The 486701-nt window shown below is 41.8% G+C and overlaps 66 protein-coding genes, 7 long non-coding RNA genes, 7 other non-coding genes and 4 pseudogenes across 99 annotated transcripts; 36 read left to right on the forward strand and 48 right to left on the reverse strand.

The window, feature by feature from the left end:
• Positions 1-657: 657 nt before the first annotated feature.
• On the reverse strand, positions 658-21123 carry LOC127763805 (disease resistance protein RPP13-like). Of its 2 annotated transcripts, XM_052288602.1 has the most exons (9): positions 20530-21123; positions 15876-18221; positions 13205-13335; positions 12424-12671; positions 3995-4090; positions 3722-3878; positions 2117-2256; positions 1987-2022; positions 658-1790 (listed from the first exon to the last, which is right to left on the reverse strand). In XM_052288602.1, exons 1-9 carry the CDS (start codon positions 21036-21038, stop codon positions 1065-1067), a joined length of 4389 nt encoding a protein of 1462 aa, XP_052144562.1. In that variant the 5' UTR covers positions 21039-21123; the 3' UTR covers positions 658-1064. The 2 variants fall into 2 exon arrangements, with proteins under 2 accessions (XP_052144562.1, XP_052144570.1); XM_052288610.1 differs by lacking the exons at positions 658-1790; positions 1987-2022; positions 2117-2256 and adding an exon at positions 2269-3144.
• A 2015-nt stretch (positions 21124-23138) lies between these two features.
• On the forward strand, positions 23139-25983 carry LOC127784007 (delta(3,5)-Delta(2,4)-dienoyl-CoA isomerase, peroxisomal). The gene is made up of 2 exons (XM_052311180.1): positions 23139-23890; positions 25348-25983. Exons 1-2 carry the CDS (start codon positions 23206-23208, stop codon positions 25536-25538), a joined length of 876 nt encoding a protein of 291 aa, XP_052167140.1. The 5' UTR covers positions 23139-23205; the 3' UTR covers positions 25539-25983.
• An 875-nt stretch (positions 25984-26858) lies between these two features.
• LOC127783998 (probable protein S-acyltransferase 7) lies at positions 26859-29809 on the reverse strand. Its single transcript, XM_052311168.1, has 5 exons — positions 29526-29809; positions 28721-28903; positions 28219-28515; positions 27632-27865; positions 26859-27536 (listed from the first exon to the last, which is right to left on the reverse strand). The coding sequence occupies exons 1-5, from the start codon at positions 29616-29618 to the stop codon at positions 27096-27098; spliced, it is 1248 nt and encodes a 415-aa protein (XP_052167128.1). The 5' UTR covers positions 29619-29809; the 3' UTR covers positions 26859-27095.
• Positions 29810-32746: 2937 nt separating this feature from the next.
• Positions 32747-33941, forward strand: LOC127764497 (NAC domain-containing protein 83-like). Its single transcript, XM_052289383.1, has 2 exons — positions 32747-33077; positions 33171-33941. The coding sequence occupies exons 1-2, from the start codon at positions 32876-32878 to the stop codon at positions 33653-33655; spliced, it is 687 nt and encodes a 228-aa protein (XP_052145343.1). The 5' UTR covers positions 32747-32875; the 3' UTR covers positions 33656-33941.
• Positions 33942-41636: 7695 nt separating this feature from the next.
• LOC127775284 (uncharacterized) lies at positions 41637-42791 on the forward strand. 2 transcript variants are annotated; one of them, XM_052301562.1, is made up of 3 exons: positions 41660-42082; positions 42178-42221; positions 42294-42791. In XM_052301562.1, the coding sequence occupies exons 1-3, from the start codon at positions 41806-41808 to the stop codon at positions 42489-42491; spliced, it is 519 nt and encodes a 172-aa protein (XP_052157522.1). In that variant the 5' UTR covers positions 41660-41805; the 3' UTR covers positions 42492-42791. The 2 variants fall into 2 exon arrangements, with proteins under 2 accessions (XP_052157520.1, XP_052157522.1); XM_052301560.1 differs by having other exon boundaries at positions 41637-42082; positions 42178-42791.
• Positions 42792-43003: 212 nt separating this feature from the next.
• Positions 43004-48622, reverse strand: LOC127775268 (probable serine/threonine-protein kinase At1g54610). Its single transcript, XM_052301559.1, has 7 exons — positions 48243-48622; positions 46931-47236; positions 44454-44774; positions 44145-44360; positions 43821-43921; positions 43616-43736; positions 43004-43406 (listed from the first exon to the last, which is right to left on the reverse strand). The coding sequence occupies exons 1-7, from the start codon at positions 48492-48494 to the stop codon at positions 43044-43046; spliced, it is 1680 nt and encodes a 559-aa protein (XP_052157519.1). The 5' UTR covers positions 48495-48622; the 3' UTR covers positions 43004-43043.
• Positions 48623-53435: 4813 nt separating this feature from the next.
• Positions 53436-56431, reverse strand: LOC127775310 (ubiquitin-conjugating enzyme E2 27). The gene is made up of 5 exons (XM_052301563.1): positions 56130-56431; positions 55519-55567; positions 54938-55097; positions 53784-53873; positions 53436-53690 (listed from the first exon to the last, which is right to left on the reverse strand). The coding sequence occupies exons 1-5, from the start codon at positions 56308-56310 to the stop codon at positions 53583-53585; spliced, it is 588 nt and encodes a 195-aa protein (XP_052157523.1). The 5' UTR covers positions 56311-56431; the 3' UTR covers positions 53436-53582.
• Positions 56432-58233: 1802 nt separating this feature from the next.
• LOC127776161 (protein TIFY 9-like) lies at positions 58234-59856 on the forward strand. Its single transcript, XM_052302830.1, has 4 exons — positions 58234-58523; positions 58614-58749; positions 58886-58943; positions 59736-59856. The coding sequence occupies exons 1-4, from the start codon at positions 58359-58361 to the stop codon at positions 59749-59751; spliced, it is 375 nt and encodes a 124-aa protein (XP_052158790.1). The 5' UTR covers positions 58234-58358; the 3' UTR covers positions 59752-59856.
• Positions 59857-64039: 4183 nt separating this feature from the next.
• LOC127779803 (E3 ubiquitin-protein ligase At3g02290-like) lies at positions 64040-66786 on the forward strand. Its single transcript, XM_052306708.1, has 5 exons — positions 64040-64244; positions 65184-65309; positions 65811-66243; positions 66344-66453; positions 66585-66786. The coding sequence occupies exons 2-5, from the start codon at positions 65190-65192 to the stop codon at positions 66609-66611; spliced, it is 690 nt and encodes a 229-aa protein (XP_052162668.1). The 5' UTR covers positions 64040-64244; positions 65184-65189; the 3' UTR covers positions 66612-66786.
• Positions 66787-67137: 351 nt separating this feature from the next.
• On the reverse strand, positions 67138-69947 carry LOC127779793 (uncharacterized). The gene is made up of 6 exons (XM_052306698.1): positions 69722-69947; positions 68824-68995; positions 68383-68733; positions 68035-68223; positions 67756-67938; positions 67138-67629 (listed from the first exon to the last, which is right to left on the reverse strand). The coding sequence occupies exons 1-6, from the start codon at positions 69874-69876 to the stop codon at positions 67381-67383; spliced, it is 1299 nt and encodes a 432-aa protein (XP_052162658.1). The 5' UTR covers positions 69877-69947; the 3' UTR covers positions 67138-67380.
• A 3992-nt stretch (positions 69948-73939) lies between these two features.
• Positions 73940-77830, reverse strand: LOC127759860 (probable glucuronosyltransferase Os01g0926400). The gene is made up of 2 exons (XM_052284078.1): positions 77383-77830; positions 73940-75327 (listed from the first exon to the last, which is right to left on the reverse strand). The coding sequence occupies exons 1-2, from the start codon at positions 77504-77506 to the stop codon at positions 74183-74185; spliced, it is 1269 nt and encodes a 422-aa protein (XP_052140038.1). The 5' UTR covers positions 77507-77830; the 3' UTR covers positions 73940-74182.
• A 67-nt stretch (positions 77831-77897) lies between these two features.
• On the forward strand, positions 77898-80015 carry LOC127759861 (uncharacterized). The gene is made up of 3 exons (XR_008015017.1): positions 77898-78032; positions 78249-78357; positions 79530-80015. It is a non-coding gene; the product is annotated as an uncharacterized LOC127759861 (long non-coding RNA).
• A 2609-nt stretch (positions 80016-82624) lies between these two features.
• On the reverse strand, positions 82625-82697 carry TRNAF-GAA (transfer RNA phenylalanine (anticodon GAA)). The gene has a single exon. It is a non-coding gene; the product is annotated as a tRNA-Phe (tRNA).
• Positions 82698-84204: 1507 nt separating this feature from the next.
• On the reverse strand, positions 84205-87327 carry LOC127785760 (probable glucuronosyltransferase Os01g0926600). Its single transcript, XM_052313160.1, has 4 exons — positions 87005-87327; positions 85590-85978; positions 85173-85414; positions 84205-85070 (listed from the first exon to the last, which is right to left on the reverse strand). The coding sequence occupies exons 1-4, from the start codon at positions 87105-87107 to the stop codon at positions 84557-84559; spliced, it is 1248 nt and encodes a 415-aa protein (XP_052169120.1). The 5' UTR covers positions 87108-87327; the 3' UTR covers positions 84205-84556.
• Positions 87328-91739: 4412 nt separating this feature from the next.
• LOC127753824 (probable glucuronosyltransferase Os01g0926700) lies at positions 91740-94634 on the reverse strand. Its single transcript, XM_052279278.1, has 4 exons — positions 94281-94634; positions 93196-93584; positions 92520-92761; positions 91740-92430 (listed from the first exon to the last, which is right to left on the reverse strand). The coding sequence occupies exons 1-4, from the start codon at positions 94387-94389 to the stop codon at positions 91917-91919; spliced, it is 1254 nt and encodes a 417-aa protein (XP_052135238.1). The 5' UTR covers positions 94390-94634; the 3' UTR covers positions 91740-91916.
• An 8570-nt stretch (positions 94635-103204) lies between these two features.
• Positions 103205-107038, forward strand: LOC127765872 (uncharacterized). The gene is made up of 6 exons (XM_052290841.1): positions 103205-103455; positions 104851-105109; positions 105931-105967; positions 106117-106222; positions 106350-106460; positions 106599-107038. Exons 1-6 carry the CDS (start codon positions 103360-103362, stop codon positions 106731-106733), a joined length of 744 nt encoding a protein of 247 aa, XP_052146801.1. The 5' UTR covers positions 103205-103359; the 3' UTR covers positions 106734-107038.
• A 153-nt stretch (positions 107039-107191) lies between these two features.
• On the forward strand, positions 107192-107263 carry TRNAK-UUU (transfer RNA lysine (anticodon UUU)). The gene has a single exon. It is a non-coding gene; the product is annotated as a tRNA-Lys (tRNA).
• A 5200-nt stretch (positions 107264-112463) lies between these two features.
• LOC127784374 (histone-lysine N-methyltransferase, H3 lysine-9 specific SUVH4) lies at positions 112464-122715 on the forward strand. 2 transcript variants are annotated; one of them, XM_052311657.1, is made up of 15 exons: positions 112464-112600; positions 113047-113498; positions 114102-114185; positions 114334-114388; positions 114540-114649; positions 115279-115458; positions 115929-116027; positions 117108-117206; positions 117997-118046; positions 118259-118347; positions 118708-118870; positions 119268-119373; positions 121614-121796; positions 122025-122252; positions 122339-122715. In XM_052311657.1, the coding sequence occupies exons 2-15, from the start codon at positions 113067-113069 to the stop codon at positions 122450-122452; spliced, it is 1992 nt and encodes a 663-aa protein (XP_052167617.1). In that variant the 5' UTR covers positions 112464-112600; positions 113047-113066; the 3' UTR covers positions 122453-122715. The 2 variants fall into 2 exon arrangements, with proteins under 2 accessions (XP_052167617.1, XP_052167627.1); XM_052311667.1 differs by having other exon boundaries at positions 112479-112605.
• Positions 122716-123414: 699 nt separating this feature from the next.
• On the forward strand, positions 123415-125044 carry LOC127784384 (trihelix transcription factor ASR3-like). Its single transcript, XM_052311677.1, has 3 exons — positions 123415-123976; positions 124122-124175; positions 124535-125044. Exons 1-3 carry the CDS (start codon positions 123415-123417, stop codon positions 124867-124869), a joined length of 951 nt encoding a protein of 316 aa, XP_052167637.1. The 3' UTR covers positions 124870-125044.
• Positions 125045-126979: 1935 nt separating this feature from the next.
• Positions 126980-130457, reverse strand: LOC127780414 (uncharacterized). 2 transcript variants are annotated; one of them, XM_052307332.1, is made up of 4 exons: positions 130362-130457; positions 130041-130268; positions 127741-127822; positions 126980-127458 (listed from the first exon to the last, which is right to left on the reverse strand). In XM_052307332.1, the coding sequence occupies exons 2-4, from the start codon at positions 130173-130175 to the stop codon at positions 127250-127252; spliced, it is 426 nt and encodes a 141-aa protein (XP_052163292.1). In that variant the 5' UTR covers positions 130176-130268; positions 130362-130457; the 3' UTR covers positions 126980-127249. The 2 variants fall into 2 exon arrangements, with proteins under 2 accessions (XP_052163292.1, XP_052163286.1); XM_052307326.1 differs by having other exon boundaries at positions 126980-127461.
• A 99-nt stretch (positions 130458-130556) lies between these two features.
• On the reverse strand, positions 130557-136216 carry LOC127780406 (uncharacterized). The gene is made up of 2 exons (XM_052307316.1): positions 136069-136216; positions 130557-135923 (listed from the first exon to the last, which is right to left on the reverse strand). Exon 2 carries the CDS (start codon positions 135875-135877, stop codon positions 133616-133618), a length of 2262 nt encoding a protein of 753 aa, XP_052163276.1. The 5' UTR covers positions 135878-135923; positions 136069-136216; the 3' UTR covers positions 130557-133615.
• Positions 136217-137995: 1779 nt separating this feature from the next.
• On the forward strand, positions 137996-142417 carry LOC127760244 (inactive leucine-rich repeat receptor-like protein kinase CORYNE). The gene is made up of 2 exons (XM_052284467.1): positions 137996-139592; positions 141053-142417. The coding sequence occupies exons 1-2, from the start codon at positions 138652-138654 to the stop codon at positions 141360-141362; spliced, it is 1251 nt and encodes a 416-aa protein (XP_052140427.1). The 5' UTR covers positions 137996-138651; the 3' UTR covers positions 141363-142417.
• Positions 142418-154016: 11599 nt separating this feature from the next.
• LOC127772919 (auxin response factor 4) lies at positions 154017-159248 on the forward strand. The gene is made up of 15 exons (XM_052298913.1): positions 154017-154248; positions 154366-154472; positions 154582-154677; positions 154830-154886; positions 155004-155165; positions 155281-155365; positions 155619-155709; positions 155784-155948; positions 156092-156211; positions 156301-156373; positions 156453-156621; positions 156712-157622; positions 158037-158227; positions 158315-158462; positions 158729-159248. The coding sequence occupies exons 1-14, from the start codon at positions 154197-154199 to the stop codon at positions 158460-158462; spliced, it is 2427 nt and encodes an 808-aa protein (XP_052154873.1). The 5' UTR covers positions 154017-154196; the 3' UTR covers positions 158729-159248.
• Positions 159249-163176: 3928 nt separating this feature from the next.
• On the forward strand, positions 163177-164264 carry LOC127759909 (uncharacterized; annotated as a pseudogene).
• Positions 164265-165528: 1264 nt separating this feature from the next.
• LOC127753154 (uncharacterized) lies at positions 165529-166506 on the forward strand (annotated as a pseudogene).
• Positions 166505-168339, forward strand: LOC127753143 (uncharacterized). Its single transcript, XM_052278616.1, has one exon. The coding sequence runs from the start codon at positions 167140-167142 to the stop codon at positions 167881-167883; it is 744 nt and encodes a 247-aa protein (XP_052134576.1). The 5' UTR covers positions 166505-167139; the 3' UTR covers positions 167884-168339.
• A 470-nt stretch (positions 168340-168809) lies between these two features.
• On the reverse strand, positions 168810-173079 carry LOC127753132 (aspartokinase 2, chloroplastic-like). Its single transcript, XM_052278606.1, has 13 exons — positions 172596-173079; positions 172045-172127; positions 171921-171961; positions 171681-171835; positions 171173-171322; positions 170980-171075; positions 170710-170826; positions 170376-170495; positions 170184-170276; positions 169991-170107; positions 169420-169536; positions 169272-169334; positions 168810-169186 (listed from the first exon to the last, which is right to left on the reverse strand). Exons 1-13 carry the CDS (start codon positions 173031-173033, stop codon positions 169064-169066), a joined length of 1713 nt encoding a protein of 570 aa, XP_052134566.1. The 5' UTR covers positions 173034-173079; the 3' UTR covers positions 168810-169063.
• Positions 173080-174227: 1148 nt separating this feature from the next.
• On the reverse strand, positions 174228-177341 carry LOC127763433 (transcription factor ICE1-like). The gene is made up of 4 exons (XM_052288137.1): positions 176573-177341; positions 175357-175584; positions 174855-175025; positions 174228-174728 (listed from the first exon to the last, which is right to left on the reverse strand). Exons 1-4 carry the CDS (start codon positions 177326-177328, stop codon positions 174645-174647), a joined length of 1239 nt encoding a protein of 412 aa, XP_052144097.1. The 5' UTR covers positions 177329-177341; the 3' UTR covers positions 174228-174644.
• Positions 177342-183755: 6414 nt separating this feature from the next.
• LOC127781796 (coiled-coil domain-containing protein SCD2-like) lies at positions 183756-190779 on the reverse strand. The gene is made up of 17 exons (XM_052308845.1): positions 190257-190779; positions 189740-189924; positions 188452-188521; positions 188275-188316; positions 188118-188180; positions 187817-187866; positions 187703-187730; positions 187275-187349; positions 187070-187180; positions 186935-186995; positions 186169-186285; positions 185959-186080; positions 185508-185577; positions 185339-185380; positions 185166-185206; positions 184962-185088; positions 183756-184146 (listed from the first exon to the last, which is right to left on the reverse strand). The coding sequence occupies exons 1-17, from the start codon at positions 190656-190658 to the stop codon at positions 184040-184042; spliced, it is 1713 nt and encodes a 570-aa protein (XP_052164805.1). The 5' UTR covers positions 190659-190779; the 3' UTR covers positions 183756-184039.
• An 8114-nt stretch (positions 190780-198893) lies between these two features.
• LOC127783581 (uncharacterized) lies at positions 198894-203556 on the forward strand. The gene is made up of 11 exons (XM_052310771.1): positions 198894-199358; positions 199478-199537; positions 199636-199803; positions 200538-200601; positions 201035-201330; positions 201439-201543; positions 201669-201705; positions 201948-202042; positions 202765-202821; positions 202900-202977; positions 203066-203556. The coding sequence occupies exons 1-11, from the start codon at positions 199152-199154 to the stop codon at positions 203123-203125; spliced, it is 1227 nt and encodes a 408-aa protein (XP_052166731.1). The 5' UTR covers positions 198894-199151; the 3' UTR covers positions 203126-203556.
• A 154-nt stretch (positions 203557-203710) lies between these two features.
• On the reverse strand, positions 203711-210756 carry LOC127783591 (protein LAX PANICLE 2-like). 2 transcript variants are annotated; one of them, XM_052310789.1, is made up of 4 exons: positions 209648-210756; positions 209255-209305; positions 208677-208752; positions 203711-204305 (listed from the first exon to the last, which is right to left on the reverse strand). In XM_052310789.1, the coding sequence occupies exons 1-4, from the start codon at positions 210355-210357 to the stop codon at positions 204195-204197; spliced, it is 948 nt and encodes a 315-aa protein (XP_052166749.1). In that variant the 5' UTR covers positions 210358-210756; the 3' UTR covers positions 203711-204194. The 2 variants fall into 2 exon arrangements, with proteins under 2 accessions (XP_052166749.1, XP_052166742.1); XM_052310782.1 differs by having other exon boundaries at positions 203711-204322.
• An 8465-nt stretch (positions 210757-219221) lies between these two features.
• Positions 219222-223606, reverse strand: LOC127759929 (long chain base biosynthesis protein 2b). Its single transcript, XM_052284141.1, has 12 exons — positions 223448-223606; positions 222989-223054; positions 222140-222228; positions 221851-221996; positions 221624-221748; positions 221394-221487; positions 221137-221300; positions 220447-220608; positions 220219-220345; positions 219964-220130; positions 219656-219763; positions 219222-219549 (listed from the first exon to the last, which is right to left on the reverse strand). Exons 1-12 carry the CDS (start codon positions 223604-223606, stop codon positions 219457-219459), a joined length of 1500 nt encoding a protein of 499 aa, XP_052140101.1. The 3' UTR covers positions 219222-219456.
• Positions 223607-226755: 3149 nt separating this feature from the next.
• LOC127756866 (long chain base biosynthesis protein 2c) lies at positions 226756-231609 on the reverse strand. Its single transcript, XM_052282251.1, has 12 exons — positions 231380-231609; positions 231022-231087; positions 230364-230452; positions 229872-230017; positions 229303-229427; positions 229128-229221; positions 228712-228875; positions 228362-228523; positions 228147-228273; positions 227441-227607; positions 227197-227304; positions 226756-227093 (listed from the first exon to the last, which is right to left on the reverse strand). The coding sequence occupies exons 1-12, from the start codon at positions 231527-231529 to the stop codon at positions 226998-227000; spliced, it is 1494 nt and encodes a 497-aa protein (XP_052138211.1). The 5' UTR covers positions 231530-231609; the 3' UTR covers positions 226756-226997.
• A 2988-nt stretch (positions 231610-234597) lies between these two features.
• LOC127756857 (long chain base biosynthesis protein 2d) lies at positions 234598-238465 on the reverse strand. Its single transcript, XM_052282246.1, has 12 exons — positions 237887-238465; positions 237722-237787; positions 236918-237006; positions 236667-236812; positions 236449-236573; positions 236279-236372; positions 236024-236187; positions 235695-235856; positions 235487-235613; positions 235246-235412; positions 235012-235119; positions 234598-234904 (listed from the first exon to the last, which is right to left on the reverse strand). Exons 1-12 carry the CDS (start codon positions 238010-238012, stop codon positions 234809-234811), a joined length of 1470 nt encoding a protein of 489 aa, XP_052138206.1. The 5' UTR covers positions 238013-238465; the 3' UTR covers positions 234598-234808.
• A 1856-nt stretch (positions 238466-240321) lies between these two features.
• Positions 240322-244575, forward strand: LOC127778359 (uncharacterized). The gene is made up of 17 exons (XM_052304947.1): positions 240322-240420; positions 240543-240722; positions 241128-241222; positions 241374-241487; positions 241628-241732; positions 241823-241894; positions 242151-242263; positions 242349-242483; positions 242585-242653; positions 242784-242871; positions 242971-243042; positions 243120-243220; positions 243480-243597; positions 243698-243757; positions 243850-243960; positions 244143-244264; positions 244380-244575. Exons 2-16 carry the CDS (start codon positions 240608-240610, stop codon positions 244239-244241), a joined length of 1467 nt encoding a protein of 488 aa, XP_052160907.1. The 5' UTR covers positions 240322-240420; positions 240543-240607; the 3' UTR covers positions 244242-244264; positions 244380-244575.
• Positions 244576-244940: 365 nt separating this feature from the next.
• On the forward strand, positions 244941-246751 carry LOC127778408 (photosynthetic NDH subunit of subcomplex B 5, chloroplastic). Its single transcript, XM_052305007.1, has 5 exons — positions 244941-245449; positions 245615-245669; positions 245798-245866; positions 246009-246067; positions 246170-246751. The coding sequence occupies exons 1-5, from the start codon at positions 245168-245170 to the stop codon at positions 246404-246406; spliced, it is 702 nt and encodes a 233-aa protein (XP_052160967.1). The 5' UTR covers positions 244941-245167; the 3' UTR covers positions 246407-246751.
• On the reverse strand, positions 246744-251069 carry LOC127778370 (probable serine/threonine-protein kinase PBL7). 6 transcript variants are annotated; one of them, XM_052304973.1, is made up of 9 exons: positions 250816-251069; positions 250142-250359; positions 248744-248976; positions 248475-248656; positions 248130-248256; positions 247967-248038; positions 247643-247826; positions 247379-247493; positions 246744-247244 (listed from the first exon to the last, which is right to left on the reverse strand). In XM_052304973.1, exons 3-9 carry the CDS (start codon positions 248892-248894, stop codon positions 246981-246983), a joined length of 1095 nt encoding a protein of 364 aa, XP_052160933.1. In that variant the 5' UTR covers positions 248895-248976; positions 250142-250359; positions 250816-251069; the 3' UTR covers positions 246744-246980. The 6 variants fall into 6 exon arrangements, with proteins under 6 accessions (XP_052160933.1, XP_052160941.1, XP_052160951.1 ...); XM_052304981.1 differs by lacking the exon at positions 250816-251069 and adding an exon at positions 250508-250753 and having other exon boundaries at positions 248744-248924; XM_052304991.1 differs by lacking the exon at positions 250816-251069 and adding an exon at positions 250508-250753 and having other exon boundaries at positions 248130-248196.
• A 2673-nt stretch (positions 251070-253742) lies between these two features.
• On the reverse strand, positions 253743-253823 carry TRNAL-AAG (transfer RNA leucine (anticodon AAG)). Its single transcript has one exon. It is a non-coding gene; the product is annotated as a tRNA-Leu (tRNA).
• Positions 253824-253926: 103 nt separating this feature from the next.
• Positions 253927-256942, reverse strand: LOC127761021 ((+)-neomenthol dehydrogenase-like). Its single transcript, XM_052285232.1, has 3 exons — positions 256537-256942; positions 255858-256052; positions 253927-255746 (listed from the first exon to the last, which is right to left on the reverse strand). The coding sequence occupies exons 1-3, from the start codon at positions 256930-256932 to the stop codon at positions 255345-255347; spliced, it is 993 nt and encodes a 330-aa protein (XP_052141192.1). The 5' UTR covers positions 256933-256942; the 3' UTR covers positions 253927-255344.
• Positions 256943-257921: 979 nt separating this feature from the next.
• LOC127771606 (anther-specific protein RTS) lies at positions 257922-258513 on the reverse strand. The gene has a single exon (XM_052297541.1). The coding sequence runs from the start codon at positions 258427-258429 to the stop codon at positions 258154-258156; it is 276 nt and encodes a 91-aa protein (XP_052153501.1). The 5' UTR covers positions 258430-258513; the 3' UTR covers positions 257922-258153.
• Positions 258514-258822: 309 nt separating this feature from the next.
• Positions 258823-258903, forward strand: TRNAL-AAG (transfer RNA leucine (anticodon AAG)). The gene has a single exon. It is a non-coding gene; the product is annotated as a tRNA-Leu (tRNA).
• Positions 258904-267037: 8134 nt separating this feature from the next.
• On the forward strand, positions 267038-270435 carry LOC127764311 (protein BUNDLE SHEATH DEFECTIVE 2, chloroplastic). Of its 2 annotated transcripts, none has more exons than XM_052289176.1 (5): positions 267038-267389; positions 267523-267559; positions 267860-267943; positions 268145-268323; positions 270209-270435. In XM_052289176.1, exons 1-4 carry the CDS (start codon positions 267126-267128, stop codon positions 268195-268197), a joined length of 438 nt encoding a protein of 145 aa, XP_052145136.1. In that variant the 5' UTR covers positions 267038-267125; the 3' UTR covers positions 268198-268323; positions 270209-270435. The 2 variants fall into 2 exon arrangements, with proteins under 2 accessions (XP_052145136.1, XP_052145142.1); XM_052289182.1 differs by having other exon boundaries at positions 270213-270435.
• A 3872-nt stretch (positions 270436-274307) lies between these two features.
• Positions 274308-275891, forward strand: LOC127760585 (uncharacterized). Its single transcript, XM_052284867.1, has 2 exons — positions 274308-274812; positions 275024-275891. The coding sequence occupies exons 1-2, from the start codon at positions 274630-274632 to the stop codon at positions 275357-275359; spliced, it is 519 nt and encodes a 172-aa protein (XP_052140827.1). The 5' UTR covers positions 274308-274629; the 3' UTR covers positions 275360-275891.
• An 8656-nt stretch (positions 275892-284547) lies between these two features.
• On the reverse strand, positions 284548-292894 carry LOC127760530 (uncharacterized). Of its 3 annotated transcripts, none has more exons than XR_008015092.1 (6): positions 292777-292894; positions 292591-292680; positions 287300-287396; positions 286336-286494; positions 286137-286261; positions 284548-285977 (listed from the first exon to the last, which is right to left on the reverse strand). It is a non-coding gene; the product is annotated as an uncharacterized LOC127760530 (long non-coding RNA). The 3 variants fall into 3 exon arrangements; XR_008015093.1 differs by having other exon boundaries at positions 284549-285677; XR_008015091.1 differs by having other exon boundaries at positions 284548-286261.
• Positions 287562-292553, forward strand: LOC127760529 (potassium transporter 5). Its single transcript, XM_052284811.1, has 9 exons — positions 287562-287846; positions 288099-288321; positions 288620-288868; positions 289060-289110; positions 289214-289474; positions 289597-289649; positions 289837-289951; positions 290045-290299; positions 290883-292553. Exons 1-9 carry the CDS (start codon positions 287682-287684, stop codon positions 291854-291856), a joined length of 2346 nt encoding a protein of 781 aa, XP_052140771.1. The 5' UTR covers positions 287562-287681; the 3' UTR covers positions 291857-292553.
• A 2692-nt stretch (positions 292895-295586) lies between the features above and the next one.
• Positions 295587-296945, reverse strand: LOC127756176 (uncharacterized). Its single transcript, XM_052281579.1, has 2 exons — positions 296705-296945; positions 295587-296605 (listed from the first exon to the last, which is right to left on the reverse strand). The coding sequence occupies exon 2, from the start codon at positions 296591-296593 to the stop codon at positions 295895-295897; it is 699 nt and encodes a 232-aa protein (XP_052137539.1). The 5' UTR covers positions 296594-296605; positions 296705-296945; the 3' UTR covers positions 295587-295894.
• Positions 296946-304185: 7240 nt separating this feature from the next.
• LOC127760569 (beta-glucosidase 5) lies at positions 304186-310136 on the forward strand. Its single transcript, XM_052284851.1, has 13 exons — positions 304186-304383; positions 304531-304594; positions 304931-304989; positions 305200-305275; positions 305373-305444; positions 307230-307317; positions 307828-308086; positions 308170-308285; positions 308373-308587; positions 309034-309062; positions 309280-309382; positions 309497-309584; positions 309697-310136. The coding sequence occupies exons 1-13, from the start codon at positions 304201-304203 to the stop codon at positions 309929-309931; spliced, it is 1587 nt and encodes a 528-aa protein (XP_052140811.1). The 5' UTR covers positions 304186-304200; the 3' UTR covers positions 309932-310136.
• A 1626-nt stretch (positions 310137-311762) lies between these two features.
• On the forward strand, positions 311763-313085 carry LOC127778277 (noroxomaritidine/norcraugsodine reductase-like). The gene is made up of 2 exons (XM_052304861.1): positions 311763-311912; positions 312039-313085. Exons 1-2 carry the CDS (start codon positions 311821-311823, stop codon positions 312790-312792), a joined length of 846 nt encoding a protein of 281 aa, XP_052160821.1. The 5' UTR covers positions 311763-311820; the 3' UTR covers positions 312793-313085.
• A 1319-nt stretch (positions 313086-314404) lies between these two features.
• On the forward strand, positions 314405-315639 carry LOC127778267 (noroxomaritidine/norcraugsodine reductase-like). The gene is made up of 2 exons (XM_052304849.1): positions 314405-314682; positions 314771-315639. The coding sequence occupies exons 1-2, from the start codon at positions 314405-314407 to the stop codon at positions 315522-315524; spliced, it is 1032 nt and encodes a 343-aa protein (XP_052160809.1). The 3' UTR covers positions 315525-315639.
• Positions 315640-315916: 277 nt separating this feature from the next.
• On the reverse strand, positions 315917-321789 carry LOC127759919 (uncharacterized). Its single transcript, XM_052284135.1, has 15 exons — positions 321330-321789; positions 321078-321222; positions 320525-320994; positions 318937-319147; positions 318715-318852; positions 318366-318447; positions 318077-318269; positions 317872-317989; positions 317578-317694; positions 317384-317475; positions 317227-317293; positions 317054-317135; positions 316881-316972; positions 316452-316595; positions 315917-316350 (listed from the first exon to the last, which is right to left on the reverse strand). The coding sequence occupies exons 1-15, from the start codon at positions 321665-321667 to the stop codon at positions 316204-316206; spliced, it is 2436 nt and encodes an 811-aa protein (XP_052140095.1). The 5' UTR covers positions 321668-321789; the 3' UTR covers positions 315917-316203.
• Positions 321790-322286: 497 nt separating this feature from the next.
• LOC127781759 (uncharacterized) lies at positions 322287-329254 on the reverse strand. The gene is made up of 11 exons (XM_052308783.1): positions 328800-329254; positions 328585-328681; positions 327696-327768; positions 326823-326924; positions 326479-326728; positions 324807-324925; positions 324668-324733; positions 324204-324401; positions 323549-323667; positions 323273-323378; positions 322287-323172 (listed from the first exon to the last, which is right to left on the reverse strand). Exons 1-11 carry the CDS (start codon positions 328954-328956, stop codon positions 322552-322554), a joined length of 1908 nt encoding a protein of 635 aa, XP_052164743.1. The 5' UTR covers positions 328957-329254; the 3' UTR covers positions 322287-322551.
• A 3204-nt stretch (positions 329255-332458) lies between these two features.
• LOC127781751 (protein LURP-one-related 11-like) lies at positions 332459-333742 on the reverse strand. Its single transcript, XM_052308770.1, has 2 exons — positions 333399-333742; positions 332459-333134 (listed from the first exon to the last, which is right to left on the reverse strand). Exons 1-2 carry the CDS (start codon positions 333657-333659, stop codon positions 332751-332753), a joined length of 645 nt encoding a protein of 214 aa, XP_052164730.1. The 5' UTR covers positions 333660-333742; the 3' UTR covers positions 332459-332750.
• Positions 333743-337551: 3809 nt separating this feature from the next.
• Positions 337552-338737, forward strand: LOC127760797 (protein LURP-one-related 11-like). Its single transcript, XM_052285092.1, has 2 exons — positions 337552-337871; positions 338175-338737. The coding sequence occupies exons 1-2, from the start codon at positions 337608-337610 to the stop codon at positions 338559-338561; spliced, it is 651 nt and encodes a 216-aa protein (XP_052141052.1). The 5' UTR covers positions 337552-337607; the 3' UTR covers positions 338562-338737.
• Positions 338738-339148: 411 nt separating this feature from the next.
• Positions 339149-339466, forward strand: LOC127759930 (protein LURP-one-related 4-like). The gene has a single exon (XM_052284145.1). The coding sequence runs from the start codon at positions 339149-339151 to the stop codon at positions 339464-339466; it is 318 nt and encodes a 105-aa protein (XP_052140105.1).
• A 10293-nt stretch (positions 339467-349759) lies between these two features.
• On the reverse strand, positions 349760-356795 carry LOC127756085 (DNA-binding protein BIN4-like). The gene is made up of 13 exons (XM_052281574.1): positions 356405-356795; positions 354319-354502; positions 353511-353715; positions 353094-353167; positions 352638-352716; positions 352476-352543; positions 352013-352063; positions 351444-351561; positions 351220-351266; positions 351100-351126; positions 350846-350921; positions 350433-350572; positions 349760-350115 (listed from the first exon to the last, which is right to left on the reverse strand). The coding sequence occupies exons 2-13, from the start codon at positions 354358-354360 to the stop codon at positions 350017-350019; spliced, it is 1026 nt and encodes a 341-aa protein (XP_052137534.1). The 5' UTR covers positions 354361-354502; positions 356405-356795; the 3' UTR covers positions 349760-350016.
• Positions 356299-357658, reverse strand: LOC127759940 (LOB domain-containing protein 12-like). The gene is given in 4 exon segments (XM_052284156.1): positions 356299-356313; positions 357129-357248; positions 357251-357343; positions 357500-357658. Coding segments are annotated over 4 exon segments (384 nt in total). The 5' UTR covers positions 357656-357658.
• A 5223-nt stretch (positions 357659-362881) lies between these two features.
• Positions 362882-368481, forward strand: LOC127763975 (uncharacterized). 2 transcript variants are annotated; one of them, XR_008015784.1, is made up of 3 exons: positions 362882-363157; positions 366795-366920; positions 368333-368481. It is a non-coding gene; the product is annotated as an uncharacterized LOC127763975 (long non-coding RNA). The 2 variants fall into 2 exon arrangements; XR_008015785.1 differs by having other exon boundaries at positions 368306-368433.
• Positions 366943-373008, reverse strand: LOC127763964 (potassium transporter 6). Its single transcript, XM_052288772.1, has 8 exons — positions 372676-373008; positions 372346-372568; positions 371856-372101; positions 371067-371117; positions 370682-370942; positions 370465-370517; positions 369717-370086; positions 366943-369143 (listed from the first exon to the last, which is right to left on the reverse strand). Exons 1-8 carry the CDS (start codon positions 372889-372891, stop codon positions 368302-368304), a joined length of 2262 nt encoding a protein of 753 aa, XP_052144732.1. The 5' UTR covers positions 372892-373008; the 3' UTR covers positions 366943-368301.
• Positions 373009-375496: 2488 nt separating this feature from the next.
• On the reverse strand, positions 375497-378501 carry LOC127760743 (uncharacterized). The gene is made up of 3 exons (XR_008015129.1): positions 378200-378501; positions 377119-377181; positions 375497-375583 (listed from the first exon to the last, which is right to left on the reverse strand). It is a non-coding gene; the product is annotated as an uncharacterized LOC127760743 (long non-coding RNA).
• A 2332-nt stretch (positions 378502-380833) lies between these two features.
• On the forward strand, positions 380834-386120 carry LOC127752504 (uncharacterized). 2 transcript variants are annotated; one of them, XM_052277909.1, is made up of 13 exons: positions 380834-381229; positions 382031-382214; positions 382292-382360; positions 382508-382606; positions 383152-383231; positions 383315-383597; positions 383710-384108; positions 384192-384853; positions 385190-385274; positions 385356-385407; positions 385489-385538; positions 385603-385650; positions 385743-386120. In XM_052277909.1, the coding sequence occupies exons 1-13, from the start codon at positions 380958-380960 to the stop codon at positions 385917-385919; spliced, it is 2460 nt and encodes an 819-aa protein (XP_052133869.1). In that variant the 5' UTR covers positions 380834-380957; the 3' UTR covers positions 385920-386120. The 2 variants fall into 2 exon arrangements, with proteins under 2 accessions (XP_052133869.1, XP_052133873.1); XM_052277913.1 differs by having other exon boundaries at positions 383315-383558.
• A 1051-nt stretch (positions 386121-387171) lies between these two features.
• On the forward strand, positions 387172-387877 carry LOC127760661 (defensin-like protein 8). The gene is made up of 2 exons (XM_052284950.1): positions 387172-387468; positions 387568-387877. Exons 1-2 carry the CDS (start codon positions 387390-387392, stop codon positions 387837-387839), a joined length of 351 nt encoding a protein of 116 aa, XP_052140910.1. The 5' UTR covers positions 387172-387389; the 3' UTR covers positions 387840-387877.
• A 1231-nt stretch (positions 387878-389108) lies between these two features.
• On the reverse strand, positions 389109-389780 carry LOC127767861 (protein RALF-like 33). Its single transcript, XM_052293695.1, has one exon. It carries the CDS (start codon positions 389714-389716, stop codon positions 389381-389383), a length of 336 nt encoding a protein of 111 aa, XP_052149655.1. The 5' UTR covers positions 389717-389780; the 3' UTR covers positions 389109-389380.
• Positions 389781-392677: 2897 nt separating this feature from the next.
• LOC127766136 (uncharacterized) lies at positions 392678-393886 on the reverse strand (annotated as a pseudogene).
• Positions 393887-396137: 2251 nt separating this feature from the next.
• Positions 396138-398025, reverse strand: LOC127765230 (heavy metal-associated isoprenylated plant protein 35-like). Its single transcript, XM_052290453.1, has 3 exons — positions 397857-398025; positions 397512-397587; positions 396138-397186 (listed from the first exon to the last, which is right to left on the reverse strand). Exons 1-3 carry the CDS (start codon positions 397887-397889, stop codon positions 396285-396287), a joined length of 1011 nt encoding a protein of 336 aa, XP_052146413.1. The 5' UTR covers positions 397890-398025; the 3' UTR covers positions 396138-396284.
• LOC127768784 (uncharacterized) lies at positions 397083-412589 on the forward strand. Its single transcript, XR_008016654.1, has 6 exons — positions 397083-397216; positions 399327-399553; positions 400201-400356; positions 400553-400640; positions 409319-409396; positions 411843-412589. It is a non-coding gene; the product is annotated as an uncharacterized LOC127768784 (long non-coding RNA).
• On the reverse strand, positions 403411-404894 carry LOC127767005 (flowering-promoting factor 1-like protein 2). The gene has a single exon (XM_052292587.1). The coding sequence runs from the start codon at positions 404691-404693 to the stop codon at positions 404310-404312; it is 384 nt and encodes a 127-aa protein (XP_052148547.1). The 5' UTR covers positions 404694-404894; the 3' UTR covers positions 403411-404309.
• LOC127769459 (uncharacterized) lies at positions 409008-410184 on the reverse strand. The gene is made up of 3 exons (XR_008016843.1): positions 410093-410184; positions 409576-409653; positions 409008-409415 (listed from the first exon to the last, which is right to left on the reverse strand). It is a non-coding gene; the product is annotated as an uncharacterized LOC127769459 (long non-coding RNA).
• Positions 412590-416025: 3436 nt separating the features above from the next.
• LOC127757700 (uncharacterized) lies at positions 416026-417767 on the forward strand. 2 transcript variants are annotated; one of them, XM_052283268.1, is made up of 5 exons: positions 416026-416123; positions 416205-416627; positions 416702-416761; positions 416830-416943; positions 417022-417767. In XM_052283268.1, the coding sequence occupies exons 1-5, from the start codon at positions 416085-416087 to the stop codon at positions 417397-417399; spliced, it is 1014 nt and encodes a 337-aa protein (XP_052139228.1). In that variant the 5' UTR covers positions 416026-416084; the 3' UTR covers positions 417400-417767. The 2 variants fall into 2 exon arrangements, with proteins under 2 accessions (XP_052139228.1, XP_052139235.1); XM_052283275.1 differs by having other exon boundaries at positions 416860-416943.
• A 6606-nt stretch (positions 417768-424373) lies between these two features.
• On the reverse strand, positions 424374-425919 carry LOC127766630 (glutathione S-transferase 3-like). The gene is made up of 3 exons (XM_052291740.1): positions 425573-425919; positions 425414-425462; positions 424374-424970 (listed from the first exon to the last, which is right to left on the reverse strand). Exons 1-3 carry the CDS (start codon positions 425732-425734, stop codon positions 424516-424518), a joined length of 666 nt encoding a protein of 221 aa, XP_052147700.1. The 5' UTR covers positions 425735-425919; the 3' UTR covers positions 424374-424515.
• Positions 425920-428330: 2411 nt separating this feature from the next.
• On the reverse strand, positions 428331-432734 carry LOC127760141 (autophagy-related protein 18a). The gene is made up of 4 exons (XM_052284356.1): positions 431717-432734; positions 429450-429651; positions 428776-428902; positions 428331-428688 (listed from the first exon to the last, which is right to left on the reverse strand). The coding sequence occupies exons 1-4, from the start codon at positions 432662-432664 to the stop codon at positions 428592-428594; spliced, it is 1374 nt and encodes a 457-aa protein (XP_052140316.1). The 5' UTR covers positions 432665-432734; the 3' UTR covers positions 428331-428591.
• Positions 432735-435200: 2466 nt separating this feature from the next.
• LOC127762204 (protein SRC2-like) lies at positions 435201-436630 on the reverse strand. The gene has a single exon (XM_052286621.1). The coding sequence runs from the start codon at positions 436499-436501 to the stop codon at positions 435425-435427; it is 1077 nt and encodes a 358-aa protein (XP_052142581.1). The 5' UTR covers positions 436502-436630; the 3' UTR covers positions 435201-435424.
• Positions 436631-439885: 3255 nt separating this feature from the next.
• On the forward strand, positions 439886-445046 carry LOC127760048 (mitochondrial thiamine diphosphate carrier 2). Of its 3 annotated transcripts, XM_052284257.1 has the most exons (9): positions 439886-440224; positions 441095-441211; positions 441888-441999; positions 442182-442309; positions 442815-442967; positions 443350-443499; positions 444010-444206; positions 444319-444418; positions 444645-445046. In XM_052284257.1, exons 1-8 carry the CDS (start codon positions 439901-439903, stop codon positions 444407-444409), a joined length of 1272 nt encoding a protein of 423 aa, XP_052140217.1. In that variant the 5' UTR covers positions 439886-439900; the 3' UTR covers positions 444410-444418; positions 444645-445046. The 3 variants fall into 3 exon arrangements, 2 of the variants coding, with proteins under 2 accessions (XP_052140217.1, XP_052140218.1); XR_008015040.1 differs by having other exon boundaries at positions 444010-444418; positions 444645-444693; XM_052284258.1 differs by lacking the exon at positions 444319-444418.
• Positions 445047-445990: 944 nt separating this feature from the next.
• Positions 445991-454507, forward strand: LOC127777698 (homeobox protein LUMINIDEPENDENS). 2 transcript variants are annotated; one of them, XM_052304319.1, is made up of 14 exons: positions 445991-446366; positions 447376-447403; positions 447647-447777; positions 448143-448286; positions 448404-448636; positions 448718-448811; positions 448887-448980; positions 449542-449644; positions 449750-449801; positions 449916-449956; positions 450081-450160; positions 450689-451135; positions 452403-453001; positions 453084-454507. In XM_052304319.1, exons 1-14 carry the CDS (start codon positions 446178-446180, stop codon positions 454233-454235), a joined length of 3387 nt encoding a protein of 1128 aa, XP_052160279.1. In that variant the 5' UTR covers positions 445991-446177; the 3' UTR covers positions 454236-454507. The 2 variants fall into 2 exon arrangements, with proteins under 2 accessions (XP_052160279.1, XP_052160272.1); XM_052304312.1 differs by having other exon boundaries at positions 448143-448636.
• A 1292-nt stretch (positions 454508-455799) lies between these two features.
• Positions 455800-458869, forward strand: LOC127763330 (psbP domain-containing protein 7, chloroplastic). The gene is made up of 3 exons (XM_052288000.1): positions 455800-456146; positions 457868-458090; positions 458345-458869. The coding sequence occupies exons 1-3, from the start codon at positions 455837-455839 to the stop codon at positions 458661-458663; spliced, it is 852 nt and encodes a 283-aa protein (XP_052143960.1). The 5' UTR covers positions 455800-455836; the 3' UTR covers positions 458664-458869.
• Positions 458870-461354: 2485 nt separating this feature from the next.
• LOC127776009 (esterase PIR7B-like) lies at positions 461355-462588 on the reverse strand (annotated as a pseudogene).
• On the forward strand, positions 462302-464204 carry LOC127776019 (uncharacterized). The gene is made up of 2 exons (XR_008018094.1): positions 462302-462435; positions 463737-464204. It is a non-coding gene; the product is annotated as an uncharacterized LOC127776019 (long non-coding RNA).
• Positions 464194-465337, reverse strand: LOC127775995 (esterase PIR7B-like). The gene is made up of 3 exons (XM_052302312.1): positions 464833-465337; positions 464606-464746; positions 464194-464485 (listed from the first exon to the last, which is right to left on the reverse strand). Exons 1-3 carry the CDS (start codon positions 465310-465312, stop codon positions 464204-464206), a joined length of 903 nt encoding a protein of 300 aa, XP_052158272.1. The 5' UTR covers positions 465313-465337; the 3' UTR covers positions 464194-464203.
• A 534-nt stretch (positions 465338-465871) lies between these two features.
• On the reverse strand, positions 465872-467747 carry LOC127776002 (esterase PIR7B). The gene is made up of 3 exons (XM_052302325.1): positions 467177-467747; positions 466549-466689; positions 465872-466280 (listed from the first exon to the last, which is right to left on the reverse strand). Exons 1-3 carry the CDS (start codon positions 467552-467554, stop codon positions 465993-465995), a joined length of 807 nt encoding a protein of 268 aa, XP_052158285.1. The 5' UTR covers positions 467555-467747; the 3' UTR covers positions 465872-465992.
• A 1133-nt stretch (positions 467748-468880) lies between these two features.
• Positions 468881-470631, reverse strand: LOC127763615 (probable esterase PIR7A). The gene is made up of 4 exons (XM_052288383.1): positions 470615-470631; positions 469670-470076; positions 469420-469557; positions 468881-469347 (listed from the first exon to the last, which is right to left on the reverse strand). Exons 2-4 carry the CDS (start codon positions 470033-470035, stop codon positions 469060-469062), a joined length of 792 nt encoding a protein of 263 aa, XP_052144343.1. The 5' UTR covers positions 470036-470076; positions 470615-470631; the 3' UTR covers positions 468881-469059.
• Positions 470632-471928: 1297 nt separating this feature from the next.
• LOC127760913 (small nucleolar RNA snoR100) lies at positions 471929-472043 on the reverse strand. Its single transcript, XR_008015188.1, has one exon. It is a non-coding gene; the product is annotated as a small nucleolar RNA snoR100 (small nucleolar RNA).
• A 132-nt stretch (positions 472044-472175) lies between these two features.
• LOC127760902 (small nucleolar RNA Z155) lies at positions 472176-472251 on the reverse strand. The gene has a single exon (XR_008015177.1). It is a non-coding gene; the product is annotated as a small nucleolar RNA Z155 (small nucleolar RNA).
• A 102-nt stretch (positions 472252-472353) lies between these two features.
• Positions 472354-472449, reverse strand: LOC127760891 (small nucleolar RNA R41). Its single transcript, XR_008015167.1, has one exon. It is a non-coding gene; the product is annotated as a small nucleolar RNA R41 (small nucleolar RNA).
• Positions 472450-472937: 488 nt separating this feature from the next.
• LOC127767206 (protein indeterminate-domain 12-like) lies at positions 472938-476765 on the reverse strand. Its single transcript, XM_052292472.1, has 3 exons — positions 476258-476765; positions 474412-474829; positions 472938-473968 (listed from the first exon to the last, which is right to left on the reverse strand). Exons 1-3 carry the CDS (start codon positions 476439-476441, stop codon positions 473140-473142), a joined length of 1431 nt encoding a protein of 476 aa, XP_052148432.1. The 5' UTR covers positions 476442-476765; the 3' UTR covers positions 472938-473139.
• A 6318-nt stretch (positions 476766-483083) lies between these two features.
• Positions 483084-483668, reverse strand: LOC127761889 (nuclear transcription factor Y subunit B-4-like). Its single transcript, XM_052286226.1, has one exon. The coding sequence runs from the start codon at positions 483666-483668 to the stop codon at positions 483084-483086; it is 585 nt and encodes a 194-aa protein (XP_052142186.1).
• Between the last annotated feature and the right edge of the window lie 3033 nt (positions 483669-486701).

The raw sequence follows: 486701 nt of genomic DNA on the forward strand, positions 1-486701 counted from the left end.
ATATGAGGCCCATGCTGCCATGATCCTACAGTGTGAAACCCAATAAATTTCCCTCTGAAAAATAAATATTTTTGTGGACAAAATGCAGGGTATGACAGCTACTACACTTTATGTTTCATAAACACAAGCAATTTTCAGACAAATTTGTTGGGCATGGAAAATTTTTGCAGAGACTTTGTGCCTGCGCTGCATTATTTAGGCAGTGAGTACAGTACACCCAAAAACTGTCAGCGTTATCACAAGTCAACCGTCTCGGGCGCACTCGCAAGGCGTGTGGGTCCCACAAAAGACTTGTGAATGTGTATGTCCCACAAAGGCTTTTACTATGAATGTGTGTGTGCATTATTGCTGCTTTGCTTCACTCAAAATGAAGCCAACCAATATCAAAGGCAGACAACAAGCACACATGTCTGGCTGGTATTGTACATGTAGCAACCACCATCAAGAATCTAAGCAGATTAGAAAAGGTTATCAGCTGAAACTCAAAAAGTTTTTCCAGCCTCCAAATCAAGCAGTGAAGTTGAAAAGGCATTATACATGGACGAATTAGAGAAGCATATCATAGAAAGGCACCAAGAAAGTGGCAAGTGGCCACTATGCAATGCTTGCCAGAAAATGAGAGGATTAAAATTTGCATCTCATACCAAAACAACAGAATTACCTGCTCTCAACATTGCAACAACTATGGACATAATAATCTAGTAAACAACACAAGCAAAATGTGACAAACATTTTCTAAGGAAGAAAAAGAAGAGTAACAAAAGATGTCATGCTATGGCATTTGCCTTCAGCTGTCATAACTCATAACTCCAGAATTTCTTTCTAGCAGTCACACATGGTTTTCCTTTTTGCTTCATGACCATGACCTGAACAACTAATGCTAATTAACTGTTAAATCCGCTACTATCTGGCCAACTGACTAATGTACAACACTAGGAATAGTATATTCCAAGCTCCACAACACATGGCGATGAATCATCACGATCATATTCTTCAGTGAAGCAAAGTCTATGGCTATCCTCCAAAGCTGGCTGGCAGTACTAATCTGCAGGCAAGAAACTAGTCTATTTCCTGTTCATCGGTGGTGGCGGTGGCGGTGGCGGTGGTGGTGCAGGGTAAGGAGGGCCATAGAAGGGACCAGCCAAACCTTGGAAACCAGGGGGGGTATTTGGAGCACTAGGGAAGGGAGGTGGGATGTTGACCATGGGATAGTTCATAGGAGGAAATACTGGGTAAGAGTTGTAGGGTACTGCTGCCATAGGGCCGGCAGGTACTGGCAGTCCCGCAAACGGAGCAGAAGGAATTGGCATGAATGAACCTGTTGTCGGTGGTGGCGGGGGGACTGGAGGTGGATCAGAAGTTGGCGGTGGAGGGGGCGATGTAGACTCTGGTGGCGGGGGATGCTCAGGTGGTGGCGGCGGCTGTTCAAATGCATCAGATGGCAGTGGCGGAGGTGGCGATTGAGGCCGTGAAACATACACATCATTCTGTAGTTTCTGTCTCTTATTCGTAGAGTGCTCTTCTAGTTTCTGCTCAATGTTATCCTTGGTGGCCCGTGAAGAGAAAACGCCATTGGGGATCTCATGCTCACCGCCGTTCTCCTGGGAATACATCACCGCACTTGATTGTCCCTTCTCAAAAGAACTGGCATTAGCTGAATCTGGGCCAAAGCTACCATGCATTTCAGAACCTGAGTTCTTAGGCCCATGGTTCGGTTGTTCCTGCCTTTCTACATGTATTCCAAGCTTCTGGCAGAGGTCATCAGCTTTCTTGTATCGGGATTGAACTTCCTGATAAATAGTGGGAAGACATTAGTACAGTATTAAGGAACAGATAGCAGCAAACTGCCCATCCTAGTAGCCCTTTCCAGCTTATAAAAAGATCAAAACCAATAAGTACACTTTGTTCATAAAATGCAGAGTGCTTAAGACCCACAGAGCCAATTTATTTAATGGGGAAAAGGCGTTGCTTAATGTAGGAAAATACCTTAATCTGGCTTCTGGCCCGTTCCATTTTGAACTCCTGAAAGCAGATGAAACATTATGAGCGTTCAACAATCCTTCTCAATCAAAATCAAGTAGATCACCACATATAGTTATTTATTATATTTACACACCTGTTCATGGAGTGCTTCCTTTAAGCAAGAAATAAGATTGCCTCTGAGTAATTCTGATGTTTTGAATTGTTCAATGGAGTCTCTCAGGATGTTATGTTGTTCTTGCAGCTCCTCCACAAAGCCAGATCCATTACTACAGTCTGCCAATATGCAAGAGGACATGAGTAAGCTACAATAAAAGGCAATGGTCCAAACAAACACAAACACACAAACACACACACACACACACACACACACATTTGACATCCAGACTTATAATGGAGTAACAACTTGTATAGGGTGTACAAATGTACAAAGCTGGGCTTGTTTCAGTTGGCAGGCTTCTACATATTTACAGTTACTAGCTCGCTATGGACCGTATGAATCATTCCATATCCTAATATTGTCAAAACAAATAGTTGTGTTTTGTGAGCACGTCCTTCACACTTCTTTTCAAGGATTCAATGCAAAACTAACTCACTGATACCTATATGCTTAATAATATATCCTGAAGCAGGTTGAATGGTTCAGGAAAAGCCCATCCATAAAGTTTCAGGAGCCTTGTTCTATTTGTATTCCCATATCATAGTGCTCTACATAAGATATTTCGATGCTAAGAGATACGCTTTTGTCCATCAGTCACGAAGCTCTAAGTTTTGAGCTGTTTATGGACACTTCCACCAGCAACATGACTTAATTGTGGCCAAACAATTTTTTTAAAAAAATGGTGATGTTTTATCGACATTCCCACCACACCAGGGAAGTTTTTGCTGAAAGAAGTGTCAAGGCTGCTGGAAAAGTGTCAGTGACATAACTATCAGAGAAGAGGTCTAAAGAGAGGGGAGAAACATAAGAGGTTTCATCATTAGCTTTTGCTACAACCAACAAATGAACCTACCACTCAATCCCAATAGTAACGGGCAAAGTTGGGTATGTTAGGTGGTAGGGCAGTTTCATGCATACCGTAAATTTGAAAAATACAAGAAAGATGTCTTATCGACGTTCCCACCACACCAGGGAAGTTTTTGCTGAAAGAAGTGTCAAGGCTTCTGCAAAAGTGTCAGTGACACAACTATCAGAGAAGAGGTCTCAAGAGAGGGGAGAAACACAAGAGGTTTCATCATTAGCTTTTGCTACAACCAACAAATGAACCTACCACTCAATCCCAATAGTAACGGACAAGGTTGCGTATGTTAGGTGGTAGGGCAGTTTCATGCATACAGTGAATTTGAAAAATACAAGAAAAAAATAGTGATGTCTTATCAGCATTCCCACCACACCAGGGAAGTTTTTGTTGAAAGAGGTGTCAAGGCTGCTGGAAAAGTGTCGGTGACACAACTATGGAAAAGTGTCAGTGACACAACTATCAGAGAAGAGGTCTAAAGAGAGGGGAGAAACATAAGAGGTCCCGTCATTAGCTTTTGCTACAACCTACAAATAAACCTACCACTCAATCCCAATAGTAATGGGCAAGGTTGGGTATGTTAGGTGGTAGGGCAGTTCCATGCATACCGTGAATTTGAAAAATACAAGAAAAAACCCCAAATAAATAATAATACCTGCAGTGCATCAGAACTGATATACTGAATGGGATAATACAAAAACGTCTTGTGAAGATATCCTCACCTAAAATAGAGTTGTTCTCATATTCGTTGCTGAGATTGTCAACAAAGCTAAGAGCATTTTGACATTTCCGCATGAGAGTATCGTCGTCTACATGAGCATTCAACATATGCTTGTAGCAAGAGATAACCTTTTCCAGCAGCTCCCCACTAGAATTTCTCTGTAATTATGTGAAACAAACATACAGAGTTGTAAAGAGTCACCAAATGCATACATGAATGAAAATAATAAAAGATTATATGAGTATTAAAAGTATTTAAAGTAAAGACTACTTACCGACTTGGATTTGAACTCCTTGAACCTTCTAGAATAGTCTTCCTTGAGACTTTGCCCATGGGATCCAAATATGTTACGTTCTTCCCATATGTCAACCTGAAATATTTTAGAGAGAATGAGATCAAACAGTTATATGTGCCTGCAAAATGAGACATGAATGCAAAATAAATATGTTTACAGGACTGAGTTAAATGGTTTTGGTGCCTAGGCATTCACATGCCCCAATATGTGAAAAGTGCACATTGTGCTGTTAAAATAATAACAAAGAAATGTGCAATACACAAAATTATGCAAATCTGAAAATTTTCAATCGAATTTGCATATTTACACTGTACAGAACCCAAAAAAAAAAAGGGAATAGCCAACCACAAAATACACATATGTCGTACTGTTCTTTCTTTTTGGATTGGGAGATTCCGGTACCAAGAATTTCCTACGCCTCATTAGCGAAACCAGAATGTGCATGACACACAATTCAAATAATGAGTTTCAAATTTCAAATATAATAAACTGGACTTTGAAATTTTGAACTTCTGATGGTTCCATATATTCAGTTCTGAAGTTTTTGGAAATAGTTTTCAAACTTTAAAATGATTGTGAACTGTAGACCTGTACATTCAGATTTTGAAATGTGTGAGATACTACATTATTCATCTAAGAATCAAGCATCCCCATCCTGACTTACCTCAGCCACTCAATATATGTCCAATCCCACTATTTGCGAAAAGCTTTATTGCCAACCATACAACAGGAATTAGAAATAATTCTATTACCACTGCCTCTGTACTCTCACTCATATGCAACATTCAAAATTCACAAGATTAATTTGGTGTTTTTAATGTAGAGCTCAATAGCTTGAGCATCACATGTAATAATTTATTAGTATTAATTCCATCCTTTTGTGCCGAGTAGATCCGATGGTCCCTTATGATCAATAGGAAGTATGGCTTCAGGATGGATGTCCTAACTATGAGGGGACTTCAGCTGCCATAGCTCATACCACATAGAGTGAGCAATTATGTCCCTATGCCAGGTGAACTACTGGTTATTAAAGCATATCAAATCAACATACAACAATATATGGTAAGGCTACACAATTCCCATGAGTGCATGCAAGGGATCAAAGCCAACAGACAACGGTGCCACGTCAAAACTATCCAAGGAGATAACCTCATCACTAAAAAACTACCAACGCAAAATAGCAAGGCATTGCATGTCACAAGCTTGAAAATGCATAAGCAGCTAGAACCTCAGTTTACGGTCAAAAAAGGCATTGCCATCTTGGCATGGCAAGTGATCCCTAATGCAGATCGCAATTCACTAAGAAACTCTTAGTTTGTACCATAATCTGACTCTTCTATTAATTGTTGATTTTTTTTTCTCGAAGCATATAAGGATATTAAGGAAAACTTGTCATTACCCAATAGAAGATCCATCATGGTATTCATAGTGACAAATGCTTTGCACTAGGGCAGTTGTGCTCGTTGTCCATCATGATATTAATTGTTGATTTTTAGGCATCTATGCAGCAAAAAAGGAAAATTACATCCACAATAAAATTAGATATTCCATCTAGGGTCCCTTGCTAGCTCGAACACAAAAAATTCTAACCTCACATCCATATTAGTGTTTGTTGATTTCTTTCAAAAGCACCAAATCGTTAGCCTTCACATAATATACTCCACCAGAAGACCCAAAAGGCCTAATCCCCTTTCATCATTGACACTAACGCCTACCAAGGGAGCGGATACTTTGTGGTTTCCCACCAGCATGGTTGTGCATGATCACCAATACCATGCGCGTCAAAGATGGGCAAGGAGGGAGCTTGATGAGAGAATCCAAGGAGGGTGGCAGTAGGGAGTCTATTATAGGTCGAGGTGAAGGTGAAGGAGGCAAAACCTTACCTTCAGTCCTGTCATCGCCTCACCTCACTCTAGCTCCTCGCCTCCCTCCCATACATCCTCTGTCGTCATCACACACATTGTCGCCGTAGCTTACCTCGCCACCTCTACCCCCAACTTCGATGATATGAGAAGTTGGCACCTCAACAGTCGGTGTGAATGAGGCTACCCAGGAAACCACCCACAACTAGGCTCTAGCTAGATGAGGGATATGATGATGGCAAAACAAGAGATTTGATGATGGAAAGGGAGGCTAAACTGTTAATTTCCTCTTACAACCATAGTGAAAAAAAACCTAACAAGGTCGGTGGTTCAACCGTAAAAAAAAGGAAACTAGAGCCCGCCACGGTAGAACTGGCATGTTTTTAGACTGAACATGTTAAATCTTGTTCTTCTAGCAAAACTTGAAGGAAAAGGTGCTATCGCTGGGATTCAACCTTTGGTCTCCGCTGAACATGTTAAATCTTGTTCTTCTAGCAAAAATTGAAGGAAAAGGCGCTACCGCGGGGATTCGACCTTTGGTCTCCGCACTAGAAGTCAGTTGCAGTAACCTACCCACCATCAAAGCAATTATTGTATAATGCAAACAAACAATATACATATACATAATAAACCGCGGTTCAACTGCTGGTCCACCAGTCCGACTGATAGACCGATGATCCAAGGAGTCAACCGGGTCATTCGCCGGTCCGGTTTTTCATACTATGCTTACAACATTACTTAGAAAAAATAATAAAAAGTTAAAGGCCAAAAAAACCTAACTATTTTGACATTTTTGGAAGAAATGAAGACAATCATGTGTTATGGATAGGACATATTACTTCATTTTGATATTTTTGGGTGTCATCCCTCGTTCCTAGGGTTAGAGTACTTTCACATGTGGAACCCCACCCCTATTAATGTAGCAAAGAAATCTCCTGGTTATGGGAAGGGCAATGTTTCTTCAAAAAAGAATAAACTGAAGAACACCAAACTAGCACTCAAAGCACGTTCTGCTATGGAGACATGCGTGGGAGACACATTATAGTTTTATAAAGATGTAACACAACAAAACAAAGAATCACATTTCTTGGCGCACCCTTAGACAAACTCTTTATAGCAAAGGTGCAGGTGTACACCAATGACAACACTTCATTCATTGGAATATTTTGCGCTTCATGGGCTCATGGCTTCATCATATCACAACTAAGCAGAACCATTTTTGGTAATATATCAAGCTAGATCATTTCTTTCAAAGCTGTGTTGCGCTTCAGCCATCGCAATAGATCTTATTTACCGTCGAATGTGGGTAAAGAGATCTTCCAACAACGGCAAACAAATCATGTCATGGGTGATTGTTTCATCATACAATGGATGATGACAAAACAATCTCGTCTCCGAAATAAGGCCTAACATCATCATTCAAGTTTTGTTTAGTTGTATCAACAATTCATCGCTCATTAAATCCTCTAGGGTTCGAGTGCATCCACATTGTCATTGACTTCAAGAACCTCCATCCTTTGGGTTAGATTAGACATAGAATTAAGGGAAAATAACCCTAGGTTGTTGACAAATTATATGCCTCGAAGAGTTGCATCCTCATATGGAATATGCATTAAAAAATTGCTCCTCCCTACAACAGTAGGTAGCAATTTGTTGGCCTTTCACACTTCTACTAGCCTCTTATCTTTAAGTGGTATATATGCACAAAGACAAAATTGCTATGTTGTTCTCTCATCTCCCAGGTTCACCTCTTCTTGCCATAGCTTTGCCATCTTCTTATTGCCCACTATCAATCACCATCATGATACATAGGATGCAGCGAGCTAGTGGCAAACAATCAAGTGCTTCTAGGACTACCGCTTGGTAGAGGTCCAAGGAGGGCGACAAGTGCAACGGAGATGTGCATGATGGTTCGTAAGCTAGAGGTAAGGAAAATGACCTAGAAGAAAGAGATGGTGCTAGAAAATGGTGGACGAATTTGGCTAAGAAATGACAATTACAATTACTTTCATGTTCACCACAAGCAATCCCTTGTTAGATTGATTTAGCCATCCCCATCTACTTCCCACGGGCTAATGACTCCCTATCCTTCCAAGAGCAAGACCAAACTACTAATTTAACCACTCCACCAACACATGGCCATCGCCTAGACTATCTTATCTGATGCCAAACCTACAACATCGACGACCAAAAACTCTCCATTATTCTTAACCAAGACATGTGCATGGGACCTAGCGTTGAGGGTGATGAGTTCAATCTTATGATAGTAGATATCCAATACAACAGGTTGATGATTATGACCCCGCCACTACAAGCATCGGAGTCCATGGTAGGCAGTAGATCCGATATAATGGGTAGGGTTTGCACGGGAGGTAGGTACAAAGCACTCATTGTTCGAATATCAAGTGCATAGTGGCTATCATGATGATGGAATTAGGTAGTAGGAAGAACGGAAAAGGCTTCCATTGACATGATGTTAGGTAAAACTTGAGGGAGGTTTTGGTTCATAGCAAATATGTGATGTCAAATTTGAAAAATGTTACAAAAAATTCCCACTTCACTAAATACAAGGTGCAACAAATTCTTTGAAAAACACACTGCCGTCACAAATTTCACCCTTACTTGAATGGGTTAAATGGATCTATACCATTATAAATTTACATGTTTTGAAAAATACCATTACTATTTTATCTATTTATAATCATGCCATTGTAATTTTTTATTTATTAGATATATGCCACTATTTGCCCTTTGGGTGTATTCGTAACATAATTTGGACCAGTTTGCCCTCGTCTTCCTCCTCTAGTCCTCCTTCCTCTTCTGTGCTACATGCTGCATGTCCTACATCGGCACTTTGTTCTACTGCGCCTCGTCGGGATGACGCACCCCCCGGCGGTTCGAGTCCAAGCTCCTCACCCCTCACCCTCCTCCTGCTGACCTTGTTTCTTGGCCAATTAACTACCGTGCATATGTACGATAACTCCATAACTCCACTACTTTACATACAGATCGGTTGTAAACTTGACTATTGCAAGGAACAGGGTGTCGTGGTTGCTCCCAAAGATGCATTAACCGATGAAATTAGCTGATTAATTAATTGTCCACAGTTATTTTTCTTCGCCCATCGCCGGCAATGTCTGTGCTGACGGCTGCACTTCCTATAGCTGCTTCGGTTGCTGATGCGGCTAAACCCAGGCGCATCCACCTCAATTGTGTCGGACTTGAGGACGCCGCCATTGACTGCTTTGCCCGTCCAGACTTGAGGGCTCAATCGGATCTGGCAAAGGAGAGAAGAACACGAGAGAGGAGAGGGGATAAGGGAGAAGACAGGGATAATTTGGTCCAAAAATTTAAAAGAATGTGTTCAAGGGGTAAGTAGTGGCATATATCAAATACCTGTAAAATTTTAATGGCGTGACTACAGATAGATGAATAATAGTGGTATATTTCAAAAGCGTGAAAGTTATAATGGCATGGAACCAATTAACCCTTGTTGAATTGTCAACCAATCCAAGTATGGGCATGGGTTAGATATTATGCCTATGCTCGCCCAGTAACTGACTTTTTAGTGGGCATAATCCAGGTCTTATTATGTGCCCATGGGTAACCCATTCCCAACTCGAGTAGACATGTTGGTGTGATTTTGGCCTAGCCCACTACTAAACTTTCAGCCCATTTAAGAACATCACGAGCATATGTATACCTTCTCTAAAAGGAATGCTCTATCCACAATCCCCTGTTAAGACTACAAATAGACACCAAGGCACAGGCGCAGGCGGGTGAGTGGGGCACCACAACTAGGCTTAGGCGGACGGCTTCGCAACGACCGTAGGTCAATGGCGTTGCAAGGGCGCAAGCGAGCAAGTGACAGTTCTACGGCAACGACAGTCATGGAAGAGCACAAGATGCTTTAATCCATCTTTTCTTCTTTGGATGTTTGTCAATTTGTTTCTCGCCTACTACCATAGCTATAGCATTTGTTCTTTGCGCGTTACATGTTTGTTGAAATGCAACTAGGAATTCATTTATTCCTTGATTGTCCAAATCTTAATTACGTCAGTCGTCTTTTTACAATATGCATGTCCAAATCTTGATTGAGATTGAGATTATTAGAGGTTGAAAGAGGATTATGTCTAGATGTAGCAAAACCCATGGGTACCTTTGGCTTTTGGATACCCAACAGGCATGGGTTCTATATTTTACTCGTCAAAGGTTTCGGGCAATGTTTCAGGCACGAGCACATCCGCTCAAGCCCGACCGAACCCACTGCCATCTCTAATCCAAGTGATGAAAGGACCAATTCCCACTTTAATTTCAATACCCTACCTTGCTTTCTTTTGGGGGTTTGTTCACACATTTGCAATCATGATTATGCATACATGTAGCCAAGGAGAAAAACAAAATCGAAGAAGTTAGCTGCAATGGTGTTGTCGTCCTCGAAGAACATACCATTGCGTAGTTATAGCCTTGCATGTTGCCATCGAGCAGCACCTTCGCACGCTTCTTGTTGCCCTCTGCCAACACGACATCCGCGAACCCCCACGTCGAAGGCAGCGGCCACAATTGCTCCCTTGAAATCATCCCGCCAAGGAGGCGCTGAAAACACTGTCATATTCGAGAAGGAAAGCAAGCATTGGTTGGGCCTGCTCTGTCTTTGATGGTGCGTTGCTCTTTAGCCGATGGCGCGTTGCTCTTTAGCCAGACCACCTCCATCATCATATCACCGTGGGCGTGCTCCCCCGATGTGTCCCTGTGCTTGCCAGTGTTGCCGCCTCCAGAAGACGGGTCAAGTCGAGGGATTTAAAGATTGGGATGAAGGAATCAGGGAATAATTGACCAATGGCATAGGGTCAAACACTACTTGACTGGAGGGGCAATTTCCAAAGAAATTGGTGTGATCCTATGGTATTCAACAAAGTGGGAAATTTTTTGCGGTATTTTCCTAATTTGACATGCCACCTATACTATGAACCAAACTTCCCCTAAACTTTATAGCATTGAAACACATTTTTTGACAGAAGAAGGTAATACATTTTTCAATGGCATATCAATGGCATATAAGAAACTTTATCTAAGGCTTTTATTAGTCATGCGCACACAAGATTCCTCCCTAGTACAAAGTCTCTTATGTAATAGTAAGACCAATATAACATGGCATTAAGAAATAGAGAAAGTGCTGATGAAATTACATATTAACTAGGCATATTAGTAAAGTAGCAAGACGAACACTATTAAATAGGCAACTTAAATCTTACTTTCGAAAAAATAGGTAACAAATCCTATGCTAACTTAGCCCAACCTGAGAACTTTTCCAACTGTAGATCTGAAACCAAATGCAAGCCCTTCAAAATACCTCACCATTTCACTTCTCCTAAGCAAGGTTCTCACAATGCCGCTAGGAGGCCCAGGATGCCATGTGGCATTTAGGTGGGCACCATGGTGTCCTCAAGGCGATATATGGCCAACTAAAAGGGTTGACTAGTGCAGCAAACTAGAAGACAAGAAATACAATGTAGTAGAACAGACGATAGGCATGTATAATGCAATAGGAATATTAGAGAACAGGAGTTGAGCAGAAGCAAATTTAATACATCAACAGTGAACTGTACGCACAAAGAAAGCATAGCAGAAGTAAGCAACAACGCCCTCATGAACACACAACATGGCAGAAGCAGAACGAACATACATACACAGAGGGAAGAAGCTTAGAGGCAGTGGTGAGATCATGGGGAGGCCCCCAATGATTGGGAACTACACAAAGAGAAGACCGGTGTAAGAAATGTGGAGAGGAGGACATGGCCACGTGGGCACGGCGTGGAGTGGAGAGAAGCAAGCTTAAGCATCGCTCACACGCATAAGAAGAGGCGACACTAGTGGAATCCTAGCTCCTCCCTCTACCTGCATGTTTGTGACTAGGCCAGAAGGGCTCTCCTGGCTCATTATCACTTGTGGTTGCAACCCTTAATCTGGCTGTTTACTTTGCTCTACATGGTGCTGCATCCTCATTTTCTAAACAGCTGCGGTGCCGCCCCTCAACAGCACCGCTCCATTCCTTCCTACCTCTCCACATCCACCTACTCATCTACCAGACCCACATGCCTTCTTGGCTGCTTCCCACGTAGCAGTTTAGCCTTGTTCTCTACCCTTGCATGTCCCCTGACAACTGGTTAAGGCACCTGAATGAAATCTTGTCATGAACACCTCATTTTCCAAGGCACACGCCTAGATGGCCAACACGAGGTGAGCCTCGTGGCCACTGGACTCCATGATGTCGTACTAGCGATGCCACAATAACCATGCTACTGGGCTTTACGGTTTCGAAATTTAAAGCAAGTAGTGATTGCATACAGAATGTGTATTAGTTCAATGTAATGTACCAACCATATATGTAGTGATTGCATAAAGAATGAATATTACTTCCATGAAACTAAGGTAGTTATATGCAAATTTGCTACAATTAGCCAAAATCAGAAATAACAGGGATGGATTGATACATAATTAAATGCTTTTATGCATGCAAACAATAACAATATTTTCTTGACATACCAGTCTCTGTACGACATTCCTTCCAAAATCATCGCCGTTGACAAACACATCGTTTAAGGCAGCAGGGATGACCCTCCAGAACTCATTTACATATCTACCAGAGTCCTTTTTGCTGTTCTGCACGATATCATTTGCAAGGTACAGCAAAGATACCCTCCTCTCACGAGGAGCTGAGTGAAAATCAGATTCCCATGTTTCAACAACTTGTCGGCAGTGTCGATAATGAAAGACACACCAATGTGACAAAGCTTTTCTTTTGTTAAGCATCACCATTATGTGAATGAGCAGTATAATGAGTATAATGTACTAGCCATGAGGTAAGATCAAATAAACAATCAGAAATAAGCTGTCAAATTTTGTTTGGACACACTTCTTAGGAAGAACATATTTGAGCAAGGGTCAACGGATGACTGCTAGACTACCAGAATGATATCAACTGATCATAATACTGTGTGATGAGTGATCAACTGGATGCAAAAGGTCTACTGCCATAGTTATAGAAGTGGTAAGATTAAAATTTTAAAGCATTAACCTTTTCTATAAAATGTGTGCTATGAATTTTAATCATCCAGGCCATGTAAGCCACTGAATTGTAACTGACAAGTCAAAATGAAGATGGATAGTTTGTGTGTTATCCTGAGAGAAACTATAGGGAAAATAGTTGACACCCTCTTATCCATGAAGAACAATAGCTATGCGACAATTACACTAAACCACATTAGAGAGGACGTCACTAAGTTAATGATGGAGAAAGTTGTAGGATCACACTCTGGAAGGATACTCTCTATACTTTGTCGTGAATTATTGAGCTTCAAAAGCTTCTGCGCCAAGATCTGTGGGCTGAATCCTGCATTCATGTTATGTAATCTAGCTTGGGCGTTGAGAATCCCCCAAATTCCAGAGGTAAGAAACCTGAAAAACACATAAATACATTAGACAAAACTGTGACCCTTAAAGAGGGGGTGATTGAAACAGTAATTGGGAACCACAGGGCACTTAGCTCTGAATCTCTGTGTTGCAAATAAAATGAGAATGGAATTGATCAGTGAGAAATATCTAAGAAAAATCCAGTTTTGTTGACGAGAAAATAAGGCATCTAAGATGAGTAATCTAATGCATACTAGTATCATATTTGAGTTCTTAATTATGTGGTTACAGAGCATTCGAGATCTTACAAACTACAGAAGAACGGTTTTTTAAAAAAAAAAAGAAACAGAAAGAGCCACTTCAAAGTCATTTGCAGATTCATCAAACCAAGCATTGATTTCCCACATACCGAAAGTCCTACCCAGGCCTTCGAAAAGGGGTGCGATAAAAAACTAATCTTTTTTTTGCCATGGTCATAGTGGCAGCGCCCAAATATGGCACAGAACTAGGTAGGCGCTAGCTGTAAATGAAGATGAGCAGCAGCAAAAGGCTGCAAGCCTGCAACCATGGTGACTACTATTTAATTAAATACTGCCCCCAACAACCTAATCCAAGGCTCGGACAGGCCTGACGACCAAAATCAACTAACCAAGTTTGCAACTTTGCACCAAGAGAACAGAAAACAAGCCGCACTACACATGGCACGGTACAAAAATTTCTTCTCTATCACTTCAATCAGAGATGGGCGCTCTAAAAAAAGAAGAAAATATCCTGCTACCCAGGACGGATTCCGTTATCACCCATCACCAGCAGCATCAATCGAATCAGAAAAACAAAAAACTAAAATCCCGCACAGCATCACGGAGCGAGCAACAAACCATGCTGCCCCCCACGGTTAACCGCCCAAAGAGAGAAATCAGCAAAAAAAAAAAAAAACATAGAGAGAATTCAACAGCAGCGAGCGACGGGGCGACGCGGGGAGGGCGAGAGCACGCGAGGGGGGAGAGAAGAAATCTCAGACCTTGCTACGGCTCCGTCTCCAGCATTGGGAGGGGAGAAAATCCTAGGGTTTAGTAGGGGATTTCGCGGCTTGGGAGAGGGGGGGAAGAAGGAGAAGGGGGGATGTGTGAACGCGAGGCGACAGAGGGGAGATGGGAGACCTCGGTGTGGGTGGGCTGCCAGCTTCCGGCCGCGGATGCACACCGCATCGGATGGATGACGAGAGCACGCGGGGGCGGAGCGGTGGGGGCCACATGTCAGCGGGCGTGGGTGGGGGGAGCACGCGCGTGGGGGGCCACATGTCAGCGCGGCGCGGGGTTTGGGTGGTGGGCGGCCTGCAGGCTGCAGCGGATGTGCCGCTGACGTGTCGTGGAGGTTGGTGGTCCCCACGTGTCAGCCTCGCCAAAGCGGGGGAGAAACATGGGGGTGGGGCGTGGATTTATCTATGGGCCGGATTAGTTTAATTCGATGGACTTGGGGTGGTCTATTACTAGTGGATTTCCAGCCCATATATACGAGTTTGCCCTGGTGGATTTGAAATTTCAGCTCTATAAAAGGCATTTGAAATTTCGTTACATGCTTAGAGCTAGTGGGTCTGATAATGGGCGACTTAGGTCAACGCGTTCATTATGGCCATTGGCCCATGAGGTGTTGCCATAGAAAGTGTATACATAAAAACTATTGATATAGAAATATTCTGCATAGAAAACTTTGGTTCCAAATGAAAATGGACCACATGATTTTTTGTTCTTGCACAAGAAAAATAAAACATATGGTGCTAAGTGCCAACCAAGGAAAATGTGGGAAGTTTGGGCTGTGAGCGCTTGTCGTGTACACTCGGTACATCCAACCAAAATCGCTTATATTTTAGGACAATTATAATCATATGTAGAATGACGCTAGCTTTCATGTAAGAGCTAACTATACATATGCGAAACAATATATACTCACTTTGGGATGATAATGTTAATTGTTTTGGACAAGGTGAAGTCAGACTTTAAAATCCTTGACTATAAATAATTCTAAAATATTTATCTACTAATACGTATAGATTAGTCTTAAAAAGCACATCAATAAAATCATATAGAAAATAGTTGTCAAAGTGTTATCAACCCGAAGGAAGTATTTAATAGATAATTGAGAGAAAGAAAAAAATGGACACGACATTATAACTAAGCTATTCTAAATGTTAATTCTTATATTTTTTTTAAGATAAGTTTATGAGTACTAAGCACAATAGTTACCAATACTACTCTATCCATTCCATATTATAAGCCGTTCGATTTTTTTTTAGTTAAACTTCTTTAGATTCGTAGAAAAATATACTAATATTTTCAATAAAAACAAATATATTATTAAAATATATCCAATGCTAAATTTAATGAAACAAATTTAGTGTTGTAGTTGTTGCTGATTTTTTTTTATAAAATTGGCCAAACCTAAAGAACTTTTACTAAGAAGAAAGTCAAACGAGTATTAAACTCGATACAATGCTGATGCACTACCACACTGTTCATGTCTACTTGCAAGCTGCGATCATTGGCACGTTCAAAAATCAAAATTGTCCAGAGGTGAACCAAAGCTACCAGATGGTCTGGATGACGGGGACGTGCTTGACCTTGTGGTGATCCTCCCCGCCGTGCTTCTTGATCCTCTCCACCATGATCGGCATTCTGTACAGCACCACCTCCTCCAGCTCCGGTATCCCGGCGAGCGCCTCCGGCAGCATCCGCATCTTGAGGCACCCGAACAGCGTCAGCCTCGCCAGCGACGCCATGGCCCCGGCCCTCACCGTCCACTCCTCCAGTTCCGGCAGGCCCAGCTTCAGCTTCTGTAGGCTCCGGAACCCGCCGTCCCGGAACTCCAGCCGCTCGCCGTCGAACGCCGCCACCATCAGCGTCAGCTCCGCCAAGCTCGGGAGCTCCCCCAGCATGTCCACGAACTTCTGCCCCACCATCGTGCTCCACATCGACAGCCGTGTCAGGTTCGGCCGGATGTACCGCACCACGCCGACGTCCGCCGACTCGTTGTCGTCGTCGTCGTCGCCACCCGGCCCCTCCGGCGAGTCCATGGAGCCCCGTAGCTTGAGGCTCTGAAGCCGCCGTAGGCTCGGGATGGTGAACACGGTCGACGGCAGCGACTCGCCGTCCAGCATCAGGTGCACCAGCAGGTCCAGGCTCTCCAGCGCCGCCGTCAGCGCGGCGGCGTGCTTGGCGAGCAGCCCGCTGAGCTCCAGCGACCGGAGGTTGGTGGACGTCCCCAGCGGGTTGCCGCCGCCGCGCGTGTCCCAGCACAGATGCTGCACGCCGTGAAGCGTCTGGAGGCTGTGCAGGTCACCGAGCACCTTGGGCAGCGCGAACGGCGCCACGACGTGCCGCAGCGTGGTGATCCTCCAGAACGCGGCGGTCACGTCGAGCACGTGGCCGGCGTTCCTGCCCTTCAGGATCAGCGACTGCAGGTTGACGAGGTTGCTCACGCTCGGCGGCAGCTTCTCCAGCTGGCCGCACTGGAGACCCAGGTACCTGATGTGGATCATCGAGCCGATTTCGTTTGGAAGCTTCTTGAGCTCGAGGCCATGGATGTCAATGACACGGAGGAACTTGGACGCGTGGAGGAAGCCAAGGTCGGTGCACTGGATGCACTTGCCGCCGCCGCCGCCGCCGTTGCGACCGTCGACGAGGTCGCAGACGACGGAGCGGAGCTTGGGGAGAGCATTGCTGAGGTGGACGTATCTCTCGGAGGAGTTCTGGACGGCGAGGCGGCGCACGGTGGCCGGCGCGAGCACGTCGGTGCTGTCGTGGCTCTCGATGAAGCTGGCCTCCTGCGCCTCGTCCTGCGCGAAGGCGTGGAGGCGGTCGTGCACCACCACCGTCTGCACGACGCCGAACTCGTCCTTGTCCACCAGCTGCACCATGCACCGGGAGATGAGCTCCTTGAGGTAGCCCTGCCCGACCTCCTCCATGGTGCTCCCCCGCCGCGGCCGCACGAACCCTTCGGCCACCCACAGCCGCACCAGCCGCTGCGCGTCCACGGTGGCGCTCTCCCGCATCGCCGCGAAGTAGAGGAAGCACGACTTGAGGTGGTGCGGCAGGTCGTCGAACGCCAGCGACATGATCCGCCCGCTGTTGCCGTTCTTGGACGACGACGACGACGGCTCCCTCGCCGTGGCAAGCTGCGACATCACCTCGTCCCACTCCGCCGGGGGCTCCTTGGACCGCAGCACGCCGGCGAGGACGACAATCGACAGCGGCAGGCCGCGGGTGATCTGGAAGATCTTCTGGTAGTACCTCGACCTGTGCTGGCGCGGGCAGTCGCCGCCGCGGCCGAACACCCGGCGCCGGAACACCTCGTACGTGTTCTCCGGGCTGAGCCGTTCCAGCTTGATCGGGCTGTTCATCGTCGGCCCGGCGGCGTACGTGACCACCTCCAGCCCGGCCATGTCGGTGATCAGCACCACCCTGCTGCCGTTGCCCTCGTCGGGGAGCGACGCTCTCAGGCTGTTCCAGTCGGAGGCCGCGATGCTGCCGTCGACGACGACGATGTAACGCCGGCCGGTCAGGTTCCGGAACAGCAGGTTACCGACGTCCTTCCCCGACGACCGGCACGCCGCCACAGCGGCGTCGGCGCCGCAACCGTCGTCCGCGCTCTGCTGGGACGGAGATCGCCGGAGCTGGGAGCTGGCCTGCCTGTAGATGTCACGGAGGACGTCGGCCGGGCGGCACTTGGGCGGGAGCACCGTCCACGTGCGTATCTCGAAGTGGTTGCGAACCTCGGGGCTCTGGTACACCTTGCGGCCGAGCGTCGTCTTGCCGATGCTGCTCTCGCCGACGATGGAGACGATGGCGCGGCCGGTGACGGCGTCGTCGATGAGCTGCTCCTTGAGCATGTTGCTGTACTTGTCGAAGCCGACAGTATACTCTTCCAAATCATCCCTGCATCAAAATACATGCGACTCTTTAGTCAACGTGCTACGGTGCTAACAAGATATAATGATATAGGCCATGGCTGTGTTTAGTTCAACGTAAAGTTTGGATTTTGGTTGAAATTGAAGATGATGTGACTGAAAAGTTGTGTGTGTATGACAGGTTGATGTGATGGAAAAGGACTGAAGTTTGGATCCAAACTTTGGATCTAAATACAACCCATGTTTAGTTGCAAAGTTGAACCCAAAAAACGTCATATCGAACTTTTCTACACACACAAACCTCTAACTTTTCCGTCACATCGTTTCGATTTCAATTAAACTTTCAATTTTGACGTGGAACTAAACACACCCATACTCCGGGTATGTTTAGTTCCTGAAAAAAGTTGGAAGTTTGAGGAAAGTTGGAAGTTTGTAAAAAAGTTAGAAGTTTATGTGTGTAGAAAAGTTTTGGATGTGATGTGATGGAAAGTTGGAAGTTGGGGTAGTTGGGGGTGAACTAAACACGGTCTCCATTTGTCTCAACATAATTCAACATAAGATGAAATGTGACACATCCGACTACGATAAATCTGGAATCCAAATTTGTTGTGTTAGGATATCATCCCATCCTAGAATAAGTTATTTTAGGACGGAAAGCGTATACAATTATTTTAGGTTCAATGTTCAAACCAGCAACTTGGTCATGAGGATGAAGTTGTATCATCAACAAAACCTACTATATTGTGATAAAATCAATTTGCTTACAAAAATTACCAGTGCGAGTAGTAGGGAATTCAAACATTTTTGAAAGGAAGTAGTACGAAATTCAGTCATATAAGAGTTTCAGATGTGGATCAACAATGCAAAGGGGGAAAAAAAGATCAAGCAGGTAGCTTTTTTTATTTGGTTATTGATCGTTCATATGAGAGTCTTGGGCCAAGGGAAAAGGCAGGTAACTTTTGTTTGGTTACCGATCACCATATACTCTGCAACATGCTGCTTGGCCACGGAGCGTACAGAGAGAAATGCTTGTATTCAAGAGCATGGATGAACAGCAAAGAATGCTCTTTTCTTTAGAGAGAAGGGTTTTTTTTACCCGGCCTCTATATCCAACCGGATATATACAGCTATTTTAATTTAGGAACTTAGCCTATTAGATAGGAAACTTAGCCCTCAAATAACCCAATTTGAAATTCGCTTCTATGAAGATTTGAACTTAGAACCTTGTGGTGAACTCAGGTCACTGCAACCACTAAGCTACATGCCCTTTTAAAGAATGCTCCTATTAATGAGTAAGTGGGCAACAAGACAATGCAAACAGAATGTTGGCTAACTCCTGCTCCTGGGCACTGCCAACCTGCTATCTCGTGAAGACAAGAACCAATACTAATCAACAGCAGATGACAGCTTCAGAGATGAACTGTGAAATGGACTCTTTACTGCTTCAGTGATGAACTATGAGTAGAGTAGTGCTGAGTATGCTGGTTGGATGCATGCATAGGCACTTGTAAAAACTGCTTCACTGTGGAACGTTGAACAGCGTCAAGCAGCGTGCTCTGAAGTCTGAAGAAAATTTCTGTTTGCAGGCTTGCAGCTGACCTGAGCATATGATTCATGGAGTAGCACAACTGCACAAGATTCATTAAGATACTGGAAGATATAACAAGTTCATAACTGCTCGATCGATCTATCGTGCTCGTCACTTGTCAGGTTGGAATTGCTGTTGTATATCCTTTGTGTATATAGAGGCCGGATTAATGAAAATCCATTATCTAAAAAAAGGTTGGAATTGCAAGAACAGGTACGAGACCGAAGTCAGAATCGTCGGAGAAGATTCATCAATCCAATGGAGGGCTATTTTGTAAACACGCCGGATCGCTATAATGCTAACGGTCCAAATCAGGGGGTTGTTTGAAAATTTCTGGATAGCTACCAAACATCCTAGTAGTACTAGGCAGTAGGCTGGGATTTATTTAAAAAAAGTCCAGGTCACTACCGGATTTGTTGTCCCACCCAAACCAGGGGTATATTTGAAAAAAATATCGTAAAATTTTGGATCGCCGCTGGTCGTCCGATCTGTGAGGGTGACTCTCAGCCGTTGATCAAGCTGACCCGGTCAAAGTGCCGTGACCTCACCGGCCGACGAATTCCCAGCCAAATCCTCCGCCGCCGCCGCTCGTTGATTCTTCGAGCGCCATCGACTGCCGCAACGGCCGGATTGGGCTCACAAGAATCAGATTGCATATCACAAGTTTTTCCGTGTTCTTTTTAGTTGGTGATTGAGCACACATTGCAGATGAATTTTGAGGCGAATTTGGGTGAATTTGGGAGCGTACCAGGCGGCGAGGGCGGTGGCGGCGGCGGAGGAGGGGTGGGTAGCCCAGGCGGGGGACGGCGTGTGCTCGATGTTGTAGACGGCGCGGTTGGCGGAGATCTCGTCGAGGCGCTTCCTGATCTGGCGGATGCGGCCGGAGAGGCCGTGGCGGAGCGCGACCTGGCCGGCGCAGCGCGGGGGCCACGCGGCGGCGGCGGCGGCGCAGGAAGGCAGCAGCATCGCCGCTAGCGGGGTGGCCTGGCGGTGCCTCCGGGCGGCGCGGTGGAGGAAGTCGTCGAGCGCGTCCTCGGCCTCGAAGGCGACGTCGCGGGTCTGGCGCACCCAGACGGCGACGAACTCGTCGTCGCGGCGGCGGCGGCGGCGGTCGGCGTCGCGGATGAAGGTGTGGAGCCACTCCAGCTTGTCGCGGAGGAGGCGGACGTCGTCCCCGACCTCAAGCAGCACCGCCGCCTCCCACGCCACCAGCTCCGCCACCTTCGCCAGCACCGTCGTGATCGCCGTCTCCGCCATGCGTGCTCAGCCTCAGCCCTCAGCTCGCTTTGCTTCTCGTCGGCTTCCTTCCTCGAGGCCCAGGCCCACCCCGCTCGCCAACCCAGTGTAGCACTGCGCGCTTTAGTAGTTGGTGGAGTCAACAGCAAAGTCAAACTTGGCTCTTCTCCTGCTTCACACCCGTAGCCAGTACCACCACATCTTCTACTAGGGCCAAGTTTGGCTACGTCTAGTTCATACTAAAATGTTCATACTAAAATTAAAGTTTGGTTAAAATTAAAATAATATGATGAAAAAGTTAGAAATTTGTGTGTAGAAAAATTATATGATGGAAAAAGTTAGGAATTTTGAAATATTATTTTGGAACTACACACGGCGTTAGTTCCAAACATTTTTTCAAACTTCCAACTTTTCCTCACATCAAAACTTTCCTACACACAAACTTATAATTTTTTTCGTCACATCGTTCCAATTTCATCCAAACTTACAATTTTAGCATGAACTAAACACATCCTACTTCCCGTTCTAAACTGGTTCTTTTTTTCTCGGATTCTTCGGTATACTAAACGGTATTTTTTATGTAAAAACATTTTATATAGAAATTATTATAAAAAAACCAAAAAATATTATTTTCTAAATTTTTAATAATAAAAATTTAATTACTCTATATCTTGTTAATCCTTGGATGATCGAACGGGACTCAAATATCAGGGTGACTCTCAGCCGTTGATCAAGCTGACCCGGTCAAAGTACTTTGCAAATATCAGGCAACAAGTATACAACAAACGAACGCGCTGAAAAATCTGCTCAATTATCACTATCTGAAGAAAATAGAGCTAGTACAGTAATACTATCAGGCATGTCATTTTGCGATCTTTACTACACAACAAAGTCATTATGGCCCATCACATTCGTGGGATCTTAATGTGATAATTTTTGCAGCTGATAATTGAGATGAGCAGTAGTAGTACTATCTCTAGAGGTCAGTAGTCAAACATCGGAGTTTGCAAGATACTTACTTTGTTTTAGGTTATAAAACATTTTGATTTTGATCAAAATCAAACTCGATTATAAGAAAAAAAAATGTTTGTTGGTTACCTACATCATTCTCCAAATACAATTTCGATTGGGCTTTTCAAGTCTTATTGGATAGTACGTTCAAAGGTTCGTTTTAGGCTCATTTCCTCCGTAAGAAAAACGATATAATCTACTAACGTATAATTAATTAAATATTATTAGTTAAACATATGTCGACATGATTTTTTTTTAAAAAACACTTAACTTAGCTCAGTTCGGAAAGTGTGCGCACGAAGGAGAAGTTGGAAAAGGAGAATGATGTAGCTAACCAACAAACATATTTTCTCTTAGCGTTGGAGCTCCCATGGAGCATAAAAATAGTTTAGAGCATAGATAAATAGCTTGATATACTATTTTCATGATGTGGTTCTTTTAAATTCATAATATATTTTCAAAGGAACACAACAGTATTTTGATCTAGTTTACCAACAGCAATGGATTTTATACTCCCTCAGTTCGTAAATACTTGTCGATGCTGATCACAACTATTTCTACTTTTATCATTCCTACCTTTTCTAATGGTTAAACTATGATAAGAGAGTATATCTAGAATATAAAACATTTGAGAATTTGGCATTCCATAATAAGTATTTAGTATAATTATAGAAAAGACTCGATAATTCGACATTTCTTAAGTATTTGGTATATATAATTTTAGAAAAGACAATAGGTTAAAGTTTAAACATAACTAGTGTTCCTTAATAATCACTCATAAGGATCGGTCTTATAGGCCTTGAGGTCGGGTAGGGCTACCTCAAGGAGCTCATCTCCCGGTGCATGGTGCATACATGTATTTTCAATAATATTATATCTACGTATAAAGTCGCACCTTTAAATTTATTCTACATGAAAAGTAACAAAAGGGCAAAATTCTAACATAATTACACCTTAGAACAATCATTTTTTACGACTAAAATATAATGAGTTTGAGGTTAATATTTTATCTCTAATATAATACTATTAAAAGTATATATATAAATTTTTCTAGATTTTTTTATATGTGTCTAGGACATGATTGCCGTATGACAGTATGCGATACGAAAGAGTTGTGGATCGTCATTACTAACAAACAGATAATCTCCACGCCTCGGCAACTCCGCTCCCCACTGCCATGGCCGCCGGCGGCGGCGGCGACCGCGGCTCGCCCGAGGCGGAGCTCCGGCGCGGGTTCAAGACGCTCGCCGTGACGCGGCCCGACCCGTCCGCGGCGGTCTACGAGGTCCGCCTCAACCGCCCCACCCGGCTCAACGCCCTCAGCCCGGACGCCTTCGCGGAGATCCCGCGCGCCATGGCGCTCCTCGACCGCGCCCCCGCCGCGCGCGCCGTCGTGCTCTCCGCCGCCGGCCCGCACTTCTGCGCCGGCATCGAGCTCGGCTCCCCCGGGAGCCCCGCCACGGCCCCCTCCGGCGACCCCGCGCCCGCGGCCGCCGAGGGGCTCCGCCGCGCCATCCTGGAGATGCAGGCGGCGCTCACGGCCATCGAGCGGTGCCGGAAGCCGGTGGTCGCGGCGGTGCACGGCGCCTGCGTCGGCGGCGGCGTCGAGGTCGTGGCCGCCTGCGACATACGGTGCTGCTCCAAGGACGCCACGTTCGTGCTCAGGGAGGTGGACATGGCCATTGTCGCCGACCTCGGCGCGCTGCAGCGGCTTCCGCGGATCGTCGGGTACGGGAACGCCGCCGACCTCGCGCTCACCGGCCGCAAGATCACCGCCATGGAGGCCAAGGAGATGGGGCTCGTGACCAGGGTGTTCAATTCCAAGCAAGAATTGGATGCTGGCGTTGCAAAGATTGCAAAAGGTACACAGTTCGATCTTCTTGTATTTTTTTTTACCATATAAATAAATATATATCTATGTTCTTAGCTAGTACTCCCCCGTTTCAAAATGTTTGACGCTGTTGACTTTTTAGCACATATTTGACCGTTCGTCTTATTCAAAAAATTTAAATAATTATTAATTCTTTTCATATCATTTGATTCATTGTTAAATATATTTTTATGTAGGCATATAATTTTACATATTTCACAAAAGTTTTTGAATAAGACGAACGGCCAAACATGTGCTAAAAAGTCAACGGTGTCAAACGTTTCGAAACGGAGGGAGTATTATTGTAGCTGTTGCTACCTACTACTCCATTAAACTGTGGAATCAGAAGATTTTATCTTCATTCAGAATTGACAATGAAATGAACCGTGTGTAACTGTAGAATCATGTTATCTCTTGGATTAATGTTGGACTGTATATCGTTTTTCATTCAACAAATTCAGCCTATGCAGGCTCTAATTGATGTAACTGGATAGGTCATTCAGGACTACTTTTGGAAGTATACCTTGTTCAGTTTACTTTTAGTGGAGGCATTACATCTTTCATTACTGAATAAAACCACAAGTATTACCAAGGGAAATAATGATAACAGAGATGAATCACATTGCTTACAGTTGCCGACTTGCTTGTATTCAACGGTAGCAACTTTCCAGGACTAATAAGTAATAATGCCTTCAACATCCATATATATAATATTCATTTATCTTGAATTACAAATAGTGGTGGTCTTATGGTTATACCAGATTATACTCTAGATTAGATCGATCCAATTCATGCATGACGCATTACACTCTGTAATGGTTGGGGAGATACACTGGTCCATTTTCCACTGTAACAGGGGGTGGATTGCAAAGCTTTGGAGGGTGTCTTAAACTTTTAGGGAAAAGCCCATTCCTGATTAGATGTCTTTCTTTGTTCTCGGTCCTATTGTTACTTTAGGCTGGTTTTTTTAAGAACTCGAATTCATCAGAAACGTGAGCTGTGTCTTCTCCTCCTTCATCCTTTTTAGAAAAGAATACAAAGAGAAGCTTATTCTGCCCATCTATGGAGAGAATGAAACTAAACGCTCTACCAACCTGCCTAAAAGATCTGGAGAATGAAGAACTGCATAGACAATATGCTAACTAACCACTCTACCACTTCAATTGAATGACGGACTTCATCTCTCCTTAAAGTCAGATCACTTAATGACTTTCTGCTCCTGTTTTGACCCTGTGAATAATCAGCTGTGATGTTTTGAGGGAATATGTATTCAATATTATATCTCTGTCAATTGAAGAAGTTCGATTTATCCTTAACATGATTGCAAATATTGTTATATGGATATAATTGTTTCTTGTTTAACATGCACATCACATTTTGTTTTTGCTGCTAAACTCAACAAGCTTGGCTTATGCTAAATATAGTGTTGGATATGATTAACCATTTCAGAAATATCTGAGAAGTCAGCATGGGCAGTGATGGGAACAAAGGCTGTTTTGCTGAGAAGCAGGGATATAACAGTAGAGCAGGGCCTGGAGCATGTTGCAACATGGAACGCCGCAATGCTGAGATCTAATGACCTGGAGGAGGCTATCCAAGCCTTCCTAGAGAAGCGGAAGCCAGTCTTCTCCAAACTGTAATGATCAAACACCATACTTGACAGAAGAAAGTTATATTTGAATCCTAGTACTTCAGAATAAGGGAAAGGCTATAATCTATGATTGCAGTTGGCAAATATGTGAAGAGCTTACACTTAGTACAGTGGACCAGAAATGCTTCCAATCAATGCATCAAAGATCTCCAACATGTTGCTGCTTTGTTGATTTGTTCAACTGTGGAAATGTGTTCTATAATGACCTGAAGAATGCTATAAAAAGGACTTCCTGGAGAGGGGGAAAGCCTGTCTAATCCAAACTGTAAAGTTGAGGTTGTGTGAATCCTGGTACCTAAGAAGTTGAGATTGTAAACTTGTAAGAGTAGCCCACTTTTGGGAAAATATGTGAAGATCTTACATGTAGTAAACTGAAATGCTCCGTTTAATAAGTCAAATAATTCACGATGTCGTGGCTTGGTTAATTTGTTCAATTGTTTATTGTCGTCTGCTTTAGCCATTTCTTGGGTCATACTACTATATATTACCCTTTTTCTGTAACTGCTCCATGCTAACTGATGCACTATTGGTTAAGTTTTGGTATGATGTCTGTTTTTGTCATCATCTTTGATTTTTATCACACGCGAAGTCACAGTTTTCAAACGGATTCCGAAGCCATGTTGCAGAAGAGCAACACACCGGCATTTCATGAGCCAAGACAAGATTAGCTTAAAATTAGAAATGCTCTGCAGCACGACAAGGTTCCAACAGCAGGCTGCAAATAACCACTGAAACGACACAAAAAATCTCATTACGAAACCAACAGGTTTAAGCTTGGAATGGCAGCTCAAGTGAGTGGCGTTTGTCCACTGCAAAATACAATCTTGTTCACAATCATTCATCAAAGCCAAGTAAAACAATCCCTTTAAGTTCAGTGCTCTAGCTATATACGTACACAATTAGAACCGAACTAATCTGGATGGGAGCGTATCCTATGCACACAGGCCCTCACGTGTACACACCGTGTACACCAACTAAAAATTATCACAAAAAATTCTAGGAAAATTCATACATATACTTTCAATAGTATTATATCTACGTGCAAAGTCGCATCTTCAAATTCATTCTACATAGAGAATAAAAAAAGATAAAATTCTGACAAAATTACAACCTTAAAACTGTCAGATTTTTTGTTTTTTTTGTTACGGCTAAAATATAATGAATTTGACGTTAAGATTTTAACCCTAGGTGTAATACAATTTAAAGTATGTGTATGATTTTTTCTAGATTTTTTGGTGACATTTTTTAGTTGGTGTGTACGTGTGTACACGTGAGGGACTGTGTGCATAGGATATGTTGCCAATCTGGATACCTCACAACCAACCAACTGCTTCAAACCACTGATACAGGAAATACAAGGGACAATAAGGAGGAACAGAAAATTAAAAGGAGAAATGGAAATGTGAAAACAACCACCCAAGGTCATAGGCCTAAGAACATCAGTGACCTCAAATCTCAACCCAAACACCAAATTAGCAACAAGCCGGCACTAAAAATCCCTGAGTCTTCCACTATAACTGCATACATGGGCAACTAGACATTGTCATCATCGACCTGCCTCAACTCCCCAGCTTGTACGCCCTGGGTTCATCACTGAGGATCCTTGATCATCCAGGCCTCCGATTGCGAGGGCGTCACGGCTTAGATCTGGAGATGCACTGCGAAACCTGCCGTCCTTGTCCTCCAACAAGTTGCCCAGGCCTGCTCCCAGATCGCCGATATCGGCTGCCATCCTTGGCTCATCCCATGCCACCGGCTTTCTACCCATCTCGATGTCACCGACGGCTCTCCCCATGTTTGGACTCATGAAACCATTGGTTGGGCGAGGCCTCAGACCTTGCTCCTGTGGAACTGGGACTCTGGCGCGGAAGTTGTTCTTGGAGGCAGGAATTGCAGAGAAGAATATATCTTTAATGTTCTCCACGACTCCCCTGTTGTATGGGTTGGCCCGTTGATCATACCGATACCTGAAGTTCTCATATGTTGTCTACAGAAGCAGAGGAAAAGGTAAACAATTAACTGAATACATACACCATGCAAGACTAGGAATATATGCTTACAGTTTCAGGAAACAGTATTTACCTGGTTGGTGCTCATGAGATACAAGTGAAATACAGAGAGGCCACCAACAAACCAAACGGCAATAAATGTGTAGACTAGCAGAGCAATAGAAGCAGGGGTCTTTGCCATAGCCTTCCATATTGTTATCTGCTCAGAGTTTCTGATCTTAACAATGTATACCCAGCAGAACCCAAAGACGTAGAGGCAGAGCAGAGTTGTTGAGAAGACAAACATATAAAAGAACCTGTAATTCCTCTGCACAGTCATGTGCAAATTTATAAGCATGTTGAAGCATTTCAAAATCTATAGTAAAAACAGGAGACTTAGAAAGCGAGAATTTTGGAACTGCAGAGATGCTCTATGTTACCACAATATGAAATAGCTAACAGAGGATAATTTCAGCATAAGCAAGATAATAAAAATAGCAAATGGAAAGCACAATAAAAGATAATGATGCATGCATGCATGATTACACGAAAATAACCATAGGAAGGTCATTAGGATGAATAAGCAGATAAACTCCTCATGGACTGAAACGGCTAACACACCAGTACATACAGTTTATGTAAGTAGGGAATTTTATCAGATTTGCATATGTATGAACTTACAAGTCCTATGCATTGCCCAACCCATGGGCAGTGATGGTCAAAACGTTCAACGCAGTTGTTGCAGATAGAGCAATGGGAGCAACGAGGAGGCCGGTACAGCATGCAGGTATCACAGTATTTTGTCTTCACAGTGATTCCATTGACAACAACATCCTTCACTCGGGGCAAACGCATTGGTGGAGTCTGGTTAGATCCAACCTCTGCATTGCCATCCAAACCTTCAGGTTCTGGAGGGTGTGCATTCCGAGGTATTATACCTGGATCCCTACCAGAAGTGAGAAGTAGAAGGCTCAAGTCCTGAAATATGCCAGAAATTCCTAAAGTGGTAAGTCTGAATGTATACATATATACATTTATACACTTTTCTGTTTACCAAACAAAGACAATTATGTACATGTCCTATTCAATTACAACCTATCCCAAAAATCACATATACTAATTGCAACACATTTGTGGAAACCAATGAAGAAGGTAAATTGAAAAGGTTGACAGTGATACTTACATATGCCGTGAACACAACTGCTGAAATCATTACTGGTAATCCCAGACCATAAGAAAAGTTATTCATCAGTTCTTTGGCAACGAACAAACAAAAGATTGACGCTGGCGCGATGATGAGGAACATGGTGACGTACAAGGATCTTGCATCGGGTCCAAATATAAACCTCCCCTGAAGAACAAATACCTGAAAAAGAAACAAAAGCTATAAGCTGCAATCACACCTTCCTACTTCTTAAATTCGCAGAAGTGATTTGAAGATCTCATACAGCTATCATCACTCCAGCTAGGAAATAATTTGAAGATCTCATACAACTGGCATCACTCCAGCTAGCTGGGCACTATTGCCAACTTTGTCTATGCATACCTCACTCAAAATGGACAAGGAACAAAATCATTTTCACATTGTAACATCATATCATGTGGAAGGATTATTAAAGCACTAGCTAGCATAAACTAAAAATCATTTAACACCTTAGTTAAGACTAACCAAAGCTAAGTACTCATGTTTCTTGTCCTTCTCACTACCAAGGACACCATACATGTCCTACAATCCACATTCCCAAGTACAAAAGTCACGAGATAAACGTCAGAATAAGTAGCTATCAACAGTACAGAGCTCAACAAAATAATCCGAGCACTCCCATAACTCAACAAAATCCTGGTCCCTAGAAAGAAAAAAAAAGGTCAATTCGAGTGCACCACCTCAAGAAACGCACAGATCCACACATACACCCAAGAAGCGAGGGGAAGAGAGAGAGAGACAAAGATGTCGAGAAGAAGAGAAGAAGCGGGACATTGGCGCTCACATTGTTCCCTTTCCAGCGCTGGTACACCAACGGCCCATCCCCGCCGGCACCGGCGCCGCCGCCGCCGCCGCCGCCGGAGCTTGCTCCGTTCATGGGCGCCGCACTCTCAGCCCAAGAACCACTCCGGCGGGATCAAGCCCCCCCAGATCACCACATGGCCGGCGGCGCCGCGCGCCTTGCTCCTCCTCCGGCGGCCACGTCAGCTCCCAATGCCGCAACCCCGCCACTCCGCCGCCGCTTATGCCGGAGGCCAAGACACGAAGAGGAGAGGAGGAAGAAAGAGAGAGAAATCAAAGAAAGATGGGGACTTGTAGTAATATTGTGAGGAGAACAATTGTTTTTTATTTTGCAAAAGGCACCCCGAGATTTTGGTGTTTTGTTCCCCCCAAATTATATAGAGCCCCCTTCTTTTTTTTGTAGTTGTAGTAGGTAGGGTTCTCCACTTTTTGTAGATATAGTTTTATTTATAAGTGATTCTACTAGTTGTTTATTTTTAGTTTTAAAAATTCCTCTTTGATTGGGGGTTAGTTTAGCTGATGGGCACCTTATTGTCCACCAAATTTTGAGCTGGCAGGTTATTCACTTGTGATGGGAATGGTGGTTGAACAAATTTGGGAGGGTTTGTTGTGTCCACCAAGTAGCTCTAGCTAACTTTTATGACTACAAGTGTAACAATATGTTCTTTTTATGGTACTGTTTGTTAGTGATAATTGGCGCGCTAAGCCACCAACAATGTAGTATATGTGAAATGAGAATTTACCTACATAAGATATCATGTACCGCAACTGTTCAGTACTATCTTAGTATTTTATAATTTGACACTACTGGGAAAGAAATGGAGACAAATAATTATGCTAATAATTACTCACTCCGTCTCAAAATATAATAACTTTTAGCTCTCAGGATATGTCTCAAAATATAACAACTTCTCCATCAACATTCTCTTTCCAACCAATTACAATCCCCACCATTCACTTTTTCCACCTACCTGCACTACTCATCAAATCACAACCCTTCACCATTTATTTCTATCTACTTTTTTAATAACTATCTCGAACTCTAAAACTTCTAATATTCTGTCACGGAGGAAGTATAAATTTTAAAGAAACGAAAGCTAAAGAAATCAAGATCAGGAGAGATATCAGGATATCACTAGGGGGTGAAACGTAAAAATAGGCTGAAAAGCGGTAAAGGGAGAAAGTGTGCCAGTTGGACACTGCGCTGGGCCTCTCCACTTTTTTGCTTAAAAGACCCTGATGATATATGCTTAACAGCTTAAGCTCGGTAATTTTTTTTCACTAATTGCCTCATGATGGCGTTTCAGAACATGTGATCACCAACGAAATCAACAGTACGGTGTTAATTTTCCTTAACATTTTACACTGTTCACAAAGTCCAGTTTAATCACTCTGTTACCTGTAAACATACTACAGTATTTGTCCTGACAAAATTGAAAATTCAGAAGTACCTGGTCAGTGGACCTTGGGGGAAAACTGTACGGCCGAATGGATTAAATCTCGAGTAGGCCCAATTAAGAGAAGGGCCCATATGTTTCCCCGTACGGTGGGCCCCGGAAAGCCCAGTTAGAAAGGAAAACCCGAAATTTTGTGGGGCCAACGGGAGTGGAGGCTTTTGGGCCGAAATGAGGCCCGGCCCAACCGTAAGCACCCTCTCGTTTATCCACTTCACTGTTCACAGCGATGGAGAGGGACAGATAGAATCCCATAGCCAAAATTTAAAATAATTTAGAGTTGATTTTATGATTTTTTTATCGTGGTTTATTTTATTCTAGTATTTATTTTTAAATCGCTAAGAATATATATATATATATATAAAGAATTTATCCATAAAACATTTTTAAGTTGCTAATAAACTGTTGGCATAGACACAATTAGTAGTATAAGCGAATCGATCGGACGCTCGGACGTGAGCTTTCGCGCCGCGCACAGCCGGCGACGGAGTCTTCCTCCGGCGACCACGCTCTCTTCTTCTTCGTCGTCGGCGTCGGCGTCGGCGTGCCGGCAGCAAGCAAGCAAGCATGTGCGTTCATTCTGTCGACAGGTAGAGGAAGAGCAAGTCGCAGGTCAAAGGTGTTGACATGGACTGTCTGAACTCCCCAAACTCTGAACTCAGTTGCGAGTCGTACATGGACACTTGCTGCCTTCTTCTGTAGGAGTAAAAAGAAAAAAGAAAAACAGAAAAGAAAAGAAGAAAGGTTCGCCCGGCCGTGGAAGAAAGTAGTAAAGACTTTCTTTCTTTTGCTTGATCTAATCTGTCTCTAGTTAAGCTGCATGCTGCACGAGAGATGCCTTTAATTACGCTACTCTACGTGCTGGAATGGAGAATCCAATGCAGGAAGCAGGTGAGGTGAGGTAAATAAAGCGCTATTCAAAGTAAGCAGATCGAGCGGTGGGTGGTTGTCATAACGTGGAAGCTTCTCCTTCGTCTTCCATCTCACCTCACACAAGTAGAAGTAGGAGATGAGAAGGAATTTGAGAGAAAAAAAAAGCTCAAAGCACACCAACACAAAAGGAGAAGAAGATGCCTTGTTCTTCACAGCAACCAGTTCTTCCTCAAGTCCTAATATAATCAAATTAGGAGGAGCAGTAGTAACTCTCGCTCCCCTTTCCTACTCCTACTTCTGGATTCTTGTGCGTGCGACAATAACCCGGTAATAATAAGGGTGTATTTAGTTCACGCTAAAATTAAAATTTAATTGAAATTGAAACGATGTGATGGAAAAGTTGGAAGTTTGAAGAAAAAATTTGGAACTAAACCAGGCCAAGAGAAAGATAAAGATTAATTTGACACACGTAAAACGAGAAAACTATTAACACATAATTAATTAAATTTTAATTATTGCAAGCTCGATACATTTGATATTTTAAAAGCAACTTCTATATTTAGAAAAATCATACGGAACATATCGTTTAGTAGTTTAAAAGCGTAATAACAGAAATTAAAGTAAAATCTGAATCCTCAGTCCTAGATTCCAACTTGTTTTTTTTAAATTTCTAACTTTTCGTCACATCGAACTTTCCTACACGCATAAACTTATAACTTTTAAGTGAAACTAAACACAGCCTTTGGTAAGAAAAGAAACATAGGGAAGTGAAGCACTCTACCGAGAGAGACGACGACGAGGAGAGAAAAAGTTTTTGAGTCTTGATCACGCGACCGCCCTGTACTGTGTCCCTAGCTATAAAACGCGGGCGCGCGCGCGACCTCCCCAACCAACTACTCCTCCACCTCTTACCTGACATGTAATAAGCGAGCTGACCAACAAACCCAACCCCGACCCGCGCCGCCGCCCGCCAGCGAGGTCGTCGCCGGCGTCTAAGCTCTCATTCATGGCGGCGGAGGCGGCCTCCGGTGGCGGTGGTGGGTACCGGATGCTGCCGCAGGCGGGGTTGCCGATCGGTTTCCGGTTCCGACCCACCGACGAGGAGCTCCTGCTCCACTACCTCCGCCGCAAGGTCATGTCGCGCCCCCTCCCCGCCGACGTCATCCCCGTCGCCGACCTCGCCCACCTCCATCCATGGGACCTTCCAGGTACGCGCGCGGCCACGATCATGGCGCTAGCTTCTTCGTTTTTGGGGGGTTTTGGCATTGCGTTGACGAGCATCGGTGGCGGATTATTTACAGGCGAGGGAGACGGCGAGAGGTATTTCTTCCACCTGCCGGCGACGAGCTGCTGGCGGAGGGGCGGCGGCGGGAGCAGGGCGGGCGGCGGCGGCGGCGCGTGGAGGGCGTCCGGGAAGGAGAAGCTCGTCGTCGCGCCGCGCTGCGGCAAGCGGCCCGTCGGCGCCAAGCGGACGCTCGTCTTCTTCCGCCGCGGCGGCGCCCGCACCGACTGGGCCATGCACGAGTACCGCCTCCTCCCCGCCGACGACCATCCGCCGGAGGCCAACGACGTCTGGGTGGTCTGCCGCGTATTCAAGAAGACCACCACGCTGGCTCACCGCCGTTCGCCGCCGTCCATCCGTGGCGCGCCACGCCGGCGAGCCGCCGCCGCCGACGACGACGACATGCCGTCCTCGCCGTCGTCCTGCGTGACGGACGGCGGCGACGCGGGGGAGGAGGGAGAAGAGAGCAGCAGCTGCAGCGTCGTCGCTTCTAATTGTCCATGAGATGATCAGATGAGAGAGGGAGAGGTTTTACCGTGTTAGTGTTTGACTAGGCCGTTAATTACCATGCTTTCATGTCCTAATCAGCGCCCTTCTTTTGCTCTACTAATGTCTTTTAATTAATTAACTAGTTGTAATTCCTAGCAAGAGAGAATCAGAATCGAGCTCAAACAAAGAAAAGAAAAAAAAGAAAAGAAAATTCTCATCTTTGTTTGAGCTCACTCCGAACTCCGAAGATAATCAATTATCCTTGTTTTCAATCTCTTCAGTCACTCTGTTTCAATTTAAAGCTTCTCAATCAACATATCTTCAGTGCAAGAAACAGACACTAGTAATTACACATAGCTTCAGTGCAAGAAACAGCAAGAACAGATGAACAAAAAAAAGGGAGAGAATAAAGTGGGTGAAGAGGAGAAAGCAGAGCAGAAAGGGCAATGCATTTGAAGGAAGCAGAAAGGAGATGATTGGATTACTACTGCTGATATCAATCGATGATGATGATGATGATGATGAAGAAGAAGATAACAATGTGGGGGTGAGGAAGAAGATGCCTTTTCTTATCCGTTGCAGAGTGGCCCCTTTGGAGCAACAGGAATATGGAACCTGTTAATGGTAAGAGGAATAGGAATATTTTTTTGCAGACACTGCATTGCACTTCCAGCCTCTCTCTCTCTCTCTCTCTCTCTCTCTCTTCTGTTCGTCGTTCTTTGGTCCCCCTGCAGAAGCATCTATCTCAATCTTTGAATAGTAATCCGAGCGAATAATTGTTGGTACATGACCGAAGATTTGTGGGGGAGGAAAAAGAGGATTTCTTCGCACACTGGGAAGTCTGAAAACTCTGATTCACCTGGAGTAGCCACTGTCACAAACTGTTAACTGCAGTTACAAGGATAATTGAAGCATCTTCCTCGCTTGATCTCGACACTTCGACAGTAGTAAGCTGATTTCTTCAAAGTATGGACTTTTAAAACGCAGGATTCTCGAACACATAAACTGAAAAAGTCATAGGACAGAAAAGAGTAATACCGGGCATTTTCCCGTGTTTTGAAGTGCTAGTTAAGTAGTTATTACTCTTTTATGGAAGGCGGAAAAAACGCAGCAATAAGAAAAGGAATAGACATGAAGATTTTTTTTTTAAAATAGGTATATGTTTAATCCAAATGAATTTCATAAGATTACTGGATACCTATTCCTTTGATCCAAATAACCACGTTTTCCATAGGAATAATTCCTCCAAAATTCATCGTTAACCATAAACCATGACCATGTTTTTTTTTCTCCGACAAGAAGATTAAGATTTTTATGGCACGTTTTTCAAACCGCTAAACGGTACGTTACGTGTGAAAACTTTCCATATGAAAGTTACTCTAAAATATCATATTAATCTATTTTTCAAGTTTATAATAATTAAAACTCAATCAATCATACGTTAATACCATATTATTTTGTGTAAAAAAAATTAATATTTATCTTCATCCCTATCTTCGGAAGAAAAGAAAACCACCCATGAAGAGCCGTACTCCTACACAGTACCAGATTTTTTTTTCCATAGGTTTGAACCGATTGAAGACGCAAACGCAACACCTCACAGATTGACTGTAGCTGCACGCAAGCACTGTACCAGAAGCTCATTTTATTTTATTTTTCTGTCAGACTGAAAGAGAAGAGAAGTCGTTTTATCCTGACGAGACGACAGCAACTGGTCATTTGCAATTTGCCAGTGGCGTGGAAACAGTAGAGTCAAGACCGTACTGAGTGGACAGTAGCACAAGAAGATTCAAGGCGCAGGTCGAGGGCCTTTTTCAGAGCAGAGCTGATGAAGAAGAAGAAGAAGTTTGGATTGGCCCAAAGTTTTAAATTTTGTTAAAATTGGAGACGATGTGACTGAAAAGTTGTGTGTATGGAAGATTTGATGTGATGGAAAGTTGGAAGTTTGGAAAAAAACTTTAGAACTGAACACACCCTAAGAAGATGATGAGACGATGAACACCCCGCATATCTAGCGAACGACCGGCGACAGACAGCCGCGATCAATCACTGAAGTCTGAAGATGATGACACCGATCGATGGCCATCGCCGTCGCATCAGATCACTCGCTAGGATTATCTCTATTTCTTTCTTCCATTCAGTTTCAAGAAAAGCAAAGGTTCTTTTGCACCAAAATTCAGACATTTCTTCAGAATTTCGAATAACATTTCTGAATTTCAGATGCTCTGCAGCTCTGAATTTCTATGAAGAACAAAACAAGCTAGCTCGTGATCCTAACAGTCCGATCGCGCACACGCAATCGGAGACAAAGAAGGCAACATATATGCGTCATCCGGTGGTCACACTCGCACGCAGGATGACAGGAGGAAGAAGATGACTTTGGAGGAGGAGAAAAAAGAAGAGAAAAGAAAAGGATCTTTGGTGGTTTCTTGCAGAGAGGTTAGCTTCAAGCACACACTTGTTCATCAGGTGGTAATACCACCACTGTCTTTGACGAGATTGGCATGCATGGCTGCCATGATCTGCTGCAGATCGGAATTATTGTGGCTGCAAGCAATGCCCAGTGTAGGAGTAATAGCAGCAGTAGTAGGTGAAAAATTGAATGGGACACATGGACCGACATAATTAATTTATCGGTTAATAAACCTGTTGGAACCCGAAAATCTTGCTGGGAAATACGAATAAACAAAAACAAACGTCGACTTAAATTAAACCTGCATTGCATACTGTTGTTGTACTCCAATTTCTCTGATTTGTCAGATTTGCAGTTGATAGATGAGCATATAGGCTGATTGGCTGTGTGTACAGTTCAGTGCACATTTTAGGGCGTGCATTGTGGATAAACTGGGTAGTCGTGTTAGCAATAACCAGCTCATAATATGATAGATTGACCCAGACATTATTAGGTGATCATCATATGATATGATACCCCACTGCCACCTAATCATCATGCCACGCGTCCATCTCTCGCTCAGTCACACACTTCACTCACACACCAAGCCAAGTTTGTTTAACAAGTTTCCAACTTTTTCTTCAAACTTTCAACTTTTCCATCACATCAAAACTTTCCTACACACACAAACTTTCAACTTTTCCGTCACATCGTTTCAATTTCAACCAAACTTCCGATTTTGGTGTGAACTAAGGTTGTGTTTAGATCTAAACTTTGGATCCAAACTTCTAACTTTTTCCATCACATCAACCTGTCATACACACACAACTTTTCAATCACATAGTACCAATTTTAACCCAAACTTCCAAATTTGGAAGGAACTAAACACAGCCTAAACACACTCCAAATGAAGCGCTAGCTATACAGCTCGCGGCACAAAGTACAAAAGTTAATTTGCTGTCTTGGCATTTTTCTTCCTCTCTCTTGTGCCAGTCCACCGGCCTTAATTACCAGCATGGATTAACTTAATCGGTCAGTCAATCAGCTTAATTAGTCGATGTACGGACGACGGGCGGTGGTTCGTGGGGCGACGAAAGCCAAACCGCCGAAAGTTGGAGATGTTGCTTGCGATCCTACGCATCAAAAGATTTGGGAGCTCATCACTCACCTCACTCGCTCACAGTCTCTCACACGCCAATCCAATTGCCTCTATGGGCTCATTTCGATCCAAGGGGCTAAAAATTAGCGCTAGAGAATCTTACCATTTAGAGTATTTAATAAAGTCTACATACAAAACTACTCGCAGAATCTCTAGGGTAATTCGTAAGACGAATCTAACCAGATATATTAATACATGATTAGCGGATAATTATTGTAGTATCACTGCTGCAAATTATAGATTAATTTCATCTCGCAGATTAGCCTAGAAATTATGGAATGAGTTTTATCAGTAATATACGTTTAATACTCCTAAATAGAAAATTTTAGAGAGCTAATTATCAGTCTCACATGAACACAATTGGAGTAGTACAACAAAGCAGTTTTTCCCTGGGAGAGAGGGTATATGCATGCGCTTTTCCGATGGTTGCTTGCTCCCTTCTCCAAGACCAAATCCATCTATCCATCCATCGATCGATCTATCTGACCAATGCATCAAAGGTTGTGTTTAGATCCAAAGTTTAGATCCAAACTTCAGTCTTTTTTCATCACATAAACCTGTCATACACATACAACTTTTCAGTCACATCATCTCCAATTTTAATCAAAATTCAAACTTTGAATCTAACTAAACACAGCCTAAGTGTCAACCATTAATTGTCTCTGCTAGTACTCCAGTCTCTTTCTTCCGGGGACAAGCCAAGCCAATCTCTGATGAGGCGATGACCCCAAAAGTCCATGGATTGATCGATCGGCCATGCGCCGTGCGATGCAATGCATGGGTACTCTACTCTTGCAAGTCATCGTCCATCGTGAATGCAAATCGGCCATGCCAACCATGCTATGCTTTGCTCCACAAGGAATAGTAGTAGCACAGTTTTCTAGGGTTCCATCGAGCTAGCTAGGACCAAGGACAGTGCATGCATCGTAGCACTAGGCCCAGTTAAGTTTAGATTTTGGTTGAAATTGAAAATGATGACTGTTATGTATGTATAACAGGTTGATGTGATGGAAAAGGACTGAATTTTGGATCCAAACTTTAGATCTAAATACAACCTTAATATATATGTTTTTTTAATGATATCTAATGGGTACAAACACTAAAAGTTGTTTTAAAAAAGATTTGTATTTTTTTATATAAAAATGATATTGTCTGCTTCCTTCCGGCGTTGTCCTGATTTATAGAACTTATTTTGGAACGGAGAAAATCGGGGAGTAGAAGTTTGACAAACGTGCTCACGATAATCTATAATATGCATTCCCTTCGTCTCATAAATAGTGCAATTCCAGTAGTATTCAAATTTTGTTGCACAAAGACATCTCTCTCTGTCTTTTACCTCTTAACCACCTTCATTCTTCTAAACACCTCTCATTTAATAATGATATATGGTTCATTTCCCTTAAATGCAATATTATCTAAAATGTTAAACCTTCGTCCCACAATATAAGAGATTTTAAAAGGATATCCTATCTAGATTCTTAATACTTAAGGTCGTGTTCCCCTAAAATCCTAGTATTTATTTTTATCTTTTTTTTTTTGAGGGAGGGGGTGTTGTTTGTGTGCTATATGGAGAGGATAAGAGGAAAAGAATTGGGCCAATAGCTAGTTTGCTATAGCTGACCGACTAGCTTAGCTTCTCTTCTCAGGTTGGAGCACACAGCAAGCAACCATGAACCATGTGTATATGCCTAGTACTCCTATTCCTATATATGCATAGCTCATGCACTTGCCGTCTAGTTCAGTCTCTCTCATGGTTTACATTTATGACGATGATTCAGGACGTGCACAAACAGTATTAACAATGATTGTCAAACCCACAACAGCAACAATGATACAATTTGGGCGGACATTACGTACTTAAAATTAATTTCGGCCAGCTGATCTGTGCTAAGACAATTATATTATTAGTCAAAGGATCAACAGGGGAGTGCGTTGAAAAGAAAAAAAATCAATCAAAAGGAGGAAGAGGTTTAAGATCAAGTTGTGCGAGAAAAGATCTCCCTGCTGATTGTTGCTGCAACTTGCAGGCTTTGCAGCTAGCTCGCCTCCAAACCAACCGAACTCTAATTTGTTTTGTTCCTTGCTGCAATATTTGCTGACTTATATGGTATTTTTCAGAGATAGGGCCCGTTCTTTTTGATATTTTTGTTAGAGTGGATTAATGCAACACGTTTTCCAAGCTTCTAAACGACATTCTTTTCAAAACTTTATGTATGAATTTCTTGAAAAAGTTGGTTTAAATGTATTTTTTAAGCTTTAGGAAAGTTAACTCATTTGTGTGTACTCTTGAATAGCGGAAAAAAAATCATCCAGCTATTTAGCTATTGAGTTTTTTTTCTTTACCACAACGAAATTGGAGTCGTCCTCCTTCTCCTCTCCCCGATCGTACTTCCCACGGAAAAAAAACCCCACCTTGTCTAAAAAAACCTATAAAAAACTAGTGTTTTCAATACCCACAAGAAAAACCAAATATAGAAAAATCTGAATCCCATAAAACTATTCATCCATATTCCTTTAGGTTCTATTGTAACGTAGGGATATGTCACTAATTTAAGAGAAAGAACAGTATAGTAATGATCTTGGCAGCTGTGGCTGAATGAATGATATGAGCATTATATAATTTGAGACGACATTGGCATGTGGTGGAGCCCCATATATGCAAGTAGTGGAGGAGGAACAGATGGGGAAGGAACCAGTGGAGTGGAAGAAGAGACTTCTTCCCCTTGTGAACACTGAACAGCCCACACACTATTAATTCCATTGGTTCAGTACTCCTCCAGTACAAGGCTGTAGGGTAGTTATAAAGTTGGCTTCCCTCCAAGGGAATCCAAAATAAGTCAAGAGACAATGCAACAAGGAATCCCTTCTCTAGTCTCTAGTACCAACCTGGCCAGCACTGCATCTCTGCATATGCATGGACACACTTGGAAGCAACATAGAAAGGAAGGGCCATTTCTAGCACTGCTAGCTAAGGCAAACACCAAAGATTAGTTCAAATTTTTATATGAGCGAATTTCAGTTTGGGTTATTTAAGTGCTAAATTCTCTGCTTCATATGCTTACTTCCTAATTTAAAAAGGCTACATATATCCCGTTGGATATAGAGGCCGGGTAAAAAATACCCTTCCCTAAAAAAACCCCCAAAGGTCAGAAGCACTGGCCGTACTCATCATCGTTTGTTGTATAAAAGAACAAGACGCTATTAAAATTTAAATTTTAAAACTTAATTTGAAATTGGTTTTAAGGTATTTTTAACATAAGACACATATATAAAATTTTATTTTTATTGGTCGTTAATAAACCGATACGACTTATAATCAGTCTTGGCTATCCAACGAGACCATGTTTTTATAAGAGGGTAGATTAGATCATCATCCAGTGCCTGCAAGCATCTAATTAACTCAGTAGCTTGAGGCACTGATAAAAGGGGATAGATTTTACTGAAGGTTTATTATTAATATTTTTAAAAAACCTGGTTAATAGGCCCGGTTACCACCTGGTTATTGCAGTAACCAACCTTAAAGGAAATCCTAAGCATCAGTAACACATCAACATGAAGACACAGTTGGGCAGGGTGGGGGTTGCCTGCAAAAACAGTCTGCATCTGTTTTGCAATCAATGGACTCTGTTTAGGCAGATGGGTAGTAGCTGTGTTGCTACCAAAGTGCCAAGCTTCATGATCCTGGAATTATTATTTGGGAGACTTCTAGAATGAGAGCAGCAAAAATATAGGAGAGGTGTTTCTTCCATGCAGGAAATGGAATCTGAAGAATTTTGGGAATTTGGCATGGACCTGAATTGCTTGGTTTTCTGCCACTTCTCATGCAGTGACTTGTACTCCTGAAGAAAAAACCGCAACAGCAAAACCTTTGCTTCATGGTTTCAACATCTCCTCCTACTTTTCGTTTACTGATTTGTGTTCAACAAGCGGCAGATTTGATTCACATCCATATATATTATGCTAGAGAAAGTCTTATTTTTCATACACACGTTTTCCAAACTATTAAATGATGTGTTTTTTCAGAAAATTCTATCGGAAAATTGCTCAACAAATAAAATTAATCTATTTTCTAAGTTTGAAATAATAATTATTTAAATAATTATGCGCTAATGGCTCACTTTGTTTACGTATCTTCTCAATCTTGTCATTTTTTTCTTTTCTCAACCACACCCTAAAATATGCAGTTTTTTCAGAGTAAAAAGTTTCCTTTGTTTTGTTTATAATCTAAAAGTTTTCTTTGTTTATAGAGGAAAAGGTGCAGGGTTACTTTTTCTCAGAGAGGTTCTAGAGGCTTGGAAAACGAAGGCCCATAAGTTGATGGGCCTACGATTCGGCCTATCAGGATCAGGCCCAAACATGCCCATCCGTATCCGTAGCCGTCATCTGGCAGGTGGGGCCAGGCTGTCATAGCTCACGTTCCCGCCAAATTTGGGCGAGGCGCCGCTCCGCGAATCCCTCGCCGCCGCTCGCCGGAGGCAACCGCCACCCTTCCCTTACTAAGACGGCCGCGGAAGAGGAGGAGGAGGAAGAAGAAGGCGGTGGCATCCCCCACGCTCCTCGACCGCCTCGCCCCCCCCCTCTCGCCGCCGTCGTCCCTCCCCTTCGCCGGCTGCGATGGGGTGCGCCGCGTCGGCGACGGACAGCGCTGAGCGGCGGAGGCCGGGGCGGTCGCCGGGCCACGACGGCGAGCAGCAGCAGCATCAGGATGGGAGGAGGCGCGGGTGCAAGGTGGCGCCGGAGCCCAAGGAGGAGGACGGCGCGGCGGCGGCGGCGTTCTTGGCGTCGATGCCCGGATCCCCCAGCTTCCGATACTACTGCCAGAAGTCCGCCACCGTCGACGCCATCGTCGCCGATGCCGACGGCGACGGCGACGAATGCGTCAGAATCACCGGTGATCAATTGCCCCGATCTCCTTCTACTCCATCCATGGCTGCCTCTTCTGAATTTCTTTTACACTGACACTTCAACCATCCTGCTGCGCTGCAGAGACGCCTCAGCCGATCAAGAACAATGGCCATGGCTCCAGCGAGGTAGAGATCAATCCATGGCTTCGATCTTCCTCCCGAATCCCTAACCGAATTCATCCTGAATTTAACATGCAGCTCTCCAAATCGGCACCGGAGGCGAGCAGGTGGGTCAGGTTCAGAGGCCTTGCGCTCGCCGCATGGTGCAGCTTGTTCAGCCGCCATAGCCGCCGCAGCGCAGCCTCAGCTCCGTCTCATCCTCCTCCTCCTCCTCCTGCCAAATCTCACCAACGCTTCGACGCCGCTGCTCCGGCTGAGAGATCAGTTCTTCTCTGAATGGATAGACATTTGAGTTTCTCAGCTTGTGAACCGTGGCTGATCGATCCCCACATGATGATGGTGCTCTGCATCATCTGCTGTGTTTCTTTTTTCTTTTTAATCTTTGGTTGTTGTTTGTAAGCTAACCTTGCATTTGAGAAAACTGATCTCGTGGATGATGTAAGGAGCATCAGTAATTAATTTACTGCTCCTTTTGTGTACCATAGACAAGCATGCTTGATTAGGTTGAAAGAAAAGGAGAATCATAGTGAATTTGGAAGGTGTTCATCCAGGTTTGATGAGCTGAGAATTTTTTTCTGTGTTTCTGATTTCATTCTGGATGATTTGAATGTATTCAGGGTCTACCAAGTTCTTGATTTTTTTTTTTTTACTGAACTGCCTATGATTTCCAGTGAAATTTTGTGAACTATCATACATGAATGCATTATTCACAACTCACCTTTCATATACTCTCTGAACTATACAGGTATTGCCTATCATTTGCAGATTTAAATGAACAGCTACTGTGATGTGAGGGCCAAAAAAATAAAGATGAATATAATTAGCTTGTCATTTGACTGCACCTACTGAATTTCTTCCTTTGGTTCTGAACTGATCCCTGTTCTTCCTTCTCACCTCCATTGGATGCCCAAGCGAATATGGCTTGAAAGCGCCAATGAGAACAGCGGAAGGTGGCATACTGAGGCCTGGCTTTGCCTTGTGTGTGTTCTTCTTTGGACTATTCAGGTAAGACTTCATGTGGCCAAATATTAGGCTAGGCATCTTCTTTAGCTCCACAACTGATGATGTGAAGAACTGTTCCGTGGAAACATCAGCCGATGAATCGAGACTAAACCCGATTGACGCATCTAGGTGAGGCGGAGGAAACCTCTCGAGTTTTGTTGTGCTTGTGCTTGTCACCAATCTTGGGATCTGAAGATACATTGACAGAATCGACATTTTAGTCATAAGTTCATCTTTCTAATGCCTAAATAGTTGCTCAGAATATAGATTTTGATAGAGTCAGATATAACACAGTTGACACAATTATTCATGGATATTTTGTCAGCAGTAGTGATCATTTCATTAAGATGTAGTTGCGACAAAATTCTTGCAGAAGAAATTAGTATAGGGAAACATACATTTGGTTTAGCTTGAGGCTTATTATTGACATCTGGAGTAAATACTCTGCGCCCAGGATTTTGTGACATGGGCTTTCTTGTTGTGGTCTGACGTTCTACTGAACCATTAGCCCTCAGTTTCCTGAAACATATAACAGTTGTTGTAGGTTTTGTCAGCACAAGAAAAAAAGCTGAAACATACAAGTTGCAAAGAGTTGAACAGGACCTTTTATGCTTCTCATACTTCAACTTCACATCTATTTCTTTACATGGTGGATACCGGGGAAGGCTTGATGGTTCACAGGCATATGGTTCTGTCCTGAAGAACTGAATTCACAGTGAATGATAAGTACAGGTGAACAAATAAAATCATACTGGTTGCCTTCTTATGCAAATATATGTATTAATGCCTACTTAGTTCAGTCCATTTTATCATGATCTGTGCTAAATTTAGTCCTCCTGCATATTATCTGCTCGGTATTTATCTTTTAACTTCAGCGTTTTAGTTGCCTGTGAGAGTGTTGCCTAGAATGTGAAGGGCGGTATTAACCTCACTGTTGAGAGCATCAGTTGCTGTGCCTCTCATGTCAGGATCAATAGACAGGAGAGTCTCAAGAAGTGATAGTGCAGATGGTGCCACATCTTTAAATTTCTCCGCGATGCATCGCTCATATGTCCTGAATGAAGCATGTGGGAACTTCATTTTCTCCCAGTAATCGTCTGACGGAGAGCCGCATAACTTGAAGATTTTGTGCAATTGCTCCACCTGGATAACCAAGAGTTTCATCTCTAAATCATGCAGTTCTCTGAAATATTTATGTAAAACCTGATGTTTCAATAGGATCAAACAGGTAGGTACCTCTGTTCTCCCTGGGAATATAGGCTCGCCGAGAAGCAATTCTGCTAGTATGCAACCCACACTCCAGAGATCAACACCGACGCCATAGTGAGTAGCACCTAACAAGAGTTCTGGTGGACGATACCAAAGTGTGATCACTTGGCTAGTCATGGGCTGCTCCTTGTTATCAGGATCAAAAGAAGTGGCGAGCCCAAAATCAGCTATCTTGAGGATTCCATCGTTACTGACAAGGAGGTTGGAACTCTTGATGTCTCGGTGCAGAACACCCTTGTTGTGGCAGTGTTCAATCCCGGTCAGTAGCTGTTTCATGTAGCACTTTACCTGTAGACGACAACAAATCATTTTGGAGTTCATGAAAAAGACAAATAATAAATCATAGGCATACATGAAAAGGTTGTCCTGGTTGGGCCCTTCAGGTTCAGAAAAAAAAAAGAAAAAGAGAATATCACTACACTTTTGACAATTTTCAATGCAAATGTTCTAACTGCAGACAATGTGGACTGTTGAATATCTGTAGAAGGGATTTCTTCTAACCGCTGTGTGAACATAAAATGCACCTGTCTCTGTCACTTGGACTGGAACCCGCGTTCAAACTTATAACCCAGTCTAACATACTCCCGGGTCCACACTGTTGTTGTTATTCTGCCTATCAGATTTGTTTGCTTCTTTGCAAAAAGCCAGGGTTGTAATTTTCTTGCCAATAAGCAGTCAATTATTCTTCTTCTAGAATGGAAGAAAATACTGGCAGTATTCACATGTTTCAATCAGTTCTGACTGAAATTATTTTAAATTACCTTAGCATATTCAGTAAGTTATAACGAAAACTTCAGGCTATATTGCTGGAAAGACCCTACAGTTTTGGATCTTTGGTGTTGTCAGTGCAATCTTCTAATGGGAAAATTGCTTCCATGTTCCTATAAAAGAATATTACTCAGCCTAAGGCTGTGTTTAGTTCCTAAAATTGGAGAGAAGTTTGGGAAAAATTGGTAGTTTGAAAAAAAAGTTGGGAGTTTATGTGTGTAGGAAAGTTTTGGATGTGATGTGATGCGATGGAAAGTTGGGAGTTGGGGAGAAGATTGGTGTGAACTAAACAGGGCCTAAGAGAAAATTTTGGGATGATGTGTGATTACAGGTGCATCAAAATATGTATAATTTTGTCTTGACTAAACATAAGTTACATAACAACTCTTTCCCCTCCCTACAGAGGCAACGATCCGTACTCTATTATTGGCATACTGCAATTGTATTCAATAGCACACTAGAGCTGACTGTCCTAAGCAATCAAAGCAACTTATGGTACGAAATTTTCTAAAGATTTACCTAATCTCTGACTATAGAAGAAGACCGAGGAGTATGTGTTCAACGGAAACTGCATGGTGCCAACCGCTAAAGCAAATTTAGCTCCAAGTTTCTTTCTATTGGGTTTGGTCCGATATGTGGCCCACAAATTTTGTTGGATGAGAAGTTGCAAAATATGAAACACAATTTTTTTTACCACCCCTTTGAAATGCAGGATTGAGAAAAATGAAGGAATAAGAAAAACACATGATTTTGACAAAAATACAAGTGTAAAATAGGGGATTGCAAAACACATGAATAACAGTTTGAATGGATCGTAGAAAAAACATAGAAATTTAAGGAGAGAGAATGACTCAAAGGAATCTTTACATGAGGTTCTATCTCATGTTATATTTTCTCCAAAAAATTGCATGGAATGAGGTATTCCAGAGGAATTTCTTAGGATTTTATAGTATCCATTCATTTGATTCAAAAGACTATATAGATTTCTATAGGAATAAAATCTTCTAAAATTCCTACCATTTTCCTTTCAATCAAAGGGGGTCTGATCTGTTCTAGGTTTCTCTGAAATATGAAGGAATATTTCAACCCGGCACATCATCAGTCAGAAATGGAGAATTCAGTCATCCTGGCTAACTAGACAACAACAAAGCAACCATCTTATGTCCTCTTAACCCCTTCTAGAAAGTAGAAACTATAGAGTAAAACTAAAGAAATAGAAAAGACCATGGTGGAAATCCTCTCCCTTTCAATGTCTAATCCTATCATGTAGTACACTCACTCATCTCAGATGTAATTCAAGAACATCCACTATCACTTACATTACCATAAGCATGCTGTGAAATCAACCAACCAGGAAGGGAACAGTGCATACGACTAGTTTAATTAATCAATCAGGTTTCCCAGCTTATAGCTTTTAGTTCATTTTCTGGATTTTATAACTATAACTTCTCATTTCTCAGACTCTAAATCAAAAGCTGTACTATTTGGGGGAGATTCGGATTCTGGAAGAAGTTACAGTAGCTAGAAGCTCCCCAAATAGGGCTACTTACCAATTACCATAAGCATGCTATCAAATTAATCAGGAAGGGAACAGTAGTGCATACGACTAGTTAATTGATTAATTAAACAACCAAGGAGAAGAAAAGAAGAAGAAAAGAATGATGGGGGTACGGTACCTGGGGTAAGGAGAAGCGTTGGTCGGCGGCGAGGGCGGCGGCGGCGAGGCCGGTGAGGTCGTGGTCCATGTAGTCGAAGACGAGGTAGAGGGAAGGTGCGGTGGCGAGGCGGGAGGTGACGAGGCCGCGGAGGCGGACGATGTTGGGGTGGTCGCCGAGGCGGCGGAGGAGGGCGATCTCCCGCGCCATGAACCGCGCGCTCTCCGCCTCGCCCACGCCATCCACCCTCACCTTCTTCAGCGCCACCACCCGCCCGCTCTCCACCTCCTTCGCCTTGTACACGTTGCTGTACGTCCCCGACCCTATCTGCACATTTGAATCTTTTCTCTATGAGCAAAATGCAGCAAGATTTGGATGGTTCTTTTCATGAATTTCTTTTTTCTCCAACCAAAAAGAAGCTTTTTATATAAAAAAAATTCTGAGCGAAATGACGAATTTGATTGCGCAAACACTGAAATTTGTACCCAATTTTCAGAAGAAGAAAGGCTCGGCTTTTGTGAAATGGTTGAGGATAATAAGCTTGAGAATGAAATTAGTGTGTAAGGAAGTTATGTTCTTCCTGAGCAAAATAAGCAGATTTGGACGATTCTTTTCGTGATTTTGTTGACTCGGTTTCAGAAAGGAGAAAATTTTGTCAACTCGGTTTTATTTGAAATATAGTGAGGATAAGGTTGAGAATACAATTAGTGCATTTGATTCTTTTTTCAAGAGAATAACACAGATTGCGCAATTGCACGAAGTTGACTTTCCAAATCGCCATTTACGAATTCTTTGTGACGCGGACAGGATATAAACTATGAACAAAAAGGGATGGCTTGAAGTTGGGAGGATTTGTAACTGATCTCAAGAAACCTGGGGGTTTGTCCATCTCTGTCTTAAGTCTCTATTCTAACAGTTTGGTTCTTGGGCTTTGGGTTTTGTTTATCTTTCTTCAACTGCTGAAACATAACTAAATTTCCCTCGATATCTCGTTCTCTGCAACTCCGCGCAGCAAAAAAAATATTTGGGTTTGTGAACCATGACAACTTCTTCGAAATCGAATTGTGAGGCTTCATGTATTGAAAAAGAAGAACGTCAAGCAGAATTCTATTTGAGAACAACAAGAACTCAAACCGCAAAAGATCTGAAAAGAAAAACATAAAGCATCTTTTTTGGCAAATTTGATCGAGCACGTCGGAGGAGTAGGGCATTCTGAAAGGAACAAAAACGAAAAGCAGATGGAAAAAAAAATAGAAATGTTTGGGTCTCAACAACTCAATCCTTCCTCTTGCAGGAAAAGGCCAAGCAACCAAACTATAGCTAGCTAGAGTACCTTCTCAAGTTTGTGGAAGGCGTCGGCGCTGCGTGGGGCCCAGCCGGCGAGCGCGTCGCCAGCGGCGGAGGAGAGCCAGAGCGGCCACCCGCTCTCGTCCTTCTGCACCGCCGCGATCTTCTCCGGCTGCGGCGCCGCGAGCTGCACCTCGCCCGCTCCTCCTCCTCCTCCGGCGCCGGAGGCAGCGGCGGTCGCGGGGAAGAAGAGGGAGGAGCCTGGCGCGGCGGCGAGCTTACCGAGGATGCATCCCATGGCGGCGCGTCATGTGAAGGTCGCCGGCGGCGGCGGCGGCGGCGGTTGGTGCGACGTCGACGTGGCCGGAGGAGGAGGACGCGGGAAGGTCTCGTGTACTGTCTCTCGTGCTACGGCGGTTTGGCAGTTCGGACTCTCGACTCGCCGTTTTACTTCATTTATACTCGCTTGTGTTTTTTAATTATTTAATTAATTATTATATTTTTAAATCTTTTATTTATTATTATATTTTTGGTAGTAGACTAGAATGTTTTTTTTGTCAGGTAGTACTCTCTCCGTTAAAAAAATTAATTTAATATTAGATGTGATATTTCATATAATATAATAAATCTGAACAGGTTTCTTTATAAATTTGTTGTCTTAGAAAATATTATGTTTGTTAATAGGTTGGTATTTTAGGGACGGATGGAGTATTTGGTAGGATATCATATTGCAGGCTTGCAGTGATGGACAAATGATTAGGCACATGGTTTATGATATTTATTAGAAACATTGGTATTTTTGGCCTTGTTCATTTAAAATTTCCAGGGAAGATATGAAGCTATTTTGATGGTGACTAATATAAGTTTAGTAGGATGGTCCTATTATACTTTTTCTTACTTAAAAATGAAAATAAATATTTTTGGTTACTACTAGTAATAAAAAGGTCAGGTGGAGCTAACTCTTTTTTTTTTTCTGAAAGATATCTAAAACAAGGTTGAGGTCATGCACACATCTTTTTATCATAAACACGCTGATCATTATGTAATCATACTTGCTGAACACATGATAGCCTCCTTAACTAATCTGCATCCAAAAAATATATAGAAAGGCTGCCCTAAACTCTACTAAATTACTAATAGATTCATATGTGTGTCAAAGTCGGGCAGTTAGGAGCTAGGGTTCTTAATTTTGCTAATATAAAACTAATATCTACTATTAGGCGAAGTATCACTGAAATGGGGTTCGCTTTCTTGTGTTCAAATCATTTTGGTGCCTCCCCAATAATTAAGGTTTGAAGTTTTGATTATATAGGGGAGGGGACCCCAAACCAGTTTGACAAGAACACTCTCTCCCGGCATTAAGAAGTTCACACCCCAGATCAACACGGATTAGCATCAACTCCCCTGTTACGGACAGCTTTCATTCGTATGGTTGAAAACTCAATCAATTTAAATCAAACACGAAAACGAAATAATAAACACGCGCAATTTACTCGTTCATATGGATGATATATACAGCCTGCAAGTTAATTGATTTATGATGGTTTTTTCTTGTCTTGAAAAAGGTTGTACATCATGTCATAAATCTCGTTTCAGTTGATATCTGAAGTTTGCAAGATTTGTTTTTCCATGGATGTGCGGTGGCTGCACGAGCATTTTGATAAGTGAATCAGAGAGAGAAAGCAAGTACGTCTTTTTCGCTGCATTTCTTGCTCTTTTGTCAGTACGGGTGTAAGTGGCTAACCCACAAAACCCACTTATAGATTAAAATAAGCCACGGATCTCGTTTATTTGAATCTATAAATAAATTCGTGGCTAACCCAATTACACTCCTATTTGTCAGGCTATCTTTTTTTCATTTCCGGCAGCCTGCTTGTGAGTTCTGACTTCTGAATTTCTGATGGATCGAAGTCATAGGGTACATGCATGCAAGGTGATAGTAACATCACACTGGAGGCAACAAAACGTGTAAACTAAAACCAGTTTTGTTAACAAAATTTGAGAAGTAATCTAGACCACAGCATGCATCATTTGAGAAGTACACTGATGATCATTTAAGTGATGTTCATTAATTAATAGTAAAAGGACATGTACTAGTCACATAACCAAAATGTTAGATAAATATAAAACAAAATTAGAACTGTAAGGCTATATGAGAGCTAGAGCTACAGCTGATAACCCTGAAAAAATGAATGGAGCAACTACAGATAATTTATAGGCAAACACCTTTATGTGCTAGTATTAGGAGTAAAATTCTAAAATTAAATTTTAACAAATAAACATGTAACGCTGCATGCAGTAGTACTCCTCCTTGATCCCTCGGTGTCAACGAAGGCTGTCAATGTGCAGTCTGGTCCAGGAACAGGTCTCGTTGTTCACCCACACTGACGTGTCATTGCAGACTGCACCTGCAATCTGCATGCCTCGCTGACCAGTGGGCCCACGTGCCCATTGACGTTGACCGGAATCGTTCTTCTTCTTTATTATATTATTATTTTTACTCTCGTACTCCTGAGAGTTTGTTAAGCCGCAAATTGCAGTTAGGGTTAGCTTGAGGACAATTAAACCCTTAAGTACAGCAAGGTGTTAATGTCCATAATTTTGCAGCATGTCTGGTCTCTATCAGCTGGGAAAAGAGGTCCAAAGCAAAAGTGAGAGGAGACCTCAGCGCTGGAGTGAGCTTCAACTCAACTAGCAGATGATGAGAGGCTAATTAATCAGGTGATTACTCCATCTGCATGACATTATTCTAGCTTAATCCACTTGCGATTAGAGCACAGTAGTACACACTGGTGATCTCATCAGGGTACAAGTATATGTAGACTGTTCACCAGATGTGGGTGATGGGCTCATAGCCAGGCCAACCACCCCTGTGATGGAAAATACAGGTAGGGCTTTGACTACAGAGGTTGTGGCCTAACCACCATTGGAATGGTTGATTCCTACAAAGACAACCCCCTACTACTAAATACTCCTACATGTTGTGAATCAATATTGTTATTGGTGATGCAAGTGACACCACCACCACCAAGAAAGTCTCAACAAGACACCAATTCCTGGTTGAAATCCTGATGCATTCCAGCCAATTTTGTGATGGGATAATGCATAGATTGGTGTCACCTTCACTTCATGTATGCATGGTCTCTTCGGTCAGTTGGACATATATTATACTCCCACGGTTTCGTAAGGAAAAGAACACCAATCTATTAACTTATTAAAGGAATAGAAAAGGAGACTCCACGTTCGCTCTCACGGCCTAGAAAATCTCATATTAATCGGAGAAAAAGAAAAATAGAGTCCATATAAGAAATACAATATAGAAATACAAAATAGTCATCAACTATTTCTAAGTTGTATTTCTATATGGACTATGTTTTCCTTTTTCTCCGATTAATATGAGATTTTCTAGGCCGTGAGAGCGAACGTGAAGGCTCATTTTTCTATTCCTTTAATAAGTTATTAGATGAGTTTATCCCTTGTACTTCCTCCGTTTCACAATATAAGTCATTTTAGCATTTCCCACATTCATATTGATGTTAATAAATCTAGATAGATATATATGTCTAGATTCACTAACATCAATATGAATGTGGGAAATGCTAGAATGACTTACATTGTGAAACGGAGGGAGTAGTTAATGTTGTCGTGGTTTACAACATGAGAGAAACATCGAGTTTAAAACTATTTACTATGGGTGGAACAAGAAATAGACACCCAAATCAACTACTTTTTGGTAAATGAGATTATAGAAAATATGGAATTGGAGAGAGCATTTTAAATCGGAAAATCGGAAAGTAGTAAATTCCTTGCATTTGTGGGGTTAGGTTGGGGGAGTCAAGCAAGCGGTCTTGGAAGGTTTGAAGAAGACGTGTCTGATGTTATTGGGTTGGAGGGTCTACCACGCTGCTTAAGTTGAACACGCACCCCAAAATTGGTGCAACTCCATCTGAAAACTCTCATCAAAGGGGCTGAAAATTGGTGCTGGTTAGTTAGTGCATCGACCTTTTTTTCCTTGCCTCTCAATGCCTAAGCATCTGCTAGTTGCCACTTGGCATTTCGCACTGACCAAACCAAGTGATCATCTAGAGATTCTTGTTGCTGTTGCTGTTGTTGTGTGTGTGAACCTAACTATTTCCTGTGCTAAATTTTCCTCCATTTCGTTGTCTCTCTGAGAGAGGATGAGAGCAACAGTTGCAGATGCTGCAAATTAGGTGTCAGCTTTGCATTAGAACGGTTCTTGAGGTGTACTACAAGCTTGACCATCTTTGATCTGACCGGTCTTTGGGGGTTTACGCTTCACAGGTTTTTGACCGGAGGAGATGACCAAGCATCATGTACTTATTGTTCCTGACGATTCTCTTGTTTCAGTTGCGTCAATTCTGACATCCATGGGCCATCTGTTTCTTCAAGAAATTAATTGTGATATCATCGGTGCTTTTCTGATGCGAATTTCGCCGCTAATTCCATTTTTTTTATTATTGTTTTGGTTTCATTTGAATATACGGGGCATAAGAGAGGGAGAGCCCTTTTGACAGTTCAGTCGCACTCCATTTGGAAAATACGCTGATTAAGATAATGACCATGATTACAAACAAATAAAGCAAGGCGGAGTACCTAATTGGTGATAATGTTGGCTCAATCATTGTCATGTGATCCTAGTTAACGAGGAGCAAGCGTCACTGGTTTATTCAGACAAAAACAACACATCACTTCACCATCATGAATCAACAATTGAGCCCATACCTGATGGTCTTCTTGCAGCTGAAAAATCATCGGAAGCCAGCCGTTTTATGCGCCATACATCAAGTTTGATGCTCCAGCAGGAGTAATCGTCAAGCCGTTGTAATCTTATTCAAGACATTTCCCTTCAGCTAAGCAACAAGAATCCTATCATCATGGGCGACACACCTGGATATATATATTATCTTTGCAAACTAAGCAAACGCGTACAGGTCGCCTCCTGAGCAAGATACTTGAGCAGAATCACTGGACCATCTTAATTTTCCCAACACACGAAAACCACAAGACGAGTGCCAAATATTCAGACATGACCCGTCACGTTCAGTTTTTTTTTTTTGGGGGGGGGGGGGGGGGGTTATAAAACTGACGCTTCGCCTCAGGCAGAAACGGCGATTTCATGGGGCAAACCTGACACAATCCCGTTACTTCAGGCCCACGGATGATAGGAAGAAACCATAAAAAAAAATGACCGAACTCTGTCAAGTTAGGATAGGTTCAGTTCAGTCCCAACGTCCCATGGTCCAATCCCCTATATAGAAGAGTGGCATAAAGCCACACTTAAATGGCAGAACAGGAGCATTAGCAAGCACTGTTGTCTTATAACGAATGGGGATTCAATTTACAGTTCATATCGGCTTATAGGGCCTCAGCCAGAGCAGAGCTTCTCAAGAGCCATGTTCTCGTCGCCATTGACACTCTTCAGAACACTTCTCACCATGTCTTCAGGGAAGCCCATCTCAACCAGCTTCTGCACCTGTGATTGCAGAATGGAGTATTTTACTACGGTATCTACAACTTCTGTATACCCACTGGAACAATAAATATGAGTACTCGTCAATAACAATACCTTTTCTTCCATGCCGGTGGAGGAACTCTTTGCAAAGGCCTCCGTCCAGTAGCGAGCAGTAGCAGAAAATGTGGAATAGTCACGCAAGTACTGCAAAAATGGATGAAAAGAGACATAATGATCAGAAGACAAGCTTGACACTGATTCCTTAAACCTGTAAGTTCCGAGCATGTCCTGAACTTGGGGATTTCTGGTGTTGCTCCAATCATAAATGAAAATTCTAGTGAATTTGTCCCATCTATACTTACACTCTACATTGCTTTAGTCATTGCTTTAGTCAAGGATTGACTCACTTGAACTCATTATGTAACCTAGATAAGGACATAAGGTACAGTCCAGACTCTGGACCTGCCTAGACTGAATAGCCAAGTGACTCTCTAATAGTAAGGCACAATGACAATTAAAGCATCTAGCTGAGTCATGTTGCTATGCTTGAATATTGGCAAGTTTTACTCACAAACAGGACACCAGATAGAACTGTTTTATTGGACTTCCCTATACTCCAGTCCAGTCCAGGCTAGCCGGACTAATAAACAATCAGGTCGCATAATGCAACATTTTATACATATCTTTTTGCACACCATCATTAGTAACACACAGGACACAGAGCATATTTAGAACAAAGTGCAGAAAAGCTTGATGAGCTCATGTGATCAGAACAACCTTTGCACCTTGCTTGTCATCTACTCATCTAGCATCAACTCTACACGGCACACACAATGTGTCCAATACAAAACGTGTATCTATAAAAAAAATGCCAGCTATAGAGGTGAAAAGTGAAAACAATTGTGTATCACTTTACCAGGTACCAACTGAACATAGATACTGGAATAGGTACATAAATGCAGTAACCCAGAGCTCAGAAGATGTACAAAGTTTACCAATTATGTGACAGGTACAAACACAGATCTCATGTAATTGATGCTATCATATCACTTGGATAACTCATATTTAATATGTTGTAACACTCTTTGCTGCTACCTTACCAGGTGCAATATGAGGTAGTCATGCATATATACACAAAACTGAGCTTGCCTCGTGGGGATATAGAATGTTCCAAGAAGAGGCAACGTAAATTTACTCTTAATGCATAATAGTTCAAAACAAGGTGGTATGCTAAAAAATATGAAGCTAAATAGTCAAGTAGTCCAGACCTGTTGTGCAACGACAGCATCCTGAGGATCATCAGGTGCAGGGGCAGAAAGCAGAGCTTGGAGGGAAAGCAGTGCCGTCTTCAATGTAAGGGCTGGGCTCCATTGGTCCTTCAGTATGTCCAAGCAGATTGCTCCGTTTTGGCTGCTAATGTTAGGGTGCCTTCAACATAGATTGGAGTAGAAATCAAGACTTGTAGTTATCAGTAAAGAAGCGCCAGTAAAGTTCAAGTAATCCCAAACTCGCAACTGATAAGTCACAAAATTGTTTCTGGACATGGGCAGATAAGCAGCACATGAAGAGTGAACTCATTGCAGCACTTAGAATTTATCAAACTGGAACGGCATATATTTCCAGATACTGTGTCACAATGTACCATTGCTGTTATCGCTTATTGACCAAACAACAACAGATCAACTAATGTGAACCAATAAAAATTGTTGGCAACTGTTAGCTCCGGGAGTGATGGCTTCATACAAGCAAGGAACACAAGCAGTAAACAAAAGGGCGAAGGAAGGATTCATATAAGCAAGGAGCACAAGCAACAAGCAAAAAACAAAAGGGAGAAGGAAAGCTTGCATACCATACTTTGGTGATAAACTGCATCTTAGGAGGCTCAAAGGGGTAACCACCTGCCAATCAGAGCACAATCAATAGATGACACCAACAATCTTTCCAATGCATCGCAACTCTTGCTTGGCTTTCAGTTTAAAACCATATGGTGATGCGAACAAGGCCACGGAATTCCAAGTAAACAAAGATTCGACATGGAAACTCCGTTCTCATCGTCACGGTAGGAAGTTGAAACACAATTGAGACCCTATAAGCAAATGCTCTTGCAGTATCTCAGTTTTGAAATTATAAACGACGGAAATGAAATAATACACCTTGAGCTATATATTTAACAGGCTGGAAATCTCAACAAAAATCCGCATGCTCAAATGCAAACTTCTCCATGGCACACAAATATAATCACTATGACGAACACGCATTGAACCAAATCCTGAAATCCTAATCCGGAACCAAATCCCACCCTAACTTGCCCTAACCTACCTCCCCCACACTAAATCCCTCTACGCATCATCAATCTACTCCGGAGATGCGACGGGGGCAAAAGCCGATCGCGCCGCCGCCCAAACACGAACGGAAGGAATCCGCCGCCGGCGGCGAGGAAGAGGGGTGGGGATTGAGTACCTGGGAGGCGGATGTCGATGACGAAGGTGCCGCCCTCGTAGGGCGTGCCTTGGGGCCCGGCGATGGTGCCGGTGAGGTGGGAGATGGTGGAGCCGTCGTGGAGCGCGATGGACACCCCGGAGACCTCCCTGTCCCGGTTGCACTCCGTCAGCTCCTTCTGCACCCTCGACACGTCCACCATCGCCGCCGCCGCCGCCGCTCGCCGCGATTCGCCTCTCCTCCCTCCCTCCCTCTCGTTGGAAGCAACGCCGATGCGAATCGAATCGAACGCGACGGGAAAAGGGGGAAGGAACTAGTGGAACTAACAACGCCGCGGAGGGCGCTATACTAAGCTGCCACTTAATTATACTATTAATATAATCATAATCATGATATTATACTATTGCTAATAATCTACTCCCTCCAATTTCATCATCAGGTTATAAGACGTTAAGCATAGTTTCATTAAATTTTTATAACATATTTGTCTGAGATTAAAAATATTACTATTTTCTCTATAAAATTAGTTAAAATTAGAATAGTTTAACTTATGTCTGAAAACCTATAACGGAGGGAGTAACTCTGACTAATCACGGTACTAATATGAGTAGCAGTAACAATTGTTTTTTTATCTTTGGCCGGTGTGATTCCAATATTCCTTCCTTTTCTCTTCCTCCACCCGATAAAAGGGATTTCAATAGGGGGAAAAAAGATGAGATTCCCTATATTTCCGTGAGGTTAGCCATCTTTTTTCTTGTGTGGTTAATGTGCCAAGCTAGTTCTTACCGAACTATTCATGGGATTATAGAAATAATTATTTACTCTATACGTTAAAATGTATATTTTCTCAAAAGTATATATTTTTTTCAAATGTATTATCTAAGATCGCTTGTTTTAAGCTATTTGTTAATATATTTAATTTAACTTCAACAACAATTCGCTTTCAAACGGATCAAGTCTCAGACATGATTGTTGCGATTAGCTGAGAAAATCTGTTTCCACTTTCCACAGCCCTCATTTTCGTATAGTCGTTTTTTGCGGCTTTCTTTTGTACTTGGGCTTTATTGGGCCCAAGTCCCGGGCCGGCCCACTCTGGACGTGAGTCTCCATCTCTCTTTGATAGTTGATTACGGGAAGCTTGTTTTCCTCGTGCTCGTTCGATTTATTTATATAATCAACTCCAAGACTCTCGCTTGCACTGTTGCACATGATTAGTTGTTAATAAATCATAAGCAGAAGGGATATGTTACTTAACTGAATGAAATATTAATTAACAAAAAGTCTTCCACCTATAGGCACTTCTCCTTGTTTTAATAAATTAAATAAACTCCCGCACAATTGTACAATGAGATAGATTAAAGTCTTCTGTTAAAAAGTAAATTGCATTTGAGATGGAGTTATGCCTTCTATCTCTACAAATAAATATAGTTATATTTCCTATACACCTATGAATATTGATTTTATCTCTGTCGTTATAATCTGGACCTATATATCCCAACTAGTGTAGACATGCATGTTTATGTCTTTTTCTCCGATTAACACATTTGTAAAAATTTTCTCCTAATAATAATAATATTATTTCATACTAATATAGTGCTAGTACTAACAACTTTATCCATCTCAATATAACAATATTTGACTAGCTATGGCCCTGTTTAGATCCCACTTCAAAATTTTTCATCTAATCACATCGAACGTTTGAACACATGTATAAAATATTAAATATAGGCTAAAAAATAACTAATTGCACAGATTTCGACTAATTTGCTAGACGAATCTTTTAAGCCTAATTGCTCCATGATTTGATAATATGGTGCTACATTAAACATTTGCTAATGATGGATTAATTAGGCTTAATAAATTTGTCTCGCAGTTTACATGCTGATTATGTAATTTGTTTTATTATTATACTACATTTAATACTTCAAATGTATGTCCGTATATCCGATGTGACACGCTAAAATTTTACAACCATGGATCTAAACACCTCCTATGTATGTGTAGACATATACTTATCCAGATATATAATTTATTAGAAGTTGTTATATTTTAGAACCGGGAGTATTAACTGCTATATTAACAACCCAACCCAGCTGTGTTATGGATTGTAAGTGGCCAATTAAGCATCGGTCTATCTCATGGATCTCCTTCCTCTACCTGCAGTACTCTAGCTACAGCTAACAGTAGTCTCTGTACTCTGTCGTAGATATATAGCTTGTGGCGTTGTGCATCGTGTACTAACACTCTGCCATGTCCAAAGACGGCAGCCCGGCGGCGGCGGCTCAGCCTGATCAGCCGGCGGTAGCCGACGCCGCCGCCGTACCGTCGCCGCCGCCGACGACGACGGCGGAGGTGAAGCCCCTGACCATCTTCTACAACGGCAGCGTCGCCACGTTCCATCTCACGCAAGACAAGGTCTGGTCAGTTCATCTAATCTACCCTATATACCTAGCTCTAGCCTACCTATAGCTTAGCTATGGCATATGAACTCGGAAGCATATATAGGCAGAGGATATCATGAACATGGCAGCCGGCGAGGAGGAGGAGGACGGCGGCGGCGGCGGCCGGCGGCAGTTGACGGCGGCGGCGGCGATATCGGCAAGCAGCAGCGGCGACCAGCTGCTGGAGAAGCTAAAGCGAGGTAAGTAGGTAGCTAGAAGCTAGCTAGGTCGATCGATCGTCTGCTTAAGTTTATATCCATGCATGTCTTCAGATTTAATTAAAAAGGTGGATTAATTAAGCGATAATGATCCTAATTTCTTCGCCTGTTTGTGCAGAGTTGCCCATTGCGAACAAGAGATCGTTGGTGCGCTTCTTCCAGAAGCGCAAGGAGAGGTAATTGATACGACAAACTCAGCTGCAAATTGATTCCATCTCGTTTAATTCTTAGATGTATGGATTAACACACTAGCTATAGTGCTCTAATTGTTGATGGAGTGAGCTAGATTAGTCAAAATTAGGTTAACTAAAACCAATCGTTTGCAACAAAAACAAACTGTGCTTCTTTCAGATATATGAAATTAAACACACTGTCTTCTAAAGAATCTCTCCAACAAAATACTTGCAATTGTTAATTACTATTGGAGCACATGCAGCTTGGTTGCTTCTGTCCCCGGCAACCACAAGCACACTGGTCCATGGCGTGCTATTCTTAAGAGAAAAATTATGCAATGATTTAGTATAACAGGAGTATGCTTATAGCTAAGCGTGAAACACGTTTGAATTGACCTAGATATGAAGTCGACTCGTCAGTATACATATATGTAGATAGTACTAAGCTGACATTTCAAAGTTTTGAAGGTCGTGTATATATACAATTCGTTGCTTGCTTAATATAAATATTTTTAGATTTGGACACGGTTATTAAGAAAATAAGTAGAATTAAACAGGAGGAAGATTGGGATTAGATGATAAGTAGAGGTGGGTGGAGAAATTGAATGATGCTGGGTTATGATTAGTTGGAAAAAGAATGTTGGTAGGGAAGCTGTTATATTTTGATATAAATTTTAAAGACTAAAAGTTGTTATATTTTAGGACGAATGAAGTAAATAATAATTATCCACGTTTCGCTGTCACACGCACTTAATTGTTTTACTATTCTGTAACTCATTTTCCATCACATGGCAGATTGTACAGGCCCTAGCTGGGGAGATCCATCAGGGAACTGATGAACCATTGAGGAGGCAACAACCAGTAGTAGTCTCCTATTACTGCTGATGCTCTGTGAAAAAGATGTAGTTAGCACAGTAATAATTTACACCTACACACAGTGTGTATACTGTATAATGGTTTTATTATCTCTGAACTCATCTTCCATGTGACCATGTCAATGTGAATATTTTTCTCTGGAAAGCGGTTTAGTTTTCATTAAGTGAAAGGTACACCAAATCCATGTGCTTCAGAGTTTAGATAGGTCTAATTACAGATCTCTTATGGGCCTTGTATAGATACAGACAAATTCATGGGCCAACCAATTCTTTGCGGCCCATTCTGCTCTGCTACTGGGCAACAAACTGAGGCCTTGTTTACCTAAAAAGGAGCATTTGCTGCTAAGACGCCATTAGCTATGGTTTATGGTTAATTAGTTTATCATACCACGCTAAAAGCAATAAATTAAATTATGACGTCTTACCGAATCCATCACACGCCGACACAGAGCAATGTCTATGTCGTCGACGTATCTGTTAAGATGACTGTAAAATAATTGTAGCCTCCACCAACGTCACTATAAATTTCACGTTTTTTTATCCCAATAAAAAACCATTAAGTTTTGCATTGTAATGTTGACTTTGATGACAAACCAAACATAGTTATTCTTTCCTTGATAAGCATCGTACCATTACAACAATTTACATGTGATGATTTCATAGATTTTAAAATATGCTGATCAAGATTTTAGAAATACTTATATAGAAAAATATGCATATGTGCATTTATTGAGGTAATTATACGCTCATTTATATAAAACTAGGAAGGTGGCCCACGCATGAAATATAAGATTATATATAGTTTGTTCAGAAATTAAGACTCCTAAACTAACTGAAAATTAAAGGTCAAACATATCTAAAAACTATTTATAAACTTTTGAATCGAAGATGGATTAAGGTCACGTAACTTGTCAATCGACTTTTGCATTGAGTGAATAGTAAACTATCTAGTTAATTATCATGCATACCAATACATACTACACAATATGGCGATAAGTGAATTTTTTTAGAATAAGGAACTTAAAGTTCTTGTGATTGAATTGCCTCACAAAGGTTGGATACTTTTTTCCTCTGTAGAAGTTTAACAATTTATATTTTTCTTCGGGGTTTGAAGGAACTTATTTGTTTTAAATAGGACCTGAATTATACAAATGTAATTAGTATGTATAATGCATTTATAAATTTTGAAGTGTTTTGCAGTAAATTATATTTTTACATGTAATTTGATTATAATCAATAAGTTAAATATGATTTACATCATCAGTACTAATGAGACTTAGTAAAAAGGGTAATGACTACTTAATTAAAAAAATAAGTTCGCCTAATTTGTTTTTTTGCAATTGAAATTAACACATATTCACCTTTTTCCTTTATGTCTTTGTCACTATTAAAACTCTTTGCACGATATGATACATCATGCAATCACTCATATATGTTTGTAAGCTATTTGTTTATATTCTCTATCTACTCATTGCATGTTAGTATACTTTATTGACTCCTTCAAATTGTTTTTATGTTATTAACAAACCCGATCATATTCAATGATGATTTGGTATGTCTTTACCTTAGCAAAGCGGTTGCTGTGGCAGTCGTGATCACCTTGGTAGACCACCTTAGCTACCTCAGGTACCACACTTCGCCATGCATGTAGAAGACAATGGCGCGTGCTTGTGTTGTGCGGACGGACCGAGAGAGGTCTTCAGAGGCTTTATTTATTTTTTTTTAAAAAAAAAAAGATAGATCTGGCGGTGTCTATTTAAATGAAAATCGATGGTAAAATATTTTCATTAAAAATATTCTAAAATGGTGGGTTCACTGAATCAGTACAAATCAGTCAATATAGATCGTAAATTGTTTATTTAATGGGTACAAAATATAAAATATTGTAAACTTTTCTTTTAAAACAATGCATTATTTGAAAATAATAGTATATGATGGTCCACCGATTTAAGAAAAGAAATATCTTTCATTATTAATTTAAGGGCTAATTTAATATATGTCATCGCAAATATGTCTATTCAAATAAATGACATTACAATTCGTCTATTTATAGCCGTGCCACTCAAAATTTTCAAAATTGGGACCATGTAATCGCCGTCAAGTTTTCCATCCTCTTCCCATTTGCACGTGGGACCCACCCGTCAGATTCATCTTCTTCCTTCATCCTCTCCTCTTTTTTTTCCATCACTCTCCACCACTTCTCAGCCTCCTCCCTACTCCAAGAAACCTCCACCTACACCACTGGCCGCAGCAATAGGCCGCCGGAGCAAGTCGCAATAGAGGTCGAAGGCATGGACTCCCCTAGCGGCGAGGTCGGAGGCGTGGATTCCCTTGACGGCAAGGTCAGAGGCATGGACACCCGCGGCGGCAAGGTCGTCCGCGGCGGTGAAAATTATAATAATATATAATCTTTGTAAAAGTTATAATTATTTGAAGTTTATTATCACTAATAATAATAATTATTATCTCACCTTACCGAAAGAAAAAGAGGGATGGTGGGGAAGCGGATGTATATATTTTTAAAGATATATGTAATCTATATCTTCTATGTTTTTTGGCTTTATTTTTTCCGGTAGTACATTATGTTTGTTTGTATATTCGGTCTTTTTTTTTACAAGGACTACGTACGTACTTTTCTGCTAGTCTGAAATAGATCAGTACGTAGATCCGATCTGATCTCCTGTTACGTTTGTATATTCAGTTTTTTCAATAGATCTGATATGATGGTCTGAAATTATGGATCCGTAAATTTAAGTGAAAATTTAGGGCTAGATGTTTTGCTTTTTTCTCAAAATTTCTATGATTTTTTCTAATTTATTAGAGCGCCATGTGGTGACTTGAGAGCGTTTTGAGGAAGTTTAATGGACTTTTAGTATAGGAAAAAGTACGAATTACACCCCCGAACTATCGCGGTCGTCTAAATTACCCCCTGAACCACAAAATGGGACATTCTTCACCCCCCAACTATGCAAACCGGACGAATTACCCCCTCGACCCAATCCACGGTGGTTTTGGTCTACGTGGCGTACACGTGGTAGTCCGGTCAGCATTTCTTAATTAAAAATTTGTGGGACCCGCATGTCATACACTTCTTACTCTCTCCCTCTCTCTACTCTCTCTCTCTCTCACTCTTTTCTCTCTCGCGTGGCGCGCACGGCGAGGACGAGCGCGGGGACGGGCGGTCGGCGATAGCGGCTCGCGGCGGCGGCGGCGCGGAGGTGAGGCGAGCGCGGTGGCGGAGGAGGCGAGGCGGCGGCGGCGTGCTCTTCCTCTCGCCCTTGGGCCCGGTCGGCGAGGTGAGGCGAGCGCGGCGGCGCGGATGTCGGCGCGGACGGCGTGGAGGCGGAGGCGCGGACGTCGGTGCGGACGGCGTGGAGGCGGAGGCGCGGACGGCGTGCGGAGGCGAAGGCGCGGAGCTGCGTGGCGGCGGAGGAGCGGAGGCGGCGGAGGAGCGTGGCGACGGAGCATGGGGGGCGGAGCCAGTTGTGGGTGGCGGAGGGGGCCCGAGGACGACGGCGGCCGCGCAGAGCTCTGACTCCGCTGTCGACCCGATCCGTGCGTCCCCGTGAGCCCACGACAAGGAGGAGGAGCCCGCCGCCCGCCGCGCGTTCCCGCACGCCCAGTCGGCCTCCGTCTCCGTTGTCGGCCACCGCTGTCCTTGGGGGCCCTCCGCCACCCACAACTGACTCTGCCGCCACGCTCCTCCGCTGCCTCCGCTCCTCCGTCGCCACGCAGCTCCGCACCTTCGCCTCCTCATCATCCGCGCCTCCGCCTCCGCGCTCCGCTTCTCCGCCGCCGCCTCGCCTCCTCCGCCGCCGCGCTCGCCCTAGAGCTCCTAGATGGGTCTAATAAGCCAAAGGAAAAAAAAAGGCAAACTTTAAATTTTTGAGTTGATTTCAAAATATTTTCAACTTAATTTCTTTTTAGTATTGACTTTCAAGTCATTACGAAAAAATATATAAAAATTTTACATATAAATTAATTTTTATTTTCTATTAAACTATTTTAACTTATTAAAAAGATATGAACAACCGATGAGCATCGTGGGAGTACTAGTGGTAGCAGCACATGATTTTCGACCTCGCAGGTCAAATGTGGGCTACAGGAGAGTGTCGGCGTGGGGCGAAGTTTCCAGAGATTCAAAAAAACAAAACAAAAACAAATACTACCATCCCAGTGTCCCACCCCTGCAAGCCGCAGCGCACAGCGAGTGACACCCCACCCCACGACGCCACCGAGCCCGGGAGGGAGAGGCCGACGCGACGCGACAAGTCCACACCCACACACGCACCAGCACCAGCCCAACTCACTCCTCCTCCCCCAGATTCCGCCGCTCCCTCCCCCTCGCCGCGCGGCGCCGCCGCCGCCGCCGCGGTGGCCACCAGCAACGTCGAGCTCGCCGTCGCCCAGGCCGGCGGATGAGAGCCAGGTGAGTGGAGCTCCACGAACCCACCCCACCCTTCCCGCTGCGGGTTCCTGACCTGATCGACCAAAGGATCGCTCGCGGATGTTGTTGGTGCTGCTGCGGAATGCGATTTGAGGCTGTAGCTGCGGTTCTCCGTCCGGCTTTTGCCTGCTGGCCTGTGTGCCTGTGCCGCGAGAGAGCGCGAGATGTGGATCGGCTAGTCTCTCCATGGTCTCGTGCTCCTCGTCCCATGGTGTTTTGCTTACTTGCCCGTGTGTGTGCTGATGCTGCTGAAATGCTCATCTGGAAATCGGAATGGTGCGGGTGGGAAATGTGGGAGGATGAGGAGGAAGGAGGGAAGTAGCGCGACTCATGCCCATCCTAGAATTGACCTTCAGGTAGAGATAGATAGGAATTGCGCACGACCCTATTACAGGATGAAAAATTCCAAATCCAGAGTTAATCACTTCAACTAACAAGAGTATTATGCAATGTTTTTTTCCTATGTCGGCCGTTCACACTCATGATCTACCAACGATGGTTTAGATTCTAACCTTAGCAGCTGAAATCAACCGAGGAATAGGCTTATGCGCGCATCAATTGGCACCCCTATATATTTTTCTTTCATTCATGAACAAACATCCAATGGTAGTATGATACATCGATGAACAACTGAACACATGCTACTAGTTATCTTTCTTGGCAACTGCAGACGTGCAAATGGCAAGTAGAGGACTGCTCTGCAAGCACATGTTATGATTTTCTACTCCTGTTTTCATTAGTCCTTCTCATAATACATTAGTGTAGCGGAGCGTATTATGCAGTTTTGCTGTTTCAGAATTATGGAACACCCTTTTGCCCATGGAAACAATGCGACACATGGTTTTATACTAATGTATATGTCTCTCTTTGTTACCTTTTAGCATGTTGGATCATGCTGATGCTGATCTCTGCTATTTGCAGTGAACCATGGGAGGATTTTGCTGTTGCCTCTGCACTGACGATTTCGAGGAGTACGCTCATCCAAATAACCCTATCTATAGGCAAGGTGTATGCCTAAGGAATTTTTTCCACAACTTTTTTGGCGGGGTAAAGTTATCCTATGTTGTTTCCAGCATTTTGCATTATCTTCCCAACCAGTTGATTGAAGTGCCACACCTAGTAGATTCATCACTTTTGGTTACATGACGTGTTAGGGAAAGTGCCACCTTGCTAGCTTATGGTTAGGAGTTTTTAGTATAAGATGTCACCGCCAATATCTTCTGGTTGAAAATAGTTGCATCGGCAGTGATCTAAAGAAGCAAAAAAATTCTTTTGAGAGACCATAAGCTTTTGAGCTTTTTCTCTACCTTGCATAAGTTTTGATTGCATTTGATCGCATATATATGTTAGATTGACTTGTGATTTATGGTCTATGGACATTCTTTGGGCATATTCAAAATTGTAGTAGAGAGAAATCATAGATGCAATATGAAACATAGTGTGGCTAATTGCTATTTTCCATCGAACAATCAGATTGTGATATATTCATTTTGATCACTGGATATTTTGTTCTAACAATATTACTTCCATTTTCTTTTATCTATGCAGTATACTGCCACATTCCAGAGGCTCGAATCTAGACCTAGCAACCCAGCTCAAGGAGCTGCTCCATTGGCATCCACTAATCCAAGTACCAATATAACTGACAATTCATTATCCGAAACTTATCACCTTGTGTCCAGACCTCCACCGTATGATACTGATCCTAGATATGCCCGTGTTCAAAGAGAGGGTTTGGTATCTAGGCGTGAAAAGTCTATAAATCTAACGCAAGAAGAGTCACTGGCTCTTAGGCGAAATGGCAGCAGCTCTGGCATTGAACATTTAGCTGCTCAGAAGAAATGGAGCAGCACTGAACCTGAGGGTGAATATAAAGTCCATCGCTCTGAATCCACCAAGAGTTTATCCGCAAAATCGTATAACAGCAGTTTTGCAGTTGTCACTTCAGAAGATGAAGATGTCTGCCCTACTTGTCTAGAAGGTTAGAGTGCTATGTAATTTAGTCTACATACACAGAGCAAATGCCTTTGGTGTATGAAAATTTCTCATACTGCTCCATTTGCATTGCATTCATCATGCAGAATACACTCCAGACAATCCGAAGATTATAGCTAAATGCTCCCATCATTATCATCTTAGTTGTATCTACGAATGGATGGAAAGAAGTGATACTTGTCCGATTTGTGGGAAGGTATGATATTACAAACTTCCAGTATTCTTAGTTTAAGAATACCTTTTCATCTGCGCACCGGTTACCAGTTCCTAGGAAATGTTGTTTTTTCTACGCTTGACAAATTTCCCTTCAATGTTATGCCATTTCAGGAAATGGAGTTTTGTGAAACCCCATGAGAGATTTCTCGCTGGTTGTATCATTGGAAGGCAAAAGATCTACAGTGTGATATGCTGGAGAGTCTGTAAATAATACTAGTTGTCCACATAGATCTCTTTTTTGAGATCAAATTCTTATGTGTACTGAAATCATGGCCTACAAAAAAGAAAATGCGCTAGAATTTGATATATGAATATATTTTTGAATGCATTTTCAAAAGTGAAGTAGATATTCCGTTAACAAAGTTTTTGCTCCGATAGCTCGTGGGTATGGCCTGTAGCCATTTCAGCGAACTGCAGCTGAATAGCATAGCTCATAGCATATGACCATCCTCCAAATAATACAGGGGAGATTCGTTTTCTTCCTAAAACAAATGGCTAGCTTGGTCGAGCATGGACCTCTGAGTATGTGGGGTCAGTGTTAAATGAAACGTAACTAGCTATATATGCTTTATTACAGTATTTTACATGTCATTTTAACCTCTCCGAGATGCATCATTAATTCAGTCTCGCAATGTTGACCAGAAAAAAAATTACAGTCTAGATGTACACATGAAATCAACTTGCCCAACAATTTATCAGAAAATGCATAGCAGTTCGCAAGCCATATGCCTCAGTTACACAAATAGCAGCCAGGAGCGCCTAGAATACAAAAGCTGACCCAGAAATTCGAGAGCAGCACATCACATGAGAGTTTGAGAGAGGGAGAGAGCCAGCAAGGTAGAGCATTTATTTAGTAATCGTTCACTTGCCATTGCCAGCGTTCAAAACATTTCAGCTATCTTTGCACCTACAGGCTCACGGTCTTCTTGAGGGAATTGCCCTTCTCCTCCAAGCTCACAAGCAGGCTGTCGAAGGCCTTCTTGAAGGAGTCCACACCTTCCAGCTCTAGCTGCTTGCCAACCTCATCCCAATCTATACCCAGCTTCTCCAGGGCACTGTATACACCTTCAGCATCCGAAACGTTTGCGTCGATTGTCCTCGAAACTGTGCCGTGGTCGATGAATGCCAGCAGAGCTTGGTCGGGCATGGTAGAAACCTGAAAGCGCACAGTTAGCATTTGCTTCGAAATTATGCCCATGTGTATGATGAGAATGTAGAGCTCTATTCAGCTATTCCAACAATCTAGATGATAAGATGAAGTAAATTTGCTGTGGAAACTCACGGTGTCAGGTCCGATGAGAGGATCCACGTAAAGAGTGTCTGGGTATGCAGGGTTCTTCACACTGGTAGATGCCCACAACAACCTCTGCTTCTTGGCACCTTTCTTGACCAAAGCATCCCACCTCGGGCCAGAGAATTTCTTCTGGTAAAGCTGGTTGGCTAGCTTTGCCTGTGCTACAGCAGCCTGTAATACAGAGTGACCAAAATGCAGATTAGAACTGCTAGTTTGGAAATTCCTAATGCTAGGACTTAGGAGGCATGTAATTTTGATTGTGCGTACCTTTCCTCTGAGGGCAAGTGCCTCAGGTGTTCCGATCTTCTCGAGCATTTTGTCAATAAGTGTGTCAACTCGGCTGACAAAGAAGGACGCTACACTGGTCACTCGGGATAGGTCACTCAAACCAGAGGCCTCAAGTCCATCAATGTAAGCATCAATCACAGCCTCGTATCTTGCAATCGAGAAGATAAGCTGCAGCGACAAGCAATGAATTTGTTATCAACAAGCTTAGCATCAAGGGTTATGGCAAGCTCAGCGGTTGTATGTCTTGAGCAGTCAAATAAACACAGCACAGCTGATAATGACTAAGGTGGAAAAAAAACAATGGAAATACTAGGACTCAGGACTTACTGTGACGTTGACACTAATGCCATTAGCAATAACTTCCTTGATAGAAGGAACACATTCTGCGGTAGCAGGGATCTTTATGTAGACATTGGGCCTGTCGACCACTTTGTGCAACCATTTTGCAGCTTCAACAGTTCCCTGGGTATCATTTGCCAGCCTAGGGGAGACCTCCACAGAAACATACCCATCTGCCCCATCGGTCTGGTCGTAGATAGGCTCAAAAAGTTTGCACGCATCTTGGATATCCTTGATGACAAGTTCCCAATAAGCGCTCTCTGCGTCCTTTCCAGCTAATATAAGCTGCTTGAACTGGTCATCGTATGCATTGGAAGTCGAGATGGCTTTCTGGAAAATCTGCATTGCCATAGGGACACAGTCAGCAATGAGGATTGCAGATTCAGAACAAGGTGCAAGAGAGCAAAAGAAATAAGTAGTGTAGCGTACTGATGGGTTGCTGGTGACTCCACGGACGCCGCTGCCAATAAGGGGCAGCAAATCGGTGACAGGACGGCAGAGGTTGTCGTACCACGGGGACTGACCCTGGAGATCATAGAGATCATGAAGGGTTGTCCTCTTCGTTGGGGCACCATTTCCTTCCTTGGCAGAAGCCATCGCACTGAAAATTGTCGAATTCATGAGTATGAGAAACGAGACATGTGAGTTACAACTAAAAACTCTGCACAATTCCACAGAATTCGAAGATGCACACGCAAGTAAGCAAGTGAACACTATGGATCCTTATATGAATCCCATGTTACCCCTGAAACGAAAGGGAAAACGAGTAATTTTATTTTTCATGCTGATTGCAGAGTAGGGTGGCACGCACGAAGCCGAATTCCTCAGACGCCAAACTGAAAAGGTTGCCCCCTTTTGCTTCCCCAGTTAGCCGTTGCTAAGTCGCAACCTCCTGCCTAACCTTCCCGCTAAAACCCAGATAATCATTGTAGGAGCGCTTCGCCATCATCCAGCGACGGATCCCGCACGGCGACGCATGCCATCCCTATCTGCTCGAGCTAGCGAGATGGTTCGGGAAAACGCACGATCCCGACGACCCACTAATCAGTCGGACAGCCGCACACGCGTCCATGCCCCCTGCACAGACGGCGTCGTTTTGACCGCGGATCCGGCGGCTGGCTACGCATCTACGCGGCAGAGCAGGCACGCGATCCAACCAATCCAATCCTCCTCGCTCCCATAGCACAGATTAGCGGAGCTCTACCGCAACCAAACCTCGCCGAGTCGAGCAATCGAGCACTCGAATAGCAAAGCAATCACGATGGAACTAGGGCAAAAGGGAAGCAAAAAAGGGAGGAGGGCGATCGCGGATTCGCGGGTGACTCACATGATGGGGCTCCTGGCGCGGCCGGCGGCGATGGAGACGGAGAAGCGGCGCGGGGAGGGGGCGGAGGCGAGGAACGCGGAGCGGACGGACGCCGGCGGGAGCGGCGCGGCGGCCGCCGGCCTCGGGGCGGCGAGCTTGGAGACGGCGCCGGTCATGGCGGCGGCCGGGGTTGGTGGGGAGATGGGTTGGTCACGGGGGTTGGGTTGTTGCGGGGTTTTGAGCTGCTATTGCTGCTTCCTCGTCCAAATCGTTAAATAGACAGAGGAATCAAGAATGGTTTGTCTTGATCTGTATTTTTGTGCTCTTGCGTACAGGCCCCTTGGTTTCTTCGTATTCTCCATAATTCTCTTCACGAATTTTATATGTTTTTTATTTATTCGTGTTTTTTTCCATTTCCTGTTGGTGGTACTCAATCGGTCCTTAAATAGTTGATTTTTCTAAATATGTTTGACCGATTGTCTTATTCAAAACATTTAAGTAATTATTACTTATTTTCCTATCATTTGATCCGTTGTTAAATATAGTTTTATGCATATATATAGTTTTATATAGTTCACATAAGTTTTTGAATAAGATGAATGGCTAAATATGTTTAAAAAAGTCAACAGCGTTAAATATTTAGAGACGGAGGGAGTATATTTTTGTGTCAAACGGTGCTGCCAACTGAGCGGAAGATGTGAATGTGTTCGTGAAGATCCGAGTGATTCTTTGGTAGAAGTAGTGTTTAAGTTCTTCTCTATCATTTGAATGTTTCCTTTTTGTATTTTTGAAAAGTAAATTGGCTCCTTTTCGTATTTTTGAAAAACTAAATTGGCCTTTTATCTATCTCGGTAGCATCTTCTCTGAATTTTCACATAGCTCATACATGATGTTGGACCGTTTTTTAATGTTAATGTGAATAACATACGGTTTTTATTTTTAAAAGAAGGTACAACCAATTAGCTCAACATAAAGGTGCTAAACGATCCAGACGTGACAAAGCAATAAATCCAAAAAAAACCCTCTAACACAAAAGGAAAATACAATTTACTCAATTCTGTTTGTAAATCTTCATTCAAAATTGATAAGGTTATACAATTGACTTCAAATTTCAAATGCTATATTGTTATGTGAAACACAAACAAACGAATATAAAGGCATAAAGCAGTAAACTAGCCGCCATCTTTCTCCTTGAAAATGACTTCAGTTGATAGGCCACCCATCCGTAGACGTGGAGTTATTGTAGCTTCTCCACACAGTGACATCTGATATATACATGGAGAAATGGCTCTACTAAATCTGCCATGGATGATCGAGACTCTGTCTAGATACAGGCCTGGATCTTTAAAAAAAAGTAACATTATTTTCCAGTTTTTCAAGCAAAAAAAAAAAACGGGGGGCTTCTGTTTAGAATGAAAACAAATAAAACGAAGTTGTAGAGAAATATCACGGTGGTGGGTTGGTCTGCGACTTGCTGATGGGGGTTGTTGGCAGCATTATCTAATCTATCACATAATCACATTTGTAATCTGTTCATACCTGCAAAAATATCTTCGATCTGTAACAGAAACTAAAAGGAAGAAAAGCGCCGCAAGAAATGCAGCCAGGTCCTTGGGTTTCCTCGTATTCACGCACAAGGCCGTGCATCACGCTTGTCAGAGAGGCGCCCCTTGGGCCGAGGAAAAGTCCAACCAGAGGTTGCCATTTGCTGCACATCTATGAACACAAGAACAATCCAAAAAGAAAAAAAAAATATGAACAGAACAGAGGCGGCTACCACCTCTGTTCTGGCAGTGCAAAACGTGACGCATCAATTTGTGATACGGCGAGGGGCAACGCTGAATCGCGACCGTTCGTTTCCTGATCGGACGGGCGGACGGCTGGGTAGCTATCAAACAGTGTGAAACTTGACCCATCCCAAGGGCCAGATGCCCCCCACCCTCTGCACGGCTGCACTCACCCAAGCCTCTACGGCGACGGCGGCTGCGAGAGCCAAAGACCAACACAACCTTGTGATAGCTTTGCTTCGATTTTATGGCTGGAAACCATAGTATACCTTACAATAACCGTGTGATTTTTATAGTAATCACGCGGTTACCAAGAAAAAATCTATCTATCTATTATATTATTAAAACAACTTTGAAAGGAGGCACCACGTTCGCTGTGGAGACTAGAAATTCCCACATTAATCAGAGAAAAAGAAAAAAAAAGAAAAGGAGAGTCCAAGTAGAAATACAATCTAAAAATAGCTGAAATTCGGAATTAAAAATAAGCAATATTAAAAAAAGTTTCCATATAAGAACCCAATACGAGATTAATCAAAATTCGAAATAAAAATAAAATAAAATCCAAAATTAGGAAAAAAAGAGAGTCCAAGTAGAAATACAATTTATAAATAGATGAAATTCGGAATTAAAAATAAGCAATATTGAAAGAAGTTTCCATGTAAGAACCCAATACGAGATTAATCAAAATTTAAAATAAAAATAAAATAAAATCCAAAATTAGAAAAGGAAGGGAGAGTCCAAGTAGGAATACAATTTAAAAATAGCTGAAATTCGGAATTAAAAACAAGCAATATTGAAACAATATTGAAAGAAGTTTCCATATAAGAACCCAATACGAGATTAATCAAAATTGGAAATAAAAATAAAATAAAATCCAAAATTAGAAAAGGAAATGAGAGTCCAAGTAGAAATACAATTTAAAAATAGCTGAAATTCGGTATTAAAAATAAGGAACATTAAAAGAAGAGTTCATATAAGAACCTAATACGAGATTAATTAAAATTTGGAATAAAAATAAATTAAGTAACAGGCCTATAAAGGAGTAGAGTGGTGGCGGTTGATACGACATATAAAAATTGTTAATAAAACATCAAATAGAATCCTACTGACGATTAAAAAGGAGGGACGTCAGGCAGGCCGTGAAGCAAACGAGTAAGGCGGTTGCCGGGACTTCTTAGACAGTGAAAAAACAAACCGCATTGATAATCGTATTTGATTTTTAAAATCTCAATGATAATAAAAAGGAGAAGCAGCGGGCGGGGTGTATAAGAGTATAGTTGCAAAGCCACCGACGGTTGACGGGACTTCTAGAAAATAAAAAATGAATTCCAACGATAGTTATGTTCGATTTTTAGAATCACAATGACAATAAAGAAGTAGGCGGCGAACATGCTGTAGAGGGGCATAGTGGCATCGTTTGATAGGACTTCTAAAAATTATAAAAAATGAAACTATAAGTTATGTTCGATTTTAAAATCTCAATGACAATAAAGAATGAATTCCAACGATAATTATGTTCGATTTTAAAATCTCAATGACAATAAAGAAGGTAGGCAGCGGGCGAGCCGTAGAGGAGTACAATGGCAAAGCTACTGACGGTTTGGCAGGACTTCTAGAAAGTAAAAATGAACCCAAACGATAATTATGTTCGATTTTTAAAATTTCAATAACAATAAAGAGTAGAGACAATGGATGGCCCGTAGAGGAGTATAATGGTAACGTTTGACGGGACATCTAGAAATTATAAAAATGAAACCCAACATGACAATAAACTCTAAAAACTACAAAATCCAATTTTTAAAGGTTCCAAGAAGAATGAATAAAAATAGTGGTAGATCGAGCAAGCAAATAAAGAAGAAGATGATATAAGGGGTAGCAACTGGTGTGACTTTTAAAAAATATATAATTAGAAACACGAGGATGATAAGGTTTGGTCTTTCAAAGTCTTAAGACAATGAGATAGCTATTAATAAATTTTAAGTAAAATCATACTAAAAAAATATATGATTTTATTTGGGTGCTAGCCGCGCAATTGCGCGGACCACCCAGCTAGTTGGGATAACAATAACCTTACCCAAACAGTTTAAAAAACTCTAGCCTCCCCTCTTTTGGTGTATGAAAGAACGGCGCCTCGTCCGGATGTCTAGAGTTTGGGCTTCTCTTTCGTTAGAGACTGCACTATGCTATAGTTAAATCTACAACGAGTGAAACTAAGTTTTGTGGTTGTGTTTATAATGTACTTCTACTATAGTAATTTTATTAAGAATTTGTAGTGTTTTCTCTTTAATAAAAAGAATGTGTAGTTTTATCTCCTTTTTTAAGAATTTGTAGTTTTTTAGACGAGTGATCACAGCTTGAAAATGGATAGTAACTGCATGCCGGAGACACCGTATCATTGTAGCAGATGATCAGTAGCCCGGAAAGACAAAAAGGGAAAAGGCTAATTTCACTATAGAAGAAATCGTGCACATTGCAACGATTAATTAAGCACGCACAATTGCACAATACATGAACACGGATCGCCTCCTTGAAAGAAAAAACAACAAGGAAAAAAAAACTAGAAAAAAGAAAGAAAGAAGAAGAAATTAACAGCGGCTTAATCAGAAGAAACGAACCAATCAATGTACATCTCTCGCGATCCAATCCATGTCTCGTCTCTATAATCTGTGTGTATATAGCTCATCATCCATGGCGGCTACCATGGCTTGAGGTCGTTCTCGAGGCCCTGGTCCCAGTCGATGCCCTTCTCGCCGGGCTCGAGGAAGACGCCCTTGGGGTGCGGCAGCTTGCGCGCGAGCCCGTTGAGTATCTGGTGGAACGCGTCGCCGGCCCTCGCCGGCTGGTGGAACAGCACGGCCTGCTTCATCGCCGGGGACGCCAGCAGCCGCTGCTTCCGGATGACCTCGTCGAGCGGGACGGACGCCAGGATGGTGTCCAGCCTCGGCACGTCCTCCTCCGCCACGAACACGCTGATCTCCCCCCACGGGATGGCGTCCGCGAAGGGGAGCACGATGTCGTCGGCGATGATCACCGGGATGCACCCGAACACCACCGCCTCCACCAGCCGGGGGCTCCACGGCGCCCACCCCAGCGGGCACAGGCAGAAGATGGCCCGCTGCATGTCCTCGTAGTACGTCGCCGGGTGCTCCGTCGAGATGTCGAACAGCGGGTTGTCCTTGAAGTTCTCCCACACCGACGCCCTCGCGCCGCGGGCGTAGTACCCGCCCTCGGGATCATTCCCCATGTCGTAGAAAAGCCCCCGAAAATACACGAAGATCGAGCGCGGCGTCGCGGGGCTGATGCGGTGCGCCTCCATCTTGCGGGGATCGGCGTAGGGCGGCACGGTGATCGACCCCGGCTGGAGGCAGGGGTGGTGGCGCTGGCCGAACGTCTGCACCAGCGTGGCGCGCCGGAGCACCGGGAGGATGCCGCGCTCGATGGCGCGCTCCTCCTGGTAGTGGAAGCAGGCGCCGAAGTCGTGCGGCGCGAGGAAGAAGTGGTCGGCGCCGTCGGTGCGGTTCCAGTAGGGCCACGTGGCGGCGACGTAGCGGACGGCGCTGCGCATGATGCGCGGGGCGCGGAAGGGGAGCGGGAAGCCCTGCGGGGTGAGGTCGCAGGTGGTGTAGGCGGGTGTGTAGAACCAGTCGGCCTCCTCCGGGTCGAGGGTGCGCACGGGGCTGGAGAGGAGGAACTGGTGCATGAAGATCTCCGCCGCGAACATGTGCTGCAGGCACCGGCTGTCCTTGGCCAGCAGGTTCAGGTTGTACTTGCGTGGCATCTCGTACACGAACACCTTCAGCTTCCCCGTCGGGTCGTCCTCCAGCACGTCGCCGCCCTTCCCTGCACAATCCACATCCACATCCATCAGTTAATTTTCACTGCTTGTTAGTTGTTCGTGGTATTGATTTGCCATGGTAAACCTTGAAACGGATCGGATCGGACATTTCCTAATGCTACGAATCTGAATAGGCCTCTCTAATTCTTATACTTTGGGACGGAGGGATGAAGTACATGCCGAAATGCGGACAATGTTCAGCAAACGAGTAGTAACATGTTGTCGTTTTTGCAGGATCGGTTTCAGGCTGCCTTTTGGGATCAGAGCATAAAAATGTGCCAGATGCTCAGGTTGGGGGTTTGGGAATTGCTAAAAAACTGTTGCAAGTTTTTTAAGGTGAAAAGACCTTACAGTATAACCATAGTATAATTGTAATATAATTACCCTACAACTACATTGTAGCTAGAGATCCACATGATCAGTTTCAGCGTCAGTTTTTCAGTTCATAAACAGCAAACCTGAAGAGTTCCAGAAAAAGAAAAAGAGTAAAATTAAATGTTTGTGTGTTTTGCAGGGTCAGTTTCAGCAATGCCTTCTTAGATCAGAGCACCATCTTTTCAGTTCAAAGCAGCAGGAATGTGCAATATGTTCAGGATGGTGATTTACATGATTAGTTTCAGTAAAGAACAGTAAAATGAGCCCAAATTAATTGTTGTGGATTATACATGTTCAGTTTCAGAACTGCCTTTTGAGTTCACAACAGCAAAATGTGCTGCCAGATGTTCAGGTTGGGGTATAGATTATCAGTTTCAGAACAACTGCACGTCTGCACCAACTTCAGTTCATAACAGTACAATATAACTAATCACTAGTATTAGTGAGCATATTAGTTGGTGGAAGTGACCGAATTAGTTGCAGTCAGTAGTTCACCAACCATAGGATCTTGTGCTATACTACTAAAAATCAATCCCTATCAACTCCTGTCTACTTTCATGGAGTTTTATGTTTATCTATTGTTAATCACCAACCAGGTTGGTTGTTAGCATGTCCAGTTCAAGAAAAAAAAAAGGACGAAGAAGAAGAAACAGAATCATTCACAGGCCAGTAAGTGGGCGACCACTGCTCAATCGAGCACACTTTTTTCACTTTTTATACTAACAAATTTCCAGATCTCGCAGGCTCTAATTTGCAGATTAAAGAAGAACAAGTTGTGCAAGTTAGGCACAGGCGCTGCTCACAAGAGACGGCAATAATGGCAGCCTTTGCCTCGATTCCTGAGGCAGCCGCACTATGGATGCGTGATCACAAAGGAGATGGTACAGAAAGGGGAAAACTTTGGGGACGAAGAAGAAGAAGAGAGATCTGAGCCATCAAGCATGGTGGTGGTGACCTAACTAGAAGCAGCCATTGATGCAAATGCGATGCAATGTAGTAGTGTGATCATGTCACCAAGAAGCTGTCCTAAAGGCTTCACCTACCAACCAATTCTGGTGAGCTCACTGCAGCTGCAAGCAGTTACAGGCAGGCAGGCAGGTTGGTGGTTACTGGGTGGCATTGCTGTTATTACAGTTACAGTTACTGCTGCTGCAGCATGTAGTACAGGTTCTTGATAAAAGTTGGTGGCCTGTGCTGGCCACATGGTTGGATCACTCATCACAGCCTGGTTTGATGGTTGGTTCACAGGGAAGCTAGCTAGCTAGCTAGCTACTGGATTGTTATTGCAGGATAATTTGTATAACTGCATATTGATCCAAGAAAGCAAGAACTGAAGCTGATTTTGTAGTGGTGGAATGGAACCGAAAGAATCGGATGTGTGAATTGTGAAGCAGAGGAGAATTTTATGAGAGCGTATGAATGGATTGGATGAATTGCAAGCATGCTTCGTGAATGCAGGATGAGCAATAGAGAGTGACATTTTGCGAATTCATCGGCGGTGACGCAAGCCGGTAAATCTGAATCTCGAGGGGTGTCAATTTGAGACGCCATCGACGGTGACCCATCCGATGGAATCAAGAATCCAAGCGGAGGAGACGAGGAATTGGCAGCAGGTAGGTCAGTAGTTGCTTATCTATCTATTTATCTAGCTAAGGTAGGTAGGTTGCTGGTGAGGCGGAGCGTACCTGACATCCTGCCATGCTTCTGCGTCGTCGTCGCCGCCGCAGCGAAGCAAGACACGGCGAGCAGCAGAACGGCCACCGCCGCCGCCACCGCCGACGCCACGCCGGCGCACGGCCTCGTCCCCATTGGCGCCGCTCTCGTGCTCCCACCAATTTCAGCACGCCAAGAGATGTAGCCGACAAGACTGAATTAAGCCGTCGGCGTCAGCGTCGGCGTCGGCGGCGGCGGCACGGTGCACGAGAGCTCGAGCGGCGAGAGGGCTTTTGATTAGCTCTGCTCCTCCTCGTGCTCACCGCCTGCGCCGCTGTCCCTCTCTCCGGGAGCGGCGCCGAAAGATTGGAGATGAATCGAGGCTGATCTAACAATGCGAGGTCGCGAGGAGGTGGAGGAGGAAGACGAGGTCGTCTAGCTTGGGGTGGTGAGGTGAGGCGGTCAAGCTGATGAGCGAAGCGAAGCAAGGGGAAGAGGAGTAGAAAAAGTAGAGGGACGAGGCAGGTGGGCGTATTACGCAAACAAGCCAAGCCCGAGCGACGCGACCGACCGACCGATGGACCGACTCGGTCCGGTTGCTGTTGCCGGTTTGCGAATGCGAATTTCGTTTGCGTTCGATTGGATGGATACAAGGGGAAGGAGGAGTTGTCGTACTCCCGCGGTAAGCCCATGATTATGGCTGAGTTATTTTCCAACCTTTTCAACTCAATCTCTTTTATTTCTCGCGCACACATTTTTCAAACTGCTAAATTATACAATTATTTTTAAAAAACTCTATACGAAAGTTTATTAAAAAATCATATTAATCCATTTAAAAAAAAGCTACTAATACTTAATTAATCACGTGCTAATGGACTGGTTCGTTTTATGTGTGCAGGAGATTTGTTCCTAACGAGTTGCAGCGAACACAACCATAACGGTAAGGTTACTAAGGGTGTGTTTGAGGAGAAGGAGATTGGAGAGATTGGGAAGATACGCAAAACAAGGTTAGCCATTAGCGCATGATTAATTAAGTATTAATTATTTTAAATTTTAAAAATAGATTAATATGATTTTTTTAAAGCAACTTTCCTATAGAAAATTTTTGCAAAAAACACACCGTTTAGTAGTTTAGGAAGCGTGATCGCAGAAAACGAGGTGCTTTTTCACCCTATCTCACACAAACGAACTCAGCCTAAGAAAGTACTCCTCTATAAACAAAAAAGTCAAACTCTAGAGTTTGATTATTATTATTTTTGACGGATGGAGTATGAAGCAATGGAAAAACCGGACAGAATTTGTGAAAAATTTGAATTTTAGTTTGTTTTTTTGGAACTCGTAGCCTCATCATTTGTCCTACTAAGAATCATTCGCTGTCAAATTTTATAATTTAAAACTTAATTTTTTAAAGTTAATTTTAGGATATTTTCAATATATGTTTTCAGTATTAATTCTTATATATAAATATTTTACCTACAAATTATTTTTATTCGATGATATTTTATTTTGATAATAAATCTACCATTGCCATACCATATGTAACCCTGAGACATGATGGGATGGGTTTGGGTTTGATTAATAATTAATTCGGCTCGCCCGCAATCACGCAGGCAAGTGGTCACCTGCTCTCGGAGGACTCGCATTGCAAAGTCGCGTGCGTGCCATGCTAAATGCTATATTCCGATAATCCGATTACCATACCATGTGAGGAGGAGCTGTAAAGAAAAGAAAAAAGGGGTTTGCAAAAAACGTGGTGCCTCCGCCTGGCCGGGGTGGTTGGAGCGGGTTAGGATACAAACCTACTCTAAGCTCTTTTTAATTTTTAAAAAATAAAGCACTTTTGTTTAAAAAAACACATAGAGGTGTTTAGCTTCAGGATCGTAAAGTTTTGTCATGTCACATAAGCTATTATATAGGGTGTCGTATGGGGTGTTCGGGCACTAATAAAAAATTAATTACAGAATCCGTCAGTAAACCCGAAACGAATTTATTAAACCTAATTAATCTATCATTAGTAAATATTTACTGTAGCACCATATTATTAAATTATTGAGCAATTATGCTTGAAAAATTCGTCTCGTAAATCAGTCGCAATCTGTGCAATTAGTTATTTTTAGTATATATTTAATACTCTATATAGGTGTTTAAATGTTCGTTGTGACATGTAAAAAAAATTTAGGTGGGATCCAGACAGTGCCAAAGGGAAAAGAAAAGGAGAGAGAGAAAGAATAATCAATTCAATCATGTGACATTGATGGCGACGGTGTGCATTGCATTTGCATTTGCATGGCTACAGCTGCGGATCCCAGCACAGCAGCTGCAGCGCAGAGCCTGCAAATCTGCCTGCAAACGGAGGCCAAAAAGGCCCAGAACCCGGGACGAGGAATCCTCCTCCCCCCATCTCCCTTCTCTGCGTGCGCCGCTCGCATTCGCCTCCGCGACGCCTGCATACATCTGTCCTCCATGCATTGCCCCCACCATTCGATCTCCATCGCTTTGTGCAGACAGGAGGAGGGGGGCAAAACGACGAGGCTTTTTTTTTTTCCCTTCACAGTGTAGATCTCGTTCTTTTCTCAGAGTCTAACAGTATGGTGTAATGGTGGGATGAAAATGTATGTGACATGAGCCTCTAGTTAAGACAGTGTAGCGTGCGATTTCTACGTAGCCACGTTCTAAAAATAGATACGATTCGGAGTGGATGATTCGGATATGGATATTTTTCCTGTATACGAATATGAATATCCGTTGAATAATGCTATTCGTATATCCATTAAAGGTTTTGAAATATACCACATTCCGTACCAATTCTGACATTTAATCTACATCTTTCGTCCCAAAATTTTGTGCGATCATACTTGTTTATATTTGAAGTTTAGGTGATTTTCATGTTTCGACAAAATTTTTGTTTTTTTATGCGTTTGATTATGTTCAATTATTATTTATATTTGACATGATTTATATTTATTTTTTGTATGAGATATAAGTTTTTTTTACAACCAGTTAAAAATATGAAAACGAATATGGTGAAGTATTAAGGCTGTGTTCTTATCCTAGGTTTCCTAACTCATCTCCCTCATTTCTCATGCGCACGCTTTTCAAACTGCTAAACATTGCGTTTTTTTAAAAGTTTTTATATGAAAGTTGCTTTAAAAGTCATATTGATTTATTTTTTTTAAAAAAATAGCCAGTACTTAATTAATCACGTGGTAATAGATGATTCAATTTTTCATGGACACTACTCCGGTTAGAAACACGCTGGAGCGAACACGGCCTTAATAATATCTATTCGCATCCACTCGATCTTTTTCGATCCCTAGTTGTATGTATGTGGTGTCCATTAATTTACTCCGACCGCGCTGGTACAGTACAGTACAGTCTCTTGATTATAAATTCGGAATGGCTAGCTGTTGAGAGTCATTAACTCCATCCATGTGATGGGTAACACCTACTCTACTCTACAGTATAATACTAGTGTGGTACTGATACGGTGATTATATGCTGTACTATCATTATACTACTACGGCCCTGTTTGGCTCTATAGGTTAATATTTAGCTCTCATATTTTAATCCTAAATTAGCTCTCAAGGATCCAAACAGGTAGGCTAATTTTGAGCTAATGTGAATTAGCCCCCCTTAAAATATTAGCCCCTCCAAGAAGTGCTAATGAAGTTAATTTTGTGTGGGGACCATTAAACAGCAGCTCTCTCTCTCCTCTCTTTCTACTCTCTCCACTTTTTAGTCTTGAATTAACCTATGGATTCAAACATACCACCCTATACTAATGTTTAGCCTATCAATTTATGACTAAACATTAGCTCTTAAAATTAGCCCTGGGCTAATCTTACAAACAGAGCCTACTACTGGTGTTGTGTTACTTGTGCACGCGATGCACGGACAGTTTCATTCTCTGTCTTCAAAGGCTTGAAGCCGGCAACATATCGTTTTCATAGACAGCTCTTGTACCACAACGGTAGTACCCTACTTCTCCATTTCTCACTCAGCTTCGTCTTTAACAACACCGTTGTACCATGCTTACCATTTGCCTCTCTATGAAAATAAAAACATCATTTCGATTTTCAAAAATATAGCTCAACTGGTTTCAACTCAACTGTCTAATTAGGCGATGTACATATCAACATCAGAACGTCTATGATAACTTCTTAAATCTCAAAATATATTGGTTGAATCATCGGAGGTGCAAGATTGGGTGTGTATATTCATAGGAAATGAGTGTGCGCATATTATATGAGTGTTTGCGTCGGCACCATGTTTAAAAAAAAGAATGGTGGAAGTGTTTATAGCCAAACATAAAAGATAAATATCGAGGTGAGGTAACCATGCCTTTTATCGTAGGAGTATGCTTGTTAACTTATAATAGCTCAATTTTGAATTACAAAAATCAATTTTGAAACTTTTTTTTTCATTATAGTCCCTTTTCCGGTATTATCTTTTAAGCCGCACATAACATAAATGTAAAAAAAATACCTATCAATTACATATTTACTTTGTTTGTTTTTTGATGGCTTATCATCCGTGGTCCAAACAACCAGAGCCTATTACACAAGTTTAACCTGATGGCAGCAGCACACCAAGCATAAAAACGACAATCCTACTGATACATATACACAAACTACTCCTCCCCAAAAATACACACACACACACACACACACTACTCCAAGAGCAACCAAAGCCAAGGAAATATTATTAATAGCCATTTTATAAAACGATGCGGGAACGGCCGTGTATGTGGGCATGAACGTATTCCCAACGATTAATTAATTGCTTGATTAATTAAAGATAGGGGACATATAAGCGTGGCGTTGCGACACCACGTCACTTGATCGGCCTAGAACTGGCTTCCTAACCTCGGTAGTTTTTGTCAAGATTACGACCGCCCAACGCGCAGGAGGTTGGCACCTTAATTTCAGTGACATCACTAAGCAGTAGAAGTGGAACAATTAAAAACATGGAGGAATTAGTTGTTTTTTTGGCTGTGATCCTGGAGTATCTGATTAGTGATTACAGCAGAGTGACGCATTGCATTGAAACAAAATTGGAACTTTGTTCGTTAGTATAGCTGTTTGCAGAGCAAGGTAATCGTTCACTGTCAGCCTGTCACTAATGCACACGAAAATTCAAGCTGAAGAAGGAAAGAAACAGATTAGTATAGCTGTTGCACAGCAAGACAATCACTCACTGTCAGGCCTCTCAGTAATGCGCAAAAAAGAACTCAAGCTGAAGATGAAAAATTAAAATAAAAATAAAAAATAATTTTGCGGTGAGCGTGGATCGAACACGCGACCTTCAGATCTTCAGTCTGACGCTCTCCCAACTGAGCTATCCCCGCTTGATGTAATAATTTTCAAACCTCATTACTACTAAAAATAAATAGGGGCAATTGGGACTTGGGAGACATCAAATTCTAAACCACTTAATATCATGTTTAGTACAGTTTTCATATTTTTAAAATTTAAAATTCGTAAGTTAAATTATAGTTATCTGACATTTTATATTTTCTATAAAGTATGAAGAAAATGATATATCCAAATGCTATCAATGTAATCATAATTCGCGATCATGGACTTTTGGAGAAAAAAAAATCTGGAGTTGTGCCAATAAAAAATATCGCCTCTTGATCTAATACATGAATGTGGAAATAACATTTGATGGTGCCTTTGGAGAAGATTAAATATGATTATATAATTGAAGATTTCATTTTAACAGTTTCTCAAAAGGACTATTTTTTTTCCAAGTCCAATATGAGGTCCATTTATCGCTTGAGTACTGCATTTACTCTTTTTGATTACATAATAGTTGATAAAATTCTAAATATTGTAAGAAATAGCACGTATTAAAGTTATATATATATATTAAATAAAAATATGTCTTGCTTATATTATTTTTTTTAAAAAAATAAGGGGCTTTAACACTGTGATCAGCGCTCTAACACTGTGTGCAATACCGTCGGTCGGCCATCGGCCCATCACTGCGACGAGGGACTGCTGCTTTCGGAAGAGTAGATGGGCTGGCGATCTTCGCCCTTCAATCCAGCGGCTTGCGTGAGTTTGTGTCACTGTCACAAACATTATCCCATGAAAAAAGAGTCAATTTTGACTTACTCAAGTACTCCGTATTGGCCAAATCTAATTCAAGTTGACTTATTCAAGTATTGGCCAAATCTAATTCGCATCCTTAAACCGCGATACCAGATATAAAACCCGCATATGTTAACATCGGTTCATCCTATCTTCTCTAGAGTCTGAGACAACAGTTTTATCTAGGGGCCTAATGCGGTACACTGATATGGCCTTCATCTCGTGAAGGCTAGTGCAATTACAGTAAGCAAAGATAAACAAAGAAAAACAATGTACCCACATGTCAGCAATTTCAACCACCTAGGCGGTGAGTAGTGCAAACACAATGGAATCAAAATGGACTTCTTTTTTTCCTTATCTCATCCATTTCGCTTCACCCAGGACTTTGGATACATGAAACATCTGTGCAAGCCCAGGAACAACACAAGCACCAAATCTTCTGCAGCCTTGCAAACAGTGCAGCACACAGGCAGGGGAATCCATCCATCCATCTGGATTGGGGCTCTGAATGTTGTGATATAACTTACATATTTTTTGCCCGTCATAAATCATCAACTTACTAGTACTATTCTCTCCGTTTTTTATTAGATGACGCCGTTGACTTTTTCTTACATGTTTGACCATACGTCTTATTCAAAAATTTTATGCAAATGTATAAGATATAAATCACACTTAAAGTACTATGAATGATAAAACAACTCATAACAAAATAAATTATAATTACGTAAATTTTTTGAATAAGACGAAGGGTCAAACATGTGAGAAAAAGTCAACGGTGTCATCTATTAAAAAACGGAGGTAGTACTTAAGTATATGATACAACACCTTCATCGCCTATAGGTACCAGTTGTCTAATACTACTACAGCAACAACAACATAAAAACCAAGGGAATGTCACTGGCAAGGGCGCAGGGCAGGCAGGGCACATCGCCTCAAAAAGAAGCAAAGGTAGTAGGAGGAAGGAAGAAAGGAGGCTTTACATTTAACGGATTGGCTTGGTTTTCTTTTACTGATCATCATCAGTCTCTCATCTGATCTTCTGAAGAATGTGCTGTGCGCACAAACAAGCGAGGACAGCAGCAACTATGTATGGTGGGTGGGTGCATCTGACCTACCATGGCTTCAGGTCACCCACCGGGCCCTGGGTCCAGTTCAGCACCTTCTGCCCCGGGTCCAGGTACACGCTCTTCGGGTGTGGAAGCTTCCGTCCCAGCCCGTTGAGTATCTGGTGGAAGGCGTCACCTGGCTGGGCGGGCTGCGGGAACAGCATGGCCTGCTTCATCGACGGGTTCGCTAGCAGCCTCTGCTTCCGCAGAATCACATCCATTGGTATCGATGTCAGGATGGTGTCCAGCTTTGGGACGTCGTCCTCCGCCACAAATACACCGATCTCATCCCATGGGATCGCGTCCGCAAAAGGTAGGACAATGTCGTCTGCAATGATCACTGGAATGCAGCCGAACACAACGGCTTCAACCAACCGGGGGCTCCACGGAGCCCAGCCTAGAGGGCACAAGCAGAAGATGGAACGCTGCATGTCCTCGTAGTAGGTTGGTGGGTGGTCTGTGGAGATGTCAAAAAGAGGATTGTTCTTGAAGTTCTCCCACACCGATGCACGGGCACCTCTGCATTGCATAAAGCAGGTTCATCAAGACTTTTGGGTTACAATAATTCATTAACAATGCTTATGAGGAAGCATCGAGTGATTGCATGTTCTTGGTGCTCACCTTGCATAGTAACCACCCTCAGGATCATTTGCCGTATCATAGAATAAACCACGGAAATAGACAAAGATTGATCGAGGTGTCTCTGGGGGAACAAGGTGAGTTTTCATCTTCTGAGGAGGAGCATATGGTGGGATTGTGATGGACCCTTCCTTGAGGCAGACATGATCCTTCTGCCCAAAAGTCTGGACCAGCGTCGCACGGCGAAGCAATGGCAGGATTCCCCGCTCAATGGCCTTCTCTTCCTGAATCATGGAAAAACCAAATGCAAATAAGATCCCATGGTTGAACATGTAAAAGGGTAACAATTGGCACATTGGAGCTGAGTGATTTCGTTGTATTGAGTATGTAGATGAGGCTCATCGTATGTTTCCATGATTTGATATACAATAGTTCAAGGTTAATGATTCCTTGATTTACCTGATAATGGAAGCATGCTCCGAAATCATGTGGCACAACAAAGAAATGGTCTGCCCCATCTGTCCTGTTCCAATAGGGCCAATGCGAGGAAATGAACTGAATTGCACTTCTCATAATCCTTGGAGACTTGAAGGGCAAGGGATGACCCCATGGAGTAAGATCGCACGTCGTGTATACTGGAGTATAGAACCAATCAGCTTCCTCCGGATTTAAAGTCCGGATCGCACTTGACAAGAGGAATCGATGCATGAAAATCTCTGCAGCAAACATGTGGCTGAGGCATCTGGAATCTTTTGCCACCATCTTCTTGTTGTATTTAGTGGGCAACTCGTAGACATACACCTTAAGCCTCCCGACAGGGTCATCTTCCAGCACATCACCCGCACTCCCTAAGATATGGTCATATGTACAATGAAAAAGTGAGAATTATGTAGTGTCCTAGCAGCCACCATAATTTGACAGGCCTAACAGCTTCCCATAAGTTTCTCTTTTTGGTAAGCAAATCATAAGTCAAACTGCGGCAATTAGTTATGGAGTGGATAAGACTTAGGAGTAGCTTGCCAACCAGAGTTTTTTTAGTACTACTAGTATGTTATTATTGCATAAAAATGACTCAAAAAATCGTTAAAAAAATGACATAAAAAAGGAATGCAAGAATGCGAAAGCACATGTCAATTCTATTTGAGAAACTCATCAGATCCAGTAGATTGACCGAGTATGATAGTCGTCGGTATAGTTCAGTAATTTCAGCCACTTGCTTATATATCAACTAATACTACATTGATTCACATGCTTACTGTTCACCTTATTATGCATCGAGTTTTGACCGGAGTAATTGAGAAAGAATCGAGCTTGAGCTACACTCAACCACACATCACACTCACACATGAGCATAAATTATTCCATGGCAACTGAATCGAGGCCGCGGAACATGGAACGCGGAACGATCGCGTAGGGGCTAAACCAAAGATGTTGGATAACACATGAATCTACTACTAGCAGAGGCGGCTGCGTGTTGGGCATGAAGTAAGTAGCTAGTAGCAGATTCTCCCGGTCCCCGGGGAAGTTTATATTAACTGGAAATTGGACCTAGAACAAATAGTGCTACGATTAACAGTTGATATCCAAGCAGCAGCAGCAGCAGATCCCCTTGTCCCCAAGGTCGCGGGAGGCAAGTGATTATCTGCAAGATACGCCCTAAATTAAACTGCTCGCTTCACTCAATCCCCACAACAGATTGGTCAGATTCCAGCCATCAGAATGCAGCAGCAACCACGGATCAAATGCACCGACACAAACATTGCGAAAAGCACGCATCGAGCAACGGAGCAAGCAATCAACCATCGCCAAAAAAAAAGAAAAAAAAGAAAAAGAAATCGCTACTTGAACCGCTCGCGCGCGCGTGCGGTGCGTACCTTCGATCCTCTCGGTGTCCTGGCCCCTGGCAACGTCCTCCAAGGCGGTGGCGGCCAGAAGCAGCGCGAGCGCCACGGCCGCCGAAGACAGCCGCATCGCCATGGCTCCCCCCACCTCTCCTCCCTTCCAACCACCGACCTCGACGAAACCCCCAAGAAGGATGCTGGATGCGGCTGGCCAATCGAGGAGGAGGAGGAAGGAGAGGAACACGGGGAGGGGAGAGGAGGGAGGCGAGCTCGCGAGGATGATGATGGCGGTGGCCGGTGGCTGGAAGCTGGGCTGCGGGGTGTCGCTGCCAAATGATGAGCTGTCGGCGAGGGCGAGCTAGGTTGGTGACGGGTTCACCTCACCGCGTCTTCTTCTCTTTCCTCCGTATTTGTACGGCGTAGCTATACGGTACCTATACGTACATGAGGTGAAGGTGGCGCGTTCGTAGGAGTATCCGGTAAATCCTTACTCCCTCCGTCCAAAAAGATCAATCAGTATTTGATGGTACGTTTTATGTGCAACGAATCTGGACATAAGTATGTCTAGATACGTTGTATTAGGAAACGTCTATCGGTTAAGTATTTTTTACGGAGGAAATAGTTCTTACCTTAGCTCGGGGAAATTTGTGCATTTTTTTTATTTCATAGACCAAAAATCTTATCTACTGCTCTCTCCGTTTCATACCATAAGTCGGTTGGTTTTTTTCTAAGTTTGACTAAATTTATAGAAAAATCTAGCAACATCTAAAATATTAAATTAGTTTCTTATGTTTGTTTTATGTTAAAAATACTACTATACTTTTCTATAAACTTGATAAGCTTGATAAGTAAAAAAACAGTCTAATAGAACAGTTGGTATTTATTATAGAGTAAAGTCCATCACCGGTCCCTAAATTTGTACCGCTGTGTTATCCCGGTCCCTAAACTCGCAAATCGACAGTTCAGGTCCTCAAACTTGTTCGATTGTGTCATCCCGGTCCCTAAACTTGCAGATCACTCGTTTAGGTCCACCAACTTGTTCAGTTATGTCACCGGTCCCTAAACTTGGATTTGAATATCATCTAGATCAAATAGGACGGTCTAAAAACTTTATATTTAAAAATAATTCATAACTTTTTCATGTGAACTCTAATGAAGACAAACTTTATATCAAACTTGTAGCCCTCGACGTGATCTACAACTTTGTAGTTGAATTTTTTTTTATTTTAAGTCATTTTTTGTCCCAAAATGTAATATTAAAATTAAAATTTCAAAATCTATAAACATGCAACAATATTTTGGGACCATAAACAGTTTTAATTCAAAAACTTTTCAACTACAAAGTTGTAGGTCACGTCGAGGGCTACAATTTTGATATAAAGTTTGTCTTCATTAGAGTTCACATGAAAAAGTTATGAATTATTTTTTGATATAAAGTTTTTAGACCGTCCTGTTTAGGGACCGGGGTGATACAACTGAACAAGTTGGAGGACCTAAACGAGTGATTTGTAAGTTTAGGGATTGGAATAACACAATCAAATAAGTTTAAGGAACTGAACGGTCAATTTGCGAGTTTAGGAACTATGATGATACAACGGCACAAGTTTAAGGATCGGTGATGGACTTTACTCTTGCTTGTATATACTAGTTGAGTCAGACATGGGTTGTATGTAGTTGTCGTACATATAGCCATTTCGTAATCCATGAATAGTTGAGTATACTGTGCGTGCAAAAAGTTATGCGGACTAATTCGTGCTCTAGAGTTGTTCGTTAAGTACATACTTATCCCCGCAAAAGAAATGATTAACTAATGTAGCGTTTAAAAAGATTATTCACTAGAATGTTGATATAAATTACATGTAGGAATAAATTAAACATCTCAGTATAACTAGCAAGTAATTTTGAACAAATGGGTCTAAACCAAGTGGACTCCCACCCACCAGATCCATGGATACTCCTGAGTCCCCCCTTCAAATTTTCTATCATGGTTGACAAGATAAGAGGTGCGAAAGGTCTCTTAATAGTATTTTAGCATAGTTTAATATTGAGATGATGTGTTTATACCGGTGTACTCAGTATGTTGAGTCTCCTCGCCTATCTAAACTATAATAAAATAAAGTTTTTTTTATAGAAAAACCATTTTTTTATAATAATATCACGAATAAGCCGAAAACAACGTGCCATTTTATACTCCAAAACAGATTTTTGCATCACCGATGTTTGGATAACTGCATACCGGGTCCGAAGGTACTAGGAAAAATAATCCTAACAGAATTACAGATGTTTGGATAATTGCAATTATGCATGCACCCGTCAACATCGGGAGGTCCTGATACGCGATCAGCCGCCCCCCCCCCCCCCTCTCCTAGTCTCTTCTCTTCTCTGTATCTAGGCTGCGTTCTTTCGTGTGATATAGGGTGAGAAAACACCTCATTTTCCACGCGCACGCTTCCCAAACTACTAAATGGTGCGTTTTTTACAAAAATTTTCTATAGAAAAGTTGCTTTAAAAAGTCATGCTAATTCATTTTTGAAATTTAAAATAGTTAATACTCAACTAATTATTTGCTAATGGCTCACCCCGTTTTACGTATCTTCCCAATCTCCCAATCTCCTTCTCCTCAAACACACCCCTACTATACTTATGTATATGCTACATATACACACGTATATACATATGTATATATATGTGTATATATATTTATGAATATTTTTTAATATATAAAAATATATACACATATACGAACTTTGTATACATACGTATTAGAAAAATAAAAAAACAAGAAATTACATCACGTATACAAAGTTTGCATACGCGTATACAAACTTTGCATACGTATGAATATGAATACAAACTTTGTATTCATACATCTAAGAAACCGAAAAGAAAACAGAAGAGAAAGAAAAAGAAAAACCAATCTGAACAGAAACCAAAAAAAGAGAAAAAAAAACAACCAACCGAACAGAAATGGAAAACACGGAAAAAGAAAAAAAAACGGAAAAGTCGGTCTCCCGTGCGGCGCGTCCGCCGTCCCCTCTCCGCGCGCGCGACTGATCGCCCAATAGCCTTCTGGATCAACATCTCGCCCTGACGTGAAAGCTGGGTCCTTCGTGTGAAATGTGAATGCTCTCATGGCGTCCAAGTAATCAGGCACAGGACCGTCGGCTGGTGAGGAAGAGAACAAAACTTCCGTTAGGCACATCAAACCAAACTAAACCAAACCAAACCAAACCAAACACTACAAATTACGATCAATCAGCCCGGAATACGCGGAAGCAAATTGTACAAGGATTCACATTTTAAAAGATAAAAATTAAATGCGAGTCCTTGATTTGTTCTTGCTGATCATTTGTCTTTTCTTGTCTTGAACAGTTACCTTCATTGCTTTCACCCTAAGATGTGGATCTTCCCCCATTTCAATACTTTTTAGAAGAAAAAAAAAATCTCTGATCATCTTCTGTCCTCAAAATTGTAACCTGCTCCCTACTTTTGCTTTAAATCAACATATAAATATTATCTCTTTTTTTTTTTGTTTTCCCTGTTCCAACGAACACAATCTATTTAAGAGACTGTCGGTGGAAGGTCTTGGCCATTTTCTAGCGTTGCTTCTCTCGCAATTCATGCAAACTTTGACTTAGCTCCATGTTGGATCCTCGCCCATTTCGTCGGTTGCAGTTAGGTCACAGCAGCAATGAGTTTTTGTACCTTGACTCCAGTGAGCATATGTACACACATTGCCAAACTCTGATCTATATTTTGTATTTAATTTTGTTTCGATGATACTATACTACCTCTGTCCCAAAATAAATACAGCCATAGATATCCGTGTTTAGCGCTTTGACCATCCATCTTATTTGAAAAATTTATAAAAAATATTAAAAAAAGTAGTCACACATAAAGTACTATTCATGTTTTATCATCTAATAACAATAAAAATACTAATCATAATATTTTTTTAAATAAGACGAACGGTCAAATGTTGAACATGAACAGTGCTAAAACTGCACTTATTTTGGGACGGAGGGAGTAAATAAAACACTACATGGTTACTGGTGACATATGCAAAGCAAAAAAAGCATGGCTTAATTTTGTTTTGATTAGTGGGCTGCTTGAGGTTAAGGATGGATAAACTTCACCAAACGGTTGTTCTTATTTATTTAGAAATTTGTTGGTTACTAAAGTGGCAGACACCAAAAGGGTCATATTTTTTTAAAATAAATAAATAAATCAATTATACTTAGGTTACTGACATTGCAGCAGCTGCGATGTTTGTGTAGCAGGTGAAACGCCGCGATCAGTGCTAACGAAAGTTATATTGGTTTTTTCAACATCTGAGTGGTCTAATGGGGTCAAATAATGAAAAAAGGCATTCTGATGTTGGCTCCAAATTTCATTTTCAGACACCAAGACTCAACAGAAAATCTTCAGGTTGATGCAGGAACACAGAAGCCAACACATTGGAAGCTACATTCCTTCAGGAATCAGCAACAATTAGTACCCAAATCAACACATTAGACTAAGATTGACTGCAGCCACATGCCTAACTAGCACCCAACTCAGCTAGCCTCACCAATCATCTTTACCTGAACTATCTATCAGGGAAATTCAAGGATGAAAAATTGTGTAAATTCAGGGAGATCCACATTTGAAATTATGTCACGCATTCAGCATGAATTAAATCTCATAATTTCATTATGATATCCAGTTATCCACATATATGGACAAAGCGGACAAATGCCGGCATTTCATCCGCTAATGGGAAGAAAAGGAATGAAGATATATGGTATATAGCTATCAGGGAAAAAGATACAAAAAAATGTACATTTGTTGATTTATGGTCAGCACTATGCAACCATGGTGATCTCAAGGCGCAAGTATATATCATGTCTGTAAATATATCTTTTTCAAAAAAGTTTTTACATCTCTATAGGCAGTGAGATGCATGCTACCAAGGCTTCAGGTCGCCCACCGGTCCAGCAGTCCAGTTCAGGGCCCTCTCCCCGGGCTTCAAGAAAACGTTTTCGCCATGTGGAAGCTTGCGAGCGAGACCATTCAGTATCTGATGGAATGCATCTCCTGCCTGAGCAGGCTGGGGGAACAGCATGGCCTGCTTCATCGACGGGTTCGCGAGAAGCCTCTGCTTCCTCAGGATAACATCTGTTGGTATGGATGTCAGGATACTGTCCAGCTTCGGAACATCCTCCTCGGCGACAAACACGCCAATCTCCTCCCAGGGGATAGCATCAGCAAAGGGGAGGACAATGTCATCTGCAATGATCACCGGAATACAACCGAAAACCACAGCTTCCACCAGCCTGGGGCTCCATGGAGCCCAGCCCAATGGGCACAAGCAGAACACAGATCTCTGCATATCTTCGTAGTACGTGGGTGGGTGATCGGTTGAGATGTCAAACAGCGGGTTGTTCTTGAAATTCTCCCAAACCGACGCGCGGGCACCTCTGATAGGACATACAGAAACATCAGACTCCACATGCTACGAGCCAATGAGCAGATGATAGGATGTATTGGAGATAAGCGGAAAATTTACCTTGCATAGTATCCACCCTCAGGATCATTGCTGGTATCGTAGAACAGACCACGGAAATATACAAAGATAGACCGAGGGGTGTCTGGGGGAATAAGATGAGCCTGCATTTTCTGTGGGGGTGCATATGGCGGAATGGTGATCGAGCCGTCCTTCAAGCAGACATGGTTCTTTTGTCCAAAGGTCTGAACCAGGGTGGCACGCTGAAGCAATGGGAGGATTCCACGTCCAATTGCCTTTTCTTCCTGAAACAATAACAGAAGCAAAAGATCAATACGCTGAAATAACCAAAGAGAATGTGGGCACAAAGTATGATAGAAGGTGCCAATCAGGGTAGATGATTAATCATGAATATGAATCTGACCTTAGTGTGACATTTAAATAGGTTGAGAGAAAATATTTTTTTCTGAAAAATATTTATATTCTACAAAGGGACAAAGAACATGTGCAAACTGAAGTCTTCCAATTAAATCAGAGTTGCCAACTAATAATATTAATACAGTGAATCTAACATCTTGATGCCCCCCATTGCTCCCCATGTTCTCTGCTGCAATTAGAAATGTCCCAGCTGTTGCAAACTTAAGTGTTCAGTACTAAACTAATGCTCAAAGTCCAGTATTTGCTCACTAAAGGAGGAATAAATGTGTCCAACAGCAAGGTTTTGTACTTGTGCATGTACCTGATAGTGGAAGCAAGCGCCAAAGTCATGTGGTGTAACAAAGAAATGATCAGCCCCCTCTGATCTATTCCAGTAAGGCCAATTTGTTGCAATCAGCTCAATTGCGCTGCGCATCATTCTTGGGGATTTGAAGGGCAAGGGAAGACCGGAGGGAGTCAGGTCGCATGTAGTGTACACCGGTGTGTAGAACCAATCAGCTTCCTCGGGATTAAAAGTTCGGACAGCGCTTGACAACAGGAACCGGTGCATGAAAATCTCAGCGGCAAACATGTGGTTCAGGCACCTAGGATCCTTCTTCAGCAGCTTCTTGTTGTACTTGCTTGGGAGATCATAGACATAGACCTTAAGCCTCCCAACAGGGTCATCTTCCAACACATCACCAGCACTTCCTGCATTTGTTTCGCCACAATATTAAGCAAAAGCTATGGAGTATCTATCGACCTTGCACAGAATTAGGGAAAAGAATATTCTAAATTTTAGAAGCATAGCTTGGGATCAAGGTATGATACCTAAGCAACCTACAGGGATAAAGTAAGTGTGTTCCTATGCTAGATTAAATGAAACATAATTAGGCTAATGGCTATGTTCTTATCATATTGGTGCCTAGGAACATGATACTGCATATCATAAAGAAGATGAAGAGGAGGAAAAATATTTGAAGGTTCAGAGGACAGAATGGCATTCAAGTTTTTTGGCAGCAGACGTCTCGAGGACCACAAAATCCAATAAGAAAGAATGCCTACCATCAACAGGTGTATCAATACCAGTAGATGTTCAATAAAACAAGGTTTAAACTGAATCCAAGCATTGAACCATAACTCAACCAAATCATTTAGAATAATACACCAACATAAACAACATCCATTTGCGTCTGATCTGAAATAGATCCTATATATTTAGGGTGGAGAGGTCTGACCACAAACAAATCAAATTGACAGGCTAAATGATTTCAAAATGCTTTGCTTTAACAGTTTCTTAGATACACAAATAAGCAGCTTGGGTTGAGTTCTACTAACTGACAAGAATGTATCCATCAAGATCAAAACCAAGAAGAGAATAACACAAGAAAAACAAAGGCCCCCCACCTGAGATCCTCTCTGTCTGGTGGCCCTGCCGCACCTCCTGGGCCTGAGCTCCAAGGAAGAAGCATGCAGCAGCAGCAAGAATGGCAATGGCCAAGACCCACCTCCTCATCTTCTTGATCCCCACAGGCCTCTTCCCAGCACCTGTGTCTCCTCTCCTCTCCAACCCTCTCCCTGTCCGGCCTTATGAGCTAGCAGGCAATTGCCAGGAGGTAATTAAAGGATCCAAGGAGAAGGGGAAAACTTTTCTGGCAATTCTCCTACCAAGAAGCGTTTGGTGAGTTGAGAAGGTGAGGGGAGGCTTTCCTAGGCTTCCTTCCTTCTTCCTCCAACTCCACATATAAGCAGGCTTCAAGAACAATTAGGGGGGCCATGCTCTTACTTAAAAGGAAGAAAGAAATAAAGGAAAGAGATTAATATTTGCTCAGAGAGGGTAGGAGGGCTGTCTACTGCTGATTCTTTTGCTTCTTTTTCTATGCACCCCCCCTTTTCCTCCAGCTTTCCTTGCTTTTTCCTCTTACACCAATGATGAGCTGTAGTTCTGTGGAGCTCCTAATAGTCTATTGCAAATGTGTTCCAAAAAAGAGGTTCGGTGAGAGGTTTACCTCCTCTTCAGATGTCAAGTTTCTTTCCTTTCACCAAACATGGACTAGACCTCTCACTTGTCTTACCTTAACATGTCAAACTCTTCACTTCTTTCTCTCTCTCTATCTCCTTGATTTTTTTTTTAACCCAAGAATTACTACCCTCCATCTATGATCTGCCAAATAGTTAATTTTTTTCAGTTTCATGTTTCTCCGGTCCTTTTCTTTTGGTTTACTTATTCCGCATGACAGTCAAGCCGTTTCCTCCAGGATATCGTGGTGATTTGGATTGTTGCCTCCTTTGCACATGGTGATTCATTCATTTCATTGTCATGGCTCATGAGACACCCATGAGAGGGGGGTCATAATCATTGGCAACAAGGCCCCCATTTGCAGTTAATACCTTCCATTTGTTTATACAATATTAAAAATCTTGGGAGGGACAATTCACAGTACTCTCTTACCTATACTTTATTGGTGGTGATTGTTGATTGCAGAGGAAGAGATTAGTGCCAATGCTCATCTCCCCAAAAAAAGATTAGTGCTAATGCTGCAATTACCTGCTTGTAGGGTTTGGTGAAGGTTAGTACTACAAGTAGTAGAGCTGTTTGTTTGTTTGTTATGCTTCTTCTTCCATAATTTGGGATTAAGCAAAATGGGGACCCCAACTCCCAAGAAAGTCTATGAACTGAACATCCCCAAAGACTTCTTTAACATGGTAGACCCCCCATGTGAGCATCTCAAATTTAGAGGATTTTTTTTAATTTGAGAAAAAGAAAACGGATCTGAAATTGGATGGCTTTGATTTCTGTTGAGCGGAAAGATATCAAAAACAGCACAAAAGCAGCGGATCATCGGTGTGTTCTTGCGTTACTAGTGCCTATAGCTCTTGGTTGAACTGTTGGGGAGCAAGTGGGGCGTACCGATGGATGGATGCTCGGCGAGCGCCGCCACCGCTGCGACGAAGCGGCGCGCGCACCCTCGCCGGAGCAGGGCATCGTCGCCGCCGCAGGGGAGGCACGCCTCGGAGTCGGTCGCCGCCGCCGACGAGGAAAAGGCGGTGAAAATGTGAAATCCTCTGCCGTTGGGGCGTACCACGTACAGTAGAATTACGCTTCGACACGGCGAAAGCGTATTCGGTGCAGGCGTATTCCGTATTCGTTTTGTCCGCTTCGCAGCTCAACCCGTAGACGCGTTTAGCTCACTCGCTGTGTTATGTGTTCGTTCGTTCAAATTCGTCGAGGCGAACGTGTCGTGAATATAATTAAATTGAGCGGTTTTTGTCGTCGAATCGAATGTGTTACAGCATAATTAAACTATTTTTACAGATATTTTATACATACTACTATACATGATACACCCAACCCTTCTCTTAAAAAAAAAAATTGATACACCCGTTGACTTTCAACGACAACAAGGAGCACTAGTATTTTTTTACACCCATTGACCTGGAGTAACTGATGCGGACAGCTGGGGAAAAAAATAAAGACGACAACAAGCTACTCGCAATATACAATGAAGTAATATAAATATAAATTTCAGTTTGAGATTTATCACATGTTTGTTGAGGAAAATAAAAAAGGCAAAGTCGTCGCATGTTTTGACATATATGCTGAGTTGACACATCTTGTTCGTCGGCGCTCGCAATATACAAGAGCACGTAGCAGGGGATCATGCAGCAGCAGTTTATACAAGCCTCAAACATGAAGTTTGGGTGTGTTATATACCACATGTTTACAACTTCTAGTCTTCTACTCCTTTATCTTTATCTTTCATGTGTGCGTTTTTTATTATTAAACGGTATATTTTTTAAGAAAATTTGTTATAAAAAATCGCTTTAAAACCACACTATTCTATTATTTATAGCTAATATTCTCTCTATTTTTAATATATAACGCCGTTGACATTTTAAGATGCGTTTGATTATTCGTCTTATTAAAAAAAATTATGTAATTGTGTTGACAGAAAACACGAAACTTGGGAGATCTGCTTAACTCCAGTGTAGGTCCAAGGCTCGCCTTCGAATGTATGAGCGTGCCAGTTGATTTGATCCTGTAATCAACAAGAAATAGAGACAAAGAATTCGTGGTTAAATCTATAAATGATAGCCGATCGACTAGGTGCCAATGACATATCATTTATCTTTGAGCCGATGTCATATATGAATCGATCGGCGGTTATAAATAGACAGTAAGGAACTAAATCTATTCGATCGGCTGTAGATATTAATGATATATAGTTTTTATATTAATATATACTTAAATTAAGTGATTGGGATATATCGGTCACCATGCCGAGACAGTATAAATCACTTAGATCGAAATATATATTAATAATAGGATTATATATGTTTATAGCATAGCTGATCAGATAGATCTAGCATGTATCGGCTAATACTTCGATACTACTCTATATAAAGATATCAAAACAAGTATAATATACCAAACAAAAGCTTAATATATTTAAATGCAATAAGATCTTGACATAAAGGGCGGATTTAACATGTCACTGAAGCATATAGATCGAATATGGTTAAATCAGATAAGATCGGCTGAAACTTCGATACTACCCTAATCGGCAACCAGATGACAGGCTAGAGATTGATATTCTAAGCACAACTTAATAGATCAAACTTAACTGATGCAGCATTAAGTATAAAAAGAAGAACAATATCTAGACAATCAAGCCGTTGGATGTTTCATAAAGTGGTAGATATCTTTTATAATCTAGGACAACGTCGCTATTTAACATAATCGGCTGCCTTCTATTAACAGATGTTAGCCGATTATAGGTTAGATGACAATATTGCCAAAGATTATGTAAGATATATGATAACTCGACGAATTATATAGACAAGATTAGAGTGTCATAAAGATGGAAGCACTAATCTCGAGAACACAAGTCGTCATAACAAGTTTTACCTCTTGTTGAAGATCGAAACCGATGCAGCTCAACCCAAATGCAAGAACTCGTTGAAACAAAACTAAAGCAAAAAGGTGGCGATGCGCCGAAATTGTATTAAACGTGTGTGTTAAAAATTACATAGGGCTCGGGGTCTATTTATACCCGAGAATTACAAGATATGTCCATACCAGACACGACCACTATCTCTAACAAACTCTAAGATACCATAAATTTTTGCGGCAGACTTTTGCCCAAACATATCTCTAAGGAAGTTACATAAAACATCCTAAGTAATAGATTCAATTGCCTTCTCAGGACTCTATCCATGTGCGGCAATCATCTTGAAGCACCTCAATTCAACCCGATGTCATACACCAAATTATACTGTCGGAATCGGCTGCATCGGCTTACCTAGTCCGACTCAGACCCAGCCGATACTAATCGTAGCCGATCTAGAATTCAGCCGATTCTTGCTCTTTTCTCGGATCAATCTCCGCCTTCGACTCCACCTCGATCTAATCTCCTTTTTCGATGCTGATATTACCAAATTTGGTTGTTAACAAATTTTCATTTATTTTATTGTGGCTTGATTTATCATCAAATATTTTTTAAGTATGATATAAATAATTTTATATTTGTACAAAAGTTTTAAATAACATGAATAGTCAAATGTTGATAAAAAAATTAAATGGTGTCATATATTAAAAAAACAGAAACAGTAATTAATTAGACATATTTAATGAGTAAGCCCACAGAAAAGAAGTTCTAAACTTCTGTCCCTAACACACTTGAGTCTTGAAATGTTGCGAGAAATAGTAGAGATGGTAAAATTATTTTCCTGTCTACAATTAGGTAGTATCCACAAGAATCATATTTATTGTCTTATGTAAAATTTCTTATTTTTTTCAAATATAATTGATTTTAGGCTTTCTTCCGCCACTGACCCGGCGAAAAAGAAACCGTGTGTTGGCTGGCTGGTTGGTTGATTGTTCCGCTGGCTGTGGAGCCAGGAACGCGGAGTCGCCGGCGTACGGAATGGAGTAGCCGAGTAGGGACGCACGCGGTGGATCGACCTCAATCATTCACATTTTCCGCCCCAAACCTAAACAAAACCACCGACACTATGCAAAACTCACTAATCAATCCATTCAGGGCATGTTTAGTTGGTGAAATGAAAATTTTTGGGTGTCACTTTGAACGTTTAGCCGGATGTCGGAAGGGGTTTTCGAACACGAATAAAAAAACTAATTTCATAACTCGCCTGAAAACCGCGAGACGAATCTTTTGAGCCTAATTAATCCGTCATTAGCACAGGTGGGTTCTTGTAGCACTTATGGCTAATCATGGACTAATTAGGCTCAAAAGATTCACCTCGCAATTTGCATGCAAACTGTGCAATTAGTTTTTCTTTTTATCTATATTTAATGCTCTATATATGTATCAAATATTCGATGTGAATTTTTTGGAAAAAGTTTTCTGGGAATTAAACAGGGCCTCAATCAAGCAAGCAAGCAAAAGCAGTTTGAACCTGCAACCCACTCTTTGGGTACACTACGCTGGCAGTGTTTTGCTACGGATGTCAACACGGCTTCTGCTCCTTTTTGCATTTGCGTCACCTTTCATTTTATTTCCAAGCAGTCTCTGGCTTAGCAATAGGATTTGTTTCCAATAATACTTTCTCCGTCCACAAATATAATAACTTTATAACAATTAGGCTTATCTCAAAATATAACAACTTATTTACCTATATTCCATTTTCGAACGATCACAACTTTCCACCACTAAAAATCTCCATCTACTTTTTTCTTATCAACCAATCAAATATTCTTTCATTTAATTTTACTTAATTTCTTAATATCTGTATATATTAAGAAGGATGCAAAATATTATTGTCTGAACTATGTTGACATTATTTGGTACTTACTGCTTTAGTGATGCAATTGGATGTGCTGTGGCTATGAACCACTAACTCAGTTTCAAAATATAACTACTTTTTACTATGATTTATGTGACTAACCTAAAAGTAATTTTATTTAGAATGGAGGTAGGATGTAGTATTTCCGTTTCTAACTGCTCCTATTTTTTCTTTTTTCTTTTTCTTTCAAGGTATGTCCGGTAAAAGGCTCGTTTCGAGGCCCTAACTGCTTGCGGTCTGGTTGAGAAAGGCCCAAATTACGGTCCATCTAGGATGCCTACGAGGCCTTTGATTCGATGGGTGGTGGGCCGGGTTACTATTCATACGAGAGACAGCGCGGGCCTTGGCCTTGGCCTTGGCCTTGGCATGCGCATGCTCCTCCAAGTCAGCCCAATAAAGCCCACAGCGATGGGCCGTTGGCGACGCCTAGATGCCATCATACTGATGTTGGTAGATCGATGACGAATTGATTGAGAGACACCAAAACAAACGTCACGGTCACCCACGCAGATGCCGGCACCGCCATGATAAATAGGCTTGTTCGTTTGTGCTATATTGCAGTCAGCTGCGGCATATAAGAATTTCGGTTGGATAGGATACTGCTATAATATAAAGAATTGTCCAGATCACACGTATTAGGATATGTCTCATTCACTTTTTCAACTCTCTTCGTTTGTTAGGCGCACACTTTCAAACTACTAAATGGTATGTTTTTTTTAAAAAATTATATACAAAAGTTGCTTTAAAAATTATATTAATATTTTTTACAAAGAAGTTAATACTTAATTAATCATGCACTAATGAGTTGCTCTATTAGTTCCCAACCCAAGGAGCCGATCACAGCCTAACATATGTTCTGAACACATTCAGTGATTGTTCGAGCTGTTGGGATACGCGTAGGCTACGATAGCATAAATCAAAAATTTCTATCGCGTAAACCATGAACCATGCAAATATTATATCATAGATCGTTACCACTCGACGCGCTGCGTAGCGAAAGAAGACGCTGAGAAGTCGAAGGAACTCTCGCGAAGTAGCGCGCGTCGATGTAGAGGAAGTAGTCGATCGCACCGGCTTGACCTTCTCCTCCTCGTGCGTTCTCCTCGCCGTACTCCCACGCCGATCAACACCGCAAACCAGCGGCGCCTCTACCAGTATCCACATGTACAGGGACGGAACGCCACGCGCAGATGTGCTAGCACCTGCGTGCGGCTAGGGTTTTGCTCGGGGAGGGAAGTGACGGCTAGGGTTTCTCACGTGATGCAATGCCTCCGCCTGTCACACCCCTCACGAATATATAAGATCCATCACTCGGGCCTCCAAAGCCTGTAGGACTCCTATTCGGATCCCTATCCGAATTAAGCTCATATTAGATCTCCATCCAATCTCCTTATTCCGGCCCATTAAACGTGTGACCCTTGTAGTTTCATATATACTCGGCTGTAACCCAAAAACTCCTTTTCGGTCCACGCGTCAACAATGGCCCCTAGCAGAACATATTGACTCACCAGACATACATAAAGATCATATCGGCTGAACCTCTAGTGTATACTTGTACGAACCCCTTTGCCTCACGATATCGATTAAGCTCAAGGCTAGATATGTACCTAGAGGCAATCACTAACACGAGCTATGATTGAAAAGCCATAAACATAATAAAGAAGCAAAAGATAATTTATATATAAAACTTTAATATACGTGTTATTAGCGCTTTAAAAGTCCACACTAATTAAAAGTAGACTATAATGTAAAAAGCAACATCAACTCTCAATAAAATTTAAAATTTATTCATTGTTGATTTGTTAATAAGTAGTGGACGAGAAGAACCTAAAGACTCTGAGTTACTAACGAGTTTGCAATTAGAATCGTAAAGAGGGTCGAGCTTGAATTGAAATGCTAGCGATGGCGACGCTTATGAACGATGGTCCATGTAGAAAACGCAGCCAATCGTGCCTATTTTTACAATTAATTGTTGTCTCTATTTCTTCTCTCTGTTTCTGTTTCAAATTGATGATTGTTCAACGGTAAACATGCATGGGAGGACTTTGCATATCGTGTGAAGAAAAAAAAATAAAACCATCACCAGCAGCAGCAGCAGACCGGAGCCTGGAGAGTCAAACCGGCGTGAGCGAATCAGTGTTCGACACGTCACGTGGGCTCACCTGCACCATATCTTAATCCCACGATCTTCGGAGAGAAAAAAGTAAATAAAAAACATATTATAGTCCACGCGGCCTGCAAGTTCCGGACTCGCAGTGGGTGGATGGATGCATTCAGAGACAGCGAGAGCAGTAGTGAATAGTGATGGGCCATGGAAAAAATATCGCAAGAGAACAAACGAGATGAAAAGTAGATGAGAATATTGCCCTATTCGATAAAAGTAGATGAGAATATTGCCCTATATGATAAATTGAATTTTAATTATTACAAACGGGATTTTGATTTTTTTTTATACTGTTTGATTACTCGTCTTATTTAAAATTTTTTGAAATTATTATTATTATTTTTGGCTAACTTTATTATCCAAAGTACTTTAAGCACAACTTTTTGTTTTTTATATTTGTACAAATTTTTTGAATAAGACGAGTAGTCAAATAGTGAAAGCAAAAACTTAAAATCTCTTATATTATGGGACAGAGGGAGTATGTTTTTAAACCGCTAAACGATGCGTTTCGTGCGAAAACTTTCTATATGAGATTAATCCATTTTCTTAAGTTTGTAATAATTAAAATTCAATTTATCATATGTTATTACTATCTCGTTTTACGTAAAATACTTAATATTTTATCTTTATCTTTGTTACATTCAAACACTACTATGTGTAACAGATCTGATAACGATCGTTATTACAACAAAGTATAGATTTTCAAGTCCTAAATTCAATTCTAAAAGTTGGATTAGAAGTAGAGTTGTGAAGCTGTCTAAATTTTTTTTTAAAAAAAGTTGGAACTATTTGGTTAGATTTCAGCTTTAGAAATTTAAGTTGTGCAAAATAGGTCCTATACTTCACTGTAAATATGTTTTCTAGAAAATGTCTTCTACTATATTGCGTAAACCACTAGTTACCTAACATATTTTTTTAGATAATAGTTACCTAACATATGTATAAGAACATTCGTTCAAAAAAAAATATGTATAAGAACATAGGATGATGAGACACATCATAATGCTACTAATCTGAACAACCTGTTTAAATTCATAATATTAGGGTACGTGTCTTATCCGATTTTAAGTTTTTATACTTTATAATAGAGGGAGTACAAATTATTTCTTCTAACCTAAAATATAGCTACAAAGTATAGACATGGCCAAAAACAAGGAGGAGTTTCCGCTGTCGTTGAGGCCTCGTCAAGTGCTTTCGCTCCGTCTAAATTATAACACTAAGTATGTCCAGATTCTTACTATAGCTAGGTATATTTTGAACAATAAAAGTACTATTATTGTTTGTCAAGTTCGTTTATTAATCCGATGTCAAACTCAAACCACGACCGTATATGCATGCTGCGAATGGATCCAATAGTCTCCCCACGCCGCTTACTTTCTGGGGAGCTTCCCTGACTTCCTACACCTCTGTATTGGAACTATTACGACCACCTACTCTCCTCCTTAGACCATACGGACTTCATCTCTCTCGCTCTAATCATCATCGTCTTCCTCCTCTTGGATCTTCTCCTCTGCCATGGCGGGCAACAGAGGAGGCGATGCCGGGGAAGGGGAGTGGCTCAAGGTCGCCGAGCTCAGGGCCACGGTGGAAGCCCAGGACCCCCATGCCAAGGTACGCGACGAGATGCATCTCATCCAATTCCAACCAAAACTTACTCCATCCGCAACTGCATGAACGAATTGAATTTACTCATTCTTTCGTTCTTTCTTCCTGCTTCGTCATTCTCGGTTTTGTTCTGCTTACTGTTCTTCCTGTTCTCTGTTCCAGACAATTATTGTTTAGACGAACTCAGTGTGTTTTGATTACGCAGCAGAGCTGAATAAACCAAGCTGTTTTGACTGTCCAGCCATATAATTGTGTTGGATTGACGAAACGAACAGTCATGCTTAATTTGTGCGAAACCAAAGAGAATTTTTGCGTGCGAATCTTTTCTATGGACGAGCATTTAGTTCTCTCGAATCACACGCTTTTTTCTAGCTTCCACTCCTCAGCAACAGAAAGAATGAGTGTCGGATTAGCAAAGCCATGACGGGAAAGCAGGGCAACCAATCAGGCTGTCGCTATTTGTAGAGAAATATCGAATTAATTAGAGTATTACTACATCAGATTTGGCTGGCAGTTGATCCAACAGATCGTACCAGTAGTAATTAAGCGATGTGATGAGTAATTAGTGCCTTAGTGGATCATTGGCCAACCGTACAGATCACCGGATCGAGTCTGGAAGTACAGGGTGTATGGGGTCGCCAGCTGAATGAACCACGTGAAGAAGAATGATGCTTAAGGAGTAATTTTGAAGGCTAATGGAATATGCTCCCGTGGACGCACACGCCAGCCATTACATGGAGCTGGACCTACGTTTCAGGGGCAATTATATTCTCTCCATAATCGTCTGGCCAGAATAGCGGAATAGATTACAAACATTATTATAAAGATAAAAATATATTTTATTTGTCTTATAAAAACCAATTTAATACTGGATCCTATATTAGTTTTTTATAAGACGGATGGAGTATTCAAAACATTCTTTTAAGAATATTATATACAGAAAGTTTTTTTTCCTTGAAAATTCACCACTGAAAATGCGTCGAATTCATTCATTATTTCATTTCTCAAAACAGAAAAAAGAGCATGCCAAATAATAAACGTGCTACTAATACTATGAAAGTATGCACTCCTTCGTCCCAAAAAAAAAATCAACTTGTAGTGTTTAAATTTTGTCCTACAGAAACCAAATTCTACCATCCTACGTACCATAGCAAGTAAAATGAGAAATTTTATCTCTTTAATATCATTTACCTACATACCATTCTTACTGTCTTTTCTAATGATTAAGGGCATTTTAGTCATTCTTTATCTCCACTAAATCTATTTTGGGATGATATGAATGAATTTTCTATGGGACGGGGGAAGTAGTAACTAACAACATTGTTCGACGATCGATCGGACATGATTTGTGAATACACGATGCTGCAGAACTGAAGCGTTCCTGATTCTTTGCGCATGCAGGAAGTGGACAACCTGACGCTGAGGAGGTTCCTGCGGGCGCGAGACCACAACGTGGAGAAGGCGTCGGCGATGCTGCTCAAGGCGCTCCGGTGGAGGAGGGAGGCGGTGCCCGGCGGCTCGGTGCCGGAGGAGAAGGTGCAAAGCGACCTCGACGACGACAAGGTCTACATGGGCGGCGCCGATCGGACCGGCCGCCCCATCCTCCTCGCCTTCCCCGCCAAGCACTTCTCCGCCAAACGCGACATGCCTAAGTTCAAGAGTACGTCTCTGAGGGATTCATATTCTCCTACCATAATAACACTACCATCGTGTGGGGGAATAGAAGGTTGGGACCCATATACCGGTGACTGTAATAATAGTGATTGATATTATGGTAGAGAATCCTCGCCCATCTCTACTAGCTATAGAGCTTATATACTAATTCCTCATTTCTAAAATATACTACCTTCATCTCATAATAAGTTAATTTAGCATGTGATGTGATATAACCAAATACTACATATTTGGATAACATTAAGATATATCATATGCTATACTAAATTAAATTAACTTATTCTGAAATGAAGATAATAAGGGACAGAACCAGTAGTTATACGTGGGAGGTCATAAGAGTCTTGGAGGAGGCCTAATACACATTACTTAGATTAATTATTTAATTAATTAGGTGGTTATGTGTGAAAAAAGTTATTGGAGGGGGCATGCCACTGGCCACCTCCTTGTCTCCGTCATTGGAAAACATGAAAAAAAATACTTATATTTTAGAAATATAGTACTCCCTCCGTTTCGAAATGTTTGACACCGTTGACTTTTTAGCATATGTTTGACCGTTCGTCTTATTTAAAAACTTTTATGAAATATGTAAAATTATATACTTACATAAAAATATATTTAACAATAAATCAAATAATAGGAAAAGAATTAATAATTACTTATTTTTTTAATAAAACGAACGGTCAAACATGTTTAAAAAAGTCAACGGCGTCAAACATTTCGAAACGGATGGAGTATTAATCTTATGTACACATAGCCTGACTTATCGAGTATGCATCCATCTTAACTATTTCGTCTTCTGCACCGCAGGTTATTGTGTCTACTTACTTGACAGCATCTGTGCAAGGTAATCACAATGGAAAATGCTCTGATCGATCGAGTTTTGTTGATTTACTGCTTGAATTAATTACTGATGAAGAACAGCTAATGCACAAGACTGACATTAAGAGTAGTTACTGAACGCTGATGATGCATATGGGTAAATTTAATTTGCAGGATCCCCAGAGGCCAGGAGAAGTTCGTCTGCATCGTGGATCTCAAGGGCTGGGGTTACTCCAACTGCGACATCAGAGCTTACATCGCGGCCATAGAGATCATGCAGGTAATATGAAAGATCATTCTTCAGTTAATTCAGCTAATTAAACATTACTGAACAAACAAGCATTCTTACAGATTGATGATGATTAGTTACATATTTTTCGTTGCGTTTGATTAATTCCCCCTCGCAGAATTACTACCCGGAGAGGCTCGGCAAGGCCCTGATGATCCATGTACCCTACATGTTCATGAAGGCCTGGAAGATGATCTACCCTTTCATCGACAATGTCACCAGGGACAAGGTAATGAAATCGATCAAAGAACTTGAAATCAAGTGCCAAACAAGCTCTCGCACATTAGCACTACGTTTTAATTTCGTTCTTACAATTCTCTCCTTGATTAATTTTGGTTCAATTTGCTGTCTGAAAAAAAAAATGCAGTTCGTGTTCGTGGACGACAAGAGCTTGCAAGAGGTGCTGCACCAGGAGATCGACGATAGCCAGATCCCGGATACGTTGGGCGGGAAGCTGGCACCGGTTTCCCTCAAGAACAACGCGCGAATTAACCTTGATTAGTAGCGAGGCTCAATTAGCACGCAGTTATACCGAGAATCAAGCACAAGATTATACACACACGTATACTATACATGGATCGATGGGATGAACAAAAGATATGTGTAATTGTGAAAAATGCAGCTCTGATATCACAGCTGGTCTCACTGTTTGTAGCATTGCCATCGTCATTTATCTCAGTAACAAAAGCTTCTGATCAGTAATTACATGTACTCCTGTCACTATGACAAGTAAAGACTCCAATACTCCATATCGAAAAAATATGAAAAAGGGAGCCACGTGGCTAAGAAGTATAAATTTATAATAAAGTATGCACCATTCCTTCTAATGCTATTTGTTTAATCTAACATCTCTCGATCGCTAACAAGTACTCCTTCGCAAATAACAACTGAACTTGCAATGAATTGTTGTAAGCTCGAATTTTAAACTTTTTAAATATTAAAAACTAATCAACATCGACGGCCGTCCTAGCTCAGTGGTAGAGCGCGTGGCTTTTAACCACGTGGTCGTGGGTTCGATCCCCACGGACGGCGTTTTTTTTTTCTCTCATGTGCTCCCTCCCCTCCCTTCTAGTTCTCACGTACTCCCACGGACGGCGTTTTTTTTTTCTCTCACGTGCTCCCTCCCCTCCCTTTTAGTTCTCACGTACTCCCACCCCACGTAAAAAAAAAAAAAACTCAAATCTAAATATTCAAAACAGGATTTCCCTTTTAGTTCTCACATACTCCCTCCCCTCGTAAAAAAAACTTAAATCTAAATATTCAAAACTGGATTTGAATCTAAAATTCCAAAAATTCTTCCATTGCAACAAATCACTTATATATTATAGATCAAATGTTGCAGTGAATTGTAACATCATGTCGCTATTTGCTGAAACATTGTATTAATATATGGTGAAACATTTGAAAAATCGTTGTTTCATAAGTTGTAGCAAAATATTTTATGAGATGATTTGGTTGTGTTTCAGCTTTTTAAATGATTGAAACATTTTCTATCTACTTAGTGAAACATTTCTGATCTACTTGGTGAAACAACGCCCGATTTTTTTTAAAAAAAAGGCAAAAATGGGCGCGCGATTTGTAGGCGCCTCGCTAAAATTCAGAACACAACAATTTAGATCATCTCTAGAATTTGAATCTTCCAAATCTAAAAGTTCAAAAAAGGATTTGAATCTAAAATTTAGAACACATGTGTTTAGATTCATCTCTAGAATTTGAATCTGTTGATGTAAAAACACGAGGCATAAGAGATCTGCTTAACTCCAGTGTAGGTCCAAAAAGCTTACCTTCCGGTTCGTGAGCGTACAAGTTGATTTGATCCTGCAATCAACGAGAAATAAAGATAAAAAAACCGCGGTTAAATCCATAAACGATAGCCGATCGGCTAGTTGCCGATGACATATCATTTATCTTTGAGCCGATATCATATGTAGATCAATCGGCGATCATGAATAAATAAGAAAGAACTAAATCTACTCGATCGGCTATAGATATTAACAATATATAATCCTTATGTCGATATATACTTAAATCAAGCGATTGGGATAGATCGGTCACCATGCCGAGACAGTATAAATCACTTGGATCGAAATATATATTAACAACAAAACTATATATGTTCATAGCATAGCTGATCAGATAGATCTAGTATGTATCGGCTAATACTCCGATACCACTATATATTAAGATATCAAAGCAAGTAAAATATACCAAACAAAAGCCTAATATACTTAAATGCAGCAAGATCTTAACATAAAGGGCAGATTTAACATGTCAATCAGGCATATAGGGTATGAAGTAGTTAAATCAGGTAAGATCGGCTGAAACCCCGATGCTACCCTAATCGGCAACTAAAAGCAGGCTAGAGATAGAGATTCTAATCACGACTTATAAGATCAAACTCAACTGATGCAACTATAAGTATGAAAAGAAGGACAATATCTAGACAATTAAGCCGTTGGATGTTTCATAGAGTGGTAGATATCATATATAATCTAAGTCAACGTCAGTATTTAACCTAATCGGCTGCCTTCTAGCAACAGACGTTAGCCAATTGAAGGTTAGATAGCGATATTGTCAAAGATTATATAAGATATGTGATATCTCGACGAATTACATGAACAAGACTAGAGTATCATAAAGATGGAAGCACTAATCCCGAGAATGCAAGCCGCCATAACAAGTTTTACCTCTAGTTGAAGATCGAAACCGATGCAGCTCAACTCGAAAGTAAGAACTCGTCGAAACAAAACGAAAGTAAAGGGTGGCGATGCGCCGAGATTGTATTGAACGTGTGTTCTATTAATTACATGGGGCTCAGGGTCTATTTATACCCGAGTTTAAAAAATATGTCCATGTCGGACACGACTCTTATCTCTAACAAACTCTAAGATGCTACAAGTCTTTGTGGTAGACTCTTACCCAAACATATCTATAAGGAAATTACATAAAATATCTTAATTAATAGATACAATTGCCTTCTCAGGACTCTATCCATACGTGGCAATCCTCATGAAGCACATCAACCCAATCCGACAATGTATGTCATGTCATATTGTCGGATTCGGCTCAATCGGCTGACCTTGTCCAACTCGGACTCTGCCGATCCTGGTCGCAGCCGATTCGGACTTTAGTCGATCCTTGCTCTGTTTCCGGAACGATTCCATCTTGAATTCCACTCCGATCCTATCTTCATCTCCGATACTCAGATTATCAAATTTGGTTGTTAACAGAATCTTTCAAATCTAAAAATTCAGAACATGATTTGAATCTAAATTTCAGAACGCATGTGGTTAGGCTCATCCCTATGATTCAAATCTATTTAGGACGGAGGTTTAACTTTTGCTTGCCTTTAATGAAACCCATTTCTCCTGAAGAAAAAAACAAATTCCATTTTACGCCCCCGACTTTTTGAAAGGAACGGTTATCACATATTTACGTTTTGCTTCCTTTAATAAAACCTATGTTCCTAAACAAATGAAAAATATCATTTTACGCCCCAACTTTTTCAATGGAATGCTTAGTGTAATTTCTCGGTTTATTTTACACCGTAAACTATTAAAAACGATTCACCTTACTATTATCACTTATGTCTTAATGTTTCTTGAAATTATGGTTGTTTATATAGGTTGGAAACACTCAGATGAATTTAAGCATAGATGTTTTAAATTTTAAGTAAATAGTTATGATTCTTTTAAATATGTTAGAACTTTTATAGTGGTGCCATCTATAACTCTATAAAATTTTAGTTTGAAATACGACTAGTATATAGACAAACAAAGAATAGAAATGCTAATGCTAGTAAAGCGAATTATTTTTAATAGTTCAAGGTAAAATGAGCAAAAAAAAAAAGGTTTAGGGGTTAAGTGATACATACGAGCATTCAGGTGCACATACTAACTAACTAATACCTTCAAAATGTATTTTAACCATATTTTTCTATAATTTTCGCTGATATTTGTTAGTTGGTGTGTACACACTAAGGCATGGTCTAATTCTAAAAGAAAATCATCGTAATATTATACTACAACCTTTCTAATTGCTGGGAGGTATCAACAATTGTCTAGTTCTAGGTCAAGGACATGCAAAAAGCCAAATATATGTACGTAGTTGATGGTAGTTTGGTGGAAATATAACATTCTGTGACTGTATGTACTACATAGTTAATCGGAATTTGGTGGAAATTTCACATTTCGTAAATATATGTGCATAGTAGTTTTTTTAGGTAAATGTATACAGCTACATATATTGAATACGTTCCTACTATGCTTAAATAAGAACAACCACACCATCATATAATGCGTAGTTTGCATGAAAATAGTGATAGGTTCTGTTCACAGTGGATTGGGTCTTTTGTGGCTGGGCCTTTGTCATCACACCGATTATACGGCAAGGTAGATGGAAACATCCATTTTTTTCGAACGCACATATATCTTGCATACCAATATATTAGAAGAAAAGTAGCATATATCAGTAACACACCTAGACGGTTAGAGGGGATAGGAGGGTACAATATGACATTGAAGAGCATGCTAAACTTAATGTGACTCGTGTGAGGAAGGTGAGAGAAACGAAACTAAGTAAACTAAGCTATGTGACTAACAGCCTCGCCTCAACCCATTGCCGCCCTTCTTGCACAATCTGCTCCACCACTGTCGGCACCCGTGATAGAACACGGGCCAAAGATAGGTTATTCCTTTCTTTCCACAAGTGCTAGGCGACCATCCTTCAAACGACTAATAAACTGCTAATGATAGGATTCATGTGTTCGTGACTAAGTAATGAAGACCATATTAGCGTAATGCGACATATGCTTGCCGTATAGGATTTAACTTATTTTGAGATGGAGGATGACCATTTTCTACGATACTGGTGTTAGGTACACTTGTCTTCTCACCCTCGCATTCAAGTTTGCTAATGAGCAAGGCTAGAGACGCTCGCATTCAAGTTTGCTAAAGAGCAAGGCTAGAGACAACAGTGGTATTTGTTTATGAGGTCAGCACGTAAAGCAAGAAAAACATTGGCGTATGATTAATTAAGTTTTAGTTATTATAAACATGAAAAATGATTTTTTTATATTTTAAAGTAATTTCTACATAGAAAAATTTCGTACGGAACACACAGGTAATTAAAATCGAGGAAAAATCTATATCTTAATAGAAAAGAATGGGCCAAAGTGTGTTTGCTGGGGATTCAAAAGGAAGGATAAGGCTGAGTTCGCTAGGAAGTTAGGATTATGATTTTCCACATCAAGCAAAACGAGACAAGTAATTAATATATGATTAATTGAATAGTAATTATTATAAATGTACAAATTAGGTTTATTTGTTTTTATATAAATAAACATCTATATTTTTTTTAAAAAAGCGCGTCTGTTAACAGTTTTAAAAAACGTGCCCAGAGTAAACGGGAGAGCTGCAAAAGCCAAACTCTCTACTGAACCCAACCTAAAGCATTAAAGTGTTTCTCTCCTTTTGCACCTCCTGACCCAGTGACCTAGAGTAGCTATGAGGAATGGGTATGTGTTTTCCCTATTATACCCTTACCAGTCAAACCACGTAAATCTGAATCATGCTTTACCTATAAATGCGAGTTTTGTTGCAATGCCTATTACTGTCGTATTTTTTAGACATTGATTTAGTAATATCAGATGCAAAGTTAAATATGAGTAGTTTAGATGATATTAGCATGATTCAAGTTACTATTAAAGATGTGCACATCTTCAGTTTCTTTTCTAAACAATAACACATAAGTACATAACACCCTTTTCACTTACCCCATCCCTGACCCAGCGGTGCAGCTGAACACTTTAGGCTGAATTTTCCCCTCTAGGTAAAACATCTGGTTCAAAATTCAAGTTCAAAACAACCAACAACAAGCAGCTCTATCTTTCCAAGAATCAAACACTATGCAAAAAGGAAAGGTGAGTCCTGTCTACCTATGGAATAGCCCCATGATTCATGAACAACGAAGGGAAACAAAAAATCTCAAATCGAAGATTGCCCTCCGTCCTGACCACTGCGAACTGGCGCGCTGATTTGACTTCCGGTTTGAAATACCACCACACCAATCGGACGGTGCAGCCGACGCCTGCAATTCGAATGACGAGCTCCCAGCCGTCCGATCTCCTGACGGCGTGAATCCCACCCAAAATTCAAACTGGTGGCAGTGCCCGTAAATTGATGCGAACTTCCGGGGGTAGCGTGGTAATTAACCTCAGCTCGCAAAAGGCGAGGAGGCGCAGCGCAGCCATCTCGCGTGCTATTTTGCTCTGCTCGCTCGCTCGCTCGTCTCCACCCCTTCTCCTCCTCCTCCCACACTGCTGCGCGGCCGCCGCCTCCGCCGCCGCCGCCTTCCGCATCGTCGCCGTCGGTGAGGTTCTGGATCCTGCGCCGTTCGTACTCCCTGCCATGTTTTGGTTGTCGCTTTTGTTGGGGTTGATTTGGTGTGAAGACTGCAGAGTTGGGGGTAGAGAGGGGTTTTGTTCATCTGGCGCGCGAGTTTTTGGGAAGGTTTTTGGTGGGTTTTTTTTTGGTTGTTTTTGTTGCTTTTGGTGTTGGCGTCGATTGGGTGAAGAGTTGGTGTCCCCCAAAAAAAGGGGCGAAAAATTGGTGGTGGAATGGGGTTTTGTTCATCTGGCGTGCGAGCCTTTGTTTTGGGGTTTTTGGTGGGGTTTTGTGTTGATTGTTCCCCCATTTCTCGCGGATTGTTGCGTGTGATTTTGTTTAGAGCAATTTGTTAGCGATGGCGTGTGGAATCCGAACGAGCGAGGTGAGAGCAGAGTGGCTGATGCAGCTTGGTTTGTCGTGTTTGGGTAGATTTTGCGGAGCTCCAGTGGATGGAGGTGATGGATTCGGTGGCCGTGATGGAGGTCTCACCGGTGCCGAAGCCGCCACTGGAGGCGGCGCTTGCGCTGCGCCGCAGCGTTCGGTGCTCGAACAGGACGCGCCGTCCCACTTACGTGGAGCAGGAGGAGCCCAAGGAGAGTGCTGGCCGGCGGCGCGGCGGCAAGAGGAAGCGGGAAGAGGAGAAGAAGGAGCCGGTGGCGCAGCACGCCATGAAGCCGGTCAGGATGGGCGATGCAGCCTCGGAGAGGAAGCCCTCCTCGGAGGGGAAGCCGATGCCCGCAATTGCGGCGGAGCCGGTTTCTTGTGCCGGGTTCGCACGACCTGCTGCCGAGGATGATGTCCTTGGCAACGGGAAGAGTGCGAAACTGCGGGTGAAGGAAACCTTGAGGGCATTCACCAGCCATTACCTTCACCTTGTCCAGGTTATCTTTTGCACCTGAATGTTCAGCTCCATTTTAATCGTTTTAATTTTAGAACCAGTTTGGAAAGCACAGAAGAATCACATTATTTTTCAGTAGGCTAGCAGAATACCCATGCGTTGCAACTGGAATTAAACAAGAAACCCACCGAACAATATAAAGCCTAGTAAAATAAAATTATTTCTATTGTAAAATCTTCAGGTCGTATCTGTAACCATTTTGTACCCCACTGAGAAATAAATTTACCTTGTTAGATGGTTTAGGGTGCCCATCTACCTCATGGCATTGGTGATTGGTGTGGCGGATTCACCACTCCCTACCACTATTGAGATCCTTTAAAAGAGTAGTATATTTGCCATCATTTTCTGCCTTACGTTAAAATAAATTTTCCTTGTTCGATGGTTTGGGATATCTATCTACCTCAGCATTTTGGAGAACCACATGGTAGCTGTGGTTGGTGGTGGCATATTCACCACCTCCACCACCATTGAGATCCTTTAAAAGAGTACTACACAGATATAGGAACTATTCAGATATCATTGCATCTGGTGAAAAAAATTATTGCAGGAACGTATGTTATCTGACAATGCACTTGTGGAATTTCAGGAGGAGCAGAAAAGAGCACAAGCTGTGTTACAGGAAGGCCAGAAGCGTCCATCAAAGCGGCCTGACTTGAAAGCCATTACAAAGGTGCTGTGTTGCTCTTTGCGTTTGAATTTTGGGTGATATTTGCCATACAAAGATATCCCCAAAAATGCCTCTCTTCCATACGGTGTTTTGGAGAAAACACATACCTGTTTTGCTTGGGTTACACTTACAACTACTGTTATAATTCTAGATGCAAGAAAGCAATGCCGTGCTTTATCCAGAGAAGATAATAGGGGAACTACCTGGTTAGTATATTCTCTTTTCCTAACAAGGGAACCTTGTGGTGTAGTGATTCGAACTAGAGATACCTGGTCTATTCTCATTTTATGTTTGCCCCATATGTATGTATTCTAAAGCAAGGATTTTCAATATAATGTCGTTCTTCTTCCTTGCCAGGTGTTGATGTTGGGGATCAATTTTATTCTCGTGCCGAGATGGTTGTTTTGGGCATTCATAGTCATTGGCTGAATGGCATTGATTATATGGGAATGAAATATCAGGGAAAGGTAAATACTGTACATTTCCATATCAACTAAAATAAATCATGTTGTACAATATTTTGTTCATCTGATAATGGAACTACAACTTACACTAGTATACTTAGTTGTATCGTTGTAGCTTGTTATTCAGACATGGCATCATTGGTTCAAGAAGGCCCTAAACACTGGATGGTTAGCAGTTCTAGAGCCTAGCGCCTAGGAGTGCCTAGACACCGCATAGAACCAACTTGACTAGGGGCTTCCTAGCAATCAGCAAGCATATGACAGAAAAAGAAGACAATTGAACATAAATATAATAGCACTAGAGTTCCCACGGTAGGGCAAGCCCCTAATGCCAAATTGCGGTGGCTATCCAGCACCAAGCGCTGACTTTTAGAACACACATAGCATTCTCTTTTAGCTTTCTCTCAGGTTTATAGTTCTTTGTTGCTGCATTTGGTTTTAATTACTTTCTTAGACCTCCTTTGGAACATAGTACTTAGATTTCTGCAGAAATTAGTTCAATTCCTATAAAAACAAAATGATAGCAAATTCAAAGTTCCAAAATAAAAATAAAAACTGCTTACAGATAAATGTTACTGTTTCTTTGGGTTTTTCTGCTGAACTAATTAATTTAGCAATTCTCCTTTAAACAGGAGGAGTATGCAAACCTAACTTTCCCACTGGCAACTTGTATTGTCATGTCGGGAATATATGAAGATGATCTTGATAAGGCAGATGAAATTATTTATACTGGTCAAGGAGGAAATGATTTACTCGGTAATCATCGCCAAATTGGCTCTCAACAACTGCAACGTGGAAATTTGGCATTGAAGGTTAGTTATGGTGGTTTTCTTTTACTACTGTATGATAATTATTTATGTTGTTTGAAGGGTATCCATTTATTTCAGTGATGATATATCCTTTTTTAAAAATTATAGCCAATTAATTGTGCACTATACGAATACCAACTATTTAAGATGTAAATTTCAGATTTGCATAGTTTCCATGAGCTGTCATTGTGGATAATCTATTCCTTTTCAGAAGATATAGGATTTATATGCATGGACGGTGCTTGTTTTCAGAATGCTTTTTTTTGTGCTGGATTATAATACATTCCGATTGTGGCTTGTTTGACGTATTTTTGTTTGCATCTTTGAGTAAAGGCATTCTATTAAATACGTTTCAATTTGTTCGTATCTTTCAGTTTGCAAAATGTTGTTCCTTAGTATTTATGCCAATGGCATTATTTTTCTTCTGAACTTTGTTTCATTTTGACCCTTTCTCTGTTTTGGTAATATTGCAGAACAGTAAGGATAATGGCAATCCCATAAGAGTTATCCGAGGACATATATCAAAGAATAGCTACACTGGGAAGGTCTACACCTATGATGGGCTGTACAAGGTAGTATCTTTTCTTAATCTCTTCAAATATCATGTTACTTTTTTCGATAATGGAAGCTTTATTAAAACTCAGTTAAATACACCAAGATGATACATTTCAACTGAGCCCACTACCAGCCTCTGCATAGGATGCACACAGCCAGACACAAAGAAAGACCTATCTAGACCCCCTTCACGAAACAGAGATATTAGTGGCAATCAATCCGTAGACTAGATCGTGCCTCGGTAAAAACCTCCCGTGCCACCTGGTCCAAATGTCGCGATACCACCACAATAGTATCCCGAAGACCTGGTTTGTGGATGATAGCCTAGGTACAAAGCCACCGGGTGACTAAAGTAATATCATGTTACTAGCTAAAGGCCTGTGCATTGCAATGGATATTATAAGAGATAAAAGCAAAAGCAAAAAAAAACATGTTTATAGCATTGTTAGTTGATTAGGCATATAATGTCATCTCTAAAGGCAGCCATACTGAAATATACTGCTAGATCACCTCTTTTCATCCTCTTCATCTATTTCTACAAGCCATATGGTTGGATAATACAAGATAGGACGCTTATAGTTCATCAGTGAGTGGCAAGTAATTTGAAGGTTTTGTTTGTAACCCCTTACAATTTCTAGATTAGCAATTCCAGGGCCATTCATGTGTTGTGAGGACCTTATGCTTATAGCCCCACATGTCAGTTTGTGGTGTTGGAGGCAGACTTGGACACCACCAGTAGCATCATTTATAGGAGTATAGATGTTCTAGATAAGTTCATACAAATGTGTTGCTGACTGTTGCATGCTTGGATATCTGCCAAACTACCTGTCTAAACAGTTGCTTGCCTTTTATTATGCCTGACGGTGTCCCATTTGCTAATACAGAGATAGAAATGAATTTCCTGAAACACACTATTTACACTGCCTCCGGTGATTATTTCTTCAACCCTGTATTGCAAATATGCTAAAGAATACATTCAATTAACTAAATCCTTATCCAAAGATAGTCTATTGGGGACACAATAAAAATAGTTTTGCCAATACCTCTTCTTTTCCATTTCTTCATCCCTGACGTTCATATTTTCCAATGTTCCATAGGTTGTAGATGACTGGGTGCAGAATGGAGTACAAGGGCACGTTGTTTTCAAATATAAATTAAAGCGGCTTGAGGGACAGCCATCACTGACAACTTCTGAGGTATGCTTGAGCTTGGTTAAAGCTATTTTTTTTTGAGTAAATTTCACAAAACTACATATATTTTGATCAAATTATCACAAAACTACAGATTTAAAGTGATGTATCACAAAACTACAGATTTAGCACTAAATTTATCGCAAAACTACAGATTTAAGGTGGAGTATCGCAAAACTACAAATTTAATAACAAAATTATCACAAAACTACAGATTTTAGAGTTTAAATCCTTAGCACTAGTGTTATGTTTGAGTTATAAACGTGTAGGTTTTGTGATTAAATTATCACTAAACCTGTAGTTTTGTGATAATTTTATTACTAAATCTGTAGTTTTACGATATTCTACCTTAAATTTGTAGTTTCGTGAGAAATTTAGTGTTAAATCTGTAGTTTTGTGATATATCACCCTAAATCTGTAGTTTTGTGATAATTTAGTCAAAGTATCTGTAGTTTTGTGAAATTTACACTTTTTTTTTTACGGGAAAAGGCTAAATATTTAAAACACTCAGTTTCAGCAGTATCCTTTCTTTCTTAAGTCTGCTTGCACTGATGTACTTCTTTGAAAATAATAGTCACTTGGCTGCATTTTATCTGTTGATGAATAGCTGAACTGAATGAATAAATATAATGTTGATTGTCCAGGTATTTGAAATTTGAATGTGTAACCCCAAAAAAAAATTTAGGACATGAATATATACTAATATATATAGAGATATTACAAAAGATTGGCATTTATTAACAAGTTTGGTTACTTTTTTCACCGCTGGTGCCCCATAACATATCTACATGTGCAGGTCCGATTTACTCGTGCTGAAGCTCCCACCACGATTTCGGAATTACCTGGGTATATGATCGAAGCTCTAAAATTTTATACATTGTCCTTGAATAATTTCAAGGCATCTCAAGCTGCCTAAGCTAGCTGTTGTTGTACTGTGAGCTGTGCATGTTTTGTTGTACACAGATAGATTTCTATGTTTGGTCATGCTTTGTTTATAGTGTGCCATTCTTAGTGACGCTGATATCATGTTGTATGACCTGTGCCTTGCTACTTTCTAGGTTGGTTTGTGATGACATATCTGGTGGGCAGGAGAATCTTCCTATTCCTGCTACTAATTTGGTTGATGACCCACCTGTTCCTCCAACTGGTATGTTTCATATTTGTGTTTTGGCTATACATATTTTGGTTTTACATTAGCTCTTTATGTTTTTTCCCTTAACCAGATTACTTGGCATCTTAGCATAGTATAATATACTGATTTGGGATTCTTTATTAAATTCTGATTTCAGTATGATGCATGGTTGAAATATTATTGTAAGACCCACCAAGTGTTTAATCAAATGTTTTTCCTATTTCCAAGTATTCTATATTTTTATTAGCAACTATAGATAATACTTCATCATCATTTTTTTGTATGACATGATCTGCATATTCGGTTGTCAAAATTCTAAATATTGAGAATTATTGAGTTTATTTACTTTATGTTTACCCTTGAAAATGGCTGTAGGTTTTGTGTACTCCAAATCTCTAAAAATTCCAAAGGGCATCAAGATTCCATCTTATTGTAATGGCTGTGACTGTGAAGGAGATTGTGCAAACAACAAAAACTGCTCATGCGCGCAGCGCAATGGTTCTGATTTACCTTATGTATCACACAAGAACATTGGCAGGTAGACTGCATTTCCAAATTCCTTCGTTAATGTCTATAATATTTCATACAAGCTATTCAATCATAGTGGTCCCCATTTATAAGCATTTCAGGTTTAAAAATTTGTACACAAATATAAGCATTCCTAGAGTACCTACTTATCCCACCGATTACTAATCGTTCAAATGTTTTCCTATCTTATCCTCAACCAACCTCCCACTCCCAACCACCCATTTTTCATGAGGCCCAATAGTAATTTCTCCTCAACCTTGATCTTTGCTGAACAACCTAGAAATACTTATATTTAGGAATAGGCGCAATGGTTTGTTATCATGATGAAAATCATGTATCTCCGTACACATTCATAAGAGAGCAAGCATATTCATTTTGCTAGCTGATCATTAGTGGTCAATCTTTAGGTTGGTGGAGCCCAAAGCTATTGTATTTGAATGTGGTGCTAATTGCAGCTGCAACAACAACTGTGTAAATAGAACATCTCAGAAAGGTCTGCAGTATCGCTTGGAGGTTGGTTTCTTTTTGCTTCATCTTGTTATTGTCACATTTCATTCCTTGTTACTTAGAACTCGTGTGGGTTATTCTGTTGAGTTAAAATTTATGTGCAAAGTTGTGAACTGTAAACTATTACCTCTGTTCCAGAATATACAAAGTTTTAGAGTTGGACACGATTATTAAGAAAAATAGGTAGAATTAAATAGGGAGAGGTTGTGATTGGTTGAGTAGTGGAGGTAGGTGGAAAAAGTGAATGGTGGAGGATTGTGATTGATTGATATGGGAATGTTGGTGGAGAAGTTGTTATATTTTAGCACAAATCCTGAGTGCTAAAAGTAGTTATATTTTGGGACGGAGGGAGTAAGTTTTAGACAACAATGGGTTTTGAGGCATACTGTACTTCTATCTATGCTGTCATTTTATTTAATCTGCTAATATAGCAAAAAAAAATTTCGAAGGAGTAAAATACATCAATGGTCCTTAAATTTGTACTTCCTCTGTTCCAAAATGTTGCTACCTAGGATGAGATTTGACCCGCAATATTTTTGGGAAGGAGGTAGTAAGAAGTTTTTTTTTGAGCAAATTTTAGCAAACGTCACGTTTTATGGTTGAAGTTGCATAAAACCCCAGGCATTATGACCAATGGCACATAGGCCCAGCTATTGTGGTTCTAAAGTATTTAGTTAAAATTTCAAAACGTAGAATGTATATGAAACTTTTAGTTATTGATTTCTTAATTAAGGTTGTCGGTTTACTCTTCGCTACTTTGAAAAATATTATTTTAGATATGTTGAAATCAATTGAAATTAGAATAAAGGTGGGGTTTTATGAAACTTTTACACCATAAAACCTGTGGTTATTTGCCACAAGTCATAATACCCGTGGTTTTCTGAAACTTTGACCATAAAACATGGGGTTTATGAAATTTAACTTTTTTTTTCTTCATCATGTTATTGTCACATTTATTCCTTGTTGCTTACTCTGAACTCGTGTGGGTTGTCCTATTTAGTTAAAGTTTGTGTGCAAAGTTGTGAACTATAAACTCAATTTTGGACGAGAATGGGTTTTGAGGCATTCTGTACTTCTATCTATGTTAATTACATGAAATTTGGTTTATTCTGCTGACACAACTCAAAAGTATTTTTGGAGGAATAAAATACACCAATGGTCCTTGAACTTGTAAGGTGTGACTTACTGTAGGTCCATGGACTTGTTAAAGCATGCCATACTATCTGAACTTCTCCCGGTGTTGACGTGGCAGCAGATATGGACCCAGATGTGTCTGCCATCTGTATCCTCGATCCTCTCTCATCTCTCTCCTTTCTCCCTCATCGATCATCTCTCTCATCCTTTCTCTCCCCTCCCTCATCCTCCATCATCTCCCTCGTTCTTAATTTCTTCTGTTTTCTCTGCCACATCACATGCATAGTCTTCCATATCAAGAACCAGATCACGGTCTGAAGGGGTATTGAACTGTTTCGGACCTAGATTACATACTTTTAACACGTTTAGGGGCTTGGATCTGTATTTTGCAACGTCTAGATGACACATGCTTACAAGTTTAAGGACTTCCAGTGCACTTTGCTCTTTGTGAAACATAACTCATGTTGTTTCAGTTTCATCCTTTTGATTATCTGATTCCTCTACGTTGATTTCTCTGACTTGTATACCATCAGTATTCTCCCTCTACTGAACACCACATTTCTTTAGTATTTTTAGTTCTTGTTGAGTTATATATGTGTCTGTGTCAGGGCCCTTCAGGCCCATATGTACATGTATATAGCAGAGTTAGAGAAATGGAAAAATGAGTGAAGCTTCCAGAGAATAGAAAATCTTCAGTTCTCACTCCATGCAGCCACTGCATTTTTAACTAATATTACTTCCTCTGGTCACACAAATATGTTATTTTGGATATCTTTCAAGTCAAACTTTAGACATTAGCATCTTTTTTAACTATTTAGATTAGATTCTTGAAAGTCATATATGTAAAATTGTCTCAAAAATCACTTCCGTACTATTATTGTTTTGCTGGAGTTTTCTTATATATTGCATTAGATAGAGATCAAAGTTGTATGTTGGGGACCATGTTGATGTAAAAAATCAACACGTTTTCAAGACAGGAGGGAGTATAACTGTCGATAGGCTGGGTCAACTCGCAACAAGATCCTAATGTTCTGTTAGAAGCGGATTGATTCTCTTGTTAGCATTTCCTATCTTGCTGCATGTTGTTTAGCAAGCTTTACTTCTGTATTCAGGTATTTAAGACAGCTTCAAAAGGCTGGGGTGTCAGGACTTGGGATACTATCCTCCCTGGGGCTCCCATCTGTGAGTACACTGGTGTGCTGAGGAGGACTGAAGAAGTAGATGGTTTGCTGCAGAACAATTACATATTTGATATTGATTGTCTTCAAACTATGAAGGGTCTGGATGGAAGAGAGGTACTTATTTTCTCTTTCCTCAGTACTCAATGTTGAACCAATCGTTCAATTGCAATCTATCATCCCTTGCTGCCATGTGTGACATCCTTAATGTCACTGTTCGGTGCTCAACTTTTGCTCCTTTGCAAAGTGAAGTACTGTAAATACTTTTGTTTTCATTCATGTTGAGATATCAATAAATGCTGCTTTGCACAATTTCCTGACTACCAGCTACCTTTATTTCTGCAGAAAAGGGCTGGCTCTGACATGCATCTGCCGTCTCTTCATGCGGAGAATGATTCAGATCCACCTGCACCAGAGTATTGCATTGATGCTGGCTCTATTGGCAACTTTGCAAGGTTTATAAACCACAGCTGCGAGCCTAACCTTTTTGTCCAGTGTGTCTTGAGCTCCCATAATGATGTTAAGCTGGCAAAGGTGACGCTCTTTGCTGCTGACACTATACTTCCTCTTCAGGTCAGCTTATTTCAGCTCCTTATGGTTTCTGCAGTTACAGCTATTTATATGTTTTGTCCTGACCAGTGACCACCATTGCATTGCAGGAGCTTTCATATGATTATGGCTATGTCTTGGACAGTGTTGTTGGGCCTGATGGAAATATTGTCAAGCTGCCTTGCTTCTGTGGTGCACCGTACTGCCGGAAGCGACTTTATTAGATCTGCACCTGTTTGCATCTATTTGGAATATGAACCACTCTAAACTATAATATATAGTAGTATATGTATTCAGTGCCAGGCGTGTAAATGGCATGCTGGAAACACTATGATATTTTGCAGAAGATGAGCATTCTGATTTTTTTGTAGAGGTCATGTTGGAGATGCTATGATATTTAGCAAAAGAATAGCATTCTATTTTTGTGTAGAGAACATGCTATGATATCTTATAAACAATTAACCTATATATCTAAGTGCTGATTTAACCCTCATGGCCATTTACTTGTTCTTCTTCCTGCTCCATGCTTGTGATGTTCATGCGACAATGTGTTTCTTCCTGGACATATTTATGTTCTTGTTCGAATCGGTACAATGCAATTGTTGATGTAAGTTGCATCCGGTGCATTTCCTGCGTACCTTAAATTTCTTGATATCGCAATGAGCATCTTGGATTTGTATTGTATTTGGTCTCTGCCGTGTTGCTGCTTGCTTCATTTGCAATGCCAATGCCCAATACTAGCAGAGCTGGAAATGCTCAAGAAGAAAATGGTAAGAAGTAAAGATTCAAGAACATTGCTGGTTGCTGCTATACATTGTCAGCCTGTCATGTGCAATGCTATTTATGTCCTATTGATTGACATGGTTAGTGGTATGACATGATTATTTGGCCTAATGAACATGCTTGTTATGAGACGACATTAGCTGTACTAGATTAACTTCTTGCTAATTTTCTTTGCCGTAGTTATGATTCGCCAGTAGAATTACACTGATTTTCTATGGCCTCTTAGTTGGATGAGATAAAAAGAGATGAGTATGATGAGATTAATTTCTTGCCTGTTTCCGCTGGATGCCAAAATTGCAAGCTTTGATTCCCGATTTAATGGCGGCGATGGCCGCAGATAAATCCCAGCTTGGTGGATCCCTCTCGATCGATCGAGTTCCGGGAGGCAGCAGCAGCAGCAGCAATGTCGGGCGCCGCCAACGCGACCTCGCCGGCGGCGGGCGCCGGCACGCCGCGGTCGCGGCTGCCGCGGTGGACGCGGCACGAGACGCTGGTGCTGCTCCAGGCGAGGCGCGCCATGGAGCACCGCGGGCGGCGGTCGCCGCAGCCGGTGAGGCTCAAGTGGGCGGCGGTGTCGGCCTACTGCCGCCGCCACGGCGTCGAGCGCGGGCCCATGCAGTGCCGCAAGCGCTGGGGCAACCTCTCCTGGGACCTCAAGAAGATCGTCGCCTGGGAGAAGAACCTCGCCGCCGTCGTCTCCGGCGCCGGTGACAACGCTGTCGCCGCCGGCGAAGGCGAAGGGGAGGCGCCGCCGCCGCCGCGGCTCGAGTCGTTCTGGGACATGCGCGGCGAGCAGCGGCGCGCGAGGCAGCTGCCGTCGTCGTTCGACCGGGAGGTCTACGACGCGCTCGTCGGCGGCCACGGCGCCGCGCCGCCGTCAGACTTCGGCGAGGACCTCGCCGACGGCGACGGCGTGGACGCCGACGAGCTGCCGCCGCCGCCGCTCATGGTCATGCCCATATCAGGTCAGAACACCACCCCCACTTGTCCATTTGTATTTTTCTACAAAAAGAATGCGTACATTTGTACACTTCACACTACGTATTGTACGTATTATCTGCGTGTATTTACGGTAGTTGATACGTTTGGCTTGCACTGTCTTGTACGCAGCGAGGAAGTACGTGCCACCTACTGCTTCATCTCAACAGGAATGCTCTGATCCAGGTGTCATTTTGCACGCATTTTTGTCCATCAAATTTTATCATGTTCATAGACCAATCATATACTCCCTTCGTTTCTAAAATATAAACATTTTCTAACTCTGACATGATTTCCAAAATACTACTTTAACCAACAATATATATAAAAGTAAGATATTTTAAATAAAAAGTGTTGTATATTATAATAGTTTTTTTACACGACAGAATCTTTTTTTTTACTATTAATTGTTAAAGTTAAAAATGTTTAACGCATTACTATATTAAAATAATGATTATATTTTAGGAATTTTCAAACTAAAATCCAATTCAAATGGCTCCTTTTAAACTAATCCTATTCATAATTATTGGTGTCTATGTTTCTAGCTACGGTGAGCGCCAAGAGAGGCGGCGCGGCGTCAGACAAGAACTCGACGTCGCAGCATGACGGCGGCGGCGGCGGCGGCCTGAAGGACAGCGAGGCGACGTACGGCGCCGGCGTCGGAGGGGAGGAGGGCACGACAACGGCGACGGCGACGGCGACGACGACGAGCATCGGGAGGCAGGTGATCGAGGCCCTGGAGAGAGGGAACCGGATGCTGGGCGACCAGCTGGAGGCGCAGCGCGCGGCGTGGGACGCCGAGAGGGAGCAGAGGGTGGCGCTCCTCGCCGCCGTCGACAAGCTCGCCGGCGCCGTCTGCCGGATCGCCGATAAGCTCTGACTGAGCAACCGCAAATCCATACGCTTCTACTATACTAGCATGTAAAATACTCTCATTAAAGGTTCAGATCAGGTTACAGATTATACTGTTTCAGTTAACCATGATGAACTGCGTTTCAATGAAATTGTGTGGTTTCTAGGTATGAGCTACTACCTGATTTGAACCCGCACGCAAAATAGAGTGATCCATTAGTACATGATTAATTAAATATTAACTAAAATATATTTTAAAATATATTATATATTTTTAAAGTAATTTGTAAAATATTTTTTTAAAAAAAACATCTTAATAGTTTGGAAAGCGTGCGTCCGAACGATGAGAGAGCAGATGTTAGAAGCTGCTAAGGATAAGGGAAGTCTTGAGTCTGAATTTCAGGAGAGGTGATTGTGTCTGAGACTCTGCCATTTTCGATCTTGCTTTCATCCGTGACATTGTTTTTGTTGCTTCTCGACAGACAAGGATCAATCAGGTTGAGTGATCGCTTACATGACATACACTTCGCCTGTACAAATTGATAAACGGTTTCACATCTCCTACGTGAATCTGAGAGCGATGCAAGGCACAAGCACTACCACTGAATTCTGAACTTGACTGAAATTTTCTCATCAGTTCTTGGGCTGACATTGCAGGACAGATATATAATCTGAGATTCTGATTGGTTCGATGCTTGTTGATCAAGCGGCGAGGTTTGGGCACCATCGCGCGTGTCACGGTGATATCCCCATCACTCGATCTTTTGGCATCTTATCTCTTGTTCTTGTCCGTCTTTGAGCCTGGATCTCACTTTTGCTCCTGCATGCTGTTGCTTTTCTCAAAAGGCAGAAGCCCCAATCTTTGGCACCTCCTATGATTAGCATCAGTGCTGTACTGAACTTTCTGATGAAATGCTTTACTCAATTTATCTACCCAGGCCCGGATTTATCATATGTACTCTTTCTTTTTCTTTTTTGTTTTTTAAACAAAGCCAGAATCACTGTCTTGTTTCATTGATAAAGAAGAGATACATATCGATCTCCAAATGCACCATCTTACAAGCACCTCAAGAACATTTTCCAAAGCTACACTAAAACACCTGAAAACACCAAAATTTATCATATGTACTATTCTAGTTGTCTTCTATTCTTGAAACCAGTATAATCAATTACAGCATGGAAGGCATCAATCTGAATGTGAACTTTCACTCGTAGCTGAGTTCACTCATTGCACCTCCAATACATGTACAAGCCTTCCATCACATCACATGTGTTCTTTGATGTGAAACCTGCACTTTCAAGGGAGCATAGCTCTGAACATTTTGCCCTGTTTGTGATCAGAGTGAGTGTACTATAAACCCAGGTAAAAACATAAAGTGTCTATCATCAAGCACAGCATGTGAAGGCGAATATTCAGTCGCCACTAATCCCTGTCCCCCAAGCGTATTGCACGGATGCAGTTCGTTAACGCTTCTTTTGTTCCATTACATTTGGCGTCATTGCGACGCTGAAAACATTCTCTAAATTTTCTGAAACATTTTGCGAATGTTGCATATGCCTGACCAACCTCTTTGTGTACTTCAGTACTAGCTTGTACCATTAACTATATATCTGGTTGTATTAGGTCCAAATTAACATTTTTTAGGTGAACATGTAATTAACTTTGTTATCCTTGCAATACCACCTCTAGGCTACAACTTTGGATGCATCTGATGGCAGCGAGAAAAGTGTCTCCTGGCTGGCGTAGTACCCTACATGGATCCGATTCTCTAGGCGTGTTGGGCGTTGGTTATACTGATCGAATAAGTACTTTGCATCATCGTTAGCTTGGCTGAAAACGACATCCATCCACTGGCTTTTGGTTTGGGTAGTGTTGGGTTGGGTTGGGGTCGTTCAGAGTTTCAGATGGTCCTAGCAAAGAATAAAGTAAGCAATGAACCCTCAATATTGTACACTCTAGCATGTTCTTTTTCGATTAAGATACAATTTTATCTTGATTTCCGTTAAAACGTCTTTTAAACTGTAAAACGATGTATTTTGTGCAAAAACTTTCTATATAGAGATTGCTTTAAAAAAATAGATAAATCTATTTTTTAAGTTCAAAATAACTAAAACTCAATTAATAACGTGCTAATAGCTTTCTTGTTTTGTATGTTACCTTGCAAATAGAGGATTTTATAATGAACAGTTATGGGCAGAATATACACATTTCCTACCATCATACGTTATTTTCAATCAAAAAGAAAAATAATAAAACATGAGAAAGAAAGAAATTGCAAGAAGAAACTAAAGAGAAAAATAAACAATTAATCGAGCAGCTATATAGCTTCTAGATATATCTATATATATTAGTAGTATATAAGTAACACTATATGTAGACTATAGTATGCACTAGATAGTAGTAGTTGCTATGAACTGTAGCATCGTAGAAACCAGGCCAGCGTCCTGGCGCTGTCATTGCTCTGAGAAGACGATTTCTTCTCCCAGTTTGCAGCGATTCCCTTCTTGTTTTCCTCATGCTTCTTCTTGTGTTGCTTCCTCTTCTTCTTGGTGTGCACCATCGTCCCTCTCACTGTCACCTCCTTCTTCCCAAAATCCACCATGTAATCTAGCAACCCTGCTAATTAATCAAACAGATGGAAAATATCAACAACAGATGCAGTAATTAACTGACAGTAACACTAGCAGTGATCAACATGCTATTCACAAACAGTTCAAACATGACATCTCTGTATCTCCATGCATGTTTCTGTCGGTGCAATTTAACCTTAAACTTAACGAGTTCTCAGGACTGAAGCTATGTATGTGATGTATTTATCGGGTCTTCAGATTTGATGTGACCCATCGATGCTCTCTTGTCGATCTCATAGAACTTTCACAAGGGTTATTAGATTCTCACCGTTCATCTTGGAGACAACCTTTGTGACCCGCTGTCGGCAGTGCGAACAGCCCATGTTGGCGCTCATCACCACCACCTGCACCTGCAGTTTTCAGTTCCATTTCACACAATTAATCCCACTAGCAGCCTCCATAAATACCATCAATTCTTCATTATCATCTTCTGTATTTGCATTGCTTCTAAGTAATCAGGAAGTTAATTAAGGGACCACTCTGCAATAATCAGCTATGTATAACCACTTATTGATCTACTAATTAATTAAATTATACCACTACTTTATTAGTGGGTTAGGCTGGTCTTACACTATCACTGTTGATGAGACTCACTAATTAAAAGGCTAGTTAGAGCGACTACGTGTTGCCAATGGATACATGTGTGGTCTCACTCTCACCTAACCATTAATCTCCATCTTTCGCTAATTGGCACCTTGACAATATGAAGGTGGTCCTCTCCTGTCCTCTAAAAACCACATGAGAGCCACTATTGACCTGCATTGTTAAATTCCTCATCTGTTCTTGTTCAGTTTGCTATGGGCATACATACAGTTTTAAATTTCTGTCCCTGCTTCTATGGGATGCATGCATAAATACTACATGCCTACATGATATGCTAATATAATTAATCCGAGCACATTGCACATAGATTATTATGTAGTACTTATGCATCACGTGTAGTCCCTACTCTACCGTTGTGATCATCAGTCTGCAGGCTTAATTACCTGCATGGTGGGCAACAGCATGTGGCCTCTCATACCCTATGGTCGGGTGGCCAAAATCATTGACATCCATAGATAGCTAGTCGAGGCAGCAAGTAATTAATTTATTTACTAATCCGATGGGAATCTTACTAATATATTTCTTCTTAGCTGTAATCTAAGGGTGTACGACATCCATGCCAAGCAATTCCAGTATTCTACCTATATAAGTAGTAAAATACATGAGGTTGGAAATGTGAACTTCTCTACTGTAAAAAGAAATAGTAAAAATGCAGGAACTAATACACGTATAGATAAAGATTGGTCAGAGCTGTACACTCTGGCTTAGCTATGAAACGGTCACTAATTTGCACGGACCAGTATAAAATCCGTGCACGTCAGCACGTGCATGTGGTCAAAATATACGTAGCTGTTACTGGCATTTAGCATGTTAATTATTACGATAACGATGGATGAATGGATGAAATGGATGTATTGCCTATAATTATTAGTTAATTCCGTATACATGTACTCTAGGTCAAAGAAAACGTATTGTGCCACATGTGCCGAATTTGACTAGAGAATACAGAGTACGTATGTGAGAATAGATCTTTTCTTAATGTAAATATAAGTACAGCTGTACGCACGCATGAAGAAAGACAGACTAAGTATTTTTGCTATGCCAATGGATGCTACAATCGATGGATTCTGATCGGACGGTCGAAAGAGAAGGTGAAAAACAACAGGTAGAAGTTATTCTTTGTTCTAAATATTTCTTTATGATTCTTTTTCTAGAGTAAACGGTTCCATCCCTTGTGAGGATAGGAGACCACGTGACTGCCAGGTACTTGGTCAAAAAAACTGAGAAAAATTCAGGGTTTGTTTTGCACTGCATCCCATGACCAAGAGACAGCCATTTAGATGTAGATAGTTAATTAGAAAATGGATTTAATTAATAGATCATTCTTTTTTTTTTGAGGGGTTAATGAGATCATTCTGATCTCAGCAGTTTTGTTCCTGCTCCTAGCTAGAAGAAAACCCTGTAGCTACTGCAGTGCAATTGTTTGGTTGATTGATAGTCCCATTTTAACCTTTAGGCTAAAAGCCTGAAAGTTGAGAGGTACTAAAAAGTGACTCAGAAATAGGGGCCCAGTATCCGAGGAGATAAACTATGGTCATCACTCATCACACACATCTCAATGTGCAGGGGACACACGATGTAATGGCAAGACAAAAGGCAGTAAACAACAGCTGACATTGGAGGTGCTGATGCATTGAGAAAGGGAAAGAGATTCTGGTATGAATTCTGTCATTGCCTATTGCTATGCATGCATGCACCAGGGAGGGAGAAGAACAATGGGGTTCTGGAAAAGAATCGACTGATTCAGAAAATTACTGCTAGTAATCTACTGGTCTGTGCACCTAATGGAACAATTAACATCCTAAGCAAAGGGAGGAGAACATCAAACTTAAAAACTTTTTTTTCACCACAATGATAGAGACTTCTGGGTTTTGTAGAACTAGAAGCAGAAGAAGCATTAGAGCTTTTAGATGGAAAAAATGGAGACATGATGGATGAGAGAGAGAGAGAGAGAGAGGAGCTTACAGAAGGGAGGGAGAGGTCCTCGACGAGCCTCAAAGCTTGCAGCTTGGTCGCTGCACCATTCTTGGTTGCATCTGATTCTCTGGTAATCCTCTTGCATCGGCTTGCTCTGTCATCTTCTTCCCCTCCATTCTCCATGCTTGGCTTCAATTCTCTTGGGGTGGAGAAGAGTGGAGCTTCTCTCTCTTGTCTGAATGGGAGTTGAGAAAAGCTTCGCTTTTTATACTTGTCCTGATGAGAGGAGAGAGAAAGAGCAGCAACAGGTTATGGTGATTAAGAGACCCCACTAAGTACTAACTGATGGGAAAATATTTTAATATGTACCTGAATATAAGATTAGGTGCATAAGATGGAAGGTGAACTCCATCAATCGCACAAGTGACACAATCAGATTAGTGGCAGCATGACAATGGGAATCTACTGTTCCAAGGTCCTCCATTTTCATTTGGTTGAATGGCAATATATAATGTCAGTTGTCATGGAGACTGGTGGCAATTTCCACTAGTAAGTGGCCCACTTTTGTATTGGATCCCTGAGCCTTTTTTTCACCCTGTCCACTTCGTGTTAGAAACAACAAACCACCGCAGTAGAGGTTACTTGCAGTAGGCTCCAATTCAAAGGTAAGCATTACAACAGTTAAATATTCAACAAACGTTGTTTCTATGCAAGCATTTCTGTTAGGATTTGGTATATTTATTTTCTTGCAGACAAACTTTTGTGTTTATTCTACTATCATGTAAGGCAAAATAGTTCAAGTTCTTGGCACCTTCTAGCATGCCAGATTAAAAATGCAATCAACGGAGTTGGTATTGATAAAAAAAGGTGAAAAGAAAAGGGATTGGAGCAATCTAATGGAAGAATCAGGGTGCTGTTTAGGTATACCTCCGGCTATGTTTTATTGTCCTTGAGTATATCCTTAAAACTATGAAAAAAAGTCAGAACAAGAAAGAACAAAATTTAGGGCTCTTCTGTAGAGTAGGCAAAGAGGAACTGTCAACTATTACACCTCTCATAAACACTAGAATTAAACCAAAAAAACAAGATCATCACTGGCATGCATTCAGTGTCCACCTGCATCGAAAGTGCGGTATTGTTTGAATCAACAAGGAAGTCTGTGGTTTGGTGCTCTTAATTAGGTTGTTATCATTGTTGATAGACAGATCTCAACAATCCAAATGGCTCTGGTATTGCTTGATAGTCAGACAGAGAGAGCTACATGAGCCCAATCCAAACCGGCTCAAAGCATTTGAATCAAGATATTTTTCAAAAACGTCTAATGAGAGGCTAAAGGATTCTAAAAGAAGGGAACTAAAGCTCATCGAATCTTTGTGGATGATCCTCATTGACAGACACACGTATTAAATCCCCCTTTATTTTCTTGATGTATACTGTGCTTAACATCCATTTTTTAAGGACAATCTGACATGACACCTAACAGCTTTGAAAACTTTTGGTTGCACATTAGAAATGTATGGAACAAATCACCATATATATCTGAAGTACCAAAGAGAAATGCTTAGAAGTACCGAATGTTAAAAACAAGGGGCATGATATCTTCAAACATTCTGCTGCTCACCTACTTCCCTTTCTGAGCACGCTAGTGACCAAGATTGCCCTCTCAGGTTTCAACATCAGCTTGGACAATCATTTCCACTTCGAGCTTACCCACAACTTGTAGCTTCCAGAGTGACATGTTTCCAACGCCTGGAATGGATAGTACATGAAGCAATTGACCTGTAAACTTGCACGTTAGTACACGCCTCTTCAATCATCATAAATCCATTTCTCTCTGTAATTCATAAGTGTATATCTCCACAGTTCGAAGCCAGGAAACTTCAGAGTTGCATGTATCATGCAAAGCTTCAAAAAACAGTTGCGTTTGAGCACAAGGAAACACATAGAGCACCATGAATTCAACTACCTCTGTCTTTCTTAAATCTCTCAAGGCAGTTGGAAGTAGGAAACTTCAGGTTTGCATGTAAAGAAGTATTTAAAACCAGTTGCACTCGAGCACAAGAAAAACAAATACTTCATGTCAAGAATTCAACGTCATCAGTTTAGCAGAACAGCATGTTAGTACTTGCTGGACAAAAATAATGGAGGGAAATAGTAAGTTGAATCCATAAGCGTATGTGGACGTATGTGGACAACAATAACTAGTAGCATACTTCCAAGACGACAGTACAGACTACAGTTAAACTCCATAAAAGTCTTGATAGCAAAAGGAGAACTATATGTTATTGTCTATTTTAATCTACAATTTCCTTTGAATAGAAGGAACAACCGTACTAGGTTGAAATTGAGCAAGAAACCCATGATACAAAATTCAGTGCCTTTTATGCTTAACGATTTTATCGCAAAGTTAGAAATACAAGTAACAGTAAAAAGATTTAAGCAATAAGCAAGGAAGAATATCATTTGATTTAAGTAAAACAGGCACAGGTACACAACAAAGCTTATAGCCTACAGGTAACTAATGGAAATAACAGGTCAGCTCAAAGGGAATGTTCTTTAGTATGGTTCTATTAACTTGATGTAATCATCTGAAATCAATAAAATCTTCCTTTTATCTTAAACAAAAAGTAGTATCGAAAAAGGACCTGTTGCACTCGAACAATGCTTGTTCGATAACACAACAAATCAAATAATTGAGCTGACCTCCTTAATAAGCAATAAGGTAAACAAGTCTGCAGAAAACGATATTTGTTTCTCTAAGTTTAACAAACCAGTTAGACATATTTTATTGTTCCTAGCAGAACTGTCTACAAAGATATGTTGGATGCCCTCATGCACAGGGAACATCGACAGGCCTCTTATCAATTGGTGGTTGTGTCTTTGCTTTCTTAGGCAAAAAATGCAACATTAGCAGAGTCCAGCACACCACCGACATTTTTCATCCAATCATTTATGCAAGAAGGATTTTTCATCCATCGGTTTTTCACCCAGAAGAAGCCAGAAGAATAGAACTACAGAAGGGTTAGTCCTCAAAGAAAGATATCTCCCCACTGGTCAGCCTGTTAGTAGCCATTAGAAATAACACAAGAACAGTGGCACGGGAAATGCGCAGTTGATGGCATGCGAAGGGAAAGATGATGCTGCAGGGTACAAATACAGAGTCAGTTCACCAAAAAAATACAATATCAATTACTCAGTTGAGATTCAAGAATTCGGTGGCACCCAGATACAAGAAAATGCTTCAATATTTGCATTCAGGAGGAATGCGATTTCAGTTATATCGGAAGATTTGCTCAATAACAATACAAACATGTATAGTAAATTGGAAACCAGTTATGTCAAATGACTGTTTGGTGTCATTTTGTCAGCTCATTTCCAAGTTCTAAGACCAATCAGTTCTGATCTGTGATTACTAAATTAAAGTGCAGAAGAAATGTCCACTGTGCCAGGATACAAAATGCAGGAACATCTGAACAAACAGCTCTTTTAACAGACAAGATAATCATGACAGACACAGATAGAGGCAAATGATTCTATTAATAACAGGGTGAAAGAAGAAGATCTGGTCATTACAATTATCTAAAACTCTAACTCTAAACATTTTTTGCTACTTCCCATATATATTAATCTATATTCCTGAGAGGAAGGGCATTTGGTTCCAGATGCCATGACCCTTTTGGTATATCACGGTCTTTAATTTCAATAACTACATAAGCAGGAACACGATGGGAAAAGCTTAGCATTTCAGACCTTGAAATCAACTTTGTCAAATGGAAATCTTCCACTATTACTCTCTGGAAAAAGGTTAAACAGCCTTTTACCCGAGTCAGCCTGCATACATTGACTCCAATTTCATCTGAGTAATCAGAGAGGATCTCAACCATGCGAGGTTCACATTTGTCGATGTCAGCATTACTGAAGGCTATCTTCCAGTTTTTGTACATTGCCCATATTTCTCCTTTCTTTGGGAAAATTCGGTAGAAAGACCTCTTTGCGCTCCAGTCACACTCCACCGGATGAGAGAATTCTGATATCTCTTTGCAAGCAGTCTCACTACCAGCTCGAAACACCCCACAAGCAACTGGTAGACCATCTTCAACCCAATGTATTTCTTCATTGAGCATAGGGTGAGGTTCCAGCTTCAACACAGAAACTGCAGTATGGGATAACACACGGATTACTCTGACATACGACCTTGGCATTCTATCCGGAGCATTATATACAGCCCAGATCTGCCCCTCCACAAAATGCTCAGGTGATAACTTATTATTGTAGTTCATCATTCCTTGTTGGGGGTTACCTAAATCCATTTTGCTGGTTGAAGGATTTGATAAGTGTGTGGCAGCAGCTTCATGAAAACCATTTGAGTCATCATGTAAACCTTGAAGAGGGTACAAAGGAGCAACACTTGCTGATGTATTTTCATATTGCAAGTTTTCTGGAACAGCAGAATGTTCAAGCTCAAACACCGTTCCAACATCACAAGTAAATCTAAATGAAGGAATCCTGTGAGAAAACATGAGCAGATTATGAATGTGGACTTGTAATAACTGCTCTCTCCCACTCCTCACGTGCCTCTGGAAAACGCTTCTATATCCATCTACCTTTACCAATTGTGCGACGGTGCAGCCTGAGCCTTTTAAATAACTGTTAAGAATTTCTACAACATAAAAGGTGCTTTTCTTCCGCATCCCAGGGTCATTGCACCACCCAATGTCCCAATCACTGTAGATTGCCCATACCTCCCCTTCCTGGGGATAAACTTTAAGATGATGATTCCAATTGTCAGAAGATATCTGATGACATAACATAGTTGGACAAGTTACCGATATTTTACATTCATCTGCAATAAAAATTCCACAAACAAATGGCAAGCTTGCACTAAACCACCTGTTCTCGTCATGGGATTGTGGGGATGGTTTGAACCATGAAACATATAAGTGCTCTTTGTCAGCCACAATCTTGTTAATCCGTGCATATCTGCGAGGGAACTTCTCCCAGTCATATGCTGCCCAAATCTGACCAGCAGCGAAATTCACTATCTCCCTATCATTCTCAAAGTTATGAACGTCATATTGTGTAATAGAGCAAAGCTCGTCTTCTCTGTTATCCAATGGATCAGTAAACCTGTCATCCAAATCTACATGTGGCGATGACACACAATGCACATCCTTTTCGCACACATGGTTCTCATCAGGTAACTGAAAACCATCATCATCTAGAAAGCATGAATCAGTCCTCTTAGTTTTGGAAGAGCTAGCAACATTTGAACAATCGCCCACATCCAAACATGATCTGTCAGTCTGTTGAGCATATGAAGGCACATTGTTTGAGATGCCAGCCACCGCATTACAGTCTGCCTCAAGGCTGCTTAATCTACCCAGTTCTGCATTCGGATAATCATGAGTTGATCTATCAGCAGTGCAAATCCCTTTCGTTTGTAAAATGTCTTCGCACCACAGCTCAACATTTGCCACCGTAGAATCATACCGCACCTTCTTCGCCGGATCAGACAGCACGGCGTACGCATCGTTGACCAGCCGGAGGGCAGCCTCGGCGCCGGGCAGGTCGTCCCTGACCGGCTCCACCTGGCGCACGATGCTCCTGTACTGCGCGTCGATCTTGGCAGCGTCGTCGCGGGGGAGGACCTGGAGGATCCTGTACCAATCCACGCCGCGCCCGCGGCCGAGGCCGGGGCGGCGCGCCCGCGTCTCGGCGGCGGCGCAGAGGACCTCGAGCACGGAGAGCATCTCGAAGGCGTCGTCCAGCCTAGGGTTGGTCTGGAGCGTCTCGAGCAGCAGCGTCCTCGCGCCGGCGTAGTCCTCCCCGCGCATCTTCGCCGCGATCGCCTCCCTCCCCGCCGCCGCCTCGGCGTCGCCGCCCATCCCCTCCCCGCCGCCGCCGCCTCAGAATCCTCCGCGAGCACACCACCTGTGAGACGGAATCCGATTCAAACGCGAGCATTCCGTCCCCAAATCCAGATCCCGGTGACCAAATTCCGCCGCATTTGAGCCCATGCTGCAGATGTGAGGATGGATGGATTCAATTCGAGAGGAAATTGGGAACGGGCTCTTACCCAAACTGATTTGGGCGAAGGTTGGATTCAAATCGATGGCTCGATTCCGAGAAACCCTAAACCCTAGCACCGATTTGGATTTGGGGACGGTGGCTACGCATGAACACGGCAATTAATCTGGAGGTCGAATGCTGCTCCTCCAGCTGGTGAGTGGGTTCTTCTACGCATGAACGCTGCGGCTTCGTGGGCCGACGTGTCAGTGGCATCAGATTCGTGGGCTTTCGGCCCAGAAATTTCTGGGCCTTTGGGGAATAAATGGGCCGGTCCTTGTGTATTGGGTCTAGCCGCGGCCTGCGAGAAGAACACGGGGGGCGAGGCGACAGGCGGTGGGCCCACCTCCTGGCACGTGGGGAGGGGAGTGTCCCCACATGTCAGGGAGAGGACGCGTGGCCCGAAACGGGGCAAACGCGAGCGGCGGGAAAAAGGGGAGTCATCAAAGTACGGGCCCCTGTTTGGTTGTGGTAATTACTCATCTCGTCTCCTCCGCTGTTTTTTTTTTTTTTTTTTTTTGCGGCAGCCCCTAGAAAGAAAGGCAAAGGTGCCAAAAGAAAAGGGAAAAGAAAGACCCAACAACAATTGTAGTATGGCTGAATGTTGTTGTATGCCCGTAGGTGTATGGCTAAAAAGCAGTGAAAAATAAGTAAAAGAATAAAAAAATAATTTATAGATATATTTATCTATTATCAGTAAAAGTAAATGTCTAGAAAATAAACCGTGGTGGAAAATAGCTAAAATCAATTTAAATATATTTTAAAATTAAAATTTTACTGTAACAAGTACTACTACCGTTGCAACCGCCTCCTGATTATATTTGTTAAGCACTGAATGCAAACTAAAATCTTGTTTTATATAACTCCAGATCTTAATTCACGTTGGATTTAAAGTTTGTGTGTTATAATATAGCGTTTTAAAATTTTATATTTCTTCTAAAATAGAAATAAAAATAATTTTCTAAATGTTACTCCGTATTAAGGTAACTATAGATTTATAGAGTTAGAAATATCCGGTTCTAAGAAATTTTGGTTTAAATAGGACCTAAAAATCTCATATTTGAACCAGAAGAGAGCAAAATGCGTGCATTTTTCGCAGTGTTCTTCACAGCGGGTGAAACTAAAACTGGACTATGGCCCTATTTAGTTTCCCAAATTCTCGACTTTTCTCCTATCACATCACATCGAAAATTTTTCTACACATATAAATTATTATTATTTTTTAAACTACCAATTTTCTCCCAACCCATAACTTTTCCAGCATCCACAGCCTACATACACCGAGCAAACACTCCTATGGAAAAAAGAAGTTACTGCTATGCTACCCTCGCAGCAGTAGCAGCAGCAGAGTGAGCGTGGAGGGGAGGGGATCGAGATAGTTCTCACTTTGAGGAGGGACAGAGGTAAAAAAGAAAAAAAGAAAGATTGGAAACAGTGTTGGGTACCGTACGTGCACGGCTACCAACACGAGCCCCTGCTCAGCTGCTCTCTCCTCTCCGGTTGCTCTCCGCTAAAGCCACCCCCATTGCTGCTGCTGCTGCTCCTGCTCTACCCAAGTTCACAATTTCAGTAAAAGTCGGTCGAACTTTACGAAATTTTGATGTTTTAATACGGCTCGGAATTAAGTTTTGATTGTGATTTTGAAGGTTAAACAATAAATTTGATCGAAATTTATTAAAAATCGATTAAAATTTATCGAAAACCGTAATACTGATAAGGATAAAAAAATTTAGTGATCAACCGATAATGTAAGCACTAGCTCCACCCTCCGGATCGAAGCGGAGGAGGTGGTAAAAGAAAAAGGGGAGAGAATGTCTGGCCCGGTCAGCGTGCCGCGGTTTGGTTTGGGTGCGTGGTGAAAAGTCTCGGCTTTTGGATTCGATTTCGGCTCCCGCACCAATGCCCACGCTAGCTGCTGCTGTTGCTCCTCTCCTCTCCTCTCCTCTGCTCTCCGAGTGAAACTTGCTTCTAGTACCAGCTGCGAGCTTGTTCTGTTCCGTTTCTTCCAGCTTTGGTGCTCTCTCAACTCTGAAGAAGAAGAGGTTTTCTCTGTCTAGGAGGGAGAGATTGTCCAGCGAGGTTTCTTTCTCTCACTAGGAGGTTTGAGGTTGCTGGGAGTGTTTACGAAGCTAATTAGGAGCTTTGCTGCTTTGGTTGAGTTTCTTGGTGAGAGGTGAGGAGAGCGTGAGCGAGCTCGCTCTCAGTCTCACGCCTTTTGTGTTGTGTTGTGGAGGAGGAGAAAGGAGGCGGTTTTTTGTTGTTTCTGTCAGTGTTTTCTCGTCAGGTACAGCCTACTATACTTCTTTCGAGTTCATATACCGTGCTGCTCTCGAATTCGGAAGCCCTTTTTCTCCTGCTATCTTGCGAAGCTCCCCTGTGTGCAAAGTCGAAAAAGTTTGCCGAAGATGAAGTCTTGCTGAAGCTGCCCTGCTTTGCAGCTGCAGTTTCTTGTCAGTTTCCATGGATGAGTAGCATGAACAAGAAACGAGCAGAAAATGGCATCTTCAACCAGTGGAGGAACTCAAGCTCACCCATTTGATCCTGTTCCTTGAGCATTCTATCTCCCAAAGGAGCAATCGCTTCTCCTCTTTCCATGGAGATGATCGCGAGCAAGAACCCTACCAAAACCCATCTCCTCCTCCTGCTCCTCCTCGTCTTCTTCCTCTCGCTGGCTTGCTCCCAGCCGCTCCACTCGGAGCCCATGTCCACCACCACCACCACCGCCACCCAGCCCACGCCACCGCCTCCCCCGCCGCAATCCAAGATTCCCCACGCGGAGGCCGGCGGCGCCGCCCGCCTCCGCCGCATCGTGCTCGGCGTCCTCTTCGGCTCCCTCACCGGCTTCCTCCTCTCCCTCGCCTTCCTCTACGCCATCCGCGTCGCCATCCTCCACGCCAAGTACGCCCCGGCAATCGTCAGGGGCCCCGTCTCCTTCACCCCGCAGATTTCCCCCAAGAACCTCCACTCCGCGCTCCCCTCCGCGCAGCCGCTCGCCCATGGCCCCAACGGCAAGTACTACAAGCTGGTTCTTGACAACGATGTCACCGTCGCCGTCAAGCGGCTCGAGGCTAGCCGCCCTGAGGCCTCGCCGTCGTCGATGCCCAATGTTTCCAAGTCTGACATGAGGAGGGTGCAGAGGCAGCTGGAGTTGCTAGCTCGGGTGAGGCACCAGAATGTGATGGGATTGAAGGCGTATGTCCGGGAAGCCGACCGGCTATCGCTGGCGTACGATTTCGTGCCCGGGGGCAGCCTTGAGGATGTGATGAAGAGGGTGAGGTCTCTGCAGGTGAACCTCAATTGGGATGCAAGGAACAGGATTGCGATTGGAGTGGCCAAGGGATTGAGGTACTTGCATTTTGAGTGCACCCCCCGGATACTGCATTGCAGCCTCAAGCCGTCGAATGTGATGCTAGATGAAGGTTTCGAACCGATATTGGCAGATTGCGGCGTTTCAAGGCTAATTGCATCAGGTTCAGCTGATCCAGAACTGGCCAGCAGCCTTTATTCTGCCCCAGAGTGCTACCAAAGCAGCAGGTAAAATCCATACGTTCACGATTTCTGATCATATTGTTTAGTCTAACAAGCAAGTTTATTCTCTGAATAATTTCATCAATTTTTAGTTTATTCTTGTCAATATAACTGAATGTGTTTAGATCGGTCTATGTGGTTTGCACATTTGAACTATTGAGGGGAAACTTAAACATAAATCATTCTTAATTTTGGTATTTTCAGTTCACCTGCTTACAAGCTTCGACATAGCATTATTCTTGAATGCAAGCTAATATTCATATCTTCTCATTTGTTTATATTATGCTCGCGCTGTAAAAGATAGACCTGAGAAAATCTTTAGTAAAATCTGGTTGTATTTTTTCAAAATGATCGTTATGGCATTGGAATTTTTATGGTCCTTGGGAGGTAGCCATAAGCCCATACTTCCTTAGGTTATTTAGAGATTCCTCCTATCGTTAGGCAGTGAGAGGTCTATAGACTAATTAAAACTAGGAGGTATCAATGCCTCTTGATATCTGCCATGAACCTCTGTGAGGATATGAAACAAACAACTCATGGTATTTCATATTTGCAGAACTATCTAGTGTATATGGATGTTTGCTTACTTGCATTGGGTACCTTAGATATAATAATTTTGATAACCAGCATGGAGTGATACATCAGATTAGTTGGTTCTACAATCGCAAACAATAGTACATTTGTTTTGGCAAAACACCATTCAGAGACTCTTTGATTATAGCTTACATCTGCAGATGCATTCTTTTTTCCACATTTGGCTTTCTTTCCCAACCAGCAGTATCAATCCTTACCTTGTTAATACTGTCCTTTTTTTTTTTCTTATATGCATCTCTGTTGCATTTTGTTTCACAAGTCGTTTTCTGATAATGAGTAGTCTTCTAAGCCATTAATTAATGAAAAGGCTCAAACAGAAGACATAAAGCATATAGATAAAGAACGGCCCCATGGCTTAATGTAGGTATCCGACTTTTGCTTTTTGTAACACAAGAATCTTTGCTTTATTAGAGAACCTGCATTTGTCCCTTTTGAAATGCCTTTGATCCTTATGCTTTTCATATATTCCTACGTGCATGCATGTGGTATTTGGTCTGCCCCCAAATTTTAAATTGTTCTTTTTCATTCTGACCTCCCATATCCCCATCAGAGAATAAATACTTTCAGGATTGGCGTTCTGATTCTATATTCTTTTTCTGTTCTCTTTTAGCCAAACCTAGATACGTCATTACTATATTTTTGAAAGTTAATTTCTCGACAAGTGCTTTGTAACCAGACCTGATTCATTCAATGCCCAAGAAGGGCCTGGTTAGTGCTTTATCTTTGTCAAGGTGGATATTATTTCCACCATATATTTTTGTTGTTTCCAACGGATCCAGCGTTAGTTCCAGTTAAAGTTTTTCCATTTCATAGAGGTTCTGCTTATTAGGTCTTACTGCCCCCTTTTAAATTCAAAATATTTGATTGTGCAGATACACAGATAAGAGCGATGTCTACAGTTTTGGCATGATCCTTGGCGTGTTGCTAACTGGGAGAGACCCAACAGATCATTTTTTCTCGGGAGAAACCGGGCGCGGTGGATTAGCTAGATGGCTTCGGCACATGCAACAATCTGGTGACGCAAAAGACGCACTGGATAGTAGTGTCTTAGGAGAGGAAGGGGAAGAAGATGAGATGGTGATGGCTGTTAGGGTTGCTATCATCTGTCTCTCAGATTTACCAGCCGATCGGCCATCCAGCGATGAACTAGTCCCCATGCTCACCCAGCTCCACAGCTTATGATCTCCGTCGAACGCTTCTTCGTAAAGTACTAATCTCTGGATGTTCTTCATCCATGGCACAGTTTCTGAATCATGCTGGAGGGTCAAAACTCAAAACCCTGGATGCACAAACTAGTGTAGCTTTTCAGTGTATTCCCTTGGAAGAGCCCATGCTAAATGGCCCACATGGGAGGGGAGCTAACAGTTTTCAGAGGCCAATGTAGGAAGGAAATCTGGTAGGTCTTACTAGTTCAGTTGTCAGTTATGTTGTGTGTTGCAGCTACATGCTGGTGGTTGAGTGAGCCTCATTGTCATGTGATGCTTCTTTGCCCATGCATGATTTGGAGGAGGTAGGCAAGGAAGATGTGAATATTGTGGTGTCTTTGTAGAGAGAAAGCTGTCTTTTTCTTGGATCTATTGCAGACCTGCAGTGGTGGTGGTATGATGATGTGCTTCTGCATTGACCGATCCATCAATTCTATCATGTACTAGCAGTACATCGGCTCCACCCCTTGCCCATGACTTGCTGCAGGAGTGTCGGGGTCCAAACACCATTTTGATGGCATTTTTCTCTTCAGTTCACATGCTCGCCTGTCCAACAGCATTTTGATGGCCATGTATCATGCACAGTCACATTTTGTGTAAAATGTAAGGGCCTGTTTGGAGAGTTTTTGGCAGCTGCGGATTCTGAGAAATCATAGTTGTAGAATAGTTTTCCCAACTTCTCACAATCTGAAAGTTGCTTTTCAGAATCTAAAACTCCCCCAAATTGGCTCTGTAAATCTCCTTTGGCATGGGAAAATTTCGTTGGAAACCTAGGAGTACTCTTCCTATGCTTAGCTTAGCATGTCTGCATGTGTAACTTGTGTTGTTGAGCATGAGGAGAGGAGCCTACTACTAGTATGTTGACAAGAATCCAATGTGAAATGAAATTGTGAACCTGAACAAACGTTGAGCATCTTTTTTTTCCCTTGCCTGTCTTTTTCTTGCTTATCTCTAAGACTCTGACCAAGGGTTGCAATGTGTAGTAAGCAGTGGCTATATTTAGTTCGTGCCAAAATTGAAAGTTTGATTGAAATTGGAACGGTGTGATAGAAAAGTTGGAAGTTTGTGTGTGTAAGTTTTGATGTGATGAAAAAGTTAAAAGTTTGAACTAAACAGGGCCAAAGTTTTTAGAGTAGCATAGTACTAGTAATTGAGAGAGCTTTTACTGCAACCTAACCTAGTAGGAGTAGTTCACTATTTTGCCTGCATCATATCCTGCAGCTTGCATTGGCTGGGCCTGCTGCAATGCGATGCAAGGCAGGCCTGTGGGCCTCTCATGGCAGAAGAAGAAATGAAGAGAGAGTGGTTTGGCTGCTGTTTGTTTTGCGGTCAGCTTTCCATTGCTTTGGCACTTCTGCTGTTCTGCATTGCAGTGCAGGCGAAGGCGGCAGAAAGACGGAACTCCACAGTGAAAGACAGGCAGTCCGGAGAAGGGCATTGCCGCATTGCCACTGACATGGAGTAGTACGTTCCTAGTACTGGCAGTACTTCTTTTTCTTTGCATTGGGGGCATTATGCTATTGAGATAGTAATGGAGATGTGCTGATATATGCTCACTGGGGAAAAAAAACTGCACGGATATTAAAGCTGATCAGTGTTGCAGATTAAAAAGTTACTCTAGTACTTAGTACGTCAGCACAGATATTAAAGCTCATCAGTGGTGCAGGTTACTCCTTTTTCATACTACTTTACGTTTTAGTTGTTTTTTAGGGTGAATAGCCATTTCACACCGTTTCATGGGAGAATGACTTGGCATACTCACGTGGCATATTTTATGGGTCGAAGGATTATGTTAACCTAAATAATTAATTTGGATGACTTGTCAGACGATTTAAAACCTCAGGGACTAAACTGAGCCTGAAGTGAAGCTTCAGGACCGTATTAGCTATTCACCCTTTTTTTAAGTCAAATTTTTCTAACTTTAACAATCGATTCCTAACAAAATTAACATGTGAATTACTCATGGTTACAAATATATTTCTCATAGTTAATCTAAAAACATAAATTTTACAATATTAAACTATACAAACTTCTAAGAATTGATGGTAAACATTAGTAATGTTTGACTCGTGACAAAGCTAAAACAATAAGTACTTTTCTTCTAGAAAACACAACACAAATACAAGTGCCCACAACATGTGTACGCTCACCTATGTGGATGTACATACACGCATCCTATCCTTATAAACACCTTCGAAAGACTGGACCATCATATCTCGAGATTGATGAAGTCATCATGGACATCTCACTATCGACGAGTATGTCGTCTACCAGACTACCAATGAAATAATAATTAACCGTAAATGCAAGTGTTGATCTCAAGTGGGCTGGTTCCAAAAAAAACTAATCTCTACTACTTAAAAAATAAGAGGTGCTTCCATCGTCCGTCAAAAAAACTGAGCGAAAAAACCGAGCGAAAAAACCGGGAAAAAAAACGTCCGATCCAAAAAAAAGATGTCCGATCCAAAAAATATGAACCGGGCAAAAAAAACCGAGCAAAAAAACACAGATAAAAAAATGTCCGATCAAAAAAAACAGGAGAAAAAAATGTCCGATCCAAAAAAAGGGAGCGAAAAAAAGGACAAAAAAACAAATCTATCCGATCCAAAAATAATACGGGGCAAAAAAAGAAACAAATCAGTAAAAAAAGCAATTTTTTTAAAAAAAACTGTCCGATTCCAAAAAAAGGAATTATATGTGACACGGTAAAAAAAATCGACCGGGTGAAAGAAAACAACCGGGCGAAAAAATTAAAAAAGTCCGATAAAAAAACAGGGCGAAAAAAATCAGTCCGATAAAAAAAAGGGCAAAAAAAGAAAAAAATCGAAACGAATCTGACTCGATGCGGTAAAAAAGGGCGAAAAAAAAATTCCGATTCCAAAGAAAAAGGAATTATATGTGGCACGGTAAAAAAAATCAACCGGTAAAAGAAGACAACCGGACGAAAAAATTAAAAAAGTCCGATAAAAAAAATAGGGCGAAAAAAAATCAGTCCGATAAAAAAAGGCAAAAAAAAGGAAATAAATGGAAACGAATTCGACTCCGTCGATGCGGTAAAAAAGGGCGAAAAAAATAAAAAAAAATGTCCGATTCCAAAGAAAAAGGAATTATATGTGACGCGGTAAAAAAAATTGAATCCTATTATATCTAGAAAGGTCCGACACTATAATAAAGTGGTGAAAAAAAACCGTTCGTAAAAAAAATGCACGATAAAAAAAATAAAAAAGGCGGAAAAAAGCGCGGTGAAAAAAGTCTAATTTATATTTGTCATTTTAGTAGTCCGTTTATATCTCTTCTTTATCTCTAATCTAATCTAATCTAACTATTTAAAAAGAGAAGTTTCTACCATATATTAAAAAATAAAAAATGCGTGAGAAAATAAAAACGGTTTAAAAAAACGCGTGAAGGAAAAAATGTCAGAAAAAAAAGCGCAAAAGAAAACGCGCTAGAAAAAAAGTTCCGTAGTCTGTAAAAAAACACGCGAGAAAAAAATATTTCATTGTCTGTAAAAAAGCAAAAAACTATTAGAAAAAAAGGCTAAATTGATGGACACTTGGTCGGATATGCTCCATCGACTTTTTCCATCTACTACACGACTTTTGTTTCGTTATCTATTCTCCTATATTAGAGAGCTTGCACATCTTTGTAGGCAATTATCATAATATTTTTGTGAAGTATAGCTATTATTCTTGATAACATATTATATATAAATAATCTTAGAAAATAAATATATTCTAATTGTTATTTAGAGAAGAGTGCATAGTGACTCTATTTTGTGTAGACTTGACCATACGAGACAGTGTATGATTTGATTGGTTTCAAGAATGAGATTAAAAGAATATTTTAGATTATATGCATGTTGTTATATGAATAATCCAATTATTTTAGGTAAAACAAATATCGTAAGGTTGCCATCATGGAGGTTGGGCTATTACATTTAAGTTGTTCCAATTTTCTAATTGTCATCAACATGGTTATGCATGAAAAACGTGCATGAAAAACGTACATTATCATTACGTTTTTTCACCCGTTGCAACACACGGACATGTTTGCTAGTAGAATAAAAATAAGGGAGTAAAAGTTAACCCCTATCACTTTATCAGATAGTCGAAAATAGCCCTGCCTCATATGTTTTCTCTGCTTTTTTAAAGAGGAAAAGAAAAACGTTCGGATAGTCGAAGAAGGTTTTTGCTGCAGTACAGTAGCGATGGTACACGAGGCACAGCACAATGGGCCAAGGTAGCACAGCAGCGCAGTGAAGCGAGCGAGGAGGGGGGCCCACCCACCGGCCCAAGCTAAGCGAGGACGGCGTGGCGGTGAGCTGCAGCGTGTGTGGGCCAGGGCCTCCTCCGCCTCTCTCCCACCCGTGACTCCTCCTCGGGCGTCGCTTAGACTTTCTTTTGCTTTTGGATGGTGTACGGCCCACCACGACCCATCCGGATGGACGGTCCCGATCCACCAACGCGGCGCGAATCTCGAGGCCGATGGGCTTTTCGGACCGTACGATGGATGGGTGGTCGACGAGGTGACTGGCCTTGTCGCAGAGAGGGGGTGTGGGTGTGTCAGTGCAACTCAGTAGTGGGCCTCCATGGCCCATGCCAGATGGGGCCCATCTCTCTCACTCTCTGCTACGACTGCAAGTCTGCGATGCCTGCGTCTCTGCTCGAATCGATGGATGGATGGATGTGCTTGGGCGCTGCTGAGCTCGTGATCATTAGGCTCCGGTTAATTATGACAAAACACAATTACTGTCTATACTGATTAGTAGTACTACGTACTCCTACTAAGTAGTACTCCTATGGTATTTGGAGTATTTTGAGAGCAAATCAAAGCCATTTTGGAATCAAGAATAGATCCAAACTTATCGCTGCAAATTGACAACCACCTGTGAGATTTTCTTTTAGCTGGTGCTTCCGTGAACTTATCTGATGCAGACGTATGGAGTATTGGAGCACTACTGTACTATACAACTACAGTACTACTGTAGACTGTAGTAAGGCCGGCTTGTTTGTTCATGTAGCTACAACTTTCTCATTTTCTATTAGCAGGGTTCCTAAATTGCTAGGTCAATTTTTTTAAAAAAAAACTTTTTATGTAGAAGTCTTTTTTTAAAAAAAACGAACATTCACTGATATCTTAATCATGTTTAATGTGTAATCCAGTTAAAAAAGCTAACCGCCACCTCTCGCTAGAACTGAGCTAGTGCTCCCTTCCAGCAAGACGCGTGATCTGATGAATGTTCTTTGCTGTCTCTGTGTGCTTGCGTGTGAACTTTCACTTCACGGGGAGGAGGCCGTTTTTACTTTAACCGCTCGACGACCACTGGCCGGGGAATTATCCCCACGCGGTCGATTCTAGATTTCGAGTCGCCACCTCGGGCGATCCCTCCATAAAATTTTTCACCACGTCACATCAAATATTTAAACACATGATATTCAGTATTAAATATAGCCTAAAAAGTAACTAATTATACATATTGTGATTAATTTAAGAGACAGATATTTTAAATCTAATTGCTCTATGATTTGACAATGTGGTGCCACAGTAAACATTTGCTAATGACGGATTAATTATACATAATAAATTCGTCTCGTGATTTACTTGCGGATTTTGTGATTAGTTTTTTTATTAGTGTCCGAACAACCCATATGATACCCTATATAATATCCGATATGACACGTCAAAACTTTACATCCTGAATCTAAACACCCATCAAATCCATAATATATACTCCTACTTCCGCATTATGTATCTGGGTCTCCATTCCTAGTCATAGCTGACTTAAAAAATAACTACTACCAGCTGTTATTTTTCCTTTTTATAAGTGTATTTATCAAGGAAAACACCAAGTTTATTCCTTTCATGTTACAGTTGGTCAGAAACTGGTCGTTGAAATAGAGAGGACCTAATTGAGCTATAGCTCCATGACTTGCAGTTTTCACAACACACCACACTTCTCTGTCTGAATGAACCTTCCTAGGTTTAGACCTAGTCTTCATCTAAAGCTCAAACCTACAAATGATGAAAGTGACTTTTTTTAACGTTTTTCATTTTTTTTCTTTATCGAAGGATAGTTTTGCAGCTAGCAAATGCTGTATCCATTCCCAAGTATAAGGGTTTTGGCTACACGCTATTTTAGAACTAAGATAGCAAGTATTAGCAAGTACACATCAACCGAGAAGGCATCGTGAAAGTACTTAGAAAATAATGTTGTGTCAATCCAGGTGCATAACTAAAATATCTCATATTTCCAAATGTTAGACGGTGATAAGCACTAAGTAAGTATACATCAACCGAGGAGGTGTCACGTAAAAGCTTTAAAAAACAAAGTTGTGTCAATTCAGATGCATAAGTCAATTTTTTTATATTTCCGAAAAAATAGTAAGTGCTAGTTTTTCGCATATTCCGCACATAATAACAATACAAAACCAATACCCTCACTTTATAAAATCCAAATACGATTATTTCTCTCTTTATATACTATCGTTGTATTTATTCCTTGTTTTCATAAAATCCGATGTAATAATTGTTTAAAAATTAAAGTTATTTGGATACAAACAGGAGAAGCCGTCGCGAAAAAGCCTCAGAAAATTACAGAGTGTGAAATGTCCACTACGATCCATCAGCAGAGACAGAGATCGCCATTCCCAACCGGTCATGCCAATTAAGCATAGGAATCAGGGAGCGTGACACTGTCATTTACTCCATTTAGCAGCAACAACAGCAACAACAACAAAAAAAGAAAGCGTCGTCGCCGATGCAAATAAAAAGTTCTGGAAATGTGGATCTCCTCTGATACCCGCTGAATTAATTAATTAATCAGCCAGAGAAAGGCTGTCCGTGTTAGGGAGGATTATATAAGAGCAAGTTTATTATTACAGTCCACTACTAGCTCCAATTCATCTATAACCAATCTAATAGCCAATTCATACTATTAATATATGGTCCCACCTATCATACGTACAGTGTGTCTTGCAGTACGTGCTGCAGCTGGTTACAGATCTGTAACCCGCTGCTCTTCTCTCTCATCGTTTATCTCATTAAAATATGTTTCTAGCTGGCTAATAGCCTGCTATTGTACCTGCTCTAATCTATCTCCATTGTCAAGGCAGCATTAGCATCCACTAATTTAATTGTTAATTTATTTGAAGGGAAAACCAATGAAATGTCACTGGATTCAGTATTGTTCCCGGTCAGAGCCCAACAGCGCGATGGCGGAGATTAAGATGCCTGCAATTACGCATGAGTACAAATTTATTTTCTTTTCAATAAATGGAGCCTAAGTCCAACAAACTCAGCATGGTTTGTCGCACATTCTTTGATTATTTTTGTTATTGTCATATCATTTTCCACATCTGATAGCAATGCCCTTGCCACGTCAAAGACCTAGACAAAAACAAACAAAATGTCAACGTAAACCAATTAACAGATTAAACAAACGGACATGATTTTCTTTTTTAAAACCACACCTGCTTATCCTATTTTTCAGCTGTACCGACAGAGATTTCCATGAAATTGACATACGTTACATAGCCAAGGTGAAATTTCTATCCTTTTTTTTCTTTTTGATAACCAATTATACAAAGTTTACAGTCAAAATAACCACATATTACTGCAAAATATAATTTGTAATAACCGACTAGTACAAAGTTTGTAACCAAAACAATTACATATTATTGCAAAAATACAATTTGTTAGGAAACAACAAAGGCTGTGCTTAGTTGCTGAAAAAAGTTAAAAGTTTGAGGAAAGTTGGTAGTTTGAAAAAAAGTTAAAAGTTTATATACGTAAGAAAGTTTTTTGAATGTGATGTGATGGAAAATTGGAAGCTGGGGGTGAACTAAACACGGCCAGAATTAACCGAAACGCCAGCCTAAAGACTGATATAACAATCTGGTGAACCTTCATCCTCGATTGGCTAAAGACAGGTAAAACAATCCACTGCTAAACCTTTATCTTGATTTGTAAAAGGCTGCATAATCTTTTTATATAAATATGTACTCTAGTTCTTGTCCCCTATTCCTTTTCCTTTTTCCTTTTCAATTTTTTTAAGAAGCAGTGTGAAAATTTCACCATCTGTCCGAGTGTGGAAGCCGGGCAGGTCCACGTGTCACTTTCGGATGATCCCCATCAGGTGAGCTGGAGCTGCTCGACGGCAGTGAGTCGCCATGGATGGACGGCAGCTGGCTCTGTAGGGATGGAAGGCAGGAAGCAGCTGCAGCTGGCTGGCCTGCATGCTTGCCGTGTCGACCAGCTACAGGAGAGGCGGTCAAAATTAGTGCCGTGAGGACGAAACCCACATCATTAGCAGCATACTAATCATCCCAGCCTTTTAGGGCCTTTGAATTGTAGGAGTAAAAAAATAGCGGAATAAAAAATTATAGGATTGTGATATAAATACAATTGTAAAATAGATGAATACAAAACACAGAAAATACATAGGAATGATCGTTTGATTGGACCAAAGAAAAAACGCAGGAATCAGATGAGAGAGATAGACTTAGAGGAAATGTTTCAAGGGGTTAGACCTTTTGCTAACTTTCCTCCAAAATATACATAGGATGACCCATTCTATAGGAATTTTAAAGGATTAGATATGATTCAATCATTTATTTTAAAGGCTTTTGATTTTTTTTTATAGAATTGAAATCCTCCAAAATTCCCACAAATCAAAGGCGCCCTTAGCTTAGCTTCCGGAGCGTTCAATTATTTAATTACCGCCTCGGAAACACAACTAATCGGTTAATTAATTATTAGTCGAGATGAGATGAGATTCCTTGGACGACGCAGCAGCAGGATGCACAGTAGTAGTGCTAGGTCTTCACGTCCGGAGACAGATAAGCTAAACAAATATACTAGCGCCACTACCATAGTTAATTAATTATTATTTAATTATATCGTCTCTCTAATGACCCGGTAATGATGATAAACTTTTTAGTTTTTTTTCTCTATTTAGTTTTGGGCTGCAAAGCAGGAGACATACGTAGTACTAGTAGAGCAAGTTTAATAGGATAGCTAAATGATAGCTTCAAATCATCTGTAGCTAATATAATAGCACATTTATATAATAGTTAACTATAAAAATATACTACACCATTAATATCTGTTCCTATATCATATACACACATAACGTATTAAAGTCCGTGTTGCAGCTGACTATAAATCTGTAGCCCGTTTTTTTTTATTTATTTTCTTTTTTCTTGATACGTGGTTATAGCGGTTTGTGCTACTGTACCTCCTCGTAGTAGAAGACTTTAGAAGAGGCAATAGCTTAGCCACAGTGCAGGCCCAGCCTGAGCCAGCCATCGTGGCCAGCTCGCGATTAGGGATTATTAATTAGTGGGTGCAATCAATTATGGTGGCTAATGGGAGGGGATTGGTAGTTTAATCACGTTCCCCCGCGGTCGCGGCCGTCGCGGTGGAAAGGAACAGGAGACGCGCGCGTTGTTGCCGTCGGATGCCGCGACAGCGCAGGCCCTGCTCCCCGCCGTCCCCGCACGCCGGGCTCCGTCTCCCTCGCCGTTAAGCACCGCAATTATTGCACCCCTCCCCCTCTCGCCGTTAAGTATAGTTAATTAGTGGATCGGATTCGATTTGATTAGGGTAGTCCCAATCCTTCATGTAGGACATGTAGGAATTTTAGTTTATGTGGCACTATATTAATTAAGAGAGAGTGAAGAAAGGAAGAAACTGAGTCTCATGCAAGACACAACTTCAACACGACAACATATATAGTAGACATTATCAAGTTTTGCACTATAAAATGTAATGTGATGCTGCTGCTTTCTCCACTGATTTGGTGGTGATCGCTCCATGGTGCGGTTTCTTGTTATGGAGCAAACACCAAAGCGTTGGTCGTGTTTATTGCTGCCTTTTTTTAGCTCTTACTTTGAGTACGAGAATTCGTTTCTCTTTCTTATAAAATAATCAACGCGTACAGGTTCTTTTTTTTATATATGAAAATCTGCGTTTCTGAAAAATGCTCCATGCTTGTTTGTTCATATAAGTCTCTGAATCGTGGAGCTTTGACCATTTCAAATTTACAAGGAATTCATAAATATTCTGAAATATTTTATATTATCATCAAATTTTGTCTGCGTGCTAAATACAGCCATACAATTTTCTTTCCAATCAATTTAATAATTCAAAATAATTAGCGGTCAACATCAAAGCAACAACGATCAGCAAGTAAACCTGTAAACGGAAACCAGGGGTAATGTTCTTTCTATCAAGAGCAATCAGTAGTTTCTACGAGCCAAGTTACGTGGTTGTTAATACTCGAATTATTCCATCAAATCAACAAGTTAATAAAGCTGGGGGGGCATTCTTCTTTTTTCCAGAAAAAGAAGGCGCCGGCAGAGGGGTTGGGCAACCCGTTCAAGGGCTCGTTTTGCCTTGCCTTTTCCGGGCGAGACGAAAGGATCCATCACACGGCCGGGGGGCTCTCATTCCCAACCCCGCTTTCCACATTTCCAAATCGAGACGTGCTTTGCTTCGCCGGAAATCCAACCCACTTGCTCCCACCCTAAGCCCCTTCCAAACACGGAAATTTTTTTATCCCGTCTCATGTACCGTTTCAGTATAAGGGTAGCGGTGGGTTTTCATATTTAATGTTTGATTATTTGTTTTATTTTAAAAAATATAATTAATATTTTTATTGTTATTAGATGATAAAACATGAATATATTTTATGTGTGACTGATTTTTTAAAAAAGTTCATAATTTTTCAAATAAGACGAGCGGTCAAACGTTAGATATAAAAACCTACAAACACACTTATATTAGAACGGAGGTAGTATGATGTATACAAAATCTTGGATGACGTTTGTGTAAATCGTGTGTGTATGATTTCACTCGTCGTAAATTTAAATTCTACTAGTGTTTAACAGAAATCACATAACATGCGGGTGTATTTTCAACGGAATTACGGTGAGAATAGAGAGTCACAGCTACTCTATGTCTGTTTGTTCTGTTTGTTTGCATGTGTTTTAGCGCATATTCGTCGGTATATGAGCGTGGTGTTGAGTGTACAGCAGAGTGTAAGCGTGAATTGAAAAGAAAAAGACCAATACTAGCACTAGAATAATGAAATTGTGAAAATGATCGAAAAGAAAATAAAGAAAAGGGAGATCACTTGCTTATCACCTGCGGTCCAATGGGCGACGGAAACATGGAGCCCGTGATGTAAAATACTCGAGAGAAAAAAGAAGAATTAGCAGGAAAACACGAGCAGCGGCAGCGAGCGATGGAACGGAGCAGGTGGGGGAGAGAAAAACAGGGAACGGGGGTGCAGCTTGGTCTCCCGGGTCATCACCGTCTACATCATCACGCGCCACGAAATATCTCCCCCTTTTGGTAAACTCGAAATTAGGAGGAAACTGTTTGGGTTCTGTAGCAGTTAGTGACCTATTAGAGCAGGTATAATAGTAGACCATAAACCAGCTATAAACATATTTTAAAAAGGTAAAGAGAGAGAAGCAGCATCACGGACTCCAAGACGTAATATGTGTATGATAGGTATGACCGGATATTAATAGTATAGTAAGTAACTATTATATGAAAATAATTTAGAGCTAATAGTTGGCTATACTATTAAACTTGCTCTTGCTCTTAGTACTAGTGCTCTGTTTTAACACCACTGCTGCCAATAGTTTTACTGATACCGATTCTTCATGTCTCAGTAGCCATCAATACCAGCGGCTTGACAAAATTTAACTCTACAAAGATAAAACGCACCTTCAATAATGCGGTAGAGTGGAGTTTTCCATCATGGTTGTACACACGAATCCTGGTGCAGTAACTCTGTGTTTAAGCGCGCAATACTACAACTAATTAAGAAGTCTTTTGAGCTACTCCACCGGACAATTATCGTGGACTAATTTTTTGATGCCTCCATTTATTATAGAAGTACTATTTCTATTGTAGTATTGCTTAGGGCTAAACACACTTTAACCGTTTATCGCTTTATCAAATTTTAAAAGTTCTATAAGTTTTTTCTCTTAAAACTATAATAAAATTTGGCAAAAGGCATGAAAGTAAACAAAACCAACACTAAAATGTGCTTAAATTTTCGTATGGTTGATTCGGTGAATAAGTCCTTGTTAACTTGATCTCAGCATACTAGTATCACTTATCTCCTCCTGTGGCATACATGTTAGGGTGACACACCACTGCTTGCCCGTGTGTTACGCAACAGAGAAGAGAGACAAGATAGTAGTAAAAGAAAAAGAAAATATCCTATATACTCCAGCAAGGGGAGCAGCGTGTGTGCACGTAGCACGCATAGCAGTAGGTGCGCGAAGCAATGGGGCATCGTCCAAGCAAAAAAAGAAAAAAAAAAAGAAAAAAAGAAAAGCTGTCCGTAGGTGAGGGTGTGAGGCGAGAGACGGTGCTGCATCCACTGCACCCACCACCCCGCTGCGCCCGCTGCCGCTGCAGCCTGGTCAGCCAGCCAGACAGCCCGCACCCACGCGGACAGGGCCCACCACGAACCAAACCGGCCCGGTTCGGTTCACAGCCACACGCCGCGGCCCGGTTTATTTCTCTTGATTTATTTAATTGGTTTAACTTCTTTTTAATACTAATGTTTTAGCGTGTGGTTTTTTGGTGTACTCCCTACAAAGAGACCACCACCAATCCGGCTACCCCATCCCCCCTCCTCTTTCTCTCCTCTTCTCCTCTCCACAAAAACATTTCTACTGCTTGCTCGTCTAGTATTCCCCACCTCCCTTTCCTTGCCTTCCTCGCTGCCTCCTCCTCTTCCTCCTCCGTCTCCGCTAGGGTTTCCGCGCCGCCGCCGCCCCGATCCGAGATGCCGCCGGCCGCCATGGCTCCCCCTCCCCCGCCGCAGGGCTCCTCCACAGGTACGCGCGCGCGCGACCCGCCCCGCGCGGTCAGATCTGGTCAACACAGCTCTCCTCGCTTGCGAGCTTCGTTGGGGTTGGGTTTCGAGGTTGTTGATGGTTTTGGTGGTGGTGCAGGGGATCCGCTCTACGACGAGCTGTGGCACGCCTGCGCGGGGCCGCTCGTCACCGTGCCGCGGGTGGGCGACCTCGTCTTCTACTTCCCGCAGGGGCACATCGAGCAGGTGGGGTGAAGCTTCCCCTTCTGATTCGGCAATTTTCGGCTTGAGAGGTTGCTTTTTCGAGCGCTGATTTTGGTTTTTTGATTTGATTGATTGTGCTGGGTTGCTGCAGGTCGAGGCGTCCATGAACCAGGTTGCCGACAGCCAGATGCGCCTCTACGATCTGCCCTCCAAGCTGCTTTGCCGTGTCCTCAACGTCGAGCTCAAGGTGTGCTTCCTACTTCCCCTTTGATTTGCTTGCTCTTCAATTCCGGAGCTCACCGACGCGACCCCTCTCTGCTTCATCTGTTTGTTTGTTTGTTCTGCTTCGATTTTGACTCTGTTGCTTTGTTATTTTTTTTTTGTTGGGGAATTTTGTAGGCGGAGCAAGACACCGACGAGGTCTACGCGCAGGTCATGCTCATGCCGGAGCCCGAGGTAAATTTCCCGCGTGAATTCTTCGGAGGATGAGTAATTTTTGCCGTCTCGGTGAAGTTGTTTAATTTCTTTCTCTGTTTGAATTTGTTTAATTTCTTTCCCTGTTTGTTCCTGCAGCAAAATGAGATGGCGGTGGAGAAGACGACTCCTACGTCCGGCCCTGTGCAGGCAAGGCCGCCGGTGAGGTCCTTCTGCAAGACGCTCACCGCGTCTGACACCAGCACGCACGGCGGCTTCTCTGTACTCCGCCGCCACGCTGATGAGTGCCTCCCTCCCCTGGTATGTGTGTCTTTTAACCCTGGAGTAGATGATCCTATTAATGTTCTTCATTTGAAGTGTGTTTAAGTTGTAATTGATCTGTGCTACTAGCTGACCTGATCTGCTTGCTTGTCAGGATATGACCCAGTCGCCACCCACACAGGAGCTCGTGGCCAAGGATCTGCACAGCATGGACTGGCGCTTCCGTCACATCTTTCGCGGTAAGTTGTGTGCCCCTTTGCTTACCATGGTTCATGCCATTTTTACACCGTCTTGCATACACCTGCGGCTCTGCAGACCACTAGTTGTAATTGCTGTTAGTTCTTTGTCAATTGATTAGACCACTGTACCATTCAAGCATTTCTGGCAATGTTACACATCAAATCTTTCAATGAATCGCAAAAGTTTTTTCTTTCTGTACTTGATGTTGACGATGATGATGATTATTGTGTTATTGCTGTTGAATATCATCAGGGCAACCGAGGAGGCATCTCCTTCAGAGTGGTTGGAGTGTGTTTGTCAGTTCCAAAAGGCTTGTTGCTGGGGATGCTTTCATTTTCCTCAGGTCTGTTGTGGTACCCTCTCTGCCCAGCATTTCAATTCCTTGATCAAGTGTTAACTTTGTTGTGCTCTACGCAGAGGAGAGAATGGTGAACTCCGTGTTGGTGTTAGACGAGCTATGAGGCAGCTGTCCAATGTGCCTTCTTCAGTCATATCTAGCCAAAGCATGCACCTGGGAGTCCTTGCTACTGCATGGCATGCTATCAACACGAAGAGTATGTTCACCGTCTACTACAAACCTAGGTATGTTGAGATGTCCACTACAAATCTATTGTTTTATCTGGCTGTTAGGCTATTCTTGCATAGTTGCATGATCTGTAACATATCGAAGCTGTTCTTGCTACTGTGATCCCATCTAATTAAACTTCTCTGAATGATGATGATAGGACGAGCCCTTCAGAGTTCATTATACCATATGATCAGTATATGGAGTCCGTCAAAAACAATTACTCTGTTGGGATGAGGTTCAGGATGAGGTTTGAAGGAGAAGAGGCACCAGAGCAGAGGTATCTGTTGTCTTGATATTCTATGTTAATATGGTTTTATGTGGATTATTCCAAGTGATTGCTTGATTAAACTTATTTCCATTATGTAGGTTTACTGGTACTATAATTGGCAGTGAGAATCTCGACCCAGTGTGGCCTGAATCAAGTTGGAGATCCCTGAAGGTAGGTTCTTGTTTACTACTGGCATTTTATGTGGCTGGAGAAGTTATGTATTGATGGGAGGAGTTTTTCAATAATGTAGGTGCGGTGGGATGAACCATCAACTATTCCGCGGCCAGATAGAGTCTCTCCTTGGAAAATAGAGCCTGCTTCATCACCTCCTGTTAACCCCCTTCCTCTTTCTAGGGTTAAAAGACCTAGGCCAAATGCTCCTCCAGCATCTCCTGAATCTCCTATTCTTACGAAAGAAGGTAACTACACAATCTTATAGATCTTAAGAGGAAGGGTGATGATAATGCGTGTTCAATTAATCCTCTGAAAACTGTTGGTGCCATTTGCAGCTGCTACTAAGGTTGACACTGATCCTTCTCAAGCACAACGAAGTCAAAACAGTACGGTCTTGCAAGGTCAAGAACAAATGACCTTGAGGAGCAACCTTACTGAGAGTAATGACTCTGATGTCACTGCTCATAAGCCAATGATGTGGTCTCCATCCCCAAATGCTGCAAAAGCCCACCCCTTGACATTTCAGCAGAGACCCCCTATGGATAATTGGATGCAGTTGGGAAGGCGTGAAACTGACTTTAAGGATGTCCGTTCTGGCTCTCAATCTTTTGGTGATTCCCCAGGCTTCTTTATGCAGAATTTTGATGAGGCTCCTAACCGTCTTACTTCTTTCAAGAACCAGTTTCAGGATCAAGGTTCTGCTCGGCACTTCTCTGACCCATACTACTATGTATCTCCACAGCCTTCCCTAACTGTTGAATCAAGCACACAGATGCACACAGACAGTAAGGAGTTACATTTCTGGAATGGCCAGAGTAGTGTGTATGGTAATTCGAGAGACCAACCACAGAATTTCAGATTCGAACAGAACTCATCAAGTTGGTTAAATCAGTCATTTGCCCGACCTGAACAGCCAAGAGTGATTAGACCGCATGCATCAATAGCTCCAGTTGAGTTGGAAAAAACAGAAGGCAGTGGGTTTAAGATTTTTGGGTTTAAAGTTGATACAACCAATGCTCCTAACAATCACTTGAGCTCCCCGATGGCTGCAACACATGAGCCTATGCTTCAAACTCCATCATCATTGAATCAGTTGCAACCTGTACAAACTGATTGCATTCCTGAGGTATCAGTAAGCACAGCTGGAACGGCGACTGAGAATGAGAAAAGCGGTCAGCAAGCTCAACAGAGTTCAAAAGATGTTCAAAGCAAGACTCAGGTTGCTTCGACGAGGAGTTGTACAAAGGTATAGTATTGTTTTCTTGATGGTCATGACAATGTACATGTCTTTTCTGTTGCACAATTTTCTTTTACTTAAGAATTACTGATTGTTTGTTGTCTAGATTATGCTAGCTGTTGAGAACAAACTATCCAGTCATATCAGAGTGAATTGATTCTGGTGGTGTTAAAGCACATATTGTTCTTTTATTCAGCACATGAAGTTTTTTCTTCTTGTAGTTGACATGCTGAAGTTCTCGTTTTGCAAATTTCTTGCAAAATCTCAGTTTTATCCCCTTTGTGGTATGGTAAACCCAATTTTGCTATTTCTTGTCCCAAAAAAAAAATCATGAGCAATATTATTCAGTGCAGCATGAGTGTGTCAAGTTTGACTATTGGTCTGCACTATGTAATAACATTATGTCATTGATTCTTCATGCAGGTCCATAAGCAAGGCGTTGCACTTGGCAGATCTGTGGATCTTTCAAAGTTCAGTAACTATGATGAACTCAAAGCTGAGCTAGACAAGATGTTTGAATTCGATGGTGAATTGGTGTCTTCAAACAAAAACTGGCAAATTGTTTATACTGATAATGAGGGTGATATGATGCTTGTTGGAGACGACCCATGGGAGTAAGGCTTCTATCTTGGGTACCTGCTTGATGTTTTGTTAAGCTTTCCTTCCTAATACTGATTCTAGCTGGTTCATTTTATGAGCAGAGAATTCTGCAGCATTGTGCGGAAGATTTATATTTACACCAAGGAGGAGGTCCAGAAGATGAATTCGAAATCAAATGCCCCAAGGAAAGATGACTCTTCAGAAAATGAGAAAGGTCATCTGCCGATGCCCAACAAATCAGATAACTAGGTATGCCTGCTAAATTGCCTTATCTGGATTAATTTATTCAATTGTCGATAAAACTTGAAAACAAGAAAGGAAGTCGTAGATTGGAAGTGTAGCCGTAGGATAGTAAAATTCGGTTTCTGTGAACTTTTATTCTCTTTCCATTGCCTCTGCCTGGCTTTTACTTATTCTTGATCTGCAAGCATGGTCACGTGATATTGTTGTTTGCTATGAAGAGCTTGCACCGAAAGCGATTCACCTTTCAGTTGCTGTTTTTGGCGTTTGTGCAGGTTCAGTGAAGCGAGATGATACAAGAGGTAGATCGCATGGAGTCTTGAGAGAGAGATGCCATTCTGCGGGTCCCAGTCAAGTAAACCCCCTGATGTGTTGGTGATCACCCCTGCCCCCCCTTTTGCTTATCTGATGGCTGATGCAATGCAAACCCTATGGCTTTAGCTAGTATGAGATCTAGACTGCCTATTGTTTATCCTTTTGTTCCTTTTTCTTCTCTTGGCAGAAAGATTTAGGGCCAAGATTTATCATTATTGCTATTGCCCCTCTCAACTCCTCCCAACTCTCTGATGTAAATATTTATCTACGTAGCCAGCCACCCAGCCAGAAGTAGAGCAGTAGTAGTAGAGTTACCCCCTACCTTGTATTAACCAGCAGCCTATTCCCCCGGATAAATTTGTGTAAGCTCTGTAGCTCGAGATAAAAAAGAATGGCGATCGAACGAACGAACAAATGGCGTATGTATTGTCTGATCTTTGATATAAATATTTATCAATGAATGTATCATAGATGGATATAGATGAAGGCATGCTGCAACGTGTTTAATTTGGCAACGTTGGTGTGGAAAAGCAGAAAGCTGAGAGATCATTGTTTTGTTGTATATGCTCGTCCAGTAATCGATTGGTGATTTGGCAGCAATTGATTGCGTGGTCGGGGGATGGGGATGGGGACGCGGCCGTGTGTTGGGGGTGTTGGAACAAACAAGACTTGGTTGGAATTGGATGGCCGCGTCGTGAGTGCTGGTGGGCGCCCACTTTGCCTCCTCTCCCTTATCATCATCTTCTCTTCTTGTTGATTCCTACGGTAGGTACTAGCTGATGAGGAAGATTTGAGTGGTGCGGTCTTGCAGTGCAAACCAAGGGAACAGGAAATAAAAGGGGAATAGTAGTATTGGCATGGCATATGCTGCAACCCCCTTGTGTCACTTTCGGTGCTCGTGTGTTTCGTTGACTAGAGAGAATGGCAGGAACGGAGGAAGATAGTGCTCTCTCCGTCCCATAAAAAGTCTCATAAAAAAAAACTTAGTACTGAATATGACACATTCTATTACAACGAATCTAATACTAGGATGTGTCATATCTAGTTCTAGAATCGTTTTTTTTTCAGAAAATATTTAGTTTTAGATTTGTTTTTTTTTCCAGATGGAGGGAGTACTCCAGAAAGCTGCCTCCACTAGTGTGCTCTCAATACTGCGCTACAGTAGCTAGTACCACTGCTATTGCTGCAGTGCTTACCTGGGACATTTTGTTGCGATATTTGTGTTGCGAGGACTTGATCACTCGTCGACCGGCTTTCCCATCGATGGAGAGAGGAGAATGAATGGATCAATCAATCCCTCTATCCCTTCCTGTGGGGGAGCACTGAAGAAGTCGACTTTGACCGAGTAATTGACTGCATCGGGAGGTCGTCACGGGGAAGATGAGATGCGATCAACACGAGCCGACGCCGACGGCCACCGAGTCCAACGCCGGTGCTGAGCCTCAGCATACAAATAATTGAGTATTAATTATTACTTCATCCATTCCAAATTGAAAATTGATCTACATATAATATTTTTTTTGAGGTTATTTCTAAACGATCTACATATTTACATATTTGTGTTCATTTATTAAGTCTATTCGTTATTTGTGCATTGGAGTAAATGGACATTAATACATGCATCCATGCACACAAGTATTTATAACCCACATGCAATATCTTGATTTGCTATTGACTAAGAAATAGTGGGAATAGTGCATGCATTGAGTTTGTTGCTAAAGTAAATATAGTATGAGAGAGTTATTAGTTTTTCTTGGTCTTGGTGTACCTATGAAATATGTAAATCAATTTGGAATGGAGGGAGTACAAATCTTAGAAATAAATTTATTTGATTTTTTTGAAAAAAACTTATATATATTTTTTAAAAGAACCGTGCGTTAAATTTGAAAACCGTGTCAACGGAAGGAGCTGAAGTTTAGTTGAAGAAAAGAACGGGGCTTGCACGGCACTGGCAGGTGGGCCCGTCCTACTTCGCATAGCAGGCGTAGCACATGCTGGGCCGGCCCGCTCGTGGTGGCAGTGGCACTGACAAGGCGGGGCCACTGAAAGCGAGGTGGGGGGCCCATCTCGGTTGGGCCTGACAGGATCGAGTCCACGCAGGCGGGCGAGTCCAAGCGCGTGGCGACAAGGCCTCTGCTTTACTCGTGGCCAGCAGCCAGCAGCCAGGGCCCCACGCGATTCTCTGTCTCTCGGACTCTCACTCGTCTCGTTTTTCTCATGCTACTCCTACATTTGCATCACTAATTCACTACCTCCTCTGTGCCATTTGTTGTACGACCATGGCCTGGATCGATGAATCAGTGATCTCCGAATCAAAGTCCAAGTCTTCTCGACTCCTCTTTAGAAGGACATCCACAGTATAGTGTAAAAGTAGTCCATAAGCAATAGAATATTCTATTCAGCCACCTATTATCATTGTGCAACTAGTCTATATAGAAAAAATAGCAAAAGATACCCATATGCATATGGACTACCCATATGGAATAAATTATATTATCTATCTCTACTCATCTCTCTTCTCCTAATGATACCTTGTATCTATATACATTGTGGACATTGCCATATGGATAAACTATTTATGTGGATTCCATTTATATGGATCACTTTGCCATATACATTGGTGATGCCCGAACAAGTTCAATACTAATACATCAAATTACTAACTTCATATCATATATATATATATATATATATATATATATATATATATATATATATATATATATATAGTCAGTTCGTACATTAGTTATTTATACTAGTAGTACACTATTAATATCTGGTGACATCTATCATACACACATTATGTCTTAAAGTCCATGCTATAGCTGATTATAAATATGTAGCCCACTACTCTTGTTTTTTTTATAGCTTCATGTAAAAGAAAAAAATGTTTATAGCTGATTTAGAGCAAGTATAATAGTAGGCTATAAGCCGGCTAAATGCTGAGTTGGAGGAAAGAAGAGAGGAGAGAGAGGAGAAGCGGGCTGTAAACTAACAGCCGGCTTGGATACAAGAACCAAGAAACTCTTTGAGAGAGACAAGTGGACCCTGTATTAATTGTGAAGAGCTAACTATTATATGGGTAGGTTGAGAAAAGTCTATAAAGAACCTTATAGCCAGCAGGTCGGTTGTATTATTAGCCTTGCTCTTATAGTCTGTTATGGTAACTACTGTTACTAGTTTTGAATCGAAATGCTAGTGAGTACTAATGCTTCGTTGACAATCCAACGTGACCAATGCTCCTAATAACTCATCGAGTCGTCATCATCATCTCTCACATAGCATCTTTGACAAAAACACTTTAGTTCTGCACGGACGAACAGCAGCAGCAAGCATCGAATCGTTTTCGATGCCGTCTATCACGCTGTCATTACTACTCCACTTTAGGATGCGCATACGGTGAGACATCTTCTGAAACATATCAGGAACTCTTGTAGTTCATGTGAAAGTCCTGCAAAATTCCTACAGTATATTCCAAAGGAATCAAGTGTTACACAGAACAGAACACAATTGTATTGCTAGCTTCAAATTTCAGTGCCATTGATCTTAAACAAGTTCAGGCGAGGCAGTTGTCATGCAAGCTCCAGTTGCTTGCATCCTGAGTACTTACTTGCCAGAACCAGAAGAGTAAAGACAGATCAATGTACCAAACATCAAACTAAACCAACTGAATGAGAGAGAGTCAACGCCTAAGCATCGAATGCTGGTCATGCGAGTGAAGTGATAAACTGGAGGCGATGCTAGAAGGATGCAACAATTTTCAAGTGTGAGAAGAGTCTTATCAAGGACTACCTTGGATGCAATATACTCCTAGAAACTGAGGGATTATCTTTTGTAAGTTGATACAACCAATGCTTGTAAGTTGTAACAATCACTTGAGCTCCCCGATGGCTGCAAAAAACATGAGCCTATGCTACAAACTCCATCATCATTGAATCAGTTGCAACCTGCACAAACTGATTGCACTACTAGTATCAGTAAGTAGTAAAAGTACAGCTGGAACGGCGACTCAGAATGAGAAAAGCGGTCAGCAAGCTCAACAGAGTTCAAATCAAAAGATGTTGAAAGCAAAGTCTCAGGTTTTCTCTGAAGTTCATGACGATGTACTACATGTCTTTTCTGCCGCAATTTTCCTTTTTTACTCAAGTATTATTATGGGCCGAGAAATGGGCCCAAATGGCAGCCTGAATCAGGCTTGCCAAGACCTAACCCTACCAAGTCTCGCGGATGCCGCCGTTCCTTCCTCCCTCGGTAAACAAATACGAATCTTTCCTGTTTTTTTTGATTTTGACGATTTCATCCTCCTTGTTGGTAAAAAAGATCTTTCCTGTTTAGTTTTTGATTCTGATTAGCTCGAATTTCGATTGATTTTGAAGTTACACTCCGACAAGAGTACAATGGCCCTCTCGCGGAGGTTTTTGAATCTGATCGTGGACAACCGCTTCCCTGGATCCAAATCGCTGCGCTGCATCGACCTCACGCTCCAGAATTTCTTCAACAGGTCAGATTCCAAAGTTGTCGTCGCGGCTGATGCCTCCGCAGCCATAAGCGGCAGCATGGATTGGATCCAACTTCCAAGCCCAATGTTCAACTTCCAAGCTTCAAGTGTGGCCCATCACTGGGAAATCAGCTGCTTCCCGCTAAGAGGTCGTGAGGTGCTCTGCATTGACCAGGATGAATGTTGTTTGATCTTCGACGAAGACAGGCGCAACATTGTTACTATGCCTGACCTCTGTCACCCCAAGGGATGCCCCATCTCCCTATTCGTTCCCAGCACCAATGTTTATGATGATGATGGTGATGGCACCCTCTTCATCATGGAGAGGGTCGTTAAACCGGAGTCGCCGAGAAGTTCACCGTCGCACAGCGATCAGTTCGAGGCTGTTTTCTACCGAACGCCGAGCTCTGTCCGCAGTGTTTCGTCCACCTGCAAACCTCTACCTCTACCGCCTTTCGTCAGAGACCCCAAATTCTCCAACACACGCACCACGATCAACTTGTACGTGGTGGTCAGTGGTGGATCTGAGATCTGCATTTCGGTGGAGGGTGCTGGCACTTACTGCATGGACACAGTGAAGCATACTTGGAGGCATGTAGGTCAGTGGACATTGCCATTCTATGGCAATGTTGAGTATGTACCTGAGCTGAAGCTATGGTTTGGCCTCTCTGACAAGACCAATCACTTGGCTGCTGCTGATCTCTCCGCCATGGATGACTGCTTCCAGAGGCCAGAGCTAGTGAGAGCTTGGATGGAGCTCTCACCTTGTCAGCGTGGGCTCCGGCAGGTTCTGCATCGTAAGGTTCTTCTACACTCGGCATTTTGCGGGCTACTATCGTGATCAAATAATTGATGATCCCTTTGTTGTCTTGACTGGTGTGGATGTTGTGCCGGATGATGCTAGTGGTGATGCAAATGGCAGCATGGGGGAAGTCCAGCTCCGGATGATCAAGTATGAGTCTAAACTTGCCAGCGGTGCGATCGAGAGAGTGTTCTGAATAATTTGGATCTTGCGTTCAACTCTATCTGTTAGCATTATGTAATTTTTGGTCTAGGGCTGTAAAAGAGATTTGGTATCTTTCGTAACTTTTGTGACAATTACTAAAGTTATTTATCCATGAGATATTGATATGATGTTTAGTTTTGTTTGGTAAACAATAATCAAGTTAATAACTTTTGTGACTGTTACGAAACTAACTGATAGAAAGCTTTTATTTTCCTATTTGTTATATCTCGCCTAAATTTCATTGAGTTTTGTTTCCGATTCAAATTCTCCTATTTAAATTTCTTTGCAATGCTATAAAAACTCAATTTATTTCGCTAAAACCTATTATATTAGCACATCTTATTTTCCTAATTAATTCCTATGACCTATATTTTTTTATCCTACCTACACATAATAAATTTCAAAGTTCCTACATCTATGACACCCCTTAACCTAAATTCTTAAACAACCCCTTCTAGATCTCTTTATTTAAATTCCTTTTAAATCCTTTTCTTACAAATATTCTGAATTCAGACATCTATACCATCTAGTTAGATCTTCCATTTAACACCTTCCCAAATTTTATAAACATCCCGATTTATTTTCTTTTGGCTAACACTTGTTCTTTTAGCCATATCCCTTTTTCCATTCTATTTATTTTTCATAACCTAAATTCCTTAATTTCCGCCTCCATAGAAATTCTAAAGTATTTATTCCAAAGGCTCTACTCTAAATTCAAATATTTATTCTTCTATCCAAATACTCTTTCTTTACACCCAAAACCCAAATAAAACCCCTTTGAATTTTCCATTTCCAAAAGTAATATAAAAACTCCCACACTCGTAGAGTCCATGAACTATCTGTCAAATATTATTTTCAAATCCGAAATATTCTCTAAAGAAATTATTTTGAATTACATCTTTTTACATTCATATTCGAATCATTCCTTCAAAAATTACAAACTCTATTTGATTGGGCCGAAACCCCTCCAGCTAGCCCATTCTTTCTAGGAAAAAGTATACCGAAGATCCCTCAACTTGTCATCAAGTTACAAAATCGTTCCTCAACCACAAAACAAGATATATGACATTCTCTAACTTAAAAAACCGTGCATTCCAGGTCATTCGGTGGTTTTGACACCGGTTTTATTCTATATGGCGGCTGAGTCAGCATGGAATAATCCACACGTCAGCCTCTCCTTTCCCTCCCCTCTCCAACTATCTTCCCCTCTCCTCTTCTTTTCTCACTTTTCTCCTCATCAGTTGGGCAGGGGAGCCGGCGGGTGGGAGGAGGCCGGTGGGGGAGGCGGGAGTCCGGCGGCCGGCGACGGGCGACGAGGCGGCGGCGGCGACGACGACGACTCGAGAGCAGGAGGGCCTCAACGTCGGGCGCTGGCTTCTACGCCCGCGCCAGTAGCGGCTACATGCGCGCCGCCGGCAGGCGAAGATGGGCGGCCACCTGACAGCGGCCTGCGCGGGCGGATGAAGGAGAGCAACGCGAGCATCTTGCGGTGCTTGTACCGGCGCCACGCAAGCTGCATGGCGACGGCCTCCCACGTGCGTCACCCGACCAACATCTGCAGCGGCGGCGGAGGTGGAGCCTGCGTCGGCGGCGGCAGCCGCATCAAGATACTCTGCAGCTTCGCCGGCCACATCATGCCCCGCCCGTCCGACGACGCCCTCAAGTACATCGGCGGCGAGACCCGCGTCCTCGCCGTGCCCCACTCGATCCCCTTCTCGCCGCGTGCAGATTTGAAGAAGAAGGTGGAAGAGATGTTCAGGACGGAGGTGGCGGCCATCAAGTACCAGCTCGTCGCCGAGGATCTCGACGTGCTCGTCTCCGTCACCTGCGACGAGGACCTGACCCACATGCTCGACGAGTACGACCGCTCCGAGGAGAAGCGGTCGCCGTCGACGTCGCCGCGGTTCCGCGTCTACATCTTCTCCCCGCGGTTCCGTGTCTACATCTTCTCCTCCCCGCGGTTCCGCATGCACCATGACAACAGCTCCGGTGCCCTCGCCGAGGAGGATGTGGGGTGCAAGCGCCACGACGTCGTCGCTGCTTCGGTCCCCGTTGCGCGTCGTGGAGAAGGACACCTCGTCGGCGTGGTTCCTGGGCTAGCCGTTTCGCGTCGACGCGCTCGTCCAGGAGGGCTTCTCAGCACCGTCGCCGATTACGCCGAGCTCACTGAAGGTGAGCGCGGCCATGGCGGGCGCGCAGCGTGGCAAGGGCGGCGGTGAGGCAACGATACGAGAGGTGAGAGAGAGAAAGGAGGGGAAGAGAGAGGGTGCTGACATGGCATCCTGACATGTGGGTCCCACGTAGGTCTCACACTGACTCAGCCGCCACGTAGGACAAAACCGTGTCAAAACCACCGAGTAACCTAGAGTGCACGGTTTCCACGTAGGACAAAACCGTGTCAAAACCACCGAGAAACCTAGAGTGCACGGTTTTTGTAAGTTGGAGGATGCTATATATCTTTTGTGGTTGGGGGACGATTTTGTAACTCGATGACATGTTGAGGGACCTTCGGTGTACTTTTTCCATCTTTCTATCCTCCCCCTCCACCTGGGCCATCCTTCTTATCCAGGCCGCAGCAGCCCATCAGGCTCCAGGCCCAGAGTCGCGGCCCACTGATCAGACCTCCTCGTCCCCCTCCGCCGTCACGAGCCCTCAGCCCCTCACGAACAAATCTGTCCTGCTTGATTTTGATTTTGATGAGAGCTCGAATTCAATTTCCAAGTTGATTCCGACAATACCGAATTTCATCCTTCTTCTTGGTAGTAACAAATACGAATCTTTCCTGTTTATTTTGATTTTGATTTGATTTATTTTGGTTTTGATTTGATGAGCTCGAATTTTGATTGATTTTGAAGTTCACCCCAACAATGGCCCTCTCCCGGAGGTTTCTGAACCTGATCATGGACAACCGTTTCCCTGTATCCAAATCTCTGCGCTGCATCGACCTCATGCACCACTGCAATCTCTTCAACGCCACACCACCGAATTTCTTCAACGGATCAAAATCCACCATAATCAGAGTGGAGAACAGGATTCAACTTCCAAGCCCCATCTTCAACTTCGCAGCAGGTTTCGGCGAAGATTGGAGGATGGATTGCCTGCCGTTTCTTGATCGCAGGGTGATCTGTGCGGACCAGTCGGGACGCTGTTTTCTCTTCGAGGCAGACAGGAGCCGCGTGGTTATGCTGCCTCGTCTTCACGGACCCAAGCAGGTGCCCATCTCCATCTTCATCCCCTGCCCTGAAGAAGAATCCGGTGAATTCGACGGCGGCAACTTCTACGTCATGGATAAGATGAGCAGAGCTGGAGTGTCGGGAACCAATCAGTTCGAGGCGTTCGTCTACTGCCACTATCGTGGAAGTCGCATCATGAAATCATGGACATGCCAGCTTCTCCCGCCACCGCCGTATGTTTATGACAGAACATACTTGGGCCGATGGCTGGAGATCAGATCTTATGTTGTGGTTGATTATGGCTCGAAGATCTGCATCTCTGTCAAAGGTGTTGGAACCTATTGTATGGACAGGAGGAGCCTCACATGGAGTCACCTGGGGAAATGGATGCTACCCTTCATTGGCAAGGTTGAATATGTACCTGAGGTCAAGCTCTAGGTTGGCATTTGTTCAAGCACCCATGAACTGGCTGCTGCTGATCTCTCATCGATGGATTCGCAGCCACAATTAGTTGGTACTTGCAAGGAGTTTGAACCACCGGAGGAATGGAAGCAATGCAGGGATCCTCAACTTGTCAACCTGGGTTCCGGCAAGTTCTGCGTCACAAGGTTCTTTCGCAATCAGGCTCCCAAAGGGGATTCTGATGATGAGTTCATTGGGAGGAACATTACTGTCTTGATCGGTGTGGAGGTGATGCAGAGTGCTTGTCATGGAAATGGCAATGGCAATGGCAGCAGTGGGGAAATGGAACTCCAGATGATCCCTCACAGATCGAGATGGTATGGTGGCGATACCATCGGGACAGTGTGCTGAATAAAATGTTTCATCTGGGACAACTCAGTATCTTGTCGGACAAATTCTGCTCTTCTGTGCTGCCCATTTCATACTTCGATGTATTTTGGTAGTATCCTCTGCAGTGGTTTGTAATGTAGCACGGGTGTGTTTAGTTTGCGAAAAGAAAATTTTTGGGTGTCACATCAGATATTTGATCGGATGTCAGAACGGGTTTTCGTACATGAATGAAAAAAATTAATTTCATAACTTGTCTAGAAACCGCGTGAAGAATCTTTTGAGCCTAATTAAGCCGTCATTAGCACATGTGGATTACTGTAGTACTTATGGCTAATCATGGACTAATTAGGCTTAAAAGATTCGTCTCGCGATTTCCATGCAAACTGTACAATTAGTTTTTGTTTTTATCAATATTTAATACTCCATGCATGTGTCCAAAGATTCGATGTGATGTTTTTAGGGAAAAAAATTTTGAGTACTAAACCAGAGGCCTTAGTTAGATGAGTGATGACATGTCTTGCTGTGACATAGAAAGGAGAACGCAAACTAAGACTTTAGATCAAGTTTTTTTTAATACTTTTAAGGCACTTTAGATCCAAAGTGAAAGCACATTCAAGCGAGGAACTTGTGACGCATGCTCCAGTCGTTTTGCATCCTGGTAAAAGACAGATCGAGCTACCAAATGTCAAACTAAACCACCTGAACTAGCGAGGAAACGACACATCGAATGCTGGTCATACGAGTGAAAAAATAACTGGAGGCGATGCTAGAAAACCTGCTCCAGGTTGCAATATTTGTTTTTCTGGGGTTGTACGGACTAAGCTGATCAGCTCATGTGAAGGGCTTCTTCCTCGACTTCTGTCAGGACATCGTCCTCGAAGAACGCCTGGTGGAGGGCCTTTATGCACTGCTTTGCCTCGCTATCATGAACAATCAGAGACATGTTAACCTGTTGAAGGCGGCAACATTGATATCAGGAACCAGGACATGGATACAGCGTTGTCAAGTGTGAGAACAGTCTTATCAAGGACTACCTTGGATGCACCTTGCGAGATCATCTGGACATTCACCCCGCTTTTCCTCAACACTTGAAAGGCCTTCAAGACCAGATGTGTAGGTGTGTTCAGTGTGAGTATTGCGGCTATCCTATGGAAAGAATTAGGTATGCGCAGAAAATCATACCTTTTCCAGTATAAGAGATGATCGCCGTACGTTTCCAATGAGTGATATTATTGCCCTCTGCTGAAGTAGATGGACAACTGCAATTTTCTCAAGCTCTTCAACTACATGGTCAAGTTCCTGGAAATTTGGCAACAAAGCGAACAAGACTGAGAAGGCAATGATCAGAGCAGAATGATTCTGAGAATAGCTACATGCCACAAAACTATGGGGAAGCTAACATTTTTACTACCTATATATGCCACCTTTAGAGTATGAGCAGTCCAAGTGCACTAATGAACATTTACCATCACAAAATACCATAGTAAGTTCCATATTTATCACTAACATGCAATTAGAACCTAAAATGGTCAAAGTTGCGGACTGGAGACCGTGTTGATGTCCAAAACAACACCTAACTAGAAACTGAGGGAGTATCTTTTATAAGGCAACAGCCAATATAAACAAATAATAAGCTCATTTTTTGCAATTATATAGAGTTAGTTTTACCTTGAAAGAATGTACTAGTTTGGTCAGAAGTACCGGCATACAGTATTATAACTACTTGATTTTGCATGTAGATAGGTGCACTTGCCTGTTGAATAAGTTCCCTGCTCCAGATCTTTGATGGATCAAGCGACACAGAAATACTAACTTCACTAGTAGCCACACAATCTACAGATATCCCTAGATCTTCGAATATAGAGAAGACCTTCTCAAACGCATACAGAGAGCGATCAGAATAATGACATGTGAATTAAAATTACTGGACCAATTGCTGAACATACCTTTGCCAGAAAACCAAATTGACCAAGCATCCGAGTGCTTACTATATCCAACATAGTGACATTTGACTTGAGCACTATGCTAGTTAGCACAACCTATCCAGAGAAAAATAAAAAACAATAGAAATAAAATCCATGGCCCGAGAGTTGAATGGTACTGATGTGAGAACATGTTTTAATTAATCTGCTACAGACCTTATCCATCTTTCTTTGTTTAGTGATCAGGGTGCCTGGAGCTTTAGGGTTGTACGAATTCTTAACCCTGACTGGTATATCACCTTCTCTAGCAGGTCTCATAGATTGTGGATGTAATACCTATCATGGAGCACAACAATGCATTACTATCAACTAAAAGTTCTCTTTTCTAAACGTGTGAAGAGCAACTTAAATTGACATAGTGAGCAAACCCTTATCACTTTGCACTTTGCATATATAGCATTTACTTTGCAGTTTGCACTTCGCACAAATATTTTCATTTACATCTAACTGTGAAGAGCGTAAGCCATTCATGCTCCAAATGAATACATACCTGGGCACCAAAATAAGCAAGTTCTGCTGCCTCTTCAAATGTTAAGTATGGCACAGTGGTTGCATTCGGGTAGATATTTGGATCACAGGTCAGTACACCATCAACATCTTTCCATACCTATGACAGGCAGTGGTATGCTTTCAGACAAAGTAGGTAGTGACTTTCTGCTCCACTAAGCTAATCAGCATGATAAACAAATTAAAATAGCAAACTGTAGGCTCTAATTTTTGTTTGTGAAGAGCAAAATTATATTTAGACTTCACCATGGACCTGAATTTCTCTCAACCCCAGGGCTTTACCAATGGTTGTAGCAGTCAAGTCACTGCCACCTCGGCCTAAAGTGGTTACAGCGCCTGATTTCCAGCCCTGCAAGTGATGACGATTGACTTCTAAAAGAAAAGGTAATAACAATTACAATGAACTAATAGTTTGCTTCATAATGAATACCCTCTGGTGAGAATACCTTCCCAAGGAACCCAGTAACAATAGGTATCGCTGGATCACGAATCCAGTCTCCATGTAATCTCTTAGCAACAGCAGGATAAGTTGCCTCCAAGATGTCAGCGTTTCCGAAATCGTCTGTTGTTATGAAACCAATATCAAATGCGTCTAACTGCAAAAGCATTGGCAAATACAATTTAAAACCAACAAAATTTCACAACACGTATAGCTGAAATTTGATCTACAGGGAATTTAGAAAGCTGCTAACGTTAGGGGAAGGAATCACAGATGCAATGGAGGATCTAATACCGAAAAGTGAAACACAGACAGACAGTGAGATACAACTAACAGGCATGAGTTTAGAAAATGTGAGGAAAAAAAACAGTTTCAGAGGCTATCACCAAACTTTCAATACTTCCTTGCATAGTAATTAAATACTTATATGCTTGCAAATTCATGCAGATTGATAAAATCACATGCTCTGAAGAACAATGGTTCACTGCATAGACAAAGAATATGCAAAGAAGTACCTGCCGTGCTTTTACTCCGATTTTGTTCAAATAAGCAGCAAAAATCCGTGTAGACATGCACTCCCCAAATGAAACAAGGTAGTCAGTGGTCCGAAGTGTCAGCTCTTTCATCATTGCAATACCTTTCAAGAGCTGCTCCAGTTCATCCAGCATAGCTATGAGTTCCATTCACAGGGAGCCATAAGATTATTGCATTAATGGAACGAAATCTAGAAGATGTTATTATGGTAGTGGAGTTACTGTGTATTACAGATCTTGGCAGTGCAAGTTCCTCCACAGTTCTGGATTGATAGCAAAGAAGAAGCCATCAAGTGAAATTAGAAAACACAGTTTGACCAGTAAACTGTTTGAAAAGTAGACTCACTTAATGTGTAGATCTTTGATCAAATTCCACTCTTCAATTTCCGAAACACGGATCACGCCGCATCCCACTGCCTTCTCACCAGCCTACAAGGATCACAGTAACATGTGTTCAAGACTTCAAAGTAGTAGTGCTAAACAAGTAAAGATTCTTTAAGTCGCTCTGCGCTCGAATATCTCGGCTACAATGCAACAATGAATTCTGAAGGAAGGTTTGTCGTTAACCAAATTTTCATTTACTTACAGCTAAAGCTACTGTGTACTATCGTCCAGAGAGCCTATATATATAGTCAATGTTGAGACACTGCAATAGCAAATGATGGCTAGAAATGAAGCTTTCACCTAGCAACTCTAATGTCCACATATTCCTGGTCAGTTGCGATCATCATTATGGCAGTAGAGGTGCAAAATTCACTTCATCTAACACTACCCAGTGATTACATTGAAATGAAGCTCATGGATTCAGGAAAAACTTGGTAAAGCAGACACATATTACAGAGAGGCATATCTATAGCCTAGAGGAGGAGGAGGGGAATTGGAAGGCGGAAACAGTACGAGGAGGAGGAGATTGGTGGTCTTCCCCATGGCGGAGAGGACGACGACGGGGCGCTCCTCGGGGAAGGCGAGAATGAGGCCCGCCACCTCCCGCATCCTCGCCGCCGACGACACCGACGACCCCCCGAACTTCATCACCACGCTCAGCTGGTCCCCACCTCCCACCTCGATCCCACCTAGGGTTTCCGCCGCGGCGGCGGCGGCGCCCACTCCCTTGGCCCGACAGCGAGCGGAGTCATCGGCGGCCGCCGCCGCCACCTCCAGTCTCCCGCCTCCGCCGCGGCGGCGGCGGCAGCGAGCCCTGCCCAGGACACCGATACGCGCTGCTCCTCCTCCTCCTCCTCGTCCTCCATCTCCCGCGCCGCCGATCGCCGGAGGGGCCGGCGAGACGAGGCGGAGGCGGAGCGGCGCGGCCGCGAATCGGAGAGCGATCGCCATTCTCCTCTCCTCTGCAGTTTGGTAGAGTGAGAGAGGGAGAGGGAGCTCACTGTACTGGGCAGCGTGAAGGCGGTTTTTAGGTTTTACGTAACAGGCCTCTAAAGGCGGAAAACGTAATTACGAGAGTTCGCATGGATGGAGAACGGCGAGAGGCCCTCCTTGTGTTCTTCCCCTTCTTTCCTAACCGAATCCATCATTTTCCACGCGCATATTTTTTAAACTGCTAAACGATATATATTTTTTTACAAAAGTTTTCTATATGAAAGTTACTTAAAAAATCATATTAATCCATTTTTCAATAATATTTAATTAATCTCGCTCTGATCGCTTGCTTTGATTCCGTGTCAAGAGGGGAAACCTTGCCTTCCGAACACATCCTGAAGTTGACGAGTGATAATAAACTTATAAGCTCACTAGAAATTTAGCATTGATTCTTTTTCTTATCGAATATCTCTCGAGCTAACATTGGCACGTTGCTAATGGGATCTAAGAGAAAAAGAAAATACTCCGTCTGGTCATAAATATTTAATGTTTAAAACAAAACTCGGTCAATCTTACAGAAGAATAATAAGTATATGATTTCAAAAGAAAAGAAAGAGAAAGGAATAAGTTTATGGTACTACTATGATAGTGTACTAACTTTTAAGAAAAATCTTGAAATACCATTTTTTTTTTTAGTTTTTAAACTATTTAAACTAAGTACGTACTTGAAAAGTTATTGATGGTTAAAGTTCTAAAAATGTTTGACTGAATCTTATTTAAAACGTGAAATATTTATGACCGAACATGATTTTTCTACTGATTTTGAGCATAAGTTAATGCTGCATTTCAAATCTGGATTTGGTCCGGGAGGCTGATGGCAGGAGGCAACAACTGCTCCAACCTGCATGTCTGCATCCTGCTTTGCCAGGTTGGGGGACAGGGATCACTGAACCAGCACAGGGAAGCAGCCAATCCAATCCAATCCAATCCAACCAAATCCCTAACTAATCTCTTCATTTGTGTAATGTATTAGCCAGATGTGCATATGAGCAAATCAAATCTAGTATGAATCTAGTATCTATCACCTCAGCGTTGCACATGGGCATGATTCAGCTGGCAGTGGCTTCCTCACTGTCTGCAAAAAACAGTTTGCATAAATAATAAGAGGCCAGAGAATTCAATTGTGTTGGATCAAGGACCAGACTGCCTGCCCGCTGATCAGTGACAAAATCATTGTTGGATTCAGAAGAGGCTGAATCTCTTGTGCGTAAGCTTCTTTATTGTGCATCAAGCTGTGTGTGTCTGCATGATCGATGTCATGGAATTCATTCAAAAGACACTGGGTTCATATTCTCATCATGATAATGGACATGGTTTCAATGGACAAAGATCCTATTACATCACAAACAACATTCAGAAAAAAAAAACGACAACAGAAAGAAAGAAACCCAGTTACATCATCATCATCACACATGTCTCTAGATGGCGAGCCTCATCTCATCAGTTCTCCTAGATAAACAGCATATATGCCATACTTACTATAACTTTTTGATAAACCAGATCATCTGATGCAAATGATCACTGATCAAATCCCAGTGCATTGGTCTTGACTGCTTTCTGACTTGCTGATTACATTGCGTTCTGAAGGCCAGCAGAGTGCAGGAGCACGGTCTTAATTTCTTCAGGCCCGAGTCCAGGACCATCCCTGCATTGCTGGCAAAACAGAAGTACAGAGCAAGCATTAAGAGAGTGAACAACAACGGTAGGATCAGATCAAACACAACTGAAAAAAAACCCTCAGCTGGAGGAGAAAAATATTATGATGTGGAGAATGCAAACCTCGGCGCGGAAAACATCCATTGCAAACCCATTGAAACAGCTGATGACCGCCTGCTCGATCCCGAGGCCAAGGCTGTCGAGAGCCCTCAATGTGGACATCAGAATGCCGGGCCTGCGTGCGCAGAACATGTGGATATTGACTGCATGACCTTCCCTCATCCTAACTTCGACCTGAACAAACAAGAGAGGTGAATGTCACTTGGTTGCTATACACCATATTGTTACCGTTACATGAATCAACAAGGCCTGAATGATCAAGTACTTGTGCAGACTGCAAAGCGCAAGTACCGCGAAATAAGTAATATTCCCTCCGTTCCAAAATATAAGCATTTCTTGTCCAGATACATAGCAAGAATTGCTTATATTTTGAAACAAAAGGAGTAGCTCCCAAGTGCGTTAATCTTGAGCACTAAAGCATGCTTAAGCATATAAGTATCAAGGGCCAATTGCATAATTGCCACTAGTGCAAAGGCTTAACAATCATGGTCAAAATTTGACTAACCGTGGCTTGTTGACCACTAGGGCTTGGAAATGAGGTTGGGCAAAGTTCCTCCTTAACGCGGCCAGGAAACGTCTGCAATGTGGGTGTTGATGGGTGGAAGCTAGCCGATGATGGTCCAGTAAGCGAAGAGCTAGGAGCAGACTCAAGTTCATTGTGAAGATCGTTAATCCTCTGCAGGAGCTCCTTCAAGTACTCAATTGCATCACCAAGGATAGAAGCTCTGTCCATCTGTCACAAAGGAGAAGAAAACTGGTAATGAGATGATAAACTATAGATATTAACATGAAACGAGTCAGACATAGTTGGCATTAAGAACACTTTGACATAAATTGTTTTGTACTGCTACACTAAAAAACGGCACATCGTACATGGCGCTGAATTGTTAGACTGCAACTTGTCATAATATCCCAAGAACTGTAGTACATCAGGTCTTTCTTTATTGTTCAAAACCATCTTGATCGCTGTGAAGGAAAGTAGTAAGTTCTTCACACGAAAGGACTGCAGAGAACTGAATATGCACTTCGCATGCCGAAACTTCCAAAGTGAACGACTTTTTTCAAGGAAACCAACAAAAGTTAAAGACAAAACATCCAGCACGAAGAACTACAAAAAAAAAAAAACAGAAAGAAAAGGGGGAAAAGAATTTGTGAGTTATCTGGTATCTGGTCACTTTCAACTACATCTTGTGCATGGCACTGTGTTAATCATGCATCACTAAATCTGGCCATGGATCAGAATCAAAGTTCCCCATAATATGTGTAATCTCAAGCTACGACAAATTATAAAGTCCTAGAAAAAAGACATTGAAGTATAATTTCAGAACTGAAATTACTATAACTGAACTGTAAAACAACCATCCAGCAAGCTGAATAGGAACTCCTCATGTTACCATGTGAACATGACAAGGTATGACATAGATCTAATGAAAAAAGGATGTTTTTTTGGATCTGAAGTGGAGCCAATTCAAGAATTCAGCACCAAAATTGGAACCAATTTCAGTGACAAATATCATGACAAACACACTCCTACAGGACCTACACCAGTATACATCACTCAAGAACTGAAACATGTTGCCAAAACTGAAATTAGAAAAGTAGAAATAGAAAATGCTGATTAATTTAATTAATAAGTTACAGTCTAGTAGAAACTGGAGCTGCTGATTAATTAAATAATTAGCAATGAACAGTGAAAAAATAGAAATGAGGTCATTAATCACCTTGCTGATCTTGGGCACCACGGAGCGCAGCATGTAGAGGCGGTCGTTGAGCTTCTTCCTGCGCCGCCGCTCCGCCATGAGGTTCTTGGCCGGCATCCCCTTCTTCTTGCCCCTCCCACCGCCGCCGCCACCGCCGCCGCCTCCTCCGGCCGCCACGGGCGCGGCATTCTCCAGCGAGGCCGACACACCCATGGACGAGGCGTCCACGCTCTGCTCGATCTCGTCGTCGTCGTCCCACCCCATCCCGCCGCCGAACGCGCCGCCGGGGGGCCCCAGGAACCCGAGCTTCTGCCCCGGCGGCGCGAGGAACGGGGGCGGCGCGTCGTCGAACGGGTTGGAGGAGGCGAAGTCGTGGAACGGCGGGAGCGCCGCCGTCGTCGTGGGCGGCGGCGGCGGGACGGAGGACGACGGGAAGGCCGCCTGGAAGTCGAACATGGCCGCGGCGGTGGCCGCGTCCATGTTGAGGAGCAGCGACGACGGGGTCGACGCCGAGAGCACGTCGCGGTGGTGGTGGTGGTGGTGGTGGTGGAACGGGAACGCCGTGAACGACGCCGCCGCCAGCGCGTCCGCCGCGAGGTACGACCAGTCGCCGCCGCCTCCTCCTCCTCCTCCCGCCAGCTCGTCCATCTTCGCCGCCGCCGCCGCCGCCTCCGCCTCGTCCATGGCAACCTCGCCGCCGCTTCTTGCTCGCCTCCTTGCCTCGCAGCGCTCTGAGAAGAGAAGAGAAGAGAAGAGGAGTCCGAGTAGAGACGCCATTGCTGCTGCTTCTTATAGGAGAGGAGAAAGAAGCAGCCTTGAGCCGATGTGCTTAATTACATTTATACCTAATTAATTAATTTAATTAGTTAAACCAAAACTTGCTTAACTTTTTCTTAAAAAAGGACTAATACTTACAAGGTTAATTAGCTTTTTTTTTTGGTCTGACAAAAATAAGGTTAACATTACAAGATTAGCCTATGATATGACTATGATGACACTATGTTTTTTTTAATAGAGATATACATGCATGGCCAGCTTGTTCAGTTTGTGTCACGCTAGCTACAAAACATCTCTGGGTTTAATAGCAGAAAAAAAAAAAGGACGACTTTTTTTAGGTTGTTTAACACTTTGGTTTTTGGTAATTGCATCTTTCTGTTCGTTGCAGACGTGAAACAGACAAATCTGACAAGATAGTACAAGGGCTATACGGGAGGTGTTTTAATTGGAAACAGTGTTGTTCTATTTCCTTGCTTTATAATTTTTTTTTACAAGATTCATAATTGTAAAAAGCTGTGATATTCTGCGTATTTACTTCTTTTATGCAGTGTTTTGCTGCAATGTTGAAACAAAAACTGTTGCACCGGGGTAGAGACGGCAGGAGGCGAGGAGGGGCTTGGTCTCCCAAATGGCTTCGAATTTTTACGGCAATAGGTTTCGCAAATTTTCAAAAAAGTAACACTTTGGCCTTCTTCAATCAAAAATTTTTTAAAGTGTTTTTGGCTCCGCCTTTGCACCTAATAATTTACAAAATTCTAAAATGTAAAAACCTGTCTTTATATTATTTTCATGTTATTGTTTTTTTAATAAATTTGTTTTTATGCAGTGTTGTGCTGCCATGTTTGAAACAAAAAACTGGTCCACCTAATCATTCACAAAAATTCTAAAATGTAAAAATCTGTGATATTCTGTATATTATTGTTTTTATAATTTTTTTATGCAGTGTTGTGCCGCCATGCTGAAACAAAAACTGTTGCACCTAATGAAAGAACAAATGACCTGGCAGACATGTCTCTTGAAGCTTAGATGGATCAAAAGGGCCAAAAAGAAAGATGTTTTTTTCTAATTGATACGAAGAACCTGCAGGGAGGTGTACACGTGTAAGGCTGCCTACTGCACCCAGTAGCCAAAAGTTGCCTTCTGTTTCTAATCTTTGGATGGTCTCACAAAAACAGATGCTTATCTACTGGTACCTTGTGGACATATGTAAAAACTGTCTTTAGCCAACAGATTTGTCAGTTGCTTTAGCTCATTGATCAATTTTATTCTATTTCAGCTTTCCAAGTATACTAAAGTTGAGGACGATATATGGACTTTAGCTTAAAGATAACACGGCATTGAGGAAAACCTGCATATAATCTATTAGCAATATGTAGGATAACTGAAACGTAGCATCTTATCTAAATGGATCAGCCATATGATGTGTATTGGATGCATTGTATTTGTATCTAACGTGATGAGTCAATCATTCAGATATTTTAGAAACCTGTAAAATTTTCACTTAGAACACATGTGGTTATTAAAAAATTGAAAAGGAGGGAGAAGAGAGATAAAAAAAAGAAGAAGAGGGAATGATCATTCTATTCACGGTTTGAGAATGAGAGGAGGGTACATGATTACATTGCTGCTCAACACACCTCGAGAGTGTGCAATGCAACATGCCCAATTACAAGTTCTCCCAAGCATCTTGTGACCCTGCCGGAGATGAGCCAAGAAAATCATAGGATGGAACACAATGGAATAGAATTGAAGGAGAAAACTGTGGGCAAAAAAAAAAAAGTATGCCCTGCCCACTACACTAGGGCTAGGGATCACATGAGTTCCTGTAGAGAGAGAGAGAGAGAGAGAGAGAGAGAGAGAGAGAGAGAGAAATTTGGTTGCTCTTGCCATTCGCTGGTCTAAATTGTCATGGTCAATTTTTACACTACAACTATTATCACAAGTTGGCACGCTAATACAAGAGTGCTGAACAAATAAAGGGCAAGAATTTTTAAAAACAAAGATCTGAACATTAGAGAAGGGAGTGCTAACTAGTGCTAGCTTGGATGTAAGTTTCAAGTTAAACACATATATGTGCACAAATAGAAAGACAAGTTCAAAGACCTTTGTCTGTTCACCTGACATTTAACGTTGACAATGTTTGCATCTTCATGTATGCCTCTACCATCGACGCCTATGTCCTAATTTGATGCCTCGACATCTCAACATGTCATAGATCACCATGTCACCACAACAATAATTGATAATTTTACATCTTAGATCTCATAGTATATCCAATAGATACAGTCGGTAGTAGCCAACCTCAACACTTCCAAGAGTCGATGCGCCATCACCATCTATATATATGGTCTATTGTCGTCACTAGAATTCGAAACAACCATCGTACCGCTAACTGGTGAAACTAACCACTGGTTGTGACCATGGATAAGGGATGACAGTGCTATGAGTTTGTTGAGTATGGGAGAGGAACAAGAGAGGGGAGAGCAGATATAGGCTAATGACAAGAGGAATTATCTATTTATAGACTAATTTTTGGGTGGGCTATACGTCAGAGGTGAAGCAGTGCGAAACGAGAGGAATGAGATAGAAAACTTACCGCGTACGTGACGTAATATATAGTAGTGAGGTGGAAAACTTAGCCACTCATAGTCATGCGCTATGGGCATCTATCTTATGGCTACACATTATGCTTGTGCAGAAGCCCCCTTATGTTTCCAATGAGTTTGATTACTAATTGTTGCAAATCAGACGATGGTAAAAAAAATATAGATGATGTGATGTATTTGTTGAGGGTTGGAGATAAATATGAAAGTGTGGAGTACGTGTCAAGATAGAGTGAGTAGTAAATGCATAATGAAAAAAAAAAGAAAGAAAGAAAACTTAGGGCACTATATCACTGTATCCGATGCAATAAGGTAATGGATTGAAAAACTTAACCGCTATTTTTTTTCGTACACATTTTATGGCCACCCACATATTATGTTGGTGTAGAAGTTACATGTCTATATCCAAACCCTGTCCATGTGGAACTAATGTTGATCATAGTGTTATAAGGGGACAACCTCTAACAAGCCAATAGTATTTTTTACCCTACTGTAAGAACACTTCTAGATCCCCTTAAACACATCTTGTTATATACTACTACCTCCGTCCTTAATATAAGGGATTTTGCGTATGGAGTTGCATAGGTAAAATCCCCTATATTATGAAATGTAGGTAGTAATTTGGAACGGTGAGAGTAAGTGTTTGTCAAGCGTACTATAAAAAAAATCCAATGTTTTTGTGTGGAATTCATAAAATCGTGTCAGCATCCATCGCAGGAACATAAGTCCCATCTTGGTAGTACTCATTCCGTCCCAAAAAAAACACTTAACGTAGGATAGGATGTCACCTATAACAAAGAATCCAGATAAGCTTTAATTTGTTCAGATTTATTATCCTATATTAAGTTTTTTTTTTGAGGGGGTACATGTCTTTGCTGACAGGTCAATTGTAGCTCTCTACTAGATTTGATTACATTGAACCCTTGATTTTGAGAGGCCACTTGTATATCATCAACTTGCAGTTCCAGGTGCTGCAGCATACTTACAACTCTACCGTCCATTCATAAATTTGTCATTATTTTTGTTGAAATTAAATCAACATCAACACAAAGTGTAGGGTGAGATGAGGCCAGTGTCATCAAGAGGGGAAAAATAAGCTGGATTCTATTTCAGCGTGGCTCCAAAACACATCTTTATTTTTTCATGCAAGCTAGAAAACTGAGAAACAATTAATTCAATAGCAAAATAGAACTCATGCAAGCTAGAAAGGATATGGGCTAATCTGAACCGTCAAGATACCATCTAGGGATATCAAAAATAAGTGATGATGTGCCTTTTTATGGTGGCTAGCTTATTTATACTCCCTCCGTTTCACAATGTAAGTCATTCTAGCATTTCCCATATTCATATTGATGCCAATAAATCTAGATATATATATCTATCTAAATTCATTAACATCAATATGAATGTTCATATTGATGCCAATGAATCTAGATATATATATCTATCTAAATTCATTAACATTAATATGAATGTGGGAAATGCTAGAATGACTTACATTGTGAAACGGAGGAAGTAGCAATAAGTACACTAAAGCAGATTGCAGCTACTCGCCTACTCCCTCCATCCCAAAATATTTTTAATTTTCACCCATCTCACACGTACCGAGACAAAACAAAAGGACTAGAATGCATCTACTTTATTGAATCTCAATGCAATTGTTTCCCATTTTATCTATTCTCAATACAATTATTTCATGCTTTCATAAACTCCTATACAATGATTATTATAAAAATAAATTTATTTTGGAACAAATGAAAAGAGCTAAAAATGGAACTTATTTGGAACAGATAGAGTATGTAGAACACATGATCGTGGTGGATCTTATGATATCTTTTTGCGAACACATCCTACAATACAATTGCATATAAATATAAGTATATTTACAAAAATATAAGCAAGGGTTGTGTATTAATTATAAGTCTTGTTTTGAAGACCTAATTTCGTGCATAATTACACGTGAAAATCCATTATTAGTTCGTGAGAAAACAATGGCTCCCATCGGATGGCCTATTCAGCCAAAGAAAAAGCCAAAATTTGAATTTTCAAACTTAATTTTGATATTGATTTTGAGATATTTTCAACGTATTTTCTTTTTCAGCATTGGCTTTTAAGTCACCGAGAACACATATATGAAAGTTTTACCTACAAATTTATTTTTATTCTCTAATAAACTGTTTTGGCTTATTACGAAAACAGCCAAAAGATGAGGCCCAATAAAAAAAAAAAAAAACTACGCGTATTGCGATGAGCTACCAAACTAGTTGGGGCTAGAAAGTGCCACACTAGTAGCAATACCCAACCGTATGCGATGGCGACGGCACGACAACGAGGCTTAATTTTTTAGCGTGTAGGCGAGGGAATGAGCAAGCGAGAATGCGTCCATGACCATGGATGATCGATCGATCTGAATCGGATGAATGAATGAATGAATGCAAGAGCTGAAAGGGAGTGAAGAATAAATAAGAGCAAAGCAAAGGGAAAAGGGGGAGCGGCCACACACCCAGGCTTCCCGTGACAGCTCTAAACCCAAACCCATTTTTTTTTGACCTCCTCCCTTGCCAAAGAGGTGATCAATTCCAGCGCCCGTACTGTGTGCTTGCTGTCATCTACGCAGCCGCAGCCACCAATCACCGCCGGCCGACGCGCCGCCCGACGCCGGGTGCCCTACTCTCCATGCAACCGGCCTGTCCCTGACAAATATTACAACAGAAACAGAGCACAGGTTTTCAGCCATATATAGTAGTAACATAATTATCAACTACTACTACCTCCGTTTCATATTATAAGACTTTCTAGCATTGCTCACATTCGTATACATGTTAATGAATCTAGACACTCATTAACATTTATATAAATATGGACAATGCTAGAAAGTCTTATAACCTGAAACGGAGGAAGTATTATTAAGGAGGAGAAACTTTACTGTCACTGAACCATGAGATACCAAAATTTTTAGCGTAAAATTTGATACCTGAGATACTTTCTCATAGTACCTTTTGAAGGACCGTACAATCACTCTAAGATTGCAGCAATCCTTTTTGAATATTTGTTATGAAATCGGAGGAAAAATATTATTATGGTTTTCTTGCATGTGGTGTCCGTGCAGGACAAATTTGAGTTAGGGTTTTGTCTGCTGTTGCGACCTGGAAACTGGAATGCATGTGACGAGCGAAAAGGATGGAGACTGGAGAGGACCAGAGTTTTGGTTACCTGCCTTGATCGATGTGGTAGACAACCAAGGGCAGAAGCCAGACAAGTCGCATTCCCGTCTGAAGCTACCCTCTGACCCTCTGACCCTGCAACAAACGGAGCAGAAAGTCAGAAAACCATGTATGAATATGAGCACAAAAAATATCGCGTAATAGAGAGCCACTTACGTACGGTAGAATAAAAAGGTTAATGAGTAAAGCAACCTGTAACTCCAGATAACCAAGTAGGAACAAGACAGCAAATCCGCAATGAAGACTTGTAAGTTGTAACATCTTAGAGTGAAGCAAAAAAAAAGTTACTTCCTCCGTTTCATATTATAAGACTTTCTAGCATTACCCACATTCATATATATGTTTAATGAATCTAGACATATATGTGTGCCTAGATTCACTAACATCTATATGAATATGGACAATGCTAGAAAGTATTATAACCTGAAATAGAGGGAGTACAAGTTTCAATCCCAATTGCACCAAACATAAGAGTGGCAGACTACCAGAAAGAATCATCACTTATGATTTGCTCATTTGTCGCAGGAAGCATAGCTTCCTCTCTGTATATTTTACTGAATAACAGGCAGTACACATGTGGTGTAATCACAAATTCACAAATTGGATGAAGTGAGATCACCATCATATTGCCAGGACAAAACAATTACACATTTCACAGAAATATTTCGACAAAAGATAAATGGCTCGCACATGCACTACACAATCTCTCTGGACAAGCCCATAATATCGCTCAACACCCGAAGACTGCCCATTGCTCAACACCCGAAGATTGCAGCACCATTCAGGGATCCAATGATGGCAATGGCCCAAGACCAGCCGCGAAAAAGCATTTCCATTCTCCAAAATTGGAATAATCATGTACCATAAACAACCCTGAGATGTGCCTAGTGATTCTCAATTGCCGATGAATCTTCATCGATATCTGCACGTGATCCTTCCCACAGTTGCTGCTCTATGCCCAGTTTCCTGAGCTCTGTTAGACCTCGCTCCACTGCAGATAACAAAACTAACAGTGCTCAGTAAAGCAAAAAACTGAAAATGATGGCATTCTTGGATAGGAGAAAAAATGGATGAGGTGTGTAAATCTAGGTAAAAACAATTGGAAAAACAAAACAGATTATAGGCACACCGCAACATGTAATATATATGAGGGCATACTCAAAATGCCTTCTGTATACCCCAATATCCCATAACTGTTTAGACAAAAAAAAACACATCAATCACATTAATAGTGGTTCATGTAAGTATCTCACATATAGGTGGTGTTTGAATCTCCTGAAGATGAAAATAAAGATAAAGATTAAGTGTTTCACGCAAAACGATGTGGTAATAACGTGTGATTAAATGAGTTTTAATTATTACAAACTTGAAAAATGGATTAATCTGATATTTTAAAACAACTTCCATATAGAAAGTTTTCGCACGAAACGCACCGTTTAGCGGTTTCAAAAGTGTGCCATGAAAATTTAAATCTTCATCCAACTCTTGTTGGAGAAATGAACGGGACCATAATGTTCGTACCACTATACCGTACTTTGGATTACAGATGGGAAAGAGGACAGTAAAGGGCAAAGAGATAAAATACAACAGTGAAGAAATAATAAAAGGAGGAAATAGAAAGTTGGTTTGATCCCTACAAAAGCATCACATGATCAACTGTTGGGGCATGCTGTCAAAAAAGAGCTGCACAAATAAAAGACATCCCAGGGACGTTGGATGGTTAAATAGTACGATAAATCATTAACTAACAGGTGGATAACTCCCAATGCTAGGTTTTTTTTTTCAACAAGGAAAGTTGCTTATTACCATCTATAGCATCATGAGAAGTTGGGGCTACTGCATTGCGACCAATCCAGAACTGAAGCCGTTCTTCAGCAATGTCTTCCTCAATGCCATGAGTTTTAGCTCTTCTCCAGAAGTATATAAGCCATGCCTGCATTCAATATATATTCCATAAATCACACGTAATAAATGGATGAATTTGATAGTTCACATCGCTGAAAGGTTTACCTGCTTAAAGCTAACATCTTCTGCCTCTTCATGGCTAAGATCTGCAATAGGTCAAAAAGTTCAAATTTAATTTAAACTCATAGAAACAGGATGAAATGTTTACATACAACACAAGCTCAAGCTGTTAGTGGAAGTTTTGCATAAATCTATTAGACAAAGGGAAGAACCATTACCAAACGCCTCCAAGAATTTAGGTTCACCAGGTGATTTAAAATCTGCATAAGAGAAGAATTTATACCTTTCTTAGTTTTTTTTTATGAGTGAAGGCAGCACCAATGAAGAAATCATATTACGCATGTAAGTTAAACAAGAATGATATGAAATGATAAAAGAAGTGCAAACCTGATGTGAATTGCCGAACTATACTAGGTCTCCGGTGTTGACCAAGTGCAACCACAACAGCATCTTCCACCTACAGAACAATAACTAGTGAGGAGAGAAGTGATAAGGAAGCCTAGAAAAAAAAACCTGTATTTATAAAGCACATATGGTTTGTCACTTGTCCAAACATGCAAATATACTCAGTACAAAAAGAATGATTACTTAGTGCTCTATTACAGTGGAAGTAAGGTAAAGCCTGGCAAATACTGTTCACACTTCCATATTTCAGAGAACACTCCATAAAAAAAAAACTCTAGAGGATATTAGAAGAATTACTGTTGTGCCATTTTTGCTGTAAATGTTCGTCTCTGCATTAGAATGAGTACAAGTGCTGTGTCTGGAATTTCATCTCTGAGAAATCTATAGAACAGAAAGTTAATAAACCACTGCCAATAAAAGGGCAGTGGAATACCTTCAATGATGAAAGCTCTCTAAGCCCCATTTCAACTGAGAGCATGCTCTCTATATTGCCTTCTCCCATTACATCACTCATATCTCGCACAAGTTTATTTCTCCTTTGGGCGTCATCCTCACCTGCTTGAAAAGATCCAAGAATAATTAACTGGAGTACATGGAACAAACTACGATCTACAACTTGTATATTATAAAGATGCAGACATGCCTTGTTTGAGAGGTTCCTCCTTAGCCTTTTGACCAGCAGAGAGAACAACCTCAAGGGGAAGAGGAGCTAATGATGACCAATGTTCATGCTTTGATACCGCAATCTCGGGATAAACTCCTTCAAGTTATTAATGGGCCATCAGATAAATCACGGACAGGGAAAAAGTTAACAGTACATTTCAACATCATGTGCAAACTAGAATTAAGCATTTTCGAGACCAGACCAGGGTCACAACTAGTTACTTTCAGGCCCCCTAGGCCCTAATCTAAGTGACACCTAGCCATATACATAGTCAGGATGGAGTATGGACTGTTTGGCCATTGGCCTCATTTTCTGAGACCAAACCAGCCTTAAACTTGCATTCAGACCAGACCAAATTCTCAGGTCTAGTGTGAACGTGAATTATCAGCATCTAAAGATAAACTGCGAAACAAAAACTATGTTGAAAACCATTTCTGTAAACGCAATAAACCAAATTGCATATAAGTCACAAAAAAAATGTTTGCCTTTCCAATTTCCAGCAACTAGCTCACACTATTGATATTTAACCAAACAAAGTAATCACATGATAACTAACATCCTTTCAACAGAGAACAACAAATAACAAATGTGCAACATAATTTATCTCTTTTGTTCACCATGATAACTAACATCCTTTTGACATGATAAGCTTTGATTTTATTTTGTCTAGAGAGCATGATTGCAGAACAGCTTATACAAGATAACACTAAAAGCATTTCTTACAGAAATACTCTTAGCAACTTACCGTATTGAACCGCTAAGCCCCAATAACGTGAAAGCCAGCACCTTTTAAGGACCACCTCTTCCTAGCATAAGGTTGCAAATAGATCAAAATCTATATCAAGCAATTAAAAAATGGGAGTACTGAAATCAGACTAACCATTTCCTCTTGGGTTAAGATCATTCTCTGAGTCATGGACCGGAGGGCCTTTGTTTCAGTCTCTGCTTCCTTTAGCTGCTCCATAGCTGTTACAACCTCTTCTTTGGCACACTATTCAAAGCATGAGAAGAAAACATGGTCAAATAAAACACCATATACAAACCAACACTACTTCCATATTTTGATTGGTAGGAAGTATATTTACATCCAGTTCATGCTTTAGTGTTGTCACTTCCCCATCTTTACCATCTTTTGATTCCCTTGCAGCCTTCAGTGCAGCCTGTAGACAAAAAGCATTATATAAAGTGTTCGTTGATGGGTAAGAAATATCCTCTTTATTTTTCTGGTAAAATTGGAAGGTATGTACTCCAGCATATCCTTCAGGTTCATATTTTTTTTTTACAATAAGAACCTAGCATGACTATAGTACCGCATGTGCATTTCAAGACAAATAAAGCAGAAAAAAGATCAAATGAAATTCCAAAATGTTTCATCCTTTTGTTTTCACAACAAGAAAAACACTAAAATTCTAACACTTCCAAATTTTACATATAAATTCTAAGATAAAAAAAACAGTACTACAAGATTGGCATGCCAGCTATCCATAGGTAAAACACAAGAAGAAAAACTAACCTCCCTCTGTTTAAGGGCAGCTTCTTTCCTGCCAATAATCATGACAATGTTAGGTTATGAGTCTATGATCAGTTCTGAATTTGTGAAACATGCATATCCAAACATGATGCAAACCTGCTCAAGAGGCGAGCTTCTAATGATACCCCTTCCCCAAGGGCAGCTACCTGCATATCAACAAATATAACCTTAGCTAACCAAAGATACAAAATGCTCAGTGTAATGAACACCTCCTTAAGTAAAGGAGAATATTCGTTCCAATAATTCAAATTCAAGTTTAAATTGTAGTGAAAAATTCCCGCCAAAAGAAAAACTGTAGTGAGAACTAGAGATAGACTCAGAATGTCTAGTGCACATGTCCAATTTATCATAATACAAAAAAAAAGATAAAACAATGTTTAATATAAGATTATCTCACCTGTTTCTCAAGCTCCTTGGCTCTAGCTTCTGCTTCTTCACATCTTTCTTCAGCAAGTCGTAGCTGTCAATCAAGATTCAGAAAATAATTTGTTAAAGATCAGTATAAAATCAAGTACTAGATTGCCTATAAAACAGCTCTATGGTTGCTATTTCACCTTTTCTAGAACACTCTCATTCTCCTCTTGTAGTATATCAAGCTGTAGGACAGCATTGCATTAGTCTTAAAAACATCTGATAAACACTCCTCAAAAAGTTCTAGGTCAAAGTTCGTGACAGAACCATGAGCTAAAATATATTATACGTATAACTAGTTTATAGAGAATAAGGAAAACCTCATCTTGAAGTGCAGACGCCTCCCTTTTTGGTGTTGATTCTCTGGAGTTGAGATGCCCTGTATCAAACCTGAGGCAAAAAAAAAAAAAGTAAATAACTTACCTGATGCCTATTTTTAGGAACATTTGAAAAAATGGGAAAAAGAAATTCAAGCTATAAGAAGTGGCCAGATGGTCATAATGTGATTATTCCAAAACTTTAATGCAACAAGCAATGTGATGCCCCTAGTAACATACTTAAAAGAGAAAAGGGTGCGTTTAGCATGGTGGACGACTAAAGGGCACTTTATTTTACTAATCCTAGATATATTAACTAGTCAGCAAGTAAACGTGCTTGTAGCATGATGGTAAATACCTTCCAGTGGGAAGCTAACGACCAGGGTTCAAATCTTGGTCTTGCACCAAAAAAGGTCACTCGCTGGTTCTACCAAAACAAGGTTAGGAATTGATCTATCGTCCTTGTGTAGGGGGCAAGAGCCTCAAAGCATGGATTAAGGCCCGATCCATAGGGGGCGGCTCCCCATGTAGGAGGACCAGCTTTTGTGGCCTTTCTGGGGCCTCGGTTTCAGGTGCTTCTTCTTAATTGAAATACCTCAGGGGAGATCTTTCCCCTTGGGGCTGAATTTTTTGTTATTATTAATAACTAGTCAGCAATGCCCTTTTCAGCACAATAAAAGAAATCATTTGCTAGAATAGGTAAAAATTATGTATAACTTGATAGATTCTGCGGCGCAGTTCAGCAAAGCGCGGTAATAGGAAACTGGCCAAGAGGCACACCCACAACCCCAAGATGCTGACCAATTGATTCAATCGAATATCAGATTTCACAATTTAGGTAAGCGATTAAGATTTCGGACTTTACTACCCATCCTTAATAAGCATGTATTATTGAACTCAAAACTTTTCAATCCATTACGCCCAAGATAAGAGGGCTCTCCACTATACCAACCAAAACTGAACACATAGTTTGGCATAGGGCTGTTGGTTCAACCTTATGATATCAATGCATCTTTTTTTACTAACAACGCCACCAACCAAATACATCCCTTTATCAAGAGCAGTTTAGTTAATGTTGTGAACTACCAACATCACTTCTTCTGAAAAACAGCGCAAGCAGTAAAAATAACTCATTTCTGCTCGATTTGGTGGGGTTGCTAGTACAATTAACCATGCATTCATTTTAATATATCCTAAGAGAAGTAGAACTTAAGGAAGGCTATTTTAAGTATAGAAAACACAGAGAATGCTGCAGACCATGCAACAGATCTGGGGAATGTCATTGATGTACCTTTTCTGCCGACTGCGGTCCACTGGAGGCTCCACAGCCACAGGTGGAATAGGCGATGGTGTCCGCAATGTCGTGCTGGTTTTGATCGGTGGAACCACCGTGGTGGTCGGCCGTGAAGCAACGGCAGGCCTCCCAGCTGATGTTGAGCGGACAGTAGGAGGTGGCTCTACAATGTTCCTACCTAACTAATGAAAACATGAGGAGATCAAATTAGCAGAAGGGCACAGGATAAGCGGTGATCAAATCACGAAGCAGCCAGAAGTCCCAATGCATTCATCACTTCTCCCAATTTTTACAATTCAGAAGGCATCGCTATAGAATTGGACTGACATTGGCGAGATGTAAACTAGCTTCACTAGCAAATTCATCTGCTCAAGCATGCTTCAGAACCAATTTGACTTCCGATTGACCAACTATGACTCATTCGTGCACCGCGACAGTTCAAACCATCGAAATCCTAAGTTGAGACGCAGCGGGTAGCGAGATCAGCGAGAGATCCGGGGGAAGCAGAATTTACCGCAGGGGAGGGAGATCTCGCGGTGCGGCCGAGCAACGAGACGCCGTTGCTGCCGTGCGCCGCGGCGGGGCGCGCGGAGCCGAACCTCGCGGGGGGAGGGGCGGGCGGGTGGTCATTGGCGTAGTCGTCGTCGTCGTCGTCGTCGTCGCGGCCCGCGGCGGCCGCGGCGCTCTGTGACGCCATGACCTGGGCCAGCCTCGCGGCGGCCGCCCGCGCCGCGACGTTCTGCGTGCGGCGCACGTTGGAGACGCCGCCGCCCAGCCCCGCGGCGGCGGAGGCGGCGGAGGAGGTGGAGGAGGAGCGGTGGTGGGACGGGGAGACGCCGCCCGGGGAGGAGGAGCCCGTGCTGCTGCCGCTCCGCTGCCGCCCGTAGACGGGGCTCCCCGCGCGGAGGCGGTCCATGGCGGAGGCGGCGGCGGCGGCGGCGCTCGCCGGAGGGATCTGGGGCCGCGGCGCGGAGATGGCGAGGCGAGGTTGAGAAGTGGGAAGGAGGTTGGAGGAGAGTACGCTGCTCGCGACTCCAGTAGAGTTTCGCTGTTTTTTTTTTTCCTTCTGTTTTGCCTTCTCGCAGTAAACCCCCTCGTCTTCTCAATTTTTAAACAACTACGCGTACTTGTACATTTATGTTTGTACGTTAGGAGTACACCTAGTAGTATTTGATTGATTTGTGAGTGTTTCTTGGATATATTACCACATCTGTTTTATATTATAAATTATTTTAATTTTTTATAAGTCATTTTATATTTTTAACATAAATAAGGAAACTATTAGAGAATATATTCAATGTTAAATTTAATAAAACCAATCTGATGCTATAAACAATATTTTTCCTATAAGTTAGGTCAAACTTTAATAAGTTAAAATTTTAGAAATTCAAAACGTCTTATATATGGTATGAAACGGAAGGATTATTTGCTTTTTTGGATAATGGGGTTGATTTCATTAAGTAATGAAATTACAACATGCTTATGCACTTTATGTCAATATTTTCTTATATAAGAGAATATATTACATGTTACTGTAGGAGAATATTCCATATTCTATTAAGTGATACTACTATTCCATACTTATTACAAGATAATATTTCTTTTTTAATTATAGCAGCAATATTCTCTCTTATGCCAAATTTGTGCGACCATGTTCTGTTTGATAAAATATGGAGAAAGGCACGGTATGATACTATAGTACTTACATACTTAGCTGGCACCTGTCATGTTAGAAAAAGATCCGCAAGCCGGTTATCTACTAAGTCATATATTTATGTCGTATCTTATTATAATTTAACTGGATGAGCATGTGCCTCTGGGGCCTTTATGTATGAGTATGACGAATCAATTATTAGATATGCACATTAAAGAGATAATTATATGCAAAGTAATTAGCATTGATATGTAACTATATATGGTATAGATCAAGATTTAAGTGGCATGTATTAATTAATTTCCAATTGTTGGTGCCCTATAGCTAACTTTTATTGTGGTTATCCACTTTGTTTTGCTTTTAATAATAAGAATCTTCCATGTTCCTTTCGAGTAGAAGAGAGTATCTGTATACCTTATGGATTCCATTATGGAACATAAGTCTTATTCCGCACGTTTCTTTCCATACATTATGTGTCCCATTTTAGGGTCAATTCCAATGACAACGCTATGCGGTAGTACATGGATGGACTTATCTTATACGGAGTATATGATTATATGTAGAAATCGCAAGTCGAAATTTCATCATAGATGATACTAAAAAACAGAAGAAATTAACAAAAAGAGGCAATAATAATAGTAATAAACATAAATACCTAACAAAACAAATGGTTGATGTAGAAAGAAAAAATAGAGAGGACCTAGGTGTAAAACAAAAACACATCTACTCCGATTAAAAAGCGAAATTCCACTCTGGGTGCTCGCGGACGAGAGCGATGTTCTCGCTCCGTGCTGGCGCGCATCCGATCCGATCCGCTGCGGCGGGTGAGCCACGCGGGGACGCCTCCATCCGCCGTCCATCCACGCGGCCCCACACGATCCAACGGCCAGAAACGCCACACGCACGGGCTACTCGGTGTTCGGGGCCCCCGCAGCGGATCAGCGGGGAGCAGTGGTTAGTTGGAGAAAATGGTGGGGGCATCAAGCCCAGAGAGCGGAGAGGACGCAGGTTAATTACCCCACCTTAATTCGCAGCCACAGGTTTGGTTAGATCTGAGATCCAACGGCTACGATTCGAGAGGGTAGTGTCCCTCGAAAACTTCTTGGGCTCTGTAATTAATTAATCTCCAAAATCACAGTTGATCTCAGGGGGAAAAGAATCTGCCCATCTGGGTTAACTGCAGCTTTCTTGATGCAGCCTGCAGGTGCAGGCAAAAAGCAACCTTGTTAGTTCACTGTTCTAATTGATAAAAACACATTAAAGATCTCATGTCACCTTGTACCCGAGCTCAGTTTTTTTACTTTTTCATATGTTGAATCGTGATTCAAATTTATTCGCACTTAATAAAGAATAACTTCTGCTGTAGCAAAGCGTGGTCCGTTGCCGGAGGCTTGGGGGGCCAGGGGTGCAGGGGCGGAGCCCCCGCGGTACAAATCGTCATCCTTTTTAGGTTCCACCATATATATACCTCTTGTAAGCTGCCGTGCGGTGTTGTAACCTCACCCTGATATAGTGAAGATATTTTGCTGGCTGGCGCCCGTGGTTTTTTTCTCTCCTGCTTTAGAAGGGTTTTCCACGTTAAATTTTGTGTCTTCTGTGATTGATCTATTGTTTTTTATTGTTTGTTTGCCTATCGCGCTTCCTAACATCATCGAATTATTAAAGATTATTTGCTTTATGTTTTGAAAAATATATTTTCACAAAAAAATATTGTATTGCTTAGAAAACAAGTTATCTGTTAAGATTATTTATTAAAATGTTTAAAAACTTTTTTAAAAAGGAGGGCTAAGTCCTTGCGTTGCTTGGCTTGGCATTCACTCCAAATAATAACCCAGCTGGCGAAGCTAGTGATCGATGAGATGGAGCTAGCAAAATAATTATGATTGGCAACGTACGTGCACGCAGTACAAGCTACAGCCAAGGATCACTTGATTATGGGGCTTTTAACTATTTGCCACTTTTAGATTTGACAAATAACTATTTACCATCCCTATCTCAATGACATGTGGGTCCACATATGTCTATAACATGTGGGCCCAGTGATAAAAAGTTAATTGCCACATCTAAATGTGGTAAATGGTTAAATATCTCCTTGATTATACGCCTGATAAATCACAGCTAGGGTAGGCTTCACTGCCTTGCATTAGCTTAGGCCGAGTTTAGTTTCAAATTTTTTCTTCAAGCTTTTAATTTTTTCATCCCATTAAAATTTTCTACACATATAAACTTTCAACTTTTATATCATATCGTTCTAATTTTGACGTGAACTAAAACACGCACTTGGTTAAATTTAGAGTACTACGATATACATACGACCATATCGTACGAGCATTCAACCACGTCTCATCTATCGATCCTTGCATTCGGCATCTTTCATGTGTGCCTAGAAAAATACTGTAATAATTGTGTCTGTGCAAGTGAATCGTACACACACATATAGCTACTCTAAATTACTCCCTGACGCCATTGATTTTTCGACCAACGTTTGACCATTTGTTTTATTCAAAATTTTTGTGCAAATATGAAAATATTTATATCATGCTTAAAAAATATTTGATAACGAATCAAGTCATAATAAAATAAATGATAAATACATAAATTTTTGAATAATACGAATGGTTAAACGTTGGACAAAAAATCAACAACGTCATACATTAAAATATGGAGTTAGTATCATCTTTCGGCAGGTTGACATAATTCAGTTGAAATGATGTCAGGTGTGAGCTAGAACGTAGTAGCAACTGTTCGTCGTTACGTTATATAGTAGGTAGCTAGCAGATACTCCCTCCGTTCCAGAATATAATAACTTTTAGTCCTTAAGATTTGTCCTAAAATATAACAACTTCTACATAAATATTCTCTTCCCAACCAATCACAGCCAGCCACCATTCACTTTTCCCACCCACCCTTCACTACTCGTCTAATCACAACCCTCTATTACTCACTTCTACCTACTTTCTTAATAACTATGTCCAACCCTAAAACTTATTATATTCTGGAACGGAGGGAGTACATTGGTTGAAAAAAAAAACTCTGCCGACACAACAAGCGCATGGATGAACATACAGACTTCTGAAAGAGTCAACCAGGATATATCGGTTGTCATATATGGCATGACCCATCAATGCTTAACTTTAGCACATGGCAAATGCTGCATATATAGCTTAATTAGTGTGAAACAAGTATTTTAATTAGCAACTAGTAAATCAGCGTATATTACTATATCGATTTATCTTGTGAAGATCGATCGATCCGGCCAGAGACATTGGCATGGATCTGATCGATCGAGGTCGAATTATATTTGCGATCTATCTATCTATCGTCGATGGCGCCAAGAGGAAGAGCCAAATGTAGCCATGTGCGCGTGCTGCCCGTATATATCAATCTATCCTCGCTAGCTCCTTGCTATGCATGCATTGCCGGCTATATATATCGACCCTGATGATCTCTCTTGGCCTAATATATATAGCTATCCTAGCTAATCTACTCTACCTAACCTAGCTAATTGGCCGGCCATGCATGCTGCAGTAGTACGAACGTGCCAGCCTTGGGAAACAATTTTAGTACCTCGTGGGATGTTCCCTAACTTATATTCAAACATGTAAAGGCCTGCTTATTTGGTGATTGAAAATTTTTAGGTGCCACATCGTACGTTTGACCGGATATCAGAAGGGGTTTTCGGATACGAATGAAAAAACTAATTTCATAACTCGTCTGGAAACCGCGAGACGAATCTTTTGAGCCTAATTAAACTGTCATTAGCACATTCGGGTTATTGTAGCACTTATGGATAATCATAGACTAATTAGGGTCAAAAGATTCGGTTGCGATTTCCCCCCTAAATGTGCAATTAGTTTCCTTAATCTATATTTATTGGTCCATATATATGTCCAAAGATTCGATGCGATGTTTTTGGAAAAGTTTTTGGGGAACTAAACAGCCCCTAACACCATCAAATAGTTATAGAAAAAAAGAATCCTCTAATGTTAAAATCCAACTCACACATTTATAAATAATACTTCCTCTGTCATAAAATATAAGTATTTTTGGACTTCGATACTGTCTTCAAAATACTATCTACTTTGACCAACAATATCTATAAAAATAGATGTGTCTTAAATAAAAAGAGCTGCATACTATGATAATTTGTTTAACGATAAACCTAGCAACATCAATTTACAAGATTGATTTTTTTATTTTTTCTATTAATACTTAAGGTTAAAAATATTTGATTTGTCAATATTCAAAAATAATGTAAGGAGTAAATAATAATAATAATAAGACAAATCCAACATTCACAACTGAACTTGTCTTTTGTTTTTTTGTCTTCTCGGTGTGTAAATCGAGTTTAAATAGGAGTAATAGATACCATGCACTTCAATACTTCATATTATTATATTTTATAAAGTTTTTCACTATTATTTTAATTAAAATAAATAAATATGAGGAGATACCCGTCTTGAGATAGCAACATCCATGCATGCATGCTATAGCCTGCCGATCAAGACAGGCTACTAGCTAGAAGATGATTTTTCATCTGGACATCCTTTATTTTGTTACATGCCATCTAAATAGTCATAAAAAAATAAAAATTAATAACAAGAATGATTAATATATATGCATGGTAAATTTCAACTCCTACAAGTTGTAGAAAACAAATTAACCTATATCCATAGTCATATTTGTTATTTTTATTATATTTTATATAAATCAAAATTAAATATGTATATTTGTATAGTGATATGTGTTATATTAATCTATCTTGTTAATTTTATAAAAAAAATATTATAACTATTTTCAATGATATATAAGAAATGATGAAATATTTTCCCGTGGGTTGATAACGCTTTCGCGTGCTATAGCTACTACGAAACCTTTGTCGAAACTACTGGTGGCCCGTCACTCACCGCACATCAATCACACATGAACAGCAATCTCGATCGCTGCCTGTCTGGCTGTCTGTCTGCATACGACTATGCCGCCATATCTGTTCATCTTCTTACTGCAGCACTACTGCTGCACAGGAGAAATCAACAACACGATTAGTGCCACAGTACCAAATGCCGATCGATATCTCATAGAGGTTCCAAACTGCAAGATCCATCGATCGACTAACTTTCGAGCTTAACTAATGACCTGTACTCCTAGATAGTTAGACTGACAAAATTCAGTCGTCCACAATGGATGATATAGCCAGTCACCGACAGAAGCTGCAGTCAATATGTACAGAGGAACACAACAGCCACACCTGGACTGTCAGCCCGGCCTGCAGTTCCTTCTGTAGCCTTTTTTCGCCCAGCATCAGTACTGCCCTGCAAATGGGACGCATGTCTTCACAGATTAATCATCGGTTAACTTGTTATTAATTAATGTTAATACTTCTGCATGTGTTGATCAAAGCAGACTGAACTAAAGCAGACACGACATGCATGCCACTAACCAAATGTATGCAGGAGTATAGTATAATGCACACACGACAGACTGTTTATGAGTGCAAATGATTGCGTGCACTGCAAATTATTTAGTTTTGTCCCATTGGTTTATCTTGCTTGTCAGAAAATTGCCAATCAATCGGTGATTTGATGTCACACAATCAGCAGTACTACTCCTCTGTCCCATAATGTAAGGGATTTTGAGTTTTTACTTGCAACGTTTGACCACTCGTCTTATTCAAATTTTTTTGAAATTATTAATTATTTTATTTGTGAATTAATTTATTATCTACAGTATTTTAAGCATAACTTTTCGGTTTTTATATTTGCAAAAAAAAATTAAATAAGACGAGTGGTCAAACGTTGTAAGCAAAAACTAAAAATCTCTTATATCATGGGACGGAGGGATTAGTAACCTTCATCCTTCTCCTTTTGTTTAAAGGCAGTACTAATCTTCAGAGGAAAAAGGAACAGAGAAGAACAGACGAACGTGCCATGGGCTATGCAGCTATAGCCTACTAATAAGTCTATGACTGGGCCATGTCTCTCATGGAAAGGAAAGGTGGTGCCACAGGGAAAAGGGGTGATCCATTTGTGCCCATTTAAAAGGAACTCAAGATGAGTGTCAAGATTACTACTCAAGCTCTAGTCTGTAATGTGAGTGAGACTCCTATTAGGTTCAGGATATGAAGCTCTTGTTCCAGTGTCCCTGCTGCTCATGCTTCTGCTTCATGAAGGCAAAGAAGAACAGCAGCCAAGGCAAGGAAGGAGGAGGAGGAGGAGGAGGAGGAGGAAGCAAATTGCAAGGGGGATCAGTCATGGTGAAAAACTGAAAACCACAGACAATTAGTAGCTTCTGTTGATCCCTGTCTTAATTTGGACCATGTGCATTTCCAGTTAGTTTCTTCGGTTCATCTCTGTTGCTGAAGCAGTTTGGTAGTTAGTTTTCATGTGCTGGTGATTGCTGCTGCCACTCATCTGGCCGGCCACTGTCGATCTCCGATCTTGATTTTTAAGTCTTTATCTAGATTTTGTTGATGTATCTACTATAGTCAAATAAAAAGGCATCATTATTTACCTTAATTAGAGTTTTGTCTGGATTTCATCCCTTGATTTGTTTCAAGTTACTACCTTGTTATCCCCCCTCCCCCAGCGCATTGGTAAAGCTGTGGTTAGCTCTGTATATTTCTTGTGCTAATTAACCAGTTCATGGATGAACACTTGCAGAAAAATTACTGAGCAGCTAGGAGGCGTAATTAAAGTAGTGATGTTTTGTGGATCAGTTTAAAGTGTTGTCATGCTCAATTAGCAGAGCAAATAGGTGAAGAAAAGTGTGTATGCTAATTACTGAAAGGATGCATATGCATGGGGGACATTGGAGCACGCCTGCTTAATTTCTGAAACATTGATCTGAACAATTAAATTTCTGAAAAAATGATCTGAACAACATGACCAGATTTCACATAAGTGCTTTCTGTCCGTGCATCATGGATGCCATGACTGCTATTTTCTTGCCCATGATGATCTATTAATGCTGATTCTAGGATTCAAAAAAAAAAAAAAGGATTGCTCACATACAATATTTGCAACAAAGAAAGTGGCACACTAGCACATATAATGGCATTTGGTTTGTGCCTAATCAGGCTAGCCTAGTATAATCACTTCACAATTCCCTATAGTACGTAGTTTTTGGTTACTTGTCACAATTGTTTCTTAGCTTCATGGCTTACATATGGCGCGCCAATTATTTTACTACACCTACGTATTTTGTCTTGATCTTAATATACTAGTATAAAACAAACGAGTATAACCATCACAAATTTTTCCATAGCAAACATCTTAGAAAATATATAAACCCAACGTTAATTAATACTACATTCATATTTTAATGTACGACACCGTTGATTTTTTTATCCAACGTTTAACCATTCGTCTTATTCAAAAAATTTATGTAATTATCATTTAATTTATTATGCCTTGATTCATCATCAAATGTTCTTTAAGCATGATATAAATATTTTCATATTTTCACACAAATTTTGAATAAAACAAATGGTAAAACATTGGTCAAAAAGTCAATAACCTCATATATTAAAATACGGAGGGAGTAATTAGAAAAACCAAGTCCTCTACTAGGAATGGGCTGAGGTGCCGGTCCAAGCACTAGACGGCCCACAGGTCGGCGCGCCTTAGCCCGGCCCATTGATCCACGCCGCGGACCTAGGTGTGACGGCCCAAACGCAACCCATTTAGGTTTGGGGTTTTTGGCGTGGGGAGTTGGGGGGCAAAGCAAGCGAAGCAAAGCAGCGGCGACACGGCGGCGATGGCTGCGGCGGCGAGGAAGGGGACGGCGACGCCGCTGGGCGCGGTGTTCTCGCCGGAGGAGACGAGGAGGGCCGTGGCGCGGGTTGCCGAGGCCGTCGCCGACCGCCGCGCCGAGCTCGGCCGCCTCCAGGGCTTCTCCGCCGACAACGCCGCCCTCGTCTCCCTCGTCCAGAGGCTCCCCGACGAGGTCTCCCACGACATCATGGTACCCCGCTTCCCCTTCTCCCTTGCTCCTCTCTCCGATGAGCACCATGGTTGCGTGTAACGATGCATCCGCGAGCCAGTTTGGTGATGATGTTTTTTTTTGGGTGTTCCCGTTTGCAGGTTCCCTTCGGTGGCGCGGCATTTTTCCCCGGCCGTTTAATCCACACGAATGAACTACTGGTAAGGGTTCCCACCGTTGGGAATCGGAGCGGCTATGGATTTCGATTGTGATGGTTGATTTGTCTAAATCTCAGCATGTAATGGTTGATTGTGTCTAGGTGCTTCTAGGGGAGGGGTACTATGTGGAGAGATCCGCCAAGCAGACCACCGAGATATTGCACAGGAGGGGGATGGAGCTGGAAGCTCAAGTGGAAGCGATGAAGGCAACTATCTCTGACCTTGAAGCTGAGGCGAAGTTCTTCGAATCAACTGCCGCCGAGGCTTCTGTAAGGCTTTCTTTTCTTGTGTTGTATGTTTCGGGCAGGCAGTGGTATGTTAGTGTTTAAATAAGTTAAGGTGGCTATAAATCTGCAATTTCATTCAATTTGCTTGAGGTCACTTGTAAGAGAAAAAAATGAATAGTGTTTTGCAACAGGCCACCATTGATATCTATGAATTCCTCATTTGCAGCACCAATATTGTACTTTGCCAGCTAAGCTGTCACCTCAGGCTTATCTTAGGTCTTTGGTATCATGTTTGGATGGTCAAACTAAACGCACTAGGCAAGCAGTCAAGTGGTGCTTAGCGCCTGTATACTGCATAGGCAGCCCAATTGCAATCAGGAAGAATTTGGCATGTATTCAGACATACCGTGACAGATATTAAAATAGATGCTCAATACACACTTTAATTAATCCCCATTTAGTTCAACAGGGAACATGAACTATTACTAACCCAAAATCAAGCAAGGTACTTATCCTGTAAGCTGTCTAGTGCCCTGTGCAGCCTGCCTAGGATCACCTAGCACTGCCAAGGGCCACCTAGTTCAGCCATTTTGGCAAAAAAAAAAAAAAGGTTCTGCAGGAGGGGGCCCTTGCTCACAGAGAACTTAACATAGTATTTTCTGGTGTTATGTCTTATGGAATTGTGAATTGTTCACAAATTGGCGTTCTCTCTTCATTCTTCCGTTTTGAGCTTTGTTTCTATAAAGATACTTAATCTCTTTTGCTTATACTGGCAGGAAGGTCTTATTGAAATAAGGGAAGAATATGATGAAGATACAGAAATAAATTCATCAACATTGGGTAACCATTTGGAACTTTCTTTTCATTAGCTACTGGTGTTCTGCCTTTTCTATCATATTTCAGATTTTCAGTATCTGTTTGATCTTTCGTGAACCCACAGTATGTTGAGTTGTAATGTTAATTCCTAATATACTATTGTTGTGAGTCCTTATTTGGTCTAATCTCCTAAATTTTATCAAGTTCCAAGTAATCTTGTGCAAGTTGATCTTCTGGTATTTCTCCCTCGTTCTACATGCAAATGCTGGCTGTTGACAGCATCATATCTATTAAGTTTAACATATATAATTAAACATTACATGAGGACATCTTGTTGTGTTGAGATATCATTATGATACTCCCTACAAGTTTCTCAGTAAACATTTTGAACTTGCATCTAGTTGGCAAGTTGCAACGTCTTCTTAGGCATGACTAGTTTCTTTACTCTCACTCACAGATGCTTCAAGTTCTGCTTCAGGCATGCCAGACAAAGACAGGGAATATACTCAAATCATGGCAAGGTTAGATGAACTTGAAATGGAAGAAAATGATGCTGGTAGTACTTCTGAAGAAGATGGAGAAGATGATGAGGATGACGAAGATGATGAGGAAAATGCTGGACCAAGTGAGGATGATAAGGAAGATGAGGAAGAAGAGAATATTCTAATTGATGACAATGATCATCATAATGCTAGTTTGGGTGCCTCATTTTCTGGAAGTGGTGGTAATGATCAGAGTCATGAAAGTGCGCAGGTACTTGTTTCTCAAACTGATGTGACATGATATTGATGTTATCTTGATTTAGTTAGTGCGCTTCATTGCAATTATCGCGTTTTAATGCTTGCACTAAATGACTAATAGCTGAAGAGTGCTCTGAAGAAGCCAGGAGGAAGGGAAATACTGAAAAGCGCTTCTTTTGCACCCTCAGCCAGCACACCTCACTCGGTTTTTCCAGGACAGACTTCTGTAAGCTCTTTTTTTTTCTCTGTACCTTCTTTATTCCTGAGTGCATGGCAATATGGCATGCAATTACAGTGATATATCTTCCTTAGCTATTGTATCAATCACTATGCTTTTTGCATTTGGTGCAGACAATAAACCCTGGAATTCAGCTTCCTCTTAAAAAAGGTTAGTTCCGATACTTTCATATGACTTACTTTGGGTCACATGCTTATTTAGATTATCATTGTCAAAAGTATATGTTTCCTGTAGTTTTTTTTTTCCATCTTGTTTCTGTAATGTTATTGGAGGCAGATGATACACATTATCCCAGTCTAGAAGCACCTCATTCCCTTGATGCTTCATATGTTACTTTTAAGTAATATAATTACCCTGGTCATGTATGTGTAACCCAAATTTCCTATTTGCAGCTGTTTCTTTTCAAGATGATAACAGGCATACAGTTGGTCCATCCAAGTCTCTTCCATTGCCACAGGGTCCAAAACACTCGAGTCCAATACTTCAGGTACCATTTGCATGATTTTGACTTCCTAGTGATGCCCATGCTTTGGAATTTTTGTCCCATAGTAACAATTATGATAATTTGATGGGATTACTGGTTCTCAGACAATTTTTGGTTATATGCCCATGCCTTAGATCTTCATATACAACTGATTTTTTAGGAGGAAAAAGCCTGCTCCATTTGTCATTAAAAAAGGAACCAGTTTGTCAATCTCAGAGAGGTTGATACAACGATCCTTACAGTTGCAGACCCTCAATAAAGTACCAGTTGCAAGTGAGAATATATCTCAGCTAGCACGTCACATGAGTAAAATTAAAATAAGACATGCTAGCATTCTAAAAACATACTGCTAAAATTCAAAATGAGATAGACATAAAGTCTAAAAGCCAACTCTCATGGACTCGTGTGATTAGGCCATTCTACTCTGGAGGCACCAGCTGTTGCCCTGTTGGTATGCATGGTTCATCTTAATATCCTATCATCAGCTGGCGTGTTTTATACACAATCAAATTGCTTATTTCATTTGGTAGCATTGTGTATTTATGATGTGTGTTAAATGTGTTAGCTAAAGTGACATGGCACTTGCTTTACATATTTCTTATGTCAACTGAAATCAAGCACCACTCTGGATGCTTGAGTATGCATTTTGTCCCTAATTACATGTGGGGTTTATATTATTCTTTCATTGTGTTGGTAACGCTGATTCCTGATCTTTCACTCGACAGGTTTCTTCAGATAACCCTACATCTCATGATCGGAAGATAATGTCAAGTGGACAAAAGGTCTTTTGCTTTTACAGGGATATATATGCTGCTATGTCATTTGAAATTACGTTTGACCTTATCTTATGGCTGCTGCAGGCCTTCACAGGGTCTATTATTGAACATGATGATAATATTTCAACCCTTCAACCTTCAAAGAGTGCTGCTTTGCAGAATGTAAGATGTTTTTTCAAAGTTCTGTTCTGTGGGGTACAAATTCATATTGACCTGCTCTGCTCATGATCTTTCCAAAACATTTTTCCAGCCTGCTAGTTCATCTTCAAGACCTGTATCTAGATTCAAGATGCAGAAGGGAGGGCGTTGAGACCATATCGTTAACACTAGGATGAGCGCGAAACCGTCAACTTAGATCTTTGGTAACATCTGCATTGTCAACAACTGCTATAAGCGAAAGCTGCATTGTCAACAACTGCTATAAGCGAAAGCGACAGGTGTGGTATCAAGACCACAGTTCTAAGATGAGACCTTGGAGCTAGCTTGTCTGTGCGCGGATGAGAAAATTCTTTATACCCAGAGTGTAGGGCTGTAGGCACTAGTTTTGGTCTGAGGATTCAGACATTTAGGGAAAGTTCCTGTAATTCTTGTTCTAGTTTACATTGATGCCAACAGCCCAACGCATTGATGGGTGTTACTTGTGATAGCTCTGTGCAAGCATTTTGTGATTTGTGTAGCACTACATACAGTGACCTCATCTGGTCCTTGCATTTGCCTTTATGGAATGCAACTTGAGTGGAATTGTATGTGACACCTGACATGCATCAACTGACAAATTCTTTGAAGCATCGATTCGATGTGTACATAACGTGACCCATATTTGTATGCACGCGTGCTGATTCATTACAGATGTGAAGTAGTACTAATTCCTGGTGTATATGCAGCTAGAAAAATTAACTGACAGTAGAAGCAGATGACTGAACAAATGCTGATGCTTTTCACAAGAAATGGTGATACTGATGAGATCTCAAGCTGCTGAACTGCCTCAGTACTCGGCAGCTAGTAGCTAGCCCAGGTTAACTGTTTTTGTGTGGATGATGGAATTGTGGTAAAAGGAACATCCCCATCAAAAGGACCAAGCTTTTCTTTCAAACAAATCAACATGGAATTAGATCGAACAAAAAGAAAAACAAATGTGTCCATTGGTTGGTTGGTTAATCCTGTGACGACTAAACCACCAGTTAATTAACCAGAGCAGCATGCAGATCAGCTGGGGGTCGGACGAAATAATGAAAGAACTCGTTGATTAATTACAGATCGATGGATGGACATTATTATTAGCTAATTAATGGCAGGAACTACTTGTGCTGTAAACGAGTGCCATGACGTGGTCAGTAGTAGCCGCCGCCGCCGGCGATCGCCGGTGCAGCTCAACAAGATCATCCTCGCCGTCGCCGTCGTCGTCTTCCCTGCAGCTTGGTCGCAGTGATGAGCACCAGATGCTGTCTCTGACATTTTTGACCAGCAAGAAGGGAGGAAGAAGCTGCCCTCTGCATGTCAGTTCCACCTGGTTAAGATCAAGATCAACCACACGTACATGATTTTTTTTTATTTTCTCACACAATATATACATGCATGTACATGTGCTACAACAGGAACAAACTAATATATAGAGCTAATTAATGAACATGCGCATGAACACATGTGCAAGTACTACTAATTAATTAATCTCTTTAACTATATTCTTCCATAGTTCATTGGCATGCATGTGGCATATGAACGCAAACATGCAGATCAACGAAGCTCACACATATATATTATTACAAGCTACTCCCTATGTTTCAGGTTATAAAATGTTTTAACTTTGGTGTTTGACTAAGTTTATAGATAAATATAGTAATATTTACATTACCAAATTAGTTTTATTACATTAGTAATTAAATATATTTTTATAATAAATTTATCTTGGGTCAAAAATATTACTATTTTTTTCTGTAAATTTAGTCAAATTTGATGCAGTTTGACTTTTACCAAAATCAAAACATCTTATAAGCTGAAACGGAGGGAGTACTATTCTATATATACTCTTTGGCATTAATTGCACATCGCATATGCATATATATTGTAGTATATAGCACGCATGTCGCCTTCACGTTGCGATAGTTTGGAGAAGCCAATCAGCTATTGAGCCACTACACTTCTAGGCAAAAATCCAAGGGAACAAACAAATAAACCAGTAGCGAAAACAAATTATTACATCCTCTCCGTCCAAAAAACAACAAAAAGTTATAGGCACCTCTAATTCACTAATCAAAATTTATCTAAAAATAGTATATTTCTAATAAAGCAGAGCACAACCAATTAATTAGATGAAGATATCCTATCTCATGCCCTCCCACAATATTAAGTGGCATAATTGCCTCAACCTTCCTTTTATTCTATGCATGCTATTATTTAGGAATAAAGTACACATGGCATATTGATACGCCCTCCACTTATGTTTGCTGTAATGACCTAAGCACATATCCAAGATACCCCCACATAAGTTTTTATGACGAGGTGGTGAAGAAAAGAGATAAGAAGAGACAAGAAACCACCGCCTTATATAAGAGGCAGTTTCTAGTCTACAAACAAGCTTTGAGATATAAAAAATGAGAGAAATTAAGAGTAGATATATTGAGCAAACAAGTATCGTGATAAAGTGTATTAGAGTTGGTATAGATGAATTAATGTATTGTATATACTACCTCTAAATTTATGAGTAGGTGATATATAATTAGGAAATTTTTTACTGTAGTTGAGAAAATAACTCAAGATACTTAAATTTTACACTAATTTTTTTTACCTCGAGGTACCTAGTATATATTTGGATGTATCAAATTTTACAATAAAAAAGTATACCTTTGGCTATTTTTTCAAATGATGATAAAATTATAGAGGTATGAACCACCTCTACCGTAAACTTGCTCAAATATAATTGCTGTGCTACAAAACAGAATCCCGTTGCAGCGGGATAGACATATTAACTATTCTCTTGCACGCGTATCTCAAGTATCAAGTCCTAGATATCACAGGTACCAGATAACAGGTATCGGGTACCATGTAGGTAGTACCACAACATGTATTAGGTATCAGGTACTGTCTCATAGAAGGATATTCCGTTCCAACGGAATACCGTTGTATAGGCTTTCTGTTAATTAATTGGTCGGTCTAATTAACTGCTACTCCTATCTCCGTTCTCGAAAGATGTAGATGTACTTCCTAAAACTTTATATTTGTATAAGCAATATTTAAAAATAAGCTATACAGTAAAAGAGCTTTCATTACAAATTAATCTACCAAATATAATTTTTCATACTTTAAAATACCGATATTTTTTGTTGATGATTTAAGATTTCGAGATGTGACGACTACATGCAAGTATTATATGACGTAGCATTTCTTTAAGAACGGAGGTTTGCATTGCTGACTTGCTGTATGTATGATGGACAACGCAACGTGATTGATACGTAGTATATACGAAAGCATGACGATGACATATATACGTATTGCTACTCGGTCTCACCATATTCCCCTTATTAATAATGCATAAATTAATTAATATAAGAAAAAAATATATTCCCCTTATACTCCCACGCCCAATGATGAATTTAGTATAGTATAGTAAAAGGTAATTAAGGCGATCACATCGAGTTGTCGATATCCGGCTGTTAATTAAATTAGACAACTATTTAACTAACATGATTAAATATATATATGTCGAAAATCATATGCCCTTCCAGGCTTCCAATCAAGAGTGATTATTCCCTATATGGTTTTCAAACGTTAATTTTCAACAAAACCTTTTCAAAGAATTACTTCCACAAAGTCTATGGTAAATATATATAATATAATTTGTGGATGTTGTACATTTGAAACCCTCCTTTTATTAAGATTATAATTCCCCTTTTTATTTATATATATTTTTCATGTGGACGAAGAATTCATACAATCAAGACATACAATTTATTTGAGTGCATAGCCGCAAATTAATATGAAAAATGATGAATGCGAATTAAACATGTCATAATAAATATGGGAGCCCCTCGGTATCTTTTGGGTAGATGACGATAAAATTTAGATTAAAAAAATAGTGAGAGCTAGTTGACTTTTGATGTCAAAAAATCACTTTATATCTGTGAACAATTAATTAATGGAGGTGATCTAGATTTTTCACCTAGTGAATAATGAGAATTAATAAGTTGGTAGAACTAGTTTAGTGCTGCGTGTAATGGATCGAGCTGAGGGCTCTACAGCCATATTGCCATAATGTACAACACGTATACATTGACAGTTCAACTGTTCTGCTTTTGTTCCTGTGTGGTTGACCCAATAATAGTTAATGTTGCAAAATGTTAATACACTTAATTCTATTGTTGCTACGTCCATGTATTACTATCTACCAACCAGCTGGCTACCTATTATACACTTCGTAATTAATTAGCTCCCCTATATATTTCTTGTTTTTGCATATATCATGTACTCCCTCCGTTTCGAAATGTTTGACGCCGTTGACTTTTTAGCACATGTTTGACTGTTTGTCTTATTCAAAAAATTTAAGTAATTATTAATTCTTTCCCTATCATTTGATTCATTGTTAAATATATTTTCATGTAGGCATATAATTTTACATATTTTATAAAAGTTTTTGAATAAGACGAACGGTCAAACATGTGCTAAAAAGTCAACGGTGTCAAACATTTCAAACCGGAGGGAGTATATATCAATAGAAAAAAAAGAACAAATATTCTGCATGCATGCCGGGAAATGTATATAGTGGAAGTGGAGAGAGAACAATACTATACCCAGCTCATGCATATATAACATAAACACCATATATATGTTGCTATTGTATACTTACTTATTACTCAATGATCAGTTATTTAATCTCAATGTAATGCAGTGGAAATATATTTTGTGAATTCGTGAAATGGTTCCAAAAAATATTGGAAGCCGTCTAAGTTTTTTTTTTGCAACTAAATGTTATATACTAAAGGGTGGTGCTGTTGTACAAACATGTCCAAAATTAATTTCATGATCTAGCTCTTTTATGTTTGGATGATACAAAGTTTACAAACAGCAGAATAAACGTATTTAGCATTGGTTTCATACTTTCATTTGTGGGATGCTACTAGCTACATGTATTTTTTTTCCATGGTAAATATTAATTAATTTGTACCGCTAAAAATTGACCTGCACATAAATGTTGTCGTCACAAACGAGTTGAAGCCAGAAACACCTAAAATTAAGTTTTTTTTTTCCTTTGGAGGGAGCAAATATTTTTTTTCCTCAAAATTTGCCAAAGCTATATGAAAATTCAGCCATAAGGCCTCTTCAGGGAACTGATCTAATTATGGTCCAAATTACCTACCAAATCTAAGAGATCGAATTAATGAACTTGCATGATGCATATGGATACAAATATACAGAACAGCATGATGGTATTTTGGTAACTATATACTACATGCATGCTGATATGGGCCTGTGACCTATTGCTTTTGTCTAGTACCAAATCAAAGAGATCCCAACCTTAGCTCAATGTGGTACTTTCGATTAGGTATAATGTTCCTTTCATGATCCCCCCCTAATTGCCAACCTATATATGCGGCAACTCAGCACAAGAGAATACTAGCTGCCTTGCAGTGCAAATTCAACAACTGCTCACTATTCACTATTGATCACTCGATCGCTGCTTCTTCCAATCATTTTATGCGACAATCAACAAGCAAATTAAATATCATCATCATTAATATTTTATTTAGAGAAAATTATATAATCAAGGTGTAGTAATTAATTAATTAATAGTGAAAGAAAAGGAAAGTATATATGCATGCTTAATTTGTAGCTGAAGAAAGGTGTTGACTAATTCCGGATTATTGTACCTGAAGATGAGATTGTGTGAGTCCTAGCTTGCCGGCCAAGTACTTCATCACCACTTCCACCTTCATGTTGCTATCCCTGTGAAAAATGTGCAAGTAGATATATTCATTCATTATCTTAATGTGTGTTTTATGTAACTAGGACCTTTGGAAATTCCATATAAGACATTATAAATCAAGAGAAAAACTTTATTTGATTGGTACCTAGCTAGACCGACCTATATAGAAACTTAAAGACTACTAGTTAGCTAGATATATATGCCTTGCAGAAACAAGCTACACAGTGATGATAGCTACACATGAATGAGCAATTTTATGGTCCTTGAGGAGGTACCATGAGGTACCACTTTTTCTATTGTAAATTTGGTATCTATTGGTACCTAAATAACATGAGGTACCAACTTTTACACTAAATTTTTGGTACCTCATGGTACCTCCTCAAGAACCGTAAAATTACTCACACATGAATATATATGCAAACTAAATGGACATGGATTGTTATGCATTTAATAGTTTGTACTTTGAAATTAAAGGAGAGAATTAAGCATGATTTTTTTTGAAGATATACATAATTAACTTACTTGATTCTAAGGTAGCTCTTTGGTATCTGGGGCAAAATGGGCTCTCGAAATCTGCAAACATGAAAACAAGATTAGACATTATTAAGAGCTAAATGGTTACAAACACAAGATAAATTTAGATATATAAAAGCTAGCTTGTGCAGATAAACAATATCTACACATATATCTGTATTGGGCTTATTTGCATTGTTGTCATGAGGTGCATATACTAGCTACTTTAATTTGCATGTATGCATATAACCAATCTTATATGGAATGGATCAACATGTTAATGATCACAAGTTTACATGCAATTTTTTTTTGAGGAAGTTTACATGTAATTTTTTTTTAAAATAATGGAAATGGATTACATCTCTTACATGTAAATATATATATATATGTATATACACTTACTGATCAGGGGATGCCTGAAGTGTCAGCCACAAGCCGGCAGCATCAGCAGCCGCCGCTCTTCGCGGCGGGCTGATGACCCTCATCACGCCGGGGAGATCGCCGGAGCTCCTCAACGGCCGCGCGAACGGGAAGAACGACGGCGGCGGACACCGGCCGCCGCCGTGGCCGTACTGGTGGTGGTGGTGGTGGTGGTAGCTCCTCAAGATCGGCAGCGGGAACAGCGGCGGCCTCCCGTTGTACTGCTTGGCGGCGAACACGTCCAGCTCCGGCGCCGTGGGCGTAGACGACGACGGCGCCGCCGCCGCCGCCGGAGCGGTGGCGGTCGGCGCCGCGGCGGCGAGGCCGAGCTGGAGCCAGTCCTTGTCGCCGTCGTCGTCGTCTCCTGCACCGCCGCCACGAGAGCTCGTGCCGGCGGCCGCGTCGTCTTCGGGCGGCGCCATGGCTAGCTGGTATCTTGCCGCCGCCGGCTGCTGGTGGTGGTGGTGGTGACGTCTACGCGCCGGCGCGGCGGCGGCGGCGGTGTCGAGCTGGGTGGCGATGCAGTATTGGGGAGTACAGGACGACGACGAGTTGCCGCCGCCCCTCTTGCTGCTGCTGCTGCTGTCATGGTGGAACAGGCGGCTCCTAGCTGGCACCATGGCGGCGGCGGCGGCGGCGGCGACGACGACGACAACGACAACCTGCTGCTGCTGCTGACCTCGATCCTGCATCTAGCTGCACGTCTCATGTCTCTCACGCACTCATCCGATTACACCACGACGAGCTCCACCATCTCCATCCATGGCCGCAATCCTTTAGTAATTAACAAGAACTCAACAAGTGCAAAGAAAGAAACTAGCTAGCTAGCTACGCCATGGATGAGACAGACATCCTCCATGGCTGTAGCTATAGCTTCAAAGGCAGGAAATTAAAGATTGGAGCAAATTGGAGAGAGAGATAATCTAGGAGAGATCGATGAAAGGGGTTGTGAGATGAGATGTGATGAATCCTTTTCTCTCCTGTAGGGGAGCAAACTCGAAGGAGAAGAGACAAGGAGAAGAGGAGGAGAGCTAGCTAGCTGATGGAGGCCTCACTTTCCCTTTGCTCTCAAATGAACTTGGAGCCTAGCTTCTCACCCTTATGCCAAGGGATGCAATACAAATTAATACTAGCTAGCTAGCTACTTTCTAGTTGTAGAGAGAGATGCACCAGCTTGAGGAGAGATAAACTAATTATGTGATTAAATTAGAGATAAGCAAAGATTGTGAATAGCTGTCATCAGTGATGAATTATATATATATATATATATATATATATATATATATATATATATCTTTGGTTTTTAATTAATTAATTAATTATGTATAATGTGTGATTTTGTGAGATGGAAGGATTAAGGGTGGTGCAGTGCATGCAGGCCATAATATTGCATTAATTTGGTTGCCATTTGCTGTCGATCTTGTGGTAGAATCTATGTGCAGTACAGACGCTGGACAGGAGAACTACCTACGCAAACAAACGCACGTAGCCAATATTATTATAGGCTACACGAGCAGGCAACATTGAGAGAGAAAACGACTTGAGAAAGAATTAAGGAGAGAGAGAGAGAGAGGAGCAAGGTGAAGTATGTTCTAAGTTGAGGTGACAGAATGGCAACTGGTGATCAGCTGAGGCTGAGGTCTCCCTGTGTTGTTATACTGATCTTTCTGAGAAGAAGTAATATATAATTAGTTAGTAATTCTTAGATACATGTTCAAGGATTCTATATTTAGTCCAAAGGAAAGCTTTTTAACCACCAAAAAGGTTAGCTATTTTGTGCTGACTATTCCGTAAGCATGTTTTCTTCGTACATATTCGGTTAAGCTTAATTAATTATTTTTTTAAGGTCAAGAGAGAACTTTATTAATGACTAACTAGAGGGTTACATTCTTGATTTAACAAGTCTAGGCTTAATTAATTATTAGTTAATTAATCAGCTCAACAGTGACTCAGGAGCAAAGGCTACCTACCTTTGTATGGAGATGTACTAGGCTGTTTCTTTTCATGTTCCAAATCATGCGAGGTTTTTTTAAGATAATGGAAAATGATGCGAGGTTTTAATTATATTGATATAGTAACTGGGAAAGAAATAAAACTATAGTTGTATAAACGGCTATAATCAGAAGGATAAAAAAAAAGAAACACAACACCACATATCGATAACGCAAGCAAACACACCATCAAAAAAGCAATATAATGAAGACACAAACATACAACGCAATGTCATCTCTAAGACAGTCGGCACACCCACGGGCTCCTAGACATCACTAGGATGAAAGAAAGGTTGTAGATGAAAAGGGCGATATAGGATCCACTCTCCCTCACATAGATCCGTCATCATCTAGGAACGCTGCCCAACTGTTTTAAGGGTGGAATGGTGGATTACACAATCGAGTGATCTCCTAGGCGATGTTTCAAGGAACAGGAAGGATGTGCTGCCACTACTATACCCATTTAACGATTAACAATGTATTTTTTTTGCAAAAACTTTTAATAACAAAGTTGTTTTAAAAGTTCATATAACTTATTTTTCAATTTTTTAACTAATACTTAATTAACTATTCCCTCCGATTCTATAATAATTGACGTTTTGGACAAGATTGAGATCAAACTTTTATAACTTTGACCATCAATAACTTTAAGAATATTTAGTTTAAAGAAACTAGAACAATATATATAGATTTGTCTTTCAAAATTAAACACTATAATAAAAGTAAACACGTATTTATTTATTATATGTATTATAATAGAAAAATAAGGTCAAAGGTATGTTTTGTAGACCGTGTCATTATTCAAAACGTTAAATAAAATAAAACCGGAGGAAGTATGTACTAATTCATCGCTCTGTTTTTTTAAAACTAAGAGGTAATGGTTCCCAACCCTTACTCTTCCATATGTTTTATAATACACAGCCTTGGAGCTGTTTTGTGCTTACTCTTCCGTATGTTTTATTGGTAAACATTCAGTTAAGCTTACTTAATCAATTAATTACTAGTTAATTAATCAGCTCAACAGTGACACAGGAGCGAGGCATCAGGTATACCTACCTTTCTGTGGAAGATATATGTGTTGTTATGCTCCTATTAAGTTAAGACGCTATCATGTCCCTGTTTCTGATACATTGTCATTTATCAGAGATTCCTTAATCGCCCAAACCTTAAATTCCTGATGCTAGGTCAGATCAACTTATGATCTTTATTACTACATCCGTCCTACAAAAAATTTACTTTTGCGTTTCTGTGTCCAACGTTTGATGGTCCGTCTTATTTAATTTTTTTTTAAAAAAATTAGTCACACATAAAGTATTGTTCATATTTTATCATCTAATAATAATAATAGTAATAGTAATCATAGAAAATTTTTAAATAAGACGAAGAGCCAAACATTGTATTGAAAAACTGAAAAATGAAGTCTCTGTGAAACGGAGGGAGTAGCATGTATGTAAGATATTGTATACTCCCTAAGCTCCGTCCTATAAAAATTAAAATCAACCTAGTACCGAATATGAATCTGGATAGAGGTCTATCTAGATTCATAGTAATAGGATATATGACATCTGATACTAGATTTTTTAGGATGGAGGAAGTATATGATATCAAAATATCACAGGCCACGCTAGCTCCTAACTCGAGTTGTAGCTAAGAAATGCAACCTTTTGGGAAGCATGCATACAGCTGAACGTCGATCGAGGTGGCATCTCTGCTAATGTGTGCAATTTTTAGTTGTGGCATTGAGATAGAGTTCACATGACAGTGATTCAACTGCAAACTGCACAAAATCTCAACTGATCGATATATGTTATGGTAATTTACATATATACCAAATATATTTTTTCATTTAGATAATGTTGAAATATTTAGTTGTGTCTATTTTATTATTCCATCCATATCTTCCCCGGTACGTATCTTCTACACAAGTATACGAAGGTTTACATCCTGATAATTAATTATAAGGACAACGACAACACGTATCAATCACTAATGATCATGATCAGATTTCTTGTATATCTTAAACCATGAGAAAATTTCTTACACACATAAGTAATTAAGTTATTTAATTATGAAGTAATTAAATGCTGAAGTGCAAGCATGTATGATTTATTCAAATCGATTTGACATTTTTTTACTTTGATCATTTGGTTTACAGACAAACTCTTCTAGCAACTAATTAAAAATGTACAATCGGATATATATATATATATATATATATATATATATATATATATATATATATATATATAACACATGCATATACTCCTACATATGTATTATGCATTCTATTTCTCAGATAAAATAAACTAGATTAAATTTATTCATGAAATTAACTACGGCATTCTACTAAACATATACTCACCAACAATTCTCATATTGTTGCATTACCTCCATGATTTTCCTTGATAACTTGATAGTTCATTCCATCAATCTCATCATGGTCAGTACGGGTGTTTTTTTTTAAAAAAAAACTTGACTAATTCTGGCTTAACTTCCAAGCTTTTTACATGTAACAATATTATATAGTTGCATGAAGTTCAGCTTATTAGTATAAGCATCTTCAACGTACATACGATTCAGAGGTAGTTGTCAGTTATTGCAGGTGAGGCCATCACGTACTGCAGGGAAATAATCAAGAAATTAAGTATAATTTTCAGTTGATATATGAAGGATTAAATTAAGGACTGCATGCACGCATGCACGCATGCATGCAGATATATATACAGTTTCAGTTTCATGAAAAAAATACAGTGTCTCCTTGATTATATTAATTGTTCATGATGAGAGAAAACTACTCAATGCTGCTCATTAGTTCATTTATTTATTTAATTACCACGTGATGAGAACAAACACCAAAATGATCAGCAAATTAGCAGAAATGGTGGCGAGACAAACCGCATATATGTGTTTTGCATTTGCACTAATTTATTGTCAGGTCAATATACATAAAAATGCATAATTTTCATATATCAACTAGGCAATCATCCACAATCAACATTAATGCCTACACGTCGTATATTCATGGCTCTGCATGCTGCATGGTATTTTAGTTTGTTCTAAATACTCAAAGCTGTACAAGCCACTTCATCACAACATTAATTAATAATGAAATTAAATTATGTGTTGCTCTTATTGCGAGATCAACTTGATCAGATCTTAATTAAAGAACATGCATGTGATGGTAAACTAAGATAATTGGGGCACCCAAGAACATGCATGTGATGGTAAACTAAGATAATTGGGGCACCCAACACAACAATCACCAACTCATTAATTTCTCCAACTAAGCAATATGAGTTGACCTGAATATTTTGTCAAATCCCTTAATAAATTTCTTAGAATCTCTAGTTACTACATATATAAAGTTATCGATCTGTGCTAGGCATATGCATGCTCAGGAATCATGTAACTTTTGATTATTATATTTTAGGTTTTCTCTAGCTATTTAATTAAGTCGACTACTTGATCATCTCCCGTCAAGCATTTATTGTTAATTTAATCTAGTTTGAACTATAACTTTGCTAGTATTAAAGCTACGGCTACAAAAGAGTATAATAACTTTGCTAATCTAATCTATACTAATATGCAAGGCTACAAAAGAGTATCAATCAATGATCTTGAAATATTAGTGGGGATTAATTGCGCGTTCAACCATATAGCTAGCTAGCTAGCACGTACTTACAGATGCATATCAAACACAAATTTTTATTACCAAGTACGTGCTAGTCACTAATTCCTAAGTAATGAGCAAGATAGTTTATATACATGCTAATATATATGCTCCTCTATAAACTACATTTTGCAAGCAAAGCTGTATGCTGGATTTTCTAAAATCAAGTATGTGTGTTCTTTTAAGCAGTTGTGATATAGTCAACCTCCAATAAATTTAATCCCAAACCGTTTTAATTTCTTAATGCTGTGTACTACTGTCCTCCAATTCTTCTGTAGTACGTAGATACATTAATGTCATCCAGGATTAGGATCTCATAATCAAGCAATGCAGATTCTTCAGCAATCAGCACCTGATGAAAGCACAAAAATTAATTTCAGGTGTCAAAAATTTCGCTTTGTGGTGCAAACTGCTGCTTAATTAGTGCATGATTTGTGGAACGTACAAACTTTAAACAAACAGCTACATAGCTAGTACTAGCATATATAAGTTGCAGTCTGAACTTTGTTTCAAAAAAAAAAGTTGCACTCATCTGAACCACAGAAATGGGTTCAGCAGAGAGGATGAACGCAGTGATGTTTACTGGAAAGAGAGGCACATTCAGAGTTTTGAAAGAATGCAGTGAGATGACACCCACCAATCACATGTTGAAAGCACATCGATTAAGAGGCAGTTAAAACGTCCCTGCAAATGGCCATCTATTTCAGAGACAAAGCAAGTCTCTTTCCTTTAGTATAGTACCCCAATTTCTCAGTTGCTTGTTGTTCTCTGAATGATAATATTAGTAGTAGTAATCAGTGATCAGGAAACATCATGTTAATTATCTACACATAATGTAGATTACTATCCAAATCATTTGTTCTCCCTTCCTCCTGCTGCTAGCGTCAGAATGATGATGACGATGAAATAGGCATAGCAGTGCACAATGTGTATATATATACAAACAAATCTGCATTCCAATTTGCAAAGCTGGGCATGAAATGAGTGGCATGTTTTCATGGAATCAAGCAAGCAATGCGTGTGGCTGGTCGATCGATCAATCAATCAATCAATCCCAGAAGATACATGCACACATTTTTTTTCATGATATAGTACTAGTATTTCCTTGATCGCTGCTATACATACGACTCCAGCGTTCGACTAGCGTCCGACTCTGTTACGGCATCACTACGCATGTCAGATTCTATTACGGAGTGAGACTTTTACCGTCTGTGCCTTTCATTGTGGCTAGAGTCATACACGGTAGCCGGACAACAGGGTCGTATGTATATCATTTTAGTATTTCCTTTTATATGGATCATCTCCTTGCAAAAATGTGTAAACCAATAAGCCCCCAACCTCATGATGGCATTGAGCAGAAGAGTACTTTGGAGCATTGGGAGCCATGTGTACACAAGTACATATTGGCATTCAGAAATGTTGCATACACTACATATACTACTCCTACTTTAGATTAGATTTGGCTTTCCATTGTGCTGCAGCCTGCAACAATGTCCACATTTCTGCATGCCTATAAAGCACAAGAGAGAGGGAGACCTAAAGCTCTGCATCTTTTGTGATTTCTCTCTCATATCTACAATGTGGCAGGGGAGGGAGGAGGAAGAAAAGATTGTGCATGACAAGATGTTTGGATTGGGAGGAGGTCAGAGTTTTGATCATAGTTGTTGTGATATGTCAAGGAAGATCTTGTGGACCATGCACATTTATATAGTGGAGTATCACACATGCAAATGCATGCATGCATGCATGCAAAGCACTTGCAGCACAAGACTGCTGCATGACTGCAATCTTTCTTTGCATTGCTGCAAGCCTCTGCCTCTGCATCTGCAGCCATGCATGCACTCATGCCATGGAAAGACACATCTCTGAATCTTTGTGAAGAACCCAGCTGCTCAAAACCACCAAGGGTCCTCTGTGTTTCAGTGTCTCCTTCACCTTGTAGTGACACTTTCTCTTGTCTCTAGCTGTCTCTGAAAAAAAAAGTTTTTTTTTTCTTTTTAATTTGTAGTAGGAGGAGTAGTGCTCACTGCTGCAGTGCTGCCTGCTTGCTGCTTCACAAGCTTATAATTGCAGAAGCAGCCTTCAGGTTTCAGGCTTAGGAGTATCTTGCTGTTCATGTCCTGTCTCTTTTTACTGTTTTTGTATCCTTCTTTGATGGCCTAAGGGCTAGAGATGTTATCACTACCACTCATGAGATCTATGCTAGCTACTACACAGGTACTAGTATGCATGCACGTCTATGAAAAGATCACCAATAAACCTAAGCATGCATGTAAAAAGGCTTATTGCACTCACACGTATGTGAACAGAAGAAGAAGCTCATTGATTTAACTCTGTAAACTGCTGCTGCTAGTACTATGTAACCCCTGTTTCAATCCAGCTTTATTTCCTGTCTTGCAGACCGGGACACAGTGACTATTAATTAACCTTAATCTAGCATAGTTAGCACATGTAAATATTCTCTTGTATTAGTATCATAGAAGAAGCAGATAATAAGAAGTTTAATTTGGAAATGCAAGTGATCAGGAGATACAGGAGTCATGTATTACCTGTAGTTGAGAGTTCAGACTTCAGATGTTAGTATCTAACCCATCATGTCAAACTTCCAAATTCAGACTGTTCAAGATTCCATCACTCTTACAGTTTTGCTCCATGCCAAAGGATTTGCAGCAGCAGCAGCTGCTGTGGATGCATGGATGTTGTTTCTTTCTTTCTGCACCTAGTAGCTATGTATATGTACTACTGCTGTTTTTCTATCTCCTACTCCATTATTCCTCTTACTGTTTTTTTATGCGCCTCAAAAAATTTAGTTTTTCATTGCCATAATAGTAGTAGTACAGCATGTAGCCTGAATCCCTGAGGCACCCAACAAGAGAGAAGAGAATCCAGCACAAGCTTTATAAAAAGAACCACACAACATCTCACAGGGGTGTGTGTGTGTGTGTGATATCTCTCATCCCTGTCTGTCAAGAGACAAAGTGCAAATATCCACCTGCATATTGTGTTCTTGCACCTCTCTCTGCAGGCTAGCTAGCTGCTGTTTGACCAGGCAATGCAAAGGGAGATATGCATGCAAAGAGAGAGCCCTTTTGTGCCATGCAAATGCAATGCAAAGCAAGCAAATCAGGAGCAGTACATTTCACCGGGCATTGGCATCATGGCAGGCATGACCAAGCTCTCTCCTGCTGTTCTTAGTGCTCTAGGCCCTAGACATGCTACAGCCTCAGTGTCACAGCCTCACTCATTCACTCACTCAAACCATATCTATCTCCTTTGCTCTTCTGTTCCTTCTGATGTTACTAACAACCAAAACATAACAGGACAAAACCGGGCACATTAAACCAGAAAGGCAGTGTTGTTCTGCTTCAATTGAATGAACAACCTCAATGCTGCTAGCTGCTTGTGTGCATGCAATCCTTATGCAGCAGCATGCCATGAAGTTCTACAGTATCTTTCCTGACCTCTGATGCTATCATGCAGTGACAGTAACACTTCACTGCCTGGTGTGCCCACTCAGCCCTCACCTGACAGGCCCATTGTTCACATGCATAATTATGCTAGGGCCCAAGGCCCAATTAGAAAAGGCCAACTTCCTTTTATCTGCCAAAAAAGTTACTACAATCTTTTTTTTTTTTTTGAAAAAGATTCTGCCAAAAAAGTTCCACACTAGCTATCTTGTCCTTACAGTAAAAATCATGCTGCAATGCATAGCTGCACCTGATGGGACTCTGTTGATATCAGTTAGTCAGTTTTCTTTTTCTTTTCCTTTTTTTTTTGAAAAGTCAGATATTAACCACACATACATAGGTTACTGAGAGATTTCAGAAGAACTATTAACCATACATAGGATAGGGTGAGAGATTTCAGATTCAGTCATCTGCTTTTGCATGTTACTGACGCTCAGTATATCAGTTGGTCACAGAAACTGAACTCATCAGGTATGAGTAAAGATGTTATTTTTTACACATGATAAACGCAACCATTATTACATTTTGGAAGGGAACTTACACGATTTCAGACATACTTATTCTCAGACTTAGGAGTGGTAACAGGGGGAAGTTCTAAAATGTATATCGGTGTGTAACAGAAAGAATTGAGCTTGATCTAGCACAAGAGACGCAGATTGTTCACTAAAGCTTCTTTGGTTTCTCAACAGATGTAGTCTCCTCTTGCTCAACTGGTAAGTACTTGATTCCAACAAGATCACCAACGTTGCTGATAACCTGAAAAATATTCATGGAAAGTAATGCATACTCAGATATGAATGAACGGCACAAACCAAAAATGAATTCAGTTAGTTCCATAGATTCAGTTAATTGTGTGCTTTACCTCCAATCCTTTGATAAGATCTTCCCTTGAGTGAGAAGCAGAAATGCATATCCTAATTCTGCCAAGAAGTAGTGGTGTAGCAGGAAATCCAACCGGAACAACAGCAACCTAAAAGTATGGAACATGCCACATTAGTTAAAACTGCAAAACTTTTTTTTAATAACACAAAAAAGAGTTACAGGGTGTAACTCAAATAGTACAAAACTTTGGACTATTTTGAGACAAATTTGCATTAGAGATTTACTAAACGGACAAGATTGTTTTATCAGGTTTTTAATAGATTTGTGGTGCACTTGAAAAAAACTCACATTTTGCTTCAGGCACTCTCTTGAGAATGCAGGCATTTTAGCAGGATTGTAGACCATGAAAGGCATGACAGGTGAGTCATTATCTCCAAGAACCTCAAAGCCCATTTTCTGAAGCTCTGAACGGAAGAAATTGCTGTTATCTCTAATCTGAGCAATCTTCTTGGCCCCTGTTTACAACAACATTGCATCATGAATTTCCTCAAAACAGGAGAAATTATGAGTCAATTTGTTCAAATTTTGGAAGCAGATATATACCTCTGTCAGTTCCATCCTCCCCAAGAATAACCTTCATTGCAGAGATGACCTGCTGGACTGCAGGAGGTGACATGGATGTGCCATAGATATGTGAAGGACATGTAAGCTTGAGATGCTGAATAATCTCCTGGTAAACATGAAAAAATAATCCAAGGATCAGTTTTATTATCAACTCTTTTGTCTTCTCGGACAAGAACTGGTAAGTGAATCTGCTTAATTAATTCATACTTTTGATGCTGCAATGTAACCTCCACTCGATCCAAATGACTTTGAGAGTGTGCCCATCATGATGTCAACATCAGCCGGATCCACTCCTAGTAGCTCACACACACCTCTTCCTGTTTTCCCAACAGCTCCAATACTGTGTGCCTCGTCCATGTATGTGTAAACCTATTCATATGTTTTACTAGTCAATACCATATAGTACATCCCTACCAGTTTGAACAACTCTTAAAAGTTTCAGAAAAAAAATATCCAGTAATAACATACCCCGAAGAAGAGTTCTTTTTTTCTTTTGTTGATATCTATCGGTAGTACTATAATGGCAGTAAAATACTAACAGTTGAGACCACCGTAAAAGTTTTGGGTACCTTCACGATGCTCTTTAGTATTTATCGTCGATAGAAATGATCTTAGATTTTGATTTATGAGCTCTACTACCGGTACAAAAAAAAATCTACTACCAGTAGTTGACGTTGTAGTATAAATAAATATGATTCATTGGATTAGAAAAAAATGGTCTAGATTGTTCTTCTACCCGCAAAGAGCATTATAATGCCTCAAAAGTTTCCCCTTTTCTCTTTTTCTGAAAGATGGTACTACTGTTCTTTTCTTACTAGTATGGTTCAGAATGAAACTAAGAAACATAAGAAGAATTCAGAAATTTAGTAGTAAGTGGAATTAATTTCTCCAATTAACCTTGTACTTCTTGCAGACAGATATGATCTCAGGGAGTTTGCATAGCTCCCCTTCCATGCTATATATCCCCTCAACAATCACCAGGATCTTCTTCCATGCCCTGTGTGTTCTAGGCTGTCCACCTGAAATCTGCTCTCTCAGTAGTTTTTCCAGGTGAGCAGGATCTGCAAAAGAAATTAATGAAATTTGGTGAGATGAATTGTTCAGCTAATAACTAATTACTTGCAAATGCAATTGACAGTTGTTTGTGAGCTTACTGTTGTGTTCGAACACCCGAATCGTAGCTCCTGAAGCTCTAGCTCCACTGACTATAGAGTTATGGTTCAGTGAATCACTGATTATCAGTCCACCCTGAAATAATTACAGTACATTAATCAGCTCCAGGATGCATGAAACAAAAAACAGAAATAAACAAATACAGACTCCATATATATTTACAACAAAATCTTTATCTAGAAAAAAAAATATTTACAACAAAACTAATTACCTTCCCAATCAAGGCAGGAATGATGGCAGAGTTGGTGGCATAACCCATGGCAAGCAGAATAGCCGAAGGCTTCCTGACGAATCTTGCAACCAGCTCTTCGAGTTCTATGTGCAGCTGAGTGTTGCCTTGAGATCATAAACATAAACGAAAGCTTAATTCTAGCTAGCAGTATACTTAGATCATTAATCAGAGTTAAACTATACCAATTAAGTGCTATATAAATGTACCTCCATCGACTCGGGAACTGCAGGTACTAGCAGAGTATTTCTTCAGAGACTCGATGACACGAGGTGTGCAGTACTCATCAGCAGCAGCGAAACCTAGGTAGTTGAAGGATGCCAGGTTCAGGCACTTGGATGTTTTCGTGGTGCGGCTGCATATATATGTAGACATATACATTTGCATCGATCAGAAATTCAGAGTTATTCAGAGGTGCAGCGTTAATTGTTGGATCAGGATATCATGCATGCTAATCAGATATGAAATCGGGATTCAGGAGAAGAAATGTATTCATACTGCAGTGTCTTGTTGCTGTCAGTCGAGTAGCGCTCAACCACATCGAACCACGCATCAGGCTTGCTGGCTATCGGTCGCCCGAAACAGTCCTGCAGCGAGAACAGTAATTCGTTCAGAAAAACACAAGAACAGATCGAGAATTAAAGAGATTAATAATTCACCATGCATGTTAGTAAGTACATAATTCGTTTCAAATTATTTATCGTTTTAACTTTATTGTAAATCAAACTATTAATTCCTAAATATTTATATAATTTAACACCATAACATTTATGTTTTTTTAATTATATCTTCATAATATATCATTAACATGTTTTTAAGTTATACGGTTTCTCTATAAACTAATAATCAAAGATGCTAGTATATACGTTTAACTTAGGGCCGAGCAAAAATAAAAGCAACTTTAAACACAGGAAGTAAACTAAGTAAGTAATTAATTGATTAATACATATAGCACATTAGTTCTACTAATTATACGCATGGATGAGTGAATGGTGGGAGCTCAGGGCTCATGCAGTCATGCCTATCTGCTAGCTGTTGATGTCATTTTCTCTTTGTGTATATGAGAAACTTCTAGTGATTTTCTGGCTAGTTTTATAAGGTAGTGGGCTAGCTAGTCTGGATTTAAAGCGTTTTACCTTTTTTATTTATTTGATATTAGGTCATTTTTTAATATTTACGGGTTTTTTTTCTTTGTGTATGCCTCTTCTAACCGTTACAGCATGGTACGATTGTATAAAATTTTCTTTTTTTTTCTAATATAACATATTGACATGTAAGGCTCTTGCGCATTAATATTAGAAAAAAAATTGCATGGTTGGACAGAAAGAGAGAAGAAGGTGAGCTCACCTGGACGCGGCGGAAGAAGCGGCGGATGTAGAAATCCTCCTTCCCAACGCAAATCGGCGCGTAACCCTGTGATGCGAGACGAAAAAGATCAGCTCAGCACATAAGTAGGATAATCAATAATGCGAGAGACAAATTAATGAAGCTAATTACTTAGTACTAGGGAGTATCAATTAAGCTAACCTGCAGGCATTTAGGTAATTATATTACCCGTCCTAAAATTACAGGGCGTCCATTTTTAAGAAAAATTAAACTCGGTAGTTTTTAACTGATAATCATACTAACTATATCTATACTAAGTATTATGCATGTTATATCACTAGATTTAGATTTTGAAATACTTTCATGTGATTTTAATTTTACATTTCTTAGGATTATAGAATAAAATAAAATACTGATCAAAATATATTATTAAAGACCGTGTAAAAAGATATAGGCCTTAGGGATAGAGGGAGTATTAACTTTGGAGTTGCAGCCGGCCGGCGAGTCGGCGGCGGCGGAGGAGGAGAAGAGGAGGCGGAGAAGGGCGCGGAAGGAGTCGCGGAGGTGGCCGAAGCCGAAGATGAGGCCGAAGCTGAACAGCGTCGTCGCCGCCGTCACGTACGGCACCTTGATCACCATTGCTTAGCTCGATCAGCTACCTCTCTCTCTCTTCTTCCTCGACTCCGGTGGCCGGAATGCGGCGGAAGCGTCGGTGTTTGTGATCGAGCTAGCTGATGTGTGATCGATGGATGGTGAGATGATGCTCTGGCCGGCCGGCGAGAGGCTGGTATTTGTAGCAACCGATCGATCGAGCTGAGAGCAAGCAAGGACGACGACGTCGTACGTGCTGTGTGTGCTTGGATCGAAACTGTACATGCCATGCATGCATGGCGATTTTTACCTAGTATTGGAGTTCATTGGACTGGACTTGGTACAAACTGGATTACTCATCATCAGATGGAACAAAGACTGTCGTATGGTCGATGGATTCGATCGGCGTTAGCGCTAACGGTTTTCGCGCCGGCCGTACAGTATGCTCTTCCGTACGTCCTCTTCTTCCCTTTAATTCACGAGTCACATGTCTAATACTCTCTCCGTTTTTCAATATACTCCGATGTTATTGTTTTTTTAATAAATGTTTAACTATTCGTGTCATTCAAACAATTTACATAATTATCATTTATTTTGTTGTGACTTAAATTATCTTTAAATGTTCTTTAAGCATGATCTAATTTATTTTATATTTGCATAAAAATTTTGAATAAGACAAATGATTAAACGTTTGTAAAAAAATCAACAACAACATATATTTAAAAAAGGGAGAAGTTTAAGACAAGATTTGATTTAATTAAAATAAGATTGTAGGATTTAATAAGTTTATAATATTAATATATGATAATATTTCAACACATGACAACAATCTTTTTCTTAAAAAAACAAGCATTTGGAATTTTTCAAAATTCTAAAGTTTGTTTGTCCTAAACATATACTTAAATACTTATTTGTCCTCACAGTAATTAATTTAATTCAATTCTACATGCATCGTGCATGTCACAAACCAAAATCATAGCTTGGCGGTGAACGTTGAGACCGTACGTAGCGCGTACTTGTCAACTTCAGAATGAATATAAATATTGGTCGCGACAGGCAGGCGTCAAAGATGGCACATGTACGCAGACACACGTGTTCTTCATTCTTGGTGTTGTTGCCTGCATACACGAGTATAGCGGTTTGTCTTTGTTATTTCCACGTGTACACACTACTGCCAGCCGCCGATTTGTCAAGCCTTTGCCCCTAGATTAGAATCCTACATAGGGGCTGTTTAGATTCAGGGTGTAAAGTTTTAACGTGTCATATCGATCGGGTTATACAGAATATCGTATAGAGTGTTTGGGCACTAATTAATAAAAAACTAATTACAGAAACCGTCAGTACACCGTGAGACGAATTTATTAATCATAATTAATCCATCGTTAGCAAATGTTTACTGTAGCACCACATTGTCAAATCATGAAGCAATTAAGCTTAAAAGATTCATCTCGCAAATTAGTCGCAATCTGGTTATTTTTTACCCTATATTTAATACTTCATATAAGTGTTTAAACGTTCGATGTGACGTACAGGATGAAAAATTTTAAGGTGGGATCTAAACAGGGCCATAGTCGTTTTTTCATGAAACGTACTACTAAGGCTAAGTTCTTTGTCCAGTTTCCCAACTCATCTCCTTCATTTTTTTTTGCGCATGTTTTTCAAACTACTAAACATGGATGTCTATTTTACAAAAAAAACTTATACAAAAAATGATTTAAAAATTATATTAATCCATTTTCTTAAAAAAGCTAATAATTAATTAATCATGTGTTAATGCATATATAGTTTTGTGTGCCGGAGAGAAGGGGTTTCCAACCCCGGAACCCCTCCTCACGAACATAGCCTAAGGCTACAAGGATTATTGTAGGGAAAACTCTTTTAGTCACCTAGGTGGATGTCCACTTATCTCTATTGCATGTTAAGTAAATAGTTATGAAAAAACTTTAATAAAATTGATAAGATAGACTAATATGTAGGAGTAATATATCACCTCACAAACATGCAAGTTTAAATTTGACTTCTATAAGTTGCAACAAAAAAATAACAAATTTAGTAAATGAATATTTGCAGTCAAATTTGTTATTTTTGCTACAATTTGTATAAGTCGAATTTGAATTTATATGTTTGTGAAGTGATGTATTGCACATTATTCTATCTTGTTACTTTTTAAAACAAATTGTAACCATTTGATGCATACATGTATTTTTCAAACATTGGAAGCTTTGAGTGCCAATGTTTTTCAGTTTACATTTTTTATGTGGTGGACCGACAGAAAAATAATTTCTGACGGTTTCATGCCCACAACCTTATTTTTAGTCTGATCTATTTGTAAATTTGTCTTGAAAAATACTTTCATGATTAACATTCATAGCAAAGTAGAATCTGGAGACACTCCGTGCTGCAAAAAAGCACAATAAAAACTGCTTATTAAGTTGTAATATAATCAATCGGAAAAGAAGTATTGACAAAAAGGACGAAACTAAAGGATTGACATTAACCGATTGTCATGCTAGACGTACGAGAGTTGAAACTTGAAAGAGTCTTCAACTACTCTCAGGATGCTTTCAGTTCAGATGTATCACCTGACTTTTTGCCGGTATTTTTCACCTAAATTTCAAGTGACACCTAGTCAGAGGCCGTTGGATGGACGATGAATTCACTGGTCAGGTCAAGATATCCACACATATAACAACTCAGTTAAAATCCGTACACAAATCCGGTGCACGCATGGCTTGAATTTTTCTCACCTAAGCTATATATAGTTCGTAGTGTCCGAGGAATTGTCAGCTGTATTCTAGCCCACAGACATTATTTGTGAGATCTCAAATCGTACGTTTTTAAATTTGATACTACAGTTAATTTTACATGCATAAAGCTTCTCTCCTTTTGTAATTGCTTCCTAAAAATCAAGTACAGAACTATTGCCGTGTTGCTTTGTTTTACTTATAATTTAATTACTTAAGAGAGACCAGAGTTTCCACTCTTCCCAATCAGGCTCTGCCTCTTTGAAATGGCATATTTGCAAGTTCATGGAGAGTTTATAGTGTATGATTTTGCAGTAAACATAACATATATGCCATCAGATCAAGCACTTCAGAGATTTTAACATAATTTAATTTTCAGCTTTTGCATGTCATAACAGTCAGTTCATCATTTGTTCGCAGAAATTAGACCGTCACAACAATAATTAAGCTTGCTTCACATAGGACCAATTCAACTGATACTGCATCTTGAAAGGAAGTTGAAATCAAAACAGAGAATATCTCTACATGATTTCAGAGATTTACTCACAATATTCAGAATACGTTATAACAGTGAAAATTTCGCTTCCTCTGAATACAAGTAATGATCTAAACCAATTCAGAAACAAAGGAAAGAATAAAAGGGTAGATGGCCCAGTATATATATTGCTTGTAGAGTTCCAGTTATCAGTCAGTGTTCACTGAATCTTCTTCAGTTTCTCAGCAGATGTAGTCTTTTCATGCTCCACTGGTAAATATTTGATTCCCACGAGGTCACCAACTTTGCTGATAACCTAACCAAATTAACATGAAAATTAGCAACTGCATGTGGTTAATTTGCAACTAAATCAAACTTGTCACAACAAGCCATAACACCAGTAAAATTGACGAATTTACCTCCAATCCTTTAATAAGATCTTCCCTAGAGTGGGAAGCTGATATGCATATCCTAGCTCTGGCAAGTAGCAGTGGCGTTGCCGGAAATGAAACAGTAACAATGGCAACCTAGAATAATGAAAATATGTTGTCACATTGGTCAATCAGAAAAAAAAATTGCAATTAATAGAAGAGATTTTGGGTGTGTTACCGAATTCAAAACTAAAACAATGAATTATTAGTTATTGAAGAAAATAAAACTAACCTTTTGCCTTAGGCACTCTCTTGAGAATGCAGGCATTTTAGCAGGATTGTAAAGCATGATAGGCATGACAGGCGAGTCGTTGTCTCCAAGAACTTCAAAACCCATTTTCTCAAGTTCTGAACGGAAGAAATTGCTGTTCTCCCGAATCTGAGCAAGCTTCTTGGCTCCTGTTTATAACAATAATTACATTAGGAATCTCCTCATTATCTAAAGTATTAGGAACATTGAAACGGATGATTTGTTCTGTGCTTTAAAAAATATGTTGTCTCAAAAACTTCTACTGCACCACTTAGCCCACTTGTTTTAAGCTTCTCCATCCGTTTCAGGTTATAAGACGTTTTGACTTTGGTCAAAATCAAGCTACTTCAAGTTTAACTAAGTTTATAGATAAATATAGTAATATTTATAATACCAAATTAGTTTCATTAAATAAATAATTGAATATATTTTCATAATAAATTTGTTTTGGGTTGAAAACGTTATTATTTTTTTCTACAAACTTAGTCAAACTTGAAGCAGTTTGACTTTTACCAAAGTCAAAACGTCGTATAACCTAAAACGGAAGTAGTATTTGTTAAGTTAATTTCTCAAAGTATTTATAATTTGTCCCTATAGTCAATTAGATAATCCATGGCAATAATTCTCTCAATAATCTAAATCAAAAAGAGAGTGAGAAGAAATAAGAAATCAACAAATTCTGGTATACCTCTGTCAGATCCATCTTCACCAAGGATTACTTCTATTGCAGAGATGACCTGCTGGACAGCGGGAGGTGACATGGATGTTGCATAGATATGGGCAGGGCATATGTGCTTCAGATGATCAATAATCTCCTGATAAACATAGAGTAATCCATGGGTCAGATTTAAAATCTACAGACTAAAGTTGTTCATCTAAATAGTAAGTTAATATGCTTCATACTTTTGATGCTGCAATGTAACCTCCACAAGATCCAAATGATTTAGTAAATGTTCCCATCATAATATCAACATCCGCTGGGTCCACTCCAAGTAATTCACAAACACCTCTCCCTGTCTTACCAACAGCCCCAATGCTGTGTGCCTCATCTAAATATGTGTAAGCCTGTCCAGAAATTTAAGTACAATAGTCAAAACTCAGTAAATATTTATCGATTTTAATAGCTGATAAAAGTTGAAGTAATGTATATGACAGTAAACAGATTTACAAGCTTTTGATTAAAAAAAGATTTACATGCCTAATGATCTGAAGAAAGAACATATACAAGAAGTCAGTGTAAGAAATTCTTGAACCTTATATTTCTTGCAGACAGCTACAATCTCAGGGAGTTTGCATAGCTCCCCTTCCATGCTATATATTCCCTCAACAATCACAATAATCTTCTTCCATCGCCGGTGTGTGCGAGGCTGGCCTCCTGCAATCTGCTCTCTCAATACCTCTTCCAAGTGTGCAGGATCTACAAGAAATTGAAGGGAAGAATTAAGTTCTGTGATCCATATTGTTCGGCACACGCCATTTGCAAAGTTGCAAACATACTCATCTTATTTAAAAGTTTAGTGCAAGTGAAAGTACCTTTAATGATACAAAATAAATGATACTCAGACATTTTTATAATTAGATAAATAGTCAGGCATCATGTTTAAAAATTAACAATGCCGTATGTTTAAAAACAGGGGAGTAATTAGCAATTATCAGTGAGCTCGCTTACTGTTATGTTGGAAAACTTGAACACTAGCTCCTGAACCCCTTGCTCCATTCACTATAGAATTATGGTTCAGTGAATCACTGATTATGAGGCCTCCCTGAAATCAATAATACATTAGCTCCATAATGTACAGAAAGAACAGGAATTAAGAAAACATGGCAGTTTCTCTGCCACTGACCTTCCCAATCAAGGCAGGAATGATCGCAGAGTTCGTCACATAACCCATGCCGAAGAGAATAGCTGCAGGCTTGCCAACAAATCTTGCAACCAGTTCTTCAAGTTCCACATGCAGCTTAGTGTTGCCTAACATCATTGAAATAAATTAGCTGCAGTAAGCTCTTGTTTTTACAATAATTACGATTTAAATTTATAGCGTTGTTACCTTCTTTTGATCTTTGGTGCGTAACTATGGTCGCTATTTTTCTATTAGTACGTAACGATAATATCTAGGAAAATTATAATATTGTAAAAAAAATCTCCATATTATTTTTTATGTTTTGAAACCAAATATTTCAAGATTTCGAGAGTGATCAAAATTTTAGTAATTTGATCAAATAAAATTTATAGTGCCATATATTTTAAATACAGGAGTACATCTCTGGTCGCCATTGACAAAACATAACCAATTGCGTTGTTGGCACTAAAAAAAGGTAGAGAGTGATGAGAAAAATCCTCAACTCCTTCCATGGACCATATTTACATGCTACTTGGACATCAATGGCAACAAAGTAGAGACATTAGACATACCTCCATCGACTCGGACACTGCAAGTACTAGCAGAGTATTTCTTTAGTGACTCAATAACACGAGGAGTGCAGTATTCATCTGCCGCAGCAAAGCCAAGGTAATTGTAGGAACCTAAGTTAAGGCACCTGGATGTTTTTGTGGTACGGCTGCATATATCAGAGAAGCATTGGGTCAGATTAATTTCTAGCATGCATCCTCTAATATAATTAAGATATATATCCGCAGCATTTGCTTATGCTTATTAGGTGCAGAATTTTCTTAAAATGATAAAAATGGTTTACATCTATGTCCTCTGCCGACATGCATATAACCAATAAGTTTTAGAGTTAAAAATAAAATGAAATATCGAGTTAACATAAATCATATAGTTTTTAACAATTAGGTATAAAATATATATAGTGTGACAAAGACATATCTCTTTGTCTTATAAAAAACAACTTTAGATTTGTAGCAAAAGTGATTTTTTATACGAGAGAGGAGTATAATACGTACTGGAGTGTCTTGTTGCTGTCATTTGAGTAGCGCTCAACCACATCGAACCATGCGTCCGGCTTGCTGGCTATTGGTCGCCAAAAGCAGTCCTGCATGTGACAACATATATATAGTTGATAAACATAAGCCAATTAAAACACAAATCTCAATAAAACATCTAATAATTTAAAAGTCTAAATAGCTAATTATAATCCGTAAAACTCCCTCCGTTTCAAAATGTTTGACACCGTTAACTTTTTAGCACATGTTTGACCGTTTGTCTTATTCAAAAGTTTTAAATAATTATTACATCTTTTCCTATCATTTGATTCATCGCTAAATATATTTTTATGTGGGCATATAATTTTACATGTTTTACAAAAGTTTTTGAATAAGAAGAACGGTCAAACATGTGCTAAAAAAAGTCAACGGTGTCAAACATTTCGAAACGGAGGGAGTACTTGTTACTGATTAAAAACTAATTCATATGTAAAATTTTTATATATGTTTGTTTTTACCGACTTAAAAAGAAAAAAAGAGTAAAAACATCAAATTAAAATTTAAAGTTTAAATTAATATATCTGTGTGCACATGTACACTTTTATTAATCCTCTTCAGAAATATAGGGTTTTATTAATCATCTTTAGAAATATAGGAAATGTAGGTTACTATAGCTTACCTGAACGCGACGAACGAATCGTCGGTAATAGAAATCCTCCTGTCCTCCGCAAATTGGCGCGTAACCCTACATACATATAGATTGATCGAGTCTATACATTTAGCATGACAACCTATGTAGTAGTAGTAATGATGATGATGATGATGAGCTACTCTCTCGATCCGTTTTATATTATAAGCCGTTTAACTTTTTTTTATTAAAGTTTTTTTTTACTAATTAAGTTTATAAAAAAGTTAGCAATATTTATAATACCAAATAAGTTTTATTAAATTTAACATTGAATATATTTTGATAATATAGAAAAAAAATTAAACGACTTATATAATATGAAAGGGAGGGGGGGTACACGCGTAGTAACCTTGAGGTTGGCACCGGCTGCCGCCGGCGAGTGGCCGGAGAAGAGGGAGCGGAGGAGGGCGCGGAACCAATCGCGGAGGTGGCCGAAGCCGAAGATGACGCCGTAGCTGAACAGCGTGGTGACCGCGGTCACGAACGGCACCCTCACCATCGCCGTCGATCGATCCGCCGCCGCCGCCGCTGATCCCTCGCCGGCCGGCTAGTCTCGACGTACGGTGTGGATGCGGCGGCGCGCGGTGGCCGGCCGGTGGCGATCGATCGAGATATAGCTTGTGTTGATGGTGATCGAGTCACCGGCCGGCCGGCGGGATGGTGTACTTATAGGCCGGAGATTGTTGAATGGATGGATATATCGTCGGAGCTAGCCATCGATGGAGTCGTCGTCGTCGTCGTCGATGAGCGTGCAGGGGCCATGCTGCCATGGATGCAGGTGCAGCATGGGCAAAATCAGCTGCTCGTATTGGACTGGACTTACCAGGGTTGGACCGTCATTAGCGCTGCTAACGGTTTCGGTGTACGTACGTGTTCTTGCTCCCTATAGCTAGCTTTAACTAATTTCATGTCGATCGCCTCTCTAGCTAGTCTAACTACTTCCGTTTCTAAATATTTAACGCCGTTGACTTTTTTAAATATGTTTAACCGTTTAATCTTATTAAAAAATTAAGTAATTATTAATTATTTTCCTATCATTTGATTGATTGTTAAATATACTTATATGTATACGTATAGTTTTGTATATTTCACAAAAGTTTTTGAATAAGATGAACGGTCAAATATGTGTAAAAAGTTAACGGTGTCAAATATTTAAGAAAGGAGGGAGTAATTAATTTGGTTTGATCAGCGTCAATAATGGAATTCTCATTTCTAGATCGATCAATCGATGTTGGTCTCTGATAGTGTACGGTCTCGTACACATATCGGTCCGATCAGTTATTCAATATTGGTACACGCGCACGTGTTCTTCGCTCTTCATGTTTTCCATGATGCATGTGCAATTAATTAGCAGTAATTTCAATATTTGAAGATGATCGGTAAAGCTGTAAAAGAACCTGATAAATTGTTTTGAGTTGTGTGTACTCCCTCCGTCCCAAAAAAAGACAAACCCTGATTTCCGTGCCCAACGTTTGACCGTCCGTCTTATTTGAAAAAAATATGAAAAAAAATTAAAAAGACAAGTCACGTATAAAATATTAATCATATTTTATCATCTAACAACAATGAAAATACGAATTATAAAAAAATTTCATATAAGACGGACAGTCAAAGTTGGACACGGAAACCCAGGGTTTGCATTTTTTTGAAACGGAGGGAGTATGTGCTACTAGAGCAAGTTTAATAATATAGCCAATAACCGGCTCCAAAAATTGAAACAACATTTATAGCCAACCTTATGGCTCACCATACATTATTTAGTTATAGATGTATATTGTATAATTAATACATAATCTACTTATCTCTGTCACATAGTTTATTGGAGCACGTGCTGCAACTGACTACAAAATGTAGTAGCCCGTTTTTCTTTTCTCTTTCACATAAGTACAAATATAATGTTGTAGCTTATATATATAACCCACTTATATCACCTTATTATACTCACTTTTAGTTTATTCTAGTCGCTTCTTCACATCCTTGATAGAATTGCCTCCGTATTTAGTTGAGTTGCACATATCAATTCAACGTAAAAGCTTAAACTTATGGAGAAAGGTGGATAATTTGATTTATATTAATTCTAACACTAATGATAATTAGAAAACAATAATGTTGTTTATATATAACTTTAAAACAATGGGTAAAGCTCGTTTTTGGCTGAACTGTAAAACCGGTTAATTTTTTTAACTTCACTTTTAAAACCGAATAAAATATGCTAAGAAATATTTTATAGTAGCTTTGATCGATATGACGCTAAATTAATCAAGTGCACTCACAGCAAACTAACCATCAAAACGCACTCCAAATTTCCAAAACTTAAGTTTACTTTTTTTAATCTCGGGAAAACTTGTGTTTATCTGCGCCCTTTCACTTGGACAGCGTGGACATTATAATTGACATTATCAGCAAATTAAGTTAAATTTGGAGACCATGTACAGAATATTTCAGACCATCTCATCCAAGTGTCCAGTGGTGATCCATATAACACCATAAATCTGCTTAACTTATAATCTAATCTACGTTTGTATTGAAAAAGAGAGCAAATGTTAAACGAGAAACGAAAGCATCTCCAGTTCAGGTTTCAGGATGCGTTCAGTTCAGATCTGTCACCTGATCTTTGCCGGGTATTTTCAGCTTTCGGAGACCATTGGATGGACGATGAATGCACTGGTCAAGTCAAAGAGATTCAGCCATATATATAACGACTCAATTGAGTCAATTCAGCCATTGTTGAACTACTTGAATCCGGTGTACGCATGGATTGATTTTTTTTCTCTCTTTCTCTCTCCGTACTGTCCAAGGAGTTGTCAGCTAGGACTAGCCCACAGACATGTACTGTATTTGTACGCGAAGAGACTTTTCTGGCGTGAGTCATTGACATGTGGACTCATATATCAGACGCTTAAAGTCAGACAACAATAAGTTAAAGTATCTAGTTTCATTTGTACGAGATTTCAAAATGGAGAGTTTACTTATATATACAGCTTATTATGCAAGCATAATTGGGTGTCTTCAGGTATTTAGTGTAGGTTTAGGGAATGATCTTGAGGCACTTGTAAGACGGTGTTTTTGGAGTGAATCATTTTTTGGGTTGATGTCTCTTCTTTATCAATGAAATCAGATAGAGCTTTTGCCTTCGGTTTAGAAAATATTATGCACGCAAGAAGTTGCATCTTTTGTAATAATCAAGTTCATGTATAGAAATGGCGTCATCTTGCGTTTTTTTTTTTTTTACTTGAAGACAAGAGTTTTCACTCTTCCATCAGGCTCTTTGGAATAACTTTTGCAAGTTCATGGGCAGTTTATAAAGTTTAAGTATGAATCTGGCAGTACACTGCACAGATAGCTGCACCTGATACCCATGCCACCAGATCAATCAAACACTTCAGAGATTTAACAACATTTTTTCGCTTAATCACTTGATCACATCAACCAGACCTCACACTATGAGTGAAGCTTACTTCACACACAATCGATGCAACTGACGTTGCATCTACAAAGGAAGCTAAAATCAAAAGAGGAAGAGTCTCTACATGATTTCAGACACTTTACTCGCAAGATTCAGAGCTGTAACAGCGAAACTTTTGCTTCCTCTGAACTCGACAAAACAGTGTCTATCATTGTGTTGTGTTTTGGACTATGATGGATGATAATACAAGCTGTACAGATCTAAGCCACTTCAGAAACAAAGGAAAATCAAAAGGGTCCGAGGCACATGAGCCGAACCGAGGCATGGCACACTGCCTAGATCACCCAGTATATTTCTTCCGGTTGTAGGTGTTCATTGAAGCTTCTTCAGTTTCTCAACAGATGCAGTCTTTTCATGTTCCACTGGGAAGTATTTGATTCCCACGAGGTCACCAACTTTGCTGATAACCTAAACAATCAACATGAAATTTAGTAACTGTATGTGGTTTGCAACTAAATCAAGCTTGTCGCAACAAGCCATGAAGCCCGTAGCATTGACGGGAGGATGGACTTTACCTCCAATCCTTTAATAAGATCTTCCCTTGAGTGGGAAGCTGAGATACATATCCTAGCTCTGGCAAGCAGTAGTGGTGTAGCAGGAAATGCAACAGTAACAACAGCAACCTAGAATTATGAAACATGTCACATTAGTCAAACAGCAGAATTTTCAGTGAAGAAATTATGTGTGCTACTGCATTCAAAACTAAAGCATGATTTATTCGTTAGGTGAGGTATATTTTGAAAACTCACGTGTTGCCTCAGGCACTCTCTTGAGAATGCAGGTATTTTAGCAGGATTGTAAAGCATGATAGGCATGACCGGCGAGTCATTGTCTCCAAGAACTTCAAAACCCATTTTCTGAAGCTCTGAACGGAAGAAATTGCTGTTCTCTCGAATCTGAGCAAGCTTCTTGGCCCCTATTTAGAACAATAATTACATTAGGAATTTCCTAAAGACAGAAGAAATAAGAAATCAACAAGTTCTGATATACCTCTGTTAGATCCATCTTCACCAAGGATAACTTTTATTGCAGAAATGACCTGCTGAACAGCTGGAGGTGACATGGATGTTGCATAGATATGGGCAGGGCATATGTGCTTCAGATGATCAATAATCTCCTGATAAACACAGCATAATCCATGGTCAGATTTATCAACTACAGTGCTCAGCCAAGTATAGCAAGTGAATCTGCTTCATACTTTTGATGCTGCAATGTAACCTCCGCATGATCCAAATGATTTAGTAAATGTTCCCATCATAATATCGACATCAGCTGGATCCACACCTAGTAGCTCACAAACACCTCTCCCTGTTTTACCAACAGCTCCAATACTGTGTGCCTCGTCTAAATATGTGTAAGCCTATCCAGAAGGTTAAGTACAATAGTCAATACTCAATCACTCAGTAAACATCTGTCCCTTTTAGTAGCAGGTGAAAGCTGAAGTTTTTATATGCCAGTAAATAGGTTTACATGCCCACACGAATGGTCTGAAGAAAGAGCATAAGTCGGTGAGTGAAATTCTCAAACCTTATATTTCTTGCAGACAGCTATAACCTCAGGGAGTTTGCATAGCTCCCCCTCCATGCTATATATTCCCTCAACAATCACAATAATCTTCTTCCACGGCCTGTGTGTACGAGGCTGGCCTCCTGCAATCTGCTCTCTCAATACCTCTTCCAAGTGTGCAGGATCTGGAAGAAAATAAAGGGAAGCATTATGTATTGTGATCCATTGTTGAGCTCATCGCTTGCAAGAGTAGCTGTCAATTATCAGTGAGCTTACTGTTATGTTGAAAAACCCGAACAGTAGCTCCTGAACCCCTAGCCCCATTCACTATAGAGTTATGGTTCAATGAGTCACTAATTATGAGTCCTCCCTGCAATCAATAATACATTAGCTCCAGGATGTAGAAAAGAATAGAAAGAAAACATGGCAGTCTCTCTATCACGGACCTTCCCAACCAAGGCAGGAATGATTGCAGAGTTCGTCACATAACCCATGCCAAAAAGAATAGCTGCAGGCTTGCCAACAAATCTTGCAACCAGCTCTTCAAGTTCCACATGCAGCTTAGTGTTGCCTAAGATTGTATGAATCAGGTAAGCTTATATACTACACTAAATCATTTAAGAACTCAGTGGCAACAAACTATAGCAGCAACATAAGTGCCTACCCCCATCGACTCGGACACTGCAAGTACTAGCAGAGTATTTCTTCAGTGACTCAATAACACGAGGGGTGCAGTATTCATCTGCCGCGGCAAAGCCAAGGTAGTTGTAGGAACCTAAGTTAAGGCACTTAGATGTTTTTGTGGTACGACTGCATTGAAGAAGCATTGGATCAGAGAATAGCATGCATCCTAAGATAATATTCAGCATTTTCTTATGCTAACTAGGTGCTGAATCAGATGTGAGAAATACATACTGCAGTGTCTTGTTACTGTCATTTGAGTAACGCTCAACCACGTCAAACCAAGCATCTGGTGCGCTAGCAATTGGCCGGCCAAAACAGTCCTGCCGTGATAATTGACAGCACAAAGTCAATAACGACACACAAACAAAAGGAAGATTAATATATCATTCTAGAGTTTAAGCAGTGAACTTACGATACAGTTAGACTGAATTTACCATTGCAGGAGTGATCAACCTATATGGTTCACTAATACCTACTTCCTACTCATACAGTCAGACTAGAGATATTATTAGTTCCTTCGTGTAATATCTAATATCTGGGTGAACTGTCACTCTATTGTTTATTCTCATACTCCACGATAGAGTGACAGTTCGCTTTGCTACTAGAGATATTAGTTCCTACTCATACTAGCATGCTCAAGGGAAACAGCAGTTTCACTTCTTCCAGCCATTAATTGTAAACTTTAAGTGAGAAAGATTGTGAATTCCACTGCAACAGCTAGTTCATGGGATCAAAGTGCTTCAGATGATACATCTTTCACATGGAAAGCTCCATCATGTGATCTAGTAGTACATAGGAGGACGCTAAAGCGAATTGCCACTCTATTGTTTATTCTCATACTCCACCAAATTGCAAAGGAACAAATCACTAATAACTAAATTAGCTTTTATGCCTTTCCATCTTTACAAACCCAACATTACACGATCGCGTGACACTTCCAACCAAATTAAAGGAGGAAAATAAATTCGACTTTTCATGAGTCAACTCTGCTGCTCTGGAGATCGTGGCAATGGGGGGTGGGAAGGGCAACCTCACCTGGATGCGGAGATAGAGGCGGCGCGTGTAGAAATCCTCCAGCCCAAGGCAAATCGGCGCGTAACCCTAACGAATTCACCAAGGAGGACAGCGTGAGTGAGCGAGAGATAACCAAAAAAAAAATCAGAAAAAAAAAGAGAAAACGAGAGAGAGAGAATCAAAAACCTTGAGATTGCTGGATTTGCCAGCGTCGAGGATCCTGCGGAAGAAGTCGCGGAGCTGGCCGAAGGCGAAGAGGAGGCCGTAGCTGAAGAGCGTGGTCAGCGCGGTCACGTAGGGCAGCCTCACCATCGTCGTCGATGCAGGCGGCGGCGGCGGGAGGATGGGAGGCGATGGCGGCGGCGACGGCAGCAGGTGGAGTGGTATTTGTAGCCGCCGCCACGGCGAGCGGCGAGGTGAGGTGGGGGAGTGGAAAAGGAGGAGGAGGAAGAAGAGGAAGAGGTCGTCAATGGCGACGAGGTGACGGCGATTAATTAATAATATAATACTAGGATATAATAATGTGCCGCCAGCGACGAACGAACGAGGCTGTGATGTGATGTGATGGAGATTACCACTCGATTAGCAGCTGATTGGAATCGGGTAATAATATAATTAGCCGGATCTGGGTCAGGATTAACGACGGCAACGACGACGACGATGATGGCGGCGGCGGCGGCGGCGGAGGAGGAGTCCCCGTCGCCGGTCACCGGCGCTCGGATGACGCCATCGCCATCACATCGCATCGCATCGCTCAATGTGTTCTTTTCCTCGAATTTTCTTCGTGTCAAGCTAGTGAGTCACAGTCTTAGGCAACAGATAATTCGTTGGTTTTTGCAGTAATGAAAAAATAAATCTTTTGATGGTGTTAGTAGGAAAGCCTATATTTTCGCTCATCGCTTATGCTTGTACTTATTAAGTTAAAATTTAAATTTTTAATCTTAAATTTGGTATTGATTTTGATGTTTTTTCATCAAATTTATTTTTCAGCATTTGCTTTTCTCGCTAATAATACGTATATAAAAGTTTTATTCATAAATTATTTTTATTTACAAATATGCCATTTGATGCTTTTCTCGCTAATAACACGTATATAAAAGTTTTATTCATAAATTATTTTTATTTATAAATATGCCATTTGATTTATTAATAAGTCAAGAATAAGCTAGACGATGGGGACCTATTCTTGTCAGGAAAGATTTTTACGATTTTCTCGTGGTTTAGTTTGATGGAGATGTCAGAGTAATTCAGCGATTTGGTATGTGTACAGTACAGGTAGTTATGTTCGATTAAAATAGAGATTAAAGTTTAGAATTAGTGATGTCATCTAGGTCGCTGAAGGAGAAAGCGGCTTCAGCTCAAGTGGCCTTTTTTTTCAGTCAAAATCTGTGACCTTTGCTAGTGTTTTTTAAGTGGCTTGGTCAGGGTGGGGATTGGATGGACCAGGAATGCACTACTCAAGTCAAGAAATCTATCCACAAAACTACTCCTTCCGTCAAAAAAAAAAAAAAAAAGACAAACCCTAGTATCCGTGCCCAACATTTGACCGTCCGTCTTATTTAAAAAAATTATAAAAAAAATTAAAAGACAAGTCACGCATAAAATATTAATCATGTTTTATCATCTAACAATAATGAAAATGCGAATTATAAAAAAATTTCATATAAGACGGACAGTCAAAGTTGGATACGGAAACCCAGGGTTTGCCTTTTTTTTTGAGACGGAGGGAGTACTCAATTAAACCATTGATAAATCCAGTGCAAACATGACTGGAATTTCTTGTTTGTGTCACTATATTTTAGAGTGCTTAGAGGGACCAATGAGTCAGCTCTGGCTGGCTAAGTGGCAAAATTCTCGCTTGGTCATACTTGGCCAAACACAAATTGCATGTTGAGTGGAGAGAGTTTGGTACATGCAGCCTATAGCCCCATAGTTTCTTCTGTAGCTAATTATAAGTAACGTTTATTAGAAAAAAAATTAACTTATGAATAAAACTTTTATATGTATGCATTCTTAACGACTATGGCTTTGTTCGACAGCCATACAAGCTGCAGCTGCTGCGGCTGCTACATTAGAAATTTGCTGCAAGCTGTAGCAATTCTTAATTACTGTAGCTGCAGCTGTAACTAAAAAATACCAGCCGAACACACCCTATGCTAGGAAATAAACTATGATAATAAAAAAAATCAAAATCACCACTAAATTAAGTAAATTTGGTTGTACCGAGATCCCGTTTGAAACTTTGAAGATGAAGACTAAGTACGAGTACACAAAACGAGAAAACCCTTAACGCATGATTAATTGAGTTTAAATTATTTTAAAATTAAAAACTAAATTTATTTGATATTTTAAAGTAACTTCTATATAGAAAGCCTTTACACGAAACACAATTTAACATTTTGAAAAACGTGTCAATGAAAATCGAGGTTAAATCTATTTCTTAATAGAAATAAAATCAAGCATTGGGTTGGCATCAAATTGCGTTCTCTGAATTTCTTTCCCCCTTTTCTTTTGCTTGGGTGCAGAATGTTCAGTTCAGTGATCGCCCAACCACGTCTGCACGGCTGGAGATTTCTCTTCATCCACAGAGGAGATTGAATACGCTTCAAGCAATATTACGCCTTGTAACTCGGAAGGCGTATTTGGGTCCCTCGCTTCCCTCGTGCCGGGCGCCGTCTGGGCTGGGAGGAAGACGACGACGACGGCGCGTGGATCTATCTGTAACCGCAATGCGCTCCATTCCTCTCCATCTCGCGATAATTAATCGCGATTTGCACCGCTCAAAATTCCGATCTGCGTTTCTTCTCCTCTCCAAATCTCCGCGTTTCTTCTTCTTCCGCAGCAACGGATCGAGGAGGACACGAGAGATTGCGGCGGCGGCTGTGGCATTAGCTTGATACTGGGGCAATGGCGGAGGCGGAGGCGGGGAGGAAGGAGAAGAAGGAGGTGGTGCGGCTGGAGCGCGAATCGGTGATCCCCATCATGAAGCCCAAGCTCATCATGAAGCTCGCCTACCTCATCGGTAATGCGACCTACCTCTCTCTCCCCCTACTTCTTCGAAGACATGTTCTGTTTTTAGTATGATCCGATTGCTATCACGAAGCTGTCTCGTGAGAATCTTGCCCCTTCTTAATCTGAAGGAAAGAAGGGATCTTGCGTTGGTTGATTGATTCACTGTTTACGTGTAAAAATGGAATGTGGTTAGAGAAATCATCTGAATCGTTGGCATTGCAATTCAGTCTTAGGCTTTACCTAATGCCCACAATAATAGTGCAGTATTAGTAATGTGGCATTGAGCATATCATGCCAAGTGTTCCAGCTTTCTTAGTTTCTACATTTTGAAGCAAAATTATTGTCTTTCTGGATATATGAGGAGACTGTGCTACTACTTACTGAAATTTAAAAACTGTTTACCTGTTTCTTGAAGAACAACAATCTGACAGAGAAGAATTCTTGAAGCTCTGCAAGAGGATTGAGTACACCATTAGGGCCTGGTATCATCTCCAGTTTGATGATATGATGGTGAGAGCTTGCATTCGTTACTGAAGTCCTGTTCTCCATACATTTTCTTTTATGGACTTGATGGAGCTTATGACCATCATTAAGATCTGCTGATTTCTGGCAGTGTTTCACAATGTGATCTGATCTGTCAGAACTGCTATAATTTCCACAGGAACTATTTGCTCTTTTTGACCCTGTTCATGGTGCCCAAAAACTGCAACAGCAGAATTTCTCGACTGAGGAAGTCGATACACTCGAGCAGAACTTCCTGACCTATTTCTTTCAGGTAAACAAACTGTTTGGGAGATGGAACTATTATATGTCTCAACTACACATGAATGATCAGGATATTTCTTAATAAGTATTACAAGGGACCCAGATATATCCACAATATTACACAATAAATTGTATGAAATCTTGGTGCAGGTGATGCAAAAAAGCAATTTCAACATATTATCAGATGATGAGGTTGAGCTTGCTCATTCTGGACAATATCTGCTGAATCTTCCCATCAAAGTTGATGAAGCAAAGGTTAACATCCTCTCCCTCCAGGCTGTGTCCTAATCTAAAAATCATTGGATTTGACAATATCATTGTAAAATTTGTTTTTTACTGGTGCAGTTAGATAACAAACTTTTGTCAAAGTATTTTAAAGAGCACCATCACGACAACCTACCGGAGTTCTCAGATAAGGTGAGTAGCTAACATTATGTTCTGTCTTTTACATCTCTTCAGTGTTATCTATCAGAATATTTGTTTATAGAAGATGAGAAAGATGGTTTTGAAGTGGTGTAATTGATGGTTAGCCAGTGTATTCCTTTTTTTCATGTGTTGTTAGTGTAGCAGAACTGGATGCTTGCCCTCCTAATGACCGTGTGCTGTGGCCAAGTCATCCTCAAATATTGTTCCTGAACCATATGCACACCTAATATAATCTTTTATATGCCAGTATGTCATATTCCGGAGGGGCATTGGACTGGATCGCACTAGCAACTTTTTCTTTATGGAGAAAGTGGACATGATCATAGCTCGTGCGTGGCGATGGTTCTTAGAGAAAACAAGGTGCGCTATCCACTACATATGTATTTTCATGTCCATTTTATCTTGATCATCCAAAAGATTAACTATTTTCACAATGAAATTTTAGACTGCAAAAGCTCTTCTCAAGAAAGAAAAGTGCTAGGCCAAAGACAGATTCCAAGAAGAATGATGATCTAGTTGGTGAAGAAGAGGACAAGGAGCTATATGTTGAACGCATACGACTTGAAACAATGAATTTGAGGTTTGTGCTATTCTTGACCTTTTAGGCCATCACAGTTCCTGAAAACTTGCTATTGCTTGTCTTCTCCACTCATATTTGATATTTCCTTCCTTGTTCTGTAGCTTGCGCAACTTAATTGGCAAGGTTACAATTCAAGAGCCTACATTTGAAGAGGTGATTGTCTTGTACAGGTAAGTCCCATAAATTATTTGCATCTGAGGATGCAGGAAACCTTTTTCGGGTGCGCCCTGGTTGTGAATTGGCTGCTTTCATGATGTCTTGAACTACTGTGTTATAACTGATTTCTGACTGTTCTTTCAGGAGGAAAAGCCCTAAGGGCCAGAATGATAGATCAATTCATGTAAAGCACTTCAAAAATATTCCAATGGCAGATATGGAGCTGGTTTTGGTAAGTGTAGAAGCTTAATATGCCAAAGAATAATGTGGTGACATCCATATTGCTTTCTTCAATTGGACTTATGCTGAAGAGAAATTATGACTGTTGCAGCCTGAGAAGAAAAATCCAAGCCTCACACCAATGGACTGGGTTCAGTTTATTGTTTCTGTTGTCATTGGACTTGTAAGTGGACTGGAACTGGTTGCACTTGATTGGGTTGTGATTCATCACCTGATGATTATTTTTTTCACATTGCTCAGGTTACACTTGTCAGTTCGCTCGAAATGCCTAAAGCTGATTTCTGGGTTGTAGTTGCCGTCCTTTCTGCCCTGGCTGGATATTGTGCCAAGATCTATTTATCGTGAGTGCCTTGGTTGATATATTTGTTTTGATTGGGTATTCATCTTGTCATCTTGTCGGTAATCTGCATTGTGTATATAATAGAGCAGGGACAGGGAGGATTTTTGTTTACTCATCCAGCCAGAATTACTTTAGAATACCTCCATAAAATGCAGTTTTGCTTCCCTGATTCCTTCAGCATTTTCTTATTTATGATGATACTTTATTTGCTGTATTGGTTGTATTGGACAAATTTGGTAAATAAGCTACCTTTGATGCAGGTTTCAACAGAACATGGCAACATATCAAAACCTAATAACTCAATCAATGTATGACAAACAGCTAGATAGTGGGAAAGGCACACTTCTCCATCTCTGTGATGATGTGATTCAGCAGGAAGTAGGTCTCCATATTGTAGTACTTGATTCAGAATAAGCATATCAGAGACTTGTGCTCACAATTATTTTCATCTTTGTGGTTTCTGAATTCTGATGTCCAGGTCAAGGAGGTTATAATTTCCTACTATATTTTGATGGAAAATGGAAAGGCGACTATTGAGGTATTGCTTTGGTATTTGAAACAAGCATGTTTTGTTTCTGAAGTTGTGCAAGTATAAAAATTGAGTTGAATATTCTTGGCTCTCAATGCTAGGATCTTGACTTACAATGTGAAGAGTTAATCCAAGAAGAGTTTGGCTTGCAATGCAATTTTGAGGTGATGGATGCTGTTCAGAAGTTAGAGAGGCTTGGCATCATTACAAGAGTGAGTTCTTACAGCTTGTTACAGCAGTACCAAATCATAGTGAGATATATATCCCCAAAAAAAACTTAGATAAATTTCAGAATGTATAGAATCTAAAAGAATTTTTAAATGAAGTACCATTATGTTGTTACTCGCATTTTCTCTATTTTAATCATGGATAATAAAGCCAGTGATGCTTGCAGGATTCTATTGGAAGAATATGCTGTCTATCTCTGAAGCGTGCCAATGAGATCATTGGCGCTACTACAGAAGAGCTGGTTATGAAGGCCAGACAAAGCTAGTTATCCAATTCTATTTGAACCAGGTAATCCTTTGGTGGACTCTAGGCTTCCATCATTAGATTGTTTCTGGTTTTTTGGATGGGACATTATATTGTTTCTGGAATACTCCAAGAAGTCCTGACACTGATTTCTTTGCAGTTTAGGGGGGCAATAGGTCCTGGACGGCTGCGGAATAATTCTCCGATGGAAGTTGAGCAGATATGCTATTGTTGTTCTGTTGTAGGACCTGCTGTATTATGCAATGTTTAATGCATGTTGTAAGAAATTTAGTTTCTTCTTGGAACAAAATGTGGAAAGATTTCAGTAAAAAAAAATGTGGAAAGAGGTTCATGAACTGCTGCCTTGTTTGTTCAGTTAATGAATACTCCTACAAGAAATGCACCAGCCTGCTAACTCAAGGCACAAGAGCCAAGTATGACGCATAAAAAGCATACTGAAGCAGTGAAAAAGCGCTGCTGATGGTGCACTGTATCTCAGCCACTGAATCAGTGACGTCCGACACAGTGACATTGGGTTGCTGGTTCTTTTTCTGCTCTTTTCATTTACAAATCATGTCCTCATGTTGCAGTTGTCTTTTCCTTGTCTCTCCTGATGTGTAAAACACAAGGCTCTGTGCTTGCTGTTGCTAACAATTCAGATTCATCAGAATGCAATAATGTAGTACTAACAAATACTAGTTCTATTCATTCACAAGATTATCATGCATATCTGACCTGATTACTGACTGACTAATGAGGTGATGCAGATTTCTTTCCAGGCATGAAGAAAAAGAAAGAAAAGAGGAAAAAAGCAGCGAAAAATCCTGGACGGTACATGCCCCATACCCATTATCCTCTTGTTTTTGTCTCCTTGCAGCAAAGTATAAGTGCAGCAGCAGCTACCAGCTAAGCAAGAAGCGAGCAGCAGAGCTCAGCGTTTGGAGCGAGATGATGAGCAGCAGCAGCAGCTTGGTGTCCGCCATTTCTGCGTCACCGTCTGCCACTGCAAAAGCTCGCCTTCGTCATGACGATGCAGCAACAGCAGCAACAGGAGCAGCAGCAGCAGCAGCAGCAGCGAGGCAGCTAAAGACGGAGCATGGCGGCTGCTGCTGCTGCCGGAGCAGAGGCCGGGCGGTGGTGGCGAGGGCGGGGCCCGGGCCACTGACGGAGATCGAGCCCGACCTGAACGAGGACCCCATTGATAAGTGGCGCACCAACGGCGTCAGCCCGGTCTGTCCTCCTCGCCGTCGCCGGCCACCGTGTTGAGAATTTCATTATTTTTCTCTATTCCAAGCAGTTTCCATGGTTTCTTTGATTCTTTCTTCAGTGATTGCTGCTGCTGTGCTGTGTTGTCTGAAGAAATGGTTTTGACACTGAAAAGAATCTGCTTTGCAGGACGACTTCGAGTATGGAGTGTATGATGGTCATCACACCTATAATGAAACCCAAGGTTCTTTTTCTGGGCTATCTTATCCAGTTATCCATTCCTTGAATCGAAATGCGTAATCATGCTCATGTGTGCTAATTTCTGATTCTTATGTGATATGATGTGGAAAAAAAAATCATTTGACACTGAAGATAAGAAGGGCTTTTGGGAGGATGTCTCTGAGTGGTACCAAGAAGCTGAACCTCCTCAGGGCTTCCAAGGTAGTAACAGCCAAATTCCTTTCTCACTTGGATAAATCAGAGAAAAATCAGATTCTTTCAGATAAATCAGAGAAAAAAAATCAGATCTTTCTTCTCTTAAGACAAGCTTGCTCAATTTGCACTGATGGGCCATCTCTTGCAGCACTGATCTCCTGGTTGTTTCCTCCTGCAATCATCCTTGGCATGGCCTTCAATGTTCCGGTAACATATTGAGCAGTAGTTCCAGCCTACTGACATGTATCACATTTCACAATCTGTCTTGGCTCTTGAGCTCTCTGAATATGTGTCTACTTCTGCCACTAGGGGGAGTACCTCTACATCGGCGCAGCAGTGTTCGTCGTCGTGTTCTGCGTTATCGAGATGGACAAACCGGACAAGCCACACAACTTTGAGCCGGAGATCTACATGATGGAGAGATCGGCTCGCGACAAGCTCATCGCCGACTACAACAGCATGGACATCTGGGACTTCAACGAGAAGTACGGCGAGCTCTGGGACTTCACCGTCGACAGAAGAGATGAGATTGTGAAATCGTCTTAGATATGGTATTCAGAAATGGGGGGGTCACATTTGTTAGATGCAGCTGCAGAAACAGTTCAGAAAATCAGAACCACTCCAAAGAAAAGCAGGGTGGCAAAGCTGCAAGATGAGTCTCTTCAAAATAAAGAACTTTGAGATGAAATGATGTGTGTATGGATCATCTCATCTACTGTAAGGCCTGCTTTCTATGTCTCTGACAGTCTCAACTCTGAAGTTCTCAGCCAGGTACAAAAGGAGACTGAAAATTCTGTCATGTGTATTTTGTTTTCCCCCCAATGTAATGGAGAAAATCCTGTGAATGACATCACTAATTCAATAGATATATATAGTAGTATAATGGAATAACTTTGGCATCAGCCTCCAATATTATCAATATGTAAAAGAAAAGGAAATATCATTCTTTTCTTGTACAGGAAAAGGAATAAAGGGAACCTCACAGCTGTTCCTTTTTTGTACACTTGAGTTACAGCTGAATCACTATGAAGACCAAAGAAAAGAGAGAGAGAAATAATAAATGGAAAGGGAATTGCTAGTCTATAACTCTGATGATGAGAGGAAACTAGCTAGTTCTTCTTCAACCTGATGTTGTGAAGAGCTGACTACCTAGAGTCACAGTTGGTGTGCTTTCTGGCATGATTGTGGTCATCCTCATCTCTTGCTCGCGAATTCGGTTTATCTCCGCCTCCACCAAGTTCATCGATGGGCGATGCTCGCTCGTCGGGTTCACGCACCACGATGTCAACCGCAGAAATTCTCTCATGCCTTCTGAGGTATAGGCACTGGCCATTCTGTTATCTGCAATTGCAGAGATATCACTTGATTGTTGGAAGTTCTGCACCTGCGTATCAGCAAAACTGCAAATTTAGTACGGATTTTACAACGGTCGACAGATTATTACAAGAACAGGGAAAGCCTCTAACAAATGAGGAATTGGGTGTGTCAGCTGCAAACTTTGGAAGTGTTGGAATTTACCCATCGAATGATGTTTTGATCAGACAGAGCCCTCTTGCCACTGAGCAACTCCACAAGGAAGACACCAAAACTGTATACATCACTTTGAATGGAAAAATTTATGGATTCCCTCATTCTGTCATGAAAAAAAGAAGTTTCACTCTACTCAATCACCGGTTGCTGATAAAAAATTGGTACTTTTGCAAGAACCACATACAAAGCAATAAAGCAGATAGTTCTGTACTATCCACTGAACATAATTTCTAAGAAAAACTTATGACTTACCTGGGATCAAGGAAAGGATCGTAAGATGTTCTCGATGAAGGGCCTACACCGCCTAATCGATCTAGCAGGGCACGGATGCCGGCATCTGCAACTTTGGGTATGAGATCCTCATCCACAAGGACGTTGGCCGTTTTGAAGTTCATATGGACCGTGGGAGGTGTCAGAGAATGCAGGTGATTTAGGCCTGAATAAAAGGAAGATCATTATGCTGCTGCAAAAATGAGCAGCTAATACTATCTTTCATCATGGATGGATGTTAATTTCTTGATTATGATTTTCGCCAGGATAAGAAAGTTTAGAGCTGGTGTAAATGAAGAGACTGACCTTTAGCAGCTCCATGAGCAATGGAAAGTCTCTGCTTGAATTCTAGCTTTACACCTGGAGCATGGCTGCTACCTGTGGGACACCAAAAAAAAAATGATATTAGCACCTATGATGCTCTTGTTGAACACGGTAACAGTGTTAGGAAAACACAATGAAAAATCACCATGTAAATGCGTAGAAACGCTGCCATTGGGAACATACTCGTAAACAAGCATCTGCATTCCATTCTCCTGGCAGTACCCCAAAAGGTTTACAAGGTTACGATGACGGATCGACGATAGATAATTAACCTTCAGACAAAAGGACAATTCATGAGTAAATGGTTACTGTCTTGCAAGTTCTTTTTTCTAAAATATTTTGAATTATGTGGAGAAAAAATGGTTTGACTTTTTTTAGTGGAAAAGGAAAGCAGTTTTATTTCTTTCCTCTTGCATGCTTACACCACTATATCAATTTAGAACCAATGGCTACTTTAGAGAATCTGTGGATAAGGAGAAAATTTTGGCACCTCATGAATAAATTCATGGCTAGGAGGAGAATGTCGCTTTTTAATGGCTACAATTGTGCCATCCTGGAGTAAACCCTTGTAAACCTCTCCAAACATTCCATGTCCAATAAGATTCACATTGCTGAAGTTCCTTGTAGCTGAACTTAGCTCCTCCAGAGTCATACATCTTGCTCCCTGCAGCTCTGGTATATATATAGAATGCTGTTTGTCAAGTTAGAAACAGAATCATTGAAATTCAGAGCCTCTTGAGATGATATTTTAAGCGGTACCTGGTTGAGCTGGACCGGATGAACTACTTTCCGAAGAGTCTGAAGCTCTTCTGCGGTGCCGGAGGAAAAGTACTATAAGAAATATGGCGGCGCCTACTAATGCCAAGAATCCTGCAGCACCTGCTAGAGATGCTGCAAGAATTGCTGACATCTAGTATGAAATCCCCTTCTTCAGAATGGACTGTCAATGTTTGTAGTGATAGTGATGAAGTTTGTAATGGTAGACATATAACCTAAAGAGAAGTACATTCTTTGAGATCATAAGAACAATAATTCAGACATTGCTGAACCAAAAGTGCAACCTTACACAATAAACTAAATAATCTTAGAACACTAACAAAAAAAATGCACCATGTATGGATGGATGGATGGATGGATCGATCAAGTGATTTACTTCAATGATAATATGTTTGACCCCAAAATTCTGGACTGATTGTCAGCACATGACATATTTATTTAATGTTCTAATGGAGGGTGGGATAAAATTATGCATGGCTGATATGGTTGCCTTCATCAATTCTTTGGTTCATCAGACATGTTTAATTCTTGTAGGTTTTTAGCAGCAGTTGTAAATTAGGAAAGTGCAAGACAATGCTGACATCAGTAGTATGAACCAAGCCATCATTACTACATAAGCCCAAAGAAGGACAACTGTTATATCAAATGGAACAACGCGGGTTTGTCGGACATTCGGAGTTAATATTGCGCAATAAAATAATTGCCTTTGGCTTTTTTTTTCATGCCAATCCCTTTAATTGAAATTTTCTGCGCCATAAATATGTTTGAAGAAACCATCTCTACACTACTAAATTCTCATGCTACACAAGCACAAGGAATCTCACAAATTCAAAGGTCTGTACTAAATTAGGGGGGGGGGGGGGGACAAAATGACTATATGCGAAAACAAATTATTGGCTTCAGCATTGTATAAAAATAGAGATCCTCTTCTACTAAATTAAGGAAATACTAGTATGAATGAGCTGCACGTCTCTCTTGGACAGTTGGGTCATGAGCCTTTTCAAGCTGTAGGCATAGGAGTTGGCTTCATTATGTGTAAGAAGCAAGTTATAAAAATCTACCATTTTTTTTTATTCAACAATGTGGCATTGTATTTCTGGTTATGAAATCATAGCAAACACGATGTTGGAATCTGATAAGGAGTCCCAATTTGTGAAAATGGTTAGCATAAAGAATAATGAATATGCAGGGTGATCCATAGCCATGATCAATGCATGAATGCAGATAATCTGATACCATCAAATCGTTCACACTTGATCTCCAAAATAAACAGCAATTCTACCTAATCTCGGATCATGAAAAAAAAACAGAGAATGCAAAGATGCAAACTTTAACAAAATTCCCACAAATTTGTGACTGTTCAGACCCAAGAACACGTACCTGAAGATTGGACGGGTATTTTGGCGTCATTTCCATCCAAGCACAACGGCAGCATCAAATGCAGAATCCATGATGCAGACAACCAACTTGTTCTTATCAGTTCTTGAATTCGCCTTCTTAATCTCTCTCTCTCTCCCCTCAATCTCTTCCTCTTTCACAACCACTTGCTCCAATCATATCAAAGGAAGCAGAAGCAACACCTACTTGGTTCAGGAGAACTACAAAGAAAGGAATCAAAATCAAATCTAATCAATCAAGAAAAGAAAGAACCAGGCAAATTGAGGCACAAACATTTCTTGACATGCAGAAGCTATCAAGAATCCATGAACAAAGAAGGAGAAAGGAGGCAAGAAAGCAGCAAGAGACCTCCTCTCCTCCTGTTCTTCAGGTGGGTCTACCTCTGTACTGTCAATTGTCCGAGAGTGAGGAGGAGAGAGTTGGGGAGAGAGAGGGAGGCAAAGGGGGAAAGCCAACACCAGCAAGAGAGAGTGTGTGTGTATATATATATACAAAATGTTGAGCTGTAGGCATCAGGAGTCAAGCAAAAATGTGCTTAAAAATGTGAGCATTGCTGATGCTGTTGCAGGTAAAAAACAATCTGAAATCGGCTTTATGTTAAGCCTTTGCATTCTGTATCATGAGAGATGAACTAGCATATATTGATATATACGAACCTGACTTGGATGTATGGATGGATGGATCTCCCAATGATTGATTTTGCCAAAGGCGACAATTCGTCGAGATGGCGACACCTGCGCCGACGCATGCAGCAGCGAATTTCTTTGATTCTTCTCTCCGTATTTGTCTACTCTTTTCACCTACATTCTTATCATCAAATTTGTTATTGGACAAGATATATATTACTCCTATGAATCTCTCTCTCTCCCAATTGCTCTTTTCACACTATTCTATTGTACCAATCTGAAAAAAAAAAGAAGGAAATTTGGAGAAAGAAGCGGTTGAGATGGAAAAGAAGCAGCCGAGCCAATGATTGCTGGGAAAGAGCCCAACATGATGTGAGCTTAACAAGCTGGAAGACAGACAGACAGGTGCTGCTCATCAGATAAAAGAAAGAGACCTACCTACCTCTCTCTCTCTCTGAACTATTATCCCTTCTGAACATTTCTGTATTCTGGTCACATCAGCAGATTACTTGACTCTAATCCCAGATTAGAGAGTTAAAAACTTTGTTTGGAAGAACTAATCACCATGCATCCCTTACACCGTTTACTGCTACTAGTAAAGATTCATATTTACTAAATCTTTGATGGATTTGACAGTGTTCACATGCAGGGATCACATTTTCCTGCTGCTAGTGTAGCATCTACTGCTGGCAAAATTGTTTGCTTCTAATTCCGTATCTCTCACTGTTGGACTATCTCATGCTGCTGCCTGCTAGCTTTCGCATGGACCATGCCTCAAGTAAGATGACAAAGAAAGTCAGTTACCAAATTGCCTAATTGCATGATTCATACAGCTCACTAGCTCCTCAGATCATTTGATAGCTCTTCAAAGAACTACCACTAATCTTCAATGCTAATTATTTGAGAGAAATAAATAGCATATCTTAATTAGCAAGTAGTAGGACAGTGCGGTGACGTTGTTCCTGCTGAAAAAGGCAGCTCTCTTACCAGAATGACACACCAGCATCTCCTCCATTTCTCTTTCACCTTTGTTTTTTTCCCTTTTCTTTATCATGATTGTTCTTAAAGAAACAAGCCCTTTTGTTTGATTCTTTCATCTTTCTTTTTTGCTTCTGAACAATGACATGTAGGAGTATCCCCGCAAAAAAAAATAAGACATGTAGGAGTATGAACAAATGTGCACATCTAGCTTCGAGGTCTCTTCTATGGTGGTTGGTCAGTTGTTGCTGGCGTTTCTTTGGATTGATCAGGACTTGGATTTCTTGATTTCTTCATGCTTGGATTAGGCTCATCAGGGAGAAGTTATCTGCAATTCTGCATCGATCGAACAGCAGCAGCAGCAGCTTGGAGTTAGCGTGCAGTGGTCAGTGGTGCAAGTGCAGCACAGCTGGTGAGTGTAGCTTACAGCTATCCTCTACTACTGCTGCTAGTGACTCATGGTGTGAGCAAAGCACAGAGGAGGCTAGTGACACGTCAGCCGTTTGCAATTTCTTTTTTTTTTCATTTTGAAGAGAATAATACTAAATGTTTTTGGAGAGATGAGCCGTTTGCATAGAGAGAGAAACAATTCATGCACTTATTGCATGCCTACATTTTGCAGGTCTCAGTAGTGTACGTCACTCATGTCTATCGTTCTATCCCCAACATGCATTCTGCTGTCAGTCATCCTCGTTTCTACTCCCTCCATTCTAAATTACACCACTGATAGTATTCAAATTTTATTCTAAAATATAGCTATTTTATAAAGTAGTAGCAAAGGTGTTTACTATCATAAAATGTCTAAAATCCTTGAATCTGAATAATCACACCCACCTCTTACCAACTAGGACAATTCATGAAGGGCAATCTACTACCTCTGTATCAGAATAAATTCAAAATCTGAATATAATAGGTCTATATTTATATATAAAAGTAAACTTATTCTGAAATGAAAGGAGGAGTTATATTTTAGAACGAAGTAAGCAAATCAAAAGGTCCTCTCCACATTCAGAAGACTGAATTTTAGTTAATGACGGTGAGGACAGTCATACCTGGCATCCATGCAAAAGGAGATATGATATGACTTGATCATAACAATGACAGCTAAAAGGCATGACTTTTATCATGTCCTATAATAATCTGATGGTTGCTGCTGATTGATGGCTTATTATGTTCATCGTTGATTCTACTTTCTAACAGACAGGTAGTATTCTTCTTCTAGCCAAACCATTGCAGAGGCTCTCTACACCTTGGTGACAAGGTACTTAAATTGAAAACCAAAAGCTTCTAGTTAAGGACGAACTGAGACTCATGGCTGGGCCCACTAGAACAATTAAAGGTGTGGAGTGTGAGCACACTGCAGCACAGGACACAGCCGAGAGCACAGCTCATCCATCATTTCATCGAATATATTTTTTAGCATATCGAAAATATTATATACGATTCTAAAGATTGAAGATCAACCTGTAATTTCTGTTTGAGTTAGTAAAAAAATACTCCCTCCGTTTCTAAATATTTAACAACGTTGACTTTTTTTTAAACATGTTTGACCATTTATCTTATTAAAAATTAAGTAATTATTAATTCTTTTCATATTATTTGATTCATTGTTAAATATACTTTCATATATACATATAGTTTTATATATTTCACATATTTTTTTAATAAAACGAACGGTCAAACATGTGCTAAAAAGTCAACGATGTCAAATATTTAAAAACGGAGGGAGTATTATATACTGACAGTGTACCAAGAATATGAAACTAATGGAATCGTGAGGCAAATTAATATTTTTGCCCTGACAATAATAGGACTTTATAGAACGATCATTATGATCACTACTGGTCGATCGATATTTTGAATAGTGTTAAGATGAAGATCGATATAACAAGAATATTGATCACTATGTTTTGAGTAAATTCTGAAGATAATAAACGAATATAGACTTATGAAAGCAAGAAATAAAAAAAAATAATAAATGTTGAGAGTGGGATTTGAACCCACGCCCTTTCGGACCAGAACCTTAATCTGGCGCCTTAGACCAACTCGGCCATCTCAACTGGTTGCCCTGTTATCCAAACAATTTTATAAGTAGGTATAATAACTAAGACTGTTATTTCTACGATGATTTGTATAAGTATTATTATGCGTTATATATAGAAATAACAAAGTTTTATCAGAAATTAGCATATGCACGTACGCTGGTTTGCCCAGGTCGATTATAAAGAGTTACCTGGCTATGCATTTTTCTGCTAATTGATGTACACATCTCGCTGACTAAGCATTGCATGCCGTGGACCATTTAAAATACTGCTGAGACACAGCATCGAGATTGATGGTGAAACACTAATCCTTTTTCTGGAACAAGAAGCTAGATACAGCCTAATCTATGTACCAAACGGCCTAGCGAAAAGCCATACAGCAAATGTACTAATCCTGGGCCAGAAAAGGAAGAAATGTGAACAGCTCAAACAGAAGCTAGCACCAACTCCAGCTTACATCGATCAACTAACCAAAACGTACAATCTCAAAGCTACTCCATGCATGAACAAGTCCAACTGCAGCTCCTATCAGAGGATGCAAATGCAAATGCAACAATGTAGTATGGTTCAGGAAGACAGAGGCAAACGCATGTGAAGGGAGCAGTGAAATTACAAAACAAGACGAATTTGGCTCATCCTCTCTAGAAACCGATGGCGCCCACAGAGGCATGGTGCATTTAACACCAGCTAGGCAACATCATGCTGTCTTGTTTCATGGCCTTTTCTCCAGAATTTTCAGACCTGACAGATTGAATGTGCTATGCAGCCATATGGCAAGTGTTCATCTCCAACTGTAGAGGATAAGATTATTTGACCGATTGAGGACTGACTCTGGCATCTTCAACATGCTTACAACCTTCTCCCAAAATGTCCAAATAATCCATTTATACTCTACTTGATGCGCCGAAATCACAGCTGTAAACTTCTATTCATTCAGTCTGCAATGGTACTTACTGGTACATCAATGCTGCATAGTGAAGACCAAGAATTTGCAAAGCAATCACAACACGATCGGCTTGATAGTGGAGTTGCCAGAAATCCAGCCTAGATCTTTGATAGGACGTGCAGTTCAATACAGGTCATCCTTTTGGTACAACAAGGAACCTGCCAGCTCGCCATGCTTCCCAATTGCCATCCCAGTGGTCCTGGTGAACATTCCACTTTTTCAGCCACTTCATTCATGACCGAGAGACAGTTGGTATGATCTCATAAATTAGGAAAATTAGAGATCATGGGCCTTCCATTAATGTGGTATGTCAATGATCTTGACAACCTGCAGCCAACATCTGGTTTGCTTTTAAACAGTTATCACTCGCCTTCATAGATTAGCATAGGCCTGATTAAGTAAATTTCATCAGAACAGTAATTCTGAGAGATGGGTAATTTACTGCCTCCAGTAAATGAGCATATGAAATGCCTTGTAATAGAGCATGTCAGCACGTCTCAAAGTAGAAGTAGTTTATAAACATAAGGCTCTTTTGACATTCTTTTTTTTATTTCTTTTGAGCAATTGACTTTGCTGTTTGAATAGTGATCCCCTCAGAAACTTATCTCACGTCTCTCAGCAAAGAACTTCCCGATTGTAGCTTGCTCCTGGGGTACTAGGGCGAGCCATACTCCAGTATCAGCACCTTCTTCAGCTGAAATGTTCCCTTCCCAACCAGTCATGGCAGTCTTTACCCAGCCAGGACAGAAACAGTTAATGTAGATCTTTTGTCCCTCAGGCCTATCCAACAGCCTCCTTGCCAAGAGTCTTGTATAAGCATTAACAGCAAGCTTTGAGATCGAATAGTCAGTGTACATCTGAGGCCACTCATTGCCGGAGGACCAATTATCTTGCTTGGTTTGTTCGAGGAATTTCATGACCATTTCATTAATCAACTCCTCGGATAAGTGATCATCATTTAATAGTCGCTCTCTTAGGCTTGGATCACCGATTCTCTGACAATGTAATGAAACAAAGACGTTAAAGCAGAAAAATTGTGGTATATGCAATTCGAACATATCCAGAAGGTCAAGATGTACCAACAAGAAGCTGTAGAGGGAACTTACATTGCGTCTGCCATTGACTCTACCAAGCCTCGAGCTTACATTCACTATCCGACCACCATGAGGAGAAGTTATCATTAGTGGCATCATGGCTTCAATCATCCGTTTTGTGCCAAAGTAATTTGTCTCAATAACTTGCTCAGCAAATTCAACAGAGTTATCTGCTCCTCTATTGAAGTTTACGCCTGCATTGTTAACCTGTAGTTGGGTTATAAAATTATCTTCAGAAGTTCAGACTATCATCAACCACTAAAAGCACCAATTGCATATCTCCTGTGTGTGGCAGAACAACCTAAATCTATAAAAAAAGACGTGAATATTAGGGAATGACCTAATATCAAATAATTAGAAGGGGTGAGGCTTCGAACCCAGGTCGTCTAGCCCACCACCTTGTGGAGCTAGCCAGAAGACCCCGCGGCTTTTCTCAACCTAAATCTATATAGAACAGAAAAAAAAAGTGCACATCCTCTAACAATTTGTACTGTAAAAATATTCAGAGTTCATTGGAACATAGGCAGTTAAGCACCAATCCTTTTTCAATTAAATTCCTTATCTATTCACAAAAGTCAAACGAATAATCCGATGAGTGTAAAATGGCCGCCCTGAGATTATGCAGACATTGTAAATCGAATTGAGATTATGCCTAGTAGAGAGCAAGCAAAGCAGTTAATCCTGCGCTTACAAGGACATGGACGCCGCCATGGGTGCGCTCCACCCAGGTCGCGAATCCCTCCACCGAGGCGGCGTCCGTCACGTCGAGCTGCCGCCACTCCACGCTCACCCCGGGCTTCCCCGCCGCCGCGCGGATCTGCTCCGCGGCGTCCCTTCCGCGCGCGGCGTCGCGGGAGGTGAGGACGACGTGGAGGCCGTGGGTCGCGAGCTGGCGCGCGGCCTCGTAGCCGATCCCGCGGTTGGCCCCCGTCACCACCGCCACCGCGCGCCCCGGCGGCGGCGGCGGCGGAGCGAGGCCGTCCCACCACCGCTGGTGCGGCTCGTATGGCACGGCGCGGAGGAGCGTGACCTCCCGCCGCCGCTGCTCCCGCCGCTCCCGCGCCGCCTCCTTCCCCTTCTTCCCCATCTCCGCTCCTCCTCCGGCGGCGGCGGCGGCGCCGCGTCGATTGCTTCTTGGAGTTAAACCCATTAGGGCCCATTCTCCTCGGCCTCTCTCGCCAACCGGCCCAGTAAGGCCCAACTAGGAGTACTGGGCTTCTTCAGGATGGGCCTACGTCAACTACGACATGCGTGGCCTTATTTTTTCGCTTATACTTATCAGCCAAAATTTGAAATTTTAACCTTAAATTTAGAGCAGATTTTGAGGTGTTTTCATGGAAGTTTATTTTTCAGCCTTTGCTTTTAGATCGCTAAAAACACGTATGTAAAGTTTTATTCACAAATTACTTTTCGTTTACAAATATGCCGAGCGAAACGATGACCCCGGCGGTCTCTTTTTGCTAATTCGCATTTCTTTATTTATTTCTTTCCTTTTTTTTAAGAACAACATCCATTATACAACAATACTCCATCCGTTTCGTATTATAAGTCTCTTTGACTTTTTACTAGTTAAAATTTGACCAAGTTTATAGAAAAATTCAACAACGTTTAAGAAACGGATTAGTTTAATGAAAACGAACATTTAATATATTTTGATAACCTTGGTCAAACTAAAAAAGTTTAACTAAAAAATCAAAATCTACTTATAATATGAAAGAGAGGGAGTTTTTTTTTAAGGGAAACAGAGGGAGTATATGACATGGTTGAATTTTGTATATAGCGATTACCTATTCATCTCATTCTGAAAAACTACGTAAGTACTATTTATTTTTATTATAGATTGTTGTTTTTATCATCAAAGATACTTTGATCGTGACTTATATTTGTGTATATTTGCATAAGTTTTGAATAAGAGAAATGGTCAAATGTTATACGAAAACCAACAACATTATATATTTAAAAATAGAGGGAAAGGGCAAGAGTAGACTAGTTGAAACTCCAACGATGCATACAATTAATCACATAATATCAATATCACACGTTATTAAAGCATGAAAGCCCCACATGATGGAGAGATTACAGGTAACATGGTCGTATTTGTATATCAGTTCATGGCTGCATGCGGATTCATTTCAATGCAGTACAGGCATGGCACAGAGAGAGCCATGAGTTCTTACATTTCCTCTTTTCATAATCCACTAATCGCATTCGCATGGCAGTATTTCATTAGTCAAGCGAGTCCACATGTGGCATACGTAGGTGCGATTTATTATTAATTAGCGCGGTTAATTACTTCATTAGTACTTAATCAGAGCGAGGTGGAGCAGCCGGTGGCGCAGGACAAGACGTCGCTGGTGCAGCCGATGACGCAGAACGGCATCGCCGTCGCGGCGGCGGCGGCGCCGCCGCCGCCGCCGTAGCAGCCGAGCAAGCAGGAGGTCACCTTGCTACCGCACCCGGACACGCACTTCGTCAGCCCCGCCGCCACCCGGACCGCGCCGTCATCGGTGGGCGGCTCGGCGGCCATGGCCGCCGCCGCCGCCGCCAGCACGAGCACCGCCGCGGCGGCACCAACTCTCACCATTGCTGTCTCTGCAAGCTCACGCGCCGTGATTTTCTTTTTAATTTCTTTCTTTTTCTATCGAGCTGATGATGATGATGCAGAGTTGAGCTGGGGTTTGGTCTGCATTTTATACGCGACGGATGCAGAGTTGGGGGGTGCAAGATTTCAGGAGAGATGCGTGAAGTGTCGTTTGAGTGTTGGGAGTTTTGTGCCCTAGTGTCACAAGCAAGGAAGCAAAATATGTGTGTGAGGCGTCGTGAGCAACTGAAACCAGCCGTGGCGTCCAAATTGGAACAATTTGAAATGCAAACTGTACTAACAAATTCAAATTAGTTTAACTAAACTACTGAGGCATCAAGTCTTGGTTATTATTATATGATTTCTTATAACTTTGTTCGGATGACAGAGCCAAAAGTTGAGATGGCCGAGTTGGTCTAAGGCGCCAGATTAAGGTTCTGGTCCGAAAGGGCGTGGGTTCAAATCCCACTCTCAACATTTATTCTTTTTTTTTTCAGTTTTATTTATTATGCATTTTGACAGGTTTTTTTTTTCAGTTTTATGCGTTGACATGTTAACAGTCCAAGTTTGTTCGCATCTCTTTTGTGCTGCTACGTGTGTCAGTCTCTGAATATGTTAGATTCAGAATTTTGTTCGTTCAAAAAGTTAGATTCAGAATGTTGCAGTCTGCAGAAAGTTACTCCATCCAAAACCCAACTAATCCAGCTCAAGTATACATATCTGGGACTCCTGCCGACAGATCTAAAGTAGTGAAAAAAGTAAAGTTTTTCGTCACCTCATTGCACCACGTCATCAATTTAATAATGACCGTTGGATGCACAATGAATTCAACACCAGCCATCAGATGTGAAGTAGTAAAGTTGAGTGAAAAAAAAATCTAGACCATGGTAGAATGCTCCAGTGGCCAACGGTCCATGGTCCAGCCGAGACGTCGCGAATAGGAGAAGCCGTCGTGCTGTATAAAAAAGAAGAATCACCGAGCAGGTGAAAAGGTCCGAAAAAGAAAAAGAAAAAAATCCATCGTTGCCTCCGCCGCCTGCCCATCTCCTCGCTTCCATCGCCACCTCCCCATTGCCGTCACCTCCTCCACCTCCACTTCCACCCTCCTCCTCCACCGCGCCCACTCGCCCCCTCCATATCCACGTCGCTGGCGCAAGTTCCTCATCCGCCTCTACCTGCCACCACTTCCTCCTCCTCTTCCCCTCTACCAATGCCGCCTCTGTCTCCACTACCTCGTCCCCGTCCTCCACCCACAGATCGGTCTAGCCACCGAATCCCGCTGCGGCAGGAGGCCGCCCGGCCCGCTCGCCGCCATGAAATGGGGCGCTAGCTTCTACCACATCTCCGAGGAGACGCACCGCCTCGCCGGTGAGCTCTAGGGCATATAGCAAACTAGAGATGTTCCTGTTGATTGCCAAAAAGCTGAGTGAATTACACGATCTTGATTCCTTGATATAACTGGACCCAAGAAGCTAGAAGCTGAGGTACGCTGGTTCGTTGATTCTTTGTCTCCATCAATGACGAGAGTTGTCAAAGATCCTCTTCCGAAATAACCAGATATGTGATTTTATTCGCAATTGATTCAGTAGCTTTTCAATCCATACATATATTCTGAAATTAGGCAAACATTAGCTACGGTACCAAATCATTGTCTCTGCATTTTCTTTTACATTTCCTCACAGCTACCTTGCTCAAATTGTTCATATGTTTAACCACACCTATTGGATGTCTCATGATACTCATAATATAACCAAGGAAAGCTCAGATAAAATATCATGTAATTTTGTCATTGCAGTTGCAACAAATTTTGAAGTTGTTCAGATTAAAACAGTTAATTTTTAGCTAGGTTCATTTGGTTTCATATCAGCAGTAATCTCAAACATCAGTCAAAATACTCTGATGGTACCATGGCTGCAATATGCTGATCAAAAATGGTTGTTTCCCCTGTCACTGAATTCTATCTGATGACTACATGACCTGCATGCCAACCTTCAGAATTTCTGAGCATAAATACTCCGCCTTTCTAAATAGTTGGAATGTGCATAGTTAAATGCTTCATTCACAATATGGGTTTTTAATCATTATATAAAAAATGTTTTTTTCATTGATGGGTGTCTTAAGGACAGTCCTAATAGAAGTCAAGTATAATCCAATTCATCTCAGATTATATATGACATATTAATGTTCTAAATCTTAACTACTTTCGGCTTTATCTCCTTCAAAAGGGAAGATGATGAGCTCTGTGCTATGCATATACTTCCTCTGTCCCAAAATAAGTGCAGTTTTATTCACGTTTAACGTTTGACCATTCGTCTTATTTGAAAATTTTTTATGATTGGTATTTTTATTGCTATTAGATGATAAAACATGAATAGTACTTTATGTGTGACTAAATATTTTTAAATTTTTTTACAAATTTTTTAAATAAGACGGATGGTCAAACGTTGGGCACGGATATCCACGACTACACTTATTTTGGGACGGAGGTAGTATAATATAATATGAACTTGATATAACACTGGTACAGGATGGTCTGAATCTACAAGTCATGATAAGGCTTTGAAGAACTTCCTAGCTAAAGGAATAAGTGTTACAGTAATATTTTCCTATTATTATTTTCCTAAATTAGTAAAAGATGATTTATAGTCATTGTTATATTTACTTAAACAGTACTCCCCCCGTCTCATATTATAAGACTTTCTAGCATTGCCCACATTCATATATATGTCAATGAATCTAGACATATATAGGTATTTAAATTCATTGACATCTATATGAATATGGGCAATGCTAGAAAGTCTTATAATATGAAACAAAGGAAGCAGCATATTGGCTACAAGCAGCACAAATATGTTTTCCCATGTGAATAGATAGATGGGATATAGGATTGTTTTGAGTTTATGTTGAACATGGAATTGTACATTACAACATCAATTGTGTAATAAAATTTTGAACGTAAAGTTGAGGCCATATGCTTATCAAGTTAGGTAATCCATCAATGACGCTTAATGATCAAAATTCAAAACAAACCAACCTATTATAACATTTTCAGCATAAGAGTTTTCTTATATAGGGGGTTTAAAATGGGTATCCAAAGTCACGCAACGCCCGACTAGATGGCTAGTACATGTTACCCGACTACCTACGAAAATTCAGAAGCATTATATGCAGTACTTGGAAGCTGAACCTGGGTGCGTCTCTACAACTACAAGATTCACAAGTTGTGCCCCTTGGCCGATGTGAGCGATGGCGAAGTCCGGAGAGCGAGGAGAGAGAAGCAAGAGACAGCCTTGACGGACTTGCAATTCCAGCTCAAGGCTAATTCGGAATGGACCTATGCTTCCTAAATTAACCACTATTCTTCGATCTGAACACAAATTAACTGAATTTTATATCAGATCGGTGTTGATTCATAGAATTGAATGGAGCCATCATAATAAGCGAAACGGCAAATTTACAAACGAAAAATAATTTGTAAATATTACTTTTATATACATGTTCTTAGCAATCTAAAAGCAAAAGCTGAAAAATAAACTTTGATGAAAAAACCTCAAAATCAGCTTTAAATTTACGGTTGAAAATTCAAATTTTGATTGATAAACATAAGTATAAGTGAAAAGATGAGGCCTGAAGTATGTTTGACCTTTCGTCGAATTCGTTGAATAAATTAAGGGGGTGCATGCGAAATTGAACAAAACCGATCCACTATAGCCCCAAAACGGATCGCGCTCCTCTGACGTAAAGTCAGAGGGACGTGGGTCATTGACGTGTAGGCCCAACCTTTGTGGGTCCCACATGTCAGTGACAAAGTCCCTCTAACGTAAGTTAGAGGAGACTCATCCCCCCCAAACCGTCAGGTACAAAAAATTCAACATTTGGAGGTGGGCCCAAAATTATTCTTGATGGGCCTATTTTATATCCATCCCAATTTTCTTCTTCAACCTCAACGCACTGAACTTATACTAGGCGTCCGTCGGTGTCATGCAAATGGCGCCACAGTTTCCGATCGATATAGACACAAGGCTCACATCGCACACATCTGGATCTGGCAAAAGTAATTATACTCCTGTAATTGAATTTGCAATCTATAATCAATTGCTAACAACATTTCACTAATCGTAATTAAATTACACTAATTAGTACTAGTAGGTTAGCTCAGCAGATGTCGATGCAGCCGAGGTACTCGTTTTCGCAGCCGCCGCACGGGCCGCCGCGCCGCGACAACGTGGCCGCGCACCGGGACGCCGCCTCGGCCTCGCACGCCTGCATCTCGCCGACGCACCTGCTCACGCACTGGTCCGCCTCGCCGCCGCCGGCGCCGCCCGTCGACGCCGGCGCCGCCACAACCCTGTCGCCGCTCGCCGCCGCCGGCAGCATGGTCGCTGCAATCACCAACAGCGCCGCAGCTATGCCAACCTTGCCTGCGGCCATTAATTTCCCAATGATGATCTCTGATATTTAGCTGAAAACGAGTATAATTAGCGCACCACAACAACTGTGTCATGATATAATTTAAGCTGGCAATGTTAGCAAGTTAGGTCGCTGTTTGGAGGAGATTAACTTGACGAGTTTATCAGGATTGGATTTGACCACCGCTCGGCAGCGGGAACTACCTGATTCTCACCAGTAATTTGGGAGGTTACTCACGCAAACAAGTTACAGCATGACGGCCTATGCACATCACGTTTACGATTTTCACAAACTAAGGCTGTGTTTAGTTTTTAAAATTAGGGAGAAGTTTAGGGAAAGTTGGTAGTTTGAAAAAAAATTAAGAGTTTAAGTGAGTAGAAAAGTTTTAGATGTGATATGATGTGATGTGATGGAAAGTTAGAAGTTTGGGAAATTATGGTGTGAACTAAACAGGACCTAAGGCCATGTTTGACATGGATTGATTCGTAGTTTGTATGTTAAAATCATAGTGGTTTAAAATTTTAAATTTCATATGAAATGTAAATATTATTAACATAATCATAAATATAGATCCACATATTTGTGGAGCTAGGAATATCCAGCTCTAAGAAATATTAGATCCAGGGTTGTGCCAAAGAGGGCATAAATACTCCTAACCACTATTTGCAAGCTAATTTCTTTTAGAGGAATTATCAAATTTTCTAGCATACAGTCCATCGTACATCTCCACTCTTTTTTTTTCGGTTGACATACGGGTAGGGATGGAAACGTTTTGAAAAAGCGAAAAGTCCATTTTACACCCTTGAACTCTTATGCTTGTCTAAAATACACCCCCAAACTACAAAACCGGGTATATTACACCCTTGAACTGTCAATACCGGACACTTAACCCCCCGGGTTGTTTTTACCATGGTTTTTGCCACGTCGGATGCCACGTCAACCCTCACCACGTCAGCACACAAGGTAATAGGGGCCAAGCCCATACTCTGTTCGTTCTTCTCTCCCTCCCATGTTCGTTCTTCTCTTCCTCACGACCGCTGGCGGCGGCGGCGACGACGGCTCCCTGTTCCTCACGTGGCTGCCACTAGCTCGCGACCGGCTGCGCCGTTGAGTCTCCTCCGCGCGAGGGGCCAGTGCGGCTCCCTCCTCCACCCGCGCCGCCTCCGCTTCTCTGTTGCGCCAGTAGCAGCCGCAAAGCCCGAGGCCGTCGGTAAGCCTCCAGGCCCCGCTCCTCCTTCCCCTTGCGTGCATGGTGCTGAACCGCTGATATGTGCGATGATATTTGCAGGGACGACCGGGGAGGCAGCTGCGGCGCCGGTGGAAGAGCTCGCGAAATCTCTGCAGGGGGTGGAGTTGTTCGATCTGAGAGGAAAGGCGGTGCCCGTTGTTGATCTGTGGAAGGACAGGAATTTTTTATCGTGCTTTGGAAGATTGATTGTGTTTGAGACGATTGATGATGGTTGTTTGCATGTGTGTGCTTTGCCGTAAGAGGGCCGATCTTCTTGAGGCTAAGCAGGATAGTTTAGTGGCCGATTCCTCTGTGCAAATTTCGAGGAACAAAGTATATACATCAAATGCTCAAAAGTGATGCATTCTTTTCAACTCTCTTTTTTTTTTCAATCTACCAGGTTCCATTTACAAAAACATAAAATGTTTTCATTTTCAACCTTTGCAGCACCGCCGCCCTCGCAGCAGCTTCGCGCCGCCGCCAGCGATCGTGAGGAAGAGAAGAACGATCAAGGAGGGAGAGAAGAACGAACAGAGTATGGGATTGGCCCATATTACCTTGTGTACTGACGTGGCAAAAACCACGGTAAAAACAGCCCGGGGGGTTAATTGTCCGGTATTGACAGTTTAAGGGTGTATTATACCCGGTTTTATAGTTCGGGGGTGTATTTTAGACAAGCATAAGAGTTCGAGGGTGTAAAATGGACTTTTCCCTTTGAAAAATGCTCAAACTATCCACAATTTTCCCCTTAGAAATGAAACCGGAGCAGTAAAGCCGAAAACGATAACCAGTACTACTGAAACACTGAGAAATAATTTTTTAAAAAATAATTATCGGAATAAATCCTCGGAAAAGAATGTCTCACAACGAAAAACAAGCCACAATCATGTTTACATTGTTGATTTAACATAGTAATTCAAAGAAATGACAACTAATTCAAATACTTTGTAATGAGATTACGACGATATCATAATATCAATACCGATAATACAAAACCGAGCGTTGCTCAACCGGATAAGTTCTTTATGGTATAACCTGTCCACCCTGAATTAAGTCTGAATATCCAGAGAAATGATAACTAATTTAAATACTTTTATAATGAGATTATGATGATATCATCAACATTGACAATATAAAGTGAGTGTAAATTAACTGATTAGTGCTTTGTTTGGAGTAGCTTAAAATTCTGAGAAGCAAGTGGTGAGAATGTTAAGAAGCTGGAAAACCCAACTTTTAGCTTCTGGTTCATTTTCTTGATTCTACAACTACAAGTGAAAATTTAAACTTTTTAAGAGAGCTTCTAGCAGCTGTAATTTTAGGAGAATCTTCAACTGCTAGAACCTCCCGTGAACATGACAGTTTCTTGTGGTGGAATCAGCACAAATTTTGACAATTTGACCATTTTGCAAAAACTAAATATACAAATGAATCGTGGCCAAAACTTATTTAAAAAATGACCCTTTTGTTCAGCGTCAAATAGCGTGGCGCTGGATTTAGACACCTCAGCACCAAATAGCGTGGCGCTGAATGCACGCTGGCACGCCGACTCAGACTCCCATCCACGGTGGCACGGCATTCAACGCTGTCGGAGAATGAACTCCTTCACCAGGGAACCGTGAGGCCCCCCTTTGTAAGTTCGGCCGGGGGCAGCGGGTGAGATTCAAGGATTTGGTGAGCGAAACCGTGTGTGATCTTGATCTCGGAGGCCCCTCCAGGACGATGAGACAAAAGAGGTTTATACAGGTTCGGGCCGCTATGAAGCGTAATACCCTACTCCTGTGTGTATGATTCTTCTGTGCTTAGAAAGTCCCTGAATCCCTGGTATGCAAGCTAGGGTTAGACAAGCTTTGGCTCAGGGATCCTCAGTCCGATCCCCCTTCCTCACTAGGCATGGTTCTCCTTTTATACTCTAAGGGGATACCACATGTGCTGCGAGTGCTACCTAGGGAGAAGGGAAAATATTCTCTATATTAATTACATATCTTGTGCCTTAGCCCAGAAGCTATCTACACGTCGGTTGCTGCGCGGGGCCCATCAAATCATGCAGGGCGCCCTTGTCATTCGCCATTTAATGAATGAGGACTTCCGAGTTCTCGTTCACACCAGAAAACGGGAACCCGGGTCAGTTCAGAGTGGTTGGATCAGCTCTGACCGAGGTAAGAGGCTGTGAAGCCCCTCATCATTATGATGGGACGGGACGGAGCACGCCGCTTGCCGCCTGACACACTGACAGGGCGGGGGTACACAGTCGCCGTCCCATCGGTCATTCAACCGGTCACAGACCGGTCAGATGCGCAGCACGCCGTATTAAATGCGGCATGGCGCGGTTGCATAGACCGCTTTAAATGCAGTTAGGTGGGCGTTAGGCGTGCCAACCTAACCCTGTACACGTGGGCTGATATGTGGTGGGGGTCGGAGCAGCTCGACCCCAAGCAAGGGCGGCCTCCTCCCACTAGCTTGGAGGGGGTAGCCGTCGCGCCACCCCACGTGGGTTTGGGGGCGGCCCAACCCCAAGCTGGGAGGGGAAGCCACGTGGGTTTGAGGGCGGCCTCCTCCCTCTAGCTGGGAGGGGGCTCCAACCCGGGCTTGATCCCCCCTCGCGGGGAGCCACGTGGGTTTGGGGGCGGCCCGACCCCAAGCTGGGAGGGGGCAGCCGCCACAACACCCTGGGCTCGACCCCCCTCGGGGAGAGCCACGTGGGTTTAAGGGCGGCCTCCTCCCTCTAGACGTGATACCCCCGGCCCATATCACCGACAAAAGCCAATTGACGTGGCATTGATGTGTCTAAGTTCAGCGCCATGTGATTTGGCGCTGAATAAAAAGGTTATTTTTAAATAAGTTTTGACCACAGTTCATTCGTATAATTAGTTTTTGCAAATAGTTAAAATGTCAAAATTTGGATGGAATCAGCTCACCCGGAGTAGTACTGTGCAGTAATTTCCTGGAAACGAGAGCCTTTCTGCGAAAAAAAAAAAAAAAAACCCAAATCGATAACGCTATCCCGTCGTCTCCCCCGATCGATCACTCTTCTCGCTCGCTCAGCCGCAGCCACTCCACTCCCATGGCGTCCCTCCTCTGCCCTGCCGCCGCCGCCTCCTACTCCTCCCTACTCTCCTCCTACTTCCCCTCCAGGCGGCGGCCCCAGCCCAGCGCCCCACTGGCGTCTCCCGCCCCGTCGTCTCCTCCCCGCCCTCGCTCCGTCGCCGCGGCCGCCGCCTACGGTTACGGCGGCGACGTGCTGATGAGGCCCTTCGACACGCAGACGCTCCTCATCTCCGCCGCCGTCGTCTCCGCCGTCTCCCTCTCCCTCGTCCTCGGCCTCAAGGTTGTCGCCCGCTCGCTCGCGCTGTCTGCTCTGAATTTTCTCTCTCTATATATATATATACTATATCGTTAGCCAAACCATGTGCTTTGCTGCAATTTTTCTTTTTCTTTTCGTGTTTGTTTGTTTGTTTCAGGGTGATCCGGTGCCGTGCGAAAGGTGCGCCGGGAATGGTATATCTCATTTACAAATTCTCCTTGTTATTTTCATCGTCTTTGTTCTGATCTTCTCATGATAATTTTCTGAAACTGTCACAACATGGCAAGAACATGAATACTGGGTCTGAACTTGTGGGAATGCCATTCGAAGTTCGTTATAATTAAAGAAATTAGTCAATATATGAGCATGCATGTTTCACTTATTGACATGAATGTTCATTCATCAGTCATCACATACACCAAGTATTTTGCACAATTCAGAAGCGTCTTGTGCATGCATAGTTTGCTGATGGTTCTTCTATTTTGGTACCTTAGGAGGCACAAAGTGTGTCTTTTGCAACGACGGCAAGATGAAGGTTGAAAATGGAGTAGTCGAGTGCCGTGTATGCAAAGGAGCAGGTTATCTTCTTCATTTCATGATCCTTGGTTTATGAATGCATAGCCGCATCCTCTTTATTCTAAAAATCTACAAGTTTGAGGATTAATTATTTTGCCCTGCATATCCTAGCTTAGGACTGATACAAATTTGCAAACCGTATACGAAGTTATGTATGAAATGTGCATGCCCTCTGTCCTCTCTTGACTGCGTTTTTCATGCAGGGTTAATACTATGCAAGAAGTGTTCAGGTTCTGGTTACTCTAGGCGCTTGTAGCCAGTGCCACTGAACATTTCTTTCCTTTTTGTTAACTATGGACGACAGGGTGATAGCTTGCATCTGATTATCTGAAACAAGCTTTGTACAGATGAATGGAGAAATCTTCTATGTCTCGAGTTTTAGGTACGGTTAATTTTTCAGTCCTATTTGTATTTTATATATTTCTTCTGCTATTACATGTACAACATAGCTCACAAGGCTGACTATGCCCAAACATACCAACAAAGTTTTTTTTTTTGAACGACTCGCACGGGACGATGCGAAGTTCTATTGATAGAGCAGGAAAAAATTACAAGATTACAACCCTGGAGGGTCATAACCAAGAGAAAGAAAAAAATATACCACCACCCACACACCGGCAGCGCCAACACACACGACCAGGAGAAGGTTAGCACCGGACCGGCCGCCGCTAAGCGTGACCGGCCGCCGCTAGACCAACAAAGGAACACAGACGAGATCGCCCTACAGCAACGGGGTGCCAAAATGATGTCTTCAAGAAGAGAAGCGACGGAAGACCGCCGCCGCCGTCCATCAGGGCTCAAAGGAGCCAAGACTGGGCTTTCGCCTGGCAATCACCCTTGAGGGGTGAGACAGCACGACAACGCCCTTAGGAGGGGGAATTCATCGTTGTCGGTCCGGCCAAGGCCGGGCTGGGTTTTCACCCGCCGCTCACCACCTGCGAATCTACGGCTGATGTACCGATGCTCCACCACCACTCAAACTCTGCCAACATGTGGAGCCCTTGCACCGACGCCCCCGCCGGCCAGCCTTTGTGCGCCGAAGACCGCGCCACACCCACCGGCAGCTCCACCACGCACCGAGGTCGCCTCTTCCACCGCCGGCCGCGCCTCTTGCGCCAAGACGGCCTCCTCCACCGGACGCGCCTCTCACGCCAATCCGGCCTCCCTCCATCGGCTGCGCCTCTCGCGCCAAGCCGGCCTCCATCTCCGCCGCCCGCGCCTCTCATGCCGAGCCGGCCTCCGCTGCCATTGACTACGCCACTCTGCGTCCAGCCGGTCTCCGACCCCTCCTCCAAACGATGCTGCGCCGGCCGATGCAGCCGTCTGCCACGCCCTCAGCAAGTCGTCCGAGGCCGCCATGCCTCCTCCCACCACCGTCACGGTCACCACCTCACCGTCGCCGCCGTCACCTCACACCCAACTCCTTCCCCGCCTCCACTGCCGCATCCTTCGACGTCGCCACCGTCTCCTCAGTCACGGCCGAGTCGGCCGCCGTCGCCGATGCCGCTGTCACCAACCACCGATGCCAGCAGTCGTCGTCGCAAACCGCCGGCACCGCCAACGCAACCGCCCCAACGCCGTCACCGAGCTCTCCGCTGCCGTCGCGATCGCCACCGGGGCAAAACCATCTCCAGCACCTGGATCTGGTCGCCGATGCCAGCCTCACCGCCAGATCCGGCCTCCGTCTCCAGCCTCGCCGCCACCTCCATCCTTGCCGCCATCTCCAACCCCGCCGCTGACGCCCCCAGCAAGAGAAGCAGCACGCCACCAGCACGCACGCCATCCCTGTCGCCGTCGCCCTCTCCCCCGCCACCGTCGTCGCCTTCCCCGGCGCCAGACGCCACCAACTGCCGCCGCCACCCCGCCACCTTCAATCCCCGCCGCCACCACCACCAAATGTTGCCGCCACCTCACACCGACCCGCCACCAGATCCGGCCGCGGCGGCCCAGATCTGGGCGGTCTTCGCCGTCCCGCGCGCGGCCCCCCACCGCAACGGGAGAGGGAGACGAAGACGAGGGTGAAGCCCCGCCGCCGCCGTCCTTGCGGCCACGCGGCTTTGCCGTCGGCTGCTCGGGTGGCGGCGAGGCGGTGGAGGGAGGAGGGGGGAGGAGCGGGTGACGCCGGCGGTTTCCGCCTCCCGTGTCGCCTTTGGGGGAGGACGACGCGGGGGCATTTCTCGTAATATTCTTGTTCCATACGACAAAGTTTTAGTGCTGCAATTCTGTGTTTACATAATCAGTTGCTAATCAACAACATTTCGCTGTAGGTAGCTCAGGACTTCAACAGACGTCGATGCAGCCGGGGTACGCCGCCGGCAGCATGGTCACCGCGATGACCGGCGCTATGAACAACAGAGCTACAGCTATACTGACCTTACCGGCGGTCATTTCCAATCACAAATGTTTAGATATTAGCTCAAAACTACATTCCATCACAAAATACAGGACATTTTTGATCTTAGGAAATATCAACATTTTTGTTCTTAACTGATAACTATATATGTTTAGTGTTTCGTGTGTTACACTATTAGATTTGTATTTGGCAATACTTTTGTATTTTGTATTATGTTAATCTTATAGTTGTTGGTATTATGTTATCAAAGAGATTAATGGTCAAAGTATAATGTTGGAGATCACGTTAAAGCTTATACGCCTTTCTCCATCTCAAGATATAAGGTGTACTTGCTTTCTGCGTGGTTTTCAACATTATGGTTTGACCATTAATTTCTTTCATAATATATTTGTCAAATAACTATGAAACTAACATTGTGCAAAAAGTAATATGGAATATGAATTTAATGATATTACATGCCTGACATTAAACATATATACCGTCAATTTAATTATCAGTTAAAAGTTGATTTTTTCTTAAATTATGAGCTCTTGTATTTTGTGACAGTCGGAGTATGAATAATTGTATAAAGACAACGAGCGGGGTGCTAATATAATTGTTTAAATTAAATTGTCAAATGCAGGGTTTTAAATCTCCCGCTATAGCTACTGCTATCTCCCACTATAGCTGTTTAACAAGGGTTCTAGCTATTTGCTCTCATGTACAATTTAGCCGCTATAGCTCCATTTAGCCTGCTATAGCTGCCGCTATAACTGTTTGAGAAGCTAACCGCTAAATGCCTTAACCCGCTATTTAAAACATTGGTCAAATGTGATGAAGTTAATTAGGATTGGTCCAAACATGGCTCGAAGTGTTTATTTGGATTGAACCACCGCCACCTGATTCAGTGATTCTCACCGGCTAAAAATTTAGGAGGTCAAGGCTGTTTCTTCTGTTAGCTTTCTCAACCCAACCCTTCGTTTCCAAACAGTTAAACGGTGTATTTTTTAAAAAGGATTCTATATGAAACTTGATTTAAATAATCATATTAAAATTGCTAATACTTAATTAATTATGTGCTAACTCACTCCAACGAACACAGCCTAATTTAATCTGTAAGCCCAATCTGTGAAGCCCACGCTCCCTTCAAGATGGGCTTCGAGGCCCACACGCATGGCAGGCCAGACGTACTTGTCCCTAATTAATCAATCACTAGTATTAGTCGTACCATAACTAGAAGTTGAGTACTCCTATAATTAACTAGTGACTTAATGATAGCTGAACGTTATGTTAGGTGAGGGTTAGTTGGTGCATTTCGTCGCACCCGCAAAGCCGAAGCAATAGCAGCAAGCGGTGCTGTAGCCTTTTCTGTTTCACGTGGCGCGATGGTGTGGATCGCTTGCTTAAGCGAGCAGAAAAGTCATCCCCAACCAAAAAAAAGAGAAGAAAATCAATGGATTGATGATGATAATAATAATTCACATGGGCCTGAAGCCCACGCGAACGAGAGGCCCACCAGCAAACACCACCGCTCCCAGGGAGAGTCAGATAGATCTGCGCCGTCCAGCACCGATCCGACGGTTGCTAGATGAGAGGGGTAGTTTGGTAATTTGGCGGGAGGAAATATCTGCGTTGGCGGTGGGGCCGGGGGGAGGTGGTCGGTGCGTGGTGCGTGTCAGGGCGTGGGAGGGCAAGCAAGATCCGGAGGCAGGCTGCCATGTGGGGCGTCAGATCCGAGGCGCCTCGATACCAGCAAACAAAACACTATTAATTCCTTTTTCTTTCTTTTCTTCTGCTCTCTCCGACAGACAGTATTAGGGATTTTGAGTTTTTAATTATAACGTTTCACCCTTCGTCTTATTTAAATTCTTTTATAAATATAAAAAATAAAAAGTTGTGTTTAAAGTATGGTAGATAATAAATAAGTCATAAATAAAATAAATAATAATTTCAAAAAAATTGAATAAGACGAGTGATCAAATGTTACAAGCAAAAACTCAAAATCCTTTTATTATGGGACAGAGGGAGTATTTTATAATAAACGATGTCGATTAATTCTTGAGAGTCGCAGCAACTTAGGTTTTGTCTTTTTTTATTTATTAAGGGCATGTTTAGTTTGCGAAATGAAAATTTTTGGTGTCACATCATATGTTTGATCGGATGTCGGAAAGGTTTTTCGGACACGAATGAAAAAATAATTTCATAACTCGCCTGGAAACAGCGAGACAATCTTTTGAGCCTAATTAATCCGTCATTAGCACATGTGGGTACTGTAGCACTTATGGCTAATCATGGACTAATTAGGCTCAAAAGATCCCCTAACCGTGCCATTAGTTTTTCTTTTAATCTATATTTAATGCTTCATGCATGTGTCTAAAGATTCGATGTGCTGTTTTTGGGAAAAAAAATTGGGGAACTAAACGGAGCTTAGGATTTAGGCTTTATCTCGATTTTCACGTTTACCAAACTACTAAACAGTATATTTTGTGAGAATACTTTTTATATAGAATTTACTCTAAAATATCAAATATACTCGTTTGCTAAGTTTATAATAATTAAAAATTAATTAACTATATGCTAATGACTTTCTTTTTTAATATGTGTCGACTTAATCTTCATTATCATTATTTAGTACTTCTACACCAGAGAAAAAAAAGAAAAATCAGGGTTCTAGTTTCAAGGGACAATCAGGAGACAGCCAATCCAAGCTGCATGTGACGCCGATGCGGTGCGGCAGCTGAATCTTTCAATACACAAACGGTGTTGTGTTCGTACTAATTTTCTCCTTTTTTCTTTTAAGTGTGTTATATAAAAAGGGAAGACATGTACTACAAGCTGACTGATCATTTTTTTTATTAGGCTGTGTTTAGATTTCAACTTTTTTTCTTTAAACTTTCAACTTTTCTGTTACATCAAATATTTGGACACATGTATGTATGGAGCATCAAGTATGGATAAAAAGAAAAACTAATTGCACAGTCCGACTGTAAATCTCGAGATGAATCTTTTGAGCCTAATTAGTACATGATTAGCAATAAATGCTACAATACTCCACATGTGCTAATGATGGATTAATTAGGCTCAAAAGATTTATCTCGCAGTTTATAGTTAGAATCTGTAATTTATTTTATTATTAGTCTATATTTAACACTTCAAATGTGTATCCGTATACGTTAATTTTATTTTCCTGAAACTAAACACGACCTTAGTGGGACGGTAAATATTGGACTTTTTACTACTAGTAGTACTGTCTAAAACGGGTGATGGCAAAAAGGCAAGAGAAAGCGTGTGTGGTCGGCACGGCGCACACAAATCACAAATAGCTCAACTTTAAAGAAGCCGAGGATATTTTGGTCTCGTAGACCTGTCCTTGTGGTGGTAAACCATTTGTTTAGCCCAGAGGCGGTGGTGAAGTAAACAGATTTAATAAATGATCAATTGATCACTCTTTTTTAATATATGCGATTGATCATTCATCTTATTACAAAATATATAATTATTATTTATTTTATTATGGCCTAAATTATCATTAAATATTTTTTTAAGTATGGTATAAATATTTTTATATTTGCAAAATAATTTAATAAAATAAATAATCTAACGTTACTAACAAAGTTAATGGTGTCATATATATTAAAAAAAATGAGAGGGAGTAATAACCAAATAATAATTGCAAGAAAAGAAAAGAAACTAAAGAGCGTGTGAGATGAGATGAGAGCAGGTACAATAGCAGTTATAAGCCAGCTGCAAATATATTTTAAGGAGATAAATAAAGAGAGATAAGAGCAGCGAGCTATAGATTTGTAGCCAGCTGTAGCACAGAATTTAAGACACAGTGTATGTATAACAGGTGAGACTAGATATTAATAGTATAATATGTAACTATTGTATAAATAAGTTATTAGATTGACTACAGATAAATTGAAGCCAAATACTATTAATTAAACTTGCTCTGAGAGAGACGTAGTCCAGCTAGCTAAGGCAAAGCCAAGCAGGTCGAGGCGGATGGTTGGGTGGTATATTTGTGGTGGTGGAGGCGGTCAGCACCGCATTTGCGTTCTTGGTTCCAAACCAACCAAAAGCCAAGCCATATAGAGAGAGAGAGAAGAGGCAAAGGCCAAATCTTGATCTTCTTCTTATTCCTCCTCCTCCATCTCCTCTCCTCCGTTGCTTCACCTCGTCGCCCTAAATTTATCACCCAGAGGCGACTTGGCAAGAGGAGGCCGCGGAGGAGAGAGAGATTGATAGGTAGACAGATATAGGTAGTGATCGATACTAGCTTCAAAACGAGGGATTTTTTGTTGTTCTTGGATCTTTAGAGAGAGAGAGAGAGAGAGAGAGAGAGAGAGAGAGGAGATGCCGACCGGGGCGATGAAGAGGCTGTTCGTTGAGTCGTCGGCGGCGGCGGCGTCGAACTCCGGCAGGGAGGCGGCGGTTCTGTGCGCGCCGCGGCCGAGGAGGGTCCAGGTGCACCCTTGCAGCGCTGACCTCATCCTCGGCCCTCCTCCTTTCCTCCTCTCCTCCAACAACTCCAACAAGGTCAGATCTCTCTCTCAAAAATCCCAAACAAAATTCAACTCATCTCTTTCTCTTCTCCTTTGTTATGTTTGTTCATGTTAAATCATCTCTTCTCCTTTCTTTTCTTTTTATGTTTGTTCATCATAAACCATCTCTTCTCTTTTCTTTTCTTTTTTTTTGTTTGTTAATCTTGTCTGACCAAAGATCTGTAAATTTTGTTTGGTTGATGCAGCAAAGGGAAGGGAAGAGTAAGGAGGAGGAGGAGGAGGAGGGGAGGTGGGAGATGTTCGGAGGGTCGCCGCCGGCGAGGGCGGACAACCCGCTCGTCCACGACCCGCACTTCCTGCTCAACCAGCGCCCCCACGCCGCCGCCGCCGCCGCCGCGCCGGAGCTCTCGATTTTTGACCACCGGAGCACCCACCACGGCCACCACCCCGCTTACAGCAGCAGCAGCAGTTTTGCCCCGTCGTTCGCGCCGGCGGTGAGGATCCAGGGGTTCGACGTCGCCGCCTGCCGGAGCTCGCACGGCAGCGGCGGCGGCGGCCGCGTGCTGTCCGCCCGCGCCTGATCCGCCGGCGGCGGCTCGCCGACGAACCGCCTGTCCCAAAGGGAACGTAAAATCCTCAATCTTGTACAGTTTTCGCCGGCCGCGTTCGCAGTCACCATGGTGAAGTATATAAAGTAATTTTTAGTACGGTTTTATTAACAGCAGATAGTAGGGAGGTTAATTAAGGAAAAAAAGGAGTTTAGAAACGATCGCCCGATGCACAGGAGGATGATCAAACCAACCACGGAGGAGGAGAGGATTTTTAATCAATTATTGTTCTTCTTTTTTTTTACTGAATTGGTTTCTGGATCTCAAGTCTTGTGTTCGTTGAGATGGAAGAGTCAGGTCAGGTGAGGTGTTTTGTAGATATATGTTGTTCTTGTCCATGGTGAGAGAGATAAAGGGCTTGCTTGAGCCATCACCATACTACTAGTGCTACTCTACTACTGCCATGTAAAAAGAAAAATCCATGGCTGTACTTGTAAAGAAGATGTTTGTGTACATAAACATGATGATGATATGGAGCTGTACCATGTAATCGGTTCACTCAAAATCGATCTCCTGTTTCTTGCCAAGAACTTCTGGGTTCCCTGTTGTTTGGTTTCTTGCCTGCCAATTGAACAACAGCACATGACAATAGGGCGAGTGAATGGTGGAAGAAAGGGAGAAAAAAAATGAATTTTTTTAGCCGGTCTCCCAGCGGATTGAGTGGGATCTTGCTGGCTGGTAGATGAGCAGAACGAATCGCGATCTCCCATCTCCCAAATCCATAATAATAGCCTTAATAGGATGGGATCCAAATTTCAGTTCTTTTCCATCACATTTTCCATCACATTAACCTGTAATACACACATAACTTTTTAGTCATATTATCTTTAATTTCAACTAAAATCTAAACTTTGCGCCGAACTAAACATAGCCTAATACTAGTCAGTTTCGTCCTGGACTTTGTCGAGCTGTGTTGTTCAATGTTCACCGCCAAATTCCCCAACTCCAACCTGCCCCAATCTCATTTGAATGGATCAACTAGCAAGTTTTCCAAGCAACGATCTTTTTAAGAACATTACTATTTAAAAAACTTTCTATTGTTCAACTGTGTTTAGATTGTAAAATTTTAGCGTATCACATCGTATACAGAGACACATTTAAAGTATTAAACGTATTCTAATAACAAAACAAACTACTATAAAGTCTAATTAATTCGTCATTAGCAACAAATTTATTAAGCCTAATTAATCTGCCATTAGCAAATGTTTCTGTAACACCACATTATCAAATCATGGCGCAATTAGGTTTAAAAGATTTGTCTCATAATTTACACGCAATATGTGTAATTCGTTATTTTTCGTTTATATTTAATACTCCATATTGTATGTACCTAAACATTTGATATGGCATGGTGTAAAATTTTATCGGGAGATCTAAACAGGCCATGATTCATTTGTACACGTAAATAATAAATACTTAGCACAAGAAGAACACACCTAACAGCTCGTGCGAGGCCGTAGGCTTATACAGTACAGTTTGGAGTTCGTTGGTTGCCGAGATTATCTGGCAAGCAGATCGGCCGAGGCGGCTGGTCGGCCGGCGATCTCTCTCCGGATCCCGGCGAAGCGGCCATTGACCAGACCACCGAGTTGAGAGAGAGAGAGTGGCGTGGCGGGTTGGGCTTTCGCGTGGATCATCGAACGGACGGGGCGGTGCGTGCGACCACCACGCAACCACGTACGTAGCTCGTAGCCGGCCGCCCTCCCGTCGACGTCGTCGTCTACTCGTCTCCACACCCATCTTTTCCTCCTCCTTTTCTTTGCTGGTTTATTTTTTTCTCCTTAAGCTAACACGGTCCCATCGTTTTGTTTATTCGTAAAATAAGTTAAAAGGCATATATTTATAAATAAAAAGTACTTTATGAAAAAAAACTTTTATATACGTGTTCTTATTTATTTAAAAGTAGAGACTGAAAAATGATCTTCGATAAAAAAAATCTAAAAATCAATTTTAAATTAAAATTAAAATTTTAGTTAATAAGTATAAATATAAGCGAAAAGATGAGGTCCGCGACGTCGATGTGGCGATGGTGGTGGTCACGTTTTTTAATGAGAAAAGAGGCAGGCGAGTAGTACACTGCGCCCACCCTGTGTCGTACGCGCGGCGTCGCTGTCGCCGGCGACTAGTCGCGTGGTCCGAGGGGCGGACGAGACGGGATCAACGGAGTTGAGACGAGGCGGGAGCGGGATGCGAAGCTTCCCAGAAGTCCCCGCCTCGTGGCGCACGAGCGACGCACGATGGAGGTGATGAGAGCGAGACAACAAGAAAGGGAGAGGAGGCTGCTTTGTTAGTTTGTTTTGCTTGGCCTGGCTTTGGCCGTCCTTGTTCTTGTTTGTTGTTTCGATGAGCAGCTTGCTGGCATGTCTTCGTTACTGTCGCCTGCTGCCGCTTCTTGTTTCGTCCACTTCAGAGCAAGTTTTAATACGTAGTAGTATAACTAACTAATAACTCTAAATTATTTATAGTCAATTTTAATAGATAACTCATACATACAATAATACATACAATAGTTAACTATAAATATATATTACACTATTAATACCCGGTCTCACTTACCATACACGTATTGCGTCTTGGAATCCATACTGCAATTGGCTATAAATATATAGCCCGCTGCTCTTCTCTCTCCTATTTTATCTCCTTGACATGTGTTTATAAGCTTATAACTGACTTATAATTTATTATTGTACCCAGGGTTTAACTTATCGTTTTGGAGGAGGTTATCGCCACCCCATGGTAAGGTGGTAACCGCCAAAAACCATGTGAATTTTGTCTTCAAAAATTTGGCGGTTTCGCGGTTACCACACGTTTCGACGTGGTAACCGCGATATTTGCAGAAAACATGAAAAAAATGAAAAGGAACTAAAAAAAGAAAAATCACTTAAATGTGTGTAGAAATTGAGGAAGAATATATAGGACATTTGCAAACCTAGTTTGTGGATGTAAAATACAAAAATGAAGCCCAATACATTTTTTCTTTTTCTATTTCCTAAACAATTATTGGTTTTGCCCTCAAATTTGATTCTATCTTACTCTTTTTTCAAAAAATTTCTTCACCGTCTACCATTAAGAATCACGAACTACATGAATGATTTTTTTTCTGAAAATTTGAATTTACTCAAAATTTCTTAAACCCTAATCGCCGGTAACCGATCCCCTCCTCTGCATAAGTGCGATAACCGCAATTACTGCATGATAACTTGAACCCTGATTGTACATGCTCTCACAGTGTTCGTTTCGTCTGCTTCGGGGTTTATGCCTTGGCTTTACCCTCTCATATTGATTTGGCTAAAGCACATATGTGATGGAGCAGTTTTTACAACATAACTAAATAGAAAGATGAACATTTATAACAAAATAACTTATGGATGGAATGTCAAACTTCAAGTGGCTTATACGATGGGCTTTTATTTTTCCCAATAAAAAATAGTATGGTATTTTTGGACTCTGGGATTTTTAACGAATCACATCTAGAAGTTTATATCAATATAGCAAAAGAAAAAAAAATAATCCTATAATCTAGGGAACTATAACTGAAAAAAAGAGGAAATAACATAAAAGCCACCGCACCATATGACAACAACGCCTCAAACCGCAAAGCGTGGGAAAATGTTCTTATTTTTAACGGTGAATATAAAAATTGACAAAAAAAAACATACTGTAGTTTTGATTAAAATTCAAGATCGGCTTAAGAATTCTAAATCAACAGCTCAAGAAACACATGAGCATGTTTGGGACTTAGGTCTTTTTGGTTGCTAACCATAACTTGTTTACTGTTTGTCACTCCTAAGATTAGCTACAGTTATGATAAAATTTTCTTGCACAAATTAAGTTCTACCATCAATGACTCGGAAAAGTGCGATAATATTATCTTAAGTTTACTAAAGTGTGGTAAATATTTTCGAGCATATAGCCTTAATCAAGTTTACTAACTTCTGTTAGCAAATGGTGATAACATGTGGATGAGAACTAAACAGACCCTTAACTCTTTAGAGGAATCGATGGGTTTAGAGCAGAAAAGGATGAATAAGTCATTTCGACCCTTAAACTCTTTACTTTATTTAAAACTTATTAAACTCCAAAACCACACATTTCATCCCATTTCATTAACCCCTCACAAACAGTATTTTACCAGCTGGTTTCCAGCTAGTTCTGATGTGCCAAACTGGCAATCCTGTCAACATAGAAACTATAAATAGCTGCAATAACCTTAATAAAATTAAGGTCCCTTGATCCTGTACACCGGATCCTGAATCACCAGTGAAAATAGTTGCAGAATAAGTAACAAAAGTACTCCCTCCGTCCTATTTTAAACGTAGCTGTGAGTTTTGTGTTTAATGTTTGACCATCCATCTTATTTATCCATCTTATTTAAAAATTTATGAAAAAAAATTAAATCACGCATTATCTAATAACAACAAAAATATTAATCATAAAAAAATTTAAATAAAACGAATAATTAAATATTGGACACGGAAATCTATAACTACGCTTAAAATTAGACAGAGGGGTACTAGTCTAATATACTGCTGGTATAAAGTTTCTTTCATAGGAACAGTACTGCTATCGTTTTAGTTTGTGAGATGCTGCAGCGAAGGTTGGGTTGTCAACAGCTAAGCCGCGACGTTTCGTACTGGCTTTGACCAAACCCCGCACATGGGCTTGACCAATTAAATTTTGTCGCAAACGATCGGAAAAAAAAAAATTCAGTTCGTTCGTGTGTGCGTGCGATTGTGCTCGCGTGCACTCTTCGCTTGGTCGGCCTCCTCCTGGAGTAGTAATTCCGTAGTCCCCGGTTGCTGTCGCCATTATATACTCCTATCTCTCTCCTTACTTCTTCATCTAATCATCTCCAATTCCTCGAGCCTTTTTTATTCTTCTATTATGCAGGCTGGAATTGAAACGAGGGTTTTTCCAAGAGGATAGGTTATCCATCACAATTAAGTGTGGAAATTGACTGGCTTTTGATTGATGTTATCCCTCAACTAAGCGCTTTTAGTGTATGGTACTATGTGTTGTTTCTCTGGGCCTAGTGGGCGAGTTTTCCTCGTGTTCGTAACGGTGCTGGGAGTGAACTGCTGCGCAAGTCAGGTTAGGGAGTTGATCACACGTCGTCGTTGCACTTTGTATTAGAGTTAAAGTGGATTTCACTTTTGCATCGAAGTTGTGCCAGGGTGTGTTCTATGCTCTCCCTTCCCAATTAGTACTTAATCCATGAGTAAAGTCCATCACCGGTCCCTAAACTTGTACCGCTGTATCATCCCGGTTCCTAAACTCGCAAATCAACCATTAGGTCCTCAAACTTGTTCGACTATGTCATCCCGGTCCCTAAGCTTGTAGATCACTCGTTTAGGTCCTCCAACTTGTTCAGTCGTGTCACCCCGGTCCCTAAACAGGACGGTCTAAAAACTTTGTATCAAAAAATAATTCATAACTTTTTCATGTGAACTCTAATGAAGACAAACTTTATATCAAAATTGTAGCCTTCGACGCGACCTACAACTTTGTAGTTGAAAAGTTTTTGAATTAAAACTGTTTAGGGTCCCAAAATATTGTTGCATGTTTATAGATTTTGAAATTTTAATTTTAAAATTACATTTTGGGACAAAAAAATGACTTAAAATAAAAAAAAATTTCAACTACAAAGATGTAGATCGCGTCGAGGGCTACAAATTTGATATAAAGTTTGTTTTCATTAGAGTTCACATGAAAAAGTTATGAATTATTTTTAAATATAAAGTCTTTATATCTTCCTATTTGACCCATATGATATTCAAATCCAAGTTTGGGGACCGGGGTGACACAACTGAACAAGTTGGAGGACCTAAACGAGTGATCTGTAAGTATAGGGACCGGGATGACACAATAGAACAAGTTTGAGGACCTGAACGATCGATTTGCGAGTTTAGAGACCGGGATGACACAACGGTACAAGTTTAGGGACCGGTGATGGACTTTACTCTTAATCAATTATACATTAATAATTCATCCTTTTTTTTACTGGGAGGAAGGGTTCCTAACCCTCAACACCGAACACACCCTAAAAATCTATAGATATCTTTTACTCCATATCATATCCACAAATAACGAGAAGGCTAAAATGAGCCACTACATTCTCCGCAAAATATCATTGTATCATAAAAATAGAGGTAAACGAATATAAAGTGCAACTCTAATTTTAGCTAGACTTAAAAAGAAATAATACAATGTTTTGCAATTTATATGATGCACTTTTTTGCAGTTACTCGGAGAAACATCACCACGGCTGACACACACCTCTATGGACTATGGACGTATAGAGCGGTGAATACGACCCCTAATAGATGCTCAAGAAGACGATGATTAACGACATATTCTTGATCTCACTAAATTGTTATTGAATGTGCAAACTTAAATTTATACTGGTGCAAAAGTGAGTGTGTGTGCAAAGCCAATTCATCCTCCTCCTTTTGTCATAGAGTCAATCTGAATCTTTAAAACTATAAAACCAAAACTGAAAATCATGAAATACATAAGATTACCCCCCCAAGACTTCGACTTTGACATTTCGCTGGTTCTTCTCAGCATCCACGCAAAACAACTACCTCCTCGTCATCGTTATCTAAGCTTTGAACCACTACAGCACCTAATACCTATATCATATCAGCAATCCGTTTTTTCCCCTCACTCGCAAAAAAAAAAAAAACAAGTTTTTTAAAAGGAAATATCAGCAATCAGTTGGAACTTGGAAGCATACGACAGCGATATGGGAAACCTTTTATCGGATAATCTTGCAGAAGCTTTGAATGGTAGTAACCTGTTCTATTTTAAATGAAGAAGATAAACTGTGTTCAAACTTCAAAGCTGACTTTGGAACATTTTGCTCAGGCCTATCTACAGGAGCGTTCACATGAATATTTATAATACATACAGCATGCCCATAAATGGAAAACAGAATCACTATTTGATAACCTTATACCATTATATATGTATATATATATATATATATATATGTCATGTAAGGTTTTATCTAGGACTAGTCAAATGAAAACACAGCTCAGGTGATCTGGTTGCATCATCTTTTAATGTGCTTGCAGATTCCCCCCCTAAACTGTACCGTGCTTAGAATTGCCACGTGCACGGGAATGAAATACTAGCATATAGTATTACCTAAAGCCGAAGATGAAAATGAATTGCTTCGAAAAGGAGGAAAGAACAAAGCAAGAAACAAGACCCACTTGTAAAAAAGACAAGACACATATATATCCTCTGGAATTCCACTACCAATTGCAGCATATTTTCAGTGGAGCCGCCCTATGTACCTCTAGTATATAAATTCCCTGATTCGTGACACTGAAAACGACTTCCATGAGCAACAAGCATATCAAATCGAGGCTGCTCAAATATTTATTTCAATGGAGTTAGGTCATAATTTACATGGTCGCAACGTCCACGGTTCATTTGTGGAAAGTCAATACCATTATTTGCGGGAAAAAAAAATGAAAAAGTAGCTTGGTGCTGATCCTCTATAGCTAGGAAGTGGACATCATCATACCATATCAGTTATATAAGTTGGCATATAAGAACTGAGAAGTTTACCAGTTACCACCATATGTTGACATCAATTTTGATAGAATCTACCCTTCTAAAAGTAATAGAATGGAGTAGAAATCATGTAGGATTTATTTTTGGGGGCTTTTGTTGGAGGAATTCAGGATTCCGTTAAACTTTGGTTCCAACTAAATCAGCGGAAACCAAATCAAGCACGCCCTCAAGAGCCTCATCAAGAATTCAAGACATGAAGATAGATTTGGCCCATACGAACGCAGCAACAAAAGCAGCCAGTTTTATCTGGTACCCTATCACACTCTCTTAAGCACAAAACTACACTATTCTCAGTGACCAATACCATCCAAGCAATCAGAAAGAACGTCAACAAAACTTAATGGGCCAGCCAATAAGCTTAACATTCAACCTAAGGATTTTCCTCTTTGGGCTATAAAATTTCAACGGCCCACTAATCCTCACCCAATGGGCTTTTGGACTCCGTTTAAACCGACAAGTTCCAAGCTAATATGGCATGGCATTCTGGGTTTCTTTCAGGGCATTGATCATCGGGAAAATATGCGGTGGAAACCACATATGCAATGGAAACCTAGAAACTACCGCTTGATCGAAAAATAGACGTTCGAGATTTGTCCACGTCATCACGAGTAAAAAATTTACTCACGGATTTATTACTCATAGTGACGTGAACAAATATCGGACGTCTATTTTTTTTTATCCAATGGTAGTTTTCACTAAAATGTAGTTTCCACCATATATTTTTTCCTTGACCATCAGGTGCATTTTCCAGTACCATGATAAGACGATGTAATGTAATGTTTGCGATTATATTCTAAAATCCATAAGTCACTGATAACCACATATATGCCCATAAAAATATAATATTATGATATCTACTGGATATGACAAGCAAGAACCAATATGAGTTTTTACATGTCAAAATCATGCATACTCCCTCCGTCCCAAAAAAAAGACAACCTCTCCTAGCACAACGAGGCAGTAACAAGCAAATCCACTTTTCGAGAAACCAAAATAGACCGCATACTCCCTGACAGTAATTATTACACACTAATAACTGGTAAAACCCTTGCTCCTGCAGACAATTTTTTTTTTTGCTGGGTCAGCCGAAGGAGGCCAACCAATTTCATTAAGATTTGTGAAGAAAAGAGCAAATACAAAGTTGATTTACATCGGCTAAGAGAGCCGAGCATGAAAAAGCCAAGGGCTTATCCCCAGGAAGGAAGAAGAGGGCAGAGTGACCAAAAAAATAAGAAGTCGACTACTCGCTAATTTCTGCAACTCCTGCAGGCAAATATTTATTTATTTTTTTGAAAACTTTTCTAATAACACTTTTAAAACTAACTCATCTACACTTTTTTATCTTTTGGCATGCCACTGTGGCCATTACCGCACCATCATCATCGTCAGTGGTACGGATTGCTATGCTTCGTCAACCATAGTGGCATCACAACTGTCCCTTAAAATTGCGGTGTCCTTTTTACTATTTTATTTTATTTTTTGATAAAAAGGATTTTGAAAATATCTTTTTTCTTCTTGTGCAAGGGAAGACGAACACGGTCAACATTCAATAAGGACGCGAGGCTGCAACTGGACACCAAACAACGGTGACGACATCACACGCGCGGGCATAGTTATATACGTGACGAAGCACGAACAGAACAAAACTGCCCGTCAAAGCAGGTACTGCTAAGCATTCATGGATTGCTCATTGTTGCTTCTTGAATAACCCCACTGGCCTACTAGCAAACTCAAATTAAAATTAAGTATCTTAATCAGTAAGATATAACCCTACCTGCACCTTTGCCACCTTATGTGGTTTTATTCAAAAGGAGAACGGAAAATAAGCCCAAAGATACCAAGGCACTCTTATCGTCCCAGCAAATTCTACCGTACGATTATATGTTCGCTCATCGCTCGCCGTAGAACCGTGAAGGTAAACCAGCAGCATTAATCTTTTTTTTTTTTTTTTTGCGGGGAAAAGGGTGATATATTACTCATCCGCACCCAAAACGTGCGGGATAAAGTTACAATTATCATCCGGCCAAAAGGCAGTTAAGGACTCACATCTACCTTTATTTGCTAAGACATGACAGTCTCTGCTTTGACCACGACTAACTTTTTTTATGACAATCTCCCTATTTCCTTTAAGAAGGAGCTTAACTTCCCTGATCAGGAATGCCAAATCGGACATGGCCTTCTCATCAGAGTGAATCAATTGCACCATCTCCAAGCAGTCCGTTTCCACAATGATGGGCAGCAGCGTCCATTGTAGCGCCATGCTGATCCCTTCCCTACAATCTACCATCTCAGCTTCCAGAGCACTTGCCGGTCTGTGCAAAACACCACAAGCCGCAAAAATTAGGTTCCCAGAGCTGTCCCTGAGAACAGCGCCAATTCCTCCCTTCCCATCACTAGGGTGATGAGCCATCAACATTTAGCTTCATCCAGCCTTCCTGTGGTCTTATCCAAGAGCTGGATTCTGCACTTGGCTTGCATTGTCTTGGCAAAGGCATTGACGACCCATATTGAACCACATGTTTCCCTTTAATCAAATTGGCATTCGGGTGTTGTCGAATCTCCAACAGTGATGCCATATAACTGATGATAAAACGTTGGGAAACCTCCACCGGAATTGCTGCCTTTCCATGAGTAATCCCATTACGTACATACCAAATTCGCCACAGCAGCATCATGAGCCCCATGCGCTCCTCCTTTGAAACTCTCCCTGAAATGTCAAGGATCCAGTCAGAATCTTTCCAGTTGCTGTCCGGTTTGCAGGAGATGGCATTGGTGTTTCCCATGGCTTCCCACAGGTACTTCGCATGCGGACAACGACACAGAGCGTGAGCAACATCCTCTTCCTCTGTTCCACAGATGGTACACAAGGAGTTTTGCTCTAGATTCCTTTTCTTCTTATTCACCATAGTTGCCAGACTGTTAGTGACAGCTCTCCACATAAACACCTTGACTTTTGGGGGCACATTACAGTTCCAAAGCTGGTTCCAAGCTTTACCAAGCTCATTTCCTGATGAGCTTGAACTATTATCAGCACTAATCTACCAGCTACGTCACGCAGCAAGATCAAACTGAACATGGAAAAGTCTTGCATGCTATTGATGTGCGCTAGTCTAGAAGCAGCAAAGTAGAATTGATGTGCACTGCCATTAGCTGAAGACTTGCGTACCTTGGAAATCGCACGCGGTGATAGATACATGCCACCTTAGTCTTTTGCCGGGTCTACATGCCACCTTAGTCAGGCAGGTCTTCCTTAATTTTCAAGAATTCACACACTTGACACTTGCCACCGTCCTACACAAACAAGTCACCGGTGAATAAATGACCTGGAAGGCTGGATCAGTAAAAAATCTGGGAGAGAACTGTACATGTATCAGTTGCCTGTAGCAAACATTACTGCACCTGTAGCAGTTGCATCTACTGTAGCACGTTGTCTTCGAATGGATGAGCAAGATTAGCTCAAAACTACCAAGCCGTGCTTCTCTGACTTGCTTCAGAGAATCGAAATCCCTTTCTTTGAAAGGATCCTGCACGAGAAAGAAGCGAGTGGTCAAGTCCACGTTGCAGTTCAACATGAAAGGGAGTTAAAACTTAACAGAACCAGCTTGCAGAAAGATGCTTCTCATCTTTGCCTACGATAGCTGCTCAAGTTAGCGCCCAACAATATTGAAGTCATACTTTTGGCAACAACTTGGGCCGTTATACACTGTTCAAAGCTTCTGACTAATCAAATGGCCAAAAGGTCGTTCATGCGAACGTGACTTGCTCGTGCTGAAGGCAAAACTTTCCTAATTGTACTTCACACTAGTAGCCAAGTGAGGTTTAAGGTAGGTGATCCTCTTTTTAATGGCCGTTTGTGAAAATCAATTTGCACAACTAGGTTTGTTATTAGTGCATGATTAATTGAGTGTTGACTATTACAAACTTAAAAAATAGATCTTATTATTATTATTTGAAAAAAACTTCTATATAAAATTATTTTTTTTAAGTGACAGCAGATATCCCAGCAAAATAGTTCGATCATCCTTGTGCAAAAAGGACTGGTAGCCTGGAAGGATTGAGTGACATCTAAAATCTCGCATTCCTTGCATCTATCCCTACTTGATGATTAAGTCTGCAGACAGAGTATTTTTCCTGAGATAAGTGATGATTTCTGCAGGCCAACTAGCAAAGCGACATATATCCTGAATTCCTGATAAACTCTTAACCGTTGAAATGGCATGGAAATGAGGTTTCTTTCCACATTCATGAAGCAAGCAGACGATAAGTTGGAACTGAACTGAAACGAAATGCTTATGGAAAGTTTTACTGGTATTCAGCACGAGAACTCACAAGTCAGAGGTGACAGGACGCGCTTCTGAAGAAAAGTCACCGTGCCTTTCTCCCTTTAGCCACCTTCACTAGTTAATGCAGATCACAAGATTCACAGCTGCAGCACAGAAGGAAGACTCCGTGAGTAAAGCAAATGATAACAATATTTGACTACACTAGCATAAAATGAAAAATCCAATTAGTTGCACTGATTTCCCGTCTATCCTGTGGCGCCATTCATACTTCAGCATCACAATTCATAAGACAAGATCTCAAAGGTTGCAACTTGCAAGAAAATAACAAGTGTCATGCTTGCCCCACCCATACATGCCTATATAAGCCAAGTCACGCATGCTTAAACAACACAGAAGGTCGGCCTGAGCAAACATTCCATACACTGAGAATGACCGAGCCTCTGCACACAAGCAGCAATGGAGGCGCTGAAAGGGGTCCAAACGCTGCATTTGAATCGGAGAAGACGCTGCAAACAACAACAAGGTTGCAGAGATTTGATTCACTGCACATGGAAGCTGGAAAGATTCCAGGTGGCCAAAGCCATACAGCCAAGGTTTGTTCTTCAAACAGACAATTGAATTCCTATAACAGTATACACTTTTTCATGAACTTCAACTTAATAAGAATACTCCCAGAACTTCACAAAATGGAGGAAGAATATTTTGAAAAGAAATGTTCTGCAGCAACTAATATACTATCTTCTTTATCATCTTAAGTTTTGCATGACTAGTGTAGCAAGAAGAAGAGATCTTCATGTGAGCCGAATGCAATCTGATTTGAGAATATGCTTGATGCTGAAACACAGGTTGGATGGGCGACCACACTACACTTGGCCTTCCAGAGCATAGGCGTGGTTTATGGGGACATGGGGACTTCTCCCCTCTATGTGTTCTCCAGCACCTTTACCAACGGGATCAAGGACACCAATGACATCCTTGGTGTTATGTCTCTGATTATCTACACTGTGGTTCTCCTCCCATTAATAAAATACTGCTTCATTGTTTTAAGAGCAAATGACAATGGCGATGGTGAGTAAACATCTTTCATACATCTTCAGAACACATGTATATGGCCACAGAGAAGTCCTTCGAACAACTAAAGAATTATGCTTTTATTGCAAGCAGAGTTTCTGCAAGATAAAAACTCAAAAGCAACTTTACCAAGAAAAGAATGATCAATGGGGCAAACATAAAGAAATATAAAAAAATACTCCAACCACAGTGTTTAAATGAATTCCCTGAATAGAATTATGGCTTAGAAACCATATGCATGCAACGATTTATTTCATCATAATTTCACATTTCTTATCAATTTTTAATCTTGCAGGTGGAACATTTGCACTTTATTCCTTGATATCTCGGTATGCTAGGATTAGCTTGATACCCAATCAGCAGGCAGAAGATGCAATGGTCTCACACTACAAGTTAGAGTCCCCCTCAAATCGCGTCAAGCGGGCTCATTGGATTAAGGAAAAGATGGAAAACAGTCCAAATTTTAAGATCATACTTTTCCTAGTAACAATTCTGGCAACATCTATGGTGATTGGTGACGGCGTACTAACTCCATGTATTTCAGGTGAGTTTTCTTTCACTTTCTGGACTCATTGCTGATGATTAAATGGCTATAATGTAAAGTTGCATGGAAGGGATGATTGAAGCAGACATGGGTTATTAAAAACACGATATCTCCCTTCTGAACTGCATGAACACATGCTGAAGTGTTTCAAAGTAACTCATGCATTTTTTTTCTTTTTGGTAATATTATAGTGCTTAGCGCTGTTGGGGGGATCAAGGAATCAGCAAAGTCCCTGACTCAAGGTAAACCAATCATTATGTGCCTCACTGTATTTCAGAGAGAGACTTGAAAAGCCAAGTACTGCTCAGGATGTATTTGATTTGACCTTTTTGGCCCTATCAACAGGACAAATTGCTGGCATCGCAATTGCTATTCTGATTGTCCTCTTCCTTGTTCAGCGTTTTGGCACGGACAAAGTTGGTTACTCATTTGGCCCTATAATCTTGACATGGTTTATCTTTATTGCTGGTACTGGAGTTTATAATCTGTTCAAACATGATACTGGTGTTCTAAAAGCATTCAATCCCAAATACATTGTGGACTATTTTGAAAGAAATGGGAAGCAAGGCTGGATTTCCCTTGGAGGTGTTATATTATGCATTACAGGTACTACTACTCTCATGATCCCCAACATTATTACTTTGCAATAAGCCTCCAATCTCCATGTTATCACCACAAGATTTTGACAGATAAGTTTTGACACGTATACCACATCTTTGATGAAACAGGGACAGAAGCAATGTTTGCTGACCTTGGTCACTTCAATGTGAGAGCCATTCAGGTAAGGAAGTACTTTTCCTTCGAATGCATGCACACAAAAACTAATCAACCCAATAGCAAAACTCCTAGCCTCCTAGGGGTACTATAAGACAGGGATTGAGATCCATTTGAACTTTGTAACTGTTGTTCTTGATTTTCATACTACTATACTTAAGACATTTAAAATAAATATTTTTGTTGCGCTGCAGATTGGCTTTTCTGTAGTTCTCCTTCCTTCAGTACTACTGGCATACATTGGACAAGCTGCATATCTTCGCATCTATCCAGAACACGTTGCAGATACATTCTACAAATCAATTCCAGGTACAAACAATAACTAAAGACAGCAAACAAATGCCATGATTTGCACATTTGAAATATTAGAACTGACAAAGAACTCATTGGCATTGTTATCAGACCCATTATATTGGCCAACATTTGTGGTGGCAGTCGCAGCTGCCATAATTGCAAGCCAGGCTATGATATCTGGTGCATTCGCAATCATTGCTCAGTCCCAAATTCTAGGTTGTTTTCCACGAGTTCGTGTGATCCACACCTCAACGAAGTTTCATGGGCAAGTGTACATTCCAGAGATCAATTATGTATTGATGGTTTTATGTGTAGCTGTTACAGCTATTTTCCAAACTACAGACAAGATCGGCAATGCATACGGTAAGCCTCAGCTCGAGAAACAAGTATCCCTTCCTTCTAAGTTCTAACCCAATATAAACATGGAACAAGTGATTCAATACTTGAACTCAGAGCATTTTTACTCTAAGATAGAGAATATTCTTTCTCAAGAACCATACGTTTCCTGTTTGGTACAGTTTCTCTTAATTCCACAAACCCATCTAAAATCATCAATTATTTGAGGTAATTTGATGTTACTGTGTCTTAAATAACCAAAAAGATATATACTATAATTGCTCTAGACCTGATAACTGCCCAAATCTATCAGGCAAGACTGCAAGCAAATCGTAACATTAACAGAATGGTACTGCTTAAGCTGTGAACTAAGCCTAACAAATATTACAGTATTTAGCAAGAATCTAGATTCTAAGTAAGATTGACGGTGTCGGCATAAGATAAATCAACAAAATTCTACAGATTAGTCCCTTTATCCAGTGACACCAACGATTTTATCAAATGTTCTTTAAAAAGCAAGGATGGACATGATCTGTCAACATGTTATGATAACATTATTAATGTACCAGTTTTATGATCAGACATCTCATATCATCACTATATTGTGCAGGTATTGCTGTTGTCTTTGTGATGTTTATAACAACACTACTAGTCACTCTAGTGATGGTCATGATATGGAAGACAAGTCTTTTGTGGATTGCACTCTTTCCAGTAATATTTGGTGGTGCAGAGCTCATATACTTATCTTCAGCATTCTACAAGTTTACTCAAGGTGGATACTTGCCACTAGTTTTTTCAGCCATTTTGATGTTTATAATGGCCACATGGCATTATGTTCACGTTCATCGGTACAAATATGAGCTCCGGAACAAAGTATCAAACAATTATGTGGCAGAGTTGGCAGTAAAGCAAAATCTTGCCAGGCTGCCAGGAATAGGTTTTCTATACTCTGAACTTGTGCAAGGCATCCCACCCATACTTCCTCATTTGGTGGAAAAAGTACCTTCCATTCATTCAGTACTTGTGATTATCTCCATAAAGTACTTACCGATCAGCAAGATAGAAACAAAGGAACGGTTTCTCTTCCGATATGTGGAGCCAAAAGAATACAGGGTATTCCGATGTGTGGTGCGCTATGGATACAATGATAAAGTAGAAGATCCAGCAGAATTTGAGAGCTTAGTTATTGAAAACTTGAAGCAATTCATCCACGAGGAATCCCTCTACAGCCAAAGTAGTCATTCCCTTGAAGGAGAATCAATAAAAGAAATAGGAGGTGTAACGGATCCTACCTCTGAAGTTCAAGATGCAATGTCGTCCAGAAACAATTTAGACCAACACACGACGGAACCAAGAAATGGATGCATGGATGAGATACAGTCAATTCACAAAGAGATGGGGAATGGTGTAGTCCATCTGCTGGGAGAAACTAATGTGGTGGCAGAACCAAACGCCGATTTCCTTAAGAAAATAATAGTTGATTATGTCTACAATTTCATTAGGAAGAACTTCAGGCAACCAGAGAAGATCACATGTGTTCCCCATAATAGACTGTTGCGGGTAGGAATGACGTACGAGATCTAGACTGATGGTGATGTTCTTGGAAATCTGAGTAAGTACTCAGTAACTAATTATCGCATAGAAGATGTCGTTCTCAGTGCTGAGTGAGGAAATGCACAAGCAAAAAAACGAGGGGATGAGAAATCAGCATTCCTAATCCTGACCATACCACAGAACATGCATGGAGATTCATATGATGTTTTCTTTTGGAGAATCAGAACTTCAATATGTAACATAGATTGTATAGTAGTATAGCATATACACTAATACACAGGAAGAATAACTTGTTATTTTGATCAATATGAAACGTCCCTAGAGATTGATAGTAATCTAGCATATTTATTGTACTGTAAGAGTGTTGGTACTTGAAAAGTTGAAATAATCAAAAAGGTTGAAGGACCAGCATATATCATACTTCTTCCGTTTCACAATGTAAGTCATTCTAGCATTTCCCACATTCATATTGATGTTAATGAATGCTATCTAGATTAACATCAATATGAATGTGAGAACGGAGGGAGTATTTATCTTGTGTGCGATTCTGAAAGGAAAGGCAACTGTGCATGATTGACTCCAGGTTCGGTATCAGTATACCAAAGCTCAAATCGATGCACAGGAGCAATTCCATGGTGCCAATCGAACGCGAGTTCGGGACAGGTGAGGAAACTAGCAAGAAGTTGGCGCAGAGGCATTCCATCGAACAGTTCAGAGGCATGTGATGAGAGAAGCAAAATCCACGGGACATCGAGAGATCGTACCTATGCATTCCGCCCAGGAACCCCAATCCACATGCTCCAGCATCCCATCTCCGCTACGACTTGCCAAGCCACCAATCCGCGTCTCCATTCCTGCGATTCCGACATAATTTCCAGCGAGATCAAACAAGGAGGAGGAGGAGGAGGAGGAGGAGATCGACGAACGGGCGCGGCGAGAAGAGCGTATACCACCGATTCGCGGCGAAGGTCGCGCCGTCCAGGAGCCGCCAGGGAATCGGAGGGGTCGCCGGCGCGGCAAGCCTCCGCCGCCGCGCGCACCGCCGTTGCTGGCCTCCGCCGCGAGAACAAATGGCGAAACCGATGCTGAGTTGGGCCGGAACGGCATTCCAGGCTGCGTGCGGGGAATGGGCCGGAACGGGATCTCGAGTTACTACGTGCGGCCCATATTGGTTGGGGGAGAACAGGATTCTGACTTGTGGCCCATAATAATTGGGCCGGAAGGGGATTTCGATTACTTGCGGCCCAATAACGGGATTGGCTGAGCCGGGATGGCCCAAGAATGGGAATGTGTTGGGTTGGAAAGGAACAGGATTCTACCTTGTGGGGCTTGATACGAATGAATTTTAGAATAAGTCTATTTTACCTCTCTCATCGCTTACTCATGATTGAATCGTTTTCCTCAACCTAAAACCAGGTGTAACGCATCCCTCATCTTTGAAAACCGATGCAAATCGACTCCTTCGACGGTTTGGGAAACGGTATTTTGCTAACGTGGTAGATTGACTGTGGTTGACTCGCTGTTAGCGACTCCTCTCTTCCCCCTCCTCTCTCTCTCTCCCTCTCTCTCCTCTCTTTTCCATCTCTGTTTTATTTTGGAGCACACACAAACTTCGACTCGCAAGACGCACATTGCCGATTCGATTTCAGAATTCACAAGCTGTTTTGATCTTTCTGCAATCTGCTTAAATAGACGGAGGCTAACGATAGGTCTCTAATCTCACGAAATTTCAGTTAAAAACGCACTCTATGTAAACGTAACCATGAGGATCAGGACTTCAAACTACACCACTACACCTCATGTGGCTCAACAAATCATCACGCCGGTATGATTGAAGTATCTTTCAACACAAGACTACACGAGTAACGTGCATGAACACTGAATATAATAGTTTGGGGTTGTGAGCTTAAAAATGATTGCTTCAGTCAGGAAAAACCCTGGCTTTGTAAGGGAATATAAAAGAACGATTATGGCAGGAAACAGCAAAGGTTTCCCAGAAGGAAACATGTACAGCTACTCGGAGCAACACCAATTGGAATCAAGCTGGAATTGATCATTTCGATCAACTGAACCGACAGCGTCTGTTTGCGGCAAGCAAGTCAGATTCCACAACTAGCTTACAACTCCATCGTTTGCTTTTCAGCTTATCAGCTGCAGCTAAGATTTAAATTACAGTAATCTTATAGTTGCTTTTCGGTATTATGACTGCTAAGATTATAGGCAAAACGATGTGGCTGTCAATCTGCTCGGAAGGCATAGACTTAATTTTGAGCAGATCGACAAATCATAGCTGCTCGATCGCATGCTCCACACATCTGATGATGATCAACAAGGGATTAAGCAGGCAAGCAGCTGACAAAATGCTAAACGAATGACTCGAGAGTTTGTTTTTCCGCGTGGAATTAATTAGGTCACACGATGCTAATGTTCTTATCATGCAAGAAGTATGTAGATAAGCTGGTACATACAGCTGGCCAGGTTGTTCATATATGTTATTGTTAGAGCTAAGCTGTTCATCATTGCCCAGCTATTGTACTACTAGGAGCAAGTTCAATAGTATAACCAGCAGTTGGCTCCAATTACATCCATGTCATTTTACAGTTAATAATAGAACCAACCTATACAATAGAATGGCTATACTATGCTAATTACAGTTTCATAATCCAGGAATTAATTAAGCATGCACATACTTGCGTATGATCAAGAGTGAACTCTGTCTCTATAGGTAGTTGTGTTGTCGCCTGAAAATAAGTACCAGTGCCGTGCCATGGCGTGAATCTGGCGCATGGGGTCAGAAGGGGTGGTGATGAGGCCCACAATACGTGTTTTTAATCCGCGAGATCGACTGCACGCGAGCTTTCCGCATGGGAACCTGTGCTATCGCCGGGCTGCAGATATGTCGCTCGCTTTATTCTCTCTCCTTCGTTTTCTCTTCTCCATGTAAGAATAGCATGACGTGGAAATTTTTGCAGCCTGCTGTGTCAGCTTATTGTACCTGCTCGAAGTAGTACTGATCATGCTGCTGTCCAACAAACAAACGACAGTACTGTGCTGTCAGGTGGCCCCAATAATCCACTGCTTTCGCTAAAGTGCAAAGCAGAAAATCCATTAGCTAATCTAATAAGTAATAAAGCTAAAAACAGTATGGATAATTGGATACATCAAGGCATACCGCCAAAAAAAGCCAATCAAACTGAGTAGTACCTGCAGCTGCATGCATGTTTCTGATTTCTGAACATGTTCAGTATCATTCAAAAAATGGATATGCTATCATCTGCGTTCAGAGATAATGCTACCTGCTACGTAGTTGGGACTTGGGAGTTAATTAAATAGTATCATTAATTCGTCGTTTAAATAAATTGTTCTGCACCGACGATGCACATCGATTGGTTAATTATCATGCATGCATAGTCTTGTTGCTGGCAATAGGTTGATCACTGTATTCGCTACCCACCAACCAAACACAGGGATACAATGAGATGGAGCCATCAAGAATCAGACAGATATTCGTTTATCTACCGTTTATACTAATTAGTCCATTAAGTTGGCGTCTTTAGCTTGATGCTTTTAATTATCTGCATTTTTGCCACCCAAAAGGGAGCAAGAACTTCTTGTCTCTTCTTCTATTATCCCCATAATTTGTCAGATATATAGATGAGTGTACAACCCTATGCAGAGCAGTATTCAATTGATTTCAAGAAGAAGAATATATATATTAATTACTGCACATTACATATATTAATTAGACGAGAGAGATGACATAATATTTTTCATTACAAATTACAAATAAGCTCAAAATACACAAAGATTTGCACAAGATTTACATCTGTCCCTGCAGCAACCAAAACCATGGGGACTCCCTTCAGATCTTCGCATTACGTACGCACCATGTAATTCAAGCTCCGTATACATAGACTCGTATGTGTACATGATCGATGGCGCCATGGCGGCGAGGCGATGGGCCACCGCGTGATCGAGCTCGCGCGCGGCCTCGCCGGCGTTCGTGCTCTGGGCGCGCGTGGCGCGACGCGGCGCGGCGCGGCGTGGACGGGACGAACGTTCGACCGATCACGCGGCGGATTCCGTCATGTAGGGGAGCAGCGCGACGTGGTTCTGGCGGCGCAGCTGCTCGTAGAAGCGCCTGATGAACTCCTCCGCCTCGTCGTCCACGGCCTCTTCGCCGCCGCCGCCGTCGGCGTGGCCGTAGTCGCCGTCCTCCTCCTCCTCCGACGAGTAGTTGGAGACCCGCACGGAGTAGCCGCCGGTGGTGCCTAGCAGCGGCGAGAGCCCCGGCGTGCTGCACTCGTCCCCCGGTGCGAGCAGCTCATCCCGCACCATGAACCCCGGCGAGGACGGCGCCGGGGAGGACGCCGCGGCGGCGGCGTATCCATAGTACTCGATCCTCTGCAACGCCGCCGCCGCCGTCGCGCTCGCGCCGGCGTCGACGACGTCGTCCTCCGCGCCGAGGCAAGGGAAGTAGGCGAGCCGCCGCCTCGACGCCGCACCTCCATGCACGACGTCGGGGCTGTTGCTGCACGAGAACTCGTACTCCCGCCGCCGGCGCAGCGCGCCGCCCCCGCCGCCGCCGTGGTGGTGGGAGAGGAGGCTGGCCACCGAGCGCGCGACGGCGCGGTTCCGGCGCTTGAGCCGCATGGCGAGCTGCATGCCGAGCAGCAGCCTCCGCTTGGAGATCACCCCTTTCCTCACCATGAAGAACACCGCCCGCAGGTATCCCCACATCCTCCTCGCCGCCGACTCCACCTCCATTGCCAAGAAAAGCTTCCCAAGAATCAAGATCAAATCAGGATGCTGTTTTTTTCCACGAACACGCATAAAGGATTACACGTTAATATATTAGAAGATAAAAGTTATAGTTACACAACGCAATTAGCCAGGCCAGCTTATGTCAGACGAAGAGGAAGGGAGAAAAACAAATCAGGATGTTGTTGCATGGATCGATCGAATGATCATTCGATGGATTGCAAGAAATGGCATTTGCATTGGGTTCATTGGTGGTGAGGTGGTGTATATATACTCCGTATATAGGAGTAGGGATTTAAACGATGAGCAGAGCACGCAAGGGGGAGAGGGCAAAAGCTGTCAGAAAAAATGAAATTTTTTTCTTAACCAGGAAGGCAGCAGAAGGAGGGGGAGCGTGGACATTTTGGCGATGCCTTTTCCGGTAGGTGGCGCCTCCGCTTCAAACTCCTTGTTGCCTTTAATCAGCAAAAGCATGCAAAGGAATTCGTCAAGTTGTTTGAATTCTGCAAAGCAAATATTCGAATTAGTGCTCGGTTTGGATAGACAATGGACTAATAATGGAAGTACTCCCTCCATTTTATATTATAAGTCGTTTGACTTTTTTTTCTAGACAAACTTAATTAAGTTTGATCAAGTTTATAGTAAAATTTAGCAGTATCTAATAAATCAAATTAGTTTCATTAAATCTAATATTTAGTATATTTTAATAATATGTTTATTTTGTGTTAAAAATACTACTATATTTTTCTATAAACTTAGTCAAACTCAGACAAGTTTGACTAGAAAAAAAGTCAAACAACTTATCATATGAAATGGAGGGGTATATATTTAGGCCTCTTATAGGTTGAGCTACGACTGATAAGCCATAGGAAAAAGAAAAAAACAAAGCAAAAAAAAATATTCATGGGTAAGTTTATATATCTATTGTTAGCAGTTTAAAAGTTATGGCTAGAAAATAGACTTCCAGAAAAATTTGGTTCTTGCCAGGTAAAATTCGAATTTTTGTTACAGCTGATAAGCTAACAAACAGATAAGAGTTGTAATTACTGCATGGGCAATTTTTTCTATGTAGAGTACTGTTTATCAGTTATTCAGTAACGTCGAGCAGTAAATTCATTAGTGGTCACTGGTCACTTGGTCAGTACAGGATGTAACATATATACAGATTCGTAATATTAAAATATGTCACATCTTGTTATAGATTCGTTTTTTATGGAATGGGGGAGTACTCGGAAGTGAACTGTGACTGAATTGGTAGGTTTTCAAAATTCAGATAAGCAAATCGCTCCTTTTCTCGACGGCAACACAGTAGCTAGGAAGACCATGGCAATAGCAGCAATGTTGTCCACGGCAGCCACGTGTCGCCGGTGTCTTCTTTCCTTAACCCCGGATCAGCCTCAAAAGCGGTAGCCATGAGCCATCACCTCGCATTCTCATCACACATTTCGCCTCAGAACGTTGCCACATGATCATCAGCGGCGTCACTTTCAGAGACCACAGGAAAAAGCAGAAGAGCATATTATATCGAAAGGAAAAATAATGCGAAGAAACGATCAGAATCAGTGGACGATTGATTGATTTCTAATTTCTTCTCACGACATTGAGCAGAGCCACCAATTCAGGGGATGCTCACACTCGTGACCTTGACTTGGAACCAAAGCCAGGATCTTTCTTACTTCTTAGCCGCTTAGTAGTAGCTAGGAATCAGGATTAAATTAAGGTAAATTGTCTTACTCTGATAGTCTGAACTAGTGTGTTACAGCTTAATAACACAAAGTTTGAAGGAAAAACAGGCAGAAGCTTGGGCTGTCCCACTGCAAAAGTCGGTCCAGTTAGCTTCGTGGATCGATCGAAGTATGTGATACTTCACCTGTTCTATGCGAACGGGAGAAGAATTTCTGCAGCTGTCTGCTTGATCAGTACTGTACAAGGCGTCAAGGCTCAAGAATGGAATTTTTTTTCTCTGTACTACTACCATGCTGTGAACGAGTAACCCTGTTTCTACGTAGCATTAGCATCTGCATTTCAGCATACATGTTTTATCTGAATACTATCAGTGCTAAGTTGCATCTGAAATTCTGAAGGTGCTCCATTTGATTTCTTACAGCTTTCAGACAGTAGCACAGCTGTTATTACTGATGAGAGTTTCAGGCTCTGCTTGAATGTTCAGTTTCCACGGATTGTCGATCGTGTGCTTATCCGAGCTTGACACCTATTGATTAGCATGAACAAACCATCAATCATAACGCCACTTCTCTGCAAACTGCTCGATCTCATCTTCAATCTGTCCTGCAAAGCGAACAAAAAGGGTTCAGAGAATTATCTGAAATAAAGTTCAGAAAAGTGCAGTGCCGAAAGAACATCGCACAACACAAGCAAACATTATTACCAGGGCTATTGTGCTTGCCTTTTGCTCCCCTTTTCAACATCTACTTTTTTTTTCTGTTAGTGCCTAACATGAATATAATGGTGGATTCATGGTTTTGGGTTGATTAATCTGTTGTGCTAAGAATGCACAACTCTGTCTTGTCTAACAACCGATAATATAATAGGAGTGTAGCTGCTTTGTCAATCTGCTTAATCCTCTTTTTGTGCAAGTTGTACACTCGATCTTTTCTCTGAACTGATCTGTCGAGAAAAGCTATAGCACTTGTTCCTTTACTAGCACTAGTTCATTACCACTCACTTCTTCCACTAAGAAGGCAGGTTGTTTGCATCATCTCCTTCATCTCCATGTATATAATTTGTAAGATCAAGACTCAAAATGGATGTATTCTCAAAAAAAGACTCAAAATGGACACTGGTTCAGCGAATGTCGCTTCAAAGTTGAAATAGTGAATCCTTTAGGCCCTTGTCTAGATGGGCTGAAATCGCAACCAATATGCAGTACATAAAAGGGCCACAATCTAGTTCAATGCATGTACATTGGCCCATCCAATTATCCAAACTAGTCTAAAAAAATCTTGCTGGTGGTAGTCACCCCACCTATTCTAGTTGTAGTTTTTACATATTACCTCTTAAATTTCATAATATTACATAACAATTAGTTATAAATGGATAACCGCACATAAAATTTAATTGAGATGAGTATTCCTTTTAGAAAAAGGTGGGTAATATATTATCGAAAAATAAGCTCTTTTAGCATTTATTTTAGGTAATATTATAATAGTATATTTTTTTCCTTTTATCCGTAGAGCATTTAGCTACTCCCTCCATCCTATTTTAAACACAACCATGAGTTTCTGTGTCCGTCTTATTTAAATTTTATTATGATTAGTATTTTTATCGTTATTAGATGATAAAAAATAAATAGTACTTTATGAAAAAAATTAAACAAGACGGACGATCAAAATTGGACATGAAAACTTTTGATTACGCTTAAAATGGGATGAGTAGTTCCTAAAAAAGCCTACATCCATGTCTGGCAGTAAGGATAAGCCCAACTGTCCTACAATACAGCGCCTACGACTGTCCGAGAAAATAGCGTATTACTTTTTAGAATAATCTGTTAAATCTGCCAAATTTTTTTCAATTGCGCTGTTTCATCCAAAAAAAAATACAAATATGCCACTTTTGTTGCTAAATTTGACTAGTGATGTCGAATCAATATGTCTGGATTATACATTTCTATACAACTTTAAAATGATGGTGACTTGGTGAGTCATTAATCTATCACCACCCCCGCCACCAACAATCTTTTGAAATGAAGAAATAATACATGAGACTAGAGCGACTACATGTCAACCACCCTCGCTACCAATGATAAGAAAAAATAATAGTGGTAAGAGGATCCACATATCAATAAAAAATAATATAGAGACTAAGAGATGATGTATCCAAAAAATAATGCGAAAAATATGTAATCTAGTGGTTGCATTGGTTGCAGTAATATGAGTAGCACATAAGGTTCTGAGTTCAAATATTTATAGGAGCGAATTCCAGATTAGGTTGTTTGAGAAGTTAAATTCCCAATTAAAATATTGTATATATCCGGTTGGATGTAAAGACCAGATAAAGGTTGTTTGAGAGGCTAAATTCACAATTAAAAGGTTACATATATCCGGTTGAATGTAGATGCCAGATAAAGAATGTCCATGATAGCTGTCAAACTCGTTCATTTTTTATGTGTATATTAAGAATTCTTTTCAGGTTTTAATTTTTTTTAGAGATCAAACTTGCTAATTCCATTAACAAAAACACCGACGATAGCGGTAAATTTACAAGGTAAACACCAACGGTAGCGGTAAATATGCCACACTATATCATTTCGGCCATTAGGACCAGATCCGACACGGATCCCAATCATATGCAGTACTGAATATATAGAGAGGGGCTATTTGAACAGTAATAACAAGTTTAATAGTGTCATCGATTGTTTACTCAAAAATATTTTTTATGGCATAAAAAAACTGATAAATACAATAGCTGGCTGCTAGTGCTATCTCTGCACAAGTACAGAGACTAAACGAGCTACACCATCGTTCAACTTGTCGCCATCCCATTGGTCAACACCACTCAGGCCCCCGAGCCAGTTTTGGACCCTTTAACTTGCGTTGGGGTTTACGCTGCAGCCGGCGATAAATCAAGCGCCCGCTTTTCTCTTTCATTGCATTCTCTCTTTCAACTCAATACAAATATTTTTTTTAACTCTTATAGCCTGCTGAGATAAGACTACTGTACCTGCTATAATTTGAGTTTACGCGAACAGTGGTGTTCGTCAGTACTGGTAAAACAGTGCTGGATTTACTGTTTTGAAATGCTGTAGCGATTTACCTTAGCCATCGTTGTTCTAGCATCCGATCTAGTCCGTCCATTTTAAATCAACGGTTGATAGGAGGGGCTAATGCCCACAACTATAGGCTTTGCAATTCTGCATTGGCACAGTCTAATATTTAACTCCCAAAAATTCTAAATTGGGACTATCAAAATAAAAATTGGGCTCATCAACCAGTTAATTCCCTCCTCTAAGAGAAACCCAACAATTAAATCCCAGTAATTTGTTGGTTTACCACATAAGCATGGGACCACTTGGTAGTTGATCGGCCTCGAGATGCGCTCGTAGCGCAGTGGCAGGGGTTGCTGGCATGCACCCCCGTTGGTCTGGATTCGACCCTTGTCGAGCACGCTCACTAGGAAAAATATTTACCTCATCTTTCTTAAAACTATTGTCCATTGACACCAAGTCATTTATTTGTGTCCAACCTTTTTAGTTGATCGGCCTCTTCCCCCCTCCATGTACGCACACCCGATCCTCCTCTCCCCTGCCTGCAGGTGGAGCCACCTCACAGTTCGTCGCGATCGCCTCCAGCCAACCAGTGATCGGACTGCTGTTCTTATCTTAGTCTGTTGAAAAACGAAGCACTGAGAGTATACCGTAGCCATTCGTGTTATCAAGGAGGTAATCCCCTAGCCAATGTCAGTGATCCGTTGAGCCCTAGCCAAACGACAAGCTATTGATCATGAACGACAGCTCTTCTGCCGCGAAAAAAAAAAAACCCCCTGATAACTGATAAATGCATGCAGATTTATTCCAATAGCAATCAGTAGCAATTTAGCATCGTTTCAGCAGCATTTCAGAACAGCTGCAGCAATCAACATTTTAGAACAAGTGCAGCAATCAGCATTCAGCAGCACCAGTACATACACCACAGCACATACGCACGAAAAAACATCAGCATATACTTCCTGTTAATATTTACTCTTATACTTCCTGCAAATATTTTCAGTGTATACCCCTATAGCAAGTACCAAAAAAAACAGCATGCACAGATGATTTCAGTGTATACCAACCGACCAAGCCATGGTAGTGCCTGACCTCCCAAACCAGGGAGGCTGACTGGTCCCCTCTGTCCTCTGTCACCGCCTGAATGTTGGAGGACGGCGGTTGAGCGGGATGATGGGGAGGCGCCAAGTCACAGAGACCATGCTGTTGCCCCCGTTCCCAACTACCCCTCATTTTCCGCGCACGCTTTTAAATTGCTAAATGGTGTGTTTTTTGTAAAATATTTTTATATAAAAATTGCTTAAAAAATCATATTGATTTATTTTTGAAAAAAATAATTAGCTAATACTTAAATAATTACGCGCTAAGGGCATCACCAACAGTCTAACAATAATCTATCCTTAAAATTTAATTTTTGGGTTTTCTAAACTGAAAATAGGTGGTGAAAAACCCCTTCTTCCAAGAGATAGCCTAAATTCAATCCCAAAAACTAAAAGTGGACCCTTCTGTTAAACTACCAACAGAAATTCTAGTTTTTTTTCCTTTCCCGTGTGCAGAAGGAGATCGCCCCGACACGGGAAGGAGAGGAGAAACGTGGAAGGAGGGGAGAAACGCGTGGAAGGAGGGGGATTGGGAGTCGTTCTCTCGCCCTCAAATACACGTACCGAGAAAATTGGAGATGTGAACTCCAAAACGTCCAGAGCTCTTTTGGGAATATGTTGGACCATTTTTTTAAAACCAAAATCCCCCCAAAAAAAAAAGGATTGGGGATGGAATAGATAGACTGAGCATCACCAACAGTCTACCTATATGATTCCCAAAACTAATTTTGAGGGATTTTAGTCCAAGAATCAGCTCCAACAGATCCTCTACTCTTTTACCCGAGTTTTGGAGTTCCCTTCCCCCGGTTCCTCGCTCTGTTTATATGCGGGCGCGAAAGTCGCTCCCAATCACGCAATCCCGGCTCTCTTCTTCGTTCCCGCGCGTGGGAGATAGCGATCTTTCTGTGCGTGAAAGAAAAAAACAGAATTTTCTCTTGGCAGTTTAATATAAGGGCCCACTTTTAAGTTTTGGGGATTGAATTTAGGCTATCTGTTGGAGGGAGGAGTTTTTTCACTTCCTATTTTCAGTTTAGAAAACCAAAAACAAATTTTTAAGAGAAAATTATAGATAATCTGTTGGTGATGCTCTAATGGACCGCTTCATTTTTCGTGCGTGGGATATGGATTCCAACCCAGGTTGCTGAACACAGCTGTACAGAGCGAGAAACCAGGATTTGGGAATCATAACTATTGGGCCTGAGAAATGGGAGACTGTTGGATTAGATTTCTCAAAAAAAAAAAATCCCCTAATATTAGGATTGGGATTCATTTAGCAAATCTGTTGGGCATGCTAGAGGAATAAGCAACTGTTTGATCTGTAGTTAGGCACTTTTTTTTTTTTTGAGATCGATGTGTACTAGGCAGCAACCATGTTTGATTAGCCAGCACGCGATTCTTGTGTTAATAGTTGCTACTGTAGTGTACTAATATCAATACTGTACAATTCACTGCGTTTGGTTGGTGATGGTGTGAGAACCCATTAGCCTTTTTTATCCTGGCGCGAAAGGCAACGTAGTTTACCAGTTACATTGACCTGGATAGTACTCTAAAGCTTTAAGTTGAAATATTTACAGTAGCAAATTTTAGATTGGGTTGTTCGATGGATTAAATGAAGCAAATTTCAAATTGAGTTGTTTGATGGGGGTAAATTCTCAATCTAAAATGATTTTATATATCCGATTGGATATAAAGGTTGGGAAAAAAATACCTATCTAAGAGAAACAAAAAAAATCAGCCTCCTTATCCATTGGCCCACTTTTGGACATGGACAAGTGTTTGTATATGCCTGGATGAAACTGGAAATCAAACCACCACAACCACACGTACTCACTCGCATGGCTGCAGCCATTGCCGTCGTCTACCTCTCCCTACTGCTGCTGCTGCTGCATGGCGCGGCGCCTGCAGTTCTTGGCTACACGCGAGGGGATTTCCCGGAGGATTTCGTCTTCGGATCCGCCACCTCGTCGTACCAGGTAGTAGCAAGTAGCAACTCACGCAGCTTCGGTTGGAGCGAGATCTTCTTGGCTATCAGCTGGTTCTTGTTTTCATTTGAGAATTTCTACTGGGCTCTATGAAAATTCTGATTGTTTTGGGTGGTGAAATTTTTGTCTGTCTGGTAGTATGAGGGTGGTTTTGATGAGGATGGTAGGAGCCCAAGCAACTGGGACATCTTCACTCATCAAGGTAATTAACTGACAAGGCTGGGATTCTGGCCTTGTTTTTTTTTTTTTACAAATACTCCCTCCGTTTCTAAATATTTGGCACCGTTAACTTTTTAAGCACATGTTTGATCGTTCGTCTTATTCAAAAACTTTTGTGAAATATGTAAAACTATATGTATACATAAATATATATTTAACAATGATAGAAAAATAATTAATAATTACTTAAATTTTTTTAATAAGATGAACGGTTAAATATGTTTAAAAAAGTCAACGGCGACAAATATTTAAAAACGGATGGAGTATATGTTCTTGTGTGACAAATATCTAAAAATGATGTTCTTGTTTGTGATAACAGGGAAAATGCCGGGCAGAAGCACAGCTGATGTCGCCGCCGACGGGTACCACAAGTACAAAGTATAGCTCAATTTTCTCTGGATGTAAATCCTCTTATCAATTTATCTGCTATATTGTACCTGAAGATTTGTGGCTTCTGTCTGATCTGTCCTCAACTCAATGTCTGGAAGGAAAAATATTCAGATGTCATGGCCAAGTACTTTGATGTTCTGAAATGAAAGCTCTAACCTGTTTTAAGTTGTTTTGACATGATTTATTATGATGGTTCAGGATGATTTGAAGCTGATGGTTGACACTAACCTAGAGGCTTACAGATTATCCATCTCCTGGTCGAGGATTATTCCAAGTATGAGCATTTCAGAAGATTTTTTATTGTTGTACTTGTATGCAAGAATTTTCAACATTATTTCTAATTTCTTGTTTTTGAAACTAACGTTTTTCAGATGGGAGGGGTGATGTCAATCCAAAAGGGCTACAGTACTACAATGACATCATAGATGGGCTAGTGAAAAATGGTATGCCTATTTGCATTAACCTATGAAGTTTTGGTGTATTCCCTCTCTGGTACCATAATTCTTAATGTTTTGGACAATGACATAGTCTCCAAATATATGTTTGACTATGTTTTTTTATTATAATACTGAAAAAAATACCTGTGCGTTGCAATGGGTAAAGACGTTTTTTTAGTCTTATATTAAGAAATGATCAATAAATTAAAATATTGGGATCGCTATGCATTATAATTGAAAAAGTTAATGAAAATCTTTCCTGGGTTTTGATCCGAAAGCCTTCCTTCCTTTTTTTAGCCCTAGTGCAGTCCGCTCCCTCCGTCCGTTTGGCCTGCTTCCCTTCGACCCAGCCACAAGTGGAGCTGTAAGCCCAACTTCCTCCCGAAGTCCCGTACGCATAAGCCCAACTCTCTCCCGAAGATAGTCCCTCCCTCCGTTTAGCCTGCTTCCCTTCGACCCAGCCACAAGTGGAGCTGTAAACCCAACTACCTCCCAAAGTCCCGTACGCGTAACCCAACTCCCTCCAAAAGATAATCCTGTGCCCGTACGGTTGCCGGAGCAAATCTCCCCATCAAATTCGACCGAATCTTTCTCAATCACCCAAAATTGCTTGAGGGTTATCGATCTACTCGATCTTCTCTTCCTGTTTTTTTCCAATATCAGAGCGTAAAACTCAGGATAAAAATGACCAGGAAAGATTGCCGTCATCATCCAATTGAGGGTTTTCGATCCAGATTGCCGTCATCATCCAATATTGGTTGAGGGTTTTCGATCCACTCGATCTCCTCTTTTCGTTTTTTCCAAAACATAAAACTTAGGATAAAACGACCGATGAAGATCGCTGTCATCATCGGCAACTCTTAGATGGAGATTAAATCTAACGAATTACAGACGAATCAAAAGAGAAAATCATCGAGAAAATGATGGGAGAGAAGTAGCGAATTCATTTTTACAATAAAATTGGAGGAGGAAACGCACTATCAATATGACGGTGGCACGGCGCCAGGGTTCAACTCGGGAGACGTGCAGCTAAAACAAATCAGATTAAAAAACCGGATGAGAAAACCAAAAGCGCACAGGAGGTGCGTGGTGAATAGATCGGATTAAAAAAACCGGACAAGAAAAACCAAGAGCCTTAGCGCGTGCGAAAAAAACTCTTTCACGTGCAAAAAAAAATGGAAAAAAATACCGGTGTCAATAAAAACCAAACGGACTTTTTTTTACTGGTGAGAACTTTTTTTTCCTTTTTTTTGGGGGAGTCGGATAATTTTTTTATGACATTGTTTTTTTAAGGACGGCTTTTTTTTTATCGCTTTTTGAGTCGGACTTTTTTTACGTTTTTGCATCGGGCTTTTTTTTTCTTTTTTACAGACAACGAAATTTGCTGGTTCTTTTTGAGGAGTAGAGATAAAGATTAAAACTGAAACATAAAATTAAAACCGATTCAAACACGGATGACGTACCAAAGTACTGGCAACAATATCTTCAATTTTTATAATAGTAGAGATATACAATAAATAAATATATTTTTACTTTTATTATAGTACTTTGTAAGACATTGTTCTAGTGACTTTAAACTAAATATTTATAAAGCTATTGATAGTCAAAATTAGAAAAGTTTGACCTTAATCATATCTGAAACGTCAAGAATTATGGAACCGGAGGGAGTAGTGGTGAATGGTGACAAAACACCTTTTACAATCTAAAACTTAAATAATGGAAATTCGTTTCACACATTTTGACCTTTTTGTTGCACTGTTTTAAACCCTATGGCATTTTCAATTTCTTCAGGGATTCAAGTCCATATCATGCTTTATCAGTTGGACCTACCTCAGGTTCTGGAAGACGAGTACGATGGATGGTTGAGTCCGAGAATTTTGTAAGAGCCCTTAACTTTCTCTTGTGCTGATAGTATTGCTCTGAAGTTCATCTTGTCCAATTCTAGTTCGTAAACTTTGAACATTAATAACTAAAATTATAAGCATATTTGGCATGTAAAACTATATAAAAAAATATACTTCAATGCATTTTTATAATATTTTTTTGAACGACCCACACTACAAATATTATATAATATTGGTCTTGTAGACATTAACAAAATAGTTTATGAGTACTAACCGTCAAAGTTTATACAATTTGACTATTTGACTTTATAGTACGCCTTATAAAAACAAATAGAGGGAGTATATAAACAAACTTGTTGGGCACAACAAAGTACTCAATGAATTAACGGCTTTACAAAAAACTAAAAGAGATGCTCCAGGGGCCCAGCGACAGGGAATTGAGCGAATTGATCATAGGATGTTATAGAAATGATCACAAGTTACCTAGTGATATTTCATAGAGAGTGGACCTGAAATCCTAATCTCCAGTGTCACTGCAAACGCAGGGAGGATTTCAAAGCATATGCAGATGTGTGCTTCAGGGAGTTTGGAGACAGGGTTGCACACTGGATTACAATTGATGAACCTAATGTTGCTTCAATTGGGTCTTATGATTCCGGACAATTGGCCCCTGGGCGTTGCTCTGATCCTTTTGGAATAAGAAAATGTACAGTAGGGAACTCATCTGTGGAGCCATATATAGCAGTTCATAACATGTTACTGGCACATGCATCAGTCACAAAACTGTACAGAGAAAAATACCAAGTGAGTTATCATGTATTCAGAATTAGTAGTAGCATTGTTCAATTGGCCAAATCTTTGTGTTCATAAAAGAGTTTTACATATAGGTCGCAGGAAAAGGAATTATCGGCATAAGTGTTTACACATTTTGGGCTTATCCATTAACAAATTCTACTGTCGATTTAGAAGCAACAAAAAGATGTCAGGACTTTATTGTCCACTGGTATGTCATGTTGACTCTTTATGTTTGCATCTGAATATTAATGTGAAAAAATAGATGGGGCAAACAGAGTTGTGGTGCTCTTTCTAGGGTACTAAGACCCTTGGTATTCGGTGATTACCCACAAGTAATGAAGAACATTGTCGGTTCTCGCCTTCCATCCTTCATAAAAGCCCAATCTGAAGATGTCAAGGGTTCTCTAGATTTCATTGGAATGAATCACTACTACTCTCTCTATGTGAATGATCGTCCTTTGGGTAAGGGCACACGCGACTTTGTAGCGGATATGTCAATTTACTACAGAGGTAAGAACTTTTCTGTCGATGAAGGCATTATTGGCTTATTGCTGCACTGCACTTCCCTAGTCATAGGAGCAGGAATTTTTGGTACATCTGTCTAGCAGTAATATCTTCCTTTCAAAGAACTACTAGCAACAACACATAATCAAATACTCCTACAATCTTATGAAATCTACTCATTCTGTTTCATATTATAAGACTTTCTAACATTGCCTATATTCATATATATGTTAATGAATCTAGACATATATATGTGTTTAGATTTATTAACATCGATATGAATATGATCAATGCTAGAAAGTCTTATAATATGAAATGGGGGGAGTATGTATATATATGTATTTAGATTTATTAACATCTATATAAATATGAGCAATGCTAGAAAGTCTTATAATATGAAATGGGGGGAGTATGTAGCATGTGCAAAATCTAATCAAATCCCTCTGATTCAGGTTCCAAGACAGATCCACCACCTGGTAAGGTATGGTTTCCCATCGATGTCTGTTAGATATGCTGCTGTGTTGAACTGTTTCAAACCTGAAAAATACCAAAATAGGAATTTTCATCTAATTCAACATATTAAAAGCAAATATGCAATACACACTTAAAAAAGATAATACAATTTGGAAGGAACAAAATTGCACCCATTATTCGAGCTGTGAGTTGTGACAGATCTTATTTTTTATTGCGGAGCGCAGGCCGCTCCAACATCTATTGGACCTGACCCACAAGGATTGAGATTGATGGTGCAGTACCTACAAGAAACCTATGGGAACCTTCCCATTTATATCCTCGAGAATGGCAAGTTATTTGTTGTGGTTCAGTTACTCCACTGAAAATTTGCCAATGTTTATGCAGACTTGTACTGTTCTTTTTTACCTTACATATTTGGTTTCTCTTCGCCCTTCTCTTCAGGTTATGGATCAAGCAATGACACTGTCCATGACAATGACAGGGTTGATTACCTGAAGAGCTATATAGGGAGTATCCTGACTGCAGTAAGGTGAAAACATCGCCAAAAAGAGGAAACAGATAGGATAATTTTCAGGCAAATGCTTTGCAGTTTGCTCTGAAATTCTTCAGACATTTTGATCAGGAAGGACTCCTCTCTGCAGGAATGGCGCCAACGTGAAAGGCTACTTCGTGTGGTCATTCGTGGACGTGTTCGAGTACCTGACGGGGTACGGCCAATCGTACGGCCTCTACCGCGTCGACTTCGCCGACGAGTCGCGGCCGCGGCAGGCGAGGCTCTCCGCTCGCTGGTACTCCGGCTTCCTCAAGAACAGGGAGATGGATGTTGATCAGAGTGAGCTCGCCATGGCAGCAGCAGAGTCACGAGCTCAGCAATGAGTTGCATACACCTGATTTGGCAGTAACATTATAGCAAGAGTTAAAATTCTTGAAAGACATTGTAGCAAGAGTTAAGCAGAGAGGAAGTCACCTGGTCTGGCTCTCTGTCACACATATTTACTCAGGACTTGCTCCTGTACACGAAATACAGATTATGTGGTATAAAACAATGTCATCAAATATTATGAGATTTTTTTCGTAACCATCGTTTGGTATCTATACTCTATAGTACAATTTTAATAGATTCCAATGGTGGTGGTGAGTGATGAATCAGCCACCCACCACCACCAACTCCCTGATAAGTGGGGTCCTGATAAGTGGGGTCCTTGTTGTCAGGGTGTATGTGACTTTCAAATTAACATATGAAAGTGATGGCAAAAGCAGTTTAGATGATCTATACAACTAGGGATGAAAACGGAGCGGATACGGACGGATAATGCTCATACCATATTCGTTTTCATATTTTTTACCGGATACGAAAACGAATACGGATAGCTCGAATACGGAAACAAATACAGATTATCTCAAATACGAATAAGAATCGAATATGATCGGACACGAATACGGAAACAAATTTTTCTCGGAACAAAAAAACCAACTCAACTTCTAATAGAAACAAATATCAACATATATAATTATATCATTTTATATAAAATTTAAATAATATTAATAGTATGGACTAGTGTTAAGAGATAAACTACTATTAAAATCTATAAAGGTATATTGAAGGTTATAGAGTTAGAAAGAAATGGGGTATGTCTCATGGGTCCTGCGGATATCCGAATAGCACTGTTCACCGGATATCCGAATTATTATCCGTATCCGACGGAAACCCTGATACCATATTCGTATTCGTATCCGGGAGAAAACATCCGTATTCGTATCCGTATCCGAAATATCCGAGAATTATCCGATCCGAAAAGTATCCGTATCCGTTTTTGTCCGGAGCGGACGGAAACTATCCGCTCCGTTTTCATCCCTATATACAACTTTAAAGGATTCCAATGGTGGTGGTGGGTGGTAGATTCACCACTCATCACCACCAACTCCTTGACAAGTGGGGTCCTTGTTGCAGGGTGTATGTGCCTTCCAATTTTCCATATATGAAAGTGATGGCAAAAGCAACTTAGATGATTAGAGAAAAATAATAGAGATAATTTGTTTAGCACTTCTAACATGTGTATAATAAGATTTTCTTTTTTAAATTTCCATTGCAACGCACAGGCATTCAACTAGTATTGACAAAGAGGGTACACCACGTAGGGTTTACAAAACTCAGTTTATGAAAAATGCAGACTTTGCGGACCGGCCCAAATACTCAAACTGCTCGGTTTTTAGGTAAGTTCAAGAAAAATCAAACTGAATTTTTGACAAAATTTGACCAGATTTTCTCTGGAGATATGGGCCGGGCGGCCGGCGTCTGCCTGCAACCTGCACACGACGACATACACTCTGATGCATCCACAAGAGACAAACGTGGACGAAAGCATCTATGCTTTGCACCGCTCGCCGTATCCTCCCCGTGGCTTTCACCTGCCACCTACTCCACCTAAAATACACTACTCCCTCCGTTTCACAATGTAAGTTATTCTAGTTTTTTATATTTATATTGATATTAATGAATCTAAACATATATATCTATCTAGATTTATTAATATCAATATGATTATGAAAAAAGTTAAAATAATTTACATTGTGAAACGGAGGAAGTAACTAATTGGAGATTTAACATGACCTAAAACAACGACGAATTAATTCGTTGTTGTTTTAGGTGGTGTTAAATCTCTATTTAGTTAATTTTTCTTTTACGGAAGGAGTACACACATAGCGTGACACTCCTACAAGTATCCTCCATGCGATCAGTAGTGTAGCGACGAGGGGTGAGAGAGATGGCAGCGTCGACGCCGGCGGCGAGCAGAGAGCGGCGGTGGAGCCTCGCCGGCAAGACGGCGCTCGTCACCGGCGGCACCAAAGGCATCGGGTACCGTGTGCACTCGCCGCCGTCACCGTCTCCTTACACAGTAGTACTACGTGTGCACGCATGCATGGCGGATTGCTGACGTCATGCGTTACGTCGTGTTCGTGTGTTGCTTGGTTTAATTGGCAGGCGCGCGATCGTGGAGGAGCTCGCCGGGTTCGGGGTGAGGGTGCACACGTGTTCACGCCACGACGCCGACCTGCAGGACTGCCTCCGCCGGTGGAACGCCGCCGACGGTGGCGGCCTCGGCGGCGGCGCGGCGGCGCCCGTCACGGCGTCCGTCTGCGACGTGTCGGTGCGCGGCGACAGGGAGGCGCTGGTGGCGGCGGCGCGCGCCGCGCTCGGCGGGAGGCTGGACATACTCGTCAACAACGTCGGCCAGACGCTGTTCGGCGCGGCCGCGGCGTGCGCGGCGGAGGACTACGCGCGCATCATGGCGACCAACCTCGAGTCCTGCTTCCACCTCGCCCAGCTCGCGCACCCTCTCCTCCTCGGCGCCGGCGGCGCCACCGCGAGCGTGGTGAACATCTCCTCCGTCGCAGGGTTCATCGCCTACCCGGCGCTGTCCGTCTACTCGGCGACGAAGGGCGCCATGAACCAGCTCACGCGGAGCCTCGCCGCCGAGTGGGCGCGCGACGGCATCCGTGTCAACTGCGTCGCGCCGGGCGGCGTCCGGACCGACATCGCCGGCAGCAGCGGCGTGGCGCTGGAGCCGGGGGCGGCGCGGGCGATGGAGGAGAGGGAGGCGGCGCGGGTCGCCATGGGCCGCATCGGCGAGCCCGAGGAGGTGGCGTCGCTCGTCGCGTTCCTCTGCATGCCGGCGGCGTCGTACATCACCGGGCAGGTCATCTGCGTCGACGGTGGCCGCACCATCACCGCCTAGGCAGCTAGGCTAATGAATCCAGAATTCCTAAAACATATTTTGCTTTGCTCTCGTTACCGATCATATAAACCAGATATTTGCTCCGGTCCAGCAAAAAATATCTCGAAGTACCGGTACCTCACGGTACCAAATCATCTCTGATCATTAGATGTAGCTCGGTAGGATAGGTATCGTCAAATCCAACAATTAGAAAAGATTTAGTACCGTGAGGTACCGATACCTCAAGATATTTTTTATTTGATCGGAGCAAATCTCTATAAACCATTATCAATCTACCGCCCTTCATATAATTTAGTCCCTCAAAACTTCATTCTGAGGTCATATTTGTTGATTTGTAATGTTTCATTATGTCTAAACAAATCGGATATAATTTACTATCGGGCCAATATAATCTTTAGATACACCTAATGGACATGGGCAAGATAATGCCCCTTTTGATTTGTAGAAAGAACATAGAAAATTTGAAGGATTGCCGTTCTATTTTTTTAAAAAAGAAAATCCTACGAAGGTTTTTGAAACAAAAGATTAAATCTTTTTTTAATTTTTTTATGGAATGAACAGCCCTATAAAAATATTGGAGAAAAGTTAGTAAGAGCTCTAACCTCTTGAAAAATTTCTTTTGAGTCTATCTATCATTTGATTTTTTTATCTTTCATGTGGCCTAATTAAATTAAATGACCATTCCTATGTTTTATAATATACTATCAATTCCAGTAGAATTCACATGTTTTTTCTCCCCTTTTTTTTTTTCAATCCGATGTTTCAAAGAAGCCCTATTCAGCAAAGTCCAAGTCTATTAATGAAAAAAAAATAGGTATTATCATATTATGCAAACTAACTCTGATTGCAACCAAGAAAAGAAAAATGAAGGGCTAACCAACCTGGGATTGGGGTAGAGCCAGCTGACGAGGTGTAATCAGGATGGCAAACAATATTTTCTTATTGTTATCAACTTGTATTTTTATAGTCTACAGATCAACCTAATATGTCAATTGGGCTTTGGGCAAGACCAAGCCTACTAATGAACAACTTCCCAATAATCTCTTATTGCAACCGAGAAAATAAGGAAGGGGCTAACCAACCTATTGGTTGAATCAGCAATAAATTAGTGGAGTCAGGTGGCAATCAAAAATTTCTTACTGTAAACAACTTATTATAGGAGTTTTAAGGCCATATATATTATTTATATCCATCTAGTGTATCAGGTTGGCAAGATAAGTCGGTAAAGTTTAGACCAATAAATACCATTATACGAGCTTGGTATCCCCATGGTTTGAAATTTTGAATTGTATCCGTTGTATCTTTTGTTAGATAATGGATAGAAACCCGACATCTATTTCTATAGTTAGATATACACACGGCCAAAGGATACATGAGTGCATACACCCAACATCTCGAACCGAGACACAAAGAATAAACAAGCAAATTTGTTGTATCTTTTAGCAAAGTTTAAAAACATTAACACTATACAGAGGGGTAAAGATGGGGGTTCACCAGGAGAGGCTCCTCTCACTAACATAACTTCCCACTGACGTGGTCATTGATACGTGGACCGAAGGTGTCCACATGTCTTTTTTTGAAACGGTCAGGTCGTTGCCGATATTTTGTCCACATGTCAAGCACACGTTTCTTTGACTGTACATCAGAGAGTGTTTTGTCAAGAGGAAGACTGGAAGAGTGTAGGGGGAGGAGGAGAAAGGGATCGTCAGTGTCTTATTTGGAGAAAGAGGCGTGCCTTGGCTGGGCCTTGTGCGTCCAGGAGGAAGACCGAATATATTTTGGTGCATTAGAGCTCGAGCACAAGTCGCGCATGGCGGCGGCGAGCAGAGCACGGCGGTGGAGCCTCGCCGGCAAGACGGCGCTCGTCACCGGCGGCACCAAGGGCATCGGGTACGTACCTACGTTCTTGTATGAGATCATGTGTGCAACGCGATGTTGATTTCGCAAGTGTTTGTTTGGTTGATCTCGTCGTCATCAGGCGCGCGATCGTGGAGGAGCTCGCCGGGTTCGGGGTGAGGGTGCACACGTGTTCACGCCACGACGCCGACCTGCAGGACTGCCTCCGCCGGTGGAACGCCGCCGGCGACGGTGGCGGCGCGGCGGCGCTCGTCACGGGGTCCGTCTGCGACGTGTCCGTGCGCGGCGACAGGGAGGCGCTGGTGGCCGCGGCGCGCGCCGCGCTCGGCGGGCGGCTCGACATGCTCGTCAACAACGCCGGCCAGGTGGTCGTCGGCCCGGCCGCGGAGACCGCGCCGGAGGAGTACGCGCGCCTCATGGCCACCAACCTCGAGTCCTGCTTCCACCTCTCCCAGCTCGCGCACCCTCTCCTCCGCAACGCGGCGGCGGGCGGCGGCGCCGCCGCGAGCGTGGTGAACATCTCCTCCACCGCCGCGTTCTACGCCGCGCCGCACCTGGCGGTGTACTCGGCGACCAAGGGCGGCATGAACCAGCTCACCCGGTGCCTCGCCGCCGAGTGGGCGCGCGACGGCGTGCGCGTCAACGCCGTCGCGCCGGGGGCCACCCGCACCGACATCTGCGACACCAGCGGCGTGGCGCTGGGCGAGGAGACGAGGCGCAGGCTGGCGGACGCCGGCGCCATGGACCGCGTCCCCATCCGCCGCATCGGCGAGCCCGAGGAGGTCGCCGCCGCCGTCGTCTTCCTCTGCATGCCGGCCGCCTCCTACATCACCGGCCAGGTCATCTGCGTCGACGGCGGCCGCACACTTCTGTAGCTAGCTCGTCAGTAATCATCAAGAAAAATAATAAGAACAGCATATTGCCAAATAATTTTCCGAACGCAATTCGGATTCGGATTAGGACCGAACACAATACAGAATAATTTTCTCGATATTTTGACTTGTCGACGAGACGCGACGCGATCCGATCGGTTGGCAATGGCGGTAGACATGATGCAGTATCTCACTGCCACATACCGTCTCTACCACAAGCTGCAGCAAACTATATCCCGAACGAGAAGATTTGAATTTTGAGCAAAATTTCGCCGAATTTTAGCACTTTTTTTTTTTTGCTAAAATTCGAACGAATTCGGAAATTTTTTTACCAGAGGCACTTTGGAGTTAGGAGTCAGGATTGAGACTGCACAAGATCCCAATTGCACTTGTGGTTTCAAATTTTAATCACGGCTAAATGCACAATTCCAATCAACGAGAAATCTGAAGACTAGACTATTCAGATTGTAGCGAAAATAAACATTACCAAATTTTGGCAAGTTAGCAATGTTATCAAAATTTTGGTAGGATTTCTTATGTATTTATCAAAGTTTGGTAACAAACTAAATGTAACACTTTTTTTTGGTAATTTTACAAAAAAAAATGGTATGATTGAAAATGACATCAATCCGAACAGCCTCTGTGTAAACGCTGTAGTGTAGTGTAGTGTACCAGTGCAGTGCTAGAGCTTCCAGTAGAGGCGAGCACGGTGGAGGAGGCCGGCGACAAGGGCCCAGAACAAGATCTGCGCGAAGAGGACGTAGAGGAGGATGCCCACACGGGTGGAATGCCACACCTTCACGAACACATGCTTCCTCACCCAGTAAACCTGCAATATCATCATCAGCAGCAGCAGCAGCAGCAGGATGAGCTTTATCTGAAGAAATCCCAAAACCAACAAAGTTCAGTTGTGCTAGAGCTTAATTCTACCAGTGTGTTGTTGGTGCCCTCGTAGTACCACCCGTTCAAGAACCCTTCGAAGATGCCTGCCGCCGCCATCACGTACACCAGCATCGCGTTCATGCCGGTCCATTTCAGGGGTGCGAATGGGTAGTGCAGATTCAGGATGTCAACCTACAATATGTAGGTAAGTTTAGAGTGTAATTATTCAGCTGGTCAGTGAGCTGGAACTGAACATTGCACAAGACTGAAGCTCGATACACTGAAGTATCATGCCATTTGCTGAATCTTTGCCAGTGAGCTCGAGGGCAAGGACTTGATTGTGTGGTTTTAGTAGTTCTAGGAGCTTGAACAGTCGATCGATTAATTGTACATGTATGGTAGCATACGATTTGAATCTTTGGTTTTTCTTTCCGAAATTTTTTGCACACCACTTTAAGGATTCTTGAGGATTTTTACCAGGAAGTAGAACATGCAGAACACGATTCCAGCCGCACCGGCAGTAACACAGATATAACTGAAGGTGTACAGTTGCTTGTTCAAAGGAATTGCTGCAAGAAAAATGAGAGAATACCATGATGAAACAAGAGGAGGTAAGAGAAATCATAGTTACTATACTTTATATGCTATACCATGTGAAAAGTGCAGAGTAAGCCCAAGAATGAGGAGAGTTATGCCCATGATAGACCACTGCTTTAGTCTGTCCGTGTGGCTCTGTGGTTTCAGGAAAAATAAACTGTCATAATTGTGTTCTAGCCTACACCCTTTACAACATAAAAGGTCTGAAACATGAAACAGAAATAACCTTCATATGAACAAGCACATGCCCATAATGCACCCCGATGATCGTACTCAACACCGCGGACAGTGAGCTACAAAATCAACGAATGAACAATGTAAACTGGGAACTGAAACATCACAAATTCTTATGAGATTAGTTATGGTGGAAGTATGAATAATACCTTAGTAACCCTTCAGGTTCAAATGGTGCATAACACCACGCCGGGGAATCAGTTTTAAAAGGTCCCTCATGTGGGGAATCATCAGTACAGTCCTGCATGAACCAGTACAGAAGTTGATAAACATGTGAAGATAAACTTTCAGAATAGCACTAGTTTTTTTTTTTTTTTTTTTTTTTCAGAATCAAAACACACACCTTGTGCCTCCTCCATGCTGGCCTGTGGTACATATGATTGATACCAAGAACTTTACGGTCAATATAACCTACAGCATTGCAAGGAGGACTTAATTTTCCCCGTGTACCACATGTCACCTAAGACATTAGGAAACATCAAGTATGAGCTACAATTTTCACAAAAGAATGTAATGTTGGAGTGCGACAAATACATACTACCATTTCAGCTTTATGATTTATAGTAGCTTACTAGTGTATCAAGCTTACTTTTGTAGAACAATTAAACAAATATGCCAAAATTGAGTACTCTCATACCGTCAAGATTTTGCCGAAGTTTGGATTTTTAACATCTGACACTCTGAAATCCCAGTCAGGAACATAAATCCCATATACAAGGGACAGGTAGATCACAAGGATGCAACATGCAACAATCCTGGTAAGTACACAGAACCCTCAATTAGTTGTCTAGAACTGAAATCTTTCACAAATCATGGGTTACATGATCATAAAGCTCGCATACCACTGGGAGAAGTACATCCTGAAAATCGAGAAGCCCGAACTTGACTGGTCCTGAACCTTTGCATTCTTCGTTACGATCTCTAGAACTGCAACCACCAAGTATGCAAGAGCAATCCTTTGGAGAATACCACACCATCTCACGTGCTTCATGTCAACTCCATAAGACAAATCATCAGGGGCATGGGAGTAACCGCCTGAATTTCATAAACAACTACCAATGTGTTAAGACTTCGTCTATGTGGATAGGATGAGGAATTCATGGTTCTGAAAGGCATATTACGCAGAATGACCTTGCAACAGAATTCCCCAAAAGAGCAGCTTCAGTGTCCTGAGCACTACTCTCCTCACAGCTCGACCGCGGTCTGGAATCCTCTGCATGTTTGCTTCAGGTAAAAGGTTGAGGCCAAGAAACATCAAAACTCAGCTACTAGTAATTTTAAAAAAGAAAATCATAAAAGTTCAGAAGAGAAGCATCGGATATGATTATTTTCTTCTATTTATGTTCTTCAATGTTAGTTCAAATTTGACAATCGGTAATGCAACATAGTTTCAGTTTGTATAAATAATAAAATAAGTCCCAAACTGAAATGAGATGCACAGTTGCAGACTACTCAAATGGAAGACAAGAGAGCGGAGGACCTTGAGGGAGAGGGGAATAGCCATGCCAACGATGAAGAGGAAGAAGGGCATGACGAAGTCGGCGAGGTTGCATCCGTTCCACGGCGCGTGGCCTATCACCGGCCACTCGCCGCCGGCGCCGTCCACCAGTATCATCAGCTGCACCCCCAGACGAGCACAACCACATCAAAACAACAAGATGATGAGCAGCAACCGACCAAAAATGTTAGTAGTATTACTTACAGCGACGGTGAGGCCACGGAAGACGTCGAGCGACGCGACCCGCCTGCTGGTCCGGCGAGGCGGAGGCGCCTTCTCGTCGACGTCGACGCCGTCGTCGTCACCTTCTTTCCCCGAGCGGTCGCCGCGGCGGCGGTCGGGATCCTCCTCCGCCACCGCGCCGTGCCGCCGCGCGACGCCCTGGCCACCGCCGTCCATCCCCAGCCAACAATCTCACACAGAAGCAGCAGCGGCCGCAGGCAAAAAGCTGCTCGTGTCGTGCCGCGCGTGGATAAGAAGAAGAGGAGATCGGGGAGAGATATTCCGACGGATTGCTGGAACTGGAAGCGATCAGCAATCAATCAATCAATAGCTCTAATACAATGACGTGTAATTCTTTTACGCGTTCACGAAAAACAATCAATAATAGCTCGTCGCCCTCGTCGGCTAGCTGGCTGGCTACTTGCTCCTCGCTTCGCTTGTCTCTCTCCTCTCCAACGAAGCCCGCGCCGAGGCTAACATGATTGAATCGCTGGAGGGTGACAGGTGGGGCACACCTGGCGGTGTCACGAGCGTGGCGAACATAATGCTCGCCTTTTTTTTTTAAATTTTTGGCGGTTGTGTGGATCACGCCGAGTGTTATAGTGTCGTCGTTTTCCGGAGATTCACGTTTTGTAGCCATTCCGCTGAACTCAGCACAGTCAAATTGTTGGAGTACTGTACTAACAGTATTTTTTTTTGGGAATTGCTAAAAATCTTGCGACCAGTTTTTCTGAAAGAAATCTGTCGTTTTTTTCAGATTTGTTCCAATTTTCATTGTAGATGTGATTGAAGAAATAGCCCGTAACCTTCAAACTCAGTTACATACTACTTACAGAGTGTAATTATAGTGAAACTTGAATGTAACTAGTATGTAGCTAAACTAACATATTTTTGGCTTAAAATATGTCAACAGTGCCATACATAGTCACATACTGTTTTTTTTCCATGTTATACTCACATTGTGACCTACCCCGTCCTTCAAATACTTCTTTTTTTTTCCTTCATTTGTCTAGAAAGAGTCTGTAATCTTTTAAGGCAATCAATATATTATGTAATGAATTTTGAAAATGTGGGAGACAAGTACATAAGAATTTGAAAACGTAAAGAACATTTTAGTTTTTTTTTCTCTGGTATTCACCTAATTACTCTCACGAATTACATACAATGTAATTATAGGAGTATAATATTAAATATTTTAAGAAATAAAACTTAACACATAGGAGTATTAGCTTAAACACAAGCGGTTCAAGCTAAAAATAAAACTGTCAAGAAAATGTATCCGATGATAAATCCGAAACGATACAACTTGAGTTATTCCAAAGTCTAAACACAAACAATTCCTAAATGAAAAATACTACTAGTATTCAAACAACCATGCGAGATAGCATGCTTTAATAATAAACAAAGACATAAAAAAACAAATCGCCCCCCTCACGGTAAGCAACTCAAACGAAGCTAAACTAAACTAAACCAAAGCAGTTGAATGCCTCGGCGTGCGTGCCGAACCATCCATCAAATCAAATCGAAAGCTACAACCATCAGCGAGATGATCTTGGCGACGGATGGCTACTGCGACTGCGACTGCGAGACGATCTTGGCGACGGATTGCGCCGAGATGGGCGGCAAGCTGAGCGCGCAGAGGCTCTCCCACGACGCGGCCGCGGCGGCGGCGGCGCCCTCCTCCTCCTCCCTCGCCGCCGCGGCGGCCTCCTTGGAGAAGGCGGCGTGCATCGAGTTCACCATCCCGCGCGCCGCCTCCCTCGCCTCCGGCAGCCGGTCGCTCAGCAGCTCCGCCGCCACCTGCAGCATCGCCGACATCCCGAACTCCTTCATCGTCGCGACGTCCATCCTCGACGCGCACTGCGACATGGCGACGGCGGCCTTGGCCCTCACCCTGAGGTTGGCGTGGTGGACGTACGCCTTGAGCTTCCTGAGGAGCGGGAGGGGAGGCATCGACGCCGCCATCGCCCGCATCGCCTTCTCCGCCTCCTCCGCCACGAACCGCTTGTCCTGCGACGCCTTCAGCAGCAGCTGAAGCAGCTGCGGTGATTTTTGCAACCGCAAATTGTTGTCAGCTCAGTGAACTGAAGATTGTAGATTGTTTAGCCATTGTAAGAACGTACCAGCTTGTCGAAGGCGTCGTCGGAGGCGGAGGAGAGGAGGTTGCCGAAGGAGTCGAACACGTCGGTGCACGCCATGATGGAGGTCTTGCACACCGCGCTGCGCGGGCTCTTCATCGTCTTCACGATCGCCAGCATCACCTTGCCACTGCTCGATTAGCCACAAAACCAAATCAAATCAAATTGAAAATCCCACCAACACTTCTCCTGCTCAAAATCAAGAGCAGTGAATTGTGGATGAACTGGAGCGCGTACAGGATGGGGTTGAGGAGGGAGGGGTGGTGGATCGCGAGGCGGCGCGCGTCGTTGAGCGCGTCGCACGCCCGGATCCAGTCCTTGGAGTCAAGCTCCGCCACCAACCCCGCCGCCTTGGCCTTGGGGTGGGGCACCGGCTGGAGATCCTCGGAGCGGACGTACTCCACCGCCTGCTCCGTTGTGGCCTTGGGCGCCGAGTTCTCGTCGTTCTTCTTCCTCTTCCCCTCGGGTGAGGCCGCCGGGACGACGGCGGCGGCGGCGGCGGACAGCTTGGGCAACTTCTTGGGCCGCTCCGCCGACGCCATCGGCAGCGTGTTGTCGAGCGCGCGGAGTGCCATGGATGATGGATTTGCTTGCTGCTTCCTGATCGATCTGAGAAGGGTGAAGAAATTGGAGATAGAAAATTTGGGGTAGTAGTTGATGCGTTTGGTGAGTTGGGCGGTTTGGAATTTTAAACGAGGAGATTGGGAGTGTAACGGCTATAAAATGTTCGAAATCGCAAGTGAACGTTGGGAGAGGAGGCCGTGATGCTGCGTGGCTTTGTACCGTTGCCATAAAGTATCCAGAGATTTTTATTTTTTCACTCTTCTTTTAATTACAATGGCATAAAGAGAAGAAGCCGTATATTAGGTAAAAATTTCAATGTAGACAAATAAATTTGCCAGAGGAAGCACGAAATGCACGTTTGGTCTGAAGTGAACATCAGATTTTTCTCAGGGATTGGAACATTTTTCACGTGAAATTCTTTCTTATGAAATCCCAGAGATCATCTTAGACTTGCGGCCCTATCGTTTCGCTTATTCGTAGAATAAGCAAACAACATATTTGCAAACAGAAAATAATTTATGAATAAAACTTTTATATACGTGTTCTTAACAATCTAAAAGCAAAGGGTGAAAAATAAACTTTGATAAAAAACCCCCAAAAATCAACTCCAAAAATTTTGACTGATAAGAATAAGCGAAAAGATGAGGCTCTTGATTTAGAATGTAACCATGTTTACATGATAATATAAACCATGCGTATTATATGATTCTTGAGAAGCGAAATGCATATGCCATTCAAGTTGCCCCTAGGAGAAAGAAGGTGTGTCCACTTCGTTTGTTCCAAAACTGTATGCAGCAAAGAAACAAGAAGCTGTCCTAATTCGTGTCGGCGTGTCATCTTCAGTAAACTTATGTACAAAGGAGGGCGCGGCCACATTCATGAGTAAGGCCGCTCACTATAGTACAGTATTGTTGGCCTGAGATCCCCAAAACATGTTCATTGCGCCCTGCCGTTGCAATTCCCGGTAGCCTTCCTCCTCCATGAACCTGCCATTCTTGAGCAGGCCACGGGCAGCAAACCCCATGAGCTCAGAAGGGTCCGTGTGCTGTCTGAAGAAGAGCGGAACACCGAAATCGGAGCAGATCTCGGCACTTGGAGCTGCAGGAACGCATTGTTCCGTGTGTAGCTCATGCTTGGCTTGCTCAGGTTCCAGGTGTAGTTCAGGCTTGGCATGTTCAGATTCCAGGTGTAGTACAGGCTTGGCTTTCTTCAACGGCTCTTGCACGTCTGAAGGTTCTGGTGACAGCATTGAACTCTCCATGCCAAATGCTTCCCAATCAACCTGCTGCCACAGTCGGGTACCATAGTTGACAGTATCACGGGCATGATGATGTTGGAGTTCAGATTTCTGCTCTGCTGCTAATCTATCGACTTCGGCTTTCAGTTCCTGCAGTCTCTGCCCAATCCTTTCTGTTGCTTTGTCATACAAAATGCCTCTAGAGATGTGTTGGGTTTCATCGCTGTTGTCAATGATAAGGTCGTTGAAGTTGATTGGATCACCAACAACCACAATCACCTAAAAGAAACAAAATAAATGGCTTCAACGTTAGTACCTTGCTATTCACACAAGCATAGCAATAAAACTTGCATCAGTTAATATGTACAAAAGTACACACCCTTTTGCCTGCTCTTGGAATACGTTTTCCGACAGGCATTATATCCTGCATTCCTGTATGGACAAAGGGTATTACAACTGGAAGGCTGTCAGCGTCCATTACCAATCTGGCAAGACAAAAGGGAGACTTAGGCTGGGTGCTTGAGAATCAACAAAAATAAAAATTATATAAACCGAAGACTTTGCAAAATGGTATATTTATATGTAAAATGCAGGTTTTATTGCAGAAACAGAAGACAGCTAATAACAGGTTGTTCAGTACAAATGATCTTCTAACCTTCCAACACCTCTCTTGGCAGGAGCGACGGTTTTCCCTCCATCCTTTGAACGACTTCCTTCTGGGAAAATATGAACCCATCCACCATTGTTCAACTTTGAAAGTGCCATGTCCATTCCCTGAACAAATAAAATAATGGTAGTGATTAGTGAAGAGCAAGCCTGATAATGCACTAAAGGGGCATATAGGCATGCAATACATTATACATCTGGGTTCAAAGGGGAAAATCATTTTTTATATATGAAGCATACTCCTCCTGAAAAGTACACCCCAAAACACTAGATAGCTTGGAATACTGATCCAAAAAATGGTTTAGTATGCCCATGTGGCTTCAATGCAGTGCCAGCAATATTACTCACAAGTATAGCACTATAGCTACTGAAAAGAATGTAGTCTTCAAATTGCTCGTCATTTATAGGAAAGTTGAGTAGTTTAAAGCAAATTTCATAGAGTAGCTTCCAACTGTCCACTTTAGAGCGACACCCTTTACAGGACAGCTTAACAGCCAATTTTTTAAACACCATTTTTGGTCACTAATCATCAATAAATGTATTCATCAACACAAACAAGCATGACACTCTGCTGCAGAAATATTTAAAGAAACAATTTTACACCATTAAGCAGCAATCAAACATAATAATCTCAATGAAGATACCTTTTGGTAGATGCCATCGCCACGAGAAACAGGTAGCACTTTAACAGACCTGAAGAATGTAGACAAAATTGGATTTGTAAAGCAACGATCACTCGCACATAATGTCCATCTCAGCTTTTGAGCTTCCAACATGACTGATGGTGGGAGAATTGACGCAATTACAAAGGGATCATCCATAGCTGCCACATGATTGCTGACCTGAAATACATACACGAGATAGAAACAGAAAAGTGGTCAGGACAATGTATACACGAGAGCTGGAACATGTGTTATACTAAGAAGATATCAACTAGAGTTTTTAGGTGAATGATTTGAAATCACTTGATACCACAATCCATTGAGAAAAGTAGGCAACTGATAATCTTCTAAAAGAAGATAATACAGTCATTCCACTTAGCAAGCTCATAATAGTATGCCATATTGTCATGAAACAGAGTATGCGTTGCGACTATAATATCACATACCGTTAGGAGAGGCTTGCCTTTAGGTCTCTCCTGTAATGCCTGCTGAAGTTTCTCTGCACCATAAATCTGCAAGAATTCCTTGTTTAGACAAGTGAAACAGTATAGATTCAAGTATGAGAAGTGCTCTCCAGCACAATACCTGAACAGAGTTGAGGCCATGCATAAAAATATGACAAGCATTGCCAATAAGAGGAACAGCCAATGCTTGAAGCGACCGAAAAATAACAGAATCTTCAATTCCATCAACCTCCTTGCCCACTATAGACAGAAACAAAATAATTCAGAAAAAAAAGAAGGAAAAATCTACTCAAATATTTTTTTTAGACCAAAGTATATTCATATGATCCATCATCAGCAAAATAAACCACGAGTCATAAGGCTAAAATCAGGTTATTCCGCAGGTTCTTCCGCCAGAGGGGTATTAATCATAATCAACCAACATCAAAGAGGACAAGATACTATGAAGTTACAAACATCAGATCACAAGAAATGAGTGTTTACTGATTAGCTATGGACGATTGAAGTATCGAACCATTATATAGCATTAGGCGCATACCATTCGAGCCATTAATACACATCATTAGGGCACATCAAGAGGCGAATCAGATCGATCAAAATAAGAAAAGAGGATTGCACCTTTCTTTCTGTAGAACCTCAAAGCACTCGATGATGGCTTCGCCGCGGCCGCCGCCTGGGACGTCCCCGGAGACGAGGAGATCTGATCCGTGCTCTTCTCCCTCTGCCACAGGCTCCGCACGCGTTCCGTCCACTGCCGGACCGCCTCGGAGGCGACGCGCCCGTCCCCGCGCCGCCACAGCCACCGCCGGTCCACGGGCGCCACGCCGACGCGGAACCTGCTGCGGATCTGCGCCCCGACCACCCTGGCCCGGTCCCCCCACGGCACCCCGCCGCCGCCCGCCATTGGGGCCATTTGGGGATTAGGGTTTCGCGCTGAAGCGTATCTGCTTCTAGGGTTTTAGCCTTTCGATTCGGGCTTCTAGAAGGATCGAGGAGGAGAAATTGCTTCGAGCTTTGACCTAAAATCAAATCGAAGCGCAAGTAATCTCTGGTCTTGGGGGAGAAGAAAAGCGATCGCGACGGGGTGGGGCCATGTGGGGCCCAGGTGCAGTGGAAGAGGGCCTCCGGAAAAATATCAGGATTTGAGGGTGGGGCCCCTCCGAATTGCAGGGGTTCGGGCCCACTGGCAGTGAGATGGTGGTTGGGGTGGATAAGGACTTCACTTGCTTGCATATGATATGCGTCAATTGCTTAGTAGGATGATGGTGGCTTCTCGCCTAGAAACATCCAAATGCCCTATCAAACAATCAAATTTTGCATCGAAAGCTTCTAAATTTTGCGATGAAATGCTTCAAAATTTGGGGAGGAAAATTGCAGTAGAAGGCTGGAATGAGAATTGAACAACACAGTTAATAATATTTTTTTCTATAATGGATGCATGTCCAAGAGGCTTACACATATGGATACCTTTCCTGTTTACTAACAGTAGATCAGTGAAAAAAAAAATCTAAGTTACAAAAATGTAGCCCATCCATGCTATACTAAGGAGCCAAAATTTGGATCAAGATACATTTATGGGTAATTTAAAGCTCAGTTCCGGAGTGATATTGTCCAAATCAGATCAGAATCTGAAGTGATCCTAACTGTTTCCTCTTCCACGATGTTAGATGTGCTTATCAGTCCACCGTAGCTCATGCTAGTATTATCTGAAGACAAAGTGCAGAATGACTATCAGTTCAGATGCTGTTGCCATACATGATACAACAAAGAACTGTAAAGTTTGATGCTTATACCTAAATTCCACCGGAGCCCTGTGGTGGTAGTGCTAGCCGATGGTGAACCCATTGGAATCAATCCACAATGAGGACCCTCGATTGATCGCTCGATATGGATCTCGTGGCTGTGCGTCTTTGGGAGCAGAAAGATTGAGCAGTCATCAGACAGGAGGACAATCCTGATGTTTGAGAAGCGATATAACACGTTGATGTTCCCCATCTCATGATCGAACCTTCCTCCAAGTGCACCAAGAACAAGAATATACAGCTGCAGATAAAGAATACAGTAAAATTTGTAAGGCTAATGTTGTGTGGTCGGTGGTTCTGAAATTCTTGTTATGATTAACAATTGAGCTCAGTACATTAGACTCTTCAGAGCCAGGTGGATTTCTGGTGATAAATGATACACATTTATGCAGGTCAGTGGTGTCCTGATCATGTGATTCATCAACTATTTCGGCACCCTGCAACAGAAGAACAGCGTGTTATTAGATGGCAAAGAACAATGTCAAGCTCATCAGAATTAGGAGGTTACATATTAATTCTTGAAGCAGATTGCATCAGCTGTGTATAGCAAACAAAGAAAAAAAAACTTGAACTAAATACGGATCTCCCATTATTGAACTTACTATCGTTCCTCTCGAAAGTGGTTATAACATATACAGCAGTCAACAGGTCAAAACAAAATGCACATATTTTAGTTAAGCAGATGAGCTTCTTGTGGACAATCAACAACATATCCAGAAAGACAAATAGAGACGTACATATAGCAGTACTCTGAGCATGCAATTTCAAAAAAAAAAAAGATAATACAGTATCAGGCCATGCAATACACATTTTGTTTTCTTAGATACAGATTACCTAAACAGCAATGCTAAAATATAAATAAAGCATGCTGTTTATACCTTCCTGATTTTTAAGGACATTGATATGTTTAAAACCTAGTCACTGTAAATCATTTCAGTATGCTGATTTCACAAAGGAAATTGAAAATAATTCTTCACATATTACTATAATTAGTAAAGTCATCTAAATTAGAAGACTTAAACTGTGAGCCTGTGACATCCAAAATTCCAAATATATATTACATACAAAAATACTGCATCCAGCAACATCAATTTATTTCTGCACATTACAGTGAAAATTGCCTGGACAGTTGCTGCATACAGTATTGCTGGTTTAACATCCAGCCTTAGCAGCTAGTTTCAACTTGAAGTGATTTTTAAAATAGTTACCAGATTGGAATAATATTCCTTCACTTCTGGCCTTATTGAGTCCATATCCCCTTTGATCACATCTGGCTTGTACCTGCAGGAAGATGAGCACAAATTAATAAATATATGAACACCCAACAAAGAAGCTGTCTTTAAACCCAACCAACAATTTAAAGAAAACAGTCTCTTGCCAACTACCAGGTATGGCAAATCAACTAGCCATGCTCCTCTGTTGGATGCATAAATGTCTCCCAAACCTTTGGCAACCAAAGATAGGAAAAAAAAAGTTCATAGTGAAGAAGACACAAGTTGAAGCTGCTTTAGACCTGTAGTTCATCCCAGATTTTGAGTAATTTTGTGTGGCTTCAGATAGCCTTTGGCGCAATATCACGTACATTCAGGTCTGTGATGGCAACTTCGGCTAATTTAAGAATGTTATTCTAAGCTCTCCGAAAACAAAACTAGCAATCATGCAGATAAGAACAAAACTTTTAACAGAGTTCATCAAATGAAAGAGCACTTCGTTAGCTAAAGCACTAAACCATAACCCAACAGGAAATTAACATCTATAAGGTGTTGCATACTAAATTACTCAACTTGAACATATCAGGGGAACTTCAGCATTTGCTTAAACATATAATAACGGAAACATGTAAAGCATGGGAGATAAACATATCGAGAAATAACACTTAACTAGTGGTATCTGGTTCAGCTAGACAGTACTCGCTTCCATGACAACGTTTACAGTTTCACTCCTCTGCATAATGAAATACTAACGAAAACAAGATTCACTCGCCTCCCACGCATTCCATCATGACCGCCAAGCCTGACTCAAAACGCGCGAGGAGAGGACACATGCAAACAAAGAACAGTAGGGGGGGGATAAATAAAGCTGGAAACTATCGGTCACCTCATGCGGACCTGGTCCGGGTCCTCGGCGGGCAGCAGCTCCGGCATTCCATCGAACACCCGGTTGGCACCCCCGTCGGCGCACACCCGCAGCCGCGCTGCTCTCGCCACCCACCACGACACACCACAAACCACGTCATCATCAGTCAGGCAGCCCACACCAAACCTAAAAAAGCGAACGAAGGGCATCATCGAGGCAAAGAAGAAGAAGGATACCGCGGTCCCAGAGGAGGGGGGCGAAGCGGGGCAGGCGCTGGTTGAGGACGACGACGGCGTAGGCCGCGGAAGCATCATCCGCGGGCGGCGGGTGCGGCGAGGAGGTGGCGGGGAGGCGGAGGAAGGAGGAGGAGTGGGTCATCGTCGGCAGCGGCATGGCGGCCCGCCGCCGCGGAGGACGGAGAGGCGATTCGATTGGATTTGATTGGATTCGATTCGGGGGAGGGGTGGTGGTGTTCGGGAACGGGAAGCCGCGGTCGCTTTTTGGGCGCGCGTCGAAGCCTCCAAGAGGCGCGGCGCCGGGGCGGTGTATTTGCTGCGGTGGTGGTTGGGGAAGGATCGAGGGTGTAGTGTAGGCGAGGCTGCGTCGGTAACGACGGTAAGCGCCGGCGCTGGTAGTGCGGCGGACTGCGGTGCACGGCGAGGCAAGATGTAGAACAGTCAAAGCGATAAATAGCCTACTCTCTTCATGCTAAAACGTACTCCCTCCGTCCTTATAGCCTCCGTCCTCTAATATAAGGATTTTAACATTTTACTTGCACTGTTTAATCACTCATTTTATTTAAAAAATTTGTGCAAATATAAAAAATAAAAGTTATACTTAAAATACTTTGATAATAAATTAAGTCACAAATAAAATAAATAATAATTCCAAAAAAAAATTATAAGACGAATAATCAAACAGTGTAAGCAAAATGTCAAAATCTCTTATATTAGGAGACGGGCGGAGTACTCTACCAAGGCCCTATTTAGTTCGCAAAAAGTAAAGTTTTGGATGTCATATCTGATGTTTGACCGGATGTTGGAAGGGTTTTCAAACACGAATGAAAAAACTAATTTCATAACTCGCCTGAAAACTGCGAGACGAATTTATTAAGCCTAATTAATCCGTCATTAGCACATCTAGGTTACTGTAACACTTATAGCTAATCATGAACTAACTAGGCTCAAAAGATTCCTCTCGTGATTTCCATACAGATTGTGCAATTATTTTTTTTAATTTATATTTAATGCTTCATACATATGTCCAAATATTCGATGTGACGTTTTTAGATAAATTTTTTTTTGACTAAATAAGGCCTTATTATCTCTCCGTTCCGAAACGGTGAAATGTAGGATGTTGTCTAACATTTGGTATCACATTGTATCATTCGTTTTATCTATTAAAAGAATAATTTAAATATGTAAAATGATAAGTTATGATTGGAATATGACGCCGCAGCTGCTACAGCAACAATAGTATAATACAAGCATAGCCAATTGGTTGGATCGTAGGGACGGTGATTTACTTCACGGGTGAGCTAGGTCTCTCGTTCAAATCTAGGATGGCCCAGCGCCGTAGCAAATATTCTCCGAACAGATCCATTATAGATTTTTTTATGATAAAACACGTCACAACAAAATTAAAAAAATTAATAAGATGAACGATGATGAAATGTTACGCGGTGTCATATAAACTTGAGTGTTTTGACTCATACAAGCTTAATGGCGAGGAATTTAGGATTATGCCTAAAAAAAGATAAGCTCCACCAAAATATCAATGCATAAATGGGCTTCCTCAAAAGATAAGCATTTTTGAGTCTCGACACGGTCTACAAGATATTACTTTGACCAATAATATCTACAAAAGTAAAATATTTCAAATAAAAAAAGTTGCATATTATGATAGTTCGTTTAATGATAAATATAGTAACATCAAATTTATATGATTAATCTTTTTAGACTTTTTGCTATTAATAGTCAAAATTTTAAAAGTTTGACTTTACACTATTCTAAAAATGCTTATATCTTGGGACAGAGGGAGTAACATATAATGCAATACCATTTTAGGATGGAAACTGTCCTCATCATCCTCAACTCTATCATCTTCCCTAATGGTTGGAGAGGATCTGAGGAGTGCGCGAGCCAAATCGAGATGGACGACCAAGCTGGTTAGTTGGAGCTGCTGACCCTTCCAATTAAACCCTATACCACATGTTATAAGGGCGGTCCTCCCCGTACTAACCGGCAATAAGTTATCGAGGCTAGGGTTTTCATGGGAGTGGCGGTAACTAACTTAGGGATCAACAGCGGCTCGATACATCTTGCTAACTGCAACACATGATGGATGGCACCGGTGTGGTGAGCATGCAAGCATAGGAAACTAGTGGTGGAGGCCTAGCGACGACGCCTAGCTCGCTCAAGGCTCTTGTGCTCCTCCTTCCTCTTCCTGTCCCGTGCAACTTCAGCAGGGCTAAGGTGGAGGCTTACCCGTGGTGCACGGTTGCCGCCGCTTCTCCAACAATACAAATGGTACTAGAGGGAGGAAGAATAAAAGCCTATGAGTATTTCTTCCAGGGAGTTCACCTAATCCTGGAGGCTGTATGTTGTAAAAACTTTGTTTTTTCTCCCCCCTAAATTGAAATCGACAGAGCTCCTGTCCTTTTCCCTCGAAAAAAAAGAGCCCACGAGCAAGTTCATCCGGAATGATATTTTGATACAGACACCGCGATTGAAAGTGGTAATTTAACTAAACATATTTGTGCGATAGCATTTCGATGATTTCGCTGGCTCCACCACTTATACCAGTACTGTGGCATATATCACCCGGCTTCGAGTGATCACCGGAATGGAACCCAACCTCGGTAAGCTAGTGTACATAGACCACCCGACACACACACGTCCATCGCCGGCAAAGTTAGCTGGCGAGACCTGACCAACCTGTACATAGGAATGCAACACGACAACGCTACATGATGCAAGCAATTCGCTAGCTAGCCTAGTATTCCCTTCCCTCCTTGCCGCCTCTGCTGCTGCTGCTCGCGCGTAGCTTTCATGGCGTAATCAGCAGCAGCAGCATCAAAACTCTTTTGATTTCTCAGCTCACATGCGTGCCGCTCGTTTCTGCAGTAAGCAGCAGCCAGGCAACCTTAATTATAAAACTTAAACCGATGCGTTTAATAATACAACGAAATGGACGGACGTTGTTTAATTAAGGGTTGGTTTGGTTTGTGGTCTAAATAGATATTATCAAATTTGTCAATGCCAAATTTTGGTAAAATAAAGTTGTGTTTGGATTGAAACCAAAATAGCCTAAGCTCACTATTGAAATGGCCTATTTTCTTAGGCATATCAAAATTTGGCTTCAAACCAAATAGACGTTAAACACTATTGAAATATCAAATATTGGTAAGTCTAATTTAGACATCAAACCAAATCAGTCCTAAGTGTTTTAGCGAGATGGCGATTTGTTTATATATGCAGTGTATTTGTGGTTGTGTGCCGTAATGAACCTCTCGTCCTGTTAAACTATGCCTTCTGTAGGCTGTATCATATGTTTTGTGGTATAGTAATCACACTGAATATGATAGACTGTCTTGTGTAGTTGAGTCACTGTCCTGCTGTACTCTCTCAGTACCGAATTGTTATCATAAAGGACATAAACAGAGTCCAAATTGGGTCTTAAGAGCATTGTACTAAAATATTTGTGGATATGTTATCCATGTAGGCCGAGTCCAGGGTGCATGAACTTGGATGATGAGAAGCACCTAGTTCTTAACCTGTAAACTCTGAAAGTGATACCCTTTTCCCTATTAGTATGTCAAAGCATGGCCACATAATAATTGTATGACAGCAATAGCAATGAGAAAACATTAGAGAAGAGAAATTACATCATCACCAAAAAAAAAAAACAACTCTGTACTTATATATTCCAATCTTAATCATAGTTCAGACAAACCCCTAGAAGGGGAAAAAAACATCCACCACAAGAGGGACTACCGTCCACAGCTTGGTGAAAAACCTTGTCTAAACTGTTCCCTACAAACAAACTCAATCCCAATTTCAAACTGGTGTCTTCATCTACCATCTAAACCAGCAATAAAATATATTTTTTTAAAAGAAGTTTTTAAAATAAAAGAAAGAAAAAAAAGGAAAAAAAACAAGAACAAATTCGTTCTTGTGGTTGTAGAGTCACATAGCACGGCTGATGAGGCCACACACGACGACCAATCCCAAGACGAGGAGGTGATCCGCACCCGGGCCCACTGTCAGCGTCAGCACGTCCTCACCGAGCACCACCCCCGACGCCGTCTGCTTCCTCGCCACCTCCGCCACCACCTCGCCGTCGCCGCCGCCGCCGCCGCCGCGGCTGATCCTGTACTCCGATTTGCTCGGGCACCCGTCGATCCTGTACGCCATCCCGACGCCGCCATGCAGCGTCACGGTGGCCATGGCTCCTCCTGGACCTCGGCCCCTCTGCACTCTGAACCACGGCGTCGTCGCCGTCGCCGTCGTCGTCTCCTTCTCGCCGCCGTGGTGCCGGCTCGCCTCCCATCTCTTCATCATCCCGAAGCTCTGCACGCACAACAATGGCGATCGATTGGCTAAGCGAATCAGGCTAAAAACATATCACTAGCAAGTTTACGATAATCTGGGAGATAATTTGGAAAAGTTGGGTTTCCTAGCTCGTAACTTTTAGTTTATTTTTTGGATTCTACAATTGCGGCTTCTCATTATCTGAACTAAAAGCAAAGCTATATTGTTTAGGGAACTTCTGATTCTAAAAGAAGCAGTAGCAGCTAGAATCTCTCCTGAACAGCCTCATATATCGATTGGTACCTTGGTTTGGATTCCGATGAGGGTGGTGCCGGCGGTGTCCATGAAGAAGACGTCGCGGCTGCCCCTGCAGCCGTAGTTGTCGACGCGGAAGGCGACGCGGCCGTCGGAGCCGTACACCGTGCAGCCATGGCCGTTGAACACCAGCGACTTCATCCACACCGTGTACACCGCCTGCTTCCCCTGCACACCGCCGCCGCCGCCGTCGCCATGGTGCCACTCCGCCGACGGCGAGGCTGCCGGAAGGGGCTGGATCTTGGCCATTGCCGGGATCGATCGAGAAGATGATTGCTCGGCTGCTTCTGCGGCAGCAATGAGATGGTTAGGGAGGATGGATGGTGTCAGTGGCTGTGGCTTCGCGTATTTAAAGGTGGTTGTGTTCTAATTTTTTTTAAAATCTGTTTTTTGGAGGATTAAATTAAATTTGGGTACGCACTCGTATGTGTCACGCGATATGATAGAATAAAGTGTTAATGCTAAATTTGTTTATGCTCGATCTAGCTTTGGACTAGTCACTCACTATTCTCCGTAGACTGTACTATTAATTGAGCGATTAGCATCACATTTTTGCCTAGTGCACTCTTGCTCAGACTAATTTCATGTTTGTGGTTTCTTTAGAGCAAAGGATTTTTAAAATATATTAGAATTTTTTACTTAATCTCTATAAAAAAATCCTGTAATATTCTATTGGGGCCCTTGTGGGTACTAGTTTCAAAAAGATAGCTTAAAGGTAATATTAGTTAATATAAACCTAAATCATGTGTAATTTTCCGCATCGTGCACACCAACTAACAAAGATAACAGATAATTCTAGAAAAATTTGTGTCTGTTCCAATAATATTATACTCATGTGTAAAGTTTTAATCTCAAGTTCATTATATTTTAGTTTTAAAAAATAAAAAATATGATAGTTTTAAGAGTACAAATATGGCAGAATTCTATCTTTTTCCCTATATATGATAAGTTTGAACATGAGACTTTTTTTTACACATAGTTGTAATATAAAAAGGTACATATGAACTTTTTTTCAATATCTTTTTTGAATATTTATTAGTTAATTTCAATAATATGTAGTGCACGCGAAGACCTATATGCATATGATATGTTCCCCTATTTAACTGAACAAATCATGGGGTACAAATTAGAAGCACACGGTTGTGCTTACAGAGGTAAATACTACTCCTGGCTACTAGTATGTGCAAGATTTGGAAAAGGTAGTTAACAGGTTACAGCTCAGTGTGTGGACGTGTGCTTTGACAGGCGTGTTCACATGCGCTCCGAAAGCTAGGGAGAAAAGGTTTGAAGTGTAAATGAATCCATAAAAATGAAAGCAAGTTCTTCTGTTGAATTTTCCACACAAATATACAAGTACGTAGTGCTCCTTCAACCAAGGACGATCTGCTCTCATAATTTAGCAGCAGAAGTTGCTGAGAAGATGATAATTAACACTGTTGCATAGTACAGAGAGCTTGAACTTCCATCTCATCGAAATGTGTAGCATTTTTTTAGAACAAAGGTCATCACTCGAAATGTGTAACATGTGCGATCGAACTGATCACATCGATCGTAACTGCAGATTGTTCTATTAATTTGGTGACAATATATAAACCAGGATAAGTACCCAGACCTAAGTAAAGCTTAATTTTCTCTCATCTTTCATGGACTCATCTGGGAGGCCGATTTAATTTCTATTGTTGTTCCAACTTTCTCTGATGTCATCAACAGTCTCAGTGTCTCACCTTCTCATCCTACTTTGCTTACGAAGATCACTTATCCACACATGACAGAGTACCATAAAATTAATCACTAAAGTTTTCCTAATCTTGCCTACAATGCATGCACTTGTTTAATTTGTCAGGTTTTTATTTTGTTAGGTTTCAAGAGCTTCCTGCTTTTTGGGAAATGTCTAATCCTGGTGATGGCATAAAATGGACATACATGCCGATCATTAGTAGTATTGAATTAAGCAAATCATCTTCTATTTTAATTTTCATTAGTAGTATGGACAAGATGCTCACAAGGTACAGCACTAAACAAAGCAAGGCCTGCCAAAAAACTGGGAGTCTTGTGCAGTTTACCAAGCTAATAATGAGCATAAATTATTTGGTAGATATGGTAGCACCCTGAGATGTGCCATTGAACTTTGGAAGACTGAATTATTTTGTTCCAAGGCACAAAACCCATGCTTACATAATACAGTACTAATATAATTTATATAGGACAGATCGAATCTTTCTGGGAAATGAAATTCAGCAAGCGAAGATGGGATTTAATATTAGCTAATCAGCAAAGAAAACCAAACCTTTGCTGACCAAACCTTACGCTTTTTCTCCAAACTTCTCTCGCGCAAACTAAAAGAAATTAAAAGAAAATGACACCTTAACGTTTGGATTAGTACAGTACGTAATGCCATTGTTTGCATATTATAAAATTGTTTAATAGTGATAGTTTTTAAGGCTTGTTTGGAACGTTGGAGTTTCAAATGAGTTCTGTGATGCCTTAAACATAACAAGTGTCTGACTGAAATTGTTTTTATACCCTGCGACTTTAACATGCTATTAATCAGATCAATGTAAATTGATGGATAGCTGTTGGTGAAAAATTAAAGGAATAAAGGATCATTTTTCATGTACAGATTCCATGGTTGCTCTTCAGACAGTTGGTCAAATAACAATTTTGTGTAACTGCTTGTAGGAACATTCTGGTCTTATTTTAACTAGGGCTGTGTTTAGTTCAGTGCAAAGTTTGGATTTTGGTTGAAATTGAAGATGATGTGACTGAAAAGTTATGTGTGTATGACAGGTTGATGTGATGGAAAATGATTGAAGTTTGGATCCAAATTTTGGATCTAAACACAGCCTAGTACTACTAGTAAAGAGGGCAGCATTTTGAAAGAAGAAAAAAATAAAGGCATATCCATGGAGTGATCTCTTTTCAAAAAGAAGAAATTCACCTGTCCAATGTCTTGCATGATGCACAGTTATTCTCCTGTAGTAGTACTAAATTGCAAAGCTACAATATTCTCCCTTTCTCATAGAAGTGTAAAGCTACTAACACATATAGAGCGATCACATGAAGAAATCGAAGTTTGAGAGGGCTAAAGCAATGTGTATCGTGTGCAGAGCATGAACAATTGTTTTCTGGATACTTCCTCTGAAAGACTGAAACCTGAAATAGAACAAGTGACCAACCTCTGAAAGACAGATCTAGAACAAGTGACCAACCACAAGTCAAGAAAAGTTAGCAACCACACTGTTTTCTGGATACTCCCTCTGAAAGACTGAAACCTGAAATACAGATCCTCTCATTCACGGCCCGTCTAGTGTCCAAAAAGTTTTTCACAAAAACATCATATCGAATCTTTGGACACATACATGGAGCATTAAATATAAACAAAAAGAAAAACTAATTGTACAGTTATGGGGGAAATAGCGAGACGAATCTTTTGAGCCTAATTAGTCCGTGATTAGCCATAAGTGCTACAGTAACACACATGTGCTAATGACGGCTTAATTAGGCTCAAAAGATTCGTCTCGCGGTTTCCCGGCGAGTTCTGAAATTAGTTTTTTTATTCGAGTCTGAAAACCCCTTCCGACATCCGGTCAAACGTCCGATGTGACACCCAAAAATTTTCTTTTCCCCAACTAAACACACCCTCAGACACACTACTACAAAAGCCATAAAAGACACTGTTTTTCTGATATAAATTATAATTTTTCACGTTTGAGCAGTTCGCCTGAATCGATACACGCAAAGAAAAGAGCACACCACGCTTGAAAAGGATTCAGGTAGTATATTATACTACACATATACACACATGGAAATCCACGTGATATATGTACAAATGTAGAGAATGTATTATAGTACTACACATGTAGCATCCACTTCAAAAGCCAACAAAAGAGGGGCTAGTACACTACCAGTACAGTATCTGATCCCTGGCTAGCTAAACAAATTTTGCTCATAAAACCCTTGTGAACATTGCATGCAGAATAATCAATCTAATTCTAAGAAAAACAGATTTCTTTGACACAAAAGTGAGCATTATTGCAGTCACCAGACCATGCAACGCACATTGCTGAACTGCATGAGCCATGGCTATATATATATGCATCTAATGTATTAATTCATCTGAGCCATTGCAAATCTGCAAATCTGAACCTGAACCTGATCAACCTGAACTCATCAGCCATCGCCTCATTTCGTCAGGAAATGGCCATTGCTCCTCCTAGGATCCAGCCGGTCTCTGCACACCTGCACTCCTCTGCTAGCCCTAAGGATTCAGATCATCAGGAGAAGAAACAGGTTTGTTACACGGTGTGGATGAAATCGCTGGTGTTCAACGGCCGCGGATGCACGGTGTACGGCCAGGACGGCCGCGCCGCCTACCGCGTCGACAACTACGCCTGCAGGCGCAGCCGCGAGGTGTTCGTCATGGACAGCGGCGGCAAGACGCTCTTGAAGCTACTCAAGAAGGTACATTGAAGATGTGAAATTGACGGCCTCGGTCTTTTCGCTTATGCTTATACTTATCAGCCAATTTGAATTTTCAACCTTAAATTTGAAGCTGATTTTGAGGTTTTCTTATCGAAGTTTATTTTTCAGCCTTTACTTTTAGTTCGCTAAGAACACGTACATAAAAGTTTTATTCACAAATTAATTATCGTTTGCAAATATATCGTTTGGTTGCTGATAAAACTTCTCATAGGAAATTATAGCATTGGTAGTAACATAACATATTAACATTTGTGTTCTGTGAATCTGAAAAAAAAATTGCAGAATTTTGGGGTGTTCAAGACATGGCAAGGCTACTCCTGCTGCAACAACAACAATGGCGATGCTGCTGCAACCATGGAAGATCAGCCATGGTTCAGGGTGCAGGAGTACAAGATTCTGAAGAAGGAAGGGCGATACAATGTCAGAGCCGTGGTCGAGGTTGCTCTGAGCGGAGAGGTGTACAGGATCCTCGACGGCGCGTCACATAAATCGGAGTACAGAATCGTTGGCACAGGAGGCGAGGTTCTTGCGGAGATCAGGAGGAAGCAGACGGACGCAGGGGTTGTGCTGGGAGACGATGTTCTGACACTGACAGTGGGCCCCACCGCGGATCGGCTTCTTGTCGTAGGGCTCGTGGTCGTCTGTGGCCTCCTTGACCGCTGCATCTGATTATACTATACACACTGGAAGAAAATTACTCACTAACCCATACAAAAATATGTGGTCAAATTTGCGTTAATTAAATTTGAAATTGATGACTGAAGGATAAAGTAGTCTTTGTGAGGGAGAAAGGAGGTGCTACTCTCGCCTTTTCAGTTTGTGTTTTTTTTACTTCAGTTGTTGGGATTTCTATGTACTTTAGAGTTTAAGAAGATTCAGAGTGTTGTTTCCACTTTCTCCCATGCTTATTTGTTCCCACTAGGATTGATAAAGTTAAATTACAATATCTGAATGCCAAATGCCTCCAGTCTGCAGAAAGATGGATCAGTTAACTAGTACTACGTTCCTAGTTAAAACTTTTCATCAAGGATAAAGATATGAAGTGGGTGTTTGATTCATGGCCATACTTTTTCACACCAGGCTGCTATAGTTTGTTAGCTATGTGTTTGATTTATGGCTTGCCACACTTTTTTAATAGCACGTCCTATATATCATAGACTTAATTCTCTTGTCAACTTTGCCATACTTTATGGCTAGCAATTTGTTCACCACACTTTTGTAGCTGCAACAACAATAATAGCGATGCCGCTGCAACCATGGAAGATCAGCCATGGTTCAGGGTGCAGAAGGAGTACAAGATTCTGAAGAAGGAAGGGCGATACAATGTCAGAGCTGTGGTCGAGGTTGCTCTGACCGGAGAGGTGTACAGGATCATCGATGGCGCGTCACACAAGTTGGAGTACAGAATCATCAGCGCAGGAGGTGAGGTTCTTGCGGAGATCAGGAGGAAGCAGACGGACACAGGGGTTGTTCTCGGAGACGACGTTCTGAGCCTGACAGTGGGCCCCACTGCGGATCGGCTGCTAGTTGTAGGGCTCGTGGTCGTCTGCGGCCTCCTTGACTGCTGCATCTGATTATATACGCGGCTACATCCATTTCAAAATATATTAGTTTCTGATTATATATATATTGTATATCTAAATATAATGTCTAGATCTTTTGCTCCAGACTTTACTCCAGACTTTAGACATTTATCTCTTATTAATTAGTACCAAGTGAAAAGTACTGTGATTTCTTTTGGACAACTACCTCTATGTATAAGTGCACCTATTATTATTATGCCAGCTATCATCCCACCACACGCTCAGGGTCCATTACTATTGCATCTGCGATAGCATGGCAATGAACCCTGAACAGTTGGCTCGGGCAAAGCTACATGGCACTGAACCATGTTAAGACTCATCGTTGTTTCTCTTATGTTGCTACCTTGCTATCAAAATTGAGCATATGCTCCATGGTTATATACTATTGTGTGACTATATGCTCCATGGTTATATGCTCTATGGTTATATACGATAGGGCGCGCGAAGCGCGCTTGATGTCTAGTATCATAAAGGAGAACCTAAATCGGTGAAGCGTCTCACCTCTGCTGATTCAAATCTTAGATCCACGGTAGATTTTATACTTATATGCTACATTATAATTAAAATTTTAGATTTACTCTAAAATAAGAACAAATTCTTGTTTTCAAAATAAGAACAAATTGATTTATCTAAATGTTATGCACGTATCGTAGATCAGATCCATGAATTTGTAGAGTTAGGAATAGCTCAATAAAATATGTCAAAGAGGGCCATTATTGGCCAGGAATAGCCAGTGGCGTGGCTTTACGATATGCGATTACATCTTTGGAAACAAGAAAGAAAACATAAGAGGAAAGCTTATTTAATTGATTACTATTATAAAAAAAATAATTAATCGATTATTACTCATGATTACAACTTGCTAAACTTATACTCGATCCTACTTTTATTCTTATCTCTAACAGTGGGATCGGGCGCCGATAAGTTTGTTGTTGCACGCGAATTGATCCCGGTGTCGATCACTCCGATGATCACCCCACTGCCGGAGTCGGTGACCCACCCCCCCCCCCCCCCCCCCGACCCCTGTTCTGTCTGGCATCACCACGAGGTACATCGGCTCGTCCGGAATGGACTTGGAGAAGCCGGGCTTGATGGACACCGCCTCCAGCTCGGCCTCCGTCAACCACGCGGCAAAGCCATCCAAGACGTGCTGGTACGAGTGCACGAGCCGCGCGCCGCTTGCCGGAGTCTGTCATGTCGCCGGGGAGGAACGACATGTGCCAGCTCCGCAGCTCGCCGTCGTCCATCATGCGGGCGTCTGCTCGCGGCTTCAGGAGGACAAAGTACATGCGCTCCGGCTCGGCTCCTGATGATGCGTCTGCGTGGCCGGCCGGCCGCCGGGGCGCGTGGGTGGTGGTGGATTGGACTCGGCGGAGGGGATGATCGGGATCGGTTGCCGATGTAGGAGGATTGGGCGAATGTGGTGGGAGTGGAGATGATCAGGATGGTGGCACAAAAGGCGACAAGTATAACTCGTACGGACGCCATTGCTACGGATGAGTGGAGAATGGTGAGTAGGAGGAGGACGATGAGTGGAGAGGACGATGTTGTATACCTGATCGAAGGAAGCAGGAGGTCATGTACAATACAACTGTTTTATTTCAATAATCTACTATATACTCCGTATCAGTTTTATGTTAACTAGCAGGGTGTCCTGCGCATCTACACGGCTATTATATAACGCGATTCAATTTAGACGCTTTGCAATATCCTCCAAACACGTACACGATGATTTGGAAGCTAAAGGTTGCATTTAGATGTAAATGGTACATGGATGATAATACAACATTATAATAATAGTATATATTTATCATATTACGATATATAGAAATAGGAAAAGTCCAGATTAACCCCCCTAAAAAAAAAAGATATCTTTCACACACAACTATTAATACCGTACAAAGAGTCCCCCTAACTTAATCCGAAGTATTTTGGTTCTACATGTTAGTCCAATTAGTCCTTTTTATAAAAAAATAAAAATCAGTGGGATCCATCTATTAGAATCTCTCCCTCGCATCTCTCTCTTTCTCTCTTCTCCCTCATGTAGTGCGGTGACTCCCTCCCGCATGTAACGCACCGCGCTCACCCTGGCCGAGGTGAAGCCCGCAGCCAGTGAAGGCGGAGGAGCTCGAGCAGCAGAGGTAGCTCCTCCTCGGCCTCCGCCAGCGCGCACCTTCTCCTTGACTTTCGCTAGCGCACAACTGCCCTTGCTGAACTTGTTGCCCCACCATCCGAGGTGTTGAAGCGTCGACTCTCTGCCGCCACGGGCGTCTCATGCGAGCGCGAGCGCTGGCTCCCCCGCCTCCGTATATGCCTCCATGTGAGCTCCAGTTCCCCTACTTCCACGGATGCCTCTCAACGTGTCAACGTGTTGGGTACTTGGGTGTGTGTGTGTCCATGCGATCACCAGCTCTACCGCCGCTGTGGACGCCTCCTAGTGAGCGCCAGCTTCCTCACCATAAGGGGTGGACAGGAAGCTCATGGCTCGTTAGCTCGCTCGGCTCGTGACAGGCTTGGCTCGGCTCAGCTTGGCTCGTTTGATTTTCCTAATGAACCGAGCTGGCATTTTAGCTCGTTAGGGATAACGAGCCAGCTCGAGCTGGCTCGCGAGCCGCTTGCGAGCCTTAACGAGACATGACTTCATCAGACAACCATGAAGGCCCAGCCCAATACAATAGCAAAGGCCAAGCCCAAGACAACAACAAAAGCAAAACCCTAGTCCTCTCCTAGTATCCTCACTCGGTCCTACTTTTAGTCCTCATCCGCCGCACCACACGAGACGGGAGTCACATCCGCGTCTCTCTCTCTTTGGCTCCGCCGCACGAGACCGCGTCGACACCGTCGCCAGGTGCTCGCGCTGCCGATGCCGCAAGCCGCTAGGGCTGCCGCCGCCGTCGCACTTCCCTAGCCGCCGCCGCCGCCAGCCGCCGCCACCGCACTTCCCCAGCCGGCGCTAGCCGCAAGAAGGCACAGGTTACACTCGCAGGTCCCCTCCTTTGGAGCTTGTTGTCTTGTTGGATTGGTTCGCGAGCATAACGAGCTAGCTCGAGCTTTCAAACGAGCCGAGCCGAGCCGAACCGGCTCCCTATCCACCCCTGCCTCACCACCGCTACGGCTAGAACCGGTTCCCCCTCCTCCAGTTTATCTCAAGTTGCAGGTTTATATGGACTCTTCTTTTAATAATTTTTAAACTTTTATTTTATTTATTTATAAATTATATTCCTATATAGACACACTATATTCCTGGACCCGTTTGGACTTTCAAAAAACTACTGTTTGTTTAATGTTAATTGCCACTAGTGCTAGTACATCTGCTAATTGCATGGTAAGGCAGCTGAAGGCCACGTCTATACAGCATGCTTACCCGAGTCAACGTGTTGGGTACTACTTGGGTACCTGCTGCACTGACAGACACTGCAGGCAGGTCCGTCACGTCCATGTGCCCAGCTTCTTCGTGTGGAGCGAGAGAGTGCCTGTCGAGACTTGTGTAGCGAGACCGTTCTGAGCTGGTGTACAAATATTATTAGAAACCTATCCAAATTTCTAGCCCTAGCGATACGATATCTGGACCTTGGACCACCTCTCTTCCTCCTCTAGTGCAGGTGCAGCACTACTGTGCCTACTCTTGAGTGATGCATGCTGTAGTCAAAATTATGCATGTGAACAATGGCGCGTCCAATTTCTGAAAACGGTAGCATCATACATGAACAGTTCATCATCGGTTCACAAATTAAAATAATAAGATAAAAAAATACATATATACAAATTAAATATCTCACCAAAGGGTCTTACCAGCATTTGCTGTGTGTGAGAGAAGCAGGCAAGAAACTGATTATATATTGATCCCTCGATAAAACCTGCTAGCTAGTACTGCTTTTAGAAGAAACGAACCGAACCATTATTGATGTCATTTTTGTTTCTATACAAATTTTTTTTGTAGGGACTGCCTAGGCATCTGTTAGGTGATTTTTGAGAAAAAATCACCCAGATTTTTTCTCCCTTAGATTAGTATCCAATGGACTGAAAAGAACACCAAACTGGCAGCCAAAAAAAAGCCCAAAAAATAACAGGGCCAACACAAACAAACAAAAAGGTGACTACAGATCTCAGAGCCGGCCTTCTCCTCAATTTCTACCCACATTGCGACTCATTCTGTAAGAGAGAACACATTAAATTAGGTTAAATTCACTTGAACACATTAAATTAGGTTAAATTGACTTTGTTCAAAATACTGTACTAGAATCTAGCTAAGTTATATATAGCACCTTATTTTGTTAGCACCATCCATGCCCCCACCCATATGCATATGCAGTTCCAAATTCAAAACTCAAAAAAATATATCAAAAACTAAAAATTACAGGGCACATATAAAAATTACATTGCTTTAAAACTAAAATTACATTTGTAAAAACAGTGCAAACGCCATGTAAGTGCACTGTAATTTTAGTACATTGCTCCCACCCATATGCATAGGCAGTTCCAAATTCAAAACTCAAAAAAAAAAATCAAAAACTTAAAATTACAGGGCACATATAAAAATTACATTGCTTTAAAACTAAAATTACATTTGTAAAAATAGTACAAATGGTATGTAAGTGCACTGTAATTTTAGTACAAATGCACTGTAAATTTTGGTAACTTAAACATGTTAACTCATCAAAATTTCATAAAGACTCCATCAACGGTAAAAGCATAAACAGAAATTAAATTGAACATGATAGGACACATATCAGACGCAAAAACAATCAGACACAGATCAGGCACAATGGCATTTTGTATCATAGACATCATGCACAACATTTTAGAGGATCAAAACTGACATATCAGATAAAAAAATCAGGGGTAGCCTGATGTACAATGAGAAGCACTATCATCTCCAACCATAAAAAGATGGCATGCAGCTCTAAAAATCTATCTAAATCTACAAACATGCCAGGCAAAAAGCATGAACACCTATTATGGCCACAAATCAACCCAACACATCTACATAATTCTTTACTCTAATACTAAGATTGCACGAGGGATAAATAATGAGAAACAAATTCAGAAACTAAATAACACCTACCAACCAATTTCACATTCATAAATGCTCAAAGTAGAAAATTACAGTGCTATGTAACTAAAATTACATTTATAAAAACAACACATTTAGCATGCAAAAGCACTGTAATTTTGATAACTTATACATGTAACTTTTGGGACTACAGCAACTATAAAGCCTAATGCATATACAGGGAGATAAAAGATACTCTTCCTTCCATTGGTGCTGTGTGACTATACACAAGGCATAAATCTATGCATTCAGCACAGATACATTATACAGACATCTATTCACGTTGTTAAACTAACATATCGTAGCAACAACACAAGCAGCCATGTACAACCTAATGTACAATGAGCAACACCTTCATCTCCAAAAAATGGTTTGCACATCTATATCTATCTGCATCTACAGCAATTCCAGGCAACGTGCGAACATTTTCTGCCCCAAAATCAAACATAGTATAAATTTACATCGAGGCTGAACTTCAGATCATACTAATGAAATCACAAGGGAGAAACAAGAAAAGCAACATAAATCCATACAAGCTAACTATGCACAAAATGGACTAGAATTTCAGATCTCAACATAAATTCTATTTGTACCCACATTGCATATATTTCTACATGTTAGAAAAACCAAATTAAGCTAAATTGACTTTATTCAGAACAGTATACTAGAGAGTACAACAAAAAAGAACAAAAATATTGCTAAGATATATATAGCACCATCCATAAGCCAAATCCATTTATACCTCAAGTATAAATCATGAATACCTCAAAGTAGAAAACTAAGTCAGAAACATAATTAAAAAGTTCATAAACTGAAAAGTACCTACATTTATATACTGATAGTAAAAATTACATTGCTTTAAAACTAAAATTACATTTGTAAAAACAGTAGATATGGCATGTAAGTGCACTGTAATTTTAGTATAAATGCACTGTAAATTTTGGTAACTTAAATATGTTAACTCATCAAAATTTCATAAAATCTCCATCAACAGTAAAGCATAAACATAAATTATATACAACACGATAGGGCACAGATCAGGCACAAATCAATCAATCAAGCTATGAGGCTATACATCAAGCATAGATTAAGAATTTTGAAACAACTATAAAAATTGCATAAATCATGCATTTATATACTGAATCATCTTAAAAATAACCACAGCTAAAAATAAATCATGCATTTAGATACCACCAATAGCTAAAACCTACTCAGATCCAAAACCAGTAACCACAAAAAAAAACATGCAACAAATTCTACTACAAAACCAATCATCACGAGTACTATCTTAGTGATTCCTAAACTAGTTAAAGCAAATCATGTAGAGCTTTAGATATAAATATTTCAGAAATATTGGCATGATCAAATGTAGTTTTTACAGATCTGGAGTATACTAATCCCTAATACAACAATAACATAAGCCATCTCATGATTTTGAAATACAAATCAACAGATCAATCACACTGCATCCCGAGCATAAAGGACACAAAAAAAAAAACAGAGAAACTGAAACAACCATAAATAAGCCTCCAGTTTGAACCCTAGCCCGATTCAAATCGAACCTAGCTTGATTCAAATCGAACAAAACAACTAAACCTACTCAGATCCAGAAACTACCACTACAAAAATAACTAAAAAAACTTGCAAGTTTGAACACAAACACAGATCACGGCGAAATCAAATCCAAACTCCTATGGATTCCAAAAACTACAACGATTTAAAACTAAAACAACCATAAATCACCAAAAAGCACAAACCCCCTTTCAAAAACATCAAACTCGAATCCTAGCATGATTGAAATAGAAAAAACCACGAAAAAACTGAGAGCAAGCAGCGCATCACACACTAAACAGATTCACCGAGAAAATCGAAAAAAAAACTCAAGGCGGAAGAGATCTGTTCGGTGGGCATGCCTATCTCTCTCTCGCTGGAGAGAACGAGAAGAGAAAGGGAGAGAGAGCGAGAAAAGAAGCCGTGAGAAAGGTGAGAGAGGAAAGCGAGGATGGCGAGAAAAAAAGAAAGAAAGAGAAACGACTACGAGGATAGGGCGCGGAAATCAAAATATTCGTCGGGCCACGTTAATGGATCGCGGCCTCGAACCCTCCTCAAGGCTAAGGGGATGTTTGGTTGATGGCTAACCTTACCATAACTAAGTTTAGGTTAGTTGTGGCATGGTGGCACAAATGTGGCTTAGAAATAGTTGGCCACAAGTGTGGCATGCTTAGCTCTAAATTTGAGAGCATGACACGTGGGTTCCAAAGTTAAGAAAGTGTGGCATAACACAATTACGGCAGCGAACCAAACACATGCCTAAAAAACTGTGGCATGACTAAAGTGTGGCGTGGTAAAGTGTGCCAACCAACCAAACAGCCCCTAATTGCTGCACAAATCTTGGCGCAAGGATCGGATGGCAGAAAAAACATCAAATTCGGAGGAAAAAATCACGCGACAAATTTCTAGCAAAATCGATGAGAAATTGTATATCTCTAACCAGACCAGCAAATTCCAGCACACGCATTACACACACGAAGATCTCACCGAGCACAGACCTAGAGCGGAACATTAGGGCTCAGTTGAATCCCCTCTCCCCAAAAATGTCGTGGAAATGAACTGCGCACCCTACCTTGGTTGCAAAATCCTACACGAAGGATTCAACAACTAGCACACTAAACAGCAAAACAAATCCCTAACTAAACCAACCGAATCGAGAGGAAGACGCAGCAATCTCTTCGGTCTCCCACTACTCCCAAGCCACGGCGGAGTTAAAAAAAAAAGAAGAAGAATACACGATCCACACCGCACCCCACCCAAGCAACTAACCGAAGCTAGGGTTCGCGCTTACCGAGCAGGAGGAAACGAGAACCCCGGGCGGCCCGGGCGGATCTCCCGCTCCACGCCAGCCCCACCAGTAGAGTGCGGGGGAGGGGACGCGCCGTCCCTCGACGGCTGCCGCCGACGCGGGGAAGGGTGGGACAGGATGCGGCGGCGAATTTGGGTGAGAAGAGGAGAGGAGAGAAGGGAAGGGAAGGGAAGCGAGGGGAGGCGAATTTGGGGGGAGAAGAGGAGAGGAGAGAAGGGAAGGGAAGGGAAGGGAAGGGAAGCGAGGGGAGTAAAAGGACTGCCCCCATTCCCTCGTGACTCTAAAAATAGTTCTCTATTTCTTTTTCTCCTCTATTTCATCTTATAATCCATCTTTTATGTTTAGTTTAATATCACAATAATGTAAATAATATTTCCAACGCATATAATTTAATCATATTTAAATTAATAATTTCAAACAACACAATTCAAAATGAAATTTGAATTTTTTCCCCAGATATCACATTGATATGTGCATATACATACACTAGTGTGAGTGCATGGATGTCTCTAGAATGCTCGATCAGTGCATCTGCGGCTGGTGTAGCAGTTCATCCATCCTAGCTACAATTAGTATCCAATGATATACATGTAGATATGGATTCTTATAATCATATATGATGGACTGGATAAGATTCAGATATATGATGAATAGTCCAGTTGTAAATCTTAATGCAATGACCAATCTGTTGATAACTATTGTGAGATTACTGATGTTGTTACTTAAATGTAAAATATGTAGCTTACATAGTTTTTTTTTTAATCTTGGTGGCATTTTTTCAATTTTAGTTTCAGCTAAGACAATAACTTTTGATCTTTTGTAAGCTTGGATAGGTTTATTTAGTCTTTATGTAGACATTCTCTTATTTGGATAGGTTGCTGTAGGAGATGGTGCAAGGTGGTTGTGGAGGCATGGTGGACAATGCAAGCATTGAGGCGGAGGTAGAAGGCATGACAAAGGCAAGTACGGAGGGCGACAACTCCATAGGGTGTTGGCGAGCGGCATGCATAATTGTTGTGTATCATGCATGGATGTTTCAGGAACATTGGGTTAATTGTGTTGAGTATAGTATTGAGATACTGATTAACTAAAACTGTCTAGGGGTGTTTATGGTTATGATCATAGTCATACTTACTGAGTGATGGTGATGTTTATTCTCTGAATTTTTCTATGGAGTACATCAAAAATAGATGGTTTTGGATTGCATAATCTGAATTTATTTCTCAATGAACCAATGCTCTGAATTGTTATAATGTTGCTCAAAATAGATGTTTTCTATAGTATGCATAATCTGAATTTATTCAGTTCCCTCAATAGAAAATATGTTCTATATTGTCACTTATGTCCCATTTAAATTAGGTTCTGCAGAAATATTTTGATAGGGTTATGATTTTCAAAAAATAAACCCTGATGTTATTTAACACATATGGCAATTTATAACAAGATAATAAATATATCTGTTGCTCCCTTTTTTCAGTTTAAATCTATCTTATTAGATGCTTGATTTTTCTTTTGGTTGATTGATTTATACTTTTAACTAGAAAAGATGCCCATTGCAACACGGGTAGAGCCGTGTTGGTGGATAAATAATTACAACCCATTGTTTTGTTTATTCATGTGCTTACCTGAATCACTAAGTTTTAAAATTTAAAATTTGGCTTATAGGAATAAGCATAAGCCAAATAATGAGGCCTTCAAACACGAGCTCGATTTGTCGTCCAGCTTTATCTCAAGTCAGGCAGGAATTTCAGTTACTATGATCTTTTCGAAGTAAAACCGATTCTTATGGATTATTGTAAAGGATTTAATAGAAACATAAAATTAAAAACAAAACATAAATTTAAAACCGATTCAAACACAGATTACGTACCAAATTTCTGGCGGAAACATCTTCAACTTTTATAATAGTAGAGATACTACCGTAGCGTTAGCACAGACAAATTATTAGTAACAAAACAAATTACAGATTCTGCCTGAAAAACTGCGAGACGAATTTATTAAGCCTAATTAATCCATCACTAGTAAATATTTACTGTAGCACCACATTGTCAAATCATGGTGTGATTAGGCTTAAAAGATTCGTCTCACAAATTACACGCAAACTGTGTAATTGGTATTTTTATCTATATTTAATATTCCATGCATATGTCAAAACATTCGATATGATGTATGCAAAGTTTTTGTTTTGGGACTAAACAGGGCCAAAAACAATGAACCTTAACCGTAAGACTAGATGTGACTTCTTGCCAAAACAGAACAGCAAAACGTATAATACGGAGTAACAACGGTGGTCAGAATGTTCTTGCTGCCAGTGAGCTTCCATTTGCACATGTGAAATAGCTCGAATCATTTTAAAGATGAATGGCAAGCGTTTGATATCCAGATTTTTTTTCAAATATGGCTATCTGATAGTTATACAACATACAAATGAGGATAGACAGAGAGTTCATAGACATAAAAATGGATTTTGCAATCATGTGTATCCTTTCTACTTTCATTCTACGCCAAAAAGAAGCACATGATGCTACACTGACAACCCAGATCATACAACATATTGGAATTTCTCAAGTCTGATCCGTTTGGAGTTGGATTCTCTAGTCTTTACTGGCAGCTGTCCCGGTTTCGAGTCTATTTCTTCGCCTTCTTTGTTCTCTTCGTAGTTTGGGTTTTCCTTGTACCCTGCTTAGTGGCCTTTCCTGCAACCTTCGCCTTCTTCTGTCCCTTCCCCTACATTTCACAAGAATAAGCGAACTTTGTCACGAGGAACTATAATATGTCGCAAAGTTTGTAACATGGTTCCTTAATTTCATGATACAAAACAGGCAAAGTGCTTCAGTACATAAGTAAAACCTCCAGAATAGCTATCCACAATTGGGTTTCAAACTTATATATGGTCGTTTTCAGGAGTTCAAGAATGAGGTATTCATGCAGTTTGTAGTAACATGTGCCATCATCCGTTTTTAATTCTGAGATGGCGTAATGGTAATGGAAAAGAAACTGAAAAGAAGCATATAGGATCATTAAAAGGGTAGGAGAGAACATACCGCCGGTTTCTCAGCTTTTCTTTTGGTTTTTGCCTTAGGTTGATCTCCATCTTCATTATTTTGATCGTTTTGAGAAGCATGCGGCTCAGGAAGCTTGTCACCCTCCTCGTCAGAATCAAATGTGAATCCATCAAGGGTACCTATACAAATGACATGCCTCGAGTATTAGAAAATAACCATTGCAGCAGATGTTAATCATCATATCAAATGATAGGGACATTAGTCATCACTTCATGCAGAATGACTGTTCCTGACTACTGTCAAATGACAATGCATTGCTTAATAGCTCCATTAAAGAAAGATAAGATGTGCTGCTTTTATTGGCGCGCAGTTTGCTGCTCAGATTTATAGGTTAGAAACAGTAGGATATATGGGCTGAAGATTTCTAACTAACCACCTAGAAGAATGCTAACCTTCCATCATAGTCTCTGCTTCAAATAAATTGGATTGGGGTTCCAATTGAATAAAATCATTCATAATAGATTCTATCTGCAAAAGGGAAAAAAAATGGTTGAATAAGGTAAGCAGCTGCATCCCTCAGAATAATATATTTCAATCGGATTTAGTAGCAAAAATAGCACGCTACATGATAGAAAGTAGAACAGACTAAACTAAAAATTATGGAGAAGTCAAATACTCATAAGAGATTTATGTTATGATTGACAACCTTCGCTTCTGTTTGTCCTACACTGACCTGAGAAAAAGAGAGAGTCCATCAAGGATTTAAGATCAACACTAACAAACAAGGCAAATGCACAACTGTACATTAAGTTTGAATGTAACTTACAACGCAAAATGTCCTGGATGGAACAATTGTTGAATTGTATATTGTTCCTGTGAGTATATAAGTAAAAATAATAATAAGATGGGTAAAGTATTTTGAATAGTTTGCATGTAGTAAGATAACACGGACATTAATTTCAAATCCCTTGTTGGTAAAAATACCCTGCCTAGTCAGAAACCAAAGTACATAATACATAAATGATACTAAAGAAATCGACTTGTTGGTACCTTTTAGGTCCAATAACAAATCCTGATTTCCGTTAGGACTGTTTGAAATTACTATCCTCCCAACAGCTCCAACATCTCCACTTAAGTCTATCGAGTCACCATCGCATTCAATCAATGCCTAGAAATAAACAGAACAAGGATTATAATTTATAAACTTAGGGAAACTATCATTGGGTCAGTCATGATTCCCAGTCTTCCAGGTAGATGATACTTGCAGAGGTCAAGATGTTGATGTTACTGCATTTTAGCACATATAACACATTTTTGGTGGATTGTCAAGGATCTATGGCTCTTTAATGTAGCCTATACTCCTTCTAACTCCTGGTGCACTAAAAGGGTCCCCAACCACTTCTCATTTATGGCTCTGTCATTGCGGTATTTCTATTGATTGTACAATTCATATTCTTTCCACCAATGTTAAGTCGACTGATATTTTTCCATGAAGAAAATATGGGAAAGGGGGATGATAGCAGAGTGGCTCATTGCATTCCGGACTTTTGATTTGACGCACTGACCCTTTTATGAGAAGAATGGTCTCTAATTGATAATGCCAGTTAGAATTATCATACCTTTGAACGCTGAACTTTATCAGGAATGATTAATGGCAACCTCTGGGAGACCTGGAACGCAGAAGAACTTACAGTCCATAAGATATCTCAGACAGTCCATAAGATATCTCAGACATATTGACGTAACTAGTTCAAGGAATAACAAGACACGCCATCATGCTCCACAAAAATTATGGTAATCAAGGAAATAACTAACCGGTTGGAGCTTGATAAATATTTACAAAATGATATTTATTTTCATATTTTCCTACACATTCTTAAAAGGATTTACCCAACTTTCACTAGTTCAATATAATGCAGTATCAAAAGTGACACATGTTGGGATATTCCCAGTAAGATACTAAGATGTGGGCTCTAATTTTGTTTTCTTTGCTCCTCTTTTGGGTCAATGATCTCAAAGTTCTGGAACCGTAGTGTGGAGGAAAAAATATATTAAAAATAGAAGGAAGTTAAGGCATCTTACAGAGTGCTCTGTAAGTTTATCCTGCATGTCTACCTCAGCAACTCCCTCTTCTCGATGTTCCAAGGTATCTATGAATGACCATGACTATAATTATCAATCATTGAAACTAAGAATTCACAAACTGACTTTTCACTAAAAGGCAACCCTTTTCTTAAGCCTTACCATCTATTTGATCTGGACCAGCTTTTGGTCCAGTAACCTTTGAAGCATTAGAACTAGATGGGAGTTTAACTTCTTTGGAGTCTGTACAAAAAAAATTAGGCATAGAAATTGACAACAGAGTGGACATGATGTTTGCAACTAAGTAATATGTACAATGAAATCAGTATTAAATATAACAGATGCATTATCTGACGATCAATAACAAATAATGTAGAACAGTTGTAAGATAAGATTTAAGAGGTACTATTGACATCAGAAACAAAGCATCTTGAGAAAAAAAAAGGGAATCTGCTGAACCTCATTGACGAACTTGGATAGCTTGTAATCTATCTATAGATCTTTTAAATTGTTCTTTTTACATGGGCATACCACATATCAGCAGCATAACTAATTAGAAACCGGATGGCGAGATACCATGAACAGGGATTAAACAATTAAGAATAAAATACGAATTATAATAGTTACCGAGCGTTTTGCAGGCTTATCTTGATTTGATTCCATGGTTGGTTTCTCATCTTTGCCAAAAGCATCTATAGGCAACCATGAAGAGAAAATAGATCAGAAAGTGAATGAAAAGGAGACACTAGTTTGGAAGTTTGTCATAACAAAATAATAAATATTACTACCTCCGTCCCAAAATATAAGGAGCTTTAGGGTTGAACACAGGTATTAAGAAAGATGGTGGAGTTAAATAGAGGAATGTTGTGATTAGTTGAGAAGAGGAGGTAGGAAAGGAATTCGAATGGTGGAAGGTTGTGATTGGCTAAGAAGAGAATGTATGTGGAGAAGAAGTTATATTTTAGGGCAAAATTATGAAGGCTAGAAGTTGTTATATCTTGGGATGGACGGAGTACAAAAGTAAACTAATTATACCTTCTTGACTAGTAGGGGTTTTCCTCCTAGTAGGTGTTGCTTTTTTGCCCTTATTTGGTGCAGCAACATCTACATCCCCTACATGGTCTGAACTAGCCTTGTTTTCCCCCTTTTGTTCTTCTCCAGATGGTGTAGTCCTTGTAGGACTGTTTTCAGGAGAATCATAGGAGTCAGAAGAAAGCATCACCGTCGATGTAGTTGGTGGCTACAAAAAATTAAGCAAAATAAAATTCGTGACATTATCACCAATAACAAGTCACAATCTTGGAAAGCTAGTGAAGTTGTACCGAGAACAAAAAGTGTAACAAGTACTAGATACAGAACATGTTTGCTAGCTCACATTGGAGCCTATTAGACATCGGCACCAAAATTAAGACGTTCAATCTTTGTGTTTAAACTAGGAATTGACGATACCATAGCGGGGACCGTTTGACAAAACCATTGGCATAGACCAAGTAAACAAGTTGTTTAACACATGTACAAACAACGTTTTCTGAATACCGAAAATTGGCATCGAGTTGTGTGAAGGATTATCAAGAGCACGAAATTCTCACGAACATCACAAAGCATATTTAACACAAAGCCTAGAAGCAGCACGGAATGCCATTCTGTGAAATGACATAGATCAAACTTATTAGCATGCCCACTAAAAATTCAGTTCAATTCTCAACTTAAATCTGAGGAGCAAAAATGGGTAAATTGAAACCGCCTGGCAGGATGAACCTTATTTCCACGAAGACCTACTAGGATTTAGCTAGGGCACATCACCACATCACATGGCACGGGAGGTGGAGAAGAGATGGGTTACCTGGAACGCGCGGAGCCAGTCGGAGTCTTCTTCCTCGCCCATGCCTGCGCCTCCCTCCCTCAAAACTCCTTCAGAGCCGACTATGGAAGGAAACCCACTACACGGACCAGCCAAGCGAGGCACAGGTGGCGAGGGGAGGTGGCAACCAGTGGCGTAGCCAAGAAATTTTCTTTGGGTAGTCCTACTTCAGAAGTTCACATCACATTTAAGAATTTTCTAACACTGTAAATCCCATATTCATGTAGAAATTAGTGAAAATGCGATACAATAAAAAAAAATAATGCCATTTAACATAATAATTGGCTAACTTAACTAGCAAGTTCAAAATATGCGAATACTACGATATAGATATTTAAAGTAAAAAAGATATTAGACATAGATAGAAAATTACATGTTGCTACCTTAATCTACGCTTGTTCTTAGCCATGAAAGTTTTTATTATGTCTTCCTCACCTATATTGCTCAATATATGTGACTAAGCCATTTTAAAATCACCTGATCAACTTACTAATTATTTTCTACAAGCCATTTCAAAAGCTGAAGGAAATTCCCTCTATTTGTTAGATTTATCACTTTCATCATACCCAAAAAATGCCAATCCTTGTTTTAAAAGAAATCTTACATCTAAGTGTAAACCTAGCCTTATAACTAATTTTGTTCTCATGTTAAACCTTCACAATGACATTATCAATTGGTGCGTCTTTCACAAAAAAAAAATGATATCTCTTGAACTTTGTGTGCACTTCATGTTTTACAAATCCAATGTACAAACTACAACCCAGCAAATCAGCAGCACGTTCTGATATTCACATTCACTTTTCACTGATTCACAAATCACATATTCACATTCACTGATTACAAATCGCTGATTTACCTCACCTAAGCACAAGATTTGAAAATGGACTAGTAGGAAGGCAGAGATATCAACTAGGGCCAGGGTGCTAGAGGACCCAGGCTCCCGGCGTCGGCAGACAGTGTCGACACCATAAGGGGACACGAGTTGGGCAGGGAGGAGCACTTGCCTACGCCGTGGCACCACCTGCCCACAGCCCACCTGTACAGCTCTACACACTGCGAATCGATCCAGGTAGAGAGCAGCGGTGTCTCGACAGCGACACGGCGAGAAGAGAAACCGCTGCGGCGGCAGCAGCGTGGCGAGGCGAGAAATGGCAGCGACGGCATGATGAAGCGAGGAGACGGGGAGTGGATAGAGGGGAAGAATGGCTACGTCACGGGTGCTCTCTCACGCGTGCGAAGAACCGCGTCGCGGTGTCTCCCAGTCGGCTAGCCCTAGGGTTTCTGCCCGCTGTTCGTTTTTGCTGGTTCTTCTTGGGCTTGATCGGATGCCTAAATATTTGGGGGTGGGGGTCCCTGGGCCAAAATCGGGGGTAGTCCCAAGCCCACCAGGACTATCCCCGGCTACTGGTGGCAACGGCTGGAGTGGCGGCTGCGGCGGCCAGTGGCAGCTCCAGGAACAAATCGTCGGGTGGTCCTACTTGACGCCCCAAATTATCACAATGTTACAAATTCAAGTTAAATATTTCAAAAATAGTAAAAATATAATTGAAATGTAGCAATATATCTCACAACATCACAACTAGCTTAAAACCAACATTTAAGTTTGAAGTTATGAAAGTTAGAAGATAAATCATTCAAATATCTTACAATAGATTGGCCACAAGCTTAAAAGAGAGCTCAGCAAGAGTTTCTAGGCCTTTGAACCTTTCATCTTTTCTCATATCATCAATAAAAGTCCCAAGTTGCAATTCAAGTCTAATCAAATCCAAGGCTGAAAATTTTTTGGATAATACTTGGCGAGGTTAAGACTTGTGCATCATAAGAGGCAAATGAATTTAATGGATTCAGTGCTGGCATGCAAACAACCAATTTCATATTAACCTCATTAAACCTATTGTTCAGCTCTTGGCTAATGATCGTCATTTGTTTGGTCTAGACAAAACCGTGGAGATCTTTCATGTCTCACTGCAATTTGCACTACAAATTAAAGAGATAAACAACAAATTTCCACTAGCACTACTACTCACTACTACATAGGGAAACAAGCCAACAAGAAATGACTACCGACCTTTGCACTTTGCTTGGCAGCAGGAGTGCTAGAGAGGGAGCTAGGGAGCTCGTCGGTCTCGGTCTCGGTCGACGGTCGTCAAGAAGAGGGAGAGGTGGCGAATGGGGAGGAGCCGAGGGCACCCGGCGCCGGCAGAATGGCGGTGTCGCCTCGACTCCTCCCTGTCTTCCCTTTCCAGGGAGGCGGTCGCCGGGCCGGTCCCAAGCGCCCAGGCAGCCGGCCGATGGCTACGGTCGCCGGCGCTGGGCGACAACCAACAGGACTGGGGGAGCAGAGCTAGGGAGGGGAGGCGAGGAGGCGGTGCCGAGGCGGAGACTGAGTCAGGAGGCGCGAGGGGAGACGGGAGCCGGGGAGGCGGCGCGCCGGCGCTAAGGCGCGTGTGGTCGTGCGGCTGTGTGGCTGGCAGCGCCTCTCCCTAACCCTAGCTCAATGGGCTTTTTCTTTTGTTTGGGCCGTCGCGAGCGCCAGGGGGGTCCTCGTTGGCCAAATTGGAAAAAGTACACCCAAGGTCCCTCAACCTGTCATCAAGATACAAAATCGTCCCCCAACCACAAAACCAGATATATTACATCCCTCAACTTACAAAACGGTTCACTTTAGATCATTCGGTGATTTTGACACGTGGCAGCTAAGTCAGCATAGGTCCCCATATGGGCCCCACATGTCAGGGTCCACGTCAGCACCTTCTCTCTTTTCCCTCTTCTCTCTCTTCCTCCTCTCTCACATTCTCCTCGTTCCCGTTGCCATCGCGGTGCTGCATCTGGATGCAGAGGATCTCGCCCTGTGCGATGGCGAGCTGCATCTGCAGCTGTGACACCTGGTTCTGCAGGAAGGAGATGGCCCCGGCCCGACGCAACCATAGACTGGATCCCGCATCCGGTCGTTTGCCTCGTACACCAGGCTGCTCACCGCGTCGCCTTGCTGTTGCGCCGGCAGCTCCTGCATTGGAAACATGCATCAGACGCAAGCATGCATGCACGGTGGCGCGGGCACCGCCATTGATAACGACCTTATACGTGTTCGTGCATAGGCCATGCAATGCCAATGGACATATATATATGTATGTTGGGTAAGAAGAAGTTTGATTTAATATACCTGGAGCATCTTGCTAACATTGCTGGCGCCGAAGACCTTGTGGACGATGGCGAACTTGTGGGGGTCATCGGCGGGGAAGAAGGACGCGAAGATGCAGTCCTTGGTGCACCGCCGCCGCAGCAGCTTGCACGACGCGCACGGCGACCCACTGCCCATCGTCCCAATCCTCTCTATCTAATGTTCACACACGTATAAAACGCTTGTATGAATGACAGCGGCGGTCAGCGACTGGCCACGTGGCGGCGGCGACGACGACAACGTGGGAGAAGGAGACGCGCGCCTCCGCTGTGGGGATCGGCGCCGACGGCGGATTGCTGCCTCTCTGCCCGCTGCCACGCTGCTCCGCCCCTTCGGCTTCGAGCGCCGTCGCTCCGCCCACTGCCACCCAATCCGCCCCGCCGGCTTTGCGCGCGCCGCCGCTCCGCCCGCCTGCACCGACGCTCCGCCGGCTTTGGGCGTGTCGCCACTCCGCCCATCGTCGCCCCGCTTCGCCCGCCTGCGCCATCGCCCCACTCCGCCCGCCGCCACCCTGCCGGCTTCGCGCGCGTCGCCACTCCGCCCGCCGTTGCTCCGCTTCGCCTGCCTGCGCGCCGTCAGCCCACTCCGTCGTCGCTTGCCTGCTTCGCCGTTCCTCTCGTCGTCCAACGTTGCGGGGCCGCTTCGCCGCCGGTGGCGGCACAACGCCATTCGCGATCGGCTGCCGCCCTCGCTTTCTCCCGCGTCGCAGCCACCGCCGCCTCCTTTCCCGTCTCGCCCCAGCGGCCTCCTCCCCAGCAGCGCCGCCGGCTTGCTAGAGAAGAGAAGAGGAGAGTGAGAGAGAGAGGAGGAGGAGGAAGGGAGAGGAGGAGGAAGAGGGAAGGTGCTGACGTGGCATCCTGACATGTGGGGCCCACATGGGTCTCACGCTGACTCAGCCGCCACGTAGGACAAAACCGGGTCAAAACCACCGAATGATCTAAAGTAAACGGTTTTTGTAAATTGAGGGATGTCATATACCTGTTTTGTGGTTGGGGGACGATTTTGTAACTCGATGACAAGTTGAGGGACCTTTGGTGTACTTTCACCTGGACTACCCCTTTTGAACTGGTATACGCTATGCAATAGGTGTTGCTAATGCGCGAGGAGCAATCACCCGCACTCCCCTCCCCCGTATACGCTTTCTCCCCCTTCCTCCTCCCCTCCTTCTCTTCCTCCTCCCCTCCTTCTCTTCCTACTACAGTACACCACAAAAAATAAAAGAAAAAAATAAAGTTGAAAAAATTTATGTATAGAAATACTATATATAAAAAATATTTGAATTCAAATTTAAATTTGAAACGGATATGTAAACTTTTGGCTTATAAACTTTGGGTCTATAAACTAATATTTGAATTTAAATTCAAATTTGAACGGGTATGTAAACTTTTGACTTATAAACTTTGGGTCCATAAACTAATATTTGAATTCAAATTCAAATTCGAAACGGGTATGTAAACTTTTCACTTATAAACTTTGGGTCTATAAACTAATATTTGAATTCAAATTCAAATTTGAAACGGGTATGTAAACTTTTGACTTATAAACTTTGTGTCTATAAACTTTAGGTGTATAAACTTTAGATGTATAGAAATATTATATATAAAAAATATTTGAATTCAAATTTAAATTTGAATCGGATAAATAAACTTTTGACTTATAAACTTTGGATCTCTAAACTTTAGATGTGTAAACTTGATGTGTATAAATTTACTAAAATAGGAAAGTAATGCGGTACCAAAAAAAACCACGTGGAGGGAGGGGAGGGGGGACCTAGCAATCTCGCTATGCAATTGCATATGCGGACCGGCTAACTTTACATGGGCCAAACAAGATAAGTTATCGATTTAATCTATTCCGATACTTAGCACTAGCTAGATTAACAAGCTAAGATCATATCTATCGTTGTTTTCAATTTCTCGCATGAATAAATGTATTAGTCCGGCCGTTGTGCTGGCTCTTCTCTTGTTTGTTGCCGGCCACAAAGACCGGTACCACGACCATTGACGCTTTGCATGCGTCATCTACGGCGAGACTCAGCGCACGTATGCGCATGCACCGCGTAATTTAAATAACACATGTGACAACATGTTTGCTTATCATTGTCTATGAGGTCTATGGATTATGCCATCGGCAAGAAATTAAATAGCCGCTGAAAGTTCTGCACGAAATCGTTGAGCTGTTGTGCATGAAGCCAATGGCTTATCTCGCCACCTGAACACAACCACCGCGTCCGCGTGCATGTGACTGCGCTAGAGGGCGTCATTAGACTTGCCGAAGCCGCTTGCAATCCTTCGCCGCCTGTACGTGGGTGAAGCAAAGCCGCCAGCAAGCAGTTAACTGTGGTCGTTATCCGTTCGATGCCTATACGCACCGCTACTGGCCATGTCGAAAATGCCTTAGTAGCTTTACCCTATCGATCTGCCATCCGAAACGTCGACTCGACGGTCCTTCAAGACCACCCGCACCCGCAATCGACGGCCGCCGCCCAGAGCGACGTCGAGGAGCTCACGCCCGCATCCCCTTGCAACTGGTACGCACGTACGGCATGCCTCTCTCGCTACCGCACGCGGCCGAGACGAGGGTCGAAGCAGCTGTTAGCACCCGCCACCGATAGCTGTCCGCCACCGCCGGCACATAGCATGGAGCTATGAATTGCCGAACGTCGGTTACGGCCTAATGACCAACGAATGCTGGTGTCGATGTTGCTTGTTGTCACACCGTCGCTCCACCTCTGACCTCGGCATCTTGCCGTCGTTGTGTCTCTGCTAGTGGCTTGCCTGGATGTTTGCCGTTGGCCCTATCCACTGCCTCTACAGAAAAAGGCAAAAAGAAGAGATGGGACGACCGTTTTTCAATTTGGTCGGTGTAAAGAGGTAAACCCTAGCACAATTCCTAGCTTCAATCCTGAATTTATCCCTAATAATACCACTAATCAATTCCTCCATATTTCCAGACCCATGTTGGTTTGGTGGTGGAATTGGTGGCCTAATAGGTTGTGGTTGCGGCACAATATAATTATATTGGCCATATCTAGTATCGGGAGGATATCCCCTATTAGGATCATTGTAAACATTAGGGATATGTGGGGAACTTGAGGACTAACAGTAGATACAGGGGGATCATGTGCTCTAAGATGGTATAGAAGCCCGTTATTTGTCATCGGATCTACCCCTGTACAAGAATAATTGCACCGGTCTGACCGGTCCAGGGCCCGGTCTGACCGGCATCCAGAGGCGCGGTCAGACCGGTTTGGGATCCGATCTAACCACCGGGATAATACCCGGTCTGACCGGCCATATGGCCGGTCCGACCGACGGCACAGTCGTGGTCTGACTGGCCATCTGGCCCGGTCGGACCGGCCGTGTGCGCCGTCCATCCCTCGCCGGTTGTTTGCATATTTGCTCCATCGGTTTTACTATATATTTGATCTACATGAGGCTTGCTAGTACTGATAGAGGCTTTATCTTTGGATATAAAATCGGCTAAAATAGAACCGAATTTATTTCTTACATTATCATCAAAACGAGATTCAATAGATGCATCTAATTTATTATTTAAAGTAACAAAGGATGAATCTACTGTACTTGCTATTTGTTTTTTGATAGAAGTTGATACCTCGTCAGTACTTACCACATCAAAATTAGGGCTATGCAACGATCCCGGCTTGAGAACCACGCCTTGACGGGTCCTAGTGCACGTCTTCATCAATAGCTCTTGGGTATACGCCTTGAGATGTTCATCCATAGCTTTGCGTGCTTCCCTATCAAGCTCCTCCAATGTGATTGGTATAACATTGGATGGCTCCACCTCCGCTTGGTTAATGGAGGCTTTGTCATGGCGATATCGAAGTTGAGATGCCTTTGAGCAGATTTCCCCAGCGGAGTCGCCAAAAATCGTGTTGGCAACTTTTTGTGACAAGTTGACAAGCACGATGTAACGCTCCGCTTTTCTCGTGGCGTTAAAAAGCTAATTTACAAAAATCCTAATTGCGAAAATTTAGTTCTTTGAGTGTCGAGTCTAAGTTGTGTCATAGATCTCAATTTAAAATCCCTCTCTTGTCTCAATACCCTGATATCAAAGATCACCTCCTCAAAATTTCCGTTCCAAAATAATCTCGAAGTTCGAATCCTTCTATTCGGATTTCACTCCAGAAACCCTAACCACAGATATCGCCTAATTCCAGAATCCAAAACCAGACTCCAACCCTAAAAACTCTCCGATCAAATTCCCTCCTTGAGCTAGCTCTAACATCCAAGCGTCCCCATCTCCTCGTCTCCCTCGCTTTATCTATCGCATTCTACCGCCACCTCCTTTGTTTCACCCCGAACATTGATTTCTCCTTTTGATTCCCTCTCAAATAATCCTTGAGCTGCCAAATACAAATATATCCCTAAAATATCAATTCTCGCTTTGAACTTCAACCACCCATCGACATCGAAAATCACACCTCATCGAAATTCCTTCCCATTTCCGAAAGTATCGAATTCGCTCTTTTAATCCCCTCCTTGGCTTCTCCATATTTTGTTGAGTTCAAATATCCAATTTGAATTCAAATCCAATGTCAAATGCTCCTCAAATTCCTTGAAGAAATTCCCTCAAAAAAGTCTATTTCACCTCCCTCTTAGTCGTTGGGCCGTTTATCCCTTTTCCGGCCCATCGTCTCCTCTCGGCCGCTCCTCCTCCTCCCCGCACGCACGTGCGCTGCACGCGTCGAGCGAGAGAAGCAGCGCCTCTCTCGTCTCCTTCCTCCCTCTCTCTCTCTCGTCGAACTCCTTCTCTCCCCGGCGCCGATTTCCGCCGCCGCCGTTTGATTTCGCCCGTCGGTTTCCCGCGCGCGTCAACCCCGACGCCGCCCGTGCCCGCGCTGCCGCCCGGCCCCGCTGCTCTGCGCGCATGCGTCCAAGGGCGAGAGCCAGCGCTCGGTCTCGCCCCCTCTTCCTCCTTCACCTTTTTCCCGAAGCGGCATGGAGCAAGCTCCCCTTTTCTCCCTCCTTTTTCCCTTTTTTCTCTCCCGAACCGACACCTTGCCTCCACCGCTTGGCATCTAGCGCCATGGCAGCGAGCGCCCCTGACGCCGCGCGCCAGCTCGCCATGCCCCACCTTGACCACGCCGAGCCGCGCCAGCCCGTGCTCGCGGTTCGATTCCCACCGCACGATCCACCGCCTCCACCGCCCAACGCATCCGCGCCATCCGCCGTTTCGTGCCGCCCACGAAAACACCGACGTCGCCCGTGAACGCCGGCCGAGCGCCAGCTCGCATGCTCCCCCGAACCGACCTTGACGCTCCCACACCCCCTCTATAAAACCCATCCCCGTGCTTCCTCCTCCCTTGCTTCGTTTCCCCCAAGCGGTGAAGCTCTGCCGCCATGGGAACTCCTGGCCGCCGCATCAAGCTCCATGTCCGGAGGCATCTCGCCGTCAAGTCGTTCCATCCTCGCCGCGTCCTTCTCCTTCCTTGGCCGAACGACGGTCGTCGCCACCTTGCAATAAACCCGTCCGTGCCGCCCTGCCCTGTCCCCGTATTTCCGGATGTCGCGCCGGTCCCGATTCGCCGCCGCCTTCGGAAATCCCGGCCGCACTCCCCCGTCGGCCTTCCCTCTCCCACCACAAAATCGCCGCCGACGTCATTTCCTCTTGCCGGTGAGCCCCGAGCCTAAATCCTTCCCCTACATCTTCTAGCTGCTCGCCTCGCCGTGGTTCTGTTTTTCGCCGCCGTCGGCCTCTCTCTCCTCTCGCCGTACCTCGCGCCGCCACCCTCCTTGAGTCCCCTTAAGCCACCCCAAAATCGTCGCTCCGCCCGTCGGCCTCCTCTTTTGCTCCTGCGCCGTGCCGTCCTTTCCGCCGCTGTCGTGCGCACGGTCGCGCACCGCCGTTGGCCTTCCTCCTCTCTTTGATTCCCGCCGCCGCCACCATCCTCGTGACCCCTCGGACCTCCCAGAAGTGTCGCCGCAGTCGCTAGCTCAGCCTCTGCGCCCACGCCGTGCTGCTCCCGCCGCCGCCGCCGGACGCCGTCGCCGGCCCCCCTCCGACCCCGGCGCCCTAATCCGAGCCATGGAATAAGTTCACCTTCTCCTCCTTTTGCCTCCAGCGCTGTCCCCTCCCTCTAGCTCGCCGCCGCTCGCCGGCGCCGTTGCGCCGCCGTGAGCCGTCCGATCTCCGGACGCGCTCCTCCTCTCCCCCTATCTCCTGCCAGCGTGGCGACCACGTGGCCGCCACCTCAGCCACCCGGCCCCGCTTGACTCGGTCAGCCGCCTCCTCCCCCTCCCGCTCGTGGGCTCGGCCTACCAGCCGGCCCATCTCCTCTCTCTCTCTCCCGCCAGGCCATGGGCCATTTCCTTGCAGCCACCCATGAACCGAAGTCTATGTTTCCTCCCTCCACCAAATCACTTCTCTTACACAAAAGTCCATCTATCCTCCCCACCGTTTGCTGGCCCCACGTGTCAATGAGTCAAAGATATTCTTGAGAATGTCTTTTCCAATACTCCACACATATTTCTCTTTTCTAGAAATTCAATAAATCATTTCCTATATTCCAAATTCCATAAACCCATCCTCTTAATCCAGAGATTCCAATAATTCGTCCCCTCAAGCCCGCATGTCAGTGGATGTCAATAATATTCTTGAGAATATTATTTCTATAAATTCCATAAACCATTTCCCGTATTCCAGAAAATTCTGACAAATCATCTCCTTGTCCAGAAAAATCCATTTAAACTTCCAAAATTCATATCCCTCGATCCGTTCGTCCGATTGCCTCCGTTCCACTTCCAGTAATTCCATTAAATTGTGATCTATCTAATGGCACTATTAATTAGCCTAAATAGGATATTTTATTTGGTCTTTTTTTTATGTTTTTGATTGTTTGCGCCTAGTTGCGGTTACCGGATATTTTTCTTCAAGTGGAATTCTCGAAGATTTGTGAAGCTTCGTGAAGACCCTGAGCAAGGCAAGCCACCTTTGAACATATTGAGCCTATATTTGAACTTAATTATATTGCTTGCAAAATATTATGCATTGATAGGATTGCACTTAATCTGTTTGCCCCGTCTGCAAGGCAGACCGGTGGGCCTACCTAACTTGTTGCATCTGATCCTTCTATTGTTAATTGTTATATTATGTTCCCTTGTAACCATCTAGTTGCGCCTCGATAATTCGTGCACTCTGTGCGAGTATCGACGGTCGCCTTCAAACTTAAAATTTGAGTAACTTCTTGGGTAAAACTTGGTTTACAAAAGCTTTGGAAAACCCGACGCCTGGGTCAGTGCCTTGTGAAAGAAAATGAGTTTTAAAAATGAAACTCGCGACACAAGGGCATTCCTGGGTGGAATACTTGTACGGTCGCATTTAAGGACCGATTCCTTCGGAATTACATCCGAGCATATAACAGTGCGACCACATGGGTATAATGGGACGCCCCTGGCTGAGTAATTAGCTAATCAGGGGAACCATGATGCCAAGAGACATGTGGATTCAACGGGGTGGTGTCGGGGAGAACCCTCGGGCTTCCTGGCACAGTATGGTCTGGGACCTAACCTGTTGTTGGTCTGGGACCCCTCTCGTTGGCATATGGCAACCCTGTGTCGACTTTGGAAATGCCTTGTCATGAAAGCCTCAAAGTCGCCAGACGTGGCTGTTCTGCACGGGCTGGGTGACCCAGGTTAGTAACGTCATGTAGGTAAAGTGTACCCCCTCTTCAGAGGTTATTAAACTGTTCGAACAGCCGTGGTCACGGTCATGGGCGGATGTGAGGTGATTCCTTAGCGTAGTTTTTGTTTTACCCTGTTTTATGAAAAGGTGTTAAGGTTTGGGAAACCTAATGCTTGGGAAGCATTTAGCTGTCCGGGGGACAGCGGGACCGGGAGTCCCTGGAAGTGATTGGTCGTTTGGGGACCACTATTATCGGGAATTTTGAAAAATTGGTTTGGTTTGGGAAAACCAGATTTGAAGCCAACTCTGGGAGTTATGCAAATCTTGATAAATAAATTTGTTACTTCTCACCTCCCGACCGAGCTAAGACTTGTCTCACTCTAGTTGTGGAAAGCACACACTTAGATTGTTGAAAACTTGAAAACAAAACTGTTTGCAAAATAACAGCCTTCCCTTGAAGCTTGCATTAACCACCTAAGTTCCCCTGGCTTGCTGAGTACGTAAGTACTCACCCTTTCTCTCTATATAAATATAGTTCTGCCAGCTCCGAAGATGAAGTTGAAGTGAAGTAAAGATTAGGGTTTCGTCCTAGTTCCCTGCCGTTGCCTATGGCGTTGGGTGTTAGTCCGTTGGTTGGATCTGCTGCTGTTGCTGTTGGTGGTGTTTGCCTCGTCCGTGTCGTCGATTGCATTCTTGGGCTGTCTGAGCTGCAACCTAAGTTAAGGTAAATAAGTCCTCTATTAATTATAAGGATTTGCAATGATTCATGTTTGTCACCGTGGGTACCAGCGCTATGTCCTGGGACTGGTACTGAGATCGCGGTTTCGTAGGATGCGGTTCACGCCGTTTTCCTACGACACGCTCCTGTCAGGTGCCGTTGTACGGCGGTGCCAGATTGGGGTGTGACACACGATCGCAGCACCTGAACGCCTTGCGGTGATCCTAGAGTCGCCAACCACCTCAATCTAGCAAAAGCTAAATCAAGATGGGTTTTGATAACTAAACCATCTAGCGGAGCCGATTCTATATAACTACCTGTCTCGTGGCAAAATGGAAGGTTTCCAGGACAAACCTAAAAAGAGATATCGCACTCTCGTAGCGGCGACGGACGATTTACGGCGCAAATCAACAAACATGGACAAACTAAGAAAAAATTAAAAGCAATATGAAAAGAACGATTCAATTGACTGATAGATGATTGAGATTACAATTGAACCGGCCATGTCCCTTAAATAGGGGTTGGTCTTACCCTTTACAGGCCCTCATCCACGTCCAATTCGGGATAGAATCCATAGGAAACCCGAAACCTATCTTCCCGAGCAAGGAAACCCGAGGTCCGACAAAAACAGACCCGGACTCGGACTCTGCCGGTCTGACCGGCCTACTGTCGGCGGTCTGACCGGCCTATACACGGCGGTCAAACCGGCCCAATCAGAGGAAAACCGGTAGACTTCCAAACTTTGGTAATATTCCTTATTTTACTCTTAGATGCCAAATTTGGGTGAACAGATTACTCTCGTCTCGGAAATCCTCTCAGTTACCTTCAAGGAAAGTGTACAACATGATGCACCACTAGAATGGCCGGATGAGGTGTAGGAGTATTTGATAACGGGAGTTCAATGACTTTCAGGGTATTGGCTTTCTGTCAGGAGACAGCCACCCACTGCCCAAAAAATGGAGCTCTGAGCCACTGATGTCTCACAGGCATGGCAACCTGGCCAAACCCCATCCCATCCCATCCCTTGAGGTTTCACAGGTACAGGTCAATGTTTCGAGATTTTTCTTACATTAAAGAGTGTAGGAAGCTCAATTGATCCTTTCATGATCCATATATCTTGAATCTTCTGTTTGGTGCGCTATAGGGGGCTTAAGAATTAACTTGCTAAATTTTTAAGAGTAAATTTCGCATTGGGCCACATATTTTGACCAATATTTCATAATGGACTAGAGTTAAATCAATATTTTCACTTAACACCATATATCTTTACATAAGTTTTCAGTTTGGACTAGGGGTGAGCAAAGCAAGGGAATGTTAAAATTAAAACTTTATATGATTTACACATGGATAATTATAAAAGACAAAACATTTTATGTTTTCTTCCTTCTTTTCAGTGTGAGTGGTAATTAATTATTTTCTATTTTATTTTTATTCATTTGTCCCTATGTATAGATCATTTTGTGCCACTTTTAAACATGTTCACATCATTATTTTAGTGTGATTTGTTGAAAAAAGTTATTTTGTGATTTGCTATTTCTTTCTAAAGATATTTATCTTAATAGTATGGAACTAAAAATGATGATTTGAACTAGCTTTTCTCTGACAACTTCGATGTGCTCAACCCTAGTCCAAAGTGCCAACTAGTACAAAGATGGTGTTAAGTGAAAAGGTTGGTTTGGCCCTTACCCATTATGAAAAAAATATATGGTGCAATGTGAAATTTACTCGATTTTTAATAGTAAATTTCACTTTAGGCCATCTTTTAATACTGATGTTTCACTTTAAACCACCATTTAACTAATGTTTCACTTTGTACTAAGTAATCTTACCTTTGTTTTATTACTTTAGATCACCCTGAGTCTCTTCTCAAGCATATGAATGACCTCGAGTACGCTAATTTCTATTTGTCAATAAACCTCTTTAACTGTATGTAGACTGTTTCTTTGACCTATAACAAATTAGATGTAGATAAATAAAAGAGCTGATAGTGGTCAAAGTAACACAATGGTAAAATTACCCGGTTCAAAATTAAAAGATTGGTTGAAGGGTGACCCAAAGCGAAACATCAACAATAAAAGGTGGCCTAAAGTAAAATTCACTCAATTTTTAATAAAACAGACGGTCAAACTTCATGATCAAAATTAACTACGTTAAATATTTATGATCAAAGGAAGCATAAAAGTTTTACTCGTAATTAGTTGCTTCGTTTATTTTTTTTCTACAGCTTTTTATTTGTACTCAACCAATATAAAACACTAAGTAATACTCGTATATCCAACAACCAATCTGCCAAATAGAAAAATATAAGCTAGTATATATACTGTCACAGACCAATCCAAACCAAAACAAAACAAAACACAGACTTAGCTAGCTAGTTGGATTAATATCCATCATCAGATGCATTATTTATTTATTTGTCTCAGATCTCATAAATCATCCCGACCTGCAAGGTCTTGGCATGGTCGAGCTTGAGCGTGGAGACGTTGGACCTAAAGTTCTTCTGCAAGAACCTGTAGAGCTCGTTGATGACGAATCGCTTCGGCCAGTTGCGCGCCCTCCTCCGCATCCTCAGCACCGTCCTCCCGATCACGTAGCTGACGCCGCTCGCCGGAGCCCGCCCGATCATCTCCGCCTCCTCCTCGCCGGAGTCGGCCTCCGCCGCCGCCGCCGCCACCTCGACCAGCGCGGCGACGGCGGCGCGGACGAAGTCGTCCCCAACCATGTCCTGCTCGTCCATGTACCCGTACTGGGCGATGCACCGGTACACGCCGGCGCGCGCCCCCTCCCTCGCCACGAGGAACCGCTCGCCGGCGAGCACCGTCCTCACCGGCAGCGTCCGGAACGTGACGAACAGGAGGAGCTCGCGGAGGGAGCCCGTGTTGGCGGCGTAGTGGCGGACGATGGGCGGGACGCCGTCCATGAGGTCGGTGCAGAAGAGGCACATCCCGGGGACGCGGGCGCTCCGGGACACGATGCCGGCGAACTCGCCGTCGCCGACGGCGTGGCGCGCCTCGTACTCGCGCTTCTTCTTGCGGCCGTACGTCCAGGAGAGCGTGACGGAGAGGAAGGCGACGGTGATGGCGAACGGCACCCACCCGCCCTGCGGCACCTTGGTCATCAGCGACGTCATGTACGTGCCCTCGATCGCGAGGTAGAAGACGAAGAAGCCGCCGGCGAGCGCGCCGTTCACCTCCCAGATCACCACCATCACCACCGTCATCAGCGTCGTCGTCAGCAGCATCACCCAGATCACTGCAACACCTGTCGTGCAAATTGAAAGCCCAAAACCCAATAATAAGTTCATTATTCTCCTAATTACACCAAATGTTCCATTTAGTTTTCACGTCTTGCAAATTACGTAATTATCCAAATTTTAATTTTTGTGTAATGCAATAGTAATTTCAAAAAAAAAGTTCAATTCTGCGATGTTTACAATAAGATTTGGTCAAAATTTACAAACTTTAATCAATAATATTTTCATAAATACTTAGTTCGAAAAGGAAAAAGTGATGATTTCTCTGTCCCAAAATATAAATATTTTTAGCTATTAATCCGGATAATTGTTGTCTAGATTTATAGCTAAAAGTTATTACTTCCTCCATTTCATAATGTAAGACTTTCTAGTATTGTTCACATTTATATCTAAATCTAAATTCATTAGTATCCATATGAATGTGGGCAATGCTAGAAAGTCTTACATTGTGAAATGGGCGAAGTATATTTTAGGATAAATGTAGTATGCGATATTGCAAGATTATTATTTTTTTATAAAAAAATCATGTGTTGAAATGCTTTTAAGTATTTGTAACCGAAGGGAGTAATTTATTTATTTACCGAAAGCGCGGCCGATCTCGGGCCCACCCTGGAATCCAACGGTGATGAGAACACACACGACCATCAAAACGTAGTTGATCTCCGGGCAGTAAACCTGTCCCTCGTACTTGTCGGAGGTGTGCTTCACCGTGGTTCTTGGGAAGCAGCCCAGGGCGATGGACTGCCTGATGATGGAGTAGCTTGCAGAGATGAGCGACTGGCTGGCAACAATGGCGGCCAAAGTGGAGACGACGAACATCGGCCAGAACAGCGGCGCCGGGACGCTGCTGTAGAACGCCGTGCTCAGGTCACCCGGGTTCTTGATCAGGTATGCCGCCTGGCCTGAGTACGCCAGGATCAGGGATGGGAACACCGCCGTTGAGAATGCCACCTATTTCATGAAATTAATTTGAAAGATCAGAAACAGAAACAACAAGTTGTTGATGCCTTTGGGTGTTATATGGTACAGTATCTTGATTGTAACTTTCTAATGCTTGACGCTGTTAACTTTGAAAAAGTATCTTGATTGTAACGTTTCTAATGCTTGATGCCGTTAACTTTGAAAAATCCATCTTATATTAAAATTTTGTACCGATATGAAAAATATAAGTCGTGCTTAAGATAGCTTTAATGATAAAAAAATTGCCATAAAATAAATGATAATTACGTTTTTTTTAGATAAGACGAATGATCAAACATGTGTTTAGAAGTTATCAGATTCAAACATTAAACCATAGCAAGTAGGTTGGAGTTTGCAGGACCATTTTACCTGAATTGATGACTTGTTGAAGTGTCCCATATCAGCAAACATAGCTTCAGCACCTGAATTGTACGTGGTCACAACCATAAGTTCAGTCATAAATCTGCAATACTTAAAGAAAATAACCAAAAGATTATTTTCAAAAATATTTTCTTTTATTTTTTTTCAAGGAAGTAAACCTAAAACTAATTATCTGATCACTGTAAAAGTTAACAAAAATCTTCACCTGTTATGCAGAGAATAACCGCGCCGAGTTGCTCCCACCCAACCCGTTTGTTCTTCGCGAAGTAGTAATATATGTAGTGAGGCGAGACGGCTTTCAGAACAGGTGGGTAGTGCATCACAATGTTGTAAACACCGATCCCTGCAATCGAAGCAAACCACAGCAGCATGATTGGGGAGAAGGTGAAGCTGACCCTGCTGGTGCCGAATCGCTGGACGAGGAAAAGGAGCACCAGGATCACCGCGCTCAGCACCACGACGTGCTCTGAAAATCAAGGAAGAGATACAGCGACAGTTAACCAATTTGCCATGAAAGATGGCCAGGGAGAAATGAAGCCAACAGATTGATAGTACAGCATCGAGCTGAAAGGAGACAGATGAGTTTTTACTCTGCTTGATATGCGACGATCTTGACTGGATTCCCTGGACCGCCGAAAGAACTGGAGAAATCCAAAACAAAACACAACACAGGTTATCTGAACTGAATGAAAATTGTTCAATGTTCTTCAGAGAAAGTATGGCAGGCAACTACACGTCAGGCGTCTTATCTGGGATAAAAAAATTGGACACCCACGTCATGCTAACATCAGCAAGCATGTATGCATGCAAAACTAATTTAAACTAGCTTTTCTCTTAAATTATTTATCCAAATTATGATCTAATTGCATCATTAAATTCGTTGCAATTAAATCTTTAAAACAAGACCACACATGGATATATTCTGACGAATTTTTTTAGCTTATTATTAAATTATTTTTAAATGTTGCACGTTGTTCCACCAAGTATATCGGAATTATTTTACTAACTAGATCGAAAATGTTTCAATCATTTAAATTGGGCGTTGTTTCACCTTATATAAAAACAATGTTTTAGCAAATAGTGAAAGAATGTTTCAGTTCGCTGCAATATTTGATCCATACATATTGAAATATTATAAATACACTAGGTGAAATATTTTTGGTGGAACAAAAAATGAAACGAATTCCCCTAATAGAGGGTTTCCAAAATATATAGGTGATTTGTTGCAATGGAGTATGTGGACATGTGGTGGGTCCAGGGGAGGCACGTGCACGCGTGTGGGGTTTGGGGGAGCGACCGATTTTGCTAGCAGGAGGATTATCGGAAAGTATGCAGTTGTTCAGAGCTAAAAATAACTGGTTGATTGGAAACTTGTTTACCTGAGATGGCTGGAGTGAGGGCACCATCGCCGATGAGCATGCAGGTTCCGATCAGCACGATGATGGTGATCGCCAGTTGCGCCTTTGGGCTGTTCTCCAAGAACAGCTGCAGCCGTGACGGCCGGCTTCTCCTCTTGCTGTGGAACTTGAGATGGACATCGGACTCCAACCGTGTGAGCGGCACCGGTATGTTCCCCTTGAAATTCACGTGCTGACGCAGCAGCGAATACAGTGCAAATGTACCACCTTTTGACAAACAACATCGTCATGTCAAACGAATTATGTTAAAAAAAAAGAAAAAGACGGTCAAAAAGGAACTTGGTGTCAAATAGAGAATTGAACACAAACTATTTGGTTGAAACACACATGCCTCTGTCAAGATTGATATAGTGCAATGAAATTAATTGTTAAAGATGGTAATCAACAAGATCATCATCATCATCATCAGAGGTTCAGTAATGGTGATATATATATGTATATATTTACAAACCTTCGCCATGGTCGTCGGCTTTGAGGACGATGAGGGCGTACTTGACGAGGCTCATGAGGGTGAGGGTCCAGATGATGAGGCTGAGGATGCCGAGGAAGTCGGTGGCGTCGGCGTCAGGGAGGACGACGGACGGGAACACGTACAGCGGCGACGTCCCGAGGTCGCCGTACACGATGCCCAGCGACTGGTACCCCAGCATCAGCGTCTGCCACACCGTGAACACCTTGCAGATGCACACAACCAACGAAATTCCATTGAATTCTGTTTAATTTCTTCATCTCCTTGTTTGAAGTAGATTGATCAAGCCAAGAACACATGTTATGTTAGTACCTGAGGCTGACGGTGCCGCGTCTTGTAGGCCTGGCCGAAGCTGAACGTCCGGCGCGGAGGCGCGTCGCCGTTGCCGCCGCCGTTCGCTTCGACGTCATCGCCCTGCAGCTCGTGGCTCCAGTCGTCGCCGGGAGTGCTGAGCTCGAGGATGACGTCGTTGCCGGCGGCGGCGGCGGCGGCGGCGGCGGCGCCGTTGCCATTGCCTGGTGGCACCATGATGGAATCGATGCTACCGTACAAGCTCTCGAAGATTTCGAGAACGCGACGCGGCGGCGGCGCGCTCCGGCGAGAGGCGGAGGAGGAGGAGGAGGAGAAGAAGAAGGTGGTTAAGGACGCAGGCGAGAGTATATAGGATGGTTGATAGTATACTGTCCCTTAGCTGTACGTACGCGATGGTTTCGATTTGCATTGCGCGTGAAATTAACAGGTGGTATTCAGTTTCGCGCTTAATTACAATTCTGTCTCTGTTTATCTTAGAGATAAAATCCTGTGTTTATTCTGTTTTTTTATACGAGATTGAGCTGGGATTCTTCTTTTTAGTTGGTGGCTGGACTAATTATAATACCTTTCTGCGACAAAAAAAAGATTGATTCTAATACAAGAACGTAAAAGGAACAGGGACTAGCTAGCGTGTACCATCCAATGAAGTACAGTAATTACATAGCTGTAATGTAATAGATAAAAATTGCATTCGCTAAATGACAGCTCAATTTCCACTCTTCACACAATTTATGTGACAATTGCTTAGCAGATTTGTTGGTTGTGTTCTTTTGAGGGAGGTTGGGAAACCTGACTTCCCGGCATGCAACACGGAACAATAAATTAACATATGATTAATTAATTATTAATTTTTTAAAATATATTAATGTGATATTTTAAAGCAAGTTTTTTTTATAGAAAATTTAATAGAGAACTCATTAGTTTGGGTAGCGTGTGTGTGGAAAATAAGAGAGGGAGAGGGAAAGTTGAAAAGTATAGTATAGAACTCAGCCAGGATGCTAGGTTGTTTCATCAAACCTATATTACTAACTAAAGAACCAATTTGAAGAAAGAAACATCATAAGTTAGAGCAAATAACTGAGAACAAGGGACAAAGGAAAAGAAACTTAATTTTCATCTCTTAAATCTATTGGTGAAACTATTCAACTCTTGAAACTTGACAAGACTCATCCTTGCATTCATTTGATATGTTTTTGACCAATGTAATAGTGTATAAGTCACACTGTAAGACGGGACGACATATAATTGAGAGAAGAGCTAAAAGAGGAAATTAGTAAATTACACGTCCACGGCCACCCCCATAGTACGCAATCTCCCAGATCCACCTTTTATAACATGTGTTTGGGGGGGCTCTAAACACTCGGGTGGATGGTCACTCATTTCTTATAAATTAATATGTAGTATATCACTCAACAAGTATGCATGTTCAAATTTAATTTCTACAAGTCATAATAAAAACAACAAATTTATTATTTTTGTTACAACTTTTAGAAGTCAAAATTAAACTTGCATGTCTGTAGAGTGATATATTATATATTAATCTATCTTGTTAGAATTTTTAAATATTTTTATAACCATTTAGTTGACATGAAAGAAACAAGTGAACATCCACTTGGGAGATAAGAATCCATTTCTGACATGTGGGTCTATAGTATCTTGAATCTACTACTTATGTGCTATGTGGATCAAATATCTTAGTCAATATAATCAACATAACAATTTCTATGTGGTTTGGGAAACTAATTTTACATACATGTTTTGTTTAGAGAAGAAACTAATCAAGCCAACAAGTTGGAGATGAAAAACATATTTTATTTTTTCTCTGAGTAAAGGTTTTTAGATCAAGATAACTAATTTCGTATAACCACATGTTTTCTGATCGATCGTAGAAAAATACTTTAAACATATAGTAGTATACTATATAGGTTTTGCAAAGCCCAGCGCCCCACCTCTATTGAAAAACATCAAGTAGTAAAGTAGGTGTAGCTCGTGTAGTTTGTTTTCTTTTAAACCTGACAACCCAGATTCAAATCATGAACTAAACATCAAGTAATTTTTATCATCTTTTACACCACTAGTGAGCGTGCACGTGCAAGGGACGTTGATACATAGAATTAAAGAAAATACGGTTATTGTTGATCATTTACTTATACATTATTAAAGAATCATAGTAGGAACCAAGTAAAAATAACATTATTGTAAGCAATACATTGGTAATTCATGAAATAAACCTTAATTGTTATATATTCATATTATATATTTATTCTATATTAAACAGGGAACTTGCAGGTACACATCTTCACCCGCATCCACTCACCACTGGTTTGGGTTGGTCAGATTGTACATTTTTACCCAGCAAAGAATGATTGAGTTTCTTCATGAAAAGGATGTCTCACTGTGTCCTACCTGGGATGAACACACTTTCCATTGTAGATGATAATTTGAAAAATTGTATATTCTAGGCATAAAAATGCACACTTTGAGAGGAACTTTAGTGGAAGTGCGAGGTTTCAGGTCAACAAGCATTTTTAGGACCATCTAGGATATTGCCCCTTGGGGAACAAAAGTAACATACAGTAAGAGGATGTGCAAAGCAGAATTTACGGCTTTTATCAGCTGAAAACCAGCATAGCTAATAGTTGGCACTTAATTAATAAAGGTTGTTCTTTTTCTCACAGATTAGAAGACAAAAATAACGAATCTAGGAAAGCATTTCCCTCATTCTGATTTAAGCAGCAACTAAAGGCTACATCTTCACTCAGCGTGTGGTACTGAATAGAGCTCGGCTGAAAATACCAGTTGCCTCAATGTAATGATCAACACAGCGAGATATGCAACTGCTCTCGCTACCGCTCAAGCTTGAGCCTGGCTTTGTCACACACTTGGCAAAGCACTTGCTCCCAACAGTCTGTAACAAAAACATAAGAGATGATTATGATCATGCTATGTGTTGAACAAAGAAGCAATGCCATGAATTGACATGTTTTATGTAAAACACGTTTCTCCGTTTTCCACATGTAATCTGTATTGCACAAATGTAATATACCAACAGTGGTGATATCACTTGATGAGCGGGACTAATTAATTACCCACATGTCAAACTCAAACTTGATAGCAATGGTGCATCAACAGGAAGGTCAACTTTGCTGCTAACTTTGTGTACATAAATTGATACAGTTCAGCAATATATCTTGGTACTTAAAGTCTACAATTGAACTGTTAAATTTATACTTTTGGATCCCTAGTTTTCTTGAGTAATCCAAGAAGTCATCACCATATATCCGTATAGGGCAAGAAAAACAACAGAAATCAACAGATGAACAACCACATCCAATTGCATGATTCAATTGGAAACAATGCACACTAGTGTGATCAACTTGTATCAGTATGCAGAATACAATCAATGGATATAGTGAGCATGAAAGTCACATCATGTGCATATTGCTTCCAACTTAATCACGCAATTGGATGCACTTATGGAAGTCAAATTAGGCTTGTCTTGCAATATGCATGATGTAAAGGACCAAGTGAACCACATGTTTGACTTTTCAGACTTTATTGTCAGACAAAATAATTTTGACTGCTTGAGGGGTGGCGGTCGCACGAGAGGCGACGACGGCGGCGGGCTGACGCGTGATGGATTTTCTTTCTTTTTCACTGTGAATGATCACTATTTTCAGTTTTCTTTATTTATGGACCATTGGGCTAAGTCTATGACCAAATGGCGTGAATGAGATGTAGAGCACAATGCAGTTGCGATCCGCAGAATTATAAGGCATGATCATCAGCTGATCTAACCAAATTTCCATCAAGGGCAAACCTAGCTAAAGTTAACTTATAAACCTCACACCCACATGCTTTGCAAATCAATTCGGTATGCTATAGTGTATCCAAACATGTATTGTATATTTCCAAAGTACCCATAGAACAGTACCAATCAAGCCAAATGACAGTGAAAAAAACTAATACTAAAACTAATTTACATAGCAAGGCCTCTCAGTTTTCAATCACAGGAAATGAAGAACAAGTTGTACATGCCTGTCTTAGTATTGCAAACTCCCTAATCATCTAATTTCACTGAAAGGTAGTTGGCATTGAAGTGGTATATGGCATAAAAGGCCCACCAGGATCATCATAGGGTGGCCTCCTGATATACCTTGTTTGCATCCCAACAGTATAGCAAGGTTAGGTGTAGAACATATGAATCTCTTTCTATAGGTAAATCCCCCAACGTTATTCTTTTCAGCTGCTTCAAATAAAACAGCTATAGCAGGCCTGTACTATGTGCAATTTTCGTAGATGATTTAGCTGATTTTAGAGTTATCCAGACAGTAAAATTCATGTTATCTAGCAGCTTCTCTGTCAATGGTGCACATATCCATATTAAGATAAGTATTGCTAAAAACGAAAGATGGTCATTTCTTGTGAGGATGTATATTGTACCTGCTTGGAACCGGGCTATGCAACCTTGGGTCTGTTCATCAATGCAGAAGTGAAAATCTTGCCCTGTAGTCAATATAAAATTATATTTAGGATTTTAGGATAATTAGATTGCTCCATAGTATGGAAAGAAAACAAAGATCCCTATTGGAATTCAGAAGATGTACTCCTATATTTACAATAACCAAAAATTAATACAAACAGTAAATCTCAGATGCAGCTTGTTGTACAATACATAATATCATTAGGTTTCAATAATAAACCAGTATCAAAAAGCACATGGTTTCCAATTCGTTTCGAGCACAAGCAAATTAATTTCAGCCCACAACTCTCTAAGATCTTCAGAAAATTGAAGGGAATAAAATAGATAATCACTGTCTAACTGCTTGAATCCGAAACAATACATAATATCATTAGGTTTCAATAATAAATGCAATCGAAAAGCACATGGTTTCCAATTCATTTTGAGCACAAGCAAATTAATTTCTGCCCACCACTCTCTAAGATCTGATAAAATGTTTTGCTTAAAAAAAATCTGATAAAATGTGGGCTATGGATCCATCTTTACAGTTCAGGCCTACAAGGGAAATCAGATACTATTTGAGTTTGTCTCATGAGGAAATGTAAGCATAGATACAAATTAACATTCCTGATAACAAATCAAGACCAGTGTATATACTATGCTTAGATATGCAATCATCTTCAGTAGTATACCTTAATTTATTCTCGCTTTTGGTGTACTTCCATGTACAGTTACTTCAATTAATAGAATGATTAGGCAAATATACACCCCAAGTTGTAACTGCAGTATTAACACATGGTTTACTACATGGGTCCTAATTCCTAAACACCTAAGACCAGTACACCACATGAAAGTGTGCACCATGCATGCTCAGACTTTTCTTTCTTGAAGCAATTAATGTTCAGAGTTAGTTAAATTAGTACTAATCAGTATAAGAAACCAAATACTTTCTACATCAAACTGATTGTGTATTTTCCTACTACATTTTTTTTGCCGGAATGACCGAAGGAGGTCATTCAATGTAATTAAGATAGGAAGAAAATGTTACAAGAAAAGTTTTACATCGACAGCTGGTTGTCGAGGAAGGATGTGCACCAGAGCACACGCCCCGAACCATGTGCCCCTGCTGCAATTATTGAACCAAAATAATCACAATATGCAGCAGCTATCCATATGGTCTTGAATTCCAAAGTGGCCATATCTCTGAATTGACACTTGCCAGTTTCTTTTTGCATCACTTTTCTTTCCATGGATGGCTACAGAACTCTTAGTTCAGGGGTGTGACAAGATGCATCCACACTGAATCACTGAAGAACACACATACATCCCCCACACATCATCAGAGATCTCCATGGCTCAGGAAAATGCAGACTGTTCAGGGGTAAGAGGCCAATGTCAGTGCAGTGTGGCCCCAAGACAACACACACAGAGCACAACAATGCAGAAAGAGGCAGTGAAAAGAACAATCAATGGCAATGGCATGCAGTGCATGACTTCAGAAAATTGAAGGGAATAAAATAGATAAGCACTGTCTAACTGCTTGAATCCGAATTATATTATCAGCAAATGTTTCTAGATTAACAGAAAATGTCATGAAGCCTTGTATGTTTCTAAATTTTCAGAAAATGTACTTCAAAAAAATATTGTGAGAAAATGATAATGTGGCAGATCTTCAAGCATATGGTACTGCTTTTTTTTGGCTGATTTGGGTCATAACAGAAAAAGAAGGTGCTCAACTCTTCCATAATATGCCTATCTTTCTTAATATCTGAGTCATGCAAAGATCAATTATGATGCTCTGTTGATTGGGACTGACTGACAGGAGTACAGATTATAATTTCAGAAACCTGGCAACTGAACTAATATTGAATTCTGTAGATTTTGGTTTTTAGGAGTTAGGGATTTCAAGTTGATTGTTGCGAGCAGCAGTTTTTAATGGATAATTAAAACCTCTTTGAATTGAGACTATTTGAGATAAAATTTCAATTGAGAATTATTAATTGATGATGCTTTTATGATGTTATGAGTTGGAGTAATATCAGGTCAACATGACCCTGACCTGTTACTCTGACGGTAGAAAAAACATTTTCTTGAGGATGCAGGTATCTATCAGAGGTTTAGAATTGCTATTATACGCCATGGGATCATATCAAGAATGCTTACTTATAATTGCAGGAAAACCAAGAAAATAAGGGGAAAATAATTAATTCTGCATGTCTGATGCTTCACAAATTCGATCACCGTAGCCGACGCGGGGTGCGGCAAAGGGGAGGGGCCAAGCAGCAAGGTCTTCCCCGATGATCGGCTGTGTGTGGCGGGGCGACTGATGAACAGAGAGGAGGAGATATTAGGGATGGGGGAGAGATTAAAGGGGAAAGGGGTGGGGGAGGAGGGATCTGTACCTTTGGAGGGGTAGCACAGTTGGTGTGCTAGCGACGACGACCGAGCTCGTTTTAGGCGTAGGGGGTGGCGATTTCCCCGGCGATAGGGCACCGCGGTTGAGGAAGAGGGGAGGAGACGGTGTGGAGGCGCGGCGGCGGAAGGAGGAGGAGGAGGAGGCGCGGCGGCGAAAGGTGGAGGAGGAGGCGTGGGCGGTTTGGGTGGCGTTTTTTTTTAGTAAATTTCACAGAACTACATGTTTTATGGTTCAAGTTACAGAAAACCACAAACATTTTGACACTTGGCACTTAAGTACATATATTTTGGTAGTTTAGTTTCACAAAACCACACTATCGATGAATGGATTCACCCGTGAGATGACGTGGTCGTTCCATCTAGGATGAAGACGTGGCATCCTATTAATTTCGTGCGATGGCTGGTAATAGGATGACATGTCCTCGTCCTAGATGAAACAATCACGTCATCTCGCGGGTGAATCCATTCATTGATAGTATGGTTTTGTGAAACTACACTACCAAAATATATATACTTAAGTGCCAAGTGTCAAATTGTGTGTGGTTTTCTGCAACTTGGACTACAAAACATGTAGTTTTGTGAAATATACTCTTTTTTTTGGCGATTTGGCGAAGAGAATGATTTGGTTTTGCGCTAATCGCGGTGTTAATCCGGCACTAATCGCAATCGCAGTGTTATTAATCCCACTAAACAATTGGTGCTTTTTATATTAGAATAGATAGATATAGATGTTGTCGAAAATAGAAGATATACCGGTCCGAATGTGGTAGACTTCATCATTCTGTTATGATCATCTAAATTTTGTACTCCATCATGTTTGTAAGTAATTTTCATCTTCTTTTACACCATATGGTAAAAAATAACCGTGAATGAAACCGACTAATTTAACAAACTAATAGCATCCATCATTTAAAAAAAACATTCTAACATGTAAAATAGGGTACACATTCTATCTCTGTCCTAAAAAACAATCATGCCAATGAATCTGGATATAGTGTATGTCCAAATTTATCTCTAGGATTGGATTCTTTTTTAGACAAAGGGAGTACATTTCTAACAAAGGGTGTGTTTACTTCACGCAAAATTTGAAAGTTTGGTTGAAATTGAAACGATGTGATGGAAAAGTTAGAAATTTATGTGTGTAGGAAAATTTTGATGTAATGAAAAAGTTGAAAGTTTGAAGAAAAATTTTGGAAGTAAACTCGTGTTATTCCAGATTTAAATCCGAATTACACATCACATAACTTGAACCACAAGAGCAGCAATTGCAGTTATTACTGTGTCCAACGCCTTTGCTCCCTTCTTTCTTCTTCTTCCACCTCCGATCGATCGGCTCGTCTCTCCCCTTCCCCACCTCCATGCCACCGACACGCGCCTCAAGCTAGAACCCTAGCCCCGATCCGCGATGGCCGCGCCGCCCGTCTCGGGGGATGGGGCGGCGGCGGCGGCCCCCGTGGTGGCCCTGGGCGCCGCGGGGGCGGTGGGGGGGCCGAGGCCGTACGAGGTGGCCGTCGCGGCGGCGGAGCTCCGGCCCGTGGACTGCAACCTCGCGGCGCTGTGCGACCACGTGCAGGCGGAGGGGTTCGGGTCCGGGGCGTTCTCCGACGTCGTCGTCGAGGCCATGGGCGCCACCTACCGCCTCCATCGCCTCATCATCTCCCGCAGCGCCTACTTCAGGTGAGGGTTGTGAGATTGTCGAATTCGGAGGCCCCCCTGGCTCGCGTTCGCGTGCCCTTTGATTCGGTGGGGGGATCGGGGTTACTGCTTTCGTTATGAGTATCTTAGGATTTCATTTCCATGGAAAAGTGAAATGTATGTTTCAGTGTCATTTGGGGGTCGTTTCTATTCCTTTGAGGTGGGATTTTAGCTGTTTTCATGTGATCCCCTATTTGAAATGCTTGGTAGAAGAATCTGAGCAAAAATGTGTGTTGGGCGACCTAATTTTGAGTTTTGCTGTTAATTAGAGCAAGTTCGCGTAGCTTGAGAAGTGAAAACGTAATTATTGATTTCACACTCAGTACATAAACTAAAATGTAGATTTCCCACTTTAGTGAAACTTGTTAGGTTCATGATTCATTCTTATTCTCCTTGATGGATTTTGCCGCCCCCCCCCCCCCCCCCCCAAAAAAATAATAATAATAATAATAATCGGGGACTAAGCAGGTTTCCTTCTTTCTTCTGTATGATGAGATTTGGCTAGATGTTATCTTGTTGTATACTTATTTTCCTTGTATAATATGCAGTTGAGCTTATGGAATAGTTTCCATGAAACACATTACTTATTCGATAACATAATCTACATAGAAATCCAATGAATAATGTTGAATAGTTAAAATTCCTCTCAGTGTCTTCATCTCATATATGTGCTTCGTTGTTCATCCTACATAGCAGTGAACCTCCTTCTGCAGTCAAACCCCATATCTCCGTACTATAATCTTTGGTACAAGTGACATAAAAAGTGCTAAAAATGACTGGCAGGAATATGCTACATGGTCCTTGGAGGGAGGCTGGAGCTCCCACAGTGGTGTTGCATATAGATGATCCAAACATTGACTCAGAAGCAATTGCAATCGCGTTAGCATATCTTTACGGGCAACCCCCAAAGCTTAATGATAACAATGCGTTCCGAGTACTTGCAGCTGCATCATTTTTGGATCTTCAGGTCTACTTCATTCGAAAGCTTTCTCTTCTGCCTCACTTCTTTGCTGTTGTTGTGAACTTACAGATGGTCAATTGCAGGATTTATGTACAATATGTACCGACTTTATTATTTCTGAGCTTTGGACATCAAACTTTTTGCAATATCAGGTTAGTCCGTTACTGCTGTGTGTCTTATCTTCACAACTACTCGATTATTTTCTCTGTAACTTTTTTTATTAATGAAGTAATATAAGTTTATATCCTTGATAAGCATTCATCTTTATTTTGTATTATTTTCTTTATTATTCTTTACAGCTGTTTGCGGAGAGTCAAGACTATGGTAGTCATGGGGAACGTGTCAGAAATGCCTGCTGGGGTTATCTTTGCCAAAGTGCCACATTGGAACTACGAGAGGTAATGAACATTCACAGTGAGTTTGTTGGCTAAAATGAGTAGATTCTCAAATATATTTTTATTTTAGGAATATCCATGTAACTGCCTTTTTTTCATTATGGCCTTCACCAGTAATTATATAGTAGGTTTATTGTGATTTCCATCTAAATTTTGGTATAGTACTAATAGGCTGGTTTTATGTTAGATATTCTCACCATGAGATATCCTAATTAAAATTTTTGTGACTTAAACTTGCAATCCATACATAAGTGCATCACATGATTTGTTTTGGTATTAAAATTTTTAACACAAAGACATGTTCTACTGAACAGGGTGGTAGTTGAAATGCAAATGTGTGTGTGTGTGTGTGTGTGACGGGAGGGGGGGGGGGTATAAGAACTGCTTAGAAAGCTTTTCTAAGATTATCAGTTTCTTGCTCTGTTGCAACATGAATGATGACACATGGCTTTTCGGATAATTTTGATATGTACTGCAATGTTTATTAATATTTCTATTTTTTTTGTTTGTAATATTGATTTTCAACTTTTATTTATTTTTATTGTTAGGTGCTCCCAAAACTTTCTTCACAAACTTTGCATGCGCTCCTTACATCTGACGAATTATGGGTACCTAATGAGGAGAAACGGTATGTTATCCATAAACTTGTCTGCTGAATGATATTGGAATTTAGAACACAGTTATGACAACAACTTATTTTGCCACTTGAAGGTTTGAACTAGCATTATATGCGTTGCTTGCAAAGGTCACTCTGCCTGATGTAGAAGTTAGTGGAAATGAAAATTTGAACCTTACGTCAAGCTCTGCGAATTCTGATCATTCCATGAGGAAGGGAAAGAGTCCAATGAATGAAGCTGGTGAGGAGCAGCTTATGGGGTCTGAATTGCAGAACTTAAAATTACATGACAACACAGAGACTATAAGTGCCCATAACACTAGTGATATTCCAGATATGGTAATCCCGCAGGATAGCACAGCATACTCCATTGAGCAAGTAATAACATGCTCAAATTTCTGCTTCTGTTCAATATGTTGTGTTTTCCTTCTATTGTCAAATAATGAAATAAATTACTTCACTAAATTTGTATATTTGCTCTGAAATTTAGAATGCTGAGGCTTCCAGGAGGAAGGTAAATGATTTTTCCACAGGAGGACCATCTGGGGAAAGCACTTCTTATCAATTTAACGAGGATATCTGGCTTTCTAGTGACCAAACAAGGAACTACCTCTCAAGAACCTCTTCCAGTAATGGGTTAGTTCCAACTGAGTGGGGAAAGCCCAACGCACCACTTTGGGGTGGTAGGGTTGTTGGTCGGCGGCAAGTTAGATGTGTTAGGGGAAGTTCTTCTCTTTCTGCTGATGAATACAATGCTTTTATGAATATATTTGAAAGGGGTTCTCTTCTCTACTGTAATATGTCATTTGATGCATTGTTAAGTGTTCGAAAGCAACTTGAAGAGTTTGGGTTTCCTTGCAAAGCTGTAAATGATGGTCTTTGGCTACAGGTTATCAATCTACTCCCTGACTTTAGTATTTTTTCTGTTCCTACTAAGACCCTCTCTTACACTTTGGTTGTTTGTTAATGCAGGTGCTTCTGTGTCACAGAGTACAAGCAATAGTTGCTGATACTTGCACAAATTGTTGCCTTACTGGTAATTCATGTGCTTGTAAACAAGCACATGTGAGTTCACATCATCACTACAGGCAAGAGCATGATCGGAGCAGTGCTTCCGGTACTGTAGGTAATATCTACCTCACAGATGCCCATGGTGAAGGAAATGCTGTTTTTGGGCCTGTCCGTGTCAATGTCAGAGGAGCAGTTGATGGACTTGCTGGTATTGGGAGAGGAAATTCTAATGTTCCTGGTGCAGCTTGGGCTCCCACACGTTATGTCTTCTCTCGTGTTCCTTATGGACTTGGTTCAAGAAATGGTCAACAACCATTCGCAAATGATGAATCAGAACCTAGAGTCGACTACAATGGTGATATTTCAGGAGATGGTCTGACTGCATTGGTTAATCTTAGCCAAGAAAGCAGTGCTTCTCATCATCAGACAGAAAGTATATTTGAGACAGGCATTCAAGTTAGATATTCTGGTGCTGCTTCTGTTTCAACCCCAGGTGGTTCCTCTCTCCAGATGCAAGAGTCAAAAGAGCATGAACTTGGATCCAACTTGGAAACTACAGAGAACACAACTATCTCGTTGGACATGAAAACACCACTTAGTCACTTCCCACCTTTCCGCTTTGGGTAAGATTTCATGCTTATTCTGCTTCTGCTAGCATCTCTTTGGACAGAGTCCCAGTCATCCAGATTAAACCTGACCAGTTCTGTGTGGTGTTTATTTCAATGTGAAATCATGTGTTCCAACTTCGAAATTGTTTGATTTATTTTTTTTAACATACAGTCCATCTGGGTTCTTGTTAGTTGTTGCTACTTTTTACAAACGGAAGGGAAAAAGAAAACCAAAACAGTCTGAATGTGCAGTTTACCTCTTTTTCTCTGCATACCTTATGAACCTGATACTGGATGTGCATTTTTACCTTCCTGTTTTGACTAAGCATTGAACACTTCTACTGAATACAGAGTTGAGTTTGAAGATGTGCACAGGCTCGCAGATAGTCAGGTGAAGCATTCGACTGAAGTATTTTATGCAGGCTCTCTTTGGAAGGTTAGCAACTTACTGTCATGTATTCATCTACGCTTCTTAAGGCCTAAAGCTAGTTAGGTAATGGACGAGAGCATTTTGCAGGTAAGTGTCCAGGCATTCAACGACGAGGATCCTCATGGACGTCGCACCCTTGGTAAATAGTATACCTGTTCTGAATTCCTGTTGCCTTTCACCTTTGTTGGTTGCTCAAAATCATTTAACGATTATAATGCAGGACTCTTTCTGCACCGACGCAAGGCTGAGCCTTTAGACCCATTGAGGAAGGTGAGTGATTTGATGAATTCATATCTTATAGTGCGAAATTGGGAACTGATCAACTCTTTATCAGGCCAACATGTATGTAGACCACCGGGAAAAGGTCACTGCTCGGTATCAGGTATAGTCTGCTCCATTTCGCTTCACATAATGTTGGATTGTTGATGATACTGTATATTGTTTAATTTGCCATTTTTCTTCTGTTGCTCATAGCTTATCTGTCCATCGAAGAGAGAGGTCATGATTTTCGGAAGCCTAAAGCAGGCTGGCACACTCCTACCCAAAGCTCCAAAAGGGTGGGGTTGGCGCACTGCCATATTGTTCGACGAACTTGGCGATCTTCTCCAGGGTGGATCCCTGAGAATTGCTGCAGTAGTCCAGCTTGTCTAAGCCAAATTGCCCTTGTATATCTAGAAACAATAGTAGTGTTAGCTTATTGCAAATGGAAAAAAGAAGGCACTAAATGGCACTTGCAAAGTATGGTAATGTCACTGTAATGCAATGGTTCTATTGTATTTATTCCCAAACGTGACGCCGTCATGCTTGTGTGTGTAATAGGAACTAATATATAGCCAAGTCATGCATTCGATATCATAGGACCCTAGGTGGGTTCTTGTGGTTAGTTTTTTTTTAATTATTTTTTTACGCTCCCGCTACATTATATGTGTTGTAGCAACGCATACATGTTGAAAACAAATATATTGCTGGTAATTTTCATTATAAATAGACATAAATGCAGAGTTATTTAAATGTTAAAAATCCAAGAAATATATGACTTTGCTTTAATAAAAGCCATATATCTCCAAGAAGTCAACTCCAAGATAATCACATCCATATTTTTTTAGGTGTGGGTATGTGGTTGGAAAATACAGTAACATGTTTTTGTTTTAAAAGAGGGTAGTAGGGGTGGCAATGAATTTGCTATCCCACCTACTATCATTGTTAATTTGCAAATTATCCCTTAAACTTATTGATATTAAAAAAAAATCTAAATGGCTATCTACATACTACCTCCGTTTTTTAATAGATGACATTGTTGACTTATTCTTACATGTTTGACCATTCATCTTATTCAAAAAATTTACGTAATTATAATTTATTTTGTTATGAGTTGTTTTACCACTCATAGTACTTTAAGTGTGATTTATATCTTATACATTTGCATAAAATTTTTGAATAAGACCAATGGTTAAACATGTAAGAAAAAGTCAACGGCGTCATCTATTAAAGGAGTATAAAATCAAATTAAGGTTAAAATTCCCTATAGAGTATAGAAAAAAAGATAGGTAACACATTTCATGGTAAGTATATTTTTATTTATTTTAACTAATATTATAATATATTTTCTTTAATCCGTAGCAAAACACGGGCATAGAACTAGTATCTCCAAGAATTTAACTCCAAGATAGGCACATCCATGTTTTTTTAGGGTGTGGGTATTAGTTGGAAAATACAATAAATGGGTTTTAGAGTGTACAGATATGGTGTTGAAAGTATCCAATAAATGTTTTGCTATACATTGGAGTTCTTAAAGGCTATACACCCTACGAGAATCCACATCAAGGTATGCACAATTGCACATCCATCTTTTGTATTAAATGTGCAAAAAAGATTTGTATTAAAGATGCACATCCATCTTTTGTATTAAACATGCACATCCATTTTACATATTAAATTTGCACATACATCTTCTGTATTAATGCCAAGTAATCACATTAACTACATGCAAGTTTCAGGATGCATATATCATCCCCCTGTTCATGCAATCCCTTCTCAATTCTCATCAAGTTCTTCCATTCAGTTCCCTCAACCCAAAAAAAAAAAAGAAGTTCTTCCATTCAGATTACTTGATCCCCAGCCATGTCGACGGCCGGGAGGAAGATGACCACCATGCTTGCCATTGCCTTACTCATGGCCATCCTCTTCGCCTCACTCTCCGGTAATTCAGAATTTGCAGCGATTTGAAATGGTTAATCAGTTGAATAATAATCCTCTTGCATTGCATTTGTATTTTACCTCGTTGATCGATTTTTACCAGGCACAGAAGCTATCATCTGCAAAGCAAGGAGCAAGATGTACCGCGGGAAGTGCAGGGGCAACAGAAACTGCGCCATGATCTGCGTCCACGAGGAGTACACCGGCGGCTACTGCTCCAAGGGCGTCTTCTCCAAGTGCATGTGCACCAAGCGGTGCGGCGGCGGCGGCGGTGGCGGCGGAGGAGGAGGAGGCGGCGGCGGCGGCGGCGGCGATGAGCCGCCGTTGCGTGAGGCCCGTGTCCACCGCTCGTCGCCGCCGTTGGAGCCCAAGTGATTGTTTGGTTTGAGATAGAGACAAGGAAAAAAGAAAAGGCATTTTACTCATTTTCGTTGTGTAAAGATGGAAGGCGCTGGGTTATGAACTCAATCGAATAAAATGCCTTCATTTTTTTTTATGGAAAATGGACTGTTTAATCTCCCGTTGTTCTTGATAAGAATCTTTTCGCTTGGCTACAAATTTATTTATAGGAAATTCTGGAGTGTGAATTGACTGAAATTAATTCGTGCAACCAAACCAAACAAACAAATTTGTATCTATCTACCTATCTATATCTATCTATATATCTATCTTTATCTACTATCTATCTATATATATCTAGATAAATAGCTAGATAGTTCGAAAATAAATCATCACATTTTCTCTAGAGGTTAATTATCATATTAACCGGAGCAACAAATAAAATTTATATTGTGAAATTACGGTGGAACTAAATTATAACGATGTAGATTGATAAATATAGCATAGAGCGAAAGACTTGTATATTAAATTCAATAGTATATACTCCGTACTGTATACACGATATAATTGAATATATAAAATATGAGCTAAAATTTATATATCAAATCTAATTCAATTTGTCTATGAAAAATTATGCGGGTAGTTTACCAAATAATAAAAATTATAAGCCTCACAGTCGTGGCAGTAGAGTGTAACTTGAGAAGAGACAGCCTACGGCCCACAGCCCAAATACAGTAAGTAGAAGGGGCCCATTTCAACTGCTGTTCACAAGGGCCCAACACATATTCTCGTCACTCGCTTTTTGGGCAGCTTCAGCTTCAGGCCATGTGTAACACTAAGGGCTTGTTTGGTTCTCTGCCCTACCAATTTATTGGTAGTGCCAAAGTCTAGGCAAACTTTGGCACTACCAAAATATTGGTAGGGTAAAATTATTTAGCTACCATTTGGATCGCTACTAATATAAAGTCAAATTCTTATAGTATAGTGAAGAAACTTCTAGAAAATGACCAAATAGTATAAGGGCACTACCAAAATATTTGGCTTCAATCCAAAATAACACAATTACTATTTAATTTGCTAATAAATTGGTAGGGTTTGTTTTTGGTATCAAACCAAAACGGCCCTAAATTAACCAGATTCAGGACCACCACGCATCTGCCCATCCATCATCAAACAGTTCGTCAGAATCTTCAGGAGTAAATCCCAAAAACTTTTTACCGCATCATATCTACCCTTTTTACAAGATCGGAGAATGTACTACCTGACCATTTCAAGCAGTGGATCGAGAGAGGATATGCATGCATGGATCGTTGTAGCTAGCTAGCTATGAGCATTTGCACAAAATGGATCAGGATTACCAATGCCAATTACAGGAGAAAAAGAATTCAGTATGGATCAAGAAAACTTGCTCCGATTTCAGCTCAACCTAACAAATTATCTCAACTCTCAGATAGTACATGTATAAACGAAGAAGAGGATAAGAAGAAGAAGAAAATGTTTGCAAGAAACTGAACAATCACTGATGCCGCCGCCGCCAATGGCGCCATGAGCCGGCCGCCGGCGACGAGGTGGCTAAGCTAGCCTCTGCACTGGGTGATGGCGGAGCAGCCGCGGGTGTAGGGGTTGGCCTGGCCGCCGGGACGGCAGTTGTAGTAGGACGCGCCGCGGTACGAGCACGGCACGGCGTTGCGCCGCATCGCGTCGTAGCTGATGTACCCGCCGCCCTGCAGCCTCCTCCTCGCCGCCGCCGACACCGCCACCGCCTCCTCGCCGCCGCCGCCGGCCACGCACTCCTCCCCCGGCTCGCCCACGCAGTACGGCGCCACCTCCACGGCCTGCGCGGTGGCGGCCGCGACGACGAGGAGGAGGAGCACGGCGGCGGCGGCGAGCGCCGCGCGGCGCGGCGGCGGCATCGTCTCGCGGTGGTATGTTGTACTATCGCCTTCTTCGCTTCTGCTACCGCTTTGCGAGTTGTGTGTCGTGTGAGGTGGGTTGGTTTGGTTAAGATCTCGAGATGGTTTGATTAAAATTTAAGAAAATGTCAAGGCAAGATTCGTTTTAAAAAAATTCTGTGGAGTGAGGCGGTGGAGACTGGGGTAGTAACTGTAGTGTTTGAAATTTGGGGAGAGATTACAAACGTGGAACATCACTTGGGAGTAAATAATTCCTTTTCATCGTTTCTATTTCAGCCTAAACTAATTTCAAATTTTAGTGGTTATCAGTAAAACTTTCAGCTTGAATTTTTTTTTTAAAAAAAACACAACACAAAATATGCTAATATTTACGCGCGCACAACCGGAACGCACAGTTTTAACTTGAAAAAGCATATGTAGAAAGGTTGTAAGATAAGAATTTCTATATGTTGTTTTTTACTTCGATTTTTCAAGATTCCATTAGCCCATTTTTCTATAGGAAAAACATCAGGATACGGTAATGTTCATTGTATTCCTGACACGAGGCACCTAATGTCGCTCTAATTTTCTTCATAAGATGATGACCACGAGATCCATACACTGTTAGCTGTCCAATTGGAACATGCCAAATCTAACCCAAAAGAAAAACTTTGTCACAAGTACCTCATTACAGTATTGACTTTGCTGGCCTAATACCTCGATAAAAGAAGCCATAGAGCCTAATGATGAGGCACACTTACAGAGTATCAGTTGACTTGCTAGCTGAAATAGTCGTGCTTAATTAGCTAGCGAGATTAACTCCATTCCTGTCTTGCTAGAGGCAAATTCAGACATTGGCCATTAGGAATATACCGCTATATATAGCTAGTTGCATGAGTTAGTTTGTTAATTTAATCCAATTGCTGGATGCAGCTAGCTACTTAGCTAGCTAGCGATGGTTTTCTGAACTTTTGATCAGAATTAACATGCCAAAGCCTGCTCCGTGGCCATAACAAATCCGCATGTTAATCTTTTGTGTCGGCGTTTTGCGTCGTTGCAGCAGCACATGGATTAGCCTCCGGATCACGTGAGAATCGACCGTATTAATCTTACCTGCATCTTAAGTAGTACTGTACTCGTGTCAGTTGTGTGTGTGCCGCATTGCCGCATCCAGACGAAGAACAAGTTGGGTCGCTAGCTAGTCTTGTTCGCATCTGAACATCTGATCCGATCAGAGAGCTAGCTACATGCTGCAACTGAGACTGCAGCAACAGTAGTGGCCACGATATGTAAATTGGCATTATTATTCAAGTGGCGGTATGGACATGCATGCCTGCTCTGTTTGGTCCTATATGCAAATTACAATCCTGTTTGCTTAGGGGTGTGTCTAGTTCACACCAAAATTAAAACTTTGGTCGAAATTGGAACGACGCGACAGAAAAGTTGTAAGTTTATATATGTAGGAAAGTTTTGATGTGATGAAAAATTTGAAAGTTTGAAGAAAAATTTTGGAACTAAACTCGGCCTAGAAGTTAATTTTTTGCCGTATCAAAATTTTGGTAGTTTTAAAACATTGGCAAATAGTGCCAAATTTGATGTTATAGAATTTGTATTAGTGTGAACAAAAAGTAGTAAAACGGATCGCACATACATGTGATACTATTAAAGTTGCCAAAAAAACGATTAGGCAAAAATGGCTTCAATCCAAAAATGCCTGGCAATGCAATAAGTGCAGTGACCTCAAGTTTGCTTTGAAATTGTATGACTTGAGCTCTTGAAGTGACCAGTATACTATATTACTATATATACTCAGTATATCTTAGAGACAGAAGTGCCAAAAATTGTGAGCGGAGGCACGCTGAGATTGGCAGATCTGTGCACATGATATACTGGACCATCCAAACAGCGAAAATTTGAAAACAGAGTAAAATTTTCGAAAACAAATCAACCTGACTGGATCACGGTGAGTCTGTGACGAACTTTTAACTTTTGTGTACGTGCTCCGAAATAAAGAAACGCAGTAGAATTAATTTAGGGATTTAGTTAAGGCATCGCCCTCAAAGGATGCCTGCAAAGAAGCCCATCCTGTTTAGCCGCTCAATATCTGAAATGAATAAGTTCACAAAGAAATTTGGCCTGCAAATCCTGACTCCAATTCCGGCCCATCACGCAAGTAGCTAGGGGATGGCCCGATGGGATTCACGTTGCAGCCCAGACGCACCCGTCCCAGCCCAACACTCCACTCAAGGAAAAAGTACACCCAAGGTTCCTCAACTTGTCATCGAATTACAAAATCGTCCTCCAACTGCAAACATCCCTCAAATTACAAAACCGTTCACACCTCGGTTTTATCTGATGTGGCAGCTGAGTCAACGTGGGGCCCACCTGTCAGACTGTCCACGTTAGCACCTTCTTTCTTACCCCTCTTCTCTCCCTTCCTCCTCTCTCTCACTTCTGTGTGCAGGCTAGCAGCTGGCCGAAGGGTGGGGAGAAGACCGCAGAGGCAATGCGGGAGAGGAGGAGGGCGTCGGTGGCCAGCGGCGGGCGGCGACGCGGCAGCAGGCCACCGCGCCGGGTGGGGAGGAGGCCTGCTGCCGGTAAGCTCCGAGCTCACGCAATCTCTTCAAGCTTTCGTTCGAATTGATCGTGTCCAGCGGCGCCGCGCCGTGGCGTGGTGTGCAGCTGGGCGTGGTCACCGCGGCGAACGAGCTGGAGGACGCGGCTGCGGCGGATGTGGTGGGACGCCGGCGTCGACGGCGTCATGGCGGACGTGTGGTGGGGCATCGTCGAGGGCACCGGGCCGGCGCGGTACGAGTGGCGCGCGTACAGGGAGCCATCCCGCTGCCGCGCTGAGTCCGCGACGTCGGCGACGATGACCCCGACGTGTGCTACACGAGCCCCGGTGGCTCGACGAACCAGGAGTACCTCACCATCGGCGTTGACGACCGGCTTCTGTTCCATGGCAGAACTCCCATCCAGGTACACTGATTTCATAATTTGTGACATACTGACATTGAGATTGCAAATTTACATATCACAACCATGATCAAAATTAGGATAATCTAATCGACTAGATCGATTGTTTATCTGTGACACTAGTTGTATGCCGATTTCATGAAGAGCTTCAGAGAGAACATGGCCGATTTCTTGGACTCTGGCGGTCTGGCCTGATTGTGGACATAGAGATTGGGCTTGGCCCCTGCAGGTGAGCTGAGATACCCATCCTACCCGGAGAGCCAAGGCTGGGAATTCCCCGGCATCGGACAAATACCTCGAGGACGACTTGAGAGCGGCAGCGACAGAACCGGGCACCCGGAGTGGGAGCTGCTACCGCCGCCAGAGAGTACAACGACACGACGGAGGACACGTTTTTCTTCACCGCGTACAGGGAGCAAGATGGCGACGCGGCGGCCGCACCAAGTCCGCCGCCCTTCTCCCCGGTGGGCGCCAGCAGAAGAGGAGGGAGCAGCGCGCGGCGGCGTCGGCGGGAGAGGAGGGAGTGGCGCCACCACTTTCACCAGCGCCCACAGCGACAGCTTGCCGGCGTCGCTCGCCGCGGCGACGACGACGACCGTGGATGCCACGGCGGCCGCCAAGCGGAGAAGGAGGAGGAGACCACGGCGGTCGGCCGCGCCAGTTGCCGCCGAGTGGAATCCGCACGCGGGCGGGAGCTCGAAGCCGCCCCCCGCCGCGGAGGAGGAGGAGGAGGAGGAGACCATGACGGTCGGCCGGGCCGATTGCCGCCGAGTGGCCGCCGCACGCGGGCGGGAGCTCAGAGCCTCCCCCCACCGCTAACGACGCGTCCGACGACTCGCCCTCCACCTTCTGCTCCTGCGGCGCGGGGGCCTTCACGGACGCCATGGCGGAGGCGGCGGCATCGTGGTCGGGGAAGCGTGGGTGCCGCGACTGGGGGTGGAGGCAACGACGAAGCCGAACTAGGCCGTGGGGCGCCGCCGGCCTCGACGGGGTTCTCACGGCGGCTGCATCGCTCCTCCTGCCTCGTCCCCTTCAGCCGCCGCCGCTGACACTACCTTGCTCCCCCCGCGGCCGCCAAGCAACGCTGTGCCACGGCGGCGGCAACGAGGATGCTGACGGCGGCGTTGCCTTCGCCGGCGCGACGCCGGCTGCCGGACCTCCTCCTCCGCCCTCCCCCCGGCGGCCTCCTCCCAACAGCGCCGCCCGTCGCCGGCTAAGAAAAGTGAGAGAGAGAAAGGGAGAAGAGGGGAAATAAGAGGGATCAGATGAGGTGGCACCCTGACATGTGGGGCCCACGTGGGTCCCACGCTGACTCAGCCGCCACGTATCCCGTATATCTGGTTTTGTGGTTCGAGGATGATTTTGTATCTCGCTGACAAGTTGAGGGACCTTCGGTGTACTTTTTCCCTCCACGCAATCGCGACCCGGCCCATTCGGAACGGACCTGGGAATCCCATTCCGGCCCAACACGGACGCGGATGGGATTCACGTTCCAGCCCACGCGCGTCTCGGTCCAATTGGCCATCCCGGCAATCCCGCTGAGGCCCAACTCAGCTTGGGCTTTTGCGGTTTCCTCGCGAGGCAGGGCGGCGCGGCCGGTCAGCGTTTGGACGCGGCGGCGCGCCTCGCCGTCGCCCGCCCCGCCCGCCCGCCGCCGTCTCGCTCGCCTTCCTCTCCACTCCGCCGCCCCGGCCTCAATACCCTAAACCCTCGCCGCCGACTTCCCGTCGTATGATCACGCACCTTCCTCTCGACCCCACGAACCCCAAAATCAAACCCCATCCTACTCGCCGCCGCCGCTCTCCGCTGCAGTCGAGTCGCTCGGAAACCGAGAGAATGGCCGGCGGCCGTCTCGTCGACGACCACTTGACGTGCGTCCTCTCCTGTGGCTCTGCGCGGCGAACCCTCGTCTCGAGATGGAAGGGGTTCAGAAAACCCCAATCCGTTTCGTTTAAACAAGTAATTCGTCATGGATCCTAGGTATTACAAATCCTGCATCCCTGTGCATGAGAATTTTTTCGATTTTCTTACCGTCCAAGAGAAGTGTTCATGATTCAGATTATGCGCAGCTATCAAGGATGTTGATTCTAGTTGCTGTGAGGCGAGGAGGTCAGGAAGAAGCATTTTTACCAGCATAACATTTGTAAGTATTCTGCGTCGCTGCATACTCCAGTATGACTGAATGTTCAGACTATCTCTGGATGAGCTCGTGTAAATTGTACTTTCATTGCACAGGTAGATAGATAGTTAGGATATTTTGTCACTGTACAACTCGATAAACGAGACCACCTAGGAGTTGCAGAGCAGCATGGCTTTGATGCTTAACTAGTAATCTCTGCTGCCTGAATGGCAGGCAGGCTGGGACAGCAACTTTCATGTCAACCTTTGCTTTGGTTTAACGAAAAGAAACTGTTAACAAGACGTAGCACAATTGCTTTCACTTTCATGGGGATTGTGAAATCGAAATGTGAACCGCACATATACCATCGGTATCAGTTAACTAATTGCGAAGCTTGGAGTCCATAATTGGTGTTCCTCGGGGGCTAATCCCATACCTATCCGTTTATGTGGCCAAGCAAAAGTCATCTCCATTCTCCAAAATGAGTTGCTAGGTCTGGAGCCTTGTTGCTTACTAGCATATATACTGACATTTCAGCTTCTGAGTTCACTTCTTGTGGGTCTCTCTCTTTGATACTTCATGTATCTTGAGTTGTTGAACACGGTTCTAAAAAAATGAGTTCTTCACCACGATATCTGCTCATCGATCTCTTCAGCTGTTATCTCTCACTGCAGCTGCATCCTGGTCCCTGCATGTACGGCATGCATAACAGTATGCAGAATGAATCTTGATCTGCATTTGATCAGCGGCTGCTCTCCTTAGTTCTGGTGCAGTTACTGTTATTAAAGTGTTAAAGTTTGGTCAGAGCCAATGCACCATACCCGAGCAGATTCTGCTGTCTTCAGAGCACAACTAGAGCTTTACCGTGTCAGGTTTAGCATATCCTACTAGACCAAAAGGTGAATGCAGAGAGGATTAGCTCCCCTTCCCGTGGCAACGTATATATAAGGTTAGTTGCTCAGTTAGGGGAACACTAGATTTTAAAATAAAGCAAAATAGAAAAAAGAAAAGTATAGTTCTGATCCTTCTATTCTTTTGAGCACTTTGAATGAGCTTTTACATTTGAATTGGTTCTTTTCCTATTGAATTTTTTTGAAAAAGTCATACTTATGAAACCATGCATATTTTCTTGGTAACTCTGTGTCATTCAAGCCCCTTCTGAAAATATATTGCTAAACATATTATAGATTGGTATCAACGCAAATGTTTTGGTGCAAGTTTACCAGGATTTCATAATACCAACTTATATTTTAGAATCATCTCCGAGATAACCATGTTATCAAGTGTTACAAAATTGTTCTGATAAACATCAGAAGTGTTCATTAACCCCTCAAATTCTCCCTCTCATGCATCAAGCTCAGCTCATTTTATTCTAGTAGCATGCATGAAACCTGAGTACTACTAATACATCGGTTACCGGTACTAAATCTACTATATATCTAACATATAGTCACTAGTTAAGGAGCATAAAACTAGCTAAATTACTGCATTGCTTCACATCACACTGCAAGAATTAGCATTCTCATCATTGAACATTTCACCGTAAGCATCCCGTGGCGGCGAGAAGGCGCTCCTCTGCTGGGGTGCTCCATAGTAGTAGTCGTCAGCTGAAGATTGCTGATAATGCTGGTAGCGGTATGGCGAAGGTTGAGGATAGTAGTAAGGCTCATATGGCGATGAACGGTTGTAGTAGGAAGGCGAGTACTCCTCGTCAATGTAGCCTTGTGATGATGGTCCAGGCCTTGCCATGGGCATCGGCATTGACATCGGCGCCGGTGCCGGTGGGGCGGCGTAGTAGGCCGCGCTCGCCGTCGGCCGTGCCACATTGTAGCTCATGACGGGCACCGGCTGCGGTTGCGGCATGTAGTTCACGTGGCTGCCTCCGCCGTATTCCATTGTCACCCTCGCATCGATCGGCCTCTCCCGGTGTTGCTTTACTTTCCCTTTTGGCCCACTGGGTTGCTCTCCTGTTGCTGCTGCTTCCTTGGTCTCGTCACTTGCATTGCCACTGGCGTTGGCATCGGTGTTGGCCTTGGCGTTGGATGGCTCCTGGATTTCTTGATTTGGCTTTGGGGTCTCATCGGTGCTCTTCGTCGGCTCCGGCGATGGCTGAGGGTTGTTTGGCTCCGCTGCGCTGCCTTCAGCTTTGTCGGGAACGGGCTTTTCGGCTGGTTGATCACTCGGCTTGCTGGATTCGTCGCTTTGGTTCTTAGTCTCTTGGCTTTGGCTCTCTGCAGGCGGTGGCGGTGGCTGCTGCTGCTTTGGCTCCTCTGGCCATGGCTCAGCTTGCTTGCCGGACTTGCGCAGCTTCGCAACAAGGATGTTGGCGTCCATATTTCTTGAGGCCGTGACTATGACCTTGTTGCTCCGGGCATCGACGTCGCATCTGAACACTCCTTCATGATCAAAAGGAACACAGAAATTAGGTCAGTGCCATGTTAATTTACAGGTCAAGTTGAACAGTTTCTTCCTCAATTTATATTCACAGTATGCATGTTTTCACTTAGCATTACCCTTCCTATCACTGTCATGTTTTTTTTTCCCTGAATTCCGCAAATTAAAGATGGCCAAGCAAATATACCTAACAGAGTGCATTATAATTCGTTTTAACTCTTCAAGATACAACTTTTGCAACAAGAAGATCACAAATGGACTTTAAAGCTACACAGTTACATAGTAAAGATCACTCGGTATGCGGTTTGAGGATTTGATAAAACATACCAGGAACATGTTGAAGCACTTTCTTCACTTTCTTCTTGCATCCTTCACAATGAATGGACACCCTCAGCACAAGAACCTAAATCAGATATCAGACATACAAACCGATCGGTTATCAGTACACTCACATGGCCTTTATCACAAGAAAGAGGAACAGCAAAAGTATGGAAATTGAACATAAGGGAATGTGTTGCCAGGCAGCCAAGAACAATTTAAAGAACAATCAGCGAGCTATCTATAATCCTGAAGAACAGAAGAGAACACCTAGTAACTGAACCGTGCTGGTGAGCTGAATAATTTCTATCATAAGTTAAGAGGAAAGAAAACTAAAAGGATGAAATTTAGCACCTGACACTCTATAGGCTCTGAGCCGGAGGCCATGGGAGCAAGTGAAAGATTTTGCAGGAGGGAGGGGAAAGTGAGGGAGGCTTGTACTGTGGGGGAGGGTAGAGGAGATTTTATACCCTGCACTAGTTTAACAAGTGAAAGGAATAACAACTCTAACAACAGCTATAGAGGTGAGTGGACGTTTCGTTGAGCCTATATTTTAGTTGGGGTGTGACTAGGGGAGGCTCCTTTACAACTTTACAAATGGACAAAACACACCCTTTGAGAAGGTAACTTAAAGAGGAGGTGATAGTTGTTCATTTCTCTTCTTTGGAGAACTCATCATGAGCTGTATCGCTGAGATTTTGATGGAAGATAAAAACTACTTTTGGAGGATGAATCACACTTGATATATGTCTTTGGTTATTGCTTTTCTATTGTGGAGCTTCTTTTGTTGTTATAATCTTTTACCTTTCATAAGATAATGATTGTCATAGATATATGTAGTGTCGATTCAACAGATCTTTACACAATATTGATGTTTCAGGGAAAATTCAATTGCCAAGGTAGGTTTGCATAATTATATTTTAGATGTTTGAACACACATGTTCAAAAAAGGAAATATGTCCATTCATAAAACACATACTCGTGAATAAAAGTTTAGCTTACAAAATGATCACATGCAATTTTACACGGCATTGTGTTAGTTTGAAAGTACAAGCTAAAGTTGTGTTAATTATATGTCATCACTTGTCCATGCATGCTCTTCATGTGTTATTACAAAACGTACCCTTGACACTTTTACCATTTTTTTAACCATCCTTTTTTTCCCATTTACTGTATAGTCAAAGTTTCACAACCCAAACAAGCAAAAGTGAAGAGAATTACATGAAGGAGACGGCACTGAACTACAACGCGGATGAACAAATAAAATTTAATATTAGGGCATTCCTTTCATGTAGTCTTGTTAAGATTCTTTTCCCTTCCCTAGAGTGTTCTGGTGTTGTAGGCAACCACAGCTTAGTGGCTTCCTTTATCATGCCAAATAAGAAAGAGATAGGCCTCTGCTTTTGTTAGTGTTTCCCCGTGCAAAGGAGGAGTTTTATTTTGTCACAAAGTTGAAAGGTAGCAACCATTGTGACATATAATACACCTTTTTTGCATGGAGGAGGAGAAGAAAGCATCTATTCCAGCCCTGCCTTTTTGACAATGCTTAGTTGTCCAGAGGGGTTTGTTTATATCTCGCTTTACTGCATGATTAAACGGAAAACGCTGGTCATTGTCCATATTAGCAAAAGCTTAATTAGTTAACAGATTCATCTAGAATCCCCCCCGGGGGGGGGGGGGGGGGGACAGGTATTTTGATATGTTTTTGTCACACAGGGAAAAGGAAAATTCAGCCATCCTTGAGATATCATGCACTTGCTTAGCACTGAGAAATTAATTAGATTGTATGCCTTTGTTGGAGAACTAACTTCTACATTGTCTCAGGGCTTATGTGCATGCTGAGGTAATGAACCGCTATACAAAGATGTAAACGTAAGTGGCAAAAATGAAGCCGGAGAGAGATGCACATCTTGGTGATAAGAGATTGCGACATCGTAGCCATCCTGATTTCTGCAGTTCTCATTCAAGAAAAGGAAAAGGAGACTTTGACCCATCGACTTTTTAACACCGTCGATTTCAGGAACAAAAAAAGAAAAAGCCATCACGGTCAGGTATGCAATTTTCTCCGTCAGACACTTAGTTACTCTGTTCCACGGTCTAGTTCATTGTTTATCGTTGTCACCAGTTATCATCCCAATTACTGTCAATATTTACAACAAATCGCTTCATTTCTGTGATTCTGCTAGTTGCTACTGTGATTCCCCCAAACAAATCAAACTCACGTCATGAAAAATCATGACGACATATATAATATATCCCTCCTTTTCTGAAGTATCTGTGCCTGTCAAGAGCTCCAGGAAATTTCCACGAAATAGGCTGAATCAGCTGGTAGAAGGGGAGCAACAAGCCAAAAATATGAACTCCGTCATTTGTATTGTCTGTCCCTTTCAAAATTTTCTTCCTGGCTTCACCTCCTCTTCTCCCCAGCACCACAAACCAAGATGATAATGGCTGCTCTTGTTCTGTTGCTTCCTCCTTTTCTCTCCGCTGTTACTCTTAGCTGGAAAAAGAGATGGCACAGACTGCGAAAGCAAAAGGAGGGAGGAGTGCAACAAAAGCAACAGCACAGAATCATATATTTGCATTATGCAATGGCATGAGATTAAGAGAAAAAAGGATACTAAAAGATGTTGATGGTCTTTTCAGCTTCAGAGACCGTAGAATTTGATTTCGATGTATCTTCTCTTTTTTTTTTCAGGAGTGGTTCACGTCGTCGTCTGGTGAGTTCTTGTTGAGTTCTGGGAGGAGTGAAGAATATGGCGGCCTCGGCCGGCGTCAGTGACGAGCACGTATGCGGTAGCACAGCAGCGACAGAAAATATTCAGAAATAGAAGGGATGCATGCAGAGAGATAGGTGCGTGGCGTCTGCCGTTTGGTGGTAACGTAGAGCCGCTTTAACTCCTGCAGCTAAAATATTTATTAGATGTTCTTTTGCACTGTCAAATTTGTTTTTTTTTAAAAGAAATCCTCGAGCTGCAAATTCGAATTTGTTAGGCACATGTCTCATTCTCATTGTTGACGAGTTAATCATTCTTTTTTTTTTTCTTCAGGTCAACTTTATACACGGTTTCGATGTTGTTGGACGGACGGACTGAGAGATGATGGGCTGGCCCAAGCCTATTACACTACGGCCCAAGAGTACGTTTCCCCGTCCCTTTTCTCTACCTGCATTCGGCCTGCCAAAGTTTGCTGCTTACAGCTTTACGTTTGTGCTGTTTTTCTCTCTTTTCATCTCATCCGTAGTTTTCTCTCTTCGTCGTAGAACTAGTACAATATTATACTGCATGCACTGTACATGTACATCCGTAGATTACGCATGATTACGGGACACATGTCCTATACCGTATCTTTAGTTTGGACTTCTAGATACTATTGCTACGTACGTACTGTACTAAAAAAAAGTCTAACATACGTATTGCACAATACGTACGTAGTAAAATACGTATCGTAACAATACCGTACCTACTCTTGTCTAGTGTAGGTCGACCGATCCACCTATGTTCAGTGTCGCCTCACACCCCCAAAATCCCTTCTCATTCTCAGCCATCTATATATTAGCTCTCATTCACCAGCCTATAACAAGTCCATCAAATCAATGAAATGGTTCAACCAGGAACGAGGCAATGGATCGTTTTGTCACCTTCCAATTTAGTGACCCAAGCCCCGAGCCTTCGTCTTCATCGCTTGTCGCTCAAACGCTCATCCCCTTTCGCCCTACTGGTGAGTGGTGAGTGGTGACCATGCCCGTCATTAGCGTCAGTATGTGTGTGCTAATGTCATGCCATGCGCGAGCGGCCAATGCCTCATGCTGGTCAACACCACGGCCTGCGATGAGGTGCTTAGCTTATCTTGTACTCTCTCCATTGTACTAAGATGTGTCACATCCATCTAAAATATTTTATATCATAGGATAGAGGGAGTACTATCTTATATGTTCTTTTCTATTTAGTTTATTGATTTTACTTTATTTTTATACGATTACAATATAAATATAGTATGATATGTGTGGTCATGTCTGTTGAGCACATTCGTTCATCTTTCTTTTAGAACCGCGCGCGTTCCTTAAGCATATACTCGTGGTCAAATTTGTAAGCACCTACAAGGCTGCAAACACATTGCAGCCGCACAAAGTTAGCCGGATCTGATTCCACCGACGGTTGAGATGGGCCGACGGCATGTAGAGGAGGAACCGGAGAGTCGACAGAGAACGACATGGAGTCAAAGACAAATATCCGTTCATGTCCCATCCCAGTTACTACTAGCTGTGTGTAGCATAGTTGCATATACTGTTCGCCGATGGATCATGTGAGGACTGGACTGAGGCGCGTGAACAAGAAAACAAAACCACTCCTCCTTCCATCGATTTTGGTAGCATGCATGATTGGCATTCTCGGCCAAGGCCCATCGTTTTAATTTGTTTTGAAAAAAAAATAAAGAAGTTATTGTCACCTGACAATTTTTTCTATGGGTGTGTTTGTTTTGCTACCATATCAAAATGTTGGTACTACCAAAACCTAGACAAGTTTTGGTAGTACCAGAATTTTGGTAACCAAACACTAACAAAATACTATTTAAAGTGTCAAACAATTTGGTAGGGCACATTTTAGCTTCAAACCAAAATGGCCCTATAGCAATATAGGTGATGTTTCTCAATTAAATTAACTAAAGATGAAATATATACGTCACATTTTAGGTACAGAGTGGATGAGTGGGTAAGCTACACAGTGTTGATAGTGCAACTAAATAATTAACAGGATTATATAATACAATTTTACATAGCCGCCACTATGTATGACCAAATATACATTGCCTGAAACATATATATCATCGCCTTGTTTTTAGACTGACAGGTCATTAGTCTTAGATATAAAAGTTGGTACATGTTTTTGAAACCTAAAAAGTTGGTACGTGTGGGGATTTATGAATCTAGCTTTGTTTACTAAAAGATTTTATAAAGACCAACAACCGGCATCCACGCCTGAGAGGAGCTAACCCACGCATGAATATAATGGCAATTCGATAAGATATGATGGGGCTTAATTCTATCCTAGCTCTAGAGAATCAATTTAGAGGTTTGCTCTTGGCCTAACAAACGAATAAGCGGATCGAGGTATATATTCAAAGGATAGATGATATGGCTTTTCTGCTAACTTGTTCCCATTTGGCGTTATTAGTCAATTTTTTTATCATTATTAGTCATTTTTAATACTAGTACTTCATTTGCTTACTTCTTTATTTACTCGTCACATCAAATTCCCCATTTATTTTTTTCTTAACTTTTACTTGCTTCCTCTTCCCTATGTATAAAAATATACTACTATCTCTGTTGTAAAATATAGCAACATGTATCATTCAGATCTGTACTAAGACCGTGTTTAGTTCACCCCAACTACCCCCAACTTCTAACTTTCCATCACATCACATCACATCCAAAACTTTTCTACACACATAAACTTTCAACTTTTTTCCAAACTTCCAACTTTCCTCAAACTTCCAACTTTTTTCAGGAACTAAACACAGCCTAAATTCAGTAATAAAATGTTGTATTTGACGATAGAGGTAGTAGGACTTATCAAGATCATCCTGCCATGCTGCATTACCACCCCCCATTTGTAAACATTAGTTCTCCCTCCATATTTTCTGTTTGACGTTGGTTAGCTCAAAATTGATCTAACGAACGTCATATATTTGTCCAAGAAGGTAGTATTTTTTTAGTCTTTTAGCAAAGGTTATGTACAAAATTTGAATCGTAAAAATGCTGAACAGATGGAGTGTTTATGTTAGAAAGATACTCCTAATTACTCCCTCCAGAATATAGCAATCTAGGATGGGATGAGACCAATCCTAGGACAATGTATCTGAACATGAGGCAATGTATATGTCAAGATATATTGTCCTAAGATTAGTCTCATCTCATTCTATGTTGCTATATTCTGGGACAAAGGAAGTAATAGTACACCTGGAATGGTCGCATTGTATTGACGGAGAATGACTGACAGTGTACTATGACAGTGTACTAGGGCTGTGTTTAGTTCACACCAAAATTAGAAGTTTGGTTGAAATTGAAACGTTGTAACGGAAAAGTTGGAAGTTTATGTGTATAAAAAAGTTTTGATGTGATAAAAAGATTGAAAGTTTGAAGAATTATTTTTGAACTAAACACGGTACCTGCTAGTCGGTCAAACTAAACGAGCAGTAGATCCTAGCCGTCCTAGCTGGTCTACTCCTACATATGAGAAGCTTCGAGATCCGGACCTCCACCCAGTACTCACGTGAACATGGAAGAGCATGCACCAACGATGATGCAGCTTCGGCCGTACTGCAGTTGCTACGACCAATAGCTAGAGACGAAACCACATGTAGACAGAGGTAGACGACGAGTGAACAAACTTTTTACTACTGGTATTTGGGCTCCAATCCAAATACGACGTTACCTTACCAAAATTTAACCATACTAAAACTCATCAAAATTTAACATTGACAATAATTTGGTAAGATTAATTTTGACCGTAAACCAAACCACAGCTATCAATACCAGCAAATAGACAGAGGGAGTAGACGACGAGCGAACAAACTTTTTACTACTGTTGTCCAGTCCACACTCACACTGCCACACACGCACAACCCTAGTACATAGCATAAACAAACACCAGCAAAAGATAACTTAATTAACAACGTTAATTAAGTGTACGTACAACAACAATCAACAGTAATTCCTAAACTAATGATACAAACCCATGCAGAGACGAAGGCAGTAATTAGACGAGAGGTAGATTAATTGGATGGTTAATTTAGACACTTGGGTGATTAGACGTCGATGACGCGGAAGGCGTCGCGGTTCTTGACGACGATGTCGTACATGTGGACGGAGCCGAACTGGGAGAAGTCCTTGGGCAGCGAGATCAGGTCCACCGACGAGCGCTTGTGGAACTGGAGCATCATGGCGGCGGCGGCGGCGGCGCCGCCGCCGCCGCCGCCGGAGTAGTAGCGCTCCCAGCCGAGCGCGGCGAGCTTGCGCTCCAGGGAGGCGTAGGAGGTGACCACCTCACCCGTCGGCATGTGCAGCAGCGCTTTGCGCCGGATGCCGCCGCCGCCACCGCCGCCGCCGCCGCCGCCGCCGCTGTTCGCCGACGCCGGCGGGTTCTCCACCAGCTTCACCACCCCGTTCCGGAACACCCACACGCCCGACATGTATAAATATTTTTGCTTAACTGAATTCCTCGATCCTCCCTTCGAAATGATCCCTAAATATTTGCTAGCTCAACTGAATTTCCTTCGAAATCTCCCTAGCTAGCTAGCTCTATATATTATGTGGATGGATTGATTATATTTGGTGGTATTTTGGCTGCTGCTTGGATGGAAAAGGATGGCGCGCGAGAGGGGGCTATAAATAGGGATGCAGCCGTGCACCGGGCAGCTGCACACGTTTTTTTTTTTTCTTTTTCTTTCTACAATGAGATTCGTGCACACGTTTCGAATGCTTGAATTTTATTATTTCAAAAGGTATACTCCCTAAAAAAACCAATATAATATCAGATGTGACATATCCCAGAGTTAGAAATTCTGGTCATTTCGGAAACACCCCCCCCCACCCCCCCCCCCCCACACACACACAAAAAAATGATATTATTTTGGCTGAAATTTTTATTTTGTTCAAACTTGACTAAAATTTGTTCGATACTTCGGACCTAAATATTTGAAGTTTCGGTATATCGGCACTCTCTGATATAAACATCCAAACCGAAAGATTAAACCCTAACACATTTTAGTACTACGAATCTAGATCGAGATGTGTCATATTCAATACTAAGTTGGTTTTTATGAGACGAAAAGAGTATATGGGTAGTGTTAATTAGGATCAGTTCTTTTTTTTTTTGAGAAAATGAAATTAAAACCTGCACAGTTACAGATGCTGTGTGATGGGCGGATCTGGTCGATCGGAAACGGATGGTGCAGGCACAAGGTCTTTGGTATCTGCAGTTAGCTAGCATGATGATCTTTTTGCATGGTCAGCAGAGCATCGCATTCGATCGATCGAGCAGGGTCGGCCCTGTATATATGCTTACTGGATTGAATACGCCTACACTGCACGTATACCACGTATATATTGGGCTAGAGCTAGGGTGGCATATAAGCATATATGTAGCTTATTAGCTACAAGAGATGCAAAGGAATGCCCACCACTTACTCCGTCTCCGGAGTAGATATGGATCCGTATAAATAATTATAAGTAGAACTACCTATTCATTTATCGATAAATTTTCTCCTAAAAATTTGACAGATATAATTATAGTATAATCGTAGTGTAATTACACTGTAACTTATATGTAATTACACTGTAACTTGCATGTAACTACAGTATAACTTATATGTAAGTTTTACATAATTTTGAATCGTTAGATCTATTACAAGATTTATTTTGGTGAGGAAGAAAACAAATCATAGCACACACATATGTGAAAGAATTTATTCCCACGAGCTCCAATTTACTGAAATAACATGTTACGGAGAGATTTTTGAAAGTTACATACAAGTTACACTATAGTTACAGTGTAATTACACTATGATTGTATTGTAATTACATCTGTCAAATTTTTGGGGGAAAATTTGTCGACAAATATATAGCAAAATCGTTATAAGTAGTTGTTTAGTTTTCAGTCGCATGAAAATGCCTAAAATATCTATAAATTCCAGTCACTTCTTTTGGATCGATGGTTAGTGTTTCATTAAGATTCACACGAATGACTTCTCTCCTCCCCTTATGTCTTTCGTCCCTTTCTTCCTGTCTTGTATGCATCGATGGCTTTGTTTTTCGTTCCCTGTTGATCGTGCCTTTCTCTGCCTTTACCCTCGTGTTGTCGATGAGAACTGTCAGATCTATGACCACCCTCTTCCTCCCCCTTCCCCCGGCATTCATGAAGAGCTACTCTCCAACTCTAACAGCGTGAATCTCCCACACCACTGGTCCTCCAATCTTCTAAGATAGGTCTGGTTGAGTATTTTATGTACCGCAAACAACATACTTTAATAATATTGGATGATCTCTCCAAATAGTTATAAGTTTATTGTCAAATATCCCTTCTATCAAAAAGACCCCTGGCGAAGCTAGCTTACCCAAGAGTGCTTTTTATTTGTATTCATGCCTTTTAGAAAGAGCTGCTAAATTAAATTATCTTTTAGGGGAAGGAAGTATGATTGCTTTACCAATGCCACTAAATCCGTCATTATTGTCGCAGCTGCCTCCTAACCATTTTCCTTGTTATATTGCCCACCACCAACCCATCATCTGCCTGATGCCTCCATCCAATCTCTATGTCTCGACGTCCTCATTGTCCTCCCCTCCAACCCAAAATAATTAACCAGCGATAGTAGTGGATGGTTCATAAAATCATAGCTCTTCAATTCCTCCCGGATATATCTCCACCTTATCTCTTGGGTATATACGATGCTGTTATGTGCACACATGCTAGTTCATCATTATGTGAACCTATACCTAGCTAGCTAGCTAGCTTCCATTTGTTCTTCTTTCCATCCACTGGCTCTTTTCTTTTTAATTTCACATGGAAGCGATGATTTTTCATTTTAGCTCCATCATTTTCAATTTTTTTCCATCAGTTTAATTAGCTAGCTAGTCTGATGAGGGACATATATATTTCAACCAGCTGGTCATAGTTAAGAACATAGTGATATGTACCCCTTGAGCAGTGTATATGGGAGTACGGATCGAGCTAGTCGGAGACATGCATGCTACTGATGTACGGCTGCAAGTATCAGCAGCAGCATGCATGCAATGCAAGTATGCAACCAAGGACAGCTATGGTATAGTAGCTAGTGCACAGTGCAGCCAATAGTGATATCCCACGGAATCCAATCCTCGATCCATCGATTCTAGCTAGCTTTATATGCAATACAATATATGCAAATGGATTAGCATCTATTCTCAGTCAGTGGCAGCCACGGGATTTTAAGTTTAGATGTTCACTCAACAATTTTAAGTATCTTATCCCTAATATTTGGTAGGATAGAAATAGAAGGATTTAGGATATATAGTTGGCTATCATATTTGAAGTGGTGGTGGTGTGAACAAGAGCCCAAAATAATATATTTCCTGAGAAAAAAATATAATATTGAAAATAAAGTATTAGGTCTAATTTTACTATATGCATATATGACATATTTCCTCCGTCCAAAAAAAACTAAACCTAGAAGGGGATAGTACAATGAATCTGGACAAAATCGTATGAGTTTTTTTTGACGGAGGGAGTACCTACATATATTAATTTATTGTATATTTTTTTTTGGATATTCCAGGATATTCCTGAGAACCCTTGCGTACGTCTGTCCCTGTTCACTGGCCAATTGGTACTTTACTTATAGGGCTTTATTTTGGCAGCTACACTTTCTCTTAGGCTGTGTTCGGGAACCCTCACTCCTTGGCACGCAAAACGAAGCAGCGTTTAACGCGTGATTAATTAAGTTTTAGCTATTTTTTTCAAAAATAGATTAATATGATTTTTAAGCAACTTTCGTATAGAATCTTTTTGTAAAAAAACACGCCGTTTAGTAGTTTGAAAATTGTGCGTGTGAAAAACGAGGAGGAGAAGTTGGGAACATGTCCTACCGAACGCAGCCTTAGAATTCTTAGCTCTCCTAAATAGTCTAATTCTTCTCTCAAATTCTAATATCCAGGAACATAACTATAGAATCTAAAACATAAACTAAATCTAGAAGCTAGAAAACTCACCTTCTCTAAATTCTTACCAATTTATTTCCACCTCCCATACAAGACCAATAGACCATGCATAGCATAGATAGAGAAAATTAATGGATGGAGGCAAATTCTGCCCTCCTGACTCTATATATTCTTGTGGATGCATGATATCTTCGCCTCTAGGCGATCGAGGAGATTGCTCGATCGATCGCCATCAACGGAATTGATGAACAGTTAAATAAACCAGCCCGGCCGGCCGCTGATACATCTCGATCATGATTCTCATCGATCTCCCTCGCGTATACGTGGACAAAGAATTTTGATTCGGCCGGTAGGTCTCCATCGATCGATCCATATGCCATGCATGCAATTTCTCTACCTCGATGCAGGCTGGCTCTGGCTGCCTTGAGTGCCATTAATTGTGCGAATATATCTTAATCTTAACTAATATAAATATTAGTATTTTTCCTGTCGTCACATCTCTGTAATCGCGTGTTTTCGTCCGTCATTATGCGCTAATTTTCATCCGATGCGCTACTTTCCTATTCTGGTTCGATTCTGGTTAGATTAATGCACCACAAGCCCACAAGCCCAAACAGATTCTAGGATTCCAGGTCCATCTACAAGCCCATACTCCTTCATCCAAAAAAAAAAATTCTAGGTCCATCTACAAGCCCACAAGCCCACAAGCCCATACAAAAATACATCAGTTCAAGAACAAATAAAAAACAAAAAAAAATAGGAGTCCAGGTTCAGGTTCACATACAAATCAGGTTCAAAAACACAGGAGTCCAGGAACAAATAAAAAACAAAAAATAACACAGGAGTCTAGGTTCAGGTCCACACACAAATCAGGTTCAAAATAGAACACATGAATATACCCACGTCAGGGAATTTGCCCAGCCGACGTCAGGAGTCAGATTCTACCCCGAGTTAGATTATATCCCGCTTTTCTTTCGTCGAGTTAGGCTGGTTCCCCCACACTGTTTCCTACTCCAGCTTTCAGGAGTCAGATTCTATCCCGAGTCAGATTCTATCCTGCTTTTTTTCCGCTATTTTTAGCTAGCACTCCCACTAACATGATTGTACATATTTTTTTTCTCAGGCCAAAATACAAGAAAATATAGATCGTAAGGCTCTTCCTCTAGGACGTCAAGGCACCTCCAATCAATGTCGATTCCAGGTTATCAATGAACTCAACCCTGTATGCAATTTCAATTTCATTAGATTCTACCCAAGGTGCTTGAATAATTACTAACATAAGCACTTCCATTAATCAAGACTTGTAAGGTAGTTTATGAATGAACTAAAAGTACCATCTAATTAATTAACATATAGTGGTAATGTCTAGATTCGTTTCACCTGCAAAGGGCAATGCAGTTGTGCAGTGCAGGGATTGAGGTCTGTCTGCTCATACCAATATGTATCCAAATCTTTTTCCTGTCGATGCAGAACACAAAGCAAGTTAGCAACATGCATATTTTTTAGTTGTTCAGTGGCTATTATCACGACTCCTTACGAGACCACAAATTATGAGTTGCAAACCCAAATATGAAAATCTCTTTTTTAGGTGGCTTTATATAACTAGAAGAAAGAAAACTTAAAAGTACTGGTAATTGCAGCAACAGCAATTTTATGCAGAAAAGCATTAACTGTGCAGACAGCTGAACCATTGTTTAATTATTGCAATTTTTAATCATGCTCCACCATAATGTTAATCATGCTCTAAAAACCACACTGTAGCAAGTAAATAAAATACAACTAGATGGCGGCAGTACCGCTGTGCGGCGAATGTCACAAGTACCACCTAGATTTATATTCATCTCAATATTCCATAAGTAGTAGAGCTACAAAAGAGATATAATAATTTGTTTCTTACCATTGTTTTCAAGAAGATACATCCTGCTTTTGTTGTTGATAATGTTTATCTATAGCTTCAACTTCCAAGATAGATATTGATGCCACATAAATGTTTGGCAAACTTGTGTTACAGCACAATAGCCCAACAAAATCCATGTGCTTATCTGGTGTGCTTCCATGCTGTTCCCATCAAAACACAAATCAAAACAAAGCTGGTGATATGTGTTTGTGTTACAGATATGTGATGATTATTGATTATGATCACAGAACTGGTGCCCCGCAATTCCACATTTGAAAACACAAGCTGAGATAATAACTGTATTCTAAGCAACAGGATTACTACTATGCAAGATGATCCCAAGATTTCACATGAACAATATGATGTATTGTCTTAAAAAAAAAGTACCTAGGCGGTTGTGGCTGGAACCGACGGCGAGTCAAGGACATCGGTCGCTGGCAGGCACGGCGCGGGCGAGATCTCCTCGAAGTCAGTCGGCCGTAGCCCGGCCTCGAGAGCTGACTAGGCGAGGTATGCACCGCCCTGGATTCCAGCTCCTGTAGCAGAGCCGCGTCGGTGCCCACCATGCTCCCTGCCCGGAGCAGCTTGAGCAGGAAGTCGCACATGATGTCGTCCTCGGCAACTCTGCTGTCGCCGCCGCAGCAGATGCCGGGAACTGGGTCAGCCCACGTCCACCAATCGTTGTTGTCACCGTATGAGAGGCTGCTGGGTCTGCCCCTCCCGTCGTCGTTGGCGGCGGATCCGCGCGAGCAAGGAGCGGGGAGATGACGGGATCTATGCGGGAGGAGAAGAGGCCGCCAATTGCGGATCCGCGCGAGGGGAGGGCGGAGAGGATGGGATCCAGGCGCCGGTGGCAGATCCGTGCAAGAGGGGAGAGGAGAGACAACGGGATGCATGCGGGAGGGGAAGAGGTCATCGTTGGTTCGCTCCCCGCCCACCCGCCTCGCTCGCCCGTCCGCTGCTTCGCTTCGCTCCGCCCGTGGCCCTCCTCGTCGGCCGGAGCCGAGTGAGCCGGAGCCGAGGGGGTGGAGATCTCGGAGGGAGAAGAGCAACCACTCCACTCCCACCGGCCAACGCGCCCTGCTACTCTCCAGCCGGCTGCCACACGCTGCCTTGCAGAGAGGGAGAGCAGCAACGCCGGCTGGGAGCCTGGGAGAGAGAACGAGAGAGTGAGAGGATAATGATCTCCAAGTTGGAGACAGCCAACCACACAATTCTCGCCTCAAGGCCACATGCGAACCTGCACGTGGCATCTAATTCCTAGCAATTTTTCATTTTCACCCCTAATTGTATATTGTATCCCATATAAAAATACCCCCAGATTAGTACTCACACATTGATGTCCAGGACGTTGGAACTTTTATTTTTTCAAGACTGATCTGATGTACAAATAGTAACCTTTTATAGCTGCATATTGTGTTGACCAATAGAAGTAATTAACCTAAAAAATTATATACGTTATATAATTTTGTGATTTTCATGTGGTTTGACAATTTTCGTAAAATCTATATCTACACCTATATACCTAATAAAAAATACATAAGGTTTTCGGGTATTTTTTGTCTGTCGTTTTTTTCACTATTTTTTCCGATTTTCTTCCACCGCTATTTTGTCGCTTAAGTTGTGTTTTTCTTTTCATACGTAAGGGTGTGCGCATACATAAGGATTTGGTATTTTTATCCATCCTTTCCTTTTAATCCCTATTTAACAGTCATCGTTTTTATCGTTTTGATATCAATTGAATCAAAAGCCATCAACCAATTTTGGAAGATCGGAAAAGATTCAACTGAATATGATGGCGAGGATCAGCTCCAGTATTGTACATCCACGAGACTATTTTCCAGAGGTTGAAGACAGCAGTCTGTGCAAGTCGGCTCAAAACCAAGGAATGAGTATAATATATAGCGATAAAAACATTTTTACCTGTTGCAACGCACGGGCATTATGCTAGTGTGTGTGTGTATAGGGAAATGAAGATATGAACCTAGGTTCATTTGCACCTCCAATCTGTACCATTAAAATGCTGTAAGATGTGTGCTAGCAAATGTAAAGGAAGGGACATGAATGGTACACAATGGTACTGTGTTTCCTGCCACCACTTTTTAGCTTTCCAATTTTGCCCTTGACATGGTTCCATTCCTTTTTTTTTTCTAATGCATATAAATTAAGGATGCCAAAATTTGTGCCCCTATGTAACTATATGTACCCTAGTACAACGATTTTTGCTAATAGAACTTGTCATACATTGATATTTCTCCAAATGAGCTTCAAACAACGACATTCCAAAACAATTAAGCCACCAATCAACTTTAGATAACATTGTAGAAAAGGGAGAAAAATAAAATAGCCAATTATCTCTTCTCGTAAGAAGAACAACTAAATATCAAATATATTGTGTGTCATTATACAATAGACTTATATTACATCTCCATTGTTTAGAAAAATGATTTATTCTCATTTCATCGGTGCAAAATGACGTTCACAAATCATATCTTAATACCTATATATATATCCATACTGACACTTGCAAAAAAGAAAACTTAATCCTCCAAAAGGACATCCATAAATGATTATCCATCATCAAAATGTCATTTACAAAATGGTGCATCTACTATATCTCCATTTTGACATTTGAATTAATGGAACTATCTCCATTCACAAAGGGTATTGTTGACAGAAAACACGAGGCCTGGGAGATCTGCTTAACTACAATGCAGGTCCAAAGCTCGCCTTCGGATGTATGAGCGTGCCAGTTGATTTGATCTTGCAAACAACAAGAAATAGAACAAAGAAACCGCAATTAATCCTATAAATGATAGCCGATCGGCTAGGTGCCGATGACACATCATTTATTTCAAGCCGGTGTCATGTGTACATCGATCGACAAATATCAATAAGCAAACCAGAACTAAATCTACTCGATCGGCTGTAGATATTAATGATATATAATCCTTATATCGATATATACTTAAATCAAATGATTGGGATAGATCGGTCGCCTTGCCGAGACAGTATAAATCACTTAGATCGAAATATATATTAATAGTAGGATTATATACATTCATAGCATAGCTGATCAGGTGGATCTAGCATGTATCGGCTAATACTCCGATACTACTCTATACTAAGATTTTAAAGCAAGTAGAATATACTAGCTTAATATACTTAGATGCGACAAGATCTTAACATAAAGGGCAGATTTAACATATAGATCAAGCATATAGAATAAAGTAGTTAAATCAGATAAGATCGGCTGAAACTCCGATACTACCCTAATCAGCAACCAGAAAGCAGGCTAGAGATTGCAATTCTAAGCACGACTTAATAGATCAAACTCAACTGATGCAGCATTAAGTATGAAAAGAAAAACAATATCTGGACAATCAAGCCGCTGGAAGTTTCATAGAGTGGTAGATATATCACATAGTCTAAGTTAACATCATTGTCTAGCCTAATCGGCTGCCTTCCATTAACAGATGTTAGCCGATTACAGATTAGATGAAGATATTATCGAAGATTATGTGAGATATATGATAACTCGATGAATTATATAGACAAGATTAGAGTGTCATAAAGATGGAAGCACTAATCTTGAGAACATAAGTCGTCATGACAAGCTTTACCTCTTGTTGAAGATCGAAACCGATGCAGCTCAACCCGAGAGCACGAACTCGTCGAAATAAAAGTAAAGCATAAAGGGTGGCAATGCGCCGAGATTGTATTGGATGTCTCTTTTTTTTACATAGGACTTGGGTCTATTTATACCCGAGAATTACAAGATACGTTCATAACAGACACGACTATTATCTCTAACAAACTCTAAGATACCATAAGTCTTTACGGCAGACTTTTGCCCAAACATATCTCTAAGGAAATTAAATAGAATATCCTAATTAATAGATACAATTGCCTTCCCAGGACTCTATCCATGCATGGCAATCATCTTGAAGCACATCAACTTGAACCCGATGACGTACACCGAGTCATATTATCAGAATCGGCTGTATCGGCTAACCCCGTCCGACTCGAACTCTGCCGACCTGACCTTAGCCGATTTGGACTGCAGCCGATTCTTACTCTGTTTCCGCAACGATCTTCATCTTGGATTCCACTTTGATCTGATCTTCATCTCCGATGCCAATAGTGATAGAATTTACCAAATTTGGTTGTTAACACATGCCCCCCAAGTCCGGAATATTGGATAATGTTTCGGATTTGCCATATACCGACTCTGAGAGAAACTCGCACTTGTTGTTTTCCCGTCCGTTATCGCTCTACTTTAAATACTAACCGTTGCCCCAAAGAATCTTCACGCCGTGATTTTCGTTTTCACCGCTTAAACAGATCCCGTCCTCTCTCTCTCCGGCGACCTCCTCAACGCGCAGGGCGATTTCCAGGCGATTCCACTCCCGGCCAGATCTTCACCCGCGACGATGTCGACCTCCACCAATCCGACCGCCGCATCATCAGCCGAATATGTTGAGGTAAGTCCCCATCGGCTAGATCCCCTTTTCCGTTCATCAGACCAGTTTTCGCTCACCTTATCTTGTTTCCTTCTCCTCTATTCTTGTAGCATCTTTCCAATCTTGTTGCGGTTCCCAGTCTGTTGCATGACCAACAATACTTTCTCGGTCCAATCGGCAATCTAGATCCCACTGAGTTTATCATAGCCGAAACCAACAGAATCCCTTTTAGGTCGGCCAATCCAAACACAAGCCATTGGAAAAACACCTTCAAATCCTGGCCTTCCCTGGAGAAAAGCTGGCCTGTATGGTACAAGCGGATATCGGCCAGCAAACAAGCCCATTGGGATGAGATCGGAATCAGCCAAGCCCTAGCCCTCACAGTAGCAAATTCGGCCAAAGATGAACCCCTGATGGCTGCTGCAACTTATTTCTGGTCCAACACCCTCAATGCTTTTCTTTTCAACCAAGGGCCGATGACCCCAACGCTACTGGATATTATCATGCTTACTGGCCTAGGTGTAACCTCATCAGCTAACCCCATGAACCTAAACACCAAGAACACTTTTGAGTTCAAAACTAAGAGCATTGGGGGTTGGTCAGGATATATCACAGCATATATGGGCAAAGGGCCAGTCACTCCCAGAGAGCACGTAGCTTTTTTGCTGATGTGGTTGGAGAAATTCCTTTTCTGCGGATCAAGCTGCGGTCCTACAACCAACTGGCAATTCTTAGCCGAGGCTCTAGTAACGAAGAAACAATTTCCCTTAGGCAAAATCCTTCTCGGCTATCTATACCAGATATTAAACAACGCATCGGCCAAGATAATTATCGGCTCAGTGGTTGGAACAGGTGGACCATGGTGGCTCTTGCAATCCTGGCTGAACCTGGTAGTCATGAAAGCTGTCAATCGGCCATCTGTGACAGAAGCTGAATTTCCAAGGTTGGAGCCGATTGTGGAAGATGATGGAGAAGAACGTACCCATCACAGATGTATGTCATACGGAGAATATGCATCTACACCAACCGATGCAGGAGCAAAGTTATCAGCTGAACTTCTGAAGGACTGGTTCTTCAGCTTTTATGATGGATTCCAAAAAGATGCCCGAGTTTGGTTCTTCTATGCCGACTCAATGGATTTCGAACTGCCAGCCTATTTCAGGTTCGAGGATATTAATCATGAAAAGTTTCAGCAATCCAGAGAAATCTTTACTACTGCTATCAGCCCATGTATCCTTCCAGTCGGCATCCATCAAGGGAGAAATATCCAAGTCTCCTATGAGTTTTATCATCCGATGTCATCGGCCAGACAACTTGGAATGGGACAATTGCCAATCGGCCTGTACTTTGCCGATAAGATCCAATGCAGAGGCGACATCTCCTCAACTTTAATGATGGATCGGCTGTTGAACATCCCTTGACCTCCGTTGGGCAGTATCGAGAACATAAAGCTGGCAAGGTTCAGGAGCAGGGCATTTGACAGATGGTGGGGCGAGTGGAAGCTACATCTGTTCCATCAATCAGCTTCCATGTACATGACAGACTTATTCCCTGATGCTATCCCTCAGGTTAATCTTCATTTCTTCAATCTTGCTTGAATAGTCAATTAGCCGATTTGAACCTTGACTAACTTTTCTTCTGTTTTGCAGACAACAGAATCTTCTCCTCCTCACCAGAGCAATAGCGGCAAGGTCATTAAGTATGCTCCAGGTCTAATTCCAAATGGAGGTGGGCCATCTCCTTCTGCCATCGGCTACAATGCCCCAAAGACCTCAGCACTTCCCCGAGGACTCATCAGAGAACCAGCCGATGCCGGCAAGAAGCGGAGAACCAGATCATCGGCTGTAGATACTTCAGCCCCGGCTCCGAAGAATAAGGCTAAGACAAAGAAAGCTAAGCCAGCTGACGATCTACCTGCCCTAGATCCATCCAATGAACAAGCTCTGGATGAAGAAGAAATCGAGGAAGACATCGACCAAGCTGCAGCTGAAATAAGCGATACTGAAAGAACACCATCGGCTTCACCTAAGCAGGCTCCTCCATCCCCTTCTGCTTCAGCTCAATTTGCAAAGGTAAGCAACCTTCACTGTCCACTTTCGCAGTCATTCACTTTATAGTCGATTCCTCACAATTTTAATAAATATAGAGAAAGAAAATTGCTGTGAGGAAGAGATCGGCTACTCCAACCCTTAAACCAGCTCCTCCAGTAAGATACTTTTATCATCTCATTAACTGATTTGGGCTGATTATATCTAATATTTATCCCTTTAGCAGCCTCCTCCTCCTTCTTCCCCTCTTGTGCAGGTAGAATCAGGCAGTCGCACTCCATCGGCTACAGGCAGTCATCATGTTGAAGAGGAGGAACAATTAGCCACACCTACTATTCCAGTAAGTTTTATTAACATAAATTTGAGATCGGCCAATCATATCTTGATCCTTAATCATCCATGATATTGTCTCTTGCAGGTCTTAGCCGATCTGTTCTCCTTTGACATCAAAGATTACCTCGATGAAACAGAAGAAGACACCACAAGTAGAGCGATAGCTCTCCTGCCCGATGATGTGAAGAAAACACTCAAAGACATCTCCCATCGGCTAGGAGCATCACTAGATAACCTGGTGACCAACTGTGGCTCGATCCGGGCAAGATTTGCAGATATCCAAGCCTCTCTTCCAGACGAATTAGTTGATGCTCTTACTCCAGCTGTCTACCTCGAGCAGCATCAATTCAAACTGGAGAAAGCCAGGCAGAGGTTAGCCGATCACTGGGAGCGCAAGGACATCGAGGCCACAATCCAAACCAATCGGCAGCGTGTTCATGAAGAGAAAGCCAAGCTTGATTAGTTATCTGAAGGCCCGATCAAATCTAATATTGATCGGCTTGAAGCTCGCAAGATTAAACTCTTGGCACAACTTCAAGAGTGCAATGCTGAACTGGATCTAGAGCACAAGAAGTTAGCCGATCTCCCGCCAGCTATCGAAGAACAGAAGGCAAGGCTAAAATCAGCTATCAAGAACATTGCTGGGATGACTAAATCCTTGAAAGTCATTCCTGGAACCGATGCTCAAGACGCCCAAGCTATCGAAGAAATAGATCAAATTAGGCAAAGGGCTATATCGGCTATCCAGCGATATTTGTCTCAGTGATTTCCATGTAATAGTCTGTAGAAAACTGTTATAATCGGCTACTTTGCTGCCATCCTTGTGCCGGCTTGTTCAAAAATTTCAATTTTCTCAATTTTCTTTGCAATTCTCTATGTATGTGCCCCCCTAATTTTACAATGTTGAAAACATTGACAAAATTATAGAAACGACTAAGGGCGATATAACAATATCGGCCATTTGTACATCGGCAGACCACAACCGATTACAATAGTGAAAAGCAACTAAGGGCGATATAACAATATCGGCCATCTCAAGGCGATGCAAACACATCAGCTATCATGCATCGGCAACACTAGCCGATCATGCATTAACCCAAACACTGGGATAATATTTCTTCAAGTATTTGCCATTTAGAGCTCGGCCATAAACTTCTCCATCGAGTCCTTGCAACATGTATGCTCCCTTAGACACTACCTTATGAATTTGGAACAGTCCTTCCCAATTCGGCGACCACTTGCCAAATTTGCTATCCCGAGTCTCAATCGGCAGAATCAACTTCCATACAAGTTCACCTTCCGAAAAGTCCTTGGGTACTACCTTCTTATTATAATGCCGGACAACTCGCTCCTTATCCCTAGTAACCTTTGCAAGGGCTCGTAGCCGTGATTGAACCAGATCCTCCCTTTCATCAGCCATAAGGTTATAATACTCATCGGCTATTAAAGTATCTTGCAACTCTGTTATCCTCGAGCCGATTCGAACTTCCCATGGTAAAACAGCCTCATGACCATAAACAAGTCTATAAGGAGGAACCTGTATCGACCCATGACAAGCCATCCGATAAGCCCACAATGCTTCAGCCAGCCGAGTATGCCATTACCGAGGACAATCAGAAATCTTCCTCTTAATCAACTTGATCAAACTCTTATTAGATGCCTCGGCCTGCCCATTAGCTTGTGCATAATATGGTGAAGAATTCAACAATTTAATCCCCATGCTATCGGCAAATTGAACAAACTCATCAGATACGAAAATCGAACCTTGATCAGTCGTAATAGTTTGAGGAATACCAAATCGATATATTATATGCTCTTGAACAAACTGTATAGCATCCCCAGAATCAACTTTCTTTAACGGAATCGCCTCTACCCACTTGGTAAAATAATCGGTTGCCACCAGTATAAACTTATGTCTTTTACTCGAGGGAGGATTAATCATACCGATCATATCAATTCCCCAACCTCTAAAAGGCCACGGTTGAATAATAGGATTCATAGCCGATGCCGGCGCCCTTTGGATCGCTCCAAATTTCTGACAACTTGACAACCTTTATAATATCTGAAACAATCCTCCAGCATTGTCAGCCAAAAATATCCAGCACGTCGGAGCAACCACTTCATTTTATGAGCCGACTGATGTGTACCACATATCCCTTCATGAACTTCGCCGATTGCAACTTTTGCCTGATCGGCACTCAAACATTTAAGCAACACCCCATCAATCGTCCGATAATAGAGGTCATCATCCAATAAAGTATATTTCAAAGCCTTATAACGCAATTTCCGTGAAGCCGATTGAGATGGATTCTGTAAATACTGAAACACATCATATCTCCAATCATCGGCTGTAATTATAGCAATCTCTATCTCGATATCTTTTGTCATTGGCTTATATCCCGACGCTCCTTGAGCCAAATCATTAGCCTCTATATTCTGTTCTCGAGATATGTGCCTCAGAGTCACCAGCCGAAATTCACTTATCAACGTTCGGCACTTTTCGTAATAAACCATCAATGTATCATCTTTGCATTCATACTCTCCTGCCAATTGACTAATCGCCAACAACGAATCACCCATGATTTCAATAGCATCGGCTGCAACTTCCTGAAGCAACTGTAACCCTTTTAAAACCGCCTCATACTCAGCCTGATTATTAGTCACATGGTGTGTAATAGCATAGGCAAATTCAAAACTTGCCCCCCAAGGCGCAATTATAACCAAGCCGATACCATAACCATGACTGCATACAGATCCATCAAAGAATAATACCCAAGGCATAATGTCAACCAAGCCGATTGAACCATCACGATGACCCACAATAAAATCGGCTACAGCCTGTCCCTTAATCGCCTTTGGTGATTCGTGCCGAAGATCAAACTCCGTTAAAGAAAATATCCACTTGCCAACTCTCCCTTTTAAAATCGGAGCCGATAACATGTACTTAATCACATCGGCTTTACACACCACAGTGCATTCATTGGACAACAAGTAATGCCTCAACTTAGTGCAAGAGAAATATAAACACAAACATAATTTCTCCACAGGAGAATACCTTGTTTCTGCATCCAAGAGCCGACGGCTTAAATAAAACACAACCCTCTCTTTTCCTTCAAGCTCCTGAATCAAGACCGAGCCGATTGACTTATCACCGGCCGACAAATATAACCGGAAAGGAATCCCTTTTTGTGGAGGAATCAATACTGGAGGAGAACTTAAATATTCTTTAATATTATCCAAAGTTTTCTGTTGTTCTACCCCCAAGTGAATTGCTGATCGGCTCTCAATCTTAACAATGGTGTAAAAGGTTCCAATTTTCCAGACAAATTAGAAATAAACCTTTGAACAAAATTAATTTTGCCGATCATCTCCTGCAACTCTGTCTTGTTTCCCGGAGGCTTAATCTTTTTTATCGCATTGATACTCCTCTGAGGTATTTCAATCCCCCTCTCATGAACAAGAAATCCCAAGAACTGGCTAGCCGATACACCAAAAGCACATTTTGTCGGATTCATCTTCAGACCATACTTCCTAGTCCTCTCGAAAACTTTTCTCAAGTCGGCTATGTGGTCCTCTATTTCTCTGGATTTAACAACCACATCATCAATATAGACCTCAACCAACCATCCGATCAGATCATGATATATATAATTCATAGCCCTCTGGTACGTAGCTCCAGCGCTCTTTAAGCCGAAAGTCATTACAACCCATTCGAACAAGCCGATTGCACCAGGACATCTGAAGGCCATCTTATGGATATCTTCTTCGGCCATAAAGATTTGATTATACCCCGCGTTCCCATCCATAAAACTTAGTATCTTATGTCCTGAAGCAGCATCAACCAACTGATCGGCCACTGGCATCGGATATTCATCCTTCGGGGTAGCTTTATTCAAATCCCTGAAATCAATGCAGACCCTCACCTTACCATTTTTCTTGATAACAGGAACTATACTAGAAACCCATTCAGCATATCGGCAAGGACGAATAAAACCAGCATCACACAAACGTTTGATTTCAGCCTTGACAGGTTCAAGCATATCGGCTTTGTATCTCCTCGGAGGCTACTGGTGTGGTCTAATCCCTGGTTTTAAAGGTAATCGATGCTCGACGATCGATCAGCTGAGTCCTGGCATCTCATAATACTCCCAAGCAAAGCAATCTCTAAACTCTTTCAAAAGCTCCATCAGCTTGGTTCTAAATTCTAAAGACAAATTCTTACTAATGAATGTCGGCCTTGGTCGATCACCCGGACCTATATCCACTTCTTCTAAATCATCGGCTGACATAAAACCCTGACCTTGCTTGTCATCGAGATCATCTACCGTGTCCTTGGCATAGACGCTTGAACCCTCCACGACGCCCTCAAAATAATAGCTTGGGTTCTTCATCTTCAATTGGCTATATATCATAATCGGATACTTTTAGAAAATCTCCAACCCAAATTTTCCCGGATAAACAATCAAGGCCATCCATCTCCCAAAGAGCTAGATCGGCACTGGCAACATTAACTGACCTGTCGGCTGACACAATCTCAACCTTGTCGCCTTGCCATTGAATCAAGCATTGGTGCATGGTCGAAGGAATACAACAATTGGTATGAATCCAATCCCTTCCGAGCAACAAGCTGTAAGAACATTTCCCATCGATGACAAAAAATGTGGTAGGGATAGTTTTACTGCCGACTGTCAATTCTACATTCAGAACACCCTTGTTTCCGATGGGTTACCACCAAAGTCTTTAAGCACCATGTTTGTCTTGATGAGATCATCGGTAGTTCTACCTAACTTTCTGAACATAGTATAAGGCATCAAATTTACTGCAGCCCCACTATCGACCATCATCTTTGACATCGGCTTCCCATTGACATAGCCATTTATATAAATACTATTAATATCTGGTCCCACCTGTCATACACACATTACGTCTTGGAGTCTGTACTGCAGCTGGCTATAGATCTGTAGTCCGCTACTCTTCTCTCTTCTTTCATCTCTTTAAAATATATTTATAGCTGGCTTATAGCTCTCTATCGTACCTGCTGTAATATGAGGAGCTTGCATGTATGGTTTCCATTGTTTGTTTGACATGTGCGTGCCCTGATCCTTAAGTGGACTACACAGTACACGCACAGTCTTTTACGTGCGCATGTGACTGCAGTAGCCACTGTATTTGTACTACATCGATCACGCTGCATAGATGCATCCATGCATGAATCTGTGCAAAAAAACTGTAGTTCGATCAGTCGACCATTCGGCATGCATGTACACACAATGATCAATATTAATTAATTACCAATGGGTGACCATTTTTTTTACTGTGACTCGGCTCTGACGTGGCAACAGTATAGATGGAGATCTTTGGAAACCCTACATGACGCCAAGAAGGGGACCCCCTTTAATTGACAGTCGTACGGGTTGCACGAGTTGTCGCAGTCGGACTGATTAATCAGTCACGGCTACACTGTTTAGCGATCCACGGCACTGTACACTACTACTTTTTTAAAAAAAAAAAACTTCTCTGACCTAGATTAATGTTGTGTTTAGTTCATACCAGTTTGGTTGAAATTGAAACGATGTGATGGAAAAGTTGGAAGTTTGTGTGTATAGGAAAGTTTCGATGTGATGGAAAAGTTGGAAGTTTGAAGAATTATTTTGGAACTAAACACACGGCCTAAGAGATTTTTGCAGTTTATCTTACGTACTCCCGTATTCCCTCCTAAAATATATCAATATAACATCGTAGTACTGCATTGGACATAACATTAATTATATATAATCTAATAGATTGCTATATTTTGGACTAGATGAGTACACCAAGGGAAGTATTAACAATCACTTTACTAATATATTGTATTATTTTGTTTCATTTAGATAAAACTTTAACTAATAATTATTTTATCAATATATTAGTCATAAGATGCGAAGGCATAATTATAAGAAAATTATTTTCAATACGACTCTAATTTGTGTCGCAAAAGTTACATGATAATGCAATAATTGTTGCTAAACGTTTTGGCTCAACGGAACAAAATGTCTTACATTCTGGAAAGTGAAAAATGTATATACGCTTAGTGAAAAATGAAATCTAGATAGACAACATGAAAAAAATATTATGTACATGTTGTGATAACTTTGAGAATGGGTTTTTTTTCTCCTTTTCCACAGAATAAATCCCCCATACCATGGTGGAATCACGAATTTGTCCGCCCACAGAAAAGCCTAAATGAATGAAGAAAGTTTTCCTCATTGGACAAAGGTGAATGAATTAATTCCATCTGTTGGATACACATTAGCCTACATTTTCCAAAAGCAAAACTAAAAAAATAAGAAATTAGGGAATCATCATCGTTTATCCCAAATCGGCCGGCACGTGAATCTATCTATCTGCCGATTGGTGATAAGCAGAGCTCGGCTGCCACAAACCAGAGCTTAGCTAGAATATTGCATATATAGATTCTCCCGTGAATATTTTTCTGAAAGGAAAATTCTCGAGTATATATGATTTTTTTTCTTTTCATCCTGGCGATCGAAAAAAGATTTTATGAAATTTGGACGCACATTGACACGTGAAGTAATTATTAGAATGGATGCGCCACCCAATTATATATTCCCCTCAGAGAGGAAAAAAAATAAAATGCTATCGGAGCGTTGTGCAGCTAGAACGTTGCTCCTTAAATTTTGGAAGATGCAATACAAATACCTCCTTTCCGACAAAAATGGATGGATTCCTCGTGAAATGTTTCAAAAGAAGGCCCATTTAGTAAGCACACCATGGTTGTAACAGCCCATAAACCATGCTGCCAAGGCCCATCAGTGAGAACAGAGAAACATGTGATTTCAAAAGGGAAAGAAAAAACATTGTTTTTTTCGAACGGTCAAGAGAAAACAATGTTATTTCATAGAACTATGTTCGTGGCAGAACTAATCGTTTGCCGACAAACGATTAGTTCTAAACTGCTCATAAATTTCAATTAAACGAGTGGATAGCAACTGTGAGCATCACAATTTAAATCTCACTCTTTCGTTTAGAAAATGGATTAAAATCCAGCCATTACATCCACCGTTTAAATCGTAAGTCTTGTTTAATTTCCATTTTTTTTCCTAAAAACATCACATCAAATCTTTGAACACGTGTATAGAGCGTTAAATATAGATAAAGAACTAATTGTATAGTTTGCATGAAAATCGCGAGACGAATCTTTTGAGTCTAATTAGTCCATGATTAACCATAAGTGCTATAATAACCCACATATGCTAATGACGGATTAATTAAGCTTAATAAATTCGTCTCACGGTTTCCAGTCAAGTTTATAAAATTAGTTTTTTTATTCGTGTTAAAAACCCCTTTTGACATCCGGTCGAACAGTCAAACGTCCGATATGACACCCAAAAATTTCCATTTCGCGACCTAAACAACCCTTACTAGAGTCACTCCACATCTCAAAGCATGTGAATTGATAAAACGCGAGCACAGTATTTGACATATAATTAACGGCGTACATTAATGAGTAGTAAAAAAATTATTTATCGTCCCATATCCATGCGGGCACCGGCCGGCGAGGCGGCAGCGGCGGCGGCGGTCAGGCGGCCGGCGGGAAGGGGATGGCGGCGGCGGTCTTCTTCCACGCCGGGCGCGAGGAGATGTCGTCCCACCACGCCTTGACGTGCGGCCTGGACGCGACGAGCTCCGCCATGGGCGTCTTGGAGAGGAACAGCAGGTAGGACATGTGGTTGGCGTCGGCGAGCGAGAATCGGTTGCCGGCGAGGTAGCGGCTGCCGGCGAGGTGGGCGTCGTAGACGTCGAGCACCTGTGCCAGCGCGGCGGCGTGCTCGTCGACGGCGGCCGTGTCCGTGGCGCCGCCGAGGAGGGGCTTGATGAGGAGCTGGAAGACGAGGCCGGAGATGGCCGGGTAGAAGTGGTGCGACTCCACCTCCAGCCACACCTCCAGCTTCGCCGGCGACGCCTCCGCCGGCAGAAGGTCGGCGCCCTCCGCCTTGTACTTGGTCGCGATGTACCGGTTTATCGCGCGGGACTCTGCAATTTAATTAACTATAATTAAATCAATGCATAGTAAAATCAACCGGTTTTCTGTTAAAAAAAGTTCACTTAAATCAGAAGGAACATGATTTGGTAATTCAGTTGTTACTTTAGACGTATGATTGACAAAACGGTGAATAGGAAAACTGAAAAAAAAAACAGGAATGCCATTTTAGTAGACCGCAGGAAAATACATGAATTGGATACTAGTGATAGGATTGATCAAATAATATTTTCTAGGAGTTTCTGTTAATTTTATTTAAAATCTATAGATGCACTGAAACATTCTTTAGGGTTTTTATAGAATTTGGAAGCTCAGCTAGCTCCAATACTTTGTTTCGAAGGATCATATAAGAAAAACTACAAGTCGAATCTTACAAAATTAATTTCTCTATAGTTTCTTCGTTCAAAGGGGGGACTATAATTAGCCGGTTTCTTACCGTACAGGACTTCGTCTCCATCCTGCAGCACGGGGATCTGGCCGAAAGGCTGCAAAAAAATTAAAAAAGAACGTTGACGAAGATGTGAGATTCCGAGAGGGTTTAGGGCAAAATAAGCATATGGATGGCGGTTAATTAGGGCAAAAGGTAAGTACGTACGTTGAGGGCGAGGAAGTGGGGTTGCTTGTGGGCGGCGGTGCGGAGGTCGACGGGGACGAGGTCGAAGTCGAGGCCCTTCTCGTTCAGCACCGTCGCCACCCGCACCACGTTCGCCGACAGCGCCATCCCGTACACCCGCAGCTTCCTCCCCTCCCCCGCCATCGCCGACGATCTCTCCAGGCCACTCTCGCCGCCGGCGACGATGTGGTGGTGGCAAGCAGCAGATGGCGAGAGCGAGATGGGATCGGAGAATTGATGGCGCGCAGTGTGGTTTGTAATGTAATGGCGGACAGTGGTAGGTTGGAGGAGTGCGATTGATGAGCCGCGGATGCAGCGGCCAGCGGGGGAGCGTCGTTGGTGTGAGGACTACTGAGAGGACCGGTCCACACACGGCACTGCACGCACGCGAGCGTTGAATGCGTGTGTAAACGTAGTACACCCTCCGTCAAAAAAAAAAAAAAAAACAAATCCTAGGTTTCATATCCAACGTTTAACCGTTCATCTTATTTAAAAAAATTATGAAAAAAATTAAAAAGATAAGTCACGCATAAAGTATTGATCATGTTTTATCATTTAACAACAATAAAAATACTAATTATAAAAAAAATTCATATAAGACGGACAGGCAAACGTTGGACACGGAAACCCAGGTTTTGTTTTTTTTTCCCAGTCCCTCCGTCCGTGGACCGTGGGTGTTTAGATCTGAGGGTAAAGTTTTGCTGTGTCACATCGGGTATTAGATAGGGTATCATATGCGGATGTTCGGGTACTAATAAAAAAACTAATTACAGAATCCATCAGTAAACAACTAGATGAATTTATTAAGCCTAATTAATCCGTCATTAGCAAATGTTTACTGTAGCATCACCTTGTCAAATCATGGAGCAATTAGGCTTAAAAGATTCGTCTCGCAAATTAGTTGCAATCTATGTAATTAGTTTTTTTAGCCTATATTTAATACTTCATACAGGTGTTCAAACGTCCGATGTGACAGGGTGAAAAATTTTGAGGTGTGATCTAAACAGGGCCTTAATCTAATTAGAGATAAAATATTACCTAATCCAATAAACTTAGACAGGCATATATTTAGATTTGTTGGACTAGTTAATGTCACATTTCCAATTAGGCTGGGTTTGTTTTGGAATGGAGAGTTATACAGATATGGTATGTTTTAGAACTAAAAATCTGAGCAACTATCTATTTAAATTTGTACTATTAAAATATGTCACATTTATACCTGGTTTAGTTATATGAGACAAATGAAACACCAATCATCGGGGATGTGGGTCGGGATGCTCTACGAGATCTTCGTCATATTGCCTGCGACAATCAGATTTTTGGATATTTGATCGAAAAAATGGTAGAAGTATTCTCTTCGTCTATAAATTCGTTCATATTTTTATTAAAATTTCTTATATTTAAGGACATAGAAAATAACGGTCAGAAGTAGAGGTGCGGCAGTACGTGGACATATATTATGTACTAACTAGAATTTCTCATATTTAATAACTGAGGTAGTCATATGTATAGGCAAGGTTGTCATTATCCCGATTTGTATCCTAATATCTTAGGATACTACGATCCTATCAAGCCGAAACGATAACGATCCCACCTAGTATCCTAATTTTGATAGTATCTCGATCCTACTATTCATTAATACACGATCCTACAAAATCTTAGGTGGTATCCCGATTCTACGATCCCTACGATACTACAAAATATTATTTAAAATAACTTGGTTTTGAAAATAACGTAACTAAATATGCTCAAATTTATATAAAAATCAGTTAGATATATCAAAACCAACGTGGTTTCTCTTGATAAATGTCTCCATTTGCATGACATATCATTACTACATATTTTTTTATATATAGAATGGCTATATATAATTAATATAAATATTAATTAAACTTAAAAAAAATCTCATAGTATCCCGATACTACGATACGATATTACTTTGAGCAAAACGATACTACCTAGTATCCCGATCCTGACAACCTTGTGTATAGATGCATCGGTATGTGGATGTTTATTACTATGTACTATCATGGGGGATACATATCACTTCTTCTATCTCAAAATATAATAAACTAGGAGTAAATAAGACATGATTATATTTTGATACGAAGTGAATATATAATACCTTCGTCTTAGGGATTTTGGTGTGCTTAGTTCCTAAAAAAGTTAGAAGTTTAAAGAAAGTTGGGAGTTTGAAAAAAAAATTAGAAGTTTATGTGTGTAAAAAAGTTTTTGATGTGATATGATGTGATGGAAAGTTGAGAATATGGGGAAAACTAAACACGGCCTATGCTCGGATTGAGGTAGTTACTGTAACTAAGTAGATGACGGGCACATGGGAGTGTCAGATAAACGACGTATCGCGAGACACACGAGTGAGAAAGCTACACGCGACGTACCGTCGATTAGCGAATTGCGACCCAGGCCCTGGCAGAGAAACGTGATAGCCAGCCAGCCAAATTAAACGCCAACCAAGTAACCAACTCACCCGACAACTAGCGACCCAGCCAACTTGTACAAGTAGGAGGATATGCCAATTACTTACTAGAGAAAGAGGATGGACAATTGGACGAAGTCCCCGCTACATATACCTTCTGATCACGAAACTCTCAATCAGGCTCCATGTAAACACAACACGCAACCAATTGCTTCAGGAACACACAGCAAAATGGCATAAGAAACTTACACCCGCTCCCTCACTTGGCAATTTATTCTCAACGGGGAACAACGAGCCGTCAGCTGCTGGATGAACTTTTCAGGATAATAGAGAAACATGAATCGTGAAAGCATTTGCTAACGTGGGAGTAATATTATTATGTCCATCTGCACAAGGGTTCTTTTAACCCTCAACAGAGCATACTTGTAGAATCACCACTAAGATATATTTACAAATAATAACAATAATATTTGTCTTTTCTTAACCCTCAGGAGAACGAGAGGGCACACAGATACTGTACAACCCCGATACAAGGGAGGAAAAACAGATCCGCTGCTTGGGCTGCTACTGTGGTTGATCCGATGATGGTTTTAGGAAATTGTAGCACTCCAGCTGCAGCATCTCTCCTCCGTTTACAGGGTCGAACTGGCATCGGTAGAAGCTGTAACACACGGAAGGTATATAAGATCAAACCTGTAGTAAGGAATTCCAACAAGCAACAACGAATGTTCAATCCTGATGCACATACCTTCCATCCATGCCAACAACTGCCACGGTATTCTTCTCATGGCCAAATGCAACAATATATTGCTCCCCCTCGTGGAGTCTGAACTGAGCTACAGACCACTCCGAGTGGAAATATTTTGGTAGTACACCTGACAGCAACAGAAAATCAATGTGTGAAAATGAGCTAACCCAAGAGTAACATGCAATCCAACCAAAACCAGAAAAACAGCATTTTCATCATTGTAAACATGTAATCTTAACCAAATAATGACACAAAACGGGTACCTATATATCATGAACTTTGAAGATGCAACCAGTACTTGGGTACAAATAAATAAAAAAATCATAAGACCATTCATACAGTGTTGATTTCAGGCTTCCAGCAAGGGCAACAACAAATGCGCAAAAAGGAGAAGATACTAGGATACAAGTTATTAATAATGGGATTAGTATACCATGAAAATTCAGAGACGAACATATTGATGTATATTAAAAGTCCTTATCATTTGCTTTCTAAAAATGAAACTTAAAAGGCAAAGATGGGCCTCAAAAGCAAATTAAAGGAATATATATCATTGTTCTTTTCTTCCGAATACACAGGAGAGCTGCATATGATTGCAGTATATCACTATTTTCAAACATGGAAACATTCAACCACAAAAGTATATATATAAGTGGATGGAGAGATATAGTTACCCTTAATGAAAGAAAGAGATGGACTGATATGTGGAACATCAGGATCTGGAGCAGGCAGGGGCTTATCATTCGTGGTTAATCCAACATTTATCTTTAGATTGAACACATGTATTGTTCCTTTATCACTTGATACAGCCAAATATTGCAAATTGTTGGAGAACGCCAAGCTATATATTTCTGCTCTATCAGCACCTCTCCGTACCTATAACAGAAGAAATCAGAAAATATTAATTGACAAATTCCTATAAATAAAAATAAAATGGCAAAACTTCATCATGCCGTAAGCTTAATAATGATTAAAAATTAGCAAACTGACAAGAGCAAGAGCATACACATCTTCTTATGTGGTAAGTACTTACTGGTATATATAGGTTCTTATTATGTGATATACTAGCAAGATGCAATGCATTTAGTCTCCCGCAAGTAGAATTTAATCAAGCTAGTAAAGCTCAAAAGTTGATTGCACAATAAATTACAAGTTGATAAAAAAAATTGAAATCTGAATAAAGAATAAAACTGATACTCCCTCCGTTTCATATTATAAGACGTTCTAGCATTGCCCACATTCATATATATGTTAATGAATCTAGACACACATATATATCTAGATTCATTAACATATATATGAATGTGGACGGGATCAAGTATTTGATTCAGGAATCTGCCCTTGTGTATTCCAGATACTTTTTACTGGATTTAGATATACCTGTCTGGTGGAATGACATGTTCTGAGCTATGTGGTGTTTAGATATAAGCATATTCATACATCTTTGTTTCTTAACATCGCTCTAGACGCCCTCAAAATTAAACAATACTGTATCTAGTTTGATGAGCCTGGTGAGATGTGCCTTTCAATGTGTATTTTGAAGGTTTAAATTTATCATAGCTAGTAAAAACTTCTGTTACTGCATCCCGGCCATGTTGACTGGTTGAGCTATGTTATTCGTACACTACATTACATATATCATCTCTGTTTCCGCCCTAATCTGGTTAACTGTGTTAGCTCTGTATTTATGACTGACATGGTCCTTATCTGATCTAAAAACAAAGAGCCGCATGTTACAGGGTACTAAGTCATTCAATGGTAACTAGAACACATTCCAACCAATCTAACATCTTTTTCGGATACACCCAAGAACATTCAATCTAACATCTTTTTTGGAATCTTCATCCAAAAAAAGGAAAAGCAAATGGTACATGTAAGAAAGTTACTGGCTACACGTCTTGATTTAAGAGCAGAGGAGGATAACAGAACACTCCAGATGATTCTAGCATTACATTTCCATGTGATCTTACTACTTTGTAGAATCCACCATATCAATAAATAGCCATCTTGACTCCAAAACCCCAACGTTGATATACAGCATATATCTATTTTACTGAGGAAATGGTTCAGACCATATCATCAGCTAAAGGTTATGCACTTTATTGATACTTGAAAGGACCATATTTCCTCAAGAACTATGACAAGCAGCACCCAAAACTACTAAAACATCTGAGAAACAAAAGGCCTACTATTGTTTGGTCCAACTACCAATGTTTGGCACCTCGAGTCCTACAGACTTGCGAAGTGAAATGAAGTACTCCCTCCGGTCACTGACACGGTGTCAAATAACGATGGCCAGAGGTAGTATGTTATTTTTCCAAAAGAAGGGAGCGCAGTTGGAAAGCGACATGTCATATGACTCATTCAGCACGCATCCAGTTATAAATCCTTACCCTTCTAAGCTGTAAGTTTCAGGTGGAAAAAGGGAGACAGGATGTGCCATAAGTTTCAAATGGAAGAAGGGAAACAGGATAGGGCATCACAAAGCTTGGGTTGGGTTATTCATTCAACTCTAGTATATCTAGAACTGTAATAATTAGAACAATGGCTAGAAAAATTTCCTGATTTGTAAATTGAAGCAATCAGTAGGTATTCACTGTCATTTCATTTAAAGAGCTTGAAAAATTGCAGTATGATATGCAGCAGCATAAACACAGCAAAAATTGCTGCTGATATATGTTAAAGCAAAAAAACATCCGCCATCGGCTTTATAATGCTTCAACCAATTATTCACCATGGGCAGTCTTGTACAAAATATGAAGCTTTTCATGAACTAGAGTAATGTCACACATAACAACTTAGAAAGGTTATAGTATACTAATGTTGCTTAACAGCAATGTGTTTTATATGCATTCAGCCTAAATTATAGTGCGTTAATCAATTCTAGCATTGACAGTCAAAGTATACAAGTTCATCTAAATGAATGTTTTGGGGAGCTTACTTCCTGCAGGAGATTGCCCTCGGCAGCATTGTAGATTCTAACAAGTGTCCCCTTGGTGCTGGCAGTAGCAATGAGCCTCCCATCCTGCGATAATGCAAAGCACGCGACACGGGAAGTATGCGCATTGATGAATTTGGTCTTCCTGGCACCATAGTGCTCCACTCTAACCTGCCCTTTCTGTGCACCAGGGCAAACCAGCACAATCGATCCGGGCTGCTGCGAAACCGCGCAGAGGCCCTTCGGGTTAGGCGCCGTCTCGATCTGGTGAACAAGCTTCAGGTCCGCGAAATTGTAGACGAAGATTTTGTTCTCTAGCACCACGATGATGCGATCGCGGCGGAGGCGGACACCGCGCACGGGGGAGCGGAAGGAGAGCTCCCCGATACACCGGCTCTGGTGGTCGTCCCAGATCATCACCTTGTTAGGCGGGTAGTGAGGGGCGTCTCCGCCGCCGACGAGGGCCAGTATGTTACACCGGAACAGCATCTCCACGACGCCGATTCCTCCTCCTCCACCGCCGACGCCGTTGTCCCCCGCGGCCCCGAGGTCCCGGCGGAAGATCTCGCGGAATGGATCGCAGTTGTAGATGCGGAAGCCCGACTTGGTCCCCGCCGCGAAGCAGCCGTAGTCCTGGTTGAAGGAGATATGGAGGAGATCCTTCGCCGCCGGGTGGGGAGCCGCCCTCTCGCCTCCACCTCCACCTCCACCTCCCGCAGCAGCAGCAGCCGCGGCGGCCGTGGGCGAAGTAGACGAGGCGGATGAGACAGAAGACGAGGAGTCATCGCCGCTCTCCTCGTCGCCAGACGGGGTGGGGTCGATCGAGGTGGTGGGGAGAGGCGGCTCCGGCTCCGGCTTCGTCTCCGTCACCGGCGGCGGCGGCGGGGGGTCGTCGGAGACGGGGTTAGGGTTTGGTGGGGCCGGCGAGGCGTCGTGCGGCGGCGTCGCCATGGGCAGAATCGGAAGCGTGGGGGGAGAGAGCTCGTGGAGTCGGAGGTTGCGGGGGGTCACTCACGCGCGGGTGTGGGGGTAGACGTAGCTGATGCGGTCGGTGAATCGGAGCCGGAGTTGGGTGTTATTCACGAGAATGCCATCGAGTGGGGTTCGGTGGTGAGGTGAGGTGAACCGGCAAGCGAAGCGAAGCTAGCTTGGCCTGTTCGTTGCCGTGCGTTGCGATGGGGATCGGATTGGCGTTGGCGTGGAGGGGAAGGCAGGCGGCGCATCTCTTTCGTGGCGTACGGGTTTTTCCCATGTAGGAGTACGTATGTTTTGTACGATAGCTCTACGGCCACGCACACACGTTGTGAATAGTTGGGCAGGATGGAATTAACAAGGAGTACTCCCTCCGTAAAAAAATATACGAATCTAAAATTAAGTGGAACATTTTTTTTATACTACGAATCTTGATATATTGGGTGTGTTTAGTTTCTGAAAAAAGTTGGAAGTTTGGGAAAAGTTGGGAGTTTGAAAAAAAAATTTGAAAGTTTATGTGTGTAGAAAAGTTTTTTATGTCATATGATGTGATGGAAAGTTGGAAGTTTGGGGTAGTTGGGGGGTGAACTAAACACGGCCATTGTATATTCAAATTCGTAGTAGAAGTGTCTCATCCGATACTAGATTCTTATATTTTTGAATCGAATAGAGTACTTAATAGATGAAGGTTTTGTTTGGGGGAGTTTAAAATTCTGATAAGCAACCAGTGAGACTAGTTTCTAGCTTTTAGTTTATTTTTTTATTCTACAATTACAGCTTCCCAGAATCTAAGTGAAAATCTGAACTAGTTGCGAGAGTTTCTAGCAACCAAAGATTCTAGAATAAGCTGTAGCTACCAAAACCCGAACTGTCTTGTTCTCTAGTGTGATTTGTGAGGCTACGCCGCTGCATAGGATTTGCACATTTCTTAGGCTTTTAAACATTGCATTTAGTAAGAATAAAAACCTCTATAATAAATTTCTAGTGCAAAATTTTAAACTCTCTCTATATAAGTTAATTCATTTATTCATACCCTTTTAAAAGAAGTCAAATAATCCACCCAACGCAGCTAGAGCTGATTGCGATGTACTCTCTTCGTACTATAAAAATAAACCTAATATAAGCCGTAACACATTCAAAGACTTAATCCGAACAAGTTTTTCGGATTCTTAGTACTTATATGTGGCACATCTCATGCTTATATTTGTTTTTTAATGGATCGGATGGAGTACTATGCATGCATAGACATTGGTGATTAGCAAATCATTAGGTGATGTGGGTTCGTCGTCTTCGTATCTATATCATCCTTACGAAGAACCGTGTTGTAGGTTAGAAAATAATTATGTCATCATCGTTAGCAATGGTAATTGCAACGGTACGGTACAATTCAACCGTCGCGCGTGATGATTGAATCCAAAATTGAATCGAAAGAATTTCAGAAAAATAATCATTTGACTTTGATGGCCCCCGAGATGGAGGGAGTTTGTTACTCTATATCACACCGCTAGATTAGAAAATAATTAGATCAGCATTACTATTAAAGATAGCCGCAAAAGTGTGTAATGGCAGAATTCAATTGATGGCACCTAGAGATGGAGGTGGTGGTTGTCATGACAGTCGTGGCAATCATGTTTATCACGCTTTGTTAGCTAATCCGTAATGCTAAACTCAGGTCAAATACTGATTAGTTCTTTGAGAGCTGTGAGATAAATAAGAAACTCAAGATGCCACAAGAAACCCCTGGAACTTCACTGATTGCTCTCAAATACTGATTAGTTCTTTGAGAGCTGTGAGATAAATAAGAAACTCAAGATGCCACAAGAAACCCCTGGAACTTCACTGATTGCTCTCAAATACTGATTAGTTCTTTGAGAGCTGTGAGATAAATAAGAAACTCAAGATGCCACAAGAAACCCCTGGAACTTCACTGATTGCTCTCAGAAAAAAGCTCGACTTTGGCGTCCAATTTAGGAGCGTAATTCTAGCACTTCTTTTGTCTAGGTTGTGTTGATTCGTTAATCCCTAGCATAACTAGGGTTAACGCACTGGCCATCAGAATTCAGAAGCAGGGTAAGATGCTCGATCATAAATTGGGTGCATAAGAAATTCAATTTGAAGCAGGGAATTCAGCAATGTCAATCCTCCAGGAAGACAATCAGATGTAACAAATAAGAAAACCATCACTCTCAGGAAAAAGAACAAGATCGTACTCAGGTTGACCTTGGCATCATTTTGCAGCGTAATTCTACCACCTTTTGTTATAACTTGGATTAAAACCCCCCATCAGAATTCAGAAGCAGCTGCGCAAGATGCCCATCACAATTTTCCAATCCTAAATTAAAATTCAACTTGAAAAGCACAGCATGCATCAATGTCAGTCCTCTAAAAAGACTGAACCACCAAATCATTATTGCCGCTTCAAATTGCCCTATGCAACTTGTACCATTCAATTGAAACAAGCAATAATTGATCAAGTTGATGAACGAACAAGTAATCAAACCAGAGCCGCGGGTCATGAAAGATTCCGATTAGGCGCTTAATTCATTCAAAAAAACAAAAACAAAAAAACAATAGTTGACTCATATTTGTACTCCATCACATAGCTTCACCACATATATATGGTGTCAATTAAACTCCTATTTACATCATCCATAATTTGGTCCTGGCAGTAAACAAAATTCAAAACAAAAACCAATACGAGATTATACGAAGATCACCCATTGCATCGATCTGTGTCATCTAGAAATCGAAGCCACCGCCGTCGTCGAACCCTGCGTCGTAGCCGGCGTCATACGCCGACGCGTCGGAGATGGCGTCTCCGATGAGGAGGCCGCCGAGCGCGCCGCCGAGCAGCCCGGCTCCGAGCCCCATCCCGAAGTTGTTCTTCTTCGCCGGCTTCACGGCCTGCTGCTGGTAGCCGCCGTACCCAGCCTGCGGCGGGTAGCCGTAGCCGCCGCCGTACCCGGCTTGCGGCGGCGGGGGTGGGTAGCCGTAGCCGGCTTGCGGCGGCGGCGGCTGGGCCGGGTACCCGTAGCCGTACTGCGGCGGTGGCGCCGCGCCGTATGGCGCGGCGGTGCTCGGCCCCGCGGCGGCTGGGTACGCCGTCACCGGCTCACCCGCCTTCGCCGGCTTACTACTTCCGGTCGCCGGCGGGTAGCCGGCGGGAGGTGGGTAAGCCGTCGATGGCTCGTTTCCCTTGCCCGGTGGTGGGTAGGCGGACTGGGGTGGGTAGGCCGCGGCGGCTGACCCATCGGCCTTCGCTGCCGTTGGGTAGGCGGTCGGTGGTGGGTAGGTGGATTGGGGCGGGTAGGCCGCGGAGGCGGCGGCGGAGGGCGGGTAGGCTGGCGCCGGTGGAGCTTGGCCGTACGCGACCGGAGGAGAGGCACCCGGGTAGGAGCCGGATTGGGTTACCTCGCCGATCTTGTAGGAGAAATTGAGGACGCCCTGTGGCTTCCCGGAGGAGATCTTGCGGACCTGGTAGGAGACGAACTTGGCGGGGACGGCGCCGTCGGGGGCGCCGGAGAGGAGCTCCGAGAGGGGGATGTGGACCTCGCCGACGTCGCGGTCGCCGAGGGCGCGCTCGGCGCGGAGGAGGACGTGGAGGGAACCCGCGCCGGAGGCCGGGACGGTGAACCGGAGCGGGGCGGCGTTCCACGCCGGGTTGCGGCCACCGGCGCGGTCGGTGGCGATCCGCTGCCGCGAGCGGCGGTCGCCGGAGAGCGAGACGACGGCGTAGACCTCCATCTTGGAGAGGAGGTTCACGTCCTTGAGATCCTTGGCCGAGATCAGCGTCAGCTCCAGCGTCCTCTGCGCCATGGCCGCCACCGCTGCGAGATCGGAGAAATCGAATCGAAAGTTTGTGTGGACTTTGGGTGAAATTCGATCGAAATCGATCTGATCAGATTTGTATCCGAATTCGACGACTTCCGTTGTTGGGGGATTTTTGAGACGGCGCGATGTTATATAGGAGTGGGGAATTGGAGGAGGTTACCTGGATATTTCTCGTACGCGTATTCTGGATTTAGACGCTGACGTGTGGACCCAGGCGATCGACGGACCCACATTGTCAGTGACACTGTCTAGTAAGGTTGCAGGTCCTTCGCGAACACGCGTCATGCTGGTAGGCTGATCTCGTTACACGCGGAAGTAAGACGCGCGAAGTAAGGCGGGCATGTATGACACGTGGGGCCCATCGAACGGTGGGACCGATTCGTCAGTGTTTGCGCCGGGATAGGGGGGCAGTGGACGGAAGCCAAGCCTACCGTGCGCCCGCAGAGTTCGGCGCAGTGGGGCCCACCTGTCAGTGGGTGTCGCCGCGTACGACCGGTCCACGGAAGGCGCCCCTTTCCCGCGCGTTGACCACAGCATCAGCAGCCAAATCGTGTGGCCGCGAATCGCCTTCTCTTGCAGGCTAAGGAAAAAAGGCGACGCGGGCAAGACGCTGCCTCGCCTGTGGACCGTTGATGCGCCTATCCACTTCTTTTCCGCACTGTAGCTAAGCTAGTGTTGTTTCTTGTCTCCACTTCTTCCTGCTCATCGCGACGAACTTGCTGATGAAATCTCAAAACCATCTCAATTACAGTTGCGGTAAATAACTCTTTAAACAGATCATATAAGGAAGATTTTAAAGTGGTGTTTGGATATAGCGACTAAATTTTAGCCCTTAGATGTTTGAAGACTAATTAGAATTATTAAACTTAGACTAATAATAAAACTAATTGTATAAATGAGAGCTAATTCGCGAGATAAATTTTTTAAATCTAATTAATCTATAATTTAGCACATGTTTACTGTAGCATCACATAGGCTGATCATGGATTAATTAGGCTCAATAAATTTATCTCACGAATTAGTCCATGGCTATGGAATGGGTTTTATCGTTAGTCTACATTTAATACTTCTAGTTAGTGTCCAAACATTTGATATGACATGCACTAAAATTTTAGTCCCTGATCCCACTAAGTTATATTGTTGTAATCTCTGTTTGTAGGACAGTAGGAGTTTTTTTTTTGTGGGGGCATTTGTAAATTTGCCACCGATTTTTTTAATTTTGCAAAGATGCTACTCGAATGATAATTCTAGTGGTATTTTTATAATTTTCTAATGGTAACCTTGCAATAACGATTCTAAGTAATGGTAAATTTGCAATTGCCTTTTTTATTTTAAGATAATGAGGACAGTAGGAGTATTGGATTGTAGTATATTTGTATGCCCGTCAGGCTTCACCAACATCGTCAAAGTAAGGTGGCGTCAAAACAGCTACTGTGCAGAAAATTCAGGGTCTCCCTTCTAGAACATTGAAGTATTCGCCCAGGAAAGCTGAATATTTGAAGCAATGTTTGATGCCGATGGCAGTGCAATAATTCTTGCCGAATGTCATGTAGCACATGCGACTCGTTTTTTGTTTGCCTAGCATATGAGAGATGTCAAAGGAAATGTACAATACAAACTGAAAAATGTGACATCAATATGGGCTATGGAGTTGAGCATAAATACCATAAGTGAGAACCAGCCAGTAGAACAACAGAGTTTCATCATTAAGAGAGAACATAGGTGGTTAGCAGATGCAAGAGCCAAGAGCAATAATGCTGACCAAATGTGAAGTCCCTGGAACTCTGGAAGTACAGCTTGATCCAAAATCTAACAAGCAGCAAAGGCAACAAAGGATAGGGAAATAGGAACTGGTTATTTCAGAAGTCCCGCTTATGCAGATGGTTCAATGCAATTATGGCATCCTACTCACGACATTTGTAGTTGAAAGAGAATCAAGAGTAGTTTCTTGCTATTGAGCAATGTCTCGTAAACCGCTTCCGGCCGGTTTTCACGAAAACCATTGATCATCGTGAAATTCGACTAGATTTTGTCAGGATTTAAATTTTAGATAGTGTTTTTTGAGAAAACTTGACTGGTTTACAAGTAGTTTATGATCACGAGCCAGCCTGGAGGATTTCACAAAAACTGAGGATGTGTTTGGTTGCAAGCCATACTTTGCGCAAATTTGAAAGGAGTTTGTTTGTAGCCATAGTTGTGGCAAGATTCCTTTCCAATAAATTAGGTCCCACATGTCAACGATAAAAAAAAAGTGTGGCAAGATTCCCTTAGACTTAGTAAGTTGCAGCTAACAATTTAATCGCCTCACCTTACGCAATGTATGACAACTTTTATTGGCAAGCAATGATAAAGTGTGACCGGGAACCAAACAACCCCTTAGTAGCATGTCATGCATGATGCATTAAGGCTGTGTTGGCAGTTTGGTTTGGTAAGTAATCCTCCATGCACGTAAAAGAGAGCGACTCACTAGCATATAATTAATTAAGTATTAGACTTTTTTTAAAATAGGATAATATGAACTATTAAAACAGCTTCTCTATATATATATATTTTAAAAAAACACACACCATTTTGCAATTTGGGAAGCGTGTAGGAACATTGACTATCGAGAATACATATCAAGGCCCTGTTTGGAGAAGCTTAATGTTAGAAGCAACTATTTGATAACTAGCTTATAAGGATGTAGATAAAAAGTTAGATTATTTAGGGAGTTTTTATTATGCGAGAAGTTGCAGCTCCTAAAACCTTCCAAACATACCCTAATGTTGTGTTCAACTCCCTGGGGTGGTAACTAATACTCCACACACGTAAAATGGAACAAGTTATTTTTTAAATTTGATTAATATGATATTTTTAAGCAACTTTCGTAGATAAGTTTTTTCAAAAAACATATCATCTAACAGTTTAAAAATCGTGCGCTGGTAAAACGAGGGAGGTAAGTTGGGAAGCCACTCTACTAGCACGGTAGATTGTACAGCGGTAAATTGGGTCGCAGGCGAACACATGCCCCATCTGAACTCAGTTAACCGGGCCACACTTAACAATGGGCTGCCTAGTTAAGCCCAATTCGTCGCCTCCGCGTGTTGCAACTTGCAACTTGCAACGTGCGTGCCGCGTGGGTGGCCTAATCTGCTCTGTAAATGGCAGATTACCGGGTCGTTTAGCAGCAGGAAGCTTCATGTGGCGCGTTTTAGGTGGCATCCAACGTTCGAAACAGAGTAGATTAGGAGACGCCATTAACGACGGCTCGCTCAACCATACCACCTTTTCAAATTCATTTTTCAATGAGAGTACTAAAAATTTTAAAAAGGGTCAAAACTTGAAGAAAATTTATGGAAAAAAATTGTACCACATGCAGAATCTCTCGAAAATGTCAAGGCCCAAATGGCGCCACGTAAAAAAAAGGAAGTGTTCGCCTCGTCACAAGGCAAGCAAATCCGCTTTCTCCATTACAAAGCGGAGACCCCGCCGCAACGCCAAGAGCCAAACCGCCTCCTCCTTCCCAAAAGGCCAAAACCGCCCACCTCCTCTCGCCCCTTCTCGCCGCCTCCGCCGCCGCCGCCGCCGACGAGGAGGAGGCCGATGGGCTCCGAGGAGGAGCCGTCGCAGATGCGGAGGGCGCTGGTGGACGCGCTCGCGGGGGCCATCTCCGGCGGCATCTCCCGCACCGTCACCTCCCCCCTCGACGTCATCAAAATCCGCTTCCAGGTCCTCCCCCCCACAAAATTCCGCCGCTCGCGGTTGCATTTCCCTACCCGGCTAGCTCCCGCGGGGAGCGCTCGCGCTGTTCTATGGTGTTTTGTAGCTAGAATTGGTAAGATCGGTTGATTGGGGTTGTCTGGGAGAAGTTTTTGAGGCTGGTGCTTTGTTTTGTGGGGGGACCTGTATGCTGTGTGTACTAGACGTCGGCTGCATCCGTCGTTTTGCCCCTGCATTGCATATGTCCATGAAATTGAGGTTGAGGAGTACCCGCGGTCGCCTTTATCTGTGTGAATTTGTGGCTTCAACGCCGGGGAGCTATTTGGTCAATGAATTTGGGGATGAGCTCCACATGTCTTAATCCCAATGGTTTGGTCTCGGAAATGTACTTAAATTTTCGTTACGATGTGGATGTATTATAGCCGTTTTTATTGGTCAACTAAGCAGTGTGTTCGGAGTTATTTATGTCCAGTAACACAGAATATTTGTTCTTCTGAAGTTATTTTTGTTATGTTAGCTCCAGCTACATTGTTGGAAGCTTGGCCATCTATTCAGTTTGATGATAACAAGGAATACCACTTCTAATGACTTGTTGACAATTGGATGGCTGTATACACCTTTTAAGCCAGTAAATATGGTAGCTTTAGCTTTGCTGTCATGAAGGGACCTTAAGGATTGCACTGGCTATGTGTCAAGGGAGTTTGTACCACATGCGCTTTCCAACAGGATTGATGGCCTTTGCACTTAAAGCTATACAGTAGAGTTAACTGCATTGGTTGCAACCTTACTGTATCAACCCGTGACATTTTTCTACAGATTGCATTGGCTTGAAATATGCATATTTTGGATATTCAGATGATTTCTTGTGATTTTCCACAGGTTCAATTGGAGCCCACAACCTCGTGGGGTGTACTTCGAAGGGATGTCTATGGACCTTCCAAGTACACTGGGCTTTTGCAAGCAAGTAAAGATATTCTCCGAGAGGAAGGTTTGCCGGTATCTCCTTTTCTTTGAACATTTCTCTGTTCATGTGCTGTTTACTAGTGACATATGCATGTGCTGCTGCTTATTAACTTGCATGCCTGAGTGGGATCACTCATCTAAATATCAGTTTTAATATCATTTTATTATGCTGAACATGGACCAAATGCAAAAGCAGGGCGGGCTTATGGATTTCACTTCTGCTGCTAATTCTGCTAACTTTATTGAGTAACATTGATTTGGTGACATCTAGCATGTATCAAAGGCTACTCAGCCACACGTCGCACTGTCTCTTCCTGTCATACAACTTATGGTGATGCATTAAAACAAAACCCATTAATTTGATCTACTCCTGGTTCAGTTCAAATGAAAATGGAAGGCACCAAGCTGCAAGATATACTACTCTGACACTATTCTCCAAAAAAGTACCACATGTGTTTTTATGGCTGAAATAGAGGCTTGAAGTTTACTTGTTAGGTGATATTGGCTGCTGGTTTTGAAATACATTTTTTCCTGCAATGTATTGGGAATCACAGTGTGTGTTGCCTTTATTTTTTGCCCTAGATCTGTATACTTTGTTAATCTATGTGTGATTTGTTCTTATTTTCTGTTTGTTTTAAATGTCATATCTTAAACAAAAAGAATTATTCATTAAGAAAAGTCGTCACCATGCAAAATTCTGATCTTTCAGGGATTTTGGAGAGGAAATGTTCCAGCCCTATTAATGTATATGCCATATACAGCTATACAATTCACTGTTCTACACAAGCTAAAAACATTTGCTTCTGGTTCATCCAAAACAGGTACATTTTCTCTTTATGGTATCTGTTCCAACTTGGTCCATTGTTCTAGACTGAAGTATGAATTACAGTGGTCACTCCTCAAACCTTAATTTGTAGTGTGTACAAAAGTTATGAGGTTTGCCCAGAACTTTGAGCTTTGTATTATCTCTATAGTCCTTACCTGATCTGTGTTATTTGCCCAGAGGATCATTTGCACTTGAGTCCTTACCTATCGTATGTAAGTGGGGCTATAGCAGGATGTGCAGCAACAGTAGGATCATATCCATTTGACCTTCTCAGAACAATTCTTGCATCACAGGGTGAACCGAAGGTAAATATGTACTCTGCGGTTGTAGACACCTTTTTTTTTTGTTTCATTGAGGTATTAACATGATCTCTGGCCATATATTCTCACTTTATTAGCTCCTAATAGCATGGATGTGATACTTGTTCATAATGACTGAATCGTCATCTTCAGTATACATACATAACATAGTATGCAAAGGACTTCCTGGCACCTTTTTTGTTTTCTCAATCGTTTCTCTTCATTCCCTGATTCGTGTAGTTTTGTCAACATTGCACACCACACTACATAGGAGCAGTTTAAGGTTGAGGTCTTTTTGGCTGGAAATCTAGTTTTCTTTGCAGAACTTAAAACAACACTGATTCATATTGTTGTTTGAAAAACATGAATTTTTCCTTTTTTATTATTGGATTTTATTATGCAAATGATTATTTTGTGCTGAACTTCCACTATCATGTATTTATTCAGCATATAGAGTACTGGAATATCATGGCACAAAATTGTATTCACATGCAGTTATGTTTATCTGTAGGTTTACCCTGACATGAGGTCTGCATTTCTTGATATAATGAAAACCCGCGGTTTCCGAGGACTTTACGCCGGTCTAACTCCAACTCTTGTTGAAATCATACCATATGCTGGCTTACAGTTTGGTTCATATGATACTTTCAAACGGTCGATGATGGTAACAATACTAATATCTCTTTTTTGGCATGTGCTTAATTAGACTATTTTGAGGTGATTTATGCCATTTTAGATATTGTAGCTTAGCCTCAACTTTATTTGTCTCCAAGTCTGATCATATTTACACTTTTCTTGAGAATGATGACACTGAAGTATTGAGATTAAGGAAAGGTAGTGAATCTATATATCTTTCAAACAAGTGAAGACCTAAAAATCTAACGACGCTTAAATAAGCAATCTGTAATTACTAGTTATGTGGAACAATCTTAATGCTTGATAAGAAAAAAATTATCTTTGACACTTAGAAACTTTTTATTGCTGTGGGATTCCGTGAATGCTGTTAATGCTTGAACCATCTGACTTTATTTTTTTTTTCAATGTAGACATGGAATAGGTACCGATATTCACATCTTAACTCAGGAAGTGAGGATGATTCAGTATCAAGCTTCCAGTTATTTCTTTGTGGATTTGCAGCCGGAACATTTTCAAAAGCTGCTTGTCACCCACTTGATGTTGTAAAGAAAAGATTTCAGGTAAATGCCATTTGTTTTGTCTTGAAAAAGGCTTATTTTGACAGTTCTCAGACATGAATCATGTTAAATTTTTGTGAAGAATACTCTTGATTGAGTTGCATTATGATAATGAAGTATTCATTACATTTACAATTTAGAAGTTTGTAAAATCACATCCAACAGGAAATCTGATACTGGGTTGCAATGAGATATAGTTAGTGTGGTGTAGTAGGTTGTCAGCAGCTGCAGTGTATGATCTCCACAGGTCTGGAGTATCATACATCATGCTTGACCAGGTCAACTAAGAGTACCATTCTGGTAACTATGCACCAGAATAGGTCATTGGTCTGGTAGCTATGAATCACCTCCTTTCCATTGTCCTGAAGCTTCATACATTTGGGCTGCTTCACCTACTTCATGCTTCGTGTTGCAGACTTCGCTTCCTACATTTTCTTATTATATCTAGCTGTATTTATCTCAAGAAATAATTTGAAGTTATGGAGCACTGATATTTGTTCCATCATACTGCAGATTGAAGGATTAAAACGACATCCAAGATATGGCGCCCGAATTGAGAGCAGCACATACAAGGGCATGTACCATGCCCTAAAAGAGATTGTTGCGAAGGAGGGGTTTGGAGGCCTTTATAAAGGACTTTTTCCATCTTTGGTGAAATCGGCTCCTGCTGGTGCCGTGACATTTGTGGCATATGAATACATCTCAGACTGGTTAGAGTCAATACTGATGTGACAAATCGCCATGCAGTGTTATTCATTTTCCTCCCCGTTTTGTGTTGTATTGTCCTTATTATTTTGCCCTGCTGTTGCACACTTGAATTAGTTTAATTGATCCATTTCTGGAAGAGGCTGCAGTTCCTTTAGATCTTGCAGTCTATACAAGATTTGAGGAGCCTACAAAACCAGCTGGATGAGTAATGCTTGTAAGCTCCTCTCATGGGTTTTGGACATCACTTAACATTACCAGAACTAAGCAGTCAGATTGGTGATTTAAGCATTTGGCTTGCTAGATATCTGCTTACGTGCTCAGCCAGACCTACCTGTTGCTTTTTTTTACTGAACATGCTACATAGTTCTCTTGCGTGTCAGTGTGTGCATAAGTGCATTATTGTATGACATCAAATCACTGAATCTGAAATTGTTTTGCAGGATAGGGAGCAAAGCTGGAGTCGAGTGAGTTCTTGGATGAAGGAGCCATTGAGAGATACAACATACAATGATGAGAGAACAGTGTCCACTCTTAATTGTTTTGTGACCGCAAGGTCGAAAGTTAAAAAGTGCATACAATCCCTTGAGAGCTGATACTTGGAAAGCCTTGCATAGAATTAGCTACTCTTGTCATTTCTCTGCCTTTTTGCCCCATTGACCTGTGTTGTTGCATTCGTTGAGATGTAACAGTGAGGCTGAGTAAAACTAAGTAAAGTGTAGAGCTTGTGACGCTTGATGAAGGCCGGGGAGCGGCAGGCATTTTTGTTAAGATGATATTATCTCACTCCTATATGTCCCTCACATAATGCAGTTAATGTGAACTGTTACATGATTCGTAGCTTATCTGCCTTTATGGCTCATGCAAACTGTAACTCTGGGAGACTGGGACTGAAAGTCGTTATTTGCTTCGTGATGAGTCGCATTTCCTGCTTCTTTACTCTGAACATATGTTGGTGACATATTCATGATGTGGTCGATTGCAAATGCTGCAGAATATAGTGGCTTTAAGCTTTTTCCAGCTATGAATCAATGAATGCCAGACCATGCGCTTTTCAGACCATTCTACATGGTAAGCTGCTGCCAAATTGATACCGGCCGAGTTGTGAATGGAAGAGAATCTGTATGCCTGTACCGGGAGGAATCTAAATAGTATCGGGTTATCCCTTCGCCGCATAACGAACATTGCACTTTCACATAAAAGCGATTCGCCTTAACAACTGGAGTACAGAAATTTCGTAGCGGCTAAACATTAAAAATATCTAGTATATGATGTGAAACATCTTAATACATAACATCTGATGGATCGATCATAACCATCTAGACGTTCATTGTGAGTAGTGCGTGTACATCACACCGATAATAATCACGTAATCACGTTAGGCAGCTGAAAGAGAATAAGTATATACATAAATCTCACATCAAAAGCCATGATATGTTTTTTTTTTCTTTTTTTATGGAAGGCATTAGCCTTGCTGTTATGGAAATCAAGGTAGATGTCATGCAAGCTAGACCACGTAACTTCATCTATTGCAACACATATATTTTCCCTAGTTTATATTTATATGTAATTCTGACTATTTTGTATTTTAACCCAAGCGAATTTTTGCTATATAAAAAAAATTCCTCCACCACACTACCACAGCTGCCGCTGCCGCCATAGCAACACGAGTCGTTTGCTTGCACTTGTGTTGTGTGGAAGAGATTACAGCTCACACTGACGCCTGGGCCCCACTAGTCAGTCCAAGGCGACTGCAATGCCCTCGAGGCCGCCGACCCGCCCCCGGCCCGAGTACCAAAACTGAAAAAAGGAAAAAAAAAAACTCTCCCACTTCATCCATCCCTCTCCATCTCGCTCGGTCCCCGTCCCCAACCTGCAAACCCTAATCCCGCCGCTGACTCCCCCAACCACGGCGGCGGCGGAGGCGGAGTCGGAGGCGGAGGCGGCTGCCTGATGCCCAGCCGCCCGCGGGGGCCATGGAGCTCGTCCCCTTCAAGCCCGAGGCCGGGGCCCTGGTCGAGTCGGGCGGCGGGGCCCACGGGGACTCGATCCCGGCCATGGTGGCGGCGCAGCAGGAACTGCTGCACGCGCAGGTGGACCAGCTCCAGCTCCTCGTCGTCGCGCAGTGCCGCCTCACCGGCGTCAACCCCCTCGCCCAGGAGATGGTCAGGAGCTCCTGTCTCTGATCTGTTTTTTTTTTCTTTCTAATCTCTGCTTCTAGTACTCGTTTGCTCGATGTGTTAGCGTATGCCTTTTTGTCTTTGTAATGGATAGATTTTAGGCTTGATGAAGTAGCACATGGAGTGTTTCCGGGGACTCATCCATTGGTTGCTGAGCTTAGGTTTTGATGCTCATACTATCCTGATGTTTTGTTCATGTCATCAGTTCCAACTTATTTATTTTTACGTCGTGGCGTTTGTTTGTTCACTTGGTAGTGGCTATGATGCTCCATGATGAAAATTCACATTTTTAAGTCCGATTTTTTAAATTCGGGCTTGTGTAATGGGTTACTACTCTAAAACCCGAAATTCCAGATATGTTTATTTCTAATATTTAGGTCCTCATACTTCACTAACCATACATGGTCATGATTCTGGTTATATGTCGTCATAAGAAACACTGGCAAAATTGCACCTGAGAGAGTTGAAAATGAAGCAACGCATTTGTAGGGACCAAGAAGAGTCACTATCCTTTTCTCCACATAAATGATATTCATGTTAGTTTTAGTGTAGCATTGTGAATCCGTTTTCTTATTGTCTGTAAATGATATCACAAAGTTATTACTTGACTGGCATGAGTAATGGTATCTGAAGGGGTGACTTTCTATTTGCCTTAAATGTATGCTGCAACTTCATGAGCCCCAATTACTATTTTCGAAATGTTTTGGTTTGGTTTTGCTTTTGCCATTAAGTAGTGACGTGCATCTCATCTTGCATCCTGTTTTTGCTGCTGACTAATGATCATCTTTAAAATGTCTCTTTCTTTGTATTTGCCATTAACCTGTGACATGGGTCTCATCCTGCACCCTGTTTTTTCCGCTAAACTCTCTTGCATGTGGGACCCTATAAAATGGCAAAAATGAGATGTCACAAGTTAGCGACAGAAACAATAAGCTCCCATCAAACACATTTTTATTCACCAGTCAACTTATCTTGCACGTTTTTGTTCTTGCAGGCTGCTGGGGCATTGTCTATCAAGATAGGTGAGTTGTTTACCTGTATCAATTGAATTATAGCATGATAAACTAATATGGGCACCGTAAACTTGTATAATAATGTATACATTTGATAGAGTTAAAGCTTAATTGCTATTAGGCACGCCATTGTTGAAAAAAGAAAAAGCTTGATGCGTGATCCTGCACTGTTTAAGCTGACTTAAGATAATTATTTACTCCACACATTGCTTTAATCCTGCTGAGTTTTTTATAGCATTTAAAATTTTGTAGGTAAAAAGCCAAGGGATTTGTTAAATCCAAAGGCTGTCAAGTCCATGCAGTCACTTTTTGCTATGAAGGATACTATTGGAAAAAAAGAAACTCGGGAAATTAGCGCATCTTTTGGGGTTACTGTTACACAGGTCAGCTACTTATCTCGCATGTGCTATGCTTTTTACCTTGATGTATGCCTATTTATGTGGTCTTATCACTTGCTTTTTATGGTTCGTTGAAGAAATCCATCCTTAAACAGTTAAAATAATCATATACAGCTGAACAGAAAACATATAACTGATTTCAAGCTTTAACAGAATATTGTCCTTTCCCTTTTCTTATAGTTGGTGGTCTATTACTTTTTCCTTTATCTTTTCTAAGTTAGTTTTCATATTATTTTATTAGCCTCAATGTGTTGGCGTGTTGCCTTCTATTTAAAATTAATAATATTATTCTGATTTTATTTCTATGTAATTCTTTTTATATTGATGACCTGCAACTCAATGGCTCCTAGGTGAGGGAGTTCTTTGCAAGTCAACGTACGCGAGTAAGAAAATTTGTTCGCTTATCACGTGAGAAAGCCCTGAGAATAGAGTCATCCAAGGCTCCTGACAATGTATGCTCCATAAGCACTGAGCAGACACCTGTTGACATTGAGGTACATGCTCAAGTTATTGAGCCTCTGAGAACATTAGAACCATTGGAGGCGCAACAAATTTCTTTGCCGCATCTGGTGGTTCCTCAAATCTCTTTACAATTGCCGGTGGTCCCGCAGAGCTGTGCAATCCCTGTTGCCCCAATAGGTGTAATGCAACCCACCGAGGCTAAGACTAATCCCGATCCCATTCAAAAGGAAACTAAGCAAGAGGAAGTTGCTGGAGTTGAGTCAGAAGATAAGAAGTTTTTGGAAAGTATCTTTGTTCTAATGCGGAAGGAGAATACATTCTCTGGACAGGTCAAATTGATGGAATCAATTCTACAAATAAACAATGTAACTGTTCTTAGTTGGTAAGATCCCGACCTTATATTACATACAGAGCATTAGATGATTTTATTGGTCCCTAATTTACTTTTCTAATAACTTTGCAGGTTCTTAACAATGGGTGGTTTGGCCATTGTATCGACGTGGTTGGGCCAAGCAGTTACTGAGGAGCAAACAACAGTTATTCTTGTTGTTTTCAAGGTTCTTATTTTTCTGTAACTGTACATTGTCACATCTGTGTCAAGCTTTTTTTTACTTATGGTCTAATTGATGTAGGTGCTTCTTCATCTCCCATTACATAAAGCTCTGCCAGCTCATATGTCAACTGTATTGCAAACTATTAACAGGTTGCGGTTTTATAGGACACAAGGTGTGTAGAAATTGCCGAAAGTCTTTAATTATCTTGCACATATATTTTGGATGATAATATAATTGCCATGAGAAGTACCTTGGATTATTATAAACTTGGAATTCTAGCAAAGAAGGATAGCGATGCTAGTGAATAATTTTTTTAATGATGTTCCTACTTACAAAATCGAAATTATGGTTGTGAACATTCTGCTATGATTGTTTGAGCTATAGCTGATAAGCCGTGGAAAAATGAAAACCAACCAAAGATAATTTATGGATAAAATTTTTGTGTTATTAGCGTTTAAAAGCCAAAGCTGGAAAATAGACTATGATGAAAAAAAATAATCCCATAATCAACTCTCAAAAGTTCAATTTTTTAGGCTGGATTTGATCCGAAGGCCATAAAAACTCAAAAAAAAGACATTTTTTTTTCAAAAAACAATTTATGCTTATTTTTTGGGAGAAATTGTAAGTCAGCATGTGGTTTTTGGACACCGTTATGTTCTGCAAAGTTGAACATTAATAGATTCTCTTAGTTTCTTTGGGCTGCTTACTAGAATTTATCTGATTTGAAGATCAGACATATCAAGCAAGGCGAGGAACCTCCTCTCCAGGTTGAGCAAAGTGCTTGTAAGAAGTCAGGCATTGAAGAAATCTCAGAAGGACTTAATCTGTAAACAAAGGTGGATTCCTCTTTTGCAGCGCTGTTATTATCCTATTATCCTATTATTTTTACTGCCTTTTCTCTGCTGGATTTTACTTATAGTTAATTTATTTTCTATTTTCAGGATAAGTGAAATTCTCCGTGATGAGTCTTGGAAATCTGAAGTTGATATTACTGTAAGTATCTGAGGGAGAATACAATATCAAGTATCCATTGTCAAATTAGCAATATATATCAGAGTATTAAAATGCTTAGCAAAATAACAAGTTTAATTGTTTTGCCCTTATCAGGAGGACATCCTTGCCTTGACTGATGATGCAAGTGAGAGCAGGTGATTTTCGTTATGTTTCATGCATTGAATAAATTTAAAGTTTATTAATATTAAGTGATCTACTTAATCTCTATTTTCGTCTGCTATACAATTCACTTGATTTGGTTTATGTGTCACTTTGCAGAATGCCTGAGCCCAGAAAAACGCCATTGCTGCTCACTGCTTCTGCGGACGAATCAAATAAAAAGAGTTCTCTGCAGACAAGTATCCTTTCATTTTATTTAAGCCTGCCACTACTAAATTTTGCTTCTCTTCTCTTGGAACATTTGACCACATTTTCCCATCTGCATAAGGCTATTAAAGTGTTTGTATTCCAAATTTCCTATCATATATATATCTATAAGCCTTCTCCCTAGAAAATACTGACAGTTTATTGTTCTGTACTACCATTTGGGTAACATTTATTGGTAGGTTTCATTATTTTACATCAATCATAGAAAGGGGCTCCTTATGCAACTTGCTTTTTTTTTCATTTTTTGCCCAAATGTTCTATGCCTTGTTGACATGGGTGTTACTAATGGCTTCTTTATCTCTCTATTGAGTTTAGTCAGGCTACATGCTCCTTTAAACTATTTGGTGCTTTTATTTGTTGTTTTAACCTGCATTTATTGCATGTTCGATGAATATTAGTGAACAATGTGCATGTGAGGAGTTCAATACCTGCCATCTTCAATTTGTTGTTTTCAATTGTTAATTCAACTGCTTGTGAATCTCCTTAGCTAATCCCTTCAGAATCCAAAGAGAAAAGGAAAGTTCTACTTGTAGAACATCCAAATCGGAAAGCTGCTGGCAAGAATGTTAACCCTGTCAGAAGCACATCTACGAACAATAGTAGACCGTTATCTGCAGATGATATCCAAAAAGCAAAGATGCGTGCCATGTTCATGCAGGAGAAATATGGCAAGGTTGACACAAGCAAAGTGACTGAAAAACCTCATATGATGGAAATTCAAAAACCGTCTGGCTTAGTTGATTCAAATGTACCGCTTGTGCCCAGAACCCCTCTTACTTCAATCATTAAACAACCTGTTGACCCTAGCCCATCAACTTCTAAACAAAGTACACTATCTCCACCTGATAAGCCAGAAATTGCAGTTAGCTTGAAGCTGAACGTAACAGCCAAAGAAAACTTTATAGAGAAATTGGATTCCAAGAGAGTTATTTGGCAGATACCACCAGGTATACCCTTTTTCTTCTCTGCTTCTTCATGTGTCCATCTTTTAATAGAAGTTGTATAATAGATGTAATGGTTCATATCTTAAGAACTTGAAACGTGTTGTCTTTTATTTGTACCAACACAAGCCTCTGAAATCTGTATAGTTTAGATTATGAGATTATCCAAAATCAGTATATAGTATGGATCAGGTTCAATCTGAAGTGGAGAAACCGCAACTCGAGAGACATACCGTGTTATAGAACCAGGTCATGAGCTCTGTTTTGTTTGTCCTCATGTCACCAGTTGTACAATGCAGTCTTAACACTAAACAACATATCTAATTCGTTGTCATGAATTTGATGCATGTGTGAGAGCCTAAAGGGCAGGTGATCAAGTGGATGATTTCTGACAGAGATAACTGTTACTACTTGATTTAGCAGTTGGTTTACAATTAACCGATTCAGCTTGGAACAAGCATCCTGCTATCAAATTGTTGGAAGAGCAGGGGCTGGCAATTTTCTGTAGTGATATGAGAATTGAGAAGTTACCAGTCATTCCCCATAAACAAACATGGGGCAGCTATTACCATAATTTCAGGCAGTTCATTGCAACAGTTCCTCTTTTTGTAGGAAGGCTTGCAAGTAAATCCACATTGGTTAAATACTTGGACCAAATAATTTCTGTGCTTATGGATCTCAATAAACACTAACATGCATGACGTTACATTTTATACTTCATGTAATTTGAGTTCCATACATTCATGTGATAAAAATCACTTATTACAGGTTATTTGATACTTTCTGTAGCAATATCGATAAAACAATGACAAATCAGCTGGTCTGTGTGAGACTTATTTTCCTTTATTAATTCTCTACAAATCCAAATGTGATATCTGCATATGGTATGTTGACTGGGAAAAGATATCCAGAGATACTTCCAATCTCTATGGTGTCAGCAGTTGTCAGTGAACATCTGATCTAGCTATCTTAAGAACTTCGCTTAAATACAGGGAACTCTGCGAACATCCAACAGTCGTGTGTCACCCGTTGCCGATCTTGAAAAGTTTTAGTTCACTTCACCATCTATGTTTTCTTAGAGTTCCAGTGAAAGCTTGAGCTTGCATTATTAGTTCATAGCCTCATGTTGCAGAACTTTATTTTTTTCCCCTGGAGTTAGCCTCATGTTCCTTCCTTAAGTGTGACATATGCACTATCAGTTTATTTATTCATTTTTTTTAGAATCGGGGCTTTATTTGTCCATTATTTGAAATTTTGTTATTTCATGTTGCAGAGGTTTGGATAGACCCTGCTTGGAGTTTAGGTGCTGGAGAGAACAGCAAAGAATTTGAGGTCCAAACCCAGAGAAACAGGCGTGAGAAGGAAACCTTTTATGCTAGTCTAAAGGACATACCGTTGAATCCAAAGGGCCCATGGGATGTGGAAATGGACTTTGATGACAGCCTTACACCGGAAATTCCAATTGAGCAGCCGCCAGATGCTGACGCTATGGAAACGGATAGCGTGAGCACAGCCCCTCCAAACATTGTGGTTCCTGTTGTGGACAAGCAAATAGGATCAACCTCATCAGTATCTCCAGCAGTTGCTGCTGGTGCGAACGGTGCAGCTTCTGAACCAGATCTTGAGCTGCTTGCGGTGCTGCTCAAGAATCCACAACTTGTCTTTGCTCTAACTTCTAATCAGGGTGGGACCCTGCCAAGTGAGCAGACCGTTGCACTTCTGGACATGTTGAAGCAGACTGGCCTTGGACTATCAGAGCTGGTAAATAGCCTGGCCAACAATTCTGGGGTCCAAAATGAGCCCGAATCTGGTCCTGAAGCTATCCCTGCTTCGCTTCCATCGCCAACTCCTCCAAAAGACCTGATAGCCAGGGTTTGCCTGCTTAACTCTTCACTTCTAATTTTCCAAAGTTAAATCCTTCATCTGTTGTAAATATTACTATCTTGTTTGGCAGGATGGCTGGAGTTCAGAGTTCCCATCACAAGTGAGGACCCAAAACTTGCAGCACGCCCATTTGCCAAACAGAGCAAATGCACCTCCTGTTGCAAGCAGCGTGCAGCAAAGTTTCTCAAATGTTGTCAGTTCGTTGCCTTCACAACCTTATGCTTCAGCTTCTGCTTTGCCGGCACAGACTCGAACTAATATGACATCTCTCCCCCAGTCGATGATCTCCGTAAATCCGTCAACTCAACATGTTGCTCCTATGAATAATCTTCTGAGCAGAGCCACGGTACACCAGCACACTCAATCATATGCTTTAACGTCTGATCCTGTTGCAGTGGCGGTCCATCATCAGCCAGCGGTGAACAAACTAGCCCATGAGGTTCAGAGCATCTCACACCCTGCTGTATCACATTCTTCGGTGGCTGAATCACATGCCTCTTACACATACACCTGGCAATCTAGTGTTGCTACCATTGCCGCCACTGGGCGAAATGCTACACCTGATCGATGGGCTGCACCTGCACGCACTACTAATTCCTTTAACGCTGCCCCATCAAATTCAAACCATGTGACGTATCCTAACCAGAATGCTTACAGTAACCACAGCACACAAGCTACTACATACAATTCTTATGGTTCAGCTCCAGTCTCGTCCCACTCCCTTCACCCAGGGCAGGGACTGGACCGAAATGGCTACACTCACGCAGCGGAGTACCAAACGACAACGGCGCGAGACGCCCTACGGCGGAACTCGCGGTCTCCTGAGCTTGGTGCTGGTGCTGTGTATGGTAGTAGCTCACAAGGCTATGTTCCCGAGCCCTCAAGGCAGTGGAACTACGGGCAGCAGAGCTACAATCCTGAGCCTTCTTCTAGGCAGTGGAGTTCTGGGCAACAAAGCTACAACACTGTCACTGCTGAGCCTTCCAGGCAGTGGAGCTCCGGGCAGCAGAGCTACAGCAACCCAGCTGAGCCTTCAAGGCAGTGGAGTTCATCAGCACATGCACAACCAAGCTACAACCCTGAGCCTTCAAGACCCTGGAATTCAGGTCATCAGAGTCAAAACCCTGAGGCATCGAGGCAATGGAGTCATCATCATGGAAAGCAAGAACGTTATAATCCGACAGATGGTAGAAATTCTTATGATCAACATTGGAGGAGATGATGAGGGTCACCATTGTATATTAGCTGATTCTTGAGGTGGTTCTCCGGGCTTTTTTTTCCCTTTTTTTTTTCTTTTTGATGGGAAGCTTTGTGATTCGTTTACTTTGGGCCTTGTGATTGGCACAGAGGCCATTGAGAAAGCTATACATCATGTACCAAATGTAGTTGGAGTGGGGGAAACAAAAAACGAGAAAACTAAAAAAAAAGAAGAGAGGATGCATCAGCTGAATTGCTGAATCCATTGATGGATAAAAAGTTTCACTTCATATTTCATTTGTGATTCGTTTTCTTCTTTTTTTTTCCCTCTAAACCTTCTAATCAGTAGTCATGTAGTGACCACTCACCACCGCCTTTGTGCTCTCTTGGCATGCAGGTGGCACTGAGATGCGTATTGCGTTTTGTTGCTGTTTCTCGTCAGGTCGGCGTTCTCTGAACTCTGAAGAGGAGTCTCGATGAAGCCGTGAATACGTACGTATGCTTACGATTTACGAATTGTGGTATAGACGATAAACGTCGCAATCTAGCACATCTTTTGGTGGAGCAAACGAATCTGAAGTCGATATGTGACATTGTCGTTTGCATTTTCTGTGCAGGTGGTGAAAATGAATGAATCTTGTTATATTTCCCTATTTGGCGGTAGCCCTTTTAAGTTGTGTTGAAAAAGGAAGCGTGAAAAGTGCTAGCCAGAACCAACAGTTTGGTCGCAGGGAGGTTTATGTCCAAATCGTGTAACACAAATGTTGCACAGTAACCTAAATTTCTTTTTTCTAATAAAAATCGATAGTGAAATAATCCATTAGTACAAATATAAGATTTCAAGTGGACTCTAGGATACTACTAGCTCTATTATTTACATGGATAAAAAGGAACTATTTTTGTATAAATCCTTTTTTAATTGACCATCTGAACGAAGTCAATTTTAAAAACTATTAGCTGTATATTATTGTGAACCCCAGTGTCATTTTCAGTTTTCAAAGGAAGTCCAAAATTAATCGGGGTAAACGTGTGTGACAGCGTGCGTGCGTGTATGCATGTGTTGGAAATGGTCTCCGAACGTGCTTGGACGGTGAGCGCGTGTGTGTGCCTGATGCGCAGTCAGACACGCATCCCAGGTCGGCGCCTTCCCTCCAATTTCATACTTCCTCCGTTTCTAAGGCCGAGTTTAATTCCAAAATTTTTCTTTAAACTTTAAACTTTTCCATCACATGAAAACTTTCCTACACACACAAACTTTCAACTTTTTCGTTGCATCGTTCTAATTTCAATTAAACTTTTAATTTTAATGTAAACTAAACACACCCTAAATATTTGACGCGATTGATTTTTTAACACATGTTTGATCGTTCGTCTTATTGAAAATATTTTGTGAGATATATAAAACTATATGTATACAATCAAATAATAGAAAAGAATTAATAATTACTTATCTTTTTAAATAAAATGAACGATCAACGTGTTAAAAAAAAGATCAACGAAAAGAGGAAGTTATTTTTCCCTCTTTTCTTTCTTTTTCTCCCGCGAAAACGTCGCGAGAAAAAGAAAAAAAGAACCAAATAAAAACGGAAGCCGCAGCAGCAGCAGCATATCCTTTTCTGCTCCGCGATGGCCATGGCGGCCGCGGCGAGGCACCAACGCCACCCGCTCTCGCGCTGCGGCGAGGGGCGGCGGTGGCGGCGCGGGGAGGTGCGGTGCTCGTCGCCGGCGCAGGAGTTTGCGGCGCTGGCGGCGGTGTTCCGGCGGCGGCTAGTGGTGGGCGCCACGACGGCGGCCGCGGCGGCCGTCGGGGCGAACTTCGGCGGGGTGACCAGCTTCCTGCTGGGGCTGTCCCCGCAGCTCGGCCGCTCGCTCCGCCTCGACGTGCTCTACCCCGTCGGCGGTTTCAACCGATGCCTCGACTCCGACAATGGATTCGGTAATTACACACACACATATATTACCAATCTCGCTTTCTCTTCTTCCCCTTGTTAGGTTTGGCAATTGGCGTAGCATTTGCTTCTTCCAAAAATATTGGGGGTTGTCTCTCTCGATCTCCAATCGTGCGCAATTGCTTGTTCTTCGATTTGTTCGTTCTGTGTGGCTCGGTTGACTTCAATTACTCCTCAAATTGTCTCCGCAAAAGAAAAATAGAGAACACGTTGAGCCGTCATCATCTGTTGCTATATTTTAAGACTCCATTTTCTTATTTTTTTTAATAAAAAGTTTGAAGTTGTGAATGCAACAGTAGTAGAGCCACACCCATGCATTTTGGGGACAAAATTCACGCCAAGAGTCTGTAAATGGTAGGTACTATGCGATAAATTTTAATGAGTTGGTGTATGTTTAGAATTCTTGATAGTTAAATTTCAGGAGACTAAGAGCTTGGTTTCGCGAAAAGCTGAGAATTTTACTGGTAAGGTATGCTCGGTTGATGGTGATGCCCACCATAAAACCAATGAAAAAGAACTCTAGGTCTCCCTTCGCGTGGCTGTTGTTATCAAGCTCAACTTTGTGCCCCACCATAGAAGCACTGAAATACAGATGTGAAGCAGGGTTCACACTTCTCTCTCTTTGTGAGTGGTTGGGGCATCAGGGGCTCGGAAAAATTACGAAAATTTTGAAAAAAAAATCATTTAAATTTGAATTCAAATATGTATTGCTTAGGATTACTAGGTTCCTTTTAAATTTTTAGGCCTTTTGTTTCACTGCATAATGGAAGTAACAATTTTTGACAAATTACAAGCAAAATTGGGAAATTTTCCTCTAATTAGACCTCATGGTGCTTTCCTTGTTCCAATTCTCCCAGTCACATGCAATTTATTCATAATGCCATGACTAAGGAAAAATGGTATGTTTACTGCTTATATAGTTATATGTTCCTATTTTCAAGCTGAACTTAGTCTAGTGTACAGTACTGAAAGCACAAGTGGCTACAAAATTGTGGTCCTTGCTGTTGCCAGTTTGCCACCTAGTGTATCTAGCCTACAAGTCATGCCCCCCCAATGGGATTGTACATGTGGATCACAGTTTATCTGGTGCTACATTCAGGACCAGAAACTGTGTGCCACCTGGACTGCATGTCATCATAATTGATGACATCTGGTGGATGATGTTCGTCTTGATGGTTTACGTTGGATTTATGTTTGGACATTTTCCAACTTGTGGACCCATTAACAAGATGTCGTACTTGGGCACTGTTTTTCTTGAAAATAAAGGTTGAAATGAAAATCATGATAATGTCTCATAGTTGCATTGGACTTAGAAGATATAGCTGTAATCGTGTAAAGGAAGGGGAAATTGCATTGGCTCACACTCTACGTATTAATTTTTGTAGCTGATATGATAACACTACGGGGAATTATTCTTGAACAATAGTTTAGCTCAACAAAGCAAGCTATGTGAAAGCATTGATGATGACTCTTGAGTCTTGACTGATCTTTGCTCATTAGGGAGTCAAGAATTAGCTGCAAGCCTGCTAATGCACAATCTGAAAATGTACCACCTTTTGCATGTTTATTAAAAGGTCATTTGCCATTATTTTTATCTGTCGCCAGTAGTGAAATAAGAGGGCTTGATTAATTGCAAACATGTCAGTGTACAAATGTGCACATTCCAAATTATGTTAAGTAATAACTTTAAGGTCTCCAAAATTTTCAGAGTTCATATATCCAGCAAGCTGGGTTGGAGATCAGACATTGCTATACAGAGGAGCGAAGAGAGCAGAACTGCAGAGATCACTAGACCCTCCCCCATTGGCAAATGGGAGGTCCCCATCACGGCCTCGGAACATCAGTGAACCTGTGGCAGCTTTTGGCCCCCCAGGATCCAGTGGGGAGCTCAATGTCAGTGTCATCGTTTCACCTGTCCCACAAGATTTCTCGTAAGTATACTTTATATGTCACTTGCAGTTTGTTTTCCTTTATCCGACATTTAAATGAATCGGTTCACAGTATACTTGAGTCCTTCTGTAAATAGTGAACATGACTCCAGCTTCATGCTATACTGCTTTACAGTAGATTTACTACCAGTACGCTGAATTTGGCATATAGCGTCTTCAGTGTTGGTCAAAGTAGTAATCTTCAGTATTGTTATGCCATATAATGCCTAATGCCATGATTGAATTGTTTGAAACAGGATCGAGGCTTTTGGTGGCCCTAAAGATGTTGGGGAGGTGGTTCTCAGAAGGATCGCAAAGACAAAGCGGGGCGCAGATATAAACGCCACTCTTCTTGATGCTGCCCTGAGAGAAGATCCAGCGAACAATGTGAAATACTACAAGCTAGAGTTCCGAGTTGAAAGCCCTTCCTTTCGACGACGCAATGTCGCAGTGTGCTGCGCGAAGGATGGGAAACTATACACCCTGAACGCTCAGGCTCCGGAGTCGGCGTGGAAGGCGGTTCGGAAAGAGTTCCTTGCAATGGCAGATTCATTCAGCCTAGTGGCTGATGTATGATGTATAGTAGAGAGACCGTTTTTGATGAGAATTTTCTTCAGTAGTTTGTGACTTCTCAAGCAGGCAGAGGGATATGTCAATGTTAGAGCATCAGAAAAGTAACATGTTGTACTGTACCTGTAATGCTGTATCATAATGCTAGTGTCACACAATGTGCAATTTTTTTCTGGAAGCAATGCTTGGGAGATATAATCTTTATCTCAACATGTACTGGTAGCAAATTACCAACATTTTCTATCGTCCGTCTGATGAGCAGTCCAGTATGTATACTTGAGAAGCCAGTTTTGTGTAGCTGGATTGACGTCGCCAATGGCATTGACAGAGGAAGCTACACTTTGGAGATTGGCGAGGGGAGCAGACATCTCTGTGTTTGGAGGTGGGTGTTGGGAACCTCCGATGCACGGAAAACAAAGCGGTCATCTCATGCACGAAAAACGGAGCGGTCCATTAGCGCGTGATTAATTAAGTATTAGCTATTTTTTTTAAAAAATAGATCAATATGATTTTTGAAAACAACTTTTATATAAAAACTTTTTTAAAAAAACATACCGTTTAGCAGTTTGAAAAAGCGTGCGCAGCAGGATTGCATCGTGGAAAAGAGTGCGCATCAGCGTGCACACCGTTTAAGTCTAGTTGCATCATGGTTTGGGGAGAATAGCGATCATGCCTGTTATTTCTGTTATCCTTTTCTCCCTCCCCTTTCCTCTTCTTGTTCTTCTCCATGTCGGTTTTGAAATATTTCACTTCTCTTAGGGCTTGTTCAGATTGATGCCATTTCAAATATGTGCATCCATATTGATTTTTTGGTAGAGTTGTTAAATATATGCATCCATTTAGTTTTTTGCTAAACTTTAGTAAATACATAAGAGATCCTGCCAAAATTTTCACAATATTACCAAATTGCCGTAAGGTTTATTTTGCCTACAATCTGAACATGCCTTAATACAAGGAAAAAGTATACTTCGACTCCCTCAACTATGACCCGAGTATGATCATGACCTCCAACCACAAAACCAGGTATGTTGACTCCTCCAACTATCAAAACCAATGCAAACTATATCCCTCGGTGGTTTTGGAAGCGGTTTTCGCTGACGTGGCAGTGTTGACCCGGTCTTCGTCCCACGTATCGTCAACATGTCGCTTATGTGGCATTAGAGTAAAAAAATGGTGGGACCGACATGTCATTCACAAAAAAGTGGGACCCACTGACATGTGGGCCCCACATATTATCCTCAGCTCTCCCCCTCTTTCATCTTTTCTAGTCCCCTCACCTTCCTCCATCACTAGAGACGGGGTGGCGGCGACGGTGACAGTGACGGCGCACGGGGGAGGAGCTCGCCGGCCGTCCATGCCAGGGGGAGGAGCCCGCCAGCCATCCCGCGAGCTCGCCGCCTATCTGCGCACAGAGGGAGGAGGTCGCCGGCCGTCCGCGCGCGGGCGAGGAGGTTGCTGGCCGTCCGCACGCCGGGGAGGAGGTCGCCGGCGTCCGCGCGCGGGGGAGGTCTCCGGCCGTCCGCGCACAGAGGGAGGAGATCGCCGGCCGTCCGCGCGGGGGCGAGGAGGTTGCCGGCCGTTCGCGCGCCCGGGAGGAGGTCGCCGGCGTTCGCGCGCAGGGGAGGAGGTCGCCGGCATCCGCGCGAGGGGAGAGCTGAGGATTAACACAATTATTTTTTTAACTCTAATGTCACGTAAGAGACACGTCGACGACACGTGGGACGAAGAGCGGGTTAACACTGCCACGTAGGAGCCACGTCAGCCAAAACCGCTTCCAAAACCACCGAAGGATATAGTTTGCATCGGTTTTGATAGTTGGAGGAGTCGATATACCTGGTTTTGTGGTTCGAGGTCAAGAATCATACTCGGGTCACAGTTGAGGGAGTCAAAGTATACTTTTTCTTAATACAGTGATGTGTAAGTTTTTTGCGTATTTCCTTTTGCGGAGGCCCACGAAGAAAATCAGCCCAGCACCAGCGCACCGCCACCCCATTTTCTTTTATTCTTGATATAATGAATTATGCTTGAATTAAATAATTGGTACTAAATCGTATATTAGTTTTACCGTGGGCCGTAGAAGCTTGACGCAACGGCCCATGGATAAAGCTGAATTACGACCGCTAGATTGGGTCCAACAGGCCCATCTAAAAAAGGAGCCCACCAAATCACCACCGCCCCTTCCCTTCCGGCTCGATGGCCGCCGCTTCGCCGCCGGCGGCGGCGGCGGAGGTCGTTGTATCCCTCCACTCTGTCCCAGCCAACTAATAGCGTAAGAGACAGGAGAATCGCGGCGCGGAGCGGCCTCTATAGGAGCAGGCAGCGGGCGCCTCATCGTCCTCCGATTCCATTCCGCCATGGTCGACGACCCCCTTCTTCCTCCTCGCCTGCGGCAAGCAAGGAGGTAAGGGATCCGTCGTTCAAATCACCCCATGCGCCGTGGCAGATCTCGTGCAGGAGGGACGAACCAGCGGCGGTGCTATTGCTGCCAGTTTATCTATTTCTGAATCCGTCCATTAATTTGACTGATCCCCCCACTGCAGGATGCATATTGGGAATTCCAACTCAAACTACAAGAGCAGGGATTTGAACTGTTCTATGTGAAATTTATGCAAAAATTCGTATGGAATTCTACTGTTCCAGACAGTTTGGCATTAGCTCCGGATTGGGATTATTCATCAATTCGTTATTCCTTTCTTGTTCAATTCCTAACCAATCAATTAGTCATACTTGCTGCTTATTTTAGCAAGAAGATCACAGAGCTCCCTTGGTTTGGAGCACATGATGTTGTGGTCGGCTCCAGCAATCTCCTCGACTTCCGTGCCCGGGCTCAACGTGATCAAATAACGATGCAGCTCCTTGATGTCATCCTCCATGCCTATCAGGCACACCCTCTTCACCGAACCATAGTTGGCACTGGTAAGCAGCTTGTCATCCTTCATCATCGGATCATCCTGGAACTGGCTGCCAGGTGTCATCAATAATTTTGCCAGGGTCAAATCCTACCAAAAAAAAAATCAAATGCTAGTCTAATGAGATTTGAGATACCAGTTACCAGCTATTAGGACAATAGCAATCTTAATTCCAAATTAAATGCTAAACTGGAACTTGCAAGAAACCAGAGTTCAGGATGCTAGTTGATTGCCTCAGCTGGACTTAGTGGATAACACCTCTCTGCCAAGAAATTTGGGCCTAGGGTTACTGCTGTTCCTGGACCTCGTTTGTTGTTCATTGGTATCATTTTGCTATCCATGAGCAGACCTTTGGGAGCTCTTTCCCTCATCAACTGTACATATATCGAGAAAAATAGAAGCATTAGTAGTTAAATAAATGTTCAGAAATTAGAGCGAGTAATAAGGCAAAGTTTTTGCCTTTGTTCTAAAAAAAACTTTGCTGACTACCTCCCTGACGATTCCCATGTGCTTGCCGACGCATGGCATGGACGAGGCGGCAAACACGGCCACGGCGATCTTGTCCAGGAACCTCTCCATTGCGAGCGCAATGCTTAGGCCGCCGAAGCTGTGCCCTACGAGGATCAGCCTCTCACCCGCAGGAGCCACAGCCACTGCGTCGAGGAGCGGTCGCGACTAGTCCTCGAAAGAGTGCACCTCGTCGATGCGTGCCGGGTGCACGCCGGACGCAGCGAGGTCGAGTGCCGTAACATGGTGCCCCTCAGAGCGGAGCATGGTGACCACCTTGTACCAGCACCATGCTCCATGGCAAAGGCCATGGACAGGGATGAAATGCTTGCTACTGCCACCGCCGCTGCCTTCCATTTCCTGTAAGTGTCTTGGTTGTAGTGTGTCTCTCTTTGAGTTTCTGATATATTTATACAGAAGTTGCTACGGATTGATTGCCATTATCAAATATATATATATGGTAGTAGCATTTACCTAAACACTGTAGTTACCATTTAGGTTGATGATCTATCACTGAGTTGGACGTGCTAGCTGTCAGCCTTCATACACTAAATTGTATGGACTTTGATCATGATCCATTTGACAGTGATCATGAATTGCTCTAGTTTGGTTAAGTACTTATTACAGGTTCTAAGACTAAACCCAACAAGTTTATATATGTATAATGAGCTCCAGGTAGCCTCAAATTTACTTTGTAGATGTTCATCTTTTTCTGGAATTTCCCCCTCAATTTTCAACCATCTCTTCTCTTTTCCATGATTCCATCTAATTCATTGTGCTGGTTCTACCTTTCATTTTGTGACTCTGGTTCCCTGAGCTCCCTCTCAATCTGTCACTCAGCCACATGCTTCCCCAGCTCTCTACCCCTCTTGACTACTGCTGCTGCTGTATGCTAATTAAGAATCTATCCAAGTTCAGTTAGATCACCCTACTGTGATGTGTGATAAATCCCAATTTGGAAGTAATGGTGGACAAGGTGGTTCCCTTGGATAATTTTGAAAGGATAGTTCCTCCTTGGATGATTAATCAACCTAGAGCTAGAATCTGGACAAGGTACAGGAAATGATTGCAAATTCAAATCATGACAGTAATTTTCTGATGTGTATACGCCCATCTGTTTGTGAGGTTGGTGGAGGCGTGGAGTCTGGTTGGACCGGGGACCCTAATGGTAGCTGGCTTGGATGCCTGGGGTGGACAGGTGACCTAAACAGTAGCTGGGGTGTGAAAAAATGGTACTGTGTGCTTTACTGCTTTCTGGAGGAGATTTTGGAAAGTGCATGGGTACTGTTTGCTGCAATGCTCCCTTTGTCCCCTTCTCTTACTTCATACTTACTCCCTCTATCCCAAAATAACTCCAACCCTATCTTCCCAAGGTGGATTTAAGACCAAAATACCCATAATTAATAATAAAGTTATATTGGTGGGTGGGTAGGTTTGGGGTATTGAAGGGATAAAATTTCTCGATTTGCAGATCAATGATAGGTAAGAAGGTAGAAGCTAGTTTATTTTGGGACAATTTTCAAACTATAAAATTAATTTATTATGGGACGGAGGAGTAGTTCATATCTAACACTGAAAATATGTAACTTGCTAATTAATTGTTCCTCTTGTGGCTTGGACATGATTGGTTGCTGGATTGTGGCTTTCCTTTGTATGATGAAAGATGACCAAGGGCATCTCCATGCGTTGTTCACAAACATAGAGCATGATACTGCTACAGCAACCGCAACATTGATTCTTTTGTCGCAGCGGGCTGGTTTGGTGCTGGGTCCACATTTTTATCGTTCTTTTCTCCTTAATTTTTCTCATGGGCGATTTCTTTACTAACTCTGGTTTGAACGAGCATACCATCTATCTTGTTATGCAGGCTCCCGTGGACTGAGTCCATCTCTTCTAGGTTCGGTCATTTGCATACACTGGAGATGGCCTAAGCTAGATGTGCTGCTCTCTCGGATGCTCGGGATCACTCACTCTTGGCAGGTCCTATATTATGAGGCATCAAATGGCTTACAAGAGCATGAAATATTTGCAAAATTCATATGAAACTCAATTGTTCCAAGCAGAGCCTGCATTAGCTCTGGACAGGATTAATTCATCATTTTTTTTCTTGCCCAATTTCTAACCAATCAATTAGTCATACTTGCTACCTATCTTAGCAAGAAGATCAGAGAGCTCCCTCGGCCTGGAGCACATGACGGCGTGGTCGGCCCCGGCAATCTCTTCGACTTCCACGCCCGGGCTCAACGTAATCATGTAACGGTACACCTCCTTCAAGTCATCCTCCATGGCCATCAGGCACACCCTCTTTACCGAACCGTAGTTGGCACTGGTAAGCAGCCTGTCATCCTTCATCGTTGGATCATCCACGAACTGGCTGGTAGGTCTCACCAATAATTTCGCCAGTGTCAAGTCCTACAATATACCGTAGATATGCTAATGTAATGAGATTTGAGATATCAGTTAGTCTGAATTCTCAAATTAAATGCAAATTGGAACTTTCAAGAAACCAGAGATAATATGCTAGTTCATTGCCTCAGCTGGACTTAGTGGATAACCGTTCTCCGCCAAGAAATTTGGGCCTAGGAGGATTGCAGTTCCTGGACCTTGTTTGTTGTTGATCGGTATCATTTTGCTATCCAGGAGCATATCTTTGGGAGCTTTTTCCCTTATCAACTGTACAAACAAGAAAAAATATCAGTAATTGAATAAACGTTCAGACATCAGAGTGAGTATTTATCAGTTTGCTGATCAGTGATCACCTCGGGGATGATGCCTATGTGCTTGCCGACGCACGGCACGGCCGCGGCGACGAACACGGCCACGGCAATCTTCTCCGGGAACCTTTCCATGGCGAGGGCGATGCTGAGGCCACCGAAGCTGTGCCCGACGAGGATCAGCCTCTCGCCGGCCGGAGCCTCAGCCACTGCATCGAGGAGCGGCTGCGAGTACTCCTCGAAGGAGTGCACCTCGTCAATCCGTGCCGGGTGGACGCCGGACGCGGCGAGGTCGAGCGCCGTCACGCGGTGCCCCTCGGAGCGGAGCATGGTGACCACCTTGTACCAGCACCATGCTCCGTGGCAGAGGCCATGGACAAGGATGAAATGCTTGCTGCTACTGCTGCTGCCCTCCATTTCCTGTAAGTGTTTGTGGTTTGCTGTTCTGCAAGTTTCTGACGCTGTGATAGTAGCGATGAATTGATTTATACATACATTATCGAGAAATATATATGACAGTGGCATTTATAATTTTATATGCAGTAGGTATCATTTAGATTGATGATATATTTACTGGCTTGAACGTGCTAACTGTCAGCCTTTGTAAAGAAAATTGTGTGGACTTTGAACGTACTAACTGACAGTGATCACTAGTTTAGTTTGGTGTCCATTACATGTTCTAAAATAAAACCCGACAATTTTATATGGATAATTAGCTCCAGGTACCTTCAAATTTACTTGGGAGATGTTCACCTTTTTGACTTTTTCTGGATTTTTTCCTCAAATTTCTACCGTCCCTTCTCTTTTCCTAATTAATTGGGCTGGTCCTTCCCCTCTGTTTTCTGCACTACCCTCCTTATCTCCTTCTCTGTTCATAGCTAACACTGAATATTATTTGCATACACTGGAGATGGCCTAAGCTAGATGTGCTTCTCTCTCTTATGCTGTGACTGTGAGCCTGTGAGGTCAATCACTGTTGGCAAGTCCTATATTATCAGGTTACTACGACTTGTCTTTGCTCTCTTGTCGTTGTCAGATTGATATTTTTCTTATTGTAGATTTTTTTAATAGATTTCATCAATTATTGGCACACAAGATCAAACAAAGCAATGAGAACCAAACTTCTATTATTTATACTTGTAGCGATGGACTGTAAGTAGGCTTCATGACGAAGAAGCACTGATTATTTCCAAACTGGCATTTTTCTACTCGTATTTGTTGGCTATCTTGATCAGAATGTCGCAGAGTTCCCTGGGCTTGGAGTTCATGACGGCGTGGTCAGCTCCGGCGATCTCCTCGACGTCCGTGCCGGGGCTCATCGCCACCATCCACCGCTGCATCTCCTCGGTGCTGGAGCTGTCAGCCTTGGCGATCACGTACACCTTCTTCACCGATCCATAGTTGCCATTGGTGAGCAAGCTCTCATCTTTCATCACCGGATCATCCATGAACTGATTGCCAGGTCTCACCAGCATCTTCGCCAGTGCCAGATCCTGAAATGTGTGGTAGTAGCATTTTTTTAATGGAAAGATGATTACATGGGCATTTGACACAACAGTGTACCGATGTGACAGGTGAGCAAAACCCCTAATTTTGGCAACTGATTAATTAAAAATAACTTTACGGGAGATGAAGAAGATATTGCAACTTGTAACCGGATCAGGATCCTCTGCAGTCGACTGCACCGTGCCATTGTCACTGACATGTGTGCCATGGCACGGTGCAGTCGACTGCAGAGGATCCCAATCCCTTGTAACCTACCTCTGCTGGACTTTGCTGGTAGTATTTTTGTGCCAAGAAGGTTGGTCCCAAATTGATTGCAACTCCTGAGCCCTGGCTATTGTTTATGGCCACCATTTCGCAATCCATAAGTAATCCTTCAGGTGCAGTTCTTCTCATGAACTAAGCATATCGATCACACAACAAAAAACAAAAATATTAGTGGTGGTTAACCTAGCATTAGTAGTCATTTTGCATTAAAGGACAATTATAGTTCACTGGTTTGATTTTGTAATTTGCTAATGCTTTGCCTATAGCTTATTTGAAGCAAATGCCAAAATAAATTTCATTGTTAAAAAAGAGAGTAAATGGTACTCCCTTCGTTTCATATTATGAGTTGTTTTGACTTTTTTTGTAGTTAAACTTTTGACTTTAAGTTTGACCAAGTTTATATAAAAAATTAACAATATTTTAAACATAAAACAAATATATTATTAAAATATATTAATTGTTAGTTTAATAAAGCCAAATTCGTGTTGCAGATGTTATTATTTTTTTCACTAAACTTGTCAAACTTAAAAGAAATAAAAAAAATCAAACCGACTTATTAATATAAAACAGAGGGTGTAATAATCTCTTTAAATTACGAGACATGTCAGTTTATTTTTACCTCCTCGGTCGGGACGCCCATGTGCTTGCCGACGCACGGCATCGCGGCGGCGACGAACACGGCGGCGGCGACCTTGTCCGGGAACCTCTCCATGGCGAGCGCGACGCTGAGGCCGCCGTGGCTGTGCCCGACGAGGACCAGCCGCTCGCCGGGCGCCGCCGCCGCGGCCACGGCGTCGAGCAGCGGCCGCGAGTACTCCTCGAAGGTGCCCACCTCGTCGACGCGCGCCGGGTGCGCGCCCGACGCGGCCATGTCGAGCGCCGTCGCGCGGTGCCCCGCGGCGCGCAGCGCGGCGACCACCCTGTACCAGCACCACGCGCCGTGGCAGAGGCCGTGGACCAGGATGAAATGCTTCTTGCTGCTGCTGCTGATCTCCATTTTTAGCTCAGCTGCTTCGAAATTCTTGGTGCTGTGCCTCGATGGATTAGCTGAATTTATAGAATCACAGTTTCTTACTCTCCAAGAAGCTCGGTGAGATCATCTTGTGCTGCAAGAAGAAGAAATGGCTATCGCACTACCTGAAAAATTAGCATTTTGCAGGGCGACTTGTCCCTAGCCTTCCTGTGCCTGCCTTCGACATTTCTGCGATGCTGCCGGTGCATGATTGCGCATTTGGAAATTAATTAAGCAATCAAACCAAGGTTGTGTTCTTTTTAGTGAAGATAACACGATGTCGCATCCCATCAACTTAATCCGCAAGAACAAAGGTTGAAAGCAGGGGATGCGTCATGGTCACGTAGCATCAGGGATCGATCAGGCGACCAGCAACGATGACACCACGGACACACAGTAAGCCGCCGCTGAATCTGATTGGTTAAGAGAGATCGGTCGATCGCCACTGGTGGGGATAAACCGTTGAAGTGGGCCCAAATCTCGTGATCCAAAATTAGCCCATTGGTAATTGGGACGAAATAGCCCAAGTTGAAACAGATCCTCTGTAGTCTGTAGTATTGTTCTCTTACTTTGAGTGGCTGATATATGTACCTCACATCCAACGGAACTATATGTTAGTGACACGTTAGAGGACAATGAGACTAAGGCTTTATTTGAAGAGTTTAAGATCTTAAAAAGTAGTTAGATGGTACTAGCAAGCTTGGCTGATTGGCTCTGTTTGAAGAGCTTAAGCACCTAAGTACAACATCTGTCCCGTAATAAGTGTATTTCTAGAATTTAAATTTGTTTCAAAATAGCTATTACAATAGAGTACTAATGGTCTCATTAATTACTTCTCATTCACAATTCTTCCTATTTTACCCTCTACTACACTCTCACTCTTACCTATGTACCATTTAATAAGAAGTATCATAGTCTTTCTTATCAAACCTTAATATATACTAAACAAACTAGAATTACAATTATTTTGGGATGGAGATAGTAGTTAGATGCAAGCAAATTTTTGAGAATTTAGAAAAGCTAGAAAACTCGGTTTCTATTTAGCTTTTTTTCTTATTTTGTATCTACATTTCTCAAAATCTAGATGAAAAGTTATATTGTTTGAGTAAACTTTTAATTTGAGAGAAGCCGCGGCTGCCAAAAACTCCCCCGAACACGCTCTAAATCCACCACACCGCACACCTCATATCAAGAGGGAAAATGCGGCATGAAGCGATCCAAGATAGCCACTGTCGCCTCGTCGGCGGCGACGGTAGGAGATAAGGAGATCTAATGCCCACGTCCATACAGATAGACGATCGTTCGATCCAAGAACTGAATCTGTACATTTGTTCATCACAAGATCGGGATAAAATTGATCTGGTGAGATATTATCATTAGCTTCACAAAACACAACCGAACCACTGATTACATGTTTCTCTTCTGCTTAACACTGATAGAAGACAGATACTGGAATCGTAAAAAAAATTTACCCCTGCTAAAACCATTTCTTAGTCATACTTAGCTGCAATCCTGAGCAGCAAATCACACAGCTCCCTCGGCTTGGAGCACATTGCCATGTGATCCGCTCCGGCGAGCTCCTCGACTTCCACGCCTGGGCTCAGATCAATGGTCCACCGCTGCATCTCCTCGTCGCTCGAAGCATCATCCATGGCGACCAAGAACACCCTCTTCACCGACCCGTAGTTGCCTTCAGTGAGCAGCGTCTCGTCCTTCATGATCGGATCATCGATGTAGTTGGTGCCAGGCCTCACCAGCATCGTCGCCAGCGTCAGATCCTGCAAGAAACAGAATCAGATGATCTGACGCTTTTTTCAGATAGAAGATTGAGATGTTTTCCTTTTTGTTACCTCTGGTGGGCTTCGATTATACAGTTTCTCTGCCAGTAATTTGGGGCCAAGCAGAACTGCGGTTCTTGGTTCTTGATTCGTGTTCAGGACGATGGTTTTGCTGTCCATGAAGAAATCCGGTTTGATCCTCCTCATGAACTTGTGTCAATGCAAGAACATGGAATCATATTCATACCGATGTCTGATCAAGCTCTGAAAAATGGTGAAGCTGAGCTAATCGAGCATGGAGTAATCGGTCTCGTTGTCTCACCTCTTCGAGCGTGATGCCCATGTGCTTGCCGGCGGCCGGCATGCAGGCGGCGAGGAACACGGCGGCGGCGACCTTGTCCGGGAACCTCTCCATGGCGAGCGCGAGGCTGAGGCCGCCGAGGCTGTGCCCGACGAGCACCAGCCGCTCGCCGGGCGCTGCCGCGGCCACGGCGTCGAGCAGCGGGCGCGAGTACTCCTCGAGGGAGCCCACCTCGTCGGCGCGCGCCGGGTGCGCGCCCGCCGCGGCCATGTCGAGCGCCGTCGCGCGGTGCCCCGCGGCGCGCAGCGCGGCGACCACCCTGTACCAGCACCACGCGCCGTGGCCGAGGCCATGGACGAACACGAAATGCTTCCCGCCGTCTTCCATTCGGAATCTGGGAATCTTCGAGCACGCTCTGTGATCCAGGGCTGCAAGAACAACACAATTACAGGATCACGACACATGCGGTGTTTATACGCGCTTAGATTCCTAGGACTTAATTCAGCTTCTAGAATCTCCGGTTTTCAAATAGTCTAAAAATTCTCATACAGATTTTTCAAATCTGTAGTTATGGTATCTTATAAAAGTAAACTAGAAACAAAAAATAAAAATACCAGTTTCATAGTTTGTCTATATTTTTACGAGTTACTTATTAGAATTTGGAGGATTGTTTATATTCTTACATGTTACTTCATCCGTTTCATATTATAATACTTTCTTGCGTTGCCCACATTCATATACATGTTAATGAATCTAAATATATATGTATATGTGTGCCTAGATTCATTAACACTTATATAAATATTAGCAATGCTAGAAAGTCTTATATCTTAAAACGGAGATAGTACTTCTTAGAATTTCAAGCTTCTCCGAAAAGGGCCTAGTCACATAAGAGCAATTGAGCATGCCATGTGATGGCACGTACTAAGGACCCAATTTCACGTGGAAACAGAAGTTGTTAGACACCTGGAGAGTGGAGACATCGGGCGTGTACGTGCTGTTGACAACTTATGGCTTTGTGTTCATCATCGATAGATCATTGATGTGGTGGTCCAAGTCGAAGTGTTTATCCTGTCATCTTATAAAAAAAAATTGGTGGTGTTTATCAGTCACACTCTCATTACAATGCATATCGATATCTGTATGCAACTTTTGATTCTTCTTCAGAGTTACGCTTTGCCTAATTTGATCCATGGCGTGCTGATGAATGATTCATGTTGTCATTATGTCATATTTCTGAGGACTCCTTGATCTGGGTGAAAAAAAGAAGATTTAAGTCCAACTTGCGGTTGTCATGGTGGGTAGATGATATGCAAGACATCCCCTCGAGGGATGAAAATCCATACCCTAGAAATAACAAGATTTCATAGAGCTGGAAACTCTTACCTTGATAGCAAGATTGCATAGAGCTGGAAACTTGGAAACTTTTACCGAGATAGCAAGACTTTATAGATACAACAGGATTGTGTAGAGGTGGAAACTCTTGCTGAGAAAACAAGATTGCGTAGCTCTGATGGAGAGGCTGAGGCTACCCAGACCTGCTGATGCTTTTCCTGAAGATTTGAAGCTGTCCTCTGATGTTCTTCTACTGCTGTGGGAGTGTTTGAATGTTATCTCCTCTTTTTTTCATTTTTCTGTCAGAATTTGCTCTATGTCAAAACAACAAATGATAATTTTGTCGTTGACAGCAAAACTGACCAACAGGGGACATCTATCATTCACTTCTTTCGTTCAATTGAAAGCACAACTGGCCAATGGGTGTTTTGTTCGTACCTCTAGAATCGTTTTGTGTGCAGAATCTCTTCACGAGTTAGTCTGAAGACCCTCTGAACCTTGCACTTGCAGAACTGGTTGTTGATAGGGAGTATATTTGATAACAAGGGAGGCTCTCTCTCTATGAAGAACTTCATAAACTACGCTTAACCAAACCATGCCGCGATTTGGCAGTTTCTACCTGTGAACTGTAACTTTTCCAAGGTACCAACATTTTGATAGTAGTTGTAGCCTGTAGCTGGTAGAGCCGTAGAGCAAATTCTTGAATTCCAGTTCACATTTGGTAGCAGTTCCTCAATTACGTTGTTCTAGATGTAAAATGTCAATCACAACCTGGATAGTCATACTGGTTCTTGAATCAAGTTTTTCTGGGAAATCAATGTTAAATGTAACCTGCAAATTGTAATGTTATTTAGTCGTTCTTTTGGGTTTAGAAAGTCAAAAACAGAATATAACAGCCGCGAAATTGCTTCTTAAATCAGTTTACGAGATTAAAAGAAAAATAGGAAGTGTGGGTCAAATCCAGGCCCGCCAGATCGAACCCGAAGGCATCACCGCAGGCAGACATGCAGACCAACAAAATCAATCCATCTCTGTACACACTACCATGCTTCCTTCCTCTTCTCATCCAGAGCATCGGCTTATTGTGCACAGTTTACATCTAATCAAAGTGTTCTTTGCAAAGAAGATAAGCAAAAAAAAATGTTCTTGATTTGAAAGCAGAAAAAAGAAACCCCCTTTAGCAAGATGTCTGAGTTGATCAGATAATTGTAGTCTGAATTTTGGGTCAACACATACAGTTTCTGTGAAAGGTTATCATCCCATCAACTGTTACGAATCTTGCTTGCTTTTAGAAGATTGCAATATAAGAGGGAGCAATATACGAAGATAAATCGAAAAAACCGAATACAAAAGTAAGAATCTGAAGATCTTGGCAGGCTCAGAAGGATCCATTGGTTTCTATCAATCAGAAGGACTGGAATCCCTCAGAAAATAGGTAGGTATTTTTTGGTCATCACAGCCTCCAATCAGCCAGATCCATGACAAAAACAAACAGAAACGCAAACAGAATAAAACTCAACAATGGAATGCAACAGTTGAAACCTCATGGACAAATCTGATTATCTGAAGAACTGCCAGGAGGGAGGCGGCGAAAGCGGAGGGAGCAAGGAGAACGAACACAAAGGCGTCAATATATAAGGGGATTGGCGGCTAGGGTTTCTGGGAACAAGAATACCGGACTCGTTATATTGGGCTGGCCCATTTAACATCTTCTTGGGCTGAAATTGTTCACTAATAAGACGGCCCATTTAATTATCATGCCCATTTTTCTATAGGCTAAAAGAAACAATACTCCCTCCGTTTTATATTATAAGTCGCTTTGTTTTTTTTATTTAGTCAAATTTCTTTATGTTTAACTATATTTATAAAAAAAATTAGTAAAGTAAAAAAAAGTCAAAATGACTGCTAATATGAAACAGAGAGAGTATTTTTCTAGCCATGGAGGCATGGAACATTGGGATTTAATATGTTTATTCTCACCTAATAAAAAATATTTAAACTATCAAATTTGCTGCAGAAGTTCAAACAATTGTCTCAACACGAATAAAAAAAAGGTAAGCTCGCCTCGTGTTAACTCCATTTCATCAGATTCAAACTCTCCAATACGTACTAGTACATCACTACAACATTTGCGTTGCATCATGGAGTGGAGTGGATTAGGCCCATGGGCCAATATGAGGCCCAAAGGGGCCCACGCCATCGAAGCACCCGTGGTCGTCGTCGTCGTCAACGCCCATGTAGTCCACGACGCGCACGCCTTCCCCTCGCCGGCGATCCACCACACCGGCGTGCTGGTCGCCGCCGTGCATCAGCGACCCGATGGCCCTCGTCATCGCGCCTCCTCCGCCGCCGTAGAGCTGGCCGGGCAACAGCCCGCCCAGGTCGAACCCGACCAGCTGTGTCGCCGTCTGCCCCTGCAGCGCCGCCGGCACGACGACGTCGTCGTACGGCGCGAGATGATGACCTATGGAGGGAAGCCGGTCGAGACCGCCGGCAATGCCCATGGCCGGGAACGCGACGCCGCCGTAGCAGCCCGTCGACGTCGTGGCGCCCAGCTCCGCCGCCTTCTGCAGCAGCGCCGTGGCGGACATGATCGCCGCCGCTGACCCGGCCGGCGCCGGCGGCGGCGGGAACACCATGGCGGCGTCGCGCGCCGCGTCCACGCCAAGCTTGCACCCGGGGAGGAACGGAGACGACAATGGCGCGGCGAGGCTGGACAGCATGCATCCCGCCATGCTAAGCGGCGGCGGCAAGAGCGGGTTTCCGGCCGTGGCGGCGGCGACGATGTTGTCGACGTCGGGGAACAACTTGAGGTGCGGGCTCTTGACGCCGGCGGCGTCATCGTCGTCGGCGACGGGGTGGTGAGCCTGCTGCTGGCCCTGCAGAGCGGAGGTGACCGCCGCCATGTTCATCGGCTGCGCGAGCTTGTTGTTCTCCTGCGCCAGCGCGTCGCAGAACGCCCTGTGCGTCACGAAGCTGTCGCGCCTGCATGCCATGGACACAGTAGTACAACTCAAGCTCATGGACAAAGCGGAAAATTCAAACCAGATATCCTCTCATTTTTTACATCTCACTTAAAAAGTCATAAAATTTTTTTAAAAAAATTAGTAGAATAGATCAATATGTGATATATCACTTCATAAAAATACAAATTCAAATTCAACTTATATAAGTAGAAAACAAAAATAACAAATTTGACTATGAAATGAATGTGTAATTCACGGTCAAATTTATTGTTTTTGTTTCGAATTGTATAAGTCGAATTTTAACTCGTATGTTGCAAAAAGATATATCATAGATTGATCTATCTGACAAAAATTTTTTAAAAAATTAATAACTTTTTAAACAACAAGCACAAGACGTCCTCTGGATTGAGGGATAAAAATCCACTTCCAGAGAAAGCTAGATCTCAACAATGGCGAGCGCACCTGGAGAAGACGGTGCCGCAGTCGCACTTGTACTCGCGGGTGCCGCAGACCTTGGAGTGGGCCTTCCAGTCGGAGTGGACGGCGTAGCGCTTGCCGCAGCGGTCGCACTTCCATTTCTTCTCGCCGTGCTTGCGGCAGAAGTGCTTCTTGATGCCGGTGAGGTCGCCCAGCGCGCGGCTCGGGCTGTGGTGCACGCACGACGCCTCCGGGCACACGTACACACGCTTCCGCGGCGGCTCGCCGCCGCCGCCGCCGCCAGCGCCGCCGCGCTGGCGCAGCTTCCACGGCAGGTTGTGGCCTCGCCGGTGCAGCTGCAGGTTCTGGTCGCGCTGGAAGCCCTTGCCGCAGATCTCGCACACGAACCGGTTCGTCGCCAGCAGCGTCCGCGGCGACAGCGCCACCACCTCCGCGCTCGGGTCTGCATGGCATGCGCCGCGTTCACACCAACGAAACGTGTTAGTTAAACTCTGTGCTAAAATAGTACTCCCTCCATCCCATAATAGCGATTTTGATTTTTTGCTAGCATTGATTGACCACTCGTCTTATTTAAAAATTTTTGGAATTATTTTTTTTGACTTACTTTATTATCCAAAATACTTTAAGCACAACTTTTCGTTTTTTATATTTGTATATTTTTTTTAATAAGACGAGTGATCAAATAGTGCAAGCAAAAAACTCAAAATACCTTATATTATGGGATGGAGAGAGTTGAACATCTATATATATTATTCAAAAAATAAAAAATGTGTAAATATAAAAAACAAAACAAATAAATTAAATGATAGTTATCTTTTTTTAAAAAAAAAGATAAGACGAGTGATCAAATACGTGTCAAAAATCAACAACTTCGTACATTAAATTAACTGGAGGTAGTACTAAAATTTACGTTTTATTTATGTGGCCATTGCTTAGATGGTTGTGGGTGATCTAGCTAGAGCAAAATTTTGCAGATGTAAATGCCACTCCATGCAAGATGAGCTAGCTACATTTCTATTGCACCAATAACTTGGTAGGTTGCATTAAACTTGTATGTGCTATCATTATCTTTTAAATAACTGCAATTATGTTTTGTCCAAGTGATAAAGATCTAATTTTCAATCACTCTTTTAAACCAAACTTCCAAATATAAATCATTTTGTGCGTGCACCTAATTTCATATAGATATTGCAGTTAACTGTCCTAACAGGCGATGGTACTAGATCTGTATGTATATACACAGAGCCAACAGAAACAGGCAATTCTCTAAAAAAAATAGCACGCTGGATAAAAAATGTATAGCTTGATCCTATGTGCACTTAATTAACCGAAAAAGCTTTATGCTAATTACATACAACGAGCTTAGCTGAAATGATGAGGTAACCACTATCCATCTATTGAGAAAAAACAACAACTAGCTAGAGGATTCAGAACTTGAAATCACAAAATATTCAGACAATTCAACTAAGAATGCTGGCCTTGTAAAAAAATGTAGAATTTATCTATCTCAAGATTCTGAACGAAACTAATTAAATTTCTGCGAAAAGACTAACACAAACTACAGTTCATTATGGTCAAAATATTCTGTCACACAGTATATGCGTTGTCATCTATCGTCCTAGTTTTCAGTGAAAGACTGAAAGAAGATTTAGACTGCTAAATAGTACCACCATTATAGACTTGCCCTATCAATTATTGCAGTCACAAGATCGATCGTCAGGTAGGGCAACACAAGACCAAAATTCATTCAATTTATGATCCACGCAAGAATTCAGACGAACTGAAGAAGTAATACTAGATGTTTGCATCTGCATGCAGATGGTCTTAACATACATGAACAATTAACTAAGTGGAGAACATATATATGCACCTGGTGTCCCTGGAAGGCTTCTCTTCTTCTTCTTCTTCACGGCCGTCGGCGGCGCAGGCGGCGGATCCGAGGGAACTCCGGCGACAAGCTGCAGATCACTGTCGTCGACATTGGCGATCTCCAGCGGGCTACCCAGGAGCAGCTTGCTGTAATACGGCTGCTGCTGCAGCTCAAACTCCTCCATCAATTGCTTCTTCCACCTATTCTTGTTGCTCAGAGAAGATAAGATCACGGTGCAATCCAATCCCTTTCAACACCGGTCGACATGGATGTCATGCAGTTAGCTAACTGATTCAAGTTTGCATATGCACATGCAGAGTTTCAGCAATTGGCAACACACATTCAGAGACTGAACTTCTCTTGTGTTTCTTGCTCTTTCTCTGGCTGAACTTGGTATGAGTGACAGCTAGCTAGAGGAAGAAGAGGGAGCTGGTCTTCTATTTATCCTACCAAAATTTTCACCATGTTAGTGTAGCTATTTTTCCCTTAGCTTTCAGAGAGAATTGAACCTGTCCTTGTCTGTGTGTGTGTCAGGGATGACTTGAGTGTACAGGATGCTATATATATACAGTAGCTAACTGTTAGGAAAGATTAATCTAGAAGCTAGTAACTATGAGCACCATAGATACACTCTAGCTAGTACAGCTACACATATAATTTATAGGTAAAATTTTTATATATGTGTTCTTAGCGACTTAAAAGTCAATGTTAAAAAAACTAAATTAAAAATATCCTAAAATCAACTTCAAAATTAAGTACGAAAATTTAAATTTTGGTTTTGGCTTTAGTTTACTAGGGTACGATGGGGCCTATAGATAGCTAAGCCGCGTGGACCTGAGAAGAGAGCTTGTTCTTGTAGCAAAGAATTTTTTTTAAAAAAAGTTTTAGTTTTATATAATGTGCATAGTTTGGATCTACCTTTGTTGTTTGCTCCCCTCGGGATCGGCCGGCAAGAGACAATGCTCAAGTTTTCCTGGCAGAGAGTATAATACTGGCTTGTCATGACAGCAACCTGTGAATGCATGGTCAAGTTGATCGGCTTCTTGTTGCCTTGTTTTCTTGCCTAGGTCTCGTTTTATAATCTGATCGCAATTAACACCGCCAATTTGAAATTAATGTGGTTTTCCAATCCCCAAAACCACTCTTCTTATGGAGTGCTAACTCTCAGCTTGAATTTCTGACAGAGAGTGACAGGCTTCTCTCCTTAATCTGGCTGAATTCAATACGAACTACGGTAGTTTTACTGCAACAGAGCTATTGTAATTTTAACTTTTAAGCTGCTCTACAAGAGGCTCATATATATTTTGGTGCTCTTGAATTTAAATATAGTTGACTACCTAAATTAACAAACATAGTTTATGCCTCATGGATGATCAAGAGCTCTTACTAGGTACGTTATTGAATTGTTTAAGGACCTTGGGATTTGCAAGGGATGATAACGATGATGATGCGTAAGATGGAGGTTGAACACCCATGCAGAAGTGAGCTCAGCCTAGCTAAGTTGGATAGACGAATTAACAAACAACTTTTTGAAACTAAAATTGCCCTACATTTTAGGAACTTTCAGAAACTAAGTTCACAACTATATGCAACATTCCAAGTATTTGCCATGAGATTTTCCTTCACTGCTTGATCTCCCAGGAACAATTAACTGTAACTGTAAGGTATAGTTTTTTTCAGAATGAAATTTCTAGAATAACTGAATATTATCAATTTTCTAGAATAACTGAATATTATCACTCCCTCATTTGCTTTCAGGAACACGGCATGTTTCTGTACATGCATGTACTACTGAGAATCTGAGATATACTACCTAGCAGATATAGTACTACTGCTTACTCCTATTTGCTTAACACATCTGAAAACGACTGAGCCTGAACCAAGTACAGAATGACAAGAAACAATCCTGAAAGCAAGAGGAGGTGACACTGTTCAATTTCTTGAACCAAAAATAAATAAAGGAGCTTTTCCACCTTCTTGATTGACATGGATGGACCCCATATATGTTCCCAGACATTTAATTAGTGCGGTGTTAATTTGACATACATGTAACCTACAAATACATTTACTCTTGACATACTACTACCTCAGTGACGCGGTTAACTTTATTAATTCATTTGAATATTCATATTTTTAAAAATATATGTGCAAATAGAAAAACATACTACTAGGCATGTTAAAATTAAGTTTGATGAGAGAACTAGTGTTACTAATTTCACTTTAATTAACTAAGTAATTGAATAAATATTATTGGTTGAAGTTCAATAAAAATATGTCAACAGCGTCACATATTAAAAAACCGAGGCATTATATCATCATTAAATTCCCTCCATATCATGGCCATGGATCATGAACTAGGCAGATCAAAGCGTCAGCTAATTAACCAGAGCTGAGAGCACACGCTAACTAGCTACTATTTGATCACCTTTAAACTCTAGTTGATGGAGTGGACAAGCTGATCGATCGACAGGGAGGGGAAAATTCAGATGCACTGAAACTACACCTCTTTGCTGCTTCGTTGCTTAGTTAATTTCTGAAGATACCAAGGTTGGTTGCATCCGGCCCTGATCTGCATACAGCGAAAATGTCGAGTCGATGATCAGCTCGCGAAGTGATCGATGGAGAGGGAAAGATCGAGAGCAAAACTGTCTTATTCCTTCGTGATTTCAATTCACTGAAATCGTTAAATATATTGACAAATAGACAGAACGAGCCCACAATGCATATCCCTGTCGATCTCTTGAGATCAGGCTAGCGATCGAGTTGTTGATGATGATTATCAAGTGATGACTAATCGCTTAGTGAGCTAATTACTAATTAATTAAACAAATGCATAGTTGTTTTCGTATTAGATGCCTGAATATTACCATTGTCATTGCTGCGCTTAGTCTGTAGTAGCAGCGATGGTTACATTCTCACTTTGTCCTCTCTGCTCAACTGTTCTTTCGTCGTAACACTGAAAAATTGCATATTTTAACTGAACATTTGGAAACTGTGCAGCGTCTATTCTTTACGCGGAGACTAGAGCACGCGATTATTGGTAAGATTTGTAGCTTTCCTCAAAGTTAATCAGGCTCAGATCGTAGATGACGATGAACAATAGCCTGCACCCTGCTGAGCACTCGCAGATATGCATGATGAACAGTAGCCAATAATGCATTATATCTTTTCTTGACAGTATTGAACATATATTGGTAAAGAGAATAAATCACAATTGCAGAATTAGTACACAAGTGAGGATACAAGAACACAATTACGATTATACACCTTGCCTTAAGGATAGGTAGTAGGTAGCAAAGAATCTTCGTAGGGCAGGAAAGCATTTCTACACGGGAAACACAAAGAGAGAGAATAATATAGAAACAAGGTCTAAGCTCTAGAACCCTAAAAGCCTAAAAAGTGGCGATATTTCAAAGAAACAGATTAGACAAGAGAGAGCTACACGCAGCCTACGTCTAATTTACACCGCTAAACATTCCGCTATGGTCATACAGTAAATCATTGGTGGCCGAATTCATAAATGTCTTCCTGAATCTTCGCCGCTTCATCGATCATATGTCAACACCTAATCTCCCTGCTCATTATTAGTAGCTTACAGTGGCAAGAAAAAGTTTAAACAGGCCTATTAACCAGTAAGATGTCCAGCAAGTCTATCTATTGGTACCAATAAATTTTAAGGTTGGATCCTTCACTTGGGATAAGTATGTGACAGCGACTTGAGAATTGCTACCTGAACATCAGAGAGAGCGTTTGAGTGATTCTTCAGATGAACAACCCCAGAACAGTGCTCAATTGTTCTGAAACTGATCAAGCTGCCCAATCAGACGCTAACGTACACGATCTTTCTTCCATTAATTCCGCATCGTCTGACAGCTCCGATTAGGATCCCTCAGCATCATGGTCGATTCTGTCTGTCAGTGTGGCCACATTATTCCCAAGGAAACAGCAACCATTTTGGCAGCACACTGCTCATTATTTCAGTATTTCAGTTCTGAAAAAAAAAATAGAAATCTTTCTAGAATTTCATGTTCAGGAAATTCTCCCTGACCCTGACTTGTCATGATCTTTAGTTTCTCCAGCAAGTAGTAGATTTGACAAGACAATCTTTCTGACGAGAGCAATTATCTTTGGAGGAGGAGGGGGCTATAAAGTCAAGGCTGCCTGCTACTGCTAAGACTAACAAGAACACAAGAACCCTACCAGTGAGGTCAGATCTTGCGGGCAAAAAAAAAAAAAAAAAAAAAGAAAAGCAGCTTTCTGCAGAAGCAACGGACCCATCTCCAGCTGCTCTTCTGCTTCTGTTCAGCTCACCGGTGCACATCGCCGACGTGAACCGCTTGCCTGTTTCAGAAAAAAAGCATCGGCGAATTGATCGAGTAGTTGATAGCAAGAACAAGCTAGGCCAATCGATCGACAGCTTGGCCAATTTCCTCGCCGCCGCGTGTTGCCATTCCATTTGGTTGTTGCTTTTCGATTGACAGTGGCATCTTGCGAGCGCATGATTGCGTTATCCTTTTCTCTTCCTCTGAATCCTGAAATTGATCGATGCCAGCGTTGTGCTGCTGCAGACAGATGAGGAGTGTGTTCATCCGATCCTATCCTGTTGTTGTTGGTGGTGGTGGTGCAAAGGAACATCTTTTTTTTTTTTATTTTTTGGGGGCTGGAAACATGATGATGATTTATACAATGTCCTATCATAATTGCATTATTAGGGTGACATTAATTTGACACGAAATGGCAGCAGCCAATGTGCAGAGTTGCAGAGGCAAATCCACATGCAAATATGCAATGCACTGACCCTGCAGGTTGGCCCATGGGCTGAACCGACCAGTTCAGCCCATGGAGAAATGATGGGCTTTAACGGCCCTGCCCGTAACTCAACATGGGCCGGGCCATCAAAGAGGGTCCTCTTCCTGACTCGCATTTTCAGGGGAAAAATATCGCTGTTTGGAGCAGAGTTAAATATTCCAAGTGGGATACACTGGCAGTCTGGCAGAGGCGTGGAGATTCAGTTAAGTTTTACCTCCACGAAAAGAGGGATAACACCCTTTTTACATGCAGGGGAGATTTTGCAGTGGGTGTGCCCGTGTGGGTACATCTATACAAGATTTTACTCTCCTCATTTGTTATACTTTTTTTTCAAAAATAATTAACTCATTTTTTGAAGTATCTTTTTTTTGTGAAAACGTTTTTTAAAAGTATTTTGATCTCTTGTTTGAAAATCAAATTTGTTACGGTTCTATTGTATGTGATATATATATATATATATTGAGAAAAGTACATCTTTTTAGGTTTGTAGTATATAGTAAATTTATTTCTATTTTTTAATGTATACGGTAGGAAATCGGACACGGAATTAACACGTCTCAACCACATAACATGGGCTTCTTTTATCTAATAAAAAAATATACGTGACATTGCATAGACCAAATGATCATAGTGATATTCAACTAATTTTCATGGTCGGACAATGCTTCTAATAATAGTATACCCTACACGACAAGCAACAATAAGCAGACAACGTCTATAAAGTGGGAATTGCCGCATGTGAATCTTATCATTCTCTGCAGCTCTCGAGAGACGATTTATCGGGTAGTGCGCTTCCACGGCAATCTTCACTTCGCAACTTGACACTTGTTGTCGGACATCATTATACTTTGAAAAACACCTTTCTGCACAATTAGGATATATTAGTCACGCATGATGTACAAACGCGCAGAGACTTTTCTCGTAAGAAAACCACGTTCAAACGTCAGAAAAAAAAACCGCTAGATTATATATGCCTCTAGAACATTTCTTCATGGCATGCAGGGTCCCCACAAAACCTTTATTGTGAAGTGCAAATTAGCCCTGAGTTACGGTGCCCTTTTTGAGCTCTTCAATCCAACATTCTTCGTTTGCCATTGGAGCAACTCGAGTTTAATACAAAACCCCTCTTGGAACAGCGTACCAAAAAGCCTTCTGCACACCTGAGAGCAATCAAAAGACACAAACTGCTCAGAATGTGCTGGATTTCTTTACCCAAAATGATGCAGCAAGTAGGAGCATCCCTTGCTTGTTTGGTCTTTAATTTTGCCCTCTAATTTTCTCTCCCCAAAACTTTCACCAGACGTCCAGATGGCCGCCATTATTCCGCACGATAAACGAGGGAGAATTTGACGTGTCTGCAATGTAAAAACCAACGATATTTTTTTCACATAAGTAAATATGTATGACCATACTGCCAAGTGCCAACTATGCATCATATCAATTTTACGTTTCAAATATGCATGACCATGCTAGTGCCTCATCTTTTCGATCATGCCTATATTTCTCAGTCAAAATTTAAATTTTCAAACAGTGCTATATTTGGTTCTTGGTAGAGTGCACTATGCAGTGGGCATATTTGATTTTTAATTATAGCTAGTTATACTCCAAAATTAACTGGATATTCACGTGCATTATGTAACTTGAAATGAAAACTATACAAATCACTTGCAACGAATTGACAAACTGAAACTAATCAAACCTGAAATATTACGTTTAAAAGTATGCACGCAACAAATTAAAAACCATACATATATCATATCAGTACACCTTTTTTTCTTCGAAACCAGAGCAGTACAACTTTGGTACAACACATCGTTGTACTCGCACCGGAAAACACATCGTAGTACATTGACACAAGCCAGATTGCAACACACACACACACCCAAAAAAAAAAAAAACACTCCATGACAGTGAGCTGCTCAGTTGCATATATATGTAGTGCAAAGTTACTGCAAATTTGCAACATGATCATCTTGATCAAGAACAGCTATGATCAACAGTAGCATACAATGCATGGTTAATTGTTTGGACGACCTTGGTTGTTGCCTGATCTGAAGATGGAGAGCTCAGCTCTCACGTCGATCTGTATGGCGCCGCCGCCCCTGCTGCCGGCGGCGGCGGCGGCGGTGGCGGCGGCGCTGCTGCTGCTGTTGAGCGACGCGGCGAGCTCCTCGCCCTCGCGGTACCTCTGCAGGTACCTATGCATGGCGTCGGCGTAGTGGTCGAGGCCGAGGCTCCTCATGGCGTGGCAGATGTCGTCGCCGTTCACCGTCTTCCGCCGCTCCCGCCGGCACCGCTCCGACGCCTCGCCGGTGACGAAGCTGATGAACTCCGTCGCGCACTCCTGGATCGTCTCCTTGGCCCGCTTCGATATCTTCGCCTGCGGCGGCAGCCCGTCCTTCATGATCCGGCCCACGTTGGCGATCGGCAGCAGGTTGTCCTGCCCGTTCGTCATCGTCACGCCGCCGCCGCCGCCATCGCCATCGCCGCCGTCTCGATCTCTCGACGCCGAGGTTGACGACGACGACGCCCTAGGAAGCCCTTGCATGGGTTGGAGGCGACCCAATTGGTTAAATCCAGAGAAATTGAGATCGCGGCTCATTTTCTTTGGTGGAAAAGGGGGTATGTATCTTATCTCCCTTATAAGAGAAGAGAGTCGTATAGTATATATGGGCCGCACCGTCGTAGCAAACCTCGTGATATTGTTACCAACTGTGTTGAAGAGAATTGGCTGACTATGCTGAAGAGAACCGGCTATAGCTCTATTTATGCGTTGAGCGGCGGGTTTTTTTTCTACTTGTTTATTGGATTTTCTCGATCTTATTGAAAAAAGTGTGGAATGTTATGTTGTAACGTAGGGATAGCATTGCCCACCAGCACCACATGGGATAATGATTCTTTCCCTTTCCTTATAAAAATATGGTGCGCCCGCAGTATTTATTTGCCTATTCAATTATTTATATCCAACTTGTTTGGAAAAGAGTTCTTTTTTTTTTTACAATTTTGAGGAAAGAAATAATGGGAAATTACATGCATGCAAATTTGTTTGATATGCATGTGGACTGATTTTTGACTCACTACAAGTACGCGGTACCGTGCTTTTTCATGAACATAATATACAAAAGTAACATAAGCCAACATTTCAATTTGTTTTATATATACTTTTATAGGGCAACAATTTTGTATACTACTGTATATATATGTAGAGTGATATAAAATCGCATCGATCGATGGGCAATCAAGCGTTTACGTAGACTTGTGCCCTGTATCTATTCATCGCTCGCAAAAGAAGTTATCTGACACAAAACTACGTGTACGTATATTCAGTTGGCGTGTGTAGATATAATCAAATTAATCTTCGGCTAATTAATTAACGGTCGTTATGATAAGAAAAATGTTAATCAACGGCAGTTTGGACTCAACTAGCAGCTGCAGATCAATTAAAGTCACAAGAAGATACCCGCATAATTTTTTTTTACATATATACGATAAAATATGAAAAAAGTGACAGAGAGCACACACTAACACACATGAACTTTCGATACTAGTACTAATTAAAGAAATGAAAGTGCAGAGAAGAATAACTTTTTGGCCCAAGCTAATTAAGCTTAAGCTAATAGCACTACTAATTAAGTTTAGCCAATCAGGCTGCGTCCTTTACACCGGCGATGGTGTGTATAGTCCTCTAGGCGGGCGACACCTGCCGGCCGACAAGCCGTGCGGCCCTCCCATGGCGGCGATGATGGCCTCCATCGCCGCGGCACGTGGCCGTGGATACTCCCGAATCAATGTCGAGACGACGACGACGACGACGACGATCGAGGAGGAGGAGGACGAGGAAGACGAGATGGAGGAGAAGGCAACTTGGTCATATAAAAGGCTACCGATTTGCAGCTTTCTGACGCCAAAAGGGGGATAATTAAGCAAATGGTAGTTACACAGCAATTTGCTGTGGCCAATTTGGAGGAGTAGTGTGCATATCAAGTTTTCATCTTTTGATGCGCTGATTCCTAGCTCCCAATCGGATGGAACCATCCTTGAATTTTTCTTTATTATATGGTTTCATTTTCCCATGGACATTGTGAGGAATTAACTAACATGTACTAGACGGTACCGACGAAGAGGCTTTCGACACATATCATGTGCATGCATGTACAACCTCAAGTGTTAGCTAGCTACATACGTTAGAGTTTATGTCAAATATATATACGTAATCGGTTATAGTTAAAGACTTAAAGTTGAATTAGATAAAAAAATAGAGTAAAAGTCAGACTCTATCCTAAACTACATACGTTAGAGTTTATGTCAAATATATATACGTAATCGGTTATAGTTAAAGACTTAAAGTTGAATTAGATAAAAAAATAGAGTAAAAGTCAGACTCTATCCTAAACTCTCTCTTAAATAGAGAGATAGACATGTTGTAACCGTATAGCGACTTAGCATAGGCGAGAGGGAGCGGCTATCGATCAGTGGCATCCGGTCAGGGTCGTTGTAACTCTAATATGTTGTAATATGCTGAACCAGGGAGGTCCTCGGAATGTAGGCTTTGGCTGAACTCGTTATCAAATATTGTGCCTCGGTATCGTCATCAGTTTTGGATCTCCTATGGCATTAAATAATCCACATAATTTGGAGTTACATAATTAAAAAGTTATAAAATTTTGAGACAATTAACCCACATAATTGAAAATCGACAAAGGATTAAATGTAGTTGGTGTTTAGGGATTGGGATTGCATATTTGGAGTACAAAAAACAAGTATAGTTTAATTAGTGACACACACATATATACTACTAAAAATTCAGCAGTACAGAATTAATTATAACTAAGAAACATGTACTATCTCCGTTTCACAATGTAAATCTTTTTAACACCGCCCACATTCATTTAGATGTTAATGAATCTAGACATATATGTCTAGATTCATTAACATCTATATGTGTGTGAGCAGTGCTAGATTGTCTTACATTGTGAAACGGGGGTGTAGTATATAACACTATATGTGTAGTTGGAACAAGTTACCAGAAAAAGTCAACCATGCATGTGGATATATACCCTTACAGTACTAAAGAATAATCAAACTTAATTCATATCAATGGTGAAGCACGGGCTGGATACATATATAGTCGATCGACAAAAGGTTAATTTTCACAAATTTAACACGAATGACTTTCTTTCCCATAAATATGTATAGCATAAAGAAATATCATATTGTGTGCATGATGCTTCGCTTTGGATCGAAAGGATGAACACACGAGAGAGCGCAGAGTAGCTAGTTTCACATTTGGAAAAAACTTGTTTCTCTACCTCCCTCTAGCAAATCTGTAATCTAGATAAATACTCCATTCGTTTCAAAATGTTTGATACCGTTGACTTTTTAGTACGTGTTTGACCATTTATCTTATTCAAAAAATTTAAGTAATTATTTATTATTTTCATATCATTTGATTTATTTTTAAATATACTTTCATGTACACATATAGTTTTGCATATTTCACAATTTTTTTTAATAAGACGAACGGTCAAACACGTGCTAAAAAATTAACGGTGTCAAATATTTTGAAACGGAGGGAGTATTAGCTTTGCACCACACCTAGACATATGCATGCATTCAACCACCTGCATATATGCAA

The sequence above is a fragment of the Oryza glaberrima genome, chromosome 1 (genome assembly GCF_000147395.1).
Source record: "Oryza glaberrima chromosome 1, OglaRS2, whole genome shotgun sequence".
Lineage (NCBI taxonomy): Eukaryota > Viridiplantae > Streptophyta > Magnoliopsida > Poales > Poaceae > Oryza > Oryza glaberrima.

Bases quoted from the DNA above. Each gene is read 5' to 3' on its own strand.
- LOC127778267 (XM_052304849.1), top strand. From the start codon at position 314,405: ATGTCAAGCACACGTTTCTTTGACTGTACATCAGAGAGTGTTTTGTCA. The intron at 314,683-314,770 runs GTACGTACCTAC...CGTCGTCATCAG, and splicing joins GGCGGCACCAAGGGCATCGG to GCGCGCGATCGTGGAGGAGC.
- LOC127756866 (XM_052282251.1), bottom strand. From the start codon at position 231,529: ATGGTGAGGGTGCCGTTCGTGACCGCGGTCACCACGCTGTTCAGCTAC. The intron at 230,453-231,021 runs GTAAGCTATAGT...TGTCACATGCAG, and splicing joins GATTCGTTCGTCGCGTTCAG to GACTGCTTTTGGCGACCAAT. The intron at 227,608-228,146 runs GTATACCAGAAT...TGTTATAAACAG, and splicing joins TGAAGATGGATCTGACAGAG to GAGCCAAGAAGCTTGCTCAG.
- LOC127763805 (XM_052288602.1), bottom strand. From the start codon at position 21,038: ATGGCGGAGACGGCGATCACGACGGTGCTGGCGAAGGTGGCGGAGCTG. The intron at 3,879-3,994 runs GTAAGTAGTCTT...ACATAATTACAG, and splicing joins AGGAGTTCAAATCCAAGTCG to AGAAATTCTAGTGGGGAGCT. The intron at 1,791-1,986 runs GTATTTTCCTAC...ACTATTTATCAG, and splicing joins GGGCCAGAAGCCAGATTAAG to GAAGTTCAATCCCGATACAA.
- LOC127767206 (XM_052292472.1), bottom strand. From the start codon at position 476,441: ATGGAGGAGTTTGAGCTGCAGCAGCAGCCGTATTACAGCAAGCTGCTC. The intron at 474,830-476,257 runs GTGCATATATAT...CATGCCATGCAG, and splicing joins AAGCCTTCCAGGGACACCAG to ACCCGAGCGCGGAGGTGGTG. The intron at 473,969-474,411 runs GTGCGCTCGCCA...CATGGCATGCAG, and splicing joins TGCGGCACCGTCTTCTCCAG to GCGCGACAGCTTCGTGACGC.
- LOC127775268 (XM_052301559.1), bottom strand. From the start codon at position 48,494: ATGGGATGCATCCTCGGTAAGCTCGCCGCCGCGCCAGGCTCCTCCCTC. The intron at 43,922-44,144 runs GTTAATACCGCC...CTGTGAATTCAG, and splicing joins CTGATGCTCTCAACAGTGAG to TTCTTCAGGACAGAACCATA. The intron at 43,737-43,820 runs GTCCTGTTCAAC...TATATGTTTCAG, and splicing joins AAGTATGAGAAGCATAAAAG to GAAACTGAGGGCTAATGGTT.
- LOC127780414 (XM_052307326.1), bottom strand. From the start codon at position 130,175: ATGGAGAATGGAGGGGAAGAAGATGACAGAGCAAGCCGATGCAAGAGG. The intron at 127,823-130,040 runs GTAAGCTCCTCT...TGAAAACTGCAG, and splicing joins AGGACCTCTCCCTCCCTTCT to GTGCAGGTGGTGGTGATGAG. The intron at 127,462-127,740 runs GTGAGAATCTAA...TTGATTAATTAG, and splicing joins GGTTGTCTCCAAGATGAACG to CAGGGTTGCTAGATTACATG.
- LOC127760661 (XM_052284950.1), top strand. From the start codon at position 387,390: ATGTCGACGGCCGGGAGGAAGATGACCACCATGCTTGCCATTGCCTTA. The intron at 387,469-387,567 runs GTAATTCAGAAT...GATTTTTACCAG, and splicing joins CCTCTTCGCCTCACTCTCCG to GCACAGAAGCTATCATCTGC.
- LOC127757700 (XM_052283268.1), top strand. From the start codon at position 416,085: ATGTACATGACAGACTTATTCCCTGATGCTATCCCTCAG. The intron at 416,124-416,204 runs GTTAATCTTCAT...TCTGTTTTGCAG, and splicing joins TCCCTGATGCTATCCCTCAG to ACAACAGAATCTTCTCCTCC. The intron at 416,944-417,021 runs GTAAGTTTTATT...TGTCTCTTGCAG, and splicing joins TAGCCACACCTACTATTCCA to GTCTTAGCCGATCTGTTCTC.
- LOC127778408 (XM_052305007.1), top strand. From the start codon at position 245,168: ATGATGAGCAGCAGCAGCAGCTTGGTGTCCGCCATTTCTGCGTCACCG. The intron at 245,670-245,797 runs GTTCTTTTTCTG...TTGACACTGAAG, and splicing joins CACCTATAATGAAACCCAAG to ATAAGAAGGGCTTTTGGGAG. The intron at 245,867-246,008 runs GTAGTAACAGCC...CATCTCTTGCAG, and splicing joins ACCTCCTCAGGGCTTCCAAG to CACTGATCTCCTGGTTGTTT.
- LOC127760048 (XM_052284257.1), top strand. From the start codon at position 439,901: ATGGCGCCACGTAAAAAAAAGGAAGTGTTCGCCTCGTCACAAGGCAAG. The intron at 442,968-443,349 runs GTAACAATACTA...TTTTCAATGTAG, and splicing joins CTTTCAAACGGTCGATGATG to ACATGGAATAGGTACCGATA. The intron at 443,500-444,009 runs GTAAATGCCATT...ATCATACTGCAG, and splicing joins TTGTAAAGAAAAGATTTCAG to ATTGAAGGATTAAAACGACA.
- LOC127783591 (XM_052310782.1), bottom strand. From the start codon at position 210,357: ATGCAGGATCGAGGTCAGCAGCAGCAGCAGGTTGTCGTTGTCGTCGTC. The intron at 208,753-209,254 runs GTAAGTTAATTA...CATTTTTCACAG, and splicing joins AAGAGCTACCTTAGAATCAA to GGATAGCAACATGAAGGTGG. The intron at 204,323-208,676 runs GTACAATAATCC...GATCTTAACCAG, and splicing joins TCACACAATCTCATCTTCAG to GTGGAACTGACATGCAGAGG.
- LOC127785760 (XM_052313160.1), bottom strand. From the start codon at position 87,107: ATGGCGATGCGGCTGTCTTCGGCGGCCGTGGCGCTCGCGCTGCTTCTG. The intron at 85,979-87,004 runs GTACGCACCGCA...ACCATATCTTAG, and splicing joins GGACACCGAGAGGATCGAAG to GGAGTGCGGGTGATGTGCTG. The intron at 85,071-85,172 runs GTGAGCACCAAG...TATGCAATGCAG, and splicing joins GAGGGTGGTTACTATGCAAG to AGGTGCCCGTGCATCGGTGT.
- LOC127777698 (XM_052304312.1), top strand. From the start codon at position 446,178: ATGGAGCTCGTCCCCTTCAAGCCCGAGGCCGGGGCCCTGGTCGAGTCG. The intron at 447,778-448,142 runs GTCAGCTACTTA...AATGGCTCCTAG, and splicing joins TTGGGGTTACTGTTACACAG to GTGAGGGAGTTCTTTGCAAG. The intron at 448,981-449,541 runs GTGTGTAGAAAT...TTTGAAGATCAG, and splicing joins GCGGTTTTATAGGACACAAG to ACATATCAAGCAAGGCGAGG.
- LOC127756857 (XM_052282246.1), bottom strand. From the start codon at position 238,012: ATGGTGAGGCTGCCCTACGTGACCGCGCTGACCACGCTCTTCAGCTAC. The intron at 236,813-236,917 runs GTATGTATTTCT...TCTTCAATGCAG, and splicing joins GACAGTAACAAGACACTGCA to TCGTACCACAAAAACATCTA. The intron at 236,574-236,666 runs GTAGGCACTTAT...ATACAATCTTAG, and splicing joins CAGTGTCCGAGTCGATGGGG to GCAACACTAAGCTGCATGTG.
- LOC127775284 (XM_052301560.1), top strand. From the start codon at position 41,806: ATGGGGTGCGCCGCGTCGGCGACGGACAGCGCTGAGCGGCGGAGGCCG. The intron at 42,083-42,177 runs GTGATCAATTGC...GCTGCGCTGCAG, and splicing joins CGAATGCGTCAGAATCACCG to AGACGCCTCAGCCGATCAAG.
- LOC127756085 (XM_052281574.1), bottom strand. From the start codon at position 354,360: ATGGGCGAGGAAGAAGACTCCGACTGGCTCCGCGCGTTCCAG. The intron at 351,562-352,012 runs GTATGATAATTC...GTTTATTTCTAG, and splicing joins ATAAAGTTCAGCGTTCAAAG to GCATTGATTGAATGCGATGG. The intron at 351,267-351,443 runs GTACCAACAAGT...ATATACTCACAG, and splicing joins TTTGTTATTGGACCTAAAAG to GAACAATATACAATTCAACA.
- LOC127775310 (XM_052301563.1), bottom strand. From the start codon at position 56,310: ATGGTGGACGTGTCGAGGGTGCAGAAGGAGCTGACGGAGTGCAACCGG. The intron at 55,098-55,518 runs GTATGCAAGCTT...TCTATGTTGAAG, and splicing joins CAGTTTATCACCAAAGTATG to GCACCCTAACATTAGCAGCC. The intron at 53,874-54,937 runs GTCTGGACTACT...CCATTTTTGCAG, and splicing joins ATGCTGTCGTTGCACAACAG to TACTTGCGTGACTATTCCAC.
- LOC127778370 (XM_052304973.1), bottom strand. From the start codon at position 248,894: ATGTCAGCAATTCTTGCAGCATCTCTAGCAGGTGCTGCAGGATTCTTG. The intron at 248,257-248,474 runs GTGCCAAAATTT...TTTTGTCTGAAG, and splicing joins GCCATGAATTTATTCATGAG to GTTAATTATCTATCGTCGAT. The intron at 247,245-247,378 runs GTAAATTCCAAC...GCTGATACGCAG, and splicing joins ATCAAAACATCATTCGATGG to GTGCAGAACTTCCAACAATC.
- LOC127761889 (XM_052286226.1), bottom strand. From the start codon at position 483,668: ATGAGCCGCGATCTCAATTTCTCTGGATTTAACCAATTGGGTCGCCTC.
- LOC127780406 (XM_052307316.1), bottom strand. From the start codon at position 135,877: ATGGGCGGCGACGCCGAGGCGGCGGCGGGGAGGGAGGCGATCGCGGCG.
- LOC127784384 (XM_052311677.1), top strand. From the start codon at position 123,415: ATGTCGGGCGCCGCCAACGCGACCTCGCCGGCGGCGGGCGCCGGCACG. The intron at 123,977-124,121 runs GTCAGAACACCA...TCTTGTACGCAG, and splicing joins CATGGTCATGCCCATATCAG to CGAGGAAGTACGTGCCACCT. The intron at 124,176-124,534 runs GTGTCATTTTGC...CTATGTTTCTAG, and splicing joins ACAGGAATGCTCTGATCCAG to CTACGGTGAGCGCCAAGAGA.
- LOC127756176 (XM_052281579.1), bottom strand. From the start codon at position 296,593: ATGGAGGTGGAGTCGGCGGCGAGGAGGATGTGGGGATACCTGCGGGCG.
- LOC127763615 (XM_052288383.1), bottom strand. From the start codon at position 470,035: ATGGAAGACGGCGGGAAGCATTTCGTGTTCGTCCATGGCCTCGGCCAC. The intron at 469,558-469,669 runs GTGAGACAACGA...CATTGACACAAG, and splicing joins TGGGCATCACGCTCGAAGAG to TTCATGAGGAGGATCAAACC. The intron at 469,348-469,419 runs GTAACAAAAAGG...TGTTTCTTGCAG, and splicing joins ATAATCGAAGCCCACCAGAG to GATCTGACGCTGGCGACGAT.
- LOC127784374 (XM_052311657.1), top strand. From the start codon at position 113,067: ATGGAGGTGATGGATTCGGTGGCCGTGATGGAGGTCTCACCGGTGCCG. The intron at 118,047-118,258 runs GTATATGATCGA...GCTACTTTCTAG, and splicing joins ACGATTTCGGAATTACCTGG to GTTGGTTTGTGATGACATAT. The intron at 118,348-118,707 runs GTATGTTTCATA...AAATGGCTGTAG, and splicing joins CCCACCTGTTCCTCCAACTG to GTTTTGTGTACTCCAAATCT.
- LOC127759930 (XM_052284145.1), top strand. From the start codon at position 339,149: ATGGAAGATCAGCCATGGTTCAGGGTGCAGAAGGAGTACAAGATTCTG.
- LOC127762204 (XM_052286621.1), bottom strand. From the start codon at position 436,501: ATGGCGCAGAGGACGCTGGAGCTGACGCTGATCTCGGCCAAGGATCTC.
- LOC127760797 (XM_052285092.1), top strand. From the start codon at position 337,608: ATGGCCATTGCTCCTCCTAGGATCCAGCCGGTCTCTGCACACCTGCAC. The intron at 337,872-338,174 runs GTACATTGAAGA...AAAAAATTGCAG, and splicing joins TCTTGAAGCTACTCAAGAAG to AATTTTGGGGTGTTCAAGAC.
- LOC127784007 (XM_052311180.1), top strand. From the start codon at position 23,206: ATGGCCGCCGGCGGCGGCGGCGACCGCGGCTCGCCCGAGGCGGAGCTC. The intron at 23,891-25,347 runs GTACACAGTTCG...TAACCATTTCAG, and splicing joins CGTTGCAAAGATTGCAAAAG to AAATATCTGAGAAGTCAGCA.
- LOC127778277 (XM_052304861.1), top strand. From the start codon at position 311,821: ATGGCAGCGTCGACGCCGGCGGCGAGCAGAGAGCGGCGGTGGAGCCTC. The intron at 311,913-312,038 runs GTACCGTGTGCA...TTTAATTGGCAG, and splicing joins GGCGGCACCAAAGGCATCGG to GCGCGCGATCGTGGAGGAGC.
- LOC127781751 (XM_052308770.1), bottom strand. From the start codon at position 333,659: ATGGCCAAGATCCAGCCCCTTCCGGCAGCCTCGCCGTCGGCGGAGTGG. The intron at 333,135-333,398 runs GTACCAATCGAT...TTGTGCGTGCAG, and splicing joins TCATCGGAATCCAAACCAAG to AGCTTCGGGATGATGAAGAG.
- LOC127775995 (XM_052302312.1), bottom strand. From the start codon at position 465,312: ATGCCACTGTCATATATATTTCTCGATAATGTATGTATAAATCAATTC. The intron at 464,747-464,832 runs GTGATCACTGAT...TTGTTTGTACAG, and splicing joins ACATAGGCATCATCCCCGAG to TTGATAAGGGAAAAAGCTCC. The intron at 464,486-464,605 runs GCAATGAACTAG...GGTATATTGTAG, and splicing joins ATCCACTAAGTCCAGCTGAG to GACTTGACACTGGCGAAATT.
- LOC127760585 (XM_052284867.1), top strand. From the start codon at position 274,630: ATGCCGACCGGGGCGATGAAGAGGCTGTTCGTTGAGTCGTCGGCGGCG. The intron at 274,813-275,023 runs GTCAGATCTCTC...TGGTTGATGCAG, and splicing joins CCTCCAACAACTCCAACAAG to CAAAGGGAAGGGAAGAGTAA.
- LOC127763330 (XM_052288000.1), top strand. From the start codon at position 455,837: ATGGCCATGGCGGCCGCGGCGAGGCACCAACGCCACCCGCTCTCGCGC. The intron at 456,147-457,867 runs GTAATTACACAC...CAAAATTTTCAG, and splicing joins CGACTCCGACAATGGATTCG to AGTTCATATATCCAGCAAGC. The intron at 458,091-458,344 runs GTAAGTATACTT...TGTTTGAAACAG, and splicing joins CCTGTCCCACAAGATTTCTC to GATCGAGGCTTTTGGTGGCC.
- LOC127767861 (XM_052293695.1), bottom strand. From the start codon at position 389,716: ATGCCGCCGCCGCGCCGCGCGGCGCTCGCCGCCGCCGCCGTGCTCCTC.
- LOC127763433 (XM_052288137.1), bottom strand. From the start codon at position 177,328: ATGGCGTCTCTACTCGGACTCCTCTTCTCTTCTCTTCTCTTCTCAGAG. The intron at 175,026-175,356 runs GTTAGTCAAATT...TTGTTTGTTCAG, and splicing joins CTAGTGGTCAACAAGCCACG to GTCGAAGTTAGGATGAGGGA. The intron at 174,729-174,854 runs GTTTGCATTCTC...CTGTTTTGCCAG, and splicing joins TGGATGTTTTCCGCGCCGAG to CAATGCAGGGATGGTCCTGG.
- LOC127759860 (XM_052284078.1), bottom strand. From the start codon at position 77,506: ATGGGGACGAGGCCGTGCGCCGGCGTGGCGTCGGCGGTGGCGGCGGCG. The intron at 75,328-77,382 runs GTACGCTCCGCC...TGGATTGTGCAG, and splicing joins GAAGCATGGCAGGATGTCAG to GGAAGGGCGGCGACGTGCTG.
- LOC127781759 (XM_052308783.1), bottom strand. From the start codon at position 328,956: ATGCCGCTGCCGACGATGACCCACTCCTCCTCCTTCCTCCGCCTCCCC. The intron at 327,769-328,584 runs GTGACCGATAGT...ATCTTCCTGCAG, and splicing joins CCGGACCAGGTCCGCATGAG to GTACAAGCCAGATGTGATCA. The intron at 324,926-326,478 runs GTATAAGCATCA...TTCTGTCTATAG, and splicing joins AGGGCTCCGGTGGAATTTAG to TGGGCAAGGAGGTTGATGGA.
- LOC127760569 (XM_052284851.1), top strand. From the start codon at position 304,201: ATGAAACTGGAAATCAAACCACCACAACCACACGTACTCACTCGCATG. The intron at 309,063-309,279 runs GTATGGTTTCCC...TGCGGAGCGCAG, and splicing joins CAGATCCACCACCTGGTAAG to GCCGCTCCAACATCTATTGG. The intron at 309,585-309,696 runs GTGAAAACATCG...TCCTCTCTGCAG, and splicing joins AGTATCCTGACTGCAGTAAG to GAATGGCGCCAACGTGAAAG.
- LOC127772919 (XM_052298913.1), top strand. From the start codon at position 154,197: ATGCCGCCGGCCGCCATGGCTCCCCCTCCCCCGCCGCAGGGCTCCTCC. The intron at 155,166-155,280 runs GTATGTGTGTCT...CTTGCTTGTCAG, and splicing joins ATGAGTGCCTCCCTCCCCTG to GATATGACCCAGTCGCCACC. The intron at 155,366-155,618 runs GTAAGTTGTGTG...GAATATCATCAG, and splicing joins CTTCCGTCACATCTTTCGCG to GGCAACCGAGGAGGCATCTC.
- LOC127764311 (XM_052289176.1), top strand. From the start codon at position 267,126: ATGGCGTCCCTCCTCTGCCCTGCCGCCGCCGCCTCCTACTCCTCCCTA. The intron at 267,390-267,522 runs GTTGTCGCCCGC...TGTTTGTTTCAG, and splicing joins CCCTCGTCCTCGGCCTCAAG to GGTGATCCGGTGCCGTGCGA. The intron at 267,560-267,859 runs GTATATCTCATT...TTGGTACCTTAG, and splicing joins CGAAAGGTGCGCCGGGAATG to GAGGCACAAAGTGTGTCTTT.
- LOC127771606 (XM_052297541.1), bottom strand. From the start codon at position 258,429: ATGGTGAGAGTTGGTGCCGCCGCGGCGGTGCTCGTGCTGGCGGCGGCG.
- LOC127760141 (XM_052284356.1), bottom strand. From the start codon at position 432,664: ATGGCGACGCCGCCGCACGACGCCTCGCCGGCCCCACCAAACCCTAAC. The intron at 428,903-429,449 runs GTAACTATATCT...TGTTGCTGTCAG, and splicing joins ATCTCTTTCTTTCATTAAGG to GTGTACTACCAAAATATTTC. The intron at 428,689-428,775 runs GTATGTGCATCA...CGTGTGTTACAG, and splicing joins GTTGTTGGCATGGATGGAAG to CTTCTACCGATGCCAGTTCG.
- LOC127760244 (XM_052284467.1), top strand. From the start codon at position 138,652: ATGGAGATGATCGCGAGCAAGAACCCTACCAAAACCCATCTCCTCCTC. The intron at 139,593-141,052 runs GTAAAATCCATA...TTGATTGTGCAG, and splicing joins GAGTGCTACCAAAGCAGCAG to ATACACAGATAAGAGCGATG.
- LOC127779803 (XM_052306708.1), top strand. From the start codon at position 65,190: ATGGGAGGATTTTGCTGTTGCCTCTGCACTGACGATTTCGAGGAGTAC. The intron at 66,244-66,343 runs GTTAGAGTGCTA...TTCATCATGCAG, and splicing joins CTGCCCTACTTGTCTAGAAG to AATACACTCCAGACAATCCG. The intron at 66,454-66,584 runs GTATGATATTAC...ATGCCATTTCAG, and splicing joins CTTGTCCGATTTGTGGGAAG to GAAATGGAGTTTTGTGAAAC.
- LOC127766630 (XM_052291740.1), bottom strand. From the start codon at position 425,734: ATGGCGGGGGAGGGGAGGAAGCTGCGGGTGTACGGGATGGCGCTGTCG. The intron at 425,463-425,572 runs GTACGTACTTAC...ATTTTTTTGCAG, and splicing joins CCCACTTCCTCGCCCTCAAC to CCTTTCGGCCAGATCCCCGT. The intron at 424,971-425,413 runs GTAAGAAACCGG...ATTAAATTGCAG, and splicing joins TGGAGACGAAGTCCTGTACG to AGTCCCGCGCGATAAACCGG.
- LOC127783581 (XM_052310771.1), top strand. From the start codon at position 199,152: ATGGCTGCGGCGGCGAGGAAGGGGACGGCGACGCCGCTGGGCGCGGTG. The intron at 200,602-201,034 runs GTAACCATTTGG...TCTCACTCACAG, and splicing joins AATAAATTCATCAACATTGG to ATGCTTCAAGTTCTGCTTCA. The intron at 201,706-201,947 runs GTTAGTTCCGAT...TCCTATTTGCAG, and splicing joins TCAGCTTCCTCTTAAAAAAG to CTGTTTCTTTTCAAGATGAT.
- LOC127767005 (XM_052292587.1), bottom strand. From the start codon at position 404,693: ATGTCGGGCGTGTGGGTGTTCCGGAACGGGGTGGTGAAGCTGGTGGAG.
- LOC127763964 (XM_052288772.1), bottom strand. From the start codon at position 372,891: ATGGTGCCACCAGGCAATGGCAACGGCGCCGCCGCCGCCGCCGCCGCC. The intron at 372,102-372,345 runs GTTTGTAAATAT...GTTTGTCAAAAG, and splicing joins AGCCGACGACCATGGCGAAG to GTGGTACATTTGCACTGTAT. The intron at 369,144-369,716 runs GTAAATAAATAA...TTTGCACGACAG, and splicing joins CGAGATCGGCCGCGCTTTCG to GTGTTGCAGTGATCTGGGTG.
- LOC127776002 (XM_052302325.1), bottom strand. From the start codon at position 467,554: ATGGAGATCAGCAGCAGCAGCAAGAAGCATTTCATCCTGGTCCACGGC. The intron at 466,690-467,176 runs GTAAAAATAAAC...CGATATGCTTAG, and splicing joins TGGGCGTCCCGACCGAGGAG to TTCATGAGAAGAACTGCACC. The intron at 466,281-466,548 runs GTAGGTTACAAG...CACACATTTCAG, and splicing joins ACCAGCAAAGTCCAGCAGAG to GATCTGGCACTGGCGAAGAT.
- LOC127765872 (XM_052290841.1), top strand. From the start codon at position 103,360: ATGGCGGGCAACAGAGGAGGCGATGCCGGGGAAGGGGAGTGGCTCAAG. The intron at 103,456-104,850 runs GTACGCGACGAG...TTGCGCATGCAG, and splicing joins CCCAGGACCCCCATGCCAAG to GAAGTGGACAACCTGACGCT. The intron at 105,110-105,930 runs GTACGTCTCTGA...TCTGCACCGCAG, and splicing joins CGACATGCCTAAGTTCAAGA to GTTATTGTGTCTACTTACTT.
- LOC127779793 (XM_052306698.1), bottom strand. From the start codon at position 69,876: ATGACCGGCGCCGTCTCCAAGCTCGCCGCCCCGAGGCCGGCGGCCGCC. The intron at 68,734-68,823 runs GTACGCTACACT...ATGGCAATGCAG, and splicing joins GAGTCACCAGCAACCCATCA to ATTTTCCAGAAAGCCATCTC. The intron at 68,224-68,382 runs GTAAGTCCTGAG...TTGTCGCTGCAG, and splicing joins GCATTAGTGTCAACGTCACA to CTTATCTTCTCGATTGCAAG.
- LOC127781796 (XM_052308845.1), bottom strand. From the start codon at position 190,658: ATGGACCGCCTCCGCGCGGGGAGCCCCGTCTACGGGCGGCAGCGGAGC. The intron at 185,578-185,958 runs GTATTCCACTGC...ATTGTTCTGTAG, and splicing joins GAGAGCTTTCATCATTGAAG to GTGGAAGATGCTGTTGTGGT. The intron at 184,147-184,961 runs GTAATAAGCAAC...TGTTATCTGCAG, and splicing joins TTCTCATGATGCTATAGATG to TGGAGCGAGGTCTAACAGAG.
- LOC127776161 (XM_052302830.1), top strand. From the start codon at position 58,359: ATGTCCAAAGACGGCAGCCCGGCGGCGGCGGCTCAGCCTGATCAGCCG. The intron at 58,524-58,613 runs GTCTGGTCAGTT...AAGCATATATAG, and splicing joins TCCATCTCACGCAAGACAAG to GCAGAGGATATCATGAACAT. The intron at 58,750-58,885 runs GTAAGTAGGTAG...CTGTTTGTGCAG, and splicing joins GCTGGAGAAGCTAAAGCGAG to AGTTGCCCATTGCGAACAAG.
- LOC127753824 (XM_052279278.1), bottom strand. From the start codon at position 94,389: ATGAGGAGGTGGGTCTTGGCCATTGCCATTCTTGCTGCTGCTGCATGC. The intron at 92,762-93,195 runs GTACATGCACAA...TTATTGTTTCAG, and splicing joins GCGCTTGCTTCCACTATCAG to GAAGAAAAGGCAATTGGACG. The intron at 92,431-92,519 runs GTAAATTTTCCG...ATGTCCTATCAG, and splicing joins GAGGGTGGATACTATGCAAG to AGGTGCCCGCGCGTCGGTTT.
- LOC127760529 (XM_052284811.1), top strand. From the start codon at position 287,682: ATGACCGAGCCTCTGCACACAAGCAGCAATGGAGGCGCTGAAAGGGGT. The intron at 288,322-288,619 runs GTGAGTAAACAT...TTAATCTTGCAG, and splicing joins AGCAAATGACAATGGCGATG to GTGGAACATTTGCACTTTAT. The intron at 289,650-289,836 runs GTAAGGAAGTAC...GTTGCGCTGCAG, and splicing joins TCAATGTGAGAGCCATTCAG to ATTGGCTTTTCTGTAGTTCT.
- LOC127783998 (XM_052311168.1), bottom strand. From the start codon at position 29,618: ATGAACGGAGCAAGCTCCGGCGGCGGCGGCGGCGGCGGCGCCGGTGCC. The intron at 28,904-29,525 runs GTGAGCGCCAAT...TTTCTTTTTCAG, and splicing joins AGCGCTGGAAAGGGAACAAT to GTATTTGTTCTTCAGGGGAG. The intron at 28,516-28,720 runs GTAAGTATCACT...GGCATATTTCAG, and splicing joins CAGTTGTGTTCACGGCATAT to GACTTGAGCCTTCTACTTCT.
- LOC127752504 (XM_052277909.1), top strand. From the start codon at position 380,958: ATGGCCGCGCCGCCCGTCTCGGGGGATGGGGCGGCGGCGGCGGCCCCC. The intron at 383,232-383,314 runs GTATGTTATCCA...TGCCACTTGAAG, and splicing joins GTACCTAATGAGGAGAAACG to GTTTGAACTAGCATTATATG. The intron at 384,854-385,189 runs GTAAGATTTCAT...TACTGAATACAG, and splicing joins TTCCCACCTTTCCGCTTTGG to AGTTGAGTTTGAAGATGTGC.
- LOC127759929 (XM_052284141.1), bottom strand. From the start codon at position 223,606: ATGGTGATCAAGGTGCCGTACGTGACGGCGGCGACGACGCTGTTCAGC. The intron at 221,997-222,139 runs GTATGAATACAT...ATATATATGCAG, and splicing joins GACAGCAACAAGACACTGCA to CCGCACCACGAAAACATCCA. The intron at 219,550-219,655 runs GTAAAGCACACA...AATATTTTTCAG, and splicing joins ATCTTATCAAAGGATTGGAG to GTTATCAGCAACGTTGGTGA.
- LOC127753132 (XM_052278606.1), bottom strand. From the start codon at position 173,033: ATGGCGATCGCTCTCCGATTCGCGGCCGCGCCGCTCCGCCTCCGCCTC. The intron at 171,836-171,920 runs GTAACTCCACTA...TGGAACTCATAG, and splicing joins GCCAAGATCTGTAATACACA to CTATGCTGGATGAACTGGAG. The intron at 170,496-170,709 runs GTATGTATTCAT...GCTCCATGATAG, and splicing joins TTGCTTATTTTGGTGCCCAG to GTATTACATCCACAATCTAT.
- LOC127753143 (XM_052278616.1), top strand. From the start codon at position 167,140: ATGGCCCTCTCCCGGAGGTTTCTGAACCTGATCATGGACAACCGTTTC.
- LOC127765230 (XM_052290453.1), bottom strand. From the start codon at position 397,889: ATGGCCTCCGGCTCAGAGCCTATAGAGTGTCAG. The intron at 397,588-397,856 runs GTGCTAAATTTC...TATCTGATTTAG, and splicing joins CAGAGCCTATAGAGTGTCAG to GTTCTTGTGCTGAGGGTGTC. The intron at 397,187-397,511 runs GTATGTTTTATC...TTGATCATGAAG, and splicing joins AGTGCTTCAACATGTTCCTG to GAGTGTTCAGATGCGACGTC.
- LOC127778359 (XM_052304947.1), top strand. From the start codon at position 240,608: ATGGCGGAGGCGGAGGCGGGGAGGAAGGAGAAGAAGGAGGTGGTGCGG. The intron at 241,223-241,373 runs GTGAGAGCTTGC...TAATTTCCACAG, and splicing joins TCCAGTTTGATGATATGATG to GAACTATTTGCTCTTTTTGA. The intron at 242,484-242,584 runs GTTTGTGCTATT...CTTGTTCTGTAG, and splicing joins CTTGAAACAATGAATTTGAG to CTTGCGCAACTTAATTGGCA.
- LOC127759919 (XM_052284135.1), bottom strand. From the start codon at position 321,667: ATGGCACTCCGCGCGCTCGACAACACGCTGCCGATGGCGTCGGCGGAG. The intron at 317,695-317,871 runs GTATGAGAGTAC...CTAATGTCTTAG, and splicing joins ACTTCGGCAAAATCTTGACG to GTGACATGTGGTACACGGGG. The intron at 317,476-317,577 runs GTGTGTGTTTTG...TGGTTCATGCAG, and splicing joins CAGCATGGAGGAGGCACAAG to GACTGTACTGATGATTCCCC.
- LOC127761021 (XM_052285232.1), bottom strand. From the start codon at position 256,932: ATGGGGAAGAAGGGGAAGGAGGCGGCGCGGGAGCGGCGGGAGCAGCGG. The intron at 256,053-256,536 runs GTAAGCGCAGGA...ACCCAACTACAG, and splicing joins ATGGCGGCGTCCATGTCCTT to GTTAACAATGCAGGCGTAAA. The intron at 255,747-255,857 runs GTAAGTTCCCTC...TTACATTGTCAG, and splicing joins GAGTCAATGGCAGACGCAAT to AGAATCGGTGATCCAAGCCT.
- LOC127764497 (XM_052289383.1), top strand. From the start codon at position 32,876: ATGGCGGCGGAGGCGGCCTCCGGTGGCGGTGGTGGGTACCGGATGCTG. The intron at 33,078-33,170 runs GTACGCGCGCGG...GATTATTTACAG, and splicing joins CCATCCATGGGACCTTCCAG to GCGAGGGAGACGGCGAGAGG.